The sequence below is a fragment of the Aquarana catesbeiana genome, linkage group LG07 (genome assembly GCF_042186555.1).
Source record: "Aquarana catesbeiana isolate 2022-GZ linkage group LG07, ASM4218655v1, whole genome shotgun sequence".
Taxonomy (NCBI): domain Eukaryota; kingdom Metazoa; phylum Chordata; class Amphibia; order Anura; family Ranidae; genus Aquarana; species Aquarana catesbeiana.
In genome coordinates, this window is record NC_133330.1 from 85,956,322 (window position 1) to 86,457,782 (window position 501,461).

Genomic DNA, 501,461 nt, shown 5'->3' on the forward strand with positions numbered 1-501,461 from the left:
TGGACAATCAGGACGGATAGGGTTGGCCGGGAGGAGAAGCTGAGGAAGCCGCGGAGGGGGTGAGTGCAGTGGGGGGGGGGGACCGTCACCATCTTTGGTGAGATATCAAACCTCTAAACAGGCTACTGAAGATAGTCCCTTTCTCTGTAGCGCTTTACTTGAATGAATGAGGAGTCTGTATAGAGATTCCATTCATTCAGAAAATTATATACTTTGTAACACTCGCAGTTATAATGATCAGCTGTCAGTGAATATAGAAGCGATCGCTGTCTATATTCACTGTACTGCAGGGGGAGCTTAGTAAACACAAGCCCCTACTCCCGACCCCCCCCCCCCCCCCCAGCCACGCTCTCTAAGTTGACAGATCACAGAGATCTGTGCAGGGAGAAGCTGCAGGCGGAGGGAGGGAAGGAGAGGTGCAGCATGGAGCGGCCATGGATCGGGGGTAGTTGGGGGGGTGATCTGACCTGTGTGTGGGGGGGGGGGGGAGACACATCTGGATCCCCCCATCCCCCCCAAGCCCTACGCGGCACCTGAAGCTGGCGGGAGCGGCAGAGGAGGGATGCCAGCTAACGATGGTGGCTGTGTGAATCCGGTTGAGGGGGGGGCTCCGATCAGGTGGAGGGGGGAGGAGGAGGGTGAAGGGGATAGGAGAGGAGAGTGGGGGGGGGGGTTTTAAGATAAAAGGGAGCGGCGGGAGGTGGAGAGGCAGGGGACAGGGAAGCGGTGGCATGGGTGGGGGGGGTTACATTAGGGGTTAATAACTCTGATCAGCGGGTTGTAATCCGCCGATCAGAGTTATAGAATTGTTCAGCAGAGTCTGCTGAACAATTCTGATATAAGCTTATGGTCATTGAAGTGACCATAAGCTTATAGGAGAGTGGGAAAGGAGGTCCGTACTCCGTACTGACTTGGCCACCTGCGGGCACTTTTGTAGGTTCGTACAGAGTACAGACTTGGCAGTGAAAGTATTAAAAGTCTTTATGGGTTAACCATGAATTATTGCCCAACTCAGACATTCGTAATGATATCTCACGTAGGGTAAAATTGCTGCTTAAATAAATATGCGTTTGCAGACGAGTGTGGTGACAGGGGTGCTTTTACATAACAGCCTAAAGTCGACTTAAATAAAATCCATAGCATGCCCACAGCTGCACTAGCAGCAATGATCATGCTTTAGCCCCTAACTACAAGGTGGTTTATAAACATACCTTGGTAAAGATGTTAAACTACAGGATGCCCTCTACAGAGACTATTAGAATCGCATCAAGACCAGGAATGGCCAATTCCATGGTCTATTTTTTTTTTTAAAGGAACAATCCTCTATAGGTTATTGCTAGGCAATATGTTTGGGTAGAATAAAGACCTTATCTGGGCTACTACTTTGCTTGTCACACATACCCTTAATTCCTACTAATTAAGGTCCCCGAAAACTATCACAGAAGCTTGGTTACTGTATTTCAATAGACTTTACATCCTGTAGAACATACACAGAAAATTCAAGGAATAGAATGCAATATTATTTTGTAGCTGCCTATCCACAGCTACGTTATTTAGGACAGGACATACCTGGCAGGATCTTGAATATTCCAGGAGTCTCAAATTCCACAGACAAGTCAAAGTGCGAGCAGTCACTCAATGACACAACCTCATTATCACCATTGAGGATGCCAAATATCCTGAGAGGCATCTCCAGTCTGTTTCCTATACGTGCTTCAACCGGACAAGGAGTGAATTCCATGCCAGTGGGTTCAATGACAAACACCTAAAATTTAAAATATAGATCTTAAGAAAGATGTGAGCTGCTATTGTTGAAAGCATCAGGTACCTGGCCGTCAAACAGATGTTTTTGCTTTAATTTCAAAGTGACTCTCTAATTTCCTTTCACAGTACTCCCCTGCCACTCTCTCCATCTCAGCTACCACCAAATAACTCAGTCTAAGCTTAGTGTTGGTAGATGGTGGAGCTTACACACAGGATGATCAGTCTCCCCCTCTGTCATGTGACATTGATCAGGCCCGGCAAGTGGTTGTTTAGGTGTTCAGGTGGGACCTCATACCCAGAAGAATCAGGCATTTTGTGATAGCTACAACAGAGGGAGGAGCAGTGGGGGTTTGATTCAAAGGGGTGAATTAGTAGTCAGAAAGAAGGCTAGAAAGAGGTTCTATCACATTTCTCTGAATGAGCAAAGCAAGAGACTCTAAAGTCACGGACTCAGAACAGGGATACAGATGGGTCTAACTTTAACTAGGGCATGCTCTTCCATATCCATGATTCAAAGTAATAAAGCAAAAGGCAGCCAGCAATTGTTAGAAGGCAGCAAGCATTGGCACCTTTTTATGTTAGGTTTTCCTCTAGCTGGCTTAGACAGCAGTAAAATCATGCCATACTAGTTTTAACTATATGCATTCAAAAGGAAGGCTTATATATTAGCAGGTATGTTTACATACTGAGAACAGTACCTAAGGTGCCATCTGTGTTTTGGTGGAACAAGCAAATAATCACATAAAAACTGATAACTGTAACTGAGTCTCTCAAGAACAGTGACTGGTCCCGTGTTGCCTAGTGATGATAGCGGTCTAAGCTCAAACCATGTGTTGTAATCTAAAAAAATGAAACCTAAGAAGACAAAATATGTTTTCTTTCACTTAAATCCTACTACTATTGTAACTAGGGTTGCACCGATACCGATACTAGGCATTTTCGCGAGTATCGGTACTTGCAAAAATGCTCCGGTACCCTAATCCGATACCGGAAGTGATACCGGAAGTGATAGGAACTGGACACATCAGTCGCAGCCTGTCAGCTACATCTGTGCTAGGATCTGGGCTTTGTGATAGCGTGTTTCCCTGCATGCAGTGCAGTGAAAAGGGAGATGCCGGCGTCCAGCAAGTACGGTCAGGGGCGGGAGGGGGGGCTCGGAAGGTATTCTGCACTTTCTCTGACCTGACCCTGATGCCTGGATGCCGACGCCCCCGGATGATCTGGCTGCAGAGAGGAAGCGCTTGCAGTGGGGGATGTCTGTGCCAGAGCTGGCCACTTCACATTAGTACAACTTGAGGAGGGGTGGATGGGGGATCATGTGGATGAGAATACAGTGGAAAGGAGTGGTGGAGGAAAACTGAACCCTGAACCCTGCACTCTGCATGCAATGTGCCTGGACCCTGCACTCTGCATGCAATGTGCCTGGACCCTGCCCTCCAAACCTCCTGTACTGTTGCCCACCAGCTCCCACCTCTGTTCCCATGTCTCCCAAAGACCCTCCCATACCCATCATCTTCCCCTAGTGATCACAGCCTTTTCCATCCCAACTCTCCCACCCCACAATTCCTATTTCACCCCACACTCTGACCCAACTCCCTAACAAACTTCCCGCTCCCAAACCACCCCCCACCTACTCTTTCTAGGCGATAAGTATCGGTAATTGGTATCGGTGAGTACTTGAAAAAAAGTATCAGTACTCGTACTCTGTCTTTAAAAAGTGGCATCGGTGCATCCCTAATTGTAACCCTCATAGCAAAAATGACACAGATCAATGCTACTCTACAACAGGTCATACACAGAAAGGTCAGACCAATGTTTAGGCAACATTTACACATGGCTTATTTAAATGCTTTTTTTTGGACGTTTTTCACGTGGCACGTATAGGGAGGACTATTTATTTCAATGGGCTGCCCTACAAGCAACAAAACACATCAAAATAGCTCGTGGAGACTATTGCTGCGTTCTGGTTTGCACGTTTTTTTAATGTGACAAAACGCATTTAAGGTGCCATTAACAATTAACGGTACCGCAAGAGCAACGTATTTCAAGTGTTATGGGAACATGCAGATCTGAATGAAACCTTAATGACAAAATTCCAGGATAGGCAAAAATTGTCTAAATACAATGCATACACATATTCTTAAATCTTGGTGTGCTTTGGGTATTTCCTACTCATCTGTGTAGCAAAGAAGCATTAAAAAAATATTCCTCTGTGTAGGAGCTTCCTGTAATAAAGTCTGGTCACTGCAGATCTCGCCTATTGCAGAATGACTGGTCTTGTATTCAACCAATTCCTGTAGTTTTCTGCAGGCAGCCTGTAGTGGGTGGGCCTGCTGGGTTCCTCCCATAGCTCTGCTCTCTGCACATGCTAGATGCAGCACAACAATAACGTCACTGCTGCATTACTGAGGTAATAACTGGGTTTCCAAAGGCATTTGTTGCACACAAAGTGGACTTATATTGAGGAAGATATTTAAATTAAAAAAGTTTTAAAGACTGGGAGTTCAGTTTTAACAGATTTGGCCATAAAAATGTTTATCCAAAATATGTACACATTGTTTGAGTACATGAGAAAATGTACATACTACCCCATATACATGCAGATGTAGTTATTGCACAACAGGATATTCTTTCTGAACAATAGCTAAGTGGAGCGTAAGATCCATACACACACACATATACCTGTAAAGAGAATAGAATTAGCTGAAATGGGATGTAATGCAAGCCGTGACTCACCTTCATCTCTCCAAAATGTAAAGAATTTTGCACATCACTAGCCCGTATAATACTAACACCAATGTCATCTGCAGTTGTCATTAACCCTTTGACAGTCACAGTAGCCACAGCATTATTTGAGGAGGACCAGGTAAAATTTCCACTTCCACCTTGTACCTTGAAAGCACAAATTACAGGTGTGTTCATAGTTATAAGTTAGTTATAACAGCAGATATAATGAAATGCTTTAATTTACATAAAGACTTTCCAAACAGACCCTGTTCTGCAAAAACATATTTGCACCTGGATTTGAAACATAAAGCTTATAAAATAAGAGGCATTTTATTTTCTTGACTTGATCAAACACAGTCCACATAATCTAACTAAAATGTATCTTTATCACAATTTAAAAATTACTGAAACAGGTTTGCTGAAGAGCACTTATATTACCTGTATTGTGTACTGATAAGCTCCTGGCTTAGGCTGCCAGGGAAAAGTAAGAATTTTGGGTGAAAGTGTAATCGGAGTATAGATTTCCACCTCTTGCTGGTTCCTCACAGGATTTGCCAGAACATGAACACCCCCATCCTGCAAAAATAAAAAGGTATAAGGTTATGCTCTAATCAAACACGTTCTGTTATACCCAAAACAGGACGGTTGTGTATGATTTTTGTCCAAGTGCTGCAAACCTACTTAAATTAGCCTTGATGACAAAGTTAATGCTACCCAAGAAAATTACTCACTTGCCATAGTAAATCAGGATTTAACGGTCAGTGCTTGAATAGGACTATACTTTTTTCACAAATCTTGTTATTTTAAAGCTGAAGTCCAGGCAGATATAAAAAGACACACATGAATGCTGCTCTGTACCCATTACTGTCAATTAAAAGTATTTATTTGTTGCAAGCAGTATAAATACCTGCATTCTACTTAGTATCTCCTGCAGCCTCTATACGGCTTAATTGGGAGAAGCAGCACAATGAGCCAAGCAGCTGTGCTGCAGAGCTCACAACATGCTGATAGGAATAGAGAAAGAGTGATGAGCAGATCAGTCTGCTGTTTCTCCTTCCACTGTGCATTCACAATGATTGTCTCACAATGAAAATTAACTGCAATTTAGAAAAATCAGGTATTGCTCCCTGCCAAACAGGATGGTGCTGTATGGCAGAGCTATTTTAATCCCAGGACTGGATGGACAAAAAATGTATATTCTTTGGCAGGTGAAACTCATAGCAGTTTGCCTAGCTTAGAATTAATGGACTACTGATTGAAAAAGAAATTACATGCATAAACTACAAAAAAAAAGAAAAAAAAAAAAGAAGAAGAACTGAGCCCAAGGATCACAGTAGATCAATAGAAAACAACGTCAACCCCGATGCAAGTCTCAAATATCTTTAAAAACAGTGCTTGATACCTTGAGGAATTCACTTCTACACATCTTAACTTACACATGTGGCTGCAATGTCCCTTTAATTGCCCACACTTACCGTCGCCTTTTATTTTAGGAAATACAGTACATGACAGGGGAACAATGTATCAAGACTGAAACCCTTTATGCATTGTTGTTCACATTATCATCTTATCCTAGTTGGATCTCCCATTGCATCTAGGTGGAATTCATATCATATTCTAGTCACCAATTAATCTGGAACTCAATACGGCTAAAAATATATATATATATATATATATATATATATATATATATATATATATATATATATATATATATATATACACACACAAAACTGGAAGACCCTCATTTCTTGAAAGAAGCATAAAAATTTGTGATTTCTTAATTTGATCATAAACAGACTTAAGCACCATACACACTATTAGATTTTCTGCAGATTTTTGTCTTCAGATTTACCAAAACCATATAATATGAGGTCAAAAACTTAAGAATTTCAATTTGTATGCAATCAGGCAAAATCTGAAGACAAAAATCTGCAGAAAATCTAATAGTGTGTATGAGGCTTTAGTTAGTGTTTTCAGTGTTCCACTTGTGTATTTTTTCTGGGATTTTTTTTCACTCTTCCTTCCAGGTTTAGTTAATGCCAGTGTCTTTTCACCAAATATGAAAGTGTATAATTCAATTTTAAAAATTCTCAGGTTTTTCCAAAGCAGAGTAGAAAATAAAGAGAATACCCTTTCCGAGAGAATCACACATCGTTAAGAAGCTGATCCATAAAGCACATAAAATGATTTTCTAAAAAAAAAAAAAAAAAAAAAAAAGCTACCTCCCTCTGCCTGAGACATGGGGTGTCCTCTTATTCCACAATAAGCCTTTAAACAATTCTAGGGGAGATGACTTGTTACTTGGCAGACCATAGGAAATACAATAGTTTTCATAACCACTGGTGTTTTTATATCTATGTTAACACATATCCTTGTTCTCTGATATTCTCTTTCAAATACAAACAGTAGCACGACAACTAGTCATACTTACTTCATCTACCATACATGTCAAAGCTGCGTCAATTATTGTCTGACCACTTTTCAAGGCCTTCACATGATGGTACGACCCATTCAGCGAGCTTTCCAGAATCTCAAAGTATTCCTTTGGTATCTTTGCTTCAATACGTATATTCTGAAAATAAATATATTTTCTTATAGACCATGAACATTATCAACAAAACCAACATGTGAAGCTGTAAATCAGATAACTTTCAGTTAACCACTAATCACTTGTAAATATATAAGGCCTCCTTTATTTCCTTGTTAGTAGCACAAGAAAGTAAAATACAAGTAGTCCATGATTTAAGAAATGGATCAGATTAAGAATGGGTTACAACAGCTATATGTACCCTTTCTTTAAACACAAAAAAATGGAAAATTGCATCATACTTACCGAAATTTTCCTTTCTTGGTGCCTATCCATGGCAGCATACCTGTGATAAGCTCCGCCCTGGAGTCCTCCCCTCATGATAGTTAATACATTATAAACGTGACAACCATACCCCCCCCCAAAAGCATTCTCCTATTATATCGAAAACCACGGGAGGGCATGTATGCTGCCATGGATGGGTACTAGGAAAGGAAAATTACAATAAGTACGAACAATTTTCCGTTTTCCTGGTGCCTCCATGGCAGCATACCTGTGATAAAATAAATAGCTAACAACAGGGTGGGTAGTTATTAAGGAAACGTGAGAGCTGACACAATCGCCCTTCTTCCAAACGCCAGTGAAGTGAGCGGGGGGGTCGGGGGGGTCGGGGGGGAGAGGGCGGAGGAGGGGAGTGAGGGGGAGGGGCAGCCAGCTCAGTATACAATACGATGTACAAAAGTAAGAGACCTCATACAGAATCAGTCCAGGGTTGCCACACTTTCGCGTATTTCTGAGGGCATCCTCTACTCATATAGGTCAACTTGTACATAGGCAAGACCGCGTTAACTGAGTCCTCCCAAGCCCCTACTGAGGGAGACCTAGGAGAGTTCCACTTTAATAAAATCTCCTTTTCTGCATAATAAAACAATGAAACCAGCAACTTAGTGTATCTAGGCCTTTGGTCATCATCGTGTATGCCCAGCAAGGCCATTTCAGGTGTCAGAGGTATTTCCAAGTGTAGACGAACATTAATGGCCTCCACTACGGCAGACCAGTAACGGGATTAGTCTAGGGCTGGTCCAGAACATGTGAATGTAGGAGCTGTCGGGAGACTAACAGCGCGGACAATTCGGGGACCTCTGTGGATATATTCTGTGCAGTCTCTGAGGTGTAAGGTACACCCTGTGTAAAAATTTTGTTTGAATTAATTTATATCTAGAGATATTACCAGTCTAGAGCTGTCCCCGAAGCACTCCTCCCATGCCTCCCTATCCAGAGTTGAAATCTCACTTGGTCCAGAGTACATCCATCTTCAGAGAATCCTTCCGAAGGAGGGTTAAATAAATTGTGGAGAGGAGCTTGACTAAACATTCCTGGGCCAGTAAATCCTCAACTACATCAGATTTGAGAATTGGTGGTGCAGGGAGGTCATGCTTACCAGCCAGCTCCTGAAAGGACCGTAGAGATCCATTCGACACAATATCCTTCAGTAATTTAATATTATACCGTGCCCAAATTTGCGAGTCTGGTATTGTTCGAAAGTGTGGGAACAATGGATTCCCCCACAACGGGCAAAAAGGGGACCACCGGTTAGGGGAAAGAAACCGTCTCCTGGCCAAACTCCACACCTTAAGAGTAGCCCTGGCAGGACTCGGCAAGGAAGGGTACGGAGAGGCTCTCCGATATATCAGGTTACCCAGCTCCCTAAGAGATCCCACAATAGCTGCCTCAAGGCAGACTGCAGCATTTGCTTTAGATTGCTCCAGCCACCACCTAACTGTACCTAACATGGCCGCCCAATAGTATAACAGCAGATTGGGCAGAGCCAAGCCACCACAAATCGACAGGGAGCTGGAGGGTCGATCTGGCCATCCTAGGGGGGGATCTCTGCCATAGAAAGGATCCAATACAATTATCTAGATCTCAGAAGAAAGACTGGGGTATCCACACCAGACAATTAGTGAAAATATAAATACATTTGGTAAGATAAATCATCTTTAGGATATTTATTCGTCCCAAGAGATTAAGAGGTAGATTAGCCCATCGAGAACAATGCTCCTCGAGGCGTGTCACTATGGTCTGGAGATTAAGACGTTGGAAAGACTGGGGATCTCGCGTAACCCTAATACCTACATACACAAATTCATCCACCTACTTTAGCGCGGTTTGTGCCGCAGATTGTCTGGTCTGTACATCAAGAGGGAACAAAACAGATTTGCTCCAAGTGATGTGAATTCCAGAGAACCGTCCAAATTGATCAAAGGCCTCTAAAGCAGCCTGCAGGGAAGGACCAGCATCTTGCAAAAACAACAAAGTGTCATCCGCATATAACGAGATTTTCTCCTCCAGAGGGCCAATCCGAAATCCTTTAAACGGTCAGATTCCCTGACTAAAACTGCCAGGGGTTCCAAGGCCAGCGCAAAAAGGCTGGGGGATAGAGGGCATCCCTGTCAGGTCCCCCTCTGGAGGAGAAAGAATTCGGAAAGGGTATTATTTACCCGTATTCTTGCCTTAGGGGCTTTATACAACAACTCCAGCCAATGTAGAAAACGAGGCCAACTCCAAATTTCCGCAACACTGCCCATAGGTACTCCCACTCAACTGAGCCAAAAGCCTTCTCTGTGTCCAGAGAGGCTATGACTCTAGTACCCTCATTAATATGGGAGGCGGCTAAATTTAGAAATAGTCAATGGATATTGATAACCGTGCCCTTACCAGGCATGAACCCTGTCTGATCCACATGAATGAGGTCCTCAATTACCTTACCGAGCCTGCGGGCCAAAACTTTTGCTAGCAACTTGGCATCGGCATTGGTCAAGGAGATAGGCCGGTAGGAGGCACACTCCTCAGGGTCTTTACCTGGCTTGGGCACCAATACCACTATCGCCTCAGACCATGATTCTGGTAGAGTCCAGGTCTAAGGATTGTTGCAATAATGAAGTGAACTTGGGGGCCAAGAATTCTTGGTATACATTGTAGAATTCGATGGGAATTCCATCGGGTCCTGGGGCTTTTCCTGACTGCATAGAATCTAATGCCTCCTGCACCTCCTCAGGGGAGATATCTCTATCCAGCTCTTCCCTTCTCCCCTTCTCCAAGGAGGGGAGCGGGATCTGGTCGAGATAATGAAGCAGTTCAGAGTTGTGAAAAGTTACCTTAGAGGAGTATAGGGTCTGGTAAAAATCAAGAAATCCAGCACTAATGTCCGCTGGAGCTGTTAGACTACCATCTGGATCCCTCAGCCTACCAATATGAGTCGTGACATGTTGCCCCTTGGCCAGCCAGGCCAGCAGCCTCCCGCTTTTATCCCCGAATTCAAACACCCTCTGGGCACTATCAAGCATAGACTTCTTAGTGAGTTCCACCCTAAATAGGGACAGCTCCTGCAAGATATCCTGCCAGGGCACATAGTGTCCCTGATCAGGGGACCGCATATATTCAGCTTCCTTCAACTTTGCCTGTTCTTCCAAATGCCACAGACAGCGCAGACTGCCGCTTTTTCGTAGCTATACAAGACATATATTCACCCCTAAGCCATGACTTAAGAGCATACCACAATATCAGAGGTCCAGCAGATCCCGCATTAACAATCCAAAAGGCACAGTGCCTCTGGCATCTCCTCCTGAATATTTGGATCCATAATCCAGTATTTGGACAGCCGCCACACCCCCACCCCCACCCCCTCCACATCAGAGATCTTAAACGTGACAGACACCGGAGCATGATCTGAGATTCCTCGCGAGAGGATCTCCACAGAAACCACTCTACGTAGCAGAGCAGGAGAGGCAAAAACCAGGTCAATGCAAGATAGGGTCCGGTGTGTGGTGGAAAGGCATGTATATGCCCTATCAGATGGGTGAAAATGTCACCAGATGTCTGTCATGTGGAAGGTAGAGGCCCAGCGCGTCAAACTCGGCTGCTGCAACCTAGAAACGTGCTGTCTGTCCATCTCCGGAAAAGGAACCATATTAAAGTCCCCAGTGAATAAAACATTGTCAACATTATAAAGCGTAACCTGTTGCATCAGCCTGTGAAGCACATCTATGTCGGCTGGGGGGGGGGGGGGGGGGGGGGATAAACGCCCACTATCACAATTGGTACCTCCGAAATCAAGGCATGCAGGAGCACATATCTACCCCCGAGTCGAGCTTAACATCTAAGAGCCGAAAGGGCAAAGATTTGTGCACTAAAACACTTACTCCTCTTGCATACTTGGAATAGGAAGCATGGTAGTGTGCACCTACCCAGGCTCGCTTGAGGCCCAGTATCCGGGAGCCCATCAAGTGTGTCTCAAGAAGAATACACACCTGCGGACGGAGTTTCCGCAAATGGTTGAGCACCAGCGAGCGCTTTATAGGGGAGTTGAGGCCGCGCACATTCCATGACACCACTAAGCAGTTAGCCATAATACAGGCATGACAATATGATGAAGGAGGCACATGTGCAATGCCATCCCGGGTCGGCCTCCAAGAGGAAACCACGCGGGACCACATTCACAACACAAACCCCCAGTAGGATATTCATATAAGTAGTACCATCCATATCAATACGGTATGCATCCAACAGTTTCACCAAAAGACCAACAGTGATTATAAAACATATGTAAAACCTTAACACCCAACTCAGGTTAGCAAATGCCACCTCCCCCCTCCCCGCGCACCTCGGAAGAGTGAGGAGCACTTAAATCCCAAAAAACCCATAGTCGAGGACTATACTATTAAGTTGGGGACATGTGTCCGGAATCAGATGCTACTTCATCCCAATGCCAGGTAAACTAAGCCTGAGTGTGCATAGGGAGACTCTTCCCTGAGCAGTGGAGTAGTATGGTCCAGAGGGTAGTCACTGATGTTCACCTGAGTAAACAGGGGCACATACTTAGAAGTCTGTTACAACTTATAACCAGCAGAATTTGAGAAATACCAGTTATGAAGAACCAGGGAGGATAGACTGGAATAATATTAGGATCTCATATGCAGTTCTGTGTCCATCAGATATAGCAGGGGGTCAGTGACACACAGAACCACATGTCAGGTTCAGATAATTGCCAAATCTGGATCCGGGTAAATTATGCCCATCTTATGCGTCTCCACAATAAAAGCACTTCGCTTCATTAATAGTGCATGGAAAGCAGTAAGAGGGCTCAGGTATTAGAAGGAAAAACAAAAGTCAATTCTGACCCATTACCAGCAACTAGAAAGATTGAGGACATCAACATCATTCCAAATATCTGCAGATAGTTACGCCGACATCTCATGGCACTCTGGACCCAATTTTGTCAAGGTCCTGTCTCAACAAGCCCACATCCAGCTGAACTTCTTCTTAGATGCCAGCGTGGATTGGCAAGTGGTGACAGCGGTTTGGCAAGAGGTGATAGCTGCCATGATCTCTGGTAATCCCGGGGGAATTATAAGAAGGTCCGCCTTGTGGTCCGTTTGCGACGCCATATTGGTATGGCGCGCAGGAGACCTCAGAGAGCAGGGGACCAGGCCGGTTTCTTCTGGTATATTCGGGGGAAATTTCAATTTCTTACCCCGCTTTTGACCGCCGGGAGTTCTGGAAGGCATCCAGATGCACAGGGTCTCTCCGGTGAACGCAGTTGTGATATACTGATAAGTTGCAGAGAAATACTCCAGGAGCTCATAGGGAACACGTCGACTCAGTCCGCCATGCCGGCCACGCCCCCATGAACAATTTGTTTGATGCTCTAAAGGGACTTGTGGCTTGCAGGTAGCATCTTAGCACCTTGGAAATGTCCAGTTCTTGTAGTGAACCTGAGAGTGGGTCCATAAAGGTAGGAAGTGCCCAGGCTTCTGAGAGAGTAGACCGATAAGAGACTTTTGGGACAAACCCCTGTACTGTCCGTAGTTCCACCCTATCCGGAAAGAAAGATATGTGCTCATCTTCTGCCCCCAGAGCTTGCAATTCCAAGGCCCTTTTTCCTGAAGTCACTGCAATTAGAAAGGTCGTTTTGAGCGCAGGTTCCATAGGGAAGCGGATTCTATTGGGACAAAAGGCTGAGACATCAGACAGTCCAGGACAAAGGGGAAAACCCAAGCAGGAAAGGAACGTTTTACTGGAGGCCGGATTTTTTTGACTGCCCTGAAGAATTGAACGATGAGCGAATTTTCTGCCCATCTTTTCTGGATGGCTGCTGATATAGCCGCCACCTGAACCTTAAGTGAACTGAGACCAAGGTCCAGGCCAGCTTGTAGAAAATCCAAGAGAAGTGCAGTGGGTGGCATTGTGGGATCCGAACACTTGTCTGCCACAAACAATTTGAACTTATTCCAGATTTTTGAATAAACATAATTCGTGGAGGGTTTTCTGGCCTTCAAAAGAGTCAAGATCACATTTGCAGAGCAATCTAAGGACTGGAATTTCTCCCTTTCAACATCCAAACATGCAGATTCAGCTTGTGAGGAGCTGGATGCCCAAATCTCCCTTGAGAGAGAAATTGAGGAAGCACCGGAATCTTAAGCTGATGACACGTACTGAGGCCCATTGCCCATGGGAACCACGGCCTCCTTGGCCAGCAAGGGAGAATTGCCACCACTCTGACTGGTTCCTTCAATAAACGCGAGCAGAAACTTTGAGATCAAGGGCTTGGGAGGGAACGCAAAAGCTTTTTTGCAATGCCACAGGCTCCAGAGGGCATCTACTGCTTCTGCTCGAGGATGCGGCAGGCGGGAGAGAAATCTCGGCAGTTTGGTATTCATTGGTGAGGCAAAAAGGTCGATTTACGGAGGATTCTGAAGACTCATGATCCAACTGAACACAGAGGGGTGAAGAGACCATTCGCTGTTGTCCTGAAAACAACGGGACAGATGATCTGCCTCTTCGTTCAGATGGCCCAGAAGGTAGACCGCCTTCAGATCCAGCAGATTTCTCTCTGCCCACAACATAATGGGCTCCACTTCTATTAGTAATGGGATGCTGTGGGTTCCCCCTTGTCTTTGGTTATACGACACTGCTGCTCTGTTGTCCAGGCGTATTAGGACTTGTTTCTGGTGTAGATGTTCTCCCAGATTCACTAGGGCTATATAGACCGCCCGTAATTCCAAGACATTGGATACTACCCCCTTCGTGGAAAAGTCCCACCTCCCTTGTACTGCAAGGTGATCGCCAAAGGAGACACCTCCTCATGGAAACTGAGATTGAAATTAGTTGACACAGTGACTTCCTCCTCCACTGAGCCAGGAAGCCCACTTGAAAAATCCTCAGATGCCAATGAGCCCAGGGTAGCATCGGGATACAGGAAGACATGGTCCCGATTAGACTTGAACAATCTGACGCTGACAGGTGAGAAAGTCTTCTTACATGACACATTTTTTGGACAATAGCCGTCACTTTCTGGGGGAGAGACACACTGTTCCAGCTGAGGTGTTGAAAAGAGAGCCAAGGTAGATCACTAACTGGGATATTTACCAAACACCCAAACTCCTTCAGGGTGGACAGGAGAATCTCCCTGTGTTCCAGAAGCTGCGTTGGACAGTAGGATTTCGACTAAAAAAGTAAAAAACTTGCAGTCCTCTTTCCCTGAGGGGTGCCAGGACTGCGATTAACACCTTCGAGAATATCCTTGGGGATATACACAGACCGAAAGGAAGGCACTGGAACGGGAGGTGTATGGGACCCATCGCCACCCTTAGAAATTTCTGAAAGGCAGGGAGAATGGGAACATGAAAATAGGTGTCTTGGAAGTCTACCAAGACCATCCAGTCTCCCAGTTGGACCATCTGGATCATAGTTTGTAAGGATTCCATTTTGAAAGAGTCCAAATGAATGAAACTATTTAATCTCTTCAAATCCACTACTGGTCTCCATTCTCCACTCTTTTTGGGGATAAGGAAGAGAGGAGAATAGAATCCTGTGAATCTCTCGGAAGGAGGGACAGGGATTATCGCTTGCTGAACCTGTATTAGGTGAAGATATTTCTGCAGAGCCTCCGCCTTTTGAGGAGAAGCTGGTCGTTTGGTCAGAATGAAAGAGTCTTGTGGGGGATGATTTAGCAACGTCCAAAAATGGACCAAAACGGACAGTAGATACCACCCAGGGATCTTTGCACCGGCTGAACCAGACTTCGGTAAACCTCTTCAACCTGACCCCTACTGGAGGAAGTTGGAGTGGCCTCCTGTCAAAAAGTTTTCGTTGCCGCCTGGGGGTTGGAGAGACTCCTCTGTTTGCTTGACTTCAGAAAAGTGGCTTGGGTACTTCTCCAATTCTTTTTGGGGTCCCTACTTTGATGGAACCGAGAGAAGTTCCTGTTCCTGGAGGACTGAAATTTAGAAGAAACAATTCGAGAACGCCTAACCCTCCTGTCCTGGGGAAGTAATCTCGATTTACCCCCAGTCGCTCGAGAGATTGCCTTCTCCAGCCTATCCCCAAACAGAGCTTTCCCGTCAAAGGGGATTTTGCACCAGTTTTGTTTGGATGCTGCGTCGGATGCCCAAGGTTTCAGCCACAGAGCCCGTTTGGCCATAATCGTGTGCAACATCAATCTAGCTGAATACCTCAATTTGAGCTCCTCCAGTGCTTTAATGATGGCATCTTTAGATACGTCTTGATGAATGGCTACCTCAATATTCTCCGTCCAGACCCTGATGGCATTAGAGACTGAAGCTAATGCTACAGCTGGCCTGCAGGCTCCTCCTGCCAACTGGTAGGCTTTCCTTAGGTCCGAGTCGATACACCTATCCAACGGATCCTCAAAAGGAGTCTGAGTCCTCCATTGGCAGGGTGATGTTTTTAGCTAGGCGCACCACTGCAGCATCGACCACTGGAGGAGTGTCCAGGAGAACAGAGTCAGACTCTGCTAAAGGGTATAACTTTTGAAGTCGGTTTAAGGAGAAGCGTTTGTCCGTCTTCTTCCATTCCCCCTCTATGAGATCCTTTAACTCTTCCATAAAGGGAAAAAAAGGCAAGTTTTTTCTTTAAAAATGGGAAAAAGGACTTAGTTTTCTTAGGCGGTTCCTCCGCTTCCTCCCAGCCGATGGCCTGCTTGACCGCAGCAACAAATGGCTGGACTAAAGAAAAGTTAAAGCCTGAGGGTTCCAATTCCTCCACAGAATCCTCCGATTCATCTTTGTCTCCTGTGGTCAGGGAATTGGCCCTAATGTGGTTGATGGTTCTGGAAGGGTTGACTCCGAAGGCTGAACCTGCCCACTAGCTATGCCCTTTTGCGAGGGAGATGAGTGCATTAGCTCAGCTGAAGAGTCCTTGACCACTTTTTTTATTAAATCCGTCACCTGCTGAACTTCAGTTTTTTCTTGTTCAGCATAACCTCGAAAACAGTCTTTGCAGATTAGCTTATCTGCCATGGCATTTTTTGGTACTTTTCCACCTGGGAGGGCTGGATGAGCGATGTCTTTTAAAAGCTGACCTCCCATCGGTGTCGAGAACTAGTCGATCGACTGTGATCCGAACTTGGCAGGACCGCTGTGATTGCCAGAAGTCTTGTTAGACATATCTTGGCGTATAGGGCTGAAACAAGAGTAACAGCGTAAAAGGCACTTTTTTGTTAAAAAAAAAAAAAAAATTTTTTCTTTTTCTTTTTTGTATTAGGTGCGTGTCCTTACCTAAGAAAACGAGGGTCTTGGTCTAACGGCAGCTGACTCATAACTGTGGGGGCAGGCAGAGGGCGAAAAGCAGAAAAGTAGAATACTAGAGCAGAGAAAAGGGAAACCCATACAATAAAAAGTAGAGCCTTTCCCCCTGACACCAAGCATAGCTACACTAAAAATATATTATTTCTCTCTCGCTTTTTTTTTTTTTTAACACATTTACCCAAAAAAAAAAAAAAAAAAAAGAGAAACATATAGCCAAAGAAATATATACTATATATTTAACCACTTCCCGCCCGCTCTATAATGGATTGATGTCCGGGAAGTGGTTCTGTTATCCTGACTGGGCGTCATCGCGGCAATCGGTGGAGCGGTGTGTCAGCCTGACACACCTCTACACCGATCTTGGTAAAGAGCCTCCGGCGGAGGCTCTTTACCACGTGATCAGCCATGTCCAATCACGGCTGATCACGCTGTCAATAGGAAGAGCCGTTGATCGGCTTTTCCTCACTCGCGTCTGACAGACACAAGTAGAGGAGAGCCGATCGGCTGCTCTCCTGACAGGGGGGGTCTGCGCTAATTGTTTATCAGCGCAGCCCCCCCTCAGATCACCACACTGGACCACCGGGGATCACCACTAGGACCACCAGGGAAGGGGCAACATGTGGATGGCCAGGTATGTACCCCATGGCCATCCACATGTGCCCAATCTGTGCCAATCAGTGCCCACAAATGGGCACTGATTGGCACCATTATGTTTCAGATCTGCCCAGCAATGCCCCCAATATGTTTTATCAGTGCCACCAGTGTGTTTAGTGCCACCTGTCATTGCCCATCGGTGCCACCTGTCAGTGCCCAGTGTCCATCAGTGCCACCCATTTGTACCAATGCCACCTATGAGTGCCCATCAGTGCCACCCATCAGTGCCACCCATAAGTACCCATCAGTGCCACCCATATGTACCAATCAATGCCGCCTATGAGTGCCCATTGGGGCCGCCTATGAGTGCCCATTGGGGCCGCCTATGAGTGCCCATTTGGGGCCGCCTATGAGTGCCCATTTGGGGCCGCCTATGAGTGCCCATTTGGGGCCGCCTATGAGTGCCCATTTGGGGCCGCCTATGAGTGCCCATTTGGGGCCGCCTATGAGTGCCCATTTGGGGCCGCCTATGAGTGCCCATTTGGGGCCGCCTATGAGTGCCCATTTGGGGCCGCCTATGAGTGCCCATTTGGGGCCGCCTATGAGTGCCCATTTGGGGCCGCCTATGAGTGCCCATTTGGGGCCGCCTATGAGTGCCCATTTGGGGCCGCCTATGAGTGCCCATTGGGGCCGCCTATGAGTGCCCATTGGGGCCGCCTATGAGTGCCCATCTGTGCCGCCTATGAGTGCCCATCTGTGCCGCCTATGAGTGCCCATCTGTGCCGCCTATGAGTGCCCATCTGTGCCGCCTATGAGTGCCATCTATCAGTGCCCATTAGTGCCACCTCATTGGTGCCCATCAGTGCTGCCGTATCAGTGCAGCCATATCAGTGCCCGTCATTGAAGAAGAAAACGTACTTATTTACAAAAAATTTTAACAGAAACAAAGAAAAACTTGTTTTCGGCCTTTTTTTATTTGTTGCGCAAAAAATAAAAAACACCACCAAAAAGCTTCCATTTCCCTACCTTTCTGATCCTCCTTTTTTCCTTTATATTTCATATAGGATCCACTGTTATTTTTATCCCTTTTTCATCCCAGCACTGGTACTATATACCTGTGAATGTACCGCTATGAGAATCCTTTCTTACAGCAGATACCATCAAGTAAGTATAGGCATAAACTACCATATCTGGCCCCAGTTAACAACAGCAAGACCCCTAACACTATCCATTTTTCCAACTAGGCCTGCTTTAAGTGGTCTGCAGATATGGTTCAACCTTGATGTCCTTTCCTTGCTGTGTGCATACATATATCACAGGCACTTCCTGACCTTGCCTCTCTACAGCTTTTAGATATACATGTAAGTCCGCACCCTTTCCAGAGATATAGATACATTTATACCTATTTATATACATATATTTTTTGTTCTCTTTTTAATACAATGCACATATGCGCAACCCTCTATTCCTGGAATAACTACCACAGTGCATTATGACACATGACTATCTTTACATTCCTTTGCCAGGTCTACTGTATGCCCCCTGCAGGCATAATTTACGGCGCGGTCTGCCTGCTCCCCTGTGGGGATCTCCTTGGGTGGCTGTGTTCCCCCTCTCCCTCTCTTCCCTCCCGTCTTGGGCACTGACGCCCCAGGTATGTCCGCAGTTCCGTTTAGTGGTGTGGAGCTTGGGGTTGCATGAATGTCCAGCCACAGTTGCAGTGTGTTATTGTTTTTACTATGCAGTGTTTGGTCAAATTAATATTTCTAACATGTGTTTTTATGTCCACCACACAGAATTTTTTATATATATCCACCCTATGAGCTCCTGTTCCCTGAAGAAGCCAATGTTTTGGCGAAACATGTAGGAAAATGAGCCCCCCCTCCTTCAACGGCCACTTGCCATCTGGCCCACTTGACCATTCTTAGGGTCACTTACAGTACATGTATCCACAAAATTTGTATAATTACTGTATGAATTGTTTATAATGTACATTGTATTTATGATAGACTATTAATAAAATTTGTAATTTTAGTATTTTTTGTTTTATCTTTTCTTCTCTAATCTTCCTGACCCTAGCACCGCTATAATCCCTTGTCCACACACCCATTTAACCACCAAAAGAAAGCTCTATTTGTGGGAACCAAATAATAAAAAATTTGTTTGGGTACAGTGTAGCATGACCGCGCAATTGTCATTCAAATTGCAACAGCGCTGAAAGCTGAAAATTGGCCTGGGCGGGAAGGTGTCTAAGTGCTTGGTTTTGAAGTGGTTAAGCATCCATTATCTCCCTGAACTATGAACATATCTTTTTTTTCCTTTTAAAATTACTCTCCTTTAAAACATCAAAAATAGCTCACCATATACGACCAATACTGCTGCTATAGGAGCATACCAAGGGCAGGACTTGACAAGACTGAGCCTAAGGCTAACTAATGATCTGAACATCTAAATAGGAAAAGGGGAGGCGGACCCGTCTGTCCCCCCATTCCCCGCTCTGCCCCCTGACGATTCAGCCTCAAGGGCTTTCCCATAAGAAAGATGGCGCCAAAAGCATCAGCTACCTGCGCATGTTCCGGACGGCCGGAAGCACCGCTTTCGCGCCCTGGCGCTCGCCACACACAGGCTGCAGAGGACAGAGGACAGGAATAACAGGCCAAAAGGAAATACAGGCAAAATACACAATAGGCTCAGAAAAAGGCAGCCCTTACCTGTCCCCACCGTGGAAAGCCAGCTTAGCCCAATATGCAGGACTGTTGTTCCAAGTTTGGAAACTGCTGCCACCCCAAAAGACCCTGGGATAGGGCTCCCCTCTTATCAGCGCTGTTAGCAGCCCAAGATAGGGGACCACATCTGGGAGAGGCCTGAACCCAGACGGAAACTGCACATGGCAGAGGAAAAAGACGCACTGACACTATCCATCAGATATGAGGAAAAAAAAAGGAGAATGCTATTGGGGGGTATGGTTGTCACTTTTATAATGTATTAACTATCGAGGGAGGACTCCAGAGCGGAGCTTATCACAGGTATGCTGCCATGGAGGTACCATGAAAAAATTCTAAATGGTTGCAAATATAATGTATAAAGAAAATCAGACAAAATGAGAACACGCAAGGTAAAATAGGATTTTTGTACTCGCTGTAGAAAATCCTTTTCAAGGAGTGCATTGAGGGACAAAGGTAATCTTAAAGCTTTGCGTTTACAATGCATCTGGAAAGTATTCACAAAGTTTTCCACATTTTGTTACGTTAAAGCCTTATTCCAAAATGAATTAAATTCATGATTTTCCTCAAAATTCTACAGACAATACCCCATAAACATGAAAGAAGTTTGTTTGAAAACTTTACAATTTTATTAAAAATGAAAAACTAAAAGATCACATGACACTCAAAATTGAGCTCAGTTGCATCCTGTTTCCACTGATCATCCTTGAAATTTTTCTACAACTTGGAGTCCATCTGTGGTAAATTCAGATGATTGGACATGATTTGGAAAGGCACACACCTGTCTATATAAGGTCCCACAGTTAACAGTGCATGTCAGCGCACAAACCAAGCCGTGAAGTCCAAAGAATTGTCTGTAGACCTCTGAGACAGGATTGTATGGAGGCACAGATCTGGGGAAGAGTACAGAAAAATGTCTGCAGCATTGAAGGTCCCAATTAGCACAGTGACCTCCATCATCCATGAATGGAAGAAGTTTGGAACCACCAGGACTCTTCCTAGAGCGGGCCACCCAGCCAAACTGAGCGGGGGGGGGGGGCCTTAGGCCGGGAGGTAACCAAGAACCTGACAGTCACACTGACAGAGGGCCAGTGTTTCTCTGTGGAGAGAGAACCACCTTCCAGAAGAACAACCATCTCTACAGCACTCCACCAATCAGGCCTGTATGGTAGATTGGCCAGACGGAAGCAACTCCTCAGTAAAAAAAGGGCACATGGCAGCCTGCCTGGCATTTGCTAAAAGGCACTTGACGGCCTCTCAGACCATGGAGAAACAAAATTCTCTGGTCTGATGAAAGATTGAACTCTTTTGCCTGAATGGCAAGAGTCATATCTGGAGGAAACCAGGCATTGCTCATCACCTGGCCAATACCATCCCCACAGTGAAGCATGGTGGTGCCATCATGCTGTGGGGATATTTTTCAGTAGCAGGAACTGGGAGACTAATCAGGATCGACGCAAAGATAAATGCAGCAATGTACAGAGACATCCTTAATGAAAATCTGCTCCAGAGCACCCTGGACCTCAGACTGGGGTGAAGGTTCATCTTCCAACAGGACAAAGACCCTAAGCACACAGCCAAGAAAACAAAGCAGTGGCTACGGGACAACTCTGTGAATGTCCTTGAGTGGCCCAGCCAGAGCCCAGACTTGAACTCGATCGAACATCTCTGGAGAGATCTGAAAATGGCTGTGCACCGACGCTCCCCATTCCCCATCCAACTTGATGGAGCTTGAGAGGTCCTGCAAAGAAGAATGGGAGAAACTGCCCAAAAATAAGTGTGCCAAGCTTCTAGCATCATACTCAAAAAGACTTGAGACTGTAATTGGTGCCAAAGGTGCATCAACAAAGTATTGAGCAAAGGCTGTGAATACCTATGTGCAAGAAGAAATAACAGGATATAAAAAACACCAAAGCGCTACAGTCAAAAAATCAATGAGAGCAGTTAAACTGATGTCAAGACGGAGGTTGAAGCCATGATAAAGTTCCGCAAATATTGTTGTGATTAAAAGTATATATAATATATACATATTTTTTTTTTTTTATGAAGCAATATCCTGATATCTCAAAGCGCTCTCTTACTCTGATCTGTGAATACTTATGTACATGTGATTTTTTTTGTTTTTTATTTTTATTAGATTTGGCATAAGGTTGTAGCATAACAAAATGTGGAAAAATGTGAAGCGCTGTGAATACTTTCCAGATGCACTCTATACTGCTACCTACAGGACTGCACACAAAAAAAACTGGGCTGAAGAAAAAAAAAAAAAAAAAAAAAAAATGTAGATAAGGTCAGCCTAAAAACTGCTACTAACAGCATGCGTCAGTTTTGTAGCAAAACAATACTGAGTATGCATGAGCATAAACAAAAAGGTGGGCACATCAATGGACTGCAAGAAAAAGATTTTATGAGTGCACAAATCCTTTAAACTTTCTCATCCATTGAGAAACAGTCTTAAACCTATCTTAGTATGCTGTAGAAAATACATCCATCCTTCTAGGACACTAGCAATAAATGGATGAGTGACCCTAGGTTGGCCTACACTTTGCTAGTGTCCAGTCCTAGACTTGCCTGGAAATTCCACATGTTGTAGTATAGAACAGAACACAGGCAACATATTCATAAACCCTGGGTCATAGGCTCATACCTTCAGGTGACTGGACACTGTCAAAGCTTTCGAGGACATGCCCCCTGGAAGTTGGGAAACAGGGTCATGTTGGTTGTTTATCGCTCTAGTCCAGTTAGCTGCAGTTTGACAAGATGAATGGGGCTAGACCAGCAAGAGTAAAGTGAGTGTCTTAAACTTTCTATCTACAAAATCTCTGAAAGAAAGAACAGCTTCAATAGGTACAGTAAGATGTTAAAGACTGAGATGGCAGGATCAACCAGAGGGATAGACCACTTCTCTGAACTTTTTTCCACTGGATAAAGTTCAGCAAAGATTTTGGGGAAGCAAGAATTTTGTCTGGAGTTATAGAACTGTCAGGCTGCACATTCTGCCTGTTCATGAACAAGGAATGTTTTAAAAGATTTTTCAGGTCTCTGTGTACCCAAAGGGGCATGGTAAGACAAGGAGAGTCAGGCTGCACAATGCCAAGGCTCTTGCAGCAATGAGCCTTTCCATGTTAACAAGCATGTTGCTTGAAACTCCCTCTTCAATTTAGCCACATTCTGGGGCATAAAAATGTTCTTCATTTTCCTCCAATACCGCTCCAATGCCCTCATCATTCCCTTATGAGTCTGCCTTGCCTAGGGCAGGCATTCCAGGATCTGACTCAGGGGAGGAGGAGGAGTAGAAGAAGCAGGGCGTTTTTGAGCCCTGGGAAAAAAGGGCAGCACACTAAGGCAGGTTCTATATATAGGTAGAGTTGAATGCAAAAATTGGTCTTCGAGCTGGCTCCTGCTCCAGTAAAAGGTGCACGTTGTCTGAGACTGAGTGTTGCGCAGGCTTTTGGAAGATTTAATGTTCGCCTGCTACACTGCAATGGCTCCCTTTCTCTAGGATGTAGACTATCCTGTAGTGACGCCTCATTGAAAAGTGTTGGTAAAACGTGCAACTTGTGGTGTGATGTCACACCTTGGGTCATCCACTGGTTTTTAGTGCCAAATTTGAAATGTTTACAGCATAGTGAACACAAATATCGCCCTGGTCTAACAGTAACAGTCAAAAGCATAGAGTACAGGGGTCTTCAGGGACTGTTTTCCCTACAAAGGGACAATGGCCCTGGAAATGTAAAACATCCCGTTATTGGCTACACGCCTCGCACAAACTACCAAAGTGAATGTCCATGCTGGATCCAGTGCTGAATATTACATTCTGTCCCCACTGCGTGAGGTCCAGGAACAGCTCCCAATTTTGTGCTGATCCGAATGCACTACTTCTATTTGTGGTGTTAGAAGGAAGTGGGGATTTGGAGAACTCGAAGATAAAATAATAAAGAAAAATCAAAATTGACAAGGGTGCTTTTTCTGTGAAGGAAAAGAGGTTCATGACCTTAGAACATTAGCAGTAAACTGGGGACTCATGGGGAGGGGTAGATCTATAGGGGAGGTGCCCATGGGAGAGTCCTTGAAAGATTTACCACGGTCCAATCACGTGAAGGTACAAGCCTTTAACCCGTAAGCTATATTAACCTTGTTACCCTATAAGCTATACTGTACATTTAAGATACACCCTTTTTTAATGTATACTCACATCAGATAAATAGACCTTGTTGCTGGATTTGTCGTATACATCAATAGTTATTTCATAGTATCTTCCAGTTTCAAGCACCCATTGATCTCCAGGGTATACAGTAAATCCTGAAATATTTAAGTAAATATACCCAAAGTTAACAAGCCTTTTCAAAGCTATCCAGGTAAACAAGTAGGCAGCAGTAACAAAAATTGGAACATTTGATTTATATGGACAATTAAATAATGTTTCAAGATAAGTTTTTTGACTGGCCATAGTACAATAGCCACATATATACAACAGTTCCCATAATTTCCATTAAAGTTGTTATAAAGCCTAAACAATTTTTACCTTAATGCATTCCTTGTATCAAGATAAAAAATGTTTAGGCATCAGTATTCCCCCTCACCCCCACTTTTACTTCGATCCAGGGCTGTGCCGTCTGCAGCTCTTCTCTCCCCTCATTTCCTGGTCTCTTGCACTTTGCTGAGGCAGCTTGATCCATTGGCTTCCGCTGCTGTCAATCAAAGCCAGTGACAAGGGAGCAGAGGTAGGCTTGCAGCAGAACTGTGATGCTTATTGTATTTCTTTTTCAGCTCTGGATAACGTACATACAGACCCGAGGAGGGAACAACTTTGAGAAAGTTATCCAACAATGGGAGTACCACTGCATTTAGGGCAACCTCGCCCCTGGGCCTGATTGATACCCCAAGTTTCAAACAATTCCTCTAGATCAGTGGTCTCCAAACTGCAGCTCGGGGCCAGATGCGGCCCTTTGCTTGTCTTTATCCGGCCCTTGGGACACTATTTCTCCCACCGATATGAGGCACTATTCTTCCCACTGACAGCAATGATGAGGAACAAATCCTCCACTGACACCAAAGCTGCCAAAGCTGGGGTATTATTCTAGGATTCTATATTCCATTTTCTACTCCCACGGGTCTCAGTTCAGACCCCCTAAGGTCTAAAAGGACAGTAAACTGGCCCTTTGTTTACAAAGTTTGGAGACCCCTGCTCGATTTAAAATACCAATGTTTGCTAAAGATGGCACTAGTTCTTAAGTACTACAAATACGATTTTGTGATTTATGAATGTATATTGGATTTCTGATTATGCCCTGCTGAGGTACCATGCCAAACCAGGGACCATTGGCTGTATCAGACCCCATCATCAAAATGATGCAATAGAATTAGCTTAAATATGGAGATGTTTTTTCTCTTATGCAACTAGATAGCTGTAACAATATACTGTGTTTCCCCGAAAATAAGCCCGGATCTTATATTAATTTTGACCACAAAAGACCCAGTAGGGCTTATTTTTGGGGTAGGGCTTGTCATGTGCTGTCTTCTCTCCGCAGCTACCTCCCTGCCTGTCAGGAATCCCCAGTGGCACTGAGTAAAAATGGGTGTAAAATCCTAAAAAGCACTGTATTACAGTATATCATGTAAACTGGGCACGTTTCTGTAATCTATTATGGCCATCTCTTGATCTTTCAGTCAGGACCAGCACATCCTGGACAAAACAGTAACTATGGTTTTAACTAGTTGTATTTACAACTTTTTAATTTAACCATTTGTATATGGAAAAAATAAAGATTTATTGTTCTTTTAAGTCGGTTGGTATATGTATTTATTAAACCCTATAAAAGGTACATGCATGCAAAGTCCCACCCAATCCTGTTTGTTTTTGATTATTGCTATGTATGGCATGGTACCTATGCAGGGTGATAATTACCTCCCACTCACCCTTTTCAAAGATTTGTTATAAACACCTTCCTTTAGCACCACACGGCTTTTCCGTGACCCGCCTGATCAGCCTTCCCCGCTCCGAGCACTGCAGAGGGAGGGGGGCCCAAGATCCCCTGCCGACAGCTGGCAGAAGAGAAGGGGAGAGCAGCAGCTGAGCTCCGCGCACTGTGGGGGGGGGGCTGGTTCCGAGATCCCTTGCTGACACCTGGGAGAAGAGGAGGCTCAATCCTCTGCTGAAGCCTATCTCGACCTATCGCCACCTATGCCCTCTGGTAATCCTAGTGGATGTGAGAATAGTGGTGAGAAAATGGAGTAGGGGTGCAGGCAGCAGGTGGTTTCTTTGGTATGTCCCTACCTTTAATCACAATGCAGCTATGCAGAGTGTGCACGAATTTGCACGTGCACAGTTCCATCATCCACACAGTGTGTGACATCACACGCCACCTGAGTGTAACCAGACATGCGCACATGGCAGGGGTATAAAGGAGAGAAATGGCACCTCCACAAGCTGCCCTGCCAAAAGGGGAATTGATGCATGCCCTCTATCTTTGAGATATCTGGGGCCACATTAAACAGGGTAAACATCATGATGATATGATTGGTTTGCAAGACACCTGTAAATGCCATATGACGCAATGGAAACCAATGTTGATTGGTTTCTTCTACATGGGGGGAACTGTTTTGTCCTTTTGACCAAATCTGCTTAAGTGGAAAGAGAGCAGCAATGCCCAGAGGCAAAGCTTCACACTGGATTACTGCACCGATCTGAAGGTCACAAAGCAAACCAACATTCAGCCTGGGTTCACACATGTGCGGTGCGAATTGAAGCTCAGGTTTCACTGGGAAGATAAAAATCAGTTGTTCAGAGGTTCCTCTGCGTTTTAGCTGCGGATCAGTGGGGGGGGGGTAGTGAGGAGAAGGAAAAAATCCATGTTCAGAACACAATGTATCTGCGAATCAGATGCATTCCCACAGAAGATAATGGGTTTGTAGTTCGCACCGCAATGCCCAGAAAACGCACACGTTTTTTGTGCAATGCGAATGCAACACACATATGTGAACCAGATGCATTCATATGAATGTACTTTAAAATGTCCTGCGAATTGGATGCGGTGTAAGCCGCATCTAATTCACATAGGTGTGAACGGGGGCTCAAGAATACAAGTCTCTTGTATATAGTCGCTCATACCAGAGTTCAACTTATAAAGAAGCTATGCTCTATGCTAGCACAAAGCATAGCGAACTAAAGCACATATCAAGCCCAAAAAAACTAAACAAAAAAAAAAAAACGTATAGGATTATTTTTATTCCTGTTTTGGATAGATTGAGGTTACAACCCATGTTTTTTCTCTGATATCTGGGGTCCATTATATTATTTCCCCTCACTTTCTACCCTGGTGAGAACAGTTTTAATCAGCTGGGAAATAAGTGAAAATTTCTTTAACAGAGCCCTGGAGAGCAGTGAAACCCAACAGGGGTTCTAACACTTTCCTACTCTATCAAAAAAATAAAAATAAATAAAAGCTTTATTTAACAGAACAATGAAGGAGAGGACCTTTAGCATGCAGATATGTATGCCGATGTGTATGTCCCCTAATAAGACAAAAACTTTAGAAAGAGCAGAAAAAAATACCTAAATATCCAGGTTCCACCACAAATATCGTTCCATTCGGTAATCGAGAAGCACCTTGCATGCGGATATTTAAAAAGCAATCATTAAGGATCTTTATGCCGAAAACCAGGCTGAAGAACTTCAAATATTTAACTCCTGAACATAATAGCACAAAAAAAAAAAAAAAAAAACCTGCACATGTAACCTTGTAACCGTATTATATTAAACAAATCACACATTTTTGTGTTTACAACTACGATACTTTACCAGTAAGGAAATCTGGCCATAACAGCTGTGTCAGGTTCGTTCTGCAGAGTCACGCCATGAAAATTATCAGCTCTCTTGTAAACACTTACAGAGGATTTTCTTACAGCTGGGCAGACATTGCCAGCAAATTTACACTGGGCTTTTTGTCTTTTAGGAGTGGGCGTGTGTAATGCAAGTGCCAAACAAAGCAGTATGTTCTCTCTACAGAGACGCATGGCTTGTATTCAACCACACTCAAACTGTTTTATATGGAGCAAAAAGCAGCTACTGCTTGCTGCTGAAGTCCAGTGTTATACTGTACCATTTACATAAACTTTACATAACAATCACCATATCCTATGGTGGACACATGCATATGCAATAATAATCGTGTAAGGATATTCTTATGGAGAAGCACGATGTTGGTTTGACCCTCCTGCAATGCTGTCACTTTAGATGTTCTCTGGTCCAGCTTAGCCACTGGATCAAATTTATTACCCACTGGGGCAGGCGCATGGTTCTGAAGCTGCAATGCGTATTGTTCTGACGGCATCAATAAATCTAGGGAGAGGCAATAAAAGAGCATATTGTTAAAGAGAGACAGTCTTTTCTAACAGTAAAAAAGTAAAAGCTATGTATAACATAACCATGTCTAAAGATATTCTTTAAAATAGACTGAGCTGGTGGCTGAATATTCATTACTCTTAAAAGGTTTGTTCAACATAAAGTAAAATTAAGTGCAAACAAAAAATGTAGTATATTGCAGCTTACAAATCATTAGATTTGGTGGCTGCTTTAGTTTTCTTTTATTTTTTTCCCCTCTGTTTTCACTTGGTGATCTGGCCAGTAACACACCGCAGATTTAAATACACTAACAAATTAAAGCACAACTCCAGCTAATACTTTATAAGCAGCAACAGGATAAAAGGCCTTTCATAAAATAAAAGCTGTTTGTGGCAAATTGTTTGTCTTATCCGTCTAACTGCTACATCTGCAGGAGAGCTTGTTCTTTTGAAAAACAGACTTACTGGCCAGATTATTGGATGAAAATAAAGGAAAGAAAGCTTAAAAAAATAATAGTGCAGCCATTACATCTAAAAATTGGTAAGCTGCAATATAATAAAGGTTTGCTTTTGGGTATACCAAAACTTCAATGACTTTTGAAAAACATTAAGCTGTGAGAGAGAGGACTGCGCATGCGTGGGTAGGAAACAAAGCTAAGTGCATGTTTGAGTTTCTAGGGTTGCACATCCAGTGCTCGATACATCTGGCCATCTGCAGTAGGCAGAGGGGAGGGCAATGAAATAAGCCACTTAAAAAGTAAGCATTTTATTTTTTTTACAAAACAGAGCACTATGTGTTAATGTACAGAGGCAGCTGTAATGCATAGGTTTCTTAAAAGGCAAAAAAAACCCCTGAAAACTAAAAAATTAGACTTATAGGGATGATGATCAGGTTCAGAAGAATATACTTTGGCATACAGAGAATGTAAAACGCCCCTTGAATTTTTTTACCCATAGATAAGCCTATAATAAGGCTTACCTATAGGTACTGTAAAGATCTCCTAAACTTGCACCGTTTAGGAGATATTTACTGTACACTGCGCCATCTGTGATGTCATCGGCGCATGCGCTCTGAAGAAAGGGATGCTCATGATATTTCTTTAGGGCCAGTGCAGTGACCGGCGGCTCCTGAGCGAATGCGCGGGAGCGACGTCATCGCAGCTCCGGGCAATTGCAGCGCCAGAGCCTGCGATCCCGGAAGTAATTCCGAGAAAGATGTCGGCCGTGTCAGCAGTGTGCGGGCGCTGCTGCATGACCTCAGTCTAAGGTATTTCATAATGGGCTTAGTATGCAATGCATATTAGCTCACTATGCCTTTGTCTTGCAGGGTTATTTTTTTATTTATTTTTTTTTTTAGAGGTTTACAACGTCCTTAACCCCCCCAAATAGAGCTTTCTTTTGGTGGCATTTGATCATCTCTGTGGTTTTTATTTTTTGCTGACAAAACTGCCAATTTTGAAAAAAATATATATTTTTTTTACTTGCTGCTATAATACATACCCAAAATCCATACCAGACCATTATCAAAGCACGCAGCCCAGCTGGTCAGGAAAAAGGAGGGGGATGAGCGAGTGCCCCCCCCCCCCCTTCTGGACCATACCAGGCCACAAGTCCTCAACATGGGGGGGGGTCGGTGCTCCGGTTCTTCTCTGCTAATCTTCTAGCCTTCTCCGGTTCTTCTTTCTCTGTCCGCAGTCTTCTGCCGGGTCTCCCCTCTGCGCTGTCATCCCTTTGTTCTTCCTCTGTCTGCCGGGTCTCCCCTCTGTTCTTCCTCTGTCTGCCATCTTCTGCCGGATCTCCCCTCTGCGCTGTTCTTCCTGTGTCTGCCGTCTTCTGCCAGGTCTCCCCTATGTGCTGTTCTTCCTCTGTTCTTGACTCAACGCTCTCTCCCGCTCTAATGCTAGGTGCGCGGTGTGCCACTACTTATATTGGCATGGGGTGGGGTCACCGGGTGAAGTCATCACGAGGCCCTGCTCCATCATGCCCCTGGGTGGTGACGTCACAAGGGGGTGGGGCCACCATGTAACGTCACCGGGTGGCCCCGCCCCATGCCAATATAAGTAGTCGCACACCGCGCACCTAGCATTAGAGCGGGAGAGAGCGTTGAGTCAACATCAGAGGAAGAACAGAGGGAGAGGACAGCGCAGGGAGGAGACCCGGCAGAGTCAGAAGACAGCGGACAGAGGAAGAAGAACAGGACAGGAGAGAAGAGAAGAACCAGCAGAGGCAGAAAACATCAGCAGAGGAGGGAGAACAAATCAGAAGAGACGCCGGAGCTGCCTTAATAAACTTCAAAAACCTGTTTTATTTTTTTATTTTTGACACTTACTGCTCACTCGTACCCTCTTTTCCTGACCTGCCGGGTTGCGTGCTCGGATAAGGGTCTGATATGGATTCTGAGGGGGACCCCACAGGGTTTTTTCGGCATGGGGGTTCTTCTAAAAATCCATACCAGACCGAAGGGCCTGGTTTGCTCTTGGAGGGAGAGCATTTTCAAAGTCAGACCGACTTGTGTCGGACCAGTTAAAACTGCTCTCAGAGAAATATTGATTTGCAAACGTCATGCGATATGAGCTCCCAAAGTCGGAACGTTTGTCGTACCAGTGTGAACCCAGCCAAAGGGGTTGATTTACTAAAACTGGAGAGTGCAAAATCTGGTGCAGCTGTGCATGGTAGCCAATCAGCTTCAAACTTCAGCTTGTTTAATCAAGCTTTGGCAATAACACCTGGAAGCCGATTGGTTGCTATGCAGAGCTGCACCAGATTTTGCACTCTCCAGCTTTAGTAAATAACCTCCTAAGCTACCATACATGCATAGAATGCAGGAAAAAAGTTACCTGTGATCTTTCCCTGTTTTATTTTTTGCACTTTGTATTTTATAGATGAACCCACAAGCAGGTAAATATCATACGCAGGATTAAGGAGGATGTTCTCTAAAATAAGAAGTCGAACCTCCGCTTGATGCACTTTCTGGGGAAAAGCAAACATTTTAATTATGCGACACAGAATAATTCAAGTACAAGGAGTTATAATGGGCATTAAAGTGACTCTAAACGATACCCATGTTCTCCAAAATTAATTCATACACACCCACTACTTAAATTGTAAAGGCTCAAGGATTTTTACCTTCATGCATTCTATGTAAAAATCAGAAGCGCAGTTAAAATAGGAAGTGCTGTCTCCTCTGCGTTCCATACTTGTGTACCGGAAGTGACGCAATGACGCTGTGGCTCCCCCTACGCGTTTCGGCATCAAGACTTCTACTGGAGTTGCGCCATATTGCTACACTTCCTTGTTTAAATAAGACATGGTAACCTAGTGACCCCGTACTTCGTTGGCCATTTTCTTGGAGACATTTGTCACATTCCAATCTCTATATCATGGTATATGCCTTCAACGGCCATGTTTAGTTTGTTAAAGCGGGGATCCACCTATCTATCATTTTTTTTTTTTTTGAGTTCATTCACAAACTTTTCTTCTCAGCATTACATACTCACATATTGTGTGTAAAATGTCCGCCTGTGTCAGATTTCGTCGGAAAGAATAACTTATATTATTCACTGCAGGCGGTTTCCAGCTTCATTGTGGGCATTTGAAGCCCACAAGCATTTATTTCCTGGATGTGGTGAATGCTGTGCTCCCAGCATTCACCGCTCGTTCCCGCACATGCTCAGTGGCATCCTGGGAAGCCTGAGACTAGCTCCCAGGAGTCTGGGAGAGGCTAGAAACACGCCTACTCCCACGGGAGGAGAACCAGGAAGTGCAAAGAAGAATAGAAAAATAAAAAGGTAATTACGGCGATTTAAATTTTTTTAAACGGCATGTCAGCATCTAGGCAAGGAAGAGAATACATACAGATATTGTTCAAAATTTGGGTGGAACCCCGCTTTAAGTTCTAATATAACAATTTAAATCGCCAATCATAATTTCAATTTCAATAGGAAAGCCAGCTTGGACAACTTTAAAGCTTTAGTCAGTTACCTTGAGGAAAGAAACACCTATATATGTGAGAGTTCCTCGGCCATGTCACCCGTACCCAGGTGCGTGTTAAAATGCGGCTCAGGAGACACCACGTGATATTCGCCCACATAGTACATAATATCCATATAAATCAATACATTAAATTGCATGAGAAATTATAATAAACTAAAACCATTACATTTCCTAAGTTTTATTAAAAATTATTAAATTAAGTTTAAATCTAAGAGTGTTAAAATATTTAAAAATATAAATTTAAAAACTGAGGTAGAGTCAGTCGGTGAGGATTGTCATAAACATGGTCTGAAATCGCATGCATGGGGAGATGATGTAGAGAAAGGGAGGTATTGAAAGTTATACATAACCAACCTGAATATGATTATTAAAGTGGATTCAAACTATTTGGATAGTCCAAGACCATAAATTATAGAGCTACTATTGGTAGGTAATGTATTTTAAAGGGACCAAATATGTAAATTTGAAAGTTGGTACTTGCTACTTGGGAGGTAATAAGTTGTTAAAGGGGTCATATGTATGAGGTTAGAAATTGGTGATAAAGCAGTTCAAGTCAATATCAATGTTCATACCATCTGGTTGGAGAGTGTTGAGCAAGAAAATCCACTTTGTTTCATTTTGTGAGATTTTCTTCTTTTTATCGTCTCTCCAATGGCCTGAGATCTTATCTATGCCGTAGAAAGTCAGAAGTGATTTCAACATCCCTGCTAATACAAACACTCCTGCTACTTCTAAACTTCTTAGTCTAACCTCTTCATTTGACCTAAAACAATGGGTACAGGCTTCTACTCACTCTGATGGCAACACCCTTGACCCTGTACTCTCCTACCTATGCACTCCATGCAACTTCTCAAACAATCCTTTTCCTCTCTCCGACCATCACCTTATTAGTTTCTCCCTCCCCCTGTCTTCCACCACCTTTCCCTCTAATCGCCTAACCATCACCCTTAGAAGTTTTCGCAACTTCAACTCCTCTCTCCTCTATTCTGCTACTGACCACCTCTATGACAAAATCTCTCCCTGTTCTCCACCCTGGACAAGCTCGCTCCCCTCACTACACGCAGAATCAGGCCTCGACCCCTACAACCCTGGCAAACAGATGACACTAAAATTCTCAAAAAACGTAGTTGCGCTCTTGGGCGTCTGTGGCACAAGACTAAGTCTCTCAAAGACTTCAACCAATACAAATCTGCACTCCAAAAATACTATGCTTTCTTCCACACTGCCAAGTAAACCTATTTTACAGCTCTTATTAACACCTTCTCATCTAGTCCCTGTAAACTCTTCTCTACCTTCAACTCACTCTGATGGCAACACCCTTGACCTTGTATTCTCCTACCTATGCTATTCCGCTCCAAAGTACCCATAAATCCGCCCACAAAAAAATTGTAAAAATCCGCCCATCAGAAAGTTTTATTTTTTTGCAGCAGTGGCCATCTAATTCCGCCCCCAAGTGCCCATAAATCCACCCACAACGTGTAGAAATCTGCCCATCATGGACATGAACTCGCCGGGGGAGCGTAGGGGACAATCTGTAAAAAAAAAAAAATTATGTCGGCTATTGTGCGTCTGCGCCGTCTCAGCAGCTGATGGTAAAATCAGCTGTTGTGATGTTACGTACAGCGCATGCGCCCTTCAGCCTAGGCACTATTCAATGGGGGGGGCATTTCTCGACAGAACACCTGGACGAATGGATGTGTCGGCGACACGGCGCCTGCGCACAATAGCCGACTAAAGACATTTTTCAGTCAGATTGTGCCGAGGCAGGTTCATGTAGGTGAGGGGCAGAATTTAACATGAAGGGGGCGGATGTTTTCATTGAAGGCCAGTGCTGATCTAACATGAATGGGGCGGATGTTTTCAAGGATGGCCACTGCTGCAAAGATGGGGGCAGAATGTTAAACGTTTAGCTAGCTAAATAGGCCATCCAGGAAGAATAGCAGATAAAGCTTTGTTTAGCAGATTTGTTTGGCCATCCTTAAAAATTCCAACCCATCTTTGCAGCATTGGCCATCATTGAAAACATCCGCGCCCTGTATGTTGAATTCCGCCCCTCACCTACATGAACACTCCTTGGCAGCGCGAGGCACAATCTGGCACTTCAACAGAACACTGGCCCCGGTCCAGGGTCCTGCTGCCACGTCAGGGCAGAAGATTGAGGCGTTCTCAGGGTGCCCTGCCCCTAGGCCTGTGATGAAGCTAGGATCTGACAGGAGGAGAGGACTCGGGAGGCAGAAGATCAGGCCACCAGCTGACTGCCAGGAGGAGAGGTAAGAGGCCATCACACAGAGTCTGAGCAAAGTCCTTAGTTGCGTGACTGGGGTTGAAATTTGTGAAGTGAAGTAATGCTGGGGTTTAATATTGCGTCCGCTGACACCAGTGTTGGGGGTTAATCGTGCATCCGCCGGCGCCAGTGCCGGGGGTTAATCGTGCATCCGCCGACACCAGTGCCGGGGGTTAATCGTGCATCCGCCGACACCAGTGCCGGGGGTTAATCGTGCATCCGCCGACACCAGTGCCGGGGGTTAATCGTGCATCCGCCGACACCAGTGCCGGGGGTTAATCGTGCATCCGCCGACACCAGTGCCGGGGGTTAATCGTGCATCCGCCGACACCAGTGCCGGGGGTTAATCGTGCATCCGCCGACACCAGTGCCGGGGGTTAATCGTGCATCCGCCGACACCAGTGCCGGGGGTTAATCGTGCATCCGCCGACACCAGTGCCGGGGGTTAATCGTGCATCCGCCGACACCAGTGCCGGGGGTTAATCGTGCATCCGCCGACACCAGTGCCGGGGGTTAATCGTGCATCCGCCGACACCAGTGCCGGGGGTTAATCGTGCATCCGCCGACACCAGTGCCGGGGGTTAATCGTGCATCCGCCGACACCAGTGCCGGGGGTTAATCGTGCATCCGCCGACACCAGTGCCGGGGGTTAATCGTGCATCCGCCGACACCAGTGCCGGGGGTTAATCGTGCATCCGCCGACACCAGTGCCGGGGGTTAATCGTGCATCCGCCGACACCAGTGCCGGGGGTTAATCGTGCATCCGCCGACACCAGTGCCGGGGGTTAATCGTGCATCCGCCGACACCAGTGCCGGGGGTTAATCGTGCATCCGCCGACACCAGTGCCGGGGGTTAATCGTGCATCCGCCGACACCAGTGCCGGGGGTTAATCGTGCATCCGCCGACACCAGTGCCGGGGGTTAATCGTGCATCCGCCGACACCAGTGCCGGGGTTAATCGTGCATCCGCCGACACCAGTGCCGGCATCTGCCGACACCAGAGCTGGGGGTTAATATTGCGTCCGCTGACACCAGTGCTGGGGGTTAATATTGCGTCCGCTGACACCAGTGCTGGGGGTTAATATTGCGTCCGCTGACACCAGTGCTGGGGGTTAATATTGCGTCCGCTGACACCAGTGCTGGGGTAAAGGACAGTTTGTATTGGATGTGAAAATTTGTCCTGCGGCCTTCAGGTAATTTGAGTTTGAGACCCCTGATTTAAAGGCTCTGTAATCTATTTTTCATTAAATTGTTTTGCACTGTTTTTTTTATAGCCCCCTCTTTTTCTCTATCATTTCCATCTGGAACGAGCAGTGCATGTTAGTTGTAGTCATGTGCACTACTCTATGCACACGCCAAACCTCATAATCCATTTCCTCTAAAAGGAAGGTGAATATGTTTAGTGTCACTTTAAGATGTCAGCTTGTATATACACTGTGCAGGCACTGCAATATCTGGAACAAGTGTGTTTCAATTTTTTTACAATTATGCAGAATACGACACAGTATAAATGAAAGGCAATCAAAGCAATAATGGTCCTTTCCTGTTTTCTTTCTTAATACATATCAAAGGCACACCGTGCTAAAATGTATACACCTCACATACAGGCTTTCAAGACAATACTATGGTTCTTCTACTGAACTTAAATAAGAACAGAAAAATAAAAGTTCTAAAACGCCTTCAATAACACCTAGTGCAACAAAGTCATCTGTAGGCTAGAAATTAGCAGGAAGAAATAAAACAGACAAATCGTTTTCCCTAGATTAAAATGAATATTTGGCTCCTGGCTTTTCCATCTGTTCTCCTGGAGGAGGTAAGGACCTTTGGCAGTCAAACTCTCCACAGAAAATCTGCATCTACATGAGACCTATTCAGTGTGATGGCACAAAAGTCACAAATATTACACCAAAGACTTGCCTCATACACAGTTTCAAGCATTTTTGCTCGGAGTTTTGAGCTTCCAGTTTTCAATCCAGATACTAAAATAGTGTCACCTTGCTTTGCAACTTTCTCCATTTCTGTGATATAGACCGGTGGCACATAGGTGGATTCCAAAAATTTCAAAATCCTGCAAGTGTAAACATTCATAGTCTATTTTAGTAAACAATGATGGTGAATACTGAACACATGGCAGGAGTAATGCCCCATTCACATCTGAATCGTAGGCAGAATTACACGATTATGCCCACAATTCCGGAATTCTCTAAAAATGTGGGTTTGAATACCATTGTACAGGCACACCAAATGCGCTAAAGAAATCGGTATTTTGTCACGCAAAACCAAAAACAAAAAAACCCACAAAAAATTTAAAAAAGGTACAGGAGCTACTATAAGGTGACTTTGGAGTGGACGACAGGTCGTTTAAGTGAATAGTGTTGCTCCAAAAACGCACGCCGCTCAGATGTGAATGGGGTCTAAAAAGATCTGACTCTTTTATAGAAATTAAAAATGATATATTTCTCCTTGCAAACCAACCATGTCTACATGTGTGTACTTGTGCTTTGCCAAAAAGCAAAAGATAAAAAAAAAGGCTTGCTAGCAGTAATTTTCTTGCATATTATTGGGTGGTCAATGTCAAGTCACTAGCATGTATCAGATAAGCTGCCCTGAACACAAATATCCACAAAGATAATAGAACACAACTCACAGGCACTTCCGCAAAAATCAAAGCTGGCCATAGACAGATCGAAATTTGGCAAGAACCCATGGTTAAAAGGAAAGAAAATTGTATAATTTAATGCATGCTTAAGAAATGCATATACCATAATGGCTATACAGGTCAGTCTATTGACAACAGTTAGCCCTCATGCACACAGGCTGTTAAAATAACGTTATGAAAATGCCAGTATCTTTGCAGTGATTTTTTAAAACTTTTTTCAGCTTTTTTCAGCGTTTTTGCAATAGTGTTTTTGAGCGTTTTTCCGCGTTAGCGTTTTTTAGTGTTTTTTTTTTTTTTTTCAAATTTTTTTTTTTTTTTTCAATGGATCAAAAACGCTAAAAAACGTTGGTGAATGACGTTTTTCAGCGTTAGAGCGTTTTTACAGCTGAAAAACGTCTCTCAGAACCCACTGGTCCTGGGTTTTTTTTACAGCTTAAAAACGCCTATGCCACTTGCAGCTCAAAAACGCCTAGGTGGGCATGAAGCCATAGACTAACAGACAGGCCTTTTTAAGCTGCAAAAAAAGCTCAAAAAAGCAGCTGTAAAAACGTCCGTGTGCATGAGGACTTAATGTGATTTTGGAAGAGTAAGAAAGAGATTTTTTGGTGCCACAACACACGAATTATTGAAAAAAAAAATTTTTTGGATCCAAAAGGTTTTAAAAAGAACAAAAAGCAATTGCTACCCAATAGAACATATCATAAAAGAGCTTTGTACATATACAAAAATAGATACTGTATCAATCACAATGCTCGTTGATCAACAAGCATTGTGATTGATACAGTATCTATTTGTGTGCATGTTGTATATGTACAAAACTCATTTATGAAATGTTTTGTTGGGCAGCAATTGCTGGCCCTATGTTTTTTTTAAACATTTTGGATCTAAATAAAAAAATGTTTTGACAATAATTCCTGTTTTGTGGCAACATAAAAATCCCTTTTTTTACTCTTCCAAAATCCTATTTGTTTGAGATGAAGGTGCCTTTGATTTATGGATGTAGGTGACCTATTCAGAGAACAGTTTTAAAGTGGACCTTCAGTCATTTTTTTCATCTTTTCATCTATTAAATCGTTTGCCCTTGTTGTTTTAACTTTGGATATTAAAATATTTTTTTCTGCCAGTAAATACCTTATACAGCCCACTTCCTGTTTCTTGTTTGGTAAACAGCCTAGGCTTATGACATCATGCACAGCTCACTCTCTCTAGTGAGTGTTTGACAGGAAGGGAGAGGGGTGAGTCATAAGAGGGCCAATGAGAGCTGCAGGGCTGCAGAGCTGGAGGTGTGTGTGTGTGTAAATCCAGGAAATTAACAGGCAGCAGCTTCAGCTGCCCACAGTTAAAATAGCTGCAGGCACTCAGTGGAGGGAGATTTCTTCAGCATATTTAGCAAGTACAGAATCACAGTATATATTTATAAAATAATATGCAAAGTGATTGGAGGGAAGCTTCAGAATGGCAAAGATGTTTTTATTACAAATTACGTGAGCAGACTGCAGTTCCCCTTCAATGTCGTTTCTGAAAAACACTATTAATATGTGCAAAGCTTTTAACATAAAAATATTTTCACAGAAATAGTTACAACTTAAAAAAAAAACTGCAAAGCTATATGCTTTACAGTTAACTGCATACTATGCACAGGAAATGGTGGTCATATGAAAGAGGAAGCAAAAAGAAACCACTTTTTTTTTATTATTAAAAAGGATTTGATTTAAAGTACAACTATAGGCAAAACTTGTTTTCATTTTGGAAAGAGCAAGGGGGTTTATAACCCCTGCCAGATTTTTTTTCTGCATTTGTGTCCCATTGCGGAGATTTCCCTTCACTTTCTGTCCCATAGCCAAACAAGAAGTGAGAGGAAATCCCTGCAAATTAAGGGAATTCCTTGGGGACCCCCAAGTCACCAGAACCAGTATCCCCAGTGGAAGATTTCCCCTCTATTACTTTTCTGGGAACAACCCAAATTTTGGGTTGTACCTGATACCGTCACTTTCAATGGTAAACAGGACAATTAGAGAGGGTAAATGTCCTTATGCACACAGCCACTTCTCCCAACTTGACATCTGTGTGGGCGCATGTCTCTGAACTCGCACTGTCTGTGTTTGGGACCATGCACCTACACCCGCACAGATGTCAGATGTGTCCTTACCAGCCACTGTGTCCTAACCTACATGAATTCACACAACACCTGTGCATCCCCATGAGGGTAAACACAGCCCTCCATGGGCGTATGCTTTAGTACACCCCTTGTGAACGAGGTCTTAGTAGGAATTTAGCAGGAATTTGGTAAGTTATGCTGTGTTTATGCAGAAATCGCTTAAATCAATTAAGTATCAACACATAGTGGTATTGTGGATACATAGGGAGTATTATGTGCCAAGTCCCGACATAATTATTAAATAGAAGAGTATCTAAGAGCTTGGACTTTATAGGCACAATATCCAATATTGTAAAGTTGAGTTTTATTTGATATACAAAATTATTAAAAACAAGGAAAAAGACCCTGCCTGATTAGCACTGAGCAGCGGGTTTCCATCTCAGTACCTCCAATTCGCAATATATATTTGTTATCCTGATACATGACAGTCAATATTTTAACTAACCGTTTCTAGTTATATTTATTTGATGATTTATATATTTCAGCAAATCTGTTCCATGCTCCTGAAGAAGCGCTATGGCGTGTAACATGTTGAGCGAGTTCTAAAGACACCTATTGCTATCAACTACATAGCTCTCTTTTGTAAACGTAGTAAGCCTATGGTGGAATGATTGATATCCTATTCTTGCATTATTTGTTTATACCATATTGAACTATGTTATGGAGTGTATAATTGTAACTATTTTTATTAACTGATTTCTGCTCGTGTTTTTCCTTGTTTTTAATAATTTTGTATATCAAATAAATCTCAGTTTTTAACTTTACAATATTAGATATCGTGCCTATAAAGTACAAGCCATTAGATACTCTACTATTAAATATGTGAAAATCGCGATTTGATAAACATTTGCGCAAATATTGCAGGGTCTTAAAAATCAGTAGCACCTCCTTTGTATTCTACTGGTCCTATGCTTTCAGAAAATATATGGTTTGGGGGGTTCTTTAACAAACTCTGAAGGCTGCAAGCGAAAAGTGAAAACCTTCTGATTTTTACTGAAACACGGTTATTTACAGTCTTGCGTATGTTCACTTTTTACCATTTCGCAAAAAAAGACGCAATTGAAAATGTACAGATATTTGTAATTTATTGACTCAATACAGGTTAATCTTTTAGATATAGTAGGAATTTAGCAGGAATTTTGTAAAATTTGCTGCGTTTGTATCAGCGAATAATGGTTTTAGGCCCCTTTCACACGATCGGACCGTTCAGGTCCGCCTGTCAGTTTTGACGGCGGACCTGAACGGGCGATCCATGTTAGCCTATGGAGCGTCGGATGTCAGCGGAGACAAATGCCTGCTGACATCCGACCCCGTCCGATCCGCTAAAAGCAGACGTATGGCTCTACGTCCAGATCCGTCGCTGGCGGATCGGATCGGGTGAGATCTGACGAAAACGGACACGCTGTCCGTTTTCGTCCGATCCCTCCATAGGCGGCAGCGGCGCCTGACAAGCCCCTCCCCGCTCAGTGAGCAGAGAGAGACCTGTCATCCGCCGGCTCAGCGGAGATCAACGGACTGATCTCCCGCTGAGCCGGCGGACCGAGGCGGGCTCCGTAGAAACGGAGCCCGCCTCGTGTGAAAGGGGCCTTAGTGTACTTTTAGCAAAAATACTGTTTTGATAAACATTTGCACATGTATTATGGGGTCCCAAAAATAAGTACCACCTTTTTATTCTACTGGTCATGTGCTTTCAGAAAATGTATTGTTTTATTTTGGGGGGGGGGGGGGGAGTTCTACAAACTCTGAAGGCTGTATGGGAAAAAAAAAAAAAAAAAAAAAAAGAAATGGAAAAATTGCAAAAGTGGTCGGCCACCAGAGTTTAACCATTCACGACCGTGATATAGCCGAATGACAGCTAAAGCACGGTCACACTTTGAGGCCATCATATGACGTCCTGTGGCGCGTATCGGCAGTAATCCGTAAATGAGGTAAAGGGACAACCACAGCGGCTCTTTACAACGCGATCAGCTGTGTCCAATCACATCTGATCACAATGTAAACAGGATTGTTATCGGCAATCCTCTCCTTGCACTTACAGCGCATGAGGAGAGCCGGTAACTGGCAAATCCACACAGGGGACATCTACACTGATGATCAAAATGGTATTTGGGTACAGTGTTACATGACCGCACAATTGTCACTCAAAGTGCAAAAGCACTGAAAGCTAGAAATTGGCCTAGGCAGAAAGGAGGTGAAAGTGCCCAGTAGGCAAGTGGTTAAGCTGTTCCTGACCAGCCACCACAGTTTTACTGCGGCAGAATGGCACGGGCAGGCAAATCGACGTTATGTTACGTTGCTTCCTTCGGCGGTAGGGGCACGCTGCTCATCCCCGGAGGTCTCGATGACCGCCGGGCTCCCATGATCGCTCGTGACACAGCAAGAACCGGAAACTCTGTGTGTAAACACACAGAGATCCCGGTTCTCTGAGGGGAGAAGTGACAGATCGTCTGTTCATACAAAGTATGAACAGCGATCTGTCATCTCCCCTAGTCAGTCCCATCCACCTTTTAGTTAGAACACACTTGAGGGAACACAGTTAACCCCTTGATCGCCCCCTAGTGTTAGCCCCTTCAGTGCCAGTGACATTTTTACGGTAATCAATGCATTTTATAGCACTGATCGCTGTATAATGTAAAAATGTGTCAAAATTGTCCAATTTAATAACAAAACAAAAAAAAAAAAACACAACAAAAACAAAAAAATAAATAAAAATAATAATAATAATAATAATAATGCTATAAATCTATCCCCTGGTTTGTAGACACTATAACTTTTGCCAATAAATTTACGCTTATTGTGATTTTTAATACCAAAAATATGTAGAAGAATACATATCGGCCTAAACCGAGAAAAAAAAAAATAGCTTTTTTAAAAAAAAAAAAAAAAAATGGGGATATTTATTATAGCAAAAAGTACAAAATAGTGTTTTTTTTCAAAATTGTTGCTCTTTTTTTGTTTATAGCGCAAAAAATAAAAACCACAGAGGTGATCAAATACCACCAAAAGAAAGCTCTATTTGTGGGAAAAAAAGGGCGTCAACTTTGTTTGGGTACAATGTCGCATGAACGCACAATTGTTAAAGCGACGCAGTGCCGAATCGCAAAAAGTGCTCTGGTCAGGAAGGGGGTAAAATCTTCCGGGGCTGCAGTGGTTAAAAGTAGAGCGGAGGGCCTAGCAGCAAAAGGGTTAAAAGACAGAGCCAAAACAGATATTCTCTTGAATCGTCAATACCCCTGCAATTATCCACTTGACCTCCAGAAGATTTACCCCCCTTCATGACCTGGCCACTTTTCTTTTTGACAAGGTGTTATTTTAACTGACAATTGAGTGGTCAAGCTACGCTGTACACAAATTAAATTTATATAATTTTTCTCCCTCAAATCAAGCTTTCTTTTGGTGTTATTTGATCACCACTGAATTTTTTATGCTATAAAACGAAAAGAAAAAGACCAAATATTTTTTGGGGAAAAAAAAAATTATATACAATTTTTACTTGCTGCTATAAAACATATTCAAAGAAAAAAGAAAATGTAAAATAAAAAAAAATAAAAAATACAAAAATAAAAATCTAAATTTCTTCATATCGTTAGGCTAATATGTATTCTGCTACATATTTTTTGGTAAAAAAAAAAAAAAAAAACACTTTTCAATAAGCGTATATTGAATCATTTGCGCAAACGTTATAGCGTCTGCATACTATGGTATAAATACTGGAATTTTAATTAATTTTTTTATACTAGTAATGGTGGCGATCAGCAACTTGTAGCAGGACTGCAATAGTATGGCGGACAATCTGACACCAACTGCCACTTTTGACACTTTGTGGGAACCAGTGACACTAATACAATGATCAGTGCTAAAAATATACACCGTCACTGTACTGACACTGGCTGGGAAGGGGTTAACATCCAGCGCAATCAAAGGGTTAAATGTGTGCCTAATAGTGCTTGGCAATTCACTGTGTGCCATTTTTACTAAGGGATGTGCCGGTTTTTATTCCCTGCTTTGCAGGGAAACAAAAACTGGCACATTCCCGCTGACAGGACAGAGCTCTGTATGGTTGACATTCACAGAGATCTGCCCTGTCGTCATCTTCATCGATCAGCGGGTGCCACTGGTCAACCACTGGAAGGCACAAGCTGATTGGCTTGTGCTGTGACTAATCACAGTACAGCCAGCACGCCCCTTACCTGGAAGTGCTGGATCACTTACTAGATAAGTGATCCAGTGCAGGAGAGCCGCTCTGCTACTGTACTACTACATGAGGTGGTTGGCAAGCGGTTATAGCAGGACACCTTTTGAAAACATCCGATAAAATAAGTGGCATAATACAATTCAAAAACTGAGCTTTTGACCAATTTGTTTTAACCACATCAGCTCAAGAAGGTTTTACCCCCTTCATGACCGGGGCATTTTTTGCTATTCAGCACTGCACTACATTAACTGGCAATTGTGCAGTCATGCAATACTGTAGGCAAATTACATTTTTGTAAAGATATGCAAGTGTATTTAACCCAACACCTGCGCAAATGTGCTAGTATCAATATACCAGGTCTAAAACAAAAAAAAGAGCTGCATGTTATGCAAAATAGCTTAAACATGAATAAACTGAAAAAAATTAATTATTTAACCGCACTCCAAGTAAAGTGCATGTGCATCTATAAACATCAATTTAGTGACGAGTGAATAAAGCGCTATAAAGTTCCAAAGAATTCAGTGTAAATAAAATAAAATCCCATGAACACTCTGTGGTATCCAAAACGCTTCTGTGATCAAAGCACCTGTGACTTTAAGTGTCACCAACATTCATATGTGCATCCTACTCACCAGGGCATATTGACCCCCCATTACAGATAGTCAAAGACAACACGATTGAATACAGTATATCCTCCTGGAGAGGAAGACAGCCCAGGGAGAAATATCACTGATGCTGTTCTGGATTCCTAGGCACTTATACCAGCTGAACGCTATGGTGACAGGGTTAACCAGATATGTCTAGAGAGACAGGAGATTGTACATGTATCTAAAGATTATTAATATACTTGGATATTAAGTCAATAGGGGGGATCTCCAGTAAGGCTTCGATATAAGGAGTCAGCAGTAGTCCACAGTCGACCCAATCAGGATATTTTGTCTGAGGTCATTCAGCATTGATGTTTGAACAGTGTGGAGGGGGAGTCTTGGACAAGCTATATATTCAATATGTATATTAATTTTGCTGTCTTTGACTACCTGTAATGGGGGGTAAACATGCTCTGGTGAGTAGGATGCACATATGAATGTTGGTGAATAGAAGAGACTTAAAGTCACGGGTACTTTCATCACAGAAGCGTTTCGGATACCACAGAGTGTTCATGGGACTTGATTTACATTGAATTCTTTGGAACTTTATAGCACTTTATTCACTTGTCACTAAATTGATGTTGATGGATGCACATGCACTTTACTTAGAGCGCAGTTAAATAATTACCTTTTTCAGTTTATTCAAATGAAATTTTTTACCACTCTTTTTCACACTAATACAGCTTTCTTTTGGTGGTATTTGATCACCACTGAGTATTTCTTGCAATAGGAATGAAAAAGACCAAAAATATTTTGGGGGAAAAAAATTTCTACGGTTATAAAACATATCCAATAAAATCTAATTTTGTAATAAAATTTAGACCAAAATCTACTGCTACATATCTTCGGTAAAAAAAAATAACAATAAGTATATATAAATTGGTTTATGCGAAAGTTATAGCATCTACAAAACTATGGTATATACAGTATATTTGAAAATTGATTCATTCTGATGTACTGACAACCCACCTCATTTGTTAAGGCCCTCAAGTGCTAGGACAGTACAACAGTAAATTGAATTTTTTTTTTTTTAAACATACTTTCATCAGTGTAGTTCAGTGTCACCATAGTAACACTGTACTAGTGTTAGGGGGGTGATCCAAGGATTTTTTTTTTTTTTTTTTTTTTACACTTTGCTGTTACAATGGAGATCATTCTAATAGCAAGGTTTTCAATTGTCATGAATAGGTTACACATTTATGATGTGCGATTGGCTACAGTTAATCACATTGTACAGGGTGCAGTGATTGGCCCAGGTACCATGAGCTATGGACCACTCACAGCAGAGGAAACACAGCTGTTATGAATTCATAAGAGCTTTGATGATATTGTGTCAGATGGAGTGCGAAGCACACCTCTAAACCGGAGCAGGCAAAATCACGTACATGTACGTGATTTTGCCTACACGTGTTGCCCCATCACAGAACCTATACTGTGGGAAAGTGGTAAAGCTTTTTAAAATTTGCCCCCTTACCTCAAGGTATTATGTGAATCAGCGTAACCATCCATTTCGGTATCCTTCATTACTGCCCAGTCAAAGGCCATCCCAGCTAAAGTGGTGAATGTGTTACCTGGTTGTAAAGAACACACAGAACATTTTAGTGTACATTACAAGTCGCCTTACAATGGAGATCTAAGCTGTGAAGTAGGCTCTCTTACCTTCAGAGTCTAAAGCTTGTATTTTTAGCTCCAGGGGAGAGTCCTCCAGAAAAAGTTCTCTTGTAGTCGAAACAATTTGAATCTCATTAATTATGTCCACAATCGCATCACACCGTAAAACCTGTCCCGTGTCTAGGAAACACACCATTCAGATAAATATACAAATCTGTGCAGTTTTTACATACATATTTTTTTGTGTACACCATGTGTGTGAAATATATATGTATATGTTCCAACATGACTGTGCACCAGTGCACAAAGCAAGGCCTATAAAGACATGGATGAATGAGTTTGGGGTGGAGGAACTTGACTGACCTGCAGAGTCCTGACTTTAACTCAATAGAAGACCTTTGTGATGAATTAGTGGAGACTGCGAGCCAGGCCTTCTCATCCAACATCAGTGCCTGACCTCACAAATGAGCTTCTGGAAGAATGGCCAAACATACCCATAGGCACACTCCAAAACTTTGTGGTCAGTCTTCCCAGAAGAGTTGAAGCCGTTATAGCTGCAAAAGGGTGGGGCACCTAAATATTGAACCCTACAGACTTAGACCCCATACAAAACTATTAGATTTTCTGCAGATGTGTTTAAGATTTATCAGATTTTGACCTCATATTATATATGGTTTTGGTAAATCTGAAGACAAAAATGTGCAGAAAATCTAAAAATAGTGTGTATGGGGTCTAAGGGTCCTTTCACATGGGCTCAGCAGGGATCGTTCCGCTGATCCCCGCTGAGCAGGAGGATGACAGGTCCGTCTCCGATCACTGTGCAGAGATGCACTTGTCAAAACCCCGCTGTCCTCTATGGAGAGATCGGATGGAAAACGGACCACCTGTCTGTTTTCATCCGATCCAATTCTCCAGACGGATGGAAGATAGGGTCTGAATTTCACGGACAGCATATCGGCGGATGTCAGCGTACAGTTCACTGCTGACATCCGCTGCTCTATAGGGCTGAATGGAGCATTCAATCAGGTCAGCCTGAAAAACTGACAGGCTGGCCCTAATCAGAAAGCCCGTGTGAAAAGGGAGCTTAGCCTGGGATGCCATTAAATGTTCAATACTTTCTGGTAACATAGTAGAGTGTGTATAATAGAGAATATATATATATAAATATATATATATATATATATATATATATATATATATATATATATATATATATATATATATATATATATATATATATATATATATATATATATATATATATATATAGGTTGTACCGATACTAGTATCGGTACCGAGCATTTGCCCAAGTACTTGTACTCGGGCAAATGCTCCCGATGCTTCCCCCGATACCTAGAGGACAGCTGTGATCGGCGCGTGGGGGAGTTACAAGATTCTCCCCCAGCGGCTTTCAGCAGCTTTAGTGACATACAGCGGTGATCGGTCACCGCTGACTGTCACTGCATCCTCCTCCATGCCCCCTCCTTTCCGCTGTCCACCTCTGTTCCTCTCTCCTTCCCTGTGTCTCTCCACTGTCCCCTCCGTTCCTCTCTCCTTCCCTGTGCCTCTCCGCTGTCCCCTCCGTTCCTCTCTCCTTCCCTGTGCCTCTCCGCTGTCCACTCCGTTCTGCTGTGTCTCTCCGCTGTCCCCCTCCGTTCCTCTCTCCTTCCCTGTGCCTCTCCGCTGTCCCCTCTGTTCCCCTCTCCTTCTCTGTCCCCTCCGCTGTGTGAATGGACAGAGTCAGCTGACTCTGTCCATTCACATAACTGAAACACTGTAATCTCCTATAATTACGATGTGTCAGTTTATGAATGGAGAGGAGCCACTGTCTTCTCTCCATTCATTCTCAGTGCAGCTGAGGCTGCAGAGAAAGGGACTGGGGAATCTCTATCCTCTGTCTCTTTCTCTGTCTCAAGGGGGAGATATCAGAGGTCTGTTAAGACCCCTGATATCTCACCAAAGCCCCCCAACAGGGCTGATTAAAAAAAAAACAAAAAAAACAAACACACACACACACACATATACACCGTCCCCCCCCCCCAAAAAAAATAAATAAAGAAAACACTGTTAAAAAAAAAAAAAAACAAAAAACAAAAAAACACTGTCACGTGACATTAAAAAAAAAAGTATCGGTAATCGGTATCGGCGAGTACTTGAAAAAAAGTATCGGTACTTGTACTCGGTCCTAAAAAAGTGGTATCGGGACAACCTATATATATATATATATATATATATATATATATATATATATATATATATATATATATATATATATATATATATATATATATATATATATATATATATATATATAACCTTTACCCTCAGCTTCTTTAGCAAGGCAGTGGTCATCTTGGAGGTGTGTTTGGGGTCGTTGGAATACTGCCCTGTGGCCCAGTCGCCGAAGGGAGGGGTTCATTCTTTGCTTCAGTATGTCAGAGTACATGTTGACATTCATGGTTCCCTCGATGAACTGTAGCTCCCCAGTGCTGGCAGCACTCATGCAGCCCCAGACAATGACACTCCCATCACCATGCTTGACTGTAGGCAAGACACACTTGTCTTTGTACTCTTCAATTGGTTGCTGCCACACACGCTTGACACCATCTGAACCAAATAAGTTTATCCAAGTAATCTATGTCCTTAGTCTGCTTGTCTTCAGCAAAACTGTTTGCAGGCTTTCTTATGCATCCTTCTGGGACGACAGTCATGCAGACCAATTTGATACAGTGTGCGGCGTATGGTCTGAGCACTGACAGGCTGACCCCCCCCCCCCCCACCCCTTCAACCTCCGCAGCAATGCTGGCATCACACATACGTCTATTTCCCAAAGACAACCTCTGGATATGATGCTGAGCACGTGCACTCAACTTCTTTGATTGACCATGGCGAGGCCTGTTATGAGTGAAATCTGTCCTGTTAACCACTTCAGCCCCCTTCCTGACCAGGCCATTTTTTTGCGATATGGCACTGCATCGTTTTAACTGACAATTGCGTGGTCACATTTTTTTTTGGTGGTATTTGATCACCTGTGCGGTTATTTTTTGTGCTATAAACAAAAAAAGAGCAACAATTTTGCAAAAAAAATTAAAAAAAAAAACACATTTTCAATTTTTTCCTCAGTTTAGTATTCTTCTATATGTATTCTTCTACATTTTTTTTTTTTACAAAAAATATTGCAATAAGCGATATTGGTTTGCGCAAAAGTTACAGCGTCTACAAAATAGGGGATAGATGTAATTTTTATCTTTTTTTTTTTTTTACTAGTAATGGTGACAATCTGCGATTTTTATCAGGACTGCGACATTGCAGCGGACAGATCGGATACTTTTGACACTATTTTGGGACCATTGACATTTATACAGCGATCAGAGCTAACAAACAGCCATTGATTACTGTATAAATGACACTGGTAGTGAAGGGGTTAACACTAGGGGGCGATCAAGGGGTTAACCGTGTTCCCTATGTGTGTTCTAAATGTAGGGGGGATGGGACTGACCAGGGGAGGAGAGAGAGATCGGTGTTCATACTTAGTATGAACACACAATCTGTCTCCTTTCCCCTGAGAGGACCGGGATTTGTGTGTTTACACACACAGATCCCGGTCCTCGCTCTGTCACGAGCGATCGCGGGTGCCCGGCGGTCATCGTGCCTCCCAGGCATGTGCATCGGCTCCGGGGACACGTGGCAGCATGTGTCTGCTGATGTCTTAAAGGAGCGACGTACAGCTACAGAGATTTGCCCAGCCGAGTCAACTTGCCACAGTATAGCTGTGGCAGCTGATCGCCTAGTGGTTAAACCGCTGTATGGTCTTGGCCACCGTGCTGCAGCTCAGTTTCAGGGTCTTAGAGATCTTCTTATTGCCTAGGCCACCTTTATGTAGAGCAACAATTTATTTTTCAGATCCTCAGAGTTCTTTGCCATGAGGTGCCACGTTGAACTTCCAGTGACCAGTATGAGAGTGAGAGCGATAACACCAAATTTAACACACTTGCACCCCATTCACACCTGAGACCTTGTAACACTAACGAGTCACATGACAATAGGGAGGGAAAATTTCCAATTAGGCCCAATCTGGACATTTTCACTTAGGGGTGTACTCACTTTTAGACAGTGGTTTAGACATTAATGGCTGTGTGTTGAGTCATTTTGAGGGGACAGAAAATGTACACTGTTATACAAGCTGTACACTCACTACTTTACATTGTAGCAAAGTGTCATTTCTTCAGTGTTGTCCCATGAAAAGATATAAAAATATTTACAAAAACGTGAGGGGTGTACTCATCTTTTGTGAGATACTGTGTATACACACACACACACACACATGCTGTATTGACTATGCACTTAAACTTGAAGCACATTGGATTGATGGTGTAGGCCTAGTTAAAAGTAAAAGGACTTGAATTGTGACCAAGTTATATCTAGCCTTTAAGGCCATGGGTGTAACTTTCTTCACAAGTACCTCTGAATGGTTCAAGATGCTCTATCCTGTCCCAGCCCCTGTCTGAGTTTCCCTTTCCCTCAACCCCTCTAACCGCTCATCTTCCTTACCCCTACTTAAGGGAAGGAGACCCATCCTGTGTTGGAATTTGGTTCTCTTTTTTGCTTCCCTACTTAAGGGAGAAGTATGGCTAAAACTTTTTGGCCCTACTTGTCCTATGGATCACAAGAGTGCAGCTCGTTCTGCACACCTGTGACCTGTTTTTAGCCGAAAGCGGGCTAAATTTCGCTGTCTGCTGATGTCACTCAGCCGGTGCCGGATCAATCCCAAGTTTACGGTCAGGATCCACCAGATGCCTGGACAAGCAGCTGACGCAGCCTCTCAGTGAGCTGCTGGGAGCCCAAGCCAGCCACCGCTGCTCCCTTCACCACCCAGCGCTCCAGTGAGCGCTGGAGGAGTAGAGCAGAGCGCTGGTGAATGACTCACTGCTCAGAGCGGAGGGGGAGAAATGAGCAATCAGTGCTCTTTGATCGCTCTGTTCTCAGTGCACAGGCGGCAGGGAACAGATGCAGTATCAGATCCATGCTGCATTTACCAAGGGGAGTTTTTTTCTTTTTCCCCATGCTTTTAAGAAATGAATTATACAAACTGTAGACTGTATATTCTGCAAAGTATGCCTGCTACTACTATATACAGTACATAGCAGAGCTGCACCATTCTGGCTAAAATGAGAATCACATTTTTTTTTAGCTTAGAATAAAGATCACGATTCTCACAGCGTAACATCGCCTTTCACATTATACAAAAAGATTGGGGTAATTTTACGGTTTAGTTAGTTTTTTTTGTTTTTTTATTAATTGAAGTGTATTTTTTCCCCAAAAAATTGCGTTTGAAAGACTGCTGCGCAAATACAGTATGACAAAATATTGCAACAACCGCCATTTTATTCTCTAGGGTCACTGCAAAAAAAAAAATGGGATTTTGGACTTACCGTAAAATCCATTTCTCTGAGTTCATTGACAGACCCTATTTCAGAACTATAGGGTTATACCGCCCCCTACAGGAGGAGTAGGACAGAAAAAAAAAAAAAGCTTATGGGCAGTCCTAGGTGGTATACACCCCCCTCTCTGCTTTAGGCCTTCAGTTTAGTAACAAGCAGTGTCAGAAGTATTAAAACTCCCTAGAGGGATGGGTGCATTGCCTGAGAAATTAATTTTACTGCAAGTCAAAAATCCAATTTTCTCTTTCGTTCATTGACAGACACAGGGCTCCATTATTCAGAACCATAGGGACGTCCCAAAGCAGTGCCAAACATGAGGGGTGGGACAACGAAAAATCCCAAGACTAAACACAAGAGCCAACCAGGTAACAGGAGCTCAACACAGAACAATCTGGAGCCCAACCTGAACAATACCCCTTCAAGAGGGAATAGACCCTCTAAACAGTAGCCTGCAAAACCTTGCGGCCAAGAGAGGCACCAGCAGATGCCAACACATCCACTTCGTAGAACGTTGTGAAAGTGTACACTGACGACCAAGTGGCCGCCTTGCAAACTTGGGCAATGGACGCCTAATGACAGAAGGCCCAAGAAGCACCAAGCGCCCAAGAAGAATGCGCCATAACAGGGAAAGGAGAAACCCGATCCCCGACAGAAATGCCAGAGTCATCACCTGTCTGATCCAACCAGAAACGGTCGCAGAAGAAGCAGACAGCTTCTTTCTTGGCCAGTCCGTGATCACAGCGAGGCTGACCTCCAAAAAGACTCAGTGTCTGCCAAATACACCCAAATCCCCCAAACCACATCCAGGGCAGATAAGGCAAATTCCCTAGGATGTGTTGACCAAGCGACACAAGGAGGACAACACAATGTCCTTATTCAAAATGGAAAACCAAGGAAGGAACGATGGAAAAGGGCGAAGAACTACCTTAACCCTGTGTAAGGTGTACGACAAGATAACGCTACCATTTCCGACACCCTGAAAGCAGAGGTGATAGCCACCAAGAGGCCACCTTCCAAGACAAAGCAAGCAGTGGAATATCCAGAATATTGTGAGAGACTTCTGGAGAACCAGAATTACCAAGTTCAGATCCCACGGCGGTAGAAGAGAACGCACCGGAGGAAACAGACGTCGAACTCCTTGAATAAAAAAACAGTAAAGCACCAGGGAGTGCGAGACCAGGGGATGCTGAAGAAGACAACCCAGGCTGACACCTGGCCCTTGATGGTACTCGAAGCCCATTCCTGCTCAACCCCCCGTGAAGGGAGGTCGGAATCGGAGCCACCGAGAAAGAAAGAGGATGAATGCCCTGTGACTCACACCAAGATATATGCGCTTTCCACATCCTGAGGTAGAACCTCCTAGGACAGTGATGGCGAACCTTGGCACCCCAGATGTTTTGGAACTACATTTCCCATGATGCTCAACTACACTGCAGAGTGCATGAGCATCAAGAGAAATGTAGTTCCAAAACATCTGGGGTGCCAAGGTACGCCATCACTGTCCTAGGAGATAGACTCCCTAGCCATCAGCAGCATCGGAACTGCAGCACCTGGCTCATCACAGCCAGGCCGTTGAAACCAGCGACTCTAAAGCAGGATGGAAGAACGGCCCTTGGGACAGTAGATCCTCCCTGAGAGCCAGTCGCCAAGGAACATCGGCGACCAGGCGCACCTGGTCAGTGTACCCAGACCGATGGGACCCATCCGGAGCCAATAGAACGACCGGAATCCCCGCGGCTGTGATCCTGCGCAAATGCCACAGCAGAAGCTAGCGAGGAGGAAAGGCGTACAGCAAACGTTACCGGCCCAATGGGCAACCAGAGCAATTAAGGTGCCCACCAGAGGGTCCGGTGACCTTGCCAGAAACCTTGGTACCATCCTGTTTAGCCAGGACGCGAACAGATCTACTTCAGGAGTGCCCCATCGGAGACATATCCGATGAAACACAGCCCGGTGAAGGGCCCACCCCGTGGTCCAACCCTAGCCAACTTAGGCATCCGACTGTTAGTATTCCACTCCTGGAATGCGTACGTCGGAGGGAGCCGTAACAATACGCTCTGCCCACCTGAGGATACAGACAACTTCCAGGGCTGCCAGCATCCTATTTGGCCCGCCTTGGTGATTGACATAAGCCACTGACATTGGATTGTCCAACTGGATTCCGACTCGATCCATCCATGATCCAGACATAGTCTGACTGCTCGAAGTTCCGGGCTATTACTCGGTAGTCCAGATTCCTTAGTAATCCATCATAGGCCCCACATAGGGAACGCTGACCGAGGCCCCGCACAGAGGGCGCCGACGGATGCCACCCACGAGGCACCACTGAGACCCCTCACAGGGAGCGCCAGGAGCACCCACACCGGGCCCACCTAAAGGACCCCAAAAAGATTGCCCTCAGAGCCCCCACAGTGCCGCCCCTCTGGTGGGAAGTGGCTATGAGGCCTAGCAGGCCACAAAAAGCCATGGGCCGGGGGACCGACCTGAGCCGCTGAACGGAGGGCGGACACCCAAAAAACTAAAGCGGCAGCCTCCGCCGCCCGCCCAGCACCAGGTTGGTGGGGTACAAAGCCTCGGCCTAAATTTTTCGGCCCATGGGAGGACCGGACCGATTCGCTGAACGTAGGGCGGACACCCAAAAGATGGATAGCAACAGCCTCCGCCGCCAACACCCTGGGGCCGCCCAGTGGGTAGGCCGCAAAGCCGCAGCCTAAAATTATGGGAGGGCCACCGATCGCGGGCGTCCGGTCACCTGCCTCCTAGGCCCAACCACTGCAGCAAGTAGGCCCAAGGCATACCCCCCCTGTAGCAACCCTGGGGGGTGGAGGGGGGGGGGGGATTTTGCGTCCAAAAGCACCTAGGCCAGAAGCCTGGGCCGCACTCAGGGAGGGAAGGGGGTGGAGAACCCCGGAGGGACCTACAACCCCCAGGGAGTACCCGCGTCAAAACGCCACATCCAGGGAAGGAGGAGGGGGCCCCGTACTTGCTGATGCAGCGAAGTGTGTGGGTAACGCTCCCAGACAGATCCCCTTGCCACCGAAGTGGGGGGGCTTTGGCCATGAGGAACGCTGCGACTCAGGCCGAGACCCGGTCGTATGCGACCTCGCGAGATGTTCAACTCGCAGGGCCAGCCCCTGTCCAGTGGGGGCCGACCTAGCGCATAGCTGCGGTCTGCACACGCTCGCTGGCTATACTGGGGAGACCACTAGATCTTAGTGTCCAGCCCGTCGCTTAGCCCGGCAGTTGATAGTAGATTCCACTGGAGAAAAATCCAGGAAAAAAGGAAATAAACAAAAAAAATTCCCAGGATTAGAGATCCCAGCAGGGAACTAGGTCCTGACTAGGCAGAAAAAAAACTGAAGGCCTATAGCAGAGAGAGGGGTGTACACCACATAGGACTGGCCATAGGTGTAGCCATGTCTTTTTCTGCCTAGTGTCCTACTCCTGTAGGGGGCGGTATAACCCTATGGTTGTGAATAATGAAGCACTGTGTCTGTCAATGAACGAAAGAGAAATATATATGTTTGGGGGCAAGTAATTTTCTAGCAGAAAATACCGATTTCAACTTGTAAGCAACAAGTGTCAGAAAAAGGCTTAGTCAAAGTGGTTAAACTGACTTCATTTGTAGACAGAAGTTTATCCCTTTAATCTAAAAGAATGAAATGTTACAATGTATCTCCCAGCGCTGAGGAATGTTGATAAACATTTGCCAGCTTTTTTATTTTTATTTTTTTGACAGCTTTGAGCAGAGAACGGCTCTGCACTTGTTACATAAAATCGTGGAAATGCCAGATTAAGATCCTGAGGGGGGTTGAATCGAGAACAAGATTTTTTTAATGATTAATAGTGCAGCTCCAATACATAGCGCTATATAGCTGAATTGTATGTTCTTACACCTTATATGCAGACAGTAACAGCTTGCCGACCAGCCACCGTCATACTGCGGCAGGTCGGCACGATCCCGCGAACCGTCGTAGCTGTATGTCTGTCCATTTAAGCAGGATAGCAGGCGTGCGCATCCGCTGCACTGCGGGGGTGTCGATGACCGCCGTCCACACACGATCACGGGCACAAGAGCCAGAACAGGGATGTGTGTGTGTAATCAGGAATCAACGTAAATCCCCAATCCGCCCACATTAAATTAATAAAATGAGGGGGTGGATCCTTCACAGCTGCTCTCCATAAATGACGTTAGGTGCACCAAGATGGCACCGCCTCAGGCGACGTCCTATGACAAAATGCGTAAGACGGAGGTACGCACACACGTCATTTCCGGTTAAAGAATAATCTATTCCTCCACTAAGGGACCTTTGATAGGTTCTATGTTTTAAGTTTTTTTACAACTTTGTTGGCATCTTTGTTTTTAATAAAAAGTCTATCCAGAATTACAAATTTGGAGCCCATCTCCTTTACTTGAGGATACCTTTAAAATTACAACCCTGGATCTAGTGACAGCAGGATCGTAGGGAACTGCCCTTAGAGGACCTGGATGCTCTGGACTCCACCAGGAGGAACATAAGGAGGAGACGATCGGTCCAGTAGACTGTCGCACGCTCACCCATGTGCTTTACCCCTGTAGGGGTACCAGGGTCTGGTGAGTAGGGATCTAACAAGGGGAGCACAACAGTCACCTTACTATTTTGATCTGTGGGTTGGAAACAAGCACAAAAGTCACATGGAACTTTGGACTAGATAGATAGATAGATAGATAGATAGATAGATAGATAGATAGATAGATAGATAGATAGATAGATAGATAGATAGATAGATAGATAGATAGATAGATAGATAGATAGATTTTTCACCAAGTTTAAAAACGCTCTGAACACCTACACTACTTTGAAGAGTGATCCAGTACCTCTTTGAGGTGGACTTCCTTTGATCACCTCTGAATGTTATTATTATTATACAGGATTTATATAGTGCCAACAGTTTAAGTAGCGCTTTACAACTTGAGGGTAGACAGTACAAATACAATACACTTTAATACAGTAGGAATCAGAGGTCCCTGCTCCTTAGAGCTTACAATCTAAGAGAATGTGGCTATATTTATACAAATGTTATAGTTTATGTTGAGCGTTTTGATATATATGCACTTACTAGTAATCTATGATCACAACAGTGGGTTTTTGGGAAACCCGGAGCAGCAAATAAGGCCCCAGGATATTGTAGTTCTTATCACATACCTGATAAGGGGGATCCACCACGTCACCTTTCACCGAGTTGGAAAACACTCTGAACACCTAAAACACTTTGAAGAGTGATCCAATACCTCTTTGAGGTGGAATTCATTTGATCACCTCTGAATGTGGCTATATTTATAAATGTTATAGTTTATGTTGATCGTTTTGATATATATGCACTTACTAGTAATTTATGATCACAACCCTGGGTTTTTGGGAAAGCTGGAGCAGTAAATAAGACCCCAGGATATTGTGGTTCTTATCACTTACCTGATAAGGGGGATTTACTTCATCACCTTTAATACCTACCCGGGAAGGGGGGTTTATTATTATCACATTTCAGTTCATAGGCAGCGCCATCTATTCCCTATTTTATATACCTTTAATTTCTTGGTGCTCCACCGGGGCATCCCAGGGAAGGCTGCAGCCTAGCCTACACCTGAGCGCGGATTCTAATACATACACACAAATCACTGTTCTGAGAGAAGAGAGATATATTGTGAGTTCCTACTAGCTAGGAACAACGATCTATCATTTCCTCCAGTCACTCCCATCCCCCTACAGTTAGAACACACACTAGGGAACACAGTTAACCCCTTGATCGTCCTAGTGTTAACCCCTTCCCTGCCAATGACATTTACACAGTAATCAGTGCATTTTTATAGCACTGATCAGTGTATAATTGTCAATGGTCCCACAAAAGTGTCAAAAGTGTCCGATTTGTCCACCATGTCGCAGTCCCGATAAAAATCACTGATAACTGCCATTACTAGTAAAATAATAATAATAATAATAATAATAATAATAATAAATAATAATAAGCCACAAATCTTTCCCCTATTTTGTAGATGCTATAACTTTTGCGCAAACCAATCAATATACACTTATGGTGATTTTTATTACCAAAAATATGTAGAAGAATAGATATCGGCCTAAACGGAGAAAAACTATTTACTTTTTTTTTTAAAAAAAACATGGGGATATTTATTATAGCAAAAAGTACAAAATATTGAGTTTTTTCAAAATTGTCACTTTGTTTATAGCGCAAAAAATAAAAACCACAGAGATGATCAAATACCACCAAAAGAAAGCTCTATTTATGGGGGGGGGGGAAGAAAAAAAAAAAAAAGGATGTCAATTTTGTTTTGGTAAAGCGTTGCACGACCGCGCAATTGTCAGTTAACCTCCCTGGCGGTATGATTATTTCAGATTTTTGCGTCTCAAAGCGGTACAATTATTTTGCACAGAAATTTGGCGTTTTATATTGTAGGCCTGTAATTCTTAGCACACACTTAAATCTGTCCACCAAGTCTAGTAGATATTCCGGGTATGATGAAGTTTGAAACACAAAATCATAAAATTATAATATAATAAATATAAATAATTATAAAAAATAATAGTATAACAGTAATAAAATAAATTTCCCCGCGATTCACTATCGCTCAATTCTGCAAGTGTTCTAATTTACTATCGCTGTTTTCTAGCTGGTCTAAAACCACTTTTGACGTAAAGGGACACTTTTTGGTTGCTATGGACAATCTCCAGTTTCCAGGCAGAAACAACAGTATATATCATATAAAACTGCATGCAGGGCACTGGACAAAAGGGATGTGAAATGATTTCATACAGTAATGTAATCTGTAAGATTACAGTGTACTGTATGTAATATGAATTTTCACTTTTTTGAATTTTCCGCCAGACTCCGCCCCGTGCGCCACGACGCTCGCAGGGAACGGAGCCTGACACACAGGATATCGGGGCAGAGGACACAGCAGGGGGGGGACATCGCAGGATCCTGGGGACAAGGTAAGTAACACTGCACCAGGATCCTGAGATGTAATCCCGAGTGTGGCTCGGGGTTACCACTAATTGTGCTCAAATTTAACCCCGAGCCACACTCAGGAAAACATCCAGGGAGGTTAAAAGCGACACAGTGCCGTATTGAAAAAAATGGCCTGGTCATTGAGCAGCCAAATCTTCCAAGGCTGAAGTGGTTAATGGATTCATTGCTACTTCTCTCTATCCCCTTTCCTTGATATACTACATGGGTACACTGCAAATATGGAATTAATATGCCTTTTCCTATGTAGTAAGTGCTAAACTTATGGTTGGTACATTAAACTTTCACCCCTTTGCGCCCACTACACCATCCCTTTAAAAAGATCTAACTGATGGGGCAGAAAAGATCGGCAGATCACGCGACCACTGTGATTGACTGTTACAGTGGTCACATGATCGGAAGCTGGTCTTTCACAGCTCAGTCTCTATGCTAGGAGCGCACATTGAGGGCCCTTTCAGCACAGTGGCATCGGCCGTACAGCAACACATATGAACAGCGCATGGGTGGTAAAAGCCCACCCTTTTGCCACCACAAGTTAGTCGTGTATAAGGGGTTGATAAACTTTACCAGTAAAAAAAAACAACTATGCAAATAAGCAGTATGTTCACCAAACCTGAAAGCTCATTTTAAAAAGCTGAAAAAAATGAAGGTAATATGCCATGCTTGGCATCATTCCTAAGTGTTCCTAAGTGTTTGGCCATGCTCATACATGATTACGAATGAAGAATGCAAAATTACTTTGAAGAAAAGTAGCTAAAAAAAGTTTGTCGTCTATAAAGAGGCACAGGAATTTAGATACGATTGGGACATCCAAAAGCATTTCAACTGAAAGGTGAGCAAAAGAGTAGCAATCTCCCACAGGCCCAATAAAACCAATCTGTGGGACTGACAGCAGCCCAAGAGCCACCTAAAGGACCAACACCTGAATCTGAGACCCGATATGGCCAAGCACCTGACCTGAAGACGTAGTAGACAACAACCATAGGACCAATGCAGAGAATCAAACTGGTCCTCAAGGTCAGGAAGAGAAGAATTCCCACCTGAAGGGGATAAATACATACAGGAGGGATGCCGCAACTTAAATTGAGGAAAAGCTTATCAACCAGAACCCATCAAAACAAGGGGAATAACAACAAATTCACCTAAATAGAAGTAAGGAATCCCACCCTTATGTGGACAACAAGCAACAGGTCCCCAGAAGGAATCTGAACTAAAACAGATCCTGACAAAAAGGGACCAGTCAGTAGGAAGACCCTGGGACTTAACACTAGAGGTCAACCGATATATCGGCCGATATTTCTCCTTTTTAAAGAAATCGGTATCGGCCAATTATTATGGGAAAAGGGCCGATTGTGAGGGATCTGAGGTAGGGGGCGTGCTGGGTGGAAATCCCCCCCGGCTGCCTGCCGTCTATTCTAAACGGCTGCTATCACGGCCGCTGTCTGCTGACTTTTTTTTTTTGTCCGTAGAGGAAGTCGGCAGCGGCGGACACCGATTGGCTGTTACCGGCTGCGCTGCATTCTGGGGATTGTAGTCCAATCACTGATACTCATTCATTGCTTCATCGCAGAGGCGGGGCGCGCAGCACGTCAGACGAATGGAGCTGTCTTTGCCCAGGAGAGGGGATGGAACAGAGCCGGGAGCGCTCCGCTGGTGGGCACTGCTGAGGTGGCAGTGAATTACATTATTAGGCTGTACTGGTGGGCACTGATGAGCTGTACTGGTGGGCACTGATGAGGTGGGACTGATGGGCTGCACTGATGTGGGGCACTGATGCGATGCACTGGTGGGCACTGATGGTATGCACTGGCTTGCACTGATGGACACTGGGCTGTACTGATGGGCTGCACTGGTGGGCACTAATAGGCTGCACTGGTGGGCACTGAGGTGGCACTGATGGGCTGCACCCCACCTCTCTACCCTAAACAATAACCTCCTCCCCACCTCTCCACACTAGATTTTCTGAGACGAAGGAAAAATAAAAAATAAAAAAAAAATTGGCCTAAAATATCGGGCGCAAAAATCAGCAACATATATCGGCCGCCCCGATTTCTAAATATCGGCATCGGCCACAGAAAAACCCATATCGGTCAACCTCTACTTAACACCTTGATCCCCTAGGATCAAGGGTTGAAAACTGCCTACCAGAGTGTCTGGTAAGGCAACTAATCAGATCACAACAGTCTGCAAGAGAATGCAGGGACTACAGAGTCTACAAAAGAGCTCAGGAATTTTGTCCCATAAAAGCCAAATGACTGAAGGTTTAGGGTGCGAGAAAGCAAGAAGAGTAAGCAAGGGAAGGGGTATAGAGACCGTTACCAGACTGGCGCGTTTGAAATAACGCAGAGTAGAACAGCTAAAGATATCCTCCCTGGTATATGCAAAACATTTCTGAAGCAAACCCAGAGGAACATTGCTGAAGAGCCATGCTGTCTATCCCTAGTCTAGGGATGCTCCTGAGCCCCACAGTCTACCAAAGCAACAGGATACATGGAGCAAGTATCAGGAAGCCTATTTGTACAATCAAAAACATATATGCTTGGTTGGAAGCCAAAACAAGGGAAGAAACCTGTGATGCAGATTCCTGAGATGTCTGAAGTCACAGATTTAGCAGCATCAGCTACCCTGTGAATGTCTGAACAGTGCTTCTGTAGACAGGTACAAGCTATGCCGTGTGCTGGGAAGCAATGGTGGTAGAACACACCAAGTACACCAAGTCAAAAGGCACCATTTTAAGTACATGGCACAGTAGTGCAGCTACATGACTCATGAGTCACTTATTTGTCTACAACATGATGGGCTGCATCAGTGCCCAAACTGGACCGATATAGATAAAGAGTTGATTACATACAGTACTAACTGCTTATAGCTCTTGATCCACGGGTAGGTTTAGCAGGTGGCTTTTACTGAATGAGTAAAAATCAATACTAAATTCATTAAACCGCACTCCTTCCTTAATAAAGTGCAAACATGCAAAAGTGATTTCAACTGAGCACCAACATGATAATAACACGTGTATAAAAAGTTTTTATACACATATTATATTATCATGTTGGTGCTCAGTTGAATGTTGAAATCACTTTTGCATGTTTGCACTTTATTAGGGAAGGAGCACGGTTTAATCAATTTAGTATTGATTTTTACTCATCCATTTTCTTTTTTACAACATGCTGCTCCTTACCAACTTTCACCTGTTTAATTATTCTAGTTGCTTTAATTATTCTAGTTGCACTAATTACCCTTCCACTTTGCGCTGGTTCTGGGGTTTTTAACCCCTTATTCACAATTTGGCTTTTACTGAATGTATCGTTTACTTATGTATATTTTCACCATATGGTCAATTTGAATGGCATATGTTTGTGACAAGTTCTCATAAACATTATATTGGAGTAGAGCTGCACGATTAATCGGTAAAAATCAAAATTGCGAATCTTTTCCCTTCCCGATCTTAAAACCAGCATTTCCCGATTCTATCTAACATGTGCAGAGTTCTCTGACAGCTGAAAAAATGAATAAATATATCCAGGCAGCAGGTCAAGTTTTATCACATCATCACGGCTAACTATAACTAAAGTAATATTTCATTCTTAGATCACAGGGATGAACTTCTGTCTGTAGATGAGGGAAGTTTAACCACTTAAAGACAAACTTTTTATGACACTTGCTGCTTACAAGTTAAAATCAATATTTATTGTTATAAAATTACTTGTATAATGTGAAAGATGTTGTTATGCCGCTTGAGTATCGTGATCTTTATTCTAAGCAAAAAAAAAAAAAAAAATCGCGATTCTCATTTTAGCCAAAATCGTGCAGCTCTAATATTGAGTAAAGAGGATGTTTCTCCAAGGGTAGATAAAAATAATAATCCCTCTCTGGTAAAATTTTCATTTGCAGGAATAATCATTTAAGATAAAAATATGGCCTTCTTTTCTATAGTAGAAGACAACTAAACCAACATCCTGTATGTGTCGCGCTCTCTTTCCCAGAAAAGCATGGTTTTGGCTCATCATTGTTCAAACTCTGATAAGATGAAGGGAAGAAGGGGTAACAAGCCCCGGGACTTTAACGGTGTTCAGTATAGGGACAAGGTAAGGACAAAAAATAGCATCGATAAAATTTAAATATTTTTTGAAACAGGTAAAAAACATGAGGAAATTAGACCATCTATGACAGGGTTATAAATTCCACTTCATGGCATAAATACAACCAATACCACTCAACATGTTTCGTTTTGGAGCTTCTTCACGCGTTTTTGGTAAGAGGGAAATTATGCTAGGAATAACAAAAGGACAAGGATGAGTTCTCATGTTTATTGTTTGATTAGGATAAACAAAATTATTCAATAGAAGTAGGTATATTCGGCATAATTACCAATACATATACAGTTGATACATAATCATATGGATAGAAATACAAAAAATATGAGAGTGGGAAGGAAGCAAATCTCACCTAGGCTGCCAAAAAGCTGAATATAAACCTGGTTCAGAAATAGAAAAATTATACGTCCCATATAGGTTCAAAGTACCTCATCTGAGTGTCTTATTCAAAGTGATCGCAGGAGGAAAAGAATTTGTGTCACTAAAAAAGTAAAAAAAATAAATAAATAAATGTCCTTTTATTATTCTTGTCCTTTTGTTATTCCTAGCATAATTTACCTTTTACCAGAAACTCCACAAGAGGCTCCAAAAGCGAAACATGTTGAGTGGTATTGGTTGTATTTATGCCATAAGGTGGAATTTAGAATTTATAACCCTGTCATGGATGGTCTAATTTCCTCATGTTTTTTACCTGTTTCATAAAATATTTAAATTGATGCTATTGTGTCCCCTTACCTTGTCCCTATACTGAACACAAAGTCCCGGGGCTTGTTACCCCCTTCTTCCCTTCATCTTATCATATATATACTGGGATATGGTGTTCCCTCTGATCTGTCTGCCTTAAATTTTAATTATTGTTCAAACTCTGTCACTCAAACATATTTTAACAGCTGCACCCCGAAACAGAAGATGACTTGCCTCTCGGGTGGCCAGCACGTCTATTTTTTGCTCTATTACAAAGCTAGCAACACCTGTGCAAGTCATAGAAATTTCACAATTATATTTGCCTTCCAATGTAACTTGTAGTTTAGATGTACTGCACCTAATGCCTTTCATTTCCCAAAAATATTATTTATGATGTTAACAAATTGTGTAGTACATTGATAAACTTTATTGATGTATCCATTAAAAACAAATTACCTAACATTAGAAAGAGAAATAACTTACATATATCTTCAGCAAAAATGATACTGGTTAGCCTCGTAGGATGATTTGCTCTCGCTTGTACCACAGCACGTTGTGAGCACTGCTGGTCATGAGTGCTTAACGGAACTATGCTGGCAACTTCAGGTCTAGTTGATGACCTATAAAGAAAAAGAGAAAAAATAAAAGATTTATGAAATTGCTAACATTGTGTAGTAAAGATAGCCATCTGTTCAAACCAATATTCAAACTAAGAATAGTTGTATTTTGAAAATACCGTCTGACATTCTGCCCGTGTATATGCCAGTCTGTCAGGCAGAAGCTGGCCGCTGGCTTCTGTCAGACGTGCATGCTGGAAAACCAGCAGCCGACAGACTCCTGATAAGCGCTCTCAGCCAATAGCACAGAGCGCTGATTGGAGTGTTCTGGCAGGAGGCCATCCCCCTATCAGAACACAATGGCTCAGTGGGGGAGATCTCTGGACTAACCTCGGATGGTTAGTACTGCGGCTTCTGACCAGAGCTGTCAGTTAAAAAAACTGTAGTGTGTACCAGGCTTAAGGTTTCTGATTGCGCAATCTCTGCGCAATCTCTGGACAATAACTTTCTCGTTTGAGGGTCTACCTATATAAAACTAGGGCTTTAAATTGTGAGGCCATGTAATTTACATATAATACATTTCTAACACAGAATCTAGGCAAAACATTGTGACAAAAAAATGAGATCTGCAAAATACTCACCATGCTTATCATCAAATACTTTGCAGTGCATACTTTCCAAAAAGGAGTCATTTGTGGAGGTGTTTGTACTATTTTGGGCACCGTACGTGGCTTGACACCCAAAAAGTCTCTCACACGTGATATCCCCATACTCAGGAGAAGTAGCAGAATGTTTTTAGGGGTGTAATTTCACATATACCCGTGGCATGTGTGAGAAATCTCATTAAAGTGACAACTTTGTGTAAAAATAAAGAAAATATTATAAAAGGTCTATTTGTGTGAAGAAAAATGATACAAATTTCATTTGTGTACAGTGTTGCATGACTAAAAAATTGCCAGTTAAAGTAGCACAGTGCTGAATAGTAAAAAATGGTTTGGTCATTGATCAGGTAAATGGGTTCTGGGCTTTCCCCATCAGTCATGAAGGGGGAACAACCTTCTGGGGTGAATTGGTTAAAACCAAGCAGTCTAGCAATTAGCATTTTCAGAAAATCATTAACAGCAGCCTACATAGTTCTCACCATGCAGGAAACCTCTTCTGAGAATATAAAAGGCTGCCATTGTTGACCTCTCTGAAAATTAGGGCTGAAACGATTAATCGATAAAATCGATAATGAAAATCGTTGTCAACGACTTTCATTATCGATCAGTTGGTCTAACGGCACGCACCTTCCTCCCTGCCAGTCCCGCCTCTGTCCCAGTGTTAGAATCATGTGTACAAGGCGGCGGCGCCGCCGTATTCTCATGATAATACAGCGGCGCTCATGTGACCAGGCGCGTCCACCCTTCTCCGCCTCGTTGACATCAGCTCCCCCCTGATATTCTCAGCTCCGCCCGCTGCTGCTTAGAGGGAATAGAAAGAGGCTAGAAGCAGCCGTGAGCACCGAGCTGCACCTGTGAAGTTATATAAGGTAGCAGCTACACAATACTCAGCAGTACATTAATTTCTGTGATGACAAGTTGACAAGTGCCCCATGATCATAAGTATTTCTGGGGGGGGGAGAATAGTGCCCCATCATTGGTGTTCGAGGGGGTGGGTGAAATAGTGCCCCATGATTGGATTTCCCTGGGGGGGGGGGATAGTGCCCCATCATTGGTGTTCCCGGGAGGAACAGTGCCCAATCATTGGTCTTCCCGGATGGAATAGTACCCCATCATTTGTGTTCCTGGGAGGAATAACAGTACCCTATCATTGGTGTTCCCAGGAGGAATAGTGCCCCATCATTGGTGCTCCCGGGAGGAATAGTACCCCATCATTGGTGCTCCTGGCCATAGTACCCCATCATTAGTGTTCCTGAGAGGAATAGACACGACAGGATACCTGTATATGACAATTATAATATTACAGTCCTGTGTGAAAATCTGCAGAATAGTATTTCAGGTCTTTTTTATATTTTGAATTTATGATTTTATCCGATCAAAACAATAAATCGGCCAGCTAATCAATTATGAAAATAATCGTTAGTTGCAGCCCTACTGAAAATACTAGTCTTTTTGGCTGTTATGCTAATCGAATGGCTTAAATACCTTCTGAGTCAATGATCCAGAGCTAGTATGCATAAAAATTGCTCCAAATCTGGAGTTAGACTTACCGGTAACTATTTCCAGCAGAGTGGATATAAATCAATGAAAAAAAAAAATCGATTTTTATCAAAATTTTTTATTTTAGTAAAATGCTTTTGGAGTAAAAATCTAAAGATAGTTTTCTATTTAAGATGCATTATATTAAAGTGGTTAAGCCACTAACCTGTATACACCTTCAGCACTGCCTCCTATTGTAGTATGCCCCCCTCTGTGTGCGATTTATAAAAGTAAATGCTGCAAATACCCAATTTCACTGCTGAGATTGCGATCACATGACTGACCAGCTTTCTCCTTTCCTCCTCAGAGATGCAGCGGGCTGGGCTGAGATTCCCCCTCTGATGTCAGTCTGGATGGGAGGAGGAGAGAACTGGCTGGTCCTTTGATCGCAATCTCGGCTCTTAAATGAGGTATTTACAGCATTTATATTTATAAATCATTCACAGAGGGGGACACTGCAATAGGAGGCAGTGCTGATGGTATATACAGGTTAGTGTTATGAAAGCAGTAGGAGGGAGGAGGGGTAGCTCACACACAGAGGGGGGGGGGCATAGGAGAGGAGAGCAGATAGCAGGCAAAGCAGCCATAATACACTGTGGTCAGTTTACAGAGGGGTGGGGAGAAACTGGCAGGATCAGACAGGTTTTTTAGGCGTTACTAGTTTATTCATCATGAAATGGAGCTTAGTTATGTAGCATGAGGCTGTATATTCTGCAATATGTACATTTTTGGTAAACTCATTCAACGAATCCAAGCTCTGCGAGCTAAGATAACATGCACTGCATTGATGCATTCACACAATATCACAGTAACCATGAGAGAAACCAAAGTTTGGGAATATTCCTTTAACCCAATTTATGTACACTACAAACTGTATGATTGAATTGGTTCTGATAGCACTGTTTTACTAACCTGATAGCTTATTACTCTAAATAGGAAACCTTCATTTTGTTTGCAAATATTAAAGATTCTTCTAACTACCAGCAAGAATGAGTCCTTACATTTAAAGAGTACCTGTCATTTCAGATCCATAATGGCAGCACCTATTAGCGGGCATCCACTCATCTGCTGCCGCCACGTCCCTCACCTTGTTAGATCACTGCCGCATCACCAGCCCTCCCATTAAAGTGAATGGGACTGTCTGAGTAAACAGCGGGTCAGAGGAGGAGCCGCTGCAGGACAGAGATGACAGTTGCTCTTTGAAAATTATGATTTAAACAAAGATGATTTAAATTGACTTGATTTAAATCAAATCCACCCTGATTTCCAGTAGTCTTCTAGGACAGCCCTTGAGAGATAGAGCTCCTCCAAATCAGTTCTAAAGGCGTTCCCTCAGGAACATGGTCAGTCACCAGCAAGAACTAAAGGACTGAACTGAACAAAACATAATCAGAACAGGTAATACCATCAATTCACAATTTCAAGGGTGGGACGTGCTGTCCTGGAAGACTACTGGAAATAAAGTTACCGGTAAGTAACCCTGGTTTTTGCCAGTCGTCTTCCAGGACAGCCCTTGAGAGGATCCCCAAGTACTCACCAGATTAAGGGGGGACACAGCTTGGAGGACTTTCCTCCCAAAAGCCCGGCCCTGACTAGATAATAAATCTAGCCGGTAGGGTCTTGAAAATGTGGTAAAGCTTGACCACGTAGCCGCCTTGCATATCTGCTCCAGGGTGGCACCAGCTTTTTCCGCCTAGGAAGCAAAAAGCGCCCTTGTGGAATGCGCTTTAATAGCCTTAGGTGGTTCTCAATCTAGAACTCTGAACCCCTCCATAATAGCCAATTTGAACCAGGCCTGCTGACCTTTACATTTACTGGAAAATAGAAAAAGCGTATCGGACGTCCTAAACTGTCTGGTAGCTTCTAGCTAAAAGGCACATTCTAACATCCAACATATGGAATTCTCTTTTCTTGTCATTTGTGGCGTTTTGACAGAAGGTAGATAAAATAAGGTCCTGTGATTTGTGAAATTTAGACGTCACCGCAGGAACTAAATTAGGATCTGTTCTTAAGATGACTAGGAGGAAAGGATCTCTAGTAGAAAGCCTGTATTTCATTCAATCTGCAAGCTGAAGTGATTGCAAATAATAGAACAGTTTTCAGAGTGAGTAATCTCAGAGGCTTTTGAGATTGTCTCAAAGGGTGCCCTAAGAAACGCTCTGAGAACTACCGATAAGTCCCAAGTTGGGGTCTTGTGCCCTTGAACTGGTCTGTATTTTGCAATGGCTTTGCATAAACTTGAGATAAGGAGGTCCTCCTGCAAGGACTTCTCTAAATACACACTTAAGTGTACCAAGCGCCAACCCTCGATTGATCCCATTTTGCATCTATCCTATTACCTAGCCATCCATTAAACTTTTTTCCATATCTTGCCGTAGATAGCACTAGTGACCGGTTTGCGACTTTTAAGCAAGGCTCGGATAACTCTTTCTGGTAGTCCCTTGTTCTTTAAGATTTCTTCTTCAGTAGCCACACTGCCAGATTTAGTGTGGCGGTTTGTTGGATGCACCAGAGGTCCCTGCGAGAGAAGATCCCTCCTGAGGGGTAACATCAGAGAGGGCTTGTCTGTTAATTTGAGAAGTGTTGTAAACCACCGACTCTTGGGCCATAAGGGCGCCACCAGGATTAACACAGAGTTTGTTCCAAGATGGAACCCTCGGGATGAGGTGGAGGGCAGGAAACCCGTAACAAAGTTTGAAGGCCCAGGGGTTTTGTAGAACATCCACTGCCAGGGGCTGATCGCCTAGGTTTAGTGAAAAAAAAAATCTGGGGACTTTCACATTTTTCATGGTTGCGAAAAAATCCACTTCTGGGTTTCCTCAGTATGAAGCTATGTTTTTGAATACCTCTGGGCGAAGAGATACCATTCCTGATTTGAGACTTGTTGTCGACTTAAAAAAAAAAAAAAAAAAATCTGCTGTATCGTTCTGCTCTTCCTTCAGATGAACTGCAGAAATAGAATTGAGATTCTGTTCTGCCCACTCTTGGTGCCCTACTTGTTTGTTGATATACGCTACTGCTGTCGTATTGTCAGAGCGGATCTGGAGTTGATGGCCCCGAATTTGTTCCCGAAAGGCTAGCAATCCTTTGGAGATAGCCGTCAGTTCTCTCCAACTGGGGGAAAAACACTCTCTTCCGGAGGTTCACCTGCCCTGCGCCCAACGGTTGTTGAGATGGGCTCCCCATCCCCAACTGCTGGCATCTGTGGTCAGTATGCATGATATGGGCAATATCCACTGTACCCCTTTCTGGAGGTTCTCTCTGTTCTTCCACCACCATAGGGATCTTTTCACACTGGAGGGAATTGTTATTTGCTCTTCTAGGTTTCTGTCTTTTAAATCTCCAAAAAGGAAGCTCTGTAGGGTCCTGTGGTGGAAGCATTGGACTGCAGGCATTGAAGCCATCAGACTCAGGGCTGACATCACTTCTCTTACCGTGCAACTGTGGTTGGATTGGAGGCAAGACATTTTCTGCTTCAAGCGGGTGATCTTTTCCTCTGGATTATTTTTGCTCTCTTGATTCGATGGTGTAGTCCAAAGTGAGGATTGTTTGAGCTGGGATTGGATTTGATTTTTCTTGATTTATAATCCACCCCAGACGTAAGCTCTGCTGCATTATTGTGTCCAGGTTTCAAAGGAGCTCCTCCTTTGAATGAGCCATAAGAAGTATATCCTCCAGATATGGGATGACTGTAATTGGCTGGAGTCTTAGAGGGACTAGTGCCTCGGCTAAAAAAAACTTTGGTGAAAATTCTTGGGGATGATGACAGCCCGAAGGGGAGGGCCCTGCACTGAAAATGCTAACTTTTTTCTCCGAGTAGAATTTCAAGATGGAGGTACTTTTGATATTCTTCCCTTATGGGAATATGTAAATTGGCATCTTTTAGATCCAAAGTTGCCATGAGGACTTTTGTAGAAGGATTTATCTAATAAATCGATTCCATTTGAAATCTCTTGCATCGAACGGATGCGTTCAAGGGTCAGAGATTCATAATTAGTTTGAATTTCCCGGACGGTTTTTATATTACAAACACGTATGAATAAAAACCGCTCCCCCGTTCTTGAATCAGGACTGGTACCAATACTTCTTGGTCTACCATTTCCCCAATCAGTAAAGGACGTAGGCCTGGCTTTCTCTGGGTCTCTTGGCAATTTTGAAACTAGGAACTTCGAGGGCGGATTCGTATGAAACTCCAGGGCATAGCCCCTCTTTATGTTTCACACAAAATTGTTTGTTGTTATGGTTCCCACTGTGGGAGAAATCTTTTCAATCTTCCTCCCACTGGAAACCTGGCATCACTGGGATTTTGATTGGGAGTTAGAGAATACCTCCCCTTCCTTTTCCCTTATGCCCCGATCAGCGATTCTTAGACCTAATTTCATTTCTCGTGTTTGGGGTTTCCTTTTGGGGACGAAAAAAAAAATCTTTGGAAAAAATTCTCTTTCACAGGAAAGGTGTTCTTTTTGTCCGCTGTTTTCTCGAGGGCAGCATCCAAATCAGGACCAAATAGTAAATCCCCCGTAAAAGGAACGCTGCAGAGATGCATTTTAGAAGTGGTGTCACCTGTCCAGGTCTTCATCCAAAACGGATCTTCTAGCTACTACTTAAAGCGGAGTTCCACCCAAAAGTGGAACTTCCACTCATCGGATTCCTCCCCCCCTCCGGTGTCACAATTGGCACCTTTCAGGGGGGTGCAGATACCTGTATAATACAGGTATCTGCACCCACTTCCGGGAATAGACTCCCGCGGGAGTCACGCCCCCTCCCTTGCTGTCTCCTGGGAAAGACACAGGTCCCAGGAGATAGCCGGGATCATTGAGAACGCGCAGCGCGACTTGCGCATGCGCAGTAGGGAACCAGGAAGTGAAGCCACAATGCTTCACTTCCTGATTCCCTCACTGAGAATGGCGGTGGCAGCCCCCGAGGACCGAGGGACGGCTCGGTCTCGGGTGCCGACATCGCTGGACCCCGGGACAGGTGAGTGACCTTATTTTAAAAGTCAGCAGCTGCAGTATTTGCAGCTGCTGACATCTAAAAAAAAAATTTTCGACAGACTCCCGCTTTAAAGTACTGAGGATTTAGCTGAGAACTTGACAGATTCTGCTGGTGCGTCAGCTATGAATCCCCGGGAACTCTCTTTAACGAATTTGAGAAAAATAGGATTTTTTTGTCATACTTACCTGCAAAATCTTTTTCTTTGAGTACATCATGGGACACAGAGTTAGGCTAATATTCATTACTAGAGATGAGCCGAACACCCCCTGATTCGGTTCGCACCAGAACATACCAAACATGCAAAAAATGTGGAAGAACATACAAACACCGTTAAAGTCTATGGGACACGAACATGAAATATCAAAAGTGCTCATTTTAAAGGCTTATATGCAAGTTATCGTCATAAAAAGTGTTTGGGGACCCGGGTCCTGGACATGTATCAATGCAAAAAATTTTTTTTTTTTTTTTTTTTAAATGGACGTTTTTTTCGGAAGCAGTGATTTTTTGTAATGCTTAAAGTGAAACAATAAAAATGAAATATTCCTTTAAATATCGTGCCTGTGGGTGTCTATAGTATGCCTGTAAAGTGCCACATTTTTCCTTTGTTTAGAACAGTACCACAGCAAAATTACATTTCTAAAAGGAAAAATTGTCATTTAAACTGATCGCGGCTGTAATGAATTGTCGGGTCTCGGCAATATAGATAAAACTCATTGAAAAAAAAGAGCTTGTGTTCCACCCCCCCCCCCCCCCAGTCCATTACCAGGCCCTTTGGGTCTGGTATGAATATTAAGGGGAAACCCGAAACAAAATTAAAAAAAAAAAAAAAAAATTGCTTGGGGGTCCCCCTAAAATCCACACCAGGCCCATCAGGTCTGATATGGAAATGAAGGGGAACTCTGTGCCAAAATTTAAAAGAAAAAAAAAAAAAAAATGGCGTAGGGGTCGCCCCCAAAATCCATACCAGACCCTTATCCGAGCATGCAACCTGGCAGGCCGCAGGAAAATGGGGGGGTCTACATGAGGGCTACATTCCCTCAACATGGGGAGGGTGCTTTGGAGTAGCAAAGCACCTTGTCCCCACAACCCTTGCCTGGTGGTTGTGGGGGTATGCGGGCGGGGGGGGGTGGGGCTTATCAGAATCTAGAAGCCCCCTTTAACAAGGAGATCCCCAGACCCCGCCCCTCCATGTGAATTGGTAACGGGTACATTGTACCCCTACCATTTTACAAAAAATAAAAAAAGTGTCAAAAATGGTAAAAAAAAAAAAAAAAAGAAGAAGGAAGGACAGCTTGGAACAAGTCCTTTATTAAAAGATAAAAAATTTCCAGCGAAGGGGTTCCCCTTAATACTCATACCAGACCCAAAGGGCCTGGTAATGGACTGGAGGGGAACCCAAGCCCTTTTTTTAGGCCAGGATGGTGGAGGAGCTCAGATACATGCTTGTTTGTACAAGCTGCTGACACATACAAGTTTGGAAGTCGTTTGGAGAGGTATCCTATGCTTAAAGCGGGGGTCCACCTATCTATCGTTTTTTTTTTTTTGGAGTTCATTCACAAACTTTTCTTCTCATGATTATCTACTCACATGTTCTGTGTAATAAGTACGCCTGTGTCTGATTTCGTTGTAAAGAATAACTTATAAAATTCACTGAAGGCGGTTTCCATCTTCATTGTGGGCATTTGAAGCCCACAAGCATGTATTTCCTGGATGCTGTGAATGCTGTGCTCCCAGCATTCACCGAGATGTTGTGATGACGCTGTTGCACAATGCATGCTGGGAAGCCTGAGACTAGCTCCCAGGGGACTGTGGGAGGTCTGGGAGAGGCTAGAAACACGCCTACTCCCATGGGAGGAAAACCAGGAAGTGCTAAGAAGATTAGAAAAAAAAAAAAAAAGGTAATTACGGCAATTTAAATTTTTTTACACAGCATGTCAGCATCTAGGCAAGAAAGAGAATGCATAGAGATAATGTTCAAAATTTGGGTGGAACCCCGCTTTAATGCTTTTATAGTTTGGTGCTTTGGAAGCACCTAAAATATGTGAGTACCGTGATGTTATGTTTCTAAATAAAATTTTTAAATTAGCGATCATTCACTATCCAGCCTCTTTCTTGTTTTAAATTGAGGACAACCTCTCTGGATTTTCCTGTGGGATCCTGCTGAGCCAGTTTAGGCTTAAGCGTGCCCGAGGAGATAAGAACATTGGATAATCCAGGGCTTGTCCACTCCTGTTCCAAGCCAACAAGATGTCTTGTTGTAGAGACCTGGAATGGAACTGGGCATAGGGCATCACCTCGAAGGAGGATACAATCCTCCCTAGAAGACTCGGAGACGAATGGAGGGTTGTCTGGTGCCCCTTATCTGACGCACCTGATCCTTCTTGCCACCTGCAAGGATCTGTGCCCTGAATACTCTTGTTTGGACCGTATTTAGGATCAGACCTAAATACTTTAGACATTGAGCTAGTCTCAAGGTTGACTTTTCGGTATTTATGATCCAGCCTAAGCTTTCCAAATATCACACTGTGCATGTTGTGCCCTGTTCTAGAGCCTGTAGTGAGTGATCTCTGAGCAGGAGGTCATCCATATACCTGAGCACCAAGATCCCTTGGGCCCTCGAAAGACCCACTACTGGTGTTAGGACCTTTGTGAACACCCGAGGAGCTGTAGCAAGCCAGAAGGGTAGAGCCACAAAGTGAAAATTCTGTTCCTCTACTGCAAATCGCAGGAACCTCTGATGAGGCTGAAAGATAGGTATGTGTAAATACGCGTCCTTTATATCGATGGAGGCTAGAAAGTCTCCCATCTGGAGTGAGGCTAGTACTGAGCGGACAGACACCATCCGAAAGCACTGGATCAGTAGATACTGGTTCAGGGGTCTTAGGTCCAAAATGGGCCTTGTGTCCCCGGATGGTTTTTAAACTGTAAACAGGTTTGAGTAAAACCCCGTGCCTTTTTCGGATACAGGAACCTCTACAATCACTCCTTGATGCACTAAATTATGTAGTGCCTGAAGCAAGAAGTCTCTTTTTGGAGGATCCGAGGGAACGCTGGATCTTAAAAACCTGAGGGAGAATGCCCCGCAACTCCAGCTTGTAACCGCGGGATATAATTGAGGTGACCCACTCATCCGGAATTATTGTTCTCCAAATGTCCACAAAGTGCAGCAGCCTTCCCCCCACCCGATGGAGTGGGGGCATCCCCTCAAAAAGAGGGCTTGGTGCAGGGTTTAGATAGATTTTGGACCCAGGGCTTTTTATGGTCCTGGCCTTGCAACTTGCCCCTGGCCCTAGCGCCCTGTTGGCGGCGGAACTGCCTTGGCGCTGAGATATTTGAGGAAGCAGTCCCTGAGGCTTTAAACGAGGGACGCCTGGTGCTTTTCTTCACAGGAAGTAGAGAACTCTTCCCTCCGGAAATCTTTTAAATATATTTGTCCAAATGATTACCAAATAAACGTTCCCCATGAAAGGGGAAACCTGCCAGTAACTTCTTACAAGGAAGCTCGGCTGACCAGTTCTTAAGCCACAAAAGTCTGCGCATATGTACAGACAAGAGAGCCAAACGAGAAACCTGCTGTATTGAATCCTTTAAAAAGGTGTCAACAGAAAAACACAGCGCTCGAGGAATATTTGCCTTATTTTCAGGCAGATCATCCTCCTGGTTAGGCCTGTCAGGCCGTCTGATCCTTTACAGACTGGCAGATACCAATTCCTGCAACAGCTGACTGAATAGCTGAACTGGCCAAAGAAAAGGAAGCCTTTAATAATGACTCCAATTTCTTGTCAACAGGGTCTTTCAAACCCTGTGCGTTATCTACCGGACAAGCCAAGTTCTTGTTTAAGGAAGAGACTGCTGCATCTATGGCTGGCACGCTCCACTTAAACTTTTCATCCATGGGACATAAAAGGGAAAACCTCTTAGGAGGAACAATAATCCTGTCAGGATGTTCCCAATCAGCATACACCTCCCGTTTCAACAGAGGGTGTAAGGGGAAAGTCTGTGTGGCCTGAAGAGGCCTCAGAGATCCCAAAGAGGACCAGGGAGGCTCAGTAACCTCTGCAACAGGCAACTTAAAGCCAGAACGAACCATTTTGGTAAGAGTCAGGATCAAAAGCCTCTGTGATTGAGAGGCAGACATCAACTGGTTATCTACTTGTCCAGATTCCTGAGCTTTAAGCTCTTCCCCATCCTCAACCCATTCCTGCTCCAGACTAGGAGGCTCCGGGGAGGGGGATCTGTCACGCTTCTTGCCACCCTGCAGGATGGAGGCAATCATGCCAGCAATCCTGTGCTCTAACCCGGCTAGGGCTGAGTACAGTTTATCCTTGGTGATAAAGGGGTAAAGCAGCAGCGTTGACTGTAGGCACAATCCCAGATAGGCGCAGCGGCTCAGATTGCCCGGTAGCCTCTGGTCCTTCAGGAGATACAACACTAGGGATACGACTGTAGGCCGCATTACAGGCAAAACCTCGCAGGATCTTGATTCTTCTTTGCGAGGCTCGGGTACCATTTATCTAAGCATATAAAGCCTGTGTCAAATGGATCCGATCGGTCAATCCCTTGATTCATTTAAGAACAGTTTGCGGGACTAGAGACCTGGAGCTCAGAGGGCTCAAACAACCGTGCCATCCACCTTGCAGACACAGGTAAAAAACTGAAGTGCTGTATGGGGGTTAAATAGGGGATCACTTCCTGTCTAAAGACCTTTGGCTACCAGTGTCCATTTACCTGGAGATGAAGTATAACCAGCAGGTAATGAATATTGGCCTAACTCTGTGTCCCATGATGTATGAAAAAGAAAAGGGTTTTTTTTTTTTATCAGGTTCTGACCACTCCTTACGAATTCGATCTGACAGGATCTCATGAACTGGATAAACTCTTGCTTTCTTTTTCCCCAAACCCTGATACATCCTATCGTGTCTGGATAGTTGCGGCTCTTCTTTTTGGATTTCCAGAGTATCATATATTGCACCAGGAAGGTCATCCATTTCCTCTAGGGACAGCTAATACTTTGTAGATTTGCTAGACTCCACTTGCTCTTCCTCTTTTGTCTGAATCAGAAGACGCTGGCCTGACTAGTCCCCAAGGGCTCTACTGGATTTGAGTTTGCCTGGATGGGAGAGGAGGCTACCCTCACAGCTGCACTACCTGTGGCCTGACTACTTGAGGCTGTTGGTGTGCTTGCATCACAGATAAACTTCCTGAAGGATTTAAACGTGGACGCTACCTGGTCCTTAAATGGGTTGAGAAATATGATCATGGGGGAATCTGCCTCGGATTTTAGCAAATTAGCAATGCATTGCTTGCATAAGGCTTTAGTGTAGCTGGAAAAGAGTTTAGTGCCACAGTTAGGGCATTTCTTCCTGCTTTATCTATCCTCCCTTGAAGTCTCTTTAATCTGAAAAAGAGAATGGATGGGGGAATAACCATCAAGGTTCCCGGCTAACACACCACTGTGCACTTAGCTAGTAGTCTATCTCCATCTGGGACTGTGAGGACCCACCACCTAGCGGTTTCCTAGTCACCATCTATAACAAAAGGCACATTACAGTACTGCCCAGCAGCCTACCTGTGCCCGATTCCCCCGGAGTGCCCTGGGAAGAAGCTTCCATGGTCCCCCAATGCTCCTGTGCTCTGGACGCTGGCTGGGATAAGGCGCACAGCCGGGCTTTCCCGTTCCTCCCTGCTCCTCAGAGACCTGGAGCGAGAAGGCCTCGGCGCACTACAATATCATTCGGCCGGAAATTACGCTCTGCATTTCCGGTTTGACAGATGCAAGGCACAGCCTGCCATGGGGGAATCTGCTAATGCGGTCTGGATGAAGGAGCTGCCCGAATTTCCCTGCACATCGCCGAGACTGTCATCACCCGCCACTGACTCTCGCCAGGTACTGGAGGGAGGCAGGAGCGGGTCTGCTCCACTTTAAAGTTGGACGGTGCCCATGGCCAATGACCCAGGAGAGGAGGGATAGTGTCGCAGGCTGCAGGTAAGACCCCGTCCCCCCCCCAGCCTGGCTTTTCCCTGCTTCCATCCTCCCAGGGAGTTCCTGAGAGATGGAGTCCTACCCCAAAAACACAAAAAAATGGTCCCTCAGCAACATGTCTCCAGAGGAGGAAACACAAATGACTGATCATGTTCCTGAGGGACTGCCTTTTGAACTGATTTGGTAATGTGTTTCCTGTGGCGATGGGAGGAGCTCCATCTCTCAAGGGCTGTCCTGGAAGACTATTGGGGAAAATACGTTAGTTATAGATACAGTGCCCTCATACTTAAATCTATATTACATATCTGTAATTTCATAATAGTGACACGTCTATGGAGAAAAAAAAAAAATGAATAAAATGCTCTTCATACTCACTCGGTCACTATGAGATTTGTTTTCTTTATTCAGCAAAAAAACTGGTTGATCCTGCTGCTCTCTATCTCTATCGTCTGTCTATGTCCCCAATTCAGCTAGGGATTTTGCAGCTGTGGTGGCAACTCTGCACGTGCTCAGTTTTCAGTGGGTTTCTATGCTGAGCATTTACTCCCCATCACATCTGAGCAGCCCATGTGACTATAGAGTCACACACATGGGTGTATACATAGTTGTAAATGACAGCCCACTCCCTCCCTCTTCCTCCATGCCCAGCTAAACACAATGCGGACGGGATATTACATGTATATTAATGGTGGATTCAACTCCCCCTTATTCTAGAACACAAGATGGAGGAGAAATCTGCCCTCACCATGTTACAGTCCACAAATTAATAAAGATTTGATTTCAAATATATATTTGTAGGAAAACAAAAATGGGAGAAGTCTTGCGAGCCACCACTGCCTAGATGCTTGAATTGAATAAATTACCTAAAAGCTGCTAGCATTAAACACGTCACATATATCATGCAAAGACAAATGAATAAATTAGCTAAAAAGTGATATTAGTTGTAGTGTACACTAAAAAGTATGTATATTGCTTCCAAAATAAACGTTGGATCAAATGAATAGATAGATTAAATACATAAAATAAATGCATATAACGGTAGACTCAATTTAAAAGTGCTTGGTGCATAACTGTGTTTGAAATACCAAAAGAAATATACAGTGGAACCTCGGTTTGCGAGTCACGCGGTTAACGAGTGTTTCGCAAAACTAGCACTGTATTTCTAAAAATCCTAACTCGGTTTCCGAGTGCTGTCTCGCAAAACGAGCCGGATTCAGGCAAAAGGCGGTGTGCAGTACCGCTTTTGGCCTGAGGTGGGGGGTGCCAGAGCCGAACAGCGCCGATATTCGGCGTACAGAAATGCCCGAGGACAGTTCGGCCAACCTTGGCAAACCTCGGGAAGGCTGGTGAACGGAGTCTTTCCGAGGTCCGCCCGAAGTGTGCTCTGACCTTTTCGGCTGTTTCCGAGCCTCTCCGGCGTCCCCGCCTCTGGCCGCATACGGTATTGCACCCCATTAAAGTCAATGTGGAACGAATTATTTTCCTTTCCATTGACTTCAATGGGAAAACTCGCTTTGATATGCGAGTACTTTGGATTACGAGCATACTCCTGGAAGGGATTATGCTCGTAATCTGAGATTCCATTGTACAAATAAAACAACAAAGTGCTCCTGTGAAGTTATAAAGTGTCCAAAAATGTCATTAATGACCGTGCTAAGAAAAGCAATACAAGCAAAATGTTTGGTTCAGGTCATATGACAAGGTGCTCATGTGCATAGCATCCAGCTGCGTCACTGATAACGTGATAATATAGTCCACGATTAGTATAATGTATATGTCTTTTGGCATTTTAAACACAGTTATGCACCAAGCACTTTTAAATTGGGTTTCCCATTATTTGTTATATGCATTTATTTTATGTATTTACTCATATAAGTATTTAATCCATTTATTCATTTGATCCAATATTTATTTTGGAAGCAATATACATGCTTTTTAGTGTACACTACAACTAATATCACTTTTTAGCGCAGCGTATATACTTTATTCATATATTTGTATGACAATTTAAAACAGATTATTAGTCCGCTTCATTTGGAGAAACGGTCACGCCAGAATATCCAGGGAGCTATTGTTTCGATCCAAATGCTCAGGTGGTCTGGCACTTCCTAGTTTTAAAGCGTATTACCAAGCGACAGTTTTAGCCAGGCTAGCTGATTGGAGGTACGCTCTTAACTCGAAGCTATGGGTACAAATAGAATATTTCCTGAGCGGAGTGGATCTTTCAGTGGCTCCTTGGATACCCCGTTCTCACAGGAACCTTGATCGTAATACCTCAGTTCTTACCATCTCTTCTCTGGATGTGTGGGACGCCATACATAAAAAATTTTCCTGGAACTATGATTCCCCCCTACTACCTCCCCCTACCTGGAACTATGATTCCCCCCTACTACCTCCTCTAATCACAAATATTTTCTTCCAGGCCTTCTTGACCCAGGCTTTAAAACATGGAGGCCGGAAGAGCCTCTCTTACTACATCATATTTTAGATGGCAATATACTTAAACCATTACATATGATCCTTGCACCTAACCATGCCACGTTTCTAGATAAATGGAGATACCACCAACTACAACACTTCGTAAGATCTCTTCCTACTCCACTTAGGGGTGTCAGCGACTTAAACGATATAGAGATAATATTTCATCCAAAGGACCCCCCTTTACATAGTATTTCCTTATTTTATAAAGCTCTCATTGCTCTTCAAACTCCTGACTTCCCACCTTTCTTGACTAAATGGGAAACCGACCTAGATCTTCCTTTGACTGCTAACCAAAAGGATAGGATTCTACAATTAGCCCACACTTCATCCGTAGCCTCAAAAATGTCAGAGGTAAAACTATAAATTGCTCACTAGGTGGCATTACACACCAGTTAAATTGCATCAAATGTTCCCCGCCAGTTCCCCATTGTGCTGGAGGAACTGTGGGAACAAAGCTACTCATGCACACATATGGTGGTTCTGTCCACTTATTTGATCATACTGGGATAACATATGTGCTCTAATTGTCCAGATTGCTGAAGTCGATATACCTAATGACCCCTGGGCTATCCTTTTTCATGTTACAACAACTCCTATAAGGGTGTATAAACGCTCACTCATCCCTCATCTGTTGAATACTGCCAAGGCCCTAATCCCCACTCTTTGGGGTCAACCAGTATCTCCTTCTATAAAAGTGTGGCTACATACAGTTGACAATGTTTACCTCATGGAGGGCATCACTCACAATATTAGAGGGACCTCCCAGAAACATTCGTTAATATGGGATCCATGGAAAAAATTTCAAACCTCCTCCTCATATAGAGACCTCATTGCACAAACCCCTTAAAACCTGTTATTCAAACTCAGCTATCATACATTTGACCTCTGATACCTTCCCCACCTTTTTAATAAGTGGCTATGCATGCCGGCAACCCACCTTCCCCCTCTTCCTTCCTTATTCTATCTCTCCTTTCATTTCTCCTCTCTCCGTCCTTCCCTCTTCTTTATTTTTTTCTTTCTCTCTACTTTCTCTCCACTATCCTTTTATACTCAGTTCTCTCATTAAACCAAAGATACATCTTTCTTTTTTCTGGTTTTAAAAGCTTTGGGATTATAGTGCTCACATAATAAAAAACCTCTTTCTAATTAGGTTGAACGTTAATTCTCTGTATGATATATATATATATATATATATATATATATATATATATATATATATATATATATATATATATATATATATATATATATATATATATATATATATATAAACACTATAATATTATTATTATTCAGGATTTATATAGCGCCGACAGTTTACGCAGCACTTTACAACAACATTAGGGCAGACAGTACAAGTACAATACAATTCAATACAGGAGGAATCAGAGGGCCCTGCTCGTTAGAGCTTACAATCTAGAAGGGAGGGTCAAGTTATACAAAAGGGTAATAGCTGTGGGGGATGAGCTAATGGAGAAAATAATGCAGTTGTTAGATGGAGGCAGGATAGGCTTCTCTGAAGAGGAAAGTCTTCAGGGATCGCCTAAAAGTGGATAAATTTGGAGACAGTCTGACAGATTGGGGTAGGGAATTCCAGAGGATGGGCGAGGCTCGGGAGAAGTCCTGGAGGCGGATATGGGAGGAGGTGATGAGGGAGCTAGAGAGCAGGAGATCTTGGGAGGAACGGAGATGGCGTTTAGGTTGGTATTTTGAGACTAGGTTAGTGATGTAGCTGGGGGCACAGTTGTGGATGGCTTTGTAACTTATTGTTAGTATTTTGAATTTAATTCGTTGGGCGAGTGGCAGCCAATGGAGGGATTGGCAGAGAGGGGTAGCAGACACTGATCGGTTTGTAAGGTGGATGAGTCTGGCAGCAGCATTCATGATGGACTGAAGGGGGGATAGTCTATTTAAAGGTAAGCCAATGAGGAGGGAGTTGCAGTAGTCGAGGCGAGAGATAACCAGGGAGTGAATCAGGAGCTTTGTAGTTTCACTGGTTAGAAAGGGACGTAGTTTAGAGATGTTGCGGAGGTTGAGGCGGAAAGCTTTGGAAAGTGATTGGATGTGGGGCTGAAAGGAGAGTTCAGAATCTAGGATAACACCTAGCACCCTGACATGTGGGGACGGGTGGATGGTTTTGCCATTGCTCTTCACAGAGAAGTCAAGGGAAGAGGCACGTGGGGGAGGAAATATTATAAGCTCGGTTTTGGACAAGTTGAGTTTGAGGAAGTGGTGTGACATCCATACAGATATGTCGGTTAGTAAGTTAGTGATGCGTGAAGAGACTGATGGAGTGAGTTGAGGGGTGGAGAGATAGATTTGTGTGTCATCAGCATAGAAATGATATTGAAAGCCATGAGAGGCTATCAGCTGACCCAGGGAAGAGGTGTAGATTGAAAATAAAAGAGGTCCAAGAACAGAACCTTGGGGGACCCCGACAGAGAAGGGAAGAGGAGTGGAGGAAGTAGAATTGTAAGTGACACTGAAGGTGCGTTGGGATAGGTAGGATGAGAGCCACTGAAGAGCACAGTCACGGAGACCGATGGAGTGAAGTTTTTTTGAGGAGGAGGGGGTGGTCAACCGTGTCAAAGGCAGCTGAAAGATCCAGAAGTAGGAGTACAGAATAGTGTCCGTTGGTTTTTGCAGTTAGTAGGTCATTTGTGAGTTTTAAAAGAGCAGTTTCTGTGGAGTGTTGAGGGCGAAATCCAGATTGAAGGGGATCAAGAAGGTTGTTTTTAATTACCCCCCTATATAACTGACTTACATATATTCGCTGTCATCCATGAGTACTATGATCTATGTTTTTTCTAATATGAAAATGTTACCTACGTTGAGTTGTAATTTATATTTTTGCTATATTTTCCTTTAATAAAAATGTATTAAACAAAAAAAAAAACAGATTATTAGTATTATTTATGTATTTTTACTCTGTATTCCAAAGGCTGTTTTTTTTTGTGACAAGCAGCAGAGGACTAGAAGCTGCTCCTGCTTATGTTTCCCTGCAGACAGGATGGGAAAGATCTGGATCATGTGACAGTTGTACATTGACTAGGAAAAAAGGTCCTTTATCAGCCGCTTGATTGTTTTTTTGTTTTTACAGGCGGCGGAAGGGGACATCTGACCCCCCCCCCTCCCTCCGGTGCTTCTACCGGTTCGCCCGTGCAATTGGCGAGCCAGAGAATGAATCGGCCGGCGGTGGCTGTTTACAACAGAGCAGACCAGATGGTCCCTGGCCATCTCTATGACCTTCAGCCATTTTTTTTTTTTTTTTTACCCGAAAAAGGCTGAGATCACTTTTTTTTTTTTTTTTTTTTTTTTTTTACTCAGGCTTTTCCAACCTAGGAGGAGAGATGTGACCCCTGATCTCTCTGTAAAGAGGACCTGTCATTTCATATTACAAGGAACGTATACATTTCTTGCAATAGGAATACAAGTGATAAAAAAAAAAAAGCATGCTTGCACGCAGAAGCGCATATGTAGGTCGCATCTGCATATGTAAATGGCGGTCAAACCACACATGTGAGGCATCGCCACGAACATTAGAGCGAGAGCAATAATTCTAGCCCAGGACTTCCTCTAACTCTAATCTGTAAAAAATTTATCAAGCGGTGCCTATGGAGATATTTAAGTACTGAAATTTGGCGCCATTCCATGAGTGTGAGCAATTTTAAAGCGTGACATGTTCAATTGATATATGATCTATTTACTCTGCGTAACATCCTGTACTGATAATACTTACTGGTTAAGTGATATCCTGTGGAGAAAACCCTATTCTACAGGAATCAGAGGCCAGTATTGCCTAACCAGTGCTAAAACAAATGCAATTGTATTTTAATTTCACGAATAAGAAAGCAGTAAAGACCAGCCATGAGCTGCCTCTCCAATAAAATAATTAACTACTTAGGAATAATCCTTTGGCAAAGAGCAGCTGGCACAGAGTAAAAAAGTCTGAATAGAAGACATGATGTAATATCAGTCATCAAGCATCAAAGGAAATCTACACACATTAGAGATTACTTTAATGAAAAAAAACTATATTTAGTCTCAATGTTTAAATAAAAGTAACGTATGCAGAGACAACAAATCTGTATGACATAACGAATATAAACTCTTCTGTATTGAAACCCCTTTGGGATTCTGTGGCGAGAACTGTTCTGTAATCGAGACCCTCTAAAAAGCTGACATACTGTGCTAGAAATTCATTTTAAAAGAATGCAGGCAGGGAACCTAACAGCAAAAAAAAAAAAAAAAAAAGAAGGATCTTTAATCCCAGCTTTGGCCTGAAAATTGTTATCTGCTTTTTAGTGCCGTATTTCGTTTTCTTTAAATTGATTGTAAGGGTAAATTTTTTATTTTTTTTTTTTAAATAACAAACATGTCATACTTACCTCCACTGTGCAGCTCGTTTTGCACAGAGTGGCCCTGAACCTGCTCTTCTGGGGTCCCCCGGTGGCTCTCACAGCTCCTCCCCACATCCGATAACCCCCTCGGAGAATCGCTTCTCCGAGGGGGGTTACTTTGCTGGCGCGCTCCCGAGTCCAGCATTCGGCGTCCATATACGCTGAATGCAGGACTCGGCGCAAATACGGTATGACAGAAAGTATTGCAACGACCGCCATTTTATTTTTTAGGTTGTAAGAAAAAAAAATATATAATTATTGGGGGTTGTTAGTAATTTTCTGCAAAAATAAATTAAGTGCAGCTCTAACATTCAGGTACAAATTTCATGCAACTTGAGGGTTAACATTGAGGGTTAACATGCGCAGCTTCCTCCAGTATTTTTGGATTCATCTTGCCATGAATTTTGACCAAATTTCCTGTGCCTTTGTAGCTCACACATCCCCAAAACTTCAGCAATCCACCTCCGTGTTTCACAGGAATAGGAATGGTGCACCTTTCATCATAGGCTTTGTTGACTCCTCTCCAAATGTAGCATTTACGGTTGTGGCCAAAAAGCTAAATTTTGGTCTTATCACTAAAAATTACTTTGTGCCAGAAGGTTTGAGACTTATCTCTGTGTCATATTGTAAGTGGATACTTTGTGGCATTTGCATAGTAATGGCTTTTTCTGGCAACTCGACCATGCAGCCCATCTTTCTTCAAGTGCCTTATTATTGTACACCTTGAAACAGCCACACCACATGTTTTCAGAGAGTCCTGTATTTCACCTGAAGTTATTTGTGGGTTTTTCTTTGCATCCCGAACAATTTTCCTGGCAGTTGTGGCTGAAATTTTAGTTGGTCTACCTGACCGTGGTTTGGTTTCAACAGAACCCTTCATTTTCCACTTCTTGGATTGGCATGCTCAACTCCTTGGATATCTTTTTATATCCCTTTCCTGTTTTATACAGTTCAACTAACTTTTCCCGCAGATCCTTTGACAATTCTTTTGCTTTCTCCATGACTCAGAATCCAGAAACCTCAGTGCAGCACTGAATGACAGATGCAAGGGTCTGTCAGGAGTCCAGAAACTCATTTGTACACACACACAAATTAAAAGCAAACAGATCACAGGTGAGTATGGTTACCTTTAATAGCCATTCAAACCCCTTTGTTTCAACTTGTGTTCATGTTACCAGGCCAAAATCACCAGGGTATGTAAACTTTTGATCAGGGTCATTTGGGTAGTTTCTGTTATCAGGGTGGATATAAATCTTTTTTTTTTTTTTTTTTTTAAATAAAAATCAATCTGATTTTATTTTTTATTTCAATCAATTTTTTATCACATTTATTTTAATAAATGCTTTTGGAGTAAAAATCTATCTAAAGATAGTTTTCTATTTAAGATACATTAATAATTGTTTATTCAGCATGAAAAGGAGATTAGTTATATAGCATGAGGCTGTATATTCTGCAATATTTACATTTTTGGTAAACTCATTCAATGAATCCAAGGTCTGCAAACTGAGATAACATGCACTGCATTGATGCATTCACACAATGGCACAGTAACCATGAGATAAACCAAAGTTCAGGAATATCCCTTTATCCCATTGTTATGCAAATCTACACTACAAACTGTATGATTGAATCGGTTCTGATATCGCTGTTTTACTAACCTGACAGCTTCTTAAATCTAAATAGGAAACCTTCATTTTTTTGCAAATATTAAATATTTTAACTACCAGCAAGAATAAGTCCTTACATTTAAAGAGCACCTGTCATTTCAGATTCATCATGGCAGCGCCTGTTACCGGGCATCCACTCACCTGCTGCCACCACGTCCCTCACCTTGTTGTATCACTGCCTCATCACCAGCCATCCCATTAAAGTGAATGAGACGGTCGGTGAGTCAACAGCGGGTCAGAGGAGGAGAGCGTTGTGGGACTGAGATGACAATTGCTCTTTAAAAATTATGATTAAAATTGAGTTGATTTAAATAAAGCCTTTTTTACTAGTGATTTAAATCAGGATTTAAATCTACTGGATTTAAATCAAATCCACCCTGGTTGTCATGATTTAAAAAGAGTAAACACAGTTCATTGATAATAAACACACTAACTACGAGTGAAAGAAATGTTTTTGTGTTATCATTCATATTCTCTGAAAAATGTCCAAGAAATCAAATTCTGCCAGGGTACATAAACTTATGAGCACAACAACTGTAATATAAGGCTTATCTATAGGTACTGTAAATATCTTCTAATCGTGCGCCTTTTAAGAGATATTTACTATACATGCAGCCGATGATGTCATGGGCGCATGCGCTGTGAAGGAACAGCCACCCAGGCCGTCCCTTCAGAATCCTGTGCCGTAAATGACAGCTGCCCTGTGCTTGCCACACAGCCGGAGTCTACAAACCCGGAAGGAAGACGGATGAAGATGGAAGGAGCCTCCTCTGTTTTCACATACTAGCACATTATGGCTTTACCTTGCAGGTCTAAAAAAAATAAAATAAACCCAGAGGTTTACAATTGCTTTAATGAAAATACAATAGTCCTCACTAGATTGTTTTATGCTGGCACAGTTCAGTATCAATCACACTCAAACACAAGCATCCTGCAAGAGATTTTCTTATGTGTTAAGGATAAAGAGTTACCACATTGGATAGATTATAGACTGTACTGTGCAGCCTGTTCAAACTCAGGTGTCTATCACAGATCCTGGGAATGTTGAAGACCTCAGTTCTCACATGAAGATGGTCCTGTGCTGTACTGAGCTGCCTTCTTGCAAGATTTTGGATATTCGGAGATACTCAGTGTCCAGGGCTGATCACTTCTAGGTGATTGGTGCACAAGTGATCACATAAGAGATGCTGCAGTTAGCTCTGGGAGCCGACAGCCTCCCATTTCTTTCAATGGGACAGTTTTATGAAGCTAATCGCTGAGAACCTCCTTCTCGCATGTAAACAGAGTCAGATCTCTTCACAGGTCTGAATGCAGCCTAAAGCGGACTTCACACCTCTTTAGTCTTCTGGGTTCCCCACAAACCAACCCACTTCTAATCTGTGGCACCATATTAAAACAAATAGGTCATCAGTAAACAGTTTCTTCTTGTTTTCTGTGGCAGACCACTGATGAAGTCTAAGGACTGTTTCACATGGGCTTCAGCTTGAATAAGAGCAGTATGAACAGCAAGCTTTGACAAAGCATTTTCAGAGCTTTCAGCAAGCTTTGTTGAGGCTTTTGAAGTACTATTCAGCTCCAGTTTGTAAATGTTAAACACAAATCCTTATGGGAGTGTGGATTACCACTTTAAGTAAGCTGCTAGCAGGCTTCATTAATTCTGGAAGTTTGTTGAAGGATTGCTGAAGCCTGCTAGCAGCTTGCTTAAAGTGGTAATTAAAACTCCCAGTAGGAACCATGTTCAACATTTACAAACTGGAGTTGAATGATACTTTAACCACTTACCAATACTGGACACTTCCACCCCCTTCCAGCCCACGCTGATTTTCACATTTCAGCGCCGTCACACTTTAACCACTTCCCGCCTGGCCTATAGCAGACTGACGGCCGGGCGGTGGTTCCATTATCCTGACTGGACGTCATATAACATGCTGCCGCGCGGGGGCGCGCATTGTGGCGATCGGTGGAACGGTGCGTCAGCATGACACACCGCTACACCGATCTTGGCAAAAAGCCTCCGGCGGAGGCTCTTTACCACGTGATCAGCCATGTCCAATCACGGCTGATCACGATGTCAATAGGAAGAGCCGTTGATCGGCTTTTCCTCACTCGCGTCTGATAGACGCGAGTAGAGGAGAGCCGGTCGGCAGCTCTCCTGACAGATGACCACCAGGGACACCAATAGGACCACCAGGGAAGGGGGCAACATGTGGATGGCCAGGTATGTACCCATGGCCATCCACATGTGCCCAATCTGTGCCAATCAGTGCCCACAAATGGGCACTGATTGGCACCATTACATTTCAGGTCTACCCAGCAATGCCACCAGTGTCATTGGTGCCCACCTATCAGTGCAGCCTACAAGTGCCCATCAGTGCCGCCTACCAGTGCCCATCAGTGCCACCTCATTAGTGCCTATCAGTGCCCGTCATTAAAGAAGAAAACGTACTTATTTACAAAAAATTTTAAAAGAAACAAAGAAAAACGTGTTTTTTTTCAAGATTTTCAGTCTTTCTTTATTTGTTGCGCAAAAAATAAAAACCGCAGAGGTGATCAAATACCACCAAAAGAAAGCTCTATTTGTGGGAACAAAATGATAATAATTTTGTTTGGGTACAGTGTAACATGACCGCGCAATTTTCATTCAAATTGCGACAGCGCTGAAAGCTGAAAATTGGCCTGGGCGGGAAGGTGTCTAAGTGCCTGGTATTGAAGTGGTTAAATGACAATTAGTGCACCCCAATGAAATTTTTTTTTTTTTTAAAGACAGAGCTTTCTTTTGGTGGTATTAAATAACCACTTTTTTTTTTTTTTTTTGCTATATAATTTGTTTTGGTTATAATATTTTGCAAATAATCTTTCTTCATAAATTTAGGCCAAAATGTAAATGCTAAATTTCTTTAGTAACAATAACCCAAATCGGTGGATAATATTTAGTCTGTGTGAAAATTATTAAGTCTACAAACTATAGTATTTGAAAATGTATCAATCCTGATTTACTGACTACCTCATTTCCTGAGGCCCTGGAGGTTTAGTAAGACGCATGGAAAGTTTTTTTTTTTTTTTTTTTTTTAATTGCAATTTGCCACAATTTTTTTTTTTTTTTTTTTTTTTACATACTGTCACCATATGAATGGTGTGGTGGAGATCAGGGATACTGACTGGTAATAGTAGGTTTTTAAAAAAAAAGTCTTTTAATTGTTTACTTGCTCTGAGGAGGTTATCAGGATTTTTTTACACTATGACTGCTTATTACAGTGATCATTTTTATAAGCAATCATTTTTGCGCTGTGAATGGCATCCATGTGCCACTGTGTACTAGTGTGATAGATGCGATTGGCCACAGCTATCACACACGCTGCAATTGGCCCTGTACCATGTGGTCACTGTGACCAATCACAGAGATCACAATAATACACAATGGCTATGAATGACAAGCCATCGTTTGTGTGCAACTGAGATTATTGCTGTGAGGACATCATATGACATCCCCTTGGGATAACAGAGCTCCTGCCCAGCCGTATTATTACAATAGGCCGGATGGGAAGTAGTTAACGTTTACAGAGTGTTCCCCTTTGATGTAAAGAAGGATTATTTTATTATTAAAGAATAATACACTGTTGGCTGCATTTAGTCTACAGTAAAAAAAAAATATATATATATACTGGTAATGTATTTTGTTCGCTTACAGATGTCTTATATCTGTTTTATGGTGACATTGTCGACCCAAAATGTTAATGTACTATTTTTGTTAAATTTCTGAAAAATCCAATAAAAATCTTTGAATTGAAAAAGCTTCAACAAAGCTTCTTGAAAGCTCTGCAAATGCTTTGCCAAAGCTTGCTATTCATGCTGCTCTTATACAAGCTGAACCCGTGTGAAACAGGCCTAAGCTAGATCTTGTGCATGTGCTGTAAGATCTAATACAGTTTATTATTGTTTACATATTGGCACAGTGTTAACAGCATAAGCGGCATTACACTACCCAACACTAAGGCCCCTTTCACACTGGGGCGGTGGGGGCGTCGGCGGTACAACAGCGCTATTTTTAGCGCTGCTGTACCGTCGTTCTTGCAGCGGTATTCGGCCGCTAGCTGTGTGGTTTTAACCCCCGCTGCCGGCCGAAAAAGGGTTAAAATCCCTCGTACAGCACGGCTATAGCTGCAGTATAGCCGCGCTGTCCCATTGATTTCAATGGGCAGGAGCGGTGAAGGAGCGGTGAATACACCGCTCCTTCACCGCTCCAAAGAAGCGGTTTGCAGGACTTTTTTCACCGCCCTGCCTGTGCACCGCTTCAGTGTGAAAGCCCTCGGGCTTTCACACTGAACAAACAGCGGAGGCTGTTTAGGGGCGGTTTGCAGGCGGTATTTTTAGCGCAATACCGCCTGCAAACCGCCCCAGTGTGAAAGGGGTCTAAGGCTAGATTCACACAGGTGTGATGTGGGAACCATCAGAATCGTACAGTTCACAATGCACTCTGCCCAATATAAAAATTAAAGGGTAAGTTCACCTTTACAGATAAATCTGTAAGGTGAACTTACACAGGACCCCCTCCTCACCCTCCTCCCCCTGGTCCCGCTGACCTGGACCGTGGCAATCTCCCATTCTGAGCCCCAGTATATCCACATCAGGAGTCCGGGGTTTACAAATCCCCTCAGCTGAATGTCCAAAATGTACCCCGTCAGGAAGGACGTTTCAGAGCATTCTAATTGGTCGGCATTGACAAATCAGAGGCCACATAGCCCGTCCTGTCAGCTGGGAAGAAGACGTGTGGATGCAGAGGGCATTTCTAAGCCCCTGAAACGCACATACTGGGGCTCAGAACGGGAGATTGCCAAGGTCAGCGGGACCAGGAGGGGGTCCTGTGTAAGCTCACCTTACAGATTTTTCTGTAAAGGTAAACTTACCCTTTAATGACACCCCCCTAACGGTTCGCAGAACGCAGTGTGAACTGTGGAAACAGATGGAATCGTATTGCATGCGATCCAAATACAGCGCAGACCAAAGAAAAAAGTGCAGTCTTGCACCCTTTGGGTGCGAATGCGATTTCAGCCATACAAACTGTATGGCTGATAATGCATTGTACAGACATTGCATGTGATGTGTACAGGAATGCAGTGCGAATCACATGTAATGTGTGCAATCACATAAGTGTGAACCGAGCCTTACATTGCTAAAGCCATTACAACATATAAACCTATTTGGGGTGTCATTTGGTGACCTGGCCTTCCCAAGGGGGGTAACTGGAGGGCACCAGTGCCTCAGAAAAACTCAGAGAAAGGCAAGTTAACTTTAACCACTTAAGGACCAGCCTCGTTTTGGATTTTAGGTGTTTAAACAGTTTTTTTTGCTAGAAAATTACTTAGAACCCCCAAACATTATATATGTTTTTTTTCTAACACCCTAGAGAATAAAATGGCGGTAGTTGCAATACTTTTTTTGCACCGTATTTGCGCAGTGGTCTTATAAGCGCACTTTTTTTGGAGAAAATTCACTTTTTTTAATAAAAAAAATAAGACAACAGTAAAGTTAGCCAAATTTTTTTTTATATTGTGAAATATAATGTTACGCCAAGTAAATTGATACCCAACATCAACATGTCACGCTTCAAAATTGCGCCCGCTCGTGGAATGGCGTCTAACTTTTATCCTCAAAAATCTCCATAGGCGACGTTTAAAAAATTCTACAGGTTGCATGTTTTGCGTTACAGAGGAGGTCTAGAGCTAGAATTATTGCTCTCGCTCTACCAGTCGCGGCGATACCTCACATGTGTGGTTTGAACACTGTTTTCATATGCAGGCACTACTCGCGTATGCGTTCGCTTCTGCGCGCGAGCTCGTTGGGACAGGGGGGTTTTTTAAAAAAAAAAAATTTATTTTTATTATTTATTTTACATTATTTTATTTTATTTTTTTTTTTTACACTGTTTAAAAAAAAAAAAATGGTGTCACTTTTATTCCTATTACAAGGAATGTAAACATCCTTTGTAATAGAAAAAAGCATGACAGGACCTCTTACATATGAGATCTGGGGTCAAAAAGACCTCAGATCTCATATTTACACTAAAATGCAATAAAAAAAAAAAAAAAAAAAAAAAAGTCATTTAAAAAAAATATGCCTTTAAGAGGCGTGGGCGGAAGTGACGTTTTGACGTCGCTTCCGCCCAGCAGTGTCATGGAGACGAGTGGGCGCCATCTTAGCCTCACTCATTTCCAGGGACAGGACGGAGACGGATGCGATCGCCTCCGCCGCTACCGATGGCTCCGGTAAGTGGCGGAGGGCACCTGATCGCGGCGGGGGGCCCCCTCTCCCGCCACCGATAAAAGTGATCTTGTGGCGAATCCGCCGCAGGGACCACTTTTATCAGAAAGAGGACTGCCGCACGAAAACGGGGATACCGGGGTTATGGCAGCTAGCTGCTGCCATAACAACGATATACCCCTTCAAAGTTTGGACGTACATCGTTGTGCGGCAGTCCGGAAGTGGTTAAATAACATAATTTTGCTAAAAAGTATAACTAAAGGCAAAACATTTTATTTTGTTTTAGATAGCGTGGAGAGGGATTAAAATACCCGTCAGCAATAAAAACCTGTTTGTGCTACTCGGCTCTCTATTTGTCCTGTTTACCATTACCACTGAGAGTGAAAGTGAAAAAAAATCCCAAATTTTGGGTTGTCACCAGAACAGGAATAGAAGGGAAAATTGGGACACTACTGTAGATGTGGCGATCCTAGTGGTTCCCTCACTTTGGAGAGATTGCCTCTTACTTCCTGGGACAGGAAGGGAATTAAAATCTCCCCAATGGGTCACAGATAAAATTGACAGAGATAAGATGACCATAGATTACTTTTTTTGATCAGCAAGTGGGCCCCTACAAAAGTGAGGTGGATGGAAGAATCCTCCCCCTCCACCACTGTAATCTGACAACAGAGACTCTCGGCTGTCATAATACACTGATCAGTGGCTGCAGTAGATGGACAGAAGTATTCTAACATTCCCGATTTCTGTTGAGTGGGAATGGCAATACACAGATCAAAATGTGGCCGGTCCCCGCTGAACTGGACAAATTTAGATCCATGTATGCTTAGCTGTACTCTAGCCAAAAGTTTTTCCCTTAGTTCTATTTTAAACATATGCCTGCAACGTGTTTTCTATATAGCACACACATGTTTTAACTTGTTTTTGGTGGGGGGGGGGGGGGGGGGGGGGCGAGGGAAGGGGCTTCTTTAATATGAGGGTGGGGGCCCTGGTGTAATAAGCAGACCTTGCTTGTTGCTGCAAGGTGTGCCTTAATGAGAATGTAGAATTAATACCATTCAGAATCATTTTTTAATACATCTGAATGGAGTTAGACATTTTAACATCCTGTTTATCCGAAACCTGCCCACTGCAGCTAAAACACAAAGAAACCCCCTAGTAATTATTAAAGACACCACTCCCTACCCAGCATTCAGTCTTTGAACTTCAGACATGATTCCTTTGAGAAGTTCTTCTATAAATTCTCTCCCTCTTTGACAAAACCGACTTCAATAAATAACTGCCAAGTAAAACATCCACTTGTTCCAGCCTGGAACTGCTCCAGCAGTGTCACAATACACTACGGCCCTCGGTTGTAACCGATTCCTCTCACATCACATCTGTTCTAAATGTGTCATTCTTCTAACTAACCCGAGGGATATTTGTTTGAGGAAAAAAAAAAAAAAAATAATCAATAAGACACGTACCTGGACTTTACTTGAAAAGTTGAATTTTTATTGCTTTTCACTTAAACAAAATAACCCTGGGGTTACATCTAGAAGAATGACACATTTTAAACAGACGTGATATGAGAGGAATCAGTTACAACAGGCGGCTGTGGTGTATAAGAGGTCTTATGAATGGAGGAGATGATGGGTGATCCGTACTCCAGCCACAACTCGAAGTTTCTGCACTTGATGTTTGCTGCATACTGTAATGAATGCAGAAGGTTATAGTAATGCATTCTATGCATTAAGATAAAAAAACCCTTCTGTGTGCAGCAGCCCCCTCAGCCCCTCTAATATTTACCTGAGCCCCATATAGATCCAGCGATGTTGCAGGAGTGTCTCGGCTGCGCGGGACTCCCCTCCTCATTGGCTGAGACAGCAGTGTGTCACCATTGGCTCCCGCTGCTGTCAAAGTCAGTCAGCCAATAAGGAGAGAAAAGGGGCGGAGCCATGCCGCGGCTCCATGTCTGAATGGATACATAGCTCGGCTTCCCCCATAGCAAGCCACTTGCTGTGGGGGCACTCAATAGGAGGGAGGGGCCAGGAGTGCCGAAGAGGGACCCGAGAAGAGGAGGATCCTGGGCTGCTCTGTGCAAATCCAACTGCACAGGGCAGTTAAGTATAACCCGTTCGTTATTTTTAACTAAAAAAACAATACTTTAGTATCACTTTAAGCCCTAGGTTACACTTGCAAAGCCTTGGTCTTGCCACCCCCTTTAAGCTGCAAAGAAGCTGTATGGTAAGCATTCTGCAGCCATTTTGTTATGTGGCAAAAATGATACCCCGTCATGTTCAGCAAGCAGTACTGCCGCTGAACATGACCTATTCAAGTAAATGGGGCCACCACGAAACGGTGTGCATTGCAGTGGTGTGGGCTTATAGGGTTAAAACAGGCATCCTGGAGGTGACATTCCACCTACCAGTCAAATTCCCTCTGAAACATGAACCCGCCACACATCACTTTTTAGATGGGCAGCGAGGGCATGTGGCAGCAGCATTCGCACATGGGGCACACATCATAGCTTAATCTGACATGCAAATGTCAAAAAATACCCGAGTTCAGCTTTAAAGGATTTTCACTCACTTCCTGTCCCAAAGACACAACGAGAAGAGCAAATCTCCCTAAAGTGAAGGACTATGTCACCAGGGAGCTTTCCCCTTTATTCCTGTTTCGTGACATTGGCAACATTGTAGAATTCCTGTCATCTCCTGTCTTGGTGACAACAGCAACTAAATCCACCCACAGAGTTTGAATCTCAACCGCTTCAGCAGGAACTAAAAGAGATTTGAACCATGTATGGGCAGGCTGAATGAACCAAAGTTGATTGATCAATTTAAAGAGAAGTATGGCTTTTTTTACCCCCCCAATTCATACTTACCTAGGTGGATGCAGCATCGGTCTGATGCTGCATTTGTCCCCAACTGCCTCTTCACTGACAACTGAACATCTCCGATGGCTCAGTTCTCTCACCTCCCCAAGCGGAGAGCTTCTGCCCATCAGTCAGCATCTCTCCTGCTCTGCTCCTCCACGCTCATTAAAACGCTGAGCTGTGGAGGGGTGCAGCCGGGTCAGCGGCTCGCTGAGAGGCTAAGACTGCCATCAGTCCAGGCAGCTGGCGGATCCAGACTTCCTAAATCGGGATGACTGCCTTGACTGATCTTGGTGACGTCAGTGGAGAGCTGACTTTAGACCGCTCTCCTCTGAAAACGGGTCATAGGAGTGCAAAACGAATTGCAGTCCTGTGACCCTTAGGAGAAGCCCAGCCTAAAAAGCTCAGCCTGGACTTCTCCTTTAACTTGGGTACAACCAGCCTGCTGGATTTTACATGTGATTATTGCTAGCAGCTGTTATAGCTGCTAGCAATAATCACCTAGTTCTCCCTGCTGAGACAGCTCCCCCCCACCCACCAGGAGAACACAATGGCTCCACGAGGAATCCCCTGTCGACACTGTGTCGTTGAGGGAATCAAGTGATTTTCTTTTCTGCAACCCGTGCAGGAAAGAAAAATCACTGTCTATGGCCTGGTCTTAGTCAGAATGTGAATATACAACGATCAGACATACCATTATGACCACCCACCTAATATTGAGTAGGTCCCCCTTTTGCTGCCAATACAAGCCTGACCTGAGGCATGGACTTCACTAGACCCCCGAAGGAATGCTATGGTGTCTGGCAACAAGCAGTCAGTAGCAGATCCTTTAAGTTCTTCAGGGTGGAGCCTCAATCAACCGGACTTATTCTTTCAGCACATTCCATAGATGCTTGATTGGATTGGGGATCTGGAGACTTTATGGGCCAAGTCAACACTTTGAACTTGATTTTGTGTTCCTCAAGCCATTCTTGCAGTGTGACAGGACGCATTATCCCCCAAACAGAGAACACTGCGGAATACCATTTCCTTGAAGGGGTGTACTTGGTCAGCAATAATGTTTAGGAAGGGGGCACATGTCAAGTAACATCCACATTAAGGATGAGCTCCGGCGTGTTGGCACAGCCCACGTGCAGAGCCCGCCAGGAAGTGCCTATGATTAGCACAGTGCCGACTTCCTAGCGGGCTCTGCCAACACGCCGGAGCTCATCCTTATTCCACATGAATGGCAGGAACCAAGGTTTCCCAGCAGAACATTGCCCAAAGCATCACACTGCCTCCGCTGGCTTGTTGTCTTCCTATAATGCAGCCTGGTGCCATCTCTCCTCTAGGTAAGTGATGAACATGCACCTGGCCATCCATATGATGTAAAAGAAAAACGAGATTCATCATACCAGACCACCTTCTTCCATTGCGCCATTGTCCAGTTCTGATGCTCATGTGCCCATTGTAGGCACTTTTGGATGTGGTCACGGGTCAGCGTGGGTACCCAGACCGGTCTGTGGATACACAGCCCCATACACAACAAACTGGATGCCCATTTTTTTTCTACTTTCAATCCATCAACTTCAGGGACAACATGTTTACTTGCTGACTAATGAATCCCACCCATTTCAGATGCCATTGTAGCGAGATAATCAATTTTACCTGTCAGTGGTCATAAAGTTATGGCTGATCAGTGTGTAGATCCCCCACATCAACACCTGACAGAGGTTCTAACCTTTCCTGACTGCACAGACCACCTTGTCTAGTAAGAGCTGATGAGTCCAGTGACACCCCCATATCCTGTGTAATGGAGTGTAGGGGTCACTGGTCTAGAGGGAGGAAGGGGTTAGAGGGGCCCATTGACTTACCATTTGTAGCAGCCCTCAGTGACCTCCAGGGTGTAGTTGATCCGGGTTCCTCTTGTATATGGTAGGAGCAGTTTGGGGATATTGAGCTTGGAGCAGTATGTGAGGTGCAGCCCTGTCAGGGCAATGACAAGCAGAGTCTGAACAGATAAGAGCCCCATTGTGACCCCTGAGGTCTCCTACACACTCCTGTGCTCGGCTGTCCTCCTTCTGTACAGGGGGGGGATGACACGACGTTCTCCGGGGCAGGGCACACACGTGTACCTCAGTAATGGCTCTCAGTCACTATGTGCGGGGGGCCGGCTACCTCTGCGCTCCCGCCATGTGTTTCATTCCTGGTAACGGATCCTCCTCCTCCTCAGCCCGCTATCTGAGAGGAAGCGCCGTAAAGAGAGGGAGGGGGTGCTGTGCACACTGAGGGCGGCTCACACACTCCGCTATCGCTGCAGGCTGTGTGTGAGAGCACGTGCAGCCCTCACCTATGGCGGGAGGAGGAGGGGTGGTGAGGGGAGTTCTATAGTGAGGAGAACTCTATAGTGAGGAGAACTCTATAGTGAGGAGAATATAGTTGTCCCCAGATTTCTATGTGAGGTGATAGAGGAGTGCACAGTGCTGGACAGTTACTACAAGTGATGTGCCACCAAGGGCAATACAATCTATACGATACAAATGTATGTTCAGTAATCATACGACATAATGAGGTATCCAGATATGATTATTGCAGCTTGGCACAATCTAAGTATTCACGAGGCCCTCTGCACACTGACTCTGAAACCCATAAATCTTCAACAGACAGATTTTGCGAAAGTGTCAATCAAACATTCTAGAAGTGGAAACCTGTCTAGAACTTGTACTTGAATTTGGGGCATCTTGCGCCACTACCTCTTCTACACTGAGGCGTTTTTCAGGCGTTTTAGCACTAGGTATAGCGCCTGAAAACTGCCTCCCGTTCATTACAATCGGTGCTTTCGCACCGGGGCGGTGCACTTGCGGGACGTTAGAAAAAGTCCTGCAAGCAGCATCTTTGGGCTGGTTTGGGAGCGCCTATTGCAATGAATGGGCAGAGCTTTGGAAGCGCTGCATAACACGGGAGTCTTTAACCCCCTTTTTGGGGGTAAAGCGCAGCTAAAACAAACACTGCTTTACCGCTAACGCCCAGTGCTTTCAGTGCGAAAGTAGCCTAAGTATGCACGCCAAACACTTTTGCATAATCTGTCTGCGCCAAGGTCTCTGTACTCCAAAGGAGAGTTGGTCTTAATTAGCTCCACATTCGTAAAATACAAATGATCGGCATTGTACAGGTTGCAGATTCCAGGCGTGGTCTTTGTACAGGTTGCAGATTCCAGGCGTGGTCTATGTACAGGGTGCAGATTCCAAGCGTGTGCTATGTACAGGGTGCAGATTTCAGGCGTGTGCTATGTACAGGGTGCAGATTCCAGGCGTGTGCTATGTACAGGGTGCAGATTCCAGGCGTGTGCTATGTACAGGGTGCAGATTCCAGGCGTGTGCTATGTATAGGGTGCAGAATCCAGACGTGTGCTATGTACAGGGTGCAGATTCCAGGCGTGTACTATGTACAGGGTGCAGATTCCAGGCCTGGTCTATGTACAGGTTGCAGATTCCAGGCGTGGTTTATGTACAGGGTGCAGATTCCAGGCGTGTGCTATGTACAGGGTGCAGATTCCAGGCGTGTGCTATGTACAGGGTGCAGAATCCAGGCGTGTGCTATGTACAGGGTGCAGAATCCAGGGGTGTGCTATGTACAGGGTGCAGATTCCAGCGTGTGCTATGTACAGGGTGCAGATTCCAGCCAGTGCTTTCAGTGCGAAAGTAGCCTAAGTATTCACGCCAAACACTTTTGCATAATCTGTCTGCGCCAAGGTCTCTGTACTCCAAAGGAGATTTGGTCTTAATTAGCTCCACATTCGTAAAATACAAATGATCGGCATTGTACAGGTTGCAGATTCCAGGCGTGGTCTATGTACAGGTTGCAGATTCCAGGCGTGGTCTATGTACAGGGTGCAGATTCCAGGCGTGTGCTATGTACAGGGTGCAGATTTCAGGCGTGTGCTATGTACAGGGTGCAGATTCCAGGCGTGTGCTATGTACAGGGTGCAGATTCCAGGCGTGTGCTATGTACAGGGTGCAGATTCCAGGCGTGTGCTATGTACAGGGTGCAGATTCCAGGCGTGTGCTATGTACAGGGTGCAGATTCCAGGCGTGTACTATGTACAGGGTGCAGATTCCAGGCCTGGTCTATGTACAGGTTGCAGATTCCAGGCGTGGTTTATGTACAGGGTGCAGATTCCAGGCGTGTGCTATGTACAGGGTGCAGATTCCAGGCGTGTGCTATGTACAGGGTGCAGATTCCAGGCGTGTGCTATGTACAGGGTGCAGAATCCAGGCGTGTGCTATGTACAGGGTGCAGAATCCAGGGGTGTGCTATGTACAGGGTGCAGATTCCAGCGTGTGCTATGTACAGGGTGCAGATTCCAGCGTGTGCTATGTACAGGGTGCAGATTCCAGGCGTGTGCTATGTACAGGGTGCAGAATCCAGGTGTGTGCTATGTACAGGGTGCAGAATCCAGGCTTGTGCTATGTACAGGGTGCAGAATCCAGGCTTGTGCTATGTACAGGGTGCAGAATCCAGGCGTGTGCTATGTACAGGGTGCAGATTCCAGGCGTGTGCTATGTACAGGGTGCAGAATCCAGGCGTGTGCTATGTGCAGGGTGCAGAATCCAGGCGTGTGCTATGTACAGGGTGCAGATTCCAGCGTGTGCTATGTACAGGGTGCAGATTCCAGGCGTGTGCTATGTACAGGGTGCAGATTCCAGGCGTGTGCTATGCCAGTATGCATACAAAATCCACCCACAGAAGAGAATCGTCTATACCTCACAGTGGCAGGTCAGGCTCCTGGTACAGGCTTCTGTTGATACACGCTGCGGGCTTGAGCGGCTGTGTGGATAACCCGCCTCGTCCCCTCCTCTGTTATATATGCAGAGCTGGGCGAACAGGAAGAGTTTTGTGTGTGCTGACTCCCGATGCTAGAGGCCAGTGCTGGAGGTGGCAGAAGCTCCGGATGATGGTACAAGGAGAGCGTTCCAGCGCCCGGCACCCGTTGACAGTCTGCGCTCTGGTGATTAGGGTGTGCCTGGGCACAACCCATGTGCACGCCTATGGCAGACACCTTGCCGATCCCTGATTCCAGGGGGGGCACTTGCTCCCCCTTTGCCCCTACCTGCGGACACCCATGGCGCTGCCCTTGTTACACATGTGCGGGTGCCAGTAATTGTAACGGCACCCCAAATGCATTTAGCAAACACGTGCATGTTGCAGCCACCAAATCACATGGTACTGCGGTACCATGCAAATTGGTGCAGAGTGATTTAAAAAGTCGCACCTGCAAGCCCATATAAATCAAGGGGCCTTCAAAAAAATGTGCTGCGCAGGAGCCTGCACGTCCTGGTGTGAACCAGCTCTTAAAGTCATAGTAAACCCTGAATTATTATTTTAACCTACAGGTAGGCTTATAATCAAGTTTGCCTGTAGGTTAAATGAATATTTTCTAAACCTGCACCGTTTAGGAGATATTCTAGAGCAGTGTTTCTCAACCTTTTTTCAGTCAAGGCACCCTTTAAAAATTATGGACAGTCTTGAGGCACCCCATTCTAAAATGTAAAAACTATTCTACTATTCTAAACAAGTCCAAGTAGGACACCCAACCCTAGAAGTAATTTATTCTTCTAAAGCAAATACACTTTTGAAAACTAGTACTGACTAGTATTCCTATGTTTGTCCATCACTCAGATAATGTGACCCCACCGCTGATGGAGAGGTGCAGCGGAGGGTCAAACCAGGATGCTACGCAGGCGACTAACGTCCTCCTTATCGACTGATGATGCCATTGGTCATTAGGACGCCGTTATAATGGTGCACAATGAAAACCTGTGACTTAAAAGGTGGTCTTCATCCACACACCGGCTTGTTAACAATTTTTGGGCAATCCTGGTTGAAAAAGATTGTTCTAGAGAGCAGCAGATAGTGACACCGGCTCATGAGCTCTGAAGGAATGGTATACCCATGCTGTTCTTTCAGAGCCCTGTGCCGTAAACCGTGTAATCGCGGCTCAGACATTGAAGTGCCTGCAGCCCACAAACCCTGAAGGAAGACCAGGTGAAGATGGAAGCCTCTGCAGCAGTGGCAGTGCGCTGCTGGAGGGCTTTGTTTCAAGGTAAGTCTTTTGTAATGTTTTAGTAGGCAATACATACTAGCACATTATGACTATACTTTGCAGGGTTATTTTTTGTTTTTTTGGAACCTTTACTACCGCTTTAAATTCTATGAGAGGCTGACTGCTACTGCGGCTGCACAGTGCACCTAGTGTTACTTACATTTAATGCAGTATGTGCCAAGGGATGAATGCTGGGAACACAGACTGTTTGAATTCGCAGGCATTTGTCCCTGGGTGGATGCTGCCCTAAGGCCTGGTTCACACCTATGCGGGTTGCAGTTTGCATATTCCAGGTGCATTTTGCGTTTTTCAATACATGTTTTTGATCCATTGAAGTCTGTTGAACCAAAAAACAGAAAAAAGTCCATGGCCCTTTCCATAACGTGCATAGATGTGAACGTGACCCATAGGAAACCATTTAACCACTTGACAACTGGGCACTTAAACCCCCTTCCTAACCAGACCAATTTTCAGCTTTCGGTGCTCTCACAATTTGAATGACAATTACTCAGTCATGCAACACTGTACCCATATGAAATTTTTTGTCCTTTTTTTCACACAAATAGAGCTTTCTTTTGGTGGTATTTAATCACCATTGGGTTTTTTATTTTTTGTGCTATAAAACAAAGAAGACTGAAAATTCGGTAAAAAAATGAAATTTTCTTTCTGTTTCTGTTATAAAATTTAGCAAATTAGTAATTTTTCTTCGTAAATTTTGGCCACAATTTATACTGCTACATATCTTTGGTAAAAATAAGTACAAATTGGTGTATGTTATTTGGTCTTTGTGAAAGTTATAGAGTCCAAAATCTATGGTGCCAATATCTGAAAATTGATCATACCTAAAGTACTGACGGCCTATCTAATTTCTTGAGACCCTAACATGCCAGAAAAGTACAAATACCCCCCAAATGACCCCTTTTTGGAAAGAAGACATTCCAAGGTATTTAGAAAGATGCATGGTGAGTTTTTTGAAGTTGTTATTTTTTCCCACAATTCTTTGCAAAATCAATTTTTTTTTTCCTTTTTTTTTTTCACAAAATTGTCATATTAGCAGGTTATTTCTCACACACAGCATATGCATAACACAAATTACACCCCAAAACACATTCTGCTATTACTCCTGAGTATGGCGATACCACATGTGTGAGACTTTTACACAGCATGGCCACATACAGAGGCCCAACATGCAGGGAGCACCTCCAGGCGTTTTGGAGCACCCAGGCCAATTCTGACATTTCTCTCCTACATGTAAAAATCATTATTTATTTGCTAGAAAATTACATAGAACCCCAAAACATTATATATGTTTTTTTAGCAAAGACCCTAGAGAATACAATGGCGGTTGTTGCAACTTTTTATCTCGCACGGTATTTGCGCAGCAATTTTTTGAATGCTTTTTTTTGGGAAAAAAAGACAGTTTTGTGCTTTAAAAAAAACAAAACAGTAACGTTGGCCTAATGTTTTTGCATAATGTGAAAGATGAAGTTACGCTGAGTAAATAGATACCTAACATGTCACCCTTCAAAATTGCACACGCTCGTGGAATGGCACCAAACTTCGCTACTTAACCGCTTCAATACCGGGCCAATTCTGACACTTTGCTCCTACATGTAAAAATCATCATTTTTTTTGCTAGAAAATTACATAGAACCCCCAAACATTATATATTTTTTTTAGCAAAGACCCTAGAGAATACAATGGCGGTTGTTGCAACTTTTTATCTCACACAGTATTTGAGCAGGAATTTTTCGAACGCCTTTTTTTTGGGAAAAAAACAGTTTTGTGTTTAAAAAAAAAACAAAACAGTAAAGTTAGCCCAATGTTTTTGCATTTTGTGAAAGATGAAGTTACGCCGAGTAAATAGATACCTAACATGTCACGCTTCAAAATTGCACACGCTCGTGGAATGGCGCCAATGTTCGGTATTTAAAAATCCCCATAGGCGACGATTGAAATTTTTTTACTGGTTACATGTTTTGAGTTACAGAGGAGGTCTAGGGCCAAAATTATTGCTCTCGCTCCAACGTTCGCGGCGATACCTCACATGTATGGTTTGAACACCGTTTTCATATGTGGGCGGGACTTACGTATGCGTTCGCTTCTGCGTGTGAGCACACGGGGACAGCGGCGCTTTAAAAATTTTTTTTTTTTTATTGTTAATTATATATATTTTTTTTTATTTTGACACTTTTTGAAAACAAAAAAAATTGATCACTTTTATTCCTATTACAAGGAATGTAAACATCCCTTGTAATAGCAATATGACATGACAGGTCCTCTTAATAGTGAGATATGGGGTCAATAAGACCCCATATCTCACCACTAGGCTGGGAAGCCTGAAATAAAAAAAAAAAATAAAACGATCGCAGCTTCCAAGCCGAAGTGGCGCCATTTTTTTGAATGGAGAGGCCGGGCGTGATGTCATAACATCGCGCCCGGCCTCCGACGATCATAGAGACTCCGGGGACCATCTGGTCCGCCGGAAATCTCTATGATCTACATCCGGCGCCGGCGGATCCACTCTCCGCCTCACCGATCGTAACCGTGAGTCGGAGCAGGCACCGGAGGGCGGCGGGAGGGGGGGGGGGCGTCCCCTCTCGCCTCCCATAGGAACGATCAAGCGGCGGAACGGCCACTATGATCATTCATATGGTGTAGAGATTCGCCGGCTGAAACCGGCAATATCTGAATGATATCTGTAACTACAGGCATCATTCAGATATACCTGCTCAAAGCCAAGGACGTCATATGACGTCCTTGATATTGAAGTGGTTAAAAATCCCCATATCCGACGCTTTAAAATTTTTTACTGGTTACATGTTTTGAGTTACAGAGGAGGTCTAGGGCTAAAATTATTGCTCTCGCTCTAACGTTCGCACCAATACCTCACATGTGTGGTTTGAACGTGTGCATTCGCTTCTGCATGCGAGCATACGAACAGGGGCACTTTAACATTTTTTTTTCTTTTTATTGTTCATTTTACATTATTTATTTTAGTTTGACACTTTTTTCCCAAAAAAAAAAATGTTTTGATCACTTTTATTCTTATTACAAGGAATGTAAACATCTCTTGTAATAGGAATATGGCATGACAGGTCCTCTTTACAGTGAGATATAGGGGCAATAAGACCCCACATCTCACCTCTAGGCTGGGAAGCCTGAAATAAAAAAAAAAAAAAACGATCCTGGCTTCGATTGTAGCGGTGAGTCTGTAGAAGCACCGGAGGGCGGCGGGAAGGGGGGGACGTCCCCTCTTGCCTCACATAAGAACGATCAAGCAGTGGAACAGCCGCTATGATCATTCTCATGGTGTAGGGAATCGCCGGCTGAAAAAGCTGATATCTGAATGATGCCTGTAGCTGCATCCATCATTCAGATATCCCCACACAAAATCAAGGACGTCGTATAATGGCGGGTGGGAAGTGGTTAAAACACATTTTTTTTTTAACACAAAGTTGTCCATTTATACAATATTTCTAACACATAACATGTACATACCAAAAATGACACCCCAAAATAGATTCTCCTACTCCTCCGGAGTACGGCAATACCACATGTGTGAGACTTCCACAGCCTGGCCACGTACAGAGGCTGAGTACAGCCGAGTATGGCTGAGCATGGCTGAGCATGGCTGGGTATGGCTGCGTATGGTTGGGTATTGCAGGGTATCGCCGAGTATGACTGGGTGTTGCAGAGTATGGCTGGGTATTGCAGATATAGCTGGGTATTGCAGAGTATGACTGGGTATAGCAGGGTATTGCAGAGTATTGCGGAGTAGTGCAGGGTATTGCAGAGCATTGTAGATTATTGCGGGGTATTGCAGGGTAGTGCAGGGTATTGCAGAGTATTGTGGAGTATTGCAGAGTATTGTGGGGTATTACAGAGTATTACGGGGTGTTGCGGAGTAGTGCAGAGAATTGCGGGGTATTGCAGAGTATTGTGGGGTATTGCTTGGGTGTTGCAGAGTATGGCTGGGTATTGCAGGGTATTGTGGGGTATTGCAAGGTATTGCAGAGTATTGCAGGGTATTGCAGAGTATTGTAGGGTATTGCAGAGTATTGCGGGGTATTGCAGGGTATTGCAAGGTATTGCAGGGTAGTGCAGGGTATTGCAGGGTATTGCAGGGTAGTGTGGGGTATTGCAGAGTATTGTGGGGTATTGCAGAGTATTACAGGGTAGTGCGGGGTATTGCAGTGTATTGCAAGGTATTGCAGAGTATTGTGGGGTATTGCAGAGTATTGTGTGGTATTGCAGAGTATTGTGGGGTATTCCAGAGTAGTGCAGAGTATTGCAGAGTAGTGCAGGGCATTAGAGCATGGAGGGATGGCTGAGCATGGATGTGACTGTATTTGTCACTGAGCAGTGCTGTGGGCACTACACATCCTGCCCACAGCACTGCTACCATCCGATCCCTCCCCCTCTCCTCTCGCACTGTACAGATCGGTACACAGAGGGGAGGGAGGAACCGGCGTCATGTCGGTTTGTTTACATGTGATCGCTCCGTCATGTGCGCGAGAGCAGGATTCTGGGAGGACGTCCATGGACGCCCACCCAGAATAAGCCGACAGCGCTGTAGCCGTCTTTCGGCTATGGCCCGGTCGGCATGTGGTTAAATGTACTGTAGTGTGTTTCTGCAAAATTGAAAATGCACTAAAAAATGCATAAGTGTGAACCAGGCCTAAATGTAAGTACCGCTTGGTTCACCGTGAAGCTGCAGCAGCTGTCAGCCTCTCTTAGAGTTTGACAGGTTGCCGACAGCTGTGACTTCTGTCTGCTCATAAACACCACTGTCACCTTCAGTGTGCTTGGGGCCTTAGGGTACATGCACACGCGTCTGGGAAAATAAGCTTGTGCATAGGTAAATGCTGATACAAAACATTGCTGGTGTTTACTGATGCAAGTTTCAGGACATCACGCTGCTTTATTTTTATGCATCTTACCAGTGATCTGCTTTCCTGTGCGGAAAAAAGCAGGTCACTGCACATAGTGTGAATGAGCCCTCAGAGCAGGACTTTAGGAGACATGATTTATTCTCTAGCATATGGAATGATAGGAAAGAGGCTGCATGTAGATTGTATTTTCCTCAGTTTTTTTGTGACTTTTGCATACAGTATACATTTATGCAGAAACATGACATATAGAAAAATACGCAATTCTTTTTATGTCGAAACAGAGATCCATTTTTGATGGTAACCCCCTCCTGGTCTCTTTATGGTGTAGAAACTATGTCCACTAGGCTGAGGACGCCTCCCTTTAGCTGGTAATATAGAAAGTCCTAATATAGGGATGAAGAGAGGCCAAACCTACACATACGCAGAATGGTTACACAAGCCTTGTTCCACAAGGATAAGATGGATGTCTTTGGGCTCATTTACACTTGTTTCGGCTTCATCAAGGCTTCGGACAGGCTTAGTCAAAGCTCCTGTCACTAAATAAAATGGTTAGCTTACAGTCCTGTTTACACCTTGCTTTTGCTTTGCTTTTCTTCAGCTTCGCTTCAAAAATTATACCCCATGTAGCTTCAGTGTTGCTTCAAAGCGTCTTCAAAGCCTCCATAAAACCCTATGGCAAAGCTCACTTGAAGCCCCACTGAAGCCTCACCGAAGCCCCATCGAAGCCTCATCAAAGCACCAAGCAAAAGCAGGTGTAAACAGGACTGTAAGCTAACCATTTTATTTAGTGACAGGAGCTTTGACTGGCGTTCAGAGATCTTTAACAAAGCCTGTCTGAAGCCATGTTTTGAAGCAAATGTAATTTAGCCCTTATGCCGCGTACACACGATCGTACATTCCGACAACAAAATCCATGTTTTTTTCTGACGGATGTTGGCTCAAACTTGTCTTGCATACACATGATCACACAAATCTTCAGATCTCAAATTTTGTTTGTCGGAAATTCCGACGGAAAATGTCCGATGGAGCCTACACACGGTTGGAATTTCCAACAACAAGCTCCCATCGAACATTTCCCGTCAGAAAATCCAACCGTGTGTACGCGCCATTAGAGTTACAGCCAAGGTTGCAAAGTACAGTTTTAAAATTATATAGAACGTCCTGTGAGCCTCAACTAACAATAATAAACCAATAAATCCTCTTTGAATCAGCTGCAAGCGGTAAACATGTCTCATAAACTATGTAAAAGTACTAAAATCGCATTAAAAACGCTGCGCTATGAAAGGTATAAGCAAAAAGCCTCTGAACTGGTAAGGATATATCTTCTACACTGTGGTAATAATAATGTATAAAATATATAATGAAAAATGTATAAAATGACACGTGCTTAATAGCTGCAAGCACTAAACATGTCTCATAAACCATGTAAAAATACTAAAATCGCATTAAAAACGCTGCGCTATCAAAGGTAAAGGCAAAAAGCCTCTGAACTGGAAAAAATATATCCTCTACACTGTGGTAATAATAATGTATAAAATATATAATGAAAAATATATAAAATGACACGTGCTTAAATAATAAAGTGACAATGTGCATTCATATAGTGATAAAAAATTTTTTTTAAAGCAAATAAGTCAGTGGAAAGTGTAGGATGCTTACAAATTGATTGGTAGCATAAGGGTAAGGAAAGGTAAGTCATTTCCTTACAGGAATTAATCTAACAACAATCACTACAGAATCTTGCTCGCTACAGAGGGAGCAGTAATTCCGTAGAAGAAATTAAATATTCTGCAAACCATTTGATCGGTATGGTACCTGCCTACAATTGCTTACATTGTGAAAAATAAACGACTCTGTTTTGAGTTTATGATGTGCTGGTGAGATTCACCATAACACAGGACTTTATCGTAGAGCCTCTATGATTAAACCCTGCTTTAGAGAAACACACATAAAGTGAGAAGCGGGATGTCTGGCGGGATTTTTATGCCCATTAAACAATAGAGCTTTGTTGAAATGTAAACCAGTGGTGCAGTATATCCTTTCCATGTAAGGTATACTACCAGGGAAAGTGGCAATCCCAATTAAGCCTAAGTACCTATGGGTGGAGCTTTGGAGTGACGTGGATTTTGTATATTTGTTTTAGTGAAATATGACATGACATGAAGCTACATTTAATGGCTTTAGGTAATTTTTTTATGGGTCTGTGAATGCAGTTGCCCAGATGTAAACACTAACTGTGCATTATAAAAAATGTCTTGCTCTTTATTTTTAATAATATACTGTTTTTCATCTTTTTATGTGTATCTAGTGATCTTCTGCAACCACTTCCTGTCTCCCTGCCTGCATTTCAGTAAATGCTGCACATCATTTCTCGGAGTGAGTTTCCTTTGCAAAATACCTGTGCATTATGCATTGCCACAGTTGCTTAAAGTCAGAGGAGAACAATTAGGAGACAAGAACCGAATATTGTCACTCTAAAGCAGAAAGTGCCTGCATAAGGACCAGGGCAGGTACAAGGAAGATGGGGGTCAAAGAGGAAAACACAGGTGCAGTATACTTATATGGGAAGAAGGGCACCTAGTGGCAAGCTATACCCTCCTATACTGCTAGGAGGTGATGAGCAGACGACAGAGAGTCAGCCCCATGTTACTCCAGCTGGGAAGGAAAGGGTTAGGTTAACAATTAGGAATTTTCATGACAATCAGCTCTGCTGTGGTAGAGTGGCTGCTGGAGACCGGCTGAGATTGCAGGTGGCGTGGTCTGGTATGCACTTAGCAAAATGTGATGGACCAGAGCTTCCACAGCAGTTTGAGCAGGCAGGGAGCAGCATGGCGTCTATGTTGTAATATGGAGCAGTGTTGCCAACCATAGGTATTTTTACAGGCAACCAGTAAAAAACAGGCACTTTTTTCCCGGCAGTAAATGCCAGTGACCGGTAAAGGTTGCCAGTAAAAAATATGGCTGTGACGCTCTCAGAGTGCCTGCTACAGTGTGTTGGGTGGCGCTGATGGGAGGGAATGGCGGAGGAGGTGCTTGAGCGTGTTGTGTGCTGTCATGGTGTAAGGGAGCTGAGCGGAGTGACCGATGCCTTGTGTGCTGGTCTGCGGGGCAGGAGCAAGGCATGCTGGGAGCAGTGCCATCAGTGTCACTGTGAGAGTCAATTTCATGTGTGCGTGCTTTCCCATTCTAATTTTTTGCCCTTCTGTGTCCTGTCCCTGAGCTACTTACTATATGGAAATAAAATAAGAAATATGTATTTTGCCTTAATATTTACCTCACATTGCTAATTGCATATTGTACTTTTAGCCTAAATACTGAAATTTGCACTTAAAACTGTAACTTTGTAACTTTTGGAAATGCCAGTAAAAATGTGACTGTGCCAGTATGTTGGCTGTCATGTCAGTAACTTTCAATCTGGTACGTTGGCAACACTGATATGGAGACAGCTGTTTAGTAACACAGAGTCACCTGGGATTAAAATGGGTTTCAGAAGTTTTATAAAGTTTAATCAGCAATCTAGTTTTCTTTCAATTGTGTTTTTTTCTGTAATGTGACAGAGTAGCCTGTGGTTCCAAAGATGCCATGCACTGGAATGTTGCAATACATAGCCCTATTGTCTATTTATGCTGCATCTGTGCTAAAGATCAGTATCATTCACTGGATGGTTCTGGTGCTGCTGAAAGTTATTACCTGACTGGCACTCAGTACGGGCACAGCATGGTTTGATGTTCCCGGGGTGCCCTGTCAGTTAGGTTGCACCATGATTTTTAATGATTGCTGGCCCTGGTCACCACCATAGCTGGTAATTTCTGGCCTGCCTTGCATTAAGAAGATCAGTAGAGAGAATTGACACGCAGTAGAAAGGTTCCATGAAACCTCTGCACACATCTGGTATATCTTTCCACCCAAGTTGCTGAGAGTTTCTCTCACTTCATCTTGTGTCTCTGGGACAAGAAGTAAAGAAAATCTTCCCTATCGGCGACACAGACAGTAATAGACATTGTAAGCTGATAGCAACACCAGTTGCCATAATACGCTGATCAGCAACTGCAGTTGATTGGTTGCAGCTGCTGATCAATAAAACATTTTCCAGCACGTCACTTTGACAGAAGTCGATCAAACAATCAACTTCTGTCGAGCGGTGACTGCTACACAGTGACCAAAATTTTGATGGTCCCTGCTGAACCAGTCAAAATTTGATCAGTGTAATGCCAGCTTAAGCCTATACAAAAGAAACCAAAAAAGTTGCGCTACAACTAAAGGCAATTTTTTTTGGATAGCGTGGAGATGCATTAGAACATCTGTCGGGTTTTAATTGCTGTCTGTGCCCCGTTAGGGAGTTTCATTTCTCTCTTTATCCCTTTTATCATTATCTCTGAAAGTAAAAGTAAAATAAAATCCAAAGTTTGGGTTGTCACTAAAACAGTAATAGAGGGGAAATCTTTTAGCGGGGAGATTAGTTCCTAGTTCACTTCCTGTTGTGGCTATGGGACAGGAAGTGAATAGAAATTTCTAAATGAAAACATAGGTGCCAAAAACCGAAACCGAAAGCCAAAACCGAAAGTTTAGGATGCACTTCGCCGAAACTGAAATTTACGTTTTTAAAAAAATATATATATATTTTTATAGATAATTGCATTATATTCAACTTTTTAATTAATATCATGAATTTAAATGAGTATGAATTTATTGTCTTCCATTATCGGCACCTTTTGAAGCGGTGTTAAAAATCCTGCTTGCTGCATTATTGGTGGATATTTGACAAACCTCACCAAAAACACACTTTCCCATTGAAATGCATTTGAAAACGCACAAGAACACATAAAAATGCACCTGTGTTGCGTTTTTGATGCATTTGTTGAGTCACATGACCTATGAAAAACACACCATAAGCAAGGTAAAATCATGGGGACTCTTTCCAGGTCTGTCATTTTCTATAAAACTTTTTTCTTTTTCTTGCTCTCATGTCTCTAAAGACCCCATACACACTGTGCAGCTTTTGTTGTCTGATTTTCTTAAGATTTGGCCTCATATTGTGTGGTTTTGGTAAATCTGAGGAAAAAAAAAATCTGCAGAGAATTGCATGATGTGTAGCCAGCTTAAAAGTGTCCTTTTGAGAGCTCTCTCCCTCTCTCCCTCTCCCTCTCTCCATGTTAGCATTGCCAAAGCAGTTGAGTTTCTATAAGAAAAAGAAGGGGGGGGGGGGTAATATAGAGGGGAATGGGACACGCTGTCACATATTGGGCAGCTATTTTTACCGTTGGCTCCTCTTCTCCCAGTAGAAATTGGAGTTTTCTCTTCTATAAAATTGAAGTCTGGGATGAGAGTGGAGAGTCTCTGGAAGTGAGTGTCCCTCACTGTTGAGTACCTTGGGCAATGTAGCAGGAAGTGGTCCTCATCCTCCAGGACCCCCTGGTCACATTGCTGGCACAGTCTATTCTCCCTGGGCTTGTAGGTCTGTCTGTGCCATCCTAATTCGATTTCCAGGCTGTGGGCGCCCAGTCTGTACAGGCTCAGGGTCTGTCTGTCTTTGGGGTCTTGTAGCACCTCCAGGTATGTGGCCAGTTTGTAATGTCTCTGCAATGACTGGTAAACAGTTAGTTTTTTGGAGTTTGTTAGCTCATTTCTCCATTCTCCAACATGTTTTTCTTTGGAGTCATTGATTATGTTTTTTATTTGAGATTTTGTCAGGCCACATTGTTGAGAGTTTTGAATAGACAAGATGTTGATGAGTTGTTGCAGGCCACACGGCTTGGACTGCTCCTTACTGTTCTGTAAGGCTTTATGGTGGTATGAGTTGGGGCTGCTGTTTTGTAGGTTGTCCCAGTATGATAGCGCCCTCTTCTGTACTGTGAGAACTAAGGGAAATCTGCCCAACTCAGAACGGCAAGCACTGTTGGAGGTGCTCCGATGGACTTGGAGAAGGTGCTTGCAGAATTCCAGATGGAATATTTCTGTTGGGCTGGGGTCCCATTTGGATTGGTCTGGGTAGGTGACAGGACCCCAAACTTCACTGCCATAAAGAAGAATTGGGGTGATGACGCTATCAAATATTCTGAGCCAGACTCTCAGTGGTGGATTTAGGTGGTACAGCTATCTCCTGATGGCAAAGAAGGCTCTGCATGCCTTGTCTTTTAGTGCTTGTATGGCTGGCTTTAAACTTACTGATTTGTTCATTTCTAAGCCGAGGTATGTGTAGCTGTTAGTTGCATCAACAGTACATTTGTTTAATGTAAAGGAAGGGCTCTTTGTTTGTTTAGTATTTTTCTTTTGGAACATCATGATTTTTGTTTTACTTGAGTTGATGGTAGTGCCCATGGGGCACTGTATTTCTCCAGCACTTCCAGGCTGTCTTGTAGGCCTTTCTCTGTTGGTGACAGAAGTAGGAGGTCATCCGCATACAGCAGGAATGTCACCTCAGTGTCATGTAGAGTCAGTCCTGGTGCTGGAGAGGATTCTAGAGCTGCAGCCAGTTCTTGATCTAGATGTTAAAGAGGGTTGGACTTAGGCTGCAGCCCTGTCTGACTCCTCGGGCTTGCCTGAAGTATTCGGTTCTTTTCCCATTCAGCTTAACTCTGCAGCTGTTCTCAGTGTATGAACTCTTGATAACCTCATATGTTTTCCTTCCTATTTCTCTCTCTAATAGTTTGAGGAACAGGCCTGGGTGCCACACAGAGTCAAATGCCTTCTTAAAGTCCAGAAAGCAGGCGAATATCTTTCCATGTTTTGTATTGTGCACATGGTTCTTGATGGGGCTGTGCAGGGTGTAGATGTGGTCTGTAGTGCGATGGTTTGGCATGAACCCTGCCTGACTTCTGCTGAGGACATTGTGTTGTGTCAGGAAGTTGAGGATACTGTTGAATAGTTTCCAATAGTGTGCTTCTCTCTCTCTCAAGTCAACGACAGTGGTGTAGTGGATAGCACTTTCGCCTAGCAGTAAGAAGGGTCGCTGGTTCGAATCCCAACACGACACTACCTGCCTGGAGTTTGCATGTTCTCCCTGTGCCTGCGTGGGTTTCCTCTGGGTACTCCAGTTTCCTCCCACACTCCAAAGACATGCTGGTAGGTTAATTGGATCCTGTCTAAATTGTTCCTAGTATGTATGAATGTGAGTTAGGGACCTTAGATTGTAAGCTCCTTGAGGGTAGGGACTGATGTGAAAGTACACTGTATATGTAAAGCGCTGCGTATATTGATGGCGCTATATAAGTACCTGACATAAATAAATAAAATGACAAGTGAGTTTTGCTAACCTAGTAATGGGGTTAGAAGGGGGGGGGGTGTTTGCCCAGATTTCTTTTATTTAAAAAGGGGGGTAGGATATATATATTCTCTCTCTCGCTTATTTCTCTCTGTTGCCATGCAGTCCCCCTTGCACCTTTCGGTTCTTCTGCCAGCATGAGCCTAACACCACATAACCAAGACCACCGCAATATCAGGTAAGGGCCAACTTTGGGTAAGTAAGAACATATAGGAAAAAAAGTGCGTTCTGCCCTAACGAGTGTGTCTTCCTATCTATTGCAGTCCCGGCCGCTCACACTCCTGCTCTGGGAGGTCCAGAGGCTCTCTGGATCGTCAGGATTTTTCCAGGGCAGAAAGTGACTCCTCCAGTCCTGGCAAACCCCAGTACAAAGGGCGCAAATGTACGCTTAAGAGAACGCACGCAGCTTCTCCTCCGAGTGCTTAGCGCCCGAAAGGCAAATGTTGGTCATGTGGAGATGACCCTATGCCTGGAAAGCTACTTTGCAGCAACTGCTTCAGGCAGCTTTCCAGAGACAAGGAGTATGAGAATCAGCAGGTGTCAACCTTGCTCAAGAAAGTAGTCCCCAACTCCCTGGCAGAATTTTCCAGTCTTCTCGGGCAAAGAGGGACAGAAGCGGACAAACAGTGTGGGCCCTGCACCAGGTCTAAACCAAGCCATTCAACCCTCTCTAACTAGAGGGGTACCAGGCACTTCAGGGGTGACTCCAGCCCAGTAGATTAGGCAGCCTGATTCCCCAGACCCAGTATTACAGCCAGCCTTCCAGGCAGAGGGAGAAGATATCACCTCCTCCTCGGCAGAGGATCCTGAAAGTTCAGGCTTTGATTTTGCGCTAATACGACCATTCATTAATGCAGTAAAAGCTGCACTGGAATGGGAGAATCCAGAACCTCCTCCAAAAGAGGGAGAAAACGTATTATCACACACCATACAATCTGATTTTAAATTGTGTGGCAATCGCATTAGGTGCCTTTATCCTTTCAGGGCACCCCAAATGCGATGCAATTCTGCTGTTAATGTCACGTGTGAGAACACGCCTTTAAAAACATTGTGCGAAACTGGTTGCCCCTGAATAGGAGCAGGGGCTTCTTTTTGCACACGTAAGGCAGCCAAGTGAATGGGCCGCCCCATGCGAGTTGCAACATTGCGTACAAATTACTCTTTGAAAATCGCATAGCAGGAACACTTGTCCCCTTTATGTGATAATATCAAATGCCTCTGAAAAGTGACCTAAGCACAGATCTCTTTTTAGTGCAATAGCAGAGCCTGCTTCAAGTGTGAACAAGCCTTTGGGTTCCATAGGAGGAACCTAAAGAAACAGGTAGCTACCTTTCCTCTTATGACAGAAATAAGGCTTTTTTCAGGAGGAATAGGAATAGGTTGCAGAAGTTGTATCCACTAACGAAGGAGGATGTTACTCCTTTATCTAACCCACCAACGGTGGATGTGGCAATCACCAGACTGGCCATGAATGTGACACTTCCGATGGAAGACCCTTCCTCCTTTCACAATATCCTTGATTGACACATTGACATGGTCTTAAGAAAGTTTTAGCTTGCGGCAGGTGGTGCTTGTAAACCCGCCATTGCTTTAACATCCGTAGCAACTGCTATGTGAGTGTGGGCACAGAACTTAGAGTATGTGATCAAAAACCAGTTGCCAAAAGAAAAAAATCATCAAGGCTCTTGATGAGATAAAACTCTCGGTTGACTTCACAAGTGAGGCAGACATCATTCGATGGTCCTCCAGAGCCATGCTCAGCTCAGTCACAGCCAAAAGGCTAAAACCCTGGGCGGCTGACTCATCCTCAAAGCAGAATTGCTGTAAACTGACTTTTGATGGGAAGGTGCTGTTTGGCCAAAAAACTTGAGACTGCCATATCCAGGGTTACAGGAGGAAAATTAGATCTTCTGCCCCAAGATCAAAGGTCCAGATGCCAGAGGGGGCAACCATCCAGAGGAGCGCTAAACAGGTACTGGGATTTCAGAGGCTTTCGCCCATCCAAGGACTTTAGAAGGCGTTGGAGGGGTACACAGTCAACCTTCGTAAGATCGCAGAGAGCTAAGATCCCTGCAGCTCCCCAAGATACCCAGAAGCCCTTTTAACACCAAGCCCGCCCAGGAGGCAGTTGGAGCCAGGTGGCTCAAAGTGACCCGGTTCTGGCAAGACCACTGCCAAAAACTGTCGGATTCAGTCCACAGTGGTGCAAGGCCATTATTGGCTGTTCAAATGGCAGCCTTCAGAACTACCTCAAGAGGCTGAATCAATTTATCCGGATAGACTCAAGATAGAGTCTCTCCATACCATAATCCAGGTTATGCAACCAGGAGACTGGAGGATTTCAGTGGACTTGCAATATGCCTACCAGCATATCCTGATCCTTCAATCATACCAGCAGTTCCTCAGATTTGCGTTGAGGGACAAGAATTACCAGAGCCAGCTGGAGCCTACAAAGAATATGGTATACCTAGGGGCCCAATTCAATACTCAGGCAGCCACAGTTTCCTTACCACCTCAGAAACTCCCCAAAATTAGGGATAAGTATCAACAGACATTGGCTGTACCAGTGATGTCAGCATCCCAGTGCATGAGTCCTCTGTATTCCGATGATCCCCTGGGCTCACAGGAAATTCAGAGTTTTCCAACAAGGCTTCCTGATGCAGTGGAAGCATTCGTCTAGCCCAGCCAATCAGGATCACCAGCCGAAGGCGCCAAAATCTCTGGTGGTAGACGAAACAAACGCTAAATGGCATAGTCCATTAGGGCCGCTTCCATGGATCATTGTTATCACAGATGCCAGCGCAGCAGGGTGGAGCGCCACCTGCGAACAACTCAAGATCCAGGGCCCAGGGGAATTTCCCACTCAGGGTCTAGTTTCCAATATTCTGGAACTTCAAGCGGCATTCATGGCATTGGCCACCTCGCTGCCCCACATACAGGGTTGCCCAGTCCTGCTCCATCTGGACAACATGGCGGCAGTGTCCTACATACAGAGACGGGATGCACAGCCAATCACTCTTGAGAGAGGTGGAACCAATCATGACATTGGTACAACAATATCTCCCAGATTTGAGGGCCATATATCTTCCAGGCTGTCAGAACTTGGAAGCAGATCGCCTATCCAGACAATTTATGGACCCCAATAAATGGTCCCTTCACCCCAAAGTGTTCAAACAGATCATCCACAAGTGGGGGTGTCCGCAAGATGGATATATTTACCTCATCAACCATCTGCAAGGTGAGCTGGTTCATCTCACGCTACCCTCATCCATTAGCTGAGTGGACGGATGCCTTCACCCATCCTTGGGTTTGGCAATTGGCCTAAGCCTTCCCTCCAATTTTTTTAATCCTGAAATTCCTGAGGAGATTGTCATCACAGTATTTCCTTACTAGCCTCACAGACCATGGGTCTCTGTGGCAATGGATCTCAGCGTGTGCACAACGATCACTCTGCCGGTGACTCCTCATCTCCTGTCTGAAGGAGATACCCTACATCCGCAACCATCACGACTGGTCTTAGCGGCCTGGAGATTGTAAGGCAGGGGTTACAAGAGTTAGGATGTTCTCCAGAGGGTATTAGAACTTTACAGAGTTCAAGAAAGGGGTCAACCAATGCCATCTACTCCAGAATATGGAAAAGGTTCACAAGCTTTGAAGCAGGACGACAGTTTGACCCTAGTGTCCCAAATGTATCTCAAATCCTGTCTTTCCTGCAGTCGGGATTGGATTTGGGGCTCAGTTCGCTTAAGGTGCAAATTTCAGCCATCTCGGCTTTTACCCAAAAGAAATGGGCAGCAAACCTGCTGGTGGAGCACTTCATGAGAGTGGTACTTAGACTATGCCCTCCCAAGAGAAATAGGTTCCCTCAATGGGACCTGGCAGTAGTCCTCAATTTTAACTAGCAAACCCTCCTCGTACTTCGACAGAAGACTCTTTATTATGGGATATCACCTTAAAAACAGCTTTGCTATTGGCCATAACGTCAGGGGGAAGGGTGTCGGCACTCCAAGAATTGGGGGCAGCAGAACCTTATTCCATGTTCTTCCCAGACAGGGTTGTGCTGAGACCATTGGATCATTTTGTTTCAAAAGTGGCATTGATATTTCATCTTTCCAGTGAATGGGTGATTCCAGCCTTCCCAGCGGAATCAGATGCTGATCTGCATGAGTTTGACATTCCAAAAGTCCTCAAAGCCTATCTCCAGGCTACTTCTACATTCAGATGTGTTGGCAGACTTTTTCATCATGAAAATTTAAAGGGAAAGAGGCCTCAGCCAGAACCATCTCGGCCTGGATAGTAAAAAATATTCACCGGGCATATAGAGTGACCAGGAAGGATCCTCCAGAGGTGGTTAGAGCTCACTCAACCAGGATGATGTCGTCTTCTTGGGTGGCACATGCAGGATTGTCTCTGGAGACAGTCTGCAAAGAGGCTAGCTAGTCATCACATCATACGTTCTTAAACACTACAGGGTGGATCCAGCAGCTCTTACTAGTAGAGTTTGGGAGGAAAACCATCCAAGCTTTTATGTCTATTGTTAAATAAAGACTAAGTTTGTAGCATTAAACTCTCCCTCTCAAAAGCTCATTTTGTATCATATGTATGCTGGCATGTTTGGCATTAGGAAAATGGAAAATTGTATCAAATACTTACTGTAATTTTCCTTTCCTGACGCCAATACATGACAGCATATGAACCCTCCCTCTGATCTTTGTGCTTTATATGGAGAATGGTGGAGGTAGCTCTCAGTCAGACTTTTATAGAGCTAAACAGGTCCTGTGGGTGGATATAGGGGCAGCGCTATATGATATGTATGCTGCCATGTATAGGCGTCAGGAAAGGAAAATTACGGTAAGTATTTGATACAATTTATAATTTTTCAGTCGATAATTTACATCAGCCAAAATTTCGGTGCATCGCTAGAAGCTTCCCTAAATGAGACACAAATGCCTAAAAAACTGTCAGGGATTAGAACCCTTACTATCCAAAAAAAAAATGCCTTTTTTGTTCTACTTTAAGGGCTCATGCAGACAGGACATTTTAGAAACACCAGCACTACAGCAGCGTTAAAACGCGTACTTTGCCACGTTCCTACAATGGAGCTTTACCGCATTTTCTGGCATTAGCGTTTTTGGATGTTTTTTCATAAAACCACTGCGTATAATGTAAAAAACCTCTAACATGGCTTGACGCATTTTTTGGCGTTTTTTGTTTTCACTGCTCCTGGAAGCACAGGCTGGCTATTTTTTTTTTTTTTTTTACTGCCACTAAACACTTATGCCTCCGAACACTTTTGACAGTTTGTGTGCATGGACACATAGGTTAACATGGAAGGGCAGTTAAAAAAACGTCAAATGCCCCTAACAGCAGCTGTAAAAACGTCCTGTGTGCATGAGCCCTAAAATGTATATATAGCCATAACTTTTTTGCTGTTTTGGATACTAGTAGTGACGTGTTAAATCCCCTGTCAGTTTATTTTTTTGTTCTGTGTCCCATTGGGAAGATTTCTCTTCACTTCCTGTCCCTGAGATGCAACAAGAAGTGAGAGGGAATCTCTACAAACCTAAAGCCGGCCATAGATGGATCCAAATTCTGACGGTTCAGTAGAGACTGGCCGTGTCCATGTATGTGCAGGCTGATTGTACCCAAGTCAATCCAACCCCGTCAGATTTTACTCCCCGTCGATTATTGCCAGCGGCAATCTTTATATTCTACCAGCCGGGAACTTCCACTCATGGTGGAAGGAAATAAAATCAATGTATGGGCTGCTTAAAGAGGAGTTCCACCCAATAGTGGAACTTCCACTTTAAGGACTCCTAACCCCCTGATATGCCACATTTGACATGTAATTTTTGTTGCGGCGGTGGGGGTGTGTGGGGGGGTACCTAGTTTTTACAGGTACCTGCTCCCACTTGAGCCGCCTAGGCGTCTCGAGCGGAAGTTCTCCTTTACCCCTCCCTCCCTGCGCTACTTGCACCCAGCTGTGAAGCCGTAAGCTGTCACAGCCAGGTGCTCAAACTAGTGATATCAGCCAGGGCCGAAACAAGGGGGGGCAGGGGGTGCCCACGCCTTGGGTGACACATCTAGGGGGGTGACGCCAGGGGTTCCGTCACCCCCACCGGGAAGCACTGCTCTAAGGCTTAATGTACATGGGACATTTTTACAACCTCTCCTGAACGATTTAACTTGACAGATAGTAACCCACGTTTAAAATGTCCGTTTGGCCGTGTTTACATGCTGCGTTTTGCCGCGTTTGCGTTTAGAAGCGTTTGAAATTTTTTTTTTTCAAAATAGCCAAAAACGAAAAACACCTGTAAACGAAAATGTGAGTTACCGCGTTTAGAAGCGTTTGGCGCTTGAAATTCCTCTAAACTCAGCGTCTGAACTCATTTTTTTGCTTTCCAAAAAAGGCCTCTAAACTCAACTGCCTAAAAACGACATTGAACGAACCCGTGTACATGTACTCATAAGATAATATTGGATGAGTTCAGGGGCAGCTGAAAAAAGCATCCAACTGCCTCTGAACGTCCGTTTACCAGCAGCAGTGTACATGAGGCCTTAGGGTGTCACTGCCACCTGATCAAGTGTAATGGACAGGCAGGGCCCTCTCCATAGTTTGCCAAATACCAGAGAACCAAATAGGAGGGAGACTGCACAGGTGCACTAGCGCTGAATCAGTCTGCTCCTCCCACCCACCAGCACTTTAGAAAGGCATTCCAGAGTGATGCTTCAGCATGGAAGAGCCTTCCTGGAACTGGAAGGCATTTATTAGGACAAAGAGAGGAGTTTGTGTGCAGAAGGCCCTGGACTAGGAAGTTGGGGTTGTTATGGCAAAGGATTGGGGGGGCCTGGGGGGGGTGCAGAGAAGGCTCTGGACTGGGGGGTGCATTGGAGGCCCTGGACTGGGGGGTGCAGTGGGGGCCTTGGGCTGATTAGGGTGCAGAGGAGGCCCTTTTCTGAGGGGGGTGTGCAGAGGAGGCCCTGGACTGGGGGGGGGGGGGGTTACAGCGGAGGCCCTGGACTGGGGAGGTGCAGAGGAGGCGCTGGAGTGGGGGGGGGGTGCAGAGGAGGCCCTGGACTAGAAAAGGGTTGGTGTATCAAAGACCCTGGATTAGGAGAGGAGGCCCTGGACTAGGAGGGGTGTACACAGGAGGCCCTGGACTGGGGAGGTGCAGAGGAGGCGCTGGAATGGGGAGTACACAGGAGGCCCTGGACTGGGGAGGTGCAGAGGAGGCGCTGGAGTGGGGGGGGGGGGGGTGCAGAGGAGGCCCTGGACTAGAAAAGGGTTGGTGTAGCAAAGACCCTGGATTAGGAGAGGAGGCCCTGGACTAGGAGGGGAGTACACAGGAGGCCCTGGAATAGGAGGGGAATACACCGGAGGATGTAGAGGAGGCCCTAGACTTGAAAAGTGGTGTTGGTGTGGCAAAGGACCCGGATTCAGAGGACAGGGTGCAGAAGAGGCTGTGAACCTGGGGGGAGGGGGCTGTAGAGGAGGCCTTGGACTAAGAGGGGAGTGCAGAGGAAGCCCTAGACTGGGGGGGGGGGGTGCAGAAGAGGCTCTTGACTAGGAAATGGTGGTTGGTGTGGCAAAGGCCCCTGGATGGGGGTTCACAACATAAATAGGGACATTTATCAATTGTTTCAAGTAATGTCAAACAGGAACAGAGAGACAGGTGTCCTGTGATAGATTTATTGCTTCTTCGGCTGTACTTCTCCTGTGGTTCACAGCAGTGCAGATTGTTTTGCACTCCTGTGGCCCGCTGTCAGCTGACGTCAGAGCCAGTTCAGGCATGTGAGCGATTCTTGACCATATGGTTGCGATCTTTCCCCAGCCTGGACCGGCTCTGTGAGGTCAGCCGACAGCCCGCTGAGCTGGCCGCTCCCATCCCCTGCACAGCCCAGTGTTTCAGTGAGAGTGGGGGGTGGGGGGGTAGAGCAGAGAGCCAGAGACTGCCAGCCACCAACTCTCTGCTCAGGGAGCACTGAGTGATCAGTATGATTACTCGGTTCTCAGCCTTAGGGGGGACAGATGTAGCATCCAAAGTGTATAATTCAAGCATAAATCTAAAAGTGACAAATATAAAAATAAACACCAATAAATATTGAACAATAATTCATAAGTGACAATCCGTGATGCAAAACTAATTATTAAAGTGCAGCGTGCATAGATAATAACGCTGGAACTAAAGTGTATACATATACTGCAAAAAGTGCACAATATTTCCAAAAAATAAATAAATAAATAAATGAAAGTTCATATGTGATGGATGTAAAATATCAAATATAACACAGTGTCCATTAGTGGTGTCATCCAGCATGCTCATCCAATGTGTGTAACTGCAAAACCATGCTCCGGTGCACTCCAGTGACCCCCCAAAAGCTTATGCGCTCACCTCCGAGCGTGTGACACAGTAACTAATCTATGTCTAATCATGCTTTGGAGCCACCCCTGGGCTCTATAATGAAGTGCAGGTGCCGATCTCCAGCTGGTTCAGTCAGTACCGCTCCAAACCATAAATAAGAAAAAACTCCATAGTGAAATAACGCAAGGATTTATTTAAAAAACACACTCCCCACAACAGGGTACTCACATTGCACAGGTGCGTAAGTGCACCATTCTATTCCAGGCTTCCAAATGTTAAAAGACCGCCGATATGGCGTGTAGTATGGTATGCTCGTCTCCTCAATACACCTCCATGCTGTCAGCTCCGTCCCGGCCCCTCCCCTACGCGTGTTCCACACAGGGATCACACACTTTCGTTCCAGCGTTATTATCTATGCACGCTGCACTTTAATAATCAGTTTTGCATTACGGATTGTCACTTATGAATTATTGTTCAATATTTATTGGTGTTTATTTTTATTTTTATATTTGTCACTTTTAGATTTATGCTTGAATTATACACTTTGGATACATATTTATTTATTTTTTCTAGCGCAATGCATTTATTTATTGATTTCACCACTGCACGGTTATGAAACGTGATCTGCGTTTGCAGCTGGTTATTACTATCATCATTTTATTCTATAGGCATTGATCCATTTGTGGCTAGCAAGTTTTCTCCTTTAATTTTAAGACTTCAATATTACTTTATTATTTATTTTATTTATTTATTTATTTCAGGTACTTATATAGCGCCATCAATTTACGCAGCGCTTTACATGTACATTGTACATTCACATCAGTCCCTACCCTCAAGGAGCTTACAATCTAAGGTCCCTAACTCACATTCATACATAGTAGGGACAATTTAGACAGGATCCAGTTAACCTACCAGCATGTCTTTGGAGTTTAAGGTTAGCTGTGTGTAGTAAAGGATATGCAATAGAACAGTTTTATTTTATTAAAATGAATGTACTGAGGTTTGTACTGTCTGTTATATACTCGCTTGTGGCACAGTCATTTAAGCATATGGCCATTTAAGCCCCTCCCACCGTTGACGCAATCTGACCGTACCCACACTTTTGGCGTGGCGCCGCACACATGTCCTTATTTAAGGTTAAGAAAAAAGAAGGGGGGAAGCACTGGACTGCATCAACAACACGCTTTCAGAAAAGCATCTGGAACGCATATGGACTGCGTTTCTATGGTATGAACTGGCCGTTAAGGCTAAAGGGGTTGTAAACCCTCTAGGTTTTTCACCTTAATGCATTCTATTCATTAGGGTGAAAAACCTCCTGTGATGCAGCAGCCACCCAGAGCCCCCCTTTTACTTACCTGAACCGGTCTTTCCAGCAATGGGGAAGAGCACAGCAGCTCCAGCTGGTGTCTTGGGTTCTGATGGGATAGACTGATAGCAGCATAGCCATTGGCCATTGGCTGTCTGTGTCAATGGATGCAGCAGCAGGACACGGGAGCGTGCCCGCACAAGTGCCCCAAGGCAGAGCGGCTCTTCAATGGAGCACTCAAGAAGAGGAGGAGCCAGGAGCGCCGCTGAGTGACCCCAGAAGAGGAGGATCGGGGCCACTTGTGCAAAACCAACTGCACAGAGGAGGTAAGTATGACTTTTTTTTCTTAAACAAACCTTTAGGGCTCTTTCACATGGGGCGGATCAGTGATGATCCGCCCCGTGAATATCCGCTTGCTCAGCGGGGATCGCTCCGCCGATCCCCGCTGAGCAGGAAGATGACAGGTCCGTCACTGCACACTGTGCAGCGACGGACCTGTCAGAGCGCCGCTCTCCCCTATGGAGGAAAAACCGTAACGAACACGGATGGAAAAGTAGGTTTTTCCTCCGTTACACTTTTTCGGATCGGAGCGGGTCGGATGTCAACGGACGTTCATCCGCTGACATCCGCTATTCCATAGGGATACATGTATGTCCGTTTTTCATCTGAAAACGGAAGGATGAAAAACGGCCTTACGGATCGTCCGTGTGAAAGAGCCCTTACATATACTTTAAGAAATAAGAAGGGGGAAGCACTGGACTGCATCAAAAACGCACTGGAGAGCGTCAATAACGCGCATTCAAAAAAGCATCTGGAACGCATCCAGACTGCGTTTCTATGGTGTGACCTGGCCCTAAAGCATCAGTGTGAAAAAGAGTAACTGATCACTGGTACAAGAGCGGACTTGTGATTTCCGGCTTTCTTTTTATTTCTGCCATTCCTGTTCGTTCTACCTGAAGCCACTCCCCAAACACAGCCTACTTCCTCTTTCCTCCCTTCCAGACAAGGTAACTGAGGATTAGGTTAGCCTGGGAAGGTATTGTCTGTCTTTTCCCTTTGCTTCTACTCTGTGTACTGTAGGTAACACTGTTTAACATGTTACTGTTTGAGATTCCTGTTCTTCTCATGAATAGATTATGAAGGAGAGGGTTTGTTGGGGATGGTCTTTGCACTCCAGAGAAATAATCTTGTCATTCTGCATGCTCTGTTTCACACTAGAGCTGTTTCCTATGATGTCACGGTGACAAGTGCACTAGATCCTCCTTTGCTTGACGTCATCTGTCATTCTGGCTTCCTGAAAAGTGACCTCGGCCCTGCGGAAGAAAACATGTGAGTAACCACAGGGGGCAACGAATTGTGTACAGGAGCAAAAAGGCTGCAGTTTGTCAGTACATATAGAGTATGTATTGTGTATACATATAATCAGCATGAATGCAGCCGCCTCACTATAGAGAGTACGAGAAGGATTAAGCTGCAGATCAGTAAACAGAGAGAACAAGAGCGTACTCAGACTGTATTAGACATAGAGAATAGGAAGGGATCCAGAATGCTGATTAGTGGAAGGAGAGGGGACTCATGCTGCTTGTCAGTGTATAAGGAAGAGTAGAGATACAGCCTTCTGGTCAGTAGACAAGGGATTTAGACTGCTGATCCGTGTATATAGAAAAGAGGGGATACAGGCTTTTGGTCAATGTTCAGAGAGAAGGAGGAGAGATTCAGACCAGTGGCGGCTGGTGCTCAAAATTTTTGGGGGGGTGCAAGCAAACTGAAAAATTCTGAAAAATACTGAGAAAAAAAATTGATTGCAGCCACTGTGCCCCATCATATGCAGCCTCTGTGAGAGGAGATTCAGACTGCTCATCAATGAATAGAGAAGAGAGGGGATAGAGGTTTCTGGTCAGTGTATAGGGAGAAGAGATTCAGACGGGTGAATACAGAAGTGAGGGGTGCAGGCAACTGGCCAGTGTATGGATGAAAGGAAATGAGATTCAGACTGCTGACTAGTGAATATAGGAAAGGGGGGATATAGGCTTTTGGTCAGTGTTTGGGGAGCAGGAGAGGAGATTAGACTGCTGATCAGTATGTAATGATAAAAGAGGGGGTGCAGGCTTCTGGCCAGTGTATGGAGAGAAGGAGAGGAGATTCAGACTGCTCATCAGTGAATAGAGAAGTGAGGAGATACAGGCTTCTGGTCAGTGTAATTAGAAAGGGAGAGAACTGCAGATTATTGAGGAGAGATGAAACAGGCTTCTGGTTAGTGTATAGGGAGAAGGAGAGGAGATACAATCTGCTCATCAGTGAATAGAGAAAAGAGGGGATACATGCTTGTGTTTAGTGTATAGGAAGAAGGAGAAGAGATTAAGACTACTGATTGGTGAAGATAGAAAAGAGGGGATACAGGCTTTTGGAAAGGAAAGGAGATTCAGACTGACTAGTGTATGGCGTGAAGGAGAGGAGATTCAGACTAGGGATCAGTGAACATAGAAGAGAGGGGATCTAGCCTTCAGGTCAATATATAGGGAGAAGGGGAGGAGATTCAGACTCCCGATCAGTGAATAGAAGAGTGAGAGGGTATACAGCAGGGGTCTCCAAACTGCAGCCCTTTGCTTGCCTCTATCCGGCCCTTGGGGAACTTTTCCTTCCACTGATACATGACACTATTCCTCACTCTGATGCCAATAATGGGGCATTATTTCTTCCAGTGATGCCAATGATGGGGCACTATTAATCCCACTGACCCCCAACGATGGGGCACTATTCCTACCATTGACACCAATGATATGGCTCTGTTCCTCAAACTGACACCAATAATGGGGCACTATTAATCCCACTGACACCAATGATGGTGCAATATTCATTCCTCTGACACCAATTATGGGGCACTACTAATCCTACTGACACCAACGGTGGTGCACTATTCAGCCCACTGACACCGGCAATAGGGTGCTATTTCACCCTCTAATACCAAAGATGCATTGTTTACTCTCACTGATGCCAGGATAAATTTTACTCCTGATGACCACAGTTCGGCCCTCCTATAGTCCGGAGAATATTAAACTGGCTATTTGTTTAGAAAGTTTGGAGACCCCTGGTATACAGTATTGGGCCTAATGCACACTGGATGTTTTTTACAGCTGCTGTTTTTGGCTTAAGTCATTTTTTTCTGCAGCCAATAAACTCCCGAGCATGTTGTCCAGTGTGCCCATGCACACATAGGCTGTTATCAGCAGTTTTTGACAGGAGTGTTTTCTGGCTGTAAAAAAACCCAGAACTAGTGGGTTTTGAGAGGAGTTTTTCAGCTGTTATGCCGCGTACACACGATCGGACTTTACGGCAGACTTTGTCCGGCGTACTTTTCGAAGGACTTTACGACGGACTTTCAGAATGAACGGACTTGCCTACACACAATCAACCAAAGTCCGACGGATTCGTACGTGATGAGGTACGACCGGACTAAAACAAGGAAGTTCATAGCCAGTAGCCAATAGCTGCCCTAGCGTTGGTTTTTGTCCGTCGGACGGACTAGCATACAGATGAGTGGACTTTTCGACCGGACTCGAGTCCGTCGGACAGATTTCAAACATGTTTCAAATCTAAGTCCGTCAAACTTTTGAGAAAACAAAGCCCGCTGCAGCCCACACACGATCGAATTGTCCGACAAAATCCAGTACGCCGGACCAAGTATGCTGTAAAGTCTGATCGTGTGTACGTGGCATAAGACAGCTCTAATGCCCCGTACACACGATCGGAAATTCCACCAGCAAAAGATTGAGAGCAAGTTCTCTATTTTTCCGACGGAAAAAGTTCCTATCGGAAATTCAGACCGTCTGTAGCAATTCCGACGCGCAAAATTCCTATGCATGCTCGGAAACAATTCGACGCATACTCGGAAGCATTGAACTTTATTTTCTCGGCTCGTCGTAGTATTGTACGTCACCGCGTTCTTGTTGGTCAAAAGTTCAAAGAACTTTTGTGTGACCGTGTGTATGCAGGGCAAGTTTGAGCGGAATTCTGTCGGAAAAACCATCCAAGGTTTTTCTGACGGAAATTCCGATCGTGTGTATGCGGCATAACTAATAAAAAGCTGAAAACAGCTAAAAAACACTGAAAGAAGCAGCTATTCTGCGTTTATCAGCGTTTTTGAGCCATAAGCTTTTATGGGAGTATAGTTCTGCTAAAAGAAAAAGCTAAAAACGCTACAGCTAAAAAAGCTGGCTTTTTTATAATGTCTAGTGTGCATGAGGCCTTATAATCAGTGTATGGAGTGAAGGAGAGGAGATTCAGAGTACCAATCAGTGAATATAGAAGAGAGGGGAAGGGGGGTCATGCTGCTGGTCAGTGTATAAGGCCTCATGCATACTGGTCGTTATAAAAAAAACAGCCTGTAGCTGTAGAATGAGTTTTTCAGCGCTTTTTGCAGTAGCGTTTTTCAACTGTAGTGTTTTTTAGCTTTTTTTTTTTCTTTTTTTTTTTTTTAGTGCAAAACTATACTCCCACAAAAGCTTATGGCTCAAAAACACTGATAAATGCTGAATAGCTGCGTTTTTCAGCGTTTTTAAGTTTTTATCAAAGTTATAATGTTTCTTCAGCTGAAAAACTCCTCTTAACCAGTTCAGCCCCGGAAGAATTTACCCCCTTCCTGACCAGTGCGTTTTTTGCGATTCGGCACTGCGTCGCTTTAACTGACAATTGCGTGGTCGTGCAACGTGGCTCCCAAACAAAATTGACGTCCTTTTTTCCCACAAATAGAGCTTTCTTTGGTGGTATTTGATCATCTCTGCGGTTTTTCTTTTTTGCGCTATAAACAAAAAATTTGCGACAATTTTGAAAAAAACGCATTATTTTTTACTTTTTGCTATAATAAATATCCCCAAAAAATATTTAAAAAAACTTTTTTTTTCCTCAGTTTAGGCCGATACGTATTCTTCTATATTTTTGGTAAAAAATCGCAATAAGCGTTTATTGATTGGTTTGTGCAAAAGTTATAGCGTTTACAAAATAGGGGATAGTTTTATGGCATTTTTATTAATCTTTTTTTTTTTTTACTAGTAATGGCGGCGATCAGCGATTTTTATTGTGACTGCGACATTATGGCGGATACGTCGGACATTTTTGACACATTTTTGGGACTATTGTCATTTATACAGCAATCAGTGCTATAAAAATGCACTGATTCCTGTGTAAATGACACTGGCAGTGAAGGGGTTAACCACTAGGGGGCAGGGAGGGGTTAAGTCAGTACTAGGGAGTGTTTTCTAACTGTAGGGGGGATGGGCTAGCTGTGACACGTCATTGATCTCTGCTCCCGATGACAGGGAGCAGAGATCAGTGAGACTGTCACTAGGCAGAATGGGAAGATGCTTGTTTACATCAGCATCTCCCCATTTGTCCTCTCCGTGAGGCGATCGCGGGTATGCCCGCGGCGATGGAGTTGCGGGACCCCACTCACAGTGCTCCCCGCCAGCGGGAAATTCAAAGGGATGTACCTGTACTCCCATTTGCCCAGCCGTGCAATTCTGCCGACATACAACGGCGTGCGCCGGTCGGGAAGTGGTTAAAACTCACTTAGGCCTCATGCACACTGGACATTTTTATAGCTGCTGTTTTTGGCTTCAGGCGTTTTTTTCTGCAGCCAATAAACTCCCCAGCATGTTATCCAGGGATTTAGACTGATGATTAGTGTGTATAGAAAAGAGGGGATACAGGCTTTTGGTTGGTGTTCCGAGAGAAGGAGGGGAGATTGAGACTGCTGATTGGTGTGTGTGTAGAGAAGAGAGCAGGTGCAGACTTCTGGTCAGTGTTTGGAGAAAAGGAGAGGAGACTCAGATGCTCATCAATGAATAGAGAAGAGAGGGAATACATGCTTCTGGATGGTGTATAAGGAGAAGGAGAAGAGATTCAGACTGCTGATTGGTGAATAGAGAAGAGAGGGGTGCAGGTGTATGAAGGAAAGTAATGGAGATTCAGTCTGCTGACTAGTGAAGGTAGGAGGGGATACTGGCTTTTGGCCAGTGTATGGCGTGAAGGAGAGGAGATTCAGACTATGGATCAGTAAACATAGAAGAGAGGGGATACAGCCTTCAGGTCAATGTGTAGAGAGAAGGGGAGGAGATTTGGCCTGCCGATCAGTGAATAGAGGAGTGAGGGGGTATACAGGCTTCTGATCAGTGTAAGGAGAGAGGGAGAAGAGATTCTCAGACTGCATAGTTGCCAACATTGCGCGCCGCGGCAAAAAATGGGCGTGGTTTAAGTGAAATAGTGGACGTGGCTTAAATGGGCATGGCTCAAAGGGGGTGTGGTTAGAGTCTGAGATGAATGAGGGATGGAGAGGGAAAGGGGGAGAGAGGAATGGAGGGACAGCAGGTCCAGATCCTACACAACAATAGAAATATGTGTATTCTAGAAAGTTTAACAATCAGCAGATAAAGATACTCCAAACACCTGGTGTTAGCGCTTCAATCATCACGGCACCATGATTGTTATGGTGTCAGGATGATTGAAGTGCATTTTTTCTATTATTACATTGTAATATAAAATGAAATCATTCAACTCACCATAATGCCGAATCAGTGGGATCCCTGAGCATGTCACTAGCCACGTCGCCTGCCACCAGCAGAGTCCTTCCTTGCATCAGGTGCCCCCAGCAGAGTCTGTCCTTGCATCAGGTGTCCCCAGTAGAGTCCGTCCTTGCATCAGGTGTCCCCAGCAGAGTCCCTCCTTGCATCAGGTGCCCCCGGCAGAGTCCCTCCTTGCATCAGGTGCCCCCGGCAGAGTCCCTCCTTGCATTAGGTGCACCCAGCAGAGTCCCTCCTTGCATCAGGTTCCCCCCCGGCAGAGTCCCTCCTTGCATCAGGTTCCCCCGGCAGAGTCCCTCCTTGCATCAGGTTCCCCCGGCAGAGTCCCTCCTTGCATCAGGTTCCCCCGGCAGAGTCCCTCCTTGCATCAGGTTCCCCCGGCAGAGTCCCTCCTTGCATCAGGTTTCCCCGGCAGAGTCCCTCCTTGCATCAGGTTCCCCCGGCAGAGTCCCTCCTTGCATCAGGTTCCCCCGGCAGAGTCCCTCCTTGCATCAGGTTCCCCCGGCAGAGTCCCTCCTTGCATCCGGTGCCCCCGGCAGAGTCCCTCCTTGCATCCGGTGCCCCCGGCAGAGTCCCTCCTTGCATCCGGTGCCCCCGGCAGAGTCCCTCCTTGCATCCGGTGCCCCCGGCAGAGTCCCTCCTTGCATCCGGTGCCCCCGGCAGAGTCCCTCCTTGCATCCGGTGCCCCCGGCAGAGTCCCTCCTTGCATCCGGTGCCCCCGGCAGAGTCCCTCCTTGCATCCGGTGCCCCCGGCAGAGTCCCTCCTTGCATCCGGTGCCCCCGGCAGAGTCCCTCCTTGCATCCGGTGCCCCCGGCAGAGTCCCTCCTTGCATCCGGTGCCCCCGGCAGAGTCCCTCCTTGCATCCGGTGCCCCCGGCAGAGTCCCTCCTTGCATCCGGTGCCCCCGGCAGAGTCCCTCCTTGCATCCGGTGCCCCCGGCAGAGTCCCTCCTTGCATCCGGTGCCCCCGGCAGGGTCCCTCCTTGCATCCGGTGCCCCCGGCAGGGTCCCTCCTTGCATCCGGTGCCCCCGGCAGGGTCCCTCCTTGCATCCGGTGCCACCAGCAGAGTCAGTCTTCACACCAGTGTTCCCAGCCTCAGTCCCTAAATCAGTGTCCCAGGCAGAGCCATAGTTACCCCCCTGTACATAGTTACCCCCTCCCCCTGTACATAGTTTCCCCTCTCCCCCTAGTTACCCCCCTGTGCATAGTTACCCCCCTGTGCATAGTTACCCCCCCCCGTACATAGTTCCCCCCACTGTACATAGTAACCCCTCCTGTACATAGTTAACCCCCCCTCCTGTAAATAGTTAACCCCCACTCCTATATATAGTTAACCCTCCCCTCTCCTGTATATAGTTAACCCTCCCCCTCCTGTATATAGTTAACCCTCCCCCTCCTGTATATAGGTAACCCTCCCCCTCCTGTGTATAGTTAACCCCCCTCCTCCTGTGTATAGCTAATCCCCCTCCTCCTGAATATAGTTAACCCCCCTCCTCCTGTATATAGTTAACCCCCCTCCTCCTGTATATAGTTAACCCCCCCTCCTCCTGTATATAGCTAACCTCTCTCTCCTGTATATAGTTAACCCCCCCTCCTCCTGTATATAGCTAACCCCCCTCCTGTATATAGTTACCCCCCCCTCCTCCTGTATATAGTTAACCCCTCTCCTGTACATTAAAGTTAAATTGCTGCAGAGACAAGAGCCAGTGGCGTCACTACAGCTGGTGTCACCCGGTGCGGAAAAAAATTGGTGTCACCCCCCTTCCACCAACTATGGTCCCCCTTCAGTATAGACCCCCCTCCCTCAGTAAAGACCCCCCCCACTAAGTACAGACCGCCCCTCCAGCAGTATAGATCCTCCTCCCTCAGTACAGACCCTCCCACTAAGTACAGACCCCCTTCATCAGTTTAGACCCCCTCAGTGTAGACCCCCCCCATCAGTATAGACCCCCTCAGTACAGACCCCTCTCCCTCAATACAGACCCCCCTCAGTGCGGTCCCCCCATCTATCAGTATAGACTCCCTCAGTGCAGACCCCCCTCCATCAGTGCAGGCCCCCTCAGTGCAGACCCCCCTCTCCATCAGTGCAGACCCCCACCCCTCTATCACTGCAGGCCCCCCTCAGTGCAGAACCCCCCTCTATCAGTGCAGACCACCCCTCTATCAGTACAGACCCCCCTCTATCAGTGCAGACCCCCCCTCTATCAATGCAGACCCCCCTCTATTAGTGCAGACCCCCCCTCTGTTAGTGCAGAACCCCCTCAGTACAGACTCCTCTCAGTGCAGACCTCCCCCTCTATTAGTGCATAACCCCCTCAGTGCAGCCCCCCTCAGTGCAGCCCCCCCTTTATCAGTGCAGACCCCCCCTCTATTAGCGCAGAACCCCCTCAGTGCAGCCCCCCCTCATTAGTGCAGGCCCCCCGCAGTGCAGTCCACCCCCTCCATCAGTGCCAGTGCAGACCCTCCCCTCCCATAATGCCCCCCAGCACACGACCAGGAAATCCAGGAGCGGCCGGTGTTCTGACGAAAAGTGTCCCCCCCCGTCGGATAGCGTCCGCTCCTTTCTGCACAGGCGCTGATAGACACCGGCTCCGTGTGTTCAGTTGAAAGGGGAGGGGCCGATCCGTGCAGCTAAAGAAGCCGATTGATTTGCTGCACGGATCGAGACCCCTTCCTCTCTCCACTGAACACAAGGGGGAAGATCTAGCGGTGGCACCGGCTGCCATTTTGCTGGAGCCAGCTGCTCCAAAAATGAAAAAACAAACATTCCCGATTTTCCTAATGAAAATCCTGATTCGGGACAGCCTCCAATCGAGACGAGGGTCCCAAAATCGTGATTGTCCGGGGAAAATCGGGACTGTTGGCAACTATGAGACTGCTGATTAGTGAATAGAGAAGAGAGGGGATATAGGCTTCTGGTCTGTGTGTATCATGAAGGAGAGGAGATTCAAAGTACTGATTAATGGATATAGAGAAAAAGAATACAGGCTACTGGTCACTGTAGAGAAAAAGGACATTCAGAGTGCTGGTTAGTGAGTAGAGGATGCTGACTATTGGTCAGTATACAGAGAGGAGGTGGGGATAAAAGCTTTTGGTCAATTTTTAGAGCGTTATAGAGATGGCATTTAGTATACTAGCCAGTGTAGAGTAAGGGAGGCCATGTATTGTACAATTTTCTTATTCCATTTCCTTTAGATTTACCTTCAACTATGTAGTGCAAGGGCCTGCCTGATTGCATACAAATTGAAAGTGTTTAGGTTTGACCTCATATATTATATGGTTTTGGTAAATCTAAAGGAAAATTGCACAAGAACATTGTATAATGTATGGCCAGCCTAAAACTAGATGGGACGCAGACTGATAGTTCAGGGCATAGAGCAGAAAAAGGATTTAGATTGTTGGTCAGTATACAGAGAGAAGAGTGGTGATAAAAGATAAGGCTGCTGCTCAGAGGGAGGCAAATTTAGGTTACTGCTGATTTCATAGAAGGAAATAGGAATCAAGATGCTGGTCACAATAAAATGCAAAATTCAAAGGTAAAAAATTATCCATGCCTCTACAATTCCATGGGTCCCCTCTGTACATTGTAGAATCTTCCAATTCCAAGGCACAAACTTCATTTGATATCTCCAGAATATGCATGGTCATAGCAGTCACAGTATGTTTCTTTTGAAGTAGCCTCTAAGATCCTCCAGTCCTCCTCCATAGATTTTTCAACCTGGGATTCATCATCACATTATAGTCAAAACTGTGCAAGAAATTCTTACTCTGGCAAGAGTTCCTCAGCAAGACCTCATCAAAAACTCACCTTGGCCTTCCAGATGCATCTTGGAAGCCTGACACCAGTAGATGCATGTGGAATGCCTAGGAAACATCCTACCCAGAAGTGCTAGGGATCTTATTTCTTTATATTTATCATCTCAATGTGAGGAACTTTTTTGTATAATTAAGTTGCAGTTTCGGCTATGTTGTACGGAGGCTTAAAGGGGTTGAAGAGACAGAAGGTTTTTTTATCTTAATGCATTCTATGCTATTCTAAAAAGCCTTCTGTGTGCAGCAGCCCTCCTCGGCTCCCCCTCACACTTACCTGAGGTCCCTCTCTGTTCTGCGATGTCCACGAGTGTCTCAACCGTCTGAGAATTTCCTTCCTGATTGGCTAAGACACATCAGCTGCGCCATTGGCTCCCGCTGCTGTCAGTCAAAGTCACTCCTGTGATAGCCAATCAGGGGAGAGAGTGGACGGGGCTGGGTCGGGGCTCAGTGTCTGAATGGACACAGGGAGCTGTGACTCAGCTCGGTTACCCCCATAGCAAGCTGCTTGCTGTGGGGGCACTGAACAGGAGGGAGTGACCAGGATCACAGAAGAGGGACCCAAGAAGAGGATGATCCGGGCTGATCTGTGCAAATCCCCTGCAACAGAGCAGGTAAGTATAACATGTTTATTATTTTTATAGGAAAATCACTTTAAGGTACAATGCATGTTGACTTTTAGTCTACTTTAACCCCTATCTATCATCTTAAAGGTTCAGTCCATCTTAAATAAATATTTCAGTTTTAGGTGGATATTAAAAGGTTGAGTGACACACTGGGATTAATTTACTAAAGGCAAATAGACTGTTCACTTTGCAATGAAAGTTCACTTTGAAGGGAATTTCTCCCAGAGCTTAGTGAAAGAAGCTTCGGAAGCCCACTGTTGGCTGAAAATGGATCACAGGAGTGCAGCATGAACTGCACTCCTGTGATCCATAAATGTATGCCCAAAATGGCTTTAGCCATACTGCTCCTTTTAAGCTAAGCCATTGTCCTCACCAAAGGGCCGCACATAAAATTCTGTGAGTATTCATTATCAGAGACAGCAGGCACACAGGATATAGTCAGTATAAGACTATGGGCATGGTACAAGAGATAGTCAGAGATGGTGGACATAATACAGGAGATGGTCAGACTGTGAACATGATACACAAGATGGTCAGGGACTGTAGATATAACACAGACAGACGGCGGACACGATGCAGGAGATGTTCAGTCTGCAGACATGATACAAAAACTAACCAAAGACTGTGGACATGATACAGGAGATGGTCAGACTGTGAACATACTATAACAATGGGACATTCTTCAGGAGGCATTCAAAGAATAGAGAAACGTTACATAGGATTATTAAAGATCACTGCTTTAACAGGGCTAAAGGGAAACACAGATTAGTGTCTCCAGGCTGCACGTTGGCTACAGGTTGGGCACCAGGGAGCTAAGCTATCTGGGAGAAAGGAAGCACAATAAAGTGAAAGACCCTATTATTACTATTAGCTTCTTCACTATGCTGCCTGAGCTTCCTGAAATGCCTCAATTTATGGGGCATAGGAAGTGACAGGAGTGACTACTACTGTTAGGCCTGTGTTTAAAAAAAAATAGAATTCCAGAAAAGAAGATTGCGAGCTGAAATTATTTAAACTCTGCCTATATAGATCGGACTTTATCGGCTACATGTGGCTGACCACACAGATGGATATATAAAATATATATATTTTGTTCAAAAACATCTAAACTCTCGAAAAAAAAAATCCACCCGCGCTAGATCTATTTGTGCCTATATACTTCTCCTGCTGCTGCTGTTCATAACACTAACAGAATAATATATAAAATACAATCACAAATCAAATGTGAACTGGCAAACATGTAGCCAGTGAAAGTCCATGTAGAAATTGAAAACAGTCCCAAACATGGTTTTCTTCCAAACGTGCTCCTGTGCAAAGAAATAAACTAAAGTGCTGTACTGCTCCAAAGATATCACCCGGTGATCAGTGCTCCACAGACTCCCTTTGTGCTTTAACTCACCAGATGGTATGGACCCCTTAGCAGTACTGCATGTGGGTCTATCAGGCTTAGTTTGGTGAGCAGGGAGAAGACACTTCTTTTATATCCTCCTATGACTCATGCATCAAGAGAATCCATATAGTGTAGTACATTTTGTTAAGATAAGAGATAAAAATTTTTTTCCAGAATTTAAATCGCATGTTTCAAGCATCCTAATATGGGGCAGTCCGCTCGCTTGGTTCTCTCGCAACCTTGCATGTGTACCACCGCTCACCGGACATGACGTTACTAAGGAACCGGAATCTACATTGAAGCGCTTTGCCCCTCCCACAAGGCGTTAGCAAAGACTGTCTTCAGTGGGCTGCACCGGCACAGTGATGAGGATTATCATAACGCAAAGCAAGGTTTGGCGACTTAGTATCTGCCAGCTCATAGACCGCATAGGTGAATCCACTTAAAATCATCTGTTTTATCCACATTTGAAAAGCTTTGCCATTCTTTCTTATAGGCCTCATGCTACACAGCTATATAAAGACTTCCCTGCAACTTGTTGGCCAATTGTTTATTCCAGCGACTACAACATTACATTCATTGGTCTTGAAAAACTTCATCCATTTGACTCCGGGAAATGGGGCAAAGTGATAAACTTTCTCAGAGGTAATTTCAATTTCTAAAATAATCATTGAAAAACATAACTATATATAATTGTTGAATAGGTAATAAACAGAGCTCATAGGGGATAATCATAATGACTTTGCCTCTCTCTAAGGTCCCTTTCCCTTAGGTGTCCGTTTAGACTCACCACTCCCATAGAGGACAATGGAGGGTCCGATCAGGTCTGCCTGAGAAACTGGCAGGCAGTCCCGATTGGTCCGCTCGTGTGTAAGGGGCCTAAAGCGGACCTAAACTCTCGTTGGTGGAGATAAGCTTTTTTCCATAATGTGCAAGTATGCACAATATACTTGCACATTACACCTACCTCCCACTGTGCAGGTCTCCAGTGATAACTAGTCTAGGATCCTGCCACTGCTTCATACCCCACTGCTGCCATATACTGTACACCGCCACTTTTTCAGGTTCTGTGGTGATACTCTTCAGCCATTGGACAACCTGTGATGATCTTACTTATTTTCTTGTACATACAAGTTACATTAGCATGCCAAGAATAGAGCAAAGATAGCCTGCGCATGCACTCTGCAGTTTACACTGCTGACAAAAAAAATTACAGGGAGCTGGGGGGAACTTTTTTTGGCAAAAGAGCCTTTGCTTGTCTCTTTTGCTGAAAAACTCTACCTCCTGGTTATTTTTTTTTTTGTGAATGTTTAGTTTCACTTTAACCTGCCTCAGTTAAGCTGTTACCAAAAGATATTAGCCACATGGAAGACAGTGTTTTCAGTGTGTCAACAGACTTACAGGCTTGCACAGTGAGGTGCAGTAAAGTACAACCACTATTTAGCACTGAAAAGCAGGAAGCAGTGGCTTAGGGGTTGATTTACTAAAGGCAAATAGACTGTGCTGCAAGTGCAGTTGCTCCAGAGCTTAGTAAATGAGGTAAAGGTTCACTTGGCAAAAAATACCTAATCACATTCAAGGAAAAAAAAATGCATTTTTGCTTACACATGATTGGATGATGAAAGTCAGCAGAGCTTCTGCTCATTTACTAAGCTCTGGAGCAACCAATCCTGCAGAGTGCAACTGCACTTTGCAAAGTGCACAGCCTATTTGCCTTTAGTAAATCAACCCCTATGTATATAATGTGAATAATCTGGCTGTCCCATGTAGACACAAAATTACAAATAATACAGGTAAATATGTTCGTATTGCCACAGGTTTGCGGTATATCTTTATAAGAGATTTTTCACACGGGCAATCCGATCAGGTCTGCCTGTCAGTTGTTCAAGCAGACCTGATCAGAAGATCCATGCAGCATTATGGACATGCTGATAAAAATGAACTTTTGTCCATTTACACCCACCTACCTCTGGGTCCTTTTCCATTTTGTGGACCAGATCAGATGTAGGCTGATTTAAACAAACAGCTGAGTCCTTTTACACCCGGCCACCCATAGAACTGACAGGTGTCCGCAAGGCAAAAAGTGAAGGGGCACGGATGTGACATCTGTCTTGTTCAGCTCCATTCAACAGAGGATCTGCTCACAGATCCTCTGCTGATCAGAGCAGACTACTCTGTATGAAGTGAGCCTAAGATGTACAGTATGTAATTGACCTACATAACACATATTACTATTTGCTTTTAAATATTTGTACTGTTTGTTTATCCAGTGAGTGGTATTTTTTTAGCCAGTCTCTGATATACTACACTTTCCTTTTCAGAAGAAAAGCTAATTACAAATGACACTATTGTGACGGCTAGGGAGGCAACAGAAGAAGATTTACTAGTTGTGCATACTAGACGCTACTTAAACAAACTAAAGGTATAATTCATTTTACATATGTCCTGTATGGCTTTTAAGGTACCTATAAGGAGTATGCAGACTTCTTCTTTTAATATTTTGTTCCTGTTTTTATCATTACACTTGTGCACCATTGAAGTGTTACTAAACCCAGTAATATGAAAATAGTTCATCCGAGACCAAACTGAGCATGTGTAGCAGTACTACCCTCACTGTCTTATCTGGCCTTGCCAAGAGTGATCCTGCAGGAGGGGCTGGATCTGTCCATACAGGACCAAAGAGCCTTTTTACACAATACAGAGGATTAACCCCTTAAGTTCCACAGTGAGTAGAACAAGCATGCTATTCTGCATATACAGACTGATTTTACTTTAGTGGGTTTAGTAACACTTTAATTTTAGGCGTGACTTCAGATTACTACATTTTTAATAAATTCCATCTTGTGTTTTTTCTTATGTTTCCTTAGTTTTTTATTCAGTTTGATCAGTTTTAGGGCTCATGCACATGATCACATTTGCCTGTATACATGCTTCCTATTTTGGTGCATGGGATGCCCTGCTGCTGCGTACACCTACCAATAGACTTGTATGGGTGAAGGCAGCAGTGCACACTTATGTGCCACTACTTGTGTAAAAAGGCGCTTGCGCACAGGTGTAATGTCCCAAACTCACACCACCTGCATTTGGGACAATATCTATGCACATGTACCAACTTTACAACAATCAATTCTAAAGTCTGAGTTAACCTTTATTATTCATACTTTTTTATATTATGTGCATATCAAAGGTTCACATATCTGGTGATCTTGCCAAATACCTTTTATGCTGTTTTCCCTCTTAATTCCTGTTGCCGCTAACCTTGGGTGCAAACCAGTGGAAGCATTCACAAACATTCTCAGTTCTACCTGCAACATAACAGCGATTGAGCTCCTTTAGTGTGTGATGTTAGCAGAAGCTGCAGATCATCACAAGTATCTTTCCCCAGTGCAATAAAAATGGGCAAACCCCTTTTCTACGCTGTCCAAATAAACAAACATAAAAGGTTTGGTGAAAGCTTCAATTTAATTTACTAGATCGAATATAGTATACTATAGTATGTATTTAATATATTATTTTTTAATATCTACCATTGATAACTGTGTATAAGAGAAATGAATGTATCTTGTTAAACATGCTTACACCTCTTTTACCTCCAGTGGTCATTTGTGGTTGCTACAATAACAGAAATCCCACCTCTCGTCGTCCTCCCCAACTTCCTCGTTCAAAGAAGAGTTTTGAAACCACTAAGAACTCAGACAGGTGGAACAATAATGGTATGTACACTGAGTATTAAATATTTAAATTTTGAAAAAAAAACACATTTTTCTTAGTTTCTGTGATAAAATTTTGCAAATTATTAATTTTTCTTCATAAATTTTGGCCACAATTTATACTGCTACAAATCTTTGGTAAAAATAACCCAAATTAGTGGATATTATTTGGTCCATGTGAAAGTTAGAGAGTCTACAAGCTGTGGTGCAAATCATAAAAAATTGATCACACCTGATGTACTGGTGGCCTATCTCATTTCTTGCGACCCGAACAAGCCAGGAAAGTACAAATACCCCCCAAATGACCCCTTTTTTGAAAGTAGACAATCCAAGGTATTTAGTAAGATGCATGGTGAGGTTTTTGATGTTGTAATTTTTTCCCACAATTCTTTGCAAAATGAAGATTTTTTTATTTTTTATTTTTGTCCCCACAAAATTTTCATTGTAATAGGTTACTTCTCTCACATGGCATGTATGTACAACAAATAACACCCCAAAATACATTCTGCTACTCCTCCTGAGTATTACGATAGCACATGTGTGGGACTTTTTCACAGCCTGGCCACATAGAGGCCCAACATGCAGGGAGTCCCATCCCACTTGTTGACTACCTATTACACTTTTGAAGGCACTGGAGCACCAGGTAAATGACACGTGACAGTGACCTGGCACTGATGACAGATGGCACTGATACGTGGCACTGATGACACTGATGTGGCATTGATGACAGATGGCACTGATACGTGGCACTGATGACACTGATGTGGCACTGATGACAGATGGCACTAATACGTGGCACTGATGACAGATGGCACTAATACGTGGCACTGATGACAGATGGCACTAATACGTGGCACTGATGACACATGACACTGATGACAGATGGCACTGATATGTGGCACTGATGACACGTGACACTGATGACAGATGCCACTGATACATGGCACTGATGACACGTGACACTGGTGACAGGTGCCACTGATATGTGGCACTGATGACGCGTGACACTGATAACAGATGGCAAGTGACACTGACAGGTGGCACTGATGACAGATGGCACTAATATGTGGCACTAATGACAGATGGCACTGATGACAGATGGCAGTGGGGATAGATGGCAGTGGGGATAGATGGCAGTGGGGACAGATGGCAGTGGGGACAAATGACAGTGGGGACAGATGGCAGTGGGGACAGATGGCAGTGGGGACAGATGACAGTGGGGACAGATGACAGTGGGGACAGATGGCACTGACAGGTACTGTGTTCACTTTTTTTTCCTTTTTTTTTGTTTTTCTGACACCCAGGCTGCAGCGGTTAGCTCTCCCTCCTCACGCTGTCTCTGTGTGAGGAGGGAGAGCCGGCGATGACAGATGATCTCATATGTTTACATATGAGATCATCTCTCATTGGCACCGCCGATCGCACTGTAAACGGCCGCTGTGATTGGCCGTTTACGGCGATCTGTCACTGGCTGTGTCCAAGGGACACGGCCAGCACAGAACTTCCCCGATGCGCGCCCACGGGAGCGCGCATCGTGGAAGTAAACAGCAGGACTCCAGGGACGGCCTCCCGGCAGTTAGCGTTCGCGCTGTAGCCATCTTTCGGCTATAGCGCGAGTGTGAAGTGGTTGATGTGAAACCGTACATGGCTTTGTGTGCACTGGTACAGTGTGGTACCTGGAGTGGTACTGCAATGCAAATATAAGATGCAATTTGATGTTCGGTTTATTTACAAATAGCAAATAAACTATGCAGTTGCACTCATTCTCATTAGTGAATGAGGTGAAGTTTCACTTTGTAAAGAATACCAGGTCAACAAGAAAAACATAAATGGAAGGCGCGCACACCTAGTGCATTAACAAAGATAATTTAATAATAAAAATGTTTTATAAAAGTGGGTACTCACAAAATGCAACTGACAAAAGGCCATAAAAACAATGCATGGACAATGCATGTAAGGCGCACGCCTTCCTCAGAGCTAGGCCTGCTCCCTGAAACACGTTAGCTGTACCCCATGTTCTGTGCAGATCCATGCATTGTTTTTATGGCCTTTTGTCAGTTTCATTTTGTGAGTACCCACTTTTATAAAACATTTTTATTATCAAATTATCTTTGGTAATGCACTAGGTGTGCACGCCTTCCATTTCTGTTTTTCTTGTAGTTCCTTTCAGATTACCCCATCTGAGGAAGGCAGCATCCACCTAGTTTTGGATACCATATATACCTTTCACACCACCATTTTATCTGACATTTGTTACTCCTCACCTTGGAAGACCTATTAGTGCTGGAAGTGACTGTGTTTTTTGTAGAATACCAGGTCAGGTTCATGAAAAGCATAAACGCGTGTCATGAGAACTCAGAGTAACAGAGAGATCAGTTAGAACTAACTTTCTTTCAGAGGCAGGAAACAGCATACAGTGATGTCAGGTGACATCAAGTAAAAATGCTTGTAAAACTAGAGCCATCAGACAACCTCTGTGGTTCGTCATGATCAACTGTATGTTGTCATCCAAAGCCTTCAACAGTTTTCGCCAAAAAAAGGATTAATAATAAATGGTGAGAAAAAAAAATCAGGGAAAAAAATAAGGGGGGGGGGGGGGGGTGGAAGGTGTACAGGGAAAAGGAATATAAAGAGAGAAGAGAGGAAGTGCCAAAGGAGAAGAGTTCACAGCAGGTAACGTTATAGCCCATCTAAACAGATGCTACTAGTGTCACTTTAACATCTGAATGTGTCATTTGAGCAACGAGGAAACCTCAAACCACTTCAAGGACAAGTTAATTTTAAATTTTTACTCCTGAATTACTGCAGTCAGTATAAGTGGCACTTTTGAACAACATACTGTAGGTTGTGTGTATGCAGGTTAGTTTGTATTTTTGTAATTTCATTTAAAGTGCCACTGCAGAAAATCTAAGAACAAAAAAATTAAAAAAGTGAAAATGCAGTATATGCTTATGTATGCATTTTACTTGCTAATGCATTTGCAACTCTTTTTATTCAGCCTTGTCATTTACACATCTCGGTTATTTTGTACAGACAGGAAGATCACTCTGTTACTTCCTCATTTTAGCTTTACTGCTTTCTGGACAGAGGTGATCATGTTGGTTCACTAGCCTATGAACAGGCTGGTGGTGAAGATTTCATAGGAGGCTGCAAAACTGATCAAGCAAAAAAGGGGGTTACCTTCCTGACTCTGCAGTGGAGTAGGAGGTGTAAGCTAGCCATACACACTTTAGTTTCTTTTGTTCAACAATGTGGCCTGAATGGATAAATCAATAGATTTCTCTATCCAGAATGAACAGCTTGGATGGAGGAATCTCCCCTGCCAGCTATTGTAATAAAGCAGCTCCAGTACTCGCTGCTGACTAATTAACCGAACAGTGCCTGCACGTGATTGGATACAGTCACTGTTCGACTGACAGGCTAAATCCAGCCAAAATTTGAGCCGTGTATGTTTAGCATAAAAAAAAAAAAAAAAAAAAGCTCCTGAGTCAATGCTAAGTGATTTATTTTCTTTGTTCATCACTGGAGTTTTTATGTCTTTTTTTTTTTTTTTTTGTGAAAATCACCAGTGAGTGAAAGGTAATTATACATCAGTCCAGTATACCCACCTACATCTAACTGCACATTTTTCTTTTAGGCTGGAAAACTGGCCATTGAAAGAGGATGGGCAATTAATGTTGGCAAGTATAATATTTTAATTATTTAAATAATAATTTGTCCCTTTAACGCAACAATTTTTCATAACTTAAAGAAAATCAATTCTAAATAGGACTCATTAACTATTGATTGTTTGCAAAATTATATATTTGCAATATGTTTGCATAAGGGCCATGTCACAATGAAAATTCTGCTGGTGGTAACAACCTGCCAGTGGATTGAATCAGAGATGCAGCTGCTATTATACCCAATGAAAAGGCAAAATGTTGCAAAATCTTGACTACTAGTGAGGGAGCAGCAATTAAGTGATGGCCAGTGAGAAGTGATGCCATTTGAAAACATGAGTGGTCCCTTAAAGCATAAGTTCACCTTTTTAAAAAATAATTAGAAATAATAATTATTATTACTTGTGCGGGGGCCAGCACATTTGTAGCATGTAACATGTTACACCCTGAATGTGGGTCAAGCATGTTTCAAAAGGTGAACTTATCCTTTAAGCTGGCCATACGTGGGTATAATTTCGAACAAAAATTCCAAGGAAAATATGTTTCTAAGAGTTCATTTTTCTAATCAAATTGATGTTCATTTTCGACTGCAGGGTGGAAAATATTTCTCAAACAAATTTTGAACAGTGTATGTGGTTTTTAATCTGGTAAACTCCATTCATTCCAAAATCAAATGTTAAACGCAAACAAAATCTTTCGAATGACAAAAGAATGTTCTGAGGATTTTTGTAGTTTTCCTAGAAATATTTGTTTGAAATTCTATCCATCTATGGCCATCTTTAGAGATTTTTCATTGGTGAGTTGTCACCAGCAAAAGAATTGCTAATGTCACATGATCCTGATTTTATTAAGAACTTTTAGAAAGTATGGGCTTGATGTATCATGGTGTCAGTAGTGAAGACTGTAGTTTAAACAGAACTTCACTGAAAAAGTGAAGTACTGTTGGTTTGGCTGCCTGTACCCAAGTACCCCCCCCCCCCCCCCCAGCCTGTAACTGAGTTATATATATATTTTTTTTGGGTGGGGAGGGGGAGTCGAGTACAGATTTTTATTAGTGTCTGGTCCAACTTCCACAATCCTTGCCTAGGCAAGGACGATGCCACTTGCTCCACCCCCTTCTCTCCAAACAGCCTCCTGGGACATGCCACTGCAGGACCATTCACAGAGTGCCACACAAGCTTGAGCATGTGCAGTGGAGAGACGGCTATGGTTCATCAGGAAGCCACGACCAAGTCCCAAATTCAAGATGGAGGTGCCAGACACCAGCGGAGGTAAGAAGAGCCATCTACAGAAAGATAGCGCTGGATTACAGGCACTGGTAAATAAGTAATTTGTAAAAGTTAGCTGCTACAATATTTGTAGCAACTGAAATGTCCCTTTAATCCCCAAGGTCTAGAAGTCCAATTTTTTTACTTTTAGGGCCTGTTCACACTAGTTTGCCTTGTGCTAACTTATGTACTGCATTGCTTTATTATGCTTATTGCTATGCTTCAATACTGCAGTTCATTTATTTTAAATTGGCCCCACTAAAGAAGACACTGCTCCTGTTCTATTTTTTTCATTTTACTTTGTGGTACGTTGTACTGCAGTTACTTGGTGTAGATGTATTGGGATGGCATGTAAAATGAATAACATGCAACACAATGCACCAAGCACTGCAGTAACACACACATCTTGCTGTACGTTACTGTGCAATGATGGGGTGAATGGGCTGTTTAGTGTTGGTTTTAGTTTGATTGGTGGAAGAAGATGCTAAAGTTCTTTGCATTAATTAATACATTAGGTCCTATTATAAGTTATTTCTAGCAACATGTAAACCTTGGGCATACGAGGTATGCCTCAAAAATAACTTCATCTAAATACCATAGGCATACCCCGTACACCCGGATCCTCATCCCTGCTGCGGGCCATTGTACCCTGCAAAATCACCAGTACAATCCTGGTCACTGCTACAGCACAATAACAGGGAGTGCAAGAGTGTTTTTCAGCTTCATTAAATTGGATGTAAACCCAATTCATGAAATTTGAGCTGGGCACATATATCTGCAGTGTTTTCTTATCACTCTTCAAAGAACTAAGTCCTGTAGCTGTCTCTTGCTCCTTAGCTCTGTTAGCCTGATAAGTTCTCACACATTCTCCAAGACCGAAGATAGAAGTGTGTGTTGGGGAGGTTGCTATAAATAGATTAGCAATCCCCTTGCCATCTAAGAGCAGACCTCTGCACATTCCTTCCTTCCTTTGCCTTTGAGGAGAGGGGGTGTGTGTCTTTCCTCCAATCAGCTGTCTTGGCTGTATGCCCAGGCTTCATTGCAGTGCTAACCAGGAAGAGAAAATCTGTAACACGATCTGCACTTTCTAAAGGATATATACAGCTGAAGACAGCAGATATACATGTAAAACCTATGTAAGGATATTTGTTTCATCCCTGTGTATCTGAGGCTGTTCACGTCACTGGGTATATGTGAGGGTTTACATCCACTTTAATAAGTTTGTTGTATCAATATACTAGTTATTTTATGTGCAGATCAAAGTGTCTGCATATATTTTACCTAAAGCAAACCTTACATGTAAACTAAAAAGTCAAAAATGTTTCTATTTAAGCCTATGTTAACTCTTGAAATAATCATAATCAGCTCTAATTTAATTTCTGGCTCCCATTTACTTTGTATGCTTTATAATTGTTAATGTTCATACAGATGAAAATTGTTCCGATTTGGAAATTCTACCCTCTATGAATAATGCTTCATGTTATCCTAATTTTTTTTTTTTTTTATTATAAGGTGGTGGCTTCCATCATTGTTCCGGCGACAAAGGTGGAGGATTTTGTGCATATGCTGATATAACATTAGCTATCAAGGTACAATTAGAAATAATAAAATTCTCTTTTCTGAAACAAATCAGAAAGAAGTTTGGTCCAAAAGTTGGTGTACTATTATTATTATGTATTATTATTATTATTATTATTATTATTATTATTATTAAAGCAAACTATTTATGTGTTAATGGTAACATATTTGTCACCTTGAATTCAAACTCCAAACTTTTTTTTTTTTTTTAGTTTTGGACAGAGTAGAGACAGGCTGCTGTCTGCATACTCATTGGGCAGTTAACAGTGTGTCAGAAGGACAGAAAGTGATGGGACATATCTTGGATAAGAACACATAAAGCTACAAAAAGTACAATTACAGTTATTAAATGGAACGGGAAGGGGTTGGAACATGTGTCTCCCTGCCTGGTGAAACCTTCCCATTTTTTGCCTTGGTGTCACCAATATAGGAAATGAGGAGAAATCTCCTCAATGGGAGCAATAAAACTCTACAGAAGTTCTGCATTTCCCCCTCTATTGAAATCCAAACCAAAAATCTTTGGCAGTAGTTTGGTTTGGAAATTGGGTATCCTGCAATTTTTAAAGTGGTTGTAAAGGTACAAGGTTTAATATGGTAAGACTCCCCCTTGCTTCAGGCAGCAAGGTAAATAATTCAAGTAGGTTTTATATATATATATATTTTATTAAAGTTTACATAAGATAATACCACGGCAGTTAAAATATGAGCTCTGGTAGGAGAATAAAAACCATTCCAAATACATTAAATGCAAACAGAGAATTATACATGGCATTACATATGAGAATGTCAGTTGTATAAAACTGATGCGTTTCGACCCGTATAATTAGGATGTTCTTCAGAGGATTAGTTTGCTGTAAAAGACATTACATGTACACATGTCAAATTTTAACAGGTGATTCATACATCATAATATATATGAAATACAAATGTAACATATATTTACCCGGTGGGAGGTGTATTCGATAGACCCTCCTAACCAGAAATCCCTTCAAAGCTGTCAAAAATTATCCTGCGTGCTCCCCGGCCAGACGGTACCCCAAAGGAAGATGGCACTCCTAAGAGTATGGCTTACAAGAAGTCACACGTTCAAGTGCTCCCCAGGGCATGCAAGATTGGGTGGGCAGCACCTGTAGCAGATACCCAGATTGTCATTAAATTATGTATTTAGGGAGAGGTGTACAAACGCCATAAAATTTAAGTTTTGCAAACAGGAGTTCAGAGCATTCTCAGCAAAAACTATATGGATATTATTATATTTTATTTATATTTTACTTATACTAAGAAGGGGTAAGACTTTAATCGAAGATGGTCAGAGCAACTAAGTAGAGTTGCATATTAAGGTGGAAAAGGGTGAAAGATAGATGAGGAAGAACAAGAGAAGTGATGAAGAGGGAAAAAGGAAGGAAGGGGATGAGTGATAAAAAGGAAAACGCAAGAGGGAGTGAGGAAAAGGTAAAGAAAAGAGGAAGAGAGTGGAAAAAGAAAAACCAAATAGATGAATAATGCCGCACACACGAATTGGACTTGCCTACACACAATCACACCAAAGTCCGATCGTTTCGAACGTGATGATGTACGACCAGACTAGAATAAGGAAGTTCATAGCCAGTAGCCAATAGCTTCCCTAGCGTCAGTTTTCGTCCGTCGGACTAGCATACAGACGAACGGATTTTTCGACCGGACTCAAGTCCATCGGAAAGATTTGAAACATGTTCTAAATCTAAAGTCCGTCTGATTTTTCAACAGCAAAGGTCCGATGAAGCCCACACACAATCGATTTGTCCAACAGATTCATTCCGTCTGACCAGTTCGGTCGAAAAGTCCGGTCGTGTGTACACGGCATTAGAAATGAGAAGTGATATAGGCAGGTGAGTGTGCACAGGGTGTGACTAGGAAAAGATAGAAATGTGTAAAGAGTGATAGAGGACGATGAAACGAGTAGAAAGGTAAGGGGAAAACAAGAAGGTGAAACTCATCAAGAACAGGAGGGAAAGAGGGGGGAAAGCGGAGAAAAGGAGAAAGGTGTGATGAATGGGAAGGTGAAGGAGTGAAGGGTTGGTGTATCTCATGGTATGCGAGTGCGGGGCATACTATATAGGCAAGACTAAACAGGAGTTTTGGCGCCGTATGTCCCAGCACGTGTACAGTATGCAGATTGGAAACCGTCATCTTCCAATCGGCAGACATGCCGTACTTGAACAAAATTACAAGGTACCCAGAGTCTCCTTTACTGCACTCGATCGGGTTGAAATTCCCGATCGAGGTGGCGACTGGAATAAAATCTTGCTACAACATGAGCAAAGATGGAGTTTCAGATTACAAGCTAGCTTTTTCCCAAGTTTAAATGAATCAATTTCTTTTGCTCCTTTCCTAAGGGGCTTCTCTTCTGGGAAGATCCACTGATTTGATTATATTTTAATACAGCTTAAACGCCATGATTTTTTGTTTTTTTGTGACGTCTTTTAGCAACATATACAGTAGTAGGTTGACAGCACACACCTCTTAAATAGCTCTTTCTTGATATATTTGAAATATTTAATAATAAATGTAATAATAGAATTTCCTGTTGCCCTGCTGGTCAACATGGCTCCCATATGGAGAGGCCCTTCCTTTACGTCTTCCCGGCAGGGGAGGGAGCATAGATTCTTATGCTCCCATTTTGCACCACTAGGCGGCCGAACCTGTTCGGCCATTTTTGGGTGCTATCTCTCTGCTGGCGGCATCCCTGATCACTTCCGGAGGCTTCCGCTTTCCGGGACGCCGAGGAAGCCACACGAGGCATGCCAGTATGGCAGCCCCAGCCCTCCCCGGCCGGCCAGGTAAGTGGGAGGAGGTACACCACTTGCGGCACCTCTCAGACCCATTTTTCTAATTAAGTGCACCATATAAAGCCATGGGATGATTGCGGATCCTGAGATGATCCCTTTCATTCCACCAGGATGGTCAGACCCTCTCTCAGCATTTCTTAAGTAAGTTAAAATTTAACTACTTGCTCGTGCATGACTCCTGCCATACTGTGCCAGGTATTGTGTCATTTAATACAATCTACCCATTGTGTTTATCCTCTATAACATATCTATTGGCTCCTTTCTCTGTTTATATACAGAGTCATAGATTTTCTATGTGAAACTCCTTTCTGGCTATTTCAGCATGGCTTAAATAATGCTTGGATAATGTTTTTACCATCTTATCAGTAAGGTAAAAATATAATCATTTATATATGTTTGGCACTTAGTTTGCACTTTTTATACTCACTCATTTTTTTGGTTTGTTTCACTCTCATTCACTGATTTATTTAAATACTGTTTCATTCCTTCACAATTTATCACTCTCGCACCTTTCTATTACCTTCCTTCTCACATTCCTCCCATTTCTCATCCCTTTTCCCTTCCCACTGTTTTCTTTCATCCTTCCGTCCCCCTTTTCACACTGCACCTCATTGCTAGCCTCACCTGTCCTTTTAGCCTTTCTGCTATCCCAGTCCCCTTCACCCCCACTTTTCACTCGCTTCTCCCTGTCTTTTCCAACTGTCCACTAGTCTCACCCCCTTCACTCCTTCACCTTCCCATTCATCACACTTTTCTCTGCCCCCCCCTCTTTCACTCCTGATCTTGATGAGTTTCACCTTCTTGTTTTTTTTTCTCACCCTTCTAGTCATTATTCTCAGTTTGCAGTTTGCAAACTGTGCCCCTGTCAGAAACCATGAAATCAGGCCGAGAAAGAAGTACAGTTAAATCACACTTGTTTAATTATAAAAGTACAAAGAACAAACATAGTCAAAACATAGCGAAAGCTCAGTAACCGGAACGGAAAGTCTGCCAAGCCAAGAGTCAGGGATCAATGTAGTGGAACAGCAAGCAGGATCTGGAGCCAGAAGGGATGTCAGCAAAGCAAGTCTTGAACAGGATCGCAGGCGATAGTTTCTGTGATGTTGACCAAGTCCTCTGGACTGGACGGCTTAAGTAGGCAGGACTGACGAGCAGGATATCATCAACAGCTGAGTAACTGTGGAGAGATGGGAGCTGGCAATTAGCCGACAGCTGAGCGGCCAGCTCAGTGAAGGAAGGACTGAGCCCAGCCCTGACAGCCCCCCACCCCAATATCCCCCGTTGAGGAGAGATTGGGGCCAGTGTATGTAATGTGGAGTTTAAAATTGATGCACAAATATGGGGCTAACAGTGGTAGAGACACAAATGTCCCTGTGTCGGTGGTGTCACTAAAAGTAAAAAATGGCCTTGCATTCGTGGTGCAATGTAAGGAAAAAATGCTGCAGTGCCACTATCAGTTGAAGGAGGGTTGATTTGCATGTCAGTGGGTTTGGGGAGCTAGGCTCTGAAGGAGGTGCATGGATATAAAAGCCTGTAAGGGGGCTCTGAGGGAAGAAGAGGCATGAAAGGGCTTGATAGCATGTGTGGCTATCATTGCTGGTATTTGGCAGGTGGTGAGGAGGTGATTCTACCTCCTCACTGCCTGTTTTAACCCTGAAAATGCTAACCCACCGCACTGCAAACGGTTGTAGGGCAGGTGTGGCACAGCCCCATTCATGGTGACATGTTGTACAGCTCTGAACAGCTGCCCCCCACCTGATGGTGTGAATAAGCCCTAAGACCTCATTTACACTTGTGGTTGGGTAGGAGTAATAAAAACAGGCAATTGGATCCAGAGTTTACCAACCCCAGCTGCAAAGGAAGCTGTATGGGGGTATACACATGCTGCAGCCACTATGCTTTGCATCCAAGCAAAAATGACACCCCCCCATCATGGTCAGTGGTCAGTACATCCCAATGAATGTGCCCATTTGAAGTGAAAGTAAACCCCCCTTTCGTTTTCAGCCAAGGAAGCTGCCATCTTTGCCTCTGTTTAATCTACAACTGCCATGATGCTGCACATGTGATAAGGTATGACACCAGCCATTGGATGGTTTGACAGTTTGGTTGAGAGCCCAACCAATGGGAGTGTTACATTTCCAGCACCTGCCGGAAATGAAACTGTTTATGGATGGGTTTATAGAAATAAAAAGTGGAATCAGGGATAAGAAAAGAGAAAAGTTGAAAGAGGTGGAGGTAGTAAGGTCCTGTTCACACTGCCCACACCCTGAACCAGAGCAGGTTAGTGTGCTGGCAGATGTCCATTTCAGCTGCAGTGAGCTGGCGGTGAGGGGGCAGTGTGATGTGGGTTTCATCACAAAGTTCCCTTTTTTCTTTCTCAACTTTATTTGAAGTGCACAAAGTAACACTTTATTCATGTCAAAGCACAGCAGCACAGTGTTGCCCTGCTGTGTGGTGACATGTGGTTCCTTCCTGTGTGCTGCGATAAAATGCAGCATGTCTGCATTTTATAGCAGCTCACTGACCTGTGCCTCAGGGCTGCATTGCACTGGAAATGGGGCACAAAGAAACAATCGTACTCTATATGCCCTTGCAGTGACCGGCTATTCCAGTGCGAAAATAAGCCAGTTACTGCACTAGAGTCAATACTGCCTGTTTATATATGTACTTATTTCTGTGGAAAGATTAATATCATGCTATTGTTAATATGTGTTATAAAATCTTAGGCATAGTCTATTTTTCTTTTTTCTTTTTTTTAGTTCTTATTTGAACGTGTTGAAGGAATATCCAAGGCAACAATTATAGATTTGGATGCTCATCAGGTACTGAACTATTCCTAACCTTATAGAATTTTAGTGTGTGTGTGTGTGTGTGTGTGTGTGTGTGTGTGTGTGTGTGTGTGTGTGTGTGTGTGTGTATGCAAAAGTGAGTACACCCCTCACATTTTTGTAAATATTTTATTATATCTTTTCATGTGACAACACTGAAGAAATGACACTTTGCTACAATGTAAAGTAGTGAGTGTACAGCTTGTATAACAGTGTAAATTTGCTGTCACCTCAAAATAACTCAACCCACAGCCATTAATGTCTAAACTGCTGGCAACAAAAGTGAGTACACCCCTAAGTGAAAATGTCCAAATTGTGCATAAAGTGTCAATATTTTGTGTGACGACCATTATTTTCCAGCACTGCTTTAAAGTGGTTGTAAACCCAATTTAAAAAAAAAACCTGCAAGACGACAAAGGCATAATGAGCTAGTATGCTATGCATACTAGCTCATTACAAAATACTCACCTTAGATCGAAGCCCAAGCAGCGGTCCCCGTACACAGCACCAGCTTGCGACATCTATCCCAGAGGTACTTCCGGGTATAACGGGCTCCAGCGCTGTGATTGGCCAGAGCCGTGATGACGTCACTCCCTGGTAACGGCACACTAGCCATTGCTTCAGTGTGCATGTGCCGATGACGTTGGCACCTGCTGATACAGGGGATATCTCCTAAACCATGCAGGTTTAGGAGATATCTGGGGTAGCTACCGGTAAGCCTTATTATAGGCTTACCTGTAGTAAAAAGTGGATTGTAAGGGTTTACAACCACTTTAACCCTTTTGGGCATGGAGTTTACCAGAGCTTCACAGCTTGCCACTGGAGTCCTCTTCCACTCCTCCATGACGACATCACGGAGCTGGTGAATGTTAGACCTTGCGCTCCTCCACCTTCCGTTTAAGGATGCCCCACAGATGCTCAATAGGGCTTAGATCTGGAGACATGCTTGGCCAGTCCATCACCTTTACCCTCAGCTTCTTTAGCAAGGCAGTGGTCGTCTTGGAGGTGTGTTTGGGGTCGTTATCATGTTGGAATACTGCCCTGCGGCTCAGTCTCCAAAGGGAGGGGATCATGCTCTGCTTCAGTATGTCACAGTACATGTCGGCATTCATGGTTCCCTCAAACTGTAGCTCCCCAGTGCTGGCAGCACTCATGCAGCCCCAGACCATGACACTCCCACCACCATGCTTGACTGTAGGCAAGACACACTTGTCTTTTTACTCCTCACCTGGTTGCCGCCACACACGCTTGACACCATCTGAACCAAATACATTGGTCTTGGTCTCATCAGACCACAGGACATGGTTCCAGTAATGCATCTCCTTAGTCTGCTTGTCCTCAGCAAACTGTTTGCGGGCTTTCTTGTGCATCATCTTTAGAAGAGGCTTCCTTCTGGGATGACAGCAATGCAGACCAATTTGATGCATTGTGCAGCGTATGGTCTGAGCACTGACAGACTGACCCCCCAACCCCTTCAACCTCTGCAGCAATGCTGGCAGCACTCATATATCTATTTCCCAAAGACAACCACTGGATATGACGCTGAGCATGTGCACTTAACTTCTTTGGCCGACCATGGCGAGGCCTGTTCTGAGTGGAACCTGTCCTGTTAAACCGCTGTATGGTCTTGGCCACCGTGCTGCAGCTCAGTTTCAGGGTCTTGGCAATCTTCTTATAGCCTAGGCCATCTTTGTGTAGAGCAACAATTCTTTTTTCAGATCCTCAGAGAGTTCTTTGCCATGAGGTGCCATGCTGAACTTCCAGTGACCAGTATGAGAGGGTGAGAGTGGTAACACCAAATTTAACACACCTGCTCCACATTCATACCTGAGACCTTGTAACACTAATGAGTCACATGACATAGAGGAGGGAAAATGGCTAACTGTTGCCAGCGGTTTAGACATTAATGGCTGTGTGTTGAGTTATTTTGAGGGGACAGCAAATTTACACTGTTATACAAGCTGCACACTCACTACTTTACATTGTAGCAAAGTGTCATTTCTTCAGTGTTGTCACATGAAAAGATATAATAAAATATTTACAAAAATGTGAGGGGTGTACTTTTGTGAGATACTGTATACAGAATATATATATATATAAAAAGAACGGCCGCCCTGTAGCAGTAGATCTTCTATAGTGTGGTTAAAGGTTTATTAAACACTAAATTTAAAATGTTTTTATATAAAGGGTTTACACACAAATATTTACATTTTAAGAGTTTATAAATGGTATACTGTATGTGTACAAGGTAAAAATCTGAACTTAAGGGGGGATAGTTTCCAACACATAACTTTCACCCAAGATTCATGCAATTTTAATTAAAAAAGTGCTGATCTTGGGTGAAAGTTGTGTAAATCCTGACTGAAAGATTGATAAATAGACCCCATAAATTACTTACAGTTAGTACTCCCACATAGTGCCAGTTGCACCTGCACTTTTACCCACCAGTGATGTCTATAGGCCCATCAACAAACCACCTCTTGTGTCAGTTAATGGGCCTATAGAACTCCATGGGGAGCAAATATGCAGGCATACTGAGAACTTTTCTGCCACTGTGATAATTTATTGATCTGTGGCATTTTGCCAGGGTGCTTATAGAAAATGATAACTAACTGTGCTTTGTTGAAACATGCAACTATACTTTTATTAAACATATTTGTGATTGCTGCTATGAATTTGTATACACTATTACTAATACTGATTAGCACCTCTGTCAAGTTTTTTTTTCTTCTTTATTGTTTTGTTCACATTGAGGAGATTTTTCTGCAATAATCTATTGTCGCCAAGACTAGACATAATAAGAATATCTACAGTTGGAACAAAGGCAGCAAGAAAAGCACCTTTATTAGTAGACTTTAAGGGATAGAACCTCTACGTCTAACAGATGCTGTTTGTGTTCTCATTGAGCATATTTTTACAGGCCATAATGAAATCAGAAATCTAACATGGATATGTCAAATTCAAATGAAACAATGAACTTGTGTTTCATTTGCAACATTAAATTTAGGTGAAAAATTAAAGCAATTTATCATAAACTAAATATGTATCATTTTCAGCCACTGTCTGTCTTCATGCACTCACTTCAGCATCTGCTGAAAGCCACTGCTCTGGACTAGTACAATGTTGGGCCTTGCCTCTGCAATGTGTGTCGGCCCAGCCTTTCACCAGGAGTACATGTGACACTGTGACAATGTAGGATCAGGACTGGAAGACAGTTGTCACCCTATAACAGGAAGTGCCAGAATAAGGACCTTTATGGCAGGGCCACCAGGTACACTTGTATTGGAAGCTGGAGATTTGAAAAGACTGAAAACAACTTTTGAAGTAACAGCATGAGGTTTTAGTCATTGGGTTTAGATCTATTTTAAATTCCTAAACCAACCGGGAGCCCAGATTTTGGCCAAACGTTTAGTTGTAATTTATCTCCTCTTCCCTATTTTGCCCATTTTTTAACTGGTTTAGCATGACAAGGTAAACCGACAAACTGTGCAAAATACCTGACAATAAATATGGTTATTGTATAATATGTTGTAAAGTACTACTCCTTTACTTTGTGCAACTAGTGAAAGCTCTTGTTCTGTATTTCTTTGACATTAGGAAGTCTCTTTTATTAAAAGACATTTCTCCATAAAGAGCTTCTTCAACTATTATAAAGATAGAAATTGGTGCAAGAATTTTTTTTTTTTTTACTAAAGGTTTATAGCTGATGAAAGAGACAATAGGTACCACATCATTATTTGATTTGATATTTGTCTATGGTATCTTGGAGCCTGCCTGATGTGTTTGAATGAACTATACTCTTTTGCACAGTGAGATATACTTGTATTCAATGCATAGGTGTTACTTTTTTTTTTTTTTTGATCCACTATATTTCTGAGACTAATTTTACCTTGGCTGACAACAGGGAAATGGACATGAAAGAGATTTCATTGATGATAAAAGGGTCTACATTATGGATGTGTACAATCGTCATATTTACCCTGGAGATACTATGGCAAAACGTAAGTAATGTCACTAATGTAACTTAAGCCACATCTGATATTACAGTAAAGATCTTTTGAGCTATTATTAAAGGGAACCTTTCCCTCAAGCTGAAAAAGCACATCAGCATGCAGGTCTGCATGCTGAACAGTAGAGAGAATAGTCCTATGTAAAACTAACCTTATTTCAAAAAACTTACACTTCTTTTACTTTCCTGAGGCACTGGTGGTGTAGCCAGCTTCCCCCTGGGAAGGCTACATCATCAGTCTTCCAAGGAGCACTCCGATATAAACTGCATCATATCGCAAGATTTCACAAAATCTCTTGACGTAAAAGGGAAAGTTCCTGAGGCCATTGCAATATGTAAACTTAAAGGAGGCATCTCTGGGGTTTGTGCATGCATTTCAGAAAATCTAGCATGGTTTGTTATTTATACATTGCCATGGCTTTAGCAATGAGAGTGTCAGGTGGCATAATGATGCCCACTTGGCTAAAGCCAAGGCTTCCCTAAAAACCACACCATATCTCATGAAGTGGATGGCAGGCAACAGTGGACCAGCCCAGAGAACAAGAAGCCCGCCATCGACTATGTATATTTTTAAAATGGCAGCAAGGGATTTAAAGAATGTAGTGGACAGTGCAATGGGATTGGCAAACAGATATTAAAGTGGTTGTAAATTGCTGGTTGCTGTGTGTGTGTGTGTGTGGTGTGTTTTTGTTTTTTTTTTCACCTGCAAGATGAAGGCATAATGTGCTAATATGAAACTTACTTGAAAACGAAGCCCTCCAGTGATGTGATGTAATCTCTGGAGGCAGCGTCCATCTTCTTCCGGGTGCGCCTACTCCAGCTCTGTGACTGGCCGAAGCAGTGATAAAATCACTCCTGCGCATGCACGGGGAAACCATAATTTATGGCACACGTATCTGAAGGAACGGCACAGGTGGCTGTTCCTTCAGAGCACATGCGCCGATTACATAATCAGCTGCACGTACGTTAAATGTCTCCTAAACGGTGTATGTTTAGGTGTATGTTTTGATATTTACAGTATATATAGGTAAGCCTTATTATAGGCTTACCTATAGGTACAAATTATGCACGGGAGTTTACTTACTTTACTAAAAGGGGCAAATAACAACACAAGAACCTTAGCGCAGTTTGACGTTTTGAAGCCAGTCATTTAAAATGTATTGTCTTAAATTTATCTGTTGTGTTCCTAGAGTTAGGAGTATGACAATAGTCATTGCAATTATTTGGTGTGGAGAAAAGGGTTTGACTTTGGCATTAAGTTAAGGGAACCACTCGCAACTGAGGTTATGCAAAAATATGGATATATAGTATTAAATTATCACAAATGTGGATGCATACCTATGAACGATGCATATTGTTATCTGCTGAATTCTTTTTTTATTCAGATGTCACAACTTACTCTTCATACTAATGTACCATGAGCTATAAGTCTAGTCATTATTTTCTGGGGTTTATTAAGACATGAAAGTTATTTTTAACTGTTCCTTCATGTTAAAAGGGTTCAGAAAGGCTAATCTAGATCCTGGGAGTAAACAGCTTTAAAATTCACTTCTTAAGGTCCCTTTCACACTGAGGCGCTCAAAAACTGTCCATAAAACGTCGGGTGTTTTTGCGGTGCTTTTGCAGCGCTTTAGCGTCGCTTGCGGTGCACTTTTTTTAAAGTCAAGTAACCTTAACCACTTGATATCCGCGCTATAGCCGAATGACGGCTACAGCGCGGACCTGAATACCCGGGAGGCCGTCATATGACGGCCTCCCCTGTGCACGCGCCCCGCGCACGCCCTACAGGCTCATCAGCAAGGGACATCGGTTCCAAAGAGGAGGAGGCAATAATGCCTCAATTGTGCCACCAGTACCCCCTGCCAGTGCCATCTGACATTGCCACCTGACAGTGCCCACAGTGCCCACCAGTGCCACGTATCAATGCCCATGAGTGCCACCTATCAATGCCCACAAGTGCCACCTATCAATGCCCACCAGTGGTGCCAATCAGTGCCACCTAGCAGTGCCCATCAGTGCTGCCTCATCAGCGTACATCAATGAAGGAGAAAAATTGCCCTTTTTAAAATTTTATAACAAAATATAAAAAAAAAATTTTTTTTTTGAAATTTGGTCTTTTTAAATTTTTTTAACAAAAAATAAAAACCGCAGAGGTGATCAAATACCACCAAAAGAAAGCTCTATTTGTGGGGAAAAAATGGTAAAAATTTCATTTGGGTACAGTGTTGTATGATCGCGCAATTGTCATTCAAATTGCATCAGCGCTGAAAGCTGAAAATTGGTCTGGATAGGAGGGGGGTTTAAGTGCTCTATAAGTAAGTGGTTAAACAGAAAGAAAACTAAAGCCATTTTACTGCGCTTTTGCACTGCTTTGGAAGCACTTCCCATTCACTTCAATAGACAGGGGCGTTTTTTAGGTGCTTTTTAAATCGCTCCAAACCAGATTCTGCTTGCAGGACATTTTGCACTGTCCCAGTGTGAAAGCATCCATTGAAATGAATGGGAAGCAGTTTTCAGGAGCTTTTCAGGTACTATTTTAAGGGCAAAAGCGCCTCAGTGTGAAAGGGGTCTAATGTGCACAACAGAACTCTGGAGTTAAAGTGATTTTAAAGTCTTTTTATTCAATGAAAATAACAAACAGGTTCATACTTACCTGCTATTATTGCACAGAGTGGCCCCGAACCTCCTCTTCTGAGGTGCCCTGCTGGTATTCCTGGCTCCTCCTCTTCTTGGTGTGTCACCATAGCAAGCAGCTTTCTACAGTGACACACCTGCAGGCTCAAATTGGACTGTGTGCATCTATACATACACAACATGGCTCAGCCCCACCCCCTCACAGGATTTGATTGACAGCAGCAGAGGCCAATGGCTCTCACTGCTGTATCTGTCCTGTAAATGAAGGAGAGAGAGGAAAAAGACGCCACAGATGGGCACAGTGGTGGATTGAGTGAGGGCAAGTATTTGGGGAGGGGGGAGATACAAATGCTGGGACATTTTTTACCATAATGCAATGAACACATTAAGGTAAAAAAACACGTAGCCTTTACAACCACTCCAAGAGTAATGTAAAAAAATACAGGGCTCTGTACATTGATACTGCTATGGGTATTTAGTAGCTGAAAGATAACGAGTTTTATAAAACATTGACAGAGCAGACCTTGCTCATGCAATCCAAGCTAATATGTTTAACCTGCAGGCTGTTTTTAGAGTAATATTAAACCCTCAGTTTTTTTTAAACACTAATGCCGTGTACACACGGCCGGTTTTGCCGTCGGAATAAACTCTGAAGGTTTCTCCGACGGAATTCCATTCAAGCAGTCTTGCCTACACACGGTCAACCCAAAGTTCGGTCGAAGTCCGACCGTCCAGAACGCGGTGACGTACAACACTTACGATGGGACTAGAAAAAGGAAGTTCAATAGCCAGTAGCCAATAGCTTCCGTCTCGTACTTGCTTCAGAGCATGCGTCGTTTTTGGTCCACCGGAACAGCATACAGATGATCGGTTTTCCTAATAAGAATTGGTTCAGTCGGAATATATTTAGTACATGTTCCATTTCTAGGTCTGTCAGAATTTTCGAAAAAAAAAGTCAGATGAGGCATACACACGACGGAATAGAGGATGAAAAGCTTCCGTCAGACTTTTTCTGTCAGACATTCCACTCATGTGTACGCGGCTTTTCAGTAGCTGATATATTTACTAAGCATGCAGCTACATCTTTTAAATTCCTACCTTTGTTCCATTTTAAGCTGATGCCATGACTGCTGACCCAGGTTTCCTTTTTCAGAGTGGCCACTTTCTGTTGCAGCATCCTACAGAGTCACCCTTGCATTCCATGACTAGAGTGGTGTTTTCCTATGCAGTGTGCATTAACAGAAACACACAACACCATAGCCTAGGACAGTGATGGCGAACCTTGGCACCCCAGATGTTTTGGAACTACATTTCCCATACTCATGCACTCTGCACTATAGTTGAGCATCATGGGAAATGTAGTTCCAAAACATCTTGGGTGCCAAGGTTCGCCATCACTGGCCTAGGATGCCAAGGTACTCCCCCCTGCTCTTGTCTCCTCTTCTCCCCCCCCCTTCTCCAAGCTAATAGACTGGCCTGAGACTGCACTGTCTACAGTCTTCTCAGTGAAGACCAAAAGTTCAGGCAAGCAGCAATGAGAGAGCAGGAGCCAGTAGCGTTGAAAAGTTGTAAACTGCAAGTGTTGGGGTAAAAATTTTGACAAATAGTTTACTGGGGAATGTTTATTCTATTGTGCTCTACATGTTAACCTCCCTGGCGGTTTTCCCGAGTGTGGCATTAGCGGTAACCCCGAGCCACACTCGGGATTGCATTGTAGGATCCTGGTGCAGGTTACTTACCTTGTCCCCAGGATCTTGCGATGTCCCCCAGCTGTGTCTGTGGGCTCTGTCCTCCTCCCAATGCTTCTGTGTGGCTGGGATCCGTTCCCTGCGAGCGTCGCAACGCACAGGGACGGAGCTCAGCGGCAAATTCAAAAGTAGAAAATTCATAACACATACAGTACACTGTAATCTTACAGATTACATTACTGTATGAAATCATTTCACATCCCTTTTGTCCCCAGTGCTTTGTCTAGTGACCTGCATGCAGTTTTATATTACATATACTGTTGTTTCTGCCTGGAAACTGGAGATTGTCCATAGCAACCAAAAAGTGTCTCTTTACCTCAAAAGTGATTTTAGACCAGCTAGAAAACAGCAATAGTAAATTAGAACACTTGCAGAATTGAGCGATAGTGAATCGTGGGGAAATTCATTTTATTATTATTATTATTATTATTTTATTTTTTATAACTTTTTTATAGTTATATATTATATTATAATTTATGATTTTGTGTTTCAAACTTTATCATACCCGGGATATCTACTAGACCCTTGTTTGGACAGATTTAAGTGTGTCATTGCTAAGAGTTACAGGCCTACAATATAAAACGCCAAATTTCTATGCAAAACAATTGTACCGCTTTGAGACGCAAAAATCTGACATAATCATACCGCCAGGGTGGCTACACACAAAAACACTGAGGGTTTAATACTACTTTTAAGATGCTCTGATCATGAATGTCTAGATTTACTTTACACTTTTACAATCAATGCTGATCTAAAGAGCTGAAATCTGATTTGGTAATATTAGTAACAATAGAAATTTTGTATGCTGAATTTTAGTAGACAGGGTTAGATGGTAAAAATAGTGGAAGTTTTCATAGTTAGCGGTTAAATTCTGACTATGCTTTTATTGTAGGTTAGAAAATTCAGGTAGATTATTGGTTGCTGTAAGACTTTCAGGAGGAATCTCTCTTTTAAAACATGAATCATGGTTTCACATTTCAAACTATGCAGGAGCAATAAAAAGGAAGATTGAATTGGACTGGGGCACAGAGGACAAGGAATACCTAGAGAAAGTGGAAACACATGTGAAAGGAGCTCTAAATGAGGTGACCCCAGATGTAATAGTCTACAATGCAGGGACTGATATACTGGATGGAGATCCACTTGGAGGTCTCTCCATTTCCCCTCAAGTAAGTGTTATAATTTCTACTATAATACACACACATCACATATAAACTTGCATTATATTAAATAGCATACTGTATATACTGCTGTACACTAAGTATTACAAATCATTTCCTGATAGCTGACTGCAGACTACTGGTGTCGTATATTACCATAGCAGGTCCACTAGAATGCTCAGCACACAAAAATGATCAGTAGATTATCTACCCTCTAGAGATTTCTTCATAGGTATTTAGAGCCCACTTGAACTATTTTATTGTTCTAATGCAGTTATGCTGGATACAAAATTACATATGTGTAAGTATTTTCTTTTGTCATAAATGTATTATAATGTATTATTGCTGCAGCCTTCTATTAAGCTGGCCTGTGCCAGCAGGAAGCTGGAGATCAGGACCGATGCTCTCACATAGAGTGCCAAGATCCCAATCTCCAGTAATCAGACACACCCCCTACACAGTGTTCCCTACTCTGACTCCTACATCACTACAGGACACAACAGTGACATAAGGGTTGGAGGGAGTAACTACAACACCTAAGGTGAAAGGCATGGGCCACCTGAACAGTGAGTGTATAGTCTTCTCTTACAGGGAACTACTGTTGCAAAATGTTTGGGACAATGACATGGTTCATTTAAGGAGATCTCTCCTTAAGACCTAAAAGGGGATACATTTCTTCTCTACTCTTTTCATATTAAAACACAAATTACAGAATTTTTTATCCAAATTATCATGGTTTATACTTTTAGCACAGTATATTCCACTTAAAGAATTATGTGAAACCTTCCTATCTCTTTAACCCTGATACTTGACGTTTGCCTTGAGCGAAACTTCACTCTCTCAGTCGACTATTTTTAATCATTATGCTGCTGGCATTAGTAAATAGATAGGACATTATATCATATCACTTCTGACAAGTTTTCCTGTGAGGAGAAAAAGGTGAAAGGAGAGGGAACGCCATCACACAGCTTGTGATTGACAGTCTCAACTCTGTTCCTGTGTGCTGTGTGAAGGTGGGTGTCCCTTCCCTCCAATCAGCTCTCAGAGAGCTCTCACTGAGCTCTGCAGTGTGTAATTCCAGCTCTCCACCTGAACACTCAGACCAGCTTTATACATTCTGGATTTTGAATAGCTGTAGAGAAGAGAAAATTGCAGATAAACAGGTAAAACTTATGTAGGAGGATTAATTTCTGTGTATCACCTGAAGCCAGTCTCTCCACTGGGTATATATAAGGGTTTACAACCACTTTAAAAAAATGTTTCACATTTCTTCAGTTACTTCCTGGTTTCCAGACCTAGGCAAATCATGTCATACATCCCAGGAGTCTTCAAGAGGGGACAAGGGTTTTCTCAGCTAAGCACAGTCTTCAGCCTGCATGTCTAAACTAAGGACAGATGGATTGCAGGAAGTAAATGCTACATGAATAATTTGCCCTAACTCAAGATGGTCACAGCCAGAAATGCTGGGAGGGTGTTTTTCAAAGTGATTTCTGAACAAAATAAAGCATGGAGAGACAGATAGATGAGTGAGTTTGTTTTGAATATTAAAAATGAATTAAATAATGTTTCAGTTTGTGGTACTTAGATGAAGTGTATATCTGCTTTATCAACTAAGTCTGTTTATTTAATATTTAGGGCATTATAAAAAGAGATGAGATTGTGTTTAGCATTGCCAGGAGTCGCTCTATTCCTATCCTGATGGTCACCTCTGGTGGATACCAAAAGAGAACTGCACGGATAATTGCGGATTCCATTCTCAACCTGCACAACCTTGGCCTTATTGGTAAAGCCCCGGCAGAGACACATGAACCTAGGATATAAACAAAAAACCTTGGTTTGCCATGTAACTTACTACTTGTGGCAATTTACACACTACATTTTTGTTTTAAAAAATGTAACTACATTTAAAATACTATGTATTTGAGTGGAGAAACTGAGCCTGAAGCACTGTTTTTTATTAATTATAACTAATGCGCCCTGATTTTATATATTAAAATGTGTTACTTGTGGAAAAGCTAAAACACTCATAGTTGTGTATTGTAAAGACCTTAAAAACATTTTAAGTTTGCATTGAGGAGGCAACTGCTGTTTATCAAAGGGAATGAGTTGAAACTGCATTAATAAGTAAATTAAAGCTAAAAAAGAGGAGGATAGGCACTGTACTTGGTTCTTCCAGTATTAAAGGTTTGGAAGTATCATATACTCCTCCATGCAGTTTACCTAGAAGTATGGCATTGCTAGCAGATAAAATATCTAAGCCTACTGACATATTGGCAGAAAGTTTCATGCATAAGATGTGGGTGTGCAAAGATTGAGGAAGGAGGAGGGGAGGTTCAAAGCTGCAGAGAGAGTTATTACCTCTAGACTTTCACTTTTAAGACTTTAACTTATATTCTCTGCTTTAACGTAATACATTTTGGTAATTTGTCATAATATGTCTCCTGTTCTGCATCATGGTTTTGGGGGGGGGGGGGGGCTTTTGCCTCTGGAGCATGGTGGCAATGTGACCTTAAAGTAAAATGCATCTATTCACCCTCCTTCTGGGAATAAATGAAACCTAAATACAACTAGCTAGCACCTGAAAGCCACATATGTACCCTCTCTTCGAGGGTTGGTGCTCCCCAAAATGGACAATCACTTATGCCACCATAGGACAGGCACCCATTTGTTCATTCCTGGGACTGATACCTACTATAGCCCACTAACTCCCAGGGCCAATAGTTTATAAGTGTGTACAGTGTGACCCTACAACATAACCCTTACAAAATACCCTATAGCTTTATGATTGACAAAGGGCAGTGCCGACCTTCCTTAATTTCATTGTTTGCAGCATATGTATCTATGCACTTTTTCCTAAACCCACTGATGCACTTTAGAGCTGGACTACACGGGCAGCTGTGGTATCATGACTGTACAGGTTCAGTTGCATTTTGCTCTATAACCTCAACACCCAACTTCGGTAGCAAAGGTGAAAGTATTTTCTAGCGAATGGTCACTAAAGTAAAAATATTAGACAGTCTGCAATTCTTTCCGTTAAATTAACTGAAAAACCTATAGTTTAGATGTGTGTCCACATGCTATCACCAGCACAATAAACAGAGTGTTCTTACTTTAGGAAATACACTAACTGACAAGGCACTAATTGTAATAAAATAACTCTTAATAAATTATTTCTGTGATTGATTTGTTAATAAAAAGTTGTCAAAATGTGATCAGTGTGACTTCATTTTTTTTATGAGAATAATCTTCACATTTTTGAATACCTTTACTATTTCTTACTGCTGATGCTTGCCACCTAAAATTCTTCTGTTTAAGAACTCAACTGGTAATGGCAAAATAAAGAAGCATCCAAACTGAGCCCTGTACCAGCACACAAATGAAACCGGAGATATTGGCCTTTTTTTTAGCATCTTGTCACAATGCAGTGAAAACCCAACAACTAAAAGGGCCTTGACATAGCCATTTTTTTTTTACAGGCAAAGCCAGAAAACTGACAGTGATGGGAAAACGAAGATGGCACTGCCACACAGCATGGGCCAAAAGTCAGCACCTTAAATGGCATCTCACATGCTAGCAGGGAATACATTCTCTCAGTCCCTTGCTCTGTGTTTTACCATTGGTGGCTTAGCAGACAAGAGCCCTGCATTGACTACTCCAAGGGATAGCCAATCCTCCTGTCTGGACTGGGACACACAGCCTCACTCCTCTATTGCAGATGCTCACCACTTAAAAACCTATTGCATATAATCCAATCACACAACATATTTCCATATTTCCATTATAATATTTGAAAAGTATTGTCTTGCAGTTTACACAGGAATGTGACATAGCTAGGTACCTGGACAGCCTGTCACCACTATAATGTCACAAGGGAGGGAGAGAAATGAGTGTTCCCCATTCCCAAAAAAAATGTAGCGAGGGAGCAACGGAAGGTTACTTTGTGCAGCTAGGGGGTTGGCATATTAGTGAACATGTTCTAAGTCCTACATGGGAAAAACTAATCAGTTTAAAAAAAGCAGATGAAAAATAAAAAAGTGAATTGCCGTACTCCCAGGATTTGTAATTCTGTCCAGCCACCTCTGTGATGTACAATTCTGCCAGACAACACAGTCGGGAAGGTGACAGCACTCTCTCTGATTAGTTTTAAGGTCACCTACCCACCATAGCTTTCTGATTTTAAACTGAAAGAGCAGAAAAACATGATTAAGTCCTCAACTCTTCTCTCCTCCTGTCTGCATGTTCCCCGTGAACTCCTGTGCATGCAGCAGAGTCTGAATAGCTTTTAATGGCTGCTCCTTTCTATCCCAGTTTGAATACTGCTGTATAGGAGATTATAGGAGTGTGATGTATTTACATATTCAGGTGCTTATGCTAGTTGTTTGGTATTTTTTAAAGAAATACAAACTGGAATTCTTCTTCAACTTGCTCTTAAAAATGTTACTATATGTAGATGAAAGACACAAACACAAACTTAGCACAAATATATTTATTTAGTAAGTTTTATAATTAAATTGTCACTCAGCCAGCTGAGCATCAGGTCTTAGGCTGGTCGTAGATGGATTGAAATGAAACCAGTTTAGCCGGTATGGGACGAATTTTGATCAGTAGGTGGCTGTCCCTTGATCGACTTCTGTTGAAGGGACATTCTAAAAAACTCTTGCTGATCAGAAGCTGCATCCAATTGGCTGTACCTGCTGATCCGTGTATTCTGACAGCAGCAAGTCTTGCTGACAGGGTACAATGACCCAGTGGAGAGATTTCTCCATCTACACAAGTGAGGTGGATGCAGAAATCGGTTAATTTTTTTTTTTCCGCTCAGCCCACAAAAAAACTGTACAAAAAAAAAAAATACTCATCTATGGCCAGCTTTAAATACTGTAGCTGTCGCAGACAGTGTAGGAGCAATTCCTGGTGGCATCAGAAGAGCAGTAAAAACAGCATGTGCTCTGCTGTACCACTGTGAGGCAATTTCTGCACTAATAATGGCATTTACATGACAGAGCAGGGTATAGATAGCATAGGTAACGAGGTCACAGCACTGCTCAGAGTTATTAAAAAGCTTTCTTACATTGTCTTGTTAACTCAGTACATAGAATCTTGATAAATCATCGTGTCTAACAGAAGACAATACTGAATCATACATCAGGAGCTGAAATGCATATCGATTTAAACAATGCTGAAGATATCTTGTACAATGTAATCTGTAGCGTTTCCATCAATCAGCCCTTCTGCATTATGATGTACAAACCAACAAGGAACCTCACTGTTATCGGTGATGCCATCTCTGTAGTCTCTTTGTATACCCCTGAAATGAAAATAATCACAACAATGAATGAAAACTGTGGGGTTGATTTACTAAAACTGGAGAGTGCAAAATCTGGTGCAGCTTTGCATGGTAGCCAATCAGCTTCTAACTTCAGCTTGTTCAATTAAGCTTTGACAATAAAACCTGGAAGCTGATTGGTTTCTAAGCAGAGCTGGACCAGATTTTGCTCTCTCCAGTTTTAGTAAGTCAACCCCACAATAATTGCTTTTTAAGTCATCTATTCTCTTTAGAAAGTTCATAGCAGTGTTTGTGGCACAGTTCTGTTGTAAAACATAGACTACTTTTAACTGCTAAAATAACTTTTTTTTTTTAAAGTCTAAGCCCACTCAATCTCCATCTGATTATGGCCTATGTTATATCAAAATGACAGGTACATTAATACCCAAGACCTGAAAATGAATCTTGTGTGAACTTGGCCTGAAAGTGAATTTGTGTCAAGGCTATGGACATTTGATTATTTACATAAATAAATATTGGTTCAATACATTTAACAAGTAGTAAATTTGAATTTTGAATTTTAAACTGAGCATTCACTGACCTCTGTAGCTGCAGACACTATGGAATGAAAACACTGAAGTCGTTAAAATTACCTCGCAGCTAGATTAAATATGAAAAACAAAGTCTTCCACGCAAATAAGAGAGTGCATGCTTCCCTTTCCTACTTTTTGTGCCACCAATTTGTGCTATATTTTAGATATGCTGCTTCTGAATAATCTTCAGCATGCAACACATTTCTGTATGTTTGTGTGTCGATGTCTGGTCCTTCACTGTGCTCGATAGTTCAATCTGCTAACCCCTATGTGTGTCCTGTAAAGGTGTAGAAGCCAGTGGAAAAAACAAAAGAGTGTATAAGATAACCAGAAATCTGACACTCCTGGTATTGCTGGATGCTGCAAATTCTTATTACTGCAGCTATATCTTTGCAATACAATGGAGATCAGTGGAAGCAGTAGAGGTAGGTATGAACTTTCATCTCTGCAGGGGGCTATATTCATACTAAGTACAAGGTTGCGTAAAGTCCAAACACAAGAGGTTACAAGGTAGAAAGGTTGCCACATCATTGCTGGGAGAGTGAGCAGAACTGCTAAGACATAAAGACTTCAGTGCTGCTGTACATTTTACAAATTATTTGCTTCATAGTGGCTGCAGCTACAGAGGTCAGTGTGAGCTTGTTTCAAAGCTTATTTACTGGCTGTTATCCATATATACCAAAAATATAAATTATGAATGTTTAAAGGATAAGTTCACCTTTGGGAACATGTTACATGTTCCACCCGTTTTTAGGGTGGAACATGTAACATGTTCCTACTGCTGCAGCCACTCGCTGTTCCCCCCTCTTCCTGTGACAGCAGTACAGGGAAAAGTTCCAGGTACAAGCTGTCTCTTTTTTAAAACAGCATGGCCGTGCCATCAGTTCATGCTCAAGTGCCTGCACAGGGAGGGGAATCTTGTTAACTGCATCACAGACAGTAAACAAAATCCCAAGAGAAGTACTAATCTTCCTCATGCAAATAAAACAGTTCTTTCTTTGCGGTTTGTGCATTTGATGGAGGGATCATCTCTCATGTCCTGTTCCAGAGACCATAGAAAATGAAGTATAATCTCCACAAAAGGGACATATACAGAAATACAAAAGTGATTACATATTATTTTTAAATACAGTTTTTTTAATATAACGTTATGTTATGTTCAGTTATAAAGGAATGGATAATATATTTGGCTTGAATGGTTATGTACTCCCTGCAGCTTTGATAACCATGTATAAATGTTTTTAAGCAAAAGGTATATTTTAGTGTGAATGACCAAATTAAGACAGACCGTAATTGTCAGCTTTTGGAGGTCAGTGCAGAGCATAGTACCCTGCAAATTGTAATGTAATCTGTGATGTGACATGAGCAAGTACAGGGATACATAAGAAAGTGACTGTGTGCTCTGCACTGATTCTGAGCTCCTTTCCTGCATAGCTTTGCCAAAAAGACTGTAACCCCTATCGCTCTGTTTATTATGTACTAAATAATTGTGTTAATAATGAAAGGCAGTCAGTAAAAGAAGAAGGTGTAGTAAGTAGGGCAATCAAGAGAGCGTTCAGTACAAACTGTGCACTGGGGCATCCCTATGTAGCTCTCCCACTATAGCAAGCACTATAGTAAGTCATTTTTTGTGTGTGCTTTAGCAGTAATTGCACACTGCATGTTAAATTATGCAAATCATCTTTTTGATATAAGGAGTAAAAGTTGAGAAAACGTTCCACAAACCTCTTTTATTCAGCCAGTGAGCTGAACAAAAGAAATCTAACAGCATCCTTCATTCATATTAAACTGTGTGGATGGACAAATCTCCTGCTGTGACTATTGTGTTCTGACAGCCAACACAACACCATCAAAATATCTAAACAGCACATGCATCCGAATAGATATAGGCACTGTTCAGCAGACAAATTTCCATCCAGCTCCTTCAATTTTTCAGTGGATGTTGGGCTGAGTGGTGGACCACCCACTAATCGAACTGCAGACACTTTGTTGGGAACCAGCTGAAATTTACTCACTGTATGGTCTGTAAGTCTGCCATTTTTATTTGGTAAAAGTTTGCTATTGGGTTGTAATCTGGTAGTGTTCCTCAGGAACAGCACTATGTATTCTATGTACCGATTCCTTAGAATTCATTAGTCTACATAAAATTCAAAGTTATAGGAGACCCAATGTTCTGATCATCTGTCATTTCTAATTATTGTTATCATCCTTAAACACCCACCCTTATTATCATCAAGCATCCAAAATTACATGTACCTTTAAAGTATAATTAAACTCAACATTTTTTGTATTTTGGATAAAGTAGGGAATGGTTAAAAACCTGTGAGATTTCATTTTTTTCTGCATGTGTCCCCTTGGGAAGATTTCCCTTCATGTTCTTTCCTGGAGACAAAACAGGAACTAAGAGGAACTCTCTACAGTGGTTGCCAAAATAGGCATTCCCACTGAAATATACTCTCTCTGGTAAAAACCTTAAAATATTTGAATTTCTATCAATTTGGGTCCCAGTAAACATGGTTGCCAGGACAAATAGTGAGGGTTGTTCTCTGCTGCAAGGACACAGACATCAATAAAAATTTGACATTGAAGTTAACTATTCCATAATCTATCCAAAACACCTAACCCTTAAAAAAGGGGGTTTTGGTCAGGAATAAACATTAAGATGGCCAGGAAGTTAGCGTTTTTTACCTTGTCACAGTTAGCAGCTTATTCTTTACTTTCATTGTGGCATCTGGTTTGCTGGGGTCATCTGTTCTATGAATATCAGAAATTTCATAGTCGACTCCATGAAAAAATTGTCCTTTAGGATTAAACAGAATAATTTAATTTAGAAATCACTCTGAAACTCTTTTAGAAAATATACCATAATTCATATGACAGAATTCATATAATCCATAGACTGGATTAGCAAGAGACTTTCATTCATTAAGCCCAGCATTAAACCTCCAAGGGCTTTTTAGATAATGTTCACCTAATCAGGGATGATTTCACAGGTAGGTGAAAGGATATGGATGTTCACTCTGCCTACTGTATAATCAATGTATGTAAAACACTATGATCAGCATTCCCACTAGCTGAATGCAGCAGCATTTTGATTAAAGAAGGATGCCACTAAATGCTGAGTTACTTAGCATAACCACAATGTAGTTTCAGAAAACATATAACTAAACTTACATGGCTAATACCCTATATATATATATATATATATATATATATATATATATATATATATATATATATATGTATATATTTATATTTATATATTACACACATACACAGTATATGACAGTGTGATTTTTAAAAGACAAAGGGGTTGATTCACAGAGTTAATTAACGGCTAATCGTATGCGGTAACAATGGTGCTAGTGTTCAATCCATTAAGATTTTTTAGTTAACCACTTCCAGACTGCCCACCGCACATATACTGCAGCAGGGCGGCCCGGCTGTGCGTTTCGTGCCTGAGATACTTGATGACTTTTGGCCCGTGTGTACAGCTGTCTGTTCTACAGAAGCCGGTCTCACAACCGGCTTCTGTTGAACAGTAATGCTGGAAAACCAGCATCCAGCCTGCACCCGATCTAGTGTGTTCCTGGCTTTAGTCTCACAAACTATGGGGTCGATTTACTAAAACTGGAGAGGGCAAAATCTGGTCCAGCTCTGCTTAGAAACCAATCAGCTTCCAGGTTTTATTGTCAAAGCTTAATTGAACAAGCTGAAGTTAGAAGCTGATTGGCTACCATGCACAGCTGCACCAGATTTTGCACTCTCCAGTTTTAGTAATTCAACCCCTATATGTCACTTTCTGAAATTAAAATGTGTGCATTTACAGTCTTGATTTTATGTCTTGAGCCAGCTAGAGGGGAAGCCTACAGTAACAGACAGTGACGAGGCTCATAGTGCTGCTAAAGGAGAAAGGAGAGAAAATCAGGAAGTTAGGATAAAACACTATTCTTGTAAGTTTAACTCTTCTGTGGGGGTTATTTATGAAAGGCAAATCCACTTTGCACTACAAATTCAAATCCACTTTGCACTTGAAATTGCACTGAAAGTGCACTTGGAGGTGCAGGTGCTGTAAATCTGAGGGGTAGATCTAAAATGAGGGTAAGCTCTGCTGATTTTATTATCCAATAATGTGTAAGATAAATGCTGTTTTTTATTTCTGTTGCATGTCCCCCTCGGATCTACAGCAACTGCACTTTCAGTGCAATTTCAAGTGCACTTTGCACTTGTAGTGCAAAGTGGATTTGCCTTTCGTAAATAACCCCCCCTGTGTCTCTCTGGCAGCAGAGTTTGCCCTGACACCTCTCCTGCTTTTCTTTTCTTCCTCACTAATCTTTTCTTCCATAGCACAGTCTTTGTCAATCCTGTTATTTGAGCCCCCTCTCAGGAGCAGTCAATCTGGAGGCTGTCAGCAGACTGGCCTCTAGTAAGACACCACTCTGATTTTCAGGCACAGTGCCGAGAATACAGGACAACTGAGGCTGTGCAGAGCAGGATGAGACAGTGCATTAATGGATTTTAAACACTATAGGCATTTATTTTACTTTTTTACATAGCTATAGCTACAAAATGGGCCAGCATGAAGTGATCTATCATGACTTAATTTGCTGACTAAAGTTCCATGTTAATTAACAGTTTGGTGACATTTGTAGTTGTATCAACTTTTCAAAAAATGTAACTTATCAATTAAAATTTTTATAACAAACACATTGTAATACTCCAAAAATATGTACCTAGACAGTCGTTGTATTCCTACCCTCTGTTGGAATTTGTGCGTTTTGGATGCGGGTCCATTGAATTCTATTACATGCAACATGCTGCATTTTGCATGAAAAAAAGTCCCTGACCCTTTCCAAAAACGCAGAGGCACAAAAATGCATTGCTGTGAACATGTTCCATAGGAACACATGTTAAAAAATTCCCATGCATTTCTGCAAAATGCATCAAAAAATGCATTAGTGTGAATAGAGCCTAAAAGAACAAACTCTTGAGACCTGGAAACAAGGACTGCTTATGCTATCACTGTGCTTCTCTAAACTAGACATGTGGAATGATTCATGTATTGATGTTGGTGTGTAGTTGCTGCTTCTCGTTAGTATTATATGATTGAGTGGTCTTTTCAACTGTTTTCACATATATTTGCTGATTTTGTTCCTTTAGTTTACTAAAATTTTAACAGCATTATGGCTGTTGCTATAGCAATCAAGACAATCAGCATATATAAGAAGCTGTGGAACAGAAAAAACAATCCCTTACCTAACAGTCCATGGACTCCTTCAGAAAATGCATGGTCATTCAGAGTGTAGAATCCCAAGTAATCTCTGTGTACAGGATTTTTTTTCCAAACTTTATGGAGAACAATTACAAATGTTGCCCCTTCTCCAAAAGAAAACTTTACACTCTTTTTATTACTTATTGCAAAGTTAAATCTGCAAATATAAAAAAAAATAGTATGCACATGTACAAAAACTTTTCGCTACCAGCCCCAGCCCCCCCCCCCAAAACTATGACCTTCTATAACCACTTAAGGTCAGAGCCCCATTTCAAGATTTGATGGTTTAAAACAGGTTTTTGTGCTAGAAAATTACTTTGAACCCCCAAACATAACACCCTAGAGAATAAAATGGCGGTCTTTGCAACACTTTCTGTCACACTGTATTTGCGCAGCAGTCTTACAAGCACACTTTTTTGGAAATAATACATTTTTTTAATTAAAAAATAAGACAACAGTAAAGTTGGCCCTTTTTTTTTTTGTATATTGTGAAAGATGATGTTACACCGAGTAAATTGATACCCAACATGTCACACTTCAAAATTGCACCCACTCGTGGAATGGCGACAAACTTTTACCCTTTAAAATCTCCATAGGCGATGTTTAAAAAATTCTACAGGTTGCATGTTTTGAGTTACAGAGAAGCTCTTGGGCTAGAATTATTGCTAGAATTATTGCTCTTGCTCTAATGATTGCGGCTATACCTCAAATGTGTGGTTTGCACACCGTTTACATATGCAGGTGCTACTCATGTATGCATTTGCTTCTGTGCGCAAGCTCGGCGGGATGGGGAGCATTAAAAAAAAAAAATTTTCTTATTAATTTTACGTTTTGTTTTTAATTTTTACACTGTTCTTTAAAAAAAAAAGTGTCACTTTTATTCCTATTACAAGGCATGTAAACATGCCTTGTAATAGAAAAAAAAGCATGACAGGACCTCTTAAATATGAGATCTGGGGCCAAAAAGACACTAAAATGCAATAAAAAACACTAAATGCAATAAAAAAAAATATGTCCCTTTAAGAGCTATGGGCGGAAGTGACGTTTTGACGTTGCTTCTGCCCTGCAATGGTATGGAGCTGGGTGGGGGCCATCTTCCCCTCACTCAGCTCCATACCGCAAAGGAGAGCGGACCCTTACCGGAGGGCCGGCGGCCAAAGAGGGCCTCTCCTGCCACCGATAAAAGTGATCTCGCTGCGAATCCGCCGCAGAGACCACTTTTATCTGAAAGCCGACCGCCCGCTCTTGAAGAGGATACCGGGGTTATGGTAGCTAGCTGCTGCCATAACAACAATATCCCTCTTCAAACAGCTGACGTATAACGACGGTGGACGGTCGGCAAGTGGTTAACCTCCCTGTCGGTTTTCCCGAGTGTGGTTCAGAGTTAAATTTCAGTACCATTAGCAGTAACCCCGAGCCACACTCGGGATTGCATTGCAGGATCCTGGTGCGGTGTACTTACCTTGTCACCAGGATCCTGCAATGTCCCCACGCTGTGTCTGCGGGCTCTGTCCTCCTCCCGAAGCCTCTGTGTGTCGGGCTCCGTTCCCTGCGAGCGTCACGACGCACAAATTAAAAAAAGGAAAAAATCATAACACATACAGTACACTGTAATCTTACAGATTACAGTACTGTATGAAATTATTTCACATCCCTATTTGTCCCTAGTGGTTTGTCCAGTGACCTGCATGCAGTTTTATATTATAAATACTGTTCTTTCTGCCTGGAAACTGGAGATTGTCCATAGCAACCAAAAAGTGTCCCTCGTCAAAAGCGGTTTTAGACCAGCTAGAAAACAGCGATAGTAAATTATAACACTTGCAGAATTGAGCGATAGTGAACCGTGGGGAAATTTTTTTATTATTATTATATTATTATTTTTTATAATTATTTATATTTATTTATTATATTATAATTTATGATTTTGTGTTTCAAACTTTATAATACCTGGGATATCTACTAGACTCTTGTTTGGACAGATATAAGTGTGTTATTGCTAAGAATTACAGGCCTACAATATAAAACGCCAAATTTATATGCAAAATAATTGTACCGCTTTGAGATGCAAAAATCTGACAAAAATCTGACATAATCATACCGCCAGGGAGGCTACACGTGCTTCTGCAATGCCAGCACTACCAGCTCTCTGAAATGAAGCTCCTAACACCACTGTAATTGTAGAAGTTGTAGGCATCCTCTGTAGCTCTGGACATAACATTAGAGCACACACAATGGAGCCACGGGAGATGCCTGGGAACCTTGCAGTTGCAGTTGGTCTAGGAGCCAAAAAGGGCATTGCCTTTTTACACAGGAGGCAGACTCTGAGAACTTATTAGACTTTTTAAGATCAGTTTCTTTTAATGCGGTGATCTTCTAAAAGATGGTCGTTTCTTGTGCCAGCATAATTTGGGGATATGGTAGGATCGAGCATTATGGCAGTCTCTTGAGATTGCTATATGTAGAAACATGCCAGTCTGTGTTATCATGACAACAGTCTCTTGTAACACTGCAGTCTTTTGTAACATGGCAATTTATAGTGGCATTGAAATCTATGATAATATGGCAGTTTCTTAGAACATCACAGTCTGTTTTGGAAGCATTCTGTTGTAACATAGGAATCTTCATTTGTGTATATACAGTACATGTAAGTATGTGTACATGTATGAATGGGTACATGCATCTTAAAAATGTGTGTATATGCTATATATAAAATTATAAATGTGTGCATGTACTGTACATGTCCACATTATAAGCATATAAATGCATATATACAGTATCTCACAAAAGTGAGTACACCCCTCACATTTTTGTAAATATTTTATTATATCTTTTCATGTGACAACACTACTGAAGAAATGACACTTTGCTGTAAAAAAGTGAGTGTACAGCTTGTATAACAGAGTAAATTTGCTGTCCCCTCAAAATAACTCACCACACAGCCAATAATGTCTAAACCACTGGCAACAAAAGTGAGTACACCCCTACGTGAAAATGTCCAAATTGGGCCCAAAGTGTCAATATTTTGTGTGGCCACCATTATTTTCCAGCACTGCCTTAACCTGTTCACCAGAGCTTCACATGTTGCCACTAGAGTCCTCTTCCACTCCTCCATGATGACATCATGGAACTGGTGGATGTTGGAGACCTTGGGCTCCTCCACCTTCCGTTTGAGGATGCCCCACAGATGCTCAATAGGGTTTAGGTCTGGAGACATGCTTGGCCAGTCCATCACCTTTACCCTCAGCTTCTTTAGCAAGGCAATGGTTGTCTTAGAGGTATGTTTGGGGTCTGTATCATGTTGGAATACTGCCCTGCGGCCCAGTCTCCGAAGGGAGGGGATCATGCTCTGCTTCAGTATGTCACAGTACATGTTGGTATTCATGGTTCCCTCAATGAACTGTAGCTCCCCAGTGCCAGCGGCACTCATGCAGCCCCAGACCATGACACTCCCACTACCATGCTTGACTGTAGGCAACACACACTTGTCTTTGTACTCCTCACCAGGCCCGGACTGGCCAAAGGGCACACCATGAAGAGGGAGGGAATCTACACGAGACGTGGCCGCCGGACAGGAGGGAAATTGAGTGTGGCTCCCCACGCGTGCATCTGGATAGGTGGAGCAGCTGCATACACAGTAGAATAATCCATCTCTATTTTTCTCCTGCAGCCTCTGAATGCTGCTTCTCATTCTCTCTCTCCCGTGGAATTTCAGAGGCTGTAGGAGAAAAATAAAGAGATGGATTCTTCTACTGTGTATGCAGCTGCTCCTCCTATCCAGCTTCTTTCTACTGCCCCTTAGTGCTCTCAGGTGCCCCCCCATGCTCCCAGGCTCCTCCAATGCTCTCCAGGCCCCCCCCCCAGTGATCTCCAAATCCCCACAGTGCTCTCCAGCCCCTGTACACTCGGGTCCCCCCCCAGAGCTCTCCAACCCCTCCCAGTGCTCATCAGCCCCCTGCACTTTCCAGCCCCCTATGCTATTAGGCCCCCCCTGTGCTCATTGCCCCCCCAGTGCTCCTCAGTCCCCCATGCTCTCAGGTCCCCTGTGCTCATCAGTCCCCCTGTGCTCTCCGGCCCCCCTTTGCTCTCCAGCTCCTCCCAGTGCTCTCAGGCCCCCCTGTGCTCTCAGACCCCCCCAGTGCTCTCCAGCCCTCCATGCTCTCCAACCCCTCTGTACTCTCTTCCCCCCCGTGCTGTTCACCTCCTGTGTTCTCTGCCCCTGCTTGTGCTCTCCAGCCCCCCGTGGTCCCCGCCCCCTCAGTGCACTCCAGGTCCCCTAGTGCGCTTCACCCCCCCGTGCTCTTCACACTCTGTGCTCTCAGGCCCCCCTAGTGCTCTCCACACTCCCCTGTATTCTCCACCCCCCCCCCCACATTCTCCGCCCCCCCCCATGCTCTCCGTGCCTCCTGGTAAATATGCCATGGGCTGCTCAGTCTAAAATGCCCTATTTTTTGTCCCAGTCCAGGCCTGCTCCTCACCTGGTTGCCGACACACATACTTGACACTATCTGAACCAAATAAATTTATCTTGGTCTCATCAGACCACAGGACATGGTTCCAGTAATCCATGTCCTTAGTCTGCTTGTTTTCAGCAAACTGTTTGCGGGCTTTCTTGTGCATCATCTTTAGAGGAGGCTTCCTTCTGGAACGACAGCCATGCAGATCAATTTGATGCAGTGTGCAGCGTATGGTCTGAGCACTGACAGGCTGACCCCCCCACCCCTTCAACCTCTGCAGCAATGCTGGCAGCACTAATATGTCTATTTCCCAAAGACAACTTCTGGATATGACGCTGAGCACGTGCACTCAACTACTTTGGTCAACTTTGGCAAGGCTTGTTCTGAGCGGAACTTGTCATGTTAAACCGCTGTATGGTCTTGGCTACCATGCTGCAGCTCAGTTTCAGGGCCCTTGCAATTTTCTTATAGCCTAGGCCATCTTTATATAGAGCAACAATTCTTTTTTTCAGATCCTCAGAGAGTTCTTTGCCATGAGGTGCCACGTTGAACTTCCAGTGACTAGTATGAGAGAGTGAGAGCAATAACACCAAATTTAACACACCTTCTCCCCATTCACACCTGAGACCTTGTAACACTAACAAATCACATGACACCGGGGAGGGAAACTGGCTAATTGGGTCCAATTTGGAAATTTTCACTTAGGGGTGTACTCCCTTTTGTTGCCAGTGGTTTAGACATTAATAGCTGTGTGTTGAGTTATTTTGAGGGGACAGCAAATGTACACTGTTATACAAGCTGTACACTCACTACTTTACATTGTAGCAAAGTGTCATTTCTTCAGTGTTGTCACATGAAAAGATATAATAAAATATTTACAAAAACGTGAGGGGTGTACTCACTTTTGTGAGATACTGTGTGCTTATTTATTGTGGTGTTTAACATCTATACAACTGTGTGCTTCTTCTGTAGTATATATGGGGCCATGAAAAATTGTTGAGTTTCATTTCAGCAGCAGAAAAGGTTAAGCAACAATGACTTCAGACTCAATTCAGAAAGCTTTAATACAGGATAAGGAGCTTTATTTTCAGCCATGCAACTGTACTTTTCAAATCTCATTGGACTTAGCTGTAAATGACTGTCACTTTTTTGATACTGAGGATTCTTATTCTAATGTGTTACCTTGTGAATTGATCCTTTAGTGTCTATAAAAAGCTTTAAGATCTATTTACCAAAGTGCATACTGTACTTCATCTGTGTCTATTAGACCCCAGATCTCCCCTCTGTCTTCAAAAGCATCTGATCAAACTTGGATCAGTTTGAGCAGATGCTTTACAAGCCTTGTGATAGCATGGGTCATGACAGGTCGTGTTTATGGAGATATCTGGGGTCTATTAGGTCCCAGATCTCCCCTCTGCCCTCAAAAGCATCTGATCAAACCAGAGTAGAGGAAACCACCTTTCCCCACATTTAAAAGTGATCTGGCGTCTGTGTAATCGCTCAGATCACTTTTACATTAAAGAACATTTTTTTTTTCAGTTTTGGATAAAGCAGGGAAGGATTAGAACTCATATCAAGTTTTTACTGTTATCCAAAATTATTTGGCTTGACATACACAGTTGGCGCCAGATACATACCCCTTTTGGTCTACCGTGACTGTGTCCAGCCATGAGAATGTTGTCTGGTCGTCACCATCTATGACAGTGATTGCATCTGTGGTCACTTCAATTCTCAGGTTTACCATCTTGTTTACAATACCCAGTTTTCCAAAATAGGTTTCAATCGATTGCACACTTTTATTTGTTGTCTTATCACCTATGAGTTCTCCATTCACAGCAATACCTTAAAAAGAAGACCTATTATAAGTACACATGCAAGGGGGAAATCTGTTAACACAGAAGGCTAACGCTGATTGTTAATAACAATATGCCTTTGGAACCATTCACACTAATGTTTTACAGTAATTCCAGATAAAATGCTCCAGCTCCAGCCTTGGTATAGGAGCAGACCCTCATCATCCTCAGATAAAATGCAGGATTGCTGGTCCATCAACCATTAAAGAGGAACATCTTTCTGGGACCATTTGCGTGTTGCGCAAGAAGCTGGCAGGAGTAAGGAATAAAGTAAATACATCTGCTTATACCATGCCCCTAAACTAAATAGGCATAACAGTCTTACTACTAGGGAGTTAGTTTGGAGAGTTACCAAAAGCAGTGGCGGCTGGTCCTAGATTTTGTTTGGGGGGGTCAAACAATCGGGTCTCAGGACCTGCTTCCGGATTGGCCGGGAGGAGAATCAGGAAGACAATATTAATTCGCTATTGTCACACAACTGGGTGGGCTCAGGGAGCAGTGCTCTGCGTCAGGGCCATCTTTAATATTGATTGGACCCTAGGCAAAACTTTTCTTGGGGCCCCCCCATGCAGTTTCGCTCTCCACCTGCTCTGAGACATACAATAAGTAGCAGCTGGACTCAATATCAGTTTACTGAATCAGATCGGGCAGCTATTACGATTGGTTGCCAGAGGTTACAGTGTATCATTACCGCTCACTGACTGTTTGCTAGAGGTTACAGCACACATTACGGCTCACTGGTTACAGCACATGATTTATGCTTGTTGATTGGCTGCTAGAGATTACTGTGGATATGACCTCAGGGGGGCATGATATACATATCAATGCCGCCTGCCGCCGCTATTTACATATGAATGCCACCGCTATTTTCATATGAATGCCGGTAATTTACATGTAAACACAGGGTCTGCAGGTGAGTCATCTGTACACAACAAAAGGGCAGAGCTGGGCAGCATTAGTATCAGCACTTCACACTGAGATATTGGGACACAGCACGGGACTAAAACCCGACGAGGGAATTTAAACCAGGATAGTTGGCAAGTATGAGGCAGCTACTTTGGGCCCCACAACAATGACAGGGCCCTGGGCAGCTGCCCCTTTTGCCCTGCCTTAAAAGCGGCCCTGCTCTGCGCCCCGAGCCCACCCTTTTTTGAAGCCAAGTAGAGCCTCAGGCTTTAATCACGTGCTTCTAAAAAAAAAACCAAAAAAAAAAAACCATTGGAATCCATGCGCCTGGCGACCTGCATGTAGATTAGGGGCCAGGCGCATGGATTAGGGGCCACCACTGACCAAAAGAGTTTTTTTAGCTGATTCAGATTTTAGGCAAAACTATGGACATTTAGATAGTTTCACATTTTGAAAGTGGAAATAATCATTCTATCCTTTTGCCGCCAAGGACAGTACCATCTTAGTCTATATTTAAATCTGCAGTTGCCATATTGCTGCACATGTAATCAGCCATTTGAGAGCTAGAATGTCTGGCTGAGAATTTACATAAGCATGTTGACTGTGACAGTTATCACCAGAAACATGCCTTGAATGCAGCGTACACTGCGCATGTGCTAATGAGCGTTGTGGAGAAATTCATTGACAAAGTCTATAACAGACCACTGCAGTCAGGTTCTGGTCAATTTCTCAGCATTCTCCGCAGTAACCTGACAGCCTTCTAGTCTACTACTATAAATGCAGAGGAGGGGCCCTGTGTTTTTCATTATGTTTTTCATTATGAGGCTGGATACAGTGGCAGCTCTAGGTCGGTGATCGGCACTTACCCCATAGGTTGCAGGCAGGCAGGCAGCACTACAGCTGGCAATGGGCAGCAGCTTGTGTGTCCTCTTCTCCATCACGGCGTCTTCTGCCGCGCATCTCTTCTCACCTCCTCCTAGGTGCTAGGTGTCCAATCGGATCGCCTGTCCTTTCAGCTGAGTGACAGGTCTCACGACCCGCTTCCTGATTGGCCAGGAGGAGGTTTAGTGTGAGAATAGCGAATATTAATTTGCTATTGTCACACAACTGGGTGGGCATGGAGCACAGTGCTCTGTGACCCGAGCCCACCCTTTTTTGAAGCCTATTAGAGCCTTGGGCTCTAATCACATGCTTTAAAAAAAAAAACACCCCCCCATTGGAATCCATGGTCCGGTGTCCCTGCATGTAAATCAGGGGGCCGGATTCTTGAATCCATGGCTCGTGCGCCCCTAATGAACAGGCCGTCACTGGCTAGAAGGCTCACACTTATTTCTGGGAGGGGGGAGATGGGTGAGCTGAGTTTGTCAATTTGAAGATGAATTCACAAGGTTCACAAATGTGTGATTATGCACGTGTTCCCGACCTGCAGACACACAGGTGTGCAATTCTTAATGGCATCTTCACGCATCGGCGAAACCTCCACTTGTTACGCATGCGAAACTGTAAAGCATCACAACACCATGTGATTCCATGCGGTGCCTTTTAACTGCTTGCTGCCCGCCCACCGTCAAATGACGGCGGGGCAGTGCAGCTCTCGGAACGGGCGCGCAGTGTGGCAATGGCGGCCGTGCCTGTGTTGCTAGGACACGGCGTGACCCCGATCTCTGTATAGAGCCGCGAGTGGGTTGCTGTATTGGCGACGTGTGCGCACAAATGTGAACCTAGACTTACTGCTTGTAAAGAATATGTACATATTGTACTTGAATGTCCTGGCCTAGCAACAACTTCACTCTAGTCATATTAACAAAGAAACTGATATTTAAATTATACAAACAATGATCTTCAGTTATTGGCCAGTACAATACCTTGCTTTCGGTCTGTTATAAGATTCAGAAGTACACCCGGATCCTCTTGTATATTAAAGCACAAAGCATCATTCTTGCGTGGATCAGCAATGACAAAGTGAGGGTCTGAGTCCACTGTTACCAGAGATAAAAGTTACTTTTAGACAAATTTTTGGCAAAATGCACAGTCCTGAAAAAACTTTTTTTTTTAAATAAAACCTTTTCAAATCAATATACCTTTTTTTTGTATTACATTGTAAAAATATGCTGCATGTTGCATTTTAGGTACAAAGATCTGTATTTTTCATACAAGCCAATTATATCCTTAAAGTATGTATGTCAATGTGTGTTAATTAAGCACATATTACAGCATGTAGTTTTTTGTTCAATTATTGTTTAACATCCAGAATGAGTACTGTCAAATAGAAAAATGATCCCCCATACATGTATTGATACATAATATAACACAATATAAAGAGCATTTGCCAAAATTCTTCAGCACCCAAGGGAGGTGGGTCAGGTGCGTTCACAAATCTGTTGAACATTGGTTTTCTTTGGATTTTTATAATGGGGTTGAGAGGGGTATCATTATAGTATAAGTAAGAAAAAAAATATGGGAACTGGGCATGTGGGATTAGAACAGTATTAATAACATTTGTGGAAATACAGCTTCTTAAAAACTAGTGGCATCAATGCTTTCCAGTGAAGTAGTAGTTTGAAGAGATGAAAAAAAAAAACAAAAAAACAAAAAACATACCCCAGTTTCTTACACCATAGTTTCGAATATGCTGCGCTGTAAATCAAAATATAACAGATGAATTCAAAATTGCATTATACAACTTTACATTTATTTTTCAATTAAATGAATTGTAAAAACTACTGAGAAACAAATGCTAACAGTGTCACACTTGGTGATGCCATAACCCAGTGACCAGAATGATTTTAATTGTGCATATTGTTGCTTTCATTCAAATGAATATATTACACTTGTATTTTGCACACTTTTGCAAAGTAAGAAGGTCAGGCAAAGACCAGATTTACAAATGGACCTCCTGAATAAAATGTTGCAACTCTTTGCATTTTCTCACCTGTCCTAGTAACAAGAAAGGGAGAAACTAAAGCCTAGCATACACAATAAGATTATTGGACGAATGATCATTCGGTTATTTTTGCATTCTAGTCTCCATATCAAATGAGAATAGGTTACTAAAGTAAGAAAATTCTCGTACGAAAGAAAAAAAATTCGGAAGTGCTGTAATGTATTTGTATTGTATTTTCGGATGAAAACTGTACTGTTTAAACGAAAATCGTACGATCTGGTATTGTACGAGAAACATTTTCGTGTTTGTCCCTTCAGGAAAACTTCAGATGACAGCTGTGTACTATTGCAATTGCATCTAAAGCGGAATTTTTTGTCCGGTTTTCTCATTGTGTGTACGAGGCTTAATTGACTGCTATGTACTAACAAAAAGGACCTATTTTGACGGTCTCTCCCAGGACTCTGTACTGCATGACCCACTATAAACACGGTTTTGTGAGACCAAATAGTTCTATTACAAGGATATAAATGTAATGTGTGGAATGCACAGGTAAAACAAAAATGAAACAATGTACGATACTTACATTGTCCTGGAGGGTTGAGGAAGATGGAAGTTTTAGAAAGTAAGAAAAAGAAGCAAATTACATGTATGACAACTGTAATAATACCATGGCTAAAAATTTAACTAAATAAAACCAATTATGAACTGTACACGATTACAAAAGTTTTCATTTTTATATTTCAGTAGAATATCTGATGCTAAAAAGGTGTAGTATGGCCAAAGCTATTTTCAGGACAAAGACTGTATTGATTAAAGGAAAATCGTACGATCTGGTATTGTACGAGAAAAATTTTCGTGTTTGTCCCTTCAGAAAATTTCAGACGACAGCTGTGTACTAACGATCAGATTATCGTGCAATCTCATCGAAAGCGGAATTTTTTGTCAGGACCTATTTTGACAGTCTCTCCCAGGACTCTGTACTGCATGACCCACTATAAACATGGTTTTGTGAGACCAAATAGTTACATTACAAAGATATAAATGTAATGTGTGGAATGCACGGGTAAAACAAAAATGAAACAATTTAATGTCACAACCCTTTTGGGGTTTATTTTAAAATGTGCTGGAAGTCCAATGCTGTGTACACACGGGTGGACTTTTCGACCGGACTGGTCCGACGGACTTTGAACAGAGTTTTGATGGACTTCTGACGGACTTTTGAACGAACGGACTTGCCTACACACGATTACACCAAAGTCCGACGGATTTGTACGTGATGATGTACACTGAACTAAAATAAGAAAGTTGATAGCCAGTAGCCAATAGCTGCCCTAGCGCCCATTTTTGTCCGTCGGACTAGCATACAGACGAGCAGATTTCTGGGTCCGGCGGATTTACGACATAAAGATTTGAAGCATGTTCAAAATCTAAAGTCCGTCAGATTTTCGACTGGAAAAGTCAGCTGAAGGTCCGATGAAGCCCACACACGATCGGATTGTCCGCCGGACTCGGTCCGTCGGACCGGTCCGGTCGAAAAGTCCGACTGTGTGTATGCTGCACAACAGTTCTGTTTCAGACACTTCAATACATATTGTCCTTTAGCCCAGGTTCACACTGGCTGAACTCGCTAAACTCGCACAATTTCATTCCCGCATGTCAGTCCGACTTAGGGGAGCGATTTCAGAGACATCTGTGCGGGTTCCTGCACAGATGTCTATACAAATCTCACCCCGAAGTCGCCAAAAGTAGTACAGAAACTACTTTTGGGAATCAGTGCGGTGTCGCACTGATTCAGATGGTGCCATTGACGACAGTGGCCACCGATTTGGCATGCGATTTGACATGTCAATTCGCATGCCAAATCGCATCACTGTGAACCTAGGCTCAATGTCCAATTGAAGTTGTAGTAAACCCAAAACCTAATTAAATTGCAGCTTATAATCATTAGCTGTGGTGGCTGCATCAGTTTCCTTTTTTTTTTTCTCACTGTTTAAACCTGGTGATCCGGCCAGAAACACACCTCCCGTATTACAGTGTGCCCCACTCTGGACGAAGACACACAGGGGCACCTTTGGACAGCAGCATTTTTAATCTGGGGGGAGGGGAGTGTTAGAAGTACTAGCAGATTTTTTTTTTTAACAGAGATGTAAGTACTAGCAGATTTAAAGCTGATCATTGTAAGCACTCCTTTCACTGGTAAATGGTTTGTCTCATACCTGTAACTGATACATTTGCAAGAGAACTTGTTCTTTTGAAAAACAGGCTTACTTGCCAGACCACCAGATGAAAATAGAAGAAAAAACTCTTAAAAACAAATGTAATGCAGCCATCACATCTAAGAATTGGCAAGCTGCAATATAATAAATGTTTGCCTTTGGGTTTAATACCACTTTAACCTTCCTGGCAGTATGATTATTTCAGATTTTAGGTGCTGAAAGCGGTACCATTATTTTTGCATGGAAATGTGGCATTTTATATTGTAGGCCTGTAATTCTTAGGAATAACTCACTGAAATCTGTCCAAACAAGAGTCTAGTAGACATCCTGGGTATGATAAAGTTTGAAACACAAAATCATAAATTATAATATAATAAATAACTATAAATAATAACAAATACTAATATAATAGTAATAATACTTTTTATTGAATACATTTTAGTAAATAATATAAATCAAAAACACTGACATTTTTTTTTGCCAAACAAGAGTGCAATAGTAGTCATATTGCTTTAGTTAACATCTCGGGTATGGTAAATTTTAAAACAGGGTACAGCACAAAGTCCGACGTCACAGTCAGGACAGTAGAACCGGGTTTCTTTTCTGACTTTCCTTCCTGTGTCATCACGTTTAGAGCAGCAAACCACACACATCCTTGTGGGTGCTGCCTTCTTTTCCGTTGGTGGAATGTGGTCCATAAAGTGTCGACCTGTCAGACATTACGGGTTCACAACGCCAGCAGCACGACGTCCAGATCTATTTACAGTGGTTGGTGTTTGGTGCTTCAGAAATATGAGTTCTGCAACTTTCCAAACGAAGTCTGCATGAATCACACTGCCTGTCACTCTTTTTTTTAGAAGAATGAAAGCGTTCCACAGGCACTGTTCAAGAAGATGCCTGAAGATTTTTTTGTAATATTTTTTTTGTTGCTTTCTCATAGCAGGGTAAAAAGTCATGGCCTGGTCAGCTCTGTCAACACCTCCCATTGTGTTGTCGTAGTCCATTACGAGTTGAGGTTTCATAGCGTCTTTTCCACCTTTTGTATGTACCATGACAGTAGAGGTGTTGTGAATGGTACTCATTAGGCACACATCTTTTTTATCTCGCCATCTTAGTGCTATCATTTTGCCTTTTTGTCAGGCAACTATTTCTCCTGCCTTGAGCTTTTTATTGGCAAAGGTTGGCGGCATGTTACGCCGGTTAGCTTTAACAGTCCCGTGTGCATCCGTCTTGTGTTGTAGAAGGAACTCATAGAGTTCTGGAGAAGTATAAAAATTATCTGTGGTTACACAGTACCCCTGATTCAACAATGGCTCAATCAAAGTGAGAACAGAAGCGGTTGCCATTCCATATTGACTGAATCTGTCGTTGAATTTGGTCCCTTTCCCGGTGTAAAGGACCGAATTCCATATATAACCAGTGCTGGCTTCACAGAGCATGAATGATTTTATGCCGAATCGCGCTCTCTTAGATGCCATGTACTGTATCCAGCTAAGTCTTCCTTTGTAGTCCATAAGACTTTCGTCGATACTGACGTCTCTGTCTGGTACATAGGTCTGCTGGAAATTTTTCTGAATAATTTGATATAAGTCCCAAATTTTTTTCAGTTTTGGAGCTGGATGAGAAGTCTCATCAAATTCGTCATTATTTTGAAAATGCAGATATTTCATTATGAGAGAAAATTTGTATTCCGACATGATGGTGCCAAAAAAAGGAGTGGCTAATATTTTGTTGGTTGTCCAGTACCACTTCTGTAGGGGTTTCCCCACCACTCCCTGGAGAATAATTAGGCCCAGAAACTTCCAGATGTCCTCCTTGGTCACTGGTTCCCATTTTCTGCTCCTTGAAAACCTCTGAGGTATAGCAGCTTGTTGCTCCTGGTATCGGTTTGTCTCCGTAACAATTCTTTCTATGACCTCATCAGTCAAAAAGAGTTGGAGGTATCCCAAGGGGCTGTCATCTTCAACCTCCACTTTGATACCAGGCGCTCCGGTAAACGGGAATCTTGGGGGTGCTGTGTACTCCGTACCACAATCAATCGAGCACCAAGTCCGCACATCGCTGGGCAAAGTTGCAGGATCATCGCTGAAATCGCTTTCCGTGCCTGATGACGAACTTCCCCATGATTCGCTATCACTCACTTCTGCAAGCGATTCTGTCTCGCTGTCGCTGTTTTCCAGCATTGTCATATGTCGCTTTTGAGGTTGAAGCACGCTTTTTGGATGCCATGGTCGCTCTGCAGTTTCCAGACACAAAGTACAGTAAAACTGCAGGCAGGGGCACTGGACAAAGCACTGGGGGGCAATCTGAGGTCAATTTTATTATATTTATTATATTTAGTAATGTAATCCAATAGGATTACAATGTATCAGTGTGTTTGTGTTATATACTATTTGAATTTGCCGCCGAGTCCACCCCCTGCGTCGCTACGCTCGCAGGGAATGGAAGCCAGGGCACACAGAGCACACAGTGCATCGGGCGGAGGATCCGGCCGACGAACACAGTGTGAGAACATCGCGGGATCCCGGAGACAAGGTGAGTCGCGTCTTCCAGGATCCAGCAATGCGATCCCGAGTCTGGCTCGGGGTTACCGCTTTTGGTACTAAAATCTCACCCCGAGCCAGACTCGGGAATACCGCCAGGGGGGTTAAACTGTGTATCAGCTAAATATATTCTAGGTACATCAAAACAAAGGTTGTGCAAAACAAGCTTACAAGCGCTTTAAAGTGTACAGTATGTATAATGGCCACCTTTTTTAGCTCTGGTATCAGTTCATTTTATGCTGCATGTGTCCTACTGGGGAGATTTTCTTTCACTACCTGTGCTAGAGATACAACAGAAAGTGAACTAAAATCTCTGCAAAGTCTTTCACTTCTCCCTCTCTTCAACAACCCCCTCTTTCCGCCGGGTTTTGACCAACTGGGCTCTTTTTCCTGGTGGTCTGCCCATGGGTTCACTGATGTCCGCCACCTCCTCTCCTCTCGCAGACTTCAATCATGGACCTTTTTGGGATTCCAGTGAGGCACCACCTGCAGAATTCTGCTACGCCCAACTGCACCACTGGATTTCTTCACTGAGGTGCAACTCCTCCTACCCTTTCCAAAAAACAATGTTTGAACATCTGTCTTCATTCCCCTGGTTCCCCTGACACCATATCGAAGATTTACACTTCTCTTAATGCTTTAGATTCCCCTGTGGCAGTATCTTATAAGTCCCAGTGGGAACATGATCTGGAGACCTCTATTGACCCAGAGAACTGGAACAAAGCCTGGTCCTCCATTGCTAAGTGCTCCTTAAACACGGCTACCCAAGAAGCTTCATATAAGGTTCTTGTACGATGGTACTGGGTTCCTGCCCAGATAGCTAGTTCAAACCCATCCTATAGCTTCAGGGGTTGTGGTCAACGAGAGGATGTCGCGCATGTTTGGTGGTTCTGTCCCGGTCTCACAGGGTTCTGGTCCAGGGTGTTGTTCCATATACCCATCCACAAGGATGCCAAAATGCTTGCTGCACTGCCCGATCCAGGGGTTATTCTCATACCAACAAAAGCTGACGTTCATAGCTGCTAAAAGGGCGATAGCCAGAACATGGAAGAAACCTCTGTTTCGTTTGCCATGGTGAGGACCATCCTGACCGGTTATGGTTATCGGTTTTCGGTTATGAATACCATTTATCGGTTATGATTAATGAAAAAATTACTAGTATCTTACATGATAACCGCTCTCCCCACCCTGCATCGAAACAGCCTGGGTCTCTGCTAACATCTGCCTTGCAACTCTCCCACACTGCAGCAAGACTTACCCTTCTCCCCCTATCACTTTTTTCTTCTCTTTTTTTCCCATTCCTCTCCTCTTTAGTCTATCTCTTTCTCTCTCCCTGTTGCTGACAGTGGGCTTGTGGCAGTCCTCTGTCTCCTGCTTTTTACAGAGGCCCTGGGTCTAGGGCTCCCCCTTCCTTTCTTTGCTAACATGTGGCTAACACCGCTAGATACAAAACCAATTTTACTGACTACCCACCCAGACCAGAGGCATTTTGTGGAACTGAACACATTTTTTTTTTTTCTACTTGATGCAAACTAGTGCAACTGCAACACGGACTCTCCTTGTAGACCATTTGGCCTGGGAGACATATGTGGACCTTCGGTTTGTTACCCTAGGTCAGAGGACATTTATTATCTATAAAAGTTATTTGTTCATGTTCTCTCAGCCCATGCCTTTTTATTTTGTTTGACATGCTATACTACTGCATGGGTGAAGGGTTGTCATGTTGTCATGTTCATTATAAAAAAAATATTGTACCAGAAAATCTCTGCAAAGTGAGTGTAATTCCCCTCTTGGATAAGTAGTAAATAGTGCCTATTGAAAGTTTTCCCCTTACCTCCTGTTCTGCTGCCAATTCTAAACTTTGGGATTTCCCCTCACTTTCTGTTCTGGTGACAATGGCTACCAGGAAAAATAGGGTCACTCTCCACAGTATTGACACTGACAGCAATAAAAACCTAACCGGCTTCTAACCCTTCCCTGCTTTATCCAGAACTAGAAAAGAAAACTTTGACTATACATATAATTTAAGCAAGACATGGTCGTTATAGAAATATGGGAGCTGTCCTTGATGACTTGTTGTTGAAGGTATATGCTTCAAGGTTACTTATCCTTCTTTAATTAGAGACAAAAGAGTTTTTGTTCTAAGAAATTGTACAAAACGTTCAACAAGTAGTAATAAAAATGACATACCTGGAACTATTGGAGCAACGTAAACATTTGGAACTGTGAAAAGATATTTTATGAAATGGTCAAATCAAGAATAAAGTTTCAGACTCTGCACCAAACATGCAGGGAAAAGCCAAAATCTTCATCCGAAAACTACAGGTAGGAATCCGTGTACCAAGAATTGGGTGGAGGCTAGTCCCTGTTCCCCATGCTAAATAGGGAGGGCATGTAGATGAAAGAAAGCCGGCAGCTCGATCTTTCGCAGTGAATACATTTATTTATCCAGGTGTGATACAAAATAGCACAGGACTTATGCGTTTTAGCGTGTAGCCTTAATCATAGCCATCATGGCTATGATTAAGGCTACATGCCGAAATGCGTAAGCCCTGTATTTTTTTATACCACATTTGGATTAATACAGTTATTCATTGTGGAAGATCGAGCTGCCGCTTTTCATTCATCTACATGTTTGCTCAGGTGCAAGGAGGACACTACAAGCCAGTGCACTGACTGCTCACCACCTTTGGAAATTACTACAGGTGTTTTCTACTATATTTAAAAATGGGGAGGGTAGACTTTGATATCCATTTTTAATGATTTAATAATCAATAAGGTTCGTCCTTTCAAAACTGACCTTCATGGAGGATGTTGGTTCAGGGCTGCACAAAAGGAAGCTTGCCTTTGCTACCCAGGCAAGACTATTTCCTAACACTCAGAACTGCATGGAGAATGCTAATCCTAGTCATCCTGAGGTACATGCAGTAGGCTAATCTGATTTGAAGGACCTGATTTTCTGGGAACTGTCATTAAACTTTCTATAATGTATGATAAAACTCTGTATGGGAAGCTAACAACCATTAAAGTACAACTTTAATGTACATTAACAAAGGGTTATAACCCCTGACAGTTTTTTTTTGCTCATCTGATTCCCATTGGGGTACTTCCCTTCACTTCCTGTCCCATAGGCAAAACAGGAAGTGAGAGGAAATCCCTACAAATTAAGGATTTCCTGGTTGTTACAAAATTCACCATAGCTAGCATCCCCTTTGGAAGATTTACCCTCTATTTCTGTTGTGGGGACAATCCAAAATGTGGGATTTATCTTTTACTGTCATTTTCTGTGATAACACTAAACATGGAAAATAGAGAAGATGAATCTTCTTAACAGGGGCAGAGGCAGTATTAAAAAACCTGGCAGGTTTTGTAATCCTTCTCCATTCAACCCAGAACAAAAAAGTGTTGCCTTTAGTTACACTAAGTGGATCTTGCTTTAAGATGAAAAGGAACTTGTTGGCTTATAAAACTTTGAAGATGCCCTTGCTAACTTGCTTTTGCAGTAGCAAGGTCCAGGGATGCAATCCTTATCACTCCTTGATTATTTGGTGAATCATTTATATGCAACAAGCATGTGCATATCCATTGACGCTTGACAGTAATAAAAATTTGACAGAATTTCTAAATCTTCCCCAATATTAAAGGGGAATATTTTTATTATAACAACCCCCCCCCCCCTTAGTTCTTTTAACCAGCCCACGGTATCATGCTATAGATTAATCATTGACCATGGCAGCAGTGCTATCACTACTACAGATGTTGGTCTGGTCCTATAAAATCACATATCAGCTTTCATGACATGGGGCTGGTAATTTAGGGAAAATCCAGGAATCAGCTGAATGCTTTTCATCATATTGCTCCGCATTGTTATTGCTTCACAGCAATTTATTACACATATTTTTTAAGCAAGTTAATTTTAAAGATGGTATTATTGCTCAGGGTAGAATGGAAAAAAGTAGAGCTCTTGTAAAATATAATCTGACAGTGACAATTAACCAAATTATAAAAAGTCCAGTAATTTGAAAAAAATCTATGTATCAGGTATTCCAGATAAAATATATATGGATTTTTATATACAGTACCTTATTAGCATTTATGCAATTCTTATCTTATAATGTTAAAATAGTATTGGATAAAGCATAAGAAATAACAGTGTCCTCTGCAAAAGTCTACAAATATTCAATAGAGATACTAAAAAATACTTACTTGGAGCTGGTTGAGCAGCGTAAACATTTCCAGCTATAAAGGGAAGATTTTTTTCAATGGTTAAATCATAAAAAGGATAAGCCAGATCCTATCGCTTACAGCTGTTAAATTTTAGTCAAAGCAGGTTAAATCATGGCACCCACAACCGTCTGGGGGAGGATAGTCTTTTAAACTGATCCATAAGCTAATGGAGGAGGATAGCCTTTGACCTCAATGGTAATAATGAAGGTTAGTTCTATGAACACATTTCTGCATGGAGTATGCTTATTTAGGGTTGCATGGAGTAAGGTTACTCCCCAACAGCCAGAGCTCCATGATGAAAACTAGTACTAGCACTTCACAGCTGAGTAGGACGTGTTGTGTCACAGAAGAACAGAATGCTATGTACAGCAATTGGAAGTTAGCTGCCTATGGTTTACTATGGTTTTTCATAAGGTAGATGTCCATAATTCAGCCCACAACTCACTATGTTGGATGCTTTTTTTTTTGCATTTATTTTAAGGCATTGTGAGCAAGGCACAATATGCCAGAGTAATGGTGTCATGAAGTCCTGCCCCTTTCTATAAACTTCTTTCCCCTACACCTTGCTCTATAGTGTCTACATAGATAAGGAAGAGTAAAGTAGGATTAAATGCTAGACCGAGTTTCCTACAACATGGTCTTCATTTTTTGTGATACCCCAATTGTCTCAATTTTTACCTGCTCCTTCATGCACTAATCATACTGTGTTCTCCTTTGTGCAACAACATAGTGTTTGTTTGGCCATTAAATTCAAAGTGTTCAATGTACGATACTTACGTTGTCCTGGTGGGTTGAGGAAGATGGAAGATTTAGAAAGTAAGAAAAAGAAGCAAATTACATGTATGACAACTGTAATAATACCATGGCTACAAATTTAACTAAATAAAACCAATTATGAACTGTACACGATTACAAAAGTTTTCATTTTTTTATATTTCAGTAGAATATCTGATGCTTAAAAGGTGAAATATGGCCAAAGCTTTTTTGCCTATACTTCTCCTATGGGTCACAGCAGTGCAGTTAGTTCTGCACTGCTGTGACCCAGATTCAGCTGGGAGCGGGCTAAAATCTACTGTTGGCTGACGTCACAGAGCCGGCCTAGGCTCTGCAGGGATCCCAACAATGTCAGGATTCACCCAGATGCCTAACTAACTCTTAGTGCACCACTGAGAGTCTGAGCCAGCCGCTTTCACCCCCTCCCCAGCCTGGTGCTCCAGTGAGAGCTGTTATATTGCAGCTATTTGCTAAAATCATTTAAGTTATTTTTTTTTACTCATTAATGTACACACAGCACCCCATATTACAGAAAAACACACAGAATTGTTGACATTTTTGCAGATTTATTAAAAAAGAAAAACTGAAATATCACATGGTCCTAAGTATTCAGACCCTTTGCTGTGACACTCATATATTTAACCCAGGTACTGTCCATTTCTTCTGATCATCCTTGAGATGGTTCTACACCTTCATTTGAGTCCAGCTGTGTTTGACTATACTAATTGGACTTGTTTAGGAAAGCCACACACCTGTCTATATAAGACCAAGACCTTACAGCTCACAGTGCATGTCAGAGCAAATGAGAATCATGAGGTCAAAGGAACTGCCTGAAGATCTCAGAGACAGAATTGTGGCAAGGCACAGATCTGGCCAAGGTTACAAAAAAAATTCTGCTGCACTTAAGGTTCCTAAGAGCACAGTGGCCTCCATAATCCTTAAATGGAAGACGTTTGGGATGACCAGAACCCTTCCTAGAGCTGGCCGTCTGGCCAAACTGAGTTATCAGGGGAGAAGAGCCTTGGTGAGAGAGGTAAAGAAGAACCCAAAGATCACTGTGGCTGAGCTCCAGAGATGCAGTCGGGAGATGGGAGAAAGTTGTAGAAAGTCAACCATCACTGCAGCCCTCCACCAGGCGAGGCTTTATGGCAGAGTGGCCCGACGGAAGCCTCTCCTTAGTGCAAAACACATGAAAGCCTGCATGGAGTTTGCTAAAAAACACCTGAAGGACTCCAAGATGGTGAGAAATAACATTCTCTGGTCTGATGAGACCAAGATAGAACTTTTTGGCGTTAATTCTAAGCGGTATGTGTGGAGAAAACCAGGCACTGCTCATCACCTGTCCAATACAGTCCCAACAGTGAAGCATGATGGTGGCAGCATCATGCTGTGGGGGTGTTTTTCAGCTGCAGGGACAGGACGACTAGTTGCAATCGAGGGAAAGATGAATGCGGCCAAGTACAGGGATATCCTGGACGAAAACCTTCTCCAGAGTGCTCAGGACCTCAGACTGGGCCGAAGGTTTACCTTCCAACAAGACAATGACCCTAAGCACACAGCTAAAATAACGAAGGAGTGGCTTCACAACAACTCTGTGACTGTTCTTGAATGGCCCAGCCAGAGCCCTGACTTAAACCCAATTGAGCATCTCTGGAGAGACCTAGAAATGGCTGTCCACCAACGTTTACCAACCAACCTGACAGAACTGGAGAGGATCTGCAAGGAGGAATGGCAGAGGATCCCTAAATCCAGGTGTGAAAAAAAATACTGAGCAAAGGGTCTGAATACTTAGGACCATGTGATATTTCAGTTTTTCTTTTTTAATAAATCTGCAAAAATGTCAATAATTCTGAGTTTTTCTGTCAATATGGGGTGCTGTGTGTACATTAATGAGGAAAAAAAATGTACTTAAATGATTTTAGCAAATGGCTGCAATATAACAAAGAGTGAAAAATTTAAGGGGGTCTGAATACTTTCCGTCCCCACTGTAAATATGTGCCGCAGCACTTTATTATTTACTGTCTCCCAGCAAGGACCAACAAATACTTGGTGATTCTGCCAGTGAAGTCCACCTAATGTGGCTTCCTTTGATGGTGTGGCAATGATGCTACATCGCTTCTGAATTCAGATTAAATTTGCCACTCTCATGTAGGCTATGCCTGATTGCACTACAGGTGGGATGAAGAAAATGTTGCAGGGGCTTGGCTGTCAACATGGTCACTGCTGATTCACTGCTCTGTAACAACTGACAACACCTAGTTCTGCCCACTGCTTTTTGGGTTGACCGCACCAACCACCTCTGCTGCTGCTGAAACCCCTTTGCTGTGAACTGCCGTGTCTGAGAGGGGGAGCATGTGAGACCCTGAATAGCGTGCTAGGTATTCCTTGGGCTGTGGCTGATTGATCTCCCATTTGACAATGCCTGCATAATTCCTTCACCACCTGGCAAAGCCAACAGCATGACACTAATGATCATTTCAGTGGTTTTTAGGGTGGCTTTATGACTACCACTGTAAGGGGGAGGGCATTCCTCTCACTAACCAACAATTCAATGGCAATTATTCCCACTGACCCTGATTACCTAATTTTTGCTGGGGTAAAAAAGGTTGGAAATAGTGTATACGGAGATGTGCTGCATTGGTTACCATTGTTGCCAAGACAGGAAATCCATACTAATGTTAGAGGCAGGAAAAAAACTCTCTGCAATTGCGTCCAGGAGCAGCAGAATTGGAGCAGAAAAATCTCTTGCCGCTTGTAAACACGTATAAACACACTGAAATGAGTATTAACTCTAGGTGTGTTTAGCGATTGAGCATGAATTAATTTCAATGGCCAAAATAAATTATTCTGGTCAATTAAATGAATTAACGAAACGCGCCTAAATGCTTGTAAAAGTATTAGACACTTTTACAAGCATCTGGTGTTTTTTTCTGCAAAAATGCTGATGGCTTTTAGGAGTTAAAAAAATATCCTGTGTGCTTGAGGCCTAAGACTGTAACTCTCACACTGGCAACCTTGTATCTTAATTTCTTGTGCAAGTTATTTTTATATTGTAGTAATAAACATAGCAGGTTCTAGCCCTCCTTTATGATAACTAAAAAAGAAAAAAATATTGGTTTCACTTCTACCCCTTTTAAATCTAAAATCTGTAGACTGACATTCCCCTGCATGATGTTCATTTTATTTCGACAGTGTCCCCTGCTGCATGATGTTCATTTTATTTCGACAGTGTCCCCTGCTGCATGATCTATGCCATAAGACTGCTCTGTCATTTGACAACTCCCAATGCCTTCTAATCAGTGTGGTTTCTGATCATGTGATCATGTCAGCTATGACATGGTAATTTGATAGTAAACACCGATCATTGATTGTGATGCCTGTCAGTATTTTTCTTTGCAATTGCTATTCACAGAGAAAAAATACCTCCTTTAAGGAGACTTTTTTTAAGTGCTTTAAAATAAAATAATAAAAACTGGTGTCCATTTGTCAACCTAGAATAATAAATCTGAGAAGGATATTTAATAAAACAATTTTGCACATGAGCAGAAAACAAACACAGGTTTTGGAGACTTTTTTTTTTAATTTATGCTTCTGAACACACTACTATTTCAACCAATGTGTCCATGCACATGTGGCACTTAAATCTGTATTTTAGAGCAGCGTTCAGGGGCATAAAAAATTCCCCATATTTGTATTTGGACAATAAATTCCCCATACTTGTATTTGGACAATAAATGAATATTCTAGCCAATAGAATGAGCTTATGTGTATAGGCTTCAAAGTGTAATACATCCATAGACATGCATAAACTGAGCATTTTTTAAACAGTGTTTTTCTGCTACCTTCTGGCACTTGGTGGCCCTTTTGGAAGAATTTGAGTTTGACAAGCTTGGGCTAATTACTATAACTAGACAATAATTAGGGGTCTGGCCAATGTGTATGTACTGTATATATGTAACCTATTCTTAATCTTTGCCATATGGTTAAATAATAATGCATGCATATTTTCCTTATGTGCTGGGTGACTAGAAGCTAAGGTGACGTGTTGACTATATAAGATTATGAAGCCACCATACTGTTTGCAATGAGGAGTAAAGCAAAATTTTTTTTTTTTTTTTTTGCCACTTCAGCTACCTTAATCAGAGACATCTTTCAGATTGATAGTCATGGTTGTCTCTTGCCAAATCACATCATTGTGGCCGTTAAAGCTTTTCTCTTGGTTTAATTTGTGCGTTCAATATATAAGGTTACAGTTATACAAAAGTGTAACAGAAAAGAAAAAGAAAAAAAAAAAAAAAAGAAAAAAACACCCACTCTATACGTCTTGGCCACACAAACTCTTACTGTTTGCATGCATGGCTATATTTATTGCTTTTAGAACTAGTGACCCCCCCCCACCCCCTCCCCCCAATGTCCCACCCCAATTGTTCCAGTGCATACCTTATTTTAAGCTAATATCTATATTTTCCCTCCTTTCCTCTCTCTTCCTCCTCTCACATTCTCTCTTGACTTCGGTTCTCTAGGCTATGGAACAGCATCTCTGCCCTGGTAAAGAGGCTATTGCGCTCAGCGCTGAGGTAGTGTTAGTAGAGAGTGTGGCAATGCTTGGACCCATGGGTTCCATAGTTTCATGAACAAGTTGTAATTGCCTAACCTGGTGTAGAAAGTCCTTTCGCTCCATATTGTGGAGTTGACCGTTCCAGCCCAGGCTTCTGGGGTTGGAGGTGTGCTTGATTGCCATGCTTGAGCAATTCATTTTCTGGCTTGAAACAGGCATCTTACTATCGCTATGGCTGTGCTCCTATCCCTCAGTTCACTACTGACATAACCCAACACACAGATTTTGGGATCAGGTTCTAAATCCACTCTGAACATAGCATTTATTTTCTTTATAATCTCGGTCCAATACCTAACTAATTTTGGGCACCTCCAAACCATGTGAATTAGGTCACCTGTTCCTCTACATCTAGGGCATTCGTCGTTGGTTCTGCGGCCAAACATAAACAGCTTTTTTGGTGTGTAGTAGGATCTGTGTAACAACATCAAGTGGGAGGCTTTTTGTGAAGGAGAAACTGACACCTCTGATCCAAGCTCAAGAATCCTCTCCCATTGCTCGTCTGTTATCACCCCCACATCTACCGCCCATCTGCCCCTTCCCCCTGATAGACCTGCCTTCGTATTCCCTCTCTTTGTTAATTGGGTGTATGCCTCTGTTATTAAGCCCTTGGTGGTCTCTGATTTGATTATTGTCTGTAGTAGTGGGATCCTGCACCATGTTGGGGGTTGTCTACTAAACTGCTTGCTCAAAGCATGCCTGATCTGCAGGTAGCTGTAGAATGCCTGGCTTGACATCCCGTACTCACGTCTTAGGTCCTCAAAGGATTTCAGAGTGTCCCCTTCATATAGTTGTATCAGCCGGCTTACCCCACAGTTTTCCCACAGTCTGTTCCTTTCTACTGTTGATAGTTCATGCAGTCGCTTATTGTTCCATAATGGCGCGTATTCTGATATTCCTTTGTACCCCATTATTTTTTTAGCTGCCTGCCAGACCTTGGTGATCATTTTAAATGTTGGGATTTCTCCTTGTAGCGAGTCTGCCTCCAGTGCTCCCACTAATGAGGTGTGTGGATTCCCCTGCAGAATGATTTTAATATTGCTGTTTCCCCCACTCTCGGTAGCACAACCGCCCAATTGTTGTAGCTGGGCTGCCAGGAAGTAGATAAATGGTTGAGGGACCCCCAGTCCCCCCTCCGTATCGGGGCGCTGCAGTTTTTGTAGGCCAATCCTAGCCTGCCCTTTTTTCCATATTAATTCCCTAAAAAGGGATTGGATTTTTTGAAACCACTTCTCTCCAATCCAAGTTGGGGAGTTGTGAAGTAAGTATAACAGCTGGGGCATCCAAACCATTTTTATCAAATTGGCTCGGCCTGCCACCGACAAAGGGAGTCTACTCCAAATATCGCATTTCCTCTTGAATTTTGATAAGAGGGGGATCAAATTGTCCTTGATAAACATACCGGGGTCCTTGGACAGCACAACACCCAGGTATTTCATTTTCTCTGTGATCTTCAAGTGGGGCAAACACATCGGGATGGAGTTGGCCAATGGGTCTACCGGTAGAAGCGATGACTTCTCCCAGTTGATAACTAGTCCTGAAAACTTTCCAAAGTCTTCTACTAAGTGCATCACTTTCTCCAACGAAGAGGTCGTGTCCCCCAGGAAAAATATGACATCGTCTGCAAAAAGCGCTATTCTCTCTTCTCTCCCTTTTCTTTGAAATCCCTGTATTTCCGTGGATGTTCTCACTGCTCCCGCCAATGGCTCCATGGCCAGAACAAACAGCAAAGGAGACAGGGGGCATCCCTGCCTTGTCCCTCTTTCGAGGGAAAAGCATTCCGAATATTCGCCGTTTATCTTGAGCCTTGCCCTTGGATGGTTATATAAAGTTTTTAGCCAGCTGATAAATACGGGGCCGAATCCAAACTTCTCTAGCACCCTCCAAAGGTATTCCCACTCCAGGCTGTCAAAGGCCTTGGCAGCGTCCAAAGACAGTATGGCTCTGGATTCCGCGTTCTCTGTTGGTACCTGTAGATTCAGGTAAGCTCTTCTAATGTTTATACTAGTGGACCGACCGGGGATAAACCCCGATTGGTCCGGATGCACCAGTTTGTCGATACATTTATTTAGCCTAGATGCGAGCACCCTTGCAATAATCTTGGCATCTGTGCACAGCAGTGATATCGGTCTGTATGAGGCAACTTCCGATTGATCTTTCCCCTCCTTTGGGATTACTACTATATCGGCCTCTGACATTGATAGGGGCAGCCTACCATCCCTGGTCGCCTGCTCTAGCACTTTTAGAAGTTCCGGGAGCAGAGTCTCCCCATATTTCCTATAGATCTCCAATGGTAGCCCATCCGGGCCCGGAGATTTCTGCCCTGACATCTCTGCGACTGCCTTTTGTAGCTCCTCCAGGGTCAAAGGGGAATCTACCTCGCTTCTATCAATCTCCGAGAGTGTGGGCAGGTCTACTCCCTCCAAGAACCTGTCCATCTCACGCTGGTTCAAGCCCTGGCGGGACCTATACAGGTCTCTATAGAATGTGGAGAAGGTTTCTAAGACCTCGGCCGGATCAGACGTAATATTTCCAGCTGACGTTTTAATTGAAGAGATGGCCGGTGAGAATAAATTAGACCTGGTTAGGAGGGCAAGCATCCGGCCTACTTTCTCTCCCTCCCCAAAATAATTTTGTTTCTGGAAAAGTCTCTTATTCTCTACTCTTCTATTAATTACCTCTTTATACACTTGTTGTTTATTGAGCCAAATCTCCTGTTTTGCTCGGGTTGGGTCTGCCACATATTGTGCTTCTGCTTCCATGACTTCCCTGCTAGCCCTTACCTCCCGGTCCCTTGATGTTTTTTTTACCATGGCGACCTGCTGGTGTAGCAGTCCCCTAAGATATGCTTTTAGGGTATCCCACACCACCCCTACTGATGCTGTACCTGAATTGAATGTTATAAACTCTTTTAACTTAGAAGAGATTTCTGTTGGACTACTAATCAGGTCCAGCCATAGTGGGTTTATTATCCACCTCTTCTGACTAGTTCTAGTGCTTAAATTTAGAGTCAAAGTCAGGGGAGAGTGGTCCGATATTCCCCTCGGTCTATACTCTATGTTTCCTATTATTCGCATAGCTTCACTGTTACCCACTGCCATGTCTATACGCGAGAGAGTGGAATGTGACCCTGAGTGGCAGGAGTACTGCCGAGTATTTGGATTATGAGATCTCCAGAAATCACACCATCCGATCTCTGCGAGCAGTTGGGCCAATCGCCCCTCTGGTACTCTTTCCACGCGGGTCACGGGCGGGAATCGGTCCATGCTACTATCTAAAACTGCATTAAAATCACCCACCGCTATTATAGGAATGTCCTCCATGCCATCCACAAACTCCAACAATTCCAGCATACTCTCTGTTTTAAACGGGGGAGGGATATAAATATTTGCTATCACCAAAGGTTTATTTTCTACCACACAGCTCAGAAAAACATACCTTCCCAACGGGTCTATCCTAGCTTTCCTGCAGGAAAATGAGATACCTCTCCTCACCAAAATGCTCACCCCTCTTGAGTAGGAGGTATGGACCGAGTGATACTGTTCTTGGAATTTCTTACTCCGAACATGTACTTTAGTCTCATTAGTGAGGTGAGTTTCCTGCAGGCAAGCCAGTCCAACACCATAGTTTTCCATCATCGAAAAGACAGCTGCTCTCTTAACAGGATCACTCATACCCCTAATGTTCCATGAGCCTATTTTTAAAGTTTTAAAGGGCATCTGCGAAAAAAGAAACAAATAAATAAGAAGAAAAAAAAAGAAAAAGAAAAAAGGGGGAGTGGCTGACCCCCCAGAGAATAAAAACAATTCATTTGTGCGTTTGTGTCTACAAGACTTGCCATGATATCTGTGGTTGTGTTAAAAATAAGAAAGAAATATAGGGTGAGGGGGTAAGGGCCCCCGCGTCTAGGGACCGCTCCATCCCCTCCTCCCATGTTATTTAATTGCAAGCGTGGCCAACCTGTGCAAATGTGCTTAATTTTTGCAGACTCTCTCCTCTTAAGTGCGTGTGCCTTTCGTTCACCACAATATCTGACCCCATTATTTATTGTGAACCCCCCTCCCCTCCCTCTATTTAACCTGCCCCCCTCCCCCCCCCCCCAACTTTTGCCTGGCCCAACCCCCATTCCCCCACCCCCCTTCGTGTTCCCCCCTCCTGCCTAACTAGGCTAGTCCTAGGGGCTATACGTGTGACCTTTTTACTCCCTTCCAACCATTCAAAAAAAAGAACCTCTTCACTCACGTACTGACCAAGTGCTTCGTAACACACTTCCAAACTCCTCCCCCCCTCTCCCCCTCCCCCCACCCAATTCCAAAACACAAAACACTACTCAAAAAATATAAACCTAGTGAGATCACATCCTTCATCCGTGCTTCCATCCAACACGCCCCCCTCTTGCCCTCCCCCCCCCCCGTGCCATCCGCTATATGATGCAAACAAAGCCCAAAAAAACGAAAAAAGAAAAAGAAAAAAAAAGGAAAAAAAGTAAATAAAATAAAACATAATAATTCAGCCAGTCCTATGTGACCCCTAGCTCTGCAGGGTCATTTTGTTATCTTCAAGCCATTTTGTTGCCCCTGTTGTTGTGTCAAAGAAATGAGTAGCCCCTAGGGCAGTGATGCGCAGGCGTGCCGGATATAACAGGGCATATTCAATTTTATAGTCCCGTAATTTGTGCTTAATGTCCCTAAATTCGGCCCTACGTTTCTGCAGGTCTGGGGAGTAATCGGGGAAGAATAGGATTTTCGCCCCGTTGTATAGAATATCCCCTTTCTCTCTAGCCCTGCGCATCAATGTAACCTTGTCTCTGTAGTTCAGAAATTCCATGATTATTGGTCTGGGATATCCTCCTGATGGCGGGGGCCTAGTTGGCACTCTGTGGGCTCTTTCGATAGAGAAAAGGTGAGAAAAGGTTTCGGTACCAAAAATTCCCCTGAGCCACTTCTCTATAAACTCTTCAGGGTGGGGACCCTCGCACCTCTCCGGCAGGCCCACCACCCGCACATTGCCCCTGCGAGACCTATTTTCCATTTCCTCCATCTTAGCTTTATGCAGGTCGATCTGCGTTTTCATTGCCTTAAGCTCTTGCTTCAATGGGAACAGATCGTCCTCAGCCTGGCTCATCCTTTCCTCTAGTGTGGTTGTTCTAGCAACAGTCCTTTGTAATTCTTGGCTTACTGTACTTAACTTTTCCTTTAACCCCCTCAACTGATCACATAATTCACTTAGGGAGGCTTTACAGGAATTAACAGCACATAAAACATCTTTCAATGTCGGCTCCGCTGTTAAGAGTATATTTAGCTCGGCGGCATTGCTAGTAGCCATTCCTGAGGGTTCACCCGCTAAGCCTTTACTACTCGCGGATTTTATCGTGTGTGATACCGACGACCCTTTTCCTAAACTCTTCCTGTCCCCAGGGCCCCCCGCGTAGGATTTCTCCTGCTGTTGGAGGGTGCTTTTGGATGGTGATGAGGCAGAGGGGTGCGCAAATTTTTCCAGCTTGGCCGCTGCTGCTGCTGCTGCCTGATTTCCCTTTTCTTTTGATGCACGGGTAATTTGAGAGCTATTGTTCTCCTGTTGCTGCGGCTCCTCTCCCTTTTTTCTAGTCATGGCTTAATGTATAATCCAAAGGGGGATGATTGTGGGGTTTTAGCGGCTTATCAGATTAACCTTCCCCTTCCCTTTCCCAGGTCAAAGATATTAATACAGTCCCAGTTGTATCTTTCAAGTACTCGGTTGCAAGCAGGGCTAGCACCTAGCCTAGCACAACGCCTAGTACAGCGGTTGACGGGTGATTCAGTATTATCGGACCTTTATTTTCTCTGTCATAGATAGACATTTGCTATATTTATACTTCCCAACTCCAGCCAGCACCCCCCTCCCCCACAGGGACAAGCCGCTTTTTCATCACCAGATAGAACCCCTCTGCTTCAAGCGGCTATTCAAGAAAAGGGAGAGAAAAAGACCAAAAAAAAAAAAAAAAAAAAAGAAACAGTCTGTCTCCTTTATAATCAAAGCACTCAGTACCTTAATACTGCCAGGCTGTCTGGGCAGTGCAGGGACGTTCCCCACTGATTACTCCCGCCGCTGTTTAGCAAGCGCCGTCAGAGCCACTAGCGTCGGATCCGTCGCCCCGGCAACCCTCCGATCACGGCCGGCGTTACACACTCTCCTCGCCGCTCCAGGGAGGGGGGTCACTGGGGGATCGCTGGCGGCACTTATCTTATGGGCTCCGGTGGCATATACAGCCTGAGCTGGGATGAGGGGAGCCAGGCAGCTAAACAATCTTTGCAGCCGGCGAGAGAGCTTCTGGCTGGGCTTGAGCCATAGGGCTGGTGCGGATAGTCACGGAGGCTTCAGGCCAGAGGGAGGCCGCTAACACCGCCTCTCACTCCGGCATCCGGTCACGCCCCTCCCCTTCCCCCTTGAACTAACCGAGTAAAGCAAAATTTAAAATGATATTAAAGTTAGTTATAAAAAAATCTGCTGACCGGCAAGCTTTTTGTAACAGAAGAGATCCTAGCGGTCTCTTCTGTCATAAATGCCCATTGCTTGTCAGCGGGTAATGTGATCTAAGCCGCACATGCACAGCTCAGACCACATTTATGGCCTTCTCACCGCGCTCAAGCAATGTGATGTCACATTGGCCCAGCCAATAAAGTGGCCAAAAATGCGAAACCTGTAAGAAGGACCGTGTAAAGATGGAAGCGCTGGGGAACCTGGGAGAGTCCTGACAGCAGCGCATTGCTGGAGGGCTCCGTTTGTAGGCAAGTCTGTAATTATGTACCAGTATGTACTAGTACATTAAGACCTAAACCTGCAGGGGGTCAATTTTTTTTTATTTTCCTATCGTAACTTTACTACCGCTTTAATGTAAAGAAGTGTCACAAAAAATAGGCAATGTATTGACTTAACAATACTATTTAGGGCAAGGCACATCAGCCTAAATTTGAGGTTTATTGAAAAAGTTCCTTCCTTGCTACAAATGTTCTCTAAAACCTTTCTAGTCTTTCATCAGTGCTGAAGTCTAAATTCTCGGCATTCTGTATATTGCATTCTCAAGTAAAACAAGAAAACGATATCAATCATGAATATCCTAAAGAATGTCTGTGAAAATTTTTATTTAATTGACTAATGTGAATGTACAATATATATGTAAAGCGCTGTGTAAATAGACGGCACTACATAAGTACTTGAAATAAATAAAAAATAAAATAAATACTTGAATTAGACCACAGTATAGCTAGTTATAATTTAATTGGACTTCTTTAGTAGAGTTGAAGATATTTCACTACTCCTGTGAGTGGTTTCCTCAGTTTAGTGCTGCTAAAGGTCAAATCCCCAGGGAAAGATTCTAAAAACAGCATTATATCTGACCTACAAAGTTTGCCCTCCCATGTTGAGCCTTACATTTGCTGAGCAGCGGTTTTGTGTTCCCAATGTCCTTACATTCCTAACTACACTGCAATGCATATGCCAGGCCAGGTTGTATTTGGGTGTTGGTTGTATAAGCTTCTAGGTTCATACTAGCCTGCACAGTAAAATTGCAGTTGTTTAGTGTGAGCTCTGGCAGGGAGCGGTACCCCAGCACATCATACTGCTTACTTTTTTCTTTATTATTTAAAATTATTTGAAAGTGTAACACTTCATTTATGTCTCTGCATAGCAGCGTGTCATGTTGCGCTGCAGTCCGGGGACATATGGTGCCATCCAGTGTGCTGCAGACAAATGCTGACATGCACATTGCCCTGCACCGAGCATCATACCTGCGTTGTGGTGTGAATGGGGCACAGAGAAATCCATTATTTTCTGTGTGGCCTAGCGGTGACCTGCATTTATCCTGTGTGGAAAAATGCAAGTCACCACAAAGTGTGAACAAGTGTTATGCCCTGCACACACGGTCGGACATTGATCGGACATTCCGACAACAAAATCCTAGGATTTTTTCCGACGGATGTTGGCTCAAACTTGTCTTGCATACACACGGTTACACAAAGTTGTCGGAAATTCCGATCGTTCTGAACGCGATGACGTAAAACACGTACGTCGGGACTATAAACGGGGCAGTAGCCAATAGCTTTCGTCTCTTAATTTATTCCGAGCATATGTGGCGCTTTGTGCGTCGGATTTGTGTACACACGATCGGAATTTCTGACAACGGATTTTGTTGTCGGAAAATTTTATAGCAAGCTCTCAAACTTTGTGTGTCGGAAATTCCTATGGAAAATGTGTGATGGAGCCTACACACAGTCGGAATTTCCGACAACAAGGTCCTATCACACATTTTCCATCTGAAAATGCTATCGCGTGTACAGGACACTATTGTGCTTGGAAAACACAAGGGTGTATTTTTTGCCACCAACAAAAACTGTTAATTCATTCAGCAGTGAAAAAGGTGCATCTTTTCACAGTTATGACCCATGGACTTTCTTGTAAAGTAAAGCTCAAGCCAAATGGCCCTCCCTTCATGGGGACAATTGGTACATATTTCCACCAGCCCCTGTAGTTACCACAAGGGATTGTATGACTTGGGTAACCCTTTCTACTTAAAGTAATGTAACTGCTTCCTTAAGGTTTGAAAAAAAAGGGCATCTTACCCTCCACAAATTTATCAGCAACTAAAGTTTGTGCCTTTTCGTCTTTCTGTTCAGGTTTGGTTACCACCATCGATGTCAGAGGAGTCACAAAATTGAACTTAAGAGAAAGCTCCAGGGCTCGAGCTTTCAGTCTTTCTTTTTCTGACGGATCAGCATATACCCTGTGATTAGAAAATATACATTGATAAGAGATAATCTGGACAGAAAAATGTGAAATTTGCAGCGCATGTGCACCACTGCACACAAAAGTGAATAATACGTGTGCTGTATTAGGAAAAGCGTGTCATGTGTCGCAGCTTGTTCCAAAAGCTTCTTGATGCACACATGTAAAATACATATAGTGATGCAAATTCAACATGAATGTGATACCTCAATAAACTGGTTTGCACAGGCCCTGACATACAGAAAACAGATAAATAGCTGCTCAGAAAAGCCTCTTCCAGATCATAAATTACTAAAAGTTTGCAGGCAACTGACCATCACACCCACCTGTATATAAAAAAAGCTGTGGGCACCCCTCCAAAATTGAGTTCAGGTGTTTCCAGTGAAAGGTAATTGAAGGGTTAATTAGAAGAATATATGTTTAAGATAATTATAGATAATATTTTATGCTTGTAGATAGAGTGCTTCTTTAATAATTCAGTTTAAAAGAGTGTTATAGAACATTTTGCAGTAAGCTTGTTTAGTAAAAGTGAAATTTAAATGAGGAACTTATAAATTCAAGAATAGCCTAGCAGCAAGACAACCAGAGGAAATGGCCCAATGGAAAATTTTAGGTTAAAGTGGTTGTATATTTAAAGTGGTTGTAAACCCGCTAAAAAATAAAATAAAAAATGAATTAAAAAAAAACTACAAGACAAAGGCATAATAAGCTAGTATGCATAGCATACTAGCTCATTATGAAATACTCACCTTAGTTTGAAGCCCCCGCAGCGGTCCCGGCACACTGCTCTGCACGGTGACATATCTCCCAGAGTTATTTCTGGGTATCGCCGGCTTCGGCGCTGTGATTGGTCAAAGCCATGATAACATCACTCCCACGCTTGCACGTAGGAGCCGCCGGTAATGGCACATCAGCTAAAGCAACGGCCCGTTGTTTCAGTGCGCATGTGCTGATGATGTTGGCACATGCTGATACAGGGGATATCTCCTAAACCATGCAGGTTTAGGCGATATACACGGTAGCTACAGGTAAGCCTTATTATAGGCTAACCTGTAGTAAAAAGTGGTTTGTAAAGATTTACAACCACTTTAAAGATAAGTCATGAATAATTACGATAATATGTTCTAATATGTGTAGCTTTAGGATTTGTTAAATGAATACAGGAGGTTTTCTCCTTATAATAAAGGAAATATGTCATCTAATGCACTTATCATAATATGCATTATATTTTTATCTGATTGGTGGGCAGAGATGTCCCCTCCCACATGTCTTTTGAATACTTAACATGATGAACCGTGCCCAATAAACAAGTCTCTGTTGTGTATGATCCATTGTGTGTGGTCTGAATATGCAGGACTTCCAGGGCCTTGAAGCCAAGGTAAGGTGAGGGGAAGGCAGAGAGTAGAATTTAACCTCTACCATAATGTTAATACTTCAGCATACAAATACCTTTTAGGCAATTATATGCTCCCAACCTAGTAGCAACAGTTTTTGCGAAGGCCCTTTTATGTTCCAGTATAACTGAGCCCTGTGCACAAAGTCAGTTCCATAAAGATACAGTTTGATGAATTTGGTGTAGAGGAATTCAAGCTGCCTGCATAGAGCCTTGTCCTCAATCCTACTGAACACCTTTGAGATTAGCTGGAGGGCAAATTGGGAGCCAGGTCCTCTCGTGAAACATTAGCACCTGAACTTACAAATGCTATTTTGATTGAATAGGCATAATTTTCCATAGACCCACTCCAAAATGATGAGTAGAGGATGTAAATTGGGTTAGCTCCATAATTCCTATGGTTTAGAAATAGAATGTCCAACAAGTTCATTAAATTAGGTGTGATAGTCCAGTGTCCACAACATTTTGGCCATATAGTGCATTTTAACAATTCAGCATCAGAAAGATTGCAGAATTACATACCGTTTCTCCAGCAATTGCTGTATGGTGAGGTAGGCCCAGAGCCTTTCAGTGAAGTCACCAAAAATGTACTCCTGCTGTTTTCTCACAACATCCTTATCTTTGAGTTGAACATTTTCACTGTAGCTCACTGTTGTGTTTGTCTGATAAAGCAAAAAAGATATTAGCTATACAAATCAGAAGGAGCTAAATGTTTGTATGATCATTTGTACGACAATTCTAAGTAAATTTGATGATGTGACGAATGTTGGTTGAAAACATTTCCAGAGCCTGAAGTGGTGCAAATGCCCACAGTGCAATATAACCACTGAAAACGTTTATTACAATAATCAATAGTTCTACTCACAGAGTAAAACATCAGGAATAGACAACATTGTGGTGGAGGGAGATGGATCGGCTTTGTCACTGAAGAGGGGGGTGTGTTCCTTGCCTTCAATCATGGCTCAGAGCCCTTCTCACTGAGATCTGCAGTGTGAAACTTCAGATCTCTGCCCCCTCCTTTTTATTGCTGAGAGAACCTGTGTAAACTGAGCACTTTGAACAGCTGTAGGACAGGTGACAGCAGATAAACAGGTACAACTTACAGTGCCTTGAAAAAGTATTCACACCCCTTGAAATTTTCCACATTTTGTCATGTTACAACCAAAAACATAAATGTATTTTATTGGAATTTTATGTGATAGACCAACACAAAATGGCACATAATTGTGAAATGGAAAGAAAATGATAAATGTTTTTCAAAATTGTTTACAAATAAATATCTGAAAAGTGTGGCATGCATTTGTATTCAGCCCCCGAGTCAATAATTTGTAGAACCACCTTTTTGCTTCAATTACAGCTGCAAGTCTTTTCGGGGACGTCTCTACCAGCTTTGCACATCTAGAGAGTGAAATTGTTGCCCATTCTTCTTTGCAAAATAGCTCAAGCTCTGTCAGATTGTATGGAAAGCATCTGTGAACAGCAATGCTCAAGTCTTGCCACATATTCTCAATTGGATTTAGGTCTGGACCTTGGCTGGGCCATTCTAACACAGGAATGCTTTGATCTAAACTTTTCTATTGTAGCTTTGGCAGTATGTTTAGGTTTGTTGTCCTGCTGGAAGGGGAACCCCCGCCCCAGTCTCAAGTCTTTTGCATACTCTAACAGGTTTTCTTCTATGATTGCCCTGTATTTGGCTCCATCCATTTTCCCATCAAATCTGACCAGCTTCCCTGTCCCTGTTGAAAAAAAGGAACCCCACAACACGATGCTGCCACCACCATGTCTCACGGTATGTTCAGGGTGATGTGCAGTGTTAGTATTCTGCCACACAGCGTTTGTTTTTAGGCCAAAAAAATCTATTTTTATCTCATCTGACCAGAGCACCTCTTCCACATGTTTGCTGTGTCCACCACATGGCTTCTCACAAACTGCAAACGGGACTTCTCATGGCTTTCTTTCAACAATGGCTTTCTTCTTGCCACTCTTCCATAAAGGCCAGATTTGTGCAGTGTACCACTAATAGTTGTCCTGTGGACAGATTCTCCCACCTGAGCTGCGGATCTCTTCAGTTCCTCCAGAGTTACCATGGGCCTCTTGGCTGCTTCTCTGATTAATGCTCTCCTTTCCTGGCCTGTCAGTTTAGGTGGACGGCCATGTCTTGGTAGGTTTGCAGTTGTGCCATACTCTTTCCATTCTCGGATGATGGATTGAACAGTGCTCCGTGAGATGTTTAAAGCTTGGGATATTTTTTTATACCCTATCCCTGCTTTAAACTTCTCCACAACTTTATCCCTGACATGTCTGGTGTGTTCCTTGGCCTTCATAATGCTCTTTGTTCACAAAGGTTCTCTAACAACCTCTGGGAGCTTCACAGAACAGCTGTAATTATACTGAGATTAAATTACACAGAGGTGGACTCTATTTACTAATTAGGTGACTTCTGAAGTCAATCGGTTCCACTAGATTTTAGTTAGGGGTATCAGAGTAAAGGGGGATGAATACAAATGCACGTCAGACTTTTCAGATATTTGTAAAAAAATTTGAAAAGCATGTATCATTTTCCTTCCACTTCACAATTATGTGCCACTTTGTGTTGGTCTATCAAATAAAATCCCAATAAAATACATCTACATTTTGGTTGTAACATGAAAAAATGTGGAAAATTTCAAGGGGTGTGAATACTTTTTCGAGGCACTGTATGTAAGAGGATCTGTCCCATCTCTGTCTATCACCCGAGGCCAGTCATTTCACTGGTTATATGTAATGGTGTACAACCACTTTAAGGGAAAGAGTGGTGACTGCTCATCACTGGATGATCTTCAGCTACCTGTGAGGTGTTCCTGATTGCTTGGTTCCGGATACCTGATCACCTATTGCTGAATTGGTTTGCTCCTGAACACATTGAACTCTTGATCGTGACCTTGGCTTGTAGTTTGACCAAGATCTATGTGATCTTCTGTGTAGAACCTTAGTCTGGCTACGTTCCAGTTGTTTGCCCGTGTATGACCCTAGCTTGTCTCCTGACCATGTCTCTCATACTGGCTGCTTACTTGTGCATGACCCTGTCTTGTCTTCAGACCATGCCTCTCATTCTGACTGCTTACCTGACCCTGGCTCGGGTTCTGGACAAACAGCTTGTCTCCCTACTGGAGGTATAGTCTCCACGTTGCTTCACCCAAGTTCCCCCTCATGGTTCCACCCTACACTACCGCAGATATACAGACTGTCGACCGCGGTTTCTCCTGTAGTGTCTCTAAGTCCCCATTCACACTTGTGTGACTTTTTATGCGACTTTGGGGTCCATCCCATGTTTCCCTGTGAGTACTGTCCATATCTGTGCGACTTCAAAGTAGTCATGCACTACTTTGATCCGACTTTCATGTGACTTGAGGTCCACAGACCTCAATATAAACCCTCAAAAGTTGCATGAAGGTCATACCTGAATCATATAGATACGATTTTGATACGACTTTGGATGAGTGCAACTTGTACAGAATGGAAACATTCATTAGGTTTCTATATTTTCTAACGAATTTAAAATTTTCAGAACGACTGGAATTTGAATCGGTCGAAAATTGATCGACCGATTCAAATTCTGTGTGAAGAATAGCTGGTTGTTAAGGAGGGGATCAGGAGGCCGGCAATCGATGACTCATCAGCTGTTTTTACACTTTTTATGATGAATGTACCCCATACTCATTCACATGGGGGAGGTTGGGATCTAATGACTACCTTGTTAAAGGGGGCTTCCAGATTCCAGTAAGACCCCCACAAACACCTCCCAGAGTTGTGGGGAAGAGGCCCTTGTCCCCATCAACATGGGGACAAGGTGCTTTGAGGTGAGGGTGGCAGAGCACCCCCCTGCCCCAAAGCACCCCTCCATGTTGAGGGCATGTGGCCTGGTATGGATCTGGAGGGGGGAGTACTCACTTACCCCCCACAATTCCTGACCTGCGGGGCTGCATGCTCGTATAAGGGTCTGGTATGGATTTTGTGGGGAACCCACGCCATTTTTTCATTTTTTTTTGTTGCCGGCATTCTTTTTTTCTACATTCAGCTGTCAGTGGAGAAACCTGCTGACAGCTGATGAGTCATCGGTTGTTAAGGACGCGGTGGCCGGCTTCCTAGCCCGCTCCTTAACAACCAGCTATTCTTCACACAGAATTCAAATCGGTCGATCAATTTTGGACAAATTCAAATCCCAGCTGTTCTGAAAATTTGAAATTCGTTAGCAAAAAAAGAAACCTAATAACTTTTTCTTTTTCTAAACAAGTCGCACTTATCCAAAGTCGCATCAAAGTCTCATCAAGTCAGTAAAGTCACAATGGAAATCACAGATTTTTAAGTTGCACAAGTGTGAATGGGGCCTAATACTTCTGTTTATAGCCCTGACACTGCTTCACCTGGTTCACTGGCATCCATGCTACTTTATGCCTTACACACCTGTCTCCATATTCAGGGGTGCACGGACCAGAGCTGCAAAGGAAGACCTCTCATCACTTTGGCCTCCAACCAAGGTACATGACACATGAACACATGCTGTTCAATTATCACACAATGGGGCTTACTAATCCCCTCTGGTCCCTACCATTCTACATTCCCATTGGACCATGTGGGGGTGTGCACAGGAGAGGTGGTTTAGCTGCTACAAAACTCTTATCATAGCTTGGGAATACTCAGGGGAATACTCCTACTGCCAACCATTCTCCCAGTCTTGATATTTATATTCTGTAATTCTTTGTACTAATTTTGTGTCCTTGCTTGAGAAGTATATTTTCATGTTAACTTTCTGCCCTACCTTTGTAACCTGCAAGCTTATTGCAGAATTGTACATGAAAATGTTCCATTTAAAATGGGAAAGAAAAAAAAAGTTAGGGAGAGAAAACAGATAAAAACAAGGAAAAAAATGGAACTACCACTGTTTTTTTCTTAACAGTTTCTGTTTTCTGAAAATAATGTTTTGGGGTTTTGCTAATCTTCAGGCCAAAAATGTACACATGTATGCAAAGATTAATAAACAACTCTGGCAGCAATAGGGTTAAAGCCCAACTCTAGAAAGGAAAGGATAAGCTTCACAGGTTTCCCGCAGGGAAAGTTTTCTCTTCCTCAGAAGGACCTCACTGTCATGGAAGCATACCTCTATGTCCTGCAAATCTGTTAGTTTAAATGCCAGAGGAAGTCCATCTCCAGCTGTTTAGTTCTTGGCTGCTCCAGGTGTAAGTGCTGCAGATCTCATGTAACCCGACATTACAATCACATCTCTGCCCCCTCCCCTTCTTCCCATTCAGAAAGTTAGGGCTATGGCTGTGTGTTTTGTGAATAATGAGGAGGAGAGGGGGCAGGAACACGGCAATAATGCTAAGGTCTATGAGACTTGCAACATTTACAGACTTGGGGGTCAATTCACAATACAGCAAATAAAATGCGGTAAAATAATGCATGCGGTAAATCATTTGTGAAAGTTAAATTTACTAAGAATTTAGCGTTAAATAACGGATGCAGTATTTTTTCAATTATTACGTAATTACTGCACGTGTCAGTGGTTAAGGGTTGTTTAAGGTAATTTCCTGTGGGCATAGCTGATAACTTCCGAGAGACAGGAGGAGAAGCCTAAAATGGTGGATTTGGTGGAGCACATGGTAAGTTGCTAGCTGCAACATCACTGCCAACGCATGTCTGCTTACAAGCTCTGCATGACACATTTGTACAGCATCACTACTCCTGCATAAAACATCCACATTTAACTCCATAATTTCCATGTGCTCGTGCACCATGTGCAGCAAAACAGCATCCATTTAACCATTCTCTGCATGCATGCACCATTGCAGCAATACTGCATCCACCATGCACGTCGCCGCCAGCAAATTCAGCATGCACCACTGCAACACACTTAACTGCCAGCTAACTCAGCATGCACCATGTGTAGCAATACAGCATCCATCTTGAATTTTACCACTCTCTGCATGCATGCACCATTACAGCAATACTGCATCCACCATGCATGTCACCCCCCGCAAACTCTGCATGCACCATTGCATCAAATTTCACCGCCAGCTAACTCTGCACGTGCCATTGCAGCAGCACAGCATCCACCATGCATGTCACTGCCAGCAAACTCTGCTTGCACCTTAATAATGTTGGCATATGGATGCATGCACAAGAATGTGCAATGCTGCAATGCACTACAATGCTGCACCCTCCATGCACTGCATACTCTACTATTATTTATTATCTATATGCAGTGCTGGTAGATTTATAATCTACCGCAGATTAGGTACATTTAGTAAATTGTGTGTTAGGAAGGTTAAAAGTTCGCCTCTGTTCCAGCTTGGCTGACGTTGTATGTGCTTCCGTGCTGACCGGTGGGTGTTGCTGTTACCATTAGTCGGTGTTGGAAGGGCAACGTGTCGAAGTGTATAGATGCTCCTCTGTCTCGGAGGCAAGCTCGGTGGAGGTGGTCCTCCGAGTTGCATTCTGGGCGACGGTATTTATGGGACAGACGCCATGTTCTAGGGTTTTTTTACAGCCACCTGCTGGCCCTCCTGGGCGACAGGTATGCGTTAAGGAGCTACCTCGTGGTCCTCCGATTGGGAGGCCCACGATGCTACGGCGCAGGGGTGGGTCCAGAGGCTTGTCTGGGGCCTACCACCGCGGCCGAGGAATGGTCCTGAGCTGTCGGTCCTGTGTGACGAAGCTGGACAGCCGAGGAGATCCCAGGGGAGGACCCGTCTTGGAGAGATCACGCAGCGTGCTGGTCTATAGAGAGGCCTGGTGACTCGGCTGGAGGATGTATCCGAAAGAAGTAATTATACAGCATAGTGTCGCTGGTTCGGCTTAAAGGTTCAGGCACTGTGACTGACTGTTCACTGCAGAAGATCTGATACATCCCACCCTATTAGATTGTAAGATCTTCTGAGCAGGGCCCTCTTAATCCTCTTGTATTTTATTGTATTATAACTGTATTGTCTCCCTTTTATATTGTAAAGCGCTGCGTAAACTGTTGGCGCTATATAAATCCTGAATAATAATAATAAATAATACATCCTGTGGCAGAGGATCCTGCAGATTTACCCCCCCAAGTAAGTCTGTGGCAGAGACCAGTGAGAGAGGCCTATCCAGACGAGCAAAGAGTGTGTCCCACAAGGGGAGCGCATTCCACATAATTATATGAGTTCTACCGGGACATTTGTCGCTAAGATTTTGCAAGAAGATATTTGAGTTTCTCCTGAGAGTTTCCTTTTCCGTCTCTTTCCTGCTACTTCCTAAAGTTTGACTGTTCAATAAAGCATTGAAACCGTACTCCAGTGTTGGTGCGTGTGTGATCCAGCAGTAAACTCAACGGAACCCCTAGATCCGGTGCCGGTGAAACAGAGGGAAGCAAAGTGAAGGTAACAGACCCATTTAAACCAGCAGCTCCACCGTGAGTTTAGTGCTACATATACCTGTAACCCATGTGTGTTTTTTTATTTATTTTTTCAACTGGTGTTGAGAAACCAGGACACTTGACAAAACCGAAAGCATCAAATGTAATTATGGCAAAAAATATATAATCAAAATTTTAAATTTTGAATACTAAAATGTATTTATTATTTTTGCAGTGGACCCATCAGAGACCAGCTTCATCCTCCAGGATAGACGAGGGGAGCGCGATCCCAACAGGATTATCTGGGAAAAAAAAGAATAGATTGGTAAGTGAACATCACTGTATTCATGACACCCAAAAGTAGTGTAATGGAAAAAATGTATCTTTCTTTTTCTTAGGGTTGTGGTTGAATAACGATCAACAGTAGTGAAGGCAGCAGCACAGATATTGACGATGTTGAACACTAAACATACAAACCAGTGGCGGAAGAGGGCAGTGACAGAGGTCAAGATAACAGCGCAGAGAGAAAAATTAAGAAATTAATAAAAAAGGAGGCGGCAGTGCAATAACAGCAACAGTAAAGAGGAAAGGAGCTGTCTCTCGCAGAAAACGACAAAGATGAAGGATGGACGTGTGCGAAATTTAAAGTTTACACATGCCAAAAACATTGCAATTATTGAGCATCTTGTGTCTGGCTGTGTTTGACAAACGAATTGGTCTAAAAATGTGGAACACAAAGTCCACATGGAAGAGACAGCAATGGCAAAAGATTACCAATGCTGTAAATGCAATAGGGATTGCCCCAAGGTCTGAGTAACACATTTAAAAATGTTATCAGGATATCAAGCAGAAACTCAGAACTAATAATAAAGAAAGGTATGTAACTATGTATGTACATACATATACATAAGTCTAGGTATGTATTTTAACTTTCTTTAAAGAAAAAATTTTATCCTTTCCCCTTTCTTGTTATTTCTTTTTTTTTTTTCTGTGTTGTTGTTTTAACCACTTCAGCCCCAGAAGATTTTACCCCCTTCCCGACCAGACCACTTTTTGCGATTCGGTACTGCGTCGCTTTAATTGACAATTGCGCGGTCGTGTGACGTTTTGCTATAATATCCCCCAAAAATATATAAAAAAACGATTTTTTCCTCAGTTTAGGCCGATATGTATTCTTCTACATATTTTTGGTTAAAAAAAAAAAAAAAAAAAATTCGCAATAAGCATATATTGATTGGTTTGCGCTAAAGTTTTAGCGTCTACAAAATAGGTGATAGATTTATAGTATTTTTATTATTATTATTTTTTTTTTTACTAGTAATGGTGGCTATCTGTGATTTTTATCGTGACTGCGACATTATGGCAGACACATTGGACAATTTTGACACATTTTTGGGACCATTGGTATTAATACAGCGATCAATGCTATAAAAATGCATTGATTACTGTAAAAATGTCACTGGCAGTGTAGGGGTTAACACTAGGGGGTGATCAAGGGGTTAATTGTGTTCCCTTGTGTGTGTTCGAACTGAAGGGGGGAGGGGACTGACTAGGGAAGATGACAGATCGCTGTTCATACTTTGTATGAACAGACGATCTGTCACTTCTCTCCTCAGAGAACCGGGATCTCTGTGTTTACACACAGAGATCCCGGTTCTCGCCGTGTTATGAGCGATCGCGGGAGCCCGGCAGTCAGCGGCTCCTAGTGGCCACCAGAGGGAGGGACGTAACATAAGGGCGATTTGCTCAGCCGAGCCATGTTGCCGCAGTACAACTGCAGCGGCTAGTCGGCAAGCAGTTAATGTTAGTTTTATATTATTTGCAGAAAGAAAACGGGTTCAGGTTTACCAAAATTATTAGAATTCATTATGAGGAGCTTCTGTTACTATTCATTGATCAAGACATAGTTTCAGGAATTGGGAAAGGATTTGACACCTCCAGTCAAAGAAAAAGTGAGTAATGTGGAGTTTTTTCTTCTTTAAGAATATATATTTTTTTCTTTTTTAATCTTATCGTTGTGAATTGCAACAATAGCATACAAATGTTTATTAGGGAAGTACACTGTTTATAAGACAACGTGGGGCAGCTAGGTAAGTACACTGTTATAAAACAAGGTGGGACAGCTAGGTAAGTACACTGTTTAGAAGACAATGTGGGACAGCTGCAGGTACAAGCTTACTTTTTTGTAGGGTAAACGAACAATTGTGCATAGCAGGCCTTTCACATTGTAGTAGGTAAGTCAAACATTTGTCTCCAATTTTTTTTTATTTTCTTTGGAGGGTTGTTGTTGGAGAATGGTTGGAAATATCATACAAGTGTTTATAATTGTCAAATGCCTAACATGCCATTTTAGTTTACAGGTTCCAATGCTGATCCAGGCACACTGATGCTTTTTTCCGAAGGGAAAGGGAAGATTTGCAACAAGAATTGTCTGACAATGAAATAGTTTAATCGTTTCCTCCTACAACACTCATACTACTAGAGCCGTTGGAAGTGCTCTGAACTGGTTTCTTCTCTGCTGTCCGAAAAAAAATTGTAAACTGTTTTACAGTATTCAGTACTAGAAGGCATTGAAGTGTGAACTACCTTTTCAAATTTATGTCTCCTGATACTTGGTAATCCAAGCTGTGTTTTTTCCAGGTGGAACTCTGTTGCCTAAAAATAGCTCTTAAAGTGGAAATCTATGCTAAAACTAAAATCCCTGCATCTATACACATCCACGATCTAACACTAAGCTATTTTTTTTAATTCTTTATTTTATTTTAATAAATACACACCATTATACTACCACAAGAACATAATAAAATATTGCTTTTTGCTCATATCATCACCATTTACCTTAAATCCCACCCACCCCCCTACCCCTATCTTGCAGAAACCACTTAAGGAAGATGTTTGAAGTATTTATTTTCCCATCCTTATCCCCTTTCTCATTATCTAGTGATCTCTTCAACGTATCTCCATGGTTTTTTAAACTCAAGCCACATTTCCCATTTATCATTACGATCTGTCCCTTCTACCATTTCAACTCTCTTGTCATCAAGACTCTCTAAATTATATATTTCGTTGACCGAGAAAATCCAATGCCTAATTTTTGGGCTCTCCACTTCCTGCCATTTTTTCGGTATTTGCCCCTTCGCAGCGTTTAACATGATGGGAATAATAGATGTTTTATATTGTCTGACTGGCCTGTCTGTCCCGTGGAACAAACATATCCACGGGTCTTCCGGAATTACTTTGTTAGTAATAAACCTTATAATCTGTAAGACTTCCTTCCAGAATTCCTTAATGATGGAACACTCCCACCATATGTGGGCCATTGTTCCCGGAACCCTACACCCTCTCCAACACTCCGCTGACTTTTCCGGTTGAAATTTACTAACCTTGTCAGGTGTAGCATACCACCTTGCCAGGCACTTATAATTTGTCTCAGACGTTTTTGTATCTACAGCAGCACAATGTGTCAAATTTTGAATTTTTCCAATGTGTATTTATTACATTGTGAACCCAATTCCTCTTCCCATTTCTTGATATATGGCGGGACGACCAACTCCTCTCTAATCATTTGTATTCTATATATTCGCAATATATAATTTTTTGAGTTTTCTCTCATGCATAGTTGCTCCAACAGCCTAAGATCTTCTACATCTCTAATAGGCTGTGGCAATTTTTCAACGAAGTGGGTCAGCTGTATAAACCGCCATGTATCAATCGTCATTAGTTCCGTGTCTAATTTTAATTCTTGATAAGTGTTTATTTTACCTTTCTTAGTTATGTCTTTCAATTGTGCATTTCCCCTTTTAATCCAATTCCCCCCCACCGACCTCATCCCTGGCTCAAAAAACTTGTTGTCCTTTAAATAAATCAAAGGTGAATTGTATTCCCAATTATTTTGTTTGTGAATCCTATCCCATATTATTAGTGTACTCCGTGTTAACTCGTTCGTATTTGGTCCCAGTGCCTTAAATTGTGGGGGGTTCCATACTATGTGACTTAACTGTTTATTACTCATTACTGTTTTCTATACTAACCCATCTTTTGCCCATTCCACCACCCTAGAAAGGACCACTGCAATAAAATACTTTTTAAAGTCCGCAATCGCTAAGCCGCCCTGTTTTTTACCCCTGCTCAGTACCGAATATGCTATTTGCGTTTTTTTTATTACACCAAATAACTTTCAATATCAGACCTCTTAAAGCTCTCAAATATGATTGTGGGAGTTGTATTGGCAGCATTTGAAACTTGTATAGAATTTTCGGAGTTAGCCCTGTTTTTTACCCCTGCTCAGTACCGAATATGCTATTCGTGGTTTTTTTATTACACCAAATAAATGTCAATATCAGACATCTTAAAGCTCTCAAATATGATTCTGGGAGTTGTATTGGCAGCATTTGAAACTTGTATAGAATTTTCGGAGTTAGCCCTGTTTTTTACCCCTGCTCAGTACCGAATATGCTATTCGTGGTTTTTTTATTACACCAAATAAATGTCAATATCAGACCTCTTAAAGCTCTCAAATATGATTCTGGGAGTTGTATTGGCAGCATTTGAAACTTGTATAGAATTTTCAGAGCTAGCACCATTTTCACTGTAATAATACGCCCTATCCATGAGAGAGAACGCATTGATATTTTTTTAACTTCCTTCTAAATTTCAGCAAACAAAGGGATGTAATTTATTAAATATATTTTTCTCAGAGAGTCTGACAATCTGACTCCAAGATATTGTATGTCCTTTCTCCAAGGGAAATTAAATTCTTTGAGGAGATTGGCTTCTTCCAGCTTTGTTATATTTATACTTAAGGCCTCTGACTTGCTAAGATTAAATTTAAAATTTGAAATATCGCCATATTTTCTCAACGACTTCAGCAAGTTTGGGATCGTAATTCTAGGATTAGTGATAAAGAAGAGCACGTTGTCAGCAAACGCCGCGAGTTTGTGCTCCTCTGCACCTATCTTAATCCCACTAACATCTAAGTTGTTTTGGATTGAAGCAAGCAGAGGCTCCAAGGTTATCACAAACAGAAGGGGTGACAACGGGCACCCCTGTCTAGTTCCGTTTTCCATTGTGAACTGCGAAGAAAAGACCCCGTTCGCCTTCACCTTCGCAGGAGGATGGTTATATAATACTTTAATCCATTGGATCAATCTCAGGCCTATCCCCATGACTTCCAATGTTTTCATCATGAACCCCCAGTCTACCCCGTCGAATGCTTTTTTGGCATCCATCGACAGGAATAGACCTGGGGACCCATTTGAGTTGATAGATTCGAGGAGGAGCAACGACTGCACTCCGTTGTCCCGCCCATCCCTTCCTGGTATGAAACCAACCTGGTCTGGATGCACCAGAGCGGACATCCTTTCCTTTAGTCTCATTGCCAAGACTTTTGCATAGAGTTTAGTGTCTGCATTTAGTAGGGGTATTGGTCTGTAGCTAGAGCAAAGCGTCCTATCTTTGCCCTCCTTTAATACCACTGTTATTGCTGCCGACAATGCTTCCCCTCCCATTTCATAATTCAGACCTAGACCATTCCAATACTGGCAAAGCCTCGGTACTAAGGTTTTCTTGAATTTTCTTAAGATAGTAAGTTGTAAATCCGTCAGGGCTAGGGCTATTTCCTGGGGCAGATTCTTTTAACACTGAATATATTTCCTCCTCTTCTCTATCTTTCTCGGACAGGCACGGCAATCCTGCCGTGTTTAAACATTCTTCAACTTTGTCCATATTTTCTTGTTCCCCTTGACCCTTCTGTCTTACTGAGTATAAGGCTTTATAGTAATTTCTAAATTCTTCCGCTATCTCTTTAGATTCTCTTTTGGACCACTTCCCCCTTCTTATTTTGGATTTTTTCAATAAAGTTAATTTCTCTCTTCTTTCTCAACATCCTGGCTAGGTGCTTACTTGTCTTATTACCCTAAAGGTACCTGTCTCTGGCTGAGATATTAAATATCCTTCTAGACTCTTGTTCCAAAATATCCTTCAATTCTTCTCTCTTATTTATCAATTGATGGAAGAGATCCTGATGGTGGCTCTTAGCCTTTTTATGATCTTGCTCTAATCTATGAATTTCCTCAATGAGGGATATCCTTTCTTATTCTCTCTTTTTTTTCTTCCAGAACCAATAGATATGAGGACTCCCCTAATATAGGCTTTATGAGCCTTCCAAAGGGTGGAACCCAGTATTTTCCCTGTATCATTAACTGAAAAATAAAGTTCTATTTCTTTCTGTACTGTTTCTACTATTTTGTCATCTTTTAGAAGGTTTTCGTTCAATCGCCATGTAAACAGTAGTCTCTGGATCCCCGGGATCCTCAGTCTCATTGAGACAGGGGAGTGATCAGATAGTGTAGTTATTTCTATCTTAGCTTCATCTACTAGGTCAAGTAGACTATGGTCTACCATTATGTAGTCCAACCTAGAGTACGTCTTGTGCACAGGGGAGAAAAAAGTATAGTCACATGTTTTAGCGTGTTGTACCCTCCACACATCCATAATTTGACATCGATGCAGTCTATGCCTAATCATATTTAATGACACTCTACTCATCCCCTGCGCCCGGGACGTACTATCCAGAGAGGGGTTCAAACAGAAGTTGAAATCCCCTGCTAGAATAACCTCTCCTGTCTTGTAGTCCATTAGCTTACTCAAAACCTGCTTTAGAAAACTAACTGGATTTTTGTTAGGACAATATACGTTTGCCAAAGTAAATGTCTTATTACCTATACTTCCCTTCAAAAAAAGATAGCGACCATCAGGGTCTGTCATTCTATCCACCAACGAGAATTTTGTCATTTTTGCAAACCCAATGGCCACCCCCTTAGCCCTCTTGGTTGACGAATCGTCATAAAACCAGGTCTGGAAATCTTTAGAACAAAGTTTAATGCATGATTCATGAACCAAATGGGTCTCCTGCAGGAACACTACATCTGCCCAATACTGCTGGAGTTCTTTTAAAATTAATTAAGACCTTTAACATTGTATGATAAAAAATGTATTTCTGTAATTTATAGTAAACTACTAGGGGCCCTCGCATCAATGTTTAAACTTGTCTTCTGCATGTAGTTTAATTTTTCTGTAAGATAAATTCCCCCCCTCCCCCCTCCCCCTTGAACTGGTTTCTTCTCTGCTGTCCGAAAAAAAAAAAAAAATTTTGTAAATATTTTGTAGGTTAGTGTTAGATTGTGGGTGTCTATAAATGCAGGGATTTTAGTTTTAGCATGGACTTCCACTTTAGGCTGCGTTTCACTCCTTTTACAAAATCCATCCTGCCATACATTCATAAAAATGTGTATTTTTCTAAATGTTTGGCCTAATAGGGCGGTTGAAAGTGCTTTGAACTGGTTTCTTCACTGCTGTCCGAAAAAAAAAAAAAATGTAACCTGTTTTACAGTATTCTGTACTAGGAGGCATTCAAATTTGAACTACCTTCTCAAATTTGTGTCTCCTGATGCTTGGTAATCCAAACTGTGTCTTTTCCACAAGGAACTCTGTTCTCTGTGGGTGTAATTAGGCCCCTTTCTGTGGGTTGAATTAGGCTCTCTGTGGGTGTTCGGTGGGTGGAATCAGGCCCCTTTCTGTGGGTCTTCTGTGGGTTGTTATATATCCCTCTTTCTGGGTTCTCTGTGGGTTGAATTAGGCTCTCTATAGGTGGAATGAGGCCCCTTTCTGTGGGTTAAATTAGGCTCTCTGTGGGTGTAATTAGGCCCCTTTCTGTGGGCTGAATTAAGCTCTATGTGGGTGCAATTAACCAAGTTTCTGTTGGTCTTCTGTGGGTTAAATTAAGCTCTCTGTGGGTGTTCTGCGGGGGGTGCAATTAGGCCCCTTTCTGTGGGTCTTCTGTGGGTTGTTGACCCCTCTTTCTGGATCCTCTGTAGGTTGAATAAGCTCACTGTAGGTGGAATTAGGACCCTTTATGTGGGTTGAATTAGGCAATCTGTGGGTGTAATTAGGTCCCATTTTGTGGGTCCTCTGTGAGTTGAATTAGCCTCTCTGTAGGTGAAATTAGGCCCCTTTCTGTGGGTCTTCTGTGGGTTGAATTAGGCTCCCTGTGGGTGTTCTATTGGTAGAATTAGGCCCCTTTCTGTGGGTTTTAATAGGCCATTCATTCAGGGTCCTCTGTGGGTGGAATTAGGCCCTTCACTGTGGGTAGTATTGTACCACTTTTTGTGGCTGGAATAGTACCCCTTTCTGTGGGTGTTCTGCAGGTGGAATTAAGCCCCTTTTCTGTGGGTGGAATTAGGCACCATCTGTGGGTGTTCTGTGGGTCTGAATAGGCCCCTCTTTCTGGGTCCTCTGTGGGTGGAATTAGGCCCCTCTCTGAGGGTATTCTGTACCCCTTTTTATGGCTGGAATGATACCCCTTCATGTGGGCAGTGGCGTATCTAAGGGCTGGCAGCCATGGCAAGTGCCATGGGCGCCATGGGGGGAAGGGGCGTCAAAAAGCCACCCTCTGCATGAAAAAAAACCCCCACCTGTCCTCCCAGACTAATATAACCCCCGGCGCCGCGGCCAGCCTGCAGGATCGCGGCGCTGGTGTTCTATCAGATGGCTGTCAGGCTCGGTTTAGGCTCAGGGAGGCTCTGTCAGCAGGGAGGGGCGGGGCAGGGAGCTCCACTGACGCTCTGACCCTGCCCTGCCCCGCCCCATGTACTCTGTATGTGCTCGGAGCACTGACATGGCCTCTCCTGGACCACGAATATTCCCGCCCCCTAACGCCGTAAACCCCGCCTCCTACCACAGTAAGCCCCGCCCCTACCGCGGAAAGCTCCGCCTCCGGACCTCTGAGAGGTGAGCCCGGCTGGTCAGGTAGGTCTTTCTACCTATAGACTCAGTGTTACTAAACCCTCCCTGACAATGTTCTTTATCCCCCTGTATAGCTGTGCATTGCTGAAAGCTTACATTTTAAAACTGGCTACTTGGTCATCTCCTGTAGTATGTCACATTAGCAGTCTGGTCATCTGCTGTAGTCACATTCGCATTCTGGTCATCTCCTTAGTATGTCGCATTCACATTCTGGTCATCTGCTGTAGTATGTCGCATTCACATTCTGGTCATCTGCTGTAGTATGTCGCATTCGGAGTCTGGTCATCTCCTGTAGTATGTCGCATTCACATTCTGGTCATCTGCTGTAGTATGTCGCATTCGGAGTCTGGTCATCTCCTGTAGTATGTCGCATTCGCAGTCTGGTCATCTCCTGTAGTATGTCGCATTCGCATTCTGGTCATCTCCTGTAGTATGTCGCATTCGCAGTCTGGTCATCTCCTGTAGTATGTCGCATTCGCAGTCTGGTCATCTCCTGTAGTATGTCGCATTTGCAGTCTGGTCATCTCCTGTAGTATGTCGCATTCGCAGTCTGGTCATCTCCTGTAGTATGTCGCATTCGCAGTCTGGTCATCTCCTGTAGTATGTCGCATTCGCATTCTGGTCATCTCCTGTAGTATGTCGCATTCGCAGTCTGGTCATCTCCTGTAGTATGTCGCATTCGCAGTCTGGTCATCTCCTGTAGTATGTCGCATTCGCAGTCTGGTCATCTCCTGTAGTATGTCGCATTCGCAGTCTGGTCATCTCCTGTAGTATGTCGCATTCGCAGTCTGGTCATCTCCTGTAGTATGTCGCATTCGCAGTCTGGTCATCTCCTGTAGTATGTCGCATTCGCATTCTGGTCATCTCCTGTAGTATGTCGCATTCGCAGTCTGGTCATCTCCTGTAGTATGTCGCATTTGCAGTCTGGTCATCTCCTGTAGTATGTCGCATTCGCAGTCTGGTCATCTCCTGTAGTGTGTCGCATTCGCAGTCTGGTCATCTCCTGTAGTATGTCGCATTCGCAGTCTGGTCATCTCCTGTAGTATGTCGCATTCGCAGTCTGGTCATCTCCTGTAGTATGTCGCATTCGCAGTCTGGTCATCTCCTGTAGTATGTCGCATTCGCAGTCTGGTCATCTCCTGTAGTATGTCGCATTCGCAGTCTGGTCATCTCCTGTAGTATGTCGCATTCGCAACCTGGTCATCTCCTGTAGTATGTCGCATTCGCACTCTGGTCATCTCATGTAGTATGTCGCATTCGAATTCTGGTCATCTCCTGTAGTATGTCGCATTCGCAGTCTGGTCATCTCCTGTAGTATGTCGCATTCCCATTCTGGTCATCTCCTGTATTCGCAGTCTGGTCATCAGCTGTAGTCGCATTCACAGTCTGGTCATCAGCTGTAGTCGCATTCACAGTCTGGTCATCTGCTGTAGTCGCATTCACAGTCTGGTCATCTGCTGTAGTCACATTTGCAGTCTATTTAAAAGTAGTACCTGCTGTTGCACAAATCACTTTATTACACTTTTATTTCTGATATTTATGGCTATGCATATTAATTTAATCCATATTGAGCACTATATTTGATTGGCTGCTTCTGCTTGGTATATACACACAATCAAATAGTGCTCAATATAGATTAAATAAATAGATATCATAAAGTTTAATAAAGTGATTTGTGCAACAAGCTCCTTAAACATTCTACATTCAGTGAAAGTTCATGCAGTGCAAACTTTGCAGTACATGAACTTTCACTGAATGTAGAATGTTTAATGACCAGGGGCGAACTGATCCATTGGGCAGTTTATGTAGTACTAATCCATAATTTGTTAATAGAAAGATTAAAGAGCTTGACTTGTAGTTTTGTTAGCTGTTTTTTTTTTTTTTTTTGACAGGGGCGCAGTTTCAGTGCTTGCCATAGGCGCCATTTTCACTAGATACGCCTCTGCATGTGGGTGTTCTGTGGGTGAAATTAGGCCCCTCTCTGTGGGTAGTATTGTACCCCTTTTTGTTAGTGGAATAGTACCCCTTTGTGTGGGTGTCCAAGGGTAACAGAGTGCCCCTTTTTTAATGTGTTGTATTTAAATTTGTTCTTTCAAGGATGATACACATAACTGTTTTGTACAGACCATCCATTTTAGTTTTGGTTGTATATTTGTTACATGTCATGCTGCTGCAATTGTTAAAATGGCTAAAAAATGATCTTGACCTTTTTATTGTCTTCTATTAATTTTTAAATAAGTGTACTTTGCTATTTGTTTAAATCTGTTCTGTTTAATAATTGTTGTTGGCATCAGAAAAGTAGAGGCAGTGTGCTAATAATAACTATTGTCATCACCAAACACCACCCCCACACCACCACACCCCAGCAAACCAAAAACAATACATAAACCATGTGCCCATGTGCGTCCTATGAAAAGGTGCTCAGGGTATATTTTTAGCTTCGAAAAATTACACTTTACCAGACATGTCATCTAAAATGTAACTCACCTGGTGAAGTAGGGATCGATCAACTGCTGCCAACATGCATTGCCATGAGGATTCAGTGACATTTCTGGTACGAAGATGTCCACTTCATCCTCCATGAGCTCCACATCAATGTCCTGCAGCAGTCCAGCATGCCGAGCAATGTTGTGGAGAACGCAGCAGACCAGGAACATGTCCCCCACTTTCTCTGGACCATATTTCAGGAACCCTCCAAACAGCAAAATGCACTGGAACTGAGTCTTTAGGACACTGAAAGTCTGCTTAAAGGCAATCCGGGTCCTGGAATGGGCTGCATTTTACCACAACTGGGCACAAGAGGTGCAATACGAAATGGGTGTGAACAGCCAGAGCAAACATGGGAATCCGGAATCACCTAAGTGTAAAAACAAGTTTTAAGTTGCATTTAAGTTTTCCAAAACACATATATAGCATAGGAGGAAAAAGTAAAAAAAAAGTTTGGGTCATTTGGAAAGAGGGGCACATTACTAAAGAGTCACAGGTAAGAGCGTAGCAGAGGAGAGACATGAAATGATCCTACAGGTATGTAAACAATAAACAAGCATGCAAGAAAACATATATGAGGATTTTACACTACTTACCGAGTAGCCAGCCATGATGGAATGGTCCCTTTCCAAAAGAGCTGAGACTGGCGAAGGATATGGACATCATGGACTGACCTGGGGAATCCAGTCACCACATCCCGGATAACCATCTGGCTGTCACACACCACCTTGATATTCATGGAATGGTAGCCCTTACCATTCCTTTAAATATGCTCCTTGTTGCTGGGTGCAAAGAGAGGGACATGGGTGCAATCTATAGTGTCCATTACATTGTGGATGGAGGCCATGCTGTAGAATTCACCTTTGATCCAATCCTACTCCTGGTGAGACGATGGCATGTATATGTAGGTGGCTGTAATGGCACGGAATCCTTGCAGCACTCGTCTGAGGACATGGGAAAAGGATGCCTGAGACATGTGAACAACATTCCCAGCCACCATTTGATACAAAGCCTTCCAGAGGAAAGGGAGCACAGCCAGAAACTTTGTCATGCCTGTGATCGCATGACTCCTCTGGGTGGTGGTCTCCAGAACAAACCGCAGCCTCATGTAGAGCATAAGGATCAGCTCCTTGGTCAGCAAGAAGTTCCTTAGAGCCTCACCCTCTGTGAAGATGTCCAGCAGGGTCCTCTCCGCAAAATGTCACAGAGTCATCACCACAACCCTCCTCCTCCTCTGACGCTTTCATAGCAATTTGAATTGTAAAACTTTGCATTAAAAAACATCCATAGCTGTGAATGCTGGTAACCCCTCACTCTCTCTCTCTCTCAAATTCCCTCTCACTCCAAAAGGAAACACCGCACTTATTACCACCACCAAAAGAGTGGTGTTAAATATTGTATTTTAACTTCCTGTTCCGTAATGAATTGATCGTAACGGCTTACCGCACAATTTTTTGCGATATTTACAGACATCTTTTTTAACGTTGTTTTACCTTAAAATGAATTGGACTTTATTTACTGCATGCAATAATTTATGCAAATGAGTCACGTGATTGCGTTATCACATGCAGTAAACCTTAGTGAATTGACCCCATAGTGGCCAGAAAGTATAGTGAGAGCTGGACTTCCTGCAGCATGTAGGCTAATTCATTCAAAAGACATTTGACATATGAATACATGACATTGATGTTAGGCTCTAAAAGCATAGTTAACTTTTAACAAAAAGCTGCCTGTGCAAGTAAGGGGTGTCTGTAAATAAAAACAAACTGCAGCTTTGAGCAATAATGTTTGTGCTATGTGTAGGCCATTCTCTAAATACCTTCTAAAGTCTGACTGAAAAAATCCCAGAGATGGCATCATCCAGTCCTGCCTTGATGCTAGGACGTTGCTAACAGGTGTTTTTGTTCACTTCTACCGCCACAGGAGCAAGCTCTTTCTCTGATTCAAATCCCCATACATGTGCTTTTCTTCCCCATTGTAATAACTCTGGGCTCAGCATTTGAGAGCTCACTCCCCATAGTGGGGTTGAACAATAACAGCTGGGAGTGCCTTAGCGACGTCTTAGCAACAAGGAAGGACGGGATGATGCCACCTCTGGGAGTTTTTTAGTCAAGTTTTAGGAGGTACGTAAATGGGCTTCACCTATAGCAAGGGTATGATTTAACTTTGGTCAATGCTGCATAGTTTGTTTTTATCTACAGACTACCAAAAACCTGCCTATGCAGGTAAGATATAAGAAGAACTATGCCTTTAAAGCTTGCTTCTCGTTCATAAAGAAGAGTCTGCTTGCTGCCTGCTATAATAAGTTTTAATTTTACATTTACCCTATTATATATTTTATAACACAGATGAGGCTGCACTGATGGGCACAGATGGGGCTGCACTGATGGGCACTGGTAGGCAGAACTGATTGCCACTGATAAGCTGCACTGATTGGCACTGCACTTATAATCAGGACACCGATGATCAGTATGCTGACAGCCTTGCTGGTTATCAGTACTTACAGTGGGGACGGAAAGTATTCAGACCCCCTTAAATTTTTCACTCTTTGTTATATTGCAGCCATTTGCTAAAATTATTTAAGTTCATTTTTTGTCCTCATTAATGTACACACAGCACCCCATATTGACAGAAAAACACAGAATTTTTGACATTTTGCAGATTTATTAAAAAAGAAAAAGTGAAATATCACATTTTCCTAAGTATTCAGACCCTTTGCTGTGACACTCATATATTTAACTCAGATGCTGTTCATTTCTTCTGATCATCCTTGAGATGGTTCTACACCTTCATTTGAGTCCAGCTGTGTTTGATTATACTGATTGGACTTGATTAGGAAAGCCATACACCTGTCTATATAAGACCTTACAGCTCATAGTGCATGTCAGACCAAATGAGAATCATGAGTTCAAAGGAACTGCCTCAAGAGCTCAGAGACAGAATTGTGGCAAGGCACCTCTGGCCAAGGTTACAAAAAAATTTCTGCTGCACTTAAGGTTCCTAAGAGCACAGTGGCCTCCATAATCCTTAAAGGGAAGACGCTTGGGACAACCAGAACCCTTCCTAGAGCTGGCCGTCCAGCCAAACTGAGCTATCGGGGGAGAAGAGCAATGATGAGAGAGGTAAAGAAGAACCCAAAGATCACTGTGGCTGAGCTCCAGAGATGCAGTCGGGAGATGGGAGAAAGTTGTAGAAAGTCAACCATCACTGCAGCCCTCCACCAGTCGGGCTTTTATGGCAGAGTGGCCCGACGGAAGCCTCTCCTCAGTGCAAGACCTGCATGGAGTTTGCTAAAAAAACACCTGAAGGACTCCAAGATGGTGAGAAATAAGATTCTCTGGTCTGATGAGACCAAGATAGAACTTTTTGGCGTTAATTCTAAGCGGTATGTGTGGAGAAAACCAGGCACTGCTCATCACCTGTCCAATACAGTCCCAACAGTGAAGCATGGTGGTGGTAGCATCAAGCTGTGGGGGTGTTTTTCAGCTGCAGGGACAGGACGACTGGTTGCAATTGAGGGAAAGATGAATGCGGCCAAGTACAAGGATATCCTGGATGAAAACCTTCTCCAGAGTGCTCAGGACCTCAGACTGGGCCGAAGGTTTACCTTCCAACAAGACAATGACCCTAAGCACACAGCTAAAATAACAAAGGAGTGGCTTCACAACAACTCCATGACTGTTCTTGAATGGCCCAGCCAGAGCCCTGACTTAAACCCAATTGAGCATCTCTGGAGAGACCTAAAAATGGCTGTCCACCAACGTTTACCATCCAACCTGACAGAACTGGAGAGGATCTGCAAGGAGGAATGGCAGAGGATCCCCAAATCCAGGTGTGAAAAACTTGTTGCATCTTTCCCAAAAAGACTCATGGCTGTATTAGATCGAAAGGGTGCTTCTACTAAATACTGAGCAAAGGTTCTGAATACTTAGGACCATGTGATATTTCAGTTTTTCTTTTTTAACAAATCTGCAAAAAATGTCAACAATTCTGTGTTTTTCTGTCAATATGGGGTGCTGTGTGTACAATAATGAGGAAAAAAATGAACTTAAATGATTTTAGCAAATGGCTGCAATTTAACAAAGAGTGAAAATTTTAAGGATGTCTGAATACTTTCCGTCTCCAATGTATTTCCTCAAACAGACACACAGTGTGTGAGGAAAGGACTGCCGATAACCGGCAAGTCTGTTTACATGTGATCAGCTGTGACTAGACACAGCTGATCACATAGTAAAGGGCTGCTGTGATTGGCCCTTCACTGCAATCTGTTATCAGCTGTGTCCAAGGAAGCACACAGGTAGCATGATTCTGGGAGGACGTCCATGGATGCCCTCCCAAAACTAGAGAGCCGTGGTAGCCGTTTTTCAGCTACACTGTGGCAATGAGGTGTTTAAGGAAGGGTAAACTTTTCTGACAATGTTTTTATTGCTTTCTGTGCCTTCTAGTTCCATTGACAACTGTACTTCCGATTTCTTATATGGGCTTTGCAGGGAAGGAAAAAAGGGGAAATCTTAACAGAAAAATAAAAATAAAAAAAAACTGACAGATTTTATCTCTTCCCCACTCAATCAAAAAACACAAACAAAAACACACAAACACACACACACATACACACACTGCAGTGCATACAGTTTGCTAGGATGCTACACAAGTCAAAGCTGTGAATCTACCCAAAGACGTACTGTGGAAATATTTAACCTGAAAACATACAATGTTTAAAATGTAGCCTGCATACAGTATACATATTAATTGTTTATTTCATATGGAATCAATTTGTTTTAGGTCTGAAATACTTACTCCTTCGGCCTCCACATTTGCAATAAATGAGTCCAAGCTGTCATCAGTTATATGTCCAGCAACAACTATTTCACTGCCATCAAAGTAGTGTTTGAAGGTGTTCTGAGTGACGTTAGATGTGATATTCTCAGGATATTGCATTTTAATGTCCACCAGTGTTGGATTTGCTATTTCATTATAGAATCCCTGGAATAAATATAAACAGAATTAATTTGCACAAACTTTAGAGTAACTCCATTTTTGTTGAGAAAAAAAAACAAGCCACCCTGGGTGAACAATGTACATTGCAAAGATTTTAACAAACTTTGTTGCAGATTCCTGCCCGTTTCTGCTTTGAAGAAAGAGCCCTTTTATGATTACATGAATCTTAATGTGAGTGACTTTTTCAATAATAATCAGATTATGCACTTTCAGAGTTCTAATGAGGAACGTTGCAGGGTCTGCATCCCTTTAGAAGTAATTAACTCTCAGGAAGTATCTCACCAAAAATATAATTTCAATTGCAGAGGATGCCTACATTTTTATTTGTATCCTAGTAAAGACTTCTAGGAAAATCAATGATTCAATCACACAAGCAAGAAGGCTTCCTGGTTGCCATATAGCATTGAATTTTACAGAAAATGACAGCACTGCAGATTGAAGAAAAGGTAACTTATGTTAACATTCAATTCCAATATGGCTACACACAACAATATGGCTACACGCAATTGTATATGCTATATTATTTTTTTATTTGCTATTTTTCCTATGAAAGTGGTATTACCCTTGAAAATTCCATTGACATTTTCACAGTCTTGTCTTCAAATATAAACTAAAAATATACCAGTTATATTTCCAGTTGGACATAAAGTCTGCTTTCCATTGTTAGGAGCTGTCAAAGCAGAGTTCCAGCCTCAAAAGAAAAAAAAAAAGGAAAAAAGAAAAGTCAGCAGCTACAAATGCTGTAGCTGCTGACTTTTAATATAAGGAGATTTAACTGTCCAGGGATCCTGTGAAGTCGGCCCCCCGAAGCCTCCATCAGCTCGGGTGCAGACGGCGCCATTGCAGCTGGATTTTTGGCTCAGACTCTTAACTTGCTTAACAGAGTCTGGATCTCAAGTGTCACCGTATTGCCAGGGCACGGGGAACGGCTTTGACAAACTGATTCATTGTCAGTGTTATCCAATGATGGTGCATTTTTGCCATTCACTGATCACTGACACATTTAATTACCTAAATTTGTAGGGTAAAAAAAATGGCATGACTGTATGCTTACTAGCTACCTGTGCCCAATAGATTAAGGGGTGTCTAGTTACTTTTAGCCATACACAGTAGTTAATTTTCCTAAAATGTTACATGGGGGCTCATATGAAATGAAGGGCTGTGTTGGTGAGAGTTGTGGAGCACAGGGCTGTGGTGTGAAGTGATGTGTAGCACAAGGCTTTGTTGGGAAGTGATTTGGAGAAATGAGTGTTGTAGGCCAAAGGTGTACAGGGTACTGTGCTACGTAGGTTAGAGCACAGGGCTATGAGAGGTCAGTATTGCAGAGCACAAGTGTATGGGGTGGAAGTATGTGAAGTACAGGGATGTTGGAGGCCAAAGTTGTGGTGCAGTGATATGAGAGGGTCCGGTTGTGTTGAAGAGAAATGTATTGGGGAGCGATGTAGACAACAAGGGGGGGGGGGGTGGAGTTCATTACAGATGTGTGCTAGGTGCAGAGCTGAGAGCACGTGTAGCACAGGGCTGTTGGAAGGCAATATTGTGGGGTACAGCTATGTTCAGAAGAAGCTGCATAGTAGCAGTGATCCCATTTGCATCCTCCAAGGAATGCATCTGACACTGTAGAGCACCCCTAAGGAGCCACAAGCAAAAAGGGATCCCCCACCCTGCACAGCCAGGCACACTAGACTGCATCTTTACAGCACACTTGAGTCAGAAGAACAGTCCAGTGCTTTGTTTTTATGTTTTTTTGAAGGGAATAAACTTGGATAGGGTATTATGGGATGCCTACTGGATCAAACCAGCATAACTCTTCAGGGACACAACTATATACAGTCCATATATACACTTCACCTCTTCCTCCTGCACACAGGTTGATTGCAGAATCACAACTCCCAGGACCAGCTGGCGCTGTTTGGATGATCTGACAAAGGCTCAGTCAGATAAGTAGCAAATGCCCTTTACAGGCAGGAACCGTGGGCTCCTTATTTGTGCCGCAAAGTCCCAGTGCCGAGCTGTCCTCTTCCTGTGGCTACTGGTCCCAGCAAGACCTCTTCAGGCACTGCCAGTCCACCTGGGTGCAGCTGCCCCTTTCTCTAGACCTCCTGGCTAAGACTCCACAGTCCTCCCAGACTGACTCTGCATCCATCCCTGACTACTCTTTCCCAGCCCTCTCTGACTGTATCACTCACCAGCCCACCTGGCTGTCCTCCTCCCTGAAAATTTGCCTGGCAGTGTTCTCCTGCTGTCCTCCTCCTGCTCCCATGCCTCCGGTCAGGACACCCCTGTGTGTCGTGAAGAAGGTCCCTTCTGCACCCAAGTTCCCAGACCCAAAGACACGCCCCAGACTAGGGGGCTATCCTCAAGGGCCACTGACAGCCCAACACTTCATCTGCAGCTTCCACCTGAACTCCACTGCCCCAGCTGGGCTGCCCCTGAGTATCTGAGGGGGCCTGCCCCCTGGATTGGTCAGGGCTCTCAGAATATGCCAGGCAGCTCCTCCTTTCCTTCAAGCCCATTCTTCTGGAAGTTTCCAGCAGGTCTCAGAACTAAAGGGAGGTCTCGGAGGTGCTGCCTGTGAGTCATCCAGCCCTCCCTGAGCCACTCAAACCCTGACCCAGAAAAACACAGGCTTGGCTGTCAGCCAAGCCAAAAAATTTACCTGCTCTAACAAAAAATATATTCTAGCACACCAGCAGGTGCTACACAAACAACAAACATTTATCTGTATTCCAAATACCCTTATCAGTATTTTGATCATTTTGACCCAATACACGTCTCAGTCCAGTTTCTAGAAATGTAACAGGCATCCCTCTTCCTAATAGTATCAGGTTTATCACCCATTGTAAAAAGCTTAGCTGAAGTAGGTGGAAAAAGCACACTTTGCTGTCTATTTTTCCTGGTAGAACCAAAACTTCAGTGTATTTTATAACTCCTGAGATAATAAAAGTACAGCCAGAGAAAGGACATATTTACCAGTATTAGTTAATTAGCAGCATTTTCATTACAAACACCACTATCCTAGGAAGTGTCAGAGCAGATTAGGCCCATCACCTCTCCTAGGTCAATGAGCAACCAAATTCCCATCATATCAAAATCTGTATTAATTCAAAAGGTAATTTAATGCTGGACAATAATATACAAGGTACCAGACTGTAACCTGCAGGTATTTCAAGATATTGAATCTGTGGGAGGGCAGCTGCATGGTCAAAACCCTGTGACATCCCCATTGGCCACTCCTCAGACCTCTTGATGGGTCAGATAATTTCTGTCAACACCCTCATAGACAAGAAAGGAAGGGCTGCATCAGCAGTAGTGTTGGGCGAACGGTTTGGCACAGGCAAAAATTCGGCCCGAACATCGCCCGAACATCTGGCGAACACCAGAATTTGTGGGGCACTTGGTGGGATGTTCACCCGCTGAGCGCCCCACAATGCACTGCACGCTTCACAGGGTGTTCTAGGGCCCTATTTGGATGAAGCCGTGCAAGACTTTGCCAATTAGGGCACAGAGCACTGTCAGAGCCCTGATTGGACAAAAAGTCACGGCTCATAGTTCTTCCCCACAATATAAAAGGTTCCTTCCCTTGGAAAGCTTTTACAGTGTGTGGTTGTAGTTGAGATAGATAGCACAGGGTTCAGTTTGCTACTAGCGAGTTAGTGTGTTCACTTATTCGGAGTGTAGAGTATTAGTGTAGTGTTAGTACAGTGTGAGTATAGTGTAGTGTGGTAGTGTATTGCTGTGTTCAACACAGCATTACATAACATTTAATGTTGTATACAGTGCTGTATACCCCCCCCTTTTTTTTTTTAGTTGCAGTGTGTTTTTTTCTTTTGTTTTGTTTTTTCCGTCTTTTTCTTGTCCCCTGCCTGCCCCCTTTTTTTTACAATTGGCAGCCACAGTTTTTCTGACTGTGACGCTGGTGTTCCCCTTTTTTTACATTTTTAAAATAATTTTTACATTTCTCTCAGCAGCAGTCCTCAATTTAAACTGCACCAAACACCATTTTTTTATTTAATAAAGTACATCCAATCACACATTTCCCACTTTATATTAAATTTGGGTAATAAGCCCCCCTATCATGTCTGGGAGGCCAAGAAGGAGAGGCAGACATTCCCATGGTACTATGAGGGGGTCAGCAGCGTCAGTGTCCACAGGCAAAGGTAGACATGGTCTGTCCTCAGGCAGGGCACATTCGTCTCTTACTAAACCATCCTCATCCTCTATGACCCAAGCTGACACAAGTGTGCAGTCCACCACGCTTATTCTGCCTCCATGTCCACAGCTTCTTCTGTCATAGCTCCAGCATTATGCATGAGGAGTCTGAATTATTTGAACATAGCATCAGCCATTTGCTTCTTGAGGATGCACTGACATTATTTGATTCTGATGTTGGTTCTGAGGTAGAGTAAGGAAGTAAATGAGCCTACAGAGCAGGGAGAACACTGATAAACAACAAATTGGCAGTCATGTTACCAATTTTGCCACAACTGTTTGACTGGGTTGTCAAATTTCAGCTTTTTACAGCAAGAGCATTTCTTGCTTTAATTAAGTGCCTTCACCCTGCCGTAACCTTCTAGAGGTAATCTTGATGAAAGAAAGAATTGGCCTTGCTGTAAAAAAATTAAATTTGACGCCCCTGTCACACAGTTGCAGGAAAAATTGATCTTTGGGTGTTGGTGGTGCCTTCACCCCGTAATCAAGAATCAATTCCTCATTCAATCAATGGAATCAAGAGTACCTCTAGAAGGTTACATGGTGAAGGCACCGCCAACACCCAAAGATGAGGTACTCTTGATTCAATTGATTGAATGAAGAATTGATTCTTGATTACGGGGTGAAGGCACCACCAACACCCAAAGACCAATTTTTCTGCAACTGTTTGACCGGGGCGTCAAATTTAAATTTTTTACAGCAAGGGCAATTCTTGCTTTCATCAAGAGTACCTCTATAGGGTTACGGTGTGAAGGCACCACGAACAGCCAAAGCCCATTTTTTCCGCACCTGTTATTTCTATCTAAAGTCTTCGAAAGAGACATCAGACTTTATCTTAAAAAAAAAAAATGCTATTTTTGGAATGAGTATACTATAATTTGGCTTTTTCACATAAGGCTTGCTCACTGTGGTGCAAAACTTTGTAATTTCCATCCAAAATCTGCCAAAGAGATACCAGAATTTATCCAAAAAATCTCTAATCTTGTTCTGATGGCACTAAATTGTGGCCTCATCATACAGACTGGCTCCCCAAGCCGTTGTTTACTAAATAAAGAAGGCTTGCAGGTAAAATCAATTTAAATGTCATTTTTTTTCTTTATAAATGTCGGTTTTGCTGCAGCAGGTTCTATACATGGTACAGATGTGCCACTTTACAGGCAGACTAAGGGGACCCCCAGACACTATAAAGGAATTTTTAATTTTTATTGTTTCACTTTAAGCATCATTAAAATTACTGCTACTTTAAAAACTCTTTTTTAAACTTTTTTTTGCATTGGTACATGTCCCCCAGGGCAGTAGCCAGGCCCCCATACCCTTTTTTTATGGCCAATAACTTGCATATAAGCCTTCAAAATGGGGACTTTTGATTTTTTGAAGTTCAGGTCCCATAGACTTCAATGGGGTTCAGGTCCTAGCTTTTGCGATTTTGGAGAGTTCTGGCACAAACCGAACCAGGGGGTGTTCGGCCCATCTCTAATCAGCAGTATGGAGCTCTCTTTTTACATCAAAAACAAGGAACATCGGCCAAGATCTATGAGCACCCTTGATCCATCTTGCTTATTGATTGGACTTTGACAAACTCTTTGAACATACCCGTATTTATCGGCATATAACACGCACAGGCGTATAACACACACATTCATTTTAAGAGGGAAGTTTCAGGAAAAAAACTTAAATTTTAAATAAGGAACTTTGAAGCAAAATAAGGGTCAGTGCCCATCTGCAGCCTCACCATTGCCATCAATGCAGCCGGATCAATGCCCACCTGCAGCCTCACAAGTGCCATCAATGCAGCCTTATTAGTCCACATCAATGCAGCCTCACCATTGCCATCAATGCAGCAGCCTCGCCATTGCCATCTATTGACTTCCTATTACAGAGGCCGCCAAGTAAACAGGAGATTCTCACTGTATGCAATCTTAAGGCACTCGTCGTCCCCCCCCCCCACCCCCCCCGTTGCCTCCGAGGCAGCTGAAATTGTATTGGCATATAACACGCGCACGCTATCACACGCTATTTGCACCCGATTTTCATGGTGAAAAAGTGAGTGTTATACGCCAATAAATACAGTACTTTGTTAAATATTTTCACTTTTACACCCGTTTTGTTTTTTTGTTGCATTGTCTCTTTTTCATTTGTAATACCCTTTTCCTGTAAATATTTTTGTTTGCACCAGTTTACCTGCTTACTTAAAAAACACATTTTTTAAAGTAAAATTATCTCTGACGCACTAATGCAGAACTTAAAGAATCCCTATCTCTTTGAAGACCGCTACTATAATGGTGAATCACTGGATATACCTATCTGTGATGACAGTGTGGCTTACAGACATTTATGTAAAGTCACAATTGCTATCACTAACATTGTGAACATTTGATATTCTATGAATAAAAATATCTGGTGGCATGATTGATTTGGGGAATGAGAGGGTTAATTGCTTAGTTAACCAAACCCAGCAACAATCACTCTCAGTCAGCTGGCACTTGATTGTGGTCCCGCAAGCCTGAAAATCTTTGCTTAGGGTGGGGGTGAGAGTGTCTCATTGTCGTTTAGCAGTGACAGTGTGGTGTGAGTTTGAACAGGCATTTGTCACAAGTTGGTGAAGGTGGCCGGGGTTTGACACTGCATCCAATACATGTATGACCAATGGCGCCGGTAAAATATGTGTAATAAAGACCAGGTTAACCTGAGTGGTGTTGACTACAGCCATGTTTTGGAGAGTAGTGTGGAGGAGGTGAGGCAGAGCAGACCCATGGGGGAAAGAGCAATGGCAAAGTGGGGTGTGGGAGAACAATGCTACTACTGGGATTGCTGTTGTTAAGCAAGTAGTAGGAAGCAAATAGTGAAGGGCAGGTGAGATGAAGGTGGCTCATATGTCCTAAAAGTTCAATGTTATACAAGAACCCTCCATATGCACAGACTGGGAAAAAGCATACTTGTCTCTTTAAACTATAATGGAGGATATTAATGAAACTTGTTTTGAATGACCTGCTATAATTCAATGACCTGCTATAATTCAATAGCAACTATTTCACAGGAATTAGGATACCCCTCTTAAGACAAACATTTACCTGCATTTGCAAAGTTGCATCAGAGTCCTCATATATACGAACAGCAACACCAGAATTTTCTAGTGCCAGCTTTTCCAGAAAAGGATAATCAACACTATAGCCAAAGCCAAGACAGTACAGGGTGTATCTTCCTTGGATTGCTCTTTTCACATTTTCCTGAATTCTTGTTGGATCTGATTCACCTTAAAGGGGAAATATTTCTAGTTCAGTTGTAAGACATTAGAGGACAGCATTGTAGCATCTGTTCATGCATTACAACACACTCTTCTTAGACCCCATTCACATATTTTCGGTGCTGTGTGGTGCGTTAACACACATGCAAAACACAGTGGTGACGTGGATATCATTGGGAGGAGCCACTTCTAGTAGTGTGGGTTTCTGCAAAAACTATAAATGAAAACTTTGCTTCACTGGGGCTGTTTTTGGCAGTGCAAGCTTTTAGTTTAGCAAAAGGGTTGCTTTAAGCAGCCACTTAAAATAGATAATTTACTAAACTTTGGTGTGTGTAATCAGAAAGACAAAGACATGACTGGGGTGGAGTGTTTTGTATCTACTGTATTTGTATTGATTCAGGTTGGAGTGTATGTACCCGTCTTTTTATTGCCCAGAAACTATAGAAGCAAAAAAAAAAAAAAAAATAGGGAGTTAATCAAGCAAATCTATTTAGAATCAACTTACCAACATTAGCTTGACCGTCCGTGAGCAATACTATTAAGGACACACTCCTCTCTGGAACCTGTTTTAGTTCATGTGCTCTATTCAAGAGATGAACCGCTTGCATCAAGGCATCATTAATATTTGTTGCTAGAATAGGAGAAAATATTGCAATGCTATAATGCAACAATCTTTAAAGCTCTGGACACAAAAACCTTCATTTAAATATATTCCTGAATAGCCGCAAAGGATATAAACCAACTTTGTGTGCATTTGCAAACCTAATTATTACCTTGTAAATGTAGCAGTGACACCACTGTGCTGTACATAGCTTGTGCAGAGAACAGAGCTGTTAAAGGGGGTTGGCAAGTCCCACCCACTACAATCTGCCTACAGAAAATTACAGGAGGGGGGCGGAGACAAGACCCTGCACAAGGAGAGAGAGAGCAGCAGGGACCAGTCTTTATTGCAGAAATTTCTTGCACAGTTTTACACTGGATTACTGCACAGATCTGAAGGAAATACACAAAGTACATCAAGATTTAGGAAGAAATACACATGACTTCCTATCCCAGAGTCCAGCTTTAACAAGTACATATGCAACATTGCCTTCACAAAGCAACTCCATGTGACAAGTAAAATCACAGAGTGAACTTAAATGCCATCCAGGAAACATTGCAGCTATGCTACAACAGAAATCTCAGTTTTCACTTAAGGTAATTGTAAAAGTTTTTTTTTTTTTTTGAAAAATAACAAACATGTTATACTTACTTGATCTGTGCAAGGGTTTTGCAGAGAGTGGCCCCGATCCTCCTTTTCTGGGGTGTCCCGGCAGCGTTCCTGGCTCCTCATCGGGTCCCCCCCATGGAAAGCCGCTTTTCCTGGGGGCACCCGTGCGGGTGCGGTCCTGAGTCCTGCTGCTGCGTCCATTGACACAGACTGCAGGACTCGGCCCCACCCCCGACTCCCATGTCACTGGATTTGATTGACAGCAGCAGAAGCCAATGGCTCCTGCTGCTATCAATCTATCAAATGAGGACCCGAGACAGCGGCTGGAGCTGCTGGGCTCGTGCTCGTCGATGGAACGATCGGGTTCAGGTAACAAAAAGGGGGGCAGCTGCAGAGCAGAAGGTTTTTCACCTTAACACATAGAATGCATTAAGTTGAAAAACCTTGAGGGTTTTACAACACCTTTAATTTCATTAGTATTTAAATGGAAAATATAATTATTAATAATAATCATTAAAAAATTGTACCATTCAGTTGCCTATTTACTTACCTGCAACATGTTTTTATTAGGAGCTGGCTTGTTGTGAATAAATACCATGATGCGCCATTATTTATTTCATGTTTACTCTCTTTTGATACTCCAAACTTTTAAAAGTATTTGGTTCCTATGGTGTGTGGCTGTGAACCTAAGCAAGGGCCAAAACAGGCCTTAAGAACAGCTATGTCTGGCTCCATGGTTGGAGCACTGGGGTATAAAAATAAGAAGGGATCAGTGCACAAGTAAAGGGGGTTGATCTAGAGTGTCACCGGAGGAGAGAAAAGTCTCAGCACATTGGAGGAAAGTAGCATAGGGTTTAACCTGAAGTGCGGAAAGAAGGAATAAAGAAAATGAAGGACAGAAAAGTTAAAGTGATTGTAATGCCGCGTACACATGATCGGACTTCTCGTCGGAAAAAGATATGACGACCTTCAAGAACGCGGTGACATACAACACTACGACGAGCCGAGAAAATGAAGTTCAATGCTTCAGAGCATGCGTCGAATTGTTTCCAAGCATGCGTAGGAAATTTGCGCGCCGGAATTGCCACAGACGATCGCATTTTTGGATAGGAACTTTTCCCAACCGAAAAATTAAAAACATGCTCTCAATCTTTTGCTGGCTGGAATTCAGCCAGCAAAAGTCTGATGGAGCATACACACGGTCGCATTTTCCTACGAAAAAATCTCATCGGTCTTTTGCGGGCCGAAATTCCGATCGTGTATACGCAGCATTAAGGTTTTTTTTGTTTTTTAATTAGGATAAAAAATGTTTTATTCTTACCAGCTCTGTGCAATGATTGCACAGAATGGTCCCTTACCTCCTCTTCTGGAGTTCCCCGCTGGCACTGTCTACTCCTCCTCTCCCCCAAGTGACCTCTCAGCAAGCTGTGTGCTAAAGGAGCTCCCATAGACACACATAGCGTAAGTCGCCCATGCCCCTGATCCCTTCTCACAGGAGTTTGACTGACAACAGCAGGAGCCTTTGACTCTTCTGTGAGACTAGGAAGAAGGAGCAGGGCTGCTGCAGACGGGACAGCGCTGGATCTGTGGAGATGTCAGGTAAAAAAATTTTTTTTTGGGGGGGGGGGGAATTAGTTAATGAGCTGTTTTTTACCTTAATGCAAGGAACGCATAAGGCTCCATTCACATTTCTTATAGTGGGAACAAGCACTTCTGCTTATGATTCTTTTTGCGCAATTTTCACGCGATTCCACGTGTTGCACATAGGGCAGCTCATTCATTTCAATGGGCTGCCCTATGTGCATTTGTCATTCAAAATAAGCTTGTGCTCCTTTTGGGGCAACAAGCTTAGCACGATTTTTATATGCACATTTTGCTGTGATTGCTGCGCAGTTCTGTCGTGCAACAATTGTGTCATGGCTGCACTGCGTTTGGGTGCCATTAAGAATAATGGCACCCAAACATGCGTCATACGCTTTTGCTGTGATTTGGAATCATGGGCAGAATCATGTCGATTCTGTATGTGATTCCAAATTGTGTAATGTAAACAGGGCCTTAAGATAAAAAATAAACAATTTGACTTTAGAATCACTTTAAAGTGGACATGAACATAAAAAGTGAGGATTTGTTATTTTAAAGAGTGTCAGGGCTGGGCTCAGCCCTTCCTTCTGAGCTGGCCACTCAGCTGCCGGTTAATTGCCAGCTCCTATCTCTCTACAGTTACTCACCTGTTGATGATTTCCTGCTCGTCAGTCCTGCTTACTTAAGCCGTCCAGCCCAGATGATCTCTGCCTTCGCCTGGTCAACATCACAGAAACTTTCTCCTGCGTTCCTGTTAAAGACCTGCTTGGGTGACGTTCCTTCTGGCTCTAGATCCTGCTTGCTGCTCCACTACGCTGATTCCTGGCTTCCTGACTTTCTGGCTTGTCTGACTATCTGCTCCGGATACCGAAACTTGGCATGTTTTGACTACGTTTGTTCTATTTACTTCTATTATTAACCACTTAAGGACCAGCCTCGTTTTGGATTTTAGATGTTTACATGTTTAAAACAGTTTTTTTTGCTAGAAAATTACTTAGAACCCCCAAACATTATATATGGTTTTTCTTCTAACACCCTAGAGAATAAAATGGTGGTCGTTGCAATACTTTTTTTTGCACCCTATTTGCGCAGCGGTCTTAAAAGCGCACTTTTTTTGGAAAAAATGCACTTTTTTGAATAAAAAAATAAGACAACAGTAAAGTTAGCCCAATTTTTTTTATATTGTGAAATATAATGTTACGCCAAGTAAATTGATACCCAACATGTCACGCTTGAAAATTGCGCCCGCTCGTGGAATGGCGTCAAACTTTTACCCTCAAAAATCTCCATAGGCGACGTTTAAAAAATTCTACAGGTTGCATATTTTGCGGTACAGAGGAGGTCCAGGGCTAGAATTATTGCTCTCGCTCTACCGGTCGCTGCGATACCTCACATGTGTGGTTTTACCACCGTTTTCATATGCGGGCGCTACTCGCATATGCGTTCGCTTCTGCGCGCAAGCTTGTCGGGACGGGGGGGGTTTAAAATTTTTTATTTATTTTACAATATTTTATTTATTTTTACACTGTTTTTTTAAAAAAAATTGTGTCACTTTTATTCCTATTACAAGGAATGTAAACATCCCTTGTAATAGAAAAAAGCATGGCAGGACCTCTTAAATATGAGATCTGGGGTCAAAAAGACCTCAGATCTCATATTTACACTAAAATGCAATAAAAAAAAAAAAAAAAAGTCATTTAAAAAAATGACATTTGAAAAAATGTGCCTTTAAGAGGCGTGGACGGAAGTGACGTTTTGACGTCGCTTCCGCCCAGCAGTGTCATGGAGACGAGTGGGTGCCATCTTAGCCTCACTCGTCTCCAGACACACCACAGGGAAGGACGCGATCGCCTCCGCCGCTACCTACAGCTCCGGTAAACGGCGGAGGGCACCGGATCGCGGCGGGAGGGGGGGGCCTCTCTTCCGCCACCGATAAAAGTGATCTCGCGGCGAATCCGGAGCAGGGACCACTTTTATCTGAAAGCCGGCCGCCGCACGAATACGGGGATACCGGGGTTATGGCAGCTAGCTGCTGCCATAACAAAGATATCCGCCGCCAAAGTTTGGACGTACATCGTCGTGCGGTGGTCGGCAAGTGGTTAAACAAGTGTGATTTAACTGTCCTTCTGTCTCGGTCTGATTCATGGTTCCTGACAAAGAGATCATCTAGAAATGTTAATTGTGTTTAAAGTAGATCTTACCTCAAGAACGATAATTTATAATATAGAAGTTTACTAAACAGTGAAGGCTGGTCCATAAGGGCCACCCCCCCAAATGTGACCAATAGGAATGCGATTTATAGAATGATTTATTTTTAAATAAATGATAATATGACTAACATTTTTTAACATCTTAAAGTTAAAAAATGTTAGTCATATTATGATTTTTTTAAAATGTATCATTCTATGTGTGTGCAGTACACTGTGGGGCGCCAGACTAATAGAAGTCTATTAGGTCCGTTAATGTTTAACCAAGTATTTGATTGGAGCCTGAGGCCCTAATTGGCTTGTTTAACATTGTGCTCAGGGCGCAATGCTCCCCAAACCCGCCCACTTTTGACTTTAGCGAATCAAAATCTGTCACGCGTCACTTCCTTTTTCCCGGCCAGTCAAGAGGCTGAATATTTGGAACATGGAAGCCGCCAGGTATCAGGGGAGCCATGATAGTGGAGGCTCCATTTTCAGGTAAGCAGATGGAGGGGTTTGCGCCCCCCCCGAAAAAAAAAATTCACCAGCCACCACTGTTATCAAACCTTAGTAGTTGCTGCTTTAGTATTTTTTTAAGACTAAGTAGATTTTCCATTAATCCTGTCAGAAATCCATTGTGCCAGAATTCCCATCTGTCCTATATGGGCTACAGAACATCTCCCAACATGTGATGGAGATAGGAGCTACAGTAGGATGGATACAGTAAAGTGAGAGATGGTAGATACAGTGCAGCAGTGTGTTACGTGCAGGATCTTCAGGTAAAAATAACATTTTTTTAAAATGACCCGTCCCGACGAGCTCGCTCGCAGAAGCGAACTCATACGTGAGTATCGCCTGCATATGAAAACGGTGTTCAAACCACACATGTGAGGTATCACCGCGATCAGTAGAGTGAGAGCAATAATTCTAGCCATAGACCTTCTCTGTAACTCAAAACATGCAACCTGTAGAATGTTTTTAATGTCGCCTTTGGAGATTGAGGGTATAAGTTTGACGCCATTCCACGAGCCGGCGCAATTTTGAAGCGTGACATGTTGGGTATCAATTTACTCGGCGTAACATTATCTTTCACAATATAAAAAAACTGGGCTAACTTTACTGTTGTCTTATTTTTGTATTAAAAAAAGTGAATTTTTTTCAAAAAAAGTGCGCTTGTAAGACCCCTGCACAAATACGGTGTGAAAATAAAGTATTGCAATGATTGCCATTTTATTCTCTAGGATGTTAGAAAAAAAAACAATATATAATGTTTGGGGGTTCTAAGAAATTTTTTAGCCAAAAAAACTGTTTTAGACATGTAAACACCAAAATCTCAAAACGAGGCTGGTCTTTAAGTGGTTAGTCGTCCAGCTCACTTGATCTCTGCCTTCGCCTTGGTCACATAACAAGCAACCATCTCCTGCGTTCCTGTTTAAAGACTGGGTTTGCTGACATCCCTTCTGGCTCCTTATCCTGCTTGCTGTTCCTCTACTTGGATCCCTAAACTCTGGCTTGGCTGATTACCCGATCTGGTTACTGAACTCTGGCTTGGCTGACTACTCGATCCGGTTACTGGACTTTGGCCATGCTTTGACTACGCTTACTCTATTTACCTTTTTATTTTTATTAATAAACAAGTGTGATTTTACTGTACTTCTTTCTTGGTCTGGTTCATGGTTTCTGACAAAACTGAATAAAAAAAGCCCTCATAATAAATTTGTGTAGTTTTACTTAACCTTTTTGGCTATAAATATTATATACAGACAAACTTAAGTGAAAACATAACATATACTGTAAATTCATAAAACCAGTCCATGCATTTGTAACTGCAATATACAAATGTGCCAAAAAGTGTCCACAAGAAATTAATCAGTAAATAAATGTGTGCATGCCTCCGTGTTGAATCCCACAACACTGTGCTCACAATAAAATTTGTGCACTGTGTACCCTCCACCGGATGCACTCTCACCTTGAAATCTGACCACACTTTTACATATGGTCAGAGAAAGCTTTTTGTCCTATTTCAGAGGAATATATGTAGCGCCTCTCCCAACTTTCTGGGAACATGGTGGTGACCTCCAGAGGCGGGGAGGGCTGACATACATCCTCAGGGTACGGGTTACTAGGCATAGTGGGTGATCAACAAGGTAGAAATTGGTCGGCAGTCACTTTTATGCTTGAACAAAGAGAAGTTTATTTCTCGCAAACAGGAAAATGTGGGAGAGAGGGGATAGAGCAAAGGATACCCTTAGTCAAAAATAGTAACGATCAGCAGACAGGCAAATTGGCAGACTCCTTAGACAAAAAGAAGGCAGTTAGCAGTACAGGAGAAGAGCCTTTAGGCTGAACCAGCACATTTGTACTTTGTAGAATAGGCCGTCTCTTATAGTAACTGAACTTAACTCACGGAAGGTGCAAGAACTTTATGGATGGTTCCGTACTGACGCATTCCCAGGCTCTCCCGCTCCCCGATCCATGCAAGAGTCACCTCTGGTACTTCATCTCAGGTCTCCAGCCCTTTCAGAATTATTTCCAGGTATTGAGCAGGCTCTCCTCTGCAGAATCTTGAACACCTGGATAGGCCTCAGGCTTTAGGCCTACCCAGCAGGAGCTGTTTCACACACATCCCACCCAGACCGCAGCCTAGGCAGGGAAGACCTTGAGCACCTGACTTTCTCCAAATAAATACCCTCTCCCAGCATTCATAGCTGCCAATCTGATTGGCTGAGAAAGGTATGTTTATTCATAACCTGAATTCACTCTAGCTCATCATACTAATGTCAAAGGCAACAGCGCCACCTATTGACAAAAGGGAGAAACCTCAATTGAAACAGGATTAGGAGAAAGCTATTGGACCACTAAAGACTACAAATTAGCCAGGCTAGGTACCACCCAGCACAACTAAATGTACCTGTAGCCCTGTTTTAGGACAAGGGTGCTACAAATATATGCTCCCTGGAGGGATAATCTCATTCATATGATTACAACTTTCCTGTATCAAGCATTGGTGTTCCCATTCATCCAGACGTGCAAAAATTGCAAGGACAAAAGGTGGTAGAAGGGGCAATTGCCGAGGCAATTGCCGCCAGCTCTATGTGGAGGATTGGGAGGGGTGTTGGGAGCTCCAGCAGCTCCCTGCCTTTCACTGACAGGAATGGCTGCAGTGTCACTCCTGTCAGCAGGGTTTTTTTTTATTGTTGTCAAACACAGAATCAGCTTCGTATGACACATTTTGTGTTTATAAGTGACAGAGCCCGCTCTGTGCAGGAGGAGTAGCTTCACTCTGCAGGACTGCATAACTCGCTGGGGGATAGTGGGCTGTGTGTACTGGGGGAGAGGGAGGAGAGAGGGCAGTGTGTACTGGGGGAAGAGGGAGGACGGCGGCTCTGTGTACTGGGGGGAGAGGGAGGAGGAGGAGCTCTGTGTACTGAGAGAGAAGAGGGGGGCTGTGTGTACTGGGGAGAGAGTGAGGAGGAGGGGGGCTCTGTGTACTGGGGGGAGATGAAGGAGAGGGGGCTCTATGCACTGGGGGAGAGGGGGCCTCTGTGTACTAGGGGAGAAGGAAGAGGGGGGCTATGTGTACTGGGGAGAGAGAGGGAGGAGGGGGGGCCTCTGTGTACTGGGGAGAAGAAGGAGGGGGCTATGTGTACTGGTGGGTGGGGTGAGGGGGCTGTGTGCACGGAGAGAAGAAGAGGAAAGAGGGCGGGCTCCATGTACTAGGGGGGAGAGTGAGGATAGGGGGTTATGTGTACTGTGGGAGTGAGAGAGGAAGGGGGCTCAGTGTATTGGAGGGAAAGAGAGAAGGGGGCTCTGTGTATTGCGGGAGAGGGAAGGGGTCTTTGTGTACTGCAGGGAGAGTGTGGAGGGGGGCTCAGTGTACTGGGACAGGAGGGAGGAAAGGGGCTCTGTGTGCTGGGTGGAGAGAGAGGAGAGGGGGCTCTGTGTCAAAGGGGAAGAGGAAGGAGAGGGGGCTTTGTGCACTGGGGGAGAGGGGAGAGGGAGGAGCGAGGAGCTCTGTACTGAGGGGTGTGGAAGTCGAGGGGGCCCTTTTTACTAAAGGAAAGGAGTAGGAATAGGGGATGCTCTGTACTAAAGTGGTGGGAGCTTTGTAGTGAAGAAGTAGGTTTGGGTTTGAATGAAGACCTCTGTACTGAGGGTGGGGGGGGAGCTTTGTAGTGCTGTTTCTTCCAGTGATGTCATTGATGCAGGAATATTTTTTCCTTTCAGTGACACCACCAACACAGAGACATTTTTTCCTTTCAGTGACACCACTGATGCAGAGACTTTTTTTTTTAATTTCTAGTGACAACACTGACTCGGGGGCATTTTTCCTTTCAGTGACACCAGCAACTCAGAAACATTTCTTTCTTTGCCTGTTAGCACAGTATTTGTGCACAGATTTTAAACTTTTCACTGGTACTATTTATTTGTATGCCACAAAAATTACAAACATTTTGGTACTCACCACTATTGGCCCCATCCCCTTCTCCGTCCAACGGGGGCGGGTCAAGGGGGTGTAGGGTGCCGGGGGGGGGGGGGGGGGCACAGTTTCCCATCTTCAACCTGGGCACTGGTTGAGCTTGCCCTGGCACTGTTTCTGGCACCTCTTGTTCTGTGGCCTTATAGCTGTATATCTGCAGTGTGAAATCTTGCAAGGCACTACTGCATGTGTCTTACTGCTAGTTTCAAGTGATTTAGAATGAGATTTGGTGATGATACTACTGAACTGCTCACTGGACTCCTGGAGACTTCATGGAGAGAAGCTGTACCTGGAGACCTGCAGTACCAGGATCTCCCTGCTTTTTCTTTATTCATTCAGTGGATCTGTACTACCTCCACCTCTCCTGCTGCTTTTTGATCATTCCCCCACCAGTTATCATATCACCAGCCATCAGGGAGGTATGTTTGACATGAGCAATGCCCTGCTCTGTGAATTTTTATGCTGGATCATTTTAATATGCCCATTTTATAGAAAAAAAAAAATTGCCCTCTTGATCTGCGTCTCAGTTTCAGTCTCCTCTTGCATTGATTTGTGTAAAAAACAAAACAAAAAAAAAAACAAAAAAAAACATTATATTATATTATATATATATATATATATATATATATATATATATATATATATATATATATATATATATATACACACACACATACACACACACACACACACACACACACACAGGTTGATTAGTGTGAAATATTAGACAGCATGGAAATACTTGCAAGAGGCTGTAGTCCTCTGCTGAAATCATGTAAAGGCCCAACTTAATAGAATTTAAACTTACATTTTTACAATTATTGTGATGATAATGATTATTTTCTTCAATTATCTCAGCCTGCCTGAAGTTGCTCTTTAAGTACAGTATATACAAATTAGACATGTACAGTAGTTTTGCTCTAAATTTTTTTTTTACTTACTCCCACCAATATTAAAGTTTCTGATATATTCCCTGGCAGCTGTTAAGTTTCCAGGAGTTGCTTTCACTAAATTGTCCTGCCACACTGAAGTGTAGCTGCTAAACAATATAAAATTGAAGTAGTCGTGTTCCATTGTGTCATCCAAAATTTGAAGGAGAGCTTCTTTTGTCTGAATATAGAAGCACATTGTTAGTGACAAGTAACAAATGTATCATAGACATTAACACTGTTATATTTTTTCTCTTACCTGAGTGATTTTTGAACCACTCATTGAGCTGCTTTTATCTATTACATATATAACATTTTTGGGCACTCCACCAAGCTTAGGAGCAAAAAAATGAACAAAATATCCATTGACAACCTAAAAAATAAAAAAAGGGCAAAGATCAAATTTTGTTATCAATTAATTATTGGAGCTGATTGAGACATATGAATCCAGTCCATACTCTTATACCGTGTACACACGGCCGGACTTCCCGACAGAAAAAGTCCGATGGGAGCTCTTGGTCGGACAGTCCGACCGTGTGTATGCCCCATCGGACTTTTTCTGTCGGCATTTCCGACGGACTCAGATATAGAACATGTTCTAAATCATTTAGTCGGAAATACCGACGGAGTTTAGCCCGTTGGCAAGTCCGCTCGTGTGTACGCGGCATTACAGTTAATTTCCCTCTTTGCCTTAATGCTACAGTCAAACCTCAAAATAAAACCTTAAGTTCAGGCATTGGTGCAGACATTGTTGCAATGCACTAGTCTACCTTCAGCCCCCAGTACGACTTCAGGTACGACATGTAAATTACAAATTGTACCTGAAGTATCATCTAATGAGTTTCTATGGCGGTATCTTAATAGGTACGATTTCAAGTAGTGCAATTTGAGAAGTAGTTCATGTGTTTCTTTTTTAGGACTCCAGCACGATTTCACTGCTATAGACTATAATGTAAATAGTGCTGCAACTCATACCTGTGTCTTTATCAGCACTACTGTAAGAAGTTAAATATTAACCCTTTGCAAGTTAAAATTTAGTTCATCACATCACTGTTCCTCCCTGTGACATGGACAGCCCCTCTCACTGAAGTAGCACTGAAGTCATAGTAAATTGTTACAACTCTCACAGAAGTAGTGCTGAAGTAGTGGTTGAAGTCAGGCTTTAAATCACACTACTTTAAATAGTACCTGGTGTGATTGCAGGCTTAGTCCCTTTTGTTGTAATTTTATGATTTACATTCTGCTTGTGATGGAAGAGAGCTATTCACAAACACACTCACTGCAGGCTCCTTGCTGCCTCTCACATACATTGGTGTGTGCAACTGTTCCTCCCACCACACTGGTTATCCCCAACTGTGTCTTCCTCCTCCAACCCCGTGTCCTCCTCCTCTGGCTCCCCCATGTATTCCTACTCCGCCCCCCCATATGCTCCTCCTCCGTCCCCCCTGTGTGCTCCTCCTCCGGCCCCCCTTTCTGTCCTTCTCTGACTCCCCCTCATCCCCCCACAGCTCCTCTCCTGCCGGCTGCTGGGGGGATCTGTCAGGATTCAGGGTGGAGGAAGGGGCGGGTAAACATGTAATTTACCGGCCCCTTCCTTTCCCGAATTGGACTCAGTGAGCGATCGCTACCGATGAACAGGAGCTGCTGTCTCCTTTTCTTTAGTTTTTAATACTTAGGCTACTGCGAAAGGGACTAGGGAAGCCCTATCCTCAGTCCCTTTCTCTGTCTTAAAGGGGAGATGTCAGGGGTCTGTTTAGACCCCTGATATCTCACCAAAGCCCACCAACAGGGCTAATAAAAAAAAAATTGTGCTAAATATAAAAAAAAATTGTAAAAAAATAAAAAAATAAAAAATTGAAAAACAAATAAATTTTAAAAAATAAATAAATAAATAAATAAATAAATATAAAAAAACTACTGACACCAGCCACTGCTCTACTGACACTATCCACTGCCCTACTGACACTGTGCACTGCTCCCCCCCTCCTTTTCCAGAGACTGTGAAAAAAAATAATAAAACACAAAATTGTAAAAAATAGTAGATAATAAAATAAAAAAAAAAAAAAAAAAAAACACTGACACCATCCACTGCCCTACTGACACTGTCCACTAACCCCCCCCAAATAATTCTCGAAAAATGTATACAAAAATAAATTGTAAAAAATAATAAAATAAAAAAACACCTCTGACATTGTCCATTGCTCTACTGACACCATCCACTGGCCCCCAAAAAGCATTTTGAAAAAATAAAAAAAATAATGAAATTGTAAAATAATAATATTAAAAAATACTAAAAAATAAAGAACTGCTGACACCGTCTACTGCTCTACTGACACCATCCTGCACATACTACCCACCACCGTACACTCCTCACCTGAACATTCTACCCACCTCCATACGCTCCAAACTCCTCTCCTACACATACTTCCACATTTTTTTTTTTTTTTATCAATGCCTAGGGCCCATTTTATCTGGAACACAGGTCCATTGATTTCATGATACGCCCCTGGCCGTATGCCAATTTTACAATGCTGTATTATCTGCGGTATTCTAATTTTTGCAGTAAAACACCTGCTTGTGTCCTGTGTCTATAATACATTTGAATCCATCTTGCTTATTCCTTTATTCTTAATGAGCCTTTGGTAGAAATCGGCTAGCTGTAGGACAGTTTTACAGCAACAAGAACAGGGACAGCTTGAGCAAAACACTGGCCAATTTATAACCACAGATCAAAGCGAGTATATTACAGCTTGCTAAAACTACCTGAAAAACAGGCTTTTTAAAAAAATAAATGAATTTAATTAGATTAGGAAGCCTGGCCCTCAATATAGAACATATTACCTGTATATTTCCTGGAGATTCTCTGTTTACGTCATATATCACAGTAAAATCTCCATCTAGTAATGTAGTTGTACAACCAGCACAGGTGCGCTGTTGGTTTAGTGTGGGTGTAAAGGTGATTTGCCCCTGAAAGAAAAAATAGGGTTATTAAGACCAGAATTGCTATGGGCATTGTCACCTTTTTTCTGCATTTCTTTGCTCCATATTCCAAATATTGTGAAAAAAAACATTTAGGTCTATTTTGTAGGTACACATTGCCAATTAAAAAAAGTTTGCTGATAATTTATGCCACTCTAAGGATATATATGCTGAATAGCTTTGACACCAGCCAAGTTGCCCTCAAATGCTGGCTCTAAAGAAATATGCAATGAGATAAACATTCACCATAAGGTATGGCAACTATTAATATAAAATTGGGATGCCTTATGCTGGCAATAAACAGGAAAATCTTTTATGAATCTTCTTTGTTCATTACTTCTGTTTTGTTATTTCCAAAGAAAAAATACTCAGGCATGCATTACTTTTGTCAGTTTATTACGGGGGTAGGCAACATCGACAGCAAGTCATGCCTGTGGCTGTCAGAGTCTTGCAATGCCTTATGGGATTGGACTGAAAAGGTTGCCTACCCCTGACCACGTGTTTTGGACAAGTCTGAAATCATGTTACATTATTATGCTAAATCCACTGTGGGGGCTGACATTTTACAGTGCCCCAACTGAGCATTGTCAGAAGTTTGACTTTATGCAGGTAAGTTGGAGGGGTACTAAGAATAACAGCCAGTGGCTGTGATACTGATCCAATAGAATCAATACTTTCTGAGCCACTGTAAGCATGCATATCAGAAATTGTGACTTCACTGGCAGCCCACTTATTCTAGATCAGTGTCTTAACAAGTAATAAAGGCAAATATGATTTTTTTCAAAAGGAGAAGAGTAGTAGCAGCCCCCATACATTTTTTAGTTATGGTTTCTGTTAGGCCTCTTGCACATGACTGTATAGAGCAACATATGGGCGTACAGTGTAAAATACAGGCAGTCCCGGAGTTACGAACACAATAGGGACTATAGGTTTGTTCGTAAGTCGAAGTTGTTCGTAAGTCGCAACACTGCATTTGTAAGTGTAACTTCCGGTCGGAACACTGCGTCTGTAAGTGTAACTGCCGCCTGTGCATGGATGTGCGATGTTCCGGCACTTGTTATGTTATCTGGGGTGTAGTACGGCAGTGTGGGAAGTGTTCGGAAGTGCTCAAAAGTGTTCGAAAGGTATCCAGGACCCGCGTGGAGCACAAGTGACTGGCATTTGAGGCCGTTCGTAAGTAGGAGTCGTTTATAACTCGGGTATTCATAACTCGGGGACTTCCTCTGCATCTATTGTTGTGGCGCCATGGGAGCCACAGCTGCAGCATCTTTTTGCCAACAGGAATGCATAATACAAAATGCTATGCGACCACAACTGCCACTACGGACATTTACTTGCATATATATACAGCATATGAGTGTATTTTTCAAAACGTTAATGTTCTGCATGTGCGACTAAACAAAGCGCTTTCGGCAAAAATATGCTGTAGCCGCGGCTCCCAAGCACCACAACAACAGACTTATTTTATACTGTACAACCATACGCAGTTTTATATGGTAAGAAGCCTAATGCAGAAAAAAAAACAAAACCGATAATTTTTTTTACTGCTGTTTTCTAACAATGGGAACTCACAGTGATTTCTACACTCCTTTAGTCATTTCTTTAAAACTTTGATCTTGTTTCACAATGTGATGTGATAAAAACACTTTGAACGTGTGGCCATATAAAAAAAAAAAACTCAATCTTGTTTCACATGTGATGTGAAAAAAACACTTTGAACGTGTGGCCATATAAAAAAGAAGAACTGAAAGTACGCAGTTGCGGGTATCTGGTTTTAGCCCAACTCCATACATCACTATTGATGCACCTCTACAATGGGCAGCCACACTAACCAACAGTGAGGTGCAGGGCATGGGGGTGGGCATGGGGGTGGGCCAGAGCCATGGACTATGGGAGCTGATCAATATTGACTTATCAAAGTGCTCCAGTTTATCTGCATCTTACCCCTACCTCCCTACTGCAAATCGTCTAGCTTTCTTGTGATCAATCTACTATATTCCTACTTTTTTACTAGCCAGATCACAGAAAAGTAGCTGCTAGTCAGCTGTCTAAAGCAAAGAAAACACCTCGTACTTGCAGGTATGAAGGAGCATGCGACTCACTTTATATGACAGGGCTGGGCAAATCACTAAACACCAGTACTGTTACATGGGGAGAGTTAACAGCACTGTGTAAGCTATACCTTGAGCAATTAAGCCTGGTTCACACCTATGCAGGTTACAGTTGATGCATATTCCAGGTGCATTTTGCATTTTTCAATACACATTTTTGATCCATTGAAGTCTATGAAACCAAAAACACAACCTGCTAGTCCCTGGCCCTTTTCATAAAATGCACAGATGTGAATGTAACCCATGGGAAATCATGTTAAACAGATTGTAGTGTGTTTCTGCAAAACTGAAAACACTTCCACTCTTCTTTACAGATCTTCCCTAAATCCTTATGGTTATGGTTTCTTGGCTGATGCTTGGCAACTCGAAGTTTCAGCTCCCTTCATAAATTTTCTATAGGATTAAGGCCTGGAAAATGGCTAGGCCACTCCATGACCTTAATGTGCTTCTTCTTGAGCCACACCTTTGTTGCCTTGCCGGTATGTTTTGGGTCACTGTCATGCTGAAAGACCCATCCATGACCCATCTTCAGTGTTCTGGCTGAGGGAAGTAGGTTCTCATCCAAGATTTTACAATACATGGCCCCATTAATTGGCCCCTAAGTGCTGCAAAGTCGTTCTGTACCTTTAGCAGAGAAACAGCCCCAAAGCATAATGTTTCCACCTCTGTGCTTAATTGTAGGGATGGTGTTCTTATATTAATAGTCAGAATTTTTCTTCCTCCAAACACAGTGAGTCCCCCTCCTCAAGAAGGCACATGTGCAGTAATGCCAATGAACATCTAAATGATTCAGAGAAGGATTTGGAGAAAGTGCTGTGGTCAGATAAGACCAAAATGTAGCTCTTTGGCAATAACTCAACTCCCTGTGTTTGTAAGAAAAAAAATGCTGACTATGACCCTAAGAACACCATCCCTACAGTCAAGCATGGAGGTGGAAACATGATGCTTTGGGGCTGTTTCTCTGCTAAAGGTAGGGATGAGCTTCATGTTCGAGTTGAACCCATGTTCGACTCGAACATCGGCTGTTCGATCGTTCGTCGAATTGCGAACGATATGGGCCGTTCGCGCCAAATTCGTGTGGCGCGTCACGGCCCATAATTCACTGCGGCATCGCAGTGCATTGCTGGCTGATGATTGGCCAAGCATGCACTATGACCCGCATGCTTGGCCAATCACAGCGCCGCCTGAACAGAGAGCCGTAATTGGCCAAAGCCAAGGAGGCTTTGGCCAATTATGGCTCAGGGGATTTAGTACACGCCCCACACTATATAAGGCCGCCTGCACGGCGGCCCTGTGTAGTGTGTGTTCTGGCGTTCATTGAGAGAGAGAGAGAGAGAGAGACAGACAGTGACATTTGATTTGAGTTAGATAGATTAGGCAGAACAGTCAGTCAGTTAGCTGCACTTACAGTGTATTGTGTATATATATGCATCCCAGGTGTTGCATATATATATATACACTGTATTCAGTTTAGCTAGATCCGTTCTTGTTATCTTCCTACTGACAGGCAGGCTTGTCTTGTTACAGTATTTACAGCTACCTGAAGAAAATTACTGGTGTTCCTTTGATCCTATTAGTACCACAGTCAGGCAGCTAGACTATTTACAGTTAGTGCAGTGCGTCCTGCTCACAGTGTTCAGCTAGATCCGTTCCTGTTATCTTCTTACTGACAGGCAGGCTTGTCTTGTTATAGTATATACAGCTACCTGAAGAAAATTACTGGTGTTCTTTTGATCCTATTAGTACCACAGTCAGGCAGCTAGACTATTTACAGTTAGTGCAGTGCGTCCTGCTCACAGTGTTCAACTACATCCGTTCCTGTTATCTTCTTACTGACAGGCAGGCTTGTCTTGTTACAGTATATATAGCTACCTGAAGAAAATTACTGGTGTTCTTTTGATCCTATTAGTACCACAGTCAGGCAGCTAGACTATTTACAGTTAGTGCAGTGCGTCCTGCTCACAGTGTTCAGCTAAACCTACAAGTTAGTGGGGTGCGTCCTGCTCACAGTGTTCAGCTAAACCTACAAGTTAGTGTGGTGCGTCCACCTCACAGTGTTCAGCTAAACCTACAAGTTAGTGCAGTGCGTCCTGCTCACAGTGTTCAGCTAGATCCGTTCCTGTTATCTTCCTACTGACAGGCAGGCTTGTCTTGTTACAGTATATACAGCTACCTGAAGAAAATTACTGGTGTTCTTTTGATCCTATTAGTACCACAGCCAGGCAGCTAGACTATTTACAGTTAGTGCAGTGCGTCCTGCTCACAGTGTTCAGCTAAACCTACAAAAGTTAGTGGGGTGCGTCCTGCTCAGTGTTCAGCTAAACCTTCAAGTTAGTGCGGTGCGTCCTGCTCACAGTGTTCAGCTAGATCCGTTCCTGTTATCTTCTTACTGACAGGCAGGCTTGTCTTGTTACAGTATATACAGCTACCTGAAGAAAATTACTGGTGTTCTTTTGATCCTTTTAGTACCACAGTCAGGCAGCTAGACTATTTACAGTTAGTGCAGTGCGTCCTGCTCACAGTGTTCAGCTAAACCTACAAAAGTTAGTGGGGTGCGTCCTGCTCAGTGTTCAGCTAAACCTTCAAGTTAGTGCGGTGCGTCCTGCTCACAGTGTTCAGCTAAACCTACAAGTTAGTGGGGTGCGTCCTGCTCACAGTGTTCAGCTAAACCTACAAGTTAGTGTGGTGCGTCCACCTCACAGTGTTCAGCTAAACCTACAAGTTAGTGCAGTGCGTCCTGTTCACAGTGTTCAGCTAAACCTACAAGTTAGTGGGGTGCGTCCTGCTCACAGTGTTCAGCTAAACCTACAAGTTAGTGTGGTGCGTCCACCTCACAGTGTTCAGCTAAACCTACAAGTTAGTGCAGTGCGTCCTGTTCACAGTGTTCAGCTAGATCCGTTCCTGTTATCTTCTTATTGACAGGCAGGCTTGTCTTGTTACAGTATATACAGCTACCTGAAGAAAATTACTGGTGTTCTTTTGATCCTATTAGTACCACAGTCAGGCAGCTAGACTATTTACAGTTAGTGCAGTGCATCCTGCTCACAGTGTTCAGCTAAACCTACAAGTTAGTGGGGTGCGTCCTGCTCACAGTGTTCAGCTAAACCTACAAGTTAGTGTGGTGCGTCCACCTCACAGTGTTCAGCTAAACCTACAAGTTAGTGCAGTGCGTCCTGCTCACAGTGTTCAGCTAAATCCGTTCCTGTTATCTTCCTACTGACAGGCAGGCTTGTATTGTTACAGTATATACAGCTACCTGAAGAAAATTACTGGTGTTCTTTTGATCCTATTAGTACCACAGTCAGGCAGCTAGACTATTTACAGTTAGTGCAGTGCGTCCTGCTCACAGTGTTCAGCTAAACCTACAGGTTAGTGGGGTGCGTCCTGCTCACAGTGTTCAGCTAAACCTACAAGTTAGTGTGGTGCGTCCACCTCACAGTGTTCAGCTAAACCTACAAGTTAGTGCAGTGCGTCCTGCTCACAGTGTTCAGCTAGATCAGTTCCTGTTATCTTCTTACTGACAGGCAGGCTTGTCTTGTTACAGTATATACAGCTACCTGAAGAAAATTAATGGTGTTCTTTTGATCCTATTAGTACCACAGTCAGGCAGCTAGACTATTTACAGTTAGTGCAGTGCGTCCTGCTCACAGTGTTCAGCTAAACCTACAAGTTAGTGGGGTGCGTCCTGCTCACAGTGTTCAGCTAAACCTACAAGTTAGTGGGGTGCGTCCTGCTCACAGTGTTCAGCTAAACCTACAAGTTAGTGTGGTGCGTCCACCTCACAGTGTTCAGTTAAACCTACAAGTTAGTGCAGTGCGTCCTGTTCACAGTGTTCAGCTAAACCTACAAGTTAGTGGGGTGCGTCCTGCTCACAGTGTTCAGCTAAACCTACAAGTTAGTGTGGTGCGTCCACCTCACAGTGTTCAGCTAAACCTACAAGTTAGTGCAGTGCGTCCTGTTCACAGTGTTCAGCTAGATCCGTTCCTGTTATCTTCTTATTGACAGGCAGGCTTGTCTTGTTACAGTATATACAGCTACCTGAAGAAAATTACTGGTGTTCTTTTGATCCTATTAGTACCACAGTCAGGCAGCTAGACTATTTACAGTTAGTGCAGTGCATCCTGCTCACAGTGTTCAGCTAAACCTACAAGTTAGTGGGGTGCGTCCTGCTCACAGTGTTCAGCTAAACCTACAAGTTAGTGTGGTGCGTCCACCTCACAGTGTTCAGCTAAACCTACAAGTTAGTGCAGTGCGTCCTGCTCACAGTGTTCAGCTAAATCCGTTCCTGTTATCTTCCTACTGACAGGCAGGCTTGTATTGTTACAGTATATACAGCTACCTGAAGAAAATTACTGGTGTTCTTTTGATCCTATTAGTACCACAGTCAGGCAGCTAGACTATTTACAGTTAGTGCAGTGCGTCCTGCTCACAGTGTTCAGCTAAACCTACAGGTTAGTGGGGTGCGTCCTGCTCACAGTGTTCAGCTAAACCTACAAGTTAGTGTGGTGCGTCCACCTCACAGTGTTCAGCTAAACCTACAAGTTAGTGCAGTGCGTCCTGCTCACAGTGTTCAGCTAGATCAGTTCCTGTTATCTTCTTACTGACAGGCAGGCTTGTCTTGTTACAGTATATACAGCTACCTGAAGAAAATTAATGGTGTTCTTTTGATCCTATTAGTACCACAGTCAGGCAGCTAGACTATTTACAGTTAGTGCAGTGCGTCCTGCTCACAGTGTTCAGCTAAACCTACAAGTTAGTGGGGTGCGTCCTGCTCACAGTGTTCAGCTAAACCTACAAGTTAGTGGGGTGCGTCCTGCTCACAGTGTTCAGCTAAACCTACAAGTTAGTGTGGTGCGTCCACCTCACAGTGTTCAGCTAAACCTACAAGTTAGTGTGGTGCGTCCACCCCACAGTGTTCGGCTAAACCTACAAGTTAGTGGGGTGCGTCCTGCTCACAGTGTTCAGCTAAACCTACAAGTTAGTGGGGTGCGTCCACCTCACAGTGTTCAGCTAAAGCTACCTGTAGAAGGTTGGTGGTGTTCTCATACTACAGGCAGGCAGTTGATTTTGCTAGCTGCAGTATCAGTACATATATATATATATATATCCCAGCTTAGTGCAGCTACAGGCCATTAGTATGTCTGGAAGGCCAAGAAGGAGAGGCAGACAGTCACAAGCCAATAAGAGAGGGCAAGCAGGCTCTGTGTCTAGTGCTGGTCATGGAGACGGCGCATCCTCATCAGCATGTGGCCGTGGGACACGATTGGGCTTTTTTTCGGCAGCTGGCCGTGTTGAGCCACAACATGCGGAAGACTTGGTCGAGTGGATGACCAAGCCGTCCTCATCCTCCTCATCCTCTCTCACCCATGCCCAGGGTACTTTGTCTGGCAAAGCAGCGGCCTCTTCCCTCGGCTCAATGTCATCAGTGACTCCTTCCCTAGCCCCACCATGTCCTCCTGAGGAGTCCCTCGAACTGTTTGACCACAGTGTTGGGCACATGCTCCAGGAGGATGCCCAGCGTTTGGAAGGCTCTGATGATGATACTGAGCTCGATGAAGGCAGTAACATGAGCGCAGACAGAGGGGGTGCCCAAGAAGGACAGCAATCTGGCAGTCATGCTCCCCCTGCTGCAGCATACTGCCAGGTTTGCTCCAGTGATGAGGAGGGAGGGGATGATGAGGTCACTGACTCAACGTGGGTGCCTGATAGGAGAGAGGAGGAGGAGGAGGCGGCACATCACCAACGAGGCAGGATGCCCTCCAGGGGCCAGCCTAAGGGCAGCACATTGACTGCATCACACCCCAAAGCTCCACATGTGCAGGGCGCTGCAGTCTCTGCGCGTTATTCAAAAAGTTCTTTGGTGTGGGCCTTTTTTGAGACGAGTGCATCAGATCGCACCGCTGCTATTTGCAACATATGTCTCAAGCGTATCTCGCGTGGCAAAACATCTCCCGCTTGGGTACCACATGCTTGACCAGACATATGTTGACCTGCCATGCAGTTCGTTGACAAGCGTATCTAAAAGACCCACACCAAAGAACAAAGAGGACCTTTCCTTGCTCCTCATCAGCTGAAATCTCCAACCCCACTATACCTTCAGTCCTCTCTGAGACCTGCACTGAGAGGAATGAAGGTGTAGAATTAGGTGTGTCACAGCCAAGTACTTGTGGGCAATCTGCTTTTGGTACACCGACGTCAGATTGTACCAGGCAAATTTCCCTGTCCCTGCACCGCCGAAAGAAGTTTGCTCCCAGCCATCCACATGCGCAGCGGTTGAATGCTAGCTTGGCAAAATTGCTAGCACTTCAACTGCTGCCTTTTCAGTTGGTAGACTCTGCCCCCTTCCGTGAGTTTGTGGAATGTGCGGTTCCTCAGTGGCAGGTACCTAAACGCCACTTTTTCTCACGGAAGGCGATTACGGCTCTCTACCGGCATGTGGAAGGCAATGTCCATGCCTCGCTGGACAGGGCGGTCAGCGGTAAGGTGCATATTACCGCTGACTCATGGTCCAGCAGGCATGGACAGGGATGTTACTGAAGTTTCACGGCGCATTGGGTGACTCTGCTGGCAGCTGGGAAGGATGCAGGACAAGGTGCAGTAGTGTTGGAGGTTGTTCCGCCACCACGCCTCCAAAATGCTAATGATTGTGACACACCTCTCTCCTCCACCCCCTCCTCTTCTTCTTCCTCCATGGCCTCTTCCTGTGCTTTGTCCTCGGAACCAGCGGTGCTCCGTAGCTATTCAAAGGGCTACGCAAGTACGCAGGCCAAAAGATGCCATGCGGTGCTTGAGCTGGTGTGCTTGGGGGACAGGAGCCACACTGGGGCAGAGGTTCTGTCAGCTCTGCAGGGGCAGGTTCAGAGGTGGTTGACGCCACGCCAACTTAAGGCAGGAATGGTGGTTTGCGACAATGGCACCAACCTCCTCTCTGCCCTCCGACAGGGACAAATGACCCATGTGCCCTGTTTGGCTCACGTCCTTAACTTGGTGGTGCAGCAGTTCTTGGGCAGGTACCCGGGCTTACAGGATGTCCTGAGGCAGGCCAGGAAAGTCTGTGTGCATTTCCGCCGGTCATATAATGCCAGTGCTCGGCTGACGGAACTCCAAAAGGAGTTTAACCTGCCCAAGAACCGCCTAATCTGTGACATGCCCACCAGGTGGAACTCAACGTTGGCCATGCTGCAGCGGCTGCACACGCAGCAGAGGGCCATCAATGAGTACCTGTGCGACTATAGCACCAGGACAGGGTCAGGGGAGCTTGGATTTTTTTCCCCACGCCAGTGGGCCATGATCAGGGATGCATGCACTGTCCTGTCACCATTTGAGGAGGCCACGAGGATGGTGAGCAGTGACAGTGCATGCATCAGTGACACTGTCCCCCTTGTCCACCTGTTGGAGCACACGCTGCGTGGAATAATGGACAGGGCACTTGAGGCAGAACAGAGGCAGGAAGAGGAGGACTTCCTTAGCTCTCAAGGCCCCCTTTATCCAGACAGTGTTTCTGCATGCCCGCCGATCACACAGGAAGAGGACGAGGAGGAGGAGGAGGAAGATTGTGTCAGTATGGAGGTGGAGCCTGGCACTCAGCATCAGCAGCAGTCTTTAAGGGATCAGTCCCAAGAAACACATGGACTTGTACGTGGCTGGGAGGAGGTGGCTGCGGACCATGTCGTCCTTAGTGACCCAGAGGACTCCGGACCGAATGCCTCAGCAAACCTACGCTGCATGGCCTCCCTGATCCTGCAAAGCCTGCGTAAGGATCCTCGTATTCGTGGTATCAAGGAGAAGGACCAATACTGGCTGACAACCCTCCTTGATCCACGTTACAAGGGTAAGGTTGCGGACCTTATCTTGCCATCGCAGAGGGAGCAGAGGATGAAACATCTTCGGGAGGCCTTGCAGAAAGGTCTGTGCAACGCGTTCCCAGAGACTGGGAGGTTACAAACTCCTGTTTCTGGACAACGTGTTGCTGAGGCTTCGGTCAGTCAAAGAAGGAGCGGTGGAGAAGGTGGCCGTCTGACCGATGCATTCAGACAATTTTTTTGTCCGCAGCCCCAAGGTATGATCGGTTCCAGCAACCATCGCCAGCGTCTGTTTTACATGGTGCAGGAATACCTAGGGGCAAGATCAGACTTGGACACCTTTCCCACCGAAAATCCTCTGGGTTACTGGGTCTTGAGGATGGATCACTGGCCAGAGCTTGCACAGTATGCAATTGAGCAACTGGCCTGTCCTGCATCCAGCGTTCTTTCGTAACGCACATTCAGTGCTGCTGGAGGCTTTGTAACCGATCACAGGGTGCGTCTGTCCACCGGCTCGGTCGATCGACTGACCTTCATAAAAATGAATCAGTCTTGGATCACCACCAGCTACCAAGCACCTGATGCTGATGTAACCGAATAATTTTTTTTAAAATCTCGGATCCCTTCAAAGACTTCCTATGCTGATGCTGAGTGACTATCCCTGAGTAATTATCCTCTTCCTCCTCAATCATCACGCTGATAGCTTGAAAGAACATTTTTGGTTCTGGGCGCCACCACCAATGCCTAAGGCACAATTTTTCAGCCCCTGTTTAACAGAGGCGTGTGATTACAATTTTTGATGCAATACTTTGCAGCAGGGCTCGTTCCTGCGTTCCAACTAGAGTGTCTGTGAGGGGTTGCAGTGTTGTGGCACCAGCACCAGTGCCTAAGGCCCAATTTTTCTGCCCCTGTTTAACAGGGGCGTGTAATTACAATTTTTGATGCAATACTTTGCAGCAGGGCTCGTTCCTGCGTTCCAACTAGAGTGTTTGTGAGGGGTTGCAGTGTTGTAGCACCAGTGCCTAAGGCCCAATTTTTCTGCCCCTGTTTAACAGGGGCGTGTAATTACAATTTTTGATGCAATACTTTGCAGCAGGGCTCGTTCCTGCGTTCCAACTTGAGTGTCTGTGAGGGGTTGCAGTGTTGTAGCACCAGCACCAGTGCCTAATGCCCAATTTTTCTGCCCCTGTTTAACAGGGGCGTGTAATTACAATTTTTGATGCAATACTTTGCAGCAGGGCTCGTTCCTGCGTTCCAACTAGAGTGTCTGTGAGGGGTTGCAGTGTTGTGGCACCAGCACCACCACCACCACCACCAAAGGCCCAATTTTTCTGCCCCTGTTCAACAGGGGCATGTAATTACAATTCTTGATCTAATATTTCACAGCAGGGCCCATTTCTGCACCCACCAAGAGCGAGTGAGGACTTACAGTGTTGTGGCACCAGCACCACCACCACCACCAAAGGCCCAGTTTTTCTGCCCCTGTTCAACAGGGGCATGTAATTACAATTCTTGATGTAATATTTCACAGCAGGGCCCTGTGAGGGCTTACGTTGTTGTGGCCACAACAACACCTAAGGCCCAAATTTATGCTGAGTATATAGGGCAGGCCCCTACTTTCAAACATCTAACTTACAAACGACTCCTACTTGCAAACGGAAGGAGACAACAGGAAGTGAGATGAAATCTACCCCTAGGAAGGGAAATTCTCTCCTGTAAGAGTTAATAGGTCCGCCATTTTGGATGACCCCGGAAGTGCCAATGCAAACAAGCCTGGGAGCTGGATTCTCATCAGAGGGGTCTTTGTCCCTATATAAAGGAGTCTGGCTGCAGTGGGCAAGTAACCCAGACGAAGTCTTGTATGACGAAACGCGTCGGGAGGACTCCACTGCCGCCATTTTACTTGCAAGCGCTTTTTATTCTGAAATGTAAGTGTTTTTCCTTTTAATAAATTTTTTATGGTTTACAGAATTACGCTATGAGCCCCTTCTTCATTACATGTGGGTAATGTCCGTTGGTGTCCGAGCTTCCATATGAAGAAGACCTCTTTGGGATAGCAACGTTACAACTTCACCATTCACCAGCCCTTGGTTCCCTACCTTCATTGCCAGTGAGCAATCCAAGCCTGTTTGACCCATGTAGCGTATGCTAGGTGGGTCCCAACTTTCTGGTAAGCCTCCAGTCATCCTAGGTGGCGGTTTCGCACAAGAGTCTGTCAGCACATGTTGGATTACATACAGAAATCTCTCACGAGTATATGTTTTGGAATTTATCACCATTGCAAAATTTATGTTCACCGTATCTGCACATTCAGTTTTGGACTTTATTGCCATTTTTACATCCTGTTATCACTTTTGGTGACCCTAAGGCTTTATAACATAAGTGTTCTATATGTATGAATGTTCACAAAGTATACAAAACACTATCTTTTCACAATTCATTTTGCTATTATATGTGGTATAGCAATATTTTCTTTCTCATTTTTTAGCGCCACACTTTGTTATATATGATTTATTACAAATTTTCTATTTGTTGTGTTAGCTGCTTACATCTATGACTTTTTTGGAGTAAGCGCATGGTTTATAGGTTTTTTATGCACAAGAGTTAATATGGGAAAAACATTTCTCCTTTCCACTGATGCTTTCCAATCCTTGTTCCACAAAAAAACCCAAATTTTCAAAAAACATTTGTCATTGGGACAAAAAGTGAGGTGAAATCTTCTAAAGAGGAGGAAAGACAGCAAAACAAATGTCACAGGGGTGATAACACTTCCCTATGTTTTCCAAAAAGCTTAAAAAAGATTTTTTGGCTGGAGCTAAACACATTAAAAATGTACCCGTTCAAAATGACAAACAGATTCCACTTAACAACAAACCTACAGTCCCTGTCTTGTTTGCACCGCCTGTATACTGCTGTTCAGAGTATATAGAGCCTTGTGGCCCCACACCTTTCCTTATTTTAATTTGGGTGCGGGGTTCCCCTTAACATCCATACAAGACCCAAAGGGCCTGGTAATGGACTGGGGGGTACCCATGCCGTTTGTCTCACTGATTTTCATCCATATTGCCAGGACCCGACATTACATTAAACCCGCAAGCAGTTTTAAATGAGATTTTTTCCTTTAAAAATGACATTTGGTGCAGGGATTGTTCTAAACACGGGAAACACGCGCGACTTTACAGGCATACTATAGACACCCCCAGGTACGATATTTAAAGGAATATTTCACTTTTTTTTTTTACTTTAACCATCATTAAAATCACTGCTCCCGAAAAAACGGCCGTTTTTAAAAGTTTTTTTTGCATTGATACATGTCCCCTGGGGTAGAACCCCAAATCCTTTTTAGGACAATACCATGCAAATTAGCCTTTAAAATGAGCACTTTTGATTTCGAACGTTCGAGTCCCATAGACGTCAATGGGGTTCTAACGTTCGTGCAAATTTTCGGTCTGTTCGCAGGTTCTGGTGCGAACCGAACCGGGGGGTGTTCGGCTCATCCCTAGCTAAAGGTACATGCCAACTTTGCCGCATTGCGGGGCCAATGGACGGGGCCATGTATTGTAAAATCTTAGATGAGACCCTTCTTCCCTCAGCCACTGAAGATGGGTCATGGATGGGTCTTTCAGCATGACAATGACCCAAAACATACCACCAAGGCAACAAAGGAGTGGCTCTAGAAGAAGCGCATTAAGGTCACGGAGTGGCCTAGCCAGTCTATTTTAATTAAATAAATTAATGGAAGGAGCGGAAACTTTGAGTTGCCAAGAGAAAGCCAAGAAATCTTAAGGCTTTAGAGAAGATTTGTTAAAAAGAGTGGATCAAAATCCCTCCTGAGATGTATGCAAACCTGGTCACCAACTACAAGAAGCGTCTTACCTCTGTGCTTGCCAACAAGGGTTTCTCCAACAAGTACTAAGTGATGTTTTGCTTGGGGATCAAATACTTATTTTACTCACTGAACTGCAACTTAATTAATAGCATTTGTTTTATGTTTTTTTTTTTCTGGATTTTTGGTTGACATTCTGTCTCTATCATTTAAAATACACCTATGATAAAAATTATAGACCCTTCATTTCTTTGTAAGAGGGCAAACTTACAAAATCTACAGGGGATCAAATCATTTTTTCCCCACCGTGTATATTTGTGTGTGTGTGTATATATATATATATATATATATATATATATATATATATATATATATATATACATACACACATATATATATATATACATATACATATATATATATATATATATACATATATACACACACACACATATACATATATACATACACACACACACACACACACACACACACACACAGTGGGGAAAAAATGATTTGATCCCCTGTAGATTTTGTAAGTTTGCCCTCTTACAAAGCAATGAAGGGTCTATAATTTTATTATTAATATTATTAATTATTATTAATTATTATTTATATATATTTATTTATAAAAAGTGCTAATAAATAAGATACATTATTGGATTACATGTCACATCATTGCTGCATTATGTAGCTTTTCACATCCTTTCCTACCTCTCTTTGTTACATGAACAATATACTGTACTGTACAAGTAGTTTTACTGTTACAGTTAAATTACACTAAACTCTGGTTTAAAAAAATAAAATTCCATTCAAGTATGTATTCTTAACTCAGAAAAAGTACTTTCAATTGCTCTGAGCCTCCTTTTAAGTTTACTACCACTTTAAAAGTGACAAATATGCAAAAAAAAGAAAAATCAGGAAGGGGGCAAATATTTAGTTGGTATTGCAACCTTGCGACTTGTCATTTTATGTTTTGAAAGAGTAAAGAGTCCATGGCAAAGATCTTTTTCTATATTTAAAAAGGAGCTTTCCATTCATTTAAACTGCGAAATATAAAAATTGTTGATTTTTTGGGGGGGGAGGGGCACCTTAAATATTATCTTATATCTGGTTCTTTTATACAAGCTATTTTCAGTGCGTTTGGTGGCTATGGTTGCTACAATGATGCAAGACAATGTTTTATAAGTTTTAGATTAATATAAATATTTCAATAAAGCTATTTTTATATTGTTCATGGTCTATATGCCATTTAAATTTCTAATATTTAAATTTTCAGTTCAACTCCTAGCTTGCACAAGGTGATCATGTGCGTACTGAAGGGAAAGGAGGGAATAAAGTGAACCTGTTTGTGCAAAGCAAGGCTTCACTAGTTCCAGGAAGCAATCGAGTACTAGACAATGTGCATAAAGCACTGAAGGTTGACTGTTATGCCCCGTACACACGGTCGGATTTTCCGATGGACAATGTCCGATCGGAGCGTGTTGTCGGAAATTACGACCGTGTGTGGGCGCCATCGGACATTTTCCATCGGATTTTCCGACACACAAAGTTGGACAGCAGGAGATAACATTTTCCGACAACAAAATCCGATCGCGTCAATTCCGACCGTGTGTGGCCTGTTCCGACGCACAAAGTGCCACGCATGCTCAGAAGAAATTCCGACACGGGACAGCTCGTTCTGGTAAACTTAGCGTTCGCAATGGATACAGCACTTTCGTCACGCTGCAATGTTCAAAATGGTTTAATACAGCGCACTCTCTTCTTCTTTATAATGTGACAAGAATTAAGTAGTTTTGATGCTCATATTCACACACACTTCTCACGAACTTATTTCGTTACTATTTATCGGGATTCCTTCAATATATTTTGATTTCTCACATCTGACAACATATTTTTTTTTTTTGTTTGACTTTAATGTAGATTCTTTTTTTGTGTTTCTCTTTTTTAATTTTTTTTTTTGGTGATTTTGATTTGTACTCCCAAAAATGTTTGTGTGTTTTTTGTGACAAGTTCCCACAACACCATTGATATGTTGTTCTATTTAATCTGTAGGAGATTGTTTGGTGTTGTTGTCCCTTGTTAATTTCACATTTTATGTTTTTAGAAATGTACCTGAATCGTCACCAACAAACTGTCCTTTTTGGATGAAAAAACACACAGGAGAGTAGAATTTACCGAAAAAATTTTATTAAGGGCTCACAACTATAAAAAAACAAAGAGGGAGGCAACGCTGGAGAAACTGCAGAAGTGGGCGAAGCCTTGGACCCCCAGGGCAGACATCAATTATTTAAAAGCAAAATTGTTGGCCTGAGGAGTCCATATCTAAGGGAGGGCAGTCTGGTCCAGAAGTCCCAGAGATCCGGAAAGCAGCAGATGACATCTATGTCCCCAGGCTGTGGTCATACGAGAGACTGCAGCTTTTGTCAGACCAGACTGAACCCAGGGCAATCACTCTTTGGTCTTCTTTCCACGCCTCCTTCCACGCTGTGGCTGTGGTGGTGGAGTTGTGGCAGCAGGAGGAGGAGGAGGAGGAGGATCGTCGATCTCAATGACATCCGTCTTGTGTGTCAGTTCCCCACTCTCCCCCTTACATAGGACTTTATAAATCAGGTCCTCAGAGATCTTGCGTTGGCCCTCCTGCATGCCCAGCAATTTGGTGGCAGCCATGCAGGCAAAGGCCTCTTCAGGACTGGGGAAGGCTCTGAGGGACGCCGAAGCCTCCTGGATCAGCCTGTATGCTGAATCCTGCACAGGACTGGGAGTCATCTTCCTGGCTCGTTTATGTGGCAGGCGGAGGGGAGGAACCTGAGACTCAGTCAGGCTGCGACTGGTCCCAGGCTTCTCTTGGCTGACACTTAGCCCCGCCTCCTCCTGGCTGCCACTAATCCCCGCCTCCTCCTGGCTGACACTAATCCCCGCCTCCTCCTGGCTGCCACATTCCACAGCCTCCTCCTGGCTGAGGTCTTCCTGTGTATGAAAAAGGGACATCGTTTTAGTATTTTTTACATCAATCACACACAATTTTCACCTCCTGACTGCTGCAAATTGAATGTTAACAAATATAACAGACTATCATTCTGAGCCCAGCATTTTGCATTCTTGTCCCAATTTTGGGTGCCCACTACTGTCTATTGATATGTAAAACACTTTTTTTAATCAGCAATTAGTGATCAATACTAACATCTAGTAAACATCATTTCTTTATTGCCAAGAAATCTGTAGAAGAATGCTATACCTGACTCCAGCTGGGCTCCTCCATTTCTTCCTGGCTGGAAGGCCCAGGTTGGACATCAGAAGCCTCAGCTGGGGTGGAAGGAAGAGTGGAAGGAAGAGTAGAGAGGGATTCCCTGACTTCAGTGTGGTCTGACAGAAATCGCAGTCTCTCATAGTACCACAGCCTGGGGACATAAATGTCATCTGCTGCAGCTCCGGACCTCTGGGAATCTGTGACCTTCTTGCGCTCCCTAAGATACGTGCTCCTCAGGCCACCAATTTTTGCTTTTAAATAAGGGATGGTTGCTGTGGGGACCACCGGCTTCACCAACTCCAGCAGTTTCTCCAGCGCTGCCTGCCTCTTTTGTTTATGGTTATAGTGGGGGTGTCTCACTTGCCACAGACAGGGCAGCTCCCTGTACTTGTCAATGAACAGGGGCAGGAAATTGTGGTCGTTGAACCCATCCATTTTCTCTGCAAGACACAACACAAGACAAACCCTAATGTCAGGCCAAACTCCCCTAATCTTGTTACAATATAGGCTTCCATTTCGAAGCAGTATAGGCGCAAGTTTAGATCCTACCTTCGTTAGCACGATCGGCGTCTCCGATGCTCCTTCCTCTGCTCACAGATCGTACTTAAGACGCGCGCGTTACGATTTATACACACTGCGCATGCGCATAACTCCGCCCGCCCCTGACGTTCTTTCTAGTCTATTCCCCGCCCCCTTTCGTTCGGCGCAGTGGGGGAAGAGCACATGGCGGATAGACAGCAGGATCGTGCTAATTGTAGCAACGAGGAGGAGGAGGAGGAGGAAAGGCCGGAGCCTGAAACGTCCCGATCCAGAAGGAGATTAAAGGACTCAAATATGTCCTTTGGGGAGATGTTGGAGATGGTGGACATCCTGAAGAAGGCCGACTATGATGGAAAGTATGGGCCTTACCCCAACCACAATTTCCGAAAGGCCAAGATCATGGCAAAAGTGGTCAGGAGTCTGCACCGGAAATTCGGGTACGACGATCGAAAGATCAGCTCAGGAAGCGGTGGTCGGACCTGAAATTACGAGAACATGAGCAGTACAGAAAGATCCGGAGAGTGCTGCAAAAAAGTAAGTATTTGTGCTGTGTTCCTATTGTTTTTGTGTTTATTACGTTCGTGCTGCTCCATGTGCTTTTAGGAACTGTTGTACAGTTTAAAATGGCAACTTTCATGTTCATGGGCACATTATTCGTTCGGATCACACATTTTTATTTCAGACGATAAAATACCATTGTTTAGGCCATATGCATTTGCCCACCATTTTGACGCCCTATACTTGTCTTCAAAGAATTGGGTTGTGTAGATGGGTTTGTTACTAGAATGAAATGCAAACTAGATTGTGTGTAAGGAGAGGACACTCAGCAGCTGTTTTCACATCTGGACACTGGAGCACTAGTGTGAGACACAAGAACACCATTTTTATTAGGGGGGCCACACAGGTGCTCCAGTGTATACTATAGGGGGGTCTCCATCTGTGAAGCTTGTACAAAACAGGTAAAGTATTGCAGCTTGACAAAGGACACTCAAAATTCTACATCTTGGAACTCTGCTAAAATAGATCATTGTACCCCACTTCCAAGCAATGTTTCATCTTTCTAGTTCTGCCATCAAATATCCGTGTGCTAATTATACCATTTTTGTTTTACATAGGGGAGAAAAGACTCGGAGGACACCCCTCATCCGAGGAGACCAGAGACCCCCCCCCTCTGGAAGAAGGGGAAATCCACCCAACACAAGATGAGCAGGAGGAAGAAGACGTGGTGGAACTAGTCACCACAACAGGTGAGTGTCTGCGACCACAGGCTCAGATAAGAGATGGATGGCGGCATTTTTTTGGAAACCTAATTTATTTTGGGTTCCTCTCTTTTTAGGTGATCGTGAGGTTGTGGATGAAGATCCTTTCACATCCGAAAGTGCCCAGATCCTGATCGGGGAGATCATGGGGTGTAATTTACAATTGGAAAACATCAAGGAAAACATCAATGATGTTATTCCAAAATATAAAAACATCATTGATGTTTTGGGGCGAGTTTAAAACCCCTCCAAATCACTTTCTTCTTTTGTGTGCTACAATGTGCGAAATGTTTTTGTGATTTTTCCCAAAGCCAAATTTGGAGGATGCACACAGTGTGTCAACATGTGCTATCTGCCATCACGGGAGATCAATGGACACGTTTTGGGGGTGCAACACCTTCCTCAATAATAAAGTAGCGGTGAGGAAGGGCTTTCTCCCCCAAAACACGTCCCTTGATCCCCCCGTGATGGCAGATAGCACATGTTGACATTGTGAAATTTGTGTGCATCTTCCAAATTTGGCTTTTCCAGGGGTGATTTCCCCCCATCTGAACGCAATATCAAACACAGTTCCTAAATACTCATGTCTGATATTGCCTTCAAGTTCTACCAAATGTGAACTTTGTAAGATCAAGATTTGTGTCTTTCTTGTTGGTTTTACACAGGCCTGTTTTCTATAAAATGCACATTTTGATTTTGGATAATGACACCACAAAAATTGTTATACAACAAACATGTTGGTTTGTCAGAAAAACCTTTGGTAAATGCACATGTGATTGTGCAGGTATTAAAAAGATTGTTCATCAAGAATGTGTGGATTATTGTCTCAACGCTACAACACTTTTGGGGTGATGTAATTGTTGTTTTATGAGAAAATGGGGGTAATTTCCTAAGGGCAAATCCACTTTGCACTACAAGTGCAGTTTCAGTGCAGTCGCAAGTGCACTTGTAGTGAAAAGTGTCTTTGCATTTAGTAAATAACAGCCAACAGTGCTTTGTATAAGGTTACACAATCACGACATTTTCTGGACTCCACACATTTCTGTCAGGGTCAGCTCAAACAAACACAAGCAGTAAATGTCCACAAAGAAGAGCCTGGGGGGAGATGCCTGTCGAGAACTTGAGGTCCTGCAGGCTTCTCCCTGTGGCCAAATACCGCAGGGTAGCGACCAACCTCTGCTCCGGAGTGATGGCTTGCCTCATGCAGGTATCCTGCCTGCTAATATAAGGGGTCAGCGAAGCCAACAAACGGTGAAACACGGGGTCCGTCATCTGGAGAAAGTTCCTGAAATCATCAGGATTATTCTCACGGATCTCACGGAGCAAAGGCATATGACAGAACTGGTCACGCTGAAGCAACCAATTCTTGGTCCATGAACTCCTCCTCACCCTGTTCATGGACTGGACTTGTGTCAAGGTCAGGACCCCAACACCAAGCCCCCGCACAGCACGAACTCTACGAGGAGTACGCATACGAAACATGGCTAGAAAACGGTCGGCTGCTCAGAACGAAGTAACAGAACGCACTGAAGAACAGCAAGGCCTGTGAAGAGCGACCTGAAAACCAGTAACGAACGAACAAGAATACAATGACTACCTAAAGTCACGCGGAACTTGCTGCATGCACTGAAGAGCAGATACAAACCCACAAGCACAAACTGAACGGCAGAAAACGATCTGAAAGCCATGAGTCTGAAAAAGCGCGAATCGTCTCTCACCAAACTTTTACTAACACGAGATTAGCAAAAGGAGCCCAAAGGGTGCCGCGCTTGGTTCTGAACCGGCCTTTTCTAGTCTCGTCGTACGTGGTGTACGTGACCGCGTGGTTTTTGATTGGAAATTCCGACAACTTTGTGCGACCGTGTGTAGGCAAAACAAGTTTGAGCCAACATCCATCGGAAAAAATCCGAGGATTTTGTTGTCGGAATGTCCGAACAAAGTCCGACCGTGTGTACGCCCTATTAGAGGTGAAGTATACCATGGTAGCAATCAATTGATCTCAACAGTGACCAAACTTTTACACATCTCTTTAAAGTATCTTATGGGACCAGCTTTACATTTTGGATGACATATGTCAACACTAAATTAACAAAATACCAAACTTGAATTAATTTATATACAAATTCTGAGGAACTGTTGGTTTTATACCTTTTCTCCAGCGAAGGTTTTTTTGATGGCTGGCTGCAAATCATTTGTTATAAATGATGCCTTGGCGTCTAAAAAGCTGATGCCTTGTTGTTCGTGTATATCTACAGTAATCTGATATGAGGGAAGAAGGGAACGACATTATTATGATTTTACTTTATTAAACAATGGTATTTCCCATGTTAACCATCATTATTAAAAAGCCATTATCAAAAAAAAGTACAAATGTAAACGCATTATCCCTTAAGACACATTTGACAGACAGCATACAAAGTTAGAAGGTATGAAGGGAATTAGAAAGCTTCAGCAGTCCAGGGTCTTCAAAGGACTCCTAACAAGACCCTATCAGAAATGGTCAAGTTATAAACAGCTAGAGAAGACAATTTGAGGAATGCACATCTGTCAACCTTTAATACATCCCAAATTCTCAACTATTCATATTCTACAACTCCTAGGGTAAAGGCATTACCTTTCAAAAAAATGGCTACACTACTGTATAAGAAGATACCAAAAAGTTTGACAAAAAACACAGCTATACTATAATGTCCAGAAGCCTAATAAGAGAAATATTAAGAGAAATGTACATAAGATCTACAGTATATCATAGCTGGTATCTAACAAATTTAACTTAATTCTGCCAAATAATATACTGGTTGTAGAAATATAAAACGTTGTCAAATGCAAATATAGCTTTAATAAAGTGTGTTACCCAAACATATTTCTGATACATGTCTGTCTGTCTGTTGTGTTAAAAAGTATCCTGTTCTCTTTGTATTTCTTTCTTTGTGTAAATACCTGGTGTTCCTGCCATTTCCTCTGATTTCCTACTGACCAAGCTAGGCATAGACGCACATACTTCCCAGCGTAGTCAGTTTTCTGCCTGTCCTCTATTGGCCAAGACTTGTGCTGACATGCCTCCATGCATGACTCTTCACTGGAAAGATCAGTGTATTGCCTTTTCTCTGCCTCTGGCTGATACTCCTTACCCCCTTGCAGATTGCACCCTTTTATGTAGCTGAGAACAGAGGTTATGTGAGCACTCTTTAAAAAAAATAAAAACGGTATTTACTGTATATGTTTTTTTTTTGTTATTTTTTTTTTATATATACACTCACATGTTTTGCCTTGCACTATTTTAAACTGAATTAATCTATGGGCACCAATAAATGCGGTTTGCAGCAATATGGTAATAATAACTTTAACCACAAGATGGTGATGTTTTATATGGCATTCTCATTGCTCCATGTAACTGTATGAGCACTGGCCTTTGAGGTCACTTCCTTTGGGGATAGGCTCCATCTTCCTTGTTTTATATTTATTATGCACATATTTGTACAAGGTTTAGTACTTTTTTTTGTTTTGTTTTGTCACTGATAAATTTGTATTGTATGGTTACCTTATATATTACATTATTTATGTATTAAATGCATTATCACTTTAACAAGTTTTTGCGCTGATCATTTATATGGTGATTAGCACTGCACTTATATTAGCAGTTTTGTGCTGGCTGCTTTCCTCTTATATAAATTTTGGTCCTAAGCGCAGTTACACTTCCAATCTGAAAACTGAATGTTTTTTTTTACAAGGTTAGGATTCAGATATACTGCCTGCTGAGAATAATAAAATACTTTCCAGCACACTCACTATACATCCATAAAACCCTTTGGGTAGCATTGACTCCATCTAGAGGGTTTAGAAAAACTGTTGTATTGTGCTCTTGTTTGAAATCAAAACTACCAATGATACTGAGTGTCATGATCAGGGGTCAGACTCAAAGACCAGTTGCTATAGCAGATACACAGGCAGTCAGCCTGGTGGATTTTGTGGGCTCACCTGAGGTGCGGAGTCTAAGTACTAACTGGTATTCCCCAGAGCTCCGAATGGTGGAGATGGATTTTGCTGCGTGTTAGTACCAGGTCGCAGTCCTCAGGATCGCCCCACCAGGAGGTGAGTAAGCTATGGTCCAGTAGCGGATAAGCAGGTAGGGATCAAACAGAAGCATAGCCAGTAAACAAGCCAAAAGGTCAATAAAGAGTAGTTTGGATCAGGCAGAAGCGTAGTCAAGAAACAAGCCAAGGACCGATAATGAGTGGTAGCAAAATATGGACGGCAACAGGAAAGACAGGAGCGAAATACTGGCTGGAGAGAGCACAATAAGCTGGCAATAAGGAAGTGCAGAGACATGCCTTAAATCAGGAAGTTCATGGGAGGAGCAAAGAGTTCAGGGTTCAAGACAAACAAGGTTTAAGACAGGATCATTCAAGGAATTGTCCCATAACCTGTACAGCATTCCAGGTAGCTCAGCAAGAAGAGACACTGCCTTACACAGCAGAGGTTCTGGATTCAATTGCAGGCCCTGACACCTTTCTGAGGGCCATTGACTCTGTAATATCAGAATGGACTTACTCTGCAAGGAATCTGAACTCTGCACTGAACCGAAGACCAAGTGGACTCTACTTAAAGTGGAACTTCAGTTATTTTTTCATCTTTCCATCTATTAAATCCTCTGCCTTTGTTGTTTTAACTTTGTAAAAAAATTTTTTTCTGCCAGTGAATACCTTATACAGCCCACTTCCTGTTTCTAGTCTGGTAAAAAGCCTAGGCTCATGACATCATGCACAGCTCTCTCTCTCACTCTCGTGAGAGTTTGGCAGTAAGGGAGAGGGATGAGTCATAAGAGGGCCAATGAGAGCTGCAGGGCTGGCTGCCTCTGTGTGTCCGTGTAAATCCAGGAAGTGAACAGGCAGCAGCTTCAGCTGCCCACAGTTAAAATGGATGCAGCCAGACTATGTGGAGTGAGATTTCTGCAGCATATTTGGCAAGTACAGAATCACAGTATACTGTGTATAAAATATAATCCAAAGTGCTTGGAGGGAAGCTTCAGAATGGCAAAGATGTTTTTATTACAAATTATGTGAGCAGATGGCAGTTGCTCTTTTACTATTTTTTTACCTTATGAAATACATTTATTTTCCTGCTGTTTGTGTCTGTTTTTTAATACCTTTTCTGACACCCGCCAGAGCTGGCCACTGGATTTCCTTCGCCTCTCACTAACACAGGTTAGCAGAGCAGGGAGCAGGAGGCAGAACTAGCTGGGTGTTAGTACCAGGTCGCGGTCCTCAGGTTTGCCCCACAAGGGTGTGAGCAAGCTGGAGTTCAGAAGCAGATGAGCAGATAAGGAACAAACAGCAGCGTGGTCAGTAAACAAACCAAAAGTCGGTAATGAGTAGTTGCAGGTTGGGATCAGGCAGTGGAGTAGTCAAGGAACAAGCCAAGGGTCAAGCATGAGTGGTAGCAAAATACAGACAGCAGCAGGGAAGACAAGAGAAAGGCACTAGCTGAGAAGGTCAATAACCTGGCAAAGAGGAAATGCTGAGACAAGGCTTATATGGACGTTCATGGGAGGAGCAAGGAGTTCACGGTTCAACATCAATCAAGACACAATGCAGGGTTGTCTAATGGATCAGGTAGGATTGTCCAATAGATCAGGCAGGGAGCTGTCCAGCATCCCAGATAGCTCAGTGGGAAGAGTCAATGCCAACCACAGAAGAGGTCCCAGGTTTGAGCCCAAGTCCTGACAGTACTCCCCTCCTCTCAGAACGTCCTCTGGACGTCCTAGGGCTGGGATTGTAAGGAAACCTCTGATGGAATTCTCTTGTTAATCTAGGAGCATAAACGGTCTCCTCAGGCTCCCAAGAATTTTCTTCTGGCCCATATCCTTCCCATTGGACCAGATATTGTAGCTTGTTTCTAAAGATCCTGGAATCAAGAATTTTCTCCACCACAAATTCACCCTGTACCTCAACAGGTGGAAGAATTCTTCCAGAAAAAGTATTTTCATTACCGTATATACTCAAGTATAAGCCAAGTTTCTTAGCACATTTTTTGTGCTGAAAATGCCCCCCTCGGCTTATACTTGAGTCAAGCACTTTTCAGCAGCAGAGAATGACATTTTCCGAACCGACAAGGTTTGATTGGTCCTCTCGGTCTGACCATTAGACTGGGGATGAAAAGCAGAAGACAGATTAACTGTTACACGTAAGGCTGAGCAAACGTTTTTCCAAAATTTTGAGGTAAACTGTACTCCTCTGTCAGACACCACATCGTCAGGAATTCCATGTAGTTTAAATACGTCTCGAACCATTAACTCAGCAGTTTGTTCAACTAAAGGTACCCCCTTAACAGGTATAAAATGAGCCGGTCAACAACTACCAATATAGTGGTCATTTCTTTTGAGGGAGGTAAATCTACCACAAAGTCCATAGAAATTGAGCCCCATGGTCTTGATGAAACAGGGAGTGGCTGGAGCAACCCCAAAGGAGAAGCTCGGGGAGTCATACTGCGTGCACAGGTCAGATATGAGGCCACATAGTGTTTGACATCTTTCTTATAGCTGTGCCACCAAAAGGAGTGTGACAAGAGCTCTTCTGTTTTGGAAATCCCAAAATACCCAGCAAGTTTTGAGTCATGAACCAACCTAAGGGCTTCAATCCGAGCAGATTCAGGTACATAGAAACTATATGTATGAGTCCAAAAGCCGTTCTTGTACACAAGGTTAATATCTGTAGGCGGATGATTAACCACTTGCTGACCAGCCGCCGTCATTATACTGCGGCAGGTCGGCATGATCCCGCAAGCTATCATAGCTATACGTCGGATCCTTTAAGCGGGATAGCAGGCTCACGCACTCGGGGGTGCCCGCCAGCCATGAGCGATCGTGGGCACGAGAGGCAGAACAGGGACGTGTGTGTGTAAACACACAAATCCCTGTTCTGTTCTGAGAGGAGATGCAGATCATGAGTTCCTAATAGCTAGGAGCCACGCTCTGTCATCTCCTATAGTCAGTCCCCTCCCCCTACAGTTAGAACACAGAGTCAGGGAACACAGATAACCCCTTCCTTGCCAGTGACATTTATACAGTAATCAGTGCATTTTTATAGCACTAATCGCTGTATAATTGTCAATCATCCCAAAAATGTTTTAAAAGTGTCCGATGTGTCCATCATAATTTCGCAGTCACGATAAAAATCGCAGATCACCGCCATTACTAGTAAAAAAAAAAAAACTAATAATAAAAATACCAAAAATATATCCCCTATTTTGTAGACGCTATAACTTTTGCGCAAACCAATCAATATACGCTTATTGCGATTTTTATTACCAAAAATATGTAGAAGAATACATATCGACCTAAACTGAGAAAAAATTTTGCTTTTTTTTAAAAAAAAAATTGGGGATATTTATTATAGCAAAAAGTACAAAATAGTGTTTTTTTCAAAATTGACTCTCTTTTTTTGTTTATAGCACAAAAAATAAAAACCGCAGAGATGATCAAATACCACCAAAAGAAAGCTCTATTTGTGGGAAAAAAGGATGTCAATTTTGTTTTGGTACAGTGTTGCATGACCACGCAATTGTCAGTTAAAGAGACGCAGTTCCGTATCTCAAAAAGTGCTCTGGTCATTGAGCAGCCAAATCTTCCGGGGCTGAAGTGGTTAAGAAGAGGGTCATTTTCATAGCCCTCCTTTAGAAGACTGTCTTGAAACCCGTGGCCCCTATAAAGTTCTTTTGAGGCAGGATAGTACATTCAGAGTTGCCTTCCTGGCATGGTTCAGTCAACATCCGTGATAATGCATCGGCCTTACCACTCCTTGACCCAGGTCGATACGAGATGATAAAAATAAACCTGGAAAAGAACAGTGCATAACGTGCTTGTCTAGAAGACATCCTCTTGGCAGAACAAATGAATTCTAGATTTTTATGATCAGTGAGAACAGTTACTGGATGCTTAGCCCCTTGCAGCAGATGCCTCTATTCAGAAAAGGCTTCCTTAATTGCCAGTAACTCCTTAACTCCTTATTCCCAATGTCATCATTTATTTCAGCTGATTAAGCGAGAGAAATACACACAAGGATGAAGCTGCATCTTTTCTCCTTTTCGCTGAGAAAAGGATAGCTCCCACAGCAGAGTCTTCCACTATAAAAGGAACTTCAGGATCAGGATGTACCAATATTGGTGCAGAAGTGAAAAGAGTCTTTAGCTTAATAAAAGCAGTCTGTGCCTCAGCTGACCACACAAAGGACATCCCTTTCTTTGTCAGCTGTGTAATTGGTGCTATCACTTTAGAGAATTTTCTTATGAATTTTCTGTAGAAGTTGGCAGGCCAATCCACCACTGCTTTGATCTTCTCAGGATCCATGCTTACTTCTTTAGAAGAAATAATATATCCCAAGAACTGCGTCTGAGTTAGTTGAAACTCACATTTCTCCAATTTAATATAAAGTTGGTTCTTCCTCAGCCTTGCAAAGACAGTGCAAACATGTTTACAAGGTTCCTCCAGGTTATTAGAAAAGATGAGAATATCATCCAGATAAGCAATCACAAACTGGTCCAATAGGTCTCAAAAAGCATCATTGATGAAGTGTTGGAAAGTGTCTGGGGCATTGCTGAGGCCAAAGGCATAACCAGGGACTCAAAATGGCCATAGCTGGTTCTAAAGGCGGTTTTCCATTTGTCTCCTTGACGCATGCAGATGAGGTTATATGCCCCCGTAAGTCTAGTTTTGTGAAGACTTTGGCAGAGCGGAGTCTTTCCAACATTTCAGAGATTAAAGGAAGTGGATAGCGGTTTTTAATAGTGATTTTATTCAAGTCCTGGTAGTCAATGCATGGATGCAAGGTGGAATCTTTCTTTGCAACAAAGAACAGAGCTGCCCCTGCAGGAGACGTTGAGGGTCTAATAAAGCCCTTCCCTAAATTCTCATCAATCCATTCCCTGAGAACCTTTAATTCAGGTTCTGAAAGATTGAAAAGGCGACCCAAAGGTATTTCAGCCCCTGGGAGCAGTTCAATGGGACAATCATATGGGCGATGAGGAGGTAACTGATTGGCATTCTTCTTATCACAAACATCCCGGAACTCATGATACTGTGGAGGCAGGTTGTCATATGACCGCGTAGTTACAACATCCACCTTTGATTCCTTGATCAGCAAAGAACTTGTTTGACAAGGTTCTCTACAGAATTCCTTGCAATGGGGGGTGTAAAGTTTATAATACGTGCTTCCCAGTTGATGGAGGGATTATGGGTGGAAAACCAACGAATGCCCAGGATGACAGGAAATTTGGGTGACGTAATCAGCTGAAAACTGATGGTCTCATGATAGTTAGCCTTAAATTACAGTACCAAAGGAACTGTTTCATGGGTAACAGGTTCTGAAGTTAAGGGTGAACCACCAAACGTCTCCATATTGTTAGGAGCAGACTTATATCTTGTTAGAATATTATTGCTGTGGTCAAATTCTATATCCATAAAGTTCCCCCCAGAGTCCAGCATAGCAGAGCAAGAAATTTCAATACCATCAGAGATGAGTTTAATAGGGGTGATAAAATGAGATAGTACAGAATTGACTTTATTCTCTTCACGAATCAATGTGGAGATCGACTGGGAAATAGAGTTTATTTGTTCAGGCATGATCACATCAGTTGCTGCAATTGTTCTTCTAAACTTGTTAGGACAGTTAACTGTGTAATACCCAGAATCCCCACAATATAAACACAGGTTTTCCGAGCATCTTCTCTCTTTTTCCTGAGTAGAAATGGATCTCTTCATTGCATCAACCTGCATAGGTTCAGCTGTGTCAGGATCTGGAGAAACTCTCGGATCCTTCTGAAGAAACTGACTAGCAGAGAAATGCATGCCCCTATTACTTCCAAACATTCCCAGTCTCTCTTTTACCTGTTCAGAAAGCCCTTGGTGGTACAGACTTTTTTGTGCTCCTGGGTTCCAAGTGGCATCTGTGATCCAACGTCTGAATTCAGCTGTGTACTCAGCAACAGAACGTTTACCCTGCCATAAACTATGCAACTTTGCTTCAGTAGTAGCGCAGCGGTTGAGATCATCAAAAACCTGATTCATTGCAGCCTCAAAAGTCTGGAAATTATTCAGCGTGGCACTGTCTTGTTCTATATAAGGGGAGGCCCAGGATAGAGTTTTCCCAGTCAGGAGGTTGATAACAAACATTACCTTCTGTTTTTCCGAAATTAATGCAGCAGGTCACATTTGGAAATATATGCAACACTGGTTAGGAAAACCTCTGTAAAGGCGGTGATCTCCATTAAACTTGGGTGGGTGAGGCATATGTGCGTTAGCATTATCTCAGGATCGTAGGTCCAGCAATTTTTTTGCAGAGCACGGGTCTCTTTGTGTTGCCCTTTCACCACACTTTCCAGTCCAGCAAATTTTTCTTGGTAAGTGTCACCAAACTCCTGCTGCTCCGCAATTTGCTGCCTGAAAGGAGCCACAGCATTTGCTATAGTGGCCTCCTTGTTTTAGGCCGGGTTATTCTGTTACGATCAGGCATCAGGCTTGAAGACCAGTTGCTATAGCAGTTGCAGGACTACCACCGACCAGCAGAATAGGTACACAGGCAGTCACCCTGGCAGATGACACAGGCTCACCTGAGGTGCAGAGTCTAGGTACTAACCGGTGTTCACCACAGCTCCTGATGCTGGAGATGGATTTAGCTGCATGTTAGTATCAGGTCGCGGTCCTCAGGTTTGCCCCACAAGGGTGTGAGCAAGCCGGGGTCCGTGTATCTTAAAGGGGTCCAGAGGTGTGGGGGGGGGGGTTCTGTGTAGTGTGAAGGGGTCCAGAGGTATGGGGGCTGCGTAATGTAAAGGAGTCCAGAGGTGTGGGCTGTGTAATGTAAAGGGGTCCAAAGGTGTGGTGTGTGTGGGGGCGGGCTGTGTAATGTAAAGGGGTCCAGAGGTATGGGAAATGTGTAATGTGAAGGAGTCCAGAGGTATGGGTCTGTGTAATGTAAAGGGGTCCAGAGGTGTGGGCTGTGTAATGTAAAGGGGTCCAGAGGTGTGGGGGGCTGTGAAATGTAAATGGGTCCAGAGGTGTGGGGGGGCTGTGTAATGTGAAGGAGTCCAGAGGTATGGGGGCTGTATAATGTAAAGGAGTCCAGAGGTGTGGGCTGTGTAATGTAAAGGGGTTGCCGTCCTCAGGGGTCGCGGTCCTCAGGTTTGCCCCACAAGGGTGTGAGCAAGCCGGGGTCCGTGTATCTTAAAGGGGTCCAGAGGTGTGGGGGGGGGGTTCTGTGTAATGTGAAGGGGTCCAGAGGTATGGGGGCTGTGTAATGTAAAGGAGTCCACAGGTGTGGGCTGTGTAATGTAAAGGGGTCCAAAGGTGTGGTGTGTGTAGGGGCGGGCTGTGTAATGTAAAGGGGTCCAGAGGTATGGGAAATGTGTAATGTGAAGGAGTCCAGAGGTATGGGTCTGTGTAATGTAAAGGGGTCCAGAGGTGTGGGCTATGTAATGTAAAGAGGTCCAGAGGTGTGGGGGGCTGTGAAATGTAAATGGGTCCAGAGGTGTGGGGGGCTGTGTAATGTGAAGGAGTCCAGAGGAATGGGGGCTGTATAATGTAAATGGAGCGAGTACAAAGAAGGGCAACAAAGCTAATAAAGGGTCTGGAGGATCTTAGTTATGAGGAAAGGTTGCGAGCACTGAACTTATTCTCTCTGGAGAAGAGACGCTTGAGAGGGGATATGATTTCAATTTACAAATACTGTACTGGTGACCCCACAATAGGGATAAAACTTTTTCGCAGAAGAGAGTTTAATAAGACTCGTGGCCACTCATTACAATTAGAAGAAAAGAGGTTTAACCTTAAACTACGTAGAGGGTTCTTTACTGTAAGAGCGGCAAGGATGTGGAATTCCCTTCCACAGGCGGTGGTCTCAGCGGGGAGCATTGATAGCTTCAAGAAACTATTAGATAATCACCTGAATGACCGCAATATACAGGGATATGTAATGTAATACTGACACATAATCACACACATAGGTTGGACTTGATGGACTTGTGTCTTTTTTCAACCTCACCTACTATGTAACTATGTAACTATGAGTCCAGAGGTGTGGGCTGTGTAATGTAAAGGGGTCGCGGTCCTCAGGTTTGCCCCACAAGGGTGTGAGCAAGCCGGGGTCCGTGTATCTTAAAGGGGTCCAGAGGTGTGTATGGGGTTCTGTGTAGTGTGAAGGGGTCCAGAGGTATGGGAGCTGTGCAATGTAAAGGAGTCCAGAGGTGTGGGCTGTGTAATGTAAAGGGGTCCAAGGGTGTGGTGTGTGTGGGGGCGAGCTGTGTAATGTAAAGGGGTCCAGAGGTATGGGAGATGTGTAATGTGAAGGAGTCCAGAGGTATGGGTCTGTGTAATGTAAAGGGGTCCAGAGGTGTGGGCAGTGTAATGTAAAGGGGTTCAGAGGTATGGGAGATGTGTAATGTGAAGGAGTCCAGAGATATGGGTCTGTGTAATGTAAAGGGGTCCAGAGGTGTGGGCAGTGTTATGTAAATGGGTCCAGAGGTATGGGGGGCTGTGAAATGTAAAGGCAGGATAGGTACACAGGCAGTCACCCTGGCAGATGACACAGGCTTACCTGAGGTGCAGAGTCTAAGTACTAACCGGTGTTCACCAGAGCTCCTGATGGTGGAGATGGATTTAGCTGCATGTTAGTATCAGGTCGCGGTCTTCAGGTTTGCCCCACAAGGGTGTGAGCAAGCCAGGGTCCGTGTATCTTAAAGGGGTCCAGAGGTGTGGGGGGGCTGTGTAATGTGGACGAGTCCAGAGGTATGGGGGCTGTGTAATGTAAAGGGGTCCAGAGGTGTGGGCTGTGTAATGTAACGGGGTCCAGTGGTGTGGGGGGGCTGTGTAATGCAAAGGGGTCCAGAGGTATGGGGGCTGTGTAATGTAAAGGGGTCCAGAGGTGTGGGCTGTGTAATGTAAAGGGGTCCAGAGGTGTGGTGTGTGTGGGGGGGTCTGTGTAATGTAAAGGGGGTTCAGAGGTATGGGGGATGTGTAATGTAAAGGGGTCCAGAGGTGTGGAGGGCTGTGTAATGTAAAGGGGTTCAGAGGTGTGGGCTGTGTAATGTAAAGGGGTCCAGAGGTGTGGGCTGTGTAATGTAAAGGGATCCAGAGGTGTGGGGGTCAGTGTAAGGTATAGGGGTCCAGAGGTATGGGGGCTGTGTAATGTATAGGGGTACAGACGTATGGGGGCTGTGTAATGTAAAGGGGGTCTTTCTACATTTTACCCGCAGTTATAGTTGCACTTCTATAGATTTATTTTAGGTTGCTCATTTTTCTCTGCATTTTCTGAAAGCGCACCCAAAGTCCCACATGCTACATCTTTTGCGCAAATTGTTTTTTTTGGTGACACCATGTTTTACTGCACCAGGTGACACCAACCCTAGTGATGCCACTGGCAGTAGCAAATAGTTAGTGTGCCACTGCCAGTTACATGTATTACTGTCTGGCGCCGATCCCCGGGTCGGTCAGCGCTGTTTTTGCAGAGGAGGAGGGGCCTGCCGACCCATGGGAGCAGAGGGAGGAGGATTCTTCCGGGTTCCCGGCCGCAGTGTGCGGAGGAGCTACGCGTGACACCACTTGACGTCGGGGGGGTGTGGGGGGGTGTGGTGCCAGATATAGGATCGCCCCAGGTGCCAAATGCTCTATGTACACCCCTGAGCAGTGTAACAAATCACCAATGCAGAGAGGGGGATTTAATTGTACTGTCATCTATACCAATTCTGGTGGTTATTACTGCGACTCTGACACCGATGTGGGTTTTTCCATTGCAGCTACGGACACCGATGCATGGGGTTATTATTGTGTCCGCTGAGACCAATTCTGTGGGTTATTGTGACAACTGACACTAATGCTGGGAGTTATTATTTTATCCACTGACAGTAACGCTAGGGGTTTTGATCGCTGCCACTGCTGCTATTACTGACACCAATAATGGGGCTTATTTTACGCCCACTTTGTCTTCAGTGTCCTTTGCTGTACACTGCAAAATAAACCCACAAGAAGAACAAAACTCAGGTGGGTTACAGCACATTTATTTTGAATTGGCTACCTGACTTGATGCAATGCATCTGAAACGCATGAAAACACGCTACTATCGTGCAGTCCTCTCAAAATGTTGGGGGCCACACTTGAGTACCTCTAATTTTTAAGTTGACCCCCACTCTGGTAGGTTGTTCTGTTTTTGCTGTCATACAAAAATCTTACCCTAAGGTGGACACATTAAAGCTGAAATGTATAAATAAATATTGTCCAAATACAAGGGGCATGTGTATTCTTAGTGAACCTTGATGTGCTTTGTGTTTTTCTTCCAGATCTATGCTGTAATCCAGTGTGAAGCTTTGCCTCTGTGCAGGAGCTTCCTGTAATAAAGACCAGTCAGTGCTACTCTCTCACCTTGTGCAGGGTGACTGGTCTTGTCTCTGCCTCCTCTTGTAGTGTTCTGCAATCAGCCTGTAGTGGGTGGGCCTACTGGGCTCCTCCCACAGCTCTGCTCTCTGCAAAGGCTATGTATAGCACAGTGATGATGTCACTACCACTTTTACAAGGTAGTAAATGGGTTTGCAAAGACATTTGGTGCACAAAAAGTGAATGTACAGTATATCTTTTGTGGCTATCAAGGAATATTATTAAATGAATGGTTTAAAGTGGATAGAGTATGGGATGGTTATAACCCCTGTCAGTTTTATTGCCATCTGACTCCCATTGGGGGGGATTTCCCTTCACATCATGTCTCACAGCCACAACAGGAAGTGAAAGGAAGTACCTCCAAAGTCAGGGAAATCAGAGGTTGTCACCAGGTTTACCAGACAGGGCCAGGACAATCAATAGGCAGGAGGACGGCTGCCCTGGGCACTGTGGTATCATGGGAAGCAGAGGGAGACACCGCAAGGAGATTGGGTGTGGGGATTTGTGTTGAAAAGGGGAATTTAGGGAGTGGCAGGGGGTAAGAATTGTTCTAGGAGGGCAAATTGAGGGAGGTGTGCTAGGAGTGGTGATTTGGGGGGATTTGTGCTATTAGGGGATTTGTGCTATAAAAGTAAAAACGTAGAAGGAAATATTTTTTTTTGGGGGGGGGGGGTTGCACTAGTAAGGATGATTGAGGGGTATTAGTGCTTGGAGGGCAAATTTGAGGGGTAGATGATTTGTGCTAGAAGGGGGAATTTTTTATTTTATTTGGGAGGGATAGGGGGATTTGTGCTGGGGGCATATTGGGAGAGAGGGTTTGAGCTGGGGGGGGCAAACATTTGTCCCGGGAGGGGGGGGATTTCAGCAGGGGGGCAGATTTGTACTGGGAGGAGAGGGAATTTATGCTTAAGGGGTGAGCATGCCGATTAGTGTTCGACTTTTTTGGGGGGGAGGGGGTGTTTCACTGACACATAACACGCATACATCTTGGGGGGGGTGCAATTTGGCATGTTCGCCCTGGGCTCTAGATGGCCTTGTACAGGCACTGTTACCAGAACTAGTGTCCCCATTGGAAGACTTCCCCTCTATTACTGTTCTGAAAAATGTGGTATTTTGCTCTACTTTCAATTTCAATGATAATGGTAAACAGGACAAATAGAGAAGGTCAATTTCCCTAACGGGGGCACAGACAGCAATAGAAACCTAATTGGTGTTCTAATTCTTCTCCATTCTATCAAAAAAAAAGTTTTGCCTTTAGTATGGCTCCATTCACACCTTGGCGTTTTGGATGGCGGGTGGAATCGCTGTGATTCTGCTCACAATTCCCGAATCGCCACAAATCGCGGGACACGCTTTCGATCCTATTACTTTCGATGGCACCCCAATTGTAGCGCTATTTTGCCATGATCTTCGCCTGAAAAATTGTGGCAATATCACGCAAATAAATTTGCAGGACGCCTGTCACCCAAAAGAAGTTCTGGAACTTCTTTTGGACAACAAGTATCCTACTATTTTGTTTGCGCAATTTTGGCACGATTTGTCAGGTGACAATCATGGCAAAATCGCAGCAAAATCGCGATTGGGCTGCCATTTAAAGTAAAGGGATTGCAAGGACGTCCTGCGTCTTGCAGTGATTGGTGAATCCGGAATGCCGAGGAGTAAATGGAGCCTTATACCTTAATGCCCAGAGCCGTCATAGTAACTTGTAGTCTAGTTTTTAGGATTTTATCAAATGCATAGTATATTTAATTTATCCAGTTATTCATTTATTCTCTAATTCATTGACATATTTGCAGTTGTAATATAAACTGTCACTATATATCAAAAAATGAAGTTAATAAACTGTAAATAACCTGAAAGTTTTTAACAAGTGTTTTTGGCTGGACTTTGATGAACATCTCATAATTTCCAAGGTGACGTTTCAACATTTCCTCATAGACCAGTTCAAAGGTAACTTTACTTTTCGCTGCCACATTGACTGACACGGTAAATTTCTCGGTCTTCCTACCAGAAGAGGCTCTGTAAACAAAATCACCATCAATACAGTCAAAAAATTTGATTAATACAGTCATGCCAGGAAGATGTATAAGCAAGTAGGGCAGAAAACAAACAACTAAGAGCTTAAGAAAAAATAAATAGATGAAAAAAAATGTAGGTAAAGTGCCAATTAATATATATATATATATATATATATATATATATATATATATATACCGTATTTATCGGCGTATAACACGCACTTTTTTCCCCTTAAAATCAGGGGAAAATCGCGGGTGCGTGTTATACGCCGATCCCCTGCGATCCTGACCTGTCAGAATTAAAAAATCGCTGACCGCGATTTGAAAATGGCGCCGCCGGCGCCGAAATACACAGTGCCGGTCCTCGGCTCTTCTCGGCGGCTTTCGGTTTCACTCGAGCGCCGCCCGGACCCTAACCGAGTATACTCGGCTAGTTTCAGATAGCTCCGCTCACCGTCCGAGTGGAACCGAAAGTAAACGAGAGCCGCCGAGAAGAGCCGAGGACCGGCTCTGTGTATTTCGGCGCCGGCGGCGCCATTTTCAAATCGCGGTCGGCGATTTTGAAGCTCACAGGCTTCAGCAAGACTGCACTGGGGCAAGGCTGGACTGGGGCAAGGCTGGACTGGACACTGGGGAAGGCTGCACTGACATGGCTGCACTGACATGGCTGCACTGACATGGCTGCACTAGCAAGGCTGCACTGACATGGCTGCACTGACATGGCTGCACTAGCAAGGCTGCACTGACATGGCTGCACTGACATGGCTGCACTAGCAAGGCTGCACTGACATGGCTGCACTGGCAAGGCTGCACTGGCAAGGCTGCACTGACATGGCTGCACTGGCAAGGCTGCACTGACATGGCTGCACTGACAAGGCTGCACTGACAAGGCTGCACTGGGCAAGGCTGGACTGGGGCAAGGCTGCACTGAGAAGGCTGCAATGATGGGCATTTAAATGTAAGTTTTTTTCCCTTCAACTTCCCTCCTAAAAGTTTTTTTTCCTTAAAATTCCCTCCTAAATTGAGGTGCGTGTTATACACCGGTGCGTGTTATACGCCGATAAATACGGTATATATATATATATATATATATATATATATATATATATATATGTATGCCTTTATTACCTGAATGTTGCATTTGGAATGGTGGCATGTGGTGTTAACATGTGGGTGTACAACTTTGACTGGGTATAGATCAGGGTTCTCCAAACTGGTAAAGGTTGATGGGACTCCTAAAGACTGATGGGACTATCCAAGGCATCTATAAAATAACTGTGGGTCGAAAGGGGTCCAATAAATCTATAAGTGTCAATAGTTGGTTGATAAATTGTGGCAGGTAGATTGGGGTAAGTTAACGTTTTGAGGGATTTGGAGGTGAGAGGGCTAGCGAAGAGACAGTGCTACCTAGGGTTGGGTGGTTAGCAGCCAATGAGAGTGGCCTTAAATTGTCTCTATCAGCTATGTGTCGTTACTGACCTAATTTACCAGCATATTTTGCATTGTGTGTCTTTTGGACAGCCATTTAGTACACCCAGCTCAAACTCTGTTGTAGAGACAATGAGAACTTCCATAGTAGTAAAAGTGGTAAGCAAGAACTGATTTCTGTGAATTTTCTATCAGCATTGTAACAACCACAATGGCAGCTACTGATAGCAAGAGAATGTTCTGACAATATTCAAAAGTACAGTATAATTAGAATCTGGATTCATATCTTCAATTACCAGTAAAACAATGCCTATATGCCTACATCTACAAACCAGGTAGTACTGCTGGAAATTGTTTGTTTCTTTCTAATTCAGTATCTTTTACACTTTTTTGCAGTCTATGTACAACGTTTGCATGCACTGCGTAAAGGTCATATATATTAATTTATTTGAAAATAGGGAATTACCTGACAAGTCCCGCTGTTTGTCCTCTAGAAACAGCTGTTTCATACTGTTTTCTTGCAACTTCTTTTTCCTTAATTATTCCAGGATACTCTACTCCATCGATTTTCCTTAATAAGAAAACAATTTTTCTGTTACATAAGTTAAAGATACTATGATCAAAACATTAATATGTTTCAACAAAGGAAAAGAAACACAGCGCCTCTAAGTGCAGTATTGGTAAACCATTTAATGATAAGTCAAAATTGATACTACTCACAAAGGGAGCATAAACACGAGCATGATAGTAATCCTGCAGGGTGCAGGGTGAGGGGAGGTGGCTTCGCGTTCAGAGCATGCTTGCTCCTTCCTCAGGCCATCTCCTCTCACCCTTCACCCAGAAGTGACGTCATCTCCGATTGCCTCTGTGTTCCCTGCTGTTGCTGCAAATGATGGAATCCATCTGCACGAGCTGTCAGCTGCACTTCAGAGACACGGACGTTTAGGAGAAAACCACCCCAAGATTTTGCTGCAGGATTACTATCATGCTTGTGTTTATGCTCCCTTTGTGCGTAATTTCACGTTTGACTTATCAAATGGTTTACCAATACTGCACTTAGGGGCGCTGTGTTTCTTTTCCTTTGTTGTATTGCAGAGACTGCTTCTAGCTCTTCACAGTGGCTGCCCTTAGTGCTGGTACATGGATTCATCTTAGAGACTGTTGCTATGGTCTTTGTCCCTCCTATTGAGAGACTATTTTAATCACATTTATTTGATCTGTGTACACCTCCAGGGTCTCTCCTCAAATGAGCGCTGAGTTTATTTTTTGTCAGTTAATATGTTTCAAGAACAATTCCAGGCAATTAGAAAAGCCACTATTGCTATCTTGTAAAAAACTTGGTCAAAGCTGAAAAGTTTATTTAAATTGTCTCTCAAAAAGACTAGAGGTGCATGCACATATAGCTGCTTTATGTGTTCTCTTTTAGCCTGAATGCCACACATCTCTGAACCAGCAAAGCTTCTGCACTTCATTGTTATGATGGAGCTTGTCCACCTCCAATTCACCAATGAGGCAGCCCATATAGCCTATGAGAATGCAAAACTTGCTTAAACAGGTAAAAAGCAGGTCAGATGTAGGTCAGCTGCACCTGTGAATGAATTCTGAATGAAGTCATGTCTCAAACTGATTCCATCGATAATAGAAGTCCAAAGCCTGTCAACATAGGCCAATAAGCTGATGAGGGACAAAGAAAACTTACATCAAAAGGACTAGAATATATCAAGACTGCTGTTTGTTCCTGATTCATGTACCTATCAGCATCAGATGAGATACTTTCTGTGAAGAAGATATCAGTATCCCCTTCACAGAAAGTATCTCATTTGATGCTGATACACAGAGCCTATTATACCCCTAAGAGGCTGTTCATGTATGGCAGGAGACCTGATGCTAAATGCCCCAGATGCCAGGAGACTGGAGATCTCATACATATGGTATGGAGGTTACCAGGAGGGGGTTCTTCACACCATAAATGAGATCTATGGGACAACTCTGGAATTGCAAGCTGGGCTCTGTGTATTGGGATACAAGGAGAAAGCAGGGGAGGGGCAGAGTACCACAGTAGCAATACTAAGATGCCTATAGCAAGCCAGAAAATTGATTGCTTTGAGATGGCAGTTGAGAAGACCCCCGACAGTGAATGAATGGCTTAATACCACAAATGAGACTATATGGAAAGAAAAAGCAGTCTATATAAAAAGAGGAAACCTTAGAGAATTTGAAAGGATGTGGAGAGTGTGGCTGGTTAGAATGGGATCCCCCCTTAGAGCGCAAAATATAGAGCAAGATCTGTGAATCACTTAAAGAAAAGGGACAAGTATGAAATGCACACTCTGGAAAAGTCAATACTGGAATAATTGAACAATACATTATAATAATTCCAAAACTAGGATAAGAGGTGTGGTAATAACTGAAGCGAAATACAGAATAAAATAGTTAGTAAACAGAGATATACAAATACAGACAGTATTTCTCTATTGGGGGGGGGGGGGAGAAGAAGGGGATAGGGATAAAGCTTGCTGATGTGTATTACAATGCTGGGAAAAGAAAATATATTGGAGAAACATTCTGATTGTAATTGTTACATTATGTTATGATATTTTGTATTGGGAAATAAATTGAATAACGAATAAATAATAAAAAAGGAATGTGAGCTAAACAGCGAACCCGAAAAAGTGTGATAGGGTTAGATGAGGCACTGGATCTTGGATACACCATTTGGTAGGACCTTATAAAACCCCAATTCACTAAGGTAGAAGCAGTCACGGTATGGCCTTCTCTTGTTACCAAGAAACAAGTCAGATCCTTCCTGGGTATTCGTGGGTACTTCCATAGGTTCAACCTAATTTTTAGTACCCTTAACTGACCTAACCAAAGGCAAGAACTCTGTAGGAAGGCTGAAGAAGCTTTTGAAACTTTTAAGCAAGCGCTCTGTAGAAACGTGGTGCTCACTATCCTTTACAGGGACCCAAGAACATTTGACCTCTCTAATAGTTTGAGGTATGGCCAGAATTGGAGTGGCCGATTTTATCACCAGGGTGAATGCACAAGGGTGTATGCATGAGGAGGAGGGTTGCTATCATTACGTCAGAATGATTATCGATCGTGAAGTGTTTTTCTCTAATGCCGCGTACACACGGTCGGACTTTTCGTCTACAAAAGTCCAACGGACGCTGACGGACTAAAGCTGGCTGGTAATCCGATCGTGTGTGGGCTTCTCCGGACTTTCAACGTACTTTTTTAGCCTCAAATCCGACGGACTTTAGATTTGAAACATGCATCAAATCTTTACGTCGTAACTACGACGGACCCCGAAGTCCGCTCGTCTGTATGCTAGTCCGACGGACAAAAAAACGACGCATGCTCATAAGCAAAAACTAAACGGAAGCACTCGGTCTAGTAAAACTAGTGTTCGTATTGTAGGTAGCACATTCATCACGCTGCAAAATCTGTGATCGTTGAATGCAGCGCATTTTATTTCTTCTTTACGAATGCTCTAAAGAACGAAGGTGTTTTGCTGTTCATAATCAGAGTTCTCCCAAACTGATTTCTGGATTCTTTTTCTCTTTGATCTCATGAATGATATAGTATGCATTTTAAAAACAAGGTTTCCATACTAATAATACTTTTTCCCCTTTTTTTTTTTTTTTTTAGGTTTGTAAAGTTACCACAAAGAACCCATTATTCTTTTTTTTTTTTATAGTGATTATTTTTTAGTTTTTAGATAAAGTTAACCCAAAGCACCGTTTTTGGTTATGTAAATTTTTTTATTTTCAAGACTTACCACTTGAACATTATTAACATTAGTAATGTATTTTTGGTGTGTTTTTTCCAAACTCAATGAGATTGTTGTCCCTTGTTAATTTAACATTGTGTGTAAAATCAATGATTTAAAAGAAAACACATAAAGTCTTTTGCTAAACTCAAAAAAGATCCATTTATTCATGGTCAAAATAAAATAAAGAGGAAGTCAACGCTGGAAAAAGTCGGTGTACAAGAAAATTGGGATCTTGCGGAGTCCATATAAGAGGGAGCACAATCTGGTCCAAGAATCCCAGAGATCAACAGCACCAGCAGATGATCTAGATGTCCCCAGACTGTGGTCCTACAACAGCCTGCGTCTTCTGTCAGACCAGACTGAACCCAGGTCATCACTTTCTTCTCTTCCCTGCAGCCTTTCCTCCACGCTGCCCTGCAGCCTTCCCTGTAGCCTTCTTTTGAGGCTGTGGCTCTGGTGTTTCAGTTGTGGCAGGAGGAGGAGGAGGAGGAGGAGGAGGAGGAGGGGGGGCTGCCTCATGTAGTTGGGTGTTTTGTGTTAGCGTGCCCTGCAGCCCCTTATGAATTGTTTCCCCAAATAGGCGCTCACAAATGAGGCGCTGCTCCCAATCCATCTGAAGAAGCCTGCTGGCTAAGTAGCAGCCATAGGATTCTTCCGCTTCGGGGGGCTCCTTAAAAAACGGGTGGCCTCTTGCATGAGGCGCAGGGATGCGTCCTGTGTGACCATCCCCTTCCTGGCCCTTTTTTTGGGAAGGTGGAGGGGAGGCACTTGGGATTCGGTCAGGCTCCTACTGGGCCCAGCCACCTCACTTGGCCCAGCCACCTCACTGGGAGCAGCCACCTCACTGGGAGCAGCCACCTCACTGGGAGCAGCCACCTCCTGCCTGACACTGGGCCCAGCCTCCTCCAGGATGATGGTGAATTCGGCCTCCTCCAGGCTGTCCATGGGCCCGGTCTCCTCCTGCCTGCCACTTTCCCCACATTCCTCCTGGATGGACTCATCCTGTGTATAAAAAAAGGACAATAGTTTGAGTATATTTTTTTGGGTTCATCAATGACACACAGTTTGCTTCTCATGAATAGCAAATTCAATGTGAATACATCTCTTTAATAAAAGAGTCTAATCAGACACCCTAATTATTTCAAGCAGGTGCCAAACATATTTAGCCACTACTGTCAATTGATATGTATACACAATTTTGAGTGCAAAATTATTTTAGACAATTATAACATCCAGTTAACATCATTAATATTAGTACAGTAAATATTTGTTAAAATAATTTACCTGACTCCAGATGGTCATATCTGGTTCATCCAGGATGGAAGACCCAGCTTGCTCCTCATCAGCCTCTGCTGGGGTGGAGGGAAGGGTGGAGGGAAGGGTGGAGGGAAGGGTTGAAAGTGATGGCCTGGCTTCATTCTGGTCATCCAGAAAACGGAGTTGATTGTAGTACCACAGCCTGGGTACATAAACATCATCTGCTGATGCTCCTGATCTCCTTGATTCCTGGATCTTCTTATGCTCCCTCTTATACATGTTCCTCAAGACCCCAATTTTCTTGAGCAATGTCTCCATTGTTGCTTCCGGGATGGTCGCCTGGACAAAGGACAGAAGTCTCTCCAGCGTTGACTTCCTCACATGCTTTGCATAATACTGAGGGTGTTTCACCTCCCACAAATTCCTCATCTCTCGATATTTCGAAATAAAAGCTGTAAGGAACTCTGGATCCTTAAATAGGGGATTCATTATATCTGGAAAAGATGAAGTCACAAGACAAAAAACACTTTTATTATAGGTTTCTGCTAACCCCTCATCATCTTCTCCCTATGTAGGCCTCATCAATCTATCAAGCCATATAGGCCGCTTGCTACAAAGTCATGACCATAAAACCCAAAAAATATATATCTAAAATTACCTTCGTTTTGTAACGTCCTGGTCCACTATCACCTACCACAGAACGTACGTACGACACGTGCGCAAGGGCCCTCTTTACACACTACGCATGTGTGAAACTCCGCCTGCGTCGCCCGCCCCTGACGTTCGAAATTAACTCATGTTCTCCGCCCCCTAATTCGACGCACAGAACGTACGTACGACACGTGCGCAAGGCCCCTCTTTATACACTACGCATGTGTGAAACTCCGCCTGCGTCGCCCGCCCCTGACGTTCGAAATTAACTCATGTTCTCCGCCCCCTAATTCGACGCACAGAACGTACGTACGACACGTGCGCAAGGCCCCTCTTTATACACTACGCATGTGTGAAACTCCGCTTGCGTCGCCCGCCCCTGACGTTCGATTTTAACTCATGTTCTCCGCCCATTTTTTGTTACGGCGCGTAGTGGAGTAAATAATTGCGGAGACACCTGATATGTTGACGACCTCAGGTAGTGGAGACAGCCCGGAGGCTGGAACGTCAACAAAATCTATGAGGCCTAGATTTAAGGCCTCTAATATGAGTTTTAAAGAGATGGTGGAGATGGTGGCCATTCTTCACAAAGACGACTATGATGGGAAGTATGGGCCGTACGCACGGCCAAATTTGCGCAAGGCCAAAATAATGGCGAAGGTCGTGGTCACTTTGCAGGCATCTTTTGGGGTCCAGCGCTCCAGAGATCAACTGAGAAAAAGATGGTCTGACCTGAAACTCAGGGAGCCGGATCAATACCGACGTATCCGGAAAGTTCTTAAAAAAAGTAAGTACTTGTCGTGTTTTTCTCTTGTGTTTATTACCTTGTATACTGCTCCATGTGCTTTTCCTTCCTATACGATTTTTTGTTCATCGTTTTAAACGATCTTTTAATAAACCTCGTTACATATCTATAGATAGATCTATCTATATATATAAAGATATATATATAGATATAGATATATAGATATATATATATAGATATATAGATATATAGATATAAATATATAGAGATATATATATAGATATAGATATAGATATAGATATAGAGAGAGAGAGAGAGAGAGAGAGAGAGAAATATATAGAGAGAGAGAAATATAGAGATAGGTAGATAGATAGATATAGAAATGTAAAACATTCTTTTGGAATATTTTAAGTTATCTTTTTTTTTTTTCTTTACATTTAGTTAGATATTTATAGATTTTGTTCCAGATATAGAGAGAGAGAGATCAAAAGATTATTAACTATATTTTGAGATATTGATATCTAGATATCTATCTATCCGATATGTCTTTATAATTTTAAATATTGAGGTAAAATAGGAACTCTACACAAACCACTTCACTACAAATGTTGGAAAATTACTATGTACTAAAATATCTGTGTGCTAAGTAGATTAATAATTTTTTGTTTCACATAGGGGAAAAATCACTCAGCCAACAAGAAGACAGTCCACCCCAAGCCAAACATGATTGGGAAATCAGCCCAAGTCCCACTGAGGATGTGGAGGAAGGAGAGGTGGGCGACATGGGCACCCCACCAGGTGAGTGTCTGACACACCAGCTTACGTTAATCTATGCATGGCTGCCTTTTGTTTAATGTAATTTGTCTACTCTATTTTAGGGGATCTGGTTGTGCTTGATTCAAGCAACAGCACCACCCCCGAGGATGTGGAGGAATTATGCTACATGGGCACCCCACCAGGTCAGTGTCTGAGACAACAGCTTTATTATGGTAAGGTAAACTATGTATGTGTGCATATTTCTAAAGACATTTTTTGGTTTCATTCCACTTTAGGTACAACAAGAAGTGACTATTTCACCTCAGAAAGTGCCCAACGGCTAATTGGTCAAATAATGGCCTGGAATAAGGACATCGATGAAATGCGTAATCGGCTGGATCGTATGCAGCAGGAAATGAAGGACATGATTGATGTTTTGGGTCGAATCTAAATGCCCTTTTTGAAACCCCAAAACATCAATCATGTCCTTCATTTCCTGTTTTGCTGACCCCATTCTGGGCCTTCTCTTTCTTTTTTTGGCTGAACAGAAATGGCTGTTTAACCTAATTTAAAAAAGGAGGGCTGTTTCTCGTAAATACCTAAAAAATCCACAAAAAAATAAAACTTGATTTTCTCAAAAACCCAAAAAAAAAAAAAAAACTTGATTTTCAAAAACCAAAAAAAAAAAACAAAAACTTGATTTTAAAAAAACTAAAAAAATAACAAAACTTGATTTTCAAAAAAACAAAAAAATAAAAAAAAATTGATTTTAAAAAACCAAAAAAAAGCTAACAAAACTTGATTTTCAAAAAAAAACAAAAAAAAAAAACTTGATTTTCAAAAACCCAAAAAAATAAAACTTGATTTTAAAAAAACCAAAAAACTAACAAAACTTGATTTTCAAAAAAACAAAAAAAATAAAAAAAAATTGATTTTAAAAAACCAAAAAAAACTAACAAAACTTGATTTTCAAAAAAAAAAAAAAAAAAAAAACTTGATTTTCAAAAACCCAAAAAAATAAAACTTGATTTTAAAAAAACCGAAAAACTAACAAAACTTGATTTTCAAAAAAACAAAAAAAATAAAAAAAAATAGATTTTAAAAAACCAAAAAAAACTAACAAAACTTGATTTTCAAAAAAAAACAAAAAAAAAAAAACTTGATTTTAAAAAACCAAAAAAAATAAAACTTGATTTTAAAAAAACCAAAAAACTAACAAAACTTGATTTTCAAAAAAACAAAAAAAATAAAAAAAAATTGATTTTAAAAAACCAAAAAAAACTAACAAAACTTGATTTTCAAAAAAAAAAAAAAAACTTGATTTTAAAAAACCAAAAAAAATAAAACTTGATTTTAAAAAAACCAAAAAACTAACAAAACTTGATTTTCAAAAAAACAAAAAAAATAAAAAAAAATTGATTTTAAAAAACCAAAAAAAACTAACAAAACTTGATTTTCAAAAAAAAAAAAAAAAAAAAAAAAAAAAAAGCCTGTTTGCGAAAATCAAAAAGCCAAAAATATTTTTTTGTGGATTAGGTAGAAATATTTAAATATAATTATATTTTTCTACATTATTAAGATATCATTATATTTTTGTCTATGAACATTTTATACTAAATGCAGAACTGAATGCATAACAACCATTAATAAAAACATCTCCTTATAGGAATTAAATAAATGTGTGGTTTGTTATTTCAAGGCTCAGTATCAGTTTGGTTATAATTGTAAAAAAGTTGTTTACAGTGGCAATGGAGCTTATTTAGACATTTAAAATTAAAATACAGTTGGCACTACAACTGCTCGACCATAACCTAGGAGACAGCCCAAAAGAAAGGCAAGCAATAAATATAATGCAAGATTTCATCAATATTTTTTTTATTGTAAAAAATTATATATCCTGGCCCATTGCAATGGCCCCCCTACCCATAAAATAATTAACATATTGCTGTCTAACTTGACGGGCACTTTGGGGGGCCAAGCCAGTACGGACAGTATCCAGGCCCGTAAGGTTGGCATCTATTTGTCCGGCCTCAGGCCCAACTGTGCCTATATAATTCGGAGAATGTTTGTTTAAAAAGTTGTGCAGAATGCAGCACGATAAAATGATAAAATTAAGTTTGTATTCCGCCAAATTAATGGCTGTTTGAAACAGGCGGAACCGGCTGGCCAGAATTCCAAACGCATTCTCAACCACTCTTCTAGCTCTGGCCAGCCGGAAATTAAAAACCCTCCTCTCCGGGGTGAGGGTTCTTTGGGGGAATGGCCTCATGAGGTGCTTGCTGAGAGCGAAGGCTTCATCGGCAATGAAGACAAAGGGGAGTCCTTCCACGTTATCCGCATCAGGTGGCAATCCCAGGCCACCACTCTGGAGACGCTGGCAGAACTCCGTCTGGGCAAATACTCCTCCATCCGACATCCGGCCATTCTTCCCCACGTCCACATATAAAAAATCATAGTGTGCCGACACCACCGCCATTAAAACAATACTGTGGAACCCCTTATAATTAAAATAGTATGACCCCGAATGGGGTGGTGGCACAATGTGGACATGTTTCCCATCTATAGCCCCTCCACAATTGGGAAAGTCCCAACGGCTGGCAAAATGGGATGCCACAGTCTGCCATTCCTGTGGCGTTGAAGGAAACTGGGGAATCAAACAAGAAAACCAAAATCAATTAATTTTGAAGCTAACATTGCAAGAAAATTAGACAATTAAAAACATTATTCCCCAGCATCAGTATAACATTCAATAATTTAATTCTTCTGGAATAACTAATATGGAAAGGCACACTTATCAGATTGCTCACCCCCTCTGATGGAACATTGATTACATTTTAGGGGGTTGTGAAATCCCTAAAAAAGATTACTTTTAGGACACGCAGGAATTTAGGGACTAAAAAGGCTACAAGACTGCAGTTGTCGCACTCTGCAGGTGCAGTTGCTAACCAGCTTACAGTAAATGAGGTAATGTAAAAAGGCATTCATGTTGCAAGGAGTACACAATCACATGCAAGGGCAATTAATGAAAACACTTTGAGGCTTGCATATGATTTGATGATGGAAATCAGCAGAGCTTCTGCTCATTTACTAAAGCACTGGAACAAATGCACTTGTAGAGTGCACATGCATTTTGCAAACTGCAACATATATTTGCTTTAGACAAATCAACACCACAGAACATTCAAGAAAATTTTTACGAGGGTGGGGGGGGGGGTTGTGAAATCTAGATAATTGCTAATTAGCAGCACACTATTTGGAGTGAGTTTAGGTGGGGGGGGGGGGGGTTGTGAAATCTAGATAATTGCTAATTAGCAGCACACTATTTGGAGTGAGTTTAGGTGGGGGTGGGTGGGGGGGTTGGGAAATCTAGATAATTGCTAATTAGCAGCACACTATTTGGAGTAAGTTTAGGTGGGGGTGGGTGGGGGGGTTGGGAAATCTAGATAATTGCTAATTAGCAGCACACTATTTGGAGTGAGTTTAGGTGGGGGTGGGTGGGGGGGTTGGGAAATCTAGATAATTGCTAATTAGCAGCACACTATTTGGAGTGAGTTTAGGTGGGGGTGGGTGGGGGGGTTGGGAAATCTAGATAATTGCTAATTAGCAGCACACTATTTGGAGTGAGTTTAGGTGGGGGTGGGTGGGGGGGTTGGGAAATCTAGATAATTGCTAATTAGCAGCACACTATTTGGAGTGAGTTTAGGTGGGGGTGGGTGGGGGGGTTGGGAAATCTAGATAATTGCTAATTAGCAGCACACTATTTGGAGTGAGTTTAGGTGGGGGGGGGTTGTGAAATCTAGCTAATTGCTAATTATAAGCACACTAAATACACTCAAACAAAATACATTCAAAATGAGTAGACTAGGTGGATATGTTCCCATCACTTCATGCTGGGAAGGTTATTGAAGGAAAATATACATGCATGACAAAAAATAACAGGAAAAAAATCCAGCATGTGTGAGGATAAAAAGGGGACATTCACACTATATTGCAATGATGGTAAGTAGTGTTTGAAGCAAGAAATACATTACATTATCAAAGATTACATAAAAGAACATGTGATGCTAATAAAAGAAAAATATCTTACCTTAATATAGTCCTTCTGCAGGACCTGGATGATGGCAGAACAGGTCTCTGGGATAATGATCCCCAGAGCCTGGGGGGAGATGCCTGTCGAGAACTTAAGGTCCTGCAGGCTTCTCCCTGTGGCCAAATACCGCAAGGTAGCGACCAGCCTCTGCTCCGGAGTGATGGCTTGCCTCATGCAGGTATCCTGCCTGCTGATATAGGGGGTCAGCAAAGCCAACAAACGGTCAAAAACGGGGTCCGTCATCCGGAGAAAGTTCCTGAAATCCTCAGGATTATTCTCACGGATCTCACGGAGCAAAGGCATGTGACAGAACTGGTCACGCTGAAGCAACCAATTCTTGGTCCATGAACTCCTCCTCGCCCTGTTCATGGACTGGTCTTGGGCTGAAGAATAAACTACAGCACCAAGCACATACAATGCACGAGCTCTACGACGAGTACGTACAGGTAACATGGTTTCAAAACGGTCGGCTGGTCAGAACGCACTAAACAGAACGCACTGAAGAACAGCAAGGCCTGTGAAGAACGACCTGAAAATCAGGAACGAGCGGCCAATAAAACAAAGATTTCTCAATGCCAACTGACCAAACGCACTGAAAAGCAGATACAAACCTCACAAGCACAGACTGAACAACAGTTAAAACGAACTGAAAAATACGAGTCTCACAAGCGCGAATCGTCTCTCACCAAACTTCTACTAACACGAGATAAACACGAGATTAGCAGAAGGAGCCCAAAGGGTGTCGTACGGGCTATTGAACTTCCGTTTTACAGTCTCGTCGGACTTGGTGTACGTCACCGCGTACTAGGCTGTCGTACTTTTGTGTGGTCGTGTGTAGGCAAGTCCGTTCGTAAGAAAGTCTGCCGCAAGTCCGCCGAAGGTACGTCGGAAGTATGTCGGACAGGCTGTCGGACTTTTGTAGACGAAAAGTCCGACCGTGTGTACGCGGCATAAGTGTCCAATGTTGATATTGATCACAGACTTTTATGATAGTATTGGACTTTAGTATTGGATGCACTTTAACGGAAGTTTATTATTGGATACACTTATGAGTACAGACTTTATTTACATACATTTTTTTACACTAATTTTATTTTTGTTTTTGTATATATTTCACCATTGATGGTTGCCCGTGGATGCTATCTAATATTTTTGGTGGTGCTGCACTATTTGGGTTATTTATTCTGGGCACAATTGTAGATGGAGAGGAGCACCCGTAGTCTATTTGAGTTGGAAGCTGACACTCGCAAAGCGAAATTATAATATTGTGGAGCATGAGTGTCTGGCTAGTAAGTGGACCATGGAGACCATGCTTCCTTACCATGGATGGCCTGGGTCAAGAAGGCCATCTGGCCTTCCTGGCCCCGTCCCCTCCCCCCTTTCTTTTCAAATGAGAGAACTGGGCTGGTTGTAATAAAAAATGTGAGTATCTTCTCAAGAACATCTGGACAGCAGATGTTTGAACCTCTGGGTTCAAATGAAAGGAAAGTGGGGGGGGGGGGGGGGTGGAATGTGACAGAAAGTCCAAGCTGGATAAGGGCATGGTCAAGGATGGAGTGCATGCATCACCCAGACTGATTTATTACTGGTTGGCTCTCTGCAATCTGTGAAATGGGACTATTTATCAGTAAACAGGGGATTAATAGCTGAACATGCCTTTTCACACAAAGAAGTGTAGTAGTGAGATGGTAGAGGGATTGATGCGGTCTTTGCTTGCTTGCTTTGCTCATTATAAAAGCTTCATATTTGACCTTGATGCCATAGCTTCCAGTACGTTCAGCCCAGTCAGAAAATACTGTTTTAGTGCTTGCTGGCCCATATTTCTCAGAGTCTGCTTCCAACCTCTGAAGTGCTGCTCTAGTGCCTTCAGGATACACTCCAGTTGTGTCTAGTCGCCTTGGAAGGTGGCCCAGTGAACCAGGATACCCAGATGTTTTACTGATACAGAAGCACCCTTTACACTGTTATTCTCACACCTGCACACACAGCCTGCTGGTCTTCAGTAGGACCTAGACACAGGGTCAGAGGCTCTGTCCCTCCCAAGATTCTGGACTCCAGAACCAATCCGAGAATTACAAAACCCAGAGAAAACACAAAAAACGACTGCACAAACCATGTACCTCTTTCTATACAGTGACAGGGCCCAATATTATTATTATATGCGATTACATATATGCAATACAATATGTATTTATTATGTACAAAATAAATCATAAATTTGCTAAATGCATAATAGGGGGATATAAAACTTACTGTATAAATCTTTCATTTGCTCACACCTGTAAAACACAGCAAATACTTACATGGTAAAATTGGTTATGAAAGCAGTTTTGGGCAGATCCACATCGAAGACGGCTTCTTCAGATCTGTTAGCATGATTAACGGCCCTGCTTGTGATGACATTGTGGGCAAAGCGAGATGTGACCTTACTGATAATGCTAATGTTGTAGACCTCTATGCCATCCACATTCTAAATAACATAAAACAGTTTTATAGATTACAATCTCCTATATATTAAGGTTATGACTCAAGTTTTCTGTAACAAAATCCTGCTTTAAAATGCAAGCATGCATTAAGTGTTGTACAAAGCTTTATATATTTCAATGCCCTTTTCTACTACAACAATTAGATTACACTGCATAAAACTGCGGATGTTGCAGCAATGTTAAGCCCTGCCCTTTGCAGAAAAGCCCCATCTTATTTTTTATCATAGTGGTACAGCGTGCCTTACTATGTCATGGGATGGGAGCCCCACTGTAAGTAGAAAAGCAAGTCTATGCGTCTGTGCAGTGGCCCTTATTTAATAACATGGCTGAAACTAAATCTTTCAAAAAGCAGGGTTATTAAAACTTAACATGTAATGAAAAATTGGATCGGCAGTGGTTACCTTTACCAAAAACTGCATGTCAAGCAAATCAGATCTAGACTACTGAGATATGAAAATTTTTATTAAGGCCTCTTGCACGCGATACTCCTGTAGAACATCTACTTTTTCAGACGGTTTTTTAAAATGTATTTTTGCACATATGCGTTTGCGCAAATTCACATACAGTTCCTCGCATTCGTGGAAGCTTGTTCTCGCATTCACAATGTCAATTGACAAATCCGCGCAAATTTATCGCAAATGTGCGCGGACGCGTGCAAATATGCGCGAATGCACACATTTTTTTTACAGAAGAATGAACGGCGCTTGTTTACACGCCTGTGTGCATAGGCACATTACAATTAATGGGCTGTATTTTAGCTCAGTAAAAAAAATAGGCTGTACTGAGCATTTTCAAGCTGCAGTGTGCAAGAGGCCTAAATGTTGCGCTTTGCTCTGTTCTCTCTGCTTGCTGAAGACTCCTTAAAACAGGGGTCTCAAATTGGTGGCCCTTCAGCTGTTGCAAAACTACAAGTCCCATGAGGCATTTCAAGGCTGACAGTTACAAGCATGACTCCCACAGGCAGAGGCATGATGGGACTTGTAGTTTTGCAACAGCTGGAGGGCCGCCAGTTTGAGACCCCTGCCCTAAAAGATCCTGTCACCAATTGAAAAAATTGCAGGTAAAAGCACAGATAATCAAGTGTTTTAAATGCTTACTTGCAGTGTTTTCCTTTCCATAAAGAATTTTTATTTCACTTGCAATGTGCCCTTTAGGGTTTGTTCACACGTGCAGCTGATGAGCAGTAAAAAAATAGGTGGTTGAGCTGGTTTTACTGCCCAACTTACGCTGCAACGGTAGCTGGAAGGTAGTGTACACATGCTGCAACTATGATGCCTGCCACAGCAAAAATGATGCCCCCTGTCGCAATTGGCTGGCAGTGCTACTCCTGAATGCATACTTATTCAATTGAATGAGGCTGCACTATAACTGTCCTGCAACCAGCAAAGCATGTGATTCTGGTGCTGCTGTGCAGGACAGTTGTAGTGCAGCCTCATTCAACAAGTTGTGAGAAGATGTCAAACCGCCCTTTGAAAGGAGATCCACCAGGAAATGCTTTTCAGAGGAGCAGCAAGGACTGCTCCAAGTGTAAACGAGACCAAATGTGCTATAAAATTTAACATATCCAAGAAGAGTAAATTTTCATAGCCTACCCCTCTTTGCAAGTTATTGGCCTCTCCTCTTTTGGAAGTTTATAATTACATTCTGTGCAGCATCTTCTTCACCTTTTTACATAACCTTTTTTGTACTACAACAAAAACAGAAATGGAAGGAGTGCACACCTAGTGCTTTACCAGAGATAATTTAATAATAAGAAAATGTTGTATAAAAGTGGGTACTAACAAAATGCAACTGACAAAAGGCCATAAACACAGTGCATGCACATGCACTCAACATGAGGTAACGCTAACGCATTTCAGGGGCGCACCCCCTTCCTCAGAGCTAGGCTAGTCTCGTACACCATGGGCAAGTGCTTTTATAGGGAATGGTGGAATTGAAAATTGTGTTTTAAAAAGAGCCACACCCTCAAAGGGGTGGAAAAGAATAAAAAAAAAAACGTTCATAGGAATTATTAATAAGAAAATGAATAAAATATATATATAATGGACATGAATGGGCAAAGATAGATGGAAGAAAATTCATCAGGGGGTGATAAGCTGGCTCAGACAGTTCAGTCAACTTAAACAGAAAATTGACAAGCTTTGTCCTAAAGGCCCCGTTCACACTGTCGGAGGTTCAGGTCCGCCTGTCAGTTTTGTTGGCGGACCTGAACGGGCGCTCCATGTTAGTCTATGGAGCAACAGATGTCAGTGGTGACATGTCCGTTGACATCCGACCCAGTCCGATCCGCTAAAATCAGACGGATGGCCCTACGTTCGCATCCATCCCTGGCGGATCGGATCGGGTGAGATCTGATGAAAACGGACATGCTGTCCGTTTTCGTCCAATTTCCCCATAGCAACCAACGGCGCTCGACAAGCCCCTCCCCACTCAGTGTGCAGAGAGGGACCTGTCATCTGCCGGCTCAGCGGAGATCAACGGAGAGATCTCCCGCTGAGCTGGCAGACAGAGGCGGACTCCGTGGCAGCGGATCAGCCTCGTGGGAATGAAGCCTTATAGGCAGTTCAAACAACACAAAAACTCTTCTTAGCAGTATAAGATAGTCCTTTTAAATAATGCTCAGCATCCCAGCCAGAGCATATAACATAGCAAAGTCTCAGTTCAGGCAAGCTCACCCAGCAGGATCAAGTCATAGGTAACAGGGGTCCTTCCAGCTTCAAGCTCCTCTCAATTTTGATAGCTCAACAGCCATCTCTCTCCAAACACACTTCTCCCCTCTGACAGTTTCAACTCAGCTGGCAAAAAGCAGGTGTGAAGAGGAAGTACATGCCCTCTTCAATTAACCGCTTCTTAACCCTGCCCCGGGCTGACTCTCCACATATCCCCCCCCCCCCCGTTCCAGGCCGGGGGCTGGACAATTTATACCACAATGGCCATAGGCCTGGGAAAGGGCATCTTTTTTTTTTCCAAATGCACGCGCCCAGGTATATGTCCCCTTCCTACTCTGAATCCACATAATTTCTAGACCGGATTGCTACTGTAAACCTATCATAGTCATTTATTTTCTACTATCTCAGAGAGTTCCTGTCCTTCCGTGAGACACCTGCTCTCGGACAGTGGGCTCAACCACTAGCACTTGATCCCCAGGTTTAGACTCTCTGACCCTGGCAGACCGGTTGGCAACCCCCCTCTGGGTCCTTGCTAATGGTTTATGTCCACGTTTAAGCACTTTGCTTTTTTTGGCTACCCTGTAGCATAGAGTATGATGCACAGCAACTCGGGGAGAGCGCATATCTTCTGCAGAATGCTGTGGCTCACCACTCAATGGTGTGACCTGCTCCCTGGCGGGGATCAAAGGGGAGTCTTTCCTCTGAGCACCAAAGAAATCGGGCACCCCCAAGATATGACAAGTCAGACCCAGAGGGAGAACTCTCAGCCTCCAATCCTACAAATACTGGTTCAAACATCTGACAGATTTCTTTACTGTTTACCTCCTGCAACACAGTATTTAACACTTCACATGGGGGTTTCTCCTTTTTTAGGGGAGGCCCCTGAACCTTTGTTTACACAAGTCCCAAAATAGGGGGCAGTCTCGCCCAATTAGCAAATCATGGGGTAACCCCAGGATCACCCCAACTCTCAGTGTAGCAGTTATTGCGGTTGTGGACAGGGTTACATGGGACATTGGATAGTCCTTGACAGCCCCATGTACAGAGACCACGCCAATCTTTTTCCTGGGTATCAGATTTCCCTGAAACCTGTCCGATCAGAGCAGGGTAACCCCACTCCCTGAGTCAAGAAGTGCTACAACCTCCTGCCCATTTAACCGCACCACACTCTCATGTGGGCTTAGATTGTTCAAGGGACCAGTGGCAAAAGCAAACATAGAGCCATGTCGAGCCATGTCACATTCCATTGGCTCCTCCCCCCTTGGACACTAAGCCACCATATGACCCAGTTGTTGGCAGGACCAATAGCGAACCTCACAGGGTTCCCATTCTCCCTTCTGACTCTCAGGAGGGTTTGACATTAGGGTGCTCCTAGCGAGAGTGTCAGGCACCCGAAGCAGACACCATGCGTTCAACCGGTGCCATCTTTGTGCTGGAACGCACTTCTTTAGAATGGGCCAGCTCTCTGGTAAAAGAGGGACTCTCCTAGACACTTTCTGCACAACTGTAGCGCTTGACAGCAGCAGCCATCTCATCCAGGGACTAAGGCTCGGACTGAGCCACCCATCGGTGCAGCTCCTTAGGAAGACAATGCAAAAAGCGATCCAGTGCAACTTGCTCTACAATCTGAGTGGTGGTCTTCTTGGTTTCAGCCAATCCTGGAACAGGTGCAGTAGACGATACAGTTGCGCGCGGGCAGGCTTAGCTCTGTCAAAGCACCATTCATGAACACGGTGTGCCCTTAGAGCCACAGTCACTCCCAGCCTGGCTAGGATTTCTGCCTTAAGCAGTTTTTAGTCCCGTGTTGATTCAGAGGCCAAATCACAATAGACCTGTTGAGGATCTGCAGTCAGGAAAGGAGCAGTCTTTCTCAGGGAGACCTTCCCTTGTTGCAAACCTTTCAAACACTGCCATATAAGCTTCCATGTTATCTGTGGCTGTCATCTTTTGCAAAGTCCGCTGCACTGCCTTTCATTATTTCAGCCTGCTGGGTCACCGCCTTTTGCAGTCCTGCTAGCTGTTCAACCAGTAAGCGGTTTGTTTCCTGTTGCACAGCGACTGCCTGGACATTAGCCATTGCTAATTGTTTAATTAGCTCCTCTATGGCTTGTTCTGAAGACTTTACAGCCTATGCAGCTTTCACCCAGGACATTAGATTGGCCTGCCCAAACTGCCCAATGCATAGCTCCACCAATTTGTAAGGGATCGGGGGGTGACAAGCCAGCTCAGACAGTTCAGTCAATTTAAAAGGCTATTTTCAGCAAAAAGCAACAGCTTTGTCTTTATTGGCAGTTCAAACAACACAAAAACTCTTCTTAGCAGTATAAGACAGTCTTTTTAAATAATGTTCAGCATCCCAGCCACAGCATATAACATAGCAAAGTCCCAGTTCAGGCAAGCTCTCCCAGCAGGATCAAGTCATAGGTAACAGGGGTCCTTCCAGCTTCAAGCTCCTCTCAGCTTTGATAGCTCAACAGCCATCTCTCTCCAAACACACTTCTCCCCTCTGACAGTTTCAACTCAGCTGGCAATAAGCAGGTCTGAAGGGGAAGTACATGCCCTCTTCAATTAACCCCTTCTTAACCCTGCCCCAGGCTGACTCTCCACAACATTTTTTCAAAAATTCAATAAAAAAATTTTAAAAAAATGAAAAAAAATGATCTGACAAAACTGGAACACTAGGAAATAGTAAAATAATAAAATAAAAAATAAAAAAAATATGATCCACTTATCAATCCTGCATCCCTTTTTTGCTTATGTGTTTCTACACCTGTATTCATCCAACTAAATATAAATGAATGTGCAATATATCATGGATTTATATCATGGATTTGAATGAATTATCATCATTATTTATTTGTGTATTTATGATGGGTTTTTGTTTTGGATATAGGTTTCTGATATGGATTCTGTCAACGTTTTACATGTATTTTCTTATTAATAATTTTCTTTTTTTTTTTCCCCCCTGGCTCTTTTTGACACACAATTTTCAATTCTACCATTCCCTATAAAAGCCCATGGTGTACAAGACTAGCCTAGCTCTGAGGAAGGGGGTGCGCCCCCGAAATGTGTTAGTACCCACTTTTATACAAAATTTTCTGATTATTAAATTATCTCTGGTAATGCACAAGTTGTACGCGCCTTCCATTTCTGTTTTTCTTGTAGTTCCTTTCAGATTACTCATCTGAGGAAGGCAGCATCCACCTAGTTTTGGGATACCATATATACCTTTCACAACAACATTTTATCTGACTTATGTTACTCCCCACCTTGGAAGACCTATTAGCGCTGGAAGTGACTGTGTTTTTTATAACCTTTTTTGTAGCTGCTGGGAGGATTAAGGGGAATACCATAGAGTGTCACTTAAGTGGCAGCTCTGAATTTACTGTAGCTGCTGACATCACATCCAGGATAGCGAGCCCAGCAGCAGTCTCAAGGCCTTTGGATGTCTACATAGGGAAGGCTTTTGCATGCATAAAATACTTTAGATGAACACATAATCTTAGAGCGGTTCTAAAGGATACATATTCTTTTACCTAAAATAAAATCTATGTTATACTTGCCTGCTTTGTGCAATGGGATTGCACAGAATGGCCCAAACCTTCCTCTTCTGGGGTCCCCTGCCATCACTTTCTGCTCCTCTTTTTCTGTGTCTGCCTCCATAGCAAACCACTTGCTATGGGAGCAGATGTGCAGGCTTGCTCCTGAGCCAAGCTGTGTACATCTATAGAGATACATAGCATGGATCAGTCCCGCCCCCACTCTCTGTTTATAGGATATGATTGACAGCAGCCAGAGCCAATGGCTCCTGCTGCTGCCTCTGTATCCTGTGAATGCAGGGAGAGAGAGAGCTGCTACAGACAGGCACAGCACGAACAAGTGAGCACTAAAAGTGAGGTAAGTATTTGGAGGTGGGGCGATACTGCTACTGGGACATTTTTTACCTTAATGCATTAAGGTAAAAAATGTTATGTCTGTAGATCTTTAGAAACACTTTAAAGTAAGATTTTTGTTGAAAGTAATGGTTTGGCAACAGGGTTTCTTTAATGTGATGGGTGACATCAGTGATCCATAAGAGGACTTGAATGATGAAAGTGATTTAAAGAAGGTCAAACAGTCTTTCATGAAAAAACATAGCATTGTTTACCATACACAGTACAAATTTAAATGTATTCCCATTATGGTTCAGATCTACTTTAATGTAGAACTGTGACCAGGCTGTGGACATTCAAAAATGTACATATTCCCAACAAGCAGTAAATGAGCTTTACAAAATAATCTTTATATTTACCTTTTTTATTTTTTTTAGGGGTCTGGTCCAGTAATGTTACAGGCCTTCTTCTCCTCCATCTTCTTCTGGGCAGATCCTAAATACTGCATGAAATGTCGTGGTGACACTCTTTGCAGCATTCTCCCATGAATCCAGGGTAGGGGTTGAGCCATAGGCTCTCAGGAAGAGGGTTAAACGATGCTGAGCTAGAGAGCGGTGGTGCTGGATTGGTGAGCGAGTGAGCCTTTTGCCGCGTACACACTACTTTTTCAGCTACAAAAGTCCGACAGTCCGTCCGACAGACTTTCAACAGACTTTCGACGGACTTTTGCCAGACTTTAAACAGACTTTCTAACGACCGGACTTGCCTACACATGATCAAACCAAAGTCCAACGGATTTGTACGTGATGACGTACACCGGACTAAAATAAGGAAGTTGATAGCCAGTAACCAATAGCTGCCCTAGCGTTGGTTTTTGTCCGTCGGACTAGCATACAGACGAGCGGATTTCTGGGTCCGGCGGAGTTACGACGTAAAGATTTGAAGCATGTTCCAAATCTAAAGTCCGTCAGATTTGCGACTGGAAAAGTCCGCTGAAGGACCGGTGAAGCCCACACACGATCGGATTGTCTGCCGGATTTGGTCCGTCGGCGCCCGTCGGACAAGTCCGGTCGAAAAGTCCGACCGTGTGTACGCGGCATTAGGGGTACAACACTCTCTAGAGTAATGAAAACAGCAGCTGCTTTTATTTTTAGGAACTGCCTGGGGACTGCAAATTTGTTTTGTGTGTGTGTGTTTTTTAAAGGCCATCACTGATCTCTGCAGTCACAGTGGAATAATTCATCCTCAGAGTTCACAAAAGAAAATGTAAAGTTGACTCTCAGCACTCTGCTTCATCCCCTCTTCGTGAGCATCTGCAATGTGTTAACCTAGATATTAGAAGACCAGCAGGCTGCCAAATTCCTGCTGTAAGGGGGAGCAAAATGAACTGTTGAAAAATAAAATGAAATAGGGACATGCAACAAGCAAATAATTAACAAATCAGACGCAAATCAGGCAGCCTGATGGATAGCAAAGTCTATGAGAAACTTTTAAAAGCATACGGTATATATGACCCCTTCACCTAGAATCTTTGAAGCAAACTGAGACAGGTTTTGCAAAAGTTTGAAGCACTGGGAATAATGTACATTTTCACTCAAAACAGGCGCACAATTAAAGTGGAAGTTAACTGCCATGCATGATTTTACCTATAGGTAAGCCTATAATAAGGCTTACCTATACTATAGGTAATGTAAATATCTCCTAAACGTGCACCGTCTAGGAGATATTTAGTGTACATGCAGCAACTGACATCACTGGCGCATGCAATCTGAAGGAACGGCCACCTGTGCCGTTTCTTCAGAGTCCCGTGCCGTGACTGGCGGCTCCTGCGTGCATGCGCAGGAGAGACGTCATTGCGGCTCCGGCCAGTCACAGAGCTGGAGTCTGCGAACCCGGAAGCAAGACGTGTGAAGATGGAGGCGGCCTCCAGATCTGATATCTCGGCACAGGAGGGCTTCGTTTTAAGGTAAGTTTAACATAATGTGCTAGTATGCTAGCACATTATGACATTACCTTGCAGGGTAAAAAAAAAAAAAACATCCAACGTCCGCTTTATGGTATGACCAGGGGCAGGTTTTATTCTGTCACAGAACTATTTTAAAGAAGCTGGGAGATTATTTTTTTGTATAAAGCTGCTGAATTATAATAATTCCTCTTTATCATGGTCTTTCCTTGAATTGGTAAATGTCCTTCCCAATTCTTTAAGTTGTAAACTTTGAACTAACTCCATAATGCCTGCAACTTCAGAGGTCAGTGAGGGCTTGTTGTAAAGCTCATGTACAGCTTTTTAACAATATGCAAACATTGAATCTCCGTAATTGGCCACAGTTCTACTTTAAGCATGTACTGTAGTATGAATATCTGTAAAAAAGGATCATATGAATAGTTTATAGCATTTAACACTGTTATATCCTAGCCCTCTATTAAACACATTATTAGCATAAGGCCTCATGCACACTTGAAGTTTAGAGGCAGAAAAAAACGCGTTCAAGAGAGGGGTGTTTTGGTGGAAAAAAAACACCTAACATGCCTAAATGTGGATAAACGTTAGGCACTTTTAGCACTTGTGCATTTTTTCATTTTAATGGCCTGAATAAATTAATATTCTGCCCAATGAAATGCATCCAAAATGCGTTTGAAAAAACAGAGCTTAGGAGTGTTTTTGCAGCTGTCAAGAGCACCAGTGTGCATGAAACAGGAAGAGACAATGGTTAGCACAAAACGGCTTTAGAAAACTGTGCAAAAAAGTATAAGGGCAACACAACAACTTTGATATTGCTTTGTTAGTTCCATATAAAAAAAAAAAAAAAAACAAGCAAAAAACAAACAAACAAAAAAACCTCCATAAAACTACATCTTGTCCAATTATTTAGTTGAGGTCCTTACCGTGGTAGTGCTTCTCTTCTGTGGGGAAAAAACAGACATAATACATTTTAAAAAATCAAGTTCACTTTGTAAGTATTAGAGATTTAAAGGTTTAGAACACCCAAAGATGATATTTCATCTATTACTGGACTCTGGTGGGCTGTGTTACTTGCTGTCTTCTTTTCTTGTGGAATCCAGTTGTTAAAGCATATTCCAAGCTCACTTTTTTGAGAAAATGAGAAAGGGTTAGAACCTCAGGCTGGGTTCACACTATTGCGAATTGGATGCGGGACGAATTGGATGCAGCACGAATTGGATGCAGCGAATTGGATGCGGAAACGGCGAATTGGATGCAGCTTTCCCGCATCCAATTCGCATGTCAGGAGACTGTGACTGGCTCTCATTGGAGCCGGTTCACACAGCTCCAGGATGGCTGCGGAGTGAATTGCACAGGAGTCCTGTGCGTCTTCGGTTCAGTTTCAGGTCCAAATTCAGCCAAAAATTCAGACCAAAATTGAACCTGAAATGGTGAACAGAGATGCACCGGACCCCTGCTATGAGCCATGCCGCACAGCAGTGTGAACCCAGCCTGACAGTTTTTACTGGACTCATTGGGGTTATTTCTCCTCAATTCCTGACATTTGTGACATTGTTTTGGTGTAAAAGAATGTAAAGGTTAGACATATAATTTAATATTTATTATTAGTTGGTTAACTTTTTCAGATTTTCGGGTTTTTGAATTTTCAGATTTTCATTCTTTTGAATGTTCAAATTTTCATTCCTATTTTTGGATTTTCAAATTTCCACATTTTTGAATTTTGGAATTTCCTAATTTCAAATTTTGGAATTTCCTAATTTCGAATTTCCAAAATTTTGAATTTCTGAACTTCCGTATTTCCAAAATTTCGAATTTCTGAACTTCCGAATTTCCGAAATTTTGATTTTCCAAATTCTCGAATTTCCGAATTTCCAATTTCTGAAATTTCCAATTTTCGAAAGTTTGAATTTCCGAAATTTCCGAATTTCGAATTTCCGAATTTCCAAAATTAGAATTTCCGAACTTCCGAATTTCCAAAATTTTGAATTTCCAAAATTTCGAATTTCTGAAATTTTCCAATGATCAAATGTCAAATTTCGAATTTCTGAAATTTCGAGTTTCCGAAACTTTCCAATTTTTAATATCTAGATTTCCCAACAGCCGAATTTCCGAATTTCCGAATTTCCGAAATTTTGCAAATAGAAAAATTTAGAAATTCGGAAATTGTCAAAATTCATTAAAAAACTAATTTGGAACTAAACAAATTGCACATGTCTAGTAAAGGTAGTCATTTTAGTAGATCCTGGAAATTCCAGAACTCCAGATAGCTTTGTATTGCTATCTGTATTCCTGCTGGAAATTTTCCTTAACCTTCTGTATGACTGACAGCAACAAGGTCACACACAATAAAAACCTGACGAAGGTGTTAAACCTTTCTCACTCTATACAAGAAAAAAAATTCTGACTGAAATTACACTTCAATTTTCTCTGCCACATTTTTTGAAGCTGACTTTTGCCACGCTGTGGTACTCATAATTTAAACCGTGTTTAATGCGGGACCCCAGCCAATAATAAGATCAAATGAATAGCTTATTAAAAGATACAGTAACAAAACCAGTTTCTGCTGCAATATTCAGTTTCAATCCAGAGAGTGACCCCACAGTACATTTTTGTATCACTAAGGGCACTTTCACACTGGGGCGTTGGGTGTGCTAATTTTAGCTATCGTTTTAGCCACGCTTTTCAGCCGCAAGCGGGGCACTTTTAACCCCCACTAGCAGCCGAGAAAGGGTTAAAAGCGCCCGCAAAGCACTGCTGCCGAGGCGCTTTGCAGGTGCTTTGGCGGCGCTGCCCATTGATTTCACTGATTACTTATACACCGCTCCTAAAGCGCCTCAAAGATGCTGCTTGCAGGACTTTTTTAAACGTCCCGCAAGCGCACCGCTCCAGTGTGAAAGCTCTCGATCCTTTCCTGTCAGCTGAATTCCTGAGCAATACATTTTAGTCAGCCATAAAAAAAATATACATTCATCTGTAAGCCTTGTAAAGTTTTTCATAATAGGTATATCCTACACATAATCCACCAAAGTGTTCATATTTAGCATATTTATAAAATTTCCATATTGTGTATTTTACATAGAAGTGTAGCAAATCTCTATGTGTTTTAGCCCAGGTTCACTCCTATGCGAATTAGATGCGGCTTACACCGCATCCAATTCGCAGGACATTTTAAAATACATTCATTTGAAAGTATCTGGTTCACATATGTGCGTTGCATTCGCACTGCGCATTGCACAAAAAACGTGTGCGTTTTTTGGGCATTGCGGTGCGAATTACAAGCCCATTACCTCCTATGGGAACGCATCTGATTCGCAGATGCATTGCGTTCTGAACATGGATTTTCTCCTTCTCCTCACTACACCTCCCCCCCCCCTCCGCCCTCTCCCAGCTCACTGATCCGCAGCTAGAACGCAGAGAAGCCTTTGAACAACAGATTTTTATCTTCCCAGTGAAACCTGAGCTTCAATTTGCACCGTACATGTGTGAAACCGGGCTAATGAACAACATTCACTCCCTCAGGAGAGTACATAGTAGAAAAATGAATAGCCAGCCAGAGTATTAGAAACAAAATGGTTCCTGCTCCACAGATGCTAGCTGGATGACCACATACAGGACACAAAGGATATCTCCTGAATCCCCCACATACAATGCCAATAGTCTTAATCTTTTTTATATGTGTAACCCACCATCGTCCATCTCTATTTTTTTGCTATATTTTAGTTGTATTACCCTGGGTTTGTAACTCGGTGTTATTGTGGTCTACATTGTTCTACAACTTTATTGGTCTGCCTATAACAGGTGGGATGGATTGTATTAGGTAATATGGTATGGATTTCACATTATCAAGCCTGTACTCTGATCCACTTTAGATATCTTAACTAGTAATGGATGAATCTGCCTGGGTTTGATTTACAGGAACTCGCCAAAAATTTGCCAATTGTAAACTTTAATGAAAACCCCACAGAAGTCAATAGGAGGCAGATCTTGAAAATATATTCTCTATATTTTCAAGGCTAATAATTAAGGGATTGTGAAACAAAGGGCACAGGAAGAGGATAAGTACCAAAGCAAAAACATTTTCTATATAATATTGTTTCCTGGCACCTCCATGGCAGCATACCTGTGACAAGCTCCGCCTTGGCTCCTCCCTCAGGACCAGCGAATATTATAAAAGAAAAGGATTAGTGCACTCCCAGCATTCTCCTCTTCTTTCCTCATACCTCACGGTCAGTGAATGGTGGTCGAACGTCCCTTACCGCTGCAGTCGTCAGCTTCCAGCTGGGTTCAAGTCTCTTCCAGGTGCAGTCCCTATTCTTGGGCAACTAAATGTGCTGATAAGATAGGGAGTCCCTTCTGTGGGTCTTTTGGGACAGCAGTTGTCTCTTGACTAAGAGCTCCTATCTGCATTTATATACTGGCATTTGCTCAGGCCTGCAGCAGAGAACGCAGCTATATCTATTTTAGCCTTCCATTTCTCCCTCCTGTCATCCATTCTCTCTTGCTTTCCTTTCTTTTTGTTCCTCTCTCTCTTTTTCACTTTCTTCCTCCCCCACCACCTTCCCCTCTTTGTGATGCTGTGCCTTCATTCCTGGTTACTGTAGTGACCGGCTTTTCTGAGTTCCTCAGCGTCTTCCTGCCTGCTGCGTGGACGTCAGGAGCCAGCTCGGTGGGCTGGGCTGAGTTGGGCAGGCCGCATAGGTTCTAGTGCCGCCGGCTGCGCATCACCGTTCTGGCCTGAGATCGTGGTGGCCATCTTGAATAGGGGAAATTTTACATTTTTTGCCCTTGTTTGTCAAAATAATTTTTTAGAGGGTTGTATCTTCCCTCTCCATTGGTTATTACTGGGGGCTTTGAGCATGGCAGCCTGTTGTCATCTGAGGAGGTTGCCTATGTGGGGAGCTCCTGGAGGGGACCCTGTTTTTTGCCAACGGTAAATGTAATTTCTTTCTTTTTCTTTACTCAGGAATACTGTTTCCTTGCTCCAGCTGAAATACCAGTCGCTAACTCCTTTATCTTTCTCTAGCTGCTTTTTCTGTCTGTTGCCTAAAATAAGCAGTACGCCACCCAAACAAGACCCTCTTCAACATTTAAGGTAGGGACCATTGTCCAGGTGAGTAAAAAAAAAAAAAAGAGAGCACTTATGCTGGTACGTTTATGTATTTCAGCCTTGTACGCCAGAAGAAGTCCAAGTGGACATCAAGGCGACATAAACAAACCTATGAAGGCCCCAACCGGATCAGGATACCATGCAAGCGGCGAGGGTTCATCTGTGAAGAGACATAGTTTTTCACATTCACCAACTCTCAAATCCCTAAATGCTGAGCATGCAGGGACATCCCATTACCAGCCAATTGGTCTCCAAAAGCTGTTTTAGAGTCTATGCAGCAGATAACATGATTGGGAGATGCCTTAAGCCTGCACATGAAGTGGCACACCTGTGTAATGTGCTAAACCAAAAGTGACAAAGATAAAAATATACCATTTAAATTGACACCAGACCTTAATAATTGATTAGAATCTGGTATGGATTTTAAGTGGGTGTACCAGACCCAAAAAACAGTCCTGCAAGCAGCATCCTTGGGGCAGTGTAGGAATGCTGTATACAGCACCCCTAAACTGCCCCTGCCCATTGGAATGAATGGGCAGCGCTTCGGAAGCGCTGCAACATAGGCGATTTTAACCCTTTCTTCGGCCGCTAGCGGGGGGTTAAAAGCATCTCGATAGCGGCCTAAAACGATGGTAAAGAGCCGCTAAAACAAGCAGCGCTTTACCGCCAACGCACGGGCGGCCCCAATGTGAAAGTACCCTTAGATGACAGTTTAAACAAATGACTTTGACACAGTTTGTTTAGTCGTTAATCTACTTAGTATAATTTTTCTGTGCATAAGTAACCAAAGATGCTATGTACTCCTTACTCATTCACATATGGGAAGGCAAATATCTGGGGGCCCCCTTATTTTGTTATGGATTTTGAAGGGAAACTTCACTTTTTTTTGTGCATCCTCTTTGGCTGTTGTGGCGTATAATAATAAATGACATCCATCATTGATGTTATTGCTTGTTAGAAAGCAGGCTGTTGTCATGCACAGCACCCTTGGCTGCTAAGACACAGGCAGGCACCTGCATCCTGGCAACCAATGACTGTGTGGCTGCTTGTGTCTAACCAAAGACACTTGCGCACAGGCAAACAGGCCAAAGCTGTCAAGAGACACAAGCAGCAATAAAAACATGACAGGCTTCAACACTTTCTCACTTGGTCAAAGACTAAATAAAAATGTTCTGGACACAGATACACTTTAATGCCATTATTAACCCCTTCCTGATGGCCATATGTATATATTCAGCCTCATGGAAGTGGGACTCTATCTGTGGGGCTGCATACATGCACCACTGTGTTTGTGCTGAATGCTTCAAACTGTGCTCCCAGCACAGAGACCGTGCTGTCACCGAGAGGCGCAGGTCTTGTACTAACTAGCTGGAACTGGGAGGTCCAGGTCCCAATCACCTGATTGCTGTGATAGCCCTTGCCTGGCTATCACAGTGATCAGTCACTGTACAGCCCATCGCTGTGTTGTTTTCTCCTCTTGAATGGAGAAAGATATAGGTAGGGAAAAAAGATACACTATATAAAAATGTAAACAAAGAACAGTGTTTGTAAAAAATAATAAGTACAATAATAAGTACAGAGACTCCTGGACACAGTGATGACCGGGACGTTTAACTCTGGGACAACAGGGTTTTCCCTCTTCTGTTTGTATGTATCAGTAATTTATATGGATGTTAAAGTGGTTGTTAACCCACTCTGCTAACTTTATATAATCCTCTGTGTCTCTTTATACTAGGTTTTCCTGTCTCTGTGTTTTATAAAAAAAATGCAGTTTATACCTGCTCTCAGAGCGCCAATTGGCACTCACGTGACCCGTCGCCTCTCTGCTCTCCCTGTCTGACAGCTGCAGCGACTGGGCCGAGAATCCCCTCTTGGCGTCATCCTAGGGTTGCCACTTTTTTTCAAGCCAAACCCGAACACTTTAGCGGTGCACAGCAAAAACAATTTTTTTTCGTATGCACTGTAGGATAACAGACCTAGGACACTTTTGGGCACTCCAAAGAGAATTGTTGTGCGGCACACATAGTGCTCCCTTGCCCTCCTGTCAGATACTGTTCCAAGCCACATTCCTGTCTGAATAATGTGTCCGGGTTTCAGATGGACTAAAACTCGGACACATGATTCGAAATCCAGACAGTCCAGGTGAATCCTGGACAGGTGGCAACCCTACGTCAGCCGGGACAAGGACAGGAGAAGAGGAGAGAGCCGGCCGGTCACGTGATCGTTGAGGGACAAACCGAGAACAGGTATAAACGGCATTGTTTTTATAAAACACAGAGACAGGAGAACCTAACATAACGAGACACAGAAGATTATATCAGATTTTCAAAGTTATTTCAGCAGCAGGAGGGGAAGGGGCCGGCACTGACACAGGAGCTGACATGCAGGGAGGGGAGGGGTGAGGGGGACAGAGGAGAGACAGAGTGCTGTTGTTGACAGAGGCATGTAAACTAAGCACAATGTCAGGGCTCAGCAGCCATGATAAACTGTGGTCAGTTTACAGAGGGGAGAGCAGAATGAAACAGCACAAGCACTGTGCTGTTATTCATGTTTTAAAGGTACAGGATTTTTTTTTTTTTTAGGATAAAAAACACTTTAAGGTTTATCTGTTCTATACCGCTGGTTCTGTGGCAGTTTCTGTCTCCATCCTAGCTACTATCTGTGATATCTGAGATTGTACATGTTGGTATCAAAGTGTTTTGGAGTCTCTGTACTATTGCCTTGCATTAAATAAAGAAATAGAAAAAAGAAAGAAAGAAAAAAAAATGGCTAGATCAGGGTATAAACCACCTGGATACACTAAGTAGTTGCAATATGTGCAGTTTTACTAACACAGATCAAAGTTGCAAAATTGTGTTCAGGCATTAACCCTCATGGTTTTAACCTCCATCATGAGGGGGCTAAGCAAACAAAATGGAAGGGTTAAACTGACCTGAATATTCCTCAGTCCTTCAATCAGGAAGTCACCTTTTATCGGTGATAAAACATAGAAGAACAAGATGGCTAGAGGCAGATGACCCATAGTAGATATTGAATGTTTACTTTGCCACTGATTCAAGGATATCCTTGGGTTTCTGTAAATGAAAGTTAAAGTGATTGTAAACGATCACCTTATAAAACAATCCATTCAGTTTAAAACAGAAATGAAAGGTAAAACATTTGTGTATAGATATAAAAAAAAGGTAACCTCTTGCCGACCAGCCACAGTACATATACTGCAGCAGTTCGGCTCTACTGCGCAAAACAACGTACCTGTTTCGTGTAATAGATACTGTGAGCACACGCGTTCCCAATGTGTGCCGCGGTAGCACGCTTGTGGGTACGGCAGACTCGATGTCCGCCAGCCACCCGCGATAGCTCCACTTAGAGGCAGAATGGGGATCTGCCTATGTAAACAAGGTGGATCTCTGTTCTGACAGGGGACAACATGGAGATCTGCTGTTTCTAGTGATCAGGAACAGCAATCTCTGTGTTGTCCCAGTGAGCCCATCACCCACACAGTTAGAACACATCAAGGGAACACAGTTAACCCCTTGATCGCCCCCCAGTGTTAACCCCTTCCCTACCACTGTCATTTATACATTGATCAGTGCATTTTTTAGCACTGGTCATTGTAATAATGTCACTTGTCCTCAAAAAGTATCACTTGGGGTCAGATTTGTCCGCCGCAATGTCCCAGTCCCGCTAAAAATCACAGATCGCTGCTATTACCAGTAAAAACATAAAAAATTAAATAAAAGTCCATTAATCAATCCCCTATTTTGTAGATGCTATAGCTTTTTTTTTTTTTTAACCAAAAATATGTAGCAGAATACATATTGGCCTAAACTGATGAATACATTTGTTTTTTTTTTTTATATTTTTTTTGGATATGTATTATAGCAGAAACTAAAAATTGTCAGTTTTTTTGTTTATAGCACAAAAAATAAAAACCACAGAGGTGATCAAATACCACCAAAAGATAGCTCTATTTGTGAAAAAAAAAAAGGACATTAATTTTGTTTGGGTACAATGTCACACAACTGCGCAACTGTCAGCTAAAGCGACGCAGTGCCGTATCGCAAAAAATGGCCTGGTCATTAAGGGGGTAAATCCTTCCAGGGCTGGAGTGGTTAAATACCTTTTTTCCCCCTTTTAATAAGTGATCACATTCTCTGTGTTCCCTCTGTTCCCAGCTACATAAGAGCTTGGGGAGGAGAAGCAACGGCACACTGATCTTCTCAGCAGTGGCGGCCCGTCCCCCTAATCCATGCCCCCGCCCCTAATCTACACGCATTTTTTTTAAGGACATGATTAGAGCCTGAGGCTCTAATTGGCTTAAAAATAGGGTGGTCTCGGGGCGCAGAGCCCTGCGCCCTGAGCCCACCCAGTTGTAAGACAATAGCAAATTAATATTCGCTATTATCTTCCTGATTTTCCAGGAAGAGGTCCTGTCCTGAGACCCGATTGGCCAATGGGCTCTCGGGGCACACTTCCTGTTCAGCTGGGAGGAGAAGCAACGGCTTGGCTCTTACTTCCCCCATAAGGCCAGTCCGTCTAACGCCGGGGTGGGGGTTTTGCTTGCCGCCTTACCGTCCACCTCCCGCGCGCGGGGGAATGCTTGCAGCAATATCACTCTACATACATCCGCTTTGCTAGGCTCCTATAATGAGGAGTCTAGCCTTCTGGTACGGGCACATCCCTTTCTTTCCACGGTGGAAGGTGCAATTTGAATCATCAGTTGTTTACCACTTTAAGACACCATTGCAAAGGCTTGTTTTCTTCACATCCTTTGAACACTTGATTGGACTGATCAGTCATTTATCACTTTTTATTACTTTTTCACTGATATGTATTTATTCACTTAGCGCAGCAATTTTTGTTTATATTGTTTACATAAACATTTGTTCTTGGTTTGTAATTGCCAGCTGCCCTTTATTTTATTTATTTTTCACCTGCGCAATTACTATACCCCCTTTTTAAGTATTTCATAATGAGCTAGAAGGCAATGCTCATTATGCCATTGTCTTACAGGTTTTTTTTCTTTTAAAGAGTTTACAACCTCTAGCGTAGCTCCACTTTAGTTGAGAAAAAAACATTCCCCTCTGGGTTATCTATGTACATTGCAAGGATTATAACAAACTTTGTTGCAGATTCCTACCTTTTTTTTTTTTTCTGAAGAAATCCCTCTGTGTTTTTCTGTGCCCATGTGGGAAAATGAATCTAATTATTATTATTATTATTATTTTTATACACAATTTATATAGCACCAACAGTTTACGCAGCGCTTTACAATGTAGAGGGGGGACAGCACAATTACAGTACAGTTCAATAGAGAAGGGACAGGAGGGCCCTGCTCGTAGATTACATTCTAAAGTAAGGGGGTGGTGGTACAAAAGGTAATAGATGCAGGGAATGATTTGATGGGGGTGGATCTGGGACAGTTGTTAGGTGGGTGTGGGATAGGCTTCCCTAAATAAATGAGTTTTCAGGGATCTCCTAAACGTGGACAGGTTAGGGGCTGATCGGCTATATCGGGGCAGGGAATTCCAGAGGATGGGAGAGGCTCTGCAGAAGTCCTGAAGGCGAGCATGGGAGGAGGTAAAAAGGGAGCTAGAGAGCAGGAGGTCCTGGGAGGAGCGGAAGGGACGATTCGGGCGATATCTGTAGATGAGGTTGGTGATGTAGTGGTTTCATAATTATCAATCAGCTGTGGCACCTGCAGAGCACTAATGAGGAAAATTGCAGGGCCTGCATCGCTTTAGATGTGTTCCTATTGGGGGTATCTCACCAAAAATGACATTTTTGTTGCAGGGGATGCCTGAAATCTGAATTGTATCTTAGTGCAGACTTCTGGGAAAACCAGTGAGCCAATCACACAAGCAGGAAATTATGTTTCTGGGGTGTGTTCAGTACACATTCTGTGTACAGAACAACTCCAGGTAGCCATATTGCATTGAATTTGTAGCAAATTACAGCGGTTACAGATTGAAAAGGAAAGGGAATTTTTAATAACATTCAATTACAATATGACTTGTGTTGCAATTGTATACACCATATTATTTTTTCTTTAATTGCTATTTTTCCCCCCCATTAAAGTGGAGTTACCCTTTAAACCCACAAGTGCTTTTTTTTTACCACTTTTATTTCTTTACACCGACTTCTGAAATTTAGAAATTTGATGAAAGGTTTAGCACTGGGGAACACCTTTTGAAAGATAAAAAGTGCATTTTATATACAAATATATAGATCAGTGCCGGAAGGAAGATTACCTCTCCCCCCTCCCTCCCTGCAATCTTCTGGGACACGTCACAGGTTCCAGAAGATTGCCCGGCCATTCACAGCATGCAGCGTGGCTCGAGCATGAAATGAAACAAGATCCCCAGGTGGCGGACTTTTAAGGCACAAAATGGTAAAAAGATATATTCTAATATGAAAAGTATTTATTGAAATATGGAAAAAATACACAACATTTAATAAAAAAAACATGTTGAGATTAAACATTCCAGTGTTGTTATACAAACCAGAATACATATAACGGACTAGTGTTTCCTGTACCCAACGCGTTTTGGAGTGAAAATGTAATCCTCCTTCTTCAGGGTTATAGTTTAAACAAGAAACTCAGTATTATAGACTGGAAGTCACAATTGTTTAAAAACATAGAGGTGCCAAGAGGAGTTGTTTCCAAATTGCTTGAGCCACAGAGTTCAATATGCAGGCATTCCTCAAGAACAAGAAAATGCCTGGTTCCAATGTGCTGGTCCAGCTCCCCCACGCCCACACAACACCAACAACCATCCTCTGGGTTGGAGTTTCTTGTTTAAACTATAACCCTGAAGAAGGAGGATTACATTTTCACTCCGAAACGCGTTGAGTACAGGAAAAACTAGTCCGTTATATGTATTCTGATTTGTATGACAACATTGGAATGTTTATTCTCAACATGTTTTTTTATTAAATGTTGTGTATTTTTTCATATTTCAATAAAAACTTTTCATATTAGAATATACCTTTTTACCATTTTGTGCCTTAAAAGTCCGCCACCTGGGGTTTCATTTCTTGTAAACATTGGATGTGGCACAACTATATGCTCAATTGTAAACCGACTCACCCTTGTGGCTTGCGCATGTGCAATGCGTGCCCGGCTGTGAAGCCGCAGCCGAGCGCTGAGAGTTAGAATGCTGGTGCCGCGGAGAGGAGGGGGAGAGGAGCGGGCCTCGTGCGCCTGCATCGCTGGACTGTGGGACAGGTGAGTGTCTGATTATTAAAAGTCAACAGCTAAACTTTTTGTAAATGGGTGGAACTCTGCTTTAAGCCACCTGGCTCTGCTTCACCAGGCCTGCTACTCTTATTAGTTTCTTTCAGACCCAGCTCCCTGGCTTATTCTGCCTTTGATTACAGCACCTTGCTGCACAGGCCCACTCCTGGCCTCTAGATGGGGGATCTCTTGGCAACCCAGGCTCTCTCAATCCCCTGAGACTTAGAGACTCTCTCCATCCCCTGGACTTGTGTAGTCACGTCATCTTTACCAGTTTAATAATCAAGTAAATGCCACAAGATTAGAGAAAGAGTATTGTATTATTAATAGGTACCATCATTCTTTAAATGTTTAAAGCAATATTGTTTAGGACCTCTCCAATTGAGTCCTACCTGTTCCAGAAAAAGGGAATTTAGGACTATTACGGTACCGAAGAGATATGGACAAAAGTATACATAAAATCTTTCAGTTTATTGGAAAATAAGACATTAAAAGGTCCGTATATGGACGCACTTATAAGTGAACAATGACATAGTACAAAATTGTTTACAGCAATGTTGACAAGGAAATTTAGTTAATAATGCCCGCAAAGGTAAGTGAAGGCAGGTTATTTAGTACTTGCGAACGTGACCTCTACAGTTTCGCGGTCAAGCTACATGTTTGAATAATGAATATAAGAGTGTATAAACATACAAAACATTGACATTGGAGAGAGTAATCATTAGTTTATATTGCACTCACCAACCTTGGCCCACAAGGGGCTGGAACGACACTGTGAGACGCCCACAACGGGCGTTCCCCCGGGGGCGGGCAAGGGGGGCACTTAGGAAATACTAGTATAAAATAAGAGAATAAGTGGTTGTAAGCCTGGGTTTTATTAATATGAAAACCACCTCGGTGCATGAAATGAAAATGAATGTGGTGCATGAAATGAAAATGAATGTGGTGGAAGAGAAGGGGGGAAGGAAAAGGGGGGTGAGAAGGGAGAAAGAGGGGAAGGGGGGGGAGGAGGGAGGGAGGAGGGGAAAGGGGGAAGGGGGAGAGAGGGGAGGGAAAGGGGGATGGGGGAGAAGGGAGGAGAGGGCACGGGGAGGAAGGGAAGGGGAACAAGGAAGATCAGACATAGGGAACCCACCACATTAATGCAAGTAATGTTCATAAGGAAACTTAGGGAGTATAAACCCACCGTGGCTAAGATGTTAAAATTTTACAAACTCAATGGCTATCCACACCCATAGATCATGATAAGAAATCAACAGCCGCTTTGACCAGGGATACATGCCATCACGGGAAGCCTTTGGGGATAAACGTATGGCATTACATTTGTGTATTAATTTGCTAAAGGCTAGAAGCATCAGAAGGCAATGCATCCAAGTATACACGTAAATATGGCTGAGAAGGAATAAAGGGGGGGACATAATACTGTCTCCCCCATATAATGGTTACTTACGGGCTTATGGAAAGATGGTGGTCAGCTGGGTTGTGTGTGCCTCTCGTAGCAGACCAAACAAGTCTGCTGCCTTAAATGCCCCCTACCCGGAAGACCAGCGGCGCCGATACATCAGCCGCCGCCGTTTCCGGCTCTCCTCTACTGCGCATGCGCAAGGAATCGTCCAGCGCAGGCGCGTAGCTCCACATCTGATGACGCTGACGCATCATCATGGAGAAGCAGCTGCCGGGCTCCGAAGGGCCCCGCCCACTGCCGGAGAGTCACAAGCCCGCCGTACGGGGGAGAATGAACTCCTCACGTCATTCAGTAAGGGAGGCGAGTGCATCGGATATAAACAAAACAAGTAGGAATGTTTACAATTAGCATACAAATAACAGGGATGTGCTCCAACCATCCAGGGAGCAAATCTTTCTCACCGGCATGGATGTGCACAAGCCTGCCTAGCTAGAGACATATACACTAATTGAAGATAACAGTGATCGCAATGCGTAATGGTATACAGTGCTTATGGTCTGCCAACAGAACAGATATAAAAAAAATTTTTGTATATACATTATATATTAGAAAATACATAAACAATCTCATACCAAACAATCATAGGTCAATCCCTGTTGTTATCCTACAAATGTGGGAAATGGAAAGGGGAAGCAGAAAGAAGAGGTGCAAAAAATGGCCCGGGGAGGCAAAAAGTATAATATAAAGATGTTATTCATTGGGTTCAGCAGGTGTAAAACTGACACCTAAGGGAAGCAAATGGCAGAGACTGGTAGGGGTATCATGAAGTCATTCAAGGAAATGTTTATAGGTATGTGCCTCATTGATACCTGGTGGGATCAAGGCATTAAGTCGCTCTATCTAGAGTGATTCTCATTTTAGAATTTGGCGATCCCAGTTGCCCCCTCTGGGGTCTTCAGGGACAACTTCCAGTACGGTAAATCTAATGTAATCCGAATTAAAGCGGTGGTGAATGCCAATATGGCGGCCCACCGTAGTGAGCTTGCCATTAGTAGAGGCATATAAATGATCACCCAGTCTCTGCCGTAGCTCTCTAATAGTTTTTCCTACATAAAAAGTGCTGCACGCGCAGGTCATTAGGTAGATAACACCTCGTGTACCACAATTGGCTGAGTGTTTCGGGGAGAATATCTCGCCATTTGGAAGTACAATCTGCTGTCCCTCTTTGATCCAGGGGCAGTGTGGACAATTGCCACACTTGAAGGTGCCTCTGGGTTCTCTTGGGCCAGATGTGGGGGTTTTGTAATGACTGTGAGTGAGCCTGTCCCTCAAGGAAGTGGCCCTCCTAAATACCAGGTCAGGGGTTGATTTAATATATTTTCTAAGCGTGTGATGATCCGTCAGAATATGCCAATGACGGGAAAGTATGTTCCGTAACTGATGATGATGAGTGGAGAATTTGGTGATGATTTTGGTCATATAAGGTTTTTTGGGACGTGAGGGACCAAAAAGTAATGTTTGTCGATCCTGAGCTGAGGCCCTGTTAAAGGCTTTCCTCAGCATGGTGCAACTATAGCCTCTGGTCAGGAGACGTGTGCGTAGAGCATTAGCCTGTCTATGAAAGTCCCCGTCCTCAGTGCAGTTCCTCCTTAGTCTCAGATACTGAGCATAAGGGATACTGCGAATCAGAGGGCGGGGATGACAGCTAGACGCATGCAACAGCGTGCTGCCCACTGTAGGTTTGCGATATAGATCCGTGATTAGTTGTCCTGCAAGATTGAAGTGATTGGTATTTAACCTTTCAATGAATGTTTTTAGATGTTGCTCTGTACCTGTCCAAATGACTAGTAGGTCGTCAATAAACCTATACCAGCCCAGGACATGGTTTAGGAAAGGTTCCATTAGTTCATCACCAAAAACAGATCGCTCCCAACCACCCAAAAATAAATTGGCGTAGGAGGGGGCACAAGATGTGCCCATTGCCACGCCTTGGGTTTGAAGATACAATTGATCCATAAACAAGAAATAGTTTTTGGTAAGGATGAATTCTAAAAGTTTTAAGATAAATGTATTGGTCGGCCAGGTATGGTGGTCCTGTTCCATGAGGAAAGAGCCAGCCATCCGGACGCCCTGCTCGTGGGGGATGCTTGAGTACAAAGCCTCAACATCAACAGCCACGAGGAGGGCGTCCGGAGGGACTTGGACTCCCTCAATATGTTTTAAAAGGTCGGTGGTATCCCGGATGTAGGATGGTAATCTCAAGACGAGGTAATAAAAAAGTATCTACCAGTTTGCTCGCATTCTCTGTTAGTGAGCCTTTGCCTGAAACGATGGGTCGGCCAGGAGGTACAGAGAGGTTCTTATGGGTTTTTGGTAACGCATAAAACGTCGGTGTTCGCGGCAATTGAACATTGATGAATTTAAAGGTGTCCTCATCGATGAGGCCCTCTAGGAAGGCCCCGCCGATGAGTCCCCTGAACTCATCAATGGTCTTCTGGATAAAAGTACTGTCAATAGGGGAATACCAACTGGAATTGGAAAGAATCTTGAGACACATGGTTTGGTACTGATGATGGGTCATCAGCACTAGGTTACCACCTTTATCAGATTGCTTTATGATGAAGTTGGAATTGTTTTGAAGCTTTGTAACTGCCCTGGACTGTTTCTGGGTAAAATTAGAGGGTTTTGCTTGCCATTGCTCTTTCTTTAGAGACAGGATACATTCGTGTACAAAAGCCCATCTCGATGGGCATGTCATTAAATCAGGAAAAGATCTAGACCTCATCTTTAGATTGAGTTTAGGATTGGAGTATTGTGGAATGGGAGTAATGCCACCTTGGTTGGGAGGGGAGGAGTCAGGGGTGCCGTCAGAGGCATCTGGCTCTACTTCTCCTTCATCAAAAAGTAGCATAAGATCCTGTAGTGCTCTAAATTCAGCCATAGTGAAGTTTTTGGTTTTTTCTGCTAATTCTTTTTCCAAATGTATGCGTTTGCGGTCTTGGTCAAAAATGTAATTAAAAGTTAATTTTCTAGCAAATAGATAGAGGTCTTTGATTGTCTCATAAATATCAATTGACTCGGAGGGGCAAAAGCCCAATCCCAGTTGGAGAACTTGTTCCTCCTCAGGAGTCAATTGATACGGTGTGAAATTAATTATATTGAGTGGATAAGGATTTCCCTTATCTTCTAATGTGACAGATTGTGAGACGTGCTTGGAGCTGGGGTCTTTTGTACAAACGTGTCCAGATTGCCCTGCCTGGTGGGTTCTGGAGTTGCCTGCACTAAAAAACCGGGTTGTGATAAAAGTGTCTGTATGTTGGGTTGTAAGAGTTTGGGAATGATATTGTGTAGGGTAGGTTGAAGAGATCCCTCTTGAGGGGTCTGTCCACCTAACCGCGGTGCTTGTGGTGTTTTCAATGCTTTACCGTGTTGTTTGCCTTTTTTAGGGTGTTTAGTAGATTGATTATCGCCTGTAAGGGACCTTTTCCGGGGAATGCTTGGTGCTCGTGAGTTAGTGGATCGTGTTGTGACCTGTGAAGATAGGGAAGATATAGATGAGTCAGATTCTGTACAATCTGTTGCTGTAGGAGTTTGAGGTTTACGACTGTAACTGTTATTTTTTCGGGGATGTAATTTTCCTGACCATTTATATGCATACCCTTCCGAAAAGGCCAATTTGTCCTGGAAGAATTTTCTTTGTTTTTTAGTGAATAGTCCTTATTGAGGTTTTCCAATTTGTCTCCTACCTCCTTCCACTTCGCCGTGAAGGGGGTCGAGTCTTTAATATTCGGGAATTGGTTTAGCAGTCTATCAATTTCACCATCCAAGATCGTCATGTCTGTTCGATACTGGGTGGTGAGTTGTTGCATTAGTTCTATGCTACATTTAGTTAGGATATCTTCCCAGGACTTTCTAAAGTCAGGGGAAGGGTCCTTAATAGTTGGAAACATTTGGATCCGAAGACCTATGGGACAGACCTTTTCTGTGATGTAAGATTCGAAGTATTGAATATGCCAATACAGGTGAGATTTTCTCTTTAAGAGATTAAACATCCTATCCAAAAAAGTTTTAGTCTCATCATCAGTCTGCTGATTTGCTAGACATCCTGCTTGTATGGTGGACATGAAGTCCCCCCAGGCTGTACCCAGGACATCCATTGCCTCAAATTCGTAGCGACCAGGACAGAACCCTGATTGAAAGTAAGATAGATTGTATTTGCTAGTCTAGAAATTGGCTACCAGGGAACAATAAGAGTAAAGTCTATATGTTTTAGCATTAAAGAAAAAGAGAGGGGGGTAGTGGCGAATAAAGGGAAAAGAGGGAATTTGATCCTAGGATCAGGGTGTGTTATCCACCCAACATGTACAATAATCAAGTAAATGCCACAAGATTAGAGAAAGAGTATTGTATTATCAATAGGTACCATCATCCTTTAAATGTTTAAAGCAATATTGTTTGAAAGAGAGAACAGCTAGGACCTCTCCAATTGAGTCCTACCTCTTCCAGAAAAAGGGAATTTAGGACTATTACGGTACCGAAGAGATATGGACAAAAGTATATATAAAATCTTTCAGTTTATTGGAAAATAAGACATTAAAAGGTCCATATATGGATGCACTTATAAGTGAACAATGACATAGTACAAAATTGTTTACAACTATGTTGACAAGGAAATTTAGTTACTAATGCCTGCAAAGGTAAGTGAAGGCAGGTTATTTAGTACTTGCGAACGTGACCTCTACAGTTTCGTGGTCACTTAGCCATAGATCCCAACTGTCCCTGATTTCGAGGGACTGTCAAAGTCCCTCTGTTCCTCTTTCCTCTTCATTTGCCCTCATTTTGGTCTGATAAAATGCACTATTTATCTATCAAAAAGTGTTTCACAGTGCTAAACTTTTAATTTAATTTCTACATTGCTGCATTTGTAAATTTCAAAAGCCAATATAAAGGAATAGTAGTGGTAAAAAGAGCACTTGTGGGTTTAGCCAATCATTTTCTTTAATACAATTCTCATTTAAGGGGCGTGGCAGGAGGTGTGTCCTATGCCTACATACTTTTGCTAATAGGTGTCCCTCATTCCCATCTCAGAATATTGTAGGGTATGACACTGCTGTCCCTTTTCCAATCCTATGAGTGAGCCTTCAACATGGAGTTCAGTCTCTCAAGAGTGTCACCTCTCTTAATGGGAGCACAACTGTCTCCTGGCTGGAGTACACAGCTCTCTCCTGATGGGGCTCTGTCTCCAAATGAGAGCCCTGAGCTATGGGCTGGTCCTTGCTTATACACACCTGCATACTCATACCACCTGCAAGTCTCCAGTAGAATCTGACACAGGATTGAAGTCTTCATCCCACCCAAAACACTTTGAAGCCAACACAAAACTATAAATCAGCGACATAAAGAGGAACTTCACAACCCCACCTCCAAATTCATTATGATTTTAATCCCTTCTTACCTTGTTTGCTGGGACTAGTCATGATAGCAAGTCAACCACCCAACAAATTCAGAACTATCCAGCTGTAACCCATTGAAAGCTGCCACACACTAGGACTCTGCCATCTCATGTCATGTCATCAGGTGGCTGGCTTTCTCTTATGAGTCATAGAAATTGGCCTCATGATGATGCTGCACTGCGCATGTGCAGTGTGTACTGGGATGCATGACATGGCTATACCAGGAGGCTTTGGGCAAAGGTAGATTTCATTCTTGCCTAGGCAAGGAATGCAAAAGTGCTGGCTGCAATCCACAAAAAAAATAAAAAATTGGTTGCAATTTTCCTGAAAGATGGGATGGATTAGGGGAGAAGTAAGATGAAGGAACAACAAATGGAACGGACTGCTTTAATACAATGCGCAAAATACTGCACTTTGTCCATTCATGGCCCTCTTCCCCCGCCCTGACCAACTAACACCTCTCTCCAGCAATCCCTCACTGCTCCTTCCCTCCTTCCTTTGATGAAGGTGCCACCAAAATACACAGAGTTGGTTATTGTTTGAGCCTAGATGGATTACATTAGCAGAGCTGGTACTTAGAGAAGCAGCAGCCTCCTGATTTTACATACTTTGTGGATGTGGTCGGCTACTTGTTAGCCACTGATCACATTTATTCGCAAAACTTTGCCTCCGTGAAGGTACCGAAGTCAGCCTACTACATACTTTTGCTCTACTGTAACCCTTAGGTCATTGGCATTAAAATGTTTAAGGGCCCAATCCAATCACACCAGTCTGACCAGTCGCAGTGCATTAACATGCGTTCATATGAATGACTTACTAAATGTATCACAACTGATCTAACAGCAGGCTGCCTTTTTAGTAATTTTTTTGAGTGCTTTGCAAGGCATGGTATTGGATTACAATGTCTGTGATACGCTGCAACACAAGTGCATTGTGGTGCCACTCAAAGTGAACCGGACCAAAACCTTATAGCGGACCTTCAGTCATTTTTTTTCAACTTTCCATCTATTAAATCTTCCGCCCTTGTTGTTTTAACTTTGGATAACAATTTTTTTTTTCTGCCAGTAAATACCTCACACAACCCACTTCCTGTTTCTTGTCTGGTCATTAGCCTAGGCTTACGACATCATGCACAGCTCTCTCTCACTGTTGTGAGAGTTTGCAAGGAAGGGAGGGGGGATGAGTCATAAGGGGGTCAATGAAAGCTGCAGGGCTGCAGAGCCGGAGGTGTGCCTCTGTGTGTCTTTGTAAATCCAGGAAGTGAACGGGCAGCAGTTTCAGCTGCCCACAGTTAAAATGGCTGCAGCCAGACTTAGTGGGGGGAGATTTCTGCAGCATATTTTGCAAGTACAGAATCACAGTGAGCAGACTGCAGTTCCTCTTTAACTTTTGTTACTGCAATTCAATGGCGTGGACAGGCCCTTAGGGCCACATCATGATACTCATAGGCGTGCACCAGTAGTATAGGCTGGCTGGATCTGTCATGGCTGAGTGACTCTGACATCCTGTGAGAGCCCAGCCGGCACAGCCCCTCCCCACTCAATCACTCCATACAAACAGGAGAGGAGAATGCCTTGGTCTGCTCCTGCTCCCGCCCCTCTCCCCCTGTGCCTGCCCACATTCCAAGCATTCAGAGCTAGCTTGGAGCTAGCGCCAGTACATGGGGGGCCCAAGAGGCCGGACTGTGGTTCCCCAGCAGCTGCAGGGCTATGAGCTGAGAGAGGCTCTCTCTCTCACAGCCCAGTGACAGCGCTGACAGTCCCCCCTCCCCCCTCCACGGGCAGGAGATGAGAAGAGACAGAGAGCTAGTTCTGCTCCTCCTCCCGCCCTCTCCTCCTATGTCTGCCCACACTCCACAGCAGTGTTGTGCCTCAGAGAAGGCGATGTGTGGGCAGTAAGTTTGAAGCCAGCAGCCAGAAGAGGAAAGATGCAGCCTGATCATCCATCCATCCCCTCCCTTCCCTCTCCTGCCTCCCAGAGAGTACTCTGATGTAAAGGGGACTTTGCTGACTTCTTTCTTTCTTTCTTTCTTTCTTTCTTTCTTTCTTTCTTTCTTTCTTTCCTTCACTCTTTTTTCTTTCTTTCCTTCACTCTTTTTTCTTCTTTCTCGCTCTTTTTTTAGTTATTTCCTTCTCTCTTTCTTTCTTCCTCTCTTTTTTCCTTTCTCTCTCTCTTTATTTTTTTTTTATTTCCATCTCCTTTTCTTTTTCTTTCTTTCTTTCTTTCTTTCTTTCTTTCTTTCCATCTCCTTTTCCTTCTTTCTTTCTTCCCGTCTCCTTTTCCTTCTTTCTTTCTTTCTCTTTCTTTCTTTCTTTCTTTCTTTCTTTCTTTCTTTCTTTCTTTCTTTCTTTCTTTCTTTCTTTCTTTCTTTCTTTCTTTCCTTCTCTTCTTCTCCCTCTCTCTTTCTCCCCCCCTATATTTCCTACTGCCTTTCCTTCTCTTTCTTTCCTTCTTTCTTTCTTTTTCTCTATCTCTCTTTTGTTCTCTCTTTGTCTCTTTGTTTCTTTCCTTCTTTCTTTCTCTATTTCTTTCCTTATCGCTTTCTTTCTCTCTCTTTTTTCTTTATTTCCTTCTCCCTTTAATTCTCCCTTCTCCCCTTCTTTCTTTCCTCCCTTCTTCCCTTCTTTTGCTTTCGGTGTGGTCACTGTCGGCGGCTAAAGCTGCTGATAGCGGGGGAACTGCTGTATGGCCAAGACCATACAGCTGTTTAATAGGACATGTTCCACTCAGAACAGGCCTCGCCATGGTCGACCAAAGAAGTTGAGTGCACGTGCTCAGCGTCATATCCAGAGGTTGTCTTTGGGAAATAGATGTATGAGTACTGCCAGCATTGCTACAGAGGTTGAAGGGGTGGAGGTCAGCCTATCAGTGCTCAGACCATATGCCCCACACTGCATCAAATTGGTCTGCATGGCTGTCGTCTCAGAAGGAAGCCTCTTCTAAAGATGATGCACAAGAAAGCCTGCAAAAAGTCTGCTGAAGTCTGATGAGACCAAGATAAACGTATTTGGTTCTGATGGTGTCAAGCGTGTGTGGCGGCAACCAGGTGAGGAGTACAAAGACAAGTGTGTCCTACCTACAGTCAAGCATGGTGGCGGGAGTGTCATGGTCTGGTGCTGCATGAGTGCTGCCGACACTGGGGAGCTACAGTTCATTGAGGGAAATATGAATGCCAACATGTACTGTGACATACTGAAGCAGGGCATTATCCCCTCCCCTTGGAGACTAGGATGCAGGGCAGTATTCCAACATGATAATGACCGCAAACACACCTCCAAGATGACCACTGCCTTGCTAAAGAAGCTGAGGGTAAAGGTGATGGACTGGCCAAGTATGTCTTCAGACCTAAACCCTATTGAGCATCTGTGGGGCATCCTCAAACAGAAGGCGGAGGAGCGCAAGGTCTCTAACATCCACCAACTCTGTGATGTCGTCATGGAAGAGTGGAAGAGGACTCCAGTGGCAACCTGTGAAGCTCTGGTGAACTTCATGCCCAAGAGAGTTAAGGCAGTGCTGGAAAATGGTGGCCACACAAAATATTGTCACTTTGGGCCCAATTAGGACCTTTGCACTTAGGGGTGTACTCACTTTTGTTGCCAGCGGTTTAGACATTAACAGCTATGTGTTGAGTTATTTTGAGGGGACAGCAAATTTACACTGTCATACAAGCTGTACACTCATTACTTTACATTGTAGCAAAGTGTCATTTCTTCAGAGTTGTCACATGAAAAGATATAATAAAATATTTAGAAAAAAAAATAAATATATATATATAGATTTATATATATATATATATCTATATATATATAGATATATATATATATATCTATATATATATACTGAAACAATTATAGTCATGCATGCGCTTATATAACAAAATAAATAATGAAACAATGATATTTGATAATATAAAAAGGACCGGGATACTAGTAGGCATAGTGGGCATGTGCCCATAGGTGGCAGAGACAAATAAGCAAATTTGACCTGTATAATCATTGGGTGTGTCTTTTATTTTAATCATCAGTACTAATAGTCATTTCAAATGAGATATGCACATTTCTTCTTCATATTTTAGGCCAGGTTAGGAGTAGACATACAAGGAAATCTCCTGTCCTGTGTAAAATAGGGGAGGGTTTTATTTAAGCTGATGATGCACTATTTGATATTTTTATTCAGCCTGTAATTCCTCAACCTGCGGTAAACAGCGCGGATGTTTGAATTCCCCTGCTGGGCTATTCTATATTGTATCTGACCGTATATTCTCCTTTCCCTAGAGCAGTGTTTCTAAAACTTGTCTTGCGGCGCACCAAAAAGATCTAAAAATTTTCACGGCACACCTGAAAAGATTTAACAATTTTTGTGGTCAGCGGTAAATATAATATATATGCAAAAGCAGCAGTCTTATGGAGATCACACAACACTGCTGCTTTTGTATATATTACATTTTCCTGCTGATAGCACAGTGGTGTATTAGTTAGCATTTTCACCTAGCAGCAAAAGGGTCGCTGGATTGAATCCCAACCACAACACTACCAGCCTGGAGTTTGCATGTTCTCCCTGAGCCTGCGTGGGTTTCCTCTGGGTACCCTGGTTTCCTCCCACACTCCAATAACATGCTGGTAGGTTAATTGGCTCCTGTCTAAATGTATATATGAATGTGAGTTAGGGTCCTTAGATAGTAAGCTTCTATATGTAAATTGACGGTGCTATATAAGTTCCTAAAATATATAAATATTTTATGGGGCTCACACAAGACTGCTGCTAATATTTACTGCTGATATAATCACACACCGGTCTATTGGTCCCCTTCTCTTCTCTCGTCTTACCTTCTCAGCTCCACACCATGTGGGACAGCCAGGGATTGTGGGCTCCTCTGCTCTGTTGTGAGTGGGACTGGTCCTGGAGGAGGGAATTATGTCACATTGGGGAGCACTGTGCTCAGCACCTCATTGGCTGGAAGCACCTGGCACAGCACCTGTGCTGGCACCCAGGCCGCAGTCTAATCATATTCTTGATTCAGATTGCCAGCGTCTGGTGGCGGCGAACATCAACCAATCCAATTTGCGCACAGATGACCATGTCCGTGTGAGACCTGCACACTTGCTCAGTGAGTGACAGTCAGCACTATGTTGGCGGAGTCTTGCAGTGTGGCGCTGGCACAGCCACCGCCAGGCCCGGCGAACAACATGAATAACACCTGCAATTCTCTCATGGCACACAGTTTGAGAAACACTGCTCTAAAGGATACCTTAATTTGCTCTATGTTACATGTTAGAACTGTATTTAAGGTGCAACATGGTGCAAATGACCTCCCCACCCTTAACCACTAACGGAATGGCTCACACAGATATACGTCGGCACTTTGAAGAGGGATATCGTTGTTATGGCAGCAGCTAGCTGCCATTATCCCGGTATCCTCTTCTTCTGTGAGCGGTCCGGTTTCCAATAAAAGTGGTCTCTGCGGCGAATTCCCCCGCCTCCCGCTGCTCTCCGGTGCCCTCTGCAGCTTACCGGAGCCGTCGGTAGCGGCGTAGGTGATCGGGTCTGCTCCCTAGCTTGATATGGAGACGAGTGAGGGGAAGATGGCTCCCACCCATCTCCATACCATTGCAGGGCGGAAGCGACGTCAAAACTTCATTTCCGCCCATAGCTCTTAAAGAGACAAAATTTTCTAGCAAAAAAAATGTTTTTAACATCTAAACACCAAATCTCAGAAAGAGGCTCGGTCCTTAAGTGGTTAAACTGCTCCCTCACTCCCAGTAACAGCGTGCCGGGGTTACTCTCCCCTGGACCTGCTGTCACTTTTAACCACTTAAGGCAGGAATCTTCAAACTACGGCCCTACAGCTGTTGCTGAAATACACATCCCACGAGGCATTGTAAAACTCTGACATTGACAGACATGACTAGGCATGATGGGAATTGTAGTTCCTGAACAACTGGAAGGCCGTAGTTTGAAGACCCCTGACTTAAAGACCGAGCCTCTTTCTGAGAGTTGTTGTTTACAAGTTAAAAACAGTTTTTTTTGCTAGAAATTTACTTATAACCCCCAAACATTATTTTTTTTTCTAACACCCTAGAGAATAAAATGGCGGTCATTGCAATATTTTCTGTCACACCGTATTTGCGCAGCTGTCTTACAAGCGCACTTTTTTTGGAAAAAATACACTTTTTTGAATTAAAAAATAAGACAACAGTAAAGTTAGCTGAATTTTTTTTTTTTTATACTGTGAAAGATAATGTTAAGATGAGTAAATTGATACCCCACATGTCACACTTCAAAATTGCGCCTGCTGGTGGAATGGCAACAAACTTTTAACCATTAAAATCTCCATAGTCAACATTAAAAAAATTCTACAGGATGCGTGTTTTAAGTTATAGAGGAGGTCTAGGGCTAGAATTATTGCTCTCGCTCTACCGATCGCGGCGATAACTCACATGTGTGGTTTGAACACCGTTTTCATATGCGGGCACTACTCACGTATGCGTTCGCTTCTGCACGCGAGCTTGCGAGCTCGGTGGGGCACGTTTAAAAAATTTTTTTTTCTTATTTATTTTACCTTTTATATTTAATTTTTACATTGTTCTTTTAAAAAAAAATGTGTCACTTTTATTCCTATTACAAGGAATGTAAAAATCCCTTGCAATAAAAAAAAAGCATGGCAGGATCTCTTAAATATGAGATCTGGGGTCAAAAAGACCCCAGATCTCATATTTACACTAAAATGCAATATAAAAAAAAATGTCATTTAAAAAAATACCAAAAAAAAAAAAAAGGCCCTTTAAGAGCTATGGGCAGAAGTGACGTTTTGACATCGCTTCCGTCCTGCAATGATATGGAAATGTGTGGGGGCCATCTTCCCCTCACTTCCCCCCTGCAGAAACCACTTTTATCTTGAAGCGGACCGCCGGCTGAAGAAGAGGATACCGGGGTTATGGCAGCTAGCTGCTGCCATAACAACGATACTCCTTTTCAAAGTACCGACGTATAACGACGGTGGGCGGTCCAGAAGTGGTTAAAAACAGCGTGGTTTTGGGGGGCTCCACCTCTGCACAGCTGTGTAGTTCATTCACAAAGATCTGTGAATGAATGAATGAACTACAAGTCCCATTCTCCACCGCAGCAGACAGACTTGTACTTATCGCAAGGATAACTTGTCACAAATTTGTGGCAGTGTTGAATTGTAAGTCTCGTTAACTCGCTGCACATTTTGACTGCCAAGTTGTACACTTGCAGAGCACTTGAAGCACAAGTTCTAGTTGACACTTTTCCAAATTCAGCCACAGTGACCCCTGTGGGGGGGATGACTATTGCACAAGATAAATGAATCAGTTGATCTGGAGTCATGCAATACAGACTTGCTGCAATTGTGCAACAAACTTGTGAAACCTGGCAAGTCTAGCAATAGCTTAGCAAGTCATTTTCAAACTTGCAACTCAATTGCTTGCTATCTGAGTAGTTCTCAATAAAACACCTGTGCGCTAATCACCGCAGTCGTAGTCCAGGTACACTTTCTCCAACTCTACAACTGAAAGCTGGTACCTTGGTATGGGCAGAGAGTGGGAGGAAGAGTCTGCAGGAACTTGGCATTGCACCTGCGATCCACTGATCATGGATGCAATACATAAAAATGCACATTTATTTTTTTTTCTGCAAAAAACATGTGCTTTGATTATTATTTTTTAAAAGGCGAACTTAGCCTTTAAATCAAAAACCTTTTCTAGCCATCTATTTTAATAAAGAAAAAGGAAAAAAAAACTATAGATGCCTACCTTTTGCCCCCCCGTTGTTTCTCTTCGATGTCTTTCAGCCGAAGGTGAAATGGCTTATTGGGCACTGCTATTAATACGATACCAGGGTCAATTGTCTCTGATTCAGATCTCTCTCATTGGATACTTACAGTGACCCTAGAGCCAATTATTGTTTGTTGTACAGTATAAGGTTGTTTGAGAGTTTGAATAAACATAAGAGGAGAGTGAATAGAGTCTTAAAAAATATTGGAGCGGAAGGACGGTTGGAAGCTTAGCAGGAGGAGGGTGAATAAAATCTTTCTAGTTGGGGTTTCAGGATATGGGTAGGGGCAGAGTGAAAGCAGAATGAATACGCTTTTTGAGGAATCCAAACGTTAAAATAATATCTACACAATATATGCTTTTATCCTGTAAGAGCTTTTTTTTTTTTTTACAGAGCTGTCCTATTTCATGAAAAGTGTCACATGGGTATTATGAAATACCTGTATTTAGTCAGCATATAAATGGATAGTTCCTGATTTATACATAGTCCAAAACTTTGTAAGAACTTCTCCTTTTAAAGCCTCTCATTATACACAGGCGTGACCAGCGGTGCCAAGCTCGAACCAGCTTCTACTAGTTTCCAATGAAGTGAGGCATTTTGTGGCTGAAAGATATATTTTATACTCTTACAGACTATTCCTGTTGTATGATATTAGCAGTAACTGGGGAAAGTTTTATGTTGCGGGAAATAAGGTCTTAAAATATTGCCTTGTATTTACACACTGTAATATTGATGTAAGAGAGGCGATCGTTACAACATCCAGTAGCAACACCCAGCAATCTAGCAGTAAGGTATTTGAGCTATCATTAGTAAACAAACAATAAAACAATTATAAAAATGATAGGATGAATGATGAAATCATGAAATAGGTTCACAAAAATTGTTTAGAGATATAAATCCTCAATGATAAAAAGACAATCAGCGTCTTGATATGTCAAAGGAAGGGGTTAAACCAATATGGTGTATGTTTGTTTGCTGTGCTGCTCCATCAACTAGCAGGAAGACTGATAGCTGCAAAGATAAAGATAAAAGAGAGAGCACACCAGCCCCTAGTGCAACACCGTTTATTCAATATAATTAACTACTTCTGGACCAGCCGCCGCAGTTCTACTGTGGCAGGTTGGCTCCCCTGCGCGAACCGCCATCATTGTACATCGGCCGCTTTAAGAGGAACAGGGGGCGCGCGCGGGTCGCCAGGGTTTGCGCCCACGGCACGACGCCGGAGCCGATGGGCGTGGGCGGCGGCCACAATGTCTGCCGGCCACCCGCGATCGCTCCACAGAGAGACAGAGCGGGGGTCTGTCAATGTAAACAGACAGATCCCAGTTCTGTCAGGGAAGTAGAGAGAGATCTGCTGTTCTTAGTGATCAGGAACAGCGATCTCTCTCCTCCTCCAGTCACTACACTGCCCCCACAGTTAGAAACACCTCCCTAGGGAACACTTAACCCCTTGATCGCCCCCTAGTGTTAACCTCTTCTTTGCCAGTGACATTTATACAGTATACAGTGGCTATTTTTAGCACTGATCGCTATATAAATATCAGTGGTCCCAAAAAAGTGTCAAAAGTGTCCGATCTGTCCGCCACAAAAAACGCTGATCTCCGTCATTACCAGTACAAAATAAATAAATAATAAAAATGCCATAAATCTATTCGCTAAAACTTTTGCGCAAACCAAATCAATATATACTTATTGCGTTTTTTTTTTTACCAAAAATATGTAGAAGAATACATATTGGCCTAAACTGATGAAGAAAATGTTATTTATTTTTTTATCTTTAGGGATATTTATTATAGCAAAAAGTAAAAAATATTGTTTTTTTTCCCAAATTGTCAGTCTTTTTTTGTTTATAGCGCAAAAAATAAAAAACGAAGAGGTGATCAAATACCACCAAAAGAAAGCTCTATTTGTGGGGAAAAAGGACATACATTTTGTTTGAGTACAGCATTGCATGACCGCGCAATTGTCAGTTAAAGCGACGCAGTGTCGTATCGCAAAAAATGGCCTGGTCAGGAAGGTGACAAATCCTTCCGGTCCTTAAGTGGTTAAATAGACAAAGTAACACTGAACACTCACATTGTGTTAGTAAAAATAAGCGTGTCTGTGTAAGGCTGTAGTGGCTCTCCTGAGTTTAGGATTTCAGGCTGAATCCAAGGCAAGCTGACAGTCTCTGTCTCTGATGTATCTGCGATCACCTGCCCACAAGCTGCACGAGAGCCGCCCGCTCACAGCGAGGATCCTGGAAAAGCAGGAAAAAGGTAGCAAAAAAAGCTAGCTGGTAAGTGACGCTGGTAAGTGACGCTAGTGGTTGCTATGACTACGCATTTCAGAGGGCTTGGCCTCCTTCTTCAGGACCTCATAGCAACCACCAGGGTCACTTACCAGCTGGCTTTGTTTGAGGATCATGTGCACGTGTATCCGTGTGGTCTTCCTGCCTTTCCAGGATCCTCACTGTGAGCAGGCGGCTCTCATGCAGCATGTGGGCGGCTGCTCGCATATACATCAGAGACAGGGACTGTCAGTTTGCCTTTGTTTCAGCCTGGAATCTTGAACTCAGGAGAGCCACTACAGCCTTACACAGACAGGCTTATTTTTACTAACACAATGTGAGTGTTTAGTGTTACTTTGTCTATTTAATTTCATCCAATAAACAGCTATCATTAGTAACTGTGCATTAGGTTTACAGTTTTGCATTTCTTTCTTAAAGCGGGGGTCCACCTACATCAACCTAAAAAAAAAAATATTAAAAGCCAGCAGCTACAAATACTGCAGCTGCTGACTTTTAATACATGGCCACTTACCTGTCCCGGGGTCCAGCGATGTTGGCAGGCGACGCCGAGAACCCGCTTGGTTCTCGGCAGCTGCCGCCGCTATCCTAGGTGAGGGAATCAGGAAGTGAAGCGTTGCGGCTTCACTTCCCGGTTCCCTACTGCGCATGCGCGAGTCGTGCATGCGCAGTATATATATAAGGTCAGTCTAGTATATATTTATATACTCTGCATTTAGCATAGACTATATATTCAGTGTTTACTCGATATTCAGTCAGTGCAGGCAGTGTATTAATATATATATACAGTCTTGTATATTATATATATATATATATATATATATATATATATATATATATATATATATATATATATATATATATATATATACACAGTATATATATATATATATATGTATGTGTATGTATATATATATATATATATATATATATATATACTCTATATATATATACTCTGCATTCAGTGTAACCTATATCTACAGTGCATTCCGTGGTTTACTATTTCTAATACACTTCAGGTGGTGTATTAACCACTTCCCTACCCGTCCATTGTCATATGACGTCCGCAGATGGGATCACCCGTTCTGGGTGGGTGCCATGTGACGTCCTCGGCTTCCCGGCGATATAGGGGCACGCGCGCCCGCATCGTCACTGAGGGGCCGATGCGCATGCCCAGCGGCCGCAAAGGCCCCTGGGCACTCGCAATCGCTCATTACAGAGCAGGACCATGGAACCACGTCCTGTCAGGGGAGAGGAGACAGATCCTGTGTTCCTAGTATATAGGAACACCGATCGGTCTCCTCCCCAAGTCAGTCCCATCCCCCTACAGTTAGAATCACTCCCTAGGTAACAGATTTAACCCCTTGATCGCCCCCTAGTGTTAACTCCTTCCCTGACAGTGAAAATTTTACAGTAATCAGTGCATTTTTATAGCACTGATCGCTGTATGAATGTGAATGGTCCCAAAATAGTGTCAAAAAAGTGTCCAATATGTCTGTCGCAATATCACAGTCAAGATAAAAATTGCAGATCGTCGCCATTACTAGTAAAACAAAATAATAATAATAAAAATGCCATAAATCTATCCCCTATTTTGTAGGCGCTATAACTTTTGCGTAAACCAATTAATATACGCTTATTGTGATTTTTTTTTTACCAAAAATATGTAGAAGAATACATATCGGGCTAAACTGAGGAAATTTTTTTTTTTAATTTGGAAATTTTTTATAGCAAAAAGTAAAAAATATTGTGTTTTTTTCAAACTTGTCGCTGTTCTTTTGTTTATAGCCCAAACAAAAAAAAAAACGCAGAGGTGAAAAAAATGATAAAAATTTCATTTGGGTACAGTGTTGCATGACCGCGCAATTGTCATTCAAAATGTTACAGCGCTGAAAACTGAAAATTGACCTGGGCAGGAAGGGGGTGAGAATGCTGGTTAATATATATATATATATATATATATATATATATATATATATATATATATATATATATATATATGTGTGTGTTCCTGCACCCAACAAGAGTATCCGTTAGGGCTTACAGTGTTGTGGCACCAACACCACCGCCGCCCAAGTACCAATTTTTCTGCCCCTATTTAACAGGGGCATGTAATTACAAATCTTGATATAATATTTCACAGCAGACAGTGTTCTGGTACCACCAACACCTAAGGCCCAATTTTCTGCAGAGTATATAGGGCAGGTCGTATAGTATATATGAGTATATTGTGCTCAGGGGCCTGGGGCACACCCACGCCATTTACTACAAAATTTGGGTGCAGGGTTCCCCTTAATATCCATACCAGACCTGAAGGGTCTGGTATGAATTTTGGGGGTGACATCCACGCCATTTTTTTTTTGTATTTATGGTATTTTTATCTATATTGCCGGGATCCGACAATACAGACGCTAACAGGTTTAAATTACATTTTCCTTTAGAAATGTCATTTTGCTGTGGCACTGTTATAAACATGGGAAAGATGCACTACTTTACAGGCATACTAAGGACACCCCCCAGGCACAACATTTAACCGCTTGCCGACCGCCTCACGATGATATACGTCGGCAGAAGGGCTCGTACAGGCAGAATCACGTACCTGTAAGTCCCCCTTTAAGAGGCAGTCAGCGGGCGCGCGCGTGCCGCGCTCTGTGAGTTGGTTCGCGGGTCCTGCAGACTCGATCGCCGTGGGGATACCCGCGATCGCCTCACGGGGAGGAAGAACGGGGAGATGCTAATGTAAACAAGCATCTCCCCGTTCTGCCTAGTGACAGTGTCACGGATCTCTGCTCCCTGTCATCAGAGCAGAGATCAGTGACGTGCCAAACACAGCCCAACCCCCACACAGTTAGAAACATTCCTTAGGACATACTTAACCCCTCCCCGCCCCCTAGTGGTTAACCCCTTCACTACCAGTGTCATTCACACAGGAATCAGTGCATTTGTATAGCACTGATTGCTGTATAAATGACAATGGTCCCAAAAATGTGTCAAAAATGTCCGATGTGTCCGCCATAATGTCGCAGTCATGATAAAAATCGCTGATCGGCGTCATTTAAAAAAAAATTATTAATAAAATTGCCATAAAACTATCCCCTATTTTGTAAACGCTATAACTTTTGCGCAAACCAATCAATAATCGCTTATTGCAATTTTTTTTACCACAAATATGTAGAAGAATACGTATCGGCCTAAACTGAGGAAAAAAATAGTGTTTTTATATATTTTTGGGGGATATTTATTAAAGCAAAAAGTAAAAAATAATGCGTTTTTTTCAAAATTGTCGCTCTTTTTTTGTTTTTAGCGCAAAAAATAAAAACCGCAGGGGTGATCAAATACCACCAAAAGAAAGCTCTATTTGTGGGAAAACAAGGACATCAATTTTGTTTTGGAGCCACGTCGCACGTTCGTGCAATTGTCAGTTAAAGTGATGCAGTGCCGAATCGCAAAAAGTGCTCTGGTCACGAAGAGGGTAAATTCTTCCGGGGCTGAAGTGGTTAAAGGAATATTTAATTTTTATTGTTTCACTTTAAGCATTATTAAAATCACTGCTCCCGAAAAAAACGTCCGTTTTTAAAACTTTTCTTTGCATTGATACATGTCCCCTGGGGCAGGACCCAGGTCCCCAAATACTTTTTATAGCAATAACTTGCACATAAGCCTTCAAAATTAGCACTTTTGATCTTTCATGTTCGTGTCCCATAGACTTTAACGGTTTTCGCGCGTTCGAACAAATTCTTTGCCTGTTCACATGTTCTGCGGCGAACCGAACCAGGGGGTGTTTGGCAGAGGTAGGGGACTTGAGTCACATGACTTGACTTAAGTCAGACTTGAGTCACCTGTTTGAGGACTTGCGACTTGCTTGACAAAATTAAATAAATGACTCGACTTGACTTTGACTTGTCACTAATGACTTGCGACTTAACTTTGACTTGGGCTATTTGACTTGCAATGACTTGGCACCACCCCCCCCCCGTAAATATTACCCACACACTCCGCCCACCACCGCCTCTGAGCCAATCAGCATTTGCCAAATGCCATCGGAGCTGTTCAGGGTAGCGGTAAGAGTTATGTCAGTCCCTGCATCAAGCGCACCTGTTGAACGTGTGTTCAGCCATGGTGGGGTGATAATGCGACCCCATCGCTCACAACTGAGCGAGAAAGTACTTTCCAATTTAATTTTTTGCAAATGCAATGTATTTTAAGTGGCTATTCCCATCACCATTCAAGTGTCCAGATGTTGGCATTGTGTCAAGTTCAAACTTTGAGCTTAGTTATTTTCCCCCTCAGCAAGGACTACATTTTTTCAGGCTTGTTGGCCATTTAATTGCTGAGTGTTCTGCTCCTTGTCTGCTGTTTGGGCATTCAAAGTGTTTCTTTAATATGCCAAAAAAAAAAGCACTAAGCAGTTTTGATAATGTTGAAAATAAAACAAAACCTTTCCTGAAAACTGACTTTTAACTCATTTAAAGGTGGAAATGGGGTAGATCAGTATTTTGACTTAATTTGTGACTTGACCAAAATAAATGACTTGACTTGACTTGCTTGACTTCTAGCAGGGACTCGACTTGACTTGCTTGCTTTTCGCCACAGAAACTTGAGACTTGCTTGTGACTTGAAGGTTATGACTTGAGACTTGCTTGTGACTTGCACATATGTGACTTACTCCCATGTGTGGTGTTCGGCTCATCCCTACTGACAGTCTACTGATTGGAATGGTACCAGCTGATTGGAGAAAAGCCAATGTAGCACCAATATTTAAAAAGGGCCCAAAATACATCCCTGGGAATTACAGACCAGTTAGCTTAACATCAATAGTATGCAGACTCTTGAAGGGGATGATAAGGGACTATATACAAGATTTTATTAATGAAAACTGTATCATTAGCATTAATCAGCATGGATTCATGAAGAATTGTTCTTGCCAAACCAATCTATTAACCTTCTATGAGGAGGTGAGTTGCCATCTAGATAAAGGAAGGCCTGTAGACGTGGTGTATCTGGATTTTGCAAAAGCATTTGACACAGTTCCCAATAAACGTTTACTGTACAAAATAAGGTCTGTTGGCATGGACCATAGGGTGAGTACATGGATTGAAAACTGGCTACAAGGGCGAGTTCAGAGAGTGGTGATAAATGGGAAGTACTCGGAATGGTCAGGGGTGGGTAGTGGGGTCCCCCAGGGTTCTGTGCTGGGACCAATTCTATTTAATTTGTTCATAAATGACCTGGAGGATGGGGTAAACAGTTCAATCTCTGTATTTGCGGACGATACTAAGCTAAGCAGGGCAATAACTTCTCTGCAGGATGTGAAAACCTTGCAAGAAGGTCTGAACAAATTCATGGGGTGGGCAACTACATGGCAAATGAAGTTTAATGTAGCAAAGTGTAAAATAATGCATTTGGGTGGCAAAAATATGAATGCAATCTATACACAAGGGGGAGAACCTCTGGGGGAATCTAGGATGGAAAAGGACCTGGGGGTCCTAGTAGATGATAGGCTCAGCAATGGCATGCAATGCCAAGCTGCTGCTAACAAAGCAAACAGAATATTGGCATGCATTAAAAAAGGGATTAACTCCAGGGATAAAGTGATAATTCTCCCACTCTACAAGACTCTGGTCCGGCCGCACATGGAGTATGCTGTCCAGTTCTGGGCACCAGTCCTCAGGAAGGATGTACTGGAAATGGAGCGAGTACAAAGAAGGGCAACAGAGCTAATAAAGGGTCGAGGATATTAGTTATGAAGAAACGTTGTGAGCACTGAACTTATTCTCTCTGGAGAAGAGACGCCTGAGAGGGGATATGATTTCAATTTTACAAATACCGTACTGGTAACCCCACAAAAGGGACATTAACAGAAGGGAGTTTAACAAGGCACGTGGTTACTCATTAAAATTAGAAGAAAAGAGGTTTAGCCTTAAACTATGTAGAGGGTTCTTTACTGTAAGAGGAGCGGCAAGGATGTGGAATTCCCTTCCACAGGCGGTGGTTTCAGCAGTAGGGGGACATCAATAGTTTCAAATAACTATTAGATAAGCACCTGAATGACCACAACATACAGGGAAATACAAGGTTATACTGACATATAATTACACACATAGCTTGGACTTGATGGACTTGTGTCTTTTTTCAACCTCAACCTATTATGTAACTATATGTAACTATGTATTGACACATAATCACCTGATAAATGGCTATGTACAGTCCTGCATTACTAACAGTTTAATTTTTCAGTTTGTTTGCGCCCCCCCCCCCCCCAAAAAAAAATTGGAGCACCAGCCGCCACTGCTTGGGTGGATGGCCTGCCCATGCCTGTGAAGTGGCACACCTGTATGATGTATACAATCTACTGTGTTTAAATTGTGAGCAAAATGACAGATTACATTACGTGTACTGTACAAGGTATTGAAAAGCATATCAATAAGTCTCCAGCAGGTGGCAACCTTCTAGGTGGTCAATGGTGAGCAAGCCCCTGCGACATGGATGTGATGTAATACCACTTTCACGCTCCTCGTTAGCAGTAAAGCGCCTCTAGTTTTAGCGGTGCTTTAACGTTGTTTTAGCATCGCTTTTCAGCAGCTAGCGGGGCCCTTTTAACCCCCAGCTAGTGGCCAAAGAAAGGTTTAAATACGCCTGAAAAGCGTCGTTGACGAAACATTTCCACATTGCTGGCCATAGTAGCCAGGGATATGCAAGTCTTTCGGGTGAATTATTGCAGGAGTCCAGGCAGGTCTTTCCTCGGCCCTCTTTTAGTGACCCACGTGCTAGAAGGTCTAGGCCTTCTGAGCGCTTCATTACTGAGTCTGGGAGCCCCTCAAGGGACCCTCTGACCCCACCAGCTAAGCGCATGCCTGCTTCCCCTGGTGTGCGAGTCGGGAGGAATCCCCATCTACGGTGAACCCAGGGCAGGAGAGTTTTCATCTGGCACCCACTCCCCTGCCCTTACACCTTCGCAGTATGGATGGTGCGGCTGGCTATACAGGCTTCCTGCCTATGTCTAGTGCGGCCTGGTGTGGGAGTGGCAGAGCAGCGGGTGCCGGCCAGGTCCCGGGAGCGGCCAGGGCCCCCAGTGACAGAAGACGCGGGTGGCAGCTTTTCCCTGTGTCCCTGTGCATCGCAGGGCGTGCACCGCAGAAGGAAGGAGACGGGCGTCGGCTGGTGAGGCTTTCTCTACCCCTCATAGAGCCCAGCGTGGCAGTAGGAGAGGGAGCACCCGGGGTTCCGGTGTGGCGGCGGCGGCAGCTGCTGACACCATCAGCGGGCGCCCGTCGGACTGCACCCTGGAGCCTACTGAGGGGAGAGAGCGACAGCGCGGCTTGGGGAACAGAGCCGGTCTGAAGGGGTGCTCAGCAACTCTGAAGATGTAGAACTCCCGCGCGCTGCACAGGGATCCGGATCTGTAGCTGGATGTCCTGAGGGCCAGAGGCAGCCAAGTGAGCCTTTTGTTTCATGTCGTCTCTCTTGTTCTTATTCAATCTCTATTCAAGGGGGCTCCAGGGAGCTTAGTTGACAGCTCAGCAGGGATCGGGTGTGGGACCGTCAGATTCCTGGCAGCGTCTGCAGTAACTACAGCCGGTAAGACTGCGGACAACAAAGCGGCTGACAAAGGAGTCGCAGGGGTACGTCTGGCAAATGCTTCAAAAATGCAATGTGTATGTGTGTTTTGAAGGGCCTTTAGGTGCGCATCTAAAACCGGAAGTGAAGGAGCGTATATGGAAGGGTGAGTATGTGGAAATTAATTTCTTTTTCCCATTGGAGAAATTTAACTTTACAGTTAGACCAGATGGATGTAAGAAGGAGGAAGAAAACGGTGGTATCGGTTGATTACCCGTATGTTCTCAAACTGGTTGCAGGCGTGTGCAATTTTAGCTAGTGTCATTAGGGAAAAGGCCCCTGAGAATTGCTTCCCCTTTTTTATTTTGTTATCTGGACTTGGTGAAGCCCAGCGAGTCTATGGTGGGGTTCAGGGCCGATCCTAGGGTCACAGACGCCTGGGTGCAGAAATATTTCTGGCGCCCCCACATGGGCGTGGTCATCTTACCAACTCCTCCCGTTTACAAATGATTCTATGGCAACGACTCAAACACAGAGCTGCTCCCCTAAGAAGTCTTTGTTACCCTGGGATCCTCCCACGATCTCTTAACAATAAAGAAAATACAGGAAGAGAGTACACTAATGAGACCTGGATGGGAGTCTCTCTGATGCACACAGAGAGGGCTGTCTGTTAGAGTCCCCAGACATAATACAGGATGTGGTCAAAGACTGCAGACATGATACAAGAGACAGTCAGAGACTGCAATCATAGTACAGGAGATGGTTAGAGACTGCAGACATAATACAGGAGATGGTCAGAGACTACAGACATGATACAGGAGATGTCAGAGACTGCAGACATAGTAGAGGAGACGATCAGAGACTGTAGACATAGTACAGGAGATGGTCAGAGACTGCAGACATAATACAGAAGATGGTCAGAGACTGCAGACATGATACAAGAGACGGTCAGAGACTCCAGACATGGTACAGGAGATGATCAGAGACTTCAGACATGATAAAGGAGATGGTCAGAGACTGCAGACATGTTACAGGAGATGGTCAGAGTCTGTAGACATAGTACAGGAGATGGTCAGAGACAGCAGACATAGTACAGGAGATGGTCAGAGACTGCAGACATGATACAAGAGATGGTCAGAGACTGCAGACATGATACAGGAGATGGTCAGAGACTGCAGACATAGTACAGGAGACTGCAGACATGATACAGGAGATGGTCAGAGACTGTAGACATAGTGCAGGAGATGGTCAGAGACCGCAGACATGATACAGGAGATAGTCAGAGACTGCAGACATAGTGCAGGAGATGATCAGAGACTGCAGACATGATACAGGAGATGGTCAGAGACTCCAGACATGGTACAGGAGATGGTCAGAGACTGCAGACATAGTGCAGGAGATGATCAGAGACTGCAGACATGATACAGGAGATGGTCAGAGACTCCAGACATGGTACAGGAGATGATCAGAGACTGCAGACATGGTACAAGAGGTGATCAGAGATTTCAGACATGGTAAAGGAGATGGTCAGAGACTGCAGACATGATACAGGAGATGGTCAGAGACTGCAGACATGATACAGGAGATGGTCAGAGATTGCAGAAATGATACAAGAGATGGTCAGGGACTCCAGACATGGTACAGAAGATGATCAGAGACTGCAGACATGGTACAGGAGATGGTAAGAGACTGCAGACATGGTACAGGAGATGGTCAGAGTCTGTAGACATAGTACAGGAGATGGTCAGAGACTGCAGACATAGTACAGGAGATGGTCAGAGACTACAGACATGATACAAGAGATGGTCAGAGACTGCAGACATGATACAGGAGATGGTCAGAGACTGCAGACATAGCACAGGAGATGGTCAGAGACTGAAGACATGATACAGGAAATGGTCAGAGACTGCAGACATAGTGCAGGAGATGGTCAGAGACTGCAGACATGATACAGGAGATGGTCAGAGACTGCAGACATGATACAGGAGATGGTCAGAGACTGCAGACATAGTACAGGAGATGGTCAGAGATTGCAGACATAGTACAGGAGATGGTCAGAGACTGCGGACATGATACAGGAGATGGTCAGAGACTGCAGACACGATACAGGAGATGATCAGAGACTGCAGACATAGTGCAGGAGATGGTCAGAGACTGCAGACATGATACAGGAGATGGTCAGAGACTGCAGACATAGTGCAGGAGATGGTCAGAGACTGCAGACATAGTACAGGAGATGGTCAGAGACTGCAGACATAGTACAGGAGATGGTCAGAGACTGCAGACATGATACAGGAGATGGTCAGAGACTGCAGACATAGTGCAGGAGATGGTCAGAGACTGCAGACATAATGCAGGAGATGGTCAGAGACTGCAGACATAATACAGGAGATGGTCAGAGACTGCAGACATGATACAGGAGATGGTCAGAGACTGCAGACATGTTACAGGAGATGGTCAGAGACTGCAGACATGATACAGGGGATGGTCAGAGACTGCAGACATAGTACAGGAGATGGTCAGAGACTGCAGACATAGTACAGGAGATGGTCAGAGACTGCAGACATAGTACAGGAGATGGTCAGAGACTGCAGACATAGTGCAGGAGATGGTCAGAGACTGCGGACATGATACAGGAGATGGTCAGAGACTGCAGACATGATACAGGAGATGATCAGAGACTGCAGACATAGTGCAGGAGAAGGTCAGAGACTGCAGACATGATACAGGAGATGGTCAGAGACTGCAGACATAGTGCAGGAGATGGTCAGAGACTGCAGACATAGTACAGGAGATGGTCAGAGACTGCAGACATAGTACAGGAGATGGTCAGAGACTGCAGACATGATACAGGAGATGGTCAGAGACTGCAGACATAGTGCAGGAGATGGTCAGAGACTGCAGACATAATGCAGGAGATGGTCAGAGACTGCAGACATAATACAGGAGATGGTCAGAGACTGCAGACATAATACAGGAGATGGTCAGAGACTGCAGACATAATACAGGAGATGGTCAGAGACGGCAGACAAGATAGAATAGATGGTCAGAGACTGTAGACATGATACAAGAGACAGTCAGACACTGCAGACATGGTACAGAAACTGGTCAGAGATTGCAGACATGATACAAGAGATGGTCAGAGACTGCAGACATGATACAAGTGATGGTCAGAGACTGCAGATATACTACAAGAGATGGTCAGAGACTGCAGACATGATACAGGAGATGGTCAGAGACTGCAGACATGATACAAGAGATGGTCAGAGACTGAAGACATGATACAAGAGATGGTCAGAGACTGCAGACATGATACAAGAGATGGTCAGAGACTGCAGACATTATACAAGAGATGGTCAGAGACTGCAGACATTATACAAGAGATGGTCAGAGACTGCAGATATAATACAGGAGATGGTCAGAGACTGCAGACATGATACAGGAGATGGTCAGAGACTGCAGACATAATGCAAGAGATGGTCAGAGACTGCGGACATAATACAGGAGATGGTCAGAGACTGCAGACATTATACAAGAGATGGTCAGAACAAGAAGGTGGTCAGAGACTGCAGTTCCTATGGACGTTAGTAGATAATGGCCGATCGGCCCTCTCACCTGACCCAGCAATACAGCAACGGTTCCTCTGATCAGGAGTCAGCTCACTCTGAATTGCCCGTGGCGACTCCGCTGGGTAGCACCCAGATCTGTATTCCGGCAATGACTCCATTCCTTTCTCCACCAGGGATGGTGCTAGGCTGTGTGTCTTTCCTTCTGGTGGTGCAGGGCAGTGGGGTTCCCTCTCTGATGGTGTTTCCTCAGCACTGCCCTCTCCCTCTGGAGTCCAGGGTGTACTTCCCTGAAAGCTTTCCCAGGCTCCTGTCTCTCTCTCTCCCATTCAGCTGAGCATGCTGTGTGGGCTGCAGTTTCCGTGTTACAGTGGGGCTGTCAGTCCTCGGGACTACATGTCCCACAATCCTCTTCTATGCTCCTTTTTCTATTCTATTTTTTCCCTGTCTGATATGAAGGCAGGGGAAAAAACATAGTGGGAGGCTGTGCCGACCAGCACCGCTCACTAGTATAGCAGTGCACGTGCAGAGGAGAGGGAGGGGAAGGAGCAAAAGAAGAGCCCGCAGCTGCAGTGACGTCACTAAACCCCCTCCATTAGTACAGACCCCCCCAGGAGAACCCCCCTCCACTAGTACAGACCCCCACAGGACAACCCCCCCTCCATTAGTACAGACCCCCCACCAGGACAAACCCCCCTCCATTAGTACAGACCCCCCAGGACAAACCCCCCTCCATTAGTACAGACCCCCCCGGACAAACACCCCCCCCTCCATTAGTACAGACCCCCCAGGACAAACCCCCTCCATTAGTACAGACCCCCCAGGACAAATCCCCCCTCCATTAGTACAGACCACCCCCCAGGAGAAACCCCCCTGCATTAGTACAGACCCCCCCAGGACAAATCCCCCATTCATTAGTACAGACCCCCCCAGGACAACCCCCCTTCATTAGTACAGACCCCCCAGGACAACCCCCCTCTATTAGTACAGACCCCCCCAGGACAACCCCCCTCCATTAGTACAAACCCCAACAGGACAAACCCCCCCTCCATTAGCACAGACCCCCCAGGACAAACCCCCCTCCATTAGTACAAACCCCAACAGGACAAACCCCCCCTCCATTAGTACAGACCCCCCAGGACAAACTGTTACGGAAATATTTATACCTCACTTAAACGATTAACGATACAAATATAAGTGATTAAACCTTTGTCTATATAAAAATAAAAACGAGTGATAACAGGGAAAAAAGATAAAAATTACATTTATTTACACAGAAAAAGAAGGTTAGAATGATTAGAATTTATCATATATCTCTATAGTGTTGGCTCTAGGCTGCAAAGTTAATTCTAAGTTAATTCAGGCATAAACTCATAATTGTTTTCAATGGACATATACAAGATATACAAAGTTATAAGATAAATCCTAGGATTAAAAAAAAAGTTAGAAAGAAAGATAGACATAGATACTTTACACAGACAGCATGTCCCTCAGATGTTCTCGGGCTGGACTGCCTGTAACCATTTAGCCCACTTCCTTTTATATGCATTCTCCACCAATCAGAAGATGCCACAAATGAAAGAGATGTCTCAAAATTCATGCTCGGACATTGCTGTTACAGTGCGACCCCCTCGGTGCCTACCAGTCTATGAATTAATGAACAATCTCCTTTGATCTCCTAGCCCAAACAGTCCCGACCGTAGTATGTTAATGGCCCCTGGTGAGTTGATTACCACCTAGGGGACCTTCCCTGATTCCCATCAGTGTATTGGAAGCATGTTAATGGCCCCCTGAAGAATGAATGCCTTAAGGTCTGCCAATAACCTTTGATCTAATCAACACCTCTAGGGCTTCTCGGGTTCAAATCAAGGTAACTACATTTCTTAAGGTGAGCTTTGTTATATTAAGAAACATATTCCCATATATGAAATATATATAGATACCCACATATACACGTAGATATATATATCTATATATATAGATATATATATATATCTATATATATACATACATACATACATACACATACACATCCTATGAGGCAAGGCAGTTTAAATTGGAGTCCTTGCAATGGTCCACTTGAATCTCATTGATATAAATATGATATCCAATATTTCCATCACATTTCCCCCTGAAGTTCATTCTTGAACTTATGTCCTCCTTCAATGATCTTGCACCCACCCACAACAGCCCAGAAGCCCCGACCCTTCCCCACCACCACTGCGGCCTCCTCTTCCTTTCTTGAACACGCCGGAACTCCTCAAAGTAAGCTTAAGATAGCAAAGAAATCCTGGTCCTTTGGAGACTCCACATTCAAACCATGAGTGGCTGTATTGCAATGTTTCATCACTCCTCTGCCTTGGAGGAGCGGAACTCCAACATTGATGGCGGGATCCTGGCATATCTAGTTCTGTATCTTTGTAAGACCATGTAATGGTTGCATCGATTGGATCGGACCGCGAGACAGCACTTTTCAGCATGGTGAAGGAAAGTCCAGGAAAGTCTTATTCGTGACACGTTTATCTCAAGAAATAACTTGGTGGTCGCTGCTTCTTCAGGTGGGGTCGGGCGGGTCTCCAGACAGTCGTGCATGAATACAGAAAGAGAGAGGAGAACGTTAGTGTACAGAGAAATGCTGGACAGGAACAGAGTGTTGGCCATTAAGACTAAATACTCATCAAGGGTGTAATGTGGACGAGTAGAGTGGGTTCCCACAGGGTACAGAGTCTGAGCAACAGCCAGTATCATCCATGGCCCTTGATGGTAGGGATAGACAACACTGTCTGTTATTGCCAGGTCCCTGGGTTCACCACACCTGCTCACGGGGCTCAGGTTAAAGTAGTAGGTAGACTAGGGGAGGTGAAATTACATTAAGACATAAAACTGGATGTCCAGGGATACTTTTAGTTAAAATATGTTTTTTTTTTTTTTTTTTTTTTATAAATAAGTCTTTTTTAAACAAAAAATGATATGACTGATGTCTTAGTTACATTATCTCGAGAAGATAGATGATAGAAATCAAAGGAAAAAAACTCAGAGAGCATAATATTAAAGAAGAAAAAGGAATAGAAGAGAGGTGAGTAATGAAAATGAACAGGAAAAAATAGTGGAAATGAAAAAAAAAAAAGAACAAAAAAAACGAAAAAAACTACAGATCGAACGCTGCTCCAACCAAGACTGTTAAAGAGCCTTGAATCTGTATATAAAAAAAATGAATACATTGGTCAAAAAAACATAATAATAAAAAAAAATAAAAAACAAAAAAACAAAAAAAAACAAAACAAATGTTTTTCTTAAAAAAAAACCTCCTCTCCCATTAACAGTATTTTTGCAGGTCAGGTACACAGATATTAACAACAAAAGGGAGAGAGAGAGAGAAAAAAAAAAAAAAAATAAATAAATAAATAAAATAAAAAATTAAAAAAAATAAAAATAATTAAAGAAAAAATGATTAAAACTTTTGGAATTTAGGTAAACCTGACTGCACTTTATTACTAAAAATTGAAGAGGCTTATTCCTGGAACAAGAAAAATATAGTTCTAGGGTCCTCTCTTACATGTGCAACTTCTTAGTACTGGTCTGGATTGGATCTGGCTTCCTCAGAGATTTGTTTCTGAGTTAGTGGCCTTTCTGTTCCTTGAGAGAAGATACCTTGTTGAGGTACACATTCTCATAGCTTTGGCATTCATTCTCCTGATAGTAACGCACATTATTACCTGCATCAGGAAAAGCAATAAGGCTGCACAGGTTAGGACAACAACAGGGTGGAGCAAAATGTTTAGGAAAGCTGTAGCATTCGGACTATACCCAAATAAACTTTCCCACCAGGAAATCTTAGCGTCTGCGTCTAAAGCGTGGGATACTTGGATCAGTCTATTTTGATCATGGGTGAGTCGTATGGTGGCTTGTTTTTCAGCATCTCTTAGTACATTTAATATTTCATCCTGTTGTCCGAAATCCATCAGCCAAGCTTTTAACTCAGCCCCAAATCCCAGAGGAAGTTTCTGTAAATGTATGGGGGTATCAGGTTGGATATCAAGCCTTTTCTCTGGGGTAATAGGGGTCCGCCCTTGTGTCCCTGCTACATCTATTCCAAGGACAGGGGAAGATGTGCAGTACACTCCCTGAGGTAACGTACCACGCTGAGTACAGTTCAACCCGTAGGCAGAATATAGGGCATCACTGGACGTTTGATACCAGCACCAATACCCTTGGCCCAAGTATTTTATATAAGGTTGGGACATTTCCTCGGCATCCATGAGACATGACCCTTCCCTGTGCCAGCATTGTTGTCTCATGATCCTATCCTGTTTCCCTTGGCATAACACAACCCCTTCCTTTCTCCAGCACCCATCAGTATCAATCATTTGAGGTTGTCCGGACTCATAAACCATCAGATCATGATGGACTCGGGGGTGTAACACGGTAGAGCCCGATAGGATAGTACCCAAATTGACTGTGGTATAAGCACGATGCTCAGTCCCTGCAACGGGAATCAGGGATGAGACTGTGCAAGTCAGGTTTTTACAGCCATGGAATTGAGTCATCCACCAATCCATATGACTCATAGCAAACTTGGATACTACCCTACCTGCTTGTTTTCTCAAATTTAGTGGAAATTGTCCTGCTGAAAAAGAAGCAATCATTACTCTGAGGTCTTGGGACAATTCTGATTGTACCTGGGTGCAAGATAAAGCAAGTTGGATGCTTTCCTGTACTTTGGATAAACCCGCTATCAATCCTGTGAATTTCTGTTTCATTACCTCAGATAGTGAGGCAGTAGCATCGATATGCGCATGTTGTAAATTTTCGAGGATATGATTCACGTCTAGCTGCACCTTGACCCCTTCTCCAACATGTTGTGCCAATCCTCCTAACTTGTTTCTGAGTATTTCTAAATCCATAGTGTTTAGGCTACCCAGGGCAACACCCCCTGCTCCTAAGGCAGTCTCTGTTAGGCCTCTCTTTACTCTAGTGTGGGAATATTCTGAATATCCCGACTGCAGCCACCCCTTCAACATGTATATTTGATTCTTTGTGAAGGCTGCACACCGTTTATCCCACTTATCAACCCGGAAATCAGATAAGGTTATCCTCCAAGTATATAACATAAATTGCGTGTCTGTTAATACCGTCCAGTGAGAAGAGAGTAAAGGGATGACTAGATCTGCTGCCTTCACTATAGGAGCCTTACAGGAGTCTGAACTAATTTTTGCTGGCACAAGAACATCTAACTCATTGGGTACCCGTACAACTGTCACACAGATTTTTCCTCGCCCCTTCCAGGGATACCAACGTTTAGGATCAATAACTGGGGTACTGATTCCGGGAAACATGTCATCATTCCTAAGCTTTGTCATTTGCATAAAGGTCCAACAGCCTTCGTCAAATGCGTTGCAGAATGGCCACACAAATGGGCCATCTAGATGTAAGTCTAAATCCAAATCATATCCTTGAGGATCCTGCCAGTCTACAGTCATATGCACGCCTCTCATTTCTTCATTCATTGGCCTTCCATTCATCCACTCATTCACACTAGGCAGATCCACACCATTGCATAAAACATCCCACTTCCATGGGTTTGGACTGTTAAAAGCCAAGGACTGATTTGGGGGCCAATAAGCGGTGTCAATAAAATAGTGACCCTCTGTATCGGGGTCACAAGTTTCCCTCATTACTTGCAACACAAAGGCATGTATGGACAGTCTTGGTTGTAAATCCAGGACCTCATACTGTTTGTTTTTAGCATCGGTCCTAATTTTTAGGATTACAGTGTTTGTATATTTGTTAGAAAGAGTCACATTTGCTCGTTCATACCACATAGCCTGATGGGCGCTACTACAATTCAACTGCAAGACAACCTTTTTCTTTGACAGATAGTTTAGTGGATGTGTCTTCCTATCATAGGTGGGACTTTTAGTGATAAGGATCTCAAGGGTTCCCTCCGCGGGGTGGAAACACTTATCCGCTAGTGACCCTTGAACAAGTTCTGGGAAGTCATAATAGTACCTCTTATGTTCTTTCTCTTCCCCCTGATTGAAAATAATGTAAACAATATACCACCCTTCATAGTTCTCCCCTGTGGGATCTACGGGATATAACTTGCTATTTTTGCATTTTATCCTCCATAACTCTGACCCCTTGGTTAAGTTTGTTATGGACATTTCATAGGTCTCGGTATCAAGATCTACAAACATCCTCTGGGTAGATTGACTGTCATTTGATCCTTTAGGAAAAATTCCTGGGATTAGACATTCCACATCCTTGGGGTCCCAATCTCCTTCACACAAGGCAACGTAATCATCTAGGTGATATGTTACATACATTGTGGTATCGGGGCTCTCTCTTACCACCTGCTGTATTCGTTCCCGCTCATCAGGACTGGTCTTCCAGTACGCAAGACTGCAAAGCCTATCTAGTAGATACCCTGCATCAATGTCCCCAAAGGCTGTATGAAATCTGTAAGGGTGGGGATCGAGGCCGGTGGTATGTTCTAGGAAGGTCCCATCAAAACCCATCCCTGCTATGGCATGAATGAGTATATACCCATGAAAGTACATTGGGTATCTGGGGAGTAGTTGTCCTTGTTTGCACTCGGCCTTATGGATCTGTGTGTGACTCCACCCCTCAGGTTTTATTACCCATTTACTATACTCCTTCGGTGGGATCCAGGGTACAGGCTCTGTTTGGATTTCCTGCTTAGGAGCTGGTGTTTCTTGAGCAGAAACGAGAACATACCAGCTGAGTAAACCTAACAATAGGGAAGATGTGCCCATCCCACCCACCTTCCTAAATCTCCTTCTGAACTTGTTTGCAATGAGAAGCATGCACCCAAGAGATTTTTCCCTTTTCACTGAGGTGGGGGTGGTCAGCAATACCTGGTAGGGACCCTCAAACCTGGGCTCCAGTCCTCTTCGTTGAAATTTCTTGATTACCACCCAATCTCCAGGCTGCAGGGAGTGAGATTTACCGTCAGAATTTGGGTCTGGAATAGAAGAGAACACTTGGGCATGCAACTTGGTGAGCTGCTTATGTAATTCCTGCACATACATCTTTAAGGAACAATGCATTAATGTCATCTCTTGTGGAAAAAACAATCCTGTCATTGGGGGTCTCCCGAACAATATCTCGAATGGAGATAGTTTTTCTGGACCTCTAGGAGTATGCCGCATGGATTTCAATACCAGAGGGAGAGCTTGCACCCAAGTAAGGCGCGTATTTTCACAAATTTTGGCTAGTCTATTCTTGATCATTCCATTATACCTCTCAACCTTTCCTGATGCCTGTGGGTGATAGGGAGTATGGAACTTTTGTTCAATTTGGAGTCCTCCCATAACCTCAGCCATCACTTGACCTGTGAAATGGCTCCCTTGATCTGATTCTATGGTCTCCATTAGGCCATACCTGCACACAATTTCCTGCAATAGTTTCTTTGCGGTGACCGACGCAGTAGCATTGGCTACAGGCCAAGCTTCTACCCAACCTGAAAACATGTCCACACATACGAGAACAAATTGGAATTGTTGGCATTTTGGCAATTGAATATAATCAATCTGCAGTCTCTGGAAGGGGTACTGGGCTTTGGGCAAATGTTTAGTTGGAGTTTTGACAAGCCTCCCTGGATTATGTATCTGACATGTTTCACACCCATGACAGAATCTCTCCGCAACAGTGGTGAATCCGGGGGCCACCCAGTGAGATGTGATTGTGGAGACCATAGCTCCTTTGGACAGATGAGAGGGGCCGTGCGATGCCTCAGCCAAATATGAATACAGTGCTGGAGGGGCACAGTACCTCCCATCCTCATGGGCCCAAAGTCCAGCTGTTTCTTTACATCCCTGGTCTCGCCACTTCTGTTTTGTCTTTTCGTCAGTTTGCACTTGCAATCTCTTCAGAACAGTCAAATCTACCTGATCAGGACTGTCGGAGCAAGGTGTGGCCATGAAGATTCCCACAGACTCGGTACCAGTTACAGCCGCTGCCTTTGCAGCAGTATCTGCTTTAGCATTCCCAAGTGAAACCTCATCCGTGCCTTTGGTGTGTGCGGCACATTTTAAGACTGCTATTTCCTCTGGGAACCAAAGTGCCTCAAGGACTTTCTTAATGAGCTCACCATGTTTAATGGGTTTTCCACAGGTGGTCAGGAAGCCTCTCAGTTTCCATAGTTGGCCAAAATCGTGACATATTCCAAAAGCATATCTCGAGTCAGTGTAGACATTGAGCTTTTTTTCTTTCCCTACTATGCAAGCTTGCATGAGAGCCATAAGCTCTGCCACCTGGGCAGAATGATTCCCAGGTAGTCTTCCTTGGAACAGGATTTCATCCTTGGTGACTACTGAATACCCAGTAACAGGGTGCCCTTCTTCAGTATAGAAGCGGGACCCATCTACAAAAACAGTGAGGTCAGCATTGTGGATAGGGGTGTCTCTTACTCTCTGTGCTTCACGATAGTGATCTTCCATTTCTGCATTGCAGTCATGGCTTTCTATTTCATCTTGCAATGTCTCTGGTAGCAATGTAGCTGGATTTAATTTTGCACACCTTTTGAGGGTAATATTTGTGGGCGTTAAAAGTGCCAGTTCATATTTGGTCAATCTTGCTGACGAAATGTGCTTTGTGGTCAGGTTCTGCATGACCACGTGAACCTCATGGGGTACATAAACTTCTAACGGGTTCCCTAGCACAATGTCTGCAGTTTTAGTCAGCATCTCAGCAGCTGCTGCTACTGCCCTCAGACAGGGTGCCATTGCATTGACAACTGTGTCAATCTGACAACTGTAATAGCCAATGGGCTTGTCATGTCCTCCATGGTCCTGTGTCAGGACTCCAGCAGCGTGGCCTCTAGACTCATGACAGTAAAGCCGGAATCCCTTGGTATAATCTGGCAGGCCCAAAACAGGGGCTTCACTGATTGCAGCCTTCAATGTCTGAATAGCATGTATTTGCTCTTCACTGAGTTCCCGTTTCCCCTGTATGTTTACAGAATCATAGAGTGGCTTACAAACATTGGACATTTCTGGTATCCATTGTCGGCAATATCCAACCAACCCTAGGAATCCCCTCAATTGTTTTGCATTTTGTGGCATTTTGCTATTCAGAATAGCCTTCTTTCTGTCTTGTGTTAAGTGTTTTTTTCCTTTGGAAATGCAATGACCCAAAAACACAACTCGGTCCATGTTGTATTGTAACTTGGCGGGGGATACCCTGCATCCCTCCTCTCCAAGGTGATTCAACAAGGAGATAGTGGCCTCTCTACATGCTTCTCTCGTGTCGCCTCCAATCAGCAAGTCATCCACATACTGAAGGAGAGTGATACCCTCCGGGCAGTGCCACCTGTCCAAGCACTCTTTCATTGCTTTGCTGTACTCGTTTGGGCTTGATACCATCCCCATGGGCAATCTACACCAGGTATATTGCTGCAGTTCAAAGCTGAAGGCAAAGAGGTATTGACAGTCAGGGTGGAGTGGTACAGTGAAAAAAGCATCCTTCAAATCCATAACTGTGAAATATTGATTAGAAGGGATGATGTTACTCAGAATAGTGTGAGGGTTTGGTACCACTGGAGCATCCTCTTGGATGATTTTGTTAATTGCCCTCAGGTCTTGTACCATCCGATAAACGTTCCGGCCTGGTTTTTTCACAGGGTACAATGGGGTATTAGCTGGCGAGCTCACTTTCACCAGTATACCCTCCTCAAGGAGGTGTTTGATTTGGTCTCTAATTCCCTCCAATTGAGCCAATTTCAAGGGATACTGAGGTAATCTAGGAATGATAGCATCCGGTTTTAGTTTGATCCTAACAGGGGGACAGCGGATCATAAATCCCGTGTTCCCCTCTTTAGCCCATACATCTGGATTGGTGTTTTTGACTAAATCACTGGGCAAGCTTTCTGCAAAGCTTGCATCCTGTTCTAATTTAGACAAAGCAATGATGCTATCCCAGGTTTCTACCATTTGGTGTTGGCCAGGATCAGAAGGGATGTTTACTTCCACTCCATCCTCAGTAAATTGTATTTGTGCTCTCATTTGTGAGAGCAAATCTTTTTCCAGCAAATTGCAAGGAACTGAATCGCTCAAGAGCAGGGAGGCTTCAGTTTGAAAGGGTCCGACTCGAATTTTTGTGGGAGTGGTTTCAAATAGGGGATATGATATACCCCCTAGCCCAACTCCTCTCACGGTATTTTGAATGGGAAGATTCACCTCACTAGATTTTAAAATGGTACGAGCTGCCCCGGTGTCTGTTAATAGGTTTAGGGTCTGATTATTTAAATGCATTTGTACATAAGCACTCCCTTGTTCATTTGTCGAGATTACAGGCAACACCGGGAGCTCTCCCCATCACTGGAGGTCTCTTCCAGATTCCTTCTCCTGTCGTGATGGCCTATTTGGTCTTGCTGCTCTACAATCCTTCTTGAAGTGTCCGGGTCTGTGGCATTTGAAACAAACCGGTTTCCCCCTTGGTTTCTGTCCAAGATCTGCACTGTTCAACTGATCAGTGACAATGCAGATCTTTTGAGGTTTTTGTGACTCCCAATCTGCTATATTCCTTTCAATCGCAGTTGCAAGTGACAACAAAGAGGAGAGGGGCTTATCTCTCCAGTCTGGATTTGCAGTCATCAATTTTTCCCTGATGTTTCCTCTCAACCCGGTAATGAAGCTATGGATCAATACGGGTGATAGGGCACTGTTATTAATGTCCCCACCAGCTGATTCCACGGCTTGTTTAAAGTGATTGTAGTATGTCATACAATCTTCCTTTGGACCTTGGATCACTCCTGACACCTTGGTCCAAGACTGGGGAGGGTAGACTGTTTTAATCAACTGTGCTAATTGTTTAGTGAGTATATCTCCTTGATGGCTGGAGTCCACATACAGGGTTCGTGGAATATTGGTTTTACTGAGGATTTCATCCAAGTCCCCATCTCCACAAACCCTCTTCATTATTTGAAGCATATCACTCCAGTTTGCATTGTAGCTTGCCTGGATGTCCAGCAGCTCTTTGGCAAATTTAATAGGATCTGTCCTTGGATGGGGGATAACACTCAGAAATCCCTTCATCTCAGAGGGAGTCCATGGCACGTGATGTGTCATCTTTCCCGTGGATCTCCCACTGTTGTCATAGACCACCTGTTCCCTTACAGGATAGACAGATACGTCATCTGAAAAAGACATCAGTTGTGGATTGGTCTTTTGGGGTTCTGTAACCGAATCCCAATAAGACTGAGGACGATGGCTGCTGCCAGGTGGGGGCACTTTATCCAACTGCAAAGTGCCCTGAAGGGTGGCATTAACAGTCCCATGGTACACAGGTGTGCCCACATTGGGTGATATCCTTTCCCCATTAGAGTGACACCACACAGGTCCTTGCTGTGGGGTGCTAGTTACTTGGGGGTATAAAGGTACATAGGCTGTGTACTCTGTAGCAGAACTGCCAGTATTGCTTACAGAAGCAGGGTTGCTAGTCAACTGCCGTTTAGGGGAGAATGCTGGCTCGCAGCCCGTAAATGGGGGATTACTATATTCGGGAGGGTCTTCCGTCAGAGGGGAAGAAAGTTTCCCTTTTGATGGTATCTGCTCTCTGGAACTAGGGAGATTTTTCTCCCCTGATTCCAGCACTCCCTCCCCCTGGTTTGCTGTGCTATCTCTTTCCTGTGGTTTCAATGCTTCACAGGAAGTGTTTTTCTGTGATTCATTGGGGGTTTTAACTGGGGTGTTAAACTTGGCAGCAAGTTGTAGCTTCCCCTTTTTTTCATCTGCTGATAGATGACAATTCCTATCCCTTTCTGAGTATCTGGCCAACAAGGACCGGGCGGCTGTATAAGGCCCCAATCCTGGCCATTCCTCATCATCCCCCTGTTCATCACTGTCACTACTCTGGGGATGTGGCTCTAGTGGCTGTCCCTGCTTGTCCCTACTCCGCAGCATCATCTGGTGTTTTTTCTCCTTAACTCCCACCGTAAAAATATTCACATCATCAGTTCTATGCATGGATTCTACCATCCACGCGCTCCACGCATCTCTTTCATTTGTTCGTGTCATCTTCCCGCGGTGATTGTACCACAGGGCTTCCCAAGCGTTCGGCTTAAAAGTACCTCTTTTAGAATACTTTTTCCCAGTCCAACTATCCCAATCTTGCAAATATTTCACAACCCAAGGTCCATATTTATCTATCATCTCTTCCCTCGGGGTCAAGTGGTATGGTTCCCCACGGTTAGACGCCCTCTTTGAAGCGATTCGATTACCCATCCTTTACGGACTCCGGACCTTGAACTGATTCCCCCAACCTTTTTACAGGTTGCCTTTACTTCAGAGGTAGCTACTCTCTGACCAAGAATTGGGTTGACAGGTACTGCCCCTGTCACCCTTGCCGATTTTTTTTCGCTACTTGCCAGGTCAATTCCCTGTCCTGGCTATAGTCCTTCAAAATATCAGCCTGGAGATTTCCCAAACTAAATAAAGTTTAATCCCCCCGTGGACTTTTCTGAAGTACTCTAAAAGAAATGCTTAACGAAAGGTTATTACTAATGCGTGCTTGTAGTACAGGAGGTAGTTAACTGATGCACACCTAATTGCAATACGATTTGTAGGAGTTACAACATTACAGATCTAATCACAAAGCTTACGATTCCCAGTTAGTAGTTTACACAGAAAGATAGATACATACATCGAAGATCATTCAGTGTGTACTAGGCCCACAGGTGCAATTCGATCTTAAAGACCGGGAAGCGTCTTGACCTAGACTCATGCAAGGGTCAACCAGAAGCGCTTGTTGGCAGAAAGGCCCAGATCCTACTTCTTTCCACTGCCTTCAAACGTCCAATCAGAACCCCTTATCATTCACGCAGACACCCTCCTGCAGTGTTGGCCCAACCGAGCAGGATGCCTTCTCATACACTCTCAGTACAATTTTATTTCACTTATACTGTTCATATCAGTCTCATCAAAGTATTAGTACAGACAAAAGGTTATATATATAAACAATGTTCAAAGAAGCTTGCTAGTTTGGGTGTTCATACAGGGGAGACAGACATACAAACAGAGACATAAAAATGCTTACCGTTCCTGGAGTTAGACTTGTCCTCCAGCCGCAAAATCACTCAAACGTGAAGCTTCCTCACACGTTGGGGCACCATTTGTTACGGAAATATTTATACCTCACTTAAACGATTAACGATACAAATATAAGTGATTAAACCTTTGTCTATATAAAAATAAAAACGAGTGATAACAGGGAAAAAAGATAAAAATTACATTTATTTACACAGAAAAAGAAGGTTAGAATGATTAGAATTTATCATATATCTCTATAGTGTTGGCTCTAGGCTGCAAAGTTAATTCTAAGTTAATTCAGGCATAAACTCATAATTGTTTTCAATGGACATATACAAGATATACAAAGTTATAAGATAAATCCTAGGATTAAAAAAAAAGTTAGAAAGAAAGATAGACATAGATACTTTACACAGACAGCATGTCCCTCAGATGTTCTCGGGCTGGACTGCCTGTAACCATTTAGCCCACTTCCTTTTATATGCATTCTCCACCAATCAGAAGATGCCACAAATGAAAGAGATGTCTCAAAATTCATGCTCGGACATTGCTGTTACAGTGCGACCCCCTCGGTGCCTACCAGTCTATGAATTAATGAACAATCTCCTTTGATCTCCTAGCCCAAACAGTCCCGACCGTAGTATGTTAATGGCCCCTGGTGAGTTGATTACCACCTAGGGGACCTTCCCTGATTCCCATCAGTGTATTGGAAGCATGTTAATGGCCCCCTGAAGAATGAATGCCTTAAGGTCTGCCAATAACCTTTGATCTAATCAACACCTCTAGGGCTTCTCGGGTTCAAATCAAGGTAACTACATTTCTTAAGGTGAGCTTTGTTATATTAAGAAACATATTCCCATATATGAAATATATATAGATACCCACATATACACGTAGATATATATATCTATATATATAGATATATATATATATCTATATATATACATACATACATACATACACATACACATCCTATGAGGCAAGGCAGTTTAAATTGGAGTCCTTGCAATGGTCCACTTGAATCTCATTGATATAAATATGATATCCAATATTTCCATCACAAAACCCCCCCCATTAGTACAGACGCCCCTAGGACAAATCCCCGCCATTAGTACAGACCCCCCCAGGACAAATCCCCCCCTTCATTAGTACAGACCCCCCCAGGACAACCCCCCCTCCATTAGTACAGACCCCCAGCAGGACAAAGCCCCCTCCATTAGTACAGACCCCCCCCCAGGAGAACCCCCCCTCCATTAGTACAGACCCCCCACCAGGACAAACCCCCCTCCATTAGTACAGACCCCCCCAGAAAAACACCCTCAGTAAGTGCAGACCCCCCAGGACAAGATCCCTCCATTAGTACAGCCACCCCCAGGACAAATCCCCCTTCATTAGTACAGACCCCCCCAGGACAACCCCCCCTCCATTAGTACAGACCCCCCAGGACAAGCCCCCCCATTAGTACAGACCCCCCAGGACAACCCCCCCATTAGTACAGACTCCCCCAGGACAAACCCCCTCCATTAGTACAGACCCCCCACCAGGACAAACCCCCCTCCTTTAGTACAGACCCCCCCAGGACAACCCCTCCCATTAGTACAGACTCCCCAGGACAAATCCCCCCTTCATTAGTACAGACCCCCCCAGGACAACCCCCCTCCATTAGTACAAACCCCCCAGGACAAGCCCCCCATTAGTACAGACCCCCCAGGACAACCCCCCCATTAGTACAGACTCCCCCAGGACAAACCCCCTCCATTAGTACAGACCCCCCACCAGGACAAAACCCCCTCCTTTAGTACAGACCCCACCAGGACAACCCCCCCATTAGTACAGACCCCCCACCAGGACAACCCCCCCATTAGTACAGACTCCCCCAGGACAACCCCCCCATTAGTACAGACTCCCCCAGGACAACCCCCCATTAGTACAGACCCCCCCAGGAGAACCCCCCTCCACTAGTACAGACCCCCACAGGACAACCCCCCCTCCATTAGTACAGACCCCCCACCAGGACAAACCCCCCTCCATTAGTACAGACCCCCCGGACAAACACCCCCCCTCCATTAGTACAGACCCCCCAGGACAAACCCCCTCCATTAGTACAGACCCCCCCAGGACACATTCCCCCTCCATTAGTACAGACCCCCCAGGACAAATCCCCCATTCATTAGTACAGACCCCCCCAGGACAACCCCCCTTCATTAGTACAGACCCCCCAGGACAACCCCCCTCTATTAGTACAGACCCCCCCCAGGACAACCCCCCCCTCCATTAGTACAGACCCCAACAGGACAAACCCCCCCTCCATTAGTACAGATCCCCCAGGACAAACCCCCCCTCCATTAGTACAGACCCCCCTAGGACAAATCCCCGGCATCAGTACAGACCCCCCAGGACAAATCCCCCCTTCATTAGTACAGACCCCCCCAGGAGAACCCCCCCTCCATTAGTACAGACCCCCCACCAGGACAAACCCCCCTCCATTAGTACAGACCCCCCCAGGACAACCCCCCATTAGTGCAGACCCCCCAGGACAAGATCCTTCCATTAGTACAGCCACCCCCAGGACAAATCCCCCTTCATTAGTACAGACCCCCCCAGGACAACCCCCCCTTCATTAGTACAGACCCCCCAGGACAAACCCCCCCTCCATTAGTACAGACCTCCCAGGACAAACCCCCCCATTAGTACAGACCCCCCCAGGACAACCCCCCCATTAGTACAGACTCCCCCAGGACAAACCCCCTCCATTAGTACAGACCCCCCACCAGGACAACCCCCCCATTAGTACAGACCCCCCAGGAACATAGGCGTGCGCACGGGGTGTTGCGGGTGTGCCTGGGCACACCCTAATCACCCCATGCTGTGTCCAGAGATTTGCCCCAAAATGCTGCATCCAAGAGAGTGTGTGGCCCGCGCTGCCTGTGAAACAGTTTCACAGGCAGCAGATCGTGAGAATTGCCAGAGCTGTTCAGTGTATGAAACTGTCAGATAATGACACTGCATGCAGGGAGAGACACCAGCTGTCAAAATGTCGGGGTGATGTCGGGGGTGGGCGGGACAGAACGGCCATCAAACACCAGCCAATGGGATGGGGTCTGGGTGGGCCGCTACATTTATGTGGCCCCGCCCCCTCTCTGAAGCAGCTCAAACATTGGCTGGTGTTTATAGCGCTTGGTCCCGCCCACTCCCGACATCGCGGCTGAGTTGTAAGTCATCACAACTCAGCCGCGATGTCGGGGGGTTGGCGGGATCAAGCGCCAACCCCAGCCAAAGATTGGGCTGCTTCAGAGAGGGGGCGGAGCCAGAGAAATGTAGCGGCCCACCCAGACCCATCCTATTGGCTGGTGTTTGGTAACTGTTCAGTCCCGCCCACCACCAGCATCACCGCTGACTTTTAACAGCTGGTGTCTCTCCCTACATGCAGTGTCATTATCTGACAGTTTCATACACTGAACAGCTCTGGCAATTCTCACGATCCCCTGAATGTGAAACTCCCCCTCTCCCCTATCTGTGCCACCCAATGCTGCCTATCAGTGCCAACCAATGCTGCCAATCAGTGCAAACCAATGCTGCCAATCAGTGCAAACCAATGCTGCCAATCAGTGCCAACCAATGCTGTCTATCAGTGCCAACCAATGCTGCCTATCAGTGCCAACCAGTACTGCCTATCTGTGCCAGTGCTGCTTATCAGTGCCAACCAATTCTGCCTATCAGTGCCAACCATTGTAAACCAGTGCTGCCTATCAGTGCAAACCAGTGCCGCCTATCAGTGCCAACCAATGCTGCCTATCAGTGCCAGTGCTGCTTATCAGTGCCAACCAATGCTGCCTATCAGTGCCAGTGCTGCTTATCAGTGCCAACCAATGTTGCCTATCAATGCCAACCAGTACTGCCTATCTGTGCCAGTGCTGCTTATCAGTGCCAACCAGTGCTGCCTATCAGTGCAAACCAGTGCTGCCTATCAGTGCCAACCAATGCTGCCTATCAGTGCCAACCAATGCTGTAAATCAGTGCCAACCAATGCTGCCTGTCAGTGCTGCCTATCAGTGCCCATAAGTGCTGCCAATCAGTGCCCATCAGTGCTGCATATCAGTGGTCATCAGTGCTGTCTATCAGTGCCAATCAGTGCTGACAATTATTGCCCATCAGTGCTGCCAGTCAGTGCCCATCAGTGCTGCCAATCAGTGCCATCCAATGCTGCCTATCAGTGCCAACGAATGCTGCCAATCAGTGCCAACCAATGCTGCCAATCAGTGCCAACCTATGCTGCCTATCAGTGCCAACCAGTACTGCCTATCCGTGCCAGTGCTGCTTATCAGTGCCAACCAATACTGCCTATCAGTGCCAACAATTGCAAACCAGTGCTGCCTATCAGTGCAAACCAGTGCTGCCTATCAGTGCCAACCAATGCTGCCTATCAGTGCCAGTGCTGCTTATCAGTGCCAACCAATTCTGCCTATCAGTGCCAACCAGTGCTGCCTATCAGTGCAAAACAGTGCTGCCTATCAGTGCCAACCAATGCTGCCTATCAGTGCCAACCAATGCTGTAAATCAGTGCCAACCAATGCTGCCTATCAGTGCTGCATATCAGTGCCCATCGTGCTGCCTATCAGTGCCCATAAGTGCTGCCCATCAGTGCTGCCAATCAGTGCACATCAGTGCTGCATATCAGTGCCCATCAGTGCTGCATATCAGTGCCCATCAGTGCAGCCTATCAGTGCCACCTACCAGTGCTCATCAGTGCTGCCAGTCAGTGCCCATCAGTGCTTCCAATCAGTGCTGCCTATCAGTGCCAATCAGTGTCCATCAGTGCTGCCAATCAGTGCTGCGAATCAGAGCCTACCAGTGCCCATAAGTGGTACCAATAAGAGCCCATCAGTGATGCATATCAGTGCCCATCAGTGCCACCTATCAGTGCCAATCAGTGCCCATTAGTGCCAATCAGTGCTGCCTATCAGTGCCACCTATCAGTGCACATCAGTGCTACCAATTAGTGCCCATCAATGCTGCCTATCAGTACAGCCTATTAGTGCCCATCAGTGCTGCCTATCAGTGCCCATCAGTGCTGCCTTAGCAGGGATGGTGGAAACCCCTCTACAGATAATTGCAATACAAATTACCTTCAAGTGCAACAACTTTTTAGTTGGGAGGTTCTCACCATTATAGCACTTTGGATTTTTTATTTTTTAGAGTGTTACACTTAATTGTATATGTTTTAGTTACAGTTATAATGTGAATTATGGCACTTGAAGTTAATTTCCCACCACCCCTGCTAAGTCCATGTCTTTATGGACCTTGCTTTGTGCGCAGTCATGTTGGAAGGGGACGTCCCCAAACTGTTCCCTCAAAGTTGAGAGCATGAAATTGTCCAAAATGTCTTGGTATGCTGACGCCTTAAGAGTTCCCTTCACTGGAACTAAGGGGCCAAGCCCAACCCCTGAAAAACAACTCCACACCATAATCCCCCCTCCATCAAATGATTTGGACCAGTGCACAATGCAAGGTCCATAAAGACATGGATGAGCGAGTATGGGGTGGAGGAACTTGACTGACCTGCAAAGAGTCCTGACCTCAACCCGATAGAACACCTTTGGGATGAATTCGAGTGGAGACTGCGAGCCAGACCTTCTTGTCCAACATCAGCACCTGACCTCACAAATGCCCTTCTGGAAGAATGGTCAAACATTCCCATAGACACCCTCCTAAACCTTGTGGACAGCCTTCCTAGAAGAGTTGCAGCTTTTATAGCTGCAAAGGGTGGGCCGGCTCAATATTGAACCCTATGGACTATAACGGCATTAAAGTTCATGTGCGTGTAAAGGCAGGCGTCCCAATACTTTTGACAATATATATATATGTATGTGTGCTTGAGCTTTCGGGTGCACACCCTAATGCAATAGGCTGCGCACGCCTATGCCCAGGACAAACCTCCCTCTATTAGTACTCTAGCTAGAGACCCATTAAAACCCGGGCGGCAGCTAGAGGGGACAGTGTGCAGCCGCGCCGCCCGGGTGAAGAGCAGTTGTCTAGACAGGCTTGGGCGGGCCGCGGGAGTGAGAGACAGAGGAGGAGAACCTGTGTGTGTCAGCCTGTCAGGCTGCAGACACGGACCGCTCTCCCCCTCAGCGAAGTCACTGAGCGGCTGGTCTCTCTCCACACAGAGACCAGCTGCTCCGATCTCCGGCGGCTGCTCTCCTTCTCTGACAGGAGAAGGAGGGAGGGGGGAGGGGGGACGGGCTCTAGCAGCAGCGAAAAACACAGCGGCCGCTCTGCGGCCGTGACCTGCGGAGAGAGCCTGCTCTGGACACGGAGAGCAGGAGGAGGAGGGAGGGGAGCACTCTGGCGCTTCAGCGCCCCCACCTCTCTGGCGCCCGGGTGCACTGCACCCCGTGCACCCGCCTGGGATCGGCCCTGGTGGGGTTGCTTGGTTTTGCTATGACGAGCAATTTTGGCAGCGCAAGGTAATTCTTTGGATGAAACTGTCGTCTCCACAGAGTTCAGCTGCTCCCTTTCAGGGTGGGGTCGAGGGTGCAGCAGCCTCTTCACAACCGGCCACAAATCGCAATTCATTGCCGGATCTTGCAAGTTTGGCACTGCGTGCTGTTGTCATGACTATTCAGGATGTGGAGGGTCTCATGCTCTGTCCAGATGCTTCAAGCATTGAAAAGGAAAAGGAGGTGACGCTGGAAAGAGGGAAGTGAAGGTAGAAAAGATGGCACATTTCCTAAAGTGTTATTCTAACAGGAAGGCAGCTCGTGTGTTGCAGCTGGGATTCTTGTAGGGTTTTTCTGATACCCTGCCAGTTGCTGGTTGTTCCTCCTATGGCTGATAGCTTTCAGTCATCTCGTTTTCAGTGGTCGTTTTCAGGAAAACTTTTCAAAGTAGTTGCTTTGGGTCGCACGGCTGGCCCTCTTTTGATTCACCGCCAGTATTTCCCCTTTGGGTATTATCCCCAAAAAAGAACCAAATAAGTTACGCCTCATTCATCACTTGTCGCATCCTAAAGGGGGTTCAGTGAATGATGCCATTGATCTGGAGCTTTGCATGGTGTCCTATACTTCTTTTGATATGGCAGTGTTGTGGGTTCCTAGGTATGGTAAAGGTATATAGCCTTTTGTTGGTTGCTGGTATATCGTAGTTGTTGCCATCTGCTGGGGTGCAAATGGCAAGGACGGAATTTTGTTGATAGATGTTTACCAATTGTCTGTACGATTTCTTGTTCGTTGTTTGAAATGTTTAGTTCCTTTTAGGAACGGGAGGTTCGGGATGCTTCCGGCCTAATTCAGTCATTCATGACTTAGATGATTTCTTGTGCATAGGACCCTCTGGAAGTACTATCTATGCCTCCCTTTTGGCCACGGTCCATCATGTTTTCCAGTTTTTTGTTGTGCCATTGGCCCCTAAAAAGATGGAGGGCCTGGCCACTGAGTTGTGGTTTTTGGGTATTGCCATTGACACTGTGGCGATGGAATGTCGTTTGCCTTTGGGCAAACTTGAAGAAATGAAGGGGACAGTTTCTGCCACCGAGCAAGGGAAAAACTAAAATAAAAAATTAAACTTCATGCTGTGCAATCTCTCTTGAGCAAGTTGAATTTTGCTTGTTGCAGTATGCCCATGGGCCACATTTTTTTGTAGACGACTGGCAGCTGCTACAGCTGACATTAAGGTGCCACATGCTTATATTGGGCTGGGGCGGGATCGGCGTGAGGACTTACGAGTGTGGGATTCATTTCTGGTTTCTTACAATGCTCTCTCTCTTTGGTTGGCGCAGGTGATTTCCAGTTTTGTTCTAGACCTGTTCACTGACACGGCGGGCACTGCTGGTTTTGGACCCTGCTGTCAGGGTCGTTGAAGTGCTGAGAGTTGGTTGGTCAGTGGAATGGAGGGAGGTTGGTTTAGTGCATAATTTGGCTGTTCGGATTCTGTTTTCCCATTGTACTCTCCATGGAATTGTGCACGTTCCAGGAGTTGATAACTCCTGGCTGATGCTTTGTCTCGTTTCCAGTGGGACAGATTCCATCAGTTGGCATTGGAAGTTAAGCAGCACAGAATTCCATGCCCCAAGCAGCTGTGGAGCTTTGCATTGCCACTTCCAAGTTCTCAATTTATCATTCAGTATAAGCGTCAACTTGGTCTTCATACTGCAGAGTGTGTCAGGAATGGAGCGATCTGGTGAATGAGGATGGGGGGTGTTCTCGTAAGGACGATGATGTACATGTGGTTTTTCCGCCTATGAGATTACCTTGTTCTATGAAGAAAAAGAAATAGAAAGATTGAACAGCTAAGCCATGATGCCTATGTGTGGCTATTCATGTTAATCTGAACGGTTGTTTCAGCATTGCAGTTATAAAATGTTAACACATGGTGGCAGTCCTGCCATTTTATCACAAGGGTATGTGCTGAAAATGTGCATATTGTAATGTAACCCTCTTTTTGGAGGATTATGAGAAATAGCCTTCCCCAAACATGATATTATGCTAAACCTGTAGGTAAATAAGAGAACCAGAACCTTCGCTAAGCAAAAGAGTGGATTTGATAATAAAGTTGAAAGTGTCTCCACCCAGGTCAGGTTCTTTGTGAACATAGAGGATTCCCTTCTTGGGAGATTAAACAGTATTCTAAACAAAGTCTTTGGAAACAGAAGAGCTACTGAAACCAGCATATAATATTAACCATAAGTATACTGATGTACACCAGTGTATAAAATAATACAAGATTTATTTAAGAAGAGATTAATAACAGTACATACATCCAATGTACAAACAGGTATTATCAGCAAGGGACCCGATATGAGTCCTGGTGGAATTGTGCATATATACCCAGGTATATTTATAGTTATTAACAGAGATACCTCCACATGAATGTTGCAGCAAAATCCAGTTTCAGGGACCCCTGAGGTTGATGCAACGTCTGTCTTTGTGTTGGAGACTTGAAGACAAGACCTGCAGTGATGAGGAGACCCTTCAGCCATGATCCAACTAGCCTGGAACACAGTCCTAGCTATAGTATTTGGCACTGACAGTCCTGGAGGTAGCACATTTTCTGTCTATGTGGGAGGTGTTTTGTAATCCTCACAGATACTTCATGAAGGGCTTGTCTGAGAATTCAGTGCAGCATTGCCAGCTTGCTGCAGGAAGTTAGGGAATCACTAGAGTCCAAATAATGTCAACAGGCATATAATGGTATCTTCAAGCTGGGTGAAAATACAACTGTAGCAACTCCATGTGGCAGAGACTGTCTTTCTCACCCTTTACTTCCTCTTTCCTGGTTTCTAGTCCCAGACAGCCGGGGCAGGAAGTATTGTACATAATTATACATAAAATTGTGATATTACCCGAAATCACCAAGCTTCACTATATTCGAACAAGCCTGTAAATCAGATCCACATAAACGTGGTCTCATTTCCAACCTATACACCCGTTTACTATCACACATTACCTGTACGCCCCCAACCTATACACCCCCAACTTATACTACCAAATGGGAAAAAGATCGTCAATTACAATCTGCAGGCATAAATTTGTCTCAAATCTGGCAAACAACAAAGTCTCCCTCCCCCGAATGTAGAGGCTCTCGAAACCAATTATAAGGTACTCACAAGATGCTACTTAGTCCCAGCCAGAATTTCTAATTGCTCTCAACAATATCCTTCCCATTGCTTTTGTGAATGCTCTACTCCGGGTACTCAGGTACATATCTGGTGGGAATGTAATATTGTCAGATCCTTTTGGTCAGAAGTATTTAATATTCTTTCCACAATGTTCAAAGTTATATTACTGCCTGACGCACCTATTGCACTCCTGAATAGTAAACCACATGCCTTGTCAAACCGCCAATTTAAATTCATGCTCTTTGTAACAACAGCAGCAAAACAGGTCATAGTGAAAGCTTGGAAAACAGATTCACTTGATATATCATTAGTCAAACAAAGAGTCACCTAATCCCTAATCCATGCTAAAACAGAAGCTATCTATCTTGATAATATATCTAAATTCAAAGCCCTATGGACACAATAGATTGAACATTTCTTACCACTGGGCTTTGATACCTATTTACTACTCCCAAAGGGTTTAAGATCTATAATCTGTTATGTGATTTCATTCATTCATTTTTTACCTCCCGAGTCTACTGACCCCCTCTGGTGACATACCCCATTTTACATCCCAATGTCTCTTCATAATAACATCTAAGCTTCCCCTTCTCTTTACACTAGTTATTTTTACTCTAATAGGAGTCTTGCAGGATAATCTGAAATATTACTCATATTTCCAGATAATGACAAGCCAATTTGCAGGAACTTGGCTCTGGAAAACATACCTATTTCTCTTGATTGCACTGTAACACTCCTAATGCACCATCTCATACATATTTTAACCACCTAGTTCTTCACTCAAAACCATATGTATAATATTCTATTGAATTATTTCTATTCTCGATACTCATTCCTGAAATAAGAAATATCCTTATTTCAGTCATATATGTTACAAGTACCTTTGTATCATCTACTAATTTTTACCTTATAGCTTATTTTAATCTTTATTACTAATGAAACTTCATTTCTATTTTCTATTCCATCAAATATTGTATTTCCATATATGATATTACTGTACATCTGTTGTTTAAACTTATGAAAACATAATAAAAACGTTTAAAACGAAAATTGTGATATTACCAGCTAACAGTAGAGGGCAGTAGATATCTACAGTAGGTAGTGTTAAAGTGAATCCACCACTATGCCAATTTAAGGCGAAGTGACAGGATCTTTTGATGCAGTTCTTCCACAGATTCCTCTCTCGTAGTCCCCGTCAATGCTATTGCCAGCTAGAACCCAGAGTAGAAAAACCTGTGTAAGTTCAGTGCTGGTTTTAGTTGGAGCTTATAGGGCTCATGACCTTCTCACTGACCCATGTGACACTGCTCACATTTGGCAATTGGTCAGTCAACCACTTTGCACTGCATATGGAAAGAAGGGGAGATGGATACATGCCTCCCATACCAGAAAGTACTAAGTAATTCCCAGAGTGGCACCAGGCAAAAATAACAGCAGGGGAGCATGGCAAAGATACATTTCAATGTATATGCGGTGAGTGCCTAATCAAGAGAAACTGTCACATTGTTCTGAATGGGAAAAGTGACAGATTTAGTTTAAGGTGATCGCAAAGGCTCCCTTGTTTTTACCTAAAATAAAAACGAGGTTCATACTTGCCTGTTCTGTGCACTGTTTTCTGTACAGAACAGCCCCTTACCTCCTCTTCTGAGGTCCCCCAAGGATGCTGTCTGCTCCTCCTCTTCTTGGTGTGCCCCCATACCATTCCCCTCTGCCTCCTTAATGGATCGCTACAGGACCTTAGAATTTAGGAAGAGGGGGAAGCAAACAACTATTGAAAGTTTTTTTTACCGTAATACAGGTAATGCATTAAGGTAAAAAAACAAAACAAAACATGACTTTAGAACTATTTTAAGAGTACTTGGTTATATTCATACATCTAACACCAACATCACCTTTAACTTTGTGTGATTTAACTACTTCCAGTCCGGACCTTTTCTGGCACTTTTTGTTCACATGTAACAATCCGTATTGTTTGCTAGAAAATTACTTAGAACCCCCAAACATTATATATTTTTTTTAAAGCTGAGGCCCTACAGAATAAATTGGTGGGTTTTGAAATTTTTTATGCCACACTGCATTAGCGCAGCGGTATTTCAAATGCAATTTTTTTTGGACAAAATACACTTTTTTGAATTTCAATGCAAAAAAAAATGACATAACCCAATTTTTTGTAAAATATAAACGATTAAGTTATGCTGAGTAGCTAGATACCAAACATGTCACGCTTTAAATTTGCGCATGCCCGTGCAACGGCGACAAACTACGTACATTTTACAATCCATAGGTGACGCTTTAAAAGCCTTTACAGGTTACCATTTTAGATTTACAGAAGAGGTCTGTTGCTAGATTTACTGCCCATGACCAGACGTTCATTGTGATATCTCACATGTGTGGGACGATCGCTGTTTGTGTGCGTGCGAGACCAATGTGCATGTTCACCTTTGCGCGCAAGGCCAAGAGGCACTTTAATTTTTTTTTTTTAATTATTAATTTATTTTATTTTTACACTGTTGCTTTAATTTTTATTTATTTTTAGCACTTTTATTGCTGTCACAAGGAATGTAAACATCCTTGTGACAGCAATAGGCATGTGACAGGTCCTCTTTATGGAGAGATCTGGGGTCTTTAAGACCTTTGTCTGCACTTAAAAGCATTCAAAACACCAAGATGGGTGTTCCAGGTTGCTATAACGATGCACTGGCTGGTCACTTGGGTCTCCCGGTGGGATGGGAGAGCCAAAGAGAGCCGCAGAAGGCGGCAGGAGGGGGGAAGGTTCTTAGGCATAATGGGCATGGACATTTGCAGAAAAGATGGGCGCCAGTTGCTTTTAGGATGAAAAAAAAGTGAGTTTATTGCTCACAACAGAAAAATGTGAGAGAAAGGTTAGGGCACAGGACACCCTAGGACATTATGCAGACTGATCAGCAGACCCCAAAAACAAAACATCCAGGTAGACAGAGATACAGAACAAGGGCCTTAGGCCTGAACTAAATGTTCTGTACCTATGTAACAACAGCTGTCTCCTATAGCAACAAAAACTCACAAAACTGTGCAGGGTTTCCTTGGATGAGTCCCTCTTGATGCTTTCCCAGCCTCGCCATAGTCCCCGACTCATGAAGAGTAACCTCTGGTACTTCATTTCAGAACTCCATCCTTCTCCTCATGCCACCAGGCAACAAGAGGATCTCACTCTCTGGCAGATCCTCTCCCATGCCCCCAGGCAGCAAACAGGCTCTCTCTGGCAGAGCCCCCAAGCACATGGGCAGGCCTCAGACTCCAGGCCTCACCCAACACAGCTGTTCCTCACCAAGGACTAGGTCTAGGTGGAAGGAATTCAATCACCTGACTTCCTCCAAATATATACTCTCTTCCAGCATGCTCAGCAGCCATGAAACTCCTACCGATTGGCTGAAAGAGATATGTATATTTATAAGTCTCACTGCTGCTCATCACACTAATGCCAAAGGCAACAGTGCCACCTATTGACAAAAGGGAGGAACCACAGTTAAACCAGGCTTAGGAGAAAAACCAAATGATCACAAAGACTACAAATAAGCCAGGTTAGTTACCACCTAGCACAGCTAAATTTACCAGAACCCCATATTTAAGACAAGAGTACCACACATACATCCTATATACATTTAGTCAAACTATATTAAAGTGGAATTAAACCTACATTTTCAAAACTTGTAAGCAGGCAGCGTTTGATTGCAGAAAAGACATGCTATGTCTCTTCTGCAATAATATAAACTTACCTGCCTGCTTGCAGCTTTTTCCCAAATGCACACTGAGCTGTGCATGCACAGCTCACCATAGATTCCTGGCGCAATATGGCTGTGCCAGAATAACTGACTCTTGTGTGCAGGATGACGTTATCCCGCTAGCCATACAGGAGATAGAAAACCTGGCACCCAGGAGAAGATGCACAAACAATAAACACAGAAACACACCCATGAAGAGTTACCTAACAAATTTATTTATCAAAGGGTAAAAATATCAGCTTGTGACACCAAACTGGCCCCCCTAGAAACCAAACAATGCACCTTCCCACCCAGCATAAAACTCCTCTAACCCAACCCTGACAAAAGGATAACCCCCCACACACCTACTAGATGAATGGGGTAAGGGATGCCAGCTCAAGGGAGCTGGGACTAACCTATCTCCAGGCAGAACCCCCTACAGAACAATGATGGAGAAGATGACATAGGCCAGCAAGAGATATATTGCCTCATCGCTGAAAGGCTGAAGTGAGTATCTTTGGGGATTTACTTCTGCGTTAGGTGAACATATACATACGTGCATGCAGAGACATGATACAGTACATGTGGCTACAAAAGAGATTAGCTATAATTCACTAAGATTTAACTACTACTAGTGAGATTATGATCTTTATGATAAATGACACGTATTATTGCTTAGTCAGTTGAGCCCTTTATCTTTAAAGCATATAATATTTAAAAATAACCATATAAATGGTGTTCGATAGGTGCATTTAGCATGTAGTTGACAAAAGTAGAGCTACACTTTTATGTTTATCTGCGCACAACTATGTACACATCTTGCTTATGTTATGTTTTCCTGCTATTAATGGTGCAAATTGGGTCAAAACAATGATATAAAGCAGGGATATGCAATTAGCGGACCTCCAGCTGTTGCAAAACTACAAGTCCCATCATGCCTCTGCCTCTGGGTATCATGCTTGTGGCTGTCAGCGTCTTGCTATGCCTTATGGGACTTGTAGTTCTGCAACAGCTGGAGGTCTGCTAATTGCATATCTATGGTATAAAGCATTCCCAAGAGGCAGGCACAATGCAACCACCCTTTGGCTTCTGCACCTTTAACGAGGTCCAAAACATTGCCTAGGATGATTTTTCATATTTGGGCTATCGATCAGGGAGGGGAAGGTATGCTCTAGACACCTCTTTTGATGATATGTAGTGCAGTGCTAACCACAGAAAACTCAATTCACAGGGGAAGCTTTCAATAATTAAGTGATATAAAAGTAATGGTGAAAATGCTGTCAATATTACTAATAAAATGGCACTGTGTGAAAACTAAGGCAAAATCATATTAAATCCAATAAGTATGTTAATGTGTAAGACATATCTCAAAGATCACATATAAACTGTTAGATCTTTTGTAGGTCTTCCAGAACAAAAATTCTTCTACACAACACTCATTACTACATATGCATACATATAAAAGAGAAAAAACTCTCACAGTGCTCTTTGCATATTTTATTCAGCAATAATAAGGATTAAATATACGTAAAAGCACATGTTAAACCAATCCAATGTACTGTATCTGAACCAAATGGATGGCACTAATTGCACAGCTCACTGCTACTCTCATGGATCCTGAGCACCCATTATAATGATGACGTCAATAAAATGGCAGACTCCGTTGCATTTACACGTATCATCCTGCAGCGGGACTTCTTCACTCCTGAGCACTACAAAATACACACTCCTGAGCACTGTGCGATACACACTCCTGAGCCCAGAGCGATATGCACTACTGAGTACTGCGTGATAGGTACTCCTAAGCCCTATGCTTGTGCAAAGACAAATTTCTAAGCCCCATGCCATGTGCAATATGCACATCTGACAGTTCCTGCTGCTAAATGCAGCTGCTCACATGTAATTGCTCATGGAGAGATTACCTGCGAGTGATCAGCCCGAAACACAGACTGTCTGCATCCAGGGACAATCACCCACAGGTAATCACTCCATGATCGATTATATGCTAGCGGCTGCGGTTACTTGCAGGAGCTGTCAGCCTCCTGTTGATTTTAGTGGGGCTGCCTCCAACATTTAATTGCCAGGAACATCCAATGGGATTCTCACATGTACTTTCTGACAGCCCCATTCACAAGTGTGAATGGGAACTTAATATGCAGGTCCCATTCAATATGCGCCTTGTGTAATATGAACTCCTGAGCCCTGTGCTATATACACTCTTCAGTCTTGCGTGATATGCACTACTTGCCTTGCACCCTGTGTGATATGCAATTCTGAGCCCTGGCCACACATAGAATTTGGTGAGAGAGCTCTGTACTGGGGGTACTGGGAGGGGTTTGTGGAGAGGTCATATTTGGTTATATGCTGGCCTGTGTTACCCACTCCTGAGTCCCAAGTCCTGTGTGATATGAACTTCTGAGCTCCTCACCCTATTCAATACGCACTCCTGAGCCCAGCTTTTGGTGTGGCATGCTGCATGTGCCCCTTTACTGCTCTCTCCTGGGGGTCGGGGGGGGTAGCAGGAGGATTTAAGTACCTGCACCTATTCTCCCTGAATATTCTCCCTGAAAAAAATCCTGAATATTCATATGCAAAATCCATATTTACCTGACTAAAACATATTTTTACATTTTTCAATTCTGACCATATATGCAAAACCTAAATAAGTCAGACAAAGCCATACATTTTGTACTTATCCTATGTATGACTTTATACCATACCAGCTGCTGGAATCCATAGATTCTTGCCACTGGAAATTGCACCATGTGTTATCACCCATGTGAATGAAAACTAAGAAAGCCATTTTCGATTTCCACACCAGCTTTGATCAAGTAGTCACTATGGGAAATAATTAAAAGCATGGATGGCAGATTGCTATCCTTGAAACCTGTTGAAAAACTCAAAAACTGACGATAAATTTCATACAGACAAAATTATAGCTAAGTGACATTAAACCCTGTTTTTTTATTTTTTTTTTCAGAGGACGAGGTCTTCATATACTGTACCTGTTATGTGTAGTCCCCTTTATTTAAAACGTCCCTTACCTCCTGTAGCCAGAGATCGCAAGGCCATTGTCCCCATGTCATTTGTGGGTGTCTACTTAACTATCCGGGTCTGGAGACAGCAGTGAATTCTCCTTTCTTGAGTTGAGCCATGTGCTTCCACAGGGCCTATCACCTGCTGCCCTCAGTGTCTGGTAAGAATCCAGAAAGTTCAAGGAAAGATGATGATGGACCCTGGACTCGGTGGCTGTGACAAGGACAGCAGATAAGTGTTAAGGGATGGTGTGTGTGTGGGGGGGTAAATGTATTAGGACTTTTTTTTACCCTAATGCTATGTAGCACACCCCAAGTAGGAGCTGCAGATGAAAGGGATCCCCTACCCCTGCACAGCCAGGCACAACAAATCTTCACAGGCACACAGAGTCAGGGAACAGTCCGTAGCTTTGTTTTTGTTGTTTATTAGGGGGTGTGACAGACTCACCTAGGACAGAGGCTATTGGAGGGGACTGAATGTGAGCCTCTTGCCAACAGATTATGAGCCCTGGATTTTAAGGGAACAAAACTCTGCAAGGTGAATTAGAAATCCAGTCTGATTTGTACTAATCAGACTCAATCGTGTATATATATATATATTGTATGTTGTCTCATTCTGTTGTGGACTCTTTGCTGTGGTCATTTGGGGTGTGTGTCCCTGTAGAGGGAGGGGGGATTCCTCCAGCAGCCCCCCTGCTGATAAGACTGATTCATACTGTTGGGACACATACTGTGAGGAGATGCTGGTGTCATCAACTCCAACTACCTGTCTTGTTCTCTGCTATAATGTGTTTAATGTAAATGAGTCTAGTCTGGCTTACCACAGGTTCTAAGGGTATTCCACACATTGTTGTTTGTTCTAATTAACCCTGTGTTGATGTTTATGCTAATGTGTATTGAATAGTCACCTAGTCTGGGTAAATGATTTAGTAAACTAGCTCATGTTAATTAGGTTACAGTTGTATTGTTAGAGGAGGTTCCAACGGCATATAAAGTCTTGTAATTTTGATTCTAAATAAAACAGTCCATGTTAGCATCTAAGCAAGTCTTGCCTTGTTTTGTTCTTGGGAGCAGTTGGAATATCTGATATCTGAGTCCAGACTGGGAGGAAGTGGTATACTGACGGAAGCACTCAAGCGGAGTGTGGGATGTTCCGTGACAGGGGGTTAACAACTTGGATAGGGATGTGAAGTTATGGTATGTTCACTTGACTTAAGTAAACTTCAGGGACAACTTCCTATATACAGCTATATACAGTCTCCTTTTCACTTTCCTCCTGCACGCTCTTGCTCAGCCTCTGCTGGTATACTTCTGGGGGAACTTGACAGTCTCCTTGACAATTCAGTAACGGCTTGTAACAGGCAGGAACTCACAGTCCCTTGACAGTAGCACACATGGAGTGACACAGCATGTAACTTTCCCTCCTGTTTCCTTTGTGGTCACTGATCCCAGCACCACCTCCTCAGGCTCTGCCAGCCCACCTGGCTGCAGCTGCCTCCTTCACCAGCCCTTCTGGCTGCCTCTTCACACCTGTTCACCTGACTGGCTCTTCACCAGCCCACCAGGCTGACTCTCAGCAGATCTCTCAGGGAAAGGACTGAAGACTTAAGCACACCGCTGTCTTCTAGAGAGACTGGCTACATGTGGCAGCCTTCCACCCTTGTTAAGGCCCGTACACACAATACGAAAATCAAAAGTAAAATTTAATCCGATGAACGATCTGCTGATTTTCGGATCGTTAGTATGATGCTTTCGATTCCAATTTTTCGCCTGACAAAAGCTGGATGTGCAGACTAGAAAATGTTTGTCGTATGAGAACTCAACGTCCATATTTCCTTTAATTAGTATGTTTTTCGTCTGAAAAAAATCGTAAGAGGAAGACTACACATGCTCAGAAATTAAAGAACACATTCAAAACTATTCAAAACATTACGTCACTTCTGAAGTTGTATTCTGTCGTATGAGAGTTTTCGTATGGTGAGTAACCTCTTCACTTTTGACATGAGACTAGCAAGCAACAAAAAAACGGATGAACGGTCATTTGAAAATCTGATCGTGTGTACGAGGCTTTAGTACCCAACAGTGTTGAACTACTCACTCTGTCCGTTCTTGCTACTGTGCCTCCGGGAAGACCTCCTCCCGTGTGTCTTGGCAGGATTCTTCTAGCACCTAAAACCCGGCCCAAGGCAAGACACTCCCCCCCCCAGACTAAGGGCCACCTACAGCCTCCTCAACATTGCATCTCCATCTTCCCCCTGACTGGCCCTGTGTCAGAAACCATGAACCAGACTGAGACAGAAGTACAGTAAAATCACACTTGTTTATTAACAAAAATAAAAAGGGTAAATAGAGTAAGCGTAGTTAAAGCATAGCCAGAGTCCAGTAACCAGATCGGGTAGTCAGCGAAGCCAGAGTTCAGGTAGAGGAACAGCAAGCAGGATAAGGAGCCAGAAAGGATGTCAGCAAAGCCGGTCTTTAAACAGGAACGCAGGAGATGGTTTCTTGTGATGTGACCAAGGTGAAGGCAGGAATGAAGTGAGCTGGAGATCTTTAGGTAGGTGGGACTGATGAGCAGATCCACAACAGCTGGTTAACTGTGGAGAGAGATGAGAGCTGGCAATTAGCCGACAGCTGAGCAGCCAGCTCAGAGAAGGAAGGGCTGAGCCAGCCCTGACAGTACCCAGTTCCTCTGGCAGGGAGGAGAGTGAAGAGGTACACAGGACCTTGGCTACCTTCCGGAAGCATGTTTCACTGCATTGTGGTGACCAGGAGAGAACCTCAGCACGGAGCCAATCAAAAGAGGGGTTGTGCCTCTGTAACCAAGGATAACCAATAACCAGCGGAAACTTAGGAGAGGAAATCACTTGGAATTGGATTATCTCATGGTGAAGAGCCCCTATGTCCATGGACAATGGAACCGTCTCATGAGTCACATGGGCAGGCTGTAGAGGTCTCCCGTCAAGAGCCTCAATGGCAAGTGGAGTGGCAGCTGCAGTGGAATCGAGTGCTTTGGTACAAAGGCAGCATCAATGAACAGGCCTGCAGCCCCAGAGTCGATTAGAGCCTGTATCTCGACAGACGACTTAGCCCAAGAAAGGGTGACCGAAACCAGGGGCTTATCCTTCTGGAAAAATGGGGACGACACAACACCACTCAAGGTCTGTCCATGACAGGACCTCAAGGTTTGGGTGTTCCCAGGATGGGTATGACAAGACTTCAAAAAGTGACCTGCCTGGCCACAATAAAGGCACAATCTCTCCCTCCTTCCAAAAGCTCTCTTATCCACAGAGAGACGCGTGAAACCCAAGTGCATGGGTTCATCTTCACTGACCGACTCGGTACCAGGAGGCATGGGAGGTGATGGAGGCACGGGTGGGACTGCAAAGCTCGGAGGCAAACGTACAGGAGGCTTCTGCAAGCGCTCCTTAAAAGAAAGTCTTTCTCTGATTCTGGAGTCAGTGAGGATGGCAAACGAGATCAAGCTCTCCAGCTCAGTGGGTATATCTCGGGCTGCTATCTCATCTTTGATGGAATCCGAGAGACCAAGAGAAAAAGCAGCCACGAGGGCCTCATTGTTCCAAGCAACCTCTGCTGCCAGAGTACGAAACTTAATGGCGTAGTCAGCAACAGTTCTCGTACTCTGTTTGATGGACATGAGGCACTTGGCAAGCAGAAGTGGAGTGTGCGGGAACATCAAATACCCTTTTAAAGGAGGCCACAAACTCTGGGTAACTTAAGACAACAGGTTTTTGCGTCTCCCATAGAGGGTTAGCCCAGGCCAAGGCTCTCTCAGAAAGCAAAGATATCATGAACCCTACTTTGCTTCTGTCCGTGGGAAACGCCTGGGGCAGCATCTCAAAGTATATCTCAACTTGGTTGAGAAACCCTCTGCATTGAACTGGATCGCCCCCAAATCGCTGGGGAAGCAGGGCGGAACCAGACATACCTCTTATAGCAGTAATACTCAAGGCGGGTGCCTGCACAGAGACTGGCGCAGCAGCAGGGACAGCCTGCAACTCAGGTTGTACCGAAGCAGCCACAGTGGGGTATTCCAGGTGAGCCGTGCAACTCAGGAGTGTTTGTAACGCCATGGCAAACTGATCCATGCAGTAATCTTGCTCATCCAATCTGGAAAAAATATTACCAACAAGTGGATTGACTGTATCTTCTTAATTCATGGCCTTCGCCTGCTGTCAGCAACCATGAACCAGACCGAGACAGAAGTACAGTAAAATCACACTTGTTTATTAATAAAAAAAAAGGTAAATAGAGTAAGCGTAGTCAAAGCATAGCTAGAGTCCAGTAACCGGATTGGGTAGTCAGCTAAGCCAGAGTTCAGTAACCAGATCAGGTAATCAGCCAGGCCAGAAGTCAGGAATCCAAGTAGAGGAACAGCAAGCAGGATAAGGAGCCAGAAGGGATGTTAGCAAAGCCAGTCTTTCAACAGGAATGCAGGAGATGGTTTCTTGTGATGTGACCAAGGCGAAGGCAGGAATGAAGTGAGCTGGAGATCTTTAAGTAGGCGGGACTGACGAGCAGATCCACAAAAGCTGGTTAACTGTGGAGAGAGATGAGAGCTGGCAATTAGCCGACAGCTGAGCGACCAGCTCAGAGAAGGAAGGGCTGATCCAGCCCTGACACCCTGCTGACATGGCCCATGTCTATTTATGAGGTTATCTCAGTCCCCTGCCAGCCCACTACTGGAAATTGGCTGAGGCCTCATAAATATGCATGACAATATGCATGGCAGCTCCTCCTAACCCCCGCCCTTTAATTCTAGAAGCATAGTTTGCCTACTCTAGTTCTAGCACACACTTGATGGTGCTACAGTAAATGGATTAAGGTGAAAATGTGTAACCTTTACAACTACTTTAGGGCAGAAACTTGTAAATTTAGATTTCCGGTATTGGCCCAGTCATGACTCCGGCTCTTTGAACATTACCACATTGTGATATGTTGCTGAACAAGTTCAGCAGAATGTTTTAGAAATAAAGCTCAAGGGCATGCTTGTACTGCCAACAAAATAACACAAAACAAACCAAAATATGTATGTTGCTTCTGAGAAAACCTAGCTAGCTGACTTCCCAGGGAACTTTATAATAGATTGATCCTTAAAGGGTCTGTGCACCCAAAACTGATTTTTCAGTTTTAAAAGATTATGGAGAGAAGACAAATAAATAATAAATATCATAGGATTCAACCTAAAGAAATCAGAAACTTAGGCTGGGCATAGGTGGGTCAATTTATTTTTGTTTCAATGGTTTTTATTACAGGTTTAGTCAACATACAAATGTTTATGAGAGAAGAGGAGAAAAGAGACAGAAAGAGGAGGGGGCGGGGGATAAGTTTGAATGGGGGGGGGGTTGGAAAAGAGTAGGGCTGGGAATGTCCCTTCACTCTGGGTATTTCCCCACAAACCAGCCACTCTCTCAAGGAGCCTGGAGATAAGAGATCCAGGGGTTCCACACTTTTTCAAACCTAGTTTGCCTATCTTGTCGAATGCTGGTCAGTTTTTCGTTGATCATGATCCATGATATTTTGTGTTTCACAAGGGCAATATTGATTACGGGCGATTTCCATGCACGTGCAATGGTTATTTTAGCCGCTAAAAGAATGTAAGAGTACGCTGATGTCTAGGGATCTCCTCCAGGAGATCGCCAAACAACCCTGTTTGCGCTTTTCTAGGTATATTTTGTCCAGTCACCGAGTAAATTAGATTAAACACTCTAATCCAGAACCGTCGGACCTTCAGGCAAGTCCACCAGACATGGTACATATCACCTTCCTGTCCGCATCCCCGAAAACATAGGGTTGAGGTACCAGGGTACAATTTCGCTAGCTTTGTGGGAACAAGGTACCAACGCGATAACACTTTATAGTTCGCTTCAACCAATGAGGTGTTGAGTATGCCTTTGTGCACCATGGTCAACCATTTCGTCCATATCTCCTCCTCAATTATCTCCCCTAGGTCCGCTTCCCATGCCGTTTAGTAGGAGGGTTTGGCCCCCTGGTTGTTGCACATGATGTATAATTCCGTGATCCCTCCCCGTGATTCTGGCCCCTTCAGACATCTATTCTCAAAGAGGGTCCTGACAGTGATATCTGCCCCATCTCTCAGTAAGGTTTGTAGGAAGTGTGTAATTTGGCATAAGCGATATGTCTCCGTGGGGGGCATTTCCAATGTTTCCCTAAAGTAGCTGGGCTGTCTTATCCCTTTATGGTCTATGAAGTGAGCAATTCTGTAGAGCCCTTTATTGACCCACCAGGTGAATTGAGTACTTTGTTGGCCCGGAATGAAGTGAGGGTTGTAGAAAAGTGGAGCCGCTGATGAGTGAGTGGGCAGATGCAGGGAGTGGGATAAAGAGGGACTCAATACCACCCGATGCTCCTTCGCAGGGAGCCACATAAGGAGATCTAAGGGAATGGTGGGGCTGGCCTGTGCCTCCAAGTGGACCCAATCAGGTCTGTATCTTTCGTTAAAAATTTGATATAGTTGGACCAGTTGTGCTGCTCTATAGTAGCGCAGAAAATGCGGAACTCCCAGTCCACCTCGCCATTTAGATCTATACAGGGTGGAACGGGAAACTCTATAGCCTCCCTTATTCCAAATGAATTTATATATCAGGGATTGTAACTTCCGGAAGAAGACCGGGGGGACCGGAATTGGTAGGGATCTAAAGTAATAAAGTATTTAAGGGAGAATGGTAATTTTAACTGCCGCTATTCTACCCATCCAGGAAATATTGTGTTTGCCAATTTTTCAGGTCACGTTCTGTTGATTTATAAAGAGGGATGTAATTTGTGCTATGCAGTGTGGCGATATCAGAGGTCAGTTTGACTCAGAGATATGGGAGCACCTGCGTACACCATTTAAATGAGAAGAATGGCCTATAGAGTCTAAGACTGTTTCTGGAAGGTTTATATTTAGTGCCTCCGATTTGACTTCTGTACACCCAGGGCCGACGTAACCATTAGGCAGACCAGGCAGCCGCCTAGGGTGGCAGGATAGGAGGGGCGGTAAAATCCTTGCTGACAAAGTGACTCTGCACCGCTCCCTGCTATTACACACCCGCAGCACCAAGCAGATTGCCACTCTATTGTGGGATGCGGGGTGACAAGCCAGAGGATGAGCCAGGCAATGATAAGGATAAACAAGCGCAGGCGGAGCAGGGGGCGGAGTCTGTGTGGGCAGCTGCGGGAGGAGCGTCTTCTCCCCCAGGCACCATAACTTGTAGTGTGGAGATGGAGAGCAGCTATACCTCTATCTCCAGCCTCTGGCATCCTGTCATAGTCACACAGTGAGAGCGGGGATAGCCAGCTTACACAGGAGTCGGGCTGTGTTCTGTCTCCACTGTCCTCCTAACCCTGCCCTCACTCTGTTGCTTCTCCAATCCGATACACCGCCTCCCATTTGTGCCTGCCCAACCCCGCCCACACTCCATCCACATGCATGGCATGCACTTGCTCTGTGCTGGTGAGGAGTTCTGTGAACAGCTGAGCGGCACTTTTCAAACAGCAGATTCCACAGCCCTGAGGGACACCAGACTGAATGGGGGAGACATAATTGGTGAGTGTGACTTCCATCCCCAGAACAACCCCCCTTCTCTGTTCCCACCACTTTGTGCTCTGCACCTTCTTCCCCCCTCCCTCTTTCTTTTTCTCTCTCTACCCTTCCCCTCCTCTTTTCCTTACACCTCTCTTCCTCCTCCTCTCCCTCACTCCCCCACTAGACTAGGGCCTGGCCTGTCCATATACCACCCTGTCTATATACCACTCTGTTCATATACCACCCTGTCTATATACCACCCTGTCTACATACCACCCTGTTCATATACCACCCTGTCCATATACTACCCTGTCTATATACCACCCTGTCTACATACCACCCTGTTCATATACCACCCTGTTCATATACCACCCTGTCCACATACCACCCTGTCCACATACCACCCTGTCTATATACCACCCTGTCCACATACCACCCTGTCTATATACCACCCTGTCTACATACCACCCTGTTCATATACCACCCTGTCCATATACCACCCTGTCTATATACCACCCTGTCTACATACCACCCTGTTCATATACCACCCTGTTCATATACCACCCTGTCCATATATCACCCTGTCCATATACCACCCTGTCCACATACCACCCTGTCTATATACCACCCTGTCCACATACCACCCTGTCTATATACCACCCTGTTCATATACCACCCTGTCCATATACCACCCTGCCCATATACCACCCTGTCCATATACCACCCTGTCTATATACCACCCTGTTCATATACCACCCTGTCTATATACCACCCTGTTCATATACCACCCTGTCTATATAACACCCTGTCCACATACCACCCTGTCTACATACCACCCTGTTCATAAACCACCCTGCCTACATACCACCCTGTCCATATACCACCCTGACCCTGTCCATATACCACTCTGTCTTTATACCACCCTGTCCATATACCACCCTGTCCATATACCACCCTGTCTCTATACCACCTTGTGTATATACCACCTTGTCTATATACCACCCTGTCCATATACCACCCTGTCTATATACTACCCTGTCTATATACCACCCTGTCCATATACACCACCCTGTCCATATACCACCCTGTCTATATACCACCCTGACCATATACCACCCTGTCTATATACCACCTTGTCTATATACCACCCTGTCCATATACCACCGTGTCTATATACCACCCTGTCTATATACCACCCTATCCATATATACCACCCTGTCTATTTACCACCCTGTCTACATACCACCCTGTCTATATACCACCCTGGCCTGTCCGTATACCACCCTGTCTATATACCAACCTGGCTATATACCACCCTGTCTATATACCACTCTGTCTATATACTACCATATCCTGTCCATATACTATCCTAGCCTGTCCATATACTATACTAGCCTGTCTTTATACTACTCTAGCCTGTCTATACACCTGTGGATCAAGGCTGGTATGAGGAAGCGAGCTAGTGTCGCCACTATTTGTCTTCAGGCCAGGTCCAGAGGCGCAGGTGCTGGCCTGCAGGACCACGGCTGAAGAAATAGTGGCGAGGCACCGCAAAAATCTCCACCCAGCCACCTCCACTGTATACATGGGCAGGGAAAAGTGGGTGAAGTCACTCCTCACCACAATTACCGGTGCTTGCAAAGTTTAATGTACCTGTCGGAAACAATGACAATAATCTATTTCAGGATGGCATTGAGGCTCAGCACTCAGACGCAGTGACTCTCTTCAGTGATTGGAAATCTGCAAATCTTCCGTGGAAGCTGTTGGATGGGTGGAGCCTAATGGTGAGACCTAGTTTCCCAATAGATCTGCTTCTCCTTTGCTCAACAGTGGACTGAGCCTGATGGGGAAGTTTACAAGAGGCCCCTTGTGATTGACAGCAGCAGTGGCAGGACTCGATAGCTGTTTGATAGCCCCATAGCAGTTATGGAATCTGCCTACTGCTGTCCTCTGCCAAACACAAGGCAGAGGAACCTCATGGGGAACTAGTCTCTCAACATCCCCATCATGCTTTGCCCACTGTCAGTGTTCAGATCCACATCATCGGACCCCAGGAGCCTGCACCCTAGCAAAACAGCCAATAATGCAGATACAGCTTATGACTTAATGAACTTAACATCAGAAAAGTGTTGTTTCCCCCTCTGTTGTCATAACTTGCATCTCCTGTCCTTTCTGAACCTACACCGTGATAAGGCGATGTATGCAGTCATATTGTCTAAAATCTTCAGAGAAACATGAAGAACCTAAACATACCCTGTATCTCCCACAGAAATGGGCCAATTTGCAGAAATGTTGAATGTTGGGAAATGTAGTTTTCCAATTTACTAACAGGGCTTCTGGAAAGCAAGATAACCCCACCAATCAGACCCCTCAGATTCAGGTGGTTGAAGCGCTGGTAAAAGTTTAGAAGTAATTTTTCTTAAAAAATGTGAAGGTGAAGAACGCTTGAAAGAACATATTAATTGTCACATGAAAGCTAGACTTAAATTGTGCTTTAAGTACAGCAGGGCTGCTGTTTGAAATCATAGGGGCCCCGTACAGCCTTCCTGACGGGGCCCCCCCAACCCAGCCTACACCCCCTGAGGTGCAGCAGAACAGCGGCACTGACTTTATCCACCTACGCCCCGAAAAATAAGAAAAAAAATTCCCCTGTCTGCATCCACCTTCTGGGCCCCTCAGTTGATACCATCTGCCCCACCCTGTTAGATTGTAAGCTCTTCTGAGCAAGGCCCTCTTAATCCTCTTGTATTTTATTGTATTATAACTGTATTGTCTCCCTTTTATATTGTAAAGCGCTGCTTAAACTGTTGGCGCTATATAAATCCTGTATAATAATAATAATAATAATAATGTGATTGGGCGCAGGGAAATGTAATTTAAGTCCTGGTAAGCACGTAGGCATGGAGTGTGTTCAAGTAAAATAAATTTATTAATTTAGGCAGAAATTAACGATAAAGCTGCCCTGGGCCCCCCTATTTAGCTGATGAGGCCTGGGCCCAGTACAACAGGACCAGTTGTACTACCTTATCAGCGGCCCTAAAGTACAGCTCCGTCCAAAGTTTGGTCAGAGATGGTATGAATGGAACTGTTATGACATAACTTTAGCTGTATTTACTATGTTCGAATCTTCAAACTTTACATTCTTCAATAAATTCATTGTTTGAAGAAATGACAGCTTTGCAGACCCTTGGCATTTTAGCAGTTAGTGTTGTGAAGAGATTCAGGAAAAATTTTAACCCAAATATTCAATAGCTATTCCCAGAGAAGTAACTGGATGTAGATCATTTTCTTCTGAACGCATGTTGACACTCATCGTAGGCGTGCGCAGCCTATTGCATTAGGGTGTGCACCCTAAAGCTCAAACACACATACGTGTGTGAGTGTGTATATGTATATATATATATATATATATATATATATATATATATATATATATATATATATATATAAAACACACATTACAGGTGATACTCGAAAAATTAGAATATTGTGCAAAAGTTCATTTATTTCACTAATGCAACTTAAAAGGTGAAACTAATATATGAGATAGACTCATTACATGCAAAGCAAGATAGTTCAAGCCATGATTTGTCATAATTGTGATGATTATGGCTTACAGCTCATGAAAACCCCAAATCCACAATCTCAGAAAATTAGAATATTGTGAAAAGGTGCAATATTCTAGACTCAAAGTGTCCCACTCTAATCAGCTAATTAAGCCACAACACCTGCAAAGGGTTCCTGAGCCTTTATATGGTCTCTCAGTCTGGTTCAGTAAGAATTACAATCATGGGAAAGACTGCTGACCTCACAGTTGTGCAGAAAACCATCATTGACACCCTCCATAAGGAGGGAAAGCCTCAAAAGGTGATTGCAAAAGAAGTTGGATGTTCCCAAAGTGCTGTATCAAAGCAGAAAATTATGTGGAAGGGAAAAGTGTGGAAGAAAAAGGTGCACAAGCATCAGGGATGACCGCAGCCTGGAGAGGATTGTCAGGAAAAGGCCATTCAAAAGTATTGGGGACTTTCACAAGGAGTGGACTGAGGCTGGAGTCAGTGCATCAAGAGCCACCACACACAGACGGATCCTGGACATGGGCTTCAAATGTCGTATTCTTCTTGTCAAGCCACTCCTGAACAACAAACAACGTCAGAAGCGTCTTACCTGGGCTAAAGAAAAATAGACCTGGTCTGTTGCTCAGTGGTCCAAAGTCCACTGTGCTTCATTAAGTCCAGGGTCAACGTAGCCGTCTACCAAGAGATTTTGGAGCACTTCATGCTTCCTTCCACAAACAAGCTCTATGGGGATGCTGACTTCATTTTCTAGTAGGACTTGGCACCTGCCCACACTGCCAAAAGCACCAAAACCTGGTTCAATGACCGTGGGATTACTGTGCTTGATTGGCCAGCAAATCGCCTGACCTGAACCCCATAGAGAATCTATGGGGCATTGCCAAGAGAAAGATGAGAGACATGAGATCGAACAATGCAGAAGAGCTGAAGGCCACTATTGAAGCATCCTGGTCTTCCATAACACCTCAGCAGTGCCACAGGCTGATAGCTTCCATGCCACGCCGCACTGAGGCAGTAATTGGTGCAAAAGAGGCCCAAACCAAGTACTGAGTACATATGCATGCTTATACCTTTCAGAGGTCCGATATTGTTCTATGTACAATCCTTGTTTTATTGATTGCATGTAATATTCTAATTTTCTGAGATTGTGGATTTGGGGTTCTCATGAGCTGTAAGCCATAATCATCACAATTATGACAAATCATGGCTTGAACTATCTTGCTTTGCATGTAATGAATCTATCTCATATATTAGTTTCACCTTTTAAGTTGCATTAGTGAAATAAATTAACTTTTGCACGATAGTCTAATTTTTAAAGTATCACCTGTATATTGTCAAAAGTATTGCGACATCTGCCTTTACACGCACATGAACTTCAATGGCATCCCAGTCTTAGTCCGTAGGGTTCATAATTGAGTTGGCCCACCCTTTGCAGCTACAGTATAACAGCTTCAACTCTTCTGGGAAGGTTGTCCACAAGGTTTAGGAGTGTGTCTTTGGGAATGTTTGACCATTCTTCCAGAAGCGCATTTGTGAGGTCAGGCACTGATGTTGGACGAGAAGGTCTGGCTCGCAATCTCCCCTCTAATTTATCCCAAAGGTGTTCTATCGGGTTAAGGTCAAGACTCTGTGCAGGCCAGTGAAGTTCCTCCTTCCCAAACTCGCTCATCCATGTCTTTATGGACCTTGCTTTGTGCACTAGTCCAAATCATTTGGTGGAGGGGGGATAATGGCGTGGGGTTGTTTTTTAGGGGTTGGGCTTGGCCCCTTAGTTCCAGTGAAGGGAACTCTTAAGGCGTCAGCATACCAAGACATTTGAAAAATTTCATGCTCCCAACTTTGTGGGAAAAGTTTGGGGATGGCCCCTTCCTGTTCCAACATGACTGCACACCAGTACACAAAGCAAGGTCCATAAAGACATGGACTTAGCAGGGGTGGGGGAAAATTACCTTCAAGTGCAATAATTCACATTATAATAGTAACTAAAACATATAAAATTAAGTGTAACAATCTAAAAAAATTAAATTACAAAGTGCTATAATGAAGTAAACCTCCCAGCTAAAAAGTTGCAATTAAATAGTTTGTATTGCAATTATCTGTAGAGGGGTTTCCACCATCCCTGCTAAGTTCAATTTGTTATGTCTTGTTTTCAGTTTGATGTGTATTATATGTGAAGTTACAGTACATATCACAGAGACCAGTATTCTGGTAATATTGAAGTTTATTGAGATTTATATACATTAGAGGGCTGCATCATTATTGTTAAGTTATTGATTAGTAAGTTAGTGCTGCACTTTTTTTTCTGGTGCAGGAACACATAACAGTGCTTAGCAGCAAGCCTTTTACTGACACTTTTTTATTTTACCAGTAGTTTATTGTAAATAGTAGTGTGCTGATTACCTATTATACATCGGCATGTGGCATTAATAAACATCAACGGATTTCATTTGTGGCCACCCCCCCCATGGATAATGTCCCTTGCTGCTGAGTTCATCTCCCCATCCCTGCAGCACTGATGGGCACTAATAGCTGCCCCTGATTGACACTAATAGGTAACAATGATTGGCAGCACTGATGGGCACTGATTGGCAGCACTGATGTCCACTAGTAGGCACTTATAGGCACTGATTGGTGGCACTCTTAGGCAGCACTGATTGCCACTAATTGACAGCACTGATTGGCACTGATTGGCAGCACTGATAGGCCACACTGTTGGGCACTGATTGGCAGCACTAATGGGCACTGGTGGGCACTAATAGGCTGCACTGATTGGCAGTGTTAATGGGCACTAATTGGTAGCACTGATAGGTGGCACTGATAGGCAGCACTGATTGGCACTGATAGGCAGCACTGACTGGCAGCACTGATAGGCGGCACTGATGGGCACTGATAGGAAGCACTGATTGGCACTGATAGGTGGCACTAATGGGCACTGATAGGGAGCACTGATGGGCTCTGATAGGGAGTTCTGATGGGCTCTGATTGGCAGCACTTATGGGCACTGATAGGCAGCACTGATGGGCACTAATTGGCAGTGCTGATGGACACTGATTGGCAGCACTGATTGGCATTGGTAGCATTGATTGGCACTGATAGGCATCATTGATTGGCACTGATAGGCAGCATTGATTGGCACTGATAGGCAGCACTGATTGGCAGCATTGATTGGCACTGATAGGCAGCATTGGTTGGCAGCACTAATTGGCATGGCAACATTGGTTGGCACTGATAGGCAGCATTGGTTGGCACTGATTGGCAGCACTGATTTGCACTGATAGGTTAGGCAGCATTGATTGGCACTGGCAGGGGAGAGGGGGAATTTCACATGCAGTAGACAGTGAGGCTTGCCAGAGCCGCTCGGTGTGTGAAACTGTCTGCAGCTAATGTAATTACTTGCAGGGAGAGAGATCACAACTCAGCCGTGATGCCGGGGATGGGCGGGACTAAGCAGCTATCAACACCAGCCAATGATTGGGCTGCGTAATAAATATACATATAAATTTAGTGGCTCCATCCCATTGGCTGGTGTTTGATAGATGTTTGGTCCCGCCCACCCCTGACATCGCTGCTGAATTTTGACAGCTGATCTTTCTCTCTGCAAGCAGTTACATTATCTGACAGATCACTACACTCAGCGGCTCTGGCAAGCCTCACGATCGGCTGCCTGTGAAACAGTTTCACAGGCAGCGGGGGTTACACACAACATTTCGGGGGAAAGATCTCGGGAGACAGCACGGGTGATTAGGGTGTGCCCAGTCACACCCCCTGCGCACGCCTCTGATGATAGCTACTACTCGAAAGGAATCTGTTATCGCACAGTTGTTCAGTGACCCAACCCAGATCATTGAGCTCACCAACTATTTTTATAGTTATCTTAGCTAGATAGGGGAAATGAACTTATAAATTGCATTTGTTGATGTTCTAAAGCTAATACTGTGATTCCACTTTTGATTGTTGAACCTTTTGGTCTGTTTGTGCTAACTATTTTCCCTTTTTTATTTTAAGTATGTAGACCCTGCTAAAACAAGGTGCATATTATTTATAATTGTTTGTTTCACTGTGTCATGAGATTTTGACAGTGTCACCAGGTGTACTGCATGTATTTGCCCAGTTTCTTAGCTTGATTTACTCTTCTAACCCTGGCACTTCAGCTTAGAGTGGAACTTTACATAAAAATAAATAAATAAATAACGGGTGAACATTCAGGTTTTGACATCTCTTATGCAATAAAGGCTTTTTACCTGACGTTGTTCGCAGAATGCAGCTCAGTGTTCAATTTCAGCATCTGCCAGGATGAATGAACTCCTGCAGGTTAGCAAGAGTTATGTTACCCAGTATAGACCACCAACATGGCTGAAGATCCTGAACTTAGAAGAAGATGGTGGAACTCAGGAACATCGCATCGCTGGAATAGAGGTGAGTATAATTTTTATAGAATCCATTAACGTGAAAAACCATGAGGGTTTATAACCCCTTTAACCAGTTCCGGACCAGCTGCCGCAGTTATACTGCGACAGGTTGGTCCGGCTGCGTGAAGTGTCGTAGCTATACGTCGCGCGCACGACCGGCTGGGGGGCGCACCCCCCCCCCACCGGCCGCGGCCATCGGATTCAATCAGAAACCGATCAATCCCCAGGCCCAGGCCAATGATATCTGGCCTGGACCTGGTGATCGGTCCTGACGCATGAGATCGTTCCCCTGTCGTGTAAGTGTAGACACTGACAGGGGAAGTGATGTCATCTCTCCTCATGTCGGTCTTTTCCGTTCCAGACAGAGGAGAGATAACATTTAAAAGTGATTTGCACAGCACTACACTGACACCAGGTCACATAGGCACACAATTCACTCCCCGATCACCCCCCCAGATAACCCCCTTCACCACCTGTCACTGTGTCACCCAGTACAGCAATCAGATTTTTTTTTATTGCTGTACTGGTGTCATTAGTGACACAAATCAATGTTAGGGCAATTAGTATTAGCCCCAGATAGGTCTAGGCCCCCCCCTAACCCCCCCCCAATAAAGGTTTACCCCCTTGATTACCCCCTGTCACCTGTGATCACTGTATAAGTGTCACGGGTGACGCAGTTTAGCTAGATTTTTTTTATAGCATCAGGGCAACCACCGTATTTTACCCAATAAAGGTTTAACCCCCTGATCACCCGGCGGGTGATCAAAGTTAGGTTTTAGCTTCAGATAGGGTCTGCATCGCCCCAGGCAGCGTCAGATCAGTACCAGTAGTGCTAACACCCTCGCACGCACCATACACCTCCCTTTAGTAGTATAGTGTCTGAACGGATCGATATCTGCTCTGATCAGATCTATACAAGTGTCCCCAGCAGTTAAGGGGTCCCAAAAACGCAGTGTTAGCAGGATCAGCCCAGATACCTGCTAGCACCTGCATTTAGCCCCTCCGCCCAGCCCAGCCCACCCAAGTGCAGTATCAATCTATTACTGTCACTTAAAAAACACTAAACACATAACTGCAGCGTTCGCAGAGTCAGCCTGATCCCTGTGAACGCTAACAGTTTTTTTGGTAGCATTTGAATCAGTTGCTAACAGTCAGGAGCTTTTTTACCTGTGAGGCTCACTACTGTACCAGTAAATTTAGAGACCAAAATGTCAAATCGAAGGTACACTAGTGAAGAGGCCTACACATTTCTGAGCATGACAGATAGTAATGAGGAAGTCACTCATCTGTCAGATTCAGGCTCAGAATACGAACCTGTAGACAGCAGCAGCACCCTGACAGATAGCTCTGACGACGGAGTTGTGGTCCCTGCCAAGGTCAGGCATACTAGACCCCGTTCTTCTTCTGCTGTCGTTGAGGTGCAAAAACCGCAGGTCCCTCGTATGGAGCAGAGAGCCAGTACTAGCGCCGCTCATCCTTCTGGTGAACTGGCAAGCACTAGCAGCCTAGTACATCCTGGTCGTACATCCAGCACTGCAGTAACACTTGGTGACACTTGGTGACGTGGCGAGTCCCATAAGTGCAGTTCAAGCTGGCAAGGTAGCAAGCATGATTAGTGTCCCGCTGCCACCAAGAAGAAGACAAACACAGGCCCGTCGAGCCCATACTGCCCTTCCTGCTGCATTTGCCAATCCTAATTGGGAGCCCACCACTTCTGCAGCAGTACTTCCCCCATTCACTGGCCAACCCAGAAATCAGGTGAAAACAGTTGATTTTACGTCACTTAGTTTTTATTCGCTGTTTTTCACCGAAGATCTCTATAGATCTATTGTGGACCAAAGCAATTTATATGCTGGTAAATTCATCGCCGCTAATCCCCAGCTGACCCTTGCCAGAGATTGGAAACCAATTACGGTTTGCGAATTTAAGACCTTTTTGGGCCGATCCCTCCTCATGGGCATAACTAAAAAGAGTGAGTTGTGGTCATATTGGTCCACTGACCCAATTCATCATATGCCCTTGTTCTCTGCCTCCATGACCAGGACACAATACCAGCAGATCTTGCGGTTCATGCACTTCAATGACAATGAACTCTGTCATCCTCAGGGTGACCCTGGATTTGATCGGCTCTACAAAATTTGGCCCCTCGTAAACCACATGAACCAACGTTTTGCAGCCATGTTTACTCCCGATCAAGTTGTCTGCGTTGATGAGTCCCTGATAAAAGTTTCTGGCCGCTTGTCTATCAAACAGTATCTTCCCTGCAAGCGTGCCAGATGCAGGGGAAAAAAAGCTGTATAAGCTCTGTGACAGGGCAACAGGCTATACATATAGTTTTATGGTTTACGAGGGAAAAGATAGTCACGTAGAGCCGGAGAACTGCCCAGACTACATAGGGAGCGCTGGTAAGATAGTGTGGGACTCGCCCTTATTCGGAAAGGGGTACCACTTGTAAGTGGACAATTATTACACGAGCGTGCCACTTTTTAGTCACCTTTTTGATTATGGAATTGGCGCATGTGGCACTGTGCGATCTAATCGCTGGGCCTTCCCCCAACGGCTTGTAGAATCCCGACTTAGACGGGGGAGAGAGTCTGCTTGAGGTCTAATAATTTGTTAGCAGTTAAGTGGAGGGATTCACGGAATATTTTCGTTCTATCCTCGCTTCACGCAGACACGGCAGTCCAAATTCCTACAGCGACTGGTGTTGTGGAGAAACCCCTCTGTGTCCACGAATGGGAGGGGTGGACCTCAACGACCAGTTGGCGCCATACCTAATTTCCCGTAAGGCCAGACGCTAGTACAAAAAAGTGTCTGTTTATTTATTTCAATTGGCTTTGCTGAACGCTTTTGTGCTATACAAAGCTTCAGGACGGACTGGATCCTTCCTTAAATTCCAGGAAGAGATCGTCAAAGCCCTTCTGTTTCCAGACGGTGCTCTTGCCCAACTTCCCAACGCAAATGCAGTGAGCTGGCTGCATGAGAGGCATTTTCCTTATGTCCTCCCTGGTACCCCTACCCAAAGAACACCCCAAAGAAGATGTCGTGTCTGCAGTAAACGCGGATTTAGGCGTGACACCCGCTTTTATTGTCCCTCCTGTCCTGACCAACCTGGTCTCTGTATTGGTGAATGTTTCTAACGCTACCACACACTAGTTGAGTATTAGCGTAGGGTACAGCACCACACAATCCTATGCACACTAACACAGGGTCTCGGGATCTCAAAAGATGTGATGGCCATCACATTTTGAGAGACCCTAATCTGCAACGTTCAGTTTACAGTTTTTTTACAGTTTTTATTAAAGTGAAAAAAGTGAAAAAAAAAAACACACAAAAAAAAAATATAAAATAAAAAATCCAAAAATACTTGTGGTTGTATTTTTCTTCTCTCTCTCTCTATTGTTTTCTCTCTTATGTTTGCTCTCTACTGTCCGCTCTACTGTTCGCTCACTATTGTTCTATATCTATCGTTCTATCTCTGTTTTATTTTTACTATGTTTTATTGTATTTGCTTTGCAGGTATGGTAAGTCTAATGCCCCGTACACATGGACATTCCGACAACAAAATCCTAGGATTTTTTCTGACGGATGTTGGCTCAAACTTGTCTTGCATACACACGGTCACACAAAGTTGTCGGAAAATCCGATCATTCTGAACGCGGTTACGTAAAATACGTACGTCGGGACTATAAACGGGGCAGTAGCCAATAACTTTCATCTCTTTATTTATTCTGAGCATGCGTGGCACTTTGTGCATCGCATTTGTGTACACACGATCGGAAATTCCGACAACGGAATTTGTTGTCGGAAAATCCGATGGAAAATGTCCGATGGAGCCCACACACGGTCGGAATTTCCGACAACAAGGTCCTATCACACATTTTCCGTGGGAAAATCCGACCGTGTGTACGGGGCATTACTGTTATACTGTAATGTTACCGTATATACTCGAGTATAAGCCGAGATTTTCAACCCTTTTTTTTAGGCTGAAAGTGCCCCCCTCGGCTTATACTAGTCACCGCCGTCTGCCTACCTGATCAGCACGTCAGGCAGACAGACGGCGGCCAGCGTATGATAAAAACATTCGGCGGCCATTCCACTGTTCAAAAGACGCGCCTCCTCCTCGTCTGTGATAGGCAGAACACTCAATTTCCCAGCAGTCAGTGTTCAGCCTATCACGGACATCCTCTCATCCTCGTCCGTGGTATGAGGATGAGCGTATTCCGTGATAGGCTGAACACTGACTGCTGGGAAATTGAGTGTTCTGCCTATCACAGACGAGGAGGAGGCCTGGCTTTTGAACACTGGAATGGCCGCCAAATGTTTTTATAACACGCTGACCGGGCAATGGTGGCTGCAGATCGGCACACAGAGGCTCCAGATCGGCACACAGAGGCTGCAGATCGGTGCACAGGTAGGCTGCAATGGACACAGGGAGACATGCACAGGACACAGGGAGGCATACACAGGGAGGCATGCACAGGACACAGTGAGGTATACACAGGACACAGGGAGGCATGCAGCTGCAGATGGGCATTGTTGACCCTCCTTTCCACTTACAGTAGCTGCTGCATTTCTCACCCTCGGCTTATACTCGGGTCAATAAGTTTTCCCAGTTTTTTGTGGTAAATTAGGGGCCTCGGCTTATATTCGGATCGATCTATACTCGAGTATATACAGTACTTTGTTTTATTGTTAACCATCATTTGCTTAGCAGGTATGCCATTCAGCTGTAGCATGGGTTTATTCATCTTGACAGCAACAGCGTTTGCTCCCACGACACATAAAGCCGTGACTCCAGTGCTGTGGGAGGTGATTTCACCACCACAGTTAAAAAAAAATGGTGCATGTATGCCCATCATTAGAAGTGGATGGATGAAGGGCAGTATTCTAATGGTGGGCATACCCACCGATCAACCTCTTTTTTTCGTTCAGCCCACAGGCTGCATGAAAAAAAGAACATTACAATGTATGCCCAGCAAGGACCAGCAACATACTGGACTTTGAGTGGTTATACCAGAATGATGCCTGCAGGTTTAGGTATCATCTTGGTATCATTCTTTTCAGCCAGCGGTCTGCTTTCATATAAAATCAATTCTAGCAGCTAATTAGCCTCTAGACTGTTTTTATAAGCAGTGGGAGGGAACATCCCCCCCCTCTCACCGTCTTCCATGGTTTTCTCGTGCTCTCCTGTCCCAACAGGGAACCCGAGAATGCAGCCGGTGGTTCAGCCAGCTGACCATAGAGCTGATCAGAGACCAGAACAGCTCCAATCTCTATGGCCTAAGAAAGCTACGAGCATTTCATGACTTAGATTTCGCCGGATATAAACAGCACCATTGGGAAATTGGCAAAGCATTTTATCACACCAATCTTGGTGTGGTCAGATGCTTTGAGGGCAGAGGAGAGATCTAGGCTCTGTTATGACAAAAAAATATTCAATTGACTCAACATGTCTCTCAGCAATTTCCTTGGAGTGTCTACTTTCTAAAATGGGGTCATTTGGGGGGGGTTGTACTGCCCTGCCATCTTAGCACCTCAAGAAATGAGATAGGCAGTCATAAACTAAAAGCTGCGCAAATTCCAGAAAATGTACCCTAGTTTGTAGACGCTATAACTTTTGCGCAAACCAATAAATATAAGCTTATTGACATTTTTTTTTTACCAAAGACATACGGCTGAATACATTTTGGCCTAAATGTATGACTAAGATTTAGTTTATTAATTTTTTTTTTATAACAAAAAGTAGAAAATATCTTTTTTTTTCTAAATTTTCAGTCTTTTTGCGTTTATATCGCAAAAAATAAAAATTGCAGAGGCAATCAAATACCATCAAAATAAAGCTCTATTTGTGGGAAAAAAGGACATTAATTTTGTTTGGGTGCAGCGTCGCACGACTGCGCAATTGTAAGTTAAAGCGACGCAGTGCCGAATCTCAAAAAATGGCCTGGTCATTCAGCAGCCAAATCTTCCGGGGCTGAAGTGGTTAAACATCCTTTATTGGATTAGTTCCTAGTCACAGGAACTGCTTGCCATTATGGTATGGAATACTCTTATCATTAACAGGAAGCATGGTGTGACTAAAGTGAGATTACACCAAATTTTGTTTGGGTACAACATTGCATGACTGCACAATTACCAGTTAAAGCAGCGGAGTGTCAAATTGTAAAAAGTCCTCCTGTCATTGAGCTGCCAAATCCTCCAGGGCTGAAGTGGTTAAGCGTACCTTCAGAAAGCATCACTTAAAAGACAGGAAGCTCCTAGCTGTGGGCAAATCCCTTATAGGACTGATACTGTGTTATGTATCATTTGTGCTGTAGATAAATGCTGAAGATAAATGGACTTTGTGTCCTTGTTTCTGGACTTAAGGTATTTAAGTTTGCTGCAGAAAGCTCTGTTTTTATTTGCCTTATTTTTATTTGCCTTGAAGAAAATAAAGACAAGTGGCTGCTTTGCGGAAGGCGGTGCTGCATCTTGCTTAGGGACATGAGCAAGCGACTGTTGCCCAGATTAACCAGGTGGCCATGAGTGCCAGCCATTACTTGCAAAAATGCATATCCAGTGATGATGTGGAAGACTTTCTAACAATTTTCAAGAGGATATCGGAGAGAGAGGGTGGACCAATAGGTTGACAATATCATTCCTTTTCTTACTGGTGATCTGAAAAAGGCCTACTTTGATCTGCCAACAGAGGACATCAAGAACTATGAGCAATTGAAGGCAGAGATCCAGGCCAGTCTTGGGGTGACTACTGCAGTACAGGATCAGAGGTTGCATTGCTGGAAAATACCAGCCTGACCGGCCACCAAGATCCCAGACGCATGAACTGGTGTAGCTGGCTAAGAAATGGCTGCAACCAGAGAAGCTGACATGCCCTCAAATGGTGGACAGATCATGATGGACTGGTACCTGTGGTCCCTGCAAGATGACCTGCAGTGCTAGGTGAGCCATGGAGACCCTACAACAGCAGACTAGCTAATGAAGTTGGTTGAAATGTAAATAGTGTTGGAAATGCTTGGGCATGCCAAGCTTTGAGAACCCACACCAAGGGCAGCTACAGTGACTAGAAAGGAAGCCCTGCCAGACCCAGGAACCTGCATCCATGCCTCACCTTGCTCGGGCCTGCAAGGGTCAGTCCCTGTCAGGAAAATGGTGGACATACCCGGACAGTGACACAGTTCCCATTTTAGGAGGAGCCCATGGACTGCAGGACGACAGGAAAGCCTCTTTTTATTTGAAAAGAGCATGTCCCTCCCATCTCGACTTGGCTGCAGGTCGGTTTGAGTGTGAAGTATGGGTAAACCACCTCCCTGCCAAGGCCCTACTGGATTCTGGCAGCATGGTAAAGCTGGTACACACTAGGGTGATTGGCGAGGCTGGTAGGTAAGACACTCCAAGTAGTGTGTATCTATATATCCATGGGGACATCGGGGAGGACACAAGGGAGTACACCCTGGCTCCGGTGTCTTTTGCCTATGGCTGTACCACTGTGACACAATAGGTTGGGGTGGTGAATAGTTTGATACATGATATCATAGTAGGACAGGACTGTTCATTGTATCTATATTATTGTGAGCAATGGACGCAGGTACAGAAGGGACTACCTGGACAACCAAGAAAACTGTTCCTGGACAGCCAAGAAAACTGGAAACTCTGGGCCTTTCAGGGCCAAATCTTGAGGGGTCTGGTCCAGAACTGCCCACAACAAACTTCCCTAATATTGAGATATACTGTATGCTGATGGTTATGACATTGTAAATAATGATATGGTTGATGATGCTCATGTTCCAGGTCCCAGGACTGAGTTGATCTTTGAGGAGAGGGAATCCTCTCCAGTACAGGTCATGGTGGGAGAGGACGAAGAGGAAGTTTCCCCATTACAGGTCCCGGTTGATGAGGATGAAGGAGAAACTTCCTCTAGTCCTGTGCATTCATACTTGGATGTATCCGAGGGTGTGTTTCGCACTGACTGAATGCAGGATCCTTCTTTGGTTAATGCTAGAGAGCAGGTTTCCATTATTAATGGAGTCCCACATATGCCTGGGGTGGACCGAAGGTTTCCTCGTTTTGCGTTCAATGGGGACTTGCTTTATCGAGTGGCTGAAATCCAAGGGGAGACTGTAAAGCAATTGCTGGTTCCCCAGCCATATAGGCAGATTGTCCTCGATTTAGCCCACAACAAGGCATTGGGAGAACACCTAGGGGTGGAAAAAAATTGAGGCAAGAATAACTGACCAGTTTTACTGGCCAGGGGTGAATGCTGAGGTTAAATGGTACTGTGCGTCCTGTCCTACTTCCCAGCTAACCACCCCAGAGTCACACTATAGAAACCCCTTGGTACCCCTGACAATAACTGAGGTGCCATTTGAATGGATTACTATGGATCTTGTGGGATCCTTATTAAAGTCAGCAAGGGGACACCAATATGTATTAGTAGTCCTAGATTAGCAATAGGTATCCAGAAGTTGTTCCTTTAAGAAAACTTCCTCTAAGGCCATTGCCCTGGAGTTATGTCATGCTATATTTTTGAGAACTGGGTTTCCCAAAGAGATACTGATGGAGTTGGGCAAACTGTTTCAGATCAAGCAGTTGCACACGTCTAGATAGACAGGTGGCTTTGTCGAGAGGTTTAATAGAACCCTAAAGTCAATGCTAAAAAGAATGGTCCAGAAAGACAGGAAGGATTGGGACATGTTGTTTTCTGCTCTGTTTGCCATCCAGGAGGTTCCACAAGCGTTCACAGGGTTTTTGCAGTTTTAGCTAGTGTATGGGTGAAGGCCACGTGGGTTGCTCAACCTAGTAAAATAAATGTGGGAAAGTGAATCCTCCCCACATTAAACGGTGATAGAACATATCTCCCAAAAGTGAGAGAGGGTGGCTAAAGTGATGTTGAAAGTAAGGAAGCATCTCCAGAAGGCTCAGGAAGCCCGAAGAAGAGTGTACAATCGGTCAGCTAAAATCTGTTTTAAATTGGAGACACGGGTGGCTGTTCTAATTCCATACAGTAGAGAGTAAGTTCTTGGCCAAGTGGCAGGGACTGCTTGAGATGGTGGAAAAAGTGAGTGAGGTGAGCTACAAGGTACATCAGCCTGGAATAAAAAAAAAAAAATTACCAAATGTATCATGTAAATTCATTAAAATCCTGGAGAGGCAGAGAAATGGTATCCACTGTGGTAGGTGTCAGTTTAAAGCGGGGGTCCACCTATCTATCGTTTTTTTTTTTTTTAGTTCATTCACAAACTTTTCTTCTCAGCATTACATACTCACATATTGTGTGTAATATGTCCGCCTGTGTCAGATTTCGTCGGAAAGAATAACTTATATTATTCACTGCAGGCGGTGTCCATCTTCATTGTGGGCATTTGAAGCCCACGAGCATTTATTTCCTGGATGTGGTGAATGCTGTGCTCCCAGCATTCACCGCTTGTTCCCGCACATGCTCAGTGGCATCCTGGGAAGCCTGAGACTAGCTCCCAGGAGTCTGGGAGAGGCTAGAAACATGCCTACTCCCATGGGAGGAGAACCAGGAAGTGCAAAGAAGAATAGAAAAATAAAAGGTAATTACGGCGATTTAAAATTTTTTAAACGGCATGTCAGCATCTAGGCAAGGAAGAGAATACATACAGATATTGTTCAAAATTTGGGTGGAACCCCGCTTTAAGGGACCCTGCAGGAGCTGATCTTGTGCAGGTTGCTTCCACCCTGTCTAAGCTACAAACCCAGCCAGCTAAAGAGTTTCTACAGAGAAACAAAAGTGTGTAGCGCTACCCCCGTAGGAGCTGCTTGAGTATATTTGGTTCTGTACTCTGCCTCTCAACTCCAAGAACAGTCTCAGCCCCTCTGGCACACCTGGCAATAATGTTTGTGCGAACACCACAGTAAAAGGACACAAATTATGGTAAACACAGAAATTATCTTTACTGTGAAATTTCTTAAGAATGGAACAAACGGTAACAGTATAACGGAATAGTAGACAAATACAGTATATCTCAAGTATCTATGTGATAATAACTGAAGAGTAAGAGCAATAGAACTCAATGATACTGTCTGGCTGCTTTCAGGGGACTCTTCAAGGCAAATAACCCCAAAAGCAGGGGGAAAACACTTTAACAATGACAGATTACGAAATGGCAAATTACTTTAACAGATCGACCACCAACTCTACTTAAATTGGGCTCTATGAGTCCAGGCAGGAGGACAGCAGAAGAATGACCGTTTCTTATGTCAAACCTCTCCCTTTTGTCCCGAGACACCACAGGCCCAAAGAACAGCAAACACTGTACCTAGTTTGGTTCAATAATGTTACTCCCAAGTCAGATCACCCCCCTTGTTCGCTATATATCCGGAGCCCTGGGTGTATGTGTGTGCCCGTATGGCACCAGTAACTTCAGTCCCTTGGAAGAAGAAGGCCTGGAATCTTCAGCTAGCTACTTTTGTTGGTGCATTTGGATGTCCTGATTGGCAGGAGGCTCCTAGCGCAGAGGTGGAGTAGTAGGAGTTTGGAGAGGGGACACCTGGCTGGGTGCTGCCCAATTTGGACTTTCCTAACTATGGGTAAATCCCTTCATACCGTGATTCATACCATGCTATGTTTCATTTGTGCTGAAGATAAGTGGACTTTTGTTTGTCTTGAAAAAAATAAAGACTTTTTATGTTTATGAGATTGGCAACTTTGATAGGTGTTAGTAAAGCTGTACATATCATTTCAAATACTGTGTGTATGCAGGTGGATTTTACTGCGTTTTTTGTTTTATTTTTGGACAAATTGAGCTTTCACTTGGTGGTAAATTGCAACAGACATCTCCTATATAAAAAAAAAAAAAAATTCTTTTAAATTTAGCTGTTCTTGCCATTATCATAACCTACCACCAAAGAACAATCCAAAATAAATTTTCCTGCTCCTGAAGATATTAGCGATACCACATATGTGTATGTTATTTGTACCTGTAGTAGGGCCCAGAAACAATAGTGCTCATTTTGCTTTTCTTATCCTACCTAAAACACATTCACAATAAAGCTAGGTACACACCATACGTTTTTTTTTTTCATTCAACCCAGTGGACTGAGAAAAACAAACAAACTGAGGAGCATGCTGTACTAACTATCCGACATTAGTGCAGTGATCTCTCCGCTGAGCTATTGCGACTGACTGCCCCCCTACCAGAACACGCTGAGAGCGCTGATCGCTAACTCTTTTTAGGTTATGCCCCTTCGCCGGAAGTACAGCTGGCTTTTATCAGACAGGCTGCTGAACAAACGGGCTGTCCCATGTGTACAGGACTTAATTGACACTAATTTTAAAAATGAACTTTTTTAAAACCCTACCTAAAATAGGCTGAAATATGCAAGTTTTCTTCTATGCTTTCAGTATTTTCAGACCTCCCCAGTAAGGCAGCGAGGTGTGTATTACCCACTCAAGTAAGTCAAGATAGGAGACTGTAATTATGTTGGGGCTTACTGCACAGCGCAGGAGAGTAAACATTGTGGCATTTTTTGAAGCTAAATTATGCTGACCCTAGCCTTGACCTTTGAACCTTGCCTTGACGCTAACACTAACCCTGACATTGATCTACCTATTTTTTTCTTAAGTTTTTGTAAACACACTTTTGCTTATTTACAGTGCAAAGTGGATTTGCCTTTCGTAAATAACCCCCAATGTATCTGTCTCACCATTCAGAAGAGAAAAGAAAACACATGACCGGGGCTGCACAATGACAGTGACTGTAGAGGCTATCACAGTGATAAGGTGACCATGTACTGGGAGTCCCAGGTCCCCATTGTTAGTAGAAGACCCAGGACCCTCAGTGAGAGCCCCATCTGTGCTGGGAGTGCACTTTGCAGTGCACTCCCAGCACAAACACAGGAACACATATACATGGCAACCAGATTTAAAGCCCACCTCCTGGACACCCCATATATGTGTTACTGTGTCATTATGGGGTTAAGAAGTTAGGATAAACATTTGGGTGTTAGAGTACTTTGATAGGGCAGCAACAAGGCTTCCGATGACCTCTGAACCCTGCCACTCAAGCTCAGATAAAATAAAATAAAGTGGATAATATATGACTTAGACAAGCCATGATGCACAGTTAGAATTTGACTCAGACTTCAAACAGACTTAAAGTGGAATTCCGGCTATACACCTAATCCAGCTCCCCTGTGTTAGCCAGCGTGGCTTCAGGGGAGAGGAAGGAGAGCCAATAATGAATGGGCCATTGAAGCCTAGGGGTAAAGTCAGCACTCCAGGCTTTACTAGCTGTTATCAGAGTGCTATCACCTCCCCTATGCAGCTGCCATTGGCTGACACAGAGCTGCCTAAAAATAGGTAAGTATATACATCTTTGTTACATCTTTCTCAGCATACAGTAGATGTTAGGAAGAGGAAGGGAATGGGGACAGTTTTAAGGCTATTTACGTGTATAGACAGAATTACACTTCAAGTGAAAAATGTTTTTTAGTTCTTCTATACGCCCTCCCACCATGCAGAAAAAGCAATTAAAAACTCTGAAAGTCTACAACCAACCCTCTACTTCCTTGCTGTTTCTTGGTCTACCTGTGGTCAAGGCAGGGTTCAGTTCTGTATGATACACAGAAACTGGTGGCTTTTAATTCTGAAAACATTAGTTTCCTGTGTGTTATGCTGACCTTCAGGTATAGTGCACTTACTGTGGGGCAGGCATCAGCATAATGACATGGAAAAGTGAACTGGCCGCATCATGCAGAGATCTGCAGAAATGGAAATAGAACCTTGTCGGTACAGGCAGGACTGTTATCAGCCCTGACCTAGCATTACTTTGACCAGCTAGGGAATATACCAAGTTCCGCTTATAACCCATCTCTTCTGCCAGCAATTTACTGTGAAAATACGTCATATTTCCAGGTATGGAGAAGCATGCGACTTATTACTCTCTTTCTCCCCCTATGAAGTGTGTGCCTGAGCAGCCTATTACTGGGCAAGAGGAGAGTAGGAGATGGGCTTTAGAGAGAACCTTGTATCTTGCCTTGATAAAAAAAAAAAAAAAATTATATATAAAATAAAAAACCAAGACTATAACACGCCCTAAAGAGTTGACCTACACAGTTTTATTAGCTATAAAAAGCAGAATACAATAAAGGCAATTAATAAAATCCCTAAATCCCCTATAATAGATCAAAGAAGGAAGTCCCACAAAGTGGGAACCCACCGACCTGTCTATAGCCTCCCAAATTATGACCTGTAAACAGATGGTCCATGCAGTATATACCTGGATGACAAAAATGGAAATCTGCAGTCCATGGAACCCTCTCACCCCCGATATAGAGCACTCCCCTGCTACACCTATATATACCCCCAGCTACCTAAAGGTGAGGGCTGAACAGTAGAGTTCCTGAGAAGACAGCGTGATTCTGCAAACGCAGAAATATTCACACTCTTTCCTAAAGTGAAATGACACTGAAGCCGATCACAAGAAGTACAAATAATACCCAGTTAGTCAGTCCGTCAGTCAAAAATGTCAACTCTTTAGGGCGTGTTATAGTCTTTTGGTTTTTTACCTTATATATTTTTTTGTCTTAGTATTTTGATTACACCCCCCGTTATATACCCGGTGAGTACTACCTTGTGTTCAATTTAGGCGGGATTCCCACTTTTCCCCTTTTTTGTCTTGCCTTGATTAAACAAACTCACAGACCTATTTGTTATAAGATAAATATGGGCTTGCCACTGCTGACCTCCTGAAAATGAGGTCAGAATTACAAATGCACACTCTTTTTTTCTTACCTGCAACAAAGAAAAGCCAGAATGTCAGCCAGGAACTCATCAATCCCCACACCTCTCAACATGCACACGTTACTTTCTTTTCCAACAAAATAATGCCTTGACTTCCAGGAGTATGCCTACACACTGGGGGTTACTTACTAAAGGTAAATCCACTTTGCACTACAAGTGCACAGCAAGTGCACTTGGAAGTGCAGTCGCTGTAGAGCTGAGGGGGACATGCAAGGAAAATAAAAAACAGCATTTTTGCTTGCACATGATTGAATGATAAAATCTGCAGAGCTTCCCCTCATTTTAGAGCTTCCCCTCAGATCTACAGTGATCTACAGCGATTGCACTTTCAAATGCACTTGTACTGCAAAGTGGAGTTGCCTTTAGTAAATAACCCCCACTGTGTGTGGGAAAGGAGCATTTGGGAAATGCCTATTCAACAAGAACTGAACTTCCAGCAGCTGTCCCGGCAAGAATTTTGCAAGCCTGGTAAAGACATCACGCAGAGTATTAAAAAGCTGATCATTGCTACAGGAACAAGGTAAAAGAAAAATATGCTGACATGATCTAGAGGTGGTGTAGAAGGTTTTGGGTCATGCCAAGAAAATTTCCTTAAAAAGGAACAGTGTTATAAGATTAATGGAGGCTGTCATTCTCCTTTAAGAATGCTAGTTCCCTGGCTGTCATTCTGATACTTCACATCCACAGCGCAGACCTGAATTCCCGGGAGGCCGTCATATGACCGTCATATGCCCCTGTAGGGCAACCAAGTCACTGAGACTCGGGTGATCACCGATCCAAGTAAGGGACCGGTCCCGGCCCCTTACCATGTGATCAGCTGTCAGCCAATGACAGCTGATCACATGTTGTAAACAAAAGATCGGTAATCGTTTTTTTTTTCTACTCACGCTGACAGCGTGAGTAGAAAAAAAAAGCCGATCACCGGCTCGCATGTGAGGGACATCGGTCCCGAAGTGGAAGAGGCACATCTGCCTCAGTGCCATCTAATAGTGCCCACAGTGCCACCTAACAGTGCCCACAAGTGCCAGCTATCAATGCCCACCTGTAATGCCAATCAGTGCCACCTAGCAGTGCTGCCCATCACTGCCACCAATCAGTGCCCATCACTGCCCCCTCATCAGCGTACATCAAAGGAGAAAAATGACCTGTTTTAAATTTCTTTTTAAAAAAATATATTTAAAAAAAAATTCATTTTTTTTACATTTTTTCAACAAAAAGTAAAAACTGCAGAGGTGATCAAATACCACCAAAAGAAAGTTCTATTTGTGGTGAAAAAATGATAAAAATTTCATTTGGGTACAGTGTTGTATGACCGCGCAATTGTCATTCAAAGTGCGACAGCGCTGAAAGCTGAAAATTGGTCTGGATAGGAGGGAGGTTTAAGTGCACAGTAAGCAAGTGGTTAATTTCAGTGTAGTCTAAGTTGCTGACACTGGACACCTACCAAGATAAGTGGGTTGATTTACTAAAAGAAAATAGTCCGTGCACTTTGCAAGTGCAGTTGCACTCTAAAAAATGCAATTTCTCCAGAGCTCAGTAAATGAGGGGAAGCTCTGCGGACTTCCATTGTCCAATCATGTGCAAGCAGAAAAACTTTTTTTTTTTTTCTTGCACGTGATTGGGTATTCTTTGAAGAGTTCAACTGCACTTGCAAAGTGCAAAGTCTAATTCCCTTTTGTAAATCCACCCTGAGGAATTTTGGCACTCATTTACAGCAGCATGCTTGTTCCAGGGTTGGGACTCAACCATCCTGAAGCCAAAAACAGCCAGGCATCTAGCATTTTCAGTAGAGACCTACAATAGCATCACCCATAATTCTCTCATGACAGTTGCTTTAATTGTGAAATTTAGGGAATGGTAAAGCGAAGATAATTTAACAGAAACAGTAATCAGGAGGTAACATTTTTGCCCAAGCATACTTAGTCCAGATCTTGAGACTAGTTTGTGGATTGACCACCGAAGTCATTAACCAAATACATACCAGTTTACTTACACCAGCAAACGTTACCAAGAGCTCCCAACACAAATTAAACATTTACCTTTAAAATAATTTATTGAGTAGACATTACGTATTAATACTTGTTTTACATTCATGTAACCTATATATACACACACACACAACATACACAACGCTCCAACTATCTCCCGTCTCAAGAACTTTTTGCTCGTTTGCTTTTGGCCTTGCGGACTTCTTCTATTAGGTCTTTTAAATACTGGATCTCTTTTGCTATAGAGTCTGCTTTTTCTTTGAGGGAATCATTTTTCTGTTCCAGTTCTCGACACTCTTCAGATATTAACTCTTGTTCTGCTTTTTTCTTTTGCCGGTAGCGAGTGGCTGCTGTTTTGTTCTGCTCCATTTTCTTCGTCTTCTTGTCTACTCTGGGATGCCCTACAGTTTTTACCTTTGCCAAGACTTCTTTATTCTTAGAGGGAAGGTCATAAGGTTTGGGTCTCTCGGAAATAGGGGAACTGGGAGAAGATTGTACACTACTAGGGTACTCTACAGTAGATGCAGGACTTTCCTGAGGAGACCCCAGATATGACGGGCTCATATAAATCCCACTGTCATTATCTGAGGAATCCTCCTTCTCAGACTTCAGAAGTGGATTCATAAAAATACCACTGTCATTACCTGAGGAATCTTCTTTATCACATTTTGGAACTTCAAGAAAGTAGATTACTGATTTCTTATCTTCCTCAGCAACATCTACCTCACTTCCTACATCCAAGATAAAAGAATGGTCAGGGCTAGAGATATTAGACTCTGATAAACTGGGACTCACTGGAGCCACTTGATCTGCCTCCAGTGGTCTTTCTGGAAGTAAGATTTGGGCAGGTGATGGCACATACTGGCCAAACACTGGTGGGAGAGGTGGGTCCTCCAGAAGATCACAAGAGTCATCCAACGTGGCCATAAGCTCATCAGGCGAGACAGTGGATTCTAGATCTTCCATTCCAAGCAGGGAATCAAAATCAAACTCCTTCAGGTCCATTTTTTCCACCATCCAATCCATGCCGGAGAAGGCGTCTCCTGTTAAGAAATCGGATAGTTAGAAGTGAGAACCAAAGCCTCTGGTTCAAAGAGTTCACTATCAAAGATATTTTACATCAAATTAGAACACCTTTTTGCAATAAATGTTTGGTATCTTTCATAATTTACCAGTGTTGTGATTGAATATGATAGGTAAAGTGAAATCAAAAAGCAATGTAAGGATTTATACATGGCCTAGGACTGTTAGTAGAAGTACTCTTACCCCGGAAACTGCCAAAGGGTTCAGCCAAAGGCAGCAGTTCAGAGACGCCATTCTTAGCCTTTTCGCTGGAGAACCCATGCGATGGGAGGTACCCGGACACCTCGATGCAGTCATCCAAGAGACCCAAACTTTCATCAGCCGCCAAAAACGACTGGTTGAAGGGGGACAAAAAGTCCCCCAACATCAGATCTTCGCTTAAAAGGTTCATCTTTTATAAGTATCAGGGCTTTCAAGTAGAAGCTTGTTTCTGAGCTTTCTTCCTCGTATACAGCAATGCTGCTGCGGGATGCCTTGAGGAGCCTGAAAGAAAAATAAATGATATACATATTTACAATGCAACAGAACTAATGGTCTATTGGTTTTTGTGTGTATTTGCAAATCCACATCTAAAATCCTGAACAACTGACTGATTTGTAAATATTTTAGACATTCACTATTTTATTTTTTTTACGTTTTTCCAGTAGCGGAGGGTAAAAATTATGAAAAAAAAACTGATTGTACTACATCTATCTCAGTTTCACTGCTTCAGGTTTGCATTGTCTGGTTTTACAAAAGGAGGATAAATCATCCCTGTTCTTTCCTGCCTTTGAGAAATGCACTGGAGTCATAATCAGGTATTGAAGTGGTTAATAAAAGGCTTGTGACTGCATGAATGGGGGAGAAAATGCGTGACAAGATAATTGTGGCGGGCTTTTTGTTGCTAAAGATTTGTTTAGCTGTGGGGAGGGGTTGAGATGACACATAATACAAGGAAGTGCAATAGGGTGGAGCAAACATTTGTAACCAGAACTAGCTAGAGTACCCCCCCCCCCACCCACCCACCCATCTGCGTCTTTGTGTTTCAAGTCTTCCTTTGTATGTCGTTGTTTTATTTACCATCTGTCATAGCTTCCTAAAATTTTACATTTCATTTTTGCGTGCCGATTAGGAAACCTTGCTTGTTATTATGCCTAAATAAATGCCCATCAAAGTAGTTGCCGTCTGGTTTGTAGCCATTTTTACTAGTAAAATTGAATCTGATTAAGGATACAGTTTACATTAGCTGAAAATATTAAAGCCGTGTTTACCATACTTCTAGATCCATGTGCCTATTTATAGCTCATCAATTATATTTGATTGTTACATACGATGAGCCCAACTTGGTTAATCGTTTTTCTCTCCCAGCAGTCAAATGCCTATACAACTGGAATGCAGCTTCCTCATGACCATATATGGTCACTTCCCCCTCAGTCACTCCCACACCACGTTAGTCAAGAGCAGCTCAGCCGCCATTTCACAATCCGACCGTCTGGTTTCTTCCCCACCCTCAGGCGATCAACGCCATCTTAACCTCAAATACATTTTAACACAGACACGCAACATTCCATCTTACAGATTACTAGTTTAAATTTCTCATTGTCCTCCTCGAACTTTAGAATTTGACAATGAATTGGACAAGGAAAGCTCACCCAGCCTGACCATACATTTAAAAATACCCTTTACACAGACATCTGCTATACTGTAACATGAGACACTCACGAGGAATAAAAAGCCAACAGCTGTTACAGAAAAGCTAATAGGCAGCATCTCCCATGAGAACGTCCCCGACTATTATAAAGACGAGGCATGGGACATCCTCCACCCTACTGGGATCTACACGTAATGAGTCACAAAGCCTTCTACATTGTAATCTCTACGTGATTTTATTTTATTTATCATTTTAAATCAAAGCACTTTACACACAAGGCTTCATTCACAAAGTTTTAACACAAGATTAAGGGTCTTTATTTTAGCTATGTGATCGTAATTTTCAGATCTCATTGGACTTAACTGAAAATAACTCTTTAAATACTTTTAAATGAAATATCTTCAATCTGGTACATTAGCTTACAGCAGACACCATGATGGAATTTTTATCATTTAAAATCCTCCATGGAACCACACACCCAGTACCCGTACAGACTGATACAATGCTATAGTAGACCCTTCAGCGACCCAAAAAGAACAGTCCCATTTCCCCGGTATACTCACGCCATGTTTGTGACGAAGCCTGGAGCTGCCAGCGCTGCTGGTTGCTGCTGCCTTGCACTGGCCTAGGGTGGGGTCGCCGCTGGCCGCTGCTGCCGCTATACAGCCATGGTGGCCGCGTGGATGGTCGGTGGTGGACTTCTATAACCTGGCACTTGGAACGATAACAACCAAATTAATAAATAAGCGCTTCTTTAAAGTGAAGCTGCCGACAATCTTTCTACGTTACTTCTCTCATTCCACCTGCAGATTGACGTGGCGGGAGGATGGATTTTCCTTATATAGTGCCGGAGTGCTGGAGGTCGTATCCCTCCGCCTTCTTATCTAGTGCTTTATTCTTCCGCCTCACATTCCTTACATTTGTAGTATGTCTGGTTCAGGGTGACTGGTCAGGGATGTGTGTTACTTGCAGTTAATTGCAGCTTCCTCATTCAGCAATGTTTGCCAATGAGGACTGTTTTTTCTTTTGTGGCTCAGATGAGCTCACATGGTTACTGGCAGCATGGGAGTGCTGGAGGGGGGAGGGGGGAGGCAGCAAGTTCCCCTTGATATTTCATTTCCTCAGAAGCTGTAGCATCACAGCAATTGTGTAACCCTGTCTCGCTCTAGCATGCTTGCTTCCCGCTCATCAACACCACACATTCACCTCCCCCCCCTGTATATTTAACCCCATCGGCTGGAGACTTCCAATTCTAGACTAGTGACTCTCTGGTGGCTCCATGTGATTCTGCCTTTCATGAATAGCAGCTCTCTGGTGGCTGGAAATGATTAACCCCTTAACAATCGGTTCGCTGATGACTAAATGGGATTAACTCCTTTCATGACTAGTAGTTCCCAGGCTGCTGGAAATACTTAAAGCAGTAATAAACCCCAAATCTAAAATGTATTATATCCGCACTTACCAATCATTAGATGTAGTGGCTGCATACTTTTTTATGCTTTTTTTTCTTTTCATCTGGTGATCCAGTCAGTAACACACTTCCAATCCTAAGCCCCATTCACATCATTGCGTAGTGGGAGCGAGCATTCTAGCTACACAATTCTGACATTGCGCTTTTCATGTGATTCTGCGCATCGCATAGGGTAGCCTATTCACTTGAATGGGCTGCCTTATGTGTGTTTGTTGCCTGAAAAGAAGCTCCTGCTCCCACAATCTGGGAAAGCGCAGTTTGTCGTGATGATCACGCCATCCTGTCTTGTGACAATCGCAGCAGAATCGCACCACATTTGGGTTGTCTTTATCTTTCAATGGCACCCCAATACGATGCGATTCTGCTTCGATTGTGGTCGCATTTTGTTGTGATTGCCATGCAAATTGGGATCGGGGGCAGAATTGCAGTGATTCTGCTTGTGATATCAAATTGCGAGACATGAACGGGGCCTTAAAAGTGTCTCTGCTCCTCGGGAGGAGCAATGGAGACACCCTTGGACAGCAGCATTGTCAGTCTGGGGAGGGGGTAGTGTTATGCCCCGTACACACGGTCGGATTTTCCGATGGACAATGTCCGATCGGAGCGTGTTGTCGGAAATTCCGACCGTGTGTGGGCTCCATTGGACATTTTCCATCGGATTTTCCGACACACAAAGTTGGACAGCAGGAGATAAAATTTTCCGACAACAAAATCCGATCGCGTCAATTCCGACCGTGTGTGGCCTGTTCCGACGCACAAAGTGCCACGCATGCTCAGAAGAAATTCCGACACGGGACAGCTCGTTCTGGTAAACGTAGCGTTCGGAATGGATACAGCACTTTCGTCACGCTGCAATGTTCAAAATGGTTTAATACAGCGCACTCTCTTCTTCTTTATAATGTGACAAGAATTAAGTCGTTTTGATGCTCATATTCACACACACTTCTCACAAACTTCTTTCGTTATATTTATCGGGATTCCCTCAATATATTTAGATTTCTCACATCTGACAACAAAATTTTTTGTTATTTTTGGACTTTAATGTAGATTCTTTTTTTGTGTTTCTCTTTTTTTTTTTTTTTGTGATTTTGATTTGTACTCCCGAAAATGTTTGTGTGTGTTTTTGGTGACAAGTTCCCACAACTCCACTAATATGTTGTTCTATTTAATCTGTAGGAGATTGTTTGGTGTTGTTGTCCCTTGTTAATTTCACATTGTACTTTAGAAATGTACCTGAATCCTCACCAACAAACTGTCCTTTTTGAATGAAAACACACACAGGAGAGTATAATTTCCCTAAAAAAATTTTATTAAGGGCTCACAACTAAACAAAGAGGGAGGCAACGCTGGAGAAACTGCAGAAGTGGGTGAAGCCTTGGACCCCCAGGGCACACATCAATTATTTCAAAGCAAAATTGGTGGCCTGAGGAGTCCTTATCTAAGGGAGGGCAGTCTGGTCCAGAAGTCCCAGAGATCCGGAAAGCAGCAGATGACATCTGTGTTCCCAGGCTGTGGTCATACGAGAGACTGCAGATTCTGTCAGACCAGACTGAACCCAGGGTCATCACTCTTTGGTCTTCCCTCCACGCTTCCTTCCAGGCTTTGGCTGTGGTGGTCTAGTTGTGGCAGCAGGAGGAGGAGGAGGAGGATCGTCCCTCTCCATGACATCCATCTTGTGTGTCAGTTCCCCACTCAACCCCTTACGTAGGACTTTATAAATCAGGTCCTCAGAGATCTTGCGTTGGCCCTCCTGCATGCCCTGCAATTTTGTGGCAGCCATGCAGGCAAAGGCCTCTTCAGGACTGGGGAAGGCTCTGAGGGACGCCGAAGCCTCCTGGATCAGCCTGTATGCTGAATCCTGCACGGGACTCGGAGTGGCCTTCCTGGCCCTTTTGTATGGAAGGCGGAGGGGAGGAACCTGAGACTCAGTCAGGCTGCGACTGGTCCCAGGCTTCTCCTGGCTGCAACTTAGCCCCGCCTCCTCCTGGCTGCCACTAATCCCCGCCTCCTCCTGGCTGCCACATTCCACAACCTCCTCCTGGCTGAGGTCTTCCTGTGTATGAAAAAGGGACATAGTTTTAGTTTTTTATTCATCAATCACACACAATTTTCACCTCCTGACTGCTGCAAATTGAATGTTAACAAATATAACAGACTATCCTTCTGAGCCCAGCAGTTTTCATTCTTTTCCCAATTTTGGGTGCCTACTACTGTGTATTGATATGTAAAGCACTTTCAATCAGCAATTAGTGATCAATAATAACATCTAGTAAACATAATTTCTTTATTGCCCAGAAATCTGTAGAAGAATGCTATACCTGACTCCAGCTGGGCTCCTCCACTTCTTCCTGGCTGGAAGGCCCAGGTTGGACATCGGAAGCCTCAGCTGGGGTGGAAGGAAGAGTGGAAGGAAGAGTGGAGAGGGATTCCCTGACTTCAGTGTGGTCTGACAGAAATCGCAGTCTCTCGTAGTACCACAGCCTGGGGACATAAACGTCATCTGCTGCAGCTCCGGACCTCTGGGAATCTGTGACCTTCTTGCGCTCCCTCAGATATGTGCTCCTCAGGCCACCAATTTTAGCTTTCAAATAAGGGATGGTTGCTGTGGGGACCACCAGCTTCACCAACTCCAGCAGTTTCTCCAAGGCTGCCTGCCTCTTCTGTTTGTGGTTATAGTGGGGGTGTCTCACTTGCCACAGACAGGGCAGCTCCCTGTACTTGTCTATGAACAGGGGCAGGAAATTGTGGTCGTTGAACCCATCCATTTTCTCTGTAAGACACAACACAAGACAAAGCCTAATGTCAGGCCAAACTCCCCTAATCTTTTTACAATATAGGCTTCCATTTCGAAGCAGTATAGGCCCAAGTTTAGATCCTACCTTCGTTAGCACGATCGGCGTCTCCGATGCTCCTTCCTCCGCTCACAGATCGTACGTAAGACGCGCGCGTTACGATTTATACACACTGCGCATGCGTATAACTCCGCCCGCCCCTGACGTTCTTTCTAGTCTATTCCCCGCCCCTTTTCGTTCGGCGCAGTGGGGGAAGAGCACATGGCGGATAGACAGCAGGATCGTGCTAATTGTAGCAATGAGGAGGAGGAGGAGGAGGAAAGGCTGGAGCCTGAAACGTCCCGATCCAGAAGGAGATTAAAGGACTCAAATATGTCCTTTGGGGAGATGTTGGAGATGGTGGACATCCTGAAGAAGGCCGACTATGACGGGAAGTATGGGCCTTACCCCAACCCCAATGTCAGAAAGGCCAAGATCATGGCGAAAGTGGTCAGGAGTCTGCACCGGAAATTCAGGGTACGACGATCGAAAGATCAGCTCAGGAAGCGGTGGTCGGACCTGAAATTACGAGAACATGAGCAGTACAGAAAGATCCGGAGAGTGCTGCAAAAAAGTAAGTAGTTGTGCTGTGTTCCTATTCTTTATGTTTATGACGTTCGTGCTGCTCCATGTGCTTTTAGGAACTGTTGTACAGTTTAAAATGGCAACTTTCATGTTCATGGGCACATTATTCGTTCGGATCACACATTGTTATTTCGGACGATAAAATAACATTGTTTAGGCCATATGCATTTGGCCACCATTTTGACGCCCTATACTTGTCTTCAAAGAATTGGGTTGTGTAGATGGCTTTGTTACTAGAATGAAATGCAAACTAGATTGTGTGTAAGGAGAGGACACTCAGCAGCTGTTTTCACATCTGGACACTGGAGCACTAGTGTGGGACACAAGAACAACATTTTTATTAGGGGGGCCACACAGGTGCCCCAGTGTATACTATAGGGGGGGCTACATCTGTGAAGCTTTTACCAAACAGGTAAAGTATTGCAGCTTGACAAAGGGCAATAAAAAATATACATCTTGGAACTCGGCTAAAATAGACAATTGTACCCCACTTCCAAGCAATGTTTCATCTTTATAGTTCTGACATTAAATATCTGTGTGCTAATTATACCATTTTTGTTTTACATAGGGGAGAAAAGACTCGGAGGACACCCCTCATCCGAGGAGACCAGAGCCCCCCCCCTCTGGAAGAAGGGGAAATCCCCCCAACACAAGATGAGCAGGAGGATGAAGACGTGGTGGAAGTAGTCACCACAACAGGTGAGTGTCTGCAACCACAGGCTCCGATAAGAGATGGATGGCGGCATTTTTTTGAAGCCTAATTTATTTTGGGTTTCCTCTCTTTTTAGGTGATCGTGAGGTTGTGGATCCAGATCCTTTCACATCCGAAAGTGCCCAGATCGTGATCGGGGAGATCATGGGGTGTAATTTACAATTGGAAAACATCAAGCAAAACATCAATGATGTTATTCCAAAATATAAAAACATCATTGATTTTTTGGGGCGAGTTTAAAACCCCTCCAAATCACTTTCTTCTTTTGTGTGCTACAATGTGCGAAATGTTTTTGTGATTTTTCCCAAAGCCAAATTTGGAGGATGCACACAGTGTGTCAACATGTGCTATCTGCCATCACGGGAGATCAATGGACACGTTTTGGGGGTGCAACCCCTTCCTCAATAATAAAGTAGCGGTGAGGAAGGGCTTTCTCCCCCAAAACATGTCCCTTGATCCCCCGTGATGGCAGATAGCACATGTTGACATTGTGAAATTTGTGTGCATCTTCCAAATTTGGCTTTTCCAGGGGTGATTTCCCCCCATCTGAACGCAATATCAAACACAGTTCCTAAATACTCATGTCTGATATTGCCTTCCAGTTCTACCAAATGTGAACTTTGTAAGATCAAGATTTGTGTCTTTCTTGTGGGTTTTACACAGGCCTGTTTTCAATAAAATGCACATTTTGATTTTGGATAATGACACCACAAAAATTGTTATACAACAAACATGTTGGTTTGTCAGAAAAACCTTTGGTAAATGCACATGTGATTGTGCAGGTATTAAAAAGATTGTTCATCAAGAATGTGTGGATTATTGTCTCAACGCTACAACACTTTTGGGGTGATGTAATTGTTGTTTTATGAGAAAATGGGGGTTATTTCCTAAGGGGAAATCCACTTTGCACTACAAGTGCAGTTTCAGTGCAGTTGCAAGTGCACTTGTAGTGAAAAGTGTCTTTGCATTTAGTAAATAACAGCCAACAGTGCTTTGTATAAGGTTACACAATCACGATATTTTCTGCACTCCACACATTTCTGTCAGGGTCAGCTAAAACAAACACAAGCAGTAAATGTCCACAAAGAAGAGCCTGGGGGGAGATGCCTGTCGAGAACTTGAGGTCCTGCAGGCTTCTCCCTGTGGCCAAATACCGCAAGGTAGCGACCAACCTCTGCTCCGGAGTGATGTCTTGCCTCATGCAGGTATCCTGCCTGCTAATATAAGGGGTCAGCAAAGCCAACAAACGGTGAAACACGGGGTCCGTCATCCTGAGAAAGTTCCTGAAATCATCAGGATTATTCTCACGGATCTCACGGAGCAAAGGCATATGAGAGAACTGGTCACGCTGAAGCAACCAATTCTTGGTCCATGAACTCCTCCCCACCCTGTTCATGGACTGGACTTGTGTCAAGGTCAGGACCCCAACACCAAGCCCCCGCACAGCACGAACTCTACGGGGAGTACGCATACGAAACATGGCTAGAAAACGGTCGGCTGCTCAGAACGAAGTAACAGAACGCACTGAAGAACAGCAAGGCCTGTGAAGAGCGACCTGAAAAACAGCAACGAGCAGGCAAGATCACACAGAAAACTCCGATACGAACTGACTGCACGCACTGAAGAGCAGATACAAACCCACAAGCACAAACTGAACGTCAGAAAACGATCTGAAAGCCACGAGTCTGAAAAAGCGCGAATCGTCTCTCACCAAACTTTTACTAACACGAGATTAGCAAAAGGAGCCCAAAGGGTGCCGCGCTTGGTTCTGAACCGGCCTTTTCTAGTCTCGTCGTACGTGGTGTACGTCACCGCGTTGTTGGCGATCGGAAATTCCGACAACTTTGTGCGACCGTGTGTAGGCAAAACAAGTTTGAGCCAACATCCGTCGGAAAAAATCCTAGGATTTTGTTGTCGGAATGTCCGAACAAAGTCCGACCGTGTGTACGCCCTATTAGGGTGCACTCACACTGGCAGTTTTAACTCTGATCATGGTTCAGCCCCCTGGTCCAGCTCTTTTGTGTAGTTTAAGTGACCTGAACCATACACAAGAACAGTTAAAATGGAGGGCCACCCTAAAAAAAAAAAATTACACCAAAAATCCTAAAAAAAATTTAAAAAAAACATTTGAAAAAAAAAAAAATTTTAATTTACCTAAGCCCTTGTTGCTAGGCAGCCTAATCTGCCTCTTACTTTTCCGCAGCATCTTCTGTTCCTCGGTGCGCGGCCCCGTTGTCTTCTGGGAACTGTGTGTGTTCCCAGAACACCACGGGGCCATTCACAGTGCGCCGCGCCGCTCGCGCGTGCGCAGTAGGAAACTGGCAGTGAAGCCGCAAGGCTCCACTGCCTGTTTCCCTTACCTAGGATGGCGGTGCCGGGACCCGAGAGCCGAGGGATGGTTTGGCCTCGGGCGGCCGACATCGCGGGCACCCAGGACAGGTAAGTACTTATTTAAAGTCAGCAGCTACAGTGTTTGACTTTTAATTTTTTTTTTTTTAGGCCGGAATCCCGCTTTAAGTATACTGTGCCCAGGACCACTTGGAAGAGTGCAGACACCACATATTATGCCCTGTAAACACGACAGGTTTTCCTGTCGGAATAAACGTTGGTTTTTCCGAGGAAGTTCTGATGGAATTCCGCTCAAGCTGTCTTGAATACACACGGTCACACCAAATTCTGACCGTCCAGAACGCGTGAAGTACAACACATACGAGGGCACTAGAAAAGGGAAGTTCAATAGCCAGTAGCCAATAGCTTCCGTCTCGTACTTGCTTCAGAGCATGCGTCGTTTTTGGCACGTCGGAACAGCATACAGACGAGAGGTTTTGGTTCGGAAAAATTTAGAACGTGTTCTCTTTCTAGGTCCGTCAGAATTTTTGACGTAAAAAGTCAGATGGGGCATACACACGATCGGAATATACGATGAAAAGCTCCCGTCGGACTTTTTCTGTCAGACATTCCGCTTTTGTGTACATGGCATAAGAATGCAAAAATATAATAAACTTTTGGTTTTGGGTTTAACTCACCAGTGGCTCCCTGTGGTTTGCTATAATTAGCCCAGTTCCCTATTCCCTGTTTGTAATAAGCCTGTCATCCTCAGCATCAGCATACCGGTGCCCAACTTTTATCAAATCCTGTCTACTACAGGATCCCATTCATCAAAAAGTGTCTGCTATCATAACAAACTATGTGTCAACTTCCAGTCGAGTCACAATACTTACTGCAAACACAATGTTTTGGTCGACTGAGAGGATACCAAATTTCAGTCAGCACTATAACAATGTCTGTCACTTCTCAAAATACATACGAGCATGCAGACAACCCAGAATACCACATGGTGTTGTTCTAAAAATCCAATACATATCCAGCAAGGGACCCATTTATTATAGAAGATACTCCATTCCCCTACCCTCCAATCTATGCATTCAGGTACCCACCAGGAGAAGTAGGAAACATGTGCCCTGGGAGACAAACACAACCAAATAGCCTGTCAGGGAAGTCGTCCGCAGAATACAGCTGATGCTCGCAGGCGCACACCTGTGCGCAGGCGCCAGCAAGGGATTTGCAGAACAACCACGGGTGCATCAGTAAATGCGCATGCGCGAATGCAATTGCGTGTGCGCCTGTCATCAGAACTGGCGCCAGACGGCCTATTTAAACACAGACTCAGTACTGGCTGGTTGCTGCTTGATCTACAGCGTGTACCTGAATTCTTGCTACCTCTGTTGATTCCTGATTACCGTTCCGGCCTGCTACCTGACTTCTCTCCTGCCTGCTGTTTATGCCTGATCTGCCTACCTGCTGCCGAACCTGCCTGTGACCTGACTTCTCTCCTGCCTGCTGTTTATGCCTGATCTGCCTACCTGCTGCCGAACCTGCCTGTGACCTGACCTCTCTCCTGCCTGCTGTTGTACCTGATCTGCCTAGCCGTTGCCAAATCTGCCTGTGACCTGACTACGTTCCTGCCAGCTGCGTCATCTGATCTGTCTCTCTGCTGCCGAGACCTGCCAGTGATCCAGCTACGCTCCTGTCTGCTTCCAGTCAAGTCCAGCCGCCCACCTGTGTGTTTCCGGCAACTTCCTGCACAGACTTCAGGACTTCCTTAGGCACTCTTACTCCACCGTACTCCAGCGCCAGCTGTTCCACTTATCAGTGGCCCTTGGGCCGGAGTTGTACGGGAGGCCTTTCTCTACACGTCGGGCTCGCCACCAGGTACGTGACATAGCCTATTGGCTTTTGGCATGGTTGGGGCAGTTTTTAGGTAGGTGTTGTTTTAAAGAGCATGACTCAGGGTCCATTTACACCTTAAGGTGTGCGCTAACTAAGCACATGTAAAGGCCTGTGCGTTGACATGTGTTTGCTGCATTGTGTTTTACCATGTGCTGTTATTCATAGTTTATCTTTTTTAAACTTCACCAAACTTTATTTGTAAAGTAATCTTCAACTGATAAGGAGAAAACCTGGTCCAGGCTTCTGTTTCTAGATATCATCTTCCCTGCCAAAGGGTGCCAGCTCGGTATGTATGATGCATATGAGCAAAAAATGGATCCAGATGGCCGCACTCCAAGAAAATTCCTTTATTGAAGACTCAGTCCATACAAAAACAGGATACAATGCAAACTGCTAACGCGTTTCACACCGCTCTCACTGGTGCTTAATCATACCTAAATCATGAATATAGTAACATGGTATATATACACACATGCATGGCATGAAAGCCTTATTGAAGGACTTGCTAACCCCCACATCATCATATGTAGATCCGGCTTCACTTGAAATAATGGGACAGCTGAGACCGCAGTTCTCTGTGCAGCGTGGTAACCCTTTACAGATGACAATGTGAAATCAAACCAAGCCTTCACATTAGGTTTCAGGATTGAAAAAACTCTATTCAGACAGAAAATGTAAATACCATTATTTGTGTCTCCAAATAATCCAACCACAATGTGGTAATGACACACTAGTGTAAAATATCAGAATGTCTTAAAACGTGTGTGTATATGTAGGGAATGATGTTTCTCAATTAATCTTGTCACAAAATTATAATAAACGAACAATATATTACACACTCATAAACTGACTGTTCACATGCATGTTGCGATGCACTTACACGTGCTTACACACGTTGAAAAAAAAAAAAGTAGGCCTGTCTATTTTTTTTTTTCTTTTTCAGCACAGAGCAGTTTACATCAGCGCTTTTGTTGAACTGCTCCTATTAAAATACTTTGCTTTTACAATGTATATGAACATGCAATGGCATGTGTTGATTAACGCATGCCAGCGCATGTAGTATGAATAGACCCTTATTGTAACATACCTTTTCATACATACAGAATGTTAAAAAAAGGGTAATTCTAAGACCTCATTCATACAGGCACTGGCTCCAGTACTGTGTGAACAAAGCCTTTGATTTTTGCGTCTGCATCTCCTGAGTAGCGTACAGGCAGCCTATAGAAGTGAATGCAGATGCAGCAATGTCTGTCAATGTCTGCTCCTGCATGCCTCTCAATTTTTGACATTTTATTTATTTCAGGTACTTCTATAGCGCCGTCAATTTACGCAGAGCTTTACATATACATTGTACATTCATATCAGTCCCTACTCTCAAGGAGCTTACAATCTAAGGTCCCTAACTCACATTCATACATACTAGGGACAATTTAGACAGGGATTCAATTAACCTACCAGCATGTCTTTGACAGGCGGTGTCCATTCAGCTGTTGTGTCTGCATTACCAACTTGGGGCAGATGAAGGTGCAAAAACAAAGGCTTTGTTCACGGGTGCCAGAGCACATTTGAAAAGTTGAACTGTAAATGAGGAAGTACCTTTTTGGCTGCTTTCACACTGGGGCGTTGGGTCAGTTAGCGGTAAAGCGCAGCTAGTTTTAGCAGGGCTTTACCCAAGAAGGGGTTAAGAAGGGGTTAAAAGCGCCCATGTTGTTGCCCATTCATTCCAATTAGCAGGAGCGGTGTATACAGCGCTCCCACACCGCCTCACAGATGCTGCTTGCAGGACTTTTTTTCCTCTCCTTGCCGCAAGTGCACCGCCCCAGTGTGAAAGCACCCAGGCTTTCACACTGGGGAGGCATGGGAGGCAGTTTTCAGGCGCTTTACAGTCACTATTTTTAGAGCTAAAATGCCTGAAAACTGCCTCAGTGTGAAAGGCGTCTTAGAGATAAGAAACATGACTGCTGTTTTATGACTATATTATAAACCCAGCTAAATAGAACACCATGCCATAATCATTAACAAACAAGCACAGTGGTACATTGTTCTAGGACTGACTTCCTGTGCATCAATACTGGAATACTTCCCTTTTTCAGGTGCTGTGATTTACAGGTTATATAGATTAGATATCTATATAACTCCCAGCAGCTCTCAGTGACTTGGCTTGAGGTCTGCTTGGGGTATCTCCACTTTGGGTCCTCAGTCTAGTCCTCCTCTGGTACCCACACACACCAGAGTAGCTGTTTCCCAAAGGGATGCCAAATATATCTGGAAAAAGAATATGAGAGTGCTTCCCACTCTGCCAAACTTAGCACCAGCTCCCAGGCATCTAGCAATGCCCCAGTGTTGTGTCTATGTATGTAGTATGTTGATGTGTGTTGGACACGTGCATTAAGCATGTATTTTGGAGGTACTCCCAAGAATTTCTTATGGGCCCCCAATGCACATCCAAACAGTTAACAAAGCAGCTATTTACAGCACCACAATACAACTACAAAAACATACATATGAACAGACATGTAATGTGTTGTGGTGTGCGAGGAAAAAGAGCCACAGGAACCACAATGCCCATCAAGACTTCAAATAACACATTTCAAAGCACCTGATAATTGATGCCCACAGGTGTAAACTGACCTCATCAATCCCCAACGCACATTCATGCAGTAAACAACGCAGCTGATTCTAATTACAATAATGAGCTCCGATCTTGTCTTTTGTGTAAATTTACCGCACAATAATGAGTCACAGGCCTTCTGCAGTCAGTCATGGTCAATTCTTGCAGCGCAATAGAAATATTTAAAGACATACATGTGGCGCTTTGGCCCAAGGCAGTAGGATCTGCAGTGTGTGTGCATAATACAAATCTGCAAACATAAATACATTAGCGGCATCATTTTACCACATAAAGTAATTGTCATACAATATTATTTGTTCAAGGACTCATATAAGAGTTACTATAATTTATGGGGTGATAAATGCCATTCAACTGTGTCAGAAAAGGCAGTGCAATCTCATTTTAGTCACACCATGCTTCCTGTTAGTGATAAGAGTATTCCATACCATAATGGCAAGCAGTTCCTGTGACTAGGAACTAATCCAATGAAGGATGTTTAACCACTTCAGCCCCGGACGATTTAGCTGCTGAATGACCGGGCCATTTTTTGCGATTCGGCACTGCGTCACTTTAACTTACAATTGCGCGGTCGTGTGAAGCTGCACCCAAACAAAATTATTGTCATTTTTTTCCCACAAATAGAACTTTCTTTTGGTGGTATTTGATTGCCTCTGCGGTTTTTATTTTTTGCACTATAAACAAAAAAAGAGCGACAATTTTGAAAAAAACACAATATTTTGTACTTTTTGCTTTAATAAATATCCCCATTTTTTTTTTTTAAAAAAAAGCTAATTTTTTCTCAGTTTAGGCCGATATGTGTTCTACATATTTTTGTTAAAAAAAAAAAAGCGTATATTGATTGGTTTTTGCAAAAGTTATAGCATCTATAAAATAGGGGATAGATTTATATCATTTTTATTATTATTTTTTTTTTAATAGTAATGGCGGCAATCTGCGATTTTTATCGGGACTGTGACATTATGGCGGACACATCGGACACTTTTGACCCATTTTTGGGACCATTGTCATTTATACAGCGATCAGTGCTATAAAAATGCACTGATTACTGTAAAAATGTCACTGGTAGGGAAGGGGTTAACACTAGGGGGCGATCAAGGGGTTAACTGTGTTCCCTGCTACATGTTTCTAACTGAAGGGAGGGGACTGACTAGAGGAAATGACAGATCGTGATTCCTAGCTATTAGGAACACACGATCTGTTACACCTCACAGAGCAGAACAGGGATTTGTGTGTTTACACACACACACTTCTGTGTTCTGCCTCTCGCGCTCACTTGTGGCCGACAGTCATCGCGCCCATTGGCCATGAGCATCGGCACCCCCGCAGTGCAGCTGGCGTGTGCGCGAGCCTGCTATCCCGATCCCACAAGCTGACATATAGATACGATGGATCGCAGGATTGTGCCGACCTGCCACAGTAAAATGAAGACCTGCCACAGTAAAAGTGGAACTTCACCCTAAAACAGTGGTTCTTAACTCCCGTCCTCAGGACCCACCAACAGGCCAGGTTTGCAAGATAACTGAAATACATCACAGGTGATATAATTTGCTGCTCAGTGATTGCAGTATTCTAGTCTGCATCTCCCCAAGGTAATACATAAAACCTGGCCTGTTAGTGGGTCCTGAAGACAAGAGTTCAGAACCACTGCCCCAAAGGGGAAGTTCTGTTTTTTGTCCTCCTCCTCTACCACGATTGGTACTATCGATTTTTTTTGGGGGGGGAGCGGGTACCTAGTCAATCCGAGCAGAAATTCAGCCCCCCCTCTCTTTCCCTGCAGCCTTCTGGGACATGTCACAGGTCCCAGAAGGCTGTGCGACCATTCACAAAGCGCAGCACTGTCCCCGACTGTGTTATTCTGACAGTGTGAGTTCCTCGAACAAAAACTTTTCAACAAACCCATGCGTTCATTAGCTCGACTTCCCATGAATGGAAACGGCCATAGATGAATCGAAATTTGTCCGGTCCTTGCTGAATCAGCTGAATTTCAATTAATCTTTGGCCAGCTTAAAGTGTTACTAAACCCACAACAGTTAAATCAGTCTGTATATGCAAGGGGTTAATCCTCTGTATTGTGTAAAAAGGCTGTTCGATTATGTCTTCTCTGATCCTCCACTTCTTCCACTGTCCCCAATCCATCTGCTGATAGCACAAAGCCCTAGGAGGCACTCTGCACATGCTCCATTTGATGTGTATTTCTAGAGAGTTTTTTTTTTCTTTAGGAGGGTGCATGTGATCAGCATGGTGGGCCAACTCAATATTGAACCCTACAGACTAAGACTGGGATACCAATAAAGTTCATGTGCGTGTAAAGGCAGGTGTCCCAATACTTTTGGTAATATAGTGTAATGCCTGGTACACATGAACAGAAAATTGTATGTAAAATACCGCTTTCGATCGTACGATAATCAGATTGTTAGTACAGAGCTTTCGAGAGCCAATCAGGACAGTTCATCTGATATTATTTGATCGCCCGTGCACGAAAATATTTTAACCAGTACAGCTGTTGTTCGAAAATGCAATACAAATGCATTACAACACATGACATCACTTCCGAATTTTTATTCTGTCGTACGAGAATTTTCGTGACTTTAATAAACTCAACAGATTCGATCTGAGATGCATGCAAAAAAAAAAACAGGACGATCATTCATCCGATAATCTCATCGTGTGTACCGGTCTTAAGTGTAGATAAAAAGAAGACAAGTATAGGAGACAACTTTGATCCTCTCATACAAATATTCCCTGTCATGTCAAACAACTGCGTGTGATTTTTCTTTCATATAGCAAGATCACTTTTAGGGCTTATTCACACTTGAACACATGAATTTTATTGCATGAAAATGCATTTTCAGTAGAAATGTCATTCTTTCCTATGTGACTGGTTCACATCTATGTATTTTTAAAAGTAAAAAGTGTAAAGGCCCCCTTTACATTACACAACTTTTTACATGTAAATTAAGGCTGTGTATGCCCTGTGTGAACAAGGCCTTAGGCCCCTTTCACACAAGCACACCGATCAGATCTGCCTGTCTGTTTTTTAGGCGGGCCCAATCGGACCACACATTGTTCTCTATGGAGAGGCTGATGTAAATGGACATGCGTCCGTTTACACCCGCCTGCATCCGATCCAGTCCAGTACGCTAAAAACAGAGGGATGGGGATCCCCATCCATCTAGCAGATCGGATCGAATGGTATTCGATTGAACTGGACAGGCGGTCCGTTTCCATCCAATCGGCCCAAAGAGAATAGCGAGCTGTGTCCGCTCTGCATCAACGGAGCGGACACAGACCTGTCATCTGCCTGCTCAGCGGGGATCAGCAGACAGATCCCCTGCTGAGCAGGCAAATCTGCTTGACAGAGTCTGCTCCATGTAAAAGGGGTCTTACCAGGATCGGCCGATCCATTAGGAGTGCTGGGACACTGCCCCCCTGCAAGGTGCTGGACTCATACGTTTGCATGAGGTTTTTTTTTTTTTAAGCCACATGATTAGAGCCTGAGGCTCTAATTGACTTGAAAAAGGTTGGGCTCGGGGCACAGAGCATTGCACCCCGAACCCACCCACTTGTGACAATAGCGAATTAATATTCACTATTGTCTTCCGGCTTCTCCTCCTGCCCAATCAGGATGGATAGGGTTGGCCGGGAGGAGAAGCTGAGGAGGCTGCAGAGGGCTGAGTACAGTGGGAGACCATCGCTATGGAGAGGTGAGTGCAGTGGGGGAGGGGGGGACGGCACTGTCGAGGTGTGAGTGCAGGTTACCCTGGGGAGTCTTACTATGTTTTTGTTTTTTTTAAAAAAAAATTACTTTTTACATTTTATTTATTTAGTTTTTATATATTTTTTTTACTTTTTTAAAATTATTATTATTTTTATTTTTTTGGGGGGGGGGTCTTTGGTGAGATATCAGAGGTCTAAACAGACACCCATATCTCTATTTCTGAGACAGAGAAAGGGACTGAATATAGTCTCTTTCTCTGTGGCTCTTTACTTGAATTAATGTGGAACCTGTATAGAGATTCTGTTCATTCAGAAAATGACAATATGATACATTGTAACACTTGCGGTTACAATGTTCAGCTGTCTGTGAATATAGGAGCGACCGCTGCCTATATTCATTGTATTACAAAAAAGGTGACCGCCCCTACCTATAGCTGGCCATTGCAGTAAGCAGCATTGGAGGGCACATAAGATATAAACAGGGCCAAGGATAAATCCAAGGAAAAAAACAAGCTTACTTATCTTTGTCCCTGTTTATATCTTATGTGCCATCCAATGCTGCTTACTGCAATGGCCAGCTATAGGAGGAATGCATAGGATGCAATGCATTAAGGTGAAAAAACACGAGGGTTTACAACCCCTTTAACAGCTTGCAAAGATCACTCAACACTACACTCAGTCACATGCTATGTTTACAAAGCTGCTGATGTCAATGCTATTTCCACATACACAGTACACATTTGACCTATAAATTATTTGGCAGGATTGCAGGCAATTCTGTGGGAACTGAGGGTTGTTTGGACTCTGTATCTTAGTTTGGCAGGAGGCATTTTTATTAGTGTAAAACTGCTCCATGAAGTTTTATGTCCTCTAAGTTAAATAGCTTCCCTAGAAGGGATAAGTACCTGAATTATAAAGGTCTTCAGGGAGAATAGTGGGGTGATGCAGAGCTGGTGCCTATTTGGGCAAGGTAAAAGGCACATTCACAATGGTAACAAAGCACAAGCATCCACTAAAAAAAAAACCTCTACTACTAAAAGTATTGCATATCCAAAGTCAGCAAAAGCCTTCTCAAGTGTCTACTTTGAAAGCATTAATGACCTTGATTTAGCCTGCAGGCCTCAAAGCCAGAAATGGGGTGACAGGTACCTCAATGAACTGGAAAGCTACTAGATTTTAATCTGAATCATAGCATGTTTTCCGCTCTCTGGGTAGTGGCAATTTTAATTTGCTCAACATTGCCAAGAGATTTGGAATTTGCTAGGCAAAATATTTCTCCTTGGGACTGTAACGATTTGGGTGAGCGAAATAGGCATCTGCGGGTTTGTAGATGTAATATATCGGAGCTAGCACTTATTTTGGCGGGGTGGGAGGCACTTTTCTGTGAAATCAGACTATGAGAGCCCATTTACACTAGTCATACCTCCCAACTGGCCCTGATTTCGAGGGACTGTCCCTGATTTGGAGCAATGTCCCTCTGTCCCTCTTTCCCCCTCATTTGTCCCTCATTTTGGTCTGATCTATATAGCTGTATATAAAATGCTCTTTTTATCTTTCAAAAATCTTTCCCAGTGCTAAACCTTGCATCCAATTTCTAAATTGCTGCATTTGTCAATTTTAAAAGCCAATATAAAGGAATATTAGTGGTAAAAAAAGCACTTGTGGATTTAATTAACCTTTTTTTTGGTTATGTCCCCTTAAATGGGCGTGGTAGGGGGCATGTCATATACCTACATACGTTTGGAGGTAGGTGTCCCTCATTCCCATCTCAAAATGTTGGGAGGTATGCACTAGTTGATGTCATGTAATGTGACAACATACAGCAGAAAGCATGTATTCATGAAACATACCTGCTGGAAATGCAGAACCACACCAATCATACCTTGCATTGTGGTGCATTGAAAGGCATTCATGATTGCAGCCCCCTCTAGTGTGCTGGTGTGTATCCAGAAAGTATTCACAGCGCTTTACTTTTTCAACATTTTGTTATGTTACAGCCTGAGCCTTATTCCAAAATGGATTAAATTCATTACTTTCCTCAAAATTCTACAAACAATAATCCATAATGACAATGTCAAAGAAGTTTTTTTGAAATCTTTGCAAATTTATTAAAAATAAAAAACAAAGAAAAATCACATGTACATAAAGTATTCACAGCCTTTGCTCAATATTTTGTTGAAGCACCGTTGGCACCAATTACAGCCTCAAGTCTTTTTGAGTATGATGCTACAAGCTTGGCACACCAATTTTGAGCAGTTTCTCCCAGTCTTCTTTGCAGGACCTCCTAAGCTCCATCAGGTTGGATGGGGAGTGTCAGTGCACAGCCATTTTTAGATCTCTCCAGAGATGTTCAATCAGGTTTAAGTCTGGGCTCTGGCTGGGCCACTTAAGGACTTTCACAGAGTTGTCCTGTAGCCACTCCTTTTAGTTATCTTGGCTGTGTGCTTAGAGTCGCTGTCCTGTTGGAACATAAACCTTAGCCCCAGTGTGAGGTCCAGAGTGCTCTGGAGCAGGTTTTCATCAAGGATGTCTCTGTACATTGCTACATTCATCTTTCCCTTGATCCTGACTAGTCTCCAGGTCCTGCCAGTGAAAAACAACCCCACAGCATGATGCTGCCACCACCCTGCTTCACTGTAGGGATGGTATTGGCCAGGTGATGAACGGTGCCTGGTTTCCTCCAGACATGACGCTTGCCATTCAGGCCAAAGAGTTCAATCTTTGTTTCATCAGACCAGAGAAATTTGTTTCTCATGGTCCACTGGAGCTCTGTCAGAGTTACCATCAGGTTCTTCTTGATCACATTCCTGACTAAGGCCCTTCTCCCCTGATCACTCAGTTTGGCTGGGCAGTCCGCTCTAGGAAGAGTCCTGGCGGTTCCAAACTTCCTCCATGTACGGATGATGGAGGCCACTATGCTCATTGGTACCTTCAATGCTGCAGAAATTTTTCTGTACCCTTCCCCAGATCTGTGCCTTGGTAAAATCCTGTCTCTGAGGTCTACAGACAAGTTCTTGGACTTCATGGCTCGGTTTCTGCTCTGACATGGCACTGTTAACTGTGGAACCTTATATAGACAGGTGTGTGCCTTTCCAAATCATGTCCAATCAACTGAATTTCCTACAGGTGGACTCCAATCAAGTTGTAGAAACATCTCAAGGTTGATCAGTGAAAACTGGATGCGCTTGAGCTCAATTTTGAGTGTCATAGCAAAGGCCGTGAATACTTATGTACTGTACTTGGGATTTTTTTCATTTTTTATTTTTAATAAATTTGCAAAGATTTCAAACTAATTTCTTTCATGTTGTCATTATTGTTTGTAGAATTTTGAGGAAAATAAATAATTTAATCCATTTTGGAATAAGGCTGTAACAACAAATTGTGAAAAAAATGAAGCGCTGTGAATACTTTCCAGATGCACTGTAGTGTAGGAAAATTTGGCCTGGTTAAGAGCCAGGCCTGGGTTGAATCTGGGTCAGGGATGAGTGACTCAGGGAGGCTGGATGACTCAGCAAGCAGCATCTCTTGTAACTCCCCCTGCTCTCTGGAACCTTGGAGAAGCTTCCAAAAGTAGAGGGTGGGGTCTAGGAGGAGCTGCTTGGAGTGTTTGATGAGGTCCCCAGCCAATCCCCAGCAAAATGGCCTGGCACCTTATAAATACTCATGGATCATGCCAGCAGGGGCAGCCAGTGAAGGAATGCTGAAGAGGTTGTCGGTGGCACTTGAGGGTGCCCCCTAGTCTGGGGGGGGGGGTGATCTTGGGTGCTGGAGGGACCCTCTACAACACACAGAGGAAATCCTTCCTGGAGGCACGGGAGCAAAGAGAGGACAGCAGGAGCAGGTCAGCAAGTCCAGGAGTGGTTTGTACCTAACACCATCTCGCTTACACACCATATACCCATCGGCCTCAGATGGTTGTTGGTGATGTCTTCAAGACCGGGGAACGCTACTCCATATCTATTGGAACTGTCCAGCTCTCCAGCCCCACTGGCGCTTGGTACAGGGGCTTCTCCATCAGCCGTTTGACAAAGATATCTCCCTCTCCCCTAAGCTGTTCCTACTCGGCCTTCTCCCTTCTAAACTTCCCGGATTAGCAAAAAAACTCGCCACACATATACTCACAGCGATAAGGTGCTACACTGGAAAAACTGACATCACCCAACACTTTCGGACCTCTATGCCAGAATTAAAGACGTAGAGCTCATGAAGTCTATGTCGGCCCGCTTAGAAGATCGTATGTCTCGACATACGGCAATATGGGAGGGCTGGTACCTCCGGGTGGAACCCCCTTAATTGCTCTGGGCACTCCCCGCCATGTGAGCCGAGTCTGCGCGGGATCCTCGAGTGACAAGTCTAGCTGGTTGGAGTTACTCTCCTATACACTTTTCCGCCCCCCTTTTTTTTGTTATCTTTGGAAACGCAGTCCACCTAATTATAGGATAATTTTTGTCCTGATAGTACGTTTAACTGTTGATCGAGATCCACCTATAGGCTTATAGGTATTACTATTGTGTTATGTTCACACTCTTCTAGAGCTGTATTTCAACCTCCTTTTATTAATTGGCTATGCCTCATGTTTGATATTTGCAGGATGCATCCACACCACCTACAGAAGTCTGTTGATCTCTCATTATTTTCCATTTCTCCCCCCCTCTTTTTTTATTTTATTTTATTACCCCCTCTTGTACTTGTGCCTTATATTTTTGTATTGAATCGATCAAAACTTAATAAAAATAGTCAATTACAAAAAAAAAAAAGAAAAACAACTCATTCAGTTTGCAATAGAAAAGAAAGGCAAAACACCTGTGTGTGTGTGTGTGTATATATATATATATATATATATATATATATATATATACAGTGGGGACGGAAAGTATTCAGACCCCCTTAAATTTTTCACTCTTTGTTATATTGCAGCTATTTGCTAAAATCATTTAAGTTAATTTTTTCCTCATTAATGTACACACAGCACCCCATATTGACAGAAAAACACAGAATTGTTGACATTTTTGCAGATTTATTAAAAAAGAAAAACTGAAATGTCATATGGTCCTAAGTATTCAGACCCTTTGTTGTGACACTCATATATTTAACTCAGGTGCTGTCCATTTCTTCTGATCATCCTTGAGATGGTTCTACACCTTCGTTTGAGTCCAGTTGTGTTTGATTATACTGATTGGACTTGGTTAGGAAAGCCACACACCTGTCTATACAAGACCTTACAGCTCACAGTGCATGTCAGAGCAAATGAGAATCATGAGGTCAAAGGAACTGCCTGAAGAGCTCATAGACAGAATTGTGGCAAGGCACAGATCTGGCTAAGGTTACAAAAAAATTTCTGCTGCACTTAAGGTTCCTAAGAGCACAGTGGCCTCCATAATCCTTAAATGGAAGACGTTTGTGATGACCAGAACCCTTCCTAGAGCTGGCCGTCCGGCCAAACTGAGCTATCGGGGGAGATAAGCCTTGGCGAGAGAGGTAAAGAAGAACCCAAAGATCACTGTGGCTGAGCTCCAGAGATGCAGTCGGGAGATGGGAGAAAGTTGTAGAAAGTCAACCATCACTGCAGCCCTCCACCAGTCGGGGCTTTATGGCACAGTGGCCTGACGGAAGCCTCTCCTCAGTGCAAGACACATGAAAGCCCACATGGAGTTTGCTAAAAAACACCTGAAGGACTGCAAGATGGTGAGAAATAAGATTCTTTGGTCTGATAAGACCAAGATAGAACTTTTTGGCCTTAATTCTAAGCGGTATGTGTGGCGAAAACCAGGCACTGCTCATCACCTGTCCAATACAGTCCCAACAGTGAAGCATGGTGGTGGCAGCATTATTCTATGGGGGTGTTTTTCAGCTGCAGGGACAGGACGACTGGTTGCAATCGAGGGAAAGATGAATGCGGCCAAGTACAGGGATCTCCTGGACAATGATCCTAAGCACACAGCTAAAATAACGAAGGAGTGTCTTTACAAAAACTCCGTGACTGTTCTTGAATGGCCCAGCCAAAGCCCTGACGTAAACCCAATTGAGCACCTCTGGAGAGACCTAAAAATGGCTGTCCACCAACGTTTACCTTCCAACCTGACAGAACTGGAGAGGATCTGCAAGGAGGAATGGCAGAGGATCCCCAAATCCAGGTGTGAAAAACTTGTTGCATCTTTCCCAAAAAGACTCATGGCTGTATTAGAGGGTGCTTCTACTAAATACTGAGCAAAGGGTCTGAATAATTAGGACCATGTGATATTTCAGTTTTTCTTTTTAAATAAATCTGCAAAAATGTCAAAATTCTGTGTTTTTCTATCAATATGGGGTGCTGTGTGTACATTAATGAGGAAAAAAAATTAACTGAAATGATTTTAGCAAATGGCTGCAATATAACAAAGAGTGAAAAATTTAAGGGGGGTCTGAATACTTTCCGTCCCCACTGTATACACACTATATTACCAAAAAGTATTGGGACACCTACTTTTACATGCCCCTGAACTTTAATGGCATCCCAGTCTTATGCCCTGTAAACACGGTCGGATTTTCCAACGGAAAATGTGCAATCGGAGCATGTTGTTGGAAATTCCGACCCTGTGTGGGCTCCATCGGACATTTTCCATCGGATTTTCCGACACACAAAGTTTGAGAGCAGGCTATAAAATTTTCCGACAACAAAATCCGTTGTCGGAAATTCCGATCGTGTGTACACAAATCCGACGCACAAAGTGCCACGCATGCTCAGAATAAATTAAGAGATGAAAGCTGTTGGCTACTGACCCGTTTATAGTCCCGACGTGCGTGTTTTACGTCACCGCGTTCAGAACGATCGGATTTTCTGACAACTTTGTCCGACTGTGTGTATGCAAGACAAGTTTGAGCCAACATCCGTCGGGAAAAAAACATGGATTTTGTTGTCGGAATGTCCGATCAATGTCCGACCGTGTGTACAGGGCATTAGTCTGTAGGGTTCAATATCGAGTCGGCCCACCCCTTGCAGCTAGAATAGCTTCATCTCTTCTGGGAAGGTTGTCCACCAGGTTTAGGAGTGTGTCTATGGGAATATTTGACCATTCTTCCAGAAGCGCATTTGTGAGGTCAGGCACTGATGTGGACGAGCAGGCCTGGCTTGCAGTCTCCACTCTAACTGGGTGTTCTATTGGGTTGAGGTCAGGATTCTGTGCAGGCCAATTAAGTCTCTCCACCCCAAAATCGCTCATCCATGTCTTTATGGACCTTGCTTTGTGCACTGGTCCAAATCATCTGGTGCAGGGGGGATTATGGTGTGGGGTTGTTTTTCAGGGGTTGGGCTTGGCCCATTAGTTCTAGTGAAGGGAACTCTTAAGGTGTCAGCATATCAAGACATTTTGGACAATTTCATGCTCCCAACTTTGTGGGAACAATTTGGGGAGGGTCCCTTCCTGTTCCAACATGACTGCACATCAGTGCACAAAGCAAGGTCCATAAAGACATGGACGACTGAGTTTGGGGTGGAAGAACTTGATTGGCCTACACAGAGTCCTGACTTCAACCCAATAGAAGAACTTTGGCATGAATTAGAGCAGAGACTGCGAGCCAGGCCTTCTCATCCAACATCAGTGCCTGACCTCACAAATGCGCTTCTGTAAGAATGGTCAAACATTCCCATAGACACACTCCTAAACCTTGTGGACAGCATTCCCAAAAGAGTTGAAGCTGTTATAGCTGCAAAGGGTGGGTCAACTCAATATTGAATCTTACGGACTATAGTTCATGTTCATGTGCTTGTAAAAGCAAGTGTCACAATACTTTTGGTAATATAGTGTGTACATACAGTTGTGCTCATAAGTTTACATACCCTGGCAGAATTTATGATTTCTTAGCCATTTTTCAGAGAATATGAATGATAACACAAAAACTTTTCTTTCACTCATGGTTAGTGTTTGGCTGAGGCCAATTATTATCAATCAACTGTGTTTACTCTTTTTAAATCATAATGACAACAGAAACTACCCAAATGACCCTGATCAAAAATGTACATACCCCACTTCCTAATACCGTGTATTGCCCCCTTTAACATCAATGACAGCTTGAAGTCTTTTGTGGTATTTGTGGATGAGGCTCTTTATCTTCTTAGATGGTAAAGCTGCCCATTCCTCTTGGCAAAAAGCTTCCAGTTCCAGTAAATTCTTGGGCTGTCTTGCATGAACTGCACATTTGAGATCTCCCCACAGTGGTTCAATGATATTGAGGTCAGGAGACTGAGATTGCAACTCCAGAAGCTTCACTTTATTATGCTGTAGCCAATGACAGGTCGACTTGGCCTTGTGTTTTGGATCATTGTCATGTTGGAATGTCCAAGTACGTCCCATGCGCAGCTTCCTGGCTGATGAATGCAAATGTTCCTCCAGTATTTATTGATAACATACTACATTCATCTTGCCAACAATTTTTACCAAATTTGCTGTACCTTTGTAGCTCACACATTCCCAAAACATCAGCAATACACCTCTGTACCTTACGTCACAGGCCTTGTTGACTCCTCTTCAAATGTAGAGTTTATGGTTGTGGCCAAAAAGCTCAATTTTGGTCTCATCACTCCGAATAACTTTGTGCCAGAAGGTTTGAGTCTTGTCTCTGTGCTGTTCGGCGTATTGTAAGCAGGATAGTTTGTGGCATTTGCGTAGTAATGGCTTTCTTCTGGTGACTCGACCATGCAGCCCATCTTTCTTCAAGTGTCTCCTTATTGTGCATCTTGAAACAACCACACCACATGTTTTCAGAGAGTCCTGTATTTCACCTGAAGGTATTTGTGGGTTTTTCTTTGCATCCCGAACAATTTTCCTGGCAGTTGTGGCTGAAATATCAGTTGGTCTACCTGACCGTGGTTTGGTTTCAACAGAACCCCTCATTTTCCACTTCTTGATTAGTGTTTGAACACTGCTGATTGGCATGCTCAATTCCTTGGATATCTTTTTATATCCCTTTCCTGTTTTATACTACCTTTTCCCGCAGATCCTTTAACTATTCTTTTGCTTTCCCCGTGACTCAGAATCCAGAAATGTCAGTGCAGAACTGGATGAGAAATGCAAGGGTCTGTCAGAAGTCCAGAAACTCATTGACCTTTTATGCACACTAATTACAAGCAAACAGATCACAGGTGAGGATGGTTAACTTTAATAGTCATTCAAACCCCAACTTGTGTGAATGTTATCAGGCCAAACTCACCAGGGTATGTAAACTTTTGATCAGGGTCATTTGGGTAGTTTCTGTTGTGATTATGAATTAAAGGAGTAAACACAGTTGATTGGTAACAAATGGCTTCAGCCAAACACTAATCATTAGTGAAAGAAATTTGTTTGTGTTATCATTCATATTCTCTGAAAAATGGCCAAGAAATCATAAATTCTGCCAGGGTATGTAAACTTATGAGCACAACTGTGTATATGTGTGTGTATATATATATACACACACAGTATCTCACAAAAGTGAGTACACCCCTGACATTTTTTAAATATTTTATTATATCTTTTCATGTGACAACACTGAAGAAATGACACTTTGCTACAATGTAAAGTAGTGAGTGTACAGCTTGTAAACAGTGCAAATTTGCTGTCTCCTTAAAATAACTCAACATACAGCCATTAATGTCTAAAAGGCTGGCAACAAAAGTGAGTACACCCCTAAGTGAAAATGTCCAAATTGGGCCCAAAGTGTCAATATTTTGTGTGGCCACCGTTATTTTCCAGCACTGCCTTAACCCTCTTGTGTATGGAGTTCACCAGAGCTTCACAGGTTGCCACTGGAGTCCTCTTCCACTCTTCCGTGACGACATCACAGTGCTGGTGGATGTTAGAGACCTTGCGCCCCTCCACCTCTCGTTTGAGGATGCCCCACAGATGCTCAATAGGGTTTAGGTCTGGAGACATGCTTGGCCAGTCCATCACCTTTACCCTCAGATTCTTTAGCAAGGCAGTGGTCATCTTGGAGGTGTGTTTGGGGTTGTTATCATGTTGGAATACTGCCCTGCGGCCCAGTCTCTGAAGGGAGGGATCATGCTCTGCTTTAGGTCAGCACACGTCTAACCATTAGAGGAGATGCAGACTTTGCTCCCAACAAGAAGAAAACTGACCACACCAGAGTTGCCAACTGTTGGTAAATTTAGGAACATTTTGTAAAATTCATAATTTTTGCATCTGTCCGTGAATGTCCATTATGGACATGGAGATTGCATGTCAGTAACGGACCTTCCATGGATGAATGGAAAAGTTACGCATTTTACAAACTGTTCATAAATTTACTGACAATTGGCAAGTCTGGACCACACTGAGATGGATGTGTATCATTGGGATTGGTGTTAAGGATTGTGTTGACCTTGGTCACAAAGGCATTAATAATTGCCATCTTTCATATATGATCTGGTGTGCAGATCCTTCAGGGAAAGTAGGAGAGAAATAGAACAGTTGGCCCTAGCAGCCAATCATATTTCACCTGTCACCTAAACAATTGTTACCTAAACAATTGTCTAACGTATCTTAGGTTTCTATGGATCAGTCACAGGGTGAGCGGTTTGTAATCCGTTGTTGTTATGGTTACAGCTGTAGTATGAGTCTACACAAAGACAGGAAGAAGAAATAAATGTTGCTGTAGCTTTAACAGAGCACTGAGCAGCCTCTGTGTTTATAATCACACTCATAAGACAGGAAGAGGTCGGTTTCCAATAACACAGACCTCGCCCTGGAATTTCCCTGCACTGCCACTTACACCCAGCTTCCAAGCATCACCTCTGCGTGCACACTGCGTGATCCTGGAGGCTCAACAGCTGCTAACCAATCTAAATACACAATTGCAGAGGGCGCCGTCTTTGCCAGCCAATCACTGACTAAGTGTTTGTCTCGTGACCGCGTGGCCTGGGTTTTAATACAGCTGATCTATGCAACGCTTTATCCCTGTGACCCCGCCCTCTCTACACACTGGGCGTGTATGATGCTGTCATGAAAAAAGTACGAAACAAAGCAGCCCCCGCCCCCCACAGGCTCTGTATAGTTAACCCTTTCTTTAAGCGGACCTGTCATAAGGGATATTTTCTCATGTTAAGGGTATGCATGCAAGTAACCTGTAAGGCCTCAAATACACCACAGAGGAGGAATTATTTGAGACATGTATTCGAATGTTGTCTAGTTCTCTGCAATAGATGCGCACTCTCTGCGTTCACTGTGTGTTTCTACATTGGCACGCATTTTCAGTGCATTTACCTGCGTTTTTAACGTTTTCAGTGCGTTTGCAGTATGATTTTTTTTTTTCATTTATTTCAATTTAATTTTTTTCTAAACTGATTTTTAAAAGTCAATCCTGACATTCTTTTTGCGCATTCCTGTGCATTCGGCAGCCCATTGAAATGAATGGGCCTGTCAAGAAAGGAATAAGTAAAACCGCGTGAATGCACACATTCTAGTGTTAACTGACCCTTAAAGTGTTACTAAACCCTTGTTTTTTACATTAAAAAAATACACATGGGATACTTACCTGCTCTGTACAATGGTTTTGCACAGAGCAGCCTGGATCCTCCTCTTCTCAGGTCCCACGCCGGTGCTCCTGGCCCCTCCCCACTGCCGGGTGCCCCCACAGCATGCTATGGGGGCACCCGGCAGTGGGGAGGGGCCAGGCACCCAAGCAGGCACATTCTCGAGCCGTGGCTCTGTGTGTCTATTCACACATAGTACTGTGGCTCATCCCCGCCCCCTCCGTCTCCTGATTGGCTCACTGGTTGTGATCAACAGCAGCGGGAGCCATTGTCAAAAGCCAATCAGGAGTCCCCAAGGTTCTCGTTGACACCACTGGACCAAGAGGGAGCTCAGGTAAGTATTAGGGGGGCTGGAAGGGCTCGGGCTCACAAAAGGTTTTTTTTTACCTTCAAGTATAGAATGCATGAAGGTAAAAAACCTTGCGCCTTTACAACCACTTTAATCTCTGTTACGGTGCCGTCCACCATGTTAACTAAGTGTCACCAGCCACACATCAGACAATTCTGCTAACAGGGGTTTAACTATCCAAAGTTTTATTAGATACATGTTATATGTGTGAATTCCCACCTAGAATGTGTTCTTTAGACACATGGAAATAGTACCTACAGCCAGGACTTCATTAAACTGTCATAGCAGACTGTTTCTATGGCGAGTGATCTGTTGATAGTTGATGATGTATTGAAACAGTTATTTTTTTGTTATGTGTTATTACAGGTATTTATTTAGTGCCAACAATTTACACAGCGCATTACATATATATTGTAAATTCACGTCAGCCCTGCCCTCAAAGAGCTTACAATCTAAGGTCCCTAATAATAGTGAGTTCATACTGGGGCCATAGTAAACAGAAGCCAGTTAACCTATCAGCAGTGGTGGCTGGTGCTCTATTTTTTATTTTGGGGGGGGCGGCAAACAAACCACCTGACCCCCCCTCCTCGTTCGTTCAGTCGGCCAAATCCCCCCCTGTCGCTCAGTTGATGGGTGAACAAACCCCACCCCTATCGCTCGCCCGTCCATCCACTCGCCCATCAACCCCGCACTTACCCCATCCAGGTCGCTGGCAGCTTCGGCGGCTTACCCCTGCATCTCTTCCTTGGCACCCCCTCCCCTGCTCCCAGCTCAATATGGTCGCTTCTCCTCTTGGGCAATGGGGTCTTAAGGCCCGCTTCCTGATTGGTCAGGAGGAGAATCGGGAAGACAATAGCAAATATTAATTCACTATTGTCACACAACTGGCTGCGTTTAAGGCGCAGTGCTCTGCGCCCTGAGCCCACCCTTATTTGAAGCCAATTAGAACCTCAGGCCTTAATCATGTGCTTAAAAAAAAAAAAAAAAAAGACCCCACTGAAATCCATTTGTCCAGCACCCTGCATGTAGATTAGGGGCCGGGCGTATTGATTAGGGGGGGCGGCAACCCATGCGCCTCTAATGGAGCAGCCACCACTGCCTACCAGCATGTCTTTTGGAGTGTGGGAGGAAATCGGAGTACCCTCACGCAGGCACAGGGAGAACATGTACACTCCATGCTGGTAGTGCCGTGGTTGGGATTTGAACCAATGACCCTAGTGCTTCTAGTGCTTAAGCTGGCCATACATGGATAGAAAATCTTTCAAAAAAACTTTCGTTTTTGATAAAGATCTGTCGAACGACTCTGTGTTAACACCACCATTGTATCAAATTGTTTTTCACATATTATTGATCATTATTGACATAAATGGTACATTTTTTGTTGATCAGTGATCAATGCACATAGTTTTTTAAACTATTTATGATTGATTTCCCTACCAATGTTTAGAAAAGTGTTTGATAACACAACAAAGAGTCAACCGATTGGGCTTATCAAACGTTTTTCTAACAAATTTCTATCCATGTATGGCCAGCTTTAGTCAGTGATGGTATATTAGGCTCCATTCACATCTGGCGTTCTCAAAATGCGTGATAAAGCTCAAAAATCGTGTTTTGCCACACATTTGCTGCAAACATGCATCGTGCTTTCAGTGGCACTAATTGTTAAAGGCCCCCTATGCGTGGGTAGAAGACACACATTCTGTCGCACAAGAACGTGCTACAAATGCTCCAAAATGGTGAAAAAATGTGCCATGATCGACTCCAAAAAAGGTTTTGGAGCCGCTTTGGAGCATTTGTCGTCACAGAGCAGCCCGTTCAAGTGAAAAGTGAAGCAAGAGGTTTCCTTACTTTCCTGGGCTGGAAGACTGAACACGATGACTCCTTTCTGACTCATTTGTACTTTTGAGGTGGCTTTTACAAAATGAACACACAGTTGTTGGTTGGTGTATATGAAACTGAAAATGTGTACTGGAACATATCACTAAAAATCCCTTTCAAGACATCTCCCTTCATGTTTACTTATGTACAATCATATGGTATATGTCTGTGATATGCTGAACAAACATTAACTAATGAACAGGAAACAGAAATGTTCTATGAAGTCTTGTTTTGGTTTCTAATGTAGTCACCAATGTCTGGAAGTGTGACGGGATTATAAAAGTCTCAGAACCCATTTAGATCTATACATTTGGGTAGAGGGGCTTTAGGTCGGTGTACTGTCATGCATTAACATGCGTTTACTTTGTGCGTCAACATGTGCTATTGATGCAAGTGCAAGTTGGCGATTCATTTTTCACTTTAGGATTTAGAATAGCTTGAGTTAAAGCGATATTAAAGGCAGAATAATAAAAAAAAAAAAAAAAAAAGTCATACTTACCTGCTCTGTGCAGTGGTATTGCACAGAGCAGCTCCGATCCTTTTCCTCTCAGGTCCCCTGCCAAATGCCCCCCAGAACTAGCAGCTTGCTATGGGGGCACCCAAGCAGGCTCCCTTAAGCCGAGGCTCAGTGTGTCCATTCACACACAGAGCCGCAGCTTGGCACAACCCTCTTTCACTCCTCATTGGCTCACTGGCTGTGATTGACAGCAGTGGGAGCCAATGGCACCCGCTGCTCTCTCAGCAAATAAGAAAGGGAGAGTCCCTGAAGAGCCGAGGCCCTTGTGCACATCGCTGGATCGAATAGGGCTCAGGTAAGTATTATGGGGGGCTGCTGCACACAGAAGGTTTTTTGCCTTAATGTATAGAATGTATGAAGCTAAAAAACCCTGAGCCTTTACAACCACTTTAACAGCCATTGACCAGGGCTTGGTAATACCCGTTGCCAATACGTCATTGAAGCGCAAGTAACATACATTTTGAGGCGTTGCCTTTGACTTCTTTGAACTAAAAAGAAGAAAAGTTTGTCATATTTTTAAAAACACATTGCACTACAGTGCTGAGGTAGGAACAGACACTATTTATATCTTGGGGAAGTTTTGTAAGACACATGCATTATAGATCTTAGCAACACGTGCGTTAAAACACAGCAGTGTAAATGGGTCTTTACAAATATGTTTATATATATATTTGCTCTTTTATTACATCATATTTTCTGCATTCATTACTGGATGAAATAAACGCTACAAACCGAAAAATAATGAGTATTTTTTACCCATAATGCCTCACTCCAGGAATTACACAAAAATTACCCATGCAGTGGCGCCCCCTGCACATACAAGGGTTAAATATTCTTAAGGACGAAGAATAGGGTGTAATACTTACCTTATTCCTCACTTCAGCAGAAGCCCTCTATCTGTGCAACCAGTCTCCCAAAGCCTCTTCTCACACCAGCCAGCAGTTTCAAGCTGACGTTATCAAGTACAATGCAAGGCCAATAGCCCTGCATTGTATGTGAGGACCACCCACAGCCTGGAGCACCAGGGAGAAGAAGAGGGAGCAAAAGGAACAAGGGTCCAAGGGAAAAAAAACACAGCATGCGACACCAGACACAGGGGTCTGACATTTCTTGGAGTTTTGGATACCAGAGACTCTTATGCTGCATACACATGACCGGTTTTGCCGGAACTCTGATGGAATTCCATTCAAACGGTCTTGCCTACACACGTTCAAACCAAAGTCCGACCATCCAGAATGCGGTGACGTACAGCACGTACGACGGGACTAGAAAAAGGAAGTTCAATAGCCAATAGCCAATAGCTTCCGTCTCGTACTTGCTTCAGAGCATGCGTCGTTTGTGGTACGTCAGGACAGCATACAGACGAACGGCTTTCCCGATAGGAATTGGTACCATTGGAAATATTTAGAACATGTTCTATTTCTAGGTCCGTCAGAATTTTCGAAAATGTAGTTCCGATGAGACACACACACGATCGGAATAGACGATGAAAAGCTTCCGTCTGACTTTTTCTGTCGGACATTCCGCTCGTGTGTATGCGGTTTTACAAAAGGTGCAGTGCTGGGAGCTGAGGAAGCACAGGAGACAGGAGTTGCCAGAGAAGTGAGTATTATACCTCTATTAAAGGGAGCTTGAACTGGGAGTATTTTATAGATGTGACAGGGTCACTGAAGGCAAGTTTAGACAAGTAGCAGCCCTTGCCACTCTCACTGAAAAGTGATCAGCCTCAGATAGCTTTTTAGATGGCAGTCAACAGGTAGCTGGAACGAAATATGTCACTTCCTTACCGCCTGTTTTAACCCTTAAAAAAGGCCGAACCACAGCGCTGCAACTCTTTGTCACTTTCAATGGTACTGCCCGGTATAATTAAGACAAAGGGTTTAAGTTTTGCCATGGCCGAGAAGCAAAGCATTGCGGCTGAGGCAGGTGTACAGCCCTGAGCAGTTGCACGGTCTTCTTTAGGTGGTCGGTCAGTGGGGTGGTATAACTACTTGCCGACCGCTGCATGCCGATATACATCGGCACAATGGCAGCAGTGGGCAAATGGGCATACCTGTAGGTCCCCTTTAATTGGTGGGGCTAGCAGTACAAAGTGACCATGCCCGCGGGCCTGCGGACTCGATGTCCGCCGGTGTCCCGGCGATCATGTCACGGAGCCGCAGAACGGGGAAGTGCCTATGTAAACAAGGCATTTCCCCGTTCTGCCTTGTGACATCGGGAGCAGTGATCGCTGTCATGTGAGTGGAAGCCCATCCCCCCTACAGTTAGAATCACTCCCTAGGCCACACTTAACCCCTTGATCGCACCCTAGTGTTTAACCCCTTCCCTGCCAGTGTCATTTACACAGTAATCAGTGCATTTTTTGTAGCACTGGTCGCTATATAAATGACAATGGTCCTAAAATAGTGTCAAAAGTGTCCGATGTGTCCGCCATAATGTCGCAGTCACAATAAAAGTCGCAGATCGCCGCCATTATTAATTAAAAAAAAAAATAATAAAAATGCCATAAAACTATCCCCTATTTTGTAGACGCTATAACTTTTGCGCAAACCAATCAATATACGCTTATTGCGATTTTTTTTTTACCAAAAATATGTAGAAGAATACATATCGGCCTAAACTGAGGAAAAAATTAGTTTTTATATATTTTTGGGGGATATTAATTATAGCAAAAAGTAAAAAATATTGCTTTTTTTTCAAAATTGTCGCTTTTTTTTTGTTTATAGCGCAAAAAAGAAAAACCGCAGAGGTGATCAAATACCACCAAGAGAAAGCTCTATGTGTGGGAAAAAAACTAAAATAAATTTTGTTTGGGTGCAACGTCACACAACTGTGCAATTGTCAGTTAAAGCGAGGCAGTGCCGCAAAAAGTGCTGTGGTCAGGAAGGGGGTAAAATCTTCCGGGGCTGAAGCGGTTAATCAAAGCTCAACCAACCATCCCCTACTCCCCTCCGCTGCCGCTGCCGTGTCAAGGAGGCCATTTTTTTTTTTGTGTGTGTTTTCTTGGGTCATTTTACATTTTACAGTTAGCTGAGTAAATGTTCACTGTGATCGCTGTGATTCCTAATGTGGTAATAAATTTCAAGCTGTCATTAAAGCTGAACTGAACTCCCAAAAGGAAGTTAGCTCTGTTTTAATACTTACCCCACCCTCCGCAAGCAGAATTGCAGGATTTTTTCTTCCTTTTCTTTTTTAACCACTTCAATACCAGGCACTTTTACCCCCTTCCTGTCCAGGCCAATTTTCAGCTTTCAGTGCTGTCGCACTTTGAATGACAATTGCGCGGTCATGCAACACAGTACCCAAATTTTTTATCATTTTGTGCACACAACTAGAGCTTTCTTTTGGGGATATTTAATCACCACTGTGATTTTTATTTTTTGCTAAATAAACAAAAAAACACTGAAAATTTTGAAAAAAAAAATGTTTTTCTTTGTTTCTGTTATAAAATTTAGCAAATAAATATTCTTTATAAAATTTAGCCCAACATGTATTCTGCTACAGTTCTTTAGTGAAAATAACCCAAAAGTGTATATTATTTAGTCTGTAGGAAAGTAATGCCCCGTACACACGGTCAGATTTTCCGACGGAAAATGTTCAATGGGAGCTTGTTGCCGGAAATTCCGACCGTGTGTAGGCTCCATCTGACATTTTCCATCGGAATTTCCGACACACAAAATTTGAGATTGAAATTTTCCGACAACAAAATCCGTTCTTGTAAATTCCGAACATGTGTACACAATTCCGACGCACAACGTTCTATGCATGCTCTGAATCAATTACGAGACGGAAGTGCTCGGTCTGGTAAAACTAGCATTTGTAATGAAGATAGCACATTCATCACGCTGCAAATTTTAAAATCTTTTAATGCAGTGCATTCTCTTCTTCTTTATAATGCTAGAATAATGAAGTTGTTTTGCTGCTGATATTCACACAGAGTTCTGACAACCTGATTTCTTTATTATTTCTCATGATCTCATGAATATTTAAAAAAAAAAAAATTTATAGTGATCTCCATAATTTTTTCTTTCGTTTTGTGTCAAGTTACTACAACACCATTATTATCTTGTATTTTTTAACCTCAAGGAGGTTGGTGTTGGTGTCCCTTGTTAATTTGACATTGTATTTTTGAAATGTACCTGCCCACAAACAAACTGTCCTTTTTGAAGTAAAACACATAGGCAAGTATTTATGGGTCATAACAAAATAAAGAGGAAGGCAACGCTGGAGATACTGGTGAAATTTGTGAAGCCTTTGTAAACCAGGGCACACATCAATTATTTTACAGTCAAAATTGTTGGCCTGAGGAGTCCTTATTATAGTGAGCACAATCTGATCCAGGACTACAAGAGATCAGGAACAGCAGCAGGTGACATATATGTCCCGAGGCTGTGGTCATACCACAGCCTGCGTCTTTTGTCAGACCAGACTGAACCCAAGCCATCACTTTCTTGTTTTCCTTCCACGCTTCCTTCCACGCTTGCTTCCAGGCTGTGTCTCTGGTGTTGTAGTTGTGGCAGGGGGTGGTGGAGCACATGTCAACATGTGCTATCTGCCATCACGGGATATCAATGTACGCGTTTTGGGGGTGCAACCCCTTCCTTGCAACTCAAGTAGGTCACAGGAAGGGGTTGCACCCCCGAAACACGTTCATTGATCCCCCATAATGGGAGCTAGCACATGTTGACATTAGGCATGGGATCAGGAGGGAAATCCCCATTTTGACTCACAATTTGTGTGCATCTTCAAAATTTGACTTTCACAGGAGTGACATCACCCCATCTGATGAAGGCAATATCAACACAGTTTGGACATACTAATGTTTGATATTGCCTTCACTTTGTCAAAGTTGAACTTTGTAAGTTCCTGAGTTGTGTATTGTTTTATGGTTTTAAACTTGCCTGTTTTACACAAAAAAGGCTATTTGTACTGTCAAAAACGACAACGTTATTACTAAAATATGTTGGTTTGTTCAAAAACCCTTTTCTAACGCATATGTGAATGTGCACAGAGTAAAAAGTTTTCTACTCAACAACGTGTGGCTTCTTCTTTCAATGCTCAATATAATTTTTTTGACTAAGTTGGTGTTTACACTGAAATGGGGGTTATTTACTAAAGGCAAATCCACTTTGCACTACAAGTGCACTTTCAGTGCAGTTTCAAGTGCAGCTTCATGTGCACTTCTGCAGTGCACTTGGAGTGCAAAGTGGATTTTCCTTTAGTAAATAACTCCTACAGTGCTTTATAATTTGCCACATTCAGGCCATTTTCGTGACTTTCGTGGTTGTGTACAACTGTCATGTGACATTTCGTGACATTTTCGTGACTTTCGGGGTTGTGCACAACTGTCATGTGACCTGCTGTGATTCGTCATGGTGGTCACATAGTACCAGCAGAAAGCCGTTACTCGGATCAGTCATCGGCTGTGTCCCGTGGACATGGCCGATGACAGATCGCACCACTGTGTGGCCCCAGCATCATTTTGCTATAGGCTGGGCGGGAAGTGGTTAATTGTTAGCCCTGCGCCCCACCGCAGTTCTGGCCTAGGTCAGCATTATGTGTACTTGGCCCTGCAGCTTCCTGGGTTACTTACATCTCCCAGCACATCTCCTAGGAGGCTGCAGAATTGGCACACAGGGCAGCTGGGAGGCAATTTAGGCACATCATTGGAGCTGGCTGCCTACACTCAGAGGAGGCCAGCTGAAAAGGACCAAAATGGCGGCGTGGGACTTGCTGCGTTGCACCCAAATGGCAGAACACAGCAGGACAACACTGAACTTGCTGTGCAGGTGAGTACTGTATGTGCTTTGAAGAGCACTACAGCATTATAGGTAAGTGGAGGGAAAAAAAACACGGGGAAGGGAGTTTAGTACCTCTTTAGTTATCCCCACCAGTTTATTTCTTAGTCAATGAGGCTGCTCAGAATCGTGGTCAGGATGTGAGTAGTAGCATATCACTAACAGGAAGAATGGTGTGGCAACAGAGCACAAAGGGGAAGTATGGCATGGCTGCACATCGCTAAGAAGACACACCGTGTGGCCACATAGCACTAAAAGAAACCAGCACAGTGTGGTTGAGATGAGATTACCTCGGCCAGTTCTTGGCTTTGTGTTTGTTTCATCTTCATCATCATCATCCTGGTAGATGGCAGCAGATTTTTCTCAAGGATGTCTTGGTAAATTTTTCCATTCATCCTTCTTTCAATGATATGAAGTTTGCCAGTACAGTATGCTGAGAAACAGGCCCACACCATGATGCTCACACCTTCAAACTTCACTGTTGGTATGGTGTTTTTGGGGTAATGCACATTGCCATTTGACCTCCAAACTTTGGGGGTTATTTACTAAGGGCAAATCCACTTTGCACTGCAAATGCACTTGAAAGTGCAGTTGCTGTAGATCTGAGGGGGACATGCAAGGAAAATAAAAAACAGCATTTTAGCTTGCACGTGATTGGATGATAGAATCAGCAGAGCTTCCCCTCATTTCAGATCCTCCCCTTAAGCCCCATACACACTATCAGATTTTCTGCTGATTTTTTCCTTCAGATTTACCAGAACCAGGGCTTTTTTTCAGCAGGAACTAGGGGGAACTCAGTTCCACCACCTCATAGGCAGGAGACAGTGTGTGGTAGGTTGCACCCTCTGTGGTCTCCATTTTTCCCTGGTGACCAGTTGTTGATGCTCCTACTGCATAATCTCCCTGGCAAGTGACTGTAGTATAGTATAGTATGCTGGGAGGTACTACAGCCGGTTAGGTGCTTCAACTTAATATTGCAACAAAGCTAAGACATATGACAGATGGTGGAGCTTTTAAGGAGGGGGGATAAGATGAGGGCAGTGGAGGGAGGGGTTGTATGAAGAGGGAAGAGTTACTATTTGATGCCATTTGGCAGGTATGTGTGTGTGGCGGGCATGGTTGAGTTCCTGCACCTTTCTCTGAGAAAAAAAGCCCTGACCAGAACCATATAATATGAGGTCAAACCTTAGGAGTTTCAATTTGTATGCAATCAGGCAGGCCCTTGCACTACATGGTTTTGGTAAATCTGAAGACAAAAATCAGCAGAAAATCTGATAGTGTGTATGGGGCTTTAAATTTAGAGCGACTGCACTTCCAAATGCACTTGTAGTGCAAAGTGGATTTGCCTTTTGTAAATAACCCCCATAGTGTGTATTATGAAATCCAAAGAGCTCAATTTTGGTTTCATCTGACCAGACTATATTCTCCCAGTATTTCACAGGCTTATCTAAATGTTGTGCAGCAAACTTTAAACGAGCTTCAACATGCTTTTTCTTCAGCAATGGAGTCTTGCGTGGTGAGCATGCATACAGGCCATGGCAGTTGAGTGCAGTGGTGGGGGACTTGAGTCACATGACTTGACTTAAGTCAGACTTGAGTCACCTGTTTGAGGACTTGCGACTTGCTTGACAAAATTAAATAAATGACTCGACTTGACTTTGACTTGTCACTAATGACTTGCGACTTAACTTTGACTTGGGCTATTTGACTTGCAATGACTTGGCACCCCCCCCCGTAAATATTACCCACACACTCCGCCCACCACCGCCTCTGAGCCAATCAGCATTTGCCAAATGCCATTGGAGCTGTTCAGGGTAGCGGTAAGAGTTATGTCAGTCCCTGCATCAAGCGCACCTGTTGAACGTGTGTTCAGCCATGGTGGGGTGATAATGCGACCCCATCGCTCACAACTGAGCGAGAAAGTACTTTCCAATTTAATTTTTGCAAATGCGATGTATTTTAAGTGGCTATTCTCATCACCATTCAAGTGTCCAGATGTTGGCATTGTGTCAAGTTCAAACTTTGAGCTTAGTTATTTTCCCCCTCAGCAAGGACTACATTTTTTCAGGCTTGTTGGCCATTTAATTGCTGAGTGTTCTGCTCCTTGTCTGCTGTTTGGGCATTCAAAGTGTTTCTTTAATATGCCAAGAAAAAAGCACTAAGCAGTTTTGTTAATGTTGAAAATAAAACAAAACCTTTCCTGAAAACTGACTTTTAACTCATTTAAAGGTGGAAATGGGGTAGATCAGTATTTTGACTTAATTTGTGACTCGACCAAAATAAATGACTTGACTTGACTTGCTTGACTTCTAGCAGGGACTCGACTTGACTTGCTTGCTTTTCGCCACAGTAACTTGGGACTTGCTTGTGACCTGAAGGTTATGACTTGAGACTTGCTTGTGACTTGAAGGTTAAAGCGGAGTTCCACACAAAAATGGAACTTCCGCTTTTCGGAACCCTCCCCCCCTCCGGTGTCACATTTGGCACCTTTCAGGGGGGAGGGGGGTGCAGATACCTGTCTAAGACAGGTATTTGCATCCACTTCCGGCATAGACTCCCACGGGAGTCTACACCTCTTCCTGTCCCTCCGCGCTGTCTCCTGGGAAACACACAGGTCCCAGGAGATAGCGGGGACCAGTTACGATGCGCAGCGCGACTCGCGCATGCGCAGTAGGGAACCGGGAAGTGAAGCCGCAACGCTTCACTTCCTGATTCCCTCACCTAGGATGGCGGCGGCAGCTGCCGAGAACCGAGCGGGTTTTGGCGTCGGCTGCTGACATCGCTGGACCCTGGGACAGGTAAGTGGCCATTTATTAAAAGTGAGCAGCTGCAGTATTTGTAGCTGCTGGCTTTTAATATTTTTTTTTTAGGTGGTTTAGGTGGACTCCCTCTTTAAGACTTGAGACTTGCTTGTGACTTGCACATGTGTGACTTACTCCCATGTGTGGTTGAGTGCATTACTTATTGTTTTCTTTGAAACAATTGTACCTGCTAATTGCATGCCTTTCCTAAGCTCTCCACAAGTGGTCCTTGGCTCTTGGACAACTCTTCTGATAATTCTTTTCAATCCTCTGTCATAAATCTTGCGGGGAGCACCTGGTCATGGCTGGTTTATGGTGAAATTATGTTCTTTCCAGTTCCGGATTATGGCCCCAACAGTGCGATGAGATGTTTCTTGTGTAACACCTTGGTAATGAGACACCTTTTTATAGGCCATCAGTGCCTCGTCCCATTCCCCCATTGCATCTGGGGGGCAGCGCCACCTGCCAAACACAACCCATTAAAGTTAATGGGGCCATGGTCTAACCGCCCTGCAACTGTGCATGATGCATGTGGTGGTGCGGGCTTTTGGGAGATAAAACAGGCAGTGGAGAGGCGACTTAATGCCTCCTCACCACCTATCAAATGCCCTCTGAAAAGCAATCCACCACAGATTTCTCTTCACAGGGCAAATGCAAGTGTAAACAAACCCTTAAATTGTTAATCCTTGTTGTGAAATGTAATATCCTCTATGGGAAACAGATTCTGTCATCTTTGTACAGCAATAAAAAATGACTCAATTGGAAGCCAACATGTACAGACAGCAAACTTAAGATCTGCAAAAGGTTTAAAACACACGCTTCATCTGCTCAACAAAAAATCATCAGCAGAGCTCCCAGTCCACACTCATCTCTGTTATACTGGAAGTGCTGGAAAAGGGGGGTTGGATACAGTTTGGGGAGGAAGGGGGGGTTAGGCCTGGGGCTTGTCAGGATCAGAAACTTTAATTCACACTTGTGGGTTGCAGCACTAATCATGTTATTCAGTTAGGTCCTATTCACATTAAATGGATGTACACATGAAGTCATGCGGTAATGTGCTTTGCAATAAGGCAGCCCATTCATTACAAATGTTCTGCCAATGGATTACAAAGGACTAAATAATTGCATGACCATTTTTTCAAAATTTCAGTAAACAACAAGGCATGGTATGCGAGTTGTGTTGCGCTCTGCTCTACAGTGAATGGCACTGCAATGCACAGCACATAGAGCAGTGATGGCGAACCTTGGCACCCAGATGTTTTGGAACTACAGAAAGGTGTAAATAAGCCTTTCAGGGTGAAAATTCCCAGATGAGCTGGAAAGTCGAAGGGTATAGATAAAATACAGTTTTTATGGGGAATCTGGGAGCAAAATTTTATATAACACAAAGTACTGTTGCAGCTTCTGTGACTTGTGTTACCTTCTATAGGATGGGCTAGAAAATAGTACCTAGTATGTAGGCAGTGTTCTGGAAGCTGGCACATAGTTTATTAGGGGATAGGCATGTGCAATTAGTTTCGTTCCGAATTCATTTTTTAACGAATTTCAACAAATTCGTTAATTCGGGAATATCTGAATTATCGAAAACCCGTTTAACAAATTTTTTCCGAATATTCGGAAATTCGATAAAACTGGACATTCGTAAATTCGGGCATTCGTACATTCGTACATTAGTAAATTAGTGAATTTGTAAATTTGTAAATTCGAAAATTCGGAAATCTGAAATAATAGTTAACTAATAATAACTTAACTATTAGTAATTACTAGTAACTTTTAAATTATAGGTATTGTAATTTCCTTTCAAATTTGGCTGTTAGTGAACGTAACACATACAAGTTTATCCAAAGTTATGAATGATCCGAAAAAACATAATGGAACGTAATTAATTAATAATAATAAATAACAATAATAATAATAACAACGTTTTATTATTATTATTATATATTATTAATTTGTTCCGTTCCATCTGTTTAGATGCAGCATTCGTTTTGGATCATTCGTAACTTCGGATAAATTCGTATTTGTTACATTCACTGACAGTCAAATTTGAAAGGAAATTACAATACCTACAATTTAATACTTAGTTACTATTTCAGATTTTTAAATTTTCGTTTTTTTGGATTTTCAAACTTTGAATTTACAAATTTCCGAATTTTCTAATTTACAAATGTACGATTTTACGAATTTACGAATGTACGAATGTAAAAATGTACGAATGTACGAATGAACGAATGTTCAAATTTACGAATGTACGAATGAACGAATGTTCAAATTTACGAATGTACGAATGAACGCATGAACGCATTTACGAATGAACGAATTTACGAATAGCAATCATAACGAATGACCCGAAAAAAATTATAAACTAATGAAACGAAAATGAACAAATTTTTTGGCTGTGCACATGTCTATTAGGGGAGATATACTACTATGACGACAGGTGTGGGGGAAGAGATTAATATAGTGTGCTTGCCAGTACAGAAGTTTGGGTTAAAGTGTATGTTGCCCCAACATTTCATATCTCTGATATGTGCCTGCTGTACAATGTACTTGTATAAAAAAAAATTCTCCTGTTCTTTTTGTATCGTTTCCTTTGTGTGAAATTCCTGGTAATCCTGCCAGTCTCCCTGCTCTACTATTTAAAACTGACCACACTAGGCAAGAGAGCACATCCATCTCAGTGTGATCAGCTTTCTTCTTTGCACTCTATTTTGGAGAACAGCCAGCCTGTACTCCAGTGGACAGACTTATACTACCCACTGCCACCCTCCACCCAGCTCTTCACAGGGAAGATCAGTATTTCTCTGCCTCCTGCCCCCCACAGTCTACACCCCCCCCCCCCCCCCCCTGTAGTCTCCACACCTTACACAGCTGGAAACAGATGTCCATTGATCACTTATAAAAAAAAGTAAAAGGTATTTATAATGACAATATACACTCACCAGCTACTATTGCTTGGAAACACAAATTGCTAATCAGCCAATCACATGGCAGCAACTAAATGCATTAAGGCATCTAGATGTGGTGAAGATGGCTTGCTGACATTCAAACTGAGCATCAGAATGGGGAAGAAAGGGGATTTAACCACTTTCCACCCAGCCACTGCACATAAAAGGCCGGGTGGGCACTTCCTCCTGAGTGAATGTTCCTGAATGTCTTTCAGAAGGAGGGGGACCATGCAGCCACGCGATCCCGATGCGCACGTGTCCCCTGGACACGCCGCATTTTGGATCAGCAGGAGGGCTCTGTGTTTTGCCCTCCTGATCACAGGATGGCTGTGTCAATCACAGCCATTGTGTGATATATATAGCCCGGGGAGGCTTCACAAATAGCGGGATCATGCGGCCACGTGCCCACACAGTGGCGTGATCCCGATGTGCCTGTGTCCCCCAGAGACAGGACAACATGCACGGCAGGAGGGCTTTGTGATTGGCTCTCCTGATCACATGACGGCTGTGTCCAATCACAACCGTCATGTAATGTAAAAAGAGAGCCATTGCCAAGCAATTGGTTCTGCTTCTCCTCACACAGAATCAGTGAGGAGAAAGAGAGCAGATCAGTGTGAATGAGCGTTTTTTTACAGATTTTTACACACTAATCACCCAGCTTGTGTCCCCAAACAGTGTCAACAACACAGTAAAACACCAACACCTGTCCCACATCTGTCCCAGTAAACATCTGCCACACTAAACATCTGTCTGTGATCATCTGGTGCACATCTGTCTGTGATCATCTGACGCACATCTGTCTGATCTTCTGGAGAACATCTGGCGCAAATCTGTCTGTGATCATCTGCACACATCCAGCGCACATCTGTCTGTGATCATCTGATGCACATCTGTCTGTGATCTGGTCTGAGTATTTAAAAAAACTGCTGATTTACTGAGATTTTGATGCACAAGCATCTCTAGGGTTTACAGAGAATTTTGGATAAAAGAGAAAATATCCAGTGAATATCCAGCTGTGTGGAGGAAAATGCCTTGTTGATATCAGAGGTCAAAAGATAATGGGAAGACTGGTTCCAGATGATAGAAAGGCAACAGTAACTCAAATAACCACTTGTTACAACCAAGGTATGCAGAATACCATCTCTGAATGCACAACACATCGAACCTTGAAGCCGATGGGCTACAGCAGCAGAAGACCACACCAGGTGTCACTCCTGTCAGCTAAGAACACTAAGAACAGGAAACTGAGGCTACAATTCTCACAGGCTCACCAAAATCCTTGTATCAACGGTTGTATCAATGGTTCAGGCTGGTGGTGGTGTAATGGTGTGGGGGATATTTTCTTGGCACACTTTGGGCCCCTTAGTACCAATTGAGAATCATTTAAACACCACGGCCTACCTGAATATTGTTGCTGACCATGTCCATCCCTTTATGACTACAGTGTACCCATCTTCTGATGGCTCCTTCCAGCAGGATAATGCACTATGTCACAAAGCTCAAATCATCTCACCACTGGTTCCTTGAACATGACAGGGAGGTCACTGTACTCCAATGACCTCTATGGTCACCAGATCTCAATCCTATAGAGCACCTTTGGGATGGGGTGGAATGGGGATTCGTATAATGGGTGTGCAGCCAACAAATCTTCAGCAACTGTGTGGTACTATCATGTGACTGTAGTGATAGCCCCGAAGGAGCTGTTTGACACCTTTCACACCGAGGGCGTTTTGCAGGCGCTATAGCGTTAAAAATAGCACCTGCAATCCACCCTCAAACAGCTGCAGCATTGTTTCCCGAGAGCTTTCACACCGGAGCGCTGCGCTGGCAGGACGGGAAAGGGCGGTGAAAAAAGTCCTGCCAGCAGCTTCTTTCGAGCGGTGAAGGAGCGGTGTATTTACCGCTCCTCCACCGCTGCTCCCCATTGAAATCAATGGGGCAGCGCTGGGATACAGCCGGCAAAACGCCGCTATTGCGGCGCATTGCGGGCGGTTTTAACCCTTTCTCGCCCGCTAGCGGGGGGTAAAAGCGCCCCGCTAACGGGCAAAATGCGCCGCTAATCCGAAGGTAAAACGCCGCTAAAAATAGCGGCGTTTTACCGCCGACGCTATGGGCGGTCCCGTTGTGAAAGGGCTCTTTAAGTATGTTCAGTCCGTTACTCTGCCTCCCACTAGTAGCTTCAGTCCTTTTGAGGAAAAGATAAGCTTTGGTGTCTTCAGCTAGCCACTTTTGTTGGTGTGATTTAACTCCTGGGTAGCAGGGCAAACAATACAGGCCCAGATTATCAAGTGAAACAGACAGGATTTTGTTCAACAAGGTGAGAGGACAATGGTGTCTGTATACAATGTCCCAGAAATGGATAGCCTTATCCTTTATCCCTGTAGTACTACAAGTGTCAGCAAGGTGACTACCAGCAATGATGTTTGTATACAGTGTTCAAATAACTCTTTCTGTAATGCAGTGTTTCTGTTCCCTGCAGATGGGCAGAAATGCCTTCTCACCAAATCCTGCAATCAGGGCGCAAATGAATATCCTGGAACAGACAGGCTCTCTTGGCAACCTGGCCGGTCCCCTCACACTGGAATGGTTCATTGGTGGCGGAGGCCTGAATCACGCAGAGAGATCATCTGAGGGACAGCATCTCTTCCTCAGGTCTGGTCTCTTTACTCCCTCATCGCTAACTGAACTTTACCTCAGGACACAAAATGGAGTCTTTTACTTCCCTGTCAGCAGAGCATCCTGGGCTTTTTGTAGTGCCTTCCTAAATAACCAGGCTTTAGAGCCGTTTTATGAGGGAACTGCATCTCCCAGAAGCCATTGCAGCTGCTCCCTGCAGATTAGTACAGTTTCTGATTGGCTGCTGTAACTCTGCTTTTAATTGGCTTATTTCTTCTTGCCAATAGGGGCACAGGAGAGGCTACTGAATGCACAGCTCTGCGTGTGTTAGCTCATATTACAACAGACTCAGTCAGTGAAAACAGGGAGGGGGTGAAAATCCTCCTTACAGCTGCTGGCAGGCAGCTTTCCTTAAGGCTGCTTTCACACTGGGGTGTTGGGGGCGTTGGCAGTAAAGCAGCTCTTTACTGTCGCTTTACTGTCGCTTTAGCTGCGCTTTTAACCCCCGCTAGCAGCCGAAAAAGGGTTAAAACCGCAGGCAAAACGCCGCTGCAGTGGCGCTTTGATGGCGGTTTGGCGGCGCTGCACATTGATTTCAATGGGCAGGGGCGCTTTAGGAGCGCTGTGTACACCGCTTCTACAGCGCTGCAAAGATGTTGTTTGCAGGACTTTTTTTTAGGCTCTTTACAGGCGCTATTTTTAGCTCTATAGCGCCTGTAATGCACCTCAGTGTGAAAGCAGTCTAACTCAAGTTGGAAAGCCTGTATACATTGTTCTGGCCAGCTTGGCGGGGTTGTGGGTTATAGAGTGAGACACCTTCTACATCACTATGGACTAAAATCTCTGAGGAATATTTCCAACACCTTGTTGAATCTATGCTACAAAGAATTAAGGCAGAGTTCCACCCAAAAGTGGAACTTCCGCTCATTCTCCCCCTCCGGTGCCATAATTGCCACCTTTTGGGGGGAGGGGGAGCAGATACCTGTCTTTGACAGGTACTCTATCCCTACTTCAAGGAGTCCGGGACATGGCGAATTACATCAGCAGCTCGGCTCCCTCCTACTCCCCCCGCTGCCGGACCAGTGTGAGATCACAGCGATGCCTCGCGCATGCGCAGTAGGGTATCCGGCATGAAGCCATAATCCTGCACTGCTGGGTTTCCTTACCCACAATGGCGGCAGCTGATGGAAACATCAGCTGCTGTGCCGACATTGCTGGATTCCAGGACAGGTAAGTGTCCTAATGTTAAAATTCAGCAGCTGCGGTATGTGTAGCTGCTGGCTTTTAATGTTTACAGAGGTGGGCGGACCTCCTCTTTAACCACTTCAGCCCCGGAAGAATTGGCTGCTCAATGACCAAGCCATTTTTTGCGATACGGCACTGCGTCGCTTTAACTGACAATTGCGCAGTCGTGCGTTGTTGTACCCAAACAAATGTGATGTCTTTTTTTTCCCACAAATAGAGCTTTCATTTGGTGGTATTTTATCACCTCTGTGGTTTTATTTTTTGCACTATGAACAAAAAAAGAGTGACAATTTTGAAAAAAACACAATATTTTGTACTTTTAGCTACAATAAATAACCCTAATTTATTTTTAAAAAAAGCACATTTTTTCCTCAGTTTAGGCCGATATGTATTCTTCTACATATTTTTGGCAATCAAAATCGCAATAAGCGTATATTGATTGGTTTGCGCAAAAGTTATAGCGTCTACAAAATAGGGGATAGATTTAAGGCATTTTTATTAATATTTTTTTTTACTAGTAATGGCGGTGATCTGCGATTTTGATTGGGACTGCGATATTGCGGTGGACAAATTGGACACTTTTGGGGACCATTGACAATTATACAGCGATCAGTGCTATAAAAATGCATTGATTACTGTATAAATGTCACTGGCAGGGAAAGGGTTAACACTAGGGGGCGATCAAGGGGTTAACTGTGTTCCCTGGGTGTGTTCTAACTGTGGGGGGATGGGACTGTCTAGAAGGAGAAAGAGATAGGTGTTCATACTTAGTATGAACACACGATCTGTCTCTACTCCCCTGAAAGAACTGTTTACACACACAGATGCCAGTTCTCCCTCTGTCATGAGCGATGGCGGGTGCCTGGTGGTCATCCCTAGTGGCCAAAAGGCGAAGCGACGTAAGGTATCGTCGTTTCACCCAGCTGTGCCATTCTGCCGCAGTAAAACTGCAGCGGCTGGTCGGCAAGCAGTTATGGCAGTTCTGAGGGCAAAAGGGGGTTCAACTAGGGTTGCCACCTCATCCCTTTAAAACCAAACACATATTAATTACACAGGTTCTCTGGTTAATTAAGGTGGTAATTAAACTCATTTGTTGCCTTATTGGCACTAAATTAGCCTCAGAACCTGTGTAATTCTTATGTGTTCAGGTTTAAAGGGATGAGGTGGCAACCCTAGGTTCAACCCATTACTAGCAAGGTGTACCTAATAAAGTGGCCAGAGAGTATAATATATGATGTACATAGCTCCCAACTGTCCCTGATTTGCAGCAATGTCCTTCTGTCCCTCTTTCCTCCTCATTTGTCCCTCATTTTGGTCTGATCCATATAGTTGTATATAAAATGCACTTTTTTTCTTTCTAAAAGTATTTCCCAGTACTAAGCCTTTCATCCAAATTCTAAATTGCTGCATTTGTACATTTTAAAAGCCAATATAAAGGAATAGGAGAGGTAAAAAAAAGTCCTTGTGGGTTTAATTAACCTTTTTTTTTGTTAATTCTCCTTTAAGGGGGTGTGGCAGGGGGCGTATCCTATGCTTACATACTTTTGTTAGTAGGTGTCCCTCATTCCATATATATATAAGGATGGTGTAAGTATGTAATATTCACATATCCAATTATTAGGGAAGTGCTAGTAATCCAGCAGGCAGGATCTGTCCAGGGAAGGGTTAATTATACCAAGTGACTTTGTATTCATAACAGAGTTGGATGGGGACTCGCCCATGCCATGAAGGGGGAGCACACCGTGGAAGGATACATATGGTAGCTCTTCATTTCACACCTGTACACAGTCTATGACAGGAACTATATCCAGACGACATCAGCTGAAGAAACAGAACATTATAAGTCAGCCGTATATTATAATACCCCCCCAATTTGCTTCCAGGCACCACATGGTACATCCCACACTCCCATGCCGCCAGCATCTGCTCCGAGCCCCCGAGATAGACTCCTCCTGGGTGAACATCCAGCACCCCCCGACCCGTCCCCCTGATATAGATACTACACAAGTATACAATGTGAGGCGGAAGAGGAAGGCGGAGGGATACGACTTCCAGCACTCCGCCCTATATATAAGAAGCGCGCTCCTCCCGCCACGTCAGGCTGCAGGTGGAATGAGAGAAATAACATAGAGAGGATATCGGAGGCGGCACGTTACAGAAACGTTTAATCATTTGGTTGTTATCGCTCCAAGTGCCAGGTTCTAGAAGTCCGCTACCGACCGTCCACACGGCCACCATGGCTGTATAGCGGCGACCCCTCCCCAGGCCAGTGCGAGGCGACAACACCCAGCAGAGCTGGCAGCACCAGGCTTCGGCACCAACATGGCGTGAGTATACCGGGGAGGGCTACGTCATACACCGGGGAGGGCTACGTCATACACCGGGGAGGGCTACGTCATACACCGGGGAGGGCTACGTCATACACCGGGCCTGATAAGAGGACGTGGGGCCTATTCATTCATTTGTGTTAGGGAATGTATGACGAATGTACCGCAATGTGATTGTGGTGACTTTATTTCCTGGTCACACCAGAAACACATGGAAAGTCATGTATGGTGTTGGTGGAAATGCACTTCATGTTTAGGAATGGTCCTACAAACTCAGAGCATGTTTTGGTGCATTTCTCTTGTGATGTGAATGGAAAGAAATCTGTGATTCCCCCCCCCCCCCCTGGAATGACCAGAAATGTGTTCCATCACCTTGATCCCCATGGAATTGCGCTTATCCCTCGTCCACCTTGCCATGGCGTTGAATCCGACATCCCTGCATGACTTTATCACGGCTTGCGTAGGTTTTTTTTAACTGAAGTCCATGCAAGTGGTGTTGAAGTCGCACCAGAAATAGTGCAGAACCTTTTTCTAAGTCGGAGTGACTCACGGTTCCATTGCTGGTAATGAGGTATGGCTTGTGTCTGAACTACATGACAAGTCACCAGAAAGCTCCAAGGCCTTTCTCACATGGGAATTGTACAGCAAAACCAGGCCATTGAAGGGGGGGGGGGGGGGGGGACAGGCTCCCTGATATAAAAAAAAAAAAAAAAAAAATTCCATGTAGGAGATGCCATGTAAAAAGCTTTAGGACTCTTCACAGGTAAATCCTAGGCCTTGTCTTTATAATTGGGGACACTCTCAAGGGAGATGCTGTCTATTAGCTGTACTGTAACAGCTGTTGGCTTTACATTGCTGCCATGTCTCATGTTACAGTACAGCAGATGTCTTGGTGTGTTGGGATTATTTTTAGATGAGGATTGGGTGACCTTCCCTCGTTTCCTCGGTTCATTGCCAAATTCTTTTGGTCATCTAACAAATACAGTAATTTGGACAGAGGGGTCAAACCGGTAATTTGTAAGATAGAGTTATGCGAGGCTAAGATGGCGTTGATGGGCTGAGGGTGGAGAGCAAAACAGGCGGCAGAATTGTGAAATGGTTCTGAGCTGCTAATGACTAAAGTGCTGTGGGAGTGACGGAGGGGAAGTGGTCATATGTGGTCATGAGGAAGCTGCTTGCCATTTCTATAGGATGTTGGAATTCACAGCATTGCTCAAGCAGATTATGCAGAACACACTGAGGGATGCCTGTTGTGCTTCTGTGCTGGTCAGATCTGCAGGACGTGGGCTGATCAAGTAAAATCAAATGGATTCCTTCATCTCCATTGTGGATGGAGGGATCTTAATTGCCAGCTGTTTTGTTAAAACAGCCGTGACACCTGCATCTGTTTGAATCCCTACATTTTTTAATCTGAACCACCCATGACTTTAATTTTTTCCCATTCAAGGCATGGTTTGGCCAGTCATGGACTGATCATGCATCTCCCCTCTGCTGCTCAAGTAACTACATCAATAAAATACATGCCCATGACTGGTGCTTACTAAAGTAAATGGTTAGTGTGCTAATTACTCAGTTCAAAAATATGCGTTGCAGAGAACGGGGCAGCATGCAAGAAAATATGAAGCAGTCACAAGGAAGCTTTCTGCAGTGTTTGGTTGTCAGCGACTCCTACTGCTTCCACTCACAACAAATGCCTGTTGGAAATGGTTGCCAGGCAGTTAAGTGGTCTGGTTTGAAAGTGGATAAGGAGCATTTCATTGCCTCTTATGTAATCACTTTTTCTGAGTGTATGTATTTAGAACACTTCTCTGAATGCATTTGATCCCCTTGCCAAATCGCTGCCTAGAATAACTTGATAAACAATTCACCACGAGTACGTTGCTTAGGTATGCACCTCGATATGTCCCAAGTATAATGCTGACTCTGTAAGATCACAAGTTGATTCATAAATTCCACCATCTGCTACTGCAGAGTTGCATTGCCGCAACAAACATGCTTTTAATCATTTCTCTAGTGCTTGTGTGTTTTTAATTTGGAACTAAATTTACCTCTACTTCAGTGATGTGACATCTGCAAACTCAGTCTGGTAGACTTTTTTTTTGCCAAGGCTTTTTGCCAGTTCAGCTGTCATGATTGGCTGGCCTGGGATGACATGACTCCTGCACATATGCATGTTTTAATTTAGCAAATGCTGAAATTCTATGCTGCTGTTTGGCTGAAGTGGAACCTTCTCTTTCAAACAGAAACCTGTGTGAAGGAAGTTGTGCCACTTTAATTGCTGAAGAGACAGGGAGACTGGAGGGATTCAGTCTAGAGGGGTGTGTGTGTGGTGGCAGCCAATTGGCTTCTAGCGTTCATTTTCAAAGCTTAGCTGCTCTAGTTTTTCTAATTTCCCCCTATAGTCTCTCTGCACCGAAAAGTTGTGAATAACAGTATAAAGTACAATGGTTGACTGTCCAGGATAGCTGGTGGAGTGGTTGTAAATACAAAACCAATAAAGAATTATTTAAGGGCACACTGAATGAACAGTAAACCAAAGCAGTTTACCTGTCTTGTAGCTGTCCATTCCAGCTGTGGTAGGGAAGGTATGGTGCACAATTCAGCACATCAATAAAGTGTGTACAAAAAAAGGAGCTGTGTGAAAAGCAACACAATGTGCTGCTGGTACAGTGCACTTCAATAACATGCAGCATGTATACATTTTATTGCAGCTGTGAGCTGCGTTTTTAATGTGAATAGGATACAAAAAGTTTTGTGTTCTAGCGGTGACCCGCGTTTTTCGGTGTGGTAAAACGCTGGTCACTGCACATATTGTGAATTGGCTGTAAAGAAGGGGGAAAAAAAACGACTTAATTGCACTAGACCCCCAATTCTCTTGCACTTTTAAATATTTGGGAATGTTTTTCTTCCAGGCTCCTCAAGACATCCCGCAGCATCTTTGCTGTATACGAGGAAGAAGGCTCAGAAACCAGCTTCAACGTGAAAGCCCTGATACTTATAAAAGATGAACCTATCAAGCGACGATCTGATCTGGGGGGACTTTTTGTCCCCCTTCAACCAGTCCTTTTTGGCGGCTGATGAAAGTTTGGGTCTCTTGGATGACTGGATTGAGGTGTCCGGGTACCTCCCATCACATGGGTTCTCCAGCGAAAAGGCTAAGAATGGCATCTCTGAACTGCTGCCTTTGGCTCAACTCTTTGGCAGTTTCCAGGGTAAGAGTACTTCTACGAAAAAAGTCTTACATTATGTATAAATACTTGCACTGAACTTGATGCATCTGGGTTAGGTCTTCAATCACTACACTGGGTTTAGGTCCTGTTCTGCTTTAAAATACCATCTGCCTAGTGTGTGTGTGTGTGTGTGTGTGTGTGTGTGTGTGTGCGCACACACACCTCTCTTTAGGGTTGCACTGATACCGAGTACTTGTACTCGGACAAATGCTCCCAATGCCTGAGCCGATACCTTTGCATGAAGAAGCGAGTCCTGACAGTAGCGGAAGGTAAGCTGGCAGGGGTGTGGGTCAGTGATCCGAGCTGTCACATCCATTAATGGAATTGATGGCCCCGCAGTCTCCGTCGGAGATTGAACAGCGTGGCGCCCATCTTGGTACACCCTGCACTCGGCCTCAGTAAGCAGCAGTCAAAAGGCACCAGTGGACATCTTGTTACACCCAGCCCATATAGTTCACTAACTATATGGGCTGGGTGTAACAAGATGTCCTCTGCTGCCTTCTGACTGCTGCTTACTAAGGCTGAGTGCAGGGTGTACCAAGATGGGAGCGTCGCAGCACTTGTATACTGGAGAAAGTTTAAACTGGTGTCTCTTTGTTCATTTATCATGCCAGGCTGCCAGCAATTGCCAATGCAATCAGTGCTGTATTTCATTGCCACTGCCTGCCCCATCAGTTCCACCTATCATTGACCATAAGTGCCAGCATATCAGTGCCCATCAGTAAGTTTCACCTATCAGTGCTGCAAAGATATCATTAGTCTGTATTGTGCTTTGAAAACTGTCACATGACATTAAAAAAAGTATCAGGTGAGTACGGGGGAGGGATTAGTATCGGTACTTGTACTCGGTCTTAAAGTGGTATCTGCAACCCTGGTTACCTTTTTAATAGCCATTCCCCTTTGTGTCAACTTCACAAGGGTATGTCAACTTTTGATCTGGATCATTTGGGTAGTTTCTGTTGCCATTGTGATTTAAAGAGTAAACACAGTTGATTGTTGATGGCTTCAGCCAAACACTAACAAAGAGTGGAAAAGTGTTTGTTATCATTCATATTCTCTGAAATTGTCAAGAAATGTATAGTCTACACTGGGGAACACAATGTAGCTTGACTGCCTTTGTTATCCAATGGCAGGGCTGGCTTGCAGGTATTTTAACCACTTCAGCTCCAGAAGGTTTTCTCCCCTTCCTGATCAAGCAATTTTTTTTTTTTTTACAATGCGTTGCTTTAACTGACAATTGCTTGGTTGTGCGATGCTGTACCCCAAAAAAATTGGTGTGGGTTTTTTTTTTTTCCCACAAATGGCTTTCTTTTGGTGGTATTTGATCACCTCCTTATTTATAGCAAAAAAGTCTATTTAACCACTTAGCCCCGGACCATTTGGCTGGCCAAAAATCAACTCTCTCCCCCCCCCCCCCCCCCCCCCCCACAAAATAAAGCTTTCTTTTGGTGGTATTTGATCGCCTCTGCAGGTTTTTTTTTTTTTTTTGCGCTATAAACAAAAAAAGCAACAATTTTGAAGAAAAAAAGCAATATTTTTTTGCTATAATATCCCCCCCAAAAAATATATATATTTTATTTATTTTTTTTTTTACCTCCAGTTTAGGCCGATGCATATTCTACATATTTTTGGTAAAATTGGCGTATATTGATCTGCGCAAAAGTTATAGCGTCTACAAAATAGGGGATAGTTTTATGGCAATAATATTATTTTTGGGACCATTGGCATTAATGCAGCAATCAGTGCAATTAAAAATGCAGATTACTGTAAAAATGTCACTGGCAGTGAAGGGGTTAATGTGTGTCCTAGTTTGTGTTCTAACTGAAGGGGGATGGGGACTGTGCAGGGAAGCTAAGGGATCGCTGTTCATACTCTAAATATATGCACGGTCACTGTACTAATGACACTGGCAGGGAAGGGGTTAACACATCAAGTGGTTAAATGTGTGGCCAACGTGTTACTGTGTGTGCTGTTTTTACCAAGCGATGTGCTGTTACTTTGCAGGAAGAAAAAAACAGCACATTGCTGCTGTCAGAAGAGAGCCCCTTTTTTCTTTTTTTTTTATTTACCTACACAGGGCTCTCGTCGGTAATGTCTGAGGCCAATCATCGGGTGCCAGTGACCAATCAGCTGCTGCTCACTGGTTGGTGCTACAGCCAGGGCAGCATGGGCATGTTCTCTACACCGCCGCATGGATCAGGTACATGATCTGGCACAGAGCGGCTGCCCTGCTGCAGTATATCTATAGTGGCGGTTCAACCAAGTGTTTAAAAGTTTCCCCCCACACTCCAGACATGCTGGTAGGTTAATTAGCTCTGGTTGAAATTGCCCCTAGTATGCAAAAATGAGTTGGACCTTAGATTGTAAGCTGCTCCTTGAGGGCAGGGATTGATCTAAATGTAGAATATATATTTAGTGCTGTGTATAAGTGGTGCTATTAAAGTACCTGGAATAAAATAATGTGTTTATTGCCACCTTCCAAGGATACTTGAGGTAGAGAGGACTGACACGTTCTTTAAGAAAAGCATCTGACATGTTATGCCTCCAACACACTTTCTCCAATAGTTTCCACAGCCTGAAATAAAGTACACCTTCTTCAGGTTTTATTAACATTTTACTGAAAAGCAGACTCTGGTTAAGATGCCTTTTTAAATAATGAACTCTAAAGTAGAATCTTTAAATTGTACTTCTAAATGACTGCTTTCATTACAGGGGATGCCTTCTCTGGCATGGATTGGATGGTGGAAAAAATGGACCTGAAGTTTGATTTTGATTCCCTGCTTGGAATGGAAGATCTTGAATCCACTGTCTCGCCAGATGAGCTTATGGCCACGTTGGATGACTCTTGTGATCTCCTAGAGGACCCACCTCTCCCCTCAGTGTTTGACAAGTATATGCCATTACCCGCCCCTATCTCTATTCCAGAAGGTCCATTGGAGGCAGATCAAGTGGCTCCAATGTGTCCCACTTTAGCAGAGTCCAATATCTCTAGCCCTGACCATTCCTTTATCTTGTATGTCGAAAGTGAGGTAGATGTTGCTGAGGAAGATAAGAAATCCGCAATCTACTCTCTTGAAATTCAAAAATATGAGAAGGAAGACTCCTCAGATAATGACAGCAGTATTTGTATGAATCCGCTTCTGAAGTCTGAGAAGGAGGATTCCTCAGATAATGACAGTGGGGTTTATATGAGCCCATCGTATCTGGGGTCTCCTCAGCAAAGTCCTGAATCTACTGTAGAGTACCCTAGTAGTGTACAATCTTCTCCCAGTTCCCCTATTTCCGAGAGACCCAAACCTTATGACCTTCCCTCTAATGATAAAGACGTCTTGGCAAAGGTAAAAACTGTAGGGCATCCCAGAGTAGACAAGAAGACAAAGAAAATGGAGCAGAACAAAACAGCAGCCAATCGCTACCGGCAGAAGAAGAAAGCAGAACAAGAGTTAATATCTGCAGAGTGCCGAGAACTGGAACAGAAAAATGATTCCCTCAATGAAAAAGCAAACTCTATAGCAAAAGAGATCCAGTATTTAAAAGATCTAATAGAAGAAGTTCGCAAGGCCAAAAGCAAACGAACAAAAAGTTCATGAGACTGGAAAGTTGGAGCTTTGTGTATGTTGTACATATAGGTTAGGTCCATGGTTAAAAAAAAAAAAAGTTCTGTCTACTCCAATAAATTATTTTGTAGTTCTATAATCTGTGTGGCAGATATTACACTTCTTTCCTGAGAAACTTGTGCAGGAGTGAGATTATTGGTATATACTGTTATTGAATTGCCTGTGTAGATGGGCACTAATCTACAAACTCCTCTGGGGCAAGTACTTCTAGAAATGTTCATACAAAACGGTTCAGAAAACTAGGCTTACGTCATTACTTTCACTTGATCTGAAGTTTTTACCGTTCTGTTTATTTCCTATTCATCATTTTTAAAGTAAACAAAATACTGGTTTTGCAGGTCCTAAGAAAGTTATTGGGTTTTTATAGTTGCCATATTGCATTAATTTTTTAGGTTGTCAGCCGATCAGCTTCTAGTGTGTGTGTTTTTTTTTTTTTTTTGTTTTTTTTAAATAAAGCATGTTATGACAGTGCTTGTCCTGTGTCATTTGGCCCCCCTGTAACACCAAAAAACCTGGCTGATTCTGCCAGTTTCTCACCACCCCTCTGTAAACTGACCACGGTATATCATGGCTGCTGAGACCAGACACTGTCAGTAGCCTATCTGCTCTCCTCTCTGCTCCTGTGTCCTTCTCCCACTCCCCTCTGTGTGTGTGAGCTGCTGCTCTCATGACACTAACCTGTATACACTATCAGCGCTGCCACCACATCTAAGAAATGGTAAGCTGGGAATTCACACCACTTCCAAAGGGTAAGAATAATAGTTATGCACAAATACAGGCCTTCCACCCAGGATTCACCCCCCTACTGTGACTCGAGCAGAGCTCATGCTTAAATTTAATCCTGTTCTCAATTAGATGAGGCTAAAACTGCATTTTGGTAGGCAGACTTAGATGATAAATTATGTCAAATTTTCTTGCTGTCTGTCACTATGGGAGATTACGGCCCCTTTGACATGAGCTATTGGGTCCGAAATTTTTTTTTTTCAGGTGTGCCTAATCGGACCCTCCATTCTCCTCTAGGTAGTCACCTGGCTACCTCAGACTTGGCAAAAACAACTAAGGTGAATTTGATCACATCGGAGGGCAGTTGGGTGTAAAGGGACAAACCTGTCTGTGTACATCCAACTGCCCATTGAGCAGAACAGGCTGTGTCTGTCTGCTCTGCATAAGCAACATGGACCTGTCATCCAGCAGCTCAGCGAACAGATCGCCCACTGAGCAAAACTGGATATGGTCCATATGAAAAGGGCCATTCCACACTGGCAACCAATCACATTTTTTTTTTTTTTTTTTTTTTTTTTTTTTTCCCCTCACTGGGCATAAAAAAAATCCTCATTATTGAGGGCAGAAATGTAGGAACTTTTCACTGGTTTGGCGAAGGAAGGATGCAAGCATCAGAATTGGCAGCTCACTGCGTTGTACCCTAAATGAATGTCCCAGTGACCAAAAAGTAATCTCAGTGAGAATAGACCACCATAGGGACTCAACAGAGGTTCTAACCAATCCCAATGCTATTTGAAACCAAACATTTGAGCAAGAGTTCACTTCAAAATGTATGTGAAGCAAAAACTTTTTGGTTTTGGAGTGTGTGCTGCCCTCATCCTTATGAGAGGGATTCAACCTCTTTGCTCTGGTTACCACTGTCTCTAGTACAGATTGTGTAAGGAAATCCCAGTTTTAGTCCACAGGAAAAGGAAGTGAAGGAACTTTTACTGGACACGTGTCCTGATGGATGCCTCCCCTACAGTGTTTTCGCTTCCTATTCCTTTGGGACAGAGTGAAAGGGGTTGTAAAGGTAAATTTAAAAAAAAAAAAAAAATAACAAACATGTTATACTTACCTTCACTGTGCAGCTCGTTCTGCACAGAGTGGCCCCGAACCTGCTCTTCTGGGGTCCCTCGGCGGCTGTCTCAGCTCCTCCCCGCAATAACTAACCACCTTAATGCGAGCTCTCTCGCATGGTGGTTAGTTATTGCTGGCGCGCTCACATGATGCAGCCGGCGGCTATAGCCGCTCGCTGTATTACTCGGCCCTGCCCCCGGCGTGCCGCGTCATTGGCTGTGATTGACAGCAGCGCGAGCCAATGGCTGCGCTGCTTTCAATCCATCCACTATAGCCAATCAGCGACCAGGCTGCTCGGCTGAATGGAGGTCGGGAGCGAGCGGCCGAGTTTCGAGGTGTCAGGTAAGTAAAACGGGGGGGCTGGGGGCGGCAGTATTTTCAAAAGTTTTTTTCACCTTAATGCATAGAATGCATTAAGGTGAAAAAATTTATACCTTTACAACCCCTTGAAGGTAAATTTATTCCAATGTAAGACTGCTTAAAAAAAAAAAAAAAAAAGTTGGGTCTTTAAAGGCATTCTAAACTCGGTTTTCAAAAAAATCTATTCACGTATATATTAACTCAGAGTATGTTCCATTACCCTCCGCTTCCTCCATATAATTTGTTTGGGCTATGTTTGTTCTTCATGGTCCTGCAGTATGTAGGAACATAGATGCACCTACTCTGTTGCTCAGATGGATTAGGGATTATATGATTTATAGTGTGCATATGAGTGCAACTAACATGCACAACTCGTTCCAAACAAATGGAAGCAAGGCCCCATTCACACCTGAGTTTTGTAGCCTAAGGGTCCTCTCACACGGGACGGATCCGTGATGATCCGCCCTGTGAACATCTGCTTGCTCAGCAGGGATCGCTCCGTGGATCCCCGCTGAGCAGGCAGATGTGTGCAGCGACAGACCTGTCAGAGTGTCGCTCTCCCCTATGGGGGATCGGATGATGACGGACCGTAGAGTCTGTCGTCATCCGATCTGAAAACGGATGGAAAAGGTAGGTTTTTCCTCCGTTACACTTTTTCGGATCGGAGCGGGTCGAATGTCAGCGGACATGTCACCGCTGACATCCTCCGCTCCATAGAGGTCTATGGAGGGTCCGTTCAGGTCCGACTAAAAAACTGACAGGCGGACCTGAACGGATCATTCATGTGAAAGAGGCCTTAAGCTACAAAACGCTGGAGGGGAAAAATATCAATTATTCTCTATGGAGATGGTTCATATTTCCACACAAACGCTTGAAGACAGAAGCTCAAACAAGTTCTAAAACTTTTTTTTTTTTGGCAGATTACAGGTGTTTTTTTGCCTTTTTTTTTTTTTTTTTTTTTTTTTCCTTCTTTTCTCTCATTGGTGACCTTTTGACCTGTGCAAAAACGCATGACTTTCTGCTTAAAAAAAAAAAAATCTACGCTCAGGTGTCAATGGGGGCTAAGGGAGAAAAAGATTCAAAGCTCATGTAGGAGTTTACAAATGAAAAATTACTGCTATATGAAAAATAGATTACATTGCTTTTAAGTATGATAGGTGTTTTGTTTTAATTTTTTTTTTTTTTTTTTTTTGTGTCGCTTTAACTAGTCCCAGTAGTATACATTCATAATACTACAGTACAACACCCATAGTAATTGTAGCATGGGGCTGGAGTTGCTTGATCTTTCGTAAAATGCTAATGATATGGCTCTCAGCATTTCCAGATTTGCAATGACCATCCCTGTATTTTTAATGGTAAATTTGCTTTCAAGTACCACATTAACTGAAGGTAGTGTTACCCAGAGCAACCAAGTTTCATCAGTAAATTGTTTATTTAGACAGACGTCTGATGTGACCAGGTCTTCCAGTTCTGCAATTCTCTAATTTGGTATTTTGGTCTGCCCTATTGTATGTGTGGAGCTCAGGCTGGTGTCTAGGCCACAGAGGGGGTAGAGGACGCCAGCCAGGTCGGTACCTTGGTGCCTTGTAGGGCTGGTGGAGGTCCTGGACTTCATAGGGAATGCTGAAGCTCCTGTGTATAGAGCAGGCTTCCCAGGGTGGAGTAAGATGGCGGCATTTCCGGTTCCGGGCGCTGTAACTTCCGACTTCCGGTCTATGCCAAAATGGCGGATTCGGACACTAGAGGCCACTAGAGGCCAAAATCCTCCCTCAGACAGCGGCTCTCCAACAAAATGGCGCCGATCATCGGTGTATAGGAGAAGACACTCAGCGCTCCAGGGAAAAGCAGGAGGCCTCATGATACTCCTCTCTTGAGGTCAGAAAACCTCACAAAGCAGCAGATATGGATGGAGAGAAGGTAACAGCTGCAACCTTAGCCCAGGAAGAGGCCAGTGGTGGTGAGTCCTCTTCCGTTTTTTGTGGTGAAGTAAGAGGGGTCTTACCTACACCATAGGGGGGGGGGGGGAGTGAGAGAGAGACACAGACAGAAAGTCTTAGGAAACTGGTTAAAGTTTGGACTTTGTCTTTTTTGTCTCCCTAGATCCTGGCAGCTCTGCTCAAGGGGCTCACAAGATGAAGGGCAAAAATTCCCCTCCTCCCAGGTCAAAAAGATGTGGGAATTGTAACGATAAGCTCCCACAGGACCATGGGAAACCTTTTTGCTATAGGTGCATACGCAGCCCTGTCGCAGGTTTCTAAAAAATCTGACTTGTCTTTTGAGGATTCAGGGAACCTAAAAGACCAAATGGACAGAAGGGCGGAGGCGCTTTTGCGCAGAGCATGGGATTCCAATGCGGCTGCCATGGCTCCTGCTTTGGCATCAGCATGCGTGGCAAGAAACGTGGACGCATGGTTAGGCAGACTTTCTAACCATGTTTCTAAAGGCAGTGATTCCAAAGAAATCACAGACTTCTTAGAAATAATAGGTAAGGCTGTGGCATATTTGGCAGATGCGGCTGTGGAGTCTGTCAGGAACACAGCCAAATCTGCGGCCCTCCTTAACTCCGCAAGAAGGGCAGTCTGGGTCAAATCATGGGAAGGGGACCATATGTCTAGATCAAGGCTATGTGGTTTGCCCTTTGAAGGTTCACAACTCTTTGGACCTGGCCTGGATCAGGTGCTGTCAAGGTCAGCAGAAAAGGGAAAAAAGTTCCCGGTCAAAGCTAAAGGAGCAAGGGGCAGGAAGTTTTTTCGTCCCTCCGTTAACCAGGGTCAATTCAAAGGAAAAAAGGATGCGAATAGGAGGTGGGGAAAGGGAAAGAGCGCACAAAAAGGTAGTCTGCTCTTTTCTGGACCTAAAGACGCCACCAAGCAGTCTAAGTGACGCCAGCATCAGGGTAGGGGGGAGATTATCCCACTTTGTCCCTCAGTGGAAGAGAATCTCCGAAAGCCCCTATATCTTGCAGATTGTAACAGAGGGATATCGTTTGGAGCTTCTCTCCCCTCCCCCTCAAAACTTTTTTCTGACCCGTCTCCCCAAGGAAACTTCAAAAGCTGCAGGGCTGTTGGACAGCTTGCAGGGATTGGTGTTCCAGGAGGTGATCATCCCCGTTCCACCGGAAGAGCTTTACCAAGGGTTTTATTCCCATGCATTTGTCGTTCAAAAACCATCAGGGAAATTTCGCCTGATATTAAATCTCAGGAAGTTGAACAGGTTTTTGCGACAAAAGAGCTTCCGGATGGAGAGTATATACACGGTGTGCAGGCATCTATTAAGGGGTGCGTTCTTAGCCACGATAGATCTAAGGGATGCTTACCTTCATATCCCGATCACCAGGGAACACCAGTCCCTGCTGAGATTCGCAGTCCTTACGAGCGAAGGGATTCAGCATTGGCAATTCCGAGCTCTTCCCTTTGGATTAGCTGCAAGCCCAAGGATCTTCACAAAGGTCCTGGCGGAGGTTGTAGCTTACCTACACCTACAGGGGGTGTCCCTTATACTCTACCTAGACGACCTTTTGGTATACGGGCAATCCCTAGAGCAGGTGGAGATAGACGTAGGCAGAGTGATTTTCACTCTGGAGTCCTTGGGCTGGATAGTAAACAGAGAAATCTTCTCTGGCACCGTCCCAAATAAAAGTGTTCCTGGGATATCTGGTGGATACAGAGGTTCAGAAACTGTTTCTTCCAGAAGAAAAACGATTAAAGGTGGTTACAGCAGTATCCTCTTTAAAAGAAACCAGAGAGTGCTCTCGCAGGCATATCATGAGGGTCCTAGGTCTAATGACCTCGTGTATTCCAGCGGTTCCTTGGGCTCAGCTCCACTCCAGGGAGCTGCAGTTCTTCCTTGGGGTTGGGGCGCTCCCCTGGGGGACATCCAGGCACAGGGGGCCTGGACGCCTTCTCAGGCAGGGGCATCCTCCAACCACAGAGAAAAAAAGGACCTGGTTTGCCACTCTGAAAAAGTGGTCAATTTCTCCTCCGCTTCGTCTTCCAATCAGACGAGATCTTCTCCTACAGGGGCCAGTCCTCCACCCCGACCCGGGATTCCTCAAACTGACGGCATGGTTCTTGAGGAGGAGATCCTTAGGGGTAAGGGGTGCTCTGATAGGGTAATTGAGACCCTCTTGGGCAGCAGGAAGCTGGTCACCAGGAGGATCTACTCCAAGGTGTGGAATTGCTTCTCACAGTGCTGCCGTGATAAGGAGGTGTCTTACCCTTCAGTACCAGTGGTACTGGAATTTTTGCAAGCAGGGGTGGATCAGGGGATTTCCCCGAACACCTTGAGAATACAGATAGCAGCGTTATCTGTATTTTTGGATCAGAGGCTCGCACTAGAATCTCTGATTAAGAGATTTCTTCTGGCAAGAGAGAGGGTAACCCCTGTCAGAATGAATGTATTTCCTCCATGGAATTTATCTCTGCTTTTGGAGGCGCTGACAAAAGCGCCCTTTGAACCAGCGCAAGAGATTTCAGTTAAGTTTTTGACCCTTAAGTTAGCGTTTCTGTTGGCCATAACCATGGCCAGAAGGGTGAGCGACCTACAGGCCCTGTCAGTTAAGGAGCCTTTTCTGTTGATTCTGGAGGTTAGAGTGGTTCTTAGACAGGACCCACTATATCTTCCCAAGGTCGCATCTAAGTTTAATAGATCTCAGGAGATCACTTTACCCTCCTTCTGTGATAATCCTAAAAATGAGAAGGAGAGGAAATTTAATTTATTAGATGTCAGGAAATGTTTATTGACATATCTAGATAGAGTAAAGGACTACAGAAAGTCGAATCATCTTTTAGTTTTATTTAGCGGCCCTAGAAAGGGAGGGCAGGCGTCTAAATCTACTGTGGCTAGGTGGATTAGGCAGACAATAACATTGGCCTATGAGCAGACCGGTTCCCCAGTACCAGGGAACCTTAAGGCCCACTCAACAAGATCCTTGGCGGCCTCTTGGGCAGAGAGAGCTGGGGCCTCGATAGAACAGGTCTGTCGCACAGCCACTTGGGCGAAGCAGGATACCTTTTTGAAACACTATAGAGTGGAACTGCTGTCGCCCCAGGATCTGACATTTGGAAGGAAGGTGCTACAAGCGGTGGTCCCGCCCTGAGGTAGGCCTTGAACTCCTTGTCCATCCTCTCAGGTTATGCCGTCCTGGAAGATGACGAGAAAATTGACAGTTACTTACCGATAACTGTTTTTCTAGGATATCTTCCAGGACGGCAGGCCTACTTCCCACCCATGTTTTAATATAAGTACTACGCGAAGAGTTTCTCTCTGTCACCCGGATAACCTATTACTTTGGGAGAACTGAGGTGCAGGGGGAAGGGAGGGGCCTTTTAACCTTGTATGTTGATTGTGTTTCCTGTCAGGTGGACCAGTCATCTCTCAGGTTATGCCGTCCTGGAAGATATCCTAGAAAAACAGTTATCGGTAAGTAACTGTCAATTTTTTTTGCTATAATAAATATCCCCAAAAAATATATAAAAAAATGATTTTTTTTTCCTCAGTTTAGGCTGATACGTATTCTTCTACATCTCTTTTGTAACAACAGTAATAAAAGATAATAAATATTGCTGAATTGAAATTACACTTTACTGATTAAAAAAAACAAAAAAATAATACAATTCTATTTAATTATGTATTCTTAAGGCCCCTTTCACACTTGCGGACAGTATGTCTGTATTTCATCCATCCGTTTTCGGATGAAATACGGACATACATGCATCCCTGTGTGTCAGCGGATGAACATCCGCTGACACCTGATATCATCCGTCCCTGCTATGGTCCGATTCTGCAGACGGAGGAAAATCCTATTTTTCTATCCGTCTGCAGAGCGGATCGGATGAACACGGACAGACGGTCCGTGTTCATCCGATCCCAACCCCATAGGGGAGGTCGGAGATCTGACAGGGCGGTCCCTGCACACTGTGCAGGGACTGCCCTGTCATCCGCCTGCTTAGCTGGGATCAACGGAGCGATTCCCGCTGAGCAAGCAGATGTTCACGGGGCGGATCATCACGGATCCGTCCCATGTCAAAGGACCCTAACTCAAAAAAGTACTTTGTTTCTCTCAGTCCCTGCCAAAATGACTTATTTCTTGCCATCAGTAGAAAAGTGCTGTTCCTGAGATGTGGCCTAAAGCTTAGGCAAAGATCATAAGGTCTTGTGATACTATTGCAATCATTGTGTGTATTGAACATAATTAGAGACTACAGAGAGTTTATTGTATTAAGCCAGACACGCCTTCTAGTAGATCTGCGGTAACATTTTGGAGAATCAGCAAAGAACTACCATGAAGCAGATATGTACCATAGCTTTGTACATATATTATTACAAGCTATGCATTAAAACAAGACAATAATGAGTTGATTTATTTCACATGCATATCTTTAAAACTTTATTTGGTTCACTAACCTATAATTGAGGTTTTATAAAATTCCATTCATTCTCATGTTACTGAATTGGCGGGAGGGGGACGTGGTACTCAGACATATCCAGACTCCTGGCAGATTTTCTGTGGCTCCTTCTGGATTGTCCAGATGTTCTGTCCCAAGGGCCAGTGTATCAGGGAATTCCTGTTAGCCAGCTGGCTCGGAGGAATGTGTATACGCATGCTTCTGCACGAACAGTAGCTGTGGTTGTTCACGTGTGTCACAGCATGTGTGCAGATGTGCATGCACTCCCAGTCAGTATTCGTGCCAGATGATCTAACTCAGTGCCAGTGCTGACTGGTCTTCACCTTTACCCTATACTCTAATTTGTGTCCTGTATCTGATTCCTGATGCCGACCCGGCTCATGCCCAACCTGATCTTGGATTCTGCTTGTTGCTTACCAATACCCCACTGCTGACCCCAGCCATCACGGTGACTACACTTCTGTCTCTGACTTGGCTCCGGGTAACTGCCAAGTGCATACTCTGGCTGAATCCTCCATCAGCTTCAGTTGTCTGTGTGTTACTGGCCCAATGGTAGCGTTAATGAACTCCACCTTCTAAATCTGCAGTATAATCAGACTTTTGCTTTAACCTCAGCTGCTGTAACTGGATGTTCCGTTGGATATTTCAGAGTCTGCATCTCCAGCCCAATATTCTGCCATCCACATCTACTGGCACTTTGCTGCTGCTGTCCCTTGGCACTAAATGTTTCACTTTCAGCTTGGGCTGAAGATACAAGAGAGGCCAACCTTGTCATTTCAGTCTCCTATCCTGTACGTGACAGCGTTCCATCCTGATTCTCAGTTGCTGGCTTTATTGGCATGGCTGTTGAAGCCACAGTCCTGAGAGATAGGGGCCTATCAATACTCAGTTAAGCCTACCCTCTTGAAGACTAGCTAAATTAGCTTTTTGCAAAGGAAGGCCAATTTTGCTAGTTGTGAGTTGAGGAATTTTAATCCTAGAAAGTACTTTGTGGGACATATTCTATCCTTCCTCCAGTCTGTTATGGATCAGCATCTGGCCTTGAGTACCATCAAAGGACAACTCTCAGCTTTGGCTGTTCTATTCAGACACCTTTGACATATCACTCCCTAGTTAAGGCCTGTGGTCAGGGTGCAGCACACATCTCTCTGTCTGTGAAACCAGAGCAGACTTTTATAGAAATGTAAAGATTACTTTGGTCCATAAGTGGTATATAGGTACCAAAGCTATTTTTACTTTTTAGAGGTTTATTTAACCTGAAGATCGGCTGGGTTCTCATCTATCTGTGAAAAACACTCAGAGATGCACAAGAGCTGGATCACACACAGGGACCTGAACACATCCATATGCAAATGTGATGGCAATGATGCAAGTGATAAAGAGGCGGCCCAGGCTCCCAAATAAATGTGCCATTGGGAACAATAGTCATAGTGAACTGGGCTCTAAGAGACTGTCACTGGAACAGGGAAGGTATACTGCTGTAGAACATCTAGAGGACCCTGAACATAACTGCAGCAGCCTCCAGGGCCTTTCCACCGCTGATTTACAGCCATTGACTCAAAAGCTTTAGCCCTTTCTGAAGAAACTCGCCCACTCCTTTCTACCCTTTCCATATTTCTACATCCCGTCACAGAAATTTGATTATGTGGAGGTGGGGTTAATCAAAAGTTCTTATATTACACAAAAGAGTCAGAGCTTTGCCAATTAGAATGATCATGACAGTAGCTTGATTACCCATTGTGGGGGGCAATAAGCAGCCTCCCAAACCCTACTGTCATGATCATTCTAATAGGCAAAGCTCTGACTCTTTTGTGTAATATAAGAACTTTTGATTAACCCCACCTCCACATAATCAAATTTCTGTGACGGGATGTAGAAATATGGAAAGGGTAGAAAGGAGTGGGCGAGTTTCATCAGAAAGGGCTAAAGCTTTTGAGTCAATGGCTGTAAATCAGCGGTGGAAAGGCCCTGGAGGCTGCTGCAGTTATGTTCAGGGTCCTCTAGATGTTCTATAGCAGTATACCTTCCCTGTTCCAGTGACAGTCTCTTAGAGCCCAGTTCACTATGACTATTGTTCCCAATGGCACATTTATTTGGGAGCCTGGGCCGCCTCTTTATCACTTGCATCATTGCCATCACATTTGCATATGAATGTGTTCAGGTCCCTGTGTGTGATCCAGCTTTTGTGCATCTCTCCGAGTGTTTTTCACAGATAGATGAGAACCCAGCCGATCTTCAGGTTAAATAAACCTCAGTTTAGCTTGATTATTTAGAATGTATGCTCAAATACACAAATCCTCTTAAAAAAAGAAATCGGTGATTTAGGAGTTGTGTTAATAGAATTTAGAGTGGTATGTCTTGCACAAGAAAAGTAAGTAACCTTGCAGGACAGCTTCATAATGTCACGCTTCACACTGTGCAAATACTGTAACACGATACAGCTGATAGCAGGTGTTTACGTCTGCCAAGTCACAAAAGATTTTCCGAACAGGTGTTGGACTACAACGAACAAAGACTGATGACGTCAAAACGAAATAAATACCATGAATAAATACATAAATATATATTTCCAGGTCAGTGACCTAATTTTTCCATCTCTTGTTATAAAGAGCAAGTAAAGTCAGATTCTTTACACTCTACAAGTATATTTATATCCTAAATTGAATTAAATGTTTTTTAATTGTTGGTAAGTCTAGACAATGGGTAGTACCCCCTGTCAATTTTTCAGTTGGCACCATTGGTAAGATTTGCTTCTTGTCCTTTATTCAGAACAGGAAGTAAGAGAATCTTTCTCACAAGTGAAATGAAATCCCCTGTTGTCACAAAAATTGTTGTCCACGTGATAAGTGTTCCTTCTTACTCCTGTTCTGAAGTCATCGCAAAACAATGGATTTTCCCTTTGCTTTACTTTTAGATTTCCGTACACATCTACATAGGCTAAGCAGACCATGCAGTTGAATTGTTGGCCAGTTTTTTGGACTTCAGTGCAAACTCTAAGGTCAGACTCGGAACATCCAATCTATATTGTAATCCAAAGGATACCTACACTGAAAGAAATATGTAGGCAGCCATGATACAGGACATCTGGAAATGCAAGTGCAATGAACAATTTTGCCAAAGCATGTCAATAGACCTATGCTTAATTGGGATTACAAAGAACATTGGGATTTGGATGTAGGTAATGAGCTCAAAGTGTGGTGTTTACAGGCACTGTGGGCCAGTCAGCCTTTCTGCCAGACACTGTCTCAGCAGGGGATGGGGCTTCAGGTTCAGCGAATAAAGGATTCTGTTGGGTGTTCAGTAATTTGACATTTGGCATGTAATGTGGCTGCCCTGGTGTCTCATAAATACCCTTAATAGCTATAGTTATTATTGGACAAGTTGAATTTTACTTGCAAAGTTCCCACTTTGAGGTGTATTTTTTCCCAAAGAGTTTTGTTGGCTACTATGGTTCATGTGGAAGCCTCATTGCTTTAGTTGGCAGGTTATAAAGCTAACTTTTGGATCTGAGCTGACTTCCTGGCTTTCTTTACAATCGTACTAGATGGAATAATTTAAGGATAATAAGAAATAGTCTTTATATAATAAAACTCTGGGTTCTCCAGACTTTGGAGAACATTTTGCATGCAGATGGTGCAATGTGGTCTGACCATCTAGGTGGCACCTGAACTCAGGAACTTGGAGAACAGGAATAAGACAGATTGTTGTTCAGATAGTATGGCTGTGGAACAATCTGTAAATTAATTGTTGTCAACTCCCTCTTGTGCTTAAGTTACTAAGGCAGTTTGTTTTGTAATGTTTAACAATTATTTTATGTCAGTGAGAGAGCCGATTGTCATGCTTTCAGTTTAACTGGTTTAGGTTACTATCACTGGAGGCCAAGGAAGATGGGGGTTCCTTGCACAGTGTGACTTCATTAAAAAGCATGTGGAATTTGTGTTCATTGACTTGTTGTATGTGGATGATATATAATAAAGTTTTGGGTTAGCCCGTAAAATGGAATGGGGTTTTCAGGGCAGTGGTGAGGGAGAGGCAGAATTTACTGCAACTAGGTAATTGTTTCACAAATGGGGGATCTTTGTTGGTTATTGATAAGAAATTGGTGGCTCTTACCTTTCTGTTTAAAGAGTTAATCCACTTTTGTTCGAAAAAAAAAAAGAAAAACATTCCCTTCTGGGTGATCTATGTACATTGCAGGAATTTTAACAAACTTTGTTGCAGATTCCTGCCTTTTGTTATTCTGGAGGAATAGCTGTTTGCTTGTGCCCATGTGTAGAGTGAATCTGTACGGGAGTAGACTGCTTCCCTTTAAGACATGATTTCCCTTTGGGAGTATCTAATCAAAAATTACATTTTTGTTGCAGGTGATGCTCAAAATCTGATTTGTATCTTAGTACAGATTTCTGTGAAAATCGGTAAACCATTCACTCAAGCCGGAAATTACATTTCTGGGGGATGTTCTGTACACCATCTTTGTACAGAACACCTCCATGTAGCCATATTACATTTTACAGAAAATTAGTGCTGCAGATTGGAAAGGTAATTTTTAATAAAATTCAATTACAATATGACACAATTGTATACATTATATTATTTTTTCTATTTGCTATTTTTTTTCCCCACAAAAGTGGAGTTGCCCTTTAAGCTGCTGGAATGGCAGGATAATAAAAAATAAAATAAATAAATAATTGTAGTCGTGGAAGCATTTAATAGAGAAATGGTCCTGGTGGTTCCAAATGTCTTCTATGTATGGATGATTGAGGCCACTGTGCTCAGAATGCTGCAGAAATTTGTCTGTGCCTCAATGCAATCCTGTCTCGGAGGTCTACAGACAATTCCTTGGACTTCATGGCTTGGTTTGTGCTCTGACATGCACTAACTGTGGGACCTTATATAGACAGGTGTGTGCCTTTCCAAATCATGTCCAATCAACTGAATTCACCACAGGTGGACTCCAATTAAGTTGTAGAAACATCTCAAGAATGAGCAGTGGGAACAGGATGCACCTGAGCTCAATTTTGAGTGTCATGGCAAAGGCTGTGAATACTGATGTACATGGGATTTTTTTTTTCCCTGTTTTTTTTATTTTTAATAAATTTGCAAAGATTGCAAACAAACTTCTTTCACATTGTCTTTGAGGTATTGTTTAGAATTTTGAGGAAAAAAATGAATTTATTCCATTTTAGAATAAGGCCGGAAAAAGTGAAGCGCTGTGAATACTTTCCAGATGCACTGTATGTAAAAAAAAAAAAAAAAAAAAAGAAAAAAATCCATACCTGAAATTCTTTAATCACTCGCTGCCCGCCCGCCGTCATATGACGGCGGGACGGTGCAGCCGTTGTTCTGGGCTGCTGTCATAAGACGGCGCAGCCTTCCAGGCAGCCCAGGGGGCACTCGCGCGCCCGCCGCATCACTCAGGTCCCGGTGCGCGTGCCCGGCGGCCGCGATGTCTGCCGGGCACTCGCGATTGCCCGGTAATCGAGCAGGACCGTGGATCTGTGTGTGTAAACACACAGATCCACGTCCTGTCAGATGGGAGGAGACCGATGGTGTGTTCCTTGTACAGTGGAACACCGGTCAGTCTCCTCCCCTTGTGAGTCCCCTCCCCCCACAGAATCACTCCCTAGCAACATATTTAACCCTACAGCGCCCCCCTCCTGATTAACCCTTTCATTGCCAGTCACATTTATACAGTAATCAATGCATTTTTATAGCACGGATCGCTGTATAAATGTGAATGGTCCCAAAAAATGTGTCAAAATTGTCCAATCTGTCCGCCGCAATATCGCAGTCATGATAAAAATTTCAGATCGCTGCCATTACTAGTAAAAAAATAATAATAATAATAATGCTATAAATCAATCCCCTTATTTTGTAGACGCTATAACTTTTGCGCAAACCAATAAATATATGCTTATTGCAATATTTTTTACCAAAAATATGTAGAAGAATACGTATCGGCCTAAACTGAGAAAAAAATTTGTTTAAAAAAAAAAAATTGGGATATTTATTATAGCAAAAAGTAAAAAATATTGTGTGTTTTTTTTCAAACTTGTCACTCTCTTGTTTTGTTTACAGCGCAAGAAAAATAAAAACCACAGGGGTGATCAAATACCACCAAAAGAAAGCTCTATTAGTGGGGAAAAAATGATAAAAATTTCATTTGGGTACAGTGTTGTATGACCGCGCAATTGTTATTCAAAGTGCAACAGCGCTGAAAGCTGAAAATTGGCTTGGGCAGGAAGGGGGTGAAAATGCCCTGTATGGAAGTGGTTAAAAGTGAAGTTTGGGTATATGAAAAAAAAAAAAATCTATACTCAAGTGGATGCAGCATCCGTCCAATGCTGCATCTTTCCCCCATCGCCTCTAAGACCAAGAACTGAGCTATCAAAGACCGCTGATTGCTCAGTTTTTCCATCTTCACTGAGCAGAGAGCAAATGACACTCACTGGAGTGCCAGGCTGTGGAGGGGGTGGGAGCAGCTGGCTTAGGCACTCAGCAACTTGCTGAGAGGCTGAGCCAGCTGGCGGTCCAGCCATTTGGGTATATTATAGTCCGAATCTCTCCAGAGTCTGAACTGGCTCTGTGATGTCAGCCAACAGCAGGCTTTAGATCGCTGTCGACTGAAAACGGGTCACAGAAGATCTTTAGCCCTACTTCTCCAATGAGAGCTCCATGACCTTAAGATCATAGGTTGCCAATTATTACGCTATAACATTATTTAAAAAAACAATAAAACCAAATTGAAGAACAGATAATCATGTAAAGAACACAAAGTATAATAACCAATACCAGGTAATTAGAATTCACTTTTGTTATACCAAATAATTCTTGATGGTTGCTAAGGGTTATTGCACATTTCTGCTTGCCTTTATTAACCACTTCCCTACCCAGCCATAATAATATGACGTCCACAGATGGGATCTCCCATCCTGGGTGGACGTCATATGACGGCCTGGGCTTCCCGGCCATCTAGGGGGCGCGCGCGCCCGCCCGCCGCGTTGCTCGGGACCCGGTGCGTGTGCCTAGCGGCCGCGATGTCCGCCGGGCACCCGCGATTGCCCGTTAACCGGGCCAGACCGTGGATCTGTGTGTTTAAACAGCGCTGAAAACTAAAAATTGGTCTGGGAAGGAAGGGGGTGAAAATGCCCTGTATTGAACCGGTTAAAATAATCCCTTTGGTTCTCTTTGTCACAGCCAATCTACTATGAAGGTCAATAGGAATCTGGCCAACTGGATTCTGTTTGAAGCAAGGCTCTATGCTATCCTGCTGAACTAGTCTGGTGATATGTTACACTGATTCACTAATTAGGCTTCAAACCCTTGTATGACTCAGACATCTCCCATTAATGTTGTAAAAAGTGGCTCTCAAGAGGCAGTATGGGGTGGAAGTGCAGGAAAAACATGAACTACAGAAGAAATTCTGCTTATCTAGGACATAAGTACCTGATTAGTCACTGACTGCTCTAACCCAGGGCAGTGTCACACATACTGCACAGCAGTGTTTCTCAAACATTTTTGTCTTGCAGCGCACCAAAAAGATCTGAAAATTTTCACGGCGCCCCTGAAAAGATTTAACAATTTTTGTGGTGAAGAACTTATTTATTTTTACATATATATTTAATTTTAAATTTAATGTGAAGGATGTGCCTGCTTTCGAGAGCAAATCAGATTAAAGTGATTTGTAATCTTCTTTGTACTTTCGCTTGCTTCCTTGCTTTTCATTTAACAGTTTCTCTTTCAGAGTTCCAGACATGATTAACCACTTCAGCCCTGGAAGATTTGGCTGCTCAATGACCAGGCCATTTTTTGCGATACAGTACTGCGTCGCTTTAACTGACAATTGCGCGGTCGTGCAATGTTTTACCCAAACAAAATTGACGTTATTTTTTTCACACAAATAGAGCTTTCTTTTGGTGGTATTTGATCATCTCTGCAGTTTTTTTATTTTTTGCGCTATAAACAAAAAGAGCGACAATTTTGAAAAAAACACAATGTTTTGTACTTTTTGCTATAATAAATATCCCCCATTTGTTTTTTAAAAAGCAAATTTTTTCCTCAATTTAGGCCGGTATGTATTCTTCTACATATTTTTGGTAATAAAAATCGCAATAAGCGTATATTGATTGGTTTGCGCAAAAGTTATAGCATCTACAAAATAGGGGGAAAGATTTATGGCATTTTTATTAATATTTTTTTTTTACTAGTAATGGCAGTGATCAGCGATTTTTATCGGGACTGCGACATTATGGCGGACAGATCGAACTCTTTTGGCACATTTTTGGGACCATTGCCATTTATACCGCGATCAGTGCTATAAAAATGCACTGATTACTGTGTAAATGTCACTGGCAGGGAAGGGGTTAACGGGGCGATCAAGGGGTTAATTGTGTGTCCTAGGAAGTGATTCTAACTGTGGGGGGATGGGACTGCCTGAGTGAGGAGAGCGATCATTGTTCATACTTAGTATGAACAACAGATAGCTCTCCTCACCCCTGACAGCACGGAGATCTGTCTGTTTACATTGACAGGTCTCTGTGTGGAGCGATCGCGGGTTCCTCCGGCGGCGCACACGCGCTCCCCTAGTGGTCAAAAGGTGAACAGACGTAAGGTAACGTTGTTTCGCCCAGGGAGCCAACCTGCCGCAGTATAACTGCGGTGGCTGGTCTGGAAGGGGTTAAAAAAGAAGTATGGGTTTTCGTTTTTTTTTTTTAATATTCATATTTACCTCGGTGGCTGGAGCATCAGACAGATGCTGCAGCTGTCCCCCGGCGTCTCTGCACTGAGAACCAAGCCACCGAACACCTCCGATGTCTTGATTCTCACTCCTCCACGAGCGGAGAGATGCTGCCTGTCAGTCAGCATCTCTCCTGCTCTGATCCTCCACACTCATTGGAGCGATGAGCTGTGGAGGGGCGGAGAGGGGCCGTCTCAGTGGCTCGCTGAGACTGCCAATAATCAAGGCAGCTGGTGGATCCAAACTTGGGAAGTCAAGATGAGGCTCTGCCTTGACTGATGGCAGTGACGTCAGCAGAGTGTGGACTTCAGACTGATCTCCGCTGAAAACATTTCTCCATCTCTAAACGATGAACAAACTTTATTTATGAGCATTAAAGTTTGAATGGAATGGTCTCTATTATTATAACATTATTAGAGCAATTGAGTTCTCCCAAAGTCTCGCATTACGAAAGGAACCAATGAATGACAGACTGACGGAGATTGCATTGTTATATATGTTACTTTGTTAACTTTTGCGACATTGATTTACCAGTTTTTCGATATGTTCAAGGTAGCAATTTTAAATATTTTTCAAAACTCCCAGGGCACACCTGCAAATCTCACATGGCACACAGTTTGAGAAGCACTGCTGTACAGTGTATGCAACATTTCTAAAAAGATTTATTCAAAGTGGCATTACACCCGCAGTGCATTGAGCACAATTAAATAAGCATTTCCAAGTAAACTATTTGTTAATTCTTACCCCAGTAAGTTTAAATTTTCAATGCTGCTGGCTCCTGCTTTTTCAGTTCTGCTTCCCTGAATGTCCAGTCTTCACAGGAAAGAGTTAACAGTGGACAGTGCAGTCTCCAGTCAGTGTCTTAGCTTGGAGAATGGTGGGGGTGTTAGGAGCAGATGTGTGCCTTGCCACCCTAGGCTATGGGGCTGTATGTTTCCATTGATCCACACAGTGTAGGGAGACACAACTTTAGCCCCTGCATACAACATTGGCTCCATAGAAAAAAGTGAAAGGAGTCACTCTGGAACGGTGATCATGGCAGAAACTTAAACAGGAACATATGATTAATAGATAAAGAAGCTGCATACTCAATAAGTGATTAAATCAGATCCTTAAAGTGCTTAAAACATTGAAGGTTTAATATCACTTTATTGTTTTAGAGTCAGACTTTCAAAACTAATATTTAAACTTTCAGTATGTAAGCAGGTGCTTGTGGGGTGTCATTAAATGTTTTTCTGTTGTATTCATTGCACTGTGTGGTTATACGGTTACAAGCTGTCTGAGATGGGAAGGGGTTAACTGTGTCTAGACTGGTTCCCAGGATTTCTGGGTCCTGCCCCATGCTGTAAGCCAGATAAATATCAGAGGAGGACTCCCTTCTTGCTCACCCTGCTGGGATTCTCCCTGGACTATGAACCTACCATTACTGTACTTTTGCTGAATGGACTTGGCTTCTTTGGATGGTATGAGCCTGGGCAACCTGCATTAGTTAGGGCTGGACTTTGTTTCAGTGTGTTGTGCTGTTGAACTGTTACTGAATGCTCAGTAAAGTTTCATTAACTGTTACAAGCCTGGTCTGAAGTTATACAAAGGTGGTATATTGCATATCCTGAGAACAGGGTCTGTAAAGCACACATAAGGTATGAAGCAAAGCCACTTCCAAAGGTTAACGCAGCAGGAAAGTTGGAGAGCAGTCGCCACCGGTAACCAAGTACTGGTGTAAAGTGTATAGCAGCCTGTCATAAAGTGTGGAACCTGGCAAAGGTGACAGGTCCTCTGGTAACAGAGGGGTCGGTGATCAGGCTCCTTCCCTAGCAGTTGGTTCCCCTAATGTAACTGGGACTGAACCTGCAGTACGGAGACCCCATGTACCTAGCCACATGGTATGGGAGAGAGAAAAGATAATTATGAGCACGCATGAGGTCTGCGCTAGTGCTTGGCGGGACCCTATTCTGTCACTGGGAGTGAGGTGACAGAGTTACACTGGACTGGTGGAGAGGACACGGGCTCAGCAGTGTCTCTCCTCAATGCCACATACATCAAGCAAGGTATGTAGTGACATGGGCTGGAATGCTTTACAGAGGAACTCTTCATGTTTCACAGCTGCACACAGTATATGTCTCATCTCTAAGCCGGGGTGCTGCCATAATGTTGACTTTCACACGAACGCCACCCCACCTGGTCCCGAGCATTGATGAACACACTTGGGAGAAAGGTACCCCCATGTGCATGGTGAGTAGGCCCCACCCACAACTTGGCATAGTTGGCAGGACATACCCACCCCACAATTAGATGCCGAGGAGCTAAACCAACTGACAGTCTCTTGAGAAACTGTTAATGAGATCTCTGGTTAAATTCCTATGTCTACTTATCTACTGTGACTATTAGGAAAATCTCACATGATGACATGCTGGAACACACCAAGGTGGGTGGGAACACCAACGACTTTCTATTGTACAGAAATAAAGATGGGAACTATGCTGTAGTATCCGACACGTTTAAGAAGACAGGGCCTGACTCAGCCCTCCTGACTCCACCTATAGCTAAAATATCACTTTTGGATAGACTGAACCCTTAAAAAGAAACTAAACGCTGTTGGGTTTTACTTCCTCTTTTGTTCCCTGCAAACCCTGCAAAGTAAAAGCATAATGGGCTAGTATGCATCGCATACTAGCCCATTACGTGGCACTTAACTTCAAACGAAGTCCGCGCTGTCCCCGCTGGTGGCTGCATCCATCTTCACCCCTCTTCCTTCCGGGGCCGCAGACTCCGGCTGTGACTGGCCGGAGCCGCGTGATGCCATTCTCGTGCATGCGCGCCGGAGCCGCCAGTCACGGCACTTGCTCGGGAAGAAACGTCATGAAGGGCCATTTCTTCACAGCGCATGCGCCAATCACATCGGCGCACTACAAGATAAATATCTCCTAAACTGCGCACGTTTAGGAAATATTTACAGTACCTACAGGGTACAAGTTCTTTAAAGCTAAAGTTTTTTCTGCTTATATTTTGCTTTCCCTGGTTCCTTCTTTCACCCTTATTAACATGCTAATGAAATAAATAAACTAATTTTGTTTTCGTTACATAGCTTATTTCAGACCCATAGATGTCATCACTGGGTCTATGTGCTTCTTTATGTAGAACATGGCTGGAGGGAGGGGAAAGCAGGGTGCTGTAGGTAGCTTCCTGAAAACATCACATAACCTCCTCTCAAGACTGCTCATATCTTTCTTACTGTGTTTTTTTTTTTTTACAAAAAAAATATTTTAATTTTTTACTGATTCTGTTAAAACCTAATTTCAGCATTATTTTTACCAACAGATTGCATGACCTGCAATAAAAACAGGAGTTTTAGGCCTCGTTCAGACAGCACTGGCACTGCATGCAGGCTACACTTGCTGTGGTGGCTGTCTGGAATATGCATAAGAACGATAACATATTTGGTGTCTCAATTTAATTTTGTTACATAATATGTTGGTTGTCGAATTGTGAAAACTTGTCTTATGGAAATATACTTTAGATATATTCAGGTCATTTAGCCTCAGGGGTGTGTCTGCTGAACATAATAAAATACTTTCCAAAACACCTTTACCACATACCTTGGACCCTTTGATTGGGCAGGGTTACTTCTGCGACACCCTCTCCATGAACAAGAAAAGGTGTTGCATTTGGCAGCTCTGAGCTCTTGTTTTACCATCAAAACGATGAAAGAATACTAAGAGTAATTTGTGAGGGCCAGTGACTCTGTTGATCAGATTTACACTGAAAGTGATTCAAACTCTGCACTGAACCAAAGACCATAGAGGCCAACACTCAAATATTTTTCACTTTTAAATGCCCTTTATTTTACTATTTATTCATTGCACTTTATTAGAATTTTTAATAATATGATTGTTTTTTTTTACCATATACTATGTTGAAGATTACTTGCATCTGATTACCCAGCACATTAGCTTTAACACGGTTCTGGAAGTGTTATTCATTGAGTGTGTTTATCACACTTATTTCTGTTCATTATTTATCATTTTTAGTTAGCGCCACATAGTTTTTTTTATTCCTTTATTTTACTGTTGTCTGTTTTTCAATATTGTTTCTGTAAGTCTTGCACCGCTTCTTTTCATGAAAAAGCATAATTGCCAACATTGTAAAAAAATTATAGGGACACTTTTTTGTATGTAGGCGGGGTCTTATAATTAGGGGGTGGGGCATTCATTTTTAGGCGTGGTGTAGAGGGGAAAGGAAAATGTGCAGTGGCAAAAAATGAGCGTGGCTTAAACAAAATATTGGGCGTGGCTTAAAGGGGTGGCTCAAAGGGGGTGTGGTTTGAGTCTGAGATGAACGAGGGATGGAGGGAGAAAGAAAGGAATAGGGAGAGAAGGAGAGAGAGAGAGAGAGAAGGAAGGAAAGAAAGAGGGATGGAGGGACAGCAGTCCCAGATCCTACACCACAATAGCAATATGTGTATTCCAGAAAACTGAACAATCCGCAGATAAAGATACTCCAAACACCTGGTGTTAGTGCTTCAATCATCCTGGCACCATGGTTGGTATGGTGAGGATGATTGAAGCGCATTCTTTCTATTATTACATTGTAATATAAAATGAAATAGTTCAACTCGCCATAATGCAGAATCGGTGGGAGCCCTGAGCGTGTCACTTGTCATGTCGCCTGCCACCAGATGCCATCAGGTGTCCCCAACAAAGTACCTCCTTACCTCCACTGTGCAGCTCGTTTTGCACAGAGTGTCCCCCAAACCTGCTCTTCTGGGGTCCTTTGGCGGCTATCGCGGCTCCTTCCCGCATCAAATAACCCTCTAGGAGAAGCGCTGTCCTGGGGGGTTACCTTGCGGGCGTGCTCCCGAGTCCAGCATTCGGCGTCCATAGAATGCAGGATTTGGCCCCGCCCCCCATGTCATTGGATTTGATTGACAGCAGCGGGAGCCAATGGCTTCACTGCTATCAATCTATCCAATCAAGAGCCGAGAACCCTGGACAGAGAGACAGCTTGTCCCCGTGGGTTAAGTTCTATGCCTCAGGTAAGTAAAACGCTGGTCACTGCCAGGTGTTTTTTCACCTTAATGCATAGGATGCATTAAGGTGAAAAAAACACGTAGGTTTGCAACCCCTTTAAATCAGAGTGAATGGCTTAGTATTTTGAACAGCTATTTTATCTAAGGCTACTTTCACACTGCGGCCGAGTTGGCGGTAAAGCTCGCTTTAGCAGCGCTTTACCGTCGTTTTAGCTGTGCTTTTTTTCGGCCGCTAGCGGGGCACTTTTAACCCCCAATAGCGGCCAAAGAAGGGGTTAAAAGAGCCCGTGTTGCGGCGCTTCCGAAGCACTGCCCATTCATTCCAATAGGCAGGGGCGGTTTTGTATACAGTGCTCCCAAACCGACCCAAAGATGCTGCTTACAGGACTTTTTCTCTGTCCCACAAGCGCACTACCCCAGTGTGAAAGCACTCGGCCTTTCACACTGGGGAGGCATGAGAGGCAGTTTCCAGGCACTTTACAGGTCCTTTTTTTAGCGCTAAAATGCCTGAAACTGCCTCTGTGTGAAAAGGGTCTTAGAGAAATTCCCAAAACATGGCCTGTTGGGGGTACATGAGGACAGGGTTGAGAGCCACTGGTGTAGACTATGTTACATTCCTGCCTGGGTGTGGTAGTGAATGATACAGTAACTTTTCAGGCTGCATTCACACCATGGCGTTCCGTCTTGCGGGCAGAATTGTGCAATTCAGAAATGCCGCAAATCTTGGGACGCCCTTGCGATCCCCGTTACTTTGCATGGCACCAAATCATGGCACGATTTTGCCACGATTGTTGCCCGAAAAATCACAGTAAAATCGCGCAAACAGAATCGCGGGCCTGTTCTTCTTTTGGGCGTCAAGCGCCCCGCTGGATGCCATGGTGTAAATGGAGCTTCAAAGGTCAAAATTATAAAGATAAATGCTGTGAATCGTATGTTTCTGCTAAAACACATGTTGGCAGCTACTATGTGTGTGTGCAAAGGGGTAAACTGCTTAGTTAGCCTGCCCCAGTCTGCTGGCACTTTGTTGCTCCACAAGCTAGAAAATCTATGCTTAGGGTGAGGCTGAGTGTGTTAGAAGCACATTTTTCTGGGTAATATATATTTCTAAAGATGCTACTGAAATGACACAGGGAAAAAGTATTGAACACATGAAGAAAGGGAGGTGCAAAAAGGCATGGAAAGCCAAGACACCAGCTAAAATCTATCAGTAATTAGAAAGCAATCCTGCCCCTTATCAGTGCAAATTAATATCAGCTGGTTCAGTCTCAACTGATGGCCTATAAAAAGGTGTCTCATTACCAAGGTGCCACACAAGAAACCTCTCATGATGGGTAAAAACAAAGAGCCTCCCTCTGGACCTTTGCAACCTTATTGTTGCAAAACATACTGATAGCATTGGTTACAGAAGGATTTCTAAACTTCTGAATGTTCCAGTGAGCACTGTTGGGGTCATAATCCAGAAGTGGAAAGAACATCATTTCACCATAAACTGGCCAAGACCAGTTGTTCCTCGCAAGATTTCTGATAGAGGAGTGAAAAGAACTATCAGAAAAATTGTCCAAGAGCCAAGGACCACTGGTGGAGAGCTTCAGAAAGACTTGGAATTAGCAGGTAAAATTGTTTCAAAGAAAACAATAATTAATGCACTCAACCGCCATGGCCTGTACACACGCAAAACTCCATTGCTGAAGAAAAAGCATGTTGAAGCTTCTTTAAAGTTTGCTGCACAACATTTAGACAAGCCTGTGAAATACTTGGAGAATATAGTCTGGTCAGAAGAGACCAACATTGAACTCTTTGGATGCCATAATATGCACCATGTTTAGAGGTCAAATGGCACTACACATCACCCCAAAAACGCCATACCAACAGTGAAGTTTGGAGGTCGGGCTGTTTGTCAGCATACGGTACTGGCAAACTTCATGTCATTGAAGGAAGTATGAATAGAAAAATGTACCAAGACATTCTTCATAAAAATCTGCTCCCGTGTACCAGGATGATGAAGATGAAACAAGGGTGGACATTTCAGCAAGACAATGATCCCAAACACAAAGCCAAGGAAACTCTCAACTGTTTTTAAAGAAAGAAAATAAAGCTGCTAGAATGGCCCAGCCAAGCACCTGACTTGAATCCAATTAAAAATCTATGGAAAGAACTAAAGATCAGAATTCATAGAAGAGGCCCACAGGACCTTGAAGATTTGAAAACTGTTTATGTGGAGGAATGGGCCAAAATCATACCTGAGCAATGCGTGCGACTAGTTTCTCCATACAGGAGGCGTCTTGAAGCTGTCATTACCAACAAAAGATTTAGTACCAAGTATTACATTAATTTTAGTTAGCGTGTTCAATACTTTTTCCCTGTGTCATTCCATTTTATTACACATAACTTATAGGAAAAGTCCAGCCAAAGCTCGTTTGGCTGCACTTCTCCTATGGAAAACAGGAGTGCAATTCGTTTTGCACTCCTGTGACCCATATTCAGCAGAGAGCGGGCTGAAGTCCACTCTCTGCTGATGTCACAGAAGTCGATCCAGGCACTGCGTCATCTCGACAATGGAGTCTAAATCTGCAAGATTCCTGGACTGAAACCTCTCAGTGAGGCACAGGGAGAATGAGCCGGCTGCCCCCTGCCCCCTCCACAGCCCAGCACTCCAATGAGCAAGGAGGGAGCAGAGCAGAAAGCTGTGACTGACAGTCTGCAGCTCTCTGCTCGGGGAACTGTCAGAACCGAGTGATCAGCGATGTTCAATCGCTTTGTTCTCAGCGTTAGAGGCGCCTTTAGAAAGTTATTTACCTAGAAAAATGGTGACAGGTTCAATACTTATTTTACCCGCTGTTTGTAACTTGGCAGAGGTTCACTTTAATTAAAAGATGGCCTTCTGTTTTAGACCTCTTTCACACTTGTACGACACGACAGTCGTACGACTGTGGACCTGACTTTGCCCTGCTACTTGAAGTCTGACATGCGTACATACTTCAATGCACAGGGATGCGACTTTGATCCCCAACAATGCCAGGCACTGTCTGGTATGAATCTTTAGGGGGAACTCCAAGCACAATGTAAAAAAAAAAAAAAGCGGCATGGGTTCCACCCCAAAATCCATACCAGATCCTTATCCGATCACTCAGCCCGGCAGGTCAGGAAAGGGGGTGGGGACGAGCGAGCACCCCCCCCGAACCGTACCAGGCCGCATGCCCTCAACATGGGGGGGCAGGTGCTTTGGGGAAGAGGGGCCCTGTGCCCCCCACCCCAAAGCACCTTGTCCCCATGTTGATGAGGACAAGGGCCTCTTCCCGACAACCCTGGCCGTTGGTTGTCGGGGTCTGCGGGCGGCGAGCTTATCGGAATCTGGAAGACCCCTTTAACAAGGGGGCCCCCAAATCCCGGCCCCCCACCCTATGTGAATGAGTATCAAGTACATTGTCCCCCTACCCTTTCACCTTAAAAAAAAAAGTGTCAAAAATAAAACACAGTACACAGGTTTTGAAAGTAATTTATTCAGCTCCAGCGTCCCTTCTGACTTCTGCCTCCTCCGCTGATGTCTTCTGCCTCTACTGGTTCTTCTCCCCTCTCTGGGTCTTCTCTGCTGATTTCTTCTGCCTCTGTCCGCTGTCTTCTGCCTCTGCCGGGTCTTCTCTGCTGTCTTCCCGCTCTTTTGCTGGGTCTACTCTGCTGTATTCTTCCGATGTTGACTCAATGCTCTCTCCCGCTCTAATGCTGGGTACGCAGTGTTCCACTACTTATATTGGCATGGGGCCAATGTAAGTAGTGGCACACCGCGCACCCCGCATGGGCCTGGTATTCTTTTGGAGGGGGAGCCCATGCCGTTTCTTTTTTTTTTACATGCGTGGAGTTCCCTCTAAAGATTCATACCAGACAGTGCCGGGTATTGTCGGGGATCAAAGTCGGATCTCTGTTCATTGAAGTTGGACGCATGTCGGACTTCAAGTTGCAGGGCAAGGTCGGGTCCACAGTCGTACGACTGTCGTGTCGTACAAGTGTGAAAGGGGCCTAAACAAATTTATAGGATAGAGTACCTTCCAAGTGACAAAATTCGTCCATTTACCACTTAACTTATTTATCAGTACTTCTCTGGAAGTTTTCAGTGGACTATTCTATTTGACATATTTCTTCATATATCCATTGGATGAAGAATGAGTATATAGTTTGTTATAGGGTCAGTACCATGCCCATTGTCTTGGGGATTTCATGTAAAAGATTTTCCTGCAATATATCACTGACCATAATATGCAGTGTGTTTTAGTCCACATCCTAAATCTACAAGGGAAGGTGGAACACCCTAAAAATTACTGCAGCAGGTATGCATATCAGGGAACTTAAGCACAGTAGTTTTTGCCAGTGAATGTTTTTTCTTAGAAAAGTAAGAAACAGCTAAATGGTTTAAAAACCAAATCCAGTGAAACATTCTGTTTTTAGCTTTCAAAAAGGTGGGGGAAGGGTTAGAACATACATCTATGTCTTACCACGGTGTCACTATAAGGGAGATTACTTCCCATGTAGTCACAGGGACAGAAAATGCTATGTTTTCCCAAAAGTAAAAGTTTATTTGAATAGGAGTTCAAAGTTTCGGCAAACAATAAAACATGATTTAATCAGATCTAAGCATTTTTAAACATTTTGTTTGCTATAAGTAAATAAAAAAGATATATCGGATAAGGTACTGACCTGGAATTCTTAGAAACACATTGGCAGTAGATTCATAAAGAATATCTATATAAAAAGTCAGCACTGCCACCGTGTGTTAAAGCATTGTAACTGCAATAGGTAAATTAGGAAAAAACAAAAAGTGGCTCTTTTGTTCCATTAGTCACTTTAGCAGGTGTCATTTTATTTTAGGTTCGCTATCACAAAAATGTAATAGCATTGACCCACTGAATTTAAGCTATTTACCTTTTTTTTTCTGATAGTGAGTTACATTTTTCTAAAAAAAAATGTTAATGTCCTTATTCTTGTTTAGAATTTTTTTTTCTAGGTAAAATACAATTTTTTATTTTGCTGATTCTGTAGTTTTAACAGTCAAGGCCTATCCATTACGGAGCGCATGGGCCCCCCCCTATCCATTGCGTCCGGCCCCCTAATTTACATGCAGGGCGCCGGACGCATAGATTCCAGAGGCTCCAACAGGCTTCAAAAAAGGGTGGGCCCACTCAGTTGTGTGACAATAGCGAATGAATATTTGCTATTATCACACTGATTTTCCTCCCGCCCATTTAGGAAGCAGGTCTAGAAGGAGGAGGGAGGAGACGCTGTGATGCAGAGGAGAAGCAAGGGGAAGCTGCCGTCTGCGCCATAGATGGGGTAAATGCTGGGCTTGGAACCGACCGACCCGACGGGGGGGGGGGGGGAATCGGTGCCTGTGGGTGCACTGTTTGCCACCCCCCCTAGAAATATACCACCAGCCGCCACTGAGTTTTAATCTGCCAGTCAAAGAAGATGCAATTTTCTCACTTAAGCTGGCCTTACACTGTACGATCTGATTGTAAAATAATCTTTAGATCTAACAAACTATGTAGTAGTGCAAAGGGCTGCTTGATTTGATACTAATTGAACAGGTTGCTTAGGTTTGTCCTCATATTGCATAGTTTTAGTAACTCTAATGCTGCGTACACACGACCGGTTTAGCCGTAGGAATAAACTCCGAAGGTTTCTCCGACGGAACTCCGACGGAATTTCATTCAAGCGGTCTTGCCTACACACAGTCAATCCAAAGTCCGACCAAAGTCCAACCGTCCAGAGCGCGGTGACGTACAACACGTACGACGGGACTAGAAAAAGGAAGTTCAATAGCCAGTAGCCAATAGCTTCCGTCTCGTACTTGCTTCAGAGCATGCGTCGTTTTTGGTCCGTCGGAACAGCATACAGAGGAGCGGCTTTCCCGATAGGAATTGGTTCAGTCGGAAATATTTAGAACATGTTCTATTTCTAGGTCCGTCAGGATTTTCAAAAAAAGAAGTCCAATGAGGACTACACACGATTGGAATAGACGATGAAAAGCTTCCGTCTGACTTTCTCTGTCGGACATTCCGCTCGTGTGTACAGGGCATAAGGAAGATTGTACAGAAATTGAACAATCAGATAGTGTAGTGTAGAGCTGCACGATTCTGGCCAAAATGAGAATCACAATTTTTTTGCTTAGAATAAAAAGATCACGATTCTATCATGATTCTCGCGACGTAAAATCTTTCACATTATACAAAAAAATTGGGCTATCTTTACTGGTTAGTTTTTTTTTTTTTTTTTTTTTTTTAATTTATTAAAGTAATTTTTTCCAAAAAAAATGCATTTGAAAGACCGCTGCGCAAATACAGTGTGACAAAAAATATTGCAACAACCACCATTTTATTCTCTAGGGTCTCTACTAAAAAATATATATATAATGTTTGGGGGTTCTAAGTAATTTTCTAGCAAAAAAAAAAATATTTTAACTTGAAACCAACAAATGTCAGAAAAAAGTTTAGTGTTTAAACTTATATCATTTACACATGAAGTCTATTCCTTTGACAAATTGGTACAATGTTTATACTTAAGTTCCACTGCTAAAGAATGCTGTAATTCTTGGCAGACTGCCCGTTTTTTTTCCTCCCTTTCTTTTGATGGCTGAGAGAATTCTTTGCATATTAAGAATCGTGAAACACTTTTGTCAAGATCGCAACGGGGAAAACATCGCGATAACGATTCTTGACGATTAATCGTCCAGCCCTAGTATAGTGTATGACCAGCTTTAGTCTCTCAAGATAAAATGTGGCCTAATGTAACTGGTTCTATAAGTCATGTTTAAAATGAACATAAAGCCATTTTTTTTAAGGTTTTGGATAGAAGGTGGAAGGGTTAGAAGAACCCGTGTCAGGTTTTTATTGGTTTCTTTGTTCCAGCTAGGAATGTTTACCCTCACTATTGGTCCTGGTGGCCATGGTCTCATATACAGAAAGTGATGATAAACCAAAAGGGCAGGTAGATATACATTTACTTAATTATATTGTTCTTCTAGCATATCTACTGTATTTATTATATATACAAATTACTTTACTGCTTGGATCTGTCCTGCACAGGCAGGGGGTGACTGTCTGGCATAATTCAAGCCCAACTAAACTGTCATTTTAAATGAGCTAAATACATTCTAAGTACTTAGGTAATTGCTGGCTGTGTGAATGGCCACAAGTAGCTGTGGTCACCAACAACCTGTCATTGAAGTGTATAGGCTCAGCGGCTGCAACCTGTCAAAACAGCAGCAGAAATCAGTAGATTCCTGCACCTGCAATTCACACTGTGGTAAAATGCCATTGCAAATGTAGAATTAAGTCTGTTTTGTGCCATTACGTTTGCACAGGGACTAGAAATTTGCATGTGGGCAGGAAGCTTCAGGAACCCATGTTAGAACAATGTTAAGGGCTTAGTGAATATTAGTATAGGCATAAACACTGGTGTAATACAATCAAGCAAACTTTCCAGCATGGATGCCCTGGGTGCAAGAGACACAAAGAAAATCAGTAATTAATATTGTATGCAAAGTGTATAAGTTAGCTTTCCTTCTTTACTACAAAGGTGGATTTACATTATGAATATATGGATTACAGAGGAGGAAACACATTATTTAAATGTCTGTTGTTCTCATTTTAAATTGTACTTCCTTGTATAAGATTGGCAATGTGTTGTACAATTATGGCACAAATATTGGAATTCAATTATAAAATAGAACAAGAGCTGGTTGTGACTTGACCTCTTTACTTTTCTTTGCTAATCCTGTAGAAATAAGTATGTTGTGGTTTATTTACTATGTGGGCTAATTCAGTTATTCACTGCAGACTGGATGGGCTTGTTGGACCAAAAATAAAACATGTATCAATGCTATTATTATTATTATAATCAGTGGTGGCCCATCCATAGGGGCGCCCGCCCCCCCCCCCCCCCCCTCCTGTGTAGTCACAAAGGAGCAGTTTTAAAACCTTTTTTTTTTTTTTTTTTTTTTTTTAAGAAAAAAAAAGTCCTTTAACGAAGTGCACTGTGTTCGAGCGCCAGACACAGTGCACTATGGGAAGCGCCACGTCAATGCAATCACAAGATTGCAGACGCGGCGCTTCATTTGCAGGCTTTTGTCCCGCCTTGCGGCGCTTTCCAAAGCGCCAAGTAGCTTCCGCCCGGCGCTCGTAGCATCTATTACTACAGCTGGGTGGTTTGATTGGCATCTGAGTTAGATGTCACTTCCTGTTTTCTCTCTCCCATTGCACCTGAGAAAGACAAAACTGGAAGTATGAAGAGCAGACTCCTCCATCGCCGCTGGAAGGAGACACCGCAGGAGAGAACAACACAGTCAGCAAGGTAAGTGCCGCTGTGCTCCGGGGGGAGTATCTGTAACATTTTTTAAACCTGCTGGAGTTGAGATATTGGGCCATAGTTTTTGTGGTTTTCTTTCTCTCTGAGCGGTTGAGCTGAACCTGAGAGAGGATATGCTGGATCCCTGGAGTCCTGGAGAGAGACGCACAGTGGGAGCTAGATCTTTGCAGTGATCCTATGGGGAGGGTTATCTGCCATTTCAACCCCTTATAATCTGGGGGTTAATTAATTTGGTTAGAGGCAATAAATGACAGATTTAATTAATGATAACTTGGTTAAATTGATGGTGAATTCTTTATATATTAGTATTGTAATAATGTAATGTAGTAATAGAAATAATGCGCTTCAAACATTCTGACACCATAACAACCATGGTGCCGGCATGATTGAAGTGCTAACACCAGGTGTTTGGAGTATCTTTATCTGCTCATTGTTAAACTTTCTAGAACACATATTTCTATTATTGTGTAGGATCTGGGCCTGCTGTCCCTCCATCCCTCTCTCCCTCTCCCTCCATCCCTCGTTCATCTCAGACGCTAAGCACACCACCTTAGAGCCACGCCCACTATTTTGCTGAAACCACACCCATTTTCACAAAGTGGGAGGGGTCAATAAGGAAGGGCAGGGTCTGGCACCCCCCCATCCTAAAACTTCACCAGCCGCCACTGATTATAATACAGGATTTATCTAGCACTAACAGTTTGTAGCGCATTACAATCTAACGGGATACAGTACATGTAAATACAATAAAATACTCAAGGGTTAAGAGGGCCTTGCTCATAAGAGCTTACAATCTAATAGAGCTGAGCAAGTGGTACAAAAGGTTACACCTATGGGGGAAACTGTAAACTGCGGAGGATGTAAACAACAAGAAATCAATTGTTATGCCTTAAAAAAGAAATAAAATGTGTATCAGGAAATCAGCTGTAGACTGGTTATTTGACTTTGTTCTCTGAAGCCTGGGCACACTGAGCCAGGGCAGCCAACACAGTTTGTACCACCGAGTTAGTGTGGCCAGGTTGGAAAGATGCATAAAGTCAGATTCTTTTTCACTAGACAAGTGTGAACTAGACATACTAACAACTAATGTTAATTAAAGTAAAAAAAAAAAAAAAGGCTTTCCATTGACCAACACTGTAAATATGCCCCTGACTACCAATTTAATATGGGCAATTTTACTCACCAAAAATATAAATAGGGCATATTTACCAACCACCTATTTAACCACTTGCTGACTGCCCTATAGTACTTTTACTGCTACGAGGCGGCAGCTGTGGGCAGAATAATTAAAAAAAAAAAAAAAAATTATATATATAATTATAATGTGATTCTGCATTTCAATCTGTGGGGGGCATGCGTGCACCGCCAGCAGGCCGCTTCTGCTGTGATAATTCACAGCAGAAGCTGATCTGGGGGTCCCGGGGACTCAGTGTCCCCCAGCACCCAACGAACTGAGATACAACTATGTAAACACGGCATATCTCTGTCAAGGGGGAAGGGACAATTCTGTGTCTCTGCAAAGCAGGGACTAGAATCAATCTCTTCCCTTAGTGAAAACAGCACAAACACCAAAACACTAGCTAGGCACACATTTAACCCATTGATCTTCTTAGATGTTAACTCCTTCCCAGGCAGTGTCATGAGTACGGTGAGAGTGCATATTTTTAGCACTGATCGCTGTATTAGTGTCACTGGTTCCTGCAAAGTGTCAGTGTCAGATTGTCTGCTGCAATATCGCAGTCCTGCTATAAGTCGCTGATCGCCGCCATTACTAGTATAAAAAAATAAATAAAAATTGTATGTAGCAAAAGACATATTGGCCTACATTTATGAAGACATTCAATTTTAAAAAACATTTTTATTGGGTGTTTTATAACAGAAAGTAAAAAATATTGTTTTTCTTTTTTCGAAATTGTCGGTCATTTTTTGTTTATAGTGCAAAAAGCTCTATTTGTGGCAAAAAAAAAATGATATGAATTTTGTTTGGGTACAACATTGCATGACTGCGCAATTGTCATTTAGAGTAACGCAGTGCAGTAAATGGCCTGGTCATGAAGAGGGGTAAGTCTTCCAGAGGTCAACTGGTTAATGGAGGGGCCTTTGTATGGCATTCGAGTCTAAAAAGGGCTGTACTAATGACCAATAATCTTAAAGAGGCCGCTCTGGGGACTGCCAATGTGCCAGTGTTTATCAACTGCTCAACTTGAAGCTGGCAGCTCTACTGACAGTCAATGTGAACTGGGACATTCCACTGGACACCAAAGAACAGGGCAAAGTTTAAGGCTCGATTCACACCTATGCATGTTGCTTTTGAGCGTTTTTGGAGGTTTTTTTTTCATGCTTGCCACGTTTTTGAGCAGCGTTTTTGCCGCGATTTGCGTTTTTTTTTTTTTTTACAGTTTTTTTTTTTTACAGTCTAAAAAAAAAATAAAAAAAAAAAAAAAAAAAAAAAAAAAAAACGGCAAAAATGCATCAAAAACGCTGCAAAAACGGTGCACTTGCGTTTTTGATGCTTGTCCATTGAAATCCATTATATGCAAAACGCTGCTTTTTGCATGAAA

The 501,461-nt window shown here is 43.5% G+C and overlaps 6 protein-coding genes across 9 annotated transcripts in view; 2 read left to right on the plus strand and 4 right to left on the minus strand.

The window, feature by feature from the left end:
- The window catches only part of NUP210 (nucleoporin 210), a 287,888-nt gene extending 191,147 nt beyond the window's left edge, over nt 1–96,741 (minus strand). For both annotated transcript variants that reach the window (XM_073592410.1, XM_073592411.1), the window contains exons 1-13: nt 96,331–96,741; nt 63,565–63,701; nt 45,885–46,016; nt 45,700–45,796; nt 36,484–36,634; nt 31,127–31,259; nt 28,123–28,287; nt 27,502–27,564; nt 24,142–24,248; nt 6,926–7,066; nt 4,930–5,067; nt 4,501–4,656; nt 1,570–1,765 (exon numbers count right to left, since the gene is read on the minus strand). In XM_073592410.1, coding sequence (XP_073448511.1) covers nt 1,570–1,765; nt 4,501–4,656; nt 4,930–5,067; nt 6,926–7,066; nt 24,142–24,248; nt 27,502–27,564; nt 28,123–28,287; nt 31,127–31,259; nt 36,484–36,634; nt 45,700–45,796; nt 45,885–46,016; nt 63,565–63,701; nt 96,331–96,488 — 1,774 coding nt within the window. In that variant the 5' untranslated portion in view covers nt 96,489–96,741. The remainder of the gene's footprint in view (nt 1–1,569; nt 1,766–4,500; nt 4,657–4,929; nt 5,068–6,925; nt 7,067–24,141; nt 24,249–27,501; nt 27,565–28,122; nt 28,288–31,126; nt 31,260–36,483; nt 36,635–45,699; nt 45,797–45,884; nt 46,017–63,564; nt 63,702–96,330) is intronic.
- An 11,116-nt stretch (nt 96,742–107,857) lies between these two features.
- On the plus strand, nt 107,858–163,422 carry HDAC11 (histone deacetylase 11). 3 transcript variants are annotated; one of them, XM_073592414.1, is made up of 11 exons: nt 107,858–108,000; nt 123,603–123,713; nt 135,282–135,430; nt 137,107–137,207; nt 138,382–138,498; nt 142,133–142,175; nt 144,938–145,014; nt 150,591–150,653; nt 154,564–154,660; nt 160,041–160,219; nt 161,846–163,422. In XM_073592414.1, coding segments are annotated over exons 2-11 (1,014 nt in total). In that variant the 5' UTR covers nt 107,858–108,000; nt 123,603–123,711; the 3' UTR covers nt 162,032–163,422. The 3 variants fall into 3 exon arrangements, with proteins under 3 accessions (XP_073448515.1, XP_073448513.1, XP_073448514.1); XM_073592412.1 differs by lacking the exon at nt 107,858–108,000 and adding an exon at nt 123,340–123,420; XM_073592413.1 differs by lacking the exon at nt 107,858–108,000 and adding an exon at nt 123,345–123,391.
- A 1,259-nt stretch (nt 163,423–164,681) lies between these two features.
- On the minus strand, nt 164,682–336,590 carry LOC141103136 (inter-alpha-trypsin inhibitor heavy chain H3-like). Its single transcript, XM_073592415.1, is given in 23 exon segments — nt 164,682–165,515; nt 168,755–168,866; nt 171,323–171,495; nt 177,430–177,634; nt 180,417–180,530; nt 181,153–181,188; nt 188,385–188,417; nt 190,401–190,433; nt 204,348–204,568; nt 206,486–206,625; nt 229,413–229,598; nt 236,897–237,078; nt 237,575–237,700; nt 247,468–247,636; nt 247,715–247,828; nt 250,297–250,422; nt 271,371–271,481; nt 285,489–285,654; nt 287,548–287,652; nt 300,659–300,825; nt 310,269–310,286; nt 317,385–317,526; nt 336,320–336,590. Coding segments are annotated over 22 exon segments (2,766 nt in total). The 5' UTR covers nt 317,475–317,526; nt 336,320–336,590; the 3' UTR covers nt 164,682–165,376.
- On the minus strand, nt 325,304–359,776 carry LOC141102884 (uncharacterized). Its single transcript, XM_073591916.1, has 3 exons — nt 354,884–359,776; nt 326,520–326,625; nt 325,304–326,370 (listed from the first exon to the last, which is right to left on the minus strand). The coding sequence occupies exons 1-3, from the start codon at nt 359,774–359,776 to the stop codon at nt 325,304–325,306; spliced, it is 6,066 nt and encodes a 2,021-aa protein (XP_073448017.1).
- A 50,744-nt stretch (nt 359,777–410,520) lies between these two features.
- ATF4 (activating transcription factor 4) lies at nt 410,521–414,025 on the minus strand. Its single transcript, XM_073592417.1, has 3 exons — nt 413,751–414,025; nt 411,741–412,040; nt 410,521–411,517 (listed from the first exon to the last, which is right to left on the minus strand). The coding sequence occupies exons 2-3, from the start codon at nt 411,946–411,948 to the stop codon at nt 410,637–410,639; spliced, it is 1,089 nt and encodes a 362-aa protein (XP_073448518.1). The 5' UTR covers nt 411,949–412,040; nt 413,751–414,025; the 3' UTR covers nt 410,521–410,636.
- Nucleotides 414,026–461,045: 47,020 nt separating this feature from the next.
- On the plus strand, nt 461,046–468,252 carry LOC141103138 (cyclic AMP-dependent transcription factor ATF-4-like). The gene is made up of 3 exons (XM_073592418.1): nt 461,046–461,326; nt 464,239–464,538; nt 467,269–468,252. The coding sequence occupies exons 2-3, from the start codon at nt 464,331–464,333 to the stop codon at nt 468,144–468,146; spliced, it is 1,086 nt and encodes a 361-aa protein (XP_073448519.1). The 5' UTR covers nt 461,046–461,326; nt 464,239–464,330; the 3' UTR covers nt 468,147–468,252.
- The last annotated feature ends 33,209 nt before the right edge of the window (nt 468,253–501,461 follow it).

Bases quoted from the DNA above. Each gene is read 5' to 3' on its own strand.
- HDAC11 (XM_073592414.1), top strand. The intron at 138,499-142,132 runs GTATGTACACTG...TTTTTCTTTTAG, and splicing joins AGACAGGTGGAACAATAATG to GCTGGAAAACTGGCCATTGA. The intron at 142,176-144,937 runs GCAAGTATAATA...TTTTATTATAAG, and splicing joins AGGATGGGCAATTAATGTTG to GTGGTGGCTTCCATCATTGT.
- LOC141102884 (XM_073591916.1), bottom strand. From the start codon at position 359,776: ATGAGAGCACAAATACAATTTACTGAGGATGGAGTGGAAGTAAACATC. The intron at 326,626-354,883 runs GTATTAACAGAC...CTATCTTCACAG, and splicing joins TACTCTCTTCTCACTGGACG to GTCACAACACGATCCACTAA. The intron at 326,371-326,519 runs GTAAAGCATTGA...TTTTTAGTGCAG, and splicing joins TAAAAAAGGCAAACAACACG to GCAACTCCAGAACCCACCAG.
- ATF4 (XM_073592417.1), bottom strand. From the start codon at position 411,948: ATGAACCTTTTAAGCGAAGATCTGATGTTGGGGGACTTTTTGTCCCCC. The intron at 411,518-411,740 runs GTAAGAGTACTT...ATTTCTTAACAG, and splicing joins ACCCTTTGGCAGTTTCCGGG to GAGACGCCTTCTCCGGCATG.
- LOC141103138 (XM_073592418.1), top strand. From the start codon at position 464,331: ATGAACCTATCAAGCGACGATCTGATCTGGGGGGACTTTTTGTCCCCC. The intron at 464,539-467,268 runs GTAAGAGTACTT...CTTTCATTACAG, and splicing joins ACTCTTTGGCAGTTTCCAGG to GGGATGCCTTCTCTGGCATG.